This window comes from Podarcis filfolensis (genome assembly GCF_964270895.1).
Source record: "Podarcis filfolensis genome assembly, chromosome: 5".
In the NCBI taxonomy this organism is placed as follows: Eukaryota; Metazoa; Chordata; class Lepidosauria; order Squamata; family Lacertidae; genus Podarcis; species Podarcis filfolensis.
In genome coordinates, this window is record NC_139608.1 from 2,395,440 (window position 1) to 2,934,573 (window position 539,134).

At 47.3% G+C, this 539,134-nt stretch overlaps 2 protein-coding genes and 2 long non-coding RNA genes across 8 annotated transcripts; 1 reads left to right on the forward strand and 3 right to left on the reverse strand.

Annotated features, from left to right (window-relative positions):
• Window positions 1-5,057: 5,057 nt before the first annotated feature.
• On the reverse strand, window positions 5,058-121,491 carry LOC310762298. Its single transcript, XR_014547938.1, has 2 exons — window positions 120,751-121,491; window positions 5,058-5,935 (listed from the first exon to the last, which is right to left on the reverse strand). It is a non-coding gene; the product is annotated as an uncharacterized lncRNA (long non-coding RNA).
• On the reverse strand, window positions 7,013-65,745 carry TPRG1 (tumor protein p63 regulated 1). Of its 2 annotated transcripts, none has more exons than XM_083612979.1 (6): window positions 65,594-65,745; window positions 46,308-46,517; window positions 43,466-43,557; window positions 35,481-35,657; window positions 16,171-16,324; window positions 7,013-8,639 (listed from the first exon to the last, which is right to left on the reverse strand). In XM_083612979.1, the coding sequence occupies exons 2-6, from the start codon at window positions 46,506-46,508 to the stop codon at window positions 8,445-8,447; spliced, it is 819 nt and encodes a 272-aa protein (XP_083469105.1). In that variant the 5' UTR covers window positions 46,509-46,517; window positions 65,594-65,745; the 3' UTR covers window positions 7,013-8,444. The 2 variants fall into 2 exon arrangements, with proteins under 2 accessions (XP_083469105.1, XP_083469104.1); XM_083612978.1 differs by having other exon boundaries at window positions 46,308-46,574; window positions 65,594-65,733.
• Window positions 121,492-149,043: 27,552 nt separating the features above from the next.
• LPP (LIM domain containing preferred translocation partner in lipoma) lies at window positions 149,044-449,544 on the reverse strand. 4 transcript variants are annotated; one of them, XM_083612854.1, is made up of 12 exons: window positions 449,376-449,544; window positions 436,712-436,887; window positions 376,212-376,310; window positions 319,609-319,810; window positions 279,439-279,563; window positions 272,290-272,412; window positions 246,425-247,081; window positions 212,972-213,095; window positions 199,185-199,354; window positions 157,258-157,436; window positions 155,989-156,109; window positions 149,044-155,044 (listed from the first exon to the last, which is right to left on the reverse strand). In XM_083612854.1, the coding sequence occupies exons 4-12, from the start codon at window positions 319,799-319,801 to the stop codon at window positions 154,916-154,918; spliced, it is 1,821 nt and encodes a 606-aa protein (XP_083468980.1). In that variant the 5' UTR covers window positions 319,802-319,810; window positions 376,212-376,310; window positions 436,712-436,887; window positions 449,376-449,544; the 3' UTR covers window positions 149,044-154,915. The 4 variants fall into 4 exon arrangements, with proteins under 4 accessions (XP_083468980.1, XP_083468977.1, XP_083468978.1 ...); XM_083612851.1 differs by lacking the exon at window positions 449,376-449,544 and adding an exon at window positions 447,050-447,158; XM_083612852.1 differs by lacking the exons at window positions 436,712-436,887; window positions 449,376-449,544 and adding an exon at window positions 447,050-447,148.
• LOC310762302 lies at window positions 241,652-243,634 on the forward strand. The gene is made up of 2 exons (XR_014547942.1): window positions 241,652-242,425; window positions 243,464-243,634. It is a non-coding gene; the product is annotated as an uncharacterized lncRNA (long non-coding RNA).
• Window positions 449,545-539,134: the final 89,590 nt, after the last annotated feature.

Consider the following 539,134-nt stretch of genomic DNA (forward strand, 5'->3'; position numbering starts at 1 on the left):
GGATGACAAGAAACTCACATCTGCAGGAGGCACCTAGGTGGCTTAAAAGAAGATGAGGAAAATTCATGGAGGAGGAGATGGAAACTGATGGCTCCTAGCCAGGATGGCTCTGCTCGGCCTCCGCAGTCAAAGGCAGAAATGCTTCTGAATATCAGTTACTGGAAACCACAGGAGGGGAGAGTCGCTCTTGTGTTTGAATCCTGCTTGTGGGTTCCTGTGAGAACAGGATGAGGGACTAGATGAGCCATTGGCCCTGATCCAAAAGCTCTTCCTTATGTTTGTTTTTTTATGCACTGTTTTCCCAACATGGACTTTTTATTTGGTTGTTGAATTGCTTCGGAAAATTCAGAAGATTGCAAATTCCAAAGGATAGGAATTCATAGTTTCTCGCAGACGTCTGGTTTGGCCACTGGGACAACAGGATGTTGGACCAGATCGTACCTCCTAATATTTTTGTCCCCAAAACCTGGACATCAGGAAGGGTGCGTCTTCCGGTCTCCCAGGACTGGATTCTGTACTCCGGGATGTCCTGATTAAAACAGGATATTTGCAAGCTATGCTAGATTGATTGATCCAAACAGCTCTTCTTATGTTTTCATATTCTATTCCTTTGCACAGAAGATGGAATTTTGCAGGACCAACTTCCTCATTCCTGCAGGACTAGATGTGTTTGTAAAATAATAATAATAATAATAATAATAATAATAATAATAATAATAATAATAATTGTGCACTGAGCTCTCTGGTTACCAGAGCCACGATTTGTGACCCACAGTGCTGGATTTACGTATAAGCTAAACAAGCTATAGCTGAGGGCCCCACTCTCTTGGGGACCCCCAAAAAATATAAAGGAAAAAAACCTGGATGTACATTTCCAAAATATAAGATAAAAAAAGGAATAAAATAAAACCTTCATACAGCAACAGTGTTTTGTGTTGTGTAGGCTCCTATGATGTAAGTCATGGGCCCCGTCTGCTAGCCTGCTCCCTAAAATATCACTGGTTTGCTCCTTTCTATATATAGGGTGCCTACATTCTGCATTCTGCATGAGAGCTGGACCATAAAGAAGACTGGTCGCCAAAGAATCAATGCTTTTGAATTCTGGTGCTGGAGGAGACTCTGGAGAGTTCCATGGACTGCAAGAAGATCAAACCTATCCATTCTGAAGGAAATCAGCCCTGAATGCTCACTGGAAGGACGAATCCTGAAGCTGAGGCTCCAATACTTTGGCCACCTCATGAGAAGAGAAGACTCCCTGGAAAAGACCCTGATGTTGGGAAAGATGGAGGGCACAAGGAGAAGGGGACGACAGAGGATGAGATGGTTGGACAGTGTTCTCGAAGCTACCAGCATGAGTTTGACCAAACTGCGGGAGGCACTGGAAGACAGGAGGGCCTGGCGTGCTCTGGTCCAGGGGGTCACGAAGAGTCGGACACGACTAAACGACTAAACATTCTGCATGGACTGGTCTCATGGCCACATGTGCAAATGGCTTTAGATACCTATGAGGTCCATAAATTACCACATAGTGTATATTCAACACACACAAAAACAGTGACAATTTGCTGTTGACAAAGGACAGCTGGACATGTAAAGGGCCCCGTTACCTTCAAGAGCTTAGGGCCTCAGCAAACCTAAATCCAGCCCTGGTGACCCACGAGGCTCAAGGCAACTAAGTACCAGCTTGCTGGCAGCTGGGGAAATGCCTTAAATAGGTTGGGTCGAACGGGTACAGCGTGGGTGAGAAGGGAAAGCAAAACGCGGAGAGTTATTCGAATTCCTCTGCTCTCCAGCCTGTGGGCACCTGGCAAAAAGGCCCACAAAGGGACCCACATGCGGTTTCATGGAGAAATGCTTTGGGGAAGCGCGTCTCAGGCCCCTGACATATTGTTAGAGCCAGGCCGAACCCTGCAGCTGTAACAGCTGGCACCGCCCAGGCCCCATTGCCAAGGATACAGTGCCCACCTCGTGCCAACGGTGATTCAGGCGGAGGCAATTCCTGTAAGCTGAAGAGGGAAGGGAGTGGCCCTGTCTTTTTTCCTTGAGGGTAGGGCTGGCTGTCTTCGCCGTGGAGGCGGCACAGCAGGTGCGGAGAAGAGGGGTGGACCCCGATTGCGGCAATGTTGCGCCACCCTTGCCAGCTTGAATCCTGCGCCGGCCCCTGCGCTAGCGTCCCATTTCCTGGCGCTGTGGGGCTAAGGCGGCTGCCCCAGAATGGCTCCATCCTGCTGCACATTGTGGTCCTTAGCAGGAATGTGGCGTGGGCTTGCCCTCATCTCCCTGCAGGATTGCTGCCCATGGAGTGAGCTAAGTTGCAGGAAAGGGAGCGGGGCAGAGGGTGTGCCTTTTCGTGCATTCGCATAAAAATTGCGCGATTGCAACAGGCCTCTTAAAATATGCAGGTATCTGCACATGGTTGCATCAAGTCAGTCTTTCCTGCTTTCCCCCAACTTCTTCCTTGTAAGAAGCATATGCAATAGAAAGCTGTGCGTGTTTGGCACCTGGGTACGACCCCACTTTTTGCAAACGCAGCAGTTAAACTCTGGGACGCTGTTAAATCCTGGATAAAGTTGGTAGACAAATGTTTGTTGCGTGGCGAGACCTCTCCCCCCCCCCCCCAAGTGAAATGAAGACACTGGACACATTATTTAAGGTTAATGGGCATAAAAAGGCCACAACTTTATCGATTACAGGAATTGGCTCCTATCGACTACTTTGCATGGGGACCGGGAAGGGTTATCCACAAGCCGTGGGAGTCCTGTTGATGTACGCCAACTAGGATCCCACGGGTGTCACCACTCGGGGGCGTGCCGGAGACCCTTACCTCCCTAGGTTTCGGACAAGGCAACGCCCCCCGGAGTCCTCTACCGGACTACCCTTTTCATTGGGGGAATGTGATGGCGTTTCCTTCCCCCCCCTTCCTTTGCATAACAATTAACCCCTGCCAATGCCTAACCGCCAATACCGAAGAAGTTGTGACGTTTGCTACGAGGTAGGCGAAAAAGCCAAAAGGCTGGAAATGCGCCAAGTTGGAAAAATTCCTACCAGGCCCCTTGCGGCGACCAACCGGAGTCCATAGCAAGCTCAAAGCTAGCTAAGCCTAAAGGGTGGGTGGGATGGGAAAACCGGGCAGCTGGAACGGGGCAAAGAGGGCGGTCCCCGGGCGTGCCGGCCTTAAATGGGCTAGGCCACGCCTCCCCAGCCCGCCGATTGGCGGGCCGGGTCGCAGACACGCCAGGGATTCCCTCTTCTTGCGGGGGCTAAAACCAGCCCCCGCGTGTGTGGGAGAGGGTGGCCCACAACCCCCCCTCCTCTCGAGCTCGGAAGGGGCTTTTTCTATCCCTCCTAATACTAAAACCTCCAATGAAGGCTGAATGGTGGGAAAGTCAGAACAGAAACCAGGAAGAACTCCATCATGCGGCACATTGTTAAACTATGGAACTCCCTGCCACAGGAGGCAGTGATGACTACCAAAGGAGATAGCTTTAAATGTCGGCTTGACAAATTCATGGAGGAGAGTGCTATTCCATGGCTACTAGCCATAACAGCTGGGTTCGCGCTCTCTACACTCGGAAGACATTAAGAGAAGTATTTTCTGGCAAATTAGAGGCAGGGGGGGAGTTGACTCATTCAGGTCCTGTTTTCGAGGGGGATCTGGTGGCCACTGTGGGAACAAGATGCTGGACTAGAGGGACCATGGGCCTGATCCTGCTGAAGGAGCGTCTCCACCCCCATCGTTCAGCCCAGACACTGAGATCCAGTGCCGAGGGCCTTCTGGCGGTTCCCTCATTGCGAGATGCCAAGTTACAGGGAACCAGACAGAGGGCCTTCTCGGTGGTGGCGCCCGCCCTGTGGAACGCCCTCCCATCAGATGTCAAAGAGAACAACAACTATCAGACTTTTAGAAGACATCTGAAGGCAGCCCTGTTTAGGGAAGCTTTTAATGTTTGATGCCATTACTATATTTTAATATTTTGTTGGAAGCCACCCAAAGTTGCTGGGGAAGCCCAGACAGATGGGTGGGGTATAAATAATAAATTATTATTATTATTATTATTATTATTATTATTATTATTATTATTATTATTTTCTCAGAGGTTGAGCAGCCGGAGAGGCAGTAGCTCAAGTCTCCAAATAGCATTGGTCCTCCAAAAGCCAGAAACAGACACTTGCATTTCTCCTAGTCTGTCTCAGACCTCTGAGCTGCCAACCTTGCAGGGTTGGCATCAGTATCTGTGGGCACTGCCAGGGTTCCTGCCCCACACCCCCAGTGGGTGGCACCTGCCTCAGGCTTTCTTTTAAAAAGTTCTTACTTAGCTGCAATTCCTGCACTGAATGGGGTTGGACTAGATGAGTCTTGGGTCTCTTCCAATTCTACGATTCTATGGCTTTTTGCAGTTGCCATCTTTATTTTTGACAAAGCCCTGTATGGATACGAGGGATGGCTGACTTAATCACATTAGGTTTCTTTCAGTTTCTCGCTTTTCCAATCTGAGTTTATTTTTCAGCACTACCTCATCAATTTGCAATTATCATTATTATTATTAAAGAAGTTATTTGTGAAAATTCATCAGCATTGTAATGCAGATTTCTCCTAACAGATACATTTTGTATGCAATTTTGCCTAATATAAATACGCTCCATATTTTCCTTATGTATCTTCAAATTTATTTTTCACCAACATTTGCATTTTTATGCACAGTTTACCTTAATATGTGCATTTTTGTATGCATTACTTGGCTGGAAAACCACAGTCCAATATTTGGAGCAGTGCAGATTCCAAAGGATTGCTGTGTTTCAGTTCTCAAATAGTTTTCAAAAGTACCAGTTAGGAAGATTTAACTTTAAATGTGAACTGAATGTAGTTTCCACCCATCTGTGAATTGATTACTTAACTCCCCTCCCCCACTTCATCGATAGTTTTGTCAAGGTTTTCACATTCTATTTAAACACCTAATAATTCCTTTTACTGTTTCCTCGCTTTGCCCTTCCCTCAAACAAAGACATGGTTGCTTTCCCTGACCCAAAATTCTAAATAATTCAACCGACTCTTAATATGGTAACACAGAATATTTATGTCTTTATTGGGACCATTTTTGCGCTGCTCCTCAGCAAATAAAGGCTCCCAGAGCAGCTTACATACTATCAAAACAAGGCAGTCTCTTCCCACGGACGTACAATAGAAAAAAGAAAAACATGGTACACAAAGGAAAAGAGACAAAGAGGGACGAGGAAAATCAAACTCAAGCAGCAATCTCTAAACAACTGTTCTTCTAATGGCCAGCTAATAATCTAGATAACACAAACGTAACTTAAATAAAACAATAAGAAGAAAATAACTTCTGGTCCAGGGTTGGGGTACAGATTGAGGCACCAGGGTCACCTAGATTAGGCTATATGACCTGTCATTTGTTATGGGAATTGTGTGTGTGTGTGTGTCTCATTCGTAGGGTGGGCACCAGATGGTACCTTGTTGGGGACCCCATCCATCCTGCACCCAGCCCCAATTCCCCAGGCGCCTTTAGCTTTCTCTGACCCAACTGCAAAGCCAATTCCATCACCTGGACAGGTGGGTGTGACCTGTCTTCCAGATGACCTCTCTTATCCCCTAGTCCAGCATCCTGTTCTCACAGTGGCCGACCCAATGTGCCAGTTTGCATTTCCTAGTGCCAAAAGTATTGCCCTGATGTGTAGAGATCTTTCCTATTCTACTCAATTCAAGAGGGTTCTGGAAGCTCCTATGCGTGAAAGAAACAAGCAGAAGGTTCATGTTGTTTGGGTTATTCCTTCAGAGAAGATGAGTACACTTGGCTTAAATTGGTTCTCTTCTCTCTTTCTGTCAAGGTCATGCTGGCTATAATAGTGAGGCCAGAAGGAGCCTGGGTTTCTCTTTCTATTTCTTTTATTTCTGGTGTGGTGTTCTATACATAGTATGCTATAGTGTTAAGGTTTAGTCTTATTACAAGTTATTGTAAGTTTACGTTAAGCCTGCTGCAACTGGATTTCTTATGGACAGGGCCAATCCTGAATGTAATGGATTTGTGACCATCATGTTCATTTGTCTTCAGTAGCAGTAAAGCCAACAAAGGTGTCAACAAAGGTCCGTATAGTAAAAGCTATGGTTTTCCCAGTAGTGATGTACGGAAGTGAGAGCTGGACCATAAAGAAGGCTGATTGCCTAAGAATTGATGCTTTTGAATTCTGGTGCTGGAGGAGACTCTTGAGAATCCCATGGACTGCAAGAAGATCCAACCTCTCCATTCTGAAGGAAATCAGCCCTGGGTGCTCACTGGAAGGACAGATCCTGAAGCTGAGGCTCCAATACTTTGGCCACCTCATGAGAAGTCTCCCTGGAAAAGACCCTGATGTAGGGAAAGATGGAGGGCACCAGGAGAAGGGGACGACAGAGGACGAGATGGTTGCACAGTGTTCTCAAAGCTACCAGCATGAGTTTGACCAAACTGTGGGAGGCAGTGGAAGACAGGAGGGCCTGGCGTGCTCTGGTCCAGGGGGTCACGAAGAGGCGGACATGACTAAACGACTAAACAACAAAGCAGTAAAGCTCAGCTGGATGAAATACAATGGCCTGTGGTCTATTTGTTGGGAATCCTGCAACATGTTCAAGTTGTTACGCTGCCAACTATACATTGGGATCTACTCTGGTTCAATACTGAGTAGAACTTCACTGACAAGATGCCCATTATGGGAAACCCACAAACAAGGACTTGAGCAACTCTTTCCTTCTATGGTTTACAACAACAGTTGTTCAGCCACTCTCACTGAAATAATAGCACTTATATTGCAGCCTAGGGCACAGTCCTATGCAATTCACATTGTGCCCCATGGAATTCAGTGGCTTAGGACTGCAGCCACAGAGTATTCTAAGGACTCCACGTTGCCTTGTACAACAACTTTGCTGGGTAGGCTTGCCTAATCCCTAGGTTGTAGAGGTGGAAACCTGAGACTAGGCGAGGGTGGTGTTGCTTTGGCAACAGGGCCAGATTCACTGAAATGTGCCATGGATTTTCTTTTTTCTTGTCACTGCATTTTAGATACAATGAGCTTAATACGATACGATAATCTTTATTGTCATTGTCCCATACAGAACAACGAAATTGAAAATCTACACCAGACATTCAGAAACCAACAAGGCTGCTATCCCAGCTATCCCAGCCTGGTTAGCCCCCTAAAAACTCTGATACCCCATAATTAAATACAATATACTCCCATAGAGACTCCTTACACTGCGTTTAAAACCAAAATCGCATTTGAATAGAAACTGTTTCTCAGGTGGCTGGTCCTAGTCTTTATAACCCTGGACCTTCTTCTGGAAGGCAGAAGCTGAAAGAGATCGATCCTGCGCTATCTCTGCAGCTTTCTTATGGCACCTGGAAGCATAAATTTGATCCAAGGTGGGAAAAGTGCAGACAATTATTCTTGCTGCAGTCTTTACAACCCTGGACAACATTGTTTTTTCCCTGACCGTGCAGCTCCCAAACCACATACAAAGACTATAAGTTAATACGCTCTCCACAGTACAATGGTAAAATGCCATCAACAGGTCCTTTGAGAGATTATTTTTCCTGAGGATTCTCTTAATGCTCATAGAATCAAAGACTGGAAAGGACCCCGAGTGCCATCTATGCAGGAATCTCAGGTAAGCATCCAACTCAGGTGTTGAAACACCTGAGTTATCAGGAGAGAAGCTTGCAATGGAAAAAAACCAAGGAGCATCGTGTTCAGATGTTCCTCAGATACCACATTCCTGCACTGAAGGTGGCTGACCTAGAAGAACCTCAAGTTCCCTTCCAATTCTGCAATTCTATGAACACTAGTGGAGCTGTTAACCACTATGACTATACTCTGCCTCAATAGCTGGAGGCAGCGATGCTTCTGAACGTCCATTGCTGGAAACCACAGGAGGGGAGAGTGTTGCTCTTGTGCTCAGCTCCTGCTTGTGGGTTTTCCCCAGGCATTTGACTGGCCCCTATGAGAACAGGATGCTGGGCTAGATGGGCCATTGGCTTGCAGGCAGCTGTCAGGCTTCTAGAGAACTGCGTCTCCTTTCAACAGGGGAGATCTTTCCAGACCCTGTGGTTAAATCCTGTGTAGCCCTGAACCCTGCAAAAGGAGGTTTTGCCATTCCAGGACGGTAGCTCAGAGCAGCTGCTTTGCATCCAGAAGGTCCCTGGTCCAACCCCCAGGGTAATCCTGGGAAAAGTCTGCAACTTTGGAGAGCTGCTTCCAGCCTGAGATGATGCCCACGATGAGCTACATGGTTGGACTCAGCACACAGTTTCCTACATTATAAGGCCGGGTGGGGGTTTTGCATCTCACAGCCCTTTCATTAGCTACCCCCACCCTCTTTAGCAACATTTCAAGGTGCAGGAGGAATAAACACAACACATTCACCACAAAAGGAAAACCCCCAATTCGCCGGACGTTCAGAAGCCAAAACTCCCCCGAGCGAGGGAATAACCCAGCTTGTTTCGGTTTCCAAGGAAAGACATCAGCCCCGTGTAGGTCTCTATGAGGAGGGGCTCATGGGCCACCTCCACCCCGGCAGTTCGGCCAGCTGTGGGATCCGTTCTTTCGGCATTCTGGACTGCTTGAACCAGCATGGCAGTGAAGGCAGAGATCTGCAGAAAGGCAGGAGAAGAATCCGGTCAGGCTGGCCACATTTTTTTTGGAGCTGCTGAACAGGACAATAGATTTGTAGCCTGGTCTGGTAATAATTTATGTTGGGCCATCATAACCTTGCAGATAGAAAGAGGAGGCTTTCTCTGCACAGTGCAAACTGTGGAACTGCCTCCCACAGGAATCAAGAAGCCACAAATACATACAAATGCAAATCTCCCGCACTCCTTCTATGCAAGGATGCAGAACTGCCCTGGAATTTTTTGAGAACTAATCCAGGACAGGAGAAGTAGGCACAGGGAAAGATAGCTGCATCAGTTTTGCCCGAGATTCCAGTTTTTCCACTCTTCAGTTCTCCAAATTTCTACATCATTTTGCAAATCTTTTTTTTAAAAAAAATCCACATGAAAATTCAGCAATATTTTAGTGCAATTTTCTCCTAATGTACACATGTACGTGCTGTTTTGTCCAATACAGACACATGTATTTATTTATTTTGCAAATCTCAAATATAACACATTTTTGGATGTTACCCTCTCTAATATATACCTTTCTATGCACGCTTCACCCTACCACATGCATTCTTGTACGCCATACTTGGCTGGCAAACTGCATTGCAAAATTCAGAGAAGTGTGACTCTTGAAGGATCTCTGTGCTTTGGTTCACACACCCTGCAAAATTAGGTCTACTTGCCTACAAGTGCCAAACCAAAACAAATTTTTACCCCATCCCCATTTCTCAAGTGTGGCTGGGTGCTAAGGATGCCCACATATTAAAAATACCCTGACAGGAATGGCCAAAGCCAGCCAGCCACTGTGCACATTCTGTGGGTCGCTCCCATTGCAACTGAAGGAAAACAACAGCCTGCCTAGGAAACCAAGCGATGCTTGGCCGTCCGCAGCAAATAACATTTGAAACTGAATCCCGGCCATCTCGCTGCTGAGAATATTGAGGAACCAGGAATCTCCACTTGTCCTTCGACCACCCCTCTGCCACCTCCCCAGAGAATATTTTGTCCCACACTGGAAATACGCTGCAGGCTCATGGGGTGCATGAAAAATCCTCCCCCCCCCCCAATTCCTGCTCTGAAAGTCTCAGGAGCTTTCGGAATCTTGTGCACACGAAAGATGCTGGCTCTTTCTGCCCCCATTCAGAGATCGAGGATTAAAAGCGGTCCATGGCAGTGAATTCTAACATGACATCCTCAGAACCCAGGGAGCACAAAGGAGGTTGGGTTACACGCCAGGCAGACAGACAGACCCCATGGAGAGGTGCCAAAATCTCGAGAGTAAACAGAGAGAGCAGGGCCGTCTTAAGCATATCCGGCGCCGTGGTGCAAAGCTCCCTCCAGCGCCCCCCCCCCATTTCCCAGAGTTTTTAAGGGAGGGCGGCTCCTCCAGCGGGGAAGAGGCGGAGGATGGAAGCGGCGCTTCCTGGCTCAGCTGGCCTCTCTGTGCCATGTTGGCCATGGCAGATGGAGGCTCCGGGCACGGCACTGCTTCAGCGTGGCATGGCGGAGGCGGGCAAGGGTGGCAAGCTGGTGCCAGGAGGCACCGCGTCCAGGCTCCGCCTCTTCCCTGGTGCCCTCCAGAACTTTGCGCCCTGGCGCCCCATGCCACTAGCCTCTAGGGTAAGACGGCCCTGAGCGAGAGACACAACTCAGGAAGAAATAGCTGGTGGGTGTTTGGGGGAAACAAAGCCGTGTTGCTCATGATTAACCCCCTGTTGCCTCTTCACGCAGGTTCACACACATCGCTTCAGAGTTCGACATGGAGATTGCAAGCTCCTCAGTGCAAAGAACTGTATTTCTGGAACTAAGCAATTAATGGGTAGTGAGAATTGCCAGCTCGGTTCCAGGCCAGATGTGATGCTCAGCTGGGGTGGGCTGAGAAATTCGATTCAGGTTCCCACTTAAAGGAGGACCTACTCAGTTTGCACTTTCTGAAACAGTGCAGGAACCCAAACACAGCCCTCCGTGGAATCTGCACTTCTCTGAAACCCTCAATGCAGTTCTCCAATAAAGTAATTTGTGCAAAATGTACATGCCAGAGTGAAGCATGCACCAAAATTGCTTTGCAAAAAATGTATATATTAGGCAAAATTGTATTCACAAATCTGTACATTAGGAGAAATCTGGAAAAAAGGTGCTAATAAATGTTCATGAGGACAAGGAAGGAAGGAAGGAAGGAAGGAAGGAAGGAAGGAAGGAAGGAAGGAAATAAGCTGCTGTGGAAATAAGGAGAACTGAAATTAAGGCTGAAAATAATGAGGAACCAAATTTAGCAGATTCACCCATCCCTCTGCTTCTAGGGCTCTGAATGTCAAGAAGCAGGTGGAAATCTGTCCCCTTCATCTCAACCTTTATCACTCCCTCCAGGCCTTAATCAGGCCCCAAATACGTTTTCATTTCAGCTACGTTTTCTTCCGCCACAGAAGCTGGAGTGTGAATGTTTGGAGAGGTCTCTTCCCTGAGCAGCAGGAATGTCGTGGTCATTCAATGCCACCACCACCCCTCGGCTGAGCCAGTTGCAGCCACAGGATTCCCTGCCATGACAATATACCACTGCAATAAAGTTGCTTATCCCAACAAGATTAGCAGGAAGAACCGATTGCAGGCATTAGGAGTGTGTGATGTAGTTGGCCAATATCCCTCGAGTGCAAAAGCAGCTCACCCTTCTCAGATACGCTGACATCACAGAAAAGTCACTGATTCGTCATCTGCAAATGCAAATCTTTGGAGACAGGTGTCTCCAGGCACCATCCTGAATGGAAATCGGCTTGGGGTTTTCCTTAGCCGTGCCGCCCACCAGGAAGTGATGCAGGCGCCTTCTTGGGAAAGGAGAGGGCACTTTGGAATCCGGGTCATGCTACCTTGCCACACCCTAAAGCCCTAAACCAAATCCTTTCCTCGGTGGATGGCTGTCTCAGTGCCTGCTCATCTTGAAACAGGGCCTTTCCGGGGCTGCTCCTAGATTGAGGGGTTCTCTCCCAAGAGAGTGGACTGGCTCCCTCCTTGGTTATCCATCCACCATCAGGCTGAGACCTTCCTGCCCAGACAGGCCTTTGGAGACTAAAGTGCAGAAGACGTTGATTGCTGGGCTGACAAATTGGAATTTAATTGCTGGTTCCAAATGTGTTCTATTGTATTTTAACTTGTTTCTTCTTATTACTCCTTGTACAGTGGTACCTCGGGTTACATACGCTTCAGGTTACAGACTCCGCTAACCCAGAAATAGTGCTTCAGGTTAAGAACTTTGCTTCAGGATGAGAACAGAAGTCGTGCTCTGGCAGTGCGGCAGCAGCAGGAGGCCCCATTAGCTAAAGTGGTGCTTCAGGTTAAGAACAGTTTCAGGTTAAGTACGGACCTCGGGAACGAAATAAGAACCGTATTTTTCGCTCTATAAGACGCACCAGACCACAAGACGCACCTAGTTTTTGGAGGAGGAAAACAAGAAAAAAAAATATTCTGAATCTCAGAAGCCAGAACAGCAAGAGGGATCGCTGCGCAGTGAAAGCAGCAATCCCTCTTGCTGTTCTGGCTTCTGGGATAGCTGCGCAGCCTGCATTCGCTCCATAAGACGCACACACATTTCCCCTTACTATTTAGGAAGGGGAAAGTGAGTCTTATAGAGCGAAAAATATGGTACTTAACCCGAGGTACCACTGTATAATGTTTCAAAAAATTTCTGTGTTGCCTTGAATCCCAACTTGGGAGAAAGCCATGTCCCGTTCCTGGGGAGATGTCGTTGTGGGCCGGGAGCAAGCCCTCCGCGGCGCCATTGAATGGTCCTCAGCCATGTCACCCTTAGGCCGTCCAATTCGGATGGTCTGGGGGCATGGCGCAGGCTATTTAAACTGCCCACAGCCGAGGACTCGCCCCTGTCTTTCTCTCTGCTCGGCCAGTTCTCCCTCCCTCCCTCCCTTAGGTTAGGCTCTTTATCTCCTGACCTTGCTATGGACCTCAGTTGGTCGCCTTGGTTGTCCAAGGGGCCTGGTAGGAATTTTTCCACTTGGCAAATTGGCACCGGCCATTTGGTTTTTCCGCCTACCTCGTAGCAAATCATCACAACTTTGTAAGGTTTGGCGGTTAGGCATTGGAGTATTCGGTTGAAGGGGAGGGGAGGGGAGAGGAGGTAGTGGCCATCACCCACCCCTCCAAATTCCAAGGGTATTCTGTTAAAGGAATCTGGGGGGGGGTCTCCATCTGAAGCCCCAGACGGGGGGCTAGGGCCATGGCACGACCCCTAGCGGTGACCCTGGGGGAGTCCCTAGTTGATGTGCATCAGCAGAGCTCCCCCTACTGGTGGTTAACCCTTCCAAGATGGGCAGAAGTAAGACATAGTTGTGTGGTTTCCAATGCCTAAGCCAATACCACTCACATTCTATAACAAATAAAGTTGTGGTCTTTTTGTAACCAAATATATTGTTTCATGTGTATTTATTTCATTTCCCGGGAAGGTTTGGGACCTTGCCACGCAAACATGAGATAAAAATGCATTAAACAGAAATACTAAAAATTTATTCTCCCCACCTTCACCACCCGCTTTCCTGCAGTGATGCTCTAAGTGGCTGCAGCAAATCCCAGCTGGGAACCTGGACTAAACCCGATTTTTTAAAAGGGGCAATAAAATCTAGCCAGAATGGACTATTAAAGGACAGGCCTAGCTAGTAGCAGCTTAGGAAGCCCAAATGTCTAGGCTGGGCTTAAACTTCAAGTTCCTGCATGTGTTTGCTTCTGCTCTGTCTCCAAGATCTCTGCTGCCCTGGTAGACTATGTTATTTGCTTGCATGCTTTCTGGCGGGCTGCCCTATTGTGACCACATTTTGCTGCTGTAAAATCTAAAAGGCGGTGTTTTGTGTGTTCGTGCCTCACGTGCTGGTCCCTTTCCACCGGAGGTACATCTCTGCCTGTGTTTCCTGCTGCAAGTATTTGGGATTGCTGAAAAGCGATTGCACCTGGAGTCCTTCAAATGAAAGCTTCGGGGTTGGAGGGGCGACCTGAGAAGTCCGACCCGCGTGCGGTTTCACCCCTTGCTCTCCCAAGATGATCTCAGAGCCCGCAAGCTCCCTCCCTCCTTGCCCTCGGAGTTTGTGAGATTCCTAGCAGCTCCTTCATCTCTTGAAGTGTGAACGGTTCCATTCTTGCCAAATCGGATGTTTTCCTGAAACCACTTGGGCGAGAAATCCACCCCGTCTCGTTGAAGGAAAATAAAACCTCTTTTCTCTCCTTTTCCTTGTGCCCACGAGGGAGGGGGGGTTGAAAAGGGGACAACTTCCCAACGCTCCCCAAAGCTGGATTAAAGCACTCAGAGGCGACGGAGCGTCCCTTTGAACAAGCCACTCTGCACTCCTTCTCTCGCTCTGTTTTCCACAGGGAGATCCGATTACTGACATCCTTACGAGTGTGCAGATGGGGAGATAATTTGGGGAGGAGGAAATATTGTTTTTGACCTGAGCATGTGTGGTTTCAAATCGATGGTTGTGGAGCTTATATTTCACACTGCGGGGAGAAGGGGGGCATATGCCACTCACTTCCTGTTTACATTAAGGCACCAGGAATCCATTATTGCATGATCTCAGTTTCATGCCATGACGTTTATCTGATGCCCACTGTGGCTACTGCAACCGCCCACACATCCCTCCTGCATTTCTACATTTAGAAATTTATGTGGAGGGCTCAGTCGCCCATGCAAGTCTTCTTTAACCCGGGATTAGCCGCTGGTGAAAAGAAGGCCTATTGGTGGCTACCGGTCACAATTGCCACTATCCACAATGACCACGGCTGGACGCAGCAATGCTTCTGGAGACCAGTTGCTAGAAGCCACAGGAGGAAAAGGACTCCTTTGCTCAAATGCTCCTTTGCTTGCTGGTCATTGGTCTGATCCTGCACCAGCTTCTTCTTAAATTCTTATGCGGGGAGAAATTTGGATTGGTGAACATTTTTATGCAGATTTCTCAAACTGGGTATTGTGACTGGAGCATCCTTCAAAGTCCACACTTTCCTGCAGTTTGTTGTGTAGCTCTCCAATAATTAACAAAGGAGTGCAAGAACGTGTCTATTAGGAAAAGCGTGTGCATATACCTCAGCGAAAACATAACAATATACTATACATGGGAAACTTGCTTGCAAAAATGTGTCCGTCAGTCAGAATTGCAAACAAAATGAGTATTTTGTATTTGTTTTCGTTTGGGAGTTGCCTTGTTACTTTTACAATGAAAGGTGGTCTATAAATTACCTTCAAATTTTTTAAAATCATGTAAATACTTTAGCAGACGGATGCACTAATATGGGAGGGCCTCTTTTAAAAAAAGCCAAATCAATCACAAACTGATGTGAAAATGTGTGAACCAAGCTTAAGATTGGGAAAATGAGAAATCTAAATTGACGGGTCCATCGGTCTCTGATTATAGGTCGGTACCAATCCTCAGGGACACTGGTGGAGCTGTGGGTTAAACCACAGAGCCTAGGACTTGCTGATCAGAAGGTCGGCGGTTCGAATCCCCGCAATGACGGGGTGAGCTCCCGTTGCTCGGTCCCTGCTCCTGCCAACCTAGCAGTTCGAAAGCACGTCAAAGTGCAAGTAAATCAATAGGTACCACTCCGGCAGGAAGGTAAATGGTGTTTCTGTGTGCTGCTCTGGTTCGCCAGAAGCGGCTTAGTCCTGCTGGCCACATGACCCGGAAGCTGTATGCTGGCTCCCTCGGCCAATAAAGCGAGATGAGTGCCGCAACCCCAGAGTCGGTCACGACTGGACCTAATGGTTAGGGGTCCCTTTACCTTTACCAATCCTCAGAGCTTAATTTTTAAGAAAAGCAGTCCGCGGAAGCTGCAAATAGGAGTGGGGAATGGGTGCGTGGGGAGAGGGGCTTAACCCTGTCCCTGCCGGCCGTTTCCCCACTCTGAATTGCCTTACTCCAAGCTGCTCTCAAGAGAGAGGTTGGTCTCAAGATGAGCTGCAAGGGAACTCTCTGTTATTTTTTTAATTGTTACTGTTAACATTGGGATGTCCACTTTGGAAGCTACTGGATTATACCCTCGGTATGTCGGGGAATACAGTAGTACCTCAGGTTAAGTACTTAATTTGTTCTGGAGGTCCGTTCTTAACCTGAAACTGTTCTTAACCTGAAGCATCACTTTAGCTAATGGGGCCTCCCACTGCCGCCGTTGCACCATTTCTGTTCTCATCCTGAAGCAAAGTTCTTAACCCGAGGTACTATTTCTGGGTTAGCGGAGTCTGTAACCTGAAGCGTCTGTAACCTGAAGCGTATGTAACCCGAGGTACCGCTGTACTCTGAAGACGAAGGCTGGGGTATGCAGCAGCAGGCAGATCAGATCAGTTCAGAAGAGGAAGAAGAGGGTTGTCTGTGTTGGCAACACAATGCTGTAATGAAAAGGACTATAAAACTATCAACGGCTCGTTGATTCTGATCAGTGAGATACCAAAGGGAGAGGGGGGAAACTCCCCTGCCTGACACAGTATTACTGTTAGCCCAATCCATTTTATGTGCCCTCTTGACCCATTGTGGCCCACCTGGCAGATGGTGATAAACCTCTGGTTGATGTTCTTCACCGGGTGCTCAGTGAAGGTCGTGTAAGGCATGTCGGTGGAGAAGGGGTTCCAGCGCGCCAGGAGAGATGGCTCTCGCTGTTTGTCCCAGAAGATCCTCAGGCCTTCTCCCTCCCTCCTAGAAAGCGAAACATTTGGACAGGTGAGGAGGCACTGTCTTTTTCGGCAGACAGATCAAGAAGGGCAATTGGTTTGTTTCTTTCATTTATATACCATCTTTACTTCCCAAGGATCTCAAACTGGTGTACACGGTTGTTCTCTACCCACAATTCACCCTCAAAACAACCCTGTGGGTTAAGCATAGAGGTGGTAACTTGCCCAAGGTCACCCAGTGAGCTTTGTGGCTTGTTTGGGGATTCGAACCCTGATCTCCCAGGTCCTAGTCCAACACTCTAACCATTGTGCCACAATGGCTTCCTTGTTCCATAGAATGAGGCCTGGAGAATGCTAGAGGAGGCACAAGAATCATAGAGTTGTATAGTTGGGACCCTGAGGGTCCTCTAGTCCAACCCCGTGCAATGCAGAAATCACAGCTGAAGCATCTGCCAGAGCCAGGGCCTTTTCAACACTGGCCCCGGCTGGTGGAACGCTCTGCCTCATGAGACCAGGGCCCTGCAGGATCTGATTTCTTTCGGCAGGGCCTGTAAGACAGAGTTGTTCCGCCTGGCCTTTGGCTTGGAATCAACTTGATCCCCTCCCCCTCTTTCCCTTTTCCTTTCTCTTTCTGTGATGGGACTCCTACTTGGGGACTTCCCTGGCTTTTTTCTGGCCCACGTAGGACCAGTCTGGATAGTTGGCCTTGGTGAAGACTTGACGTTTTCACCCCCAAAAAAGTTTTTGATTTGAGTTTCCGCTGAAATGAGGCTGCATTTTGATGTTTTAATGTTGTATTTTAATCTTGTTTTTAAAGTTGTATTTCAATCAATTGTTTTTATATCTGGTGTTAGCCGCCCTGAGCCTGGTCTTGGCTGGGGATGGAGGGGTATAAATAAATTTTATTATTATTGTTATGAATATTATTTTTATTATTATCCATGACAGATGGCCACCCAAACTCTGCTGAAAAGCCTTTGGTGAAGGAGAATCCATCACTTCTCATGGGAGACTGTTCCACAGCTCTTACTATCAGAAAGTTCTTCCTGGTGTTTAGTCGGAATCTCCTGTCTTGCAACTCGAAGCCATTGGTTTGGGACCTACCCTCTGGAGTTGCAGAAAACAGAGGTCGAATGGCCACCTGTCCGTGATTTGTTAGCTGAGATGCCTGCATTGCAGTGGGTTGGACTAGATGACCCTTGTGGGTCCCTTCCAGTTCTACAATTCTATGAGGCTGAGAAGGGTGGAAAACAGAAGCATTCTGAGTTGTGAGTGTTTGGGGGTGGCTGCAGGAACACACCGATTTAAAGGAACTAGACTCAACTGTTTATGGTTCTCTCTGTGTGTGCATTGTGGGGGGTTGCTTCTTTTTTTAAAAAGTATTTGTAGGTACACTGAAACTAATGCTACTTTTTTATTTTTCTTAAGTAAAAGAGACAGATTAGATGTTTAGAAAAAAAATATGGGGGGGGGGGAACGACAGGTTTCCCATTTCAGATGTAATTACTGTAAAACCTCCCAAACACCTCTGCTGCGGGTGCCAAAACTCTGGCTTGGGTTTGTATTGTCTGAGAAATGAGCTAAATAAACCTTTATTTTGCTCCCTCCCTGAGCCGATCCCACAAGCAGGGGCTCTTTGATGGCTTCCAAGTTCTGGAACACGAAAAGCAAAAAGCGTCTCAGGGACAAAACGTTTCCCAAGACCTGGTTTGTTTTTTGTTTTTTTCCCATTCAGAAAGCACCTGGCTCAGAACATAAGTGAAAAAACAAAAACACAGCACAGATCTCGTCTCCTGCCTCTTTGCCAATTTCCGATATTTAGTATTTTGATATTCAAGCTCCACCTCTTATTTTCTATCTAGCTAAAGAACATAAAAAGAGCCTTCTGGTCAATGGCCCATCTAGTCCAACATCCTGTTTCTCACAGTTGCCCTTTCTGGGAAACCCACAAACACAATCCGGACTCAAGAGGAATTCTTCCCTCCTGTGGTTTCCGGAAACTGCTAGCCAGAGGAATCATTGCCACTGACCAATTCTAGGTGGCCTCAAGAGAAGTCTACCATCAAGATCAAGGGAAATAATAGTACCGCTCTATTATGGACTTCTGTGTCCAGTTCTGGGTACCACAATTTAAGAAGGATGGTGACAAGTTGGAAGGTGTGCAGAGGAGGGCGACCAAGATGATCAAGGGTCTGAAAACCAAGCCGTATGAGGAACAATTGAGGGAATTTTTAGCCTGGAAAAGAGACTGAGAGGAGATATGGTAGCCATCTTCAAATATCTCAAGGGCTGTCTCATGGAAGAGGGAGCAAGCATCTGCTGCTGCTCCAGAGGGTAGGAGCCAAACCGAAGGATTCAAATGAGAAGAAATGAGATTCAGATGAACCCTTAGGAAGAACGACTGATGGCAAGAGATGTTCAACAGCAGAACAACCTCCAAGGTTCTCCTTCCTTGGAGGTTTCCACGCAGAGGTCAGATGGTCATCTGTCATAGATGCTGGGGAACAGGACACTGAGAGGAGATATGATAACCATCTTCAAAGATCAAAAGGGTTGTCTCATGGAAGATGGAGCAAGCTTGCTTTCTGCTGCTCCAGAGGATAGGGCCCAGTGCAATGGATCCCAGTTGCAAGGGAGGAGATTCTGACTAAATTTCAAGAGCTGTTCCAGAGTGGAACGGTCTCGCTCAGAAGGTTGTGGACTCTCCTTCTTTGGATGTTTATAAGCAGAGGTTGGAAGGCCATCTGTCATGGGTGCTTTAGCTGAGATTCCTGCTTAGCCAACTCTACAATTCTAGGTGAAATATACTCGGAGTCGAGTGTGGATTTCATGCTCTTTATTCAGCTCATAGGGGTGAGGAGGAATGGAAGTTCCCCCAGAATGTCTGCCTTATATACATTATTTACACAATGGGCCCCATGTGATTGGCTAATTCCGGGATTCTCCTGTAGGCCAATCAGGTTGCGGATTCACTTCCACCTGGAGCTGGATTGGGTGGCTCCTGTGGACCAATCAGACTGCTGCATTCTGGATCCTATTGTTCTAGGACCAATCAGACTGCTGCATTTTGCATCCTATTCAACTCAGTACATAACACTAGGATTCTAGGATTCAGTTATTCTATTTTTCTATGAAATGGTCAGGGAGGGAAGTGGGGGGGGGGAATCAAGTCTATGGTTTAGTGGTTAAATCGAAAATCAAAACGTCATCACCAGAGCAATAAGTTCACCATGAGCCCATTCCCTTCTCTCTTCAGATATTGCCCTTTCCAGTCTTTCCCCCAAGTTCCCCTTACTATTCTTCTACTCTAGTATTAAGCACAGGAGCCCCTCAGGGATGTGTGCTAAGTCCCTTTCTCTATTCCCTGTACACATTTGATTGCACCCCACTGTATAAGTCCAACACAATCATCAAATTTGCGGATGATACAACAGTGGTGGGGCTCATTAGTGAGAACAATGAGACTGCTTATAGGAAAGAAGTACAGGGGTTAATTCAATGGTGTAAAGAAAACAATCTTATGCTTAACACCAAAAAAACCAAAGAACTCATAATTGACTTTAGGAGAAAGAAAAGTGTATTCTTACCATTGTACATAAATGGCGAGGAGGTGGAGAGGGTTGGTAGTTTTAAATACCTGGGCATCTATATCTCTGAGGACCTCTCATGGACTGCAAATATTAATATGGTTGTGAGGAAGGTGCAGGGGAGGTTGTATTTCCTGAGAATGCTCAGGGGACTGAATCTATCTCAGCACCTACTTCTGTCCTATTATCACAGTACCATCGAGAGTGTCTTAACCTATAGTGTATTATCGTGGTATGGGAGCAGCTCCGAAACGGATAAAAAAGCTTTACAGAGAATAATTAAAATTGCCCAGAATGTTATTGGGCTCCAACTACCAACCCTGGATGAGATCTTCACGTCTCGCACTTTGAAGAAGTCACACAATATCCTGAGAGATCCCACCCATCCTGCTCACAACTTCTTTGAACTGTTGCCTTCGGGCAGAAGATATAGGACAATGAAAACACGAACCACACGCCTTCTGAATAGTTTCTATCCAAGAGCTCTGATTGCACTAAATAATGATCTCAGGGCCAGTTGCAAGAAATAGCAAGCAGGGAGTAGGAAGGAATGAGATAGGTTTTAGGTTATGTTATGCCTTTAAATAGGTTATGTTATATTCTGGATTATGTTATGTTTTATAGATTATGTCTGAATAGGATGAGAGTGTTGGAATACGTGTAAATGTGTATGTGAACCCGGTCTTTGGGGGGGTGTTTGATTTTCGTTGTTGTGTATACTGTGTATATACGGACAATGACAATAAATTTATCTTTTCCCCCTATTGTCCTTTTTTTCAAGCACATTTCTTCCCTCACCCAGAGCTACAGAGGAGCACCCATTCCGATGACTAAAGCAGCACAACGGTGGCTCCCATCCTCTTTGTCCGCCTGAGCCTCTCCTCCCTGCAAACCTCAGAGAGGGAATTAAAAGGGTAGCCCCAGGCGGCACGCCAAGATTTACGAGGAAATGCAGACACGGATTCTTGCTCCGCAGGCTGGGCGTGGAAGCGCAGCAAGGGGGAAAGTGGGGGGGGGGGGGAGATTACAAACATGCAGGAAGAACCGGTGGCCCAAACCCTTTCCTCCGTCAAAACCCGCAAAGGCTTCTCTCCCCAGCAACGTAGGACGCTGCAGCCTCCATGTTTGTTTATGTTAGCGACCCAAAGGAAGTGAAAAGTTGGCACCTCAGAGGGCAAGTGGGCGCTGGTGGGTTTTGCTGACTGCATGACATCAGGAGAAGTTTCTTTCTTCCCCCCATAATGACAAGTCGGTCCCCCGAGAGTTTGGCACGGAGTCAGACAAAACCAAATTTTTGTGTGTGTTTTTTCAGAGAGTGCTTACAATTCTATCCACGGGCCTGAGCTGCTCCAAAACCCCAAAAGCAGCTGCTGCCTTTATGTTCTCCAGAGTCGCATGGCGCATGACCAAGAAACCTTCCAAAAGGCTTTGGGCTCAACCAAGTTAACTATCTGCTGTCCAGCCTGTGTTGGAGGCCTTGTAGGGGGGGGGGGAGAGACAGAGGCTCCAGGGGACACACAACTGAACTCTTTGAACCGACGATCTGGAAGGAACACCAGAGGCAATAGCAGTGGTTTTCAAAGGAGAGGAGGGCAAGGGAGGCAGGAAGACTCAAAGGCAAAGAAACATTTACCATATTTTTCGCCCTATAGGACGCACTTTTTCCCCTCCAAAAATGAAGGGGAAATGTGTATGCGTCCTATGGGGCGAATGCAGGCTTTCGCTGAAGCCTGGAGAGCGAGGGGGGTCGGTGCGCACCGACCCCTCTCGCTCTCCAGGCTTCAGGAAGCTATCCGCTAGCCGTGGGAGACGCGCGCTGAGCTCAGCACACCCCAAGCTTCGGGTTTCGCACAGTCCTCCGCTAGCCAGCCCCGCACCTGGGGGGGGGGAATAATTATTTTTTCTTTATTTCCCCCCAAAAAAACTAGGTGCGTCCTATGGGCCGGTGCGTCCTATGGGGCGAAAAATACGGTAAACATTTCAGCATAGCATAGCATAATATATATATATATATACAACTGAAAACAGTATCCATGCCATGCCCCTCTTCAAGAGCTTTGGCTATTCTTCTACAGTTCTCCATGACATATTGTTGTGAGCAGAGATTTCCAACGTGGACAAATAGGGAAGATCAGAAAAGAGAAAGGCTTCTTTGTGCTAATGAGGAGAGGAGAATTTGTTTGACTCGAATTAGACATAATATAAATGAGATTGCCTGGAAAAAGCAAGCTCACACCTCTCATCGAGCTTGTATAACAACTTAAGGAATGTATATAAAGGGCTCGTTTATCATTATATCGGGGAAATTATTCGTCTTCTTGTGTAGCTGCATTGTTTTATACTTTATGGACCCCCCATGATCATATTATAAAGTAGTTGTGTTCTAGGTTATAAATCATGCACTGCTAAGAATTCTCCACTCCACCCCCCCCCCCCCCAGCAAAATGTATTTCTTATTAATTAAAAAAGCATGAACATTTTTTTCTTCTGAAAGTGTGGCTGGGGGGAAAAAGTTTGAGAACCACTGGTCTATACGAATGAAACTATGGAACTCGCTGCCACAGGAAGCGGTGCTAACCACCAATTTGGATGGCTTTAAAAAGAGGGTTGGGAAAATCCATGGAGGAGAGGGCTGCTGAAGGCTACTGGTCAGAGAGGGCTCTTGTGTTCAGATCCTGCTTCCTACAGGTATCTGGTTGGCCACTGTGAGAGCAGGATGCTGGACTAGATGGGCCTTCTTATGTAACCCTCTGTTGTCTTTGTCCATGGAGTTTTCTTGGCAGGGATACTGGAGTGGCTTGCCGGTTCCTCCTCCAGGCGGATCACGTTTGGTCAAAACTCTCCACTATGACCTGTCCATCTTGGGTGGCCCTGCATGGCATAGCTCATAGCTTCTCTGAGTTATTCAAGCCCCTTCGCCATGGCAAGGCAGTGATCCATGAAAGGGCAATGAGACATCACCTTGCCAACAAAGGTTCATATAGTTAAAGCAATGCTTTTCCCAGTAGTGATGTATGGAAGTGAGAGCTGGACCATAAAGAAGGCTGATCGCCGAAGAATGGATGCTTTTGAATTATGGTGCTGGAGGAGACTCTTGAGAGTCCCATGGACTGCAAGAAGATCAAATCCATTCTGAAGGAAATCAGCCCTGAGTGCTCACTGGAAGGACAGATCCTGAAGCTGAGACTCCAGTACTTTGGCCACCTCATGAGAAGAGAAGACTCCCTGGAAAAGACCCTGATGTTGGGAAAGATGGAGGGTACAAGGAGAAGGGGCCGACAGAGGACGAGATGGTTGGACAGTGTTCTCGAAGCTACCAGCATGAGTTTGACCAAACTGCAGGAGGCAGTGGAAGACAGAAGTGCCTGGCGTGCTCTGGTCCAGGGGGTCACGAAGAGTCAGACACGACTAAATGACTAAACAACAACAACATGTAACCCTCTGTAGTGCATAATCCCAGAAGCACAGATTTACAGAGTTGGAAGGGTCCACTGGGGGTCATCTAGTACACCCCCTGCAATGCAGGAATCTTTAAGCCGATGCCAGACTCGAACCCATGACCCCAAGTTCAAGAGTCTCATGCTCTAGCAACTGAGCTACCCCTCACAGCCGAAGAACCCCTGACGCCGGGCGGCCATTCTCTCCAGGCTCCCTCTCCTGCCTCTCGCTTCCCTTTTCTCATGCACTGGTTCTGCCTTCCAGGGCGGTGCAACTCTGAGCAGAGACTACGCCCTTGAAGCGACGCAGCCAAAGACCGGGATAATTACAGTGTTCAGCAGCCCAGTTTACAAGGCAGCCTAAGTGCCGTCCCAAAATCAAAGTGGGAAATGGAGAGAGGGCTTTACTAGCGACTTAGTGAGATATTATTCATGCTTTTGAAGAGCGTTTTCTTTCCTGAGAGAGGGAGGCAAAGCTAGAATTAATGGACCCTTAGGCCCAAAGTATCCTGGCTATGTCTCATTTCCCCTTCCCAATGTTCCTCCCATCCCTCCTGGAAGTTTATTTCTTCATGCAGCACACCGTTGAGCTGTGGAACTCTCTCCCACAAGATGCACTGATGGCCATCAAAGTAGATCACTTGAAAAGAGGACTGGATAAATTCATGGAGGAGAGCTATCAGCCACGACAACCATGCCATATTTGGCCAGATAAGGGCGACCATCCACGATTTCCCCTGTTGTCCTGAAAGAGGCCTGTGTCCAATTCCTGCCCTGGGCTTGTTTGTTGTTGTTGCTGCTGCTGCTCTCGTCAACCCTAAGGGCCGGCGTTGCAGACAATGCCTTTTGGCGATAATCCCACCGGGATTTTCGAATCTCCTCTTTGTGTTCCTCTAATTACCCGCATGGTTTCAGGAGATAAATCACTTAGGGGAAGCATTTCAGGCTGCGGGTTTGGGTGCTTCCTGCAATGAATCCCCTTTGCCGCAAAATGCATTTCGGAGGACATTCTAATGCGGCACTTTAAGCAAACAAACGGGTTTGGGAATTAAGCCAGTGAGCAGCGACTACTGCTTAAAGTGAATCGGCGAGATTGGGGAGGGAAGTCAAAAGTTGTGGGTCCAATAAGCATGTGTGCGTGTTTGTGTGTGTGTGTGTGTGTGTGTGTGTCTTAGTTGTCTATCTGGCCCAAGACACTTTGCAGCCCCAATCAAAGGATAAGGTGGCAGCCTCTCCACATTCCATGCACAAAATCTGACTGTGTTAGCATCTGAATCTTAATTCAAATCTGTAAAGGCAGCCTCTCCACCTCCTCCTCCTCACCAGAGGAAGGCAGGGCTCTTTAGGACAGGCCACATGACAGAACCCCTGGCTCTGCCCTCCCAGTGCCTTCCCCAATTCCCTAATTCCCTACTTCTCCCAGCTCCAGAGCACCCTTGCGTGAGGCAGTGGCAGCATCCGTCAGCCAAATGGCAGGGCACTCCTGCCCTCCGAACCTTACAGACCTACATTGGCTCCCAGTACATTTCCGAGCACAATTCAAAGTGTTGGTGCTGACCTTGAAAGCCCTAAACGGCCTCGGCCCAGTATACCTGAAGGAGCGTCTCCACCTCCATTGTTCTGCCCGGAAACTGAGGTCCAGCTCCGAGGGCCTTCAGGAGGTTCCCTCCCTGCGAGAAGCCAAGTTACAGGGAACCAGGCAGAGGGCCTTCTCGGTGGTGGCCCCCGCCCTGTGGAACGCCCTCCCTTCAGATGTCAAGGAAACAAACAACTATCTGACTTTTAGAAGACATCTGAAGGCAGCCCTGTTTAGGGAAGCTTTTAATGTTTGATGCATTACTGTATTTTAATATTTTGTTGGAAGCCGCCCAGAGTGGCTGGGGAATCCCAGCCAGATGGGTGGGATATAAATATTATATTATATTATATTTATATTATACAAAACTAGGATAGTTCATGACACTCATAGATAGGGGTACAAGAAGGCATCAATGTCTCTTCTGATCTGGGTTGGCCACACGCAGCTCTCTTTCAACTCTGCTGCAGTTTGACTTCTGACATAAAAAAAAGCTACTTTATCTGCCTAGCTGTCTCTCCTGTGGTGGAATTTTACACACTTAACTAATGAGCATCCTGCTGTTCCATTCATTCCTATGCAAAGGAAACACAATGCAAAACTGGAGGCCATAATAAATGACATAGAATCACAGAATTGTAGAACAGGAAGGGACCATGAGGGTCATCTAGTACAACCCCCTGCAATGCAAGAATCTTTTTGCACACAACCCTGAGATTAAGAGTCTCATGCTCTCCTGACTGAGCTCTTGTTTGTGGGCTCAAAGCAATAACAGTGGATACGGATCAATGTTCATTCTGCATGTGGAACTAATGAGCAAACGCTGGACATTTTTGCTCCTATTTCAGTTGGGATTCTCAGGCTCATAATCCACCTTAGATTTTGTGATTGAGGTGAGCAGATTCTCCCCTTTCTGTTGTGCTGCTGTTCCCTGGCTTAGCTCTGCACCTTTCAAGGGATGCTGGTGGCACTGTGGTCTAAACCACTGAGCCTCTTGGGCTTGCCGATCAGAAGGTCGGCGGTTCGAATCCCCGCGATGGAGTGAGCTCCCGCTGCTCTGCTCCAACTCCTGCCAACCTAGCAGTTCGAAAGCACACCAGTGCAAGCAGATAAATAGGTACCACTGTGGCAGGAAGGTAAACAGTGTTTCTGTGCGCTCTGGCTTCTGTCACAGTGTCCCGTTGTGTCAGAAGCGGTGTAGTCATGCCAGCCACATGACTCGGAAAGCTGTCTGTGGGCAAACCCCAGCTCCCTCGGCCTGAAAGCAAGATGAGTGCCACAACCCCATAGTCACCTTTGACTGGACTTTACTGTCCAGGGGTCCTTTACCTTTACCTTTTACCTGCATCTTTGAACCTGCTCTTTGATTTAACCAGGGGATATTCTTTAAGTGCACATGTGCAGTTTGCTTTAGCTCTACACCTTCTTTCTCTCCCATGCAGGTCAACGACACAGGTAAGCACCTGGTGAAACTGCCCCAAAGAGGAGCCTGGTGTGATACAAGAAGGAGAGAGGACTTGATCTTACTGGAGATGTTCTGTCCCAGCTGCAAGTACCAGAAACCCAGTATGGCCAACATTTTATAGAAGGTTTGTCGGTGATCATAAGAAGATCAGAAGAGCCAGACTGGGTCAAGGACAGAGGTGGCCAGAGGATCAAAAAGCCCTGCTCCAAAGAAGGGGCAACGGCCTTTTAAAATTGCCTTCTGAGAGCTACAGAGAAAGTGAGATGGAGTCAGACATCGCCAAGGGACTGATTTGGCATTATCTGGCTGGGCTGGGCTGGCAGGAACACACCAAACCCCTGAAGGGGCAGAAAACACACCCTAAATAATCAGCATGACTCAGGTGCGAGGAGGGCATTTAACTAGATCGTCCTTTCAGATCTTGGTTGGATGTTTGTTTCTTATTTTAATTCTCAATCTGGAGGGGGGGGCAATGGGGAGGCTGCAGCACCAAACCCACAAACTTGGCTCCCAGTGGCATTTTCTCTTCCAACGTGATGGCAGCCATCTGCTTTCCTCCGCTGGGAGACTCGTGCCAGATTGACGAGCAAGACCGGGCACGCTCCAAATGGCATCGCCAATCCAGAACGTCCCGGCTTCTCTCGTTCCTGTATCCCGTCCAACAGAACGGATTCTTGAATCATCACAAAGTGGGGAGGAACTAAAAAAAAGCCAACCAGCTCAGCCCCTTCCTCCAAACACCAAACCGGGCTGTAATCGAAATTGAAACACACAGAACTGCTAGATTAGGCTGCAGGGCCTATCTTTCCCAACATCCTGTCCTCACAGTGGCCAACCAGATGCCTCAATGGGAAATCTCCAGGATTCGAACACAGCTCCCCACTCCTGTGGTTTTCGCCAACTGGTGTTTGGAAGCCTTTCTGCGTCTGACCACAGCGACACAGCATAGCCATCACAGCCGACAGCCATCAATGGTATAAATCCATTACAAATGGTCTGTGGTTATTTCACTGACATGTTGCACAAGACCCCCACAAAAACAATAAACCAGTCTGGAGGGCTCTAACACTTCCTTTTCCTAGCTTGAAAACTACTAACCAAGTTGGGGGCTGCACTCATGTCCAGCTTGTTGTGGCCTTCACAATGGGGCATCTGCTGAGCCACTGGGAGAACAGGATGGTGTATAGAATAGAATTAGAATTAGAATTTTATTATTACGGTCATTTTTGCAGGAGGCAGTGGAAGACAGGAGTGCCTGACGTGCTCTGGTGCATGGGGTCACGAAGAGTCGGACATGACTAAACGACTAAACAACAACAACATTACGGTCATAGACCAGTTCCGGCTCACTTAAAATATCAGGAAAATCATAAAACACAACAGGAATACATAACAGTATATATACTGTATATATGCTGGTATAACAGAGACCACTATGTAAGGATACCAGCTGAATAAATGACAGCCAGTTGCCACAAAAAATTGGCAAATTCCAAAAGTTCTTCGGAAGACAACTGACAAAGACTAGACTTCAGCAAAGCCAACTTTAGCCTTCTAACATGGAATATCGCAATCTGGTCTAAAAAGGCACCTGACCCGTCCTTTGGTAAATTCATCCAAGGTTATGACCGTATTTTTACAAGAGACATGGAGTACAAGCAAAATAGATGTCAATGGTTTTTCCTCGTTCTGCCTCTCAGGATCACCAAGAGTATAATAGAATCTTAGAACCAGAGAGTTGGAAGGGACCCTGAGGAACATCTAGTCCAACCCCCTGCAATGCAAGAATATGCAGCTGTCCCATATGGGAATCGAACCCGCAACCTTGGCATTATCAGTGCCATGCTCTAACAAATGAACTATGTATGTCTTGGCCTTTGGCCTGATAGGAACTTAAGAGGACCCTGCTGGATCAGGCCATAGGGAGCCCATCTCACCAAGCATCCTGTGGCCGGTCAGATACCCTTCTGGGAAACCCCCAAGCAGAATTGGAGCCAAGAGCCCTCTCCCCTCCTATGGCACAGGAAACAGTGATGGCCGTTGACTGGGATGGCTTGCAAAGAAGATCCATCAAATTCATGGCGGAGAAGAAGAGGGCTATCGATGGCTCTAGCAAGAATGGCTCTGCTCTGCCTCCACAGATGGAGGCAGCTTCTGGATCCTGGTTTCTGGGGACCACAGGAGGCAAGAGCTGCTCTTGTGCTGGGATCCTGCTTGCTGGTTTCTCATTGGGGTATCTGGTCCTACTCTGTGAGAACAGTAGACCGGACTAGATGGGCCTGATCCAACAGACTCTTCCTGTGTTCTTATGCTTGCATTGACCCCTGGCTGCAGCCCTCCTGGAGATGCGGCCAAAGGTTGACCCTGGAGCTTTTTGCATCCAAATAGGTCCTCTGTTGGTGACAGCAGCCACGAAATTAAAAGACGCCTGCTTCTTGGGAGAAAAGCAATGACAAACCTAGACAGCATCTTAAAAAGTAGAGATATCACCTTGCCAACAAAGGTCCGTATAGTTAAAGCTATGGTTTTCCCAGTAGTGATGTATGGAAGTGAGAGCTGGACCATCAAGAAGGCTGATCGCTGAAGAATTGAGGCTTTTGAATTATGGCGCTGGAGGAGACTCTTGAGAGTCCCATGGACTGCAAGAAGATCAAACCTCTCCATTCTGAAGGAAATCAGCCCTGAGTGCTCACTGGAAGGACAGATCCGGAAGCTGAGACTCCAATACTTTGGCCATCTCATGATAAGAGAAGACTCCCTGGAAAAGACCCTGATGTTGGGAAAGAGGAGAAGGGGATGACAGAGGACGAGATGGTTGGACAGTGTTCTTGAAGCTACCAGCATGAGTTTGACCAAACTGCGGGAGGCAGTGGAAGACAGGAGTTCCTGGCGTGCTCTGGTTCATGGGGTCACGAAGAGTCGGACACGACTAAATGACTAAACAACAAACAACAAGGTCCTCTGTTCCCTAAGCCACAACCTCTTCTCAGTGCTCAGGGCCATCTGAGCATCTCAGGCATGCCCATTAAGTCTTATACAATCTGAGAGCTGTCTCCACGCCAGCCCCAAATCTCTTGCAATGCTCTACAGTGGGGTGGAAGACTCTTAGATTGCGCACATGCCATCCTTGGGCCAGCGAGGGTGGGCTAGAGGAAGGACAGGAATCCTGTATCCCTTCCAGCAAACGCAAGGACCTCGGCCAGCAAATTCTTCCCGGCCTTAGAATTTGTACTCTCTCCAGGGTGAATATTTAGAGCCCTCAAGGGCAGAGAAAGGAGAAAATGGTTTGACATGTTGCCTGGAAATAACCCTTGGGAGCGCCTCCCTTCTCCTTGCACGCCCCCCTCCCTTGGGGACATCCATCCCTCCTGTAGCCAGAGGGAAGACTGCCACCTGCTGAAGAACAGAGTGAAACTCAGCTGCACTCTTGCCTAATCCCCTGTCCAAAAACCAACAGGCACCCAGCCTTCTCAAGCACATGAGATCACTTGCCAAGGGCATTTTGGCTCTCCGTGAACAGCATTGCCTCATCCGTGGAATAATGGGTGGTACAGACTTCCCCACACTGTTTGGCTTACAAACCTCTCCATTCCCCCCCCCCAAACACATACACACACACACACACACAAGGATAGGTTATTCTCTCTGACATAAGCTCATGTGTGAGTTGCCTGCAGCAAACACTCCTTTGCAGAGGTGGGACACCATCTCTTCTCAAACATGGAAAGTCCATATCACAGGTACTGTGCTTGTTCAGAGGGCCTCCTAACTGCCCCAAACTAGGCCTTAATCTACCATGGGGCATGTTGTACATTGTGACTGCAAGCTGGGTCTTGGGAGGTAGAGAAAGAACCCCAAAAATGATTCTAACCAGCTCCAAAGGACTTGTGTGATGACCAAATCTAAGTTTTGGGTTTCTCTCTTTTTCATATTTTCTCAGTCGTAAGTTCACTACTCTACACCAGTTGGCATTTTTTTTTTTTTAAAAAAAAAGCAAATTCAAAAGCACATTAGTAATAGTGTGTACAAAAGTTTTGCATAACTGCTATATGCACTTTTTGCAATGCAATTTCCCCTTATCTAATGCACTTTAAATGCTGCTTTCACTAATAGGTGCATTCATGTACACATTACTTGGCTGGAGAAGTGAACTGCAAAATTCAGAGAAGTGTGGATTTTGAAGGGTGGTTGTGCCTTGTTTCAGAAAGCGTGTAGTCTTGAACCCATCAGTGTTTTATACACTAACACCCCACAGTCGACGCCAAAAGAGGCAGACTCTTGTCCCAAGGAATATTCAGAGTGTCCATGGCCTATCTCAGTCTTAAACCCCCGGGGCAGGATAGAACCATCAGGTTACACCACTGCTGAAAGAGTTGCATTGCCTGCCAGCGAGTTCTGGGGCTAAAGACAAGGTGCTGGTAAAGGTAAAGGTAAAGGGACCCCTGACCGTTAGGTCCAGTCACGAATGACTCTGGGGTTGCGGCGCTCATCTGACTTTACTGGCCGAGGGAGCCGGCGTACAGCTTCCAGGTCATGTGGCCAGCATGACTAAGCCGCTTCTGGCAAACCAGAGCAGCACACGGAAACGCCATTTACCTTCCCACCGGAGCGGTACCTATTTATCTATTTGCACCTTGACGTGCTTTTGAACTGCTAGGTTACCAGTATCCAAAGCCCTATAGATACCTTGGGAACCAGAATACCTAAACTAAGAAGAGCCTTCTGGATTAGAAGAAAGAGGGACCATCTCGTCTGGCATCCTGTTCTCACATTGGCCAACCTGATGCCTCAATGGGAAATCCACAAGCAGGATTCGAACACAGCTCTCCCATTCTCTGATTTCCAGCAACGGATATTCAGAAGCATTGCTGCCTCCGATTGTGCAAGCAGAGCAGAGCCACCCTGGCTAGTACATTGATAGCTTAATCCTTCATGAATTTGTCTAATGCATGTAGAGCAGGGGTGGTCAAATTCCAACAGACTGCGATCTACTCACAGACTTAAAAACTGGCAGTGATCTACCCATTTTGGGGGGGTTCAGGAGCTTTTTTTAGGAAGGAAAGCCTGCTATGGGGGAAGAAGAGGAAGAAGAAGTGTTTGGATTTGATATCCCGCCTTTCACTCCCTTTAAGGAGTCTCAAAGCGGCTCACAATCTCCTTTCCCTTCCTCCCCACAACAAACACTCTGTGAGGTGAGTGGGGCTGAGAGACCTCAGAGAAGTGTGACTAGCCCAAGGTCACCCAGCAGCTGCAGGTGGAGGAGCGGAGACGCGAACCCGGTTCACCAGATTATGAGTCCACCGCTCTTAACCACTACACCACACTGGGGGTTCACGTAAAAGTTGTTGAGCTTCTTTAGGGAAGAGGAAAGCGACGTTGAGCTTTTTTTTTAGGAAGGAAAGCCCTGTTTTTGGTGGTTCAGGTCATTTTAGTTGAGCTTTTTTTAGGGGAGCCAAAGTTTTTTTACAGTAGCTTCTTTGGGGGGAGCCACTGATCTACCGGTGATCTACCACAGACATCCATTGTTCTACTGATAGATCACAATCTACCTGTTGGACGAACATGGGTTTGAGACCCACTGTGAGCAAAAAGATTCCTGCATTGCAGGGGCTTGGGCTAGGAGACCCTCATGGCCCCTTCCATCAGTTCTATGATTCTATGATTTTCCTTCTTTTCCAGAAGCCCTGCCTCTAAACAATCTCCAGGTGCTGGGCAGATCTGCAAACCACTCTCCCTTTGGAACCCATTTCCAGGTATGGGAGAGTCACTGCAAGGTCACTTGTGAGATGTGGCCAAATGTTTGAATAAGTTAATCTCTGCAGCATTCAGCGCTCTGCAGGTGTGCCAAGCTGACTGCTTCTGTTTCCATTATGTGAACAGGATGCCTTCTTCCCCTCTTACCTTAGCACAACACAGCCACAACAACCCCACCAGCTTGGCCTCGCCACTTGGAAACCAAGTTTGGGCACGTCCCGAGGAGAGTCAGTAAGAGGAGCCCGACTTTGGCATGCGGTGGGCAGAGCAATTTGGGAACAGTGACCTCAAGCCAAATCTCTCTCTCCCTCCCCTCCTTTCCACCAGCCCAAGGAAGCGAGAGATGGCTGGCATCGGGAGGGCGATTTTGCACAGCACTTGGGAAACGTAGCTTAACTGGAACCCGCAGCCCAAATGGCCAGGAGTTTCAGGCTCCCCTTTGCTGTGTTAAACTGGAAGATCCTTGGGGCAGGGAATCAATCTTCTGGGAGCATGTTAATCTGTAAAGTGCAGCACCTGGTAACTACTTTCCGGAAAGAGCATTATTTATATGCTTGCATTTTTGTTTGGTAAGCTGTTTCAAGCAACTTGTTTCTAGAAGGGGAAAGTTTATTCGTAAACAGATATGAATATATTAATGTCCACCAACAATTCTGGAATACTAAAACCAGAACTTTCTCCTAGCACATGAACCTGATTCTGCCTATTTCTTGGGGAGAGGCTACATTCCACATTGCACTATTATCAAACTATTATTATTATTATTTCAGTTGTACCTTGGAAGTCGAACAGAATCCATTCTGGAAGTCCGTCTGACTTCCAAACATTTGAAAACCAAATCACAGCTTCTGACTGGCCGCAGAAAGCTCCTGCAGCCAATCAGAAGCTGCGGAAACCTCGTCGGACGTTCAGCTTCCAAAACTAGTTTGCAAACTGGAGCAGTCACTTCCGACGTTCGGGAGCCAAAACTAAGGTATGAGACTGTATTATTATTACAACTTGTCATGTGCTTTGGATAGCTCAGTTGGTTAGATAACACCAAGGTTGCAGGTTTGATCCCCGTATGGGAAAGCTGCATATTACCTAATGACGACTAAGTGACTTACATTTAAAATGTAAGACCCTAATAAGAGCCTGCTAGGTCAGGCCAGGGGCCCCTCTAGTCCAGCACCCTGTTCTCTCAGCACCCAACCAGATGCCTGCAGGAAACCCCCTAGCAGGATTTGAACACAAGAGCCCTCTCCCATCCTGGGGCTTCCAGGAAATGGTAGTCCTCTCCTCCATCAATTTGTCCAATCCTCTCTTAAAGCCCTCCAAGTAGCACTCCCCAGGCAGGAGGGTAAAAGCAGAGTCTTGTTTGTGCACTTGAAGATGTGTTGTGTCCCCCTGAAGAGTGCAGAGACTTGCTCAAAACTGGGCATCTTCTGCGAGAGAGGATTGCCCCGAGATGCACACAGCAAAACGAAGCTTGGCATTTTTAAAACAAACAGGAAAGGAAGGGCCTTTTCAAACTGGGAAATGAAAAGAGCAGCCTGCAAAAATCACAAGGCGTTGGGTGTTGGAAGCGAAGGTAAGGAGCCTCTTCCACGACTGGAATGTGTGCTGTGTTCAAACTTGTCTGTGCCATTCATACGCAGCCATTCATAAGAACCTCGGCAATTATTTTCTTAAGGACCGTGTGTTATGATGAAGATTATCTTTTTAATATATATTTTAAAAGCAAACCTCGTGATGCCTGGAACGGTGTATAATTACCGCATAACCCTAAACCCAGAAAACGTTGGGAGTGGAGCCTAGGAGAGTCTGCGCCACCAAAGTCTCCCTCCTCTTTTGCCAGGTCCATTTGCTTCGCCCACCGCTGAGTCTCCTTCACTGGGACAGGGGAGTTTTGCCAGCTGCGTAGTCTCTCCAGAGGGATCCTTTAACAATGGAGCCAGAGGAGGCTCAGGGAAGGGCCACCAAAATGACTGAAGGGATGGAGAAACTCCCCACCAAGAGCTACACCAAGGCTACAACATTTGGGGCTTTTCTGTTTAGAGAAAAGGCCGGGCAGAGGAGACATGCCATGGGCATCCAATGAAGAAGGATGCTGGAAGATTTAGGAAAGATAAAAGGAAGTACTTCATAGAATCATAGCGGTTGGAGGATGGATGGCGGCTAACAGATTGAGGTTGAATCCTGACAAGACAGAAGTACTGTTTTGGGGGGACAGGAAGCGCACAGATGTGGGGGACTCCCTGGTCCTGAATGGAGTAACTGTGCCCCTGAAGGACCAGGTGCGCAGCCTGGGAGTCATTCTGGACTCACAGCTGTCCATGAAGGCGGAAGTCAATTCTGTGTCCAGGGCAGCTGTCTCCCAGCTCCATCTGGTATGCAGGCTGAGACTCTCCCTGCCCACAGACTGTCTTGCCAGAGTGGCGCATGCTCTGGTTATCTCACTTGGACTACTGCAATGCGCTCTACGTGGGGCTACCTTTGAAGGTGACCCGGAAACTACAACTAATCCAGAACGCGGCAGCTAGACTGGTGACTGGGAGCGGCTGCTGAGACCACATAACAGTGGTCCTGAAAGACCTACATTGGCTCCCAGTACATTTCTGAGCACAATTCAAAGTGTTGGTGCTGACCTTGAAAGCCCTAAATGACCTTGGCCCAGTAGACCTGAAGGAGCATCTCCACCCCCATCATTCAGCCCGGACACTGAGGTCCAGCTCCGAGGGCCTTCTGGCGGTTCCCTCCCTGCGAGAAGCCAAGTTACAGGGAACCAGGCAGAGGGCCTTCTCGGTGGTGGCACCTTCCCTGTGGAACGACCTCCCACCAGATGTCAAAGAAAACAACAACTACCAGACTTTTAGAAGACATCGGAAGGCAGCCCTGTTTAGGGAAGCTTTTAATGTTTAATAGGTTATTGTATTTTAGTGTTTTGTTGGAAGCCGCCCAGAAGTAGCTGGGGAAACCCAGCCAGATGGGTGGGATATAAATAATAAATTGTTGTTGTTGTTGTTGTTGTTGTTGTTGTTGTTGTTGTTGTTGTTGTTATTTTAGAATCATAGAGTTGGAAGGGACCCCCAAGGGTCATCCATTCCAACCCCCTAAAAAGCAGGAATTTCAGCTAAAGCATCCATGGCAGGATGCTTAACCTCTGCTTAAGCCTCCAAGGAAGGAGAGTCCACAAAGTGATGCTTTAGTTGAGATCCCTGCACTGCAGCGGGTTGGACTGGATGACCTCGGGGGTCCCTTCCAACTTTACAATTCTGTGATTCCATGAACATGCAGGCTCCATTTCAGCAGGACATATCAAAAGCAGGTTGCAGCCATCACAACCTTCTCTCCCCTCCCCCAAATTATCACATGTGCCTCACCTGTCCAAGGACTTCTCAGGAAAGGTGAAAGGGCCCAGGCAGATCCGGTTGATGTAGCTCAGGGGGACTCTCTGCAGCTCCAAGCACTTGAGCATGATGAAGTCGTATTTGCAGACCAGGAGGGCGGAGTCTGTGATGACCACGACACGCTCCTTCTCGTTGTTCCAGTGGTCTATCCTGGAGCAGAGCAAGGAAAGGAGACCCAGCATAGTTCATTTATTTAATAAAGTTTATATACCTCTAGAACAGAGGAGAAAACCTCAAAGCAGTTTGCAAAACAAGATAATGCAATATTTTTTTTAAAATGCCACCATGTTTGAAAATGTACAGAAAATTAGAACCGCAATAGAACAGGTGAAAACAAATTAAAACTCCCGCAAACTTTCTCAATCTGGGTAGGCTTGCCCAAATAAGAATGTCTTCAGCGGGTCCAAAAAGCATGCAATGAAGGTGCAAAGAAGGTGTCAATAAGCAGGGAGTTCCAAAGTGTTGCAAAAGTGCCAATTCTATCACTCCAGGTGCTCAGGTGGGAGCATATGGGGTAAGGCGATCTCACAGGTAAACTGGTCCCAAGTTGTTAAGGGTTTCATATACTAATAGTAACACCTTGGTTTTTTGTTTTTGTTTTAAAAGCTTTATTGATTTTTTAAAAAAACAGACAAAAGTTTGTCCGGAGAAATAAAATAGGTAATAAGTGTTACATCCAATCACAATAAATTCTTCTTTTTTCTATAATGACTTCCCGTCACCACATCATGCATATACTATTTATCTCGTCCATTTTGTTGTTGTTGTTGTTTAGTTGTTTAGTCGTGTCCGCCTCTTTGTGACCCCCTGGACCAGAGCACGCCAGGCACTCCTGTCTTCCACTGCCTCCCGCAGTTTGGTCAGACTCATGCTGGTCGCTTCGAGAACACTGTTCCACCATCTCGTCCTCTGTCGTCCCCTTCTCCTTGTGCCCTCCATCTTCCCAACATCAGGGTCTTTTCCAGGGAGTCTTCTCTTCTCATGAGGTGGCCAAAGTCTTGGAGCCTCAGCTTCAGGATCTGTCCTTCCAGTGAGCACTCAGGGCTGATTTCCTTCAGAAGTGAGAGGTTTGATCTTCTTGCAGTCCATGGGACTCTCAAGAGTCTCCTCCAGCACCAGAATTCAAAAGCATCCATTCTTCGGCGATCAGCCTTCTTTATGGTCCATCTTTCACTTCCATACATCACTACTGGGAAAACCATAGCTTTAACTATACGGACCTTTGTTGGCAAGGTGATGTCTCTGCTTTTTAAGATGCTGTCTAGGTTTGTCATTGCTTTCCTCCCAAGAAGCAGGCGTCTTTTAATTTTGTGGCTGCTGTCACCATCTGCAGTGATCATGGAGCCCAAGAAAGTAAAATCTCTCACTGCCTCCATTTCTTCCCCTTCTATTTGCCAGGAGGTGATGGGATCAGTGGCCACGATCTTAGTTTTTTTGATGCTGAGCTTCAGACCATATTTTGCGCTCTCCTCTTTCACCCTCATTCAAAGGTTCTTTAATTCCTCCTCACTTTCTGCCATCAAGGTTGTGTCATCTGCATATCTGAGGTTGTTGATATTTCTCCCGGCAATCTTAATTCCGCCTTGGGATTCATCCAGTCCAGCCTTTTGCATGATGAATTCTGCATATAAGCAGGGAGACAATATACAGCCTTGTCGTACTCCTTTCCCAATTTTGAACCAATCAGTTGTTCCATATACCTTTGTTAATTTTCATTACTAAATTATTACCGTATTTTTCGCTCTATAACACGCACCAGACCATAACTCACCTAGTTTTTGGAGGAGGAAAACAAGAAAAAAAAATTCTGAATCCCAGAAGCCAGAACAGCAAGAGGGATCACTGTGCAGCGAAAGCAGCAACCCCTCTTGCTGTTCTGGCTTCTGGGATAGCTGCGCAGCCTGCATTCGCTCCATAAGACTCACACACATTTCCCCTTACTTTTTAGGAGGGAAAAAGTGAGTCTTATAGAGCAAAAAATACAGTATTTTATAAATGTCCACAAAATCACAGAAGCCTGCCATTGACGTCATATTACTACAGTATTCCTTAAGGTATTTTTTTGTACATGTCCCATTTTTTAATAAATGTTTGATCACTATGACCTCTCAGTTTCCCTTCACTTTTGCCAATTCGACATATTCTAGCAGTTTCTAATCATAACACCTTGATCTCGGGCCAGCAGCAGATCTCTGAGCCCAAGTGTTGCACGCTGGCAAGGCCTCCTTCCTGTCAGCAATTGCGCTGCAGCATTCTGCACTGACTACAGCTTCTGGATCAATCCCAAGGGAAGCCACAAATGGAGAGCATTGCAGCAATCCGGTAACCAATGCGGAAACTACGGTAGCCAGGCTCTCTCGGTCCAGGAATGGCCCTAGCTGTCAACACAGTCCCGGTTAAACTTTGGCAGACCGAAGGAAGGAATGAGCTGTTAACACAGAATTGGCAAAATTGGCAAAAAATGTATAAAAACGAAAAGCGTGTTCGAGATGTGAAACAGAAGGTACGTTCTATCATATGTGGTGAGATTGTAAGAAGGTAAAATCTTACTGGGAAATGATATACAATGAATTGAAGAAAATGATTAAAATAACTTTTGTAAAAAAAACCAGAATCCTTTTTATTAGGTATTTTAGGTCGAGACATACCAAAATAAATGAGGACTTTATTTATGTATGCCACTACAGCAACAAGAATGTTGATGGCACAAAACTGGAAGACTGGAGAAATACCAACTAAAGAACAGTGGCAAGAGAAGTTGATGAACTATGCAGAACTGGCAAAAATGACAGACAAAGAGAAAAAGACAACAGTGACTTTGAAAAAGAATGGGAACCATTCATATAATATTTGCAGAAACAAAGAAAGGCAATAGACTTGATGGCAGGATTTAAATAAACATCCACATTCTTAGCATCAGAAAATGTTTGGAAGATAGCGAAATAAGATGATGTATTTAATTTTATTTTTATGTTTTTAAGGTTTGATGTTCTGTTATTAATAACTTTTTCTGTTGAGAGATAGCAAAATGGGTGAAAATATAAAAAAACCAGAAACGCAAGTTGGGGGAAGTGTTGGAGGGGAGGGAGGGAGGAATCTATAGGAAACGTTAAGAATTTGAGATGTATGTAATGAACGAAAATGAAAAATGAATATATATATTTTAAAGAGCTGTTAATACAGAATCACTGAATTGTTGAGTGGGGAGGGACCCTTCGAGGGTCATCTAGTCCAACCCACTGCAACACATGCGAAACGGGGGTCTCAGAACAGCAGCATTCAGGTTTGTGTGTTGTTTGGGGGAGTCTGAGTTGGGAAAGCTTATGCAAAAAGAGGAGGCAAACTGAATTTCCTTCCCCCTCCTTGGTTGCGCCAGGCTGGCAAATGGTGCCTTCCGGGCTCTGCGAAAACCATCTCCTCTTGCAAAATCTTTTTAATTTGTTTTTTTTTTTAATAAGATTTTTATTAAGATTTTTACATTACAAAAAATAAAAACAAACAGAAAAAGAGAAAAATAATAATCTTTCCATCACATTATTTTTCATTTACTTGTTTCTTGGACCTCCTCATACCTCTCTTTTTTGTATTCCAGTTCAATTTATTAGCTCAGCAATTTGTTTCCCTCTTTATTCTACCCAAATCTTCCAATCTTCTTCCACTGACTCTTCCCCCTGATCTCGGATCCTGCCGGTCATTTCCGCCAATTCCATATAGTCCATCATCTTCATCTGCCATTCTCCCAAAGTGGGTAGATCTTGTGTCTTCCAATATTTTGCAATAAGTATTCTTGCTGCTGTTGTGGCATACATAAAGAAAGTTCTATCCTTCTTTAACACCGATTGGTCAGCTATGCCCAGGAGAAAGGCCTCTGGTTTCTTCAAGAAGGTATATTTAAATACCTTTTTCAATTCATTATATATCGTCTCCCAGAAAGCCTTAATCCTTGGGCACGTCCACCAAAGGTGAAAGGATGTGCCTTCATTTTCTTTACATTTCCAACATTTATTATCGGGCAAATGATAAATTTTCGCAAGCTTGACCAGGCAAAATCTTTTTAATTTGATATAGAGGAAGAGATCCTTCATTCTGCATAATTAGCATTATCAGAAACAAATTTGGCAATTTGTGTCAGGAGTTCTGAGTTCCAACGCGATTTGCCATTGGGGATTTCTAAGCAGAGGTTGGGTGATTATTCAATAAGAAATGCAAAATAAGCAATTATTCATTCTTTTACTAATACTTGGTTTGCGCATCTATTTGTGATTAAATTTGACAAGACCTCCGATCTTCCCCTTGTGTTCCCGAATTAAGTTCCTTAAATACACGCTTAAACTTTACTTGCTCTATGTTATTTGACTTACTATAAATTTAATTTTACAAAATTATCCTACTTACACACCGAAGCTCAATCAAGACCTGCCAACGGATGGATCTTTTGACCGTGTTCTTTTGCATATACTCTGTATATATCCCACTCTCTGATAAATTTTTCATTCCAAACTGAAACACAATCTCCGTGCTGGATAACCAATTATCCCCCCTGGATGTTTTTTTAAACCACAACATTCCTGTTTGGACAAACTACAAAGATGCTCAGAAAATTGGTGTGAATTTTAATCTATTTTAGCATTTTCCATTTTTTGTATATTTTAAAGTATTGTTGCCAATTTTTCTTGATTTCCTTGTTTTGTCTTTGAAGTTGGTGTCTTTCCTCTTTACAATCAAGAAGTGTGTCAATTTTGTGAAATAAATAAAATAAACGATATACTGTATGCGAGAATTCAGGCTTCACCCACCAGGGGGCAGAATTGAAACTGCAAAAAAGCAAATCCTGGTCAAATGATTCACCAGGTATCTATACCATATACGGTTCTTTTTATAGCTCTTTATAGGCAACTGTTTGCGATTTGCATGGCTTATAATTACATGGTCTCCAGAGAAAACAACATCTGCCAAGGTGTTCCTTCCAATCGCCATGCGTTGCCTTGAGGGACGGGTTGCTGCTCAGCGGCAACGGAGAAATTGTAATTAAAGCAGCAACTTTGAGGACTTTTGCAGAAAGCGTCAGGAGATTTTTAAAGTCAGGAGGGATTGCTATTATTTATATATACAGCCCTGTCAGTTTGCATAGCTCTCTCCATAGCAACAGAAAAAATATCCACTATAATCTAAAAGAAAAATAGGTAATGGTGTGCAGGGGAAGATGTCCGGGGGGGGGGGAAGGGGGGTGTTCGAAATGGTTGCAAAGCATGAGGAAATCAATGCAGTGACCCCACAGGTCTTATAGCTTACAGACAGGTCTCTGCCCCAACCAGCTTACAAACGGTGTTTGTAGATTGGGAAGGGCTCAGTGGGAGTGCAATTTTGGGGGCGAGTGGAAAATTCTCTACCCGCCTGATTTTCAGGAGGCAAAATTGGGGGTGCCATTTTGCGGACTATTTCTGCAGCGGCGGCGGCAGGAGGAGAAGATTCTGGAAGTGTTAGAAAATGGAAGAAGGGAATTCTACACAGAATTCTCTTCTGAAAACCTTTGGCTGAAAGAAATAAGATTGTTAGTCTCCTAGAAGCATAAGAAGACACCTAGGTTGGTAGTCCTAGGGGATTTAACCTAGTGATATTATTATTATTATTATTATTATTATTATTATTATTATTATTATTATATTCATGCCAACATGACCTTGCAAGGGGCCGCTCGGGACTTCGTAGAAAGCATGGCCTCCATGGGGGTTTCCCTGAATAGGTTTGGCCCAACTCATAGTCATGGACACGCCTTAGACCTGGTGTTCACCTCTAGTGACGTGGGTGATGTGACACTAAGTAAAAGCAAAACAAAAGAAGTGCCGTGGTCAGATCACTTCCTGGTGCAACTGGACTTCTCCGCGACCCTTCCCCTCTGCAGGGAGGTGGGTCCGACTCAGATGGCCAGCTCCTGCCACTTAATGTATCCAAATGGTTTCCAGAGATTAGAAGGGTTGCTTTATCCCATGTTGATGGCCTTTCAGCTGTTTCCCTGGTGGCCCGCTGGAATGCGAAGTTAACCAGGGCTACCGACTGTCTGGGTCCGAAGCGCCCTCTCTGATTGCATGGAGCCCAGACAGCTCCATGGTTTCCTGGGAGCTGAGAGCGATTGCTGAGATGGCTAGAGCGCCGGTGGTGGAAAACTCATTTTGAATTGGACCGGATACGGATTAGAGCTCAACGTTGAGCCTACCAAGTGGCGGTAGCGACGGCGAAGAAGACCTTCACCGCCTCTATTGCATCTGCAGAAAACAGTACAGTGGTACCTCGGGTTAAGTACTTAATTCGTTCTGGAGGTCCATTCTTAACCTGAAACTGTTCTTAACCTGAAGCACCACTTTAGCTAATGGGGCCTCCTGCTGCTGCCGCACCACCAGAGCATGATTTCTGTTCTCATCCTGAAGCAAAGTTCTTAACCCGAGGTACTATTTGTGGGTTCGCAGAGTCTGTAACCTGAAGCATACGTAACCTGAAGCGTATGTAACCCGAGGTACCACTGTACCAAGAGACTCTTTCGGGGGGTAGTATCTAACATAATAACCTTTGCCATTGGAGTCTCGTGATCACCTCAAGATCTCCTGTAACGATTTTGCAAAGTTTTTTGCAAATAAAATTGCTCAAATTCAGAAGGAGGTAGACTTCGCCCCGTTAGCAGGACCGGGATGGGGGAATGTCAGAGCGCTGTCTAATCAGGCTGTCTAATCAATTTCAACCTGTTACCTTCCTTTTCCCTCCCCATCCCTTTCCCTTTGTGTGTTGTGTCCCTTTGGATCAGGGGCCGGCAAACCTTTTGAGCAGGGGGCCGGTCCACTGTCCCTCAGACCTTGTGGGGGGCCAGAGTACCAGCATCTGCTGGTAATCACATTCCTTCATGAGGTGGGCTCCAGCGCAATTGGTGTCAAAGAAGGACAGAACTTTCTTTATGTATGCAACAACAGCAGCAAGAATTCTCATCGCAAAGTATTGGAAGACACAAGATTTACCCACCTTGGAAGAATGGCAGATGAAAGTGATAGACTAAATGGAATTGGCGGAAATGACTGGCAGAATCCGAGACCAGGGAGAAGAGTTGGTGGAAGAAGATTGGAAGAAGTTTAAAGACTATTTGCAGAAACATTGTAAAATTAATGAATGCTAAAATGATGTTGGATTGAAATGAAGTGGCTTTAGCAATAAGGTTAAAAAGAATATGTAAAAATGGACTGATAATTAGATGAAAATATAAAGTTATAATATGTTAAGATATAGAATTAAGATAAATACAAAGAGGGAAAGGATTTGCTGAATTAACTATGTGAATTGGAATACAAAAAAGGGAGGTGTGAGGAGGTCAGGAAACAAGTAATTGAAATATAAGATACGAAAAGATTGATTTGTTTTTTTAATTGTTTTTTATTTCTTCATGTATTTTGTATTTTTCTTTGCATTTTTGTGTCTTTTTTCTTTTTCTTTTTCTTTTTCTTTTCTTATTCTGTAATTCTCTTTTGTCTGTAAAATTTCAATTTTTTTTTTTTTTTAAAGGAAGCCACCCAGAGTGGCTGGGGAAACCCAGCCAGATGAGTGGTGGTACAAATAATAAATTATTATTATTATTATTATTATTATTATTATTATTAAGGGATGAGGCAATGCTGCAGTGCCTGAGAGGGAGGGGGGGAAATGGCAGCGTTGGAAAAAAATGGCGGCTGGAAAAAAAAAGAGAAAAAAAAGAACAGAACCCTATTCCTCACACTGATCCACGGGCCAGATCCTGAAGGCAATTGGGCCGGATTCGGCCCACGGACCTTAGTTTGCCGACCCTTGTTTTAGATTGCAAGCTTGCAGGCAGAGACTGTCGTGTTTTGATTGCACATAAGCCGCTCTGGAAGCTTTTTCGGCTGAAGAACGGGGCACAGACACTTCAAATAAATAAAAATAAGTAAGGAAGAGTGGCTTACTCAGCCAGAAGCCAGAAGCTGTGGGCCGTTTCACCCATGTTCGCTGTCACATGGGCCCTGAGGTCGTCCATGGCTTGGTCAAAGGCTCCAGGCTGAAGAACAAAACGAGAGAGGAGATCACAGGAGAGAAGGAACAGAGGGAAATCATGCGCAGGGAAATAGCAGGCATTGCCAGGTCTTTGTGCACCGTCATAACCATTGCAGAAGAAGCACTGAACATTAAGAAGCGTTGAGCATTGTCGAAGAAGCAATGAAACTCCAACTGAGGGCATGTCCCAGGGTGGGTTACAACCATTGCAAGTTAAAAAACAAAACAGATCAGTATAGTCCATGCTGACTCACTATAAGGCAGCTTCCTATCTTCCTGGCTGAAAAAATATTCCTCATCCCTGTCTTAAGGTAAAGGTAAAGGGACCCCTGACCATAAGGTCCAGTTGTGGCCGATTCTGGGGTTGCGGCGCTCATCTCGCTTTATTGGCCGAGGGAGCCGGCGTACAGCTTTCGGGTCATGTGGCCAGCATGACTAAGCCGCTTCTGGCGAACCAGAGCAGCGCACAGAAACGCCATTTACCTTCCCACTGGAGTGGTACCTATTTATCTACTTGCACTTTGACATGCTTTCGAACTGCTAGGTTGGCAGGAGCAGGGACCGAGCAACGGGAGCTCACCCCGTCGCGGGGATTCGAACTGCCAAGCTTCTGATTGGCAAGTCCTAGGCTCTGTGGGAGAAATGTAAAGGTAAAGGGACCCCTGACCATTAGGTCCAGTCGTGGCCGACTCTGGGGTTGCGGCGCTCATCTCGCTTTATTGGCCAAGGGAGCCGGCGTACAGCTTCCGGGTCATGTGGCCAGCATGACTGAGCCACTTCTGGCGGACCAGAGCAGCGCATGGAAACGCCGTTTAACTTCCCGCTGGAGCGGTACCTATTTATCTACTTGCACTTTGACATGCTTTCGAACTGCTAGGTTGGCAGGAGCAGGGACCGAGCAACGGGAGCTCACCCCGTCGCGGGGATTCGAACCGCTGACCTTCTGATTGGCAAGTCCTAGGCTCTGTGGTTTAACTCACAGTGCCACCCGCGTCCCCCCAACCCTGCATTAACTGCATAGCAAAGATCTCAGGCCTCTGCCCTGGCTTCAAAATTCTACACACAGTGGATCATGGGTAGATTGTTAAAGCCACTTCCGAGCTGGAGAGGAGGTGGGGTTGCGGGCTTCACGCCCCTCCCCACGCATGCGGGGGCTGGCTCACAGCCCCCGCGATACTTGGGGAATCCTCGGACGTGTCATCCCCCGGCCAGCCAATCGGCTGGTCCAGGAGGCGTGGCCCGTCCTATTTAGGGCTGGCACGGCCAAGGATCTCCCTCTTTCCACGCTCCAGCTGATCGGGTTTTCCCACCCTCCCACCCTATAAGGTTTCCGTTCCTTGACCTTGCTATGGACTTTGGTTGGTCGCCATTAAGGGGCCTGGTAGGAATTTTTCCACTTGGCAAATTGGCACCAGCCACTTGGTTTTTCGCCTACCTCGTAGCATATCGTCACAACTTTCTTGGCATTGGCGGTTAGGGATTGGTAGGGGTATTGTTATGCAGATGAAAAAGGGGGGGATGAAGCGCCATCACCTTCCCCCAAAATCTTTTTTTTTATAATAATATTTTATTAGATTTTAACAAGAAAAAAGGTTACAAAACCATAAACAACAACAAAATAAACACTGGAGAAAAAAGAGAGGAAAAAAATACAAACATCAAAAATTCAACACAAAAAGGAAAAAAAAAGAAAGAAGAGAAGAAAAAAGAAAAAAGATGAGGAAAATAAAAATCCCTCTTTTCAATTTCTCACCATTTTTTTACTTATTTTCCTGACTTCCTCCCACCTCCCTCTTTGTATTCCATTTAAAGATTTGTTCAGCAAATTCATACCTCTTACCTTACCCTTAATTATATATCCCCATATAATATCCTCATATTTTCATTTATAATCAAACCATTCTTACAAATTCTTATTTCACCTTATTACTCAAACCACTTCATTTTTACAATAATTTCATTAATTTTTTAATTTTATCTTATCCTCAAATCATTAAACTTTCAAAATTTAAACCAAATTTCGCTAAAGCCAATTACATCCTTTCCAACATCTTTTAATGTTTCATTAGTATTGAACTAATTCCATAAATATAAGTTTATTACAAAAAAAATTTCTCATTCTAAGTTAATCCAGCATCCCTTTTCCTGGTTCACGGCAATGTCAGTCCATATATCATTATATCCTTGTCGATCAGGTGTCCTAATGTCTGAGGCCACCTTCCCCCCAAATCGAAGGGTCGTCCGGTAAAGGATTCCGGGGGGCGTGGCCTTGTCCTAAGCCTATGGAGGTGTGGGCCTACGGCACGCCCCCGAGCGGTGACCCTGGGGGAGCTCCTAGTTGATGTGCATCAGCAGGTCTCCCCTACTGGTGGTTAACCCTTGCCAGTCTTCAAGCAAGCAGGCTGAAGCCGGTTAGTTGATAGGACCAATGCCTAAGCCAATACCGCTCAATTTCTGTAATCAATAAAGTTGTGGCCTAATTTGACCCATTAACCTAAAATTCTGGTGTCTCGTGTCTTTATTTCCGAGGGGGGAGGCGGGAACTCGCCACGCAACCCACCTGCCCCACCCGCCCCCCTGCAGAAAAAAGGAGACCATGCAAGAGGGAAGGAGGCCCACCTCTGAAATGGAGGGCTCTTTCCTGCATTGCAGAGGGTTGGAATAGATGACCTTTGGGATCCCTTCCCACTCCGCGATTCCATTCCGTGCCTTTTCTTGCAGGACCCCTCCCGGAAAGGAAAAGGATCAACTCACCCTTGTGGCAAAGTATTTCCTTGAATCGTAGGGGTCGGCGTGAGGGCGCGGGTACAGCATGGTCTTGGGAGCAGACGGCGGAAAGGATCCTGAATCCGGTTCCTGCGCGGTTCCAGCACCAGGATTTCCCTTGCTCTTCTCTTCCAGATCCTGTTGCATCTCCACTGATTTGAATTCTTGGTAGTTTCCAGCGCCTGACATTCCAGCCACCTTTGAAGCAAGCAGAGGCACCCAAAGGGTGAACATAGCAGCTTGCCCTTTGCCCACCTGCGCCTCTAACGGATGCAGCTCAGGTCCAGCAGGAGGACCAGGTTCCCTCATACATACCTGCCCAGGGCTGTGAAATCCTTGGGGGATGCCTTTCTCTCAACCCGCCCCCCTCACAGGCATGCTGGGTGCCGACGTGGGTGGAACTTTGGAACTCCCTTTCTAGAGATATGAGATTGGCTGCCTCCTTCTTGCGCAGTCTGATTGGCCCTAGAACAATAGGATCCAGAATGCAGCAGTCTGATTGGTCCCAGAACAATAGGGTCCAGAATGCAGCAGTCTGATTGGTCCCAGAACAATAGTGTCCAGAATGCAGCAGTCTGATTGGTCCTAGAACAATAGGATTCAGAATGCAGCAGTCTGATTGGCCCTAGAACAATAGGATCCAGAATGCGGCAGTCTGATTGGCCCTAGAACAATAGGATCCAGAATGCAGCAGTCTGATTGGCCCTAGAACAATAGGGTCCAGAATGCAGCAGTCTGATTGGTCCCAGAACAATAGGGTCCAGAATGCAGCAGTCTGATTGGTCCTAGAACAATAGGCTCCAGAATGCAGCAGTCTGATTGGTCCTAGAACAATAGGATTCAGAATGCAGCAGTCTGCACGTATCGGGTGCCCTTTTCCCCTCCATAATCTCATTGCAGACTTCCTTCAGAGGTTGTATCTGTTACGAAAAAGGAGCAATGCTGCTGAGTGCTCCAGATGGCTGGAAAGCCAAACAGGATGTTTATGTTATGGGACTGTACCGTGGGAACCAGGGACAGTCTATTATGTGCTCTGAGCACCGGATGTTAGCTCAGAGTGTCACATGACCCTGTACTGGAAGTACATGGGTGGAGTTATTCTCTCTCCGCGGCTGGGTATCAGAGGGTACAGACATGTTTTCTCTGTACTGCTGGAACGACAGAAATAAAGACATGTAAATACATTTCTGTCTGTCTCTCTCCCCTCCCTGGGAGTGAGGGAGGAGGGATGGTTGTGTTCTTCTTTCACGTTGGGAAGAATCGCCGATTGGAGACCTCCCTTGATCCTGCCGGGAGTCGCAGACAGGAGGTCACAAGGATTCAAGCCGGGCACCTGGAGGGTGGCCAAATTCCTCTGAAGACAGGGCGTGAATCAACATATGGTAGCAGAGGATGGTTATCTGATCCATGGGAATCAGCATGAGAGGTGAGAGGTTGATGGATCGTGTGCCATCCTCTGCACCAAGGAAAGAAGATAACGTCTGCAATTGCAGCCAGAAGCTGAACAGACGGCTGGCCCCAAGAGGGGGTGTTTTCCAAGCAACGGAGCCCCAAAAAGGTATGCTGAATATCGGGCTAAAAGTGTGAATGCAGATTGATTTATTCTCTGGTTCACGAGAGCTGCGTTTGGCAAAACAAGCTCTGAAAGAAAGGCTTGCATACCAGGAATTCCTGTGGTAGATAAGGATTCCCGTCCCGAGAAAGGTTGCTAAGCAACGACAGTCAGGGCAGTGGAAAACTACTGACACCTGGGGCTGGCTCAGTCAGAGCCGGGAAAGCGAAAGTTGTTTTGACTTTGAGATAGCATGGAGATTGCCTGCCTGAGAGAGGCAGAAAAACAGCTCAAAAAGGAGCTTTTGGGATTTTACTAGCTCGAGAGTGGAGAGCTGAGACTTGAGTTCAGCATGGATGCCAAGAAGGGGGGAGTGCCCCTGAGTGCCGTGGTTCAGGATGAACACAGCCGGCATGCTGCACTGGAAGTAAAGGACAGGGGGAGGGAGGAACGGAGTTCTAATTCCCCCACCGATGAGGCTACTGGAAAGGATGCTGTAGCTTTGAACGTTGTACAGTGCTACAATTGTGGACAGGCTGGGCATCTTCAGCGGAACTGCAAGAAGCCACGCCAGCCGAAAGGAGCGAAGGGCCGCTCAGCAAAGCCTGAGGCGTCAGGCAAAGGTCATACCAAGCCTATGGTGGAACCTGCAAGGGCTTTGATGGCGAAAGGAACCACGCCAGATGTTGGGAACGCGTTTATTATCGACACTGCAGCGACGGTTCATATGTCCCCACACAGAGGACTCTTTTCGACGTTTAAGAAGCAAAGCTTCGCTGTGGAACAAGCCAACGGTCAGAAGCTGGAGGCGACTGGGGTTGGATCTGTGTATCTTAAGAGTCTGAACTTGACAATACACAATGTTTACTTGGTTCCTGAATTGAAGTTCAATCTGCTGAGTGTTTCGCAGATTGCAAAGAAAGGACTGAGACTGTCCTATGATGATAAGAGCTGCGAGATCTTCAAAGATGGAGAGTTATATCTTTCTGCCAGACAGAAAGGTGGACTATATTTGTTGGACTTTGACCAAAGTGATTACATGGAATGTAATTCTGAGTCTAACATGATTTCTCTTGCAGGTGTGACCAAAACAAGCGCCAAGAAGGTGGCCAGGGTCGACAGAGCGTTTCAGCGGGTGTATGCTGATGTGATTGGTCCTCTAGAACCATCTAGAGGCAATGCAAGATTTTATCTTGTGTGTGTGGATCATTTCTCTAACTTTGTCTGGGTTTATGTGTTAAAGAAACCACAGGAAGCCTTGGAAAGGTTTCAAGAGTTTTGTGACAAGGTTAAAGACATGCATGATGCTAACATTGATTGTCTTTTGACAGATGAGAAGCAGATTTTTCTTTTACAGGATTTCCAGAGGTTCCTGCAGAAGAAGGGGATTAGACACAAGGTTGCTGTTTCAGCGGAAGCGTGGAACAGGGGTGTTTGTGTAAAAGTGAACAAAGAATTGCAAAAGGGGATGAATGCGCAATTGCTTAGTTCACATCTGCCACATGAGTTCTGGGCGGAGTCACTCATGTCGTTTTGTCATGCATGGGTGAGAAAGGTTTCGAAAGAGTTGGGAAGTTCTCCTTTTGAGAAACTGTTCCGGAGGAAACCTTCTGTTGCCCATTTCAAGGTTTTTGGGTCTCATGTGAGGACAGAAGCTCCAGGTGGAGTAAAGAATGCCAGAGGCATTTTTGTGGGATATGAAAAGGGTCTCTACAGAGTAATTTTGTCTGAATCTGGTCAGGTGATTCTTACAAAATTTCTAGAGAGTGCTCCTGAAAAGGAGACAGTCATAGTGCACACATTTCCCACAGAGGACGATTCAGATGATGATGATGATTTCACAGAGTACAGTGGTACTGAGAGTGACAGTGATAGCTCAGAGAGCTCAGTTGTCACAGTCATTGAGAGGAAATCTCACACATTGGATAGACCTTCACAGGTGAAGGATGAACCACTGTTTGCTATTGGAACTGGTTCTCCTAAGAGTCCTGAGACTGAACCAGTGAGCAGAGAGGATCAGCACCTCTTGCGCAGGTCTGAGAGAGTTTCAAAGGGTGAACCACCCAAAAGGTACTCAGAAGAGTATGCTAATTTAGCTGTTGCATGTGTTGCTGTTGTAAACAACCGAGGACAGGTTGGAGCTGTGTCTAAGTCAGAGACAAAGACACAACAGAGAGTTGCTAGCCAAGGTAATGCAGATGCACTCATTCCTTGGAAGCCAGACAACCAGAGAGGTACACTGGGAAAACCAGTGGCGGGGAGTTCCAAGGGTGGAACTGAAACAACAGGGGAGTGTTATGTGTATAACAACTGTTTGTTTTCTTCTCTGGATCACGCTTTGCATGCCGCAACACGCATTGATTCTTTTGGGGGAGGATGTTACGAAAAAGGAGCAATGCTGCTGAGTGCTCCAGATGGCTGGAAAGCCAAACAGGATGTTTATGTTATGGGACTGTACCGTGGGAACCAGGGACAGTCTATTATGTGCTCTGAGCACCGGATGTTAGCTCAGAGTGTCACATGACCCTGTACTGGAAGTACATGGGTGGAGTTATTCTCTCTCCGCGGCTGGGTATCAGAGGGTACAGACATGTTTTCTCTGTACTGCTGGAACGACAGAAATAAAGACATGTAAATACATTTCTGTCTGTCTCTCTCCCCTCCCTGGGAGTGAGGGAGGAGGGATGGTTGTGTTCTTCTTTCACGTTGGGAAGAATCGCCGATTGGAGACCTCCCTTGATCCTGCCGGGAGTCGCAGACAGGAGGTCACAAGGATTCAAGCCGGGCACCTGGAGGGTGGCCAAATTCCTCTGAAGACAGGGCTTGAATCAACAGTATCAACCCTTCCTTCAAAACTTTGTAATATTTGGAAGTCACAAAGTCTGTAATGAGATTATGGAGGGGAAAAGGGCACCCGATACGTGGAGAGAGGCCTACATTACACTTATACCAAAGACAGAGACTGAAAAGACCCAACTTAAAAACTACCGACCCATCTCGTTATTGAATGTGGATTACAAAATCTTTGCTAATATTTTAGCAAAGAGACTGAAAAGAGTTTTGATGGAGGAGATTCACGGGGACCAAGCGGGCTTTCTCCCAAAAAGGCATTTGTCGAACAATGTAAGGAATATAATTGACATTTTGGAAAAGCTGGAAGTGAACATAAACACTAAAGCTGTTTTGATATTTGTGGATGCCGAGAAAGCCTTTGACAACATTTCTTGGAGTTTTATGTTGAAGAACCTCCGGGGGATGGGGGTAGGCCAAGGGTTTGAGAATGGTATAGGTGCAATATACTCTGAACAGAAAGCCAAACTAATTGTAAATAATGTGGTTACAGAAGAGTTCAAGATTGAAAAAGGGACACGTCAGGGGTGCCCTATCTCCCCACTACTTTTTATATCGGTCCTGGAGGTTTTGCTTAATATGATTAGGAGGGACCAGTTGGTTAAAGGGATTCAGGTCGGAGCTAAACAATATAAACTGAGAGCATTTGCAGATGACTTAGTACTTACATTACAAGAGCCAGAAGCTAGCACGAAAAGAGTTTTGGAAATAATTCAAGAGTTTGGTCAAATGGCAGGATTTAAATTGAATAAGTCTAAGACAAAGGTTTTGGAGAAAAATTTGACACAGATAGAAAAGGAAAGGTTTCAGAATGAGACAGGGCTAACTGTGGTTAAAAAAGTGAAATATTTGGGTATAAATATGACAGCTAAAAATGTGAATTTGTTTAAAGATAATTATGAAAAAACTTGGAGAGAAGTGAAAAAAGATTTGGAGATTTGGTCCAACTTAAAGCTTTCCTTGTTAGGCCGTATTGCAGCTATAAAGATGAATGTATTGCCAAGAATGTTGTTTTTGTTCCAAGCATTGCAAATAATTGATAAAATGGATTGTTTCAAGAGGTGGCAAAAAGACATATCTAAATTTGTCTGGCAGGGCAAAAAGCCCAGAATTAAATTTAAGATATTAACGGATTCAAAGGAAAGAGGGGGGTTTGCCCTGCCAGACTTTAAACTTTACTATGAAGCGGCAGCTTTCTGCTGGCTGAAAGAATGGCTACTTCTTGAAAACACAGACATTTTGGATTAGGAAGGTTTTAATAACATTTTTGGGTGGCATGCATATTTGTGGTATGACAAGGTTAAAGCACATAAAAGTTTCAAAAATCATATTGTCAGAAAAGCACTATTAAATGTCTGGGTCAGATATAAAGACTTGCTGGAAAATAAAACTCCAAGGTGGCTGTCGCCAATGGAAGCTAAGGCAGTTAAAAAGTTAAATATGGAGTCCAAGTGGCCAAGATACTGGGAAATTTTGGAAAAGGAAGGGGACAAATTGAGATTGCAGAGTTTTGAGAAATTAAAAGGGAAGGTGAGAGACTGGTTGCACTATCATCAAATAAATGAAGCGTTTAAACTGGACAGTAAAATTGGCTTCCAGGTGGAAAAATCAAAATTGGAGACAGAACTGTTAGAACTCAGTACTAAGAATTTGTCCAAAATGTACAATTTACTGCTGAAATGGAATACACAAGATGAAACGGTTAAATCGGTCATGATTAAATGGGCTCAGGACATTGGTCATAATATTTTGTTTGCTGATTGGGAAAAGTTGTGGACCACCGGGATGAAATTTACGGCATGTAATGCCTTAAGAGAAAACATTATGAAAATGATATATAGGTGGTACATAACCCCAGTCAAGCTTGCAAAGATTTACCATGTGCCTGACAATAAATGTTGGAAATGTAAAGAAACTGAAGGTACATTTTTTCATCTTTGGTGGACTTGCCCGAAGATTAAGGCATTCTGGGAAATGATCTATAATGAACTTAAAAAGGTATTTAAATATACTTTCCCCAAGAAACCAGAGGCCTTTCTCTTGGGTATTGTCGGCCAAGGGGTGTTAAAGACGGATATAACTTTCTTTATGTATGCTACAACAGCAGCTAGAATACTCATTGCGAAGTACTGGAAGACGCAAGAACTACCCACACTGGAAGAATGGCAGATGAAGGTGATAGACTATATGGGCTTGGCAGAAATGACGAGCAGAATCCGAAACCAGGGAAGAGAAGCAGCGCAAGAAGAATGGAAAAAATTCAAGGACTATTTAAAGAAATATTACAAAGTTAATGAAAGTTAGAATGATGTTGGACTGGAAAGTAAATGGTTACTATTAGCAATGGTTAAGACAAGGAGAATAAGGAAGAATAGTCTAAATTTAAATTAAAATAAGGGAAGATTTGCTGAACAATCGATAAGAATTTGGAATACAGAAAGGGGAGGCATGAGGAAGTCGGGGAAGAAAGGTATATGAAATTAGGATATGAAATGATACATGTTTTTTGTTCTGTTTTTGTCTTTGTATGTTTATGTTTGTTGTGTTGTGTTTATATGGAAAAAATAAAAATATTATAAAAAAAAACAGAATGCAGCAGTCTGATTGGTCCTAGAACAATAGGATCCAGAATGCAACAGTCTGATTGGCCCTAGAACAATAGGATCCAGAATGCAGCAGTCTGACTGGTCCACAGGAGCCACCCAATCCAGCTCCAGGTGGAAGTGAATCAGAAACCTGATTGGCTTACAGGTGAATCCCGGAATTAGCCAATCACATGGGGCCCATTGTGTAAATAATGTATATAAAGCAGACATTCTGGGGGAACTTCCACTCCTCCTCACCACTATGAGCTGAACAAAGAGCATGAAATCCACTCTCGACTCCGAGTATATTTCAGGGCTAGTGCCCTTTCAATGTTTATTGGGGTTTTTAAAAATGATTTTTAATGTTTTTGGAGGATTGAAGCTCTTGGAAATCTTTACACCATGGGTAGGCAAACTAAGGCCCTGGATCCGACCCAATCGTCTTCTCAATCCGGCCCGCAGACAGTCCGGGAATCAGCATGTTTTTACATGAGTAGAATGTGCACTTTTATTTAAAATGCATCTCTGGGTTATTTGTGGGGCTTAGGAATTCGTTCATTTGCTAAGGTTTTGGAGAAGATAAACGATTCATTGGAGGAACTAAAAAAGCAAGGTGTAGAAACTAAAGTACAAATTGCTGAAACAAATAAGAAAATTGAAGAAATCTCTGGGAAAATTGATTTAAATACAAAAAGCATAACCGACCTTGGGAACAAAGTGAACTCAAATGCAGAAGCAATTGGGAAATTACTGGAAGATTCATCTACAACACGAAAGATAGCTGAGGAAGCTAAAGAAATTGCAACTGCTGCTGAGGAAAAGTTTCCACCAGTGTACAAGAAACTAGATGAGTATGAGCTGGCACTCTCTATGCAGGATATGCAACGTAAGGAGAGGAACCTAAGGATCAGACTTGTGCCGGAAAAGGAAGGAGATAACCTGGTGGACTATTTGACAAAAGAATGTTCTGACTTTTGGAAGCAGGAGTTGGACAAAGAAGAATTTAAGATAGAAAGCGCATTTAGATTGGGAGCAAAGCAGAGGAAGAACAGACCCAGAGACTGCTTAATAACTCTAAGATCAAAGGAGGAGCGAGATAAAATATTGAACCTGCATTTCCAAACAACCCTTCGAATCGAAGATTTTCATATTGAGATTTTTAAAGACATTCCCAAAAGTATTTTGGACGCAAGAGGATTCTACAAAGACTTGGTGACACTGCTGAAGAGGAACTACATACCATTCAGGTGGGAATTTCCCCAAGGCTTGTCTTTTAAATACAAGGGGAAGAAAAGAAGAATAAAGACAGTGAGTGATAAAGACAAGTTCTTGGGAGAACACGAAGAAGACCTACAGAAAGAGACATTTCCAGGACAAGGGCATCCGTCATTGGACACGGACACGGTACCACCGACAGACGAGGAACAAAAACAGGGAGCTGTAGGAGGAAGGGGTAAATAATCCCATCATGGCTTTGCAACTTCTAACCTGGAATTGTAACGGTTTGAACATTCCTAGAAAGAGAAAAAATATATTCCACGCTTTAAAGAAAGACCAATTGGACTTGATTTGTTTACAAGAGACTCATGTGACAAGAGCACATAGAAAATTATTAATAAATAAAAGATTGGGACAAGAATTTATATCTTCAGACAGAGTAAAAAAGAGAGGAGTGGTGATCTATGCTAAAGAAAAGTTGCAACCGAAACAAATCTTTAAAGATGACCAAGGAAGATATCTGGCAATTGAAATTCAATCCCAAGGAGAAAAGTACCTGATAGTGGGAATCTATGCACCAAATGAAGGGAAAGCTGAATTTTTTAAGAAGTTGCATGAAACTCTGATGGACCATATGGATTACAACTTAATTTTGATGGGAGATATGAATGGAGTAGTTTCAACAAATATGGACAAAGCACAAAGACAGATAATAACAAAAGATGGAAGACTACCAAAGACTTTTTTCGAAATGACTGACAATATGGACTTGACTGACATTTGGAGAACAAAACACCCATTAGAAAGAGAGGGAACCTTCTTTTCTGAAGCCAAAATGACATGGACAAGGATTGACCAAATTTGGGTGACTAGCAGTATGGCGCCGAATATAAAGAAAGTGGAAATCTGCCCAAAAACCTTCTCCGACCATAATGCAGTAAAGATGGTGATGAAGCAAACAACAACTGGCTCTTTTAGATGGAGAATGAATGACAACTTGTTCAGAGATGAGGAGATTTGCAAGAAGGCCCAAAAAACTTTGAAAGACTATTTTGAAATTAACTTGAGGACTAAAGTAGAAAAAAAAATAGTATGGGACGCAAGTAAAGCCGTGATGAGAGGGTTTTTGATACAACAAAATACATTAAAGAAGAGAAAGCAAAATGAGAGGAAGGAAAAAATCTTGGAAAAGATAAAAGAAGGGGAAAAGAAATTAAGATCGAAGCCGAAATCACAAGAGATTTTAAGAGAGATTAAATTCCATCAAACACAATATATGGAGCTGATGAATCAAGAATTAGAGTGGAAAATCAAGCAAATGAGACAAAAGACCTTTGAATCTGCTGATAAATGTGGCAAGCTATTGGCCTGGCAAATAAAGAAGAGACAAAAACTCAACACGGTAACAAATATAGAAGTGGAAGGAAAGAACATAAGTAACCCAGCGGAAATTAGGAATTGCTTTCAGAACTACTTTAGACAACTTTACACACAAGGGCCGCAGAAAGAAATGGACATTCAACAATTCCTCGAGAAAAATGGGCTGAAAAAGGTTTCACAGGAAAGTAAGTTAATTTTGAATCAGGAGATATCAGCACAAGAAATAGAAGATGCCATTCAAGGCATGGCGTTGGGCAAATCCCCCGGGCCGGACGGACTGACTTCCAAATACTACAAAGTTTTGAAGGAAGGATTGATACAACCTTTGAAGGAAGTCTGTAATGAGATTATGGAGGGGAAAAGGGCACCCGAGACGTGGAGAGAGGCCTACATTACACTTATACCAAAGACAGAGACTGAAAAGACCCAACTTAAAAACTACCGACCCATCTCGTTACTAAATGTGGATTACAAAATTTTTGCTGATATTTTAGCAAAAAGATTGAAAAGAGTTTTGATGGAGGAGATTCATGGGGACCAAGCGGGCTTTCTCCCGAAAAGGCATTTGTCGGACAATGTAAGGAATATAATTGACATTTTGGAAAAGTTGGAAGTGAATATAAACACTAAGGCTGTTTTGATATTTGTGGATGCCGAGAAAGCCTTTGACAACATTTCTTGGAATTTTATGCTGAAGAACCTCCGGGGGATGGGGGTAGGCCAAGGGTTTGAGAATGCTATAGGTTCAATATATTCTGAACAGAAAGCAAAATTAATTGTAAATAACGTGGTTACAGAAGAGTTCAAGATTGAAAAAGGGACACGTCAGGGGTGCCCTATCTCCCCACTACTTTTTATATCGGTCCTGGAGGTTTTGCTTAATATGATTAGGAGGGACCAGTTGGTTAAAGGGATTCAGGTCGGAGCTAAACAATACAAATTGAGAGCATTTGCAGATGACTTAGTACTAACACTGCAAGAGCCAGAAGCTAGTACGAAAAGAGTTTTGGAAATAATTCAAGAGTTTGGTCAATTGGCAGGATTTAAATTGAATAAGTTAAAGACAAAGGTATTAGAGAAAAATTTAACACAGACTGAAAAAGAAAGGTTTCAGAATGAGACAGGGTTGATCGTGGTTAAAAAAGTGAAATATTTGGGTATAAACATGACAGCTAAGAATGTGAACCTATTTAAAGATAACTATGAAAAAACTTGGACAGAAGTGAAAAAAGATTTGGAGATTTGGTCAAACTTAAAGCTTTCCTTGTTAGGTCGAATCGCAGTTATAAAAATGAATGTATTGCCAAGAATGTTGTTTTTGTTCCAAGCATTGCAAATAATGGAAAAAATGGACTGTTTCAAGAAGTGGCAAAAAGATATATCTAAATTTGTCTGGCAGGGCAAGAGGCCCAGAATTAAATTTAAGATATTAACGGACTCAAAGGAAAGAGGGGGGTTTGCCCTGCCAGACTTTAAACTTTACTATGAAGCGGCAGCTTTCTGCTGGCTGAAAGAATGGCTGCTTCTTGAAAACACAGACATTTTGGACTTGGAAGGTTTTAATAACATTTTTGGGTGGCATGCATATTTGTGGTATGACAAGGTTAAAGCACATAAAAGTTTCAAAAACCATATTGTCAGAAAAGCACTATTAAATGTTTGGATCAGATATAAAGATTTGCTGGAAAATAAAACTCCAAGGTGGCTGTCGCCAATGGAAGCTAAGGCAGTTAAAAAGTTAAATATGGAGTCCAAGTGGCCAAGATACTGGGAAATTTTGGAAAAGGAAGGGGACAAATTGAGATTGCAGAGTTTTGAGAAATTAAAAGGGAAGGTGAGAGATTGGCTGCACTATCATCAAATAAATGAAGCGTTTAAATTGGACAGTAAAATTGGCTTCCAGGTGGAAAAATCAAAATTGGAGACAGAATTGTTAGAACCCAGTACTAAGAATTTGTCAAAAATGTACAACTTGCTGCTGAAATGGAATACACAAGATGAAACGGTTAAATCAGCTATGATTAAATGGGCTCAGGACATTGGTCATAATATTTTGTTTGCTGATTGGGAAAAGTTGTGGACCACCGGGATGAAATTTACGGCATGTAATGCTCTAAGAGAAAACATTATGAAAATGATGTATAGGTGGTACATAACCCCAGTCAAGCTTGCAAAGATTTACCATTTGCCTGATAATAAATGTTGGAAATGTAAAGAAAAGGAAGGTACATTCTTTCACCTTTGGTGGACGTGCCCGAAGATTAAGGCATTCTGGGAAATGATCTATAATGAACTTAAAAAGGTATTTAAATATACTTTCCCTAAGAAACCAGAGGCCTTTCTCTTGGGTATTGTCGGACAGGGGGTGTTAAAGATGGATATAACTTTCTTTTTGTACGCTACAACAGCAGCTAGAATACTTATTGCGAAGTACTGGAAGACACAAGAACTACCCACACTGGAAGAATGGCAGATGAAGGTGATAGACTACATGGGTCTGGCAGAAATGACGAGCAGAATCCGAAACCAGGGAAGAGAAGCAGCGCAAGAAGAATGGAAAAAGTTCAAGGACTATTTAAAGAAATATTACAAAATTAATGAAAGTTAGAATGATGTTGGACTGGAAAGTAAATGGTTACTATTAGCAAGGGTTAAGACAAGGAGAATAAGGAAGATTAGATTAAATTTAAATTAAAATAAGGGAAGATTTGCTGAGTAATTGATAAGAATTTGGAATACAGAAAAGGGAGGCATGAGGAAGTCGGGGAAGAAAGGTATAAGAAATTAAGATATGAAATGGTACATGTTTTTTGTTTTGTTTTTGTTTTTGTCTGTTTATGTATTTGTTATATGTTTGTTGTTGTTATAAAAACCTTTAATAAAAAATTATTTTTTAAAAAAAAAAAGGAATTCGTTCATTTCCCCCCCCCCTTCAAAATACAGTCCAGTCCCCCTCAAGGTCTGAGGGACAGTGGACTGGCCCCCTGCTGAAAAAGTTTGCTGACTTTACACATGCATGTCTCTAGACGAGATATAAAAAAACAGCGCAGAAAATAGCAGCAAATGTATTAAATGCAACAGAACCCAATGCATAGGCTAAAGTCATTGCTTCCCTCTGCCACCAGGTGAGCTGTTTACCTGCTGAGTCTTCTGTGCAGGTGCTCAGGGCCCCTCCCCTGCTCTGCCTTCCGACAGCTCCTTATCGTTAATCTGAATTTGGAAAAGACAAACCTTCTAACAGAGGACTCTTTCAAGCAGAGTCGTTGCAGCTGGCAGAAAGCCACAGCTAGTTCATCTCAGCCACTTTCTTTATGTGACCAAGCACTTAATTGTCTACTGTGGCTGTTGGCCTCCATCTGTCTCGAGATAAAAATGGAGTGCACCTCCAAGGGTGAAGTCAAACCGCTGTGTTAGTAGCACCCAAGTGACCTCCCCAGGGTGAAATCCTGGGCAGTGTGTGTGGAGGTCCTGGGCTACCCAGATGACCTACCCTCTCTGCCTGGCTGATGTGATCCAAAGGAAAGCAGAGCAAGGGATTTGTGTAGGATCTACTCCTTAGTCCTTTCTTCTCCTGAAGATGTTCCGCAAGGAAGCAGGAATGTGTTATGTACCCAGTGGTCTGCGTTTGCCTGAGCTTGAGTCTGGACTAAGCAATCTGAGCTCCTGTGTTCTGATTCGATACATGATGTCCAATCACAGAACATTTCGGGATTTGGGCCTCTGCCATTGGCCCTTCAGCTCTGAGTCGTGATTCGCAGCTTGGAAGTTTAGACAGCCAATCACGTTGGGAGTGGGAGTGGCCCAGGCTTCCAGGAATAATAATAATAATAATAATAATAATAATAATAATAATAATAATAATTTATTTATATCCCACCCTCCCCAGCCGAAGCCGGGCTCAGAGCGGCTAACAACATTAAAATGATACAACATTATAAAATCATTTCATTATAAAACCAATTCAAATCAGATTAATGGCAACCATTGGGCTAGAGTTCTGTGAGGATTGCCAAAGGAGGGGGTCAGGCTGTGCCTTGGCCAAAGGCCTGGTGGAACAGCTCCATCTTGCAGGCCCTGCGGAAAGATGTCAAGTCCCGCAGGGCCCTAGTCTCTTGGGACAGAGCGTTCCACCAGATCGGGGCCACGGCTGAAAAAGCCCTGGCTCTGGTTGAGGCCAGCCTAACCTCCCTGTGGCCCAGGACCTCCAAGATGTTTTTGTTTGAAGACCGTAAGGTACTCCATGGGACATATCAGGAGAGGTGGTCCCATAGGTACGAGTTGCTTTGCCCCACTTCCCAGTTATGCAGTTCAATGAAGGTTCTTGTTGTTATCTCTGCGTCTTGTCTCGTGGGAACTGACCTACACTTCAGCATGGATTGTTCCTTGGGGTTTAATCCTGAAGTCTACACTCACGAATGGGTGTAGCAGCAAGGCAGCAGAGGTTTTCTGCTCCTAGATGGGTTCCTTCCCAGGTGGACGAGCCCCATCTACCCCTCATTTTCCACCACAGAACATGCAGAAACCAACTGCTTGACCATTGGATCTGCTCTTGGTCTCATCTGCTCAATACTCCATAGTCTGTCTTTGAATGCAGGGGAAGTCCCTAATTCTCCGATGGTTTGAGACCCATTGACTCCCCTCACCTGGTTTAGCCAGTCGGTCCAGGCCGTTTCCCAGAGATCCATCTACTTTTCATCCAGAAGGTTCAAATCCCCAGCATCTCCACTTAAAAGTCTCGCAGGCACTACAGGTTGCAAATGACCTTTCTCTGCTGGGGACCCCTGAGCTTCTGCCAGCCAGAGCAGGCAGTATTGGGTTAGATGGGTCAATGGACTGGCTAAGAGAAAGGTGACTTCATGCGATCACGAGATCGCCCATCCTGCCACTGACCATACCTGAGAACAGAGCTAGGCACCCATAGATGGGTGGGGCTGACCATTCTCTGCTAACAAACAGTGGCCTGAAATAGCTATCAGGGGTGTGGACCTCAGAATTGACTCAGCGATCGCCTTCCTGGGTAAACAAGGCCTTGCTGTTTGGGGAGAGCCAAGGCAAACTTAGCATTTCAGGCGTCCACAGACATGACAAGCTCTTCGCAGGCAAGTTCGGTTCCAAGGTATTTGTACTAGGATATAAGGCCCTGTATGGCTGAGGACCAGGTAACATGAGAAACCACCTAAATACCCAGTAGGTCATTGCATTCTGCAAGAGAGGTTCTCTTCCAAGTCCCGGAAAAATCAGAAACTTGCTCTACAGGAAGTCGGAGCAAGGCTCTCAGTGTGGCCTCCCACGTTGAGATACAACAGGCACCATAAAGACATAAGGAGAGTTTGCTGGATCAGGCCAGTAGCCCATCTAGTCTAGCATCCTGTTCTCACAGGGGTTGATGGCTCTGTTAGGAAACGCACAAATAGGATCTGAGCACAAGAGCAACACTCTCGCCTTCTGTGTCTTCCAGCTGCTGGCATCCAGGAGAACTGCCACCTCCAACGATCCTGGCTAGTAGCCTTCAAAGGTCTTGATACAATACAATAATCTTTATTGTCATTGTCCCGTACAGAACAACGAAATAGAAAAAATCTACATCAGACATTCAAAAACCCACAAGCCTGCTATCCCAGCTATCCCAGCCTGGTTAGCCTCCTAAAAACTCTGATACCCCATAAGTAAATACAATATACTTCCATAGAGACTAACTTTGTTGTTGTTGTTCAGTCGTTTAGTCGTGTCCGACTCCTCGTGACCCCCTGGACCAGAGCACGCCAGGCCCTCCTGTCTTCCACTGCCTCCCGCAGTTTGGTCAAACTCATGCTGGTAGCTTCGAGAACACTGTCCCACCATCTCGTCCTCCGTCATCCCCTTCTCCTTGTGCCCTCCATCTTTCCCAACATCAGGGTCTTTTCCAGGGAGTCTTCTCTTCTCATGAGGTGGCCAAAGTCTTGGAGCCTCAGCTTCAGGATCTGTCCTTCCAGTGAGCACTCAGGGCTGATTTCCTTCAGAATGGAGTGGTTTGATCTTCTTGCGGTCCATGGGACTCTCAAGAGTCTCCTCCAGCACCAGAATTCAAAAGCATCCATTCTTCAGCGTCCCGCCTTCTTTATGGTCCAGCTCTCACTTCCATACATCACTACTGGGAAAACCATGGCTTTAACTATACGGACCTTTGTTGGCAAGGTGATGTCTCTGCTTTGACAAAGACAAGAGACTACCTTACACTGCGTTTAAAACCAAAATCGCATTTGGATAGAAACTGTTTCTCAGGTGGCTAGTCTTACTCTTTATAACCCTGGACATTCTTCCAGAAGGCAGAAGCAGAAAGAGATCACTTCCGGAGTGCGCACTATCCTGCACTATGTCTGCAGCTTTCTTATGGCACCTGGAAGCGTAGATTTGATCCAAGGTGGGAAGAGTGCACCCAATTATTCTATCCGCAGTCTTGACAACCCTGAACAGCATTGTTTTTCCCCTGACCATACAGCTCCCAAACCACACACAGAGACTATAAGTTAATACACTCTCCATAGTCCTCCTCCTCCATGAATTTGTCTAAGCCTCTTTTAAAATAATCTAGGTTCATGGCCACCCTGCCTCCTGCACTGCATGAAAAAGGACTTTCTTTTCTATCTGCACTTTCTAGAAAGAATTTGAAGACATTCCCCCCCCCCCAAAAAAAACTTTTCCAACTGGTCACCTATCTCTAGTGGTTGTTGTTTGTACTGCTTTCAAAACTGTTTTAGCTCTTTTTATGGTATGTTTTCAAATCACTTGGAGACACATGTCCAGGGCAATTCATGCATCTATTTATTTAACAGCCCCAGCAAATATTTTCCATTTTCTAGATGACCCACCCCTGAGCAGGATCACAGAATGAGCTTCCATCTTGGACCTCTTCTGTTCAACTGAGCCCTCTCTGCTCACCTGGCAAGGTACACCGCGCATGCTCAGAGGCACTGTCACCTTTCCTATTGTTTTCCTCCCCCTAGCAGAATCCTGGTATCAAAAGTGTGTTCTGGTGCCCAGCCTCAGCTCTGGCGCCTTCCGGCTGCATTATACCCATTTCGCAGATTCACATCCTGAGCCTGAGGCCACTCCTTAGAGCAAGCTAAACCAGGCCTTGAGCAAAATCTCTTTGAGGCACATGATGAAGCCTGGCTGGCTGCATGCCGTTTATTTGGACCCCTCCATAGACGGTGCCCCTCCATCGCTGCCCATCAGACCCCCAGCCAACCCCGCCTGCCATTCTCCGCATCCTCACGGAGTTCACCTTCAGCCAACAACCCCCCTTCCCTTGCAAGCATCTCAGCATCTCCCTGGCATCCTTTTGTGGGCTCTTGCTGCAAAGTCAGAGTGACCTCTGCCTGCAGGCTCTCCTGGCACCGGCTGGGACCCCAGAGGGGAAACACTTAACAATATTGCCTCAGGAGGGAGAGTCGCCTCACTTCCATTAGCTAATATTCAATGTCCCAGAGTTTGGCAAGGCTGAGCTCTGCAGGAGGCCAGCGGCCGGCCAGCCGGTGGAAGGGAGCAGAGCTCAGAAGAGAAGAGGAGGCAATTTGGATAGCATGGCTTGCGTCCCCGCCTCACCAGTTCCAGAATTGTAGCTTGGGATATACACTGGGATTTTTCTCCCGCCACCATTTTGCATCCGAAAAATGTAAGGGCAGAATGAGAATTTGCTGGATCATGGGCCCATCTAGTCCAGCATCCTGTTCTCACAATGGCCAGCTAGATGCCTCAGTGGGAAACCTGCAAGCAGGATTCGAACACAAGAGCAACTCTCCCTTCCCGCAGTTTCCGGCAATTATTCAAAAGCATCGCTGCAACCGTAGCCATCGGCAGCCCTCTCCTCCTCCCTGAATTGGTCAAACCCTCCCTTAAAGCTATCCAGGGTGGTGGCCATTGCTGCCTCCTGTGGCAGAGAGTTCCACAGGTTAACTATGCACTTATTCCTGCATTGAAAGGGGTTGGGCTAGATGACCTTTGGGATCCCTTCCAACTCTACTATTCTACAACTTCATGAAGAAGTATTTCATTCTCAGATATCTTCGAGTTCTTGCCTTGTGCAACAAGTCCCCCACACCCCATATCTGTTCTTGGTCTCCCTCCAAGCCCTCCACATGCAGGAGAAGCAGGAAATTTCCATCGCCCAGGTGAAAATCCTTGTGTTGACAGCACAATTTGCTTTTTCTCCCAACAGCCCTTGGCCCAGCCTGGAATTAATATTTTTTTGCACGATCTAAGTCTCTCTGGACCCAGTTTAGGTTGACTGCAAGCGTTGGATCTTTCTACCATCCTCAGGTTTTTTTGCCCTCCCTCCCACATACCATCTCAAAAAGCCATATTGTTTCCTTTAATATCCAACCTCAAGGAACCCCAATGCTTGCCTGATATTTTTTGCTGATCCCAAGAAAGCTGTGACTCCACTGTGACTTTTGAATTCTTCCTAACGGAGCAACACAGCTCACTAGACAAATTTTACGTAACTTCATCACTTAATCTGCTTCCTCTCAGATTAAACTACCTGACAGTTTGGTTGTGAAGCTCAAATGAGATAATTTCAGTTATAAATAATTGAGGAGGGGAGAGAGAGAAGGCATTGCACGATATTTGGGTATGGATTCTCCCCCGACCAAAAAAGTATCGCTGCTATAGTCTCACAACCACCCTGTGAAGCAGGCCAAGCCAAGAGTATCAAGTGTGCTGGCCTGCTCAGCAAGCAGCTGTTTCGCACTCGAAGCAAAATCTGCAGTGCCCTGAAGACACACACACACACCGTCTCTCAGTGTGGAGACAGTGTGGTGCAATGGCTACACATCACTTGGGAAGACAGGCAAACTAATGCCAGTGTCCTGGAAGAAGCAAATATTGCCAGTGTTGAAGCGATGATTCTTCAACATCAACTTCGTTGGACTGGTCATGTTGTGCGAATGCCCAATGATAGTCTTCCAAAACAACTACTTTATTCCGAACTTAAAAATGGAAAGCGTAATGCTGGTGGTCAACAAAAGAGGTTTAAAGACTGTCTCAAGGCAAATCTTTAAAAATGTAGTATAAACACCGACAACTGGGAAACACTGGCCTGCGAGCGCTCCAGTTGGAGAACAGCCTTGACCAAAGGTGTCCTGGGCTTTGAAGACACTCTAACTCAGGACGCAAGGGAGAAACGTGCTAAGAGGAAGGCAGGCTTGGCAAATCCACACCGTGATCAACTCCCACCTGGGAACCAATGTCCCCACTGTGGAAGGACATGTGGATCCAGAACTGGCCTCCACAGTCACTTACGAATTCGTTGTTAAAACCGTGTTTATGGAAGACAATCTTACTCGGCTATGAGTGATCGCTGAAGAAGAAGAAGGAGAGTATCAGACGAAGATGTGGGAGACCAGGGTTCGAATTCCCGCTCAGCCACGAAGCTCATTGGGTGTAACCTTGGGACAGCTCCTCATTCTCAGCCTAACCTACCTCACAGGGTTGTCGTGGGAGGAAGAGAACAATGCATGCCGACTGCGGCTCCTTGGAGGAAAAAAAGTGGGATAGAATTGCAATCTTTCTCTCTCAATCTCTCTCTCTCTCCCACACACAAATTCACACACCTCTTCTGTTGACAGCACCACAGCAGCTTCACCTTTCCAAAGGAGAAGCTTTTATACAGTAACTGCAAGGAGAAGAGACCCCCCGGCTGCCCTTACCTGCGTCAGGTGCGCAGCAACTTCTCTGCACGGATCTGCAGCGGGACAAAGGCTCAGGTTACCTGCCCAAACTGCCCTGCCGGGTCAGAGAAGACTGATAAGGAAGTGGAAAGAGTGGCTTGCTGGGAGCCAGGGAGGCTGGCCAAGGTGTTCCCACGTAGGCAGGTGTCAGGGGAGGAGGGCTGGATCTGCTCCCTTTGTTATCAAGGCCACACAGGTGCGGAAGAAGCCCTCATTGGCACCTGGGTTGGGAGAGGGTGGAACCCCGAGTCAGTTTGCACCTGTTTGGTTTGCAAGGTGCAGCTCTGGGTGGAAGAAAGGCAACATCCTGAGCCGAAGAAGATAAAAACGGGGGTGTTTGCATGGGGTTTCTGCAAATCTTCTAAGCAAGCATATGCTTTTGCAATTATTAATTAATTACAGTAATGAGATTTGCGGGTGTGGGGCAGAATATAAATTGAATTAATTCATTTTAGGGTGGTTCACGACATACGAAGCAATATAAAAACATAAAATGCACAATGAAAAGAAAAACAGCCCAAATATCCCTCCCGCCCTGCCAAAGCCCTATTTCTCTGCTTGCCAGAAATTCAACTTGGGAAGTGTGAAGTAGCGCCTCTGAGCATGCACAAAGCGTTTTTCTGTTGCCACATCGGCCCATGGCTTGCAAAAAGAGCCTGGCACTTCCCCCCGTGCGCCCGGCCCACAACTTTGTAAATGTGTGTGAAGGTGTCATGCCTGGAATAAACCTCTCCCGGCCGCCCGGCGAGGAAACTGGAGCATTTGCTGTTCTTACCAAGGTTTAAGGGAGAATTGCATGCAAATGATGGGAGTGTTTGCAACAGTCAGTCGTAGCAGAGTTCACAGGCCACAGGCACATTCCGAGTGAGAAGGAACAGGATTGCCAACTTTAGTTTTCATGACCAGTAGCTGAGTCCTTTGATGGTATGCTTGTTTGTTTGTTTGTTTTTATTACGGCTAAACAGCCAGCATGCATCCTTTGAAGGTAAAGGTCGCAGCAAACTTCACCTGCCCATTGCTGAGCAATAGGCTTTGGTTCAAGGCACAAGAGCACTCCAGGTCTTCCCTATGGCGAAGTTGGCAACCTGCCCAGGCAAGCAGCAGTAGAATGACAGAGGGTCATTTAGTCCAACCCCCTGCGATACAGGAATCTTTGGGCCAACGTGGGGCTTGATCCCACGTCTCTGGAATTAAGAGCCTCGTGCTCTACCGACAGAGCTATCGCTGTAAACATGCATTTTACTCCATCTCCATTTCAAACACATCCAAAATCAGTTGATGGTGGTGGTTTTTTTTTTAAAAAAACTTTCCTTATATTTTGTTCATTTCATAAAATTTATATACCACTTGCAATTTTTAAAAAAGCTTCAAAGAATAGAGGAATAAAAATGTTAACATTAAAAAAGAAAAATTAACCAGAAATGAACTAAAAACACATCAGTGTTCCAAGATATCTGGGAATTCTGGTCTAAGCCAAAATGTTTTTAGCAGACAGGGGAAAGAGTGCAGTGAAGGCAACTGCCTGATATCAAGAGGCAGGGAGTTCCACAGTTTCGGTGTCGCCACACTAAAGCATAGATACTACTGTTTAGGTAATGTATTTATTTGTTGTTGTTTTTACACCACTTGAGTATTTTCACGATTAGTGTCCTAAAAGAATTGTGAAATAAACAGATAACTTTGGCCTGCCCCAAACACAGGGTTCACCTGCCTCTAGTGGGGCCAGGGGCTGATCTGCATAGATTGTCCTCTAGGGAAACCCTCTAAGGGGATGGAGGTGCGGTTGCAGAATTTGGGACTTTCCGGATTAGAGGAAAGGTTGTAAAAGGGGGAGCAAGATCTACTGGCATGTTCGTTCTGTGAGGCTGCCCCCCCCATATTATGCTCAAGTTCTCCATATGTGCAAATAAAACCAGATATCCTAAAGACTCCACAGTTTCCACCAGGTTTCATTCCAAGGAAACTGGAATCTCAGTAATTGCCCGGAGACCCCGGGGTCTCTCACCGCTTAGAGACTGGGGGCTGCAGGTAGCAATAGGAAGCATTTGCACACATTATATGCATTTATAGACACTAATTTTACATGCATCTGCACTCCCGGGTTCCTAAAGCAACCAACGCATAAACAGATACATACAGCAATATATATAAACGTATAAAAATACCTAGCTATTAATAATTATAATTTATGCTGCAGAAATACAGAAGAGAATGAGGCTTGAGTCGTTTATTTGCATTGCATGCATAATTTTGCATATAACTAGAAGGGCTTTTTAAAAATGTTTTTATTAAGGTTTTCCAACAAAGTTTAACATATTCAATACTATTTTTTTTAAAAAAAAACAAAAACAAATTACATTTTATATTTTCTATAAACTTCCCCCAACTTCCCTTTCTGGTTTATCACATGTTCATTTCTTCTGCCTATAATTTGATATACCTTATATATTGAAATTAAGATCATACCTTATTAACATTTTCTTAACATTCCCCCCACATATTTATATTTTCTGTTTATATTAATTGATTGTGTCTTAATCAAATCCTGCAAGGGAATTCTTTTCAGTGCATTGTTTCTCTATATGCATGGTGAAAGGTTCCCAGCATTTAACTAGCAGGGCTTTTTAAGAACAACAGCAGCAACAACAGCCAAGCTCCCTTAGAATCAGAGAGTCCTAGGGCTGCCAAGGGCTCCTGGGGTCATCTATCCCAACCCGCTGCGATGCAGGACTCGCACTCGAACTATTCGGCCAGGGCTTGCAGAATGTAAGCTCTGTGCTTGCTAGCTGCACAGCTGAAAGCACTGCAGTGCTGAGCCGCTTTGCTGTGAATGAAAAGGACTCATCTGCCTTGAGCTCTCTGGTTTTTTGTGAATTGGCTGAATGTCTTTGTATTGACCTTTCCTTTAAGTCACAATACCTTGATGTGTCCAGAAGATGGCAGCAGACGGCTGCCCAGTGGCTGGTTTGGATATGGAGAGGAACCTGGTGATATATTTCATTCCTTGTCCTCTTATTTCTTTTCTTAAAAAATAAAAAATGAGTAGGGCTGTTAGAGGCGTTCTGGACCCCTTCCCCATTTAGATCCACTGGGCCTCCAGGGCGACCCTTCCCCAGTTCAGCAGTGGTTTCTGTCCTCTTCCTTGCCCGTCCCAAACACTTGTTCCTTCCTAAGCATCTAGATTTTTCCAAACTGAAAACCTGTAGCCAAAGAACAGATGGCACCCGGACAGAAACTTTATGACTATCGATCGCTGCTGGCAAAAGGGAGAGGTCTGGGACTCTGGCAAGGAGTTTTTGAGAGATGGGCTGACTTATCAATGAAAGGATAAATGATGTGAGTTGCTCAGTTTCAGCTGCTGCTGGGCAGCCTGCAGAGGAAGAGGCCAGGTTTTGCACCTTGCGAACAGGCCTGCAGGTCTGTGTGAGTAGAGAAAAGCTCTGTTTGTGTGTGTGTGTGTGTGTTGGAAATTGTTGTTTAGTCGTTTAGTCGTGTCCGCCTCTTCGTGACCCCCTGGACCAGAGCACGCCAGGCCCTCCTGTCTTCCACTGCCTCCCGCAGTTTGGTCAAACTCATGCTGGTAGCTTCGAAAACACTGTCCAACCATCTCATCCTCTGTCATCCCCTTCTCCTTGTGCCCTCCATCTTTCCCAACATCAGGGTCTTTTCCAGGGAGTCTTCTCTTCTCATGAGGTGGCCAAAGTCTTGGAGCCTCAGCTTCAGGATCTGTCCTTCCAGTGAGCACTCAGGGCTGATTTCCTTCAGAATGGAGAGGTTTGATCTTCTTGCAGTCCATGGGACTCTCAAGAGTCTCCTCCAGCACCAGAATTCAAAAGCATCCATTCTTTGGCGATCAGCCTTCTTTATGGTCCAGCTCTCACTTCCATACATCACTACTGGGAAAACCATAGCTTTGACTATATGGACCTTTGTTGCCAAGGTGATGTCTCTGCTTTTTGGAAATAAAAGGCACCATTTATCCACCACCCAAGATCACAGGGAGGGGCCATGGTGCAGTCAATGGTCCCTTTTGTAGAAACATCAAATTGCAGACCAGGAAGGGGGTCGTCTATTCCAACCCCGTGCAACGCAGGAATCACAGCTAAGGTATCCCACCCAACCTCTGCTTAAAAACCTCCAAGGAAGGAGAGTCCGCCACCTTCTGAAGGAGGCCGTTCCACTGTGGAACTGCTCTTACATTCAGAAAGCTCCTTCTGATCTTTAGTCAGAAACTTCTTTCTTGGAACTTGAAGCCACGGGTTCGAGTCCTACCCTCTAGAGCAGGAGAAAACAAGCTTGTTCCCTTTCCCATGGGACAGCCCTTCAGATATTTGAAGATGGCTCTCATATCTCGCCTTTTTCCCAGTCTAAACATAGCCAGCTCCTTCAAGCGCTCCTCATGTGGCTTGATTTCCAGACCCTTGATCATCTTGGTTGCCCTCCTCTGCACACCTTCCAGCTTGTCCATATCCTTAAATTGTGGTGGCCAGAACTGGACACAGGACTCCAGGTGTGGTCTGACCAGGGCAGAATAGAGTGGGACTCTGACTTCCCTTGATCTGGACACTAGACTTCTATTGATGCAACCTAGAATAGCATTAGTTTTTTTTGCTGCTGCATCACACCATTGACTCATGTTCAGTTTCTTTTCACATGTTCTACTAGTTGAGCTGTGGGACATGGGTGGCGCAGTGGGTTAAACCACAGAGCCTAGGGCTTGCCGATCAAAAGGTCGGCGGTTTGAATCCCCGCAACGGGGTGAGCTCCCGTTGCTCGGTCCCTGCTCCTGCCAACCTAGCAGTTCAAAAGCACGTCAAGTGCAAGTAGATAAATAGGTACCACTCTGGCAGGAAGCTAAACGGAGTTTCCGTGCGCTGCTCTGGTTCGCTAGAAGCGGCTTAGTCATGCTGGCCCCATGACCCGGAAGCTGTACGCCGGCTCCCTCAGCCAATAAAGCGAGATGAGCGCCGCAACCCCAGAGTCGGCCATGACTGGGCCTAATGGTCAGGGGTCCCTTTACCTTTACTAGTTGAGCTTGGAGAGGCACTGGGGAGACCGCACTGGTTGGAGGTGTTTGGGGTTGTTAATGCCTGCGCTGACAGAGGGCTGATGTGAGTTATAGTCTGAAATGTCCGGAGGGTGTCAGGTTGGTGAAATCTGGAGCGGACAATGCCTGGCTAGACGGGACTCCTGCTCTTTGACTCAGCATGACTCAGTGTCGCGAGTTCGTCTCTGTCAGGCTTTCGTGAATGAATTGCTTCTGACGACGGGGAAATCTTCCCGAGTTCTTGTGCAACCTGCTCTCTGCTGCTATTGATTCCTCTCGGATATATGGCCTCCTCTCTGAGAGCCGATGCCTGGCACGTTGATTGGGGGCAAACCACTCTGGGATCAGCTCTCCTCAAAATCAAGATCCCTGAAGCTACATCCTAGGCAGACTTCGCTTCCAGGAGTCAGTCTCACGTAACTCAGAGGGACCAGCTTCTGAGCAGCGTCAGCCTCCCCCAGCCTTGAACCCTCCAGAAGTGAAGGCAAAAGACCTGTAGGTGTCCAGGAGGAATTTCTGTATCATCATCATCATCATTTCTTATTTATACCCCACTCATCTGGCTGGGTTTCCCCAGCCACTCTGGGTGGCTTCCAACAGAATATTAAAATACAATAGTCTATTAAAGCTTCCCTAAACAGGGCTGCCTTCAGATGTCTTCTAAAGTTGTATTCATTCAACTTGTTTTTATTACTGCTTGTTAGCCCCTCTGAGCCCGGCCTTGGCTGGGGAAGGCAGGGTATAAATAAAATTTATTATTTAATTATTATTATTATTATTATTATTATTATTATTATTATTATTAAAGTCTGGTAGTTGTTTTTCTCTTTGACATCTGGTGGGAGGGCATTCCACAGGGCGGGTGCCACCACTGAGAAGGCCCTCTGCCTGGTTCCCTGTAACTTGGCTTCTCGCAGTGAGGGAACCGCCAGAAGGCCCTCGGCGCTGGACCTCAGTGTCCGGGCAGAACGATGGGGGAGGAGATGCTCCTTCAGATATACTGGACTGAGGCCGTTTAGGGCTTTAAAGGTTAGCACCAACACTTTGAATTGTGCCAGGAAACGTACTGGGAGCCAATGCAGGTCTTTCAGGACCGGTGTTATGTGGTCTTGGCGGCCGCTCCCAGTCACCAGTCTAGCTGCCACATTCTGGATTAATTGCATTTTCTGGGTCACCTTCAAAGGTTGCCCCATGTAGAGCGCATTGCAGTAGTCCAATTTCTGTATTTATTTATTGTGCTTCTGTCCCGCCTTTTTCTCCAAGGAGCTCAAGGTGGCATACAGGGTCCCCCCCCACACACACACTTCCTCCTTCGATCTCGACAACAACCCTGCAAGGTAAACTTAGAAAGTTGGTGTGAATTTTAACCTGTTTCCATTTTTTCCTTTGTGTATGTTTGAAACTGCTGCACATCTCTCTCAGAATCATAAAATCACAGAATCAGTAGAGTTGGGAGTGACCACGCGGGTCCTCTAGTCCATCCATTCTCTTGCAGTGCAGGAATCTTTTGCCCAACGTGGGTCTTGAACCCAGACCCTGGGGTTAAGAAACTCATGCTCTTATCAACTGAGCTACGGAGATGCTATCTTATTGATTTGTCGGTTTGAAAACCACTTTGCGGTTTTGTTTTTTACAGTCAAGCGGGATATGAATTTTAAGAAATGAATAAATAGCTTAGAACTGAAAAGGGCCGTGACTGGTGCAAAACTCACTCAGTGAGAGTTTCATACCCAAGCGGGGATTCAAACCCAGGTCTCTCCCAGATCCTAATCTGAGATGGAATCTAGATACGTATAAAAAACACTGTAAGAATGCTTTTCCCCCAAAAAAATTGTGTGTGTGTGTGTGTGTGTGTGTGTGTGTACAATTGAATATATATTGAATTTGCCTTAAGCTCATCATCGCCATCTAGTGCCCCATTTGTATAATGCACTTAAAACGCACTTAAAACATTTCATTTGCAGCTGTATAGCTGAGTCCTGACACTCTAACCACTAGGCCGCACTGACTGACTTCAACTGCATTGGCTCCTTCTTTCTGGCAGTGAGAAGGAGACAAGGAGGGCAGGATGCATGCCAGTTCATTATTATCAAGTAAGAAAAGATGTAAGCTGATCTCACCTCCCTCCCTCTCTCTCGCTCTCACACACAAACCTTCCTTCTTCTGCTCAGTTTGCCAGAAGATTTTGTTCCCATTGCAAAGGCAGAGAGCCAACATTATTTGTATAAAGGCTCGAGAGATAAGTGCAGGTTAAACAGGGTGAAATATGTCCACGTCAGAGAGGAGGTTTATATCCACTTCCATTTATTAAGTGTGCAAACCTCTGACATGCCACTCAAAAGCTGAGTCGGGATATGCCCCCTGCTTTTTTCCATTAGTGGGCTCCTCCAGAATCCTGTTTTGCTTGCACAAAGCTTACATGATGCTCAAACCATGTCGGCTCTTTATTGTTTGTTAAACTATGGAACTCACTGCCACAGGAGGCCACCAACCTGGGTGGCTTTGAAAGAGGACTGGGCAGATTCATAACGGAGGAGAGGGCTATTGATACAGGCACCAATACTTCAGAAAACTGGAAACTACAGGAGGGGAGAGTGGCTGTTGTGCTACAATCCTGCTTCTGGGACTCTCCAATGTTCTTGTGGATGTTCTGATTTGTTTCCAGGGCAGTTACACAACAAGGAACGTATCATCCTGAATTGCTTTCAGGGCGTTGGCCTGTCTTCCTATTAATCATTGGTTCATCCCACACTTTTCAGTGTCTGTGTCTGTCACCCTCTTAACCAGAAACAGGAGCGTGCATGTTTCATGTGGATTTGTTGCACCGGGGCGAAAGAGCCCCTTAATCCACTTTAACTGTGCAGACCCAAAGATTATTTGTAAGTATTTATTGCATTTCTTTCCCAGTCTTTTCTCCAAGGAGCTGAAGGAGACGGAGAGGAGCCAGCTTCAAATATCTCCAGGGCTGTCCCATGGAAGATGGAGCAAGCCTTGGCCCAATAGACCTGAAGGAGCGTCTCCACCCCCATCGTTCAGCCCGGACACTGAGGTCCAGCGCCGAGGGTCTTCTGGCAATTCCCTCCCTGCGAGAAGCAAATCTACAGGGAACCAGGCAGAGGGCCTTCTTCGTGGTGGCACCCTCCCATCAGATGTCAAAGAAATAAACAACTATCTGATGTTTAGGAGACATCTGAAGGCAGCCCTGTTTAGGGAAGTTTTTAATGTCAGACATTTTAATGTATTTTTAATCTTAAACTATATGCTGATCTCCGCCAGCAATTTCTAGATCAACTCTGTATCCCCACATGGAAACCAGATCATACATTTTCTATTACTGGGGAATGATCAGGAGCTCACCAAGTTAGTGGCTAAATAGCTCTATTTGAGATGTGACAATAGACTGCTCTGCCTCCTTTCTTTTAGCAAATGTTTTGTGCCGCTGGGGAAGTGGGAATTCTATATTGATATGTTTTGGATGTGATGTCAATAAAAGGTTTGATGATGATAATAAAAGGAGAGACCGCTGGATGAGGCCAATGGCCCACCTAGTCCAGCATCCTGTTCTCACAGCAGCCAATCAGATGCCTCTATTGGGAATCCCGCAAACAGGACCCCTCCTGTGGCTCCCAGGAACAGGTATTCAGAAGCATCTCTGCCTCCAGCTGTGGAAGGTAGAACATAGTCATCCTGACTAGGAGCCTAATTGTTAGGCCTAATAATAATAATAATAATAATAATAATAATAATAATAATAATAATTTATTTATACCCTGCCCATCTGGCTGGGTTTCCCCAGCCACTCTGGGCGGCTTCCAACAAAAGATTAAAAACAATATAGCATCAGACGTTAAAAGCATCCTGAAATATACTCAGAGTTGAGAGTGGATTTCATGCTCTTTATTCAGCTCATAGTGGTGAGGAGGAATGGAAGTTCCCCCAGAGTGTCTGCTTTATATACATTATTTGCACAATGGGCTCCATGTGATTGGCTATGTCTGGGATTCTCCTATAGGCCAGTCAGGTTGCAGATTCACTTCCACCTGGAGCTGGATTGGGTGGCTCCTGTGGACCAATCAGACTGCTGCATTCTGGGTCCTATTGTTCTAGGTCCAATCAGACTGCTGCATTTTGGATCCTATTCAACTCAGTACATAACACTTCCCTAAACAGGGCTGCCTTCAGTTGTCTTTTAAAAGTAAAATAGTTGTTTATTGCTTTGACATCTGACGGGAGGGCGTTCCACAGGGCAAGTGCCACTACCGAGAAGGCCCTCTGCCTGGTTCCCTGTAGCTTTGCTTCTTGCAGCAAGGGAACCGCCAGAAGGCCTTTGGCGCTGGACCTCCGTGTCTGGGCAGAACGATGGGGGTGGAGACGCTCCTTCAAGTCTACTGGACCAAGTCCGTTTAGGGCTTTAAAGGTCAGCACCAACACTTTGAATTGTGCTCGGAAACGTACTGGACATCAGGAAGGACTTTCTGAGGCAAAGTGCTATTGGAGAGTGGAATGGACTCCTTCAGAAGTTGGTGGACTCTCCTTCCTTGGAGAACCTGAATCAGAAGCTGGAGGTCATCTGCCAGGGATTCATTAGCTGTGATTCCTGCATTGCAGGGGGTTGGACTAGATGACCCACTGCAGTCCCCTGCCCACTCCTCGATTCTATGACTCTGTAACCCAGTGGAGATTCACACGGAGCACCACTAGTTGCAGACCTCACTGGCTCTGGATTTCTGCCAGCCTGTTTGCTCCTGTGTTTGTTTTGGCAAGGATCCTGGGCATTTTAGCTGATTGCTTTGTGCAGAGCATCCGTCTTAGCTAATACTGTCGGTCCCCCAAACAGCCGAGCGACACTTTAGAAAATAAGCATGGAAGGCAAAAGCTGGTGTTTGAGTTTGCCGGTGTCTTGTTGTTCCTCAGGACTCTTCCTCCCAGGGCCCCTTCCTCCAACGATGACGTCTCAGGAGAGGCCAGGTGGAGTGATCTGTAAGTTCTCCTCTGCCATTGAGTAGGGGATAGAGCATTCCTTTTCTGCATCGAAAATCAGGGTTTTCGGAGCAGGTGTGAACCGGCCCAAGGTCAAACCTGTGCTCCGTCTGGTTCAAATGCTGTCTATGTTGAATCTCAGTGGAAACCCAGGAATCTCCAAGGCCAACCTTGAGGTGTTGGGGGTTGGACCTGGGACCGGTGGGATCGGTAGGGCGAAAGACAGGGAGGCCAACAGTAGGGGGCACCAGAGCTGGCAATTTGTTGTTGTTTAGTCGTTTAGTGGTGTCCGACTCTTTGTGACCCCCTGGACCAGAGCATGCCAGGCACTCCTGTCTTCCACTGCCTCCCGCAGTTTAGTCAGACTCATGTTTGTAGCTTCGAGAATACTGTCCAACCATCTCGTCCTCTGTCGTCCCCTTCTCCTTGTGCCCTCCATCTTTCCCAACATCAGGGTCTTTTCCAGGGAGTCTTCTCTTCTCAGGAGGTGGCCAAAGTATTGGAGTCTCAGCTTCAGGATCTGTCCTTCCAGTGAGCACTCAGGGCTGATTTCCTTAAGAATGGATAGGTTTGATCTTCTTGCAGTCCATGGGACTCTCAAGAGTCTCCTCCAGCACCAGAATTCAAAAGCATCAATTCTTTGGCGATCAGCCTTCTTTATGGTCCAGCTCTCACTTCCATGTATCACTACTGGGAAAACCATAGCTTTTACTATACGGACCTTTGTTGGCAAGGTGATGTCTCTACTTTTTAAGATGCTGTCTAGGTTGGTCATTGCTTTCCTCCCAAGAAGCAGGCGTCTCTTAATTTCGTGGCTGCTGTCACCATCTGCAGTGATCATGGAACCCAAGAAAGTAAAATCTCTCACTGCCTCCGTGTAGCACCTTAACAGCATCATCTTTTAAAATTTTAAATAGTTTAGCTGGAATACCATCACTTCCACTGGCCTTGTTATTTGCAGTGCTTTCTAAGGCCCATTTGACTTCACTCTCCAGGATGTCTGGCTCAAGGTCAGCAACCACACTACCTGGGGTGTGCGAGACATCCATATCTTTCTGGTATAATTCCTCTGTGTATTCTTGCCACAATAAATAAATAAATAAATAAATAAATAAATAAATAAATAAAAGAGCTGGCAATAGGCAGAGCCAAAAAATAATAATCTCATTCTGTCCCCATCCTCCTCCTGCATGCCAAGTTCTTCAAGGGCAAGGCTGAGCGGAGGAGGAGGAAGCCGAGAGCCTGCTCCACCCCTGGACCAGTTTCAGGAGAGAAAAAAGAAAGGACTTCTTCATGCGGTGCATCTGTTATGTACTGAGTTGAATAGGATCCAGAATGCAGCAGTCTGATTGGTCCTAGAACAATAGGATCCAGAATGCAGCAGTCTGATTGGTCCCAGAACAATAGGATTCAGAATGCAGCCGTCTGATTGGTCCTAGAAGAATAGGATTCAGAATGCAGCAGTCTGATTGGTCCACAGGAGCCACCCATCCAACTCCTGGTGGAAGTGAATCCACAACCTGATTGGCCTACAGGAGAATCCCAGAATTAGCCAATCACTTAGGGCTCATTGTGTAAATAATGTATATATAGCAGACATTTCGGGGGAACTTCCATTCCTCACTACTCTGAGCTGAATAAAGAGCATGAAATCCACTCTCAACTCTGAGTATATTTCAGCACCGTTAAACTGCGGCACTCCCACCAACAGGAGGCAGTGTGGGCCACCAACCTAGAGGGCTTTGACAGAGGATGAGGCAAATTCATGGAGGTGAAGACTTCTCAGGATGGCTCTGCTCTGCCTGAATCCCAGTTGCTGGAAACCACAGGAGGGGGAAGTGTTGCTCTTGTGCTCAGATCCTGCTTGTGTGTTTCCCAGGGATGTCTGGTTGGCCACTGTGAGAACAGGATGCTGGACTAGAGAGGCCACTGGCCGGATCCAGCATCTCTTTGGTAAGGAGATAGCCTCAGGGCTGGCTGGTGGCAGGCAGGTTGGCAGAGCATCTTCCTTCCTGGACCAACATCCTCTGCCTGGGACCTTCGCCCCACAGAGCAGGTGTGCTAGAGGCAATGATCCTTTCCCCCTGTTTTTTTTCATCCCTGCCTCTCCAGCAAAACAGCTGTCTGACAGATGAGTGCCACTTCTGGCAAAATAAAAGCCCTCTTCTCTTTCATTCCTACTCTGCAAAATTAGAACCATTTCAAAACATCCCCGCGGGGGAACACGCATACGGAATCTATGAAGCAGGTGTTACACAGAAGAGGTCCAGGTAGAAATTGTCGATAATAGAGAGGGAGTGGATGGGCTGAGCGCTGATCCGTGAGCTGAGAAGGCAATTTTCTACTCACCTGCGATTTGTCTGCCTTGGTCACTGTCATCTCCGGCACCAAGGAGGTGGCATTTCCTGGCTGGAAGTTGGAGTGGCATGAACAGGGATTTGTAACATTTGCAACAAAACAAAAACTCGAGGCCTGCAGAGCATTTGGCAGTTTCATTCAGGTTGGAGGCTTGCTGCGTTTGAGTTCAGGGTGCAACAGCTTTGGAACATAGGAAGTTGCCATATCTAGAGTCAAACCATGGGCCCATTTAAGCTTAGTGTCGCCTGCAAATATTAACTTATATGCAGAATTCATCATGCGAAAGGCTGGGCTGGATGAATCCCTAGCCGGAATTAAGATTGCCGGAAGAAATATCAACAACCTCAGATATGCAGATGCCTTGATGGCAGAAAGTGAGGAGGAATTAAAGAACCTTTTAATGAGGGTGAAAGAGGAGAGCGCAAAATATGGTCTGAAGCTCAACATCAAAAAAACGAAGATCATGGCCACTGGGCCCATCACCTCCTGGCAAATAGAAGGGGAAGAAATGGAGGCAGTGAGAAGTTTGACTTTCTTGGGCTCCATGATCACTGCAGATGGTGACAGCAGCCACGAAATTAAAAGACGCCTGCTTCTTGGGAGGAAAGCAATGACAAACCTAGACAGCATCTTAAAAAGCAGAGACATCACCTTGCCAATAAAGGTCCGTATAGTTCAAGCTATGGTTTTCCCTGTAGTGATGTATGGAAGTGAGAGCTGGACCATAAAGAAGGCTTATCACTGAAGAATTGATGCTTTTGAATTATAGTGCTGGAGGAGACTCTTGAGAGTCCCATGGACTGCAAGAAGATCAAACCAATCCATTCTGAAGGAAATCAGCCCTGAGTGCTCACTGGAAGGACAGATCCTGAAGCTGGGACTCCAAGACTTTGGCCATCTCATTGGAAGAGAAGACTCCCTGGAAAAGACCCTGATGTTGGGAAAGATGGAGGGCACAAGGAGAAGGGGACAACAGAGGACAAGATGGTGGAACAGTGTTCTCGAAGCTACCAGCATGAGTTTGACCAAACTGCGGGAGGCAGTGGAAGAAAGGAGTGCTCTGGTCCATGGGGGTCACAAAGAGTCGGACACGACTAAACAACTAAACAACAACAACAACATGCTCAGACTCTCATCATGTTCGGGTCCAGATACTCTTAATCAGTGGCGCCACCTGGGGTGCAGTACCAGCTCCGCCACCGGGCTAAGTGCCCCATCAGCTGATTTCAGGGGCCGATCCTAGCTCTCCTGGCCCTTTAAAAAACTTAAAAATTGAAAGCATAATGCTGGTGGTCAACAAAAGAGGTTTAAAGACTCTCTCAAGGCAAATCTAAAAAAATGTAGCATAAACACTGACAACTGGGAAACACTGGCCTGCAAGCGCTCCACTTGGAGAACAGCCTTTAGCAAAGGTGTCATGGGCTTTGAAGACACTCGAACTCAGGATGCAAGAGAGAAACGTACTAAGAGGAAGGCACGCTTGGGAAATCCACACCGTGATCAACTCCTGCCCAGAAACCAATGTCCCCACTGTGGAAGGACATGTGGAACCAGAATTGGCCTCCACAGTCACTTACGGACTCACTGTTAAAACTGTGTTTATGGAAGACAATCTTACTCGGATACGAGTGATTGCGAAAGAAGAAGAAGCTGGTGTATCAGAGTTCAAATTATTGCGTGAAAACCTTTCTCATATCACCTTGTCCACGGAGGTGCGCAAAGCTGATGTTCCTATCCCGCTCCGCTTTCCCAAAATTATTGGGGGACGTGTCAAATACCTTTGGCGGGTGCAAAAAAATAATGCAAAAGGCCAGATGGCAGCTGTGTGTGATTTTGTCCTTTTGCATTCAGTGCTGCTTTGAGGATGAGCTGTTTACTACAGCCGGCGTGTGGGCCGCTCTGCAAATATTCCAGCTAAGAGACTGTATATAAATATTGTAATAACATTTGATGAGTCAAATGCTAATAGGGAAGAACCATCACACTCATTGTGTAAATGCAGCCTGGTGGGGAATAAAGAACCATGCAGGGAAGTGATTTTGTGGAGTGGGGGACCACCAAGGACCAACCCACTGCCCCCTAGGCTCCCCTCCTTTTCTTTAAAGTCTGCAGGGTCAGGCCAAAGGCCCATCGAGTCCGACCTCCTGTCATAGCTGTCAACTGTCCCTTATTTGGCGGGAAAGTCCCTTATCCCAGCGCCATGTCCCACTGCTGCCCCTTATTGATGATGTCCCTTAAATTTCCCAGGTTTCAAAGGAAGCAGCTCCTCTCCCTCCCTGCCGGCCAGGGAGGAGGGAGGCTCCAACTGTGTTGCTTGGCTGCGTTGCTCACCCAATAAGGAGTCTAAGAACAACTGGGGGGTGGAGCTTGCATGCCTTGTGCCGATCAAATCAGCCGCGTTGCCTGGGGACTCACCTTTGCTCAGCGCTTCCCAGCGGAGAGGTGACGGTGGTTTTCCTTGCTGCATCCCCTTTGCAGGGTTGCTGCGCTGTGGGAACCACCGCTTGAGGGTTCGTTTGGCTGCTGGCTGGGCTTTCCGCCTTTGGCTCGGAGGGGCTCAGAAGCTGAACATACCTGTGCCCGCAAAATCCCTTATTTTGGCTGCTGATCCCTTATTTTCAAATCTGTAAGTTGACAGCTATGCCTCCTGTTCTCACACTGGCCAACCAGATGCCCTTTATGGGGAAACCTGCAAGCAGGATACGAGCTCAGAAACCCTTTCCCCTTTGTGCTGTTTCCAGCAACTGGGATTTGTGAACGTTGCTACTGCCAACTGTGGCGGCCAGAGCACGGCAAAGAAAAACCCAGGACATTTGTGAGTGGAGGAACCGAACCCGCGTGGTGGTAAATAAGGGACAAGGACACAAGAATTTTAAGTTAATGGGCTGAAAAAGGCCACAGCTTTTATTGGTTACACCATGAGAGCGGTATTGGCTTAGGCATTGGATAAAACAACCTGTACATGACCCCACCTCCCAGAGCCCCTCCCCCAGAGCAGCCCTATTGGCTGGCCAGCTAAGGGGGTGGCGCGGCAGCTGGGAGATGATGCGGGGGGGCTGAACACGCCCCCCCCCCCGCTGCCATGGGAACAGTTCCCACTCACAATACCTCCTGTCTGTGAGGAGGAGAGGCTTTGTAGTACAGTGGAACCTGGGGTTACAAACACTTTGGGTTGCAGACGCTTCAGGTTACATACGCTTCAGGTTACAGACTCCGTTAACCCAGAAATAGTACCTCGGGTTAAGAACTTTGCTTCAGGATGAGAACAGAAACCGTGCTCCGGCGGCAGCAGGAGGCCCCATTAGCTAAAGTGGTGCTTCAGGTTAAGAACAGTTTCACATTAAGAATGGACCTCCAGAATGAATTTTGTTCTTAACCCGAGGTATAAAGGTAAAGGTAAAGGGACCCAGTCATGACTGACTCTGGGGTTGCGGCGCTCATCTCGCTTTATTGGCCGAGGGAGCCAGCGTACAGCTTCCGGGTCATGTGGAAAGCAGGACTAAGCTGCTTTTGGCGAACCAGAGCAGTGCACGGAAACACCGTTTACCTTCCCGCCGGAGCAGCACCTATTTATCTACTTGCACTTTGATGTGCTTTCAAACTGCTGGGTTGGCAGGAGCAGGGACCGAGCAACGGGAGCTCACCTCGTCGCGGGGATTCGAACCGCCGACCTTCCGATCGGCAAGTCCTAGGCTCTGTGGTTTAACCCACAGCGCCACCCGCGTCCCTTAACCTGAAGTATACCACTGTATAAAAAAGATCTCAGGACTTCAGCGCCAATTGGAAATGAAGCAGAGTGTTGACCCCAAAATATTTGCACGTGGAGACTGTGCTGTAAGGAGGATCGAACAATATTGTAAGGATTGTAGAGGGAGGGGTTCTTGGTTTGTTTATCTCATTTTTATCTTGTATTATTTTATGTTTTAAAGCAGCTGAGAGCTACGAGGGAAGAGCAGTATACAAATTTAATTCACCATCATCACGTATATTCACCCCAATATACTACCATGAACCTGAATGCACAGTTAAAAGGATATCTGGAAAGATATCTCCCCACTCAGAAGTTCTTTTTTTCAAAATTAGTTTTTATTAAAGATTTTTTTTGTGATGCAAAACAAATGAATGAGCAAGGCAAAGTACATACAGCATCTTCACTCTCAATTAATAGAGGTTTTTTCATAGTTCATTTACATTCAGTATGAGACACTATTGCTTTAGACATGGGGTGGGGAGAAAGGGGGAGAAGGGTTGGCAGAAGATATCCCCAAATATAAGCTGGGCAGTTTTGATCATTCCTGCTGAGAAGTGGGCCTGATCCAAATATCCCCTAGTTTCAATTCACGGGGTCCTTGTAGCAGTTTCAGGGTGGAATTCTCCCCCAATGAACATTGAAGATGCATGCATCAGCCTTGCCCAACCCTTTACCCTCCAGCTGTGTCAGACTACATGAAATATACTCGGAGTAGAGAGTGGATTTCATGCTCTTTATTCAGCTCATAGTGATGAGGATGAATGCCTGCCTTATATACATTATTTACACAATGGGCTGCACGTGATTGGCTAATTCCAGGATTCTCCTGTAGGCCAATCAGGTTGCGGATTCACTTCCACCTGAAGCTGGATTGGGTGGCTCCTGTGGACCAATCAGACTGCTGCATTCTGAATCCTATTGTTCTAGGACCAATCAGACTGCTGCATTCTGAATCCTATTGTTCTAGGACCAATCAGACTGCTGCATTCTGAATCCTATTGTTCTAGGACCAATCAGACTGCTGCATTCTGAATCCTGTTGTTCTAGGACCAATCAGACTGCTGCATTCTGAATCCTATTGTTCTAGGACCAATCAGACTGCTGCATTCTGGATCCTATTCAACTCAGTACATAACACTACAATTCCCATCAGCCCCAGTCAGCAAAGCCAATGGTTTAGGATGCTGGGAGTCATCAAAGTCCACACCTGGGGGGCACTAGGTTGGGGAAGGCTGGCACATGCATTCCCTTCTATTGGCAGACACATCCCCAAAAGCAGGTGAGAACCAAGGCAGCTTATGCCAGCAGAAAATAATGCCTGAGATGGTGCAAAAACATCAGCAAAAACTTTGGAAAGGGAAGATGTTTCCAGAAGAGCAGTGAGGAACATCACTTTCTCCCACTTCTACTCTGAAAAATTAGAACAATTTCAAAACAAGCATACGGCATCCGTGAAGCAGTCACCACACACAGGAGAGATTCGGGTGGATATTATCTATAATGGAGGGAAAGCAAATGAGCGCTGGTCCGTGAGTCAGGAAGGCAATTTTCTACTCACATGTGATTTGTCTGCCTTAATCAGCGTCATCGCTGCCACCAAGGAGGTGACATTTCCTACCTGCTTGTTAAAGTTACATTAGCAGGTATTTTTAACATTTAGGAAGGAAATAGCTAGAGACCTGGAAAGGTCTGGCTGTTTAGTTCGAGTTGGCTGCTTGCTTGCTCTGAGTTCAGGAGGCGGCAAGCTCAGTCGTTTGTTTGGGGAACAACACCCGGGGGTCTCCAAACTGAAGCACCACCACACACACACACACACACACACACACACACACACACACTGCAACTTTTCCCTTGGGTACAACAGAGCACATCTAAGTCTATTTTCATTGGAGGGATGGATAGGAGTTGGCCAGCTCTGGATGGAGTTACACTCTGTGGGAGCAGGTGTGTGGCTTGTGGACACTCCTGGATCCATCACTGTCACTTGAGTGTCACATGGCTTCGGTGGCATGGAGTGCCTTCTGACAGCTTCAACTGCTGGCCCAGCTGCAATCCTATCTGGACACGGACAGCCGACTTCTGTTGTCCATCTCTGGGAACCTCTATGTTGTTGGTGTTTAGTCCTTTAGTCGTGTCCGACTCTTTGTGACCCCCTGGACCAGAGCATGCCAGGCACTCCTGTCTTCCACTGCCTCCCGCAGTTTGGTCAAACTCATGCTGGTAGCTTCGAGAACACTGTCCCACCATCTCATCCTCTGTCGTCCCCTTCTCCTTGTGCCCTCCATCTTTCCCAAAATCTGGGTCTTTTCCAGGGAGTCTTCTCTTCTCATGAGGTGGCCAAAGTATTGGAGCCTCAACTTCATGATCTGTCCTTCCAGTGAGCACTCAGGACTGATTTCCTTCAGAATGGAGCGGTTGGAGTTCTTCTCGCAGTCCATGGGACTCTCAAGAGTCTCCTCCAGCACCAGAATTCAAAAGCATCCATTCTTCGGCGATCAGCCTTCTTTATGGTCCAGCTCTCACTTCCAGACATCACTACTTGGAATACCATAGCTAAACAGGGCAGAGTTTGACGCCCATCTCATTGGCCAAAGCAAGATAGTTTAGAGATAGATCACCAATTCTGGCAGGACCACAGTGGCTTCCAATTTGTTTCTGGGCTCAATTCAAGGGGTCGTTTTGACCTATAAAGCCTTATCTGCCTCAAGACCCTAGTACCTCAAGGACAACCTCTCCTCACATGAACAAACCTTGCATTCGTCATCTGAGCCCTTCTCCATGTGCCCCGTCCAAGAGATACATGGAGGATGTCAACATGAGAATGGGTTTTCTCTGTGCTGCCTCCCCGCTTACAGAAGGCTCTCCCCAGGGAAGCACGCCTGGTGCAAACACTATGTATTTTGAGGCGAAAACATTTCTTTTCCACTAGGCCTTTGTTTGTTTGAGATTCATGGCTTCCTTCAGTGCCCTTTCAATAAATATAAAAACCACCCTGTGCACATGTATCCGGGAGTATAACTCCCCTTGAACTTGTCTTCCTTCGGAGTAGACACATAGAGCATTGCAGGCCATGTTTGCATAGGAGCAATGCCGCTGACAACCCATTTGCCTCTCTGGGCAAAGGGAAGGCACCCTGCTGTCAGAAAAGGCATCCGGCACAACGGCCGACAGAGCCAGGAAGCCACAGGAGAAGCAGGAATGGAGAGATCTCCTCATGTGGAGATCTGAAGACCTATGGATTACAAACTTGACTAAAGTGGAAGCTGGAGTTTTTGGGACATTTGGACTTAAAAGAAGTAAGAAACAAGATTTGGGCTACACTTTTAAATATGGAGGTCTGGCTGGAAGAAACATGGACCTTATTGGGACAGAGCTTCTCCGAGATTTGGTGTCCAATACAAAGGACTATCAAAAAAACCGGCAGAGAGGAGTTGAGAGAGAATTAAGAGCCTCGGACGTGAGGTCACCAGGCTGACAGCAGATAGACTGATGGACATTTGTTGGGGTTCGAAACCGGGAAAGGCAGGGAGTGGGGCTTTGGGAATCCAAAGGGTGTACAATTATATTTTGTTTCTTTGTATTCTGTTTTGCTATTTATATAAAAATGGGGAATTCGTGAAAGGGAATTGGGGTCGACCTTAGAAAAAGATATTAAGAATAAGTACTGACGTATAAAGACTGAGGTTTATGTTAAAATTGGTTAACTAAAATGAATTAAATATAATAAGGTAAAATTTGGGGATAAGAACTTGCTGAACTAAAAATTGAACTGGAATACAAGAAGGGGAGGTGTGGGGAAGTCAGGGAAATATGTTATTGAAAGTAAGGAATGTAAATTCTATGTGTGTGTGTTTTTTAATTTTTCTTTTGTTTTTTCTCTACTTTTTGAAAACTCCAATAAATATCTTTAAAAAAAAAAAAAGGAAGCCACAGGAGAAGCAGGTCTTTGCTCAATCTGCCCATCCCTCCCCAGGGATGCTTTTAAGGACAGTGGCATCCCATCTACTTTGATGGATGTGCCAACAACCAGTCCCCTTCTGAGTCCTCCTCTCCTTAATGGCTCTCTTACTCAGGAGGAGAGGGTGCTGTGCCAAGCTGGTATTGGGATGATGGCGTGAGGTGACCCCGCGGAACAAGACATACCGTTTCCAGAACAGACATAAAATGAAGACCCTGACCTGTTTCAGGCATTAAATATACGACACGTGTCTTGTTTGTCTCACCCCCATCCAAGACTAAGGTAGTTAGCCTCAAGGCTTTGGCGGGAGTCCAGCTTGCGTCATTGCATTCTTCCCAAGTTAAATTTGCTGGATGAGCTGAGTGCGATTATGTTCTGGCCCAACGAGAGACGCATCTCCAACCTGGCCTCTCCGGCGATGATTTCATCCATCACCACCGTCGTCAGCAGGAAGTGGAGAGGCAACCTTTTAAAGTGTTGCAGCACAAGGACCTCAGAAGATAAGGAGAGCTTATTGCAGGGGTCAGCAAGGCTTACCAGGCATGGGCCGGATCACTCCCGCAGAGATCCTCCGTGGGCTGGACCGGCGCAGCGCGATGCCGGAAATCGCATCTGTGCATGTCTGCGGCACTGGAAATCGCTTCTGCGCATGCCCAAACACTGAAAATCGTTCCTGTGCAGAAGAAGAAGAAGAGTTTGGATTTGATTTCCTGCTTTATCACTACCCAAAGGAGTCTCAAAGCGGCTAACATTCTCCTTTCCCTTCCTCCCCCACAACAAACACTCTGTGAGGTGAGTGGGGCTGAGAGACTTCAAAGAAGTGTGACTGGCCCAAGGTCACCCAGCAGCTGCATGTGGAGGAGCGGAGACGTGAACCTGGTTCACCAGATTACGAGTCTACCGCTCTTAACCACTACACCACACTGGCTCTCACCAGAAGCGATTTCTGGTGCTGCGGACATGCACAGAAGCAATATCCAGAGCCGTGGAAGAGAGTCCCTGTGCTGGTTTAGTGCAGAGCGCGGGGACTCCCCGAGCGAGCGGCTCGGTTTGGGGGCAGCTTGTGGGCCAGTTAAACAGCCTCCGTGGGCTGCGTCTGGCCCATGGGCCTAAGGTTGCTGACCCCTGGCTTATTGGAACAGGCCACCGGCCCATCTAGTCCAGCATCCTGTTCTCACAGTGGCAAAACTAGGTGCAAATGGGAAACCCACAAGCAAGATTCAAGCACAGGACATCTCTGCCCTCCGGCACTTTCAGAAGCACAGCTGCCTCCAACTGTGGAGGAAGGGCAGAGCCATTGTGGTGATTAGCAACCAATAGCCCTCTCCTCCATGAATTCTCATATATAATTTTTTTATTGGTTTTACATAATGTTATCCATTTTAACTTTAACCCCTTCAAAAAATTAAAATAAAAGGTTCTTTCAAATCTTCAGACCTCCTTCCCTTCCTCCATGGGTTCCATTTTTAAAATAAAATTTTCTGCATCTTTTACCATTATCCATCTGTTATATATCCATAGTTACCACAATTCATTTCACATTACAAGTGTCGTTATATCCTTGCCAATGATTTTAACTGTTTGCAGTGGTCTTTTAAGTACAGCATATTAATAATTTATTCCAGTTTTTTAAAAATACTTGATCTTCCTGGTTTCTGATCTGTCCCGTCAGTTTCACCATCTCTGCATATTCCATCAATTTAGTCAGCCATTCTTCTCTGGACGGCAATTCTCCCTCCTTCCATCTCGCTGCGGTCGTTGCGTACTTTAAAAAGTCTTTTACCTTCTTTTGGTATCTTCACCTATTATACCTATCAGAAAAGCTTCTGGTTTTTTTAGCAAAGGTTTTCTTAAACATTTTCTTTAACTCATTATATATCATTTCCCAGAAACCTTTTACCACTGGACATTTCCGCCACATATGGTAAAAAGTACCCTCTTTCCTTTTACATTTCCAACACAGATTTGAACTAGTTCTATACATTTCCCATGATTTTGTCCAATCCTCTTTTAAAAACATCCCTGCCTCCAGTGGGAGTGAGTTCCACCGTTTAACTCTGTGCTGCATGTAGAGCATTGAAGAGCTGATTGGAAATGAGAGCACCCCAGCTTCGCCGCCGTGTTTCTGTGCGGCAAAATTGGGGGGAGAGGGGATCGTTTTGAGCAATGTCTCAGGATGGGACTTCAATTCAGGGATGGAAGCAGAATTCAACCCCTGCCGCTGGAACTGCCCCTCCAAAATCCCCCCATGCCCTGAAATTTGCAAGCAGGCAATTCCTAACTTTCAAGCCATCACACTCACACTCCTACAACCTTTGAGCTGGGAGATGTACATAGAAGCATAAGGAGAAAGTTAAATGCAAAGGGGAAGATTCCTCGACCCAAACTCCAGTCGGAAAGTTGGTCTGAGCTGCCACAATCAATAAGACAGGGAGGTGAGATCCTGGCACGGAGCATCGGCGGGACTCCTGCCAAGTGATTCATGAGGACACATCACATTATCAAGACAAATGGGGGCCACTTTCCCCGTCTGCTCATGGTGGAGCGGCAAACCTTGACTACGTGTGGCTGGAGAAATGGGATGATGATCTTCCAAGGTACAGAGGGACAAGGCTGGAACACAAATGGATTCAAAGTCACTCTAAGGGCAGGAGGTTTGGAGAAGGGGCAGAGCCCTCGTTTAGAGCACTTGCTTTAATAATAATAATAATAATAATAATAATAATAATAATAATAATTTTATTATTTATACCCCACCCATCTGCCTGGGTTTCCCCAGCCACGCTGGGCGGCTCCCAACAGAAAACTAAAAACAGAATAAAACTTCAAACATTAAAAACTTCCCTAAACAGGGCTGCCTTCAGATGTCTTCTAAAAGTCAGATAGTTCTTTATTTCCTTGACATCTGGTGGGAGGGCGTTCCACAGGGCGGGCGCCACTACCGAGAAGGCCCTCTGCCTGGTTCCCTGTAGCTTTGCTTCTTGCAATGAGGGAACCACCAGAAGGCCCTCGGACCTGGACCTCAGTGTCCGGGCAGAACGATGGGGATGGAGACGCTCCTTTGGGTATACTCGGCAGAGACCGTTTAGGGCTTTAAAGGTCAGCACCAACGCTATGAATTGTGCTCGGAAATGTACTGGGAGCCAATGTAGATCTTTCAAGACCAGTGTTATGTGGTCTTGGCAGCCACTCCCAGTCACCAGTCTAGCTGCCGCATTCTGGATTAGATGTAGTTTCCGGGTCACCTTCAAAGGTAGCCCCACGTAGAGCGCATTGCAGTAGTCCAAGCGGGAGATAACCAGAGCATGCGCCACTCTGGTCAGACAGTCTGCGGGCAGAGAGGGTCTCAGCCTGCGTACCAGATGGAGCTGGTAGTCAGCCACCCTGGACACAGAATTGACCTGCGCCTCCATGGACAGCTGTGAGTCCAGAATGACTCCCAGGCTGCACACCTGGTCCTTCAGGGGCACAATTACCCCATTCAGGACCAGGGAGTCCACCACACCTGCCCGCCCCCTGTCCCCCAAAACAGTACTTCTGTTTTGTTAGGATTCAACCTCAATCTGTTAGCCGCCATCCATCCTCCAACCACCTCCAGACACTCACACAGGACCTTCACTGCCTTCACTTGCTTTGAGTGCTAAAGGTTCCACCTTCAATCCCCAAAGGGACCTCCAATTACGGCTAGGAGAGACTCTGCCTGAAACCCTGGACAGCCTCCACTAGTCAACGTTGACCAGGGGGAGACAAGGTGTTGCCCACCATGCTGGACTCTGTTTCCCATGAGCCCAAGCTAGCATGGCTGATTGTCAGAGACGATGGGAGTTGTAGTTCAGCAGCAGCTGGAGGACACCGTGTTAGATAACCCTGGTGCAGGCAGTGCTCTAACCAATGGTCTAACCCTGGTTCCGTAAGCTCATCTCCAGTGCTCCCTATTAAAAAAACATATGTTTTGCAGAATAGTGCCTTGTACTAAGGAAGAAAATAATGCAATATAATTCAAAACAGTAACAATTAATTGTACATTTATTGAAAATCCAGTCGCAACTGTTTAGCTTAATTAATTCAACAAAATGGATGAGCTTGTCATATCATTTAGCAGACGTCTACCTTATAAGTGGATTTTTGGGTCCTTGCTGCAGCTTCAAGAAACTGAGCTTATCTATTTTATTTGACCTTTGATGTAACGACGCCATGATTGTGAAGTTTAATGTGCTGTGAGCGACCTCAAGCCATGCGCAGGTGCGCTAGGGGTATTTTGGTTCAAGAAACAAACAAGAAGAAATGTTTTATTTCTTCCAGCCGATGATTTTGTTGAAGGGAAACCACCACTTCCCAGAAAATAAATCATAAATTAGTCACTGACCTTACAAGTATCATTTTATATACACACATATAATACCTAACCAGCAATATTCTTTTTCTAAAAAGAACAACTTAGGATTTAAAAAACATTAAAAGGAGGAAAACTTCCATTTCATAGTGCTTTAAATGACTAGCAGATGCAAAACATCCTAAATTACAAATATTTATTACTGAATTGAACAATGCTTTGATCCAGTACATTTCCAGTTGCATCATCCACAATACATAGTCATGCAGCATAAACACAGCAATAAAGTCCTGTCCTTATATACTTTCAACTTCTATATGGGGAAAGGAATTACAGAAATTCATATTTCATTTGCTGTTCCAATACTCTCTGAAAGCCTTTTGCTCCTCCACAAATTTATTTACTTGGCATCTTCCTTGCTTGATCCACAAAGTCCATGTAATCCTACTTAATACTCCTAGAACCCAAAGCTTAATGTACATTTCCAGAATGAAGGGATTTCCTTTTGTTTTCACATATTTGATGTATATAAGGCATGCCACTACTGTACAGCTCTGTTGAACTGTAATGTCTCTATTATTTGGCACCAGCCTTTTAAAATGTGTTAAATAACAGATGTTTGGGTTTAAGGGTATGTTAGCAGGCAGGGCATTATTGATTACTGAAGATATTCTTTTGCCAGTACCATTTAATTTCTCCGCAAGGTCACCAGCAATGGTAAATAAATAAAAAAACCTCCTCTTCTTGCATTACTGACAATTTTCTCTAGGATAAGCCAGTTAAGTCGAACAAGTAAATTTAACCCAAATGCAACAAATATTGTTTATTTATTTTTATTTTATTTTAAAGGCGTGCAAGATGCACTATTGTTGGCACCTTATCCTGCTGCTCATTGATTGCCACTTAGCTGCTGAGCTAAATCAAAGGTGCTGTTACGATTCCTTCCAGGCGTCCTGGAAAAAAATGGGGCAGCCCAATTTTTCATGTGAGATCTCAGTGGCCATCTATCAAAGCCACTTCTGACCTGCAGAGGAGGTGGGATTGCAGGCGTCACGGCCCCACCATGCGCGTGGAGGCTGAAGCCCAGCCCCCGCGCGATCGGGGGAATCCCCGGCCGTGTCACCCCCTCGCCAACCAATCAGCTGGCTCTGGGGGCGTGGCCTGCCCTATTTAATGCAGGCGCAGCCGGGGATCTCCCTCTTTCCCCGCATATCAGTTGTTCCTGCTTTTCCCGCCCTATAAGGTTTTCGTTCCTTGACCTTGCTATGGACCTTGGTTGGTTGCCGTTGAGGGGCCTGGTAGGAATTTTTCCACTTGGCAAATTGGCACCAGCCACTTGGTTTTCACCTACCTTGTAGCAAAGCGCCACAACTTTCTGGGTGTTAGCGGTTAGGCATTGGTATTGCTCTGTAGATGGAAGAGGGGAGGTAGTGCCATCACCTGCCCCGCATGTTGAAGGGCAGTCCGGTAAAGGATTCTGGGGGGCATGGCCCTGTCCGAAGCCTGGGGAGGTGAGGGCCTAAGGCACGCCCCCTAACGGTGACCCCGGGGGAGTTCCTACTTGATGTGCTTCAGCAGGACTCCCCCTACTGGTGGTTAACCCTTCCCGGACTTCAAGCAGACGGGCTGAAGTCGGATATAGTCGGTTAGGACCAATGCCTAAGCCAATGCAGCTCATCACCTGTAACCAATAAAGTTGTGGCCGTATTTAGCCTATTCACCTTAATAATTGTGTCATGTGTCTTTATTTCCAGTGGGGGGGAGAGGAACTCGCCACGCAATCCCCAGCTGCAGAACTGGCTAATGGGAATTGTATCTAAAATGTCTGGAGGGCGCCATGTTGAGGAAGGCTTTCACGAGAGTCTCAGAACCCACAGAGCAACTTCTCTGAAACGCTTTGCCGCCGTCTGTGCTTCCCAGCAATTTGAACTCTGGAACCTCATCTATATTGGATGAGAGGTTATTTTAGCTCCTGCTAAGAGATTTCAGCGGTTATTCCAAGAGACACTCAGCGAAATGCAGCTGTTCTGGAGAATCCACTCTGGCAGCCTCTTTGATGGGAAGATGGATAGGCCTGGGATGAAGACTGACAGCGGGAGGAAAAAACCTGCAAGATCCCCGCCGATCACAGGGGACTGCTTTTTCAACTCCCAGAAGCCTTTTGTTGTTGTTGCTGTTTAGTCGTTTAGTGGTGTCCGACTCTTCTTGACCCCATGGACCAGAGCACACCAGGCATTTCTGTCTTCTACTGCCGCCCGCAGTTTGGTCAAACTCATGCTGGTAGCTTCGAGAACACTGTCCCACCATCTCGTCCTCTGTCGTCCCCTTCTCCTTGTGCCCTCCATCTTTCTCAGCATCAGGGTCTTTTCCAGGGAGTCCTCTCTTCTCATCAGGTGGCCAAAGTCTTGGAGCCTCAGCTTCAGGATCTGTCCTTCCAGTGAGCACTCAGGGCTGATTTCCTTCCGAATGGATAGGTTAGATCTTCTTGCAGTCCATGGGACTCTCAAGAGTCTCCTCCAGCACCAGAATTCAAAAGCATCAATTCTTCAGCGATCAGCCTTCTTTATGGTCCAGCTCTCACTTCCATACATCACTACTGGGAAAACCATAGCTTTTACTATAAGGACCTATGTCGGCAAGGTGATGTCTCTGCTGTTTAAGATGGTGTCTAGGTTTGTCAATGCTTTTCTCCCAAGAAGCAGGTGTCTTTTAATTTCGTGGCTGCTGCCACCATCCTTTTGGTCATGCCAAACTGGGGGTTTGGGTTGTGCAAGGAAGGGGCTCAAATGAGGTTTTTTAAAAATAAAATAAAATTCACATGGCATGGAAAATAATATAGGATCCTTAATGGCAGGTGAAATTCAGGTGGGGAGAATATCATATGAATTTTCTGGTTGCAAGAAGAGATTGGGGAGCAATTCATTCACTTTGGGGGTGATTCTCTGCCAGACAGGAAGAGCTTCAGCAGTTGCCTTCATGCAGGTTTTGGATCTGGTGCAACTTTATGCTGCCGTTACGCCTGTTTATCAGGCACAGGATTGCTGCCTTGGTGTTTTAAGGTGAGCTCTATATGTATTTTGAAATTCGCACTTGGCTGAATTTTGCAAACAGTTCTCCAAACCCAAAACATATACCGGAAGTGTATCTATTAGGGGAAACTGTTGCCTACAAATGCATATATTAGTCAAAATCACATTTAAAATGCACAGGGGAAATGTTTGCAACCATGAATCAATTAGGATAAATGCAGAATAAAATCCTGATAACTTTCCATGAGGATTTCTTTCTTTCTTAAAAAATTGAAAATACAGTGCAGAAATATGATGTGGACTTTAAGATTGGGGTGGAGGTGGGGAGTCAGAATGGACAGATTCAAACCCTAACCCTCATCAGTGTGGTGTAGTGCTTAGAGTGCCGGACTATGATTTGAGAGACAAGGGTTCGAATCCTGACTCAAGGCATTAAGATGACTGGGTAACTTTGGGGAGTGGTCAGTCACTCTCGGCCTAACCTGCCTCACAGGGCTGTTGTGTGGATTAAATGAGAGAGAACAATTTAGGTCACTTTGAGCTCCTTGGAGAAAGAGTTGGAATATAAATGCAATAGACAAACAATAATAAATAGATAAGATAGATAGATAGATAGATATAGATAGATGATAGATGATAGATAGATGATAGATAGATAGATGATAGATGATAGATGATAGATGATAGATGATAGATGATAGATGATAGATGATAAATGATAGATGATAGATGATAGATGATAGATAGATAGATAGATAGATAGATAGATAGATGATAGATAGATAGGTAGATAGATAGGTAGATAGATAGATAGGAAGGAGAGGGAGGGAGGGAGGGAGGGAGGAAGTCAGGAAGGAAGGAAGGAAGGAAGGAAGGAAGGAAGGAAGGAAGGAAAAGAAAGAAAAAGAAAGAAAGAAAGAAAGAAAGAAAGAAAGAAAGAAAGAAAGAAAGAAAGAAAGAAAGAAAGAAAGAAAGAAAGATGATAGATAGATGATAGATAGAGATATAGATGATAGATAGATAGATAGATAGATAGATGATAGATAGATAGATGATAGATAGATAGATATAGATAGATAGATAGACAGACAGACAGACAGATAGATAGATAGATAGATAGATAGATGATAGATAGATAGATGATAGATTAGATAGATAGATAGATAGATAGATAGACAGATGATAGATAGATAGATGATAGATAGATAGATAGATATAGATAGATAGATGATAGATAGATGATAGATGATAGATAAATGATAGATAGAGGAAAGAGATAGATGATAAATAGATAGAAATAGATAGATAGATAAATAGATAGATAGATAGATAGATAGATAGATAGATAGATGATAGATAGATAGATAGATGATAGATAGATAGATAGATAGATAGATAGATAGATAGATAGATAGATGATAGATAGATGATAGATAGATAGATGATAGATAAAGGTAAAGGGACCCCTGACTGTTAGGTCCAGTTGCAGACGACTCTGAGGTTGTGGCACTCATCTCTCTTTATTGGCCGAGGGAGCTGGCGTACAGCTTCCAGGTCATGTGACCAGCATGACTAAGCCGCTTCTGGCGAACCAGAGCAGCGCACAGAAACGCTGTTTACCTTCCCGCCGGAGTGGTACCTATTTATCTACTTGCACCTTGACGTGCTTTCAAACTGCTAGGTTGGCAGGAGCAGGGACCGAGCAACGGGAGCTCACCCCGTCGCGGGTTTTGAACTGATGACCTTCTGATCAGCAAGTCCTAGGCTCTGTGGTTTAACCCACAGCACCACCTGCGTCCCATAGATAGATAGATCGATAGATAGATAGATAGATAGATAGATAGATAGATGATAGTTCAGAACAAATGAGTAGCATCCTTTTGCTACATTGCGAGAATCATCATTTATTATGCTGATTACAATGACAATTGACTTCCCTCCTTTGCAGGTTCTGTGGGCAAACCTTTTTCCATTTCCTCCCTGAGCAGCCACAGACTGGGAGCAGGGCAGGAAGAGGAGGGGCTGCCCCTCTGCGCCCCGAAGGTGTGTGCATTTGTGAGGCCACCCCTGCTTCCATGCCACCTGAGGCCCGGCACTTCCACAGGAAGGAGCGAGGGGGCGGAGAGAGGATGTCAGCCTCTTTCTCGAGAGACCTTATTACTCTGTGTGTGTTCCGGGCTGCCACCGCCTCGGGGACAATGTCATAAATTAGTCTCTTGGCGCAGCCACCTAATTTAGTGATCTCACCGGAAGGCAGGCACTTCATTCAGAGTTTGGGAACAGCAACGCGGTGCTCGGAAAATCTGAGTCCATTCATGCTTGCAGTCTGGCTGCCAGCTGGGGTTCTTGCAAGCCCTAGGTTAATGGCAGCGCTGAAGTGGGGTGGTTCTGCCATCGAAAAGCACAATTGGCCCTTATTTGTGGGGCTGTCTTCCTTTGGCAGGGAGAGCTCCCAGGGACAGAATGCCTTGTGATTAATAATAATAATAATAATAATAATAATAATAATAATAATAATTTATTATTTGTACCCCGCCCATCTGGCTGGGTTTCCCCAGCCACTCTGGGCGGCTTCCATAGAAAACCAAAAATACACTAAAATATCACAGATTAAAAGCTTCCCTGAACAGGGCTGCCTTAAGATGTCTTCTGAATGTCAGGTAGTTATTTATCGCTTTGACATCCGATGGGAGGGCGTTCCACAGGGCAGGCGCCACTACCGAGAAGGCCCTCTGCCTGGTTCCCTGTAGCTTTGCTTCTCGCAATGAGGGAACCGCCAGAAGGCCCTCGGCGCTGGACCTCAGCATCCGGGCAGAACGATGGGGGTGGAGACGCTCCTTCAGGTATACTGGGCCGAGGCCGTTTAGGGCTTTAAAGGTCAACACCAGCACTTTGAATTGTGCTCGGAAACGTACTGGGAGCCAATGTAGGTCTTTCAAGACCGGTGTTATGTGGTCTCGGCAGCCGCCCCCAGTCACCAGTCTAGCTGCCGCATTCTGGATTAGTTGTAGTTTCCGAGTCACCTTCAAAGGTAGCCCCACGTAGAGCTCATTGCAGTAGTCCAAGCGGGAGATAACCAGAGCATGCACCACTCTGGCGAGACAGTCCGCGGGCAGGTAGGGTCTCAGCCTGCGTACCAGGTGGAGTTGGTAGACAGCTGCCCTGGACACAGAATTGACCTGCGCCTCCATGGACAGCTGTGAGTCCAAAATGACTCCCAGGCTGCGCACCTGGTCCTTCAGGGGCACAGTTACCCTATTCAGGACCAGGGAGTCCTCCACACCAGCCCGCCCCCTGTCCCCCAAAAACAGTACTTCTGTCTTGTCAGGATTCAACCTCAATCCATTAGCCGCCATCCCTCCTCCAACTGCCTCCAGGCACTCACACAGGACCTTCACCGCCTTCACTGGTTCTGATTTGAAAGAGAGGTAGAGCTGGGTATCATCTGCATATTGATGGACACCCAGTCCAAACCCCCTGATGATCTCTCCCAGTGGCTTCATATAGATGTTAAAAAGCATGGGGGAGAGGATAAATAATAAATTTATTATTTATACCCCGCCCATCTGGCTGGGTTTCCCCAGCCACTCTGGGTGGCTTCCAACAGAATATTAAAATACAATAATCTTTTAAACATTAAAAGCTTCCCTGAACAGGGCTGCCTTCAGATGTCTTCTAAATGTCAGGTAGTTGTTTTTCTCTTTGACATCTGGTGGGAGGGCCTTCCACAGGGCGGACGCCACCACCGAGAAGGCCCTCTGCCTGGTTCCCTGTAACTTGGCTTCTCACAGTGAGGGAACTGCCAGAAGGCCCTCGGAGCTGGACCTCAGTGTCCGGGCAGAACGATGGGGGTGGAGACGCTCCCTGCCGCCTTCTCAACGCCAATCTCTTCGCCTTCTTTTTCCAGCTTTCCATCTTCTGCTCCCCTCAATCATTTCTTGCCACTGAGCCTCATAGACGTCCTGCGTTTCTGAATCAGCCGCTGTCCTGAAATGTCCACTGGTGGGACTCAGAGATGGAGAGAATTCATGCAATTCACCAAAGGTCATAATAATAAACATACAGGGAAGAAACACACAGGGAGTTCATTTGTGTGTTTCGGTCGTGAAAAAGGAACATTCCATGCAAGTGATCATTAGGAAAGGAATCGAAGCTGCCAATATTCTTGTGCAAATCTACGGTGCAGCCATGTTTAGAATATACTGTGTAGAGTTCTGGTGGCCTCACCTCAAAAAAAAAGAATAATAGTGGCTGGGTGACTACCACCTGCAGGACACGCAGGGTGACTTGATTCCTCAAGGCTTTCAGGTGCTAAGCAAGCTTCTCTGTGCCTTTTGACAATTTGTTTTTCAAAGCTCAGGCTTAATGGACGAGGGAAGCGTCCGGCGTCTGCAGTCCTATAGGTGAGCACCATGTACTGGCAACCACACGGTTTGCATTAATAAATCAAGCCCAAAATTGAAGGGAACAACCTGTTCTTCTGCAAGATGGAGGAGGAGGGGGAGAAGGAGGAGAAAATCCACCTGACATCATCATTTGATGTGGTGCCAGTGGCAGTTGTGCCCATATCCCTGCCTCCTTGCCCTGCTTCTCCAGGGGTGCTCTGGACCCTGCACTGCCACCTCCTCCCCATTCCTGAAGCTATTTTGAACATTGTTTAGCATCAGTGAAGCAACCAAAGTTTCTATGGTGGGAGGCCTTTCAAAACCACAGAGGAGAACTGGACAAACCATCTGATGCAAAACACAGCAACCTCAGAAGTCTCTGCTCCTGCAGTATTTTAAGAATTTCTAGGCTGGCTTCCTGCTTCTGCCACTCAAGGTGGCTCACAAGAATAGTTAACCTGTGGAACTCCCTGCCACAGGAGGCAACGATGGCCACCGACTCGGATGGTTTTAAAAGAGGACGAGGCCAACTCATTCACGAAGGAAGTGGCTATCTACAGCTACATGTAGAAGCGCTTTCTTTTATCTTCCCTGTCTTTTATCTCTCCAGAAATGCACCTAGGCTTCCTTCAAAGCCGCAGCTGCCTTTCCTGGAGGAGAACACAAACATACACCCCAATTCTTTGGGTTTTGCAATTTTCACGCCGATAACTCCTGACTCATTCTTGCAGCCTTTATTTCAGCCTCGGATCCGCGCCACCAGAGGGCGCCACAAACGCAGTGCTTGCGCAACCACTCAGAGGAGGGAAAAATATATCAGAGAAGGATGAGGAAGGCGAGGAGAGCAGTTGGAGGAACGTGGCTAGCACAGCCCCGACGAAAAAGTTTTGCTGGGCCAGTTGCAAACTGACCGCGGTGCCTTTGGCCAGAGAGCGCGGCTCCCTCTGACGCCTCCTCCCCCCGTTGCCTGTTTATACCACCGAGACGGCCATCTATCATCTCCAACCCTGGCACGCTTTCGCTCCACTTGCCGGGTCGGCATTAGTACACGGCAGCCTTAAGTGACACCGTGACCTACTTTCCCGTCTCCCCGAGCACTGCAGTGGTAGCATGCAGCACACAGACTCAGTCGGCGCAGTTCTCGGGCGGATCTGATCTTTTTTAAAAAGAGAGAGAGAGAGTTAAAGAGCTCTGGCGAGATGTAATAGGGCCCTTTTCAAAAATTCATAGCTCTTTGCAAGAGGTTGCTCGAGGTAAGGCCTGCTCAGAGGACCACCAGAAGATGCCAGCCAGGAGGGGAGAGAGATGGTGGAAAACCCAAGGCCTGGTGTTTTTCGGAAAGCAAAGGTCCTCACTTGCCAAGCGTCAGAAGAACGGGCCAAGCAGGCCAGAAGCCTGTCTCCAGCCTGGGTAGCCAGATCAACACCGTAAAACGGAGAAATACGAGGTGCCCACCGACCTTCCAAATGCCCCTGTTTACCAGGAAGTGTCTCTATTTTCAGCCATCGCTTTTCGGCAGCTTCGTGCAAGCATGCGGCCTCAGCACGCACACGCAGGGCGGGCTTCAGGTTTTGCCCCAGTCGCCAGGGCCTCCAGAAGTCAAATGTTGGGGGTACAGAGGGCCTCAAGAGGTGGTACCTGCTGGATGACAAGTCACCCAACCTGTCCCCATGAAACGGTGGGTGGGGTTGCAACTCCTAGGAACATAGGAAGCGGAGAAGATCAGAAGAGCCTGCTGGATTGACCAATGGCCCATCTAGACCAGCATCCTGTCCCTACAGTGGACAACCATTTCAAAAGGAGGTTCAGATGGTGGCATCGAGAATGGGCGTTTTCTGCAGCGGCTCCCCATTGGTGGAATGCTAGGGAGGTTCATCTGGGCTGGCTCAGTCAGTAGAGCACGAGACTCTTAATCTCAGGTTCATGGGTTTGAGCCCCACGTTGGGCAAAAGATTCCATCCAACTCTACAATTCTGTGATGACCTCTGGGATAAGTTCATACCCTTCAACATTCCTCAGATGAAGATAGGGACGTTCTATTCTATATCAGTATCGTTGCTAGTTGTATTTATTGCTTTTGAGGGTTGCCTCCCCACCCCAGGCTTCCCGAAATAAAATGCATAAATCCAGAGATTTCTGTGCTTAAAATACCCCAGTTTTATGCGTTTCCTCTAATAACCTGATCAGGAGGAAATGCACAAGCAGTTATACTGATGTAGAATAGAACGTCCCTATTTTCATCCGAGAAAAGTTGGAGGGAGTATAAGTTTAGGTGCCAGGCATAAATGTACCTCCATAACCAGTCCTTTGACTTTTAACCACCTGTGGCCTTTTAGAAGTGGATGGGATGTTTTTTTAAAAAAATGTATTTCTCTTCCCTCTTGGTTTCAACGTATCTAGGTGGGGTTTATTGTCTATTTGTTTGGATTTAAGTCACATTGGATTGCCCTGGCCAAGATAAAACGACTGACAACTTTAATAAATAATTGCAACAACCTAACCATATGGTATGCCGCTCCCAGTGACTGCCTGAGCTTTAGTGACGACGCAGAAAGTTTGGAAACATTTAAACTGGCTCGTGAGAAAGCTGTCATTCTGAAATGGGCAAGGAGCAAGGCAGAGGGCTCTTGTGTCCAAATCCAGCTTGTAGGTTTCCCACGGGCAACTGCGAGAACAGGATGCTGGACCAGATGGGCCTGATCCAGCATTGTCCTTATGTTAGGGTGTTATTCTGCAAAATCCAGCCAGACCTTTCTAGCCCCCGTGGGGCTCCAAGTAAGTGGATTCACGCGCTTTGGGCCATGCATTTCGAAAGCAGGGCTTGCGGGCTGCAAGCACAGGATTTTAGGCTCCAGGCTGACCCTCGGCGATGGTCTAATTAAAGAAATGAAATGAACTGGCCTCGGACAAGACGTCCCTCCTTCTCCGCCAAGAGGCTCCAGCCTGCCCCAGGCTCACCCTCTGGTCCAGGGCTGCTTCTCTCCAATCGCTGCAGCAGCAGCCTCGAGCAGAATTGTGCTCCTCTGGGTCGAAAGAGAAGCTTTCAGGCTTGTCTCTATGGAGGCCTTGTTTGCTTTCTTTCGGAGCGGTTTGGCCGCGCAGGGCAAGTTTGTTTCCACAGCTCGTTTGAGCAGGAAGACACGGTGGATTTTTGCCTGGAGTCTGGGTCACGCTGACCTTGTTTTTCGGGAGGGAGGGGGGTGCTCCGTTCTGTGTACAGTGTTATTTTCAAAAAAATAAATGTTTGCAGCCTCCAAGATGGCTTGAGCGCAGGCCAGGAGCTCCGCGGTGCTACCGATTCCCCCAAGTGCCACGCAGAGCGAAAGGCACGTTCCAGGCCGCCCCGCTAAACAAATCCAAACTCCTAAGGTTTTATAGCTTGCTAAAGCAGCAGAACAGCAAAGCTTTCTCCGCTCATGTGTATATAAGGAGGGCAGCCTTCTCCCTGCATACCTTGGCAAATCTGAGAGACGGAGGGCTACTCCCTCCTTGGCTCCACAGGGACTAGGCACTTGACAAGAGTGTCGCATGGTGTCAGAAGGCACTGCTGTCACATGGGGCACAAACTGAACTGTTTTGATTTCCCTTTTTCTTCTCCCTGGCCTGCTAATTGGAACTGGACTTCGGCATGCATAACTGCGCCGGGCTGCAGCCATGCAGACATTTAGGACTGGGGCTGGAATGGCTTGAACACAGCTGTGCAATGTACTGGAAACCACCACAGGGGACAGCTGCTTTCGTTTTGGCATCCCGCTTGCCAATTTCCCACAGGCAACTGCCCCACTCTGAGCTGCTGGATTAGGCCCACTATACCTGAAGGAGTGTCTCCATCATTCTGCCCGGACACAGATCCAGCTCCGAGGGCCTTCTGGTGGTTCCCTCGCTGCGAGAAGCCAAGTTACAGGGAACCAGGCAGAGGGCCTTCTCAGTGGTGGCACCCGCCCTGTGGAACACCCTCCCATCAGATGTCAAGAAAATAAACAACAACAGTGGTACCTCGGCTTAAGAACTTAATTCGTTTCGGAGGTCCATTTTTAACCTGAAAATGTTCATAACTTGAAGCACCACTTTAGCTAATGGGGCCTCCCACTGCTGCCGCACCGCCGGAGCACGATTTCTGTTCTCATCCTGAAGCAAAGTTCTTAACCTGAAGCACTATTTCTGGGTTAGCGGAGTCTGTAACCTGAAGAGTCTGTAGCCTGAGGTACCACTGTATCTGACTTTTAGAAGACATCTGAAGGCAGCCCTGTTTAGGGAAGTTTTTAATGTTTAATGCTGTATTGTGTTTTTAATATTCAGTTGGGAGCTGCCAGGAGTGGCTGGGGAAACCCAGCCAGATGGGCGGGGTATAGATAATAAATAATAAATAAATAGGTGGGCCATTGGCCTGATCCAGCTGCCTATTCTTATGTTCCTAACTTCAAGGTTGGGCTACCGCAATGCACTCTGTGTGGGGCTGCTCTCGGGGTCGGTCTGGAGGGATGCAGCTTATGCATAACGCAGCGGCAGGTTGTGGGGGGAGCTAGCCCCAGCATATGACACCTTGCTAGCAGGATTTGGCCGGGCTGGCAATGTGACCCCGGACCAAGTTCAAGGCATTGGTACTAAGGCTGCCCCTATTCTGTGGAATAGCATTACATTCCTTGCAATTACAGATAGGTAGCCGTGTTGGTCTGCCATAGTCAAAACAAAAGCTGGACCATAAAGAAGGCTGATCGCCGAAGAATTGATGCTTTTGAATTATGGTGCTGGAGGAGACTCTTGAGAGTCCCATGGACTGCAAGAAGATCAAACCTCTCCATTCTGAAGGAAATCAGCCCTGAGTGCTCACTGGAAGGACAGATCGTGAAGCTGAGGCTCCAGTACTTTGGCCACCTCATGAGAAGAGAAGACTCCCTGGAAAAGACCCTGATGTTGGGAAAGATGGAGGGCACAAGGAGAAGGGGACGACAGAGGACGAGATGGTTGGATAGTGTCTTCGAAGCTACAAACATGAGTCTGAACAAACTGCGGGAGGCAGTGGAAGACAGAAGTGCCTGGCGTGCTCTGGTCCATGGGGTCACGAAGAGTCGGACACGACTAAACGACTAAACAACAAAAGTTAGTTCTTGGTATGAGCTTTCGTGTGCATGCACACTTCTTCAGATACCCTGAAACAGAAGTTGCCAGATCCTTATATATAGTGAGAAGGTGGGGAGGGGTATTACTCAGAAGGGTGGTGGGAATGGGTGGTTGGCAGATAGCTGTGATGGGCCTGTTGACGACTCTTAACGACTGCAATAGGTCTTACAGGAAAAAGCAAGGGGTGAGATTTATTCCTTGCAATGCTAGAGAAGACATGCGAGGGAATGTTTAATAATAATAATAATAATAATAATAATAATAATAATAATAATAATAATTTATTTATACCCCGCCCATATGGCTGGGCTTCCCCAGCCACTCTGGGCAACTTCCAACACAATATTAAAATAACTTTCCTTCTGCCTGGAGCATCCTTCCTTTTGCATGTGATAGAAGATGGGCGTGACCTTACCTGTCCAGGTAACAAAAGGATGAGTCACGCAGCAACCCCCCCTTTTTTTACTTCCTTCTTTGTTTGACCAGCTTTTAGCTCTCAGCCAGCAGAAGCACTGGGATTATTCCCCCATGTGGGGTAGATCCACATATATATATTTGTAACTAAGTCTGCCTTCAAGAATCCAGCTGTGAACTGATGTGAGTGTGCTTTTATTGACTTTGAATAAGATTCTGGCGTCTTTATTCTTTTAAGGGGGATTCAAGGGAACTTACCAGGAACGTACAATTCAATCTGAGACAGACTGAATTGTATAGTAGTGAGAGGCTCACACGAGCCTGCAACCAGCTATCTGCTGTGCATGTAAAAAGGGGAATGTAAACTCTGCTAAGTTAAGGAACTTGCTAGCGCAAGTTAGGAAGGATATTAGTAAACAAAATAACCTCTCCTGCCACCCTGAACATTCCCAGGGTCCTTCAACAATTTTCCCCCTTTACTTCCTCAGCCCTCAAAGAATGAGCAGAGAGCTTTTTCCAGTCTACTTGTGCAGGTGTTTTGCTCACGACATGAGCATGTGTTTTTCTGTCTTATCATTCCATTGCACGCCGCCTGGAGGAAGACCTTCAAAACAGAGATTTGCATCCAGTGATCTTGCCGTCGGAGTCCTGCTTGGGATTTTCACACAGATGGGGCACTGTTGCTGTGGTTTGAGTGATTGAGACAGTGCCAGATTTACGTATAAACTAAACCACCTATAGCTGAGGGCCCCACTCTCTTGAGGGCCCACAAAAAAATTAAAGGGAAAAAATATGGATGCACATTTCCAAAATATAAGATAAAAATAAAATAAAACCTAATACAGCAACAGTATTTTGTGTTGTGTAGGCTCCTAGGATGTAAATAATGGGCCCCACCTGCTAGCCTGCTCCCTCAAATATCACTGGTTTGCTCATTTCTATATATAGGGTGCCTACATTTTGCATGTGCAAATGGCTTGGGATACCTATTAGGTCCATAAATTACCATATAGCGTATATTCAACACAAAAACATTGACAATTTGTTGTTGACAAAGGACAGCTGGACATATAAAGGGCCCCATTACCTTCTGTAGCTTAGGGACTCATCAAACCTAAATCCGGCCCTGGATTGAGAGAAATGCTATAACACTGCCAGGGTTGTGAATAATCTGTGGATTATCCTTTAGCAATAAGTCTACTTGTACAGATTCTTTTCTCTTTTGGACAGAACTTTGGTTCTGAGACATCCCATATTGCACTTGAACATGGTTTTGGCCTTGCATACATTATGTAAAGGCTATATCTAAAGAAACGAACCCTTAGTGGAATAGAAATGTCTTGTTTTTACATTCTGCCTTTCAGAAGTTCTATATAATTGCATAAAGAGTTATGTAAGCTGTGTTTCTTTATTTCTCTGCATTCCTTTGTGTTGCGCTTTCTTGGGCATCCGTGGGATAATATGAACATTAGAATTTATGGCCCTCCCTGTGAAACGCCCTCCCGTCAGATGTCAAGGAAATAAATAACTATATAACATTTAGAAGACATCTGAAGGCAGCCCTGTATTGGGAAGTTTTTAATATTTGATGTTTTTATGTTTTTATATGTGTTCATGGTTATATGGTTCAGCTGGACCATAAAGAAGGCTGATCGCTGAGGAATTGATGCTTTTGAATTCTGGTGCTGGAGGAGACTCTTGAGAGTCCCATGGACTGCAAGAAGATCAAACCGATCCATTCTTAAGGAAATCAGCCCTGAGTGCTCACTGGAAGGACAGATCCTGAAGCTGAGGCTCCAAGACTTTGGCCACCTCATGAGAAGAGAAGACTCCCTGGAAAAGACCCTGATGTTGGGAAAGATGGAGGGCACAAGGAGAAGGGGACGACAGAGGACAAGATGGTGGGACACTGTTCTCAAAGCGACTAGCATGAGTTTGACCAAAGTGCGGGAGGCAGTGGAAGACAGGAGTGCCTAGCGTGCTCTGGTCCAGGGGGTCACAAAGAGTCAGGCACGACTAAACAACAACAATGTGTTCATGGTGGAACCCAGCCAGATGCAACAACAACAATTCGTCCTGCATCCTCTTCTCTCTTTTTGCCAATTAATTTTCATTAAGTTTCAGAATTTTTCACAAATTACATTCCAATTCGCATCCAACGTTGATGCATCCTTTTCTTAAGGTGGCCAACGAAATGCCCCTTATGGGTAACCCACAAGCAGGACCCAAGCACAAGAGCAACTCTCCCCGCCTGCTGTTTCCGGCAACTGGGATTCAGAAGCATGGCTGCCTCTGACTGTGGAGACAGCGCAGAGCCGTCCTGGCTGGGAGCCATGAAGGTGCCTCTTATTCTGAGCCAGTTTCGTTTTGTCAACAGAGTGGCTCTCCATGGTTTCACAAGCAGGGGACATTCCCAGCCCCACTTGCAGGTGCCATTGGGGACTTTCTGCAGGCAAAGCAAATGCTCTTCCACACAGCTGTGGCCCTTGCCAAATTAATGCTTTTAGCTGTTCTTCTTTTTAGCTGTAATCTGTCTGAAGTCCCATCAGGGAGAAAGGCAGGGTACGAATAAATATAATACAGTCATACCTCATGTTACGTTTGCTTCATGTTACGTTTTTTCAGGTTGCATCCTGCGGTGACCCAGAAGTACCAGAAAGGGTTACTTCCAGGTTTCGCTGCTTGCGCATGCGCACAAGCACCAAATCACGCCGTGCACCTGCGCAGATACGGTGCTTCAGCAGGTTGTGGACTTTTCATGTTGTGAACAGGCCTCCAGAACGGATCCCGTTCTCAACCAGAGGTACCACTGTAGATAGATAGATGATAGATAGATGATAGATAGATAGATAGATAGATAGATAGATAGATATAGATAGATAGATAGATAGATAGATAGATAGATATAGATAGATAGATAGATATAGATAGATGATAGATAGATATAGATAGATAGATAGATAGATAGATAGATAGATAGATAGATAGATGATAGATAGATATAGATAGATAGATGATAGAAGATAGATAGATAGATAGATAGATAGATGATAGATAGATAGATAGATGATAGATAGATATAGATAGATGATAGATGATAGATAGATAGATAGATAGATAGATAGATAGATGATAGATAGATGAGATAGATGAAATAGATGATATAGATGATAGATGATAGATGATAGATGATAGATGATAGATGATAGATGATAGATGATAGATGATAGATAGATAGATAGATAGATAGATGATAGATTAGATAGATAAACCCTAGCCAAGTCAGTGTAGAAATTCAGTTCAGCTGAGTTTTAATGCAAATCTACTGCATGTCTCAAATCAATGCACCAACCAGCTAACCTCTGAAATTTGCACATCTCTGAAACTTGCGGCGCAGTTCTCCAGCCAAGTAATATGTGCACATTGAATGGGAATCTGTGCATGACAATGTCTCTGTGTGTGAAAATAACATTTAAAATGCATCATAATAGAGAATATTGCTTGGCAAAAAACCCACTCCTATTCAGAGAATTTTGCACTGGAATGCTTGCGAATTTTCAAAATGATGCTGAAAAATTGAAAACTGAACTTAAGATTTAAGGGGAAAATAGAAACTGAGAGCAGCAAAAATTGACAGTATGATCCTATGTATTTACTCAGAAGCAAATCTGGGTTCAATGGTGCTTACTCCCAAGGAGGTTTCCATGGGTTTGCAGCCTGCACATCTGCAGCAAAGATCATTAACTCGTTAGTTAATGCATTGGTGCCCAAACCTTTTTCAGCCACTGCCCCCTTGGCTCCATAGACTCACCCGATAAAAATAATCATTCAGCATTCACGACCTGCTAAGAAAGATAATAACACCATAAAGTTCAAAACAGTAAGAAGCAACTGCCCATTTATTCAAAATCCAATTAGAACTCTTTAATGAATTCCACGAAATTGATGAACTTCACCCTGTGGTTCCAGGTTTTCTATGCCTGAAAGTCATTTACACCTCCGGTGCCCCCCTGCCACCCCCTTTCCTCTCCGTGCCCCCTTGGTAATCCCACCCACCCCCCCAGGGGGCGCTAGCGCCCACTTTGGGAACCACTGAGTTAATGTGTAGCAGGAAACTCCACCAATGCACCCTGCTCTGTAATCCCCCCCCCCCAGCCAGTTGCAATGTGCTACAGCAGCGAGTGTTAATTGTATTATGTAGAAGCTCTCCTTTGCTCTGAGCCAAATGGCTGGTGAGGCAGGCATTTTGCGGAGTCATTTTTTCTCCTCCTGTGCAGAAAACAGCTCACTCCACCGAGCAGCTCACTCTCCCTTTGTTTTTTTCCCAAAGCCACTCAGGATCTCCGGAACAAATGAATCGTCTTCCAGTGAAGTGCGCTTGTCTCTGCCGATGCTCATATTCCCACCGCTCAGAGTTACCAGGCAACTGTTTGCCTCTGGAAAGGACATGTGTCGTCCTTTGTTTGGATCACTCTTCCCAGGAGCTGAGGTGGGCTGCCAGATTTATCGGGGGTCCGGGGTGCGGAAACACAAATATGAAATTATGCCGGGTCAGGGGTTCCCAGATATTTTCCAGCCGCTGACCTTTTGGTTCCGTCAACTCACTGGCCCCTACCCTACCTTACAGAAGACCTTGTTCAGGAAAGCTTTTTGCAAGACCCCTACTAAGGAAAATAACACCATAAGATTCAGAACAGAAACATTTAATCGTGCATGGCTTCAAAATGGAGCAGATCACCCCTGGGATCCTTTCTGTCCCATGTTCTGCCAAACTGAAGTTTCTGAACTGTCTTCAGAGGCAGCCCCACATATAGCGTGTTGCAGTAATCTAACATTGAGGTTAAAAAGTAAAGGGACCCCTGGAACTGGCGGAAATGACTGGCAGAATCTGAGACCAGGGAGAAGAGTCAGTGGAAGAAGATTGGAAAAAATTTAAAGTTTATTTACAGAAATACTGTAAAATTAAGGAATGTTAGAAGGATGCTGGAATGAAGTTACATGGCTTTAGCAGAAAGATTATAAAGAATTAAGTAAAAATAGATTGTTAATGGGTCAAAGTGGAAAATTTAAGGTTAGATTGGGTTAAGATAAATTATGGAACAAAAATTGAGTAAGATGGAAAGGATTTGCTGAAACAGCTAATTGAACTAGAATACAAAAAAAGGGAGGTGTGAGGAGGTCGATGAAACAAGTAAATGAAAGATAAAGATAGGGAAACATTGGATGTGTTTTTAAATGCTCGTTTTTCTTTTTTCTGTTTTACTGTATTTTTTTTTCTTTTTTCTTTTTTATGTATTTAATTTTTCACTTTTTCATCCTTCTTTTTTTCTGTAATCTTTAAACCCTTAATAAATATTTTTTTTAAAAAAAAAGTAAAGGGACCCCTGACCATTAGGTCCAGTCCTGGCCAACTCTGGGGTTGCGGCGCTCATCTCGCTCTATTGGCCGAGTGAGCCAGTGTACAACTTCTGGGTCATGTGACCAGCAGGACTAAGCCGCTTCTGGCAAACCAGAGCAGCGCACGGAAACACCATTTACCTTCCTGCTGGAGTGGTACCTATTTATCTACTTGCACTTTGACATGCTTTCAAACTGCTCGGTTGGCAGGAGCTGGGACCGAGCAATGGGAGCTCACCCCGTCATGGGGACTCGAACCGCCAACCTTCTGATCGGCAAGCCCAAGGCTCTGTGGTTTAACCCACAGTGCCACCCGCGTCCCAACCTTGAGGTTACCAGAGCACAAACAGAAGTTAGGCTATCCCTGTCCAGATGGGGGCACAGCTGGACCACCAGCTGAAGCTGATAGAAAGCCCTCTGTGCCACCGAGGCCACGTGAGCCTCAGGCAACAGCAGAGGATCCAGGAGGACCCCCAGGCTATGAACCCGCTCCTTCAGAGGAAGTGTAACCCCATCAAGAGCAGACCTACTGAAATCCTGATTTCATGAAAACTGCTCTGTCCTCTGTCAGGTGGGCACCAAAGGCTGCCTTTTGCAGGCTCTGCCTGCTTTTATTCTGGCTTACCCATCTCAGTCTGGAAGAGCCAAAACTCCAGCCTTGGCACTCCAAGGTTTACCAAACACGTGTCCCTTGGTCTCCTCCATAATTCGTCTCCAGGCATTGGACAGGGTCAGGCGAAGCTGAGCTTTAAAACCATCAGCGCCCATCTACACTGGCCTCAGACGTCAGGGGGATAATGGCTTCCATCTGTCTGTCAAAGCACACCGTTTCGCCCGTATTGACACTAGGCTCTCATTTGCTGGGTTAGGCAGCCAACCCTGGAAAGTATCAAAGATTTACATTTCTTAGCAGGGATTATTGCCCGGTTTTCATATTAAAGCTTTTGTCATCCAGGGAGCTACTTGCTGGAGGCGGGGAAGGAGAGAGGGGCCGGTTGGTTAGCGTAACTTTGGCGGGCAGATTCGTTTTGCCGGCCAGAATTGAAACATCTGGATCCTGCAGGACGAAAACATTATACAACAGCAAAGCAGGGTGTGTTGTTCCTGGTCAACGCACTTGGAAAAGTAGCCTTTGCTTGAAGCACCAAAATGGGACGCTGGCCAAGGCTGGCAGTCCTGGCTCGGAGAGGAATTTAAGGAGGTTATTATATTGTGCACTTGCACTGACATTTGGCATTTCTCTAATCGTTGCTTTTAAAAAACAACAACATAAATGTTGCATAAAATTAACTGTCCAACAAGAATGAGGGTGGCCATTAGCTAGGTGACTTTTAAAAGAACTAAAGCAGAGAGCTCTAAGCATGTTATTAGTATTAGCTAAGAAAGCTTTAGAGAAGCTGCATGTTCAGAGACAGTATATCCCCAAATTCCAAAAGACGCAGGTGACACTGTGGGTTAAACCACAGAGCCTAGGACTTGCTGATCAGAAGGACGGCGGTTCGAATCCCCGTGACGGGGTGAGCTCCCATTGCTCAGTCCCTGCTCCTGCCAACCTAGCAGTTCGAAAGCACGTCAAAGTGCAAGTAGATAAATAGGTTTCACTCCGGCAGGAAGGTAAACAGCGTTTCCGTGCGCTGCTCTGGTTCGCCAGAAGAGGCTCAGTCATGCTGGCCACATGACCCGGAAGCTGTACACCAGCTCCCTTGGCCAATAAAGCGAGATGAGCGCCGCAACCCCAGAGTCGGCCACGACTGGGCCTAATGGTCAGGGGTCCCTTTACCTTTACCTTTAAGAAAGCTTTAGAGAACCTGCATGTTCAGAGACAGTATATCCCCAAATTCCAAAAGATTGAGAACAAACAAGGGAAAGGCCCTTACTTCGTTTTTTTAAAAATGTTCAGTTTTGTTCTTTAAAAAGAAAACGTGTGTTCCCATACATATGCCACCATCTGTAAAATGCATTCTTAGTAAGTGATCTACAATTTAGCATAAAACTTTGGTTTCCTGGTATTCAGAACAGACATGGACTTTGGTCTTTCAAATTTCAGCAACGCTCTTTCTGTTTCTGTCTTTCTACTCTAAGAACACCACAGCACCCGCCCTTTCCTTAAGAAGCTGTTTCCAGAAGCCTATTGGAACAAGAAAGTCTTTACCTGCCGGAAGAAGGACATCAAGGAGGGAGCCAGTCTAACTAGCAAAGGAGTTCCAAAGTTGTCTGGGAGAAGCCACCACTGAGAAGGCCCTCTCCCACGTCTTTATCAAGCGGGCCTGGGAGGGTGGCAGGACCAAGAGAAGGGCCTCCCTCTGAACTCGGAGCCTGGGGAGGATAATATGAGAAGCTGCCAATAGCCCTGGACCCAAGACTTATAGCTCTAGCCACAGTCCCCACCCAACAAGTACAAAAGGAACTGAACAGAATGACCCAATAGGTTTAGGACCAAACCTGTTGCCTACATGGATCTAATCAATGCTTCTCATTTCTTTCTTAGTTCTCAGCAGTATTTGCCATTGACATCTCACTTGCCGGATCATTACCTTATTGTGGTGCGTGGGCTTGCATGTTCCTATGACCCTTGTGAGTGAAGCCGTCGGGAATCTCGTACTCCCAGCAGGGTCACCCGAGGCGGTAAGGTCAAAGGGAAGGAGCTGGACAAAGAATGATCCAAGAAGTCCTCAATGGCAGAACAGGCGGATGATAACAAGCGGTATGTTACGACGGCTGTGAAGGCGGATGAAGGCTGCAAAGGATAAGAATCTACCGGTCGTCGTGAGTACTCACACCATCGGATCAGAGCCTTACTGCGAAGACTGATCTACACACATAAAATAAATTCATAGCACAGGGTCTTCCAAAAACCCATCCCAAACCCAAATCCCAAAAGTCCCATGGCAATCAGCAAATGATAACGGAGGCAGGATCGTGAAATTTGCAAGCCCTAGTCGTGAACCGGCACATGGGCGGTGAATACAGATTCAGTCATTCTGACTCAAGGAATGAAGCAGTTGAGCAGCTCGGCAGCTGTATCCATGACTGAGCAGCCCTTCTGGGGATCCACTCTGCTCACCCCAAAAAGGGGGAGGGGCTCGAAAATGTGCCCTAAACATAGCCTGCCTCCCTTTTCCCCTGACTGGATCACTGCGCCCAGTGGGGTCACCACCCAGCGGTCGCAAAAGACCAATGTCCCCACTGTGGAAGGACATGTGGATCCAGATCTGGCCTCCACAGTCACCGGTGGACTCATTGTTAAAACCATGTGAAATAGAGTCGAGAGTGGATTTCATGCTCTTTATTCAGCTCATAGTGGTGAGGAGGAATGAAAGTTCCCCCAAAATATCTGCTTTATATACATTATTTACACAATGGGCCCAACGTGATTGGCTAATTCTGGGATTCTCCTGTAGGCCAATAAGGTTGTGGATTCACTTCCATCTGGAGCTGGATTAGGTGGCTCCTGCGGACCAATCATACTGCTGCATTGTTCTAGGACCAATCAGACTGCTGCATTCTGAATCCTATTGTTCTAGGACCAATCAGACTGCCGCATTTTGGATCTTATTCGACTCAGTACATAACACCATGTTTGTGGAAGACAATCTGACTCGGCTATGAGGGATCGCCAAAGAAGAAGAAGAAGAAGAAGAAGAAGAAGAAGAAGAAGAAGAAGAAGAAGAAGAAGAAGAAGAAGGAGCCATTGACATCTCAGTTTGGGACTCTTCCATATGGAGCAAAGGGAGGGGAGGGACTTCTGGTGAGTTCAGCCGCCATCTGAGGCCCAGCCGAGCCTCGAACGGAGCCACGAAATCTCTGGCTGAAGAGTGCTTTGCTCCCGCCTGTGCCAAGACGGCTGTGGGATGAGTCGGCTTCAGCAGGCGGCCACTGGAGGAACGGCGGGGCGTGTTTTGGTCTCCTGCAAAGGCCTCACTAAATATTCCACACCTCTATCCAAGCACAACCTCTGGGACCCTGGGTGAGAAATGACAGGTGGGAGCCAGGCAAGAGGATCTGGCAGGGCAATCGCAGAATCATAGATCTGAGGAGTTGGGATCCCCAAGGGCCATCTAGACCAACCCCCTGCAATGCAATAATTGAAGCTAAAGCATCCCTGGCAGATGGGCATCCGACCTCTGCTGAGAAACCTCCAGCGAAGGAAAGTCCACCACTGTTTCTATATTATTATTATTATTATTATTATTATTATTATTATAGAAGACAGAAGTGCCTGGCGTGCTCTGGTCCATGGGGTCACAAAGAGTCAGACACGACTAAACAACTAAATAACAACATTCTTATTATTATTATTATTTATTTATTATTATTATTACAATTCTTTATTACAAAACAATTTACATATAACATAAACAGGACAACAACAACACATGAATAAACATAAACATAAACACTAACAACATATAATAATACTAAATAATAAATTTTTCTTTATACCCCACCCTTCCCGGTTCAGAAAACCGGGCTCAGGGTGGCTAACAACAAATTTAAAACACTTAATTGATGCAATATAATACAGTATAAAACGTGAATAACAATAAATTCAGAATATCATTAATTTCTGATTCACTTCATTGCATATTTTATACCTTCTTAATCTACACGCACTGATTTATTATTATTATTTTCTGTTACTTATCAAAAGAAATTTTACTTTTATAGTTTCCTGATACTTCAAGATTCAGTCTAAATCTCTCAGGAGATTTACATTACCATAATACTTTCTAAGGTATTCTTTCAATATTATCCAGTCTTTGTTGACTTTCTGGTTTAAGTTTCCTCTTATTCTCCCAGTCATTTTTGTGAGTTCTAGATATTCTATCATCTTCGCTTGCCAGACAATTTTTGTTGGGATTAAGTCACCTTTCCAACTTTTTGCTATCAAAATCCTAGCCGCCATGGTTGGGTACATAACAAGGGTTCTATGGTTTTTTTTGTTTTTTTGTTTTGTATTTTAATCACATAATACCTTTCCTGTTCTGCCCCCGAGTTTTCCCACAGGGCTGTCAAGGATTTGCCCACCATATTTGCCAGGTTCATGAATCTTAATATAAACATTAAAAGTGCCTCCTAGTCTAGCCTCCTGTTCGCGAGTAAATTGGCAAAAATGTATAAATCTAAATCAAACAAGTGTTGGAAATGTAAAGAGAAATAAGGTTCTTTTCATCGTATGTGTTGGTCTTTTAGTAAGGTTATAGCTTACTGGGAAATGATATATAATGAAATGAAAAGGATGTTTAAAATAACGTTCATAGGTGGGGGGAAAGCTCTGCTTTTGGGAATTATAGGGTCAGAACTACCTAAATTGTTTAGAAATTTATTTATGTATGCAACTACAGCGGCAAGGCTGTTACTTGCCCCCAAATGGAAAGAAGCAGAAATCCCAGCAAAAGAAGAATGGATACAAAAGCTTATGGCATATGCAGAAATGGCGAAACTTACCGGAAAAACAAGAAATCAAGATAACCAACTTTTTATAAATGAGTGAAAATGGTTTATTGAATATTTACAGATGAATTGTAAACAGATAAGAACATTGGCAGGATTATTGTAACAACCTGCAGTTTCATAAGAGTATATATTTAAAGAAGATGAATGAATGAGAAAATTAAGTTAATTTGGATATGCAGAAGATATTAAAAATAAATTTAAGGAACCGCAGAAAGAGAGGGAAGGAAGTCAAGCTTCGAAATGTCAAAACGATTGTAAAATTAGTGAAATGTATAAACTTGAAAAGTATAATTAAAACATTTAATTAAAAAAAGGAAGCAAGGTGGACATCATGTTGTATCCTGACTGCCACCCCAGAACATGGCGCGATTCAAGTTTTTCCGTCGTCAAGGTTTTCAGAAATAAAAGAAAGCAAACTGGAGTTTCCATTGTCTTTGAGTCTCATGATTATACAAAAGGAAGAAAAACGATCTTGTGCTAGGGGTGCGTGGAAGTCCAAAGATTTGCCCAGCATCTGTGTGGTTTTTCTAAAGAAATTCCAGCGTGTTCCTGTGCCCTTCCCCACCCTAAATATGAAAGCCCTGTACATATGAAAGCACTTTGTTCCCCATTTACTATGTTGGGAAATCTAAAAATGGCTGTGACATTTCCTCTTTTTCAGTCAGAGTGAGTGAAAGGAGCCACTCCTGGGTGAATTAAGCCTGCTAAATTGCGGACAAAAAGGTCCCAGGGATTTTTGTAAGGGAAGTCAAAGGGATTCACCGTTCTCCATAGCTTGCTGAGTGGGATGCATTCTTGCTTGCATATTTAACTTTGCAGTTTCTGGCAGTTGTTTGTATCCCCTGAAAACCCTTAAAGTAAAGGTAAAGGGACCCCTGACCATTAGGTCCAGTCGTGGCCGACTCTGGGGTTGCGGTGCTCATCTCACTTTATTGGCCGAGGGAGCCGGAGTACAGCTTCCGGGTCATGTGGCCAGCATGACTAAGCCGCTTCTGGCGAACCAGAGCAGCGCACGGAAACGCCGTTTACCTTCCCACCGGAGCGGTACCTATTTATCTACTTGCACTTTGACATGCTTTCAAACTGCTAGGTTGGCAGGAGCAGGGACAGAGCAACAGGAGCTCACCCCGTCGTAGGGATTCGAACCGCCGACCTTCTGATCGGCAAGTCCTAGGCTCTTTGGTTTAACCCACAGCACCACCCGCGTCCCTTAGAGGGCACAAGGCTGGAAAAGGCTGGAAGAGAGATTACATGCTGTTCACATTTGGGGAAGACTCTGTTTTTATGACGTTTTGTGGCTCTCTGGAGCAAGGGCGGAGACGTGGTGAAATCTTTAATTAAAACACGAAAGAGAGGAAAACCAGGGCCTCCTGATGATGCCATCTTAAAAGAGGAACACATTTGTTGTGGCATGAGGTTTGTAACACAAAGAGGCTTGGGGCACCGTCAACTCATGGGCACCCAAGGAGGCTAAAGCTGGCCAACTCGGATGGCCTTAAAGGAGGATTGGACAAATTCATGGAGGATGAGGCTCTGAGAGGCAGTGTGCCTCTGAATCCCAGTTGCTGGAAACTGCAGGAGGGGAGAGGGCTGTTGAACAAAAGTCCCGCCTGTGGGATATTCTCTCTCTCTCTCTCTCTCTCTCTCTCTCTCTCTCTCTCTCTCTCTCATTTTTATTAGGAATTTCAACATAACAGTTTATCAAGAATACATCAACCCCCCTCCCCCCTTTCTTTCCCTCCCTCCTCCCAAAAGAAAGGAAAAACCACCCTCCCACCTCCTCCAGACTTCCCTCAGCTCCTCTCTCTGGTTTCTCAGCGCATGTTATTCTCTGCATATTATAAAATTGTAAAGATCCTTGATTTATCTCTCTGTATATTACCAATAAAGAGTTTGTGAACGTTCATTCAAAACCTGCCAAGACGTCCAGTTCATTTTGTTGTTTCTTTAAATACTTTGTAAAAGGTTCCCATTCTTCTTTAAAATCACAGTTGTCCTTGCCACGTAGTCTGTGTGTCAGTTTCACCAATTCCGCGTAGTCCATCAGTTTCTCTTGCCACACGCCTGTGGGATTTTCATTGGGGCATCTGGTAGACTCCTGAGAGAATGGGACTGAATCACAGAATCGTGGAACTGTAGAGTTGGAAGGGACCCTGAGGCGCATCTAGTCCAGCCCCCAGCGATGAAAGAATCACAGTTCAAGAATCCTTGACAGGTGGCCATCCAAACTTTGTGTAGAAACCTCCAATATGTCCAGGATGCTGGGTTAATTGGGTCCCCTCTCTGAAGGCTCTCCTGATCTTCTTAAGTTCTACAAGACAGAATGTATTTAAGTTGGGAACAGTGGGTGGCAGAACTTTCACTTTCAAGCATTGCTTCATTTCAGACGCCTGCTTGACTCTTCCATTTCCGTGGCCTTTTTCTGACGTATCACTCAACCATCGGTTCCTGTGTATCGTTGTCCTTAAGTTAACTAAGCCTTTTTGTGCTGTTTCATGGGTGCATTGTATTCACAGCCCATAAGTAAAGGTAAATAGACCCCTGACCATTAGGTCCAGTCGTGACCGACTCTGGGGTTGCGGCGCTCATCTCACTTTACTGGCCGAGGGAGCCGGCGTACAGCTTCCAGGTCATGTGGCCAGCAGGACTAAGCCGCTTCTGACGAACCAGAGCAGCGCACAGAAACACCGTTTACCTTCCCGCTGGAGCGGTACCTATTTATCTACTTGCACTTTGAGGTGCTTTCAAACTGCTAGGTTAGCAGGAGCAGGGACCGAGCAATGGGAGCTCACCCTGTTGCGGGGATTCAAACCGCGACCTTCTGATCGGCAAGTCCTAGGCTCTGTGGTTTAACCCACAGCGCCACCCGCATCCCACATTCACAGCCCATACTGTCTGTTTATTTTGAGACAGACAAGTCAAAGAAGCATGGGGCAAAAGAGAACTTGCAGGGTTAGAGGCAAAAACATTTGGGGAGATGGGTTTTTGCAAGATCTAGAACCCAAGGAGGCAGCGTCGTCCCAAAGCAGCGCCTCAACGAGTGACAGGCAGAAATCTAGGGCAAGGAGATAAATGGACTTTAAGTGTCTGGCAAAAGACACGCCACAGCTGAACATTTTCCACATATGGGAATAATGAAGTCCATCGGACACTCAGGCTCAGTCCCAGCCACACGCGAAGATTGCAACATGTGACACAGAAACGTCAAAGGGGGTGAGAATGGGGCTTTCTGGCCTGCCTCCCTCCGTGCCCCATAACAAACCCTCCTGCCTTTTCCTAGGAATATAATCCAGCAATCCTTTCTTATTTATAAATCTATGCCTGTAAGAAAAACAATCTTCTGTCTTCCAGGGAACTCTGCCGTTCCTCGGAATCTGGTGGAGGGATTCCACAGCGAGGAGCTCAGCAGTTCTGGAGAAGCTCCTTGGCCCCTGCGGCTGATTTTTCTCTGCATTGCGCACAGCTGCTGGGAAGTGTGGGGTGTGTTTTGGGATGCGATATCGGACCTTAAGGCCCAATGGGACTGTTCACCCAGAGGGCTGCCCTGCCAGAGTCTTCTGCGGGATGCGGGCATAAATGGAAAGAGGATTTGCTGTAATAATAATAATTTATTATTTATACCCCTCGCATCTGGCTGAGTTTCCCCAGCCACTCTGAGCGGCTCCCAATCGAGTGTTAAAAACAATACAGTATTAAATATTAAAAACTTCCCTAAACAGAACTGCCTTCAGATGTCTTTTAAAAATAAGATAGCTGCTTATTTCCTTCACATCTGAAGGGAGGGCGTTCCACAGGGCAGGTGCCACTACCGAGAAGGCCCTCTGCCTGGTTCCCTGTAACCTCACTTCTCACAGGGAGGGAATCGCCAGAAGGCCCTCGGAGCTGGACCTCAATGTCTGGGCAGAACGATGGGGGTGGAGACGCTCCTTCAGGTCTACTGGGCCAAGGCCGTTTAGGGCTTTAAAGGTCAGCACCCAACACTTTGAATTGTGCCAGGAAACGTACTGGGAGCCAATGTAGGTCTTTCAGGACCGGTGTTATGTGGTCTCGGCGGCCGCTCACAGTCACCAGTCTAGCTGCCACATTCTGGATTAGTTGTAGTTTCCGTGTCACCTTCAAAGGTAGCCCTACATAGAGCACCTTGCAGTAGTCCAAGCGGAAGATAACCAGAGCATGCACCACTCTGGCACGACAGGAAGAGTCTTAGCCTGCGTAGCAGATGGAGCTGGGAGACAGCTGCCCTGGACACAGAATTGAACTGCGCCTCCATGGACAGCTGTGAGTCCAGAATGACTCCCAGACTGCGCACCTGGTCCTTCAGGGGCACAGTTGCCCCATTCAGGACCAAGGAGTCCTCCACACCTGCCTGCCCCCTGTCCCCCCAAAACAGTACTTCTGTCTTGTCAGGATTCAGCCTCAATCTATTAGCCACCATCCATCCTCCAACTGCCTCCAGACACTCACACAGGACCTTCACCGCCTTCACTGGTTCTGATTTGAAAGAGAAGAAGAGCTGCAGGAAGGATTCCCCAAAGAGAAAGAACTTCAGATACCAGTTGTTTCCAAGAATGTACAGGAAGCTGCCTTAAAGCAACCCTGTTATTATGGAACAGAACGTCCCTGTTTTAATCAGAGAAGTGCTGGAGGGTATGCACCTGAGAGGGGCCGGAACTGAGTTCCAGAGAGTTCCGACTGGGAAAAAACTCCTGCCCTGCACATAGAAAGGCAGCACATCAGGAGGAAATGTCTCGATGACATGCTAGCTTTCAGTGTGCAGGGTATATTTCCCCCCTGCCCTTCTCCCATGTATGAAGAACCTCCATTGGATAGCTCTCCCCCACCATTTGCCAGCCGAAATATTGCAGCCTGGGCATGAGTTCATTGCCTCAATGAGGACAGGATCCTTGCAGAGACTTGGAAGAAGAAGTGCCTTGCCTCAGCCACAAACCCCCAGCGTGTCCTTAAGGGAATGCAATTTTACCACCTGGAAATGGAGAAAAGCCTCGCTAATAGGATTTCCTGCAAGGAGGTGCCTGCGGGACTTGCCTGCCCACCACAGAGAGCCCAAAAAGCTGGTGAACAGGGAGGGGTGCTCCCTCTGTCCCCACTGTGCTCGCCCGCAGGAAAAACAAGCTGGATCTTTCCTGCTTTTTTAATCGTTCCCTTGGCAAACAGCTCCCAACATTGGAGGAGATGTTTTGGAAAATCACAGCGATGTAAAAAAAGGAAAGGAGGGAGGGGGGGGAGAAACACCCAAGCAAAACACTCGTAAAAAAAAACCCCATCTTTGATTTCCATGCTGTTTATGCTCTTCATAAAAATATATAAAAAAAGGTTTAATGGCCCTCAGAGGAGAAATGTGTGTGTGGGGGGGGACTTATTTCTCACAACTCTCTCTCTCTCTCTTTCCCTCCCCCTCCTCAAATAAATTGGACAGATAATTAGTATTTTCGTGAATTCGGTGGAAAATTGGAAAGCCCTTTCCCGAAACTTCCACAAACATGCAAACAGGGTTTGGGGTGAGCAGAGCTGGGGCTCAGGGCTGTTTGTTCCGATTTAGGGTCTTTTTCACTCTCCAAATCTTAACCTTGAACCTATTTCCAGAGGAACCTTGGAAGTGTGTCCTAAGTTGGCACTGTGGGTGCTCTCAAAAGCGGGGTGCACAATTTGGGCCTGTGCCGATTGCACCCTCGAGAGGAGGGGCGGGGAGGGAATGAAATAAAAGGGGGGCTGAAGAAAGTGAGAGGTTTGGGGCGCCTGTGGGGAGCTGGCCTGGCCAGGCCTCCACGACTGTCTTTTGGCCACATTGACCCGATCCTCTCCTTTTCTTCTCCCCAAAGAGAAAAGGCTCGGCCAAGCGATTCGCTCATCGTCCATTTCCAAGAAACATTTTATTCTCCTCCTTGCCTTCTCTGTTCGGTTGTTTATGCTCTCCTTGCTCAGAAAAGGAGGGGAAAATAAAAGGGGACGCCCCCCCCCCCCCGTGTGGCTGTGCCCAATTTTCCTCTGGGAACCTCTTTAAAGTTTTGAAAGGAGGAAAAGGCAAAACGTTTTAAACACATAGAAAGAAAGAAAGAAAGAAAGAAAGAAAGAAAGAAAGAAAGAAAGAAAGAAAGAAAGAAAGAAAGAAAAGAATTAGCTCTGGAAGGTTTTCAGAAGATTCCTTTAAGGCTCTTCCAAGCTTTCGAGAAGAGGAAATATGTCTCCTTAATCTCTCACGCTGCGAATGGGACCACATTTCAGACTTTTTATTAGTTATTTTTCCTAATTTTCATTCCCTCCCCTCCCCTTTGAAACAAGATCTTAATTTTTCGCCCAGCATTGGCAATCCCTGCCTACCTCGTCAAATTGCATATTTTCGAGCGTGATTGATGACAGAGGAGCCAGCCGTGGCCTATCGTCCTAAATGGCTTTAAAAGAGGGGACTGTCCACAGTCGGAGGCAGCGACGCTTCTGAATCTCACTTGCTGGAACCACAAGAGGGGACAGTTGCCCCTGTGTTCGAATCCTGCTTGCTGGTTTCCAACAGGATTCTGGCTTGCCACTTTGAGAACAGGACGCTGGACTAAATGGGCCATTGGCTCTTCTTAGGTTCCTAATAATAATAATAATAATAATAATAATAATAATAATAATAATAAATTTATTTATACCCCGCCCATCTGGTCTTACAACACCAAAATCCACATAGAACTTTTAGCTTATCTCATTGAGATCCACAGGGCTCAGGATACCTACCTGCATCACTACTGAAAAATCATTGATGGCCTTTTCACTGTCAGAAGCATATGTCAACCGTTCTTCATATGGCTTGCTTTCCAGACTCTTGATCATCTTGGCTGCCCTCCTCTGCCCACCTTCCAGCTTGTCAACATCCTTCTTAAACTGTGGCGCCCAGAACTGGACATTGTTGTTTTTGTTGAGTCATTTAGTCGTGTCCGCCTCTTCGTGACCCCCTGGACCAGAGCACGCCAGGCCCTCCTGTCTTCCACTGCCTCCCGCAGTTTGGTCAAACTCATGCTGGTAGTTTCGAGAACACTGTCCCACCATCTCATCCTTTGTCATCCCCTTCTCCTTGTGCCCTCCATCTTCCCAACATCAGGGTCTTTTCCAGGGAGTCTTCTCTTCTCATGAGGTGGCCAAAGTCTTGGAGCCTCAGCTTCAGGATCTGTCCTTCCAGTGAGCACTCAGGGCTGATTTTCTTAAGAATGGATAGGTTTGATCTTCTTGCAGTCCATGGGACTCTCAAGAGTCTCCTCCAGCACCAGAATTCAAAAGCATCCATTCTTCGGCAATCAGCCTTCTTTATGGTCCAGCTCTCACTTCCATACATCACTACTGGAAAAACCAGAGCTTGAACTATACGGACCTTTGTTGGCAAGGTGATGTCTCTCCAGAACTGGACACAGGACCCCAAATGTGGTCTGACTGAGGCAGAATATAGCGGTACTATGACTTCCCTTGATCTGGACACTAGACTTCTGTTGATGCAGCCTAGAATAGCATTAGCCTTTTTTCCTGCTGCATCACACTGCTCGCTTATGAGAAGATTGCGGTCCACTAAGACCACTAGATCCATTTCATTCTGCCTCATTGCACCACTCTATCCTTATGTCACACAACTGTGACGGGGTGGGGGAAGCTACTTCTGATAAAATTATCTGTCCTGCTGCAACGCATAGAGGCACAGGAGCCCCTGCAGAATCTCGATGTGGCAACCTTACCTAGGGCGTCTTTCCTCCAGGCGTTTTTTGCTCCAAAGACATTTCTTTTCTCCCAATTAAGGGCCTCGTTTGGCTCTAATAAGGTGCTTATTGACTCTCGGGCCTCCATTGATCCAAACAAGGCTGCCACGAACGTTTAATGAATCGCCTCCGAGATACATCAGAGCGCAGGTAATAAACTGTGGCTGGCACGGGCAAGCATCCCTTAATTATGTTCCTCTTAATACAGCAAGTCCATAATGAATTTTTGAGGCATTTAATTACCCGTTTGGCAAGGTAATCAAGGGGTAGTTAATGATAAAGTTGGCGTCAGGGTGGGGCTTGAAAACAGAGAAAGTGCCCAATGTGGAGTGCAAAAAAAAAGAAAAAGAAAAAGTCTCTTAACTAAGGAGAAATGAAGTTCCTCCAGCTGTCTGGTTAAGGAGTTATTAGCAGATCGTTTTCGCAAATGCGCAAAGACCACACTTGAGAAATCCGCCGTCTTCCAGGATGTAATTTGAAGCAGAGCTTTGCGCGGCCCTTCCAGCAAATCCATTTTCAGGGCAGGTCTGAAGTCCTGGGATATTGGAGGCAGCAAGGCACAGGGTGCTCCTGAACATGTGCAAATTTCTTTCTTCTTCTTCTTCTTCTTCTTTTTCTTTTTTTTTCAAAATTATAACAAGACATATTATCCAAAAACGTATCATCCTTGTTCCCCCCCCCCCATTTTCCTCCCTCCCCACCTCCCACACAAAACCCACCCCCACCCCACCCCCTGACTTCCCTCAGTTCCAGTCTTTGGTTTCTCTAAGAATGCTGTTTTCTGCATGTTACAAAGTTGTATAGATCCTCAAACTGTTTACCTGATTATTATCAATAAAAAATTGTGAATGTTCAAAACCTGCCAAGAAGTCCAGTTCGCTTTGTTGCGTCTTAAAATACTTTGTAAAGGGTTCCCATTCATCCTTAAAGTCACAGTTATTCTTGTCCCGTACCTTATAGGTCAGTTTGGCCAGTTCTGCCTTGTCCATCAATTTTTCTTACCATGATTCTTTAGTTGGAGTTTCTTCAGTCTTCCATCCTTGTGCTACCAGAACTCTCGCGGCCGTTGTCGCATACATGAAGATGTTTTTCAACTTTTTTGGCAGATCTCTCCCTACAATCCACAACAAAAATGCCTCGGGTTTTTTAACAAATGTTAAATGGAACATTTTCTTCAATTCGTTGTATATCATTTCCCAAATTTTTAAAATTACTTTACAATCCCAATGTGCAAATTTCCACAGGACCCCCACAGATACCGTACAGATGGGAAAGGTGTAGAAAAGAGAAGGCAAAATGATCAAGGAAAGCTGCAGCTTTTCTGTTTAGAGGGAAGGCGAGAACGAGGCGACAGGGAAATTTACGAAACCATTCATGGGATGGAGGAATTGGGAAGAGAAATGTTGTTCTCCTTCTCTCACATAACACTGGAACTCCTGGAAGCTGAATGTTGGAAGTTAATCTGTGGAACTCCCTGCCACAGGAAACAGTGAGGGCTACCAACCTCAAACTTTGAAGACACTCAAACTCAGGACGTAAGGGAGAAACGTGCTAAGAGGAAGGCATGCTTGGCAAATCCACACCGTGATCAACTCCCGCCCAGGAACCAATGTCCCCACTGTGGAAGGACGTGTGGAACCACAGTCACTTATGGACTCATTGTTAAAACCGTGTTTATGGAAGACATTCTTACTCGGCTACAAGGGATCGCCAAAGAAGAAAACCATCCTAGATGGCTTTCAAACAGGATTGGGCAAATTCTTGGAGGAGACGGCTATTGATGGCTACTCACCATAAGACCTATACTCTGCAGCCTATTCTGAATCTTTTCCAAATCTACAATTTCCTTTTTGAGGCGCCAAGCAATGCTTTCCATATTTTTCTTCTCTGGGTTTTTGGACCCTAATTTTCAGGATATTGTGCCCTCTTTCCTTGGGGCAAGACCTGCAGTTCCCTGTTCGTTTATTCATGCTTTTTAGTCTTTTATCTTAATCCTTGCCTCTTTAATTGGGTTTCATGTCATTTGGCTTTGAGTCACCCTGTAAGAAAATCAAGCAGCAAGCACAGCAATACTATGAAGGCAAAATCACCAAGGCAGTGTGGTGTAGTGGTTAGAGCATTGGGCTCAGACCTGGGAGGGGCCAGGGTTCGAATCCCCCACTCAGCCATGAAGCCCACTGGGTGAGTTTGTGTGCCAGTCTCTGCCTCTCCGCCTAACCTACCTCACAGGGTTGTTGTGGCAGGGTTTAAACAAGGGAGGGGAGAGCAACGCACAGACCGCCTTGAGCTCTCTGAAGAAAATGCAATAAATGCGACAAATAAATAAATAACATTGCATTTAAAAAAATCTGTATACCGGGAGAAAATTCACATCAACAATTTTCCATGAGGAAATAAATAAATTGCAATAAATAAATAAATTGCAAACTTTTGTGGCAAATTGAACTTAAGGGATGCAAAAATGAGGAAAAACTGAAATGGACAGATTCTGCTACTGGCAGCTATTGAGCTGGGGGAGGTGAAGGCGCACCATTTTTCTGCAGGCAGCAGAGGGCAGGCTAGTAAGAAGATATGGGGAGAGGAAAGAAGGGAGCATAGAATTTGCTCCCTTGCAGCAGAGACATCACCTTGCCAACAAAGGTCCGAATAGTTAAAGCCATGGTTTTCCCAGTAGTGATGTATGGAAGTGAGAGCTGGACCATAAAGAAGGCTGATCGCCAAAGAATGGATGCTTTTGAATTATGGTGCTGGAGGAGACTCTTGAGAGTCCCATGGACTGCAAGAAGATCAAACCTATCCATTCTTAAGAAAATCAGCCCTGAGTGCTCACTGGAAGGACAGATCCTGAAGCTGAGGCTCCAATACTTGAGAAGAGAAGATTCCCTGGAAAAGACCCTGATGTTGGGAAAGATGGAGGGCACAAGGAGAAGGGGGCGACAGAGGACGAGATGGTGGGACAGTGTTCTCGAAGCTACCAGCATGAGTCTGACCAAACTGCGGGAGGCAGTGGAAGACAGGAGTGCCTGGCGTGCTCTGGTCCAGGGGGTCACAAAGAGTCGGACACCACTAAACGACAACAACAACAAAAGCAGCTTCTGGGAGATCTGAGCGAATCTGGACCTTCTTGCAAAGAGAGGCTCCCCAAATCTTACACATGGCCGCTAGGAGAAATGAGAACCAGCCCACAAAAATGCATGACTGTGCAATGCACGAGGAATTCATCTCTCTGACTTTGAGAACACCAGAAAGGCCCGTCGAGGTCAGGCCAAGAGGGACCCAAGCTCAGCCTCACGTTTTGCAAAGGCTGATATTTTCTGGGATATTTTCTCTCATTTGCCTTGTCAGCATCAAACACCGGCGCTCAGAGATCTGTGCTGTTTGCCCAACTTGCTGCCAGGCTCAAGGTCTCACTGCATCGCAGGGGGTTGGACTAGATGACCCTTGGGGTCCCTTCCAACTCCACAATTCTAGGAGTCTATGAATATATAAAGGACTTAATAACGTGGAACCACTTTACCTGAGAGATCACCTTACCCCACATCTGCCCAATTGATCACTTTGATCGGCGGAATTGGCATTACCACACGCGCCACATAATTCCCCTTCTGCATATGTAAGAACTCAATCTGTAGCCGCACCTGCACTTTGGAACTACCTGCCTCATGATACCAAGGAGGCGCCTTCACTGGACCTGCTTAAAACATCCTTGTTTAGACAAGCCTGGCCGGGTGCCTATAATATTGATGCAAGTTTTAAACTCTTTACAGTCTATTGTTTCAACTTCTTGAAAGTCTCGAGCTATTGTGAATTTTTCTTAGTGACAATTTTATTGTTTTATCTTTTTTGTAAAATTTGAGAGTTTTTGTTTGTTTGTTTGTTTGTTTTACAATCAAGCGGTGTATGAATTTTAGGAAATAAATAATAATAACAACAGCACAGAGGCTAGCTATGAAATGTGGGTGTGATGTCAGCACCTTGGCTCGCTCCAGGATCCTAAAGTAGGTGGGATCGCCCAGGCCTCCTATCCAGAAAAAGATCACTCCTGTTTGGCTGTGTGAAAACATTGCACCCAGAAAGCAGCAGCCAGATGAAGTAACACCACCAAACAGGATTGTTTCTCTCCCTAACATTTGGTATATAGCGATACGCTGCTTTTGAGCAAGGAAGCCTCATTTAGTAATCATGATTAATAGCCATCGATAGCCATCTCCTCCTCCTCCATCATGGATTTATCTAATCCTCTTTTAACGCTGCCTAATGCAGGGGCCATCGGCATGTCTTGTGGCAGTGAGTTCCACAGGTTAAATATGTGCTGTGTGAAGATACACTGTTTGCATTTACCCAGGAGCTAATACCCAGTATGTTTCTGAGCACAATTCAAGTGTTGGTGCTGACCTTTAAAACCCTAAACGCCTTGGCCCAGTACACCTGAAGGAGCATCTCCACCCCCATCCTTCTGTCCAGACACTGAGGTCCAGCTCCGAGGGCCTTCTGGCGGTTCCCTCCCTGCGAGAAGCCAAGTTACAGGGAACCAGGCACAGGGCCTTCTCAGTGGTGGCACCCACCCTGTGGAATGCACTCCCATCAGATGTTAAGGAGATGAGTAATTATATGACATTTAGGAAACATCTGAAGGCAGTTTTGCATCAGGAAGTTTTTAATGTTTGGGGTTTTATTGTGCTTTTAATATTTTGTTGGGACCTGCCCACAGTGACTGGGGCATCATAGTTATATGGGTGAGGTATAAGAATTTCATGATAATGATGATGATGATGATTCACTATATTTCTCCTGAATCTACTAGCATTAGGGGAACCCAGAATATTTTGAGGGAGAGGGGGATAAAAGTGGTCCACAGTAAATCAGCAGCTGGGAGAAAACATCGCTTCTCCAGACCACACACACATGTAATAAATTTTATATATTGCTTGATTGTAGGGGGGGAAACCCCTCAAAGCAGTTCTACAAAAAAGAATGAAACAATAAAATTATCACCAAAGTATTTACAACCATAATTTGAAACATCTCGGAAGTTAAAACGGCAACAGAATAGACTAAAACAAATCAAAACTCCTGCAAACTTTCTAAACATCTGGGTAGGCTTGTCTAAATAATAATGTCTTCAGCAAAATGCCCACAGAAGGAAGAATCACCCTCTCCAAAAATGGCCTGGAGGGGGGAAATAATTAGTTTCCTTTTTATATATATAAATATTTATTAGAGTTTTCAATTTTATACAAACAAAAAAGGAAAAGAAAAAAAATATTAAAAACAAATCAATTTCAATACCAATTTTCAATAACATATTTCCTTGACTTCCTCATACCTCCCCTTCTTGTTTTCTAGTTCAAATTATTTATCCAGCAAATCCTAATCTCTTAACATTCCATTTAGCTAACACCTTATTTTCCAATCAACTTCTTAAATTTTGTAACTTAAACAATATTTATACCAATTCTTTTTACCATAACAGCTAGAGACCACATAAATTCAATCCAGCATCTTTCAAAGTTCATTAATTTTGCAATGTTTCTGTAAATAGTCCTTAAATTTCTTCCAATCTTCTTCTGCCGACTCTTCTTCCTGGTCGCGGATTCTGCCAGTCATTTCTGCCAGTCCCATACAGTCAATCAGAAATAATTAGTTTCCTAGCCCCAGATCTTGCAAAGTTTACTAAGCGTGATTCTGCAGGGTTCGTCACCCAGAAAGACCAAAAGATGGGCAAATTGAGAAGAGGAGCGACTTTCCCTTTTCCGCCACATAAACTGACTTGATACCTGAGACCCCCCTGATGCCTGCAAAACTGTTGAGCATTCAGCAAGAGGATGGCAGGCTCTTATATTTTACTTGCAGTCACCGCATCAGATACATTCTGCGCCTGTAAAAAAATGATCAATTAGTTTGGCGGCCTTTGCACTTTGGAACTCCCTGCCTATTGCCTTTGCCTGCTAAAAACAGAATGCTGATGTAAAATCATAGAGTTGGAAGGGATCCAAGGGTCATCTAGTCCAACCCCTGCAATGCAGGGGAAAAATTATTTTTTTAATATTTTGTCTTTACCAATATTCTATTTGTTTTATTCCTTTTGTAAACTGCTTCGAGGTGTGGTCTCTCTCCCCCCACCCAAGCAAGTGGCAGATAAATTTTATTTTTTTAATTTTTTTTAAGAAATATTTATTAAGATTTTACAAAGACAAATATACAAAAACACATAACAATAAAAGAGAAAAAATAAAAAATAAAAAGATAAATAAAACATACAGAAACAACAAGAAAAATTAAAAACAATTATTTTTCATAACATAAAACTCGTTTGCTTGTTTCTTTGACTTCCTCACACCTCCCCTTCTTGTATTCCCATTTAAATAATCAAATCAGCAAATCCTTACCCTCTTTCATTTATCTTATCTCTATAACTTAACATTTTATAACTCAGTATTTTCATACATTATCAATTCATTTTTGCATATTCTTATTAACTTTGTTGCCAATACCACTTATTTCCAATCCAACACCATTTTAGTTATTTTTTTTTACCTATTTATACCCTTCTTCCATATTCTTAAAGCATTACAGCTGGAAACCACTTAATTTCTATCCAACATCATTCTAACATTCATTAATTTTGCAATATTTCTGTAAATAGTCTTCAAATTTCTTCCAATCTTCTTCCACCGCCTCTTCTCCCTGGTCCCGGATTCTGCCAGTCATTTCTGCCAGTCCCATATAGTCCATCATCTTCATCTGCCATTCTTCCAAAGTGGGTAAATTTTGTGTCTTCCAATACTTTGCAATAAGTATTCTTGCTGCTGTTGTAGCGTACATAAAAAAAGTTCTGTCCTTCTTTGACACCAATTGGCCGACCATGCCCAGAAGAAAGGCCTCTGGTTTCTTCAAGAAGGTATATTTAAATACCTTTTTCATTTCATTATAGATCATTTCCCAGAAAGCCTTAATCTTTGGGCACGTCCACCAAAGGTGAAAGAATGTACCTTCAGTTTCTTTACATTTCCAACATTTATTATCGGGCAGGTGATATATTTTTGCAAGCTTGACCGGGGTCATGTACCACCTGTATATCATTTTCATAATATTCTCTCTTAAGGCATTACATGCCGTAAATTTCATACCGGTGGAGTGGCTGATAAATTTTAAGGGGCGGCAGTTATTAAATTTCCTCCCAGATTAGCTCAGGGCATCGGATATTCTTGCAGAACCAGCTCAGTGAGATTTGGGCAGGAGAATTTTCCTCCGACGGGCCGACTGCTGTGGATGGGGTCTTCTGAGCCCAAGATGCAGTTTGCATCCGGATTCCTTCTCCTGAGCCCAACTTTTTGGGGAAGGCGAAATCTCTGACCCTCTGGAAAAGACTGCAGTTCAGGGGTAGAGAACAGCCTTGCAAGGAGAATGTTCCAGCTTCAACTACCAGAAGTATTTCTAGGTAGAGTTGGCAGACAGGAAAAGAAAGGAGAATGTTAGCCACTTTGAGACTCCTTAGGGTAGTGATAAGAAAGGTAAAGGGACCCCTGACCATTAGGTCCAGTCGTGAACGACTCTGGGGTTGCGGCGCTCATCTTGCTTTATTGGCCGAGGGAGTCGGCGTACAACTTCCGGGTCATGTGGCCAGCATGGCTAAGCCGCTTCTGGCGAACCAGAGCAGCGCACGGAAACGCCGTTTACCTTCCCGCCGGAGCGGTACCTATTTATCTACTTGCACTTTGACGTGCTTTCGAACTGCTAGGTTGGCAGGAGCTGGGACTGAGCAACGGGAGCTCACCCCGTCGCGGGGATTCGAACCGCCAACCTTCTGATTGGCAAGTCCTAGGCTCTGTGGTTTAACCCACAGCGCCACCCGCGTCCCTTAGGGTAGTGATAAAGTGGGATATAAAATCCAAACTCTTCTTCTTCTTCTACCTAAAATCCTGGAGAGTTTCTGCCTGTCAGGGCAGACAACACTGATCTAGGAGGACCAATATATCTGACTCGATGTGAGACAGCTTCCCATGTTCCTAGTGGAAATTTGCCTGCATTTTAGTACAAATTTCCCCTAATATATACACTTTTTGCATGTAGTTACGCATCCTATACAATAATATACATTTTGCAAAGCAATTTTCCCCGATATTATGCGTGTTGTACATTATTTGCATGGTGATATGCATTTCGATGCACATTTTACCCCAGTTATAAGCATCGCCATGCAGAACGCTTGGCTGGAGATTTGCCCTGCAAAATTCAAAGAGGTGCAAATTTTGAAGGAGGGCTATGCTTCGGTTCTCCTATAAGAAGGGCCTGCTGGAACAGGCCAAAGGCCCATCTAGTCTACTACCCTGTTCTCACAGTTGCCTGTGGGAAAACAGCAAGCAGGATTCAAGCACAAGAGGCCTCTCTCTTCCTGTGGCTTCCAGCAACTGGGATTCAGAAGCATCGACGGTAGTCATCACTGCCTCCTTGTGGCAGTGAGTTCCATAGTTTAGCTATGTGATGCATAGTCAATAAGCAACGATCTCTATTTGTTTCTTCAAGCTTGCCCCATAGCCTCATGGGCTTCGAAGACGCTCAAACTCATTGATGATTCTTCAACATCAACTTTGTTGGACTGGTCATGTTGTGCGGATGCCTGATCATCATCTTCCAAAGCAACTACTCTATTCCGAACTTAAAAATGGAAAGCGTCACGCTGGTGGTCAACAAAAGAGGTTTAAAGACTGTCTCAAGGCAAATCTAAAAAAAATGTAGTATAAACACCGACAACTGGGAAAGCCTTGCCTGCAAACACTCCAATTGGAGAACAGCCTTGACCAAAGGTGTCCTGGGCTTTGAAGACACTCAAACTCAGGACGAAAGGGAGAAACATGCTAAGAGGAAGGCACACTTGGCAAACCCTCACCAGGATCAACTTCCACATGGAAACCTATGTCCCCAATGTGGAAGGATGTGTGTCTTCTTGTTTCTTCTTTGGCGATCCCTCGTAGCCGAGTAAACACGGTTTCCATAAACACGGTTTTAACCATAGGTAGGCCCGGGGGCTGGATCTGGCCCAATTGCCTTCTAACTCCGGCCCGTGGACAGACAGCATGTTTTTACATGAGTAGAATGTGTGCTTTTATTTAATCTCTGGGTTATTTGTGGGGCATAGGAATTCATTCACCCCCCCCCCCAAAAAAAATAATCTGGCCCCCCCACAAGGTCTGAGGGACAGTGAACCAGCCCCCTGCTGAAAAAGTTTGCTGACCCCTGGTTTTAACAATGAGTCTGTAAGTGACTGTGGGGGCCAATTCTGGATCCACACGTCCTTCCACAGTGGGGACATTGGTTTCCGGGTGGGAGTTGATCATGGTGTGGATTTGCCAAGCATGCCTTCCTCTTAGCACGTGTCTCCCTTGCGTCCTGAGTTCGAGTGTCTTCTAAGCCCATGACACCTTTGGTCAAGGCTGTTCTCCAACTGGAGCGCTCACAGGCCAGTGTTTCCCAATTGTTGGTGTTTATACTACATTTTTAAAGATTTGCCTTGAGACAGTCTTTAAACCTCTTTTGTTGACCACCAGCATTACGCTTTCCATTTTAAAGTGTGGAATAGAGGAGTTGCTTTGGAGGACGATCATCAGCCATCTGCACAACATGACCAGTCCAACGAAGTTGATGTTGAAGAATCATTGCTTCAACACTGGTGATCTTTGCTTCTTCCAGTACACTGGTATTAGTTCACCTGTCTTCCCAAGTCATGTGCAAAATTGGCCTCCACAGTCACTTACGGATTCATTGTTAAGACCGTGTTTAGGGAAGACAATCTTACTCGGTTACGAGAGATCGCCAAAGAAGAAGAAGAAAGTATAAGATCAAAAGCAGATTTAAAGTCTCCATAAAGTGCACCTCCAACCAGTTGTGTGTTTTCCAACCAAGCGCTGTAAGACAAGCCTGTGATCCGCTGTGGATCAATCCTTCCTGAAGCCTGTCTGCTCAGTCTTTAGAATTTTTTCTTGTTCAGTGCTGCATGAAGAAGGACTTTCTTTTAGCCGGCTTTGTTTCATAAAAAGGGTGAATTGGACAGATTCACCTTTGAATGCAAAGTGAAGCATATCTTTCTCACGTTTCACACACACCCACACACGGTCTGTGTCTCTTTCCTTGACCCCATTCAGCCCCAAAAATCTGCACAGGGACATCATTAGGAAGAACTTTCGGATGTCAAGATCTGCTTGACGGGGGAATGGACTCTCTCCTTCACTGGAGGTGTTTAAGCAGAGGTCGGGTGGCCATTTGTCACGGGTGCTCTAGCTGCGACCCCTGCACTGCAGCGGGCTGGACTAGATGGCCCCTGGGGGGCCCTTTCCAAGTCTACAATGCTGTGATTCTGGGATCCTTCGCTTCAGGCGCATCAGCGGACTCGGTGGCCCAGCGCGGCGACCCAGTTGTCCCGGCCCCTATCCGGGGCCAGCATCCGGGGCCTTCTCATGGGCAAGAGGAAGGCAGGCCGGGAACGATGGTCCTCACCCTTCTCTGAGAGGTTAATGACCCAGTTAGCGGTTCTTGGCTGCGGCTCCCGACATTTTGCAGACATTAAGAGCGGCTTCCTTGCCAAGTACATTCTGTTCCTTGGAGGTCAGCCAAGGCAGCTCGGATTACCGTGTAATGCGACAAAGAGGCAGGGAGAGGGAGAGGGTGGGGGGGGGTGAATCTAGCTTTGGAAAAGGGGAAGCACCGCTTGCTAAATTTAAACCTCCTAGCTGGAAATGCTTCTCCGAAGCGCGATTTCGCCGCAAAGGGGAGCGGATCCCCAGGCAAACGAGGCTGAGATAATTGAACAGTTCCTCCGCGGAGACCCAGGAGGCCTCCTGACTCTCCCTGGATCCAAACCCCGCAGGAGTGGGGCGTAGGAGAGGATCTGGTAGCTGAGAATCAACTTCCTGCTCTGGGGGGTGCCAGAGGCTGGGGCAGGGAGGAGAGAGGGAGAGGGGCCTGTGAGGACATTGGGTGTGTGTGTGAGAGAGGGGATGGGTGCCAGGATGTGGCAGCTGGCTTCTGGCGCTGGGAGTGCCAGCCTCCTCGACCCCCACCCACTGACGTGTGTCCCCCTCCCTCTCTCCTTTAAATCAGAGGGGCCAAATGCAGAAGTTTGCATTCTCTGGCCTGGTGTCCCCAGTAGCCCCAGGAGGTGGAAAGCGAAGGCCTTCTGGCTGTGAGGAAGAGGAAGAGCAGGAGGCTGAGGGCGGGGGCCAAAAGCACATCCGACGCCCCCCCCCCTTGCAGAGGGACACAATTCCTGCTGTGCATGTGGGGAGCAGTGATAGTGGTAGGGGAGAGAGAGAAGGAGCTGGAGGACGTTCTCAGCCAGTTTTAAAGGTCCACTCTACAGAACTGCTGTGAGAAGGCATGGAAGCAAAGAATCGTAGAGTCAGAGGGGGCCCCCAAAGGTCATCCAAACGAACCCTCTGCAATGCAGGAATCCAGCGAAAGAGGACTTCCGGGTTGGCGCCATCGCCGAATGGCGGACTCCCTCCGAGCTCCGGAGGGAGCCGGCTCGGCAGGGGCTGGGTTTTACCGCACCGGCGATGCGGGGACCCTTAGAAACCACGGCCACGGGGGCCGTGGACTTGGAGACTCGGCTAGCACCGCTAGCGCCCTCCCGACTCGTGAAGGAGCCTTTTTAAAGGCTACGGATCGGGTGCCGGGGAGAAGCGTGGTGCTTTGAGTCCTCTGCCATCCCTGCCGAGCGAAGCCGCATGCCATCCGGCGGAGAGCGCTGACTTCTTCCATTGAGAATTTGGACTTTTAACAACAACCCGTGAGTAAATTGGAAATCGGGTTTAAAAGAAGAAAAAATTTTTGGATTTGAGACGAGCGGGGGGGGATCTAAAAAGGAAGTCAGTCCCCCTCCCTATTGTAGACATTTTAAAACAAGGATTGGGAAGCCAAGGCCCAAAAAGAACGGTATCTTTGCTAAAATCAAGAATTCCATGATGGGAAAGTACAAGAATTGTGCTGGAGGAAGAATTGAAGGAGAAGGAAAATGCACCCCCCTCCCTGGGAACCGGGGCGATTGAGGAGTGAGCCTGGTGAAAAGAGCCGGTGATTTTGACAGCTGTCAAAGTAGCTGTCAAAGTCGGAATTTTAAAGAGGATTTTATTATAAGGACCTTGCTGGTCAAATTTGTTACAACTTGATATAATTTGTTAAGACTTGAATACAAAATGGCGAAAATACGGAGAACAATCGGATTTTTGGAAACAAAGTTACAACAACCCCCCTAGAGGAGCTTCGGGACATTACAAAGATGGGCGTAAGCCGGGAAAAATACAACACTTCGGAATTTCACAGAACTGGTTATCTCCTGGGAAAGCTGCAAAACTGAAACTGAATCTCGTCTACAGGGTGTTTAGACTAAAAGGAGACAACAGAATACTTTACTGAAGAAGGAAGGGACTGAACGCAAGTTTTTGTTCCTGAATAACAACAACCCATGTAGAGTTACTAAACTTCTGAATAAGAAAGTTTTAGCAGCGGAACAAGAGGAAGCTGGACTATAACCTTGAAAGAACAATGGGGGGAATTTTATAATTTGACATTTTTAAAGATTTAGGAATTAATTTTTAAAAAGTAATCCTAAAAATGGGAAATAATTCTGCAAGGAGTTGGGGGAAAAATGGGATTGATGGACTTAAGACTTCCAGGCTGGAAACATAGATTGGAGGATAAGGGAAATTAAACCGGGGAAGGGGAGGGAGAATTAGAATCCAAAGGCTTGCAACTATTTTCTGAATTGGTTTTCTTTTTTCTAATATATTTCTTATTTTTTTTATACTTTTATTCTGTGTGCTTTTACTTTAATGGGAAAAAAGGGGGACATTGTGGAAAGAAAAGGGGGTGGGCTATGGGGAGAGATTTTTTGCTTTTTTTATCAAGGGTGTTGCATAAGGTTTGTATAAATTTAAATTTGAACAATGGGGTATATAAATTGTGCTTTAAATCAGAAATAGAACTTGTGGAAACAACAATATGAAAGGGGAATACGGTAGGGGTGGGGGAAGGGGGGAGTCCCAGAAAGTGGATGTTTGAAAATAAGGTTCTGAATGTATCTTTATAATTTCTTTTCTTCCCTTTCTGTATTTTGGAAACTTCAATAAATATTATTTAAAAAAAAAAAGGAATCCAGCGAAAGAATCCCAGCCTAAGAACATAAGAATCACCTGATGGATCAGCCGGTGGCCCTTGCATCCTGCTCTCACAGTGGGAAACCAGCAAGCAGAATTGACCCCCTCCTGCGGGTTTCCAGTGGTCATTTCTAGCCCTGCCTAGAAATGTCACTGGGCACTGATCCTGGGACCTTCTGGATTGTGAGGGGGCACCCAACGGTCATCTAGTCCAACCCCCTGTGGCACAAGAACCGCAGCTCAAGATTCCCTGGTCGGTGGGCCATTCGAGCTATGCTCAAATAAAGCAAATAATTGTTTCGTTGGAAGCTGGGTCATTGAGTGGAACCCACAAATTTAGTCCCATGCTGGAATCAAAGCTGTGTGTTATCCACAATGGTTGGTGCTTCAGAATATCAGTCAGTTATATCCTACAGTCTTGCGGGGAGGGGGTGACCTGCTCCCACCCCATGTGCATAGCTGTCAACTTACAGATTTGAAAATAAGGGACCAGCAGCCTCGAAAATAAGGAATCAGCAGCCAAAATAAGGGATCAACAATTACTTTGATAACATACATATTCTGTTGCATGCAAATGGCTTTAGATACCTATTAGGTCCATAAATTACCATATAGCACATATCCAACACAAACAAACAGCCAACAATTTGTTGTTGACAAAGGACAGCTGGACATATAAAGGGCCCCATCACCTTCAGTAGCTTATTTAAGGGACATCATCAATAAGGGACAGCAGCGGGACGTGGCGCTGGGATAAGGGACTGTCCCGCCAAATAAGGGACGCTTGACAGCTATGCCCATGTGCCCCCACCCGAGTCCAAGAGGCAGGAGGGGGCAGCCTCAGGCCATCACGGTTGCAAGGCCCCCAGTACCAGGCCCTCTTAGGAGTGCTGAAGGCATAGAAGACCAGGAGAGATGGGATCTGGCCCTCACCCTGTACAGTTCCTCCCATTTGGGGGGGGGGGTGTCTTATTTTTCAGGTGGCTGCATTCCCAGGACCAACCACTAGAGGGGCACAGAGCCCCATGTTCAGCACTATTCCCCACATTAAGGGGTCAGTCCAGGTTAAGACCACCAGAGGCAGCTCCACTTTTCGCAAAAGAACCTTGCCTGGAAGTTTTATCCGGCAGAATGCTGTTTCCAAACCTGATACCCCTGGAGCTTTCTCTGCGTCGATGCACTCTGTGCATGCTCAGAGACACTCTCGACGTGAATGTGGTTGGAGTAGTTATGAAACTGAGACTCTGGGGGAATCTTTAAAGAACTATGGAATAAAAGGAAACATCTTGGCAGAATCAGACTGATGCCTGTATTGTATAAATATAAGTTCATAGGGAGGTAAAAAGAAACTATATAAGAAATTAGTAACTGTGCGGTATAAAGTAATGGATAGATAAAGTACAGTGAAATTAATTGGAAGTCCGTTTTAAATTTCTTCTCTCTAAGTTTTATAATTGTGTTGAGTATCAGGAGTATATATGATGATAATTATGGTAATCTTCTTGTATCTTATAGTGTGGCGGTTTCTTTGATTTTTCTGTTATTTGTTTCTTTGATTGTATGTTTGTTTACTTATATGTATGTCTGTTTTCTCATTAATGTATTTATTTTAAATTAATAAAGATATATTAAAAAAAGAAAAAAAGAAACTGAGACTGGGTATTTGCAAGTGTGAGGTTTAAAGGGGGTGGTAAGAACCCACCCTGAGATTTATGGGCGTAGGGCGGGATACAAATTTAAATAATATTAATAATATTATTAATAATAATAATCCATCAGAAGGTAGCCCACAAGTGGGGCTAGAATTCAGTAGCCCACAGGGCAGAGGAAACTGTCTTCTAGTGTCTACAATGCAGGAATCACAACTTAAGAATCCCAAGGAAGGAGAGTTCACACGTTTTTGACCTCATACAACCATGGGCTTCTAGATACGGAAAGGGCCCCCCGGGGGCCATCTAGCCCAACCCCTTGCGAGGCAGGAATCAACACTAAAGAACCCCTGACAAGCGGCCGCCCAACCTCTCTCTAAAAATCTCCTGCAGATTCTTCCCAGCGGAAGGTTCTTCCACCAAGGAGGAAGTAGGTAGACAGAAAGTTGCGCAAACAGTGCGGCAGTTGGGGAGCCACTGCCAGCCCCGGTTTAGCACACAGTCTGTGTTTTCCCTTTGCTAATTGGCAGCAAGAAGCTCGTCAACATTTAAGTACGAGGCTCGGTCATGCCAGCAGGAGGGGGGGGTGTGCGCCAAGGCTGCCTTCCGCTCCTTCCCTGCCAAGGATTTTCGAAGAGCGGATTTCTCTAGGAAATTCCTGCAACCAGGGGGTGGGTTGGGGGGAGCAGGAGCATTGGCAAACATCCACCCCCCTCCCCACCTCCTCACCGTGTTCTACATTAAAAAATAAATGTGGGGGAAGACATAGCTTTCCATCAACAAACTCTCTTTCAAATCAGAACCAGTGAAGGGGGTGAAGGTCCTGTGTGAGTGTCTGGAGGCGGTTGGAGGATGGATGGCGGCTAATGGTAGAATCCTGACAAGACAAAAGGACTGTTTTGGGGGACAGGAGGCGGGCGAATGTGGAGGACTCCCTGGTCCTGAATGGGGCAACTGTGCCCCTGAAGGACCAGGTGCGCAGCCTGGGAGTCATTCTGGACACAGCTGTCCATGGAGGGGCAGGTCAATTCCGTGTGCAGGGCAGCTGTCTCCCAGCTCCATCTGGTACGCAGGATGAGACTCTATCTGCCTGCGGAGTGTCTCACCAGAGTGGTACAAGCTCTGGTTATCTCCTGCTTGGACTACTGCAATGCGTTCTATGTGGGGCTACCTTTGAAGGTGACCCGGAAACTGCATTTAATCCAGAATGTGCCAGCTAGACTGGTGACTGGGAGCGGCCGCCGAGACCACATAACACCAGTCTTGAAAGACCTACATTGACTCCCAGGACGTTTCTGAGCACAAGTCAAAGTGTAGGTGCTGACCTTTAAAGCCCTAAATGGCCTCGGTCCAGTAGGCCTGAAGGAGCGTCTCCACTCCCATTGCTCAGTCTGGACACTGAGGTCCAGACCTTTATTTGGACACTGAGGTCCAGCTCCGAGGGCCTTCTGGCGGTTCCCTTTCTTTTGAGAAGCCAAGTTGCAGGGAACCAGGCAGAGGGCCTTCTTGGTGGTGGCGCCCGCCCTTTGGAACGCCCTCCCACCAGATGTCAAAGAAAAAAACAACTACCAGACTTTTAGAAGACCTGAAGGCAGCCCTGTTTAGGGAAGCTTTTAATGTTTGATGCCTTACTGTATTTTAATATTGTGTTGGGAGCTACCCAGAGTGGCTGGGGAGTCACTGAGAGAATTGTAGAATTGTAGAGTTGGAAGGGACCCTCAGGGGTCATCTAGCTGAACCCCCTGCAATGCAGGAATCACAGCTAAAGCATCCCTGCTAGGTGGCCATCCAACTTTTGCTTGAAAACATCCCAAGAAGGAGAATCTAACTGCTTCCAATGGAGTCTGTTCCACTTTCAGAAAGTTCTTCCTAATGTTTAGTTGGAGGATGGAGCTGAAAACATCTTGGAAGTCTTAATGCGAAACCTTTGCTCCCAAAAGAGGAAGTTGGGTCCAGGAGATGTGGGATTGACTCCTCTGTGTCTGAGACAGGCATGGAAGAATCACCTGAAAGGCCAATAAAAATGGTTCAGGGGGGAGTTTGTTTAGCTTGGAGAAAATCAGAGCATGAGATAGTTAGCAAACATCTGAAAGGCTGCTGTCACATGGAGGGACTGCCTGCTGAGGGCCTGACGGACGCTGCCCTTGCCTCTCTCCACCTGGCTTGGGGTGGGGCTAGACAGGCTCTGCAAGGCTTGCAGCTGCTTTTAAACTGGTTTTTTTTATCTCTGTTGTTTTAAATGAGACCATCTTGGCTGTGAGCCCTGGAAGACCTGCACCCTGCTTTGCTGTCCCTTTCCCAACTGGCCTGGGAGAGTGGAGTGCGGACTGACTCCAGCTACAAAAACTGAGCTGTTGGACAGATTATTGGGCTGAAGTATTGTTTACGGGGGTGTTGAGAGAGCTGTTGCTGTTTTTGATATTATTGTTGTAGCCTTAGCTTTAGATCTTATGATTTACGTGGAAATTGTTTCCATTAGGTTTTGATGTGCATTTCTTTATTGTTTATGACTTCTGTTATGTTTGTAATTATGAAAATCTTGTCAAGTTGTATGCCGCCTTGAGCATAATTTCAAACTATGGAAAGGCGGCATGTAAATGATGATGATGATGATGATGATGATGATGATGATGATGGAAGTGTCAGGAGTTCAGCCTACATTCGAGAAGGACCCTGGCAGGGACACATGCCCAACTGGCATGTTCCCTTCTTCCTGGTTGATTGTTTGGGAGCTTCAAAAGCTTTCTTCTGCCAAAACATCACAGCGACTGATGCCAACCAACACTGGCACACTTAGGGATCCACAGAGTTTGCGCACCTTGCGTGACAGACCTCAGCAACTCAGCATTTTGGCTAATCAACTTTATTTACATATAAACACACACAGAGTACTGCAACATGGCTCCCTCTCTCTCTAGCATCAGGCAGCAAAGAGAAAAAGAACAAAGGGCAATAGTCCCACAGGAACACAAACATCCTGTTTCCGTCACTTCCCACTCTGTGGAGTCAAAACATACACCGTCATGTGATAGACAACAATCCCATGACTGCAATCACGGAGAAGGAATTCTAACAGGACGATGGAGCCACCAGAGGGTAGGTCCCAAAGGAGTGGCGTCAGGTTACAAGAAAGGAGATTCCAATTGAACATCAGAAAGAACTGTCTGAGGTTAAGAGCTGTAGAGACAGTGGAGTGGATTCCCTTGGAAAGTGGTGAGCTCTCAGAGATTTTAAAGCCAAGGGTGGATGACCATCTGTGAGGGATTCTTGAGCTGTTTCCTGCATTGCAGAGGGTTGGACTAGATGACCCTTGGGGTCTCTTTCAGTTCTACGATTCCATTATTCTAAATCTCTGTTCCCTGTGGAATTCCAGAGTCGTTTAATCTCTGGTGGAACCTCCTCTTCCCTCCCAAATCCCAAGGGGAACTCCTTGCCCTCTTCATCAACCCACACCCCCTAATTTAGGTTCAAATGTTGCTGTTGACGGCGGCACACTTCCTCGCCCAATAAAATCTGCCAGGGAAGTAGGGTGCTGCTGACTGCCCTTGCAGGGCTGGCCACAGCTGCAGAGGTACAAGTGGCCAGCATTTCCCCTTCCTGCAACATCTTTTATGAAGAAGACATCTTTGTTCTGCAGCTTTCTCCATTCCAAGCTCATTTGTTGATGCGAAGAGAAAGGGATACCCCAGTCCATGTAGAAAAGCCTAGGAAGACTCTGTGTTGAGGTTCAGGCAAAATGCCTGCATGTAAGACTTCCTTGCTTACTGTAGGTCATTGTCCTGCAGGAACAGCCGTAGCAGGTTCAGATCTGGCGGGCGGACGCTGCCTTTTCCAGAAATTAAAGCCCTCCAAGTCAGTATTTAATCACCCATTAAAACCCTTTATTGCCTCATATGCTGGCGGCAAATGCTACCCATTAATTAAGCATGGAGATAACATTAGCAAGATCCTTCTTTCTATCCGTAATGGAATGGAGCAGACAGGGCAATTCTGTGCATGCTTAGAGACCAAATACATGGAAGGTGGAGCCAGCTGGTTTTCTGCTGCCCCAGAGGGGACAACCCGAACCGATGGATTCAAATGGCAAGGAAGGAGATTCTGACTAAGCATCCAGGGCAGCTGTCTACTAGCTCCATCTGGTATGCAGGATGAGATCCTTGCTGCCCGCAGACTGTCTGGCCAGAGCGGTGCATGCTCTGGTTATCTCCTGCTTGGACTACTGCAATGAGCTCCATGTGGGGCTACCTTTGAAGGTGACCCGGAAACTACAACTAATCCAGAATGCGGCAGCTAGACTGGTGACTGGGGGTGGCCGCCGAGACCACATAGCACCGGTCTTGAAAGACCTACATTGGCTCCCAGTACGTTTCCAAGCACAATTCAAAGTGTTGGTGCTGACCTTTAAAGCCCCAAACGGCCTCGGTCCAGTAGACCTGAAGGAGCGTCTCCACCCCCATCATCCAGCCCAGACACTGAGGTCCAGCTCCGAGGGCCTTCTGGCAGTTCCCTCCCTGTGAGAAGTGAGGTTACAGGGAACCAGGCAGAGGACCTTCTCGGTGGTGACACCCGCCCTGTGGAATTCCCTCCCATCAGATGTCAAGGAAATAAACAACTATCTGACTTCTAGAATCAACCAAAGGCCTGTTTAAAAAGGAACGTTTTTGCCTGGCACCTAAAGGTGTATAATGAAGGCGCCAGGTGAACTTCCCTGGGGAGAGCATTCCACAGACAGGGAGCCACTGCAGAGAAGGCCCCGTTCTCGTGTTGCCACCCTCCGGACCTTTTGAGGAGGGGCCATATGAAGAAGGGCATCAATGATGATCTTAGGGTCCGGGGAGGTTCATATGGAAAGAGGCGGTCCTTGAGGTCTTGCGGTCCTGAGCCGTTTAAGGCTTTATAGGTCAAAACCAGCACTTTGAATTGGGCCCAGAAACTAATTGGTAGCCAGTGGAGTCAGACCAGGATAGTGCAATATGCTCAAACCGTCTTGCTCCCGTGAGCAACCTGGCTGTTGAATTCTGCACCAGCTGAAGTTTCCGAACCGTCTTCAGAGGCAGCCCTACGTAGAACGCATTACAGTAATCAAACCTTGAAGTTATCAGAGCATAGGAAACAGTAGTTAGGCTATCCCTGTCCAGATAGGGCTGTAGTTGGGCCACTAGCCAAAGCTGATGAAAGGCACTCCAGGCCACTGAGGCCACCTGAGCCTCGAGCGACAGCAAAGGATCCAGGAGGACCCCCAAGCTATGAACAGGCTCCTTCAGGGGCAGTGTAACCCCATAAAGAGCAGGCGATCTCCCACCCATCCGATCGAGGGAACGATCCAGCATCTAGACTTTCCTCCTGTTTATAATTGTATGAGGTCTACCTTTCTTCGAGTCTGCTTCTATTTCTGCCTTTGAGAAAAGGATACCACTTCATATAAACCATTTAGAGATTTTTAAAGAAATGTTTTGCCACATAGTAATATCTTTTTTTTAATGTAAGCTAATAATGTAGTTCTGATATGATTTCCAGACCTCTTGCTAGAATGCACTTTCAAATTTAAACGGTCTAGAACAGGGTGCTGGGGTTAGACGGCAAACTCTGACACACTTGGGGCTGCCACGTGAGCAAGATGAATAAACACCCAGCAATAAAAGCTAATGGGAGAGGATTTACCCCAGCAAATTATTTGTCAAAATTACAAATACCCAAATACAGATGGTCATTTACCCTCGCTAGATTCAACGTGCTGCCATCTGCCTTATTGCAGGGCAGATTCAAGGGTAAACCGTACACGGAACGAGTCTGCCCCTGCGGCTGGATGGAGGTAGAAACTGTCTCTCATGCCTTGTTACGCTGCCGTTTCTACGGGGATATACGCTCGGTATTTATTACCCCTGCTATGCGAAAATCTCCAAATGAATCCAAACTTCAATGTCTAAAATCCCTGATAGAGGACAAGGATCCCGAGATCACATTAAGGGTAGCCAAATTCTGTGCGATTGCCATAAAACTTAGGGAACAAGCTGCGCTATCATAATGATTAAGGCCTTAAATGACCATTTTAGGTTATATGTTAGTGACTGAGTTTTAATTTATATATATGTTTAACTGTTGCTATATCTGTAGTGTCCCTGTTATACCTAATTGCGTGGCAAGTCCCCTCCTCCCATGTGAAATGAAAACACCGGACACATTATTTAAGGTTAATGGGTGTAAAAGGCCACAACTTTATTGATTACAGGAATTAGAAGGTATTGGCCTTAGTCATTGGCTCCTATTGACTACTCGGCATGGGGACCGGGAAGGGTTATCCACAAGCCGTGGGAGTCCTGTTGATGTACGCCAACTAGGATCCCACGGGTGTCACCGCTCGGGGGCGTGCCGGAGGCCCTCACCTCCCTAGGTTTCGGACAAGGCAACGCCCCCCGGAGTCCTTTATCGGACTACCCTTTTCCATTGGGGGAAGGTGATGGCGTTTCCTCCCCCTTCATTTGCATAACAATTACCCCTGCCAATGCCTAACCGCCAATACCGAAGAAGTTGTGACGTTTGCTACGAGGTAGGCGAAAAAACCAAATGGCTGGAAGTGCGCCAAGTGGAAAAATTCCTACCAAGCCCCTTGCGGCGACCAACTGGAGTCCATAGCAAGCTCAAAGCTAGCTAAGCCTAAAGGGTGGGTGGGATGGGAAAACCGGGCAGCTGGAACGGGGCAAAGAGGGCGGTCCCCGGGCGCACCTGGCCTTAAATGAGCTACGCCATGCCTCCCCAGCCCGCCGATTGGTGGGCAGGGTCGCAGGTACACCTGGGGATTCCCTCGTTCTCGCGGGGGCTAAAGGCCAGCCCCCGCGGGTGTGGGAGGGGGTGGGCCCACAACCCGACCTCCTCCCAAGCTCGGAAGTGGCTTTGCAAATTCAGATGTATCCCTATTGTGTTTTATGACTTCCTTGATATTGTATGTGGGCTGGAACTGGTCTGTGACCGAAATAATAAATTCAATCTACACACTTGGAGCTTTGCAACAAGTCCTAATTTTTGTAAGCATCCTCTGAAATCACCCCAGGCTCACCCCTCCCAACCAGCCAAGTAACGAACCATGTTTTGCTCCTGGTAAAGAAAGCAGCTGCAAATGGAAAAGGGAAGAAGAGGTTCACACACAGGCCCAAGCAAAGTGTATTGAGAGTTTATTGGGTCGCTAAAACGTTCTTCAAACCATCTGCAATTTTTGTGTCCTCCCCCCTTAAAAAAAGAAGTAATAGCAAGGCTTCAGAAAATGCTGTGTATTTTTATTCTTACAAAAAGAGAGGATTTTTTTCTTTCTTTCAGAAAGTATAACTTGATTTTTTTTTTTAAAGGATGCAACAAAAGGATAACCCAAAGAGCAGAGCGAAAAGGCAGAAAGGCACATAGTTGTATAATTGCATACAAGAACAACGTACAGAAAATATATGCTTGAGATACTTTGATTTCTCCTAAAAAATAGCAATAAGGCACTTTGTGTCTGTTGAGTACAAAAGTATGTGCTGGTGAATCAGGAATCTGTGGTTCAGGGAAGGTTAACGATAGAGAACAGGCATACAAAAAAGTAATTCATCTCATTTTTATATCTTTTATAAATATGCTAGGAGAGCTCTCAGTTTAAGAGGGGGGATGATCCTCCCCTCCAGTCTGTGTGCACACCTTACAAGTAAGTAATCCTCGTGCCGCAATAACTGTGTGGAAGAGCGCTGGTGTTTGTGTGACAGAAAGCAGCAGCCCAGATCATTCTGGTGTCCTAAATCTCACTTTTCTCAAGAGTTTTCTGGGAGACAGGTGTGTGTGTGTGTGTGTGTGTGTGTGCAGGACAAGGTTGATGATGCTGAGAGAGTAGTGACTGCCTTTTTCCTCTTTGGCGATCCCTCGTAGCCGAGTAAGATTGTCATCCATGAACACAGTTTTAGCAGTGAGCCCGTAAGTGACTGTGGAGGCCAATTCTGGACCCACACATCCTTCCACAGTGGGGACAGAGGTTTCTGGGTGGGAGTTGATCCCGGTGAGGGTTTGCCAAGCGTGCCTTCCTCTTAGCACGTTTCTCCCTTGCGTCCTGAGTTCGAGTGTCTTCAAAGCCCATGACACCTTTGGGAAAGGCTGTGCTCACAGGTCAGTGTTTCCCAGTTGTCGGTGCTTATACTACATTTTTTGGACTCATGGCACAGGTGAGATTTGAACCAAGGGCTGCCTGTCCATCTTAGACTAAAATACTTATATTGCAACTGTGGAGTTTTCTATTCATCTTATAACCATGGAATAATAATAATAATGATAATAATAATAATAATAGATTTTAAAATATGCGCACACATAAACTTGCTGTAACCGCTGCAGATTTGGTGTTTCAAAGCACGTACAGTCGTACCTCGGAAGTCGAATGGAATCTGTTCCGGAAATCCGTTCGACTTCCAAAATGTTCGGAAACCAAAGCGCGGCTTCCGATTGGCTGCAGGAAGCTCCTGCAGCCAATCGGAAGCTTCGCCGGATGATCGGGTTCCAAAGAACATTTGCAAACCAGAACGCTCATTTCCGGGTTTGCAATATTCAGGAGCCAAAACGTTTGACTGGCAAGGCGTTCGAGATCCAAGGTACTCCTGTATATTGCAAAGCAACGAACCAACCACCCGGGAGATGGAATTGAGCTACAAAAAGGAACTAGGAATTAGAAAGAAGTGTCTCGCCTAACCAGAGTTAATCATTGCACACAGCCCCATCAATAGCAGCTGGGGGGGGGGGAGAGAACAACATCCTTCTCACTTTCCCCCCAGCAAGAGAATCATGCTTTATAAAGACACAACTGCAAATAGAGACGCTTTGACTCTATTTATGGCAAGAGGGATATATATATATATATATATATATATATATATATATATATATGCACGCAATTCTGCCAAGAGAAAAGGAAACGCGGAAAACGATCCACTGGGTATTCCCCCCACTTTTAATGTCTAATGCAAACTTCCTAACTTCCCCCTCCTCACAGAAACAACATCAGGGCTGCTGCCTCCAGCTGAAGCCACAAGCTCAAGCCAATATTTGCACAGGAGTTATGGGACTTTCAGTTCACGGAATGTTCCACATTAAAGCATTTTTCTCATGCCTAAGTTTTATGAGAAGATGCTGGAGATAAAAGGGAGAGAGAGAGAGAGAGAGAGAGAGAGAGAGAGAGAAATCCTAAACATGAAAAATGACTGGCCTGTGCTTTTTAATAAAAATAAAAATCTGCAGTTGGAACTCGTTTCTCGCAGCAAGCAAGCAAGCAAGCAAACAAACAAACCAACCCTTTGCCCATCTCATGCAAACTGAACAACTATCTTAGTTTACAGCTTCTGAACCCCAGTTGCTGAAAACTAGGGGTGGGGAGAGGGGTCTTGTGTTTGAATCCTGCTTGGCGGATTTACCACAGGTATCTCCTTGGCCCCTGTGAGAACAGGATGAGGGGCTTAACAACTTGGGACCAGTTTCCGGAAGAGATCGCCAAATTGGCTCTGTTCCGTGTTCCGCATTTGAAAGAACTCGATCTTTTACCCTTTGGAACTCCCTGCCTATTGATACTAGCAGGCGCCTTCTCTGCGTTCTTTCTGGTGCCTGCAAATAAAAAATAAAAAAAATGTTTCCAGTTGCTTTGAAAGTTGTTGCGAACTTTAACTTGTTTTGGCATTTTAACCTTTTGTTCCGTTTTAACGATGGTGGGAATTTCTCCCTGGCGATTTTATTGTTTCATCTTTTTGCAAACTGCTTTGAGGCTCTTCCCACAAGCAAGCAGTGTATGAATTTTCGGAAATAAATGAATGAATAGATGGGCCCTGTGGTAGGAATTTTATGGTAATGTTCATAAGTGTACCAACCAAGCACATACATAGATCAGCACAGGAAGGCCAACCTGGAACCATTTTGATTCCTAAACTGTGCAAATGTTTTCTCTGCAAGGTCAAAGTGCCAAAGCCTCCCCATTGTCTTTTCCTTCACAAATCCTGTCTTAAGGGTATGTCTGTGTTTGAATAGGGTGAGCCTGTGACCTGGCTCAGGAACTAAGTATTTATCATTACAAAAGACTGGCCAGGCTCCCCAGGAAATCCAATCAAGTAACCTGCCAGACAGGAGATAAACAACAACAGGAGAAAAACAGTATTAAAATTTCTGTTTTAGACCGCCTTTTCTGTGATGTAGGTGTGGTCTTAGGTTACACCCGTCTGTGATGTATGTATGATGTTTCTGGGGGTTGTCTTGATCTACAGGAGGGGAATTTCAAAAGTCTTTATAAGGCCTTGCACACCATTTTTCTAGGTCCCTCCTCTCTCCTGCGGGTGAGGGATGCACCCTGTTGCAACAGATCAATAAAGGCCAAGCCTACAGGCTGCTGTTTTGCTCCAAGTAATCCTGGCTGGTGTCTTTGTTTTTGTCCAAGGGAGCCCTCGGATTTTTCCGTTAACAGCCCTCGCTGGTGGGATCCCACAGGACCTGATGTCCTTATGCTACATAGAGATGCCTGAAATGTCTTCGGGTGGGATGCAGCAGGAGGACGATGAATCATTGTCCTGCTGCATCCCACCCGAAGACATTTCAGGCATCTCTACGTAGCATAAGAGCATCTGGGAGAGCTCTTGAGCAACTAACATTTCACGGGTGATGGTGCAAGGAACCTTCTTCTGGATTGCACAGAAGAATGTAAACGCAGCCTGCTGGATCCGGCCCAGGGCCCATCTAGTCCTGCTTCCTGTTCTCAACACTGAAACAATTATATTAACTTCTCCTCTAATGCTCCTCAACCTGTGCGCATTCTTGGATTACACAGATCAATTTTAGTAATTAGGATTGTAGCATATGCAGAGGACCCAAGGATATTCTCCACAAGTAAGAATTCCAATCGCCTTTAGTGCAAGCATGCTTTTAATTCAACCCCTGCCTCTCTGAAGATGTTTGCAAGGGGTCCCACAAACGCAAAATCCAAAAACACCCCAGAAATAGTAGAGCCTAAAGTTTTCATGCACGCAACTCTCTGGCTATACTTGCGTTAAGTTCACAAATCCCTGGGCCAATTACGAAAAAGAGAGAAGGGTTTAGCTGTGCTTTTATCATGAAAGTTTTGGAATGTGTTTCTAATGTTGCACACATCTTTTGATAAAGCGCGGTATATAAACGGACTGAATCAATAAATTAAATAAATTCAGTCCTCTCTGCACTTGATGTTTGGAACAAGGACTCATCCATTTCCTTCCGCAGCGCATTACCTTGCAAGGCTGAGGCTCTAGGAACAGGCCGGCTAAATTTGTGACGCACCATGTGTCTCAATGTGGGCTCCGGGAAACTCAGGGCGGTCTCTCGGACTTGTTTTTAGGCCTGGGGAAATGGGAACGCCAAACACTGCAAGGTGGAGAGATCTAAGCATTTTCCCCCAAGAAAAAACACATTCTGAGAAATCCTGGCTTAGGTCTCGAAACCACCTTACCTACGTTTGTGTTAGACAAGAGCCCACAGCTCAGTAAAAATAAAAAAAAAGAACAGAAAAAAGGATGAGGATCTACTGTGAGTTTTCTTCTTCCTCAAAGGCATGAAGAATACAAGAGTTTCTTCTAGTCTAGTGTGACATTTAGGCACAGAAAATCCTCTTCAGGGAGCCCCATCTGTACAGTGTTTCCATTTATTTGCTGGCCCAAGAGGGTGGAAACTTTTTAGGAAGATCTTGCGGGAATTCAAACTGAATTATCCTGACCCGCTGCTTTGATTTCTTCACTTTTTCATTTTAACCTGCTGCAGAACGTGGCCAGGTGCAGAATTGTTTAACTCTCATTCTAAGTCTAAGCTTGGGTTTCTTTGGGGGGTGTGTGTGTGGAGATGTTAAGTCCGCCCCCCCCCCAGCTTTTTAAACATTTTGAAATAGCATGGACATTTAAAAGTTCCATGCATTGCAGGGGTTGCGATAGATGACCTTTGGGGACTCTTCCAACTCCACAATTATGTGATCCTATGTTAACAGTAAAAGCTATGGTTTTCCCAGTAGTGATGTATGGAAGTTAAAGCTGGACGATCAAGAAGGCTGATCGCCAAAGAATGGATTCTTTTGAATTCTGGTGCTGGAGGAGACTCTTGAGAGTCCCATGGACTGCAAGAAGATCAAACCTATCCATTCTTAAGGAAATCAGCCCTGAGTGCTCACTGGAAGGACAGATCCTGAAGCTGAGGCTGCAAGACTTTGGCCACCTCATGAGAAGACTCCCTGGAAAAGACCCTGATGTTGGGAAAGATGGAGGGCACAAGGAGAAGGGGATGACAGAGGATGAAGTGGTTGGACAGTGTTCTCGAAGCTACCAGCATGAGTTTGACCAAACTGTGGGAGGCAGTGGAAGACAGGAGGGCCTGGCGTGCTCTGGTCCAGGGGGTCACGAAGAGGCGGACACGACTAAACGACTAAACAACAACAACAAATGTTAACAGCTCCCCCACTAAAAAACCAAACACCCAACAGGCTGTCAAAGATAAAATACTTAGGACTTTTGTAGGCCGAAATCAGCTTTGCCCCACATTCTGACAACCTGCTTTCTGCCTGCGGATCGTAGGGGGGAGAAATTCACATCAGCTCAGCTCTCGCAATGCACTCAGTCTCAAAAAGAGAAAAATAATTCAGCATGCCAGAGATTTGCAGCATGCACCCGATGCAGATATTTGATTTATTTTGTTAAAAATAAAGCTTGCTCATCAATAAGGGGTTGTGAGCTGTCAGGGAAAGGACCTACAGAGGAGAGAGAGAGAGAGAGAGAGAGGAGCTGGCCTACTGTTATGCAACCAAAAGGCTAAATATAATTCCTGGCTAGAGACACGTCCCCCCCTCCTTCTGCATTGGTGGTGGGTTGGCCAGCAGGAGTTACTGTAACCCCACTGCCTGCAGGAAGGTGCCTGTCAGCTGTGCATCAGATCTGGCAAATTACAATAAGCGGTTTATTTTTTTCTAAAAAAGCTGACTTGTGCGGTTTCCCAGGCAGCCACCATCAAACCCTCTCGCAGGATTCCCCCCCCCAAAAACCCCTCTCCACTGGCCCCTTCTAAGCCTGGCCGGTCAAAGCTGAAAATGCAATGTACAGCAGTGCCCCTGAGATTTCACAGGAAGGACCAAAGGACGCTGCTTGTTTGAGGACTTTAGCATCTCAGGGCGTCCGCATTTGACCTTCATATGAAATGAAGGGACTATTGGATTTAGCAAATATGTACTGGGCAGGAGGAGGAAAAGGAGGACGCTAAGAATTGTTTGGCAGTGGAACGGATTCCCTTGGAAAATGGGCTTTCCTTGCAGGTTTTAGAGCAGAGGCTGGAGGGCTCTCTGTCATGGATGCTTGGGCTGAGATTCCTTCATTGCTTTTACTTGGTGTTATAAGTCAGGACATTAATAGACAGAACATTAAATGGTTTTTACTCAACAACAGCGGCAAGAGTTTTGTTGGCCCAGAAATGGAAGCAAGAAGAAGTATCAATGAAAGAAGAATGGCAGACGAAATTAATGGACTACGCAGAATTGGATAAAATGACAGGAAGGATTCGAAACCTGCGTGACCAAAGATTTACAGAAAGTTGGAAGAAATATACGAATTATTTGAAGAGCAACTGTAATCAACAAATTACGTTAGTAGGACTACAAGAAGTTTTGTAAGGAGGAAAATAGGAAATATTGCAAAGAAGAGAAAGAAGAGAGATATTAGTTATGATATTTAAATGTAATAGTGAAAGTAAGAAATGTAAATTAGGTGAAAAGTTGGAAAAATGTCAGATGTGATTGATGGAAGTCAAAAAAATTGTATAAGGTATAAAAGTATGTTTAATAATAGTTGAAAATGTTATGTTAAAAAGCTAATAAAAATATTTTTTAAAAAGAGATTCTTTCATTGCAGGGGCTTGGACTAGATGACCACTGGGGTCCCTCCCTTCCAGCTCTATGATTCAATGCATTCAAAGATGTGCCCTTTCTTGCAGAACCATAGAAATGTAGAGTTGGAAGGGATCTCCAAGGCCCATCTAGTCTGACCCCTTGCAGTGTTGGGCGACACAAAACTCAGAAAGCGCCCAGTCCCTTCCCTGTTCATAAGAAAGAAAGAAAGAAAGAAAGAGCAAAAGAAGATGTAGAGATCTGTGATCGTCACGTTGTTCACAAAAGCATTTCCTTTTCCTGCCAGTAACACAGCATTAGAAACCTTGATCTCGCCAATCTGAATTGGTTTTGCATCAAGGCTGTAATCCTAACCTTACTTTGCTCAGAGTAAGCCCCACTGAAGGCAGCAGGACTTACTTCTGAGCAGACAAGGCAAAATGGGGAAAGAATTGAGTGCAAATAATACATCAGAGGCACTAGAAAGAAAAACGCTCCCCGTTCTGGAGTTCAGAGGTACACTGCGCTTGCACATGGAGGCTCCACTGAGCAGCCACAGGGCCATCTCTCCATGAATCCAGCCTTTGCCTTAAGCTGGCCTCCCTCCAGCTGTTTTGGATTACTGGCTTCGGCCAGTGGGACATGTGGCCCAAAACATCTGGACGGGGGCCAGATATGGCCCAATCGGATTTCCTTTATAGTGGATTCGGTCCTACTTTAAGCATAGCTGATGGGTGAAACCTGGACATCGCCTTGAGCTTCACAAAGCTCTCTCCTAAATCTCATTTCGGCACCCCTTCCCAGTAACTGGAATTAGGGTTACGGCGCAATCAATATTTCCTTCCAACGAGTGTGCACGATGAAGCAAAATAAAATAAAATAAAGGCAGCCCAACAGCAGAGAAGGTTCTGATCCAGACACTTTTTGCTTCAAAGGGTCTAGCGAAGGAGTGGTAATTGCAATACCATATATTGAGGTTTGGGACCTCGGGCTGTCCTAAACTTGGACTGTATGGGTTTTTTGTAGGGTTTCCTATTAATTATCAGTGGGAATAAGGGTTAAGTCTACTGATTGCTAAGTATTTTGTCTTAAAACTAAGAGTGCAATTGCCCAGGCACCAACTCATCCGCAAGAACATCTAACATCCAAATGACGTTCCCACTGCCCTCAGCTCATCACGACCTAACTTACATACATAAAGTTTAATCAAAACGGTAGACATATATATTTCTTATTAAGTATACATACATTTATAATTTTTATATATATAAAAATTCCTATATATTTGGGGGAAAGGCGCAGGGAAATCTCAGGTTAGAAACTTTTCAGGAATAAAAAATATTGCGTACTTTAGGGGAAAACAACAGCAACCACCCCCGGGCCCAATCCACTAGGAACATCCCCTGAACGTACACCATTGAAATGCATTGCTGGTCTCCTTCCTTCCTGCAGGGCTCATGCAAAAGGCATTCCTAGTGGATCGTGGCCAAGGTCTCTTTGGCAAAAGAAGAGGGGTGCGTGTGTGTTTCCTTTGCAATAGGTTAAATAAAGCTTTGTAATAAATATACTCTGCTATGGTGACTAAGCTCTATGAGCGTAACACCCAATTGCACTCTGCTTCATTTACTACATTTCTCGGTAAGGACTCAGCTCCTTAGCAGGATGAAACACTGCCCCGCTCTTCTCCAGAGAGAGAAACATCTAAGCTCTGAAATGTGAGGGTTGGAGAACCATGCGGTGCAGCACTGGCTGGGCTAACAGCGTTTCAGACTGCAGGTTCATGCATGCATCCCCGCAAGAAGAAAATTAGTGTTTCGGGGTCCTTCTCCCTGATTAGCTAGCTCTAGAGGTGCAAGGATCCTGGCTTCCCAGTTCAGCTAGAGGATAACCTTCCTGCCATCTGGAGTGACACAGTTCCTCTGCGTTAATGGAGAGAGGCAAACCACAGTTGAATGATAAAACATTGGGTGGAATAGCCTGTAGCTCTTAATCTCCACTTAAATCTACATTCTGTCTTTAGCCAAAGGAAACCTATTGCCATTTTTTTGAAATGTGAAGACTGGTGATCTACCCTCCCCCTGATGTCCCTGTTTCCAGAGGGATCACGTCTGAGGCATAAGCTCTCCAGGAGGGGGCGGATTACCTTGCTATGGAATTTATGGCAAAGGGAGCGACCCCGCTGCTGAGGTTATAGCATTCTGCTGCAGGGCAGAGATTTCAAACCTTTGCCCACATTGACTTATTTGCAGAAGACCCCGTCCGCCAGTTGCAGCGGGCTCTAGAGTACACCTCAGGGGACACCTCTGCATGCAACACCGACTAGGCTGCTCTGAGTGTGTAGAGATGGCACGCAGGTCTTCCCTCTCGGAAGCTCGGCTGCCGCTACTGACCTTCCCATCCAAAGATCCCTCAAAAACTCCTGGGTCTCTGGGAGAGAGGTCGAAAGCGACTGCTGCAGTGCAGGTAAAAAGGTAAAGGACCCCGGACGGTTAAGTCCAGTCAAAGGCGACTATGGGATTGTGGTGCTCATCTCGCTTTTCAGGCCGAGGGAGCTGGCGTTTGTCCGCAGACAGCTTTCCGAGTCATGTGGCAAGCAGGACTAAACCGCTTCTGGCGCAATGGGACACTGTGGCGGAAACCAGAGCTCACGGAAACGCCATTTAACTTCCCGCCGCAGCGGTACCTATTTATCTACTTGCACTGGTGTGCTTTTGAACTGCTAGGTTGTAGTGCAGAGCTAGCTGATGTAGAACTGTACAGTTGGAGGGGGCCCACAACAGTCATCTAGTCCAACCCCAGTCGCAAACTTCTGGACAGGAGAATATCGCCCTCAGGGCCCTACTTTCATTTCCCACCTCTTATAGCGGGGGGTGTTCGTCTTTCAAACCAAGGAAGAGACGTCCCTGCAAGCTACACATGCCTGAGAACACAGTCTTTACTGACCCCTTGGTTGGCGCTGTGGGTTAAACCACAGAACCTAGGACCTGCCAATCAGAAGGTCGGCGGTTCGAATCCCCGTGACGGGGTGAGCTCCCGTTGCTCGGTCCCTGCTCCTGCCAACCTAGCAGTTCAAAAGCATGAAGTGCAAGTAGATAAATAGGTACCACTCCAGTGGGAAGGTAAACGGCGTTTCCGTGCGCTGCTCTGGTTCGCCAGAAGCGGCTTAATCATGCTGGCCACATGACCCGGAAGCTGTACGCCGGCTCCCTCGGCCAGTAAAGCGAGATGAGAGCCGCAACCCCAGAGTCGTTCACGACTGGACCTAACGGTCAGGGGTCCCTTTACTGGTCCTCTGCAACACAGACACAGGTGGGGAAGGGAAGCGCCGCTGCAGCACTGGCCCTGCATGAAGCACTCAGGGTCTGTGGGGACAGCACCTCAACCAAAACAGTGCCCCTTCTTCGCTGGGATCCCAGTTCCGGTACTGGGCTCCCACACCCAACGGGGAGAAGGATATTTGAAACTGGAACATCGCCCTCTTTACCTTCTAACTGCAGAATGTGTTTAATTCAACTTGGACCTCAAGGATGGAACATTTCTTTTGTTAGTGTTTGGATATTTAGAGGGTTATTTGGGGGGGGAGCAGGGGGCATAAGTCACTGCACTTGGCAAGTGCAATACTTAATACTGCTGCCGTACAAGGCTTATGGCGAGTTAAGTGTCTCTCAGGGACCTATCCGCAAATCGGACCTTTGGAATTTGCGAAATTTCAGCCCTTAAGAACTGCTGAGGATCAAATCTGTGCGAGATTTTTTATTCCAGCTGTAGTGTGAGCGTGTGTTTCTGGACTTAACCGTCCAGAGGTCCTTTTACCTTCCCCTCAGAAAATTCTTTTCCTTTTCCTTTTTCAGGCGGAGATTACAGTAAATGGTGTGCTTGTGGTTTCAGCTCTGAAAGCTGTGTTTTGGTCGTAAAAACCCAGCAAGCTGGGTCCATGGAGGTGCGACAGAGGTGAGCCTTGAGCGCCGTTTGGTCGTCTCTGCCAAGCACGTTCCCTCGCAAGCACCCGCAGATTCCCTAATCGCCTTTCCCATCCCTGAATCGCTGCTCTAACTCCTTACTCTGCATAGTTGTCTTTAAGGCACTAGTGAAATATTGCAATACGTTATCATATGAGGCTATAGAAATAGATATAAAGTGTCCCCGTTCGTCCCCTCCCCCATATATTAATGTGCAAAGAAGCTCAGGATCTGATGGCTCGTGTGAAGAGGAAAAGGAAAAGGCGTAAGCATCTGTAGCTGGAGTGTCGGAATGGATAAAATGCATAGGACAAGCTAATGGGTTTCGGATTTAGAGGAGATGAAACCAGAAGGGGATGGAGACAGCCGAGGACTTGGGGGGGAGTTCCATCTGCACTACAAACATCTACCAGTTTCATACCAGTTTAAGCATCATGGCATTCCTCAAAGCATCCTGGAAATTGTAGATTCGTGGGGGTGTCCTGAAACCTTTCTCGGAAAGAACCCCAGAGAACTACATTTCCCAGGGTGCCTTGCAGAGAGGGATTGCAGGCTCAAAGAGTTAAATCTGTAGTGTAGACTTGGGGGGGGGGAGAGACGCCATGATGTGGAGCCCCCAGCAAGCCGCTCTGCTTGTCCCAAAACCTTCCAACTGTGCGAGAGGGTGAGGATGGCGCGAGGCTCCCGGGGGCGTTCAGAGGTCGGTGCTCGACTTTGCCGTCAGGGCCTGGATCCGGGCAGAGTTGCACATCTTGCAGAGGATGTGGCCGTCCAAGGGGTAGCAGCCCTGGTTGTCGCCTTCGGACAGGCGGCCTCCGCAGTCCTGTACAAGAGGGTGAGAAAGATGCATTAAACGATTTCAGGCTTGCAGGCACCTTTTCACAATGACTCTGCAGTGGTATCTTGGTTCTCAAACTTACTGTATTTTTTGGTCTATAAGACACACTTTTCCCCCTTCAAAAATTAAGGGGAAATGTGTGTGCGTCTTATGGAGTGAATGCAGGCTCCTTGGCTTCAGCGATAGCAACGCGAAGCCTCTGAAGCGCAGAGGGAGAGCTCCCCCCGTGCTCCGGAGGCTTCGCGTTGCTTTCGCTGAAGCCGCCTGAAGCCCCCGGAGCGCAGGGAACTCCCGCTGTGCTCCGAAGGCTTGCGGATAGCCGTCTGAAGCCTGGAGAGCGAGAGGTATGGGTCACACCGATCCCTCTTGCTCTCCAGGCTTCGCTTCGCTGGAGAGGCGCTGCACAGTTTTCCCTCTCTGCGCAGCGCCCCTTCAGCGAAGCGGGAGGAGAAATGGAAGGGGCTCCGTTTCTCCTGCCACTTCACTGAAGGGGCGCTGAGCAGAGAGGGGGAGATTTTTTTCCCCCTGTTCTCCCCCTCCTATGGTCCGGTGCATCCTATGGTCCGGTGTGTCCTATAGAGCGAAAAATACGGTAATCTGTTCCGGAAGTCCGTTCCAAAACCAAAGCATTCCAAAACCAAGGTGCACTGCTTTCCCATAGCAAGTAATGCAAAACAGATTAATTCGTTCCAGACTTTTAAAAACAACCCCTAAAACAGCAACTTAAGGTTTCAGGCTTGCGCCAGAAGCAGTTTTAATCCTGCTGGCCACATGACCTGGAAAGCTGTTTGTGGACAAACTCCCTTTGCCTGAAAAGCGAGATGAGCGCTGCAACTCCATAGTCGCCTATGACTGGACTTAACCATCCAGGGGTCCTTTACCACTGATCTATGCACAGGACATCCTTTGCATGCGCAGAAGATACTGACCTCGCAGCGGTAGCACTCCACATGGAAGTCACGGTCCAAGGCCACAATGCGCACAGTCTCCTCCTGGCCTTGGGCGGGCATGATGGGCTCTTTGCAGACAGAGCAGCGGGGAGCGAATTTCCTAGGGAACGGAGAAAGTTTGACGTGAAAGCTCTGCTCATCGAGCCAAGCGGAATCTGAGCATTCTGCACTGAAGATCCAGGGCTCGAGCAAAGAATATCACCGCCCGAGGTTTTGATGTTCAGCAAGCGATGGGCGGCTGGTGCACTGAAAAGAATGCTGTAGTGTTTGCCCATTCTTTGGGGATACGTTTGCATTGGGGGAGAGAAAGGGTTAATAGGTTGACCAATAAGAAAGCCCGGAGGCGGAGCCTACCTGATTTTGAGGCTCAGCCCAGAGGTTTTGAAATTAGTTCAGTTGGTTCTTTTTTTTTGGGGGGGGGGAGATAGAGTCGGAGTGAGTTAGAGACAGGGAGAAGACTGAGAGAGAATAGAGTGACAGGGTTTCGAATATATTTTAGAACTTGTTTGTGTTTGAAATAAACTTTAATCTTCATTGTTAACTCTACCCTAAGGTCCACAAATGACAACACTTTGGAGGTCCCAGGTCGCAAAGTGGTTAGACTGGTCTCAACTAGGGCCAGGGCCTTTTCAGTACTGGCCCCGACTTGGTGGAACGCTCTGTCACAAAAGACTAGAGCCCTGCAGGACTTGACATCTTTCCGCAGGGCCTGCAGACAGAGCTGATCCGCCTGGCCTTTGGTTTGGACTCAGTCTGACCCTGATGTTTCCCTCTCCTTACGGTTTTGACCTCTCAGCTACTTTTAAAATGAGGCTGCATTTTAAATTGCATTTTAACCTGTATTTTAAATTGCCCCCCCATTATGTTTTTACTGTAATTTACTGTGTTAGCCTCCCTAAGCCCGGCTCTGGCCGGGGAGGGTGGGGTCTAAATAAAATTTATTATTTATTATTACCTGACTGTGACTCAATACGTCACCGGGGAACCCTGCCCCCCCAAAAAAAAAATTGGTGGCAGCGGAAGGATAAAGTAGTGATGTACAGGTCAATTGTCTGTGAAACAACCGAGGGCTTTGCACGAACGCCACAGATGCTTTTGGCCGAGCCGAAATGAACTTTCAGCACAATAATAAGATAATAGCAGTCCCTCCCACATCGTGTAGCTCATAAAAGGCCTAAACACCAACGCAAATGCAAACCTCTCCCCCTCCCCGAGCCCCCCCCAAAAGGCGAAGAGAAGCGCAGCCACCTGTGGAAATCCTCAATGCAGTGGATGTTTCCGCCAGCGTCCACGGTGAAGGGGATCCCGTCCAGGCTGCGCTGGCAGATCACGCAGGTGAAGCAGTGAGGGTGGTAAGCCTTGCCGGTGGCTCTCAAGATGCGCTCCATGATGGGCTTGGCGCAGACGCTGCACTGCTCCAGGGTGCTCTGCAGAGAGAAAAGGCAGCCGGAGACCGTCAGTCGCGCCAAGCCTGCAAATCTCCCCAGGCCCCTCTCTCCTAGACGTGGCATGCTCTCAGGCCTTGGATGCACGAACAATGCTCATTTTATTTACTCGTTGCATTTACTTCCCACTTCTCCCCAAAAGAGCTCAAGGGGGCGTGCAGAGTTCTCCCTCTTTGATCCTCACAACGACCCTGTGAGGTAGGCTAGGCTGAGAGGCAGGGGCTGGTTATGCCCAGGGAGATTCATGTTTCAGGGAAGTGGGAGGAAGGAGAAAAGAATAATATGATAGATTGAGGAAATATACATGTAAATGTATGGGGGGATGGGGAAGAAATGGTGTTGGTTTTGGTACCGTATTTTTCGCTCTGTAGGACGCACTTTTTCTCCTCCAAAAATTAAGGGGAAATGTGTGTGCATCCTATGGAGCAAATGGAGGCTCCTTGGCTTCAGTGATAGCAACGCAAAGCCTCCGAAGCGCAGAGGGAGCGCTCCTTCCACGCTCCGGAGGCTTCGAGTTCCTTTTCCTGAAACCAGGAGAGTCTTGCTCTCCAGGCTTCAGCGAAAGGAACCTGACGCTACCTGGAGAGCGAGAGGGGTCGGTGCACATCGACCCCTCTTGCTCTCCAGATAGACGCCTGAAGCCTCCGGAGCACAGTGGGAGTTCCCGCTGCGCTCCGGAGGCTTCGGGTTCCTTTCGCTGGAGGGTAGGTGCCCCTTCAGCTAAGGCGCAGCGCCCCTTCAGCTAAGCAGGAGGAGAAATGGAAGGGGCTCCGTTTCTCCTGCCGCTTTGCTGAAGGGGCATTGCGCAGAGAGGGGGGTATTTTTTCCCCCTGTTCTACCCCTCTAAAATAAGGTGCGTCCTATGGTCGGGTGCGTCCTATAGAGCGAAGAATACGGTACATCTGTATTGTGATGTAATATGTGAAAACCAATTAAAAAAGAAAGAAAGAAATGTGGACCCTGGTTTCCCAGGTCCCAGCCTGGCACTCTAACCACTACACCACGCTGCCTTCTCCTGGCAACCTTGAAATCGTTGCCTACAAAGACAACGTGGCTGGTTTTACATGTTTAAAAGGTGTCTTGGTTTTTAATTTCAACGTTTTTCTTTTCCACGGACACACGTCACGTGTGTTGCACTCACCCACGATGGTAACAGCCGCTTTTCATTGCAGTGCCGGCCTCTTGCAATGGGGCCATTCAATATTATTCAGAAACAGGATGCTGAGCTCCTCTTTCCACTGGACAGGGGAGGGTGTCGAGATGCACATGGCCAGTCACCCTTGGCCATCCGACATGGCGTGTCTCTGCAACTGGTGACTGGCCAAGCTGAACCAATCCGTTCATTGCGGCCTGTCGAGGGCTAGAAAACTGAGTGCTCCCACATCATTTCTCTAATTCCAGGCAGGGAGTTTGTCTGGTTCCAGACGGCAGCTGGCAAAGCTGCACTGGGCTTGAGGAATCACCCAACATGTATTGGTATTGAACTTTATTACGGCCACTGGCCCATCACACAACAGTTTCCCATACCAACATAATGTACTTAAAACTCCAATTTTAAAACCGCCAAAACTTACAAAAAACAGACAAGAACCAAAGCAAAACAAAAACAAAAGACCAACATCATACATTACACTAAATTTGTAACATAAACATCGCCCTCTACTCATAAATTAGTAGAAGACATCAATGGTGATATCACCTAATTACATCCTAAAACATAGATCATAGTTTAGAGGGATTATCCGAGCCGCACAGGAGTCCGTTTCTCTTCTTTAGGGATAGAACGCTGATCAAGAATCTGGCAACCATGAGTGATCTTAAGGGGTCATCATCATTTAATAGATATCTCAGTTTGGCTTCATTTGTATCATCGGCAATTCCCTTTAGATATTGAGCAAGAAACTTGCTCCTGGCCGATGAATGAAATGCACAATCAAAAATTATGTGATGCAACGATTCCGGTGCCCCACAATTACAATCACATAAGAGCGATATCTGTCCATTGGAGAATCTATTTCTCAGCACGTTCGATGGGAAGGTGTTGAATCTTGCCTTTACAAAAGCATATCTATGAGCCGAAGAAGTTAAGGAATTCAAATAGTTTGGGAGCCTTAAGAGGGGTAATAAACCAAGGTTTAGAGGTGAGCAGGTACCATTGCCCAAGACCATTTTCTGCTGCAAGTCCATCTCCTCTAGTTTACAGGCTACTGTTCTTTTAGCTGGAACTATATCCTGCTCTAGTAATTTGGATGGGGAGATTCCCATTGCCGTAATTTTCAGTTGTAAATTTTTTACCCATGGGCTCTGGAAATCATCTCTCCACATGCATTGTATCAAGTACAAGTTTGGGAGATTGTGCCATAGAGATAACCAGTGACAAAGTATGTGCTTCCACAGAGCGTTTTCCAGGGATACAATATTAAGTTCCATGCGTAGCGCTGTATTACTTACACAGTTGGGCAGTTTCAATATCCCTCTTAAAAACTGATTTTGAATAACCTCTAGGTGGGATAAGTTGACAAAAGTCCCCCAAATTGAGATGGCATAAGCAATTGTTGGGATCACCTTGGCCTTGAAGACTTTCAACGCCGATGGGATATGAAGGGCCCCATCGGTGAAGAAAAATCGCAAGATCGCCAAGGAGATAGCTTTGGCTCTATTTGTAACATAGGCTACATGGGCCTTCCATCTAAGGTTATGTTGTAACCAAACTCCCAAGTATTGGAATCTATAGACTTGTTCGATGACTCTCCCATCAATTCTCCAATTATGGAGTTTCCGGCTCTTTGAGAAAATTAGAATTTTAGATTTCTCATAATTGATTGTAAGGGAATTTGCATTACAATATGATCCAAAAATTTTTAAGGCCCTCATAAGACCTACTCTAGAAAAAGAAAGGATGACAGCGTCATCCGCATATAGTAACAAAGGGCAGCGATAAAGTGCTAGGCGGGGTGCATGAATCCTTTCTTGAGCCTCTATTAGGGGAGTCCTCATGTCGCTTATGAACAAATTAAACAGGAATGGAGCCAATATACAACCCTGTCGGACACCTCTGTTAATGGGAATTGAATTGGTGAGATCGCCCTCCGGGGTGAGTCTCACTCTAGCCGCTGAGTTCTCATGGAGTTTGATTATTAGCCAGAGAAGCCTTCTGTCGATGCCCCAGCGGGTGAGTTTTTCCCAGAGGATGCTCCTGGAGATACTATCGAATGCTGTCACCCAACATGTGCAGTCCTGATTTAAGCTTAACAGCACAAGAAGATCCTGTTGGATCAGACGGGGGGCGGGGGGCTGTGGGGGACTCCCTGGTCCTGAATGGGGTAACTGTGCCCCTGAAGGACCAGGTGCGCAGCCTGGGAGTCATTCTGGACTCACAGCTGTCCATGGAGGTGCAGGTCAATTCTGTGTCCAGGGCAGCTGTCTACCAGCTCCATTTGGTACGCAGGATGAGACCCTACCTGCCCGCAGACTGTTTCACCAGAGTGCGGCATGCTCTAGTTATCTCTCGCTTGGACTACTGCCATGCGCTCTACGTGGGGCTACCTTTGAAGGTGACCCAGAAACCGCAACTAATCCAGAATGGGGCAGCTAGACTGGTGACTGGGAGCAGCTGCCGAGACCACACAACACCGGTCCTGAGAGATCTTCATTGGCTCCCAGTATGTTTCCAAGCACAATTCAAAGTGTTGGTGCTGACCTTTAAAGCCCTAAATGGCCTCGGTCCAGTAGACCTGAAGGAGCGTCTCCACCCCCATCATTCTACTCGGACACTGAGGTCCAGCTCTGAGGGCCTTCTGGTGGTTCCCTCCCTGCGAGAAGCGAGGTTACAGGGAACCAGGCAGAGGGACTTATCGGTGGTGGCGCCCGCCCTGTGGAACGCCCTCCCGTCGGATGTCAAGGAAATAAACAACTATATGACATTTAGATGCCATCTGAAGGCAGCCCTGTTTAGGGAAGCTTTTAATATTTGATGAATTATTGTATTTTAATATTTTGCTGGAAGCCGCCCAGAGTGGCTGAGGAAACGCAGCCAGGTAGGTGGGGTATAAGCAATAATAATAATAATAATAATAGTAATACAGTGGTGCCTCGCAAGACGAAATTAATTCGTTCCGCAAGTTTTTTCTTCTTGCGAGTTTTTCGTCTTGCGAAGCACGGTTTCCCATAGGAATGCATTGAAAATCAATTAATGCGTTCCTATGGAGACCGCCTTCAGACCAGGTCCGGGGACAGTCTGTCCCCGGACCTCTTCTGAAGGCTGGCGGGGGGAGAAGGACTTTTCTCCCCACCACCAGCCTTCAGAACAGCCTTCTGAATGTTGGCGGTGGGGAGGAAAACCTTCCTCCCACCGCAAGTCTTCAGGACAGGTCCGGGAACAGAGGAGAAGGCGCGCTGCGCTTACCCGCTGTCCCCGGAGATTTCCCTATGGGCTTTCGTCTTGCGAAGCAAGCCCATAGGGAAATTCGTCTTGCGAAGCTGCTAAAAAATCGGAAAACCCTTTCGTCTTGCGGGTTTTTTGTTTAGTGAGACATTCGTCTTGCGGGGCACCACTGTATTGTTATTGTTACTGAGTCCAGCATCCTGTTCTCAAAGTGGCTGGCCAGATTCCCACAAGCAGAACCCGAGCAGAAGAGCAACTCTTCCTTCCCTGCGGTCACCAGCAACTGGGATTTGGAAACATTTCTGTCTCCAACTGTGGAAGATGCAGGACCCAAAGCAATGGATTCGAGTCACAGGAAAGGAGATTCCAGCCAAACATTATGAAGAATTTCCTGATGGTAAGAGCCGTTCAGCAGTGGCACGGACTCTCCTTCCTCGGAGGTTTTTAAGCAGAGGTTGGGTGGTCATCTGACAGGGATGCTTTAGCTGAGATTCCTGCATTGCAGGGGGTTGGACTAGATGACCCCTGGGGGCCCACCCAATTCTACAATTCTAGGATTCTATGAAATATTTTGTCCATTCACCCTTGTGTTTCCTTTAGTACGAATGCATCAAAATGTTCTTCGTGCAATGTTGTCTCCTATGATCTTCTTTTTTTAAAAAAAAAAGCCACTAGAATTTTTATTTGATTTTTAAAAATATAAACTTATAACAAAATCAATTAAAAAGCCATCTAACGAGATTACTCTGAATCTTGCGACTTCCTCCCATCCCTTCCATAGGTCCTAATGTCAATATTTACATCTGCATATCAGTAGATTATCAACAGTTTTATCCATCTAAATTGTCCGTAGTCTTTGCTACCTTACAAGTGAGATCAAAGTCCTGCAAACTCCCATCTCTTGCGGGGGCGCAATTAGTGCCAGCACCGTCCGTTAAGAGTTTGGGTGTAATCTTCGACACCTCCCTTTCCATGGAGGCGCAGATTGCAGCTATAACAAAGGCGACATTTTTCCATCTCCGCCAAGCTAAGCAGTTGGTCCCTTACCTCTCTCACCCTGACCTAGCCACTGTGATCCACGCGACGGTCACCTCCAGACTGGATTATTGTAACTCTCTCTAAGTGGTGCTGCCCTTGAGACTGACCCAGAAACTCCAGCGGGTGCAGAATGCTGCAGCGAGACTCCTTACGGGGTCTTCGCTGCGAGATCACATTTACCCGGTGCTATACCAGCTGCACTGGCTCCCGGTGGAGTACAGGATCAGGTTTAAGGTGCTGGTTTTAACCTTTAAAGCCCTATACGGCCTAGGACCCTCGTACCTACGGGACCGCCTCTCCTGGTATGTCCCACAGAGAAACTTACGGTCTTCAAATAAAAACATCTTGAAGGTCCCAGGCCACAGAGAGGTTAGGCTGGCCTCAACTAGAGCCAGGGCTTTTTCGGCTGTGGCCCCGATCTGGTGGAACGCTCTGTCCCAAAGAGACTAGGGCCCTGCGGGACTTGACATCTTTCCGCAGGGCCTGCAAGACAGAGCTGTTCCACCCTCCCTCAGCAATTTTCGCAGAGCTCTGGCCCAATGGTTGATTTGAATTAATTTTATAATGAATGATTTTAGAGTGTTGTTTGTGTTGTACTTTTGTACTGTTTTATTGTTGTTAGCTGCCCTGAGCCCGGCTTCGGCTGGGGAGGGCGGGACATAAATAAAATTTATTATTATTATTATTATTCATTTGCTTACAATTGTCTCCTAAATAAATAATAATTCCCCGCCCCCCATTCTTTTTAAAAGTTCTTGTCCTCTTAGTTCCCGAGCTTTCCAGTTAATTTTGCCATTTCAGCAAAGTCCATATCAACTTGGTTTGCCATTCTTCCCTGGTCAGGATTAGGTCCCTTCCAACTCTACAAGTCTAGGATTGTATGAAATATTTCATCCATTCACCCTTGTGTTTTATTCAAAATATTCTTAACGCCACGTTGTCTGTTATAATCTTCTTTAGAGGGCTGTGCAAAGAGCTATTCTGAATAATGCTTTTTTTCCAGGGCAGCATAAAGGGCATTTGGGATGACTTATTGGAACCAGGGTGGTCAGCCACCCAGAAACATTTGGGAACCACTGCTTTAGATTTAAAGGTAAAGGGACCCCTGACCGTTAGGTCCAGTCGTGGCCGATTCTGGGGTTGTGGCGCTCATCTCGCTTTATTGACCGAGCGAGCCGGCGTACAGCTTCTGGGTCATATGGCCAGCATGACTAAGCCGCTTCTGGCAAACCAGAGTAGTGCACAGAAATGCCGTTTACCTTCCCGCCAGAGCGGTACCTATTTATCTACTTGCACTTTGACATGCTTTTGAACTGCTAGGTTGGCAGGAGCAGGGACCGAGCAACGGGAGCTCACCCCGTCGCGGGGATTCGAACCTCCGACCTTCTGATCGGCAAGCCCTAGGCTCTGTGGTTTAACCCACAGCGCCACCCGCGTCCCAAAAATAGATTTAAATAAATGCAATTTGCCCTTGTGACTTTATTGCTCGGTCCTCTTCCCTCCTTGCACCCAGCTCGGTATCTACAGCAGTCTCTGTTTTTTATTCTGTTGTTCCCCTCCTCTTTCTCGGGAGGCGAATCGCCCTTGCTGTGGAATTTGCTTTGCTCCCACCAGGATGACAGGATAGACAAATTAATCCCTCCATGATGTAAATGTGTTCTGATGGCAAGCCTTCCTGAGCGTCAAGCTGCGATCTAACATCTTAACAGCTGTACACACAGCTCAGGGCAAGCGGCTGCTAGCTTCCTGCTCGGCCTCCGTGGCACATAGCTGCCGCACCTCTGTGTCAAAAGCTCTTTGCTTTCCTGGGGGCGAGACCAGAAGATTAAGACGCCCCAACCTCAAGTCCAAGGCTGAGAGGGAGCTGGCTGGGGTCCCTTTGGAGAGAGGAAAAGGCAACTCTGCACATGCTCGAAGGGATAAGAAGGATACTGGCAAGCTGGAAGGTGGGCAGAGGAGGGCAACCGGGATGATCAAGGGTTAAAAGCTTACTGGGAAATGATATACAATGAATTGAAAAAGATGTTCAAAATAACGTTTGTGGGGAAAACCAGAAGCTTTTCTTTGGGGAATTATAGGAACAGAACTACCTAAATTGTTTAGAAAATTATTCATGTATGCTACTACAGCAGCAAGACTGTTACTTGCCCCAAAGTGGAATGAAGAAGAAGTCCCAGCAATGGAAGAATGGGTACAAAAACTTATGGAATATTCAAAAATGGCGAAACTTACCGGAAGAATAAGAAATCAAGATAACCAACTTTTTATAAAAGAACGGAAATGGTTTATTGAATATTTACAGATAAATTGCAAGCAGATAAAAACATTGGCAGGATTATTGTAATAACCTGCAGTTTTATAAGAGTATATATTCAAAGTAGATTAAGTGAGCAAATTAAATGAATTTGGATATGCAGAAGATAGTTAAAAATAAATTTAAGGAACCGCAGAAACAGGGGGAAGGAAGTCACATTTTCAAATGTAAAATTGATTGTAAAACTAATGAAATGTATAAATAAAAACTTTTTTTTTAAAGAAATGATCGAGGGTCTGGAAACCAAGCCTGATGAGGAACGGTTGAAGGAGCTGGGTATGTTTAACCTGGAAAAGGGGAGACTGAGAGGAGATATGAAAGCCATCTTCAAATATCTGAAGAGTTGTCCCATGGAAGAAGGAGCATGCTTGTTTTCTCCTGCTCTGGAGGGTGGGACTCGAACCCGTGGCTTCAAGTTATAAGAAAGGAGATTCTGACTCAACCTCAGGAAGAACTTTCTGGCAGTAAAAGCCATTCGACAGTGGAACAGTCTCCCACAAGAGGTGGTGGGCTCTCATTTGCCAGAGGTGTTTAAGCAATGTCTGGATGGCCATCAGCCAGGAAATCTATACCTGCGATTCCTGCATTGCAGAGGGTTGGACTGATGACCCTTGGTGCCCCAACTCCACTTTCCTATGCTTCTTTGCAAACAGGTGCACGACACGGCAGCCCTGGGCCTGTTCCATGGGGTGGGGCACGTCAAGAATCGAAGAGACGACTCCTGGGTCTCCTGTCCGCTCCTGCAGGGACCAGACACACGTTCCAGACCTCAAACAAAGATATTTCTGTTGTTAGGCTTTGTTTTGAAAAGTACACCGAGGCCCCGAAGCCAGAAACAGTCTATAAAACTCTGCTCCGGCTAATCACCAGGCTTCTGGAAACATGTGCGGTCGTCCTAAGATTTAAACTCCAGTTACCCCTCACCGCAAACCGGTTCCCAAAGTGCCTCTGGGCAGTTGGGGAAGTTTGGCTATTTCTGCACCTCTTCATGGGTGGAAAAAATGAGGCTGCCAAGCCAGATTTTGGCAATGTGCAAGGGGGGGGGGGCGACGGCGCAGGCAGCCGGGGAGGTGGCTAGCGAGAGTCAACCTGCAGGCTTGCACAGCCTTCTGGCACTGGGCTTTTCGATCTCTGGAGGGCAGGCAAGATCACCGGGGAATGGAGAAGCTCTCCAGAAAAGCCACCCAGGTCTGAGCACATCACTCGAAGGAAAATGACTCCAGGGGGAAATCGACAAGGAGCAGGAACGCCTGCAGGCAACAATCGAAGCCTCATAGAATCATAGAACTGTCGAGTTGGAAGGGCACCTCAAAGGTCATTCAGTCCAACCCCCTGCAAATCAAGAATCTTTTGCTCAAATTCGAACTCATGGCCTTGAGAGTCTCACGCTCTACCAACTGAGATATCTCCGGACAACAATCGTTGTTTCAGCCTCTTAACTTTCTGTACGTTTCAAAACTATATTGTAAACGTTTCCTGGGTTTTTGTTTCATTTTATCCTTTTCTCGTTCTGTTTGTTTTTAAACTATCAGGCGGGGCGTAAATCTTACAATGCAGGTAAAATAAATAAATAAAAAGCACTCGCTGGGAAGTGGGTGGTGATTAGCCAGCCGGCAAGAGTGGCTCTGTAAGGTAGGGCTGAGCTCAGAAACCGTTTCCACTCCAACCGTAAAAGAAATAAAATAACAGGACTAAGGAGAATGGAAACTCTCTCTGTGTTTCTGTCTCTCTCCTGCCTCTGCCTGGTATATTAAATGCTATACGCTCTACATGCAATTATGGGGGGAAATGGCAGGAAATTGACCCATTTGGGCAAAAGCATCCCTGTCACGCTTCACGCTTTCTCGTTCCACGGCCCATTTGGGGGGTGAGCAATTTCTTTCCGGGGCAAAAGAAGATCTATCAGCAGCCGGTGTGTCTTCGCACAAAAGCGGCACTCAGAAACCCTCTCAGGTTCTCGCTTCATTTTCCTCTTTGTGTTGCTCAATAAAATTATAGCCAATGGCCATAAATATGTGGTTGCGACGCTGCCTCCTCGCAGCCCGCTTCCCTCCCTACAAAACATTACAATAATGATGGCTGCATCCGCAGCAGCAGTGTGTCTGGATTGAGGGAACTAATAGTCCCGCTCTGTTCTGCTTTGCTCAGACCTCACATGGACTCCTGCATTCTGTTCTGGGCAGCCCAATTTAAGAAGGGCATGGACAAGCTGGAAGGGCAACCAAGATGATTAAGGGGAATGAGACTTTGCGCCGGCCATCAGGCAATGCCTTTTTGCACCTGCCTTGCCTTCAGAACAGAGTTGAGTCTGCGTCAAGTCCTGGGGATTTGGAGTGTGTGTGTGTGAATTCAACACTGCTTAGTTTGTCTTTTGGTGGCTGGTTTGTTAACAAACAGCTCCGAGGGCCTTCTGGTGGTTCCCTCCCTGAGAGAAGTGAGGTTGCAGGGAACCAGACAGAGGGCCTTCTCGGTAGTGGCCCCCGCCCTGTGGAACACCCTCCCTTCAGATGTCAAAGAGAAAAATAATTACCAAACTTTTACAAGACATCTGAAGGCAGCCCTGTTCAGGGAAGCTTTTAATGTTTGATAGGTTATTGTATTTTAGTGTTTTGTTGGAAGCCGCCCAGAGTGGCTGAGGAAACCCAGCCAGATGGGCGGGGTATAAATTATTATTATTATTATTATTATTATTATTATTATTATTATTATTATTTGTGGAGCATGCGTTCTGCAATGCTTTCTGAATCTTATAATATGACTTTTGTAGCAGTTGTGCAGTTTAGCTTATTTCATTGGTTTGCTTGTTTGCTAATTGTGTTTTATTAGTTGAGGTTGTTTTCCTTATGTGATTCTTTTACAGATGATTAGTTAAGTATTGCATATGATTTATCCTATACAGTGGTACCTCTGGCTGCGAACGGGATCCGTTCCAGAGGTGCGTTCGCAACCTGAAAAAAAACGCAACCCGCCTCTGCGCACGCGCGGGTCGCGATTCGCAGCTTCTGCGCATGTGCATGACATCATTTTGCGCGAACAGAGAAACCCAGAAGTAACCTGTTCCGTTACTTCTGGGTCACCGTGGGACGCAACCTGAAAACGTGCAACCTGAAGCAAACGTAACATGAGGTATGACTGTATTTGTGATCTCCTATTATTTTATTATTTATTGATTGTAAGCCGCTTTGTGACTCGTGCTGAGTGACAAGGGGCATAGAAATATAAGAAACGGAAAAGGAATGGAAACCAAGGCTTATGAGGAGCGCTTGAAGGAGCTGGGGGTGTTTAGCCTGGAAAAGAGGAGACTGAGAGGAGATAGGAGAGCCATATTCATATAGCTCAAGGGCTGGCCCATGGAAAAGGGAACAAACTTGTTTTCTCCTGCCCTGGTAGGTAGGACTCGAACCCATGGCTTCAAGTTATAAGAAAGGAGATTCTGACTAAACATCAGGAAGGACTTTCTGGCGGCAAGAGCTGTTTGACAGAGGAATGGACTCCCTCAGAAGGTGGTAGACTCTCCTTCCTTGGAGGTTTTTAAGCAGAGGTTGGATGGCCACCTGTCTCGGATACTTTAGCTGAGATTCCTGCATTGTCAGGTCTCCCTTCCATCCCTAGAATTCCATGGTTCTATGAATTGTTCCCAGCTGCAAAATCTCCCCTTGATAAAAGGCCACTCCACACAGAATCCTATGAGAAACCTACATGTAACTAGAAGCCTGCAGGTCCTTGTGGTAGCTGCTGGTTTTGACAGCTGCTACAGGCACCAATGAGGGACGTGGGTGGGACTGTGGGTTAAACCGCAGAGCCTAGGACTTGCCGATCAGAAGGTCGGCGGTTCAAATCCCCGCGACGGGGTGAGCTCCCGTTGCTCGGTCCCTGCTCCTGCCACCCTAGCAGTTTGAAAGCACGTCGAAGTGCAAGTAGATAAATACGTACCGCTCCAGCGGGAAGGTAAACGGCGTTTCTGTGTGCTGCTTTGGTTCGCCAGAAGTGGCTTAGTCAAGCTGGCTACATGACCTGCACACCGGCTCACTCGGCCAGTAAAGTGAGATGAGTGCCGCAACCCCAGAGTCGGCCACGACAGGACCTAATGGTCAGGGGTCCCTTTACCTTTACCTTTACAGGCACCAATGGCACACTTTCCCCAGAAACCCACTCAGAACCATTACTGAATTACCTAATAGCAGCAAGTGGCTTTCTATTTCAGCAAGAGAGAGGTACAGATTAGTTATAGAAGTTCCTCTTTCTATTGCAGTTTCTTTGATCCTCTGTCTCCTTGCTGCAAGAAGTCATATGCTGCTGGAGGATAAGATAAGTGAGAAGGTTGGAAAGATGCTCTCCATGGGTGACTGTAGCAGCTGCTACAGTCAATATCTGTTACAGTCACCCAGAGGCTTTGGGGGACAATTTGAAGCATCATTGATGGGCTCACGTGCGGGCTGACCCCAAGGTCCACCAACCAGTTATGCGCAGAGATTTGAAGTATTCTGCAGATAAATCTCTCTTGATTGCTACATGAATCCTTTTCAGTTGTGAACACTGTAAGGTCAAGAGAGTTGGCTGCCACCAAAATGAAGAAATGACAGCATTGATGCTAAAAACAAGGGGGTTAAGAATGTAAGAAGGGCCTGCAGGATCAGGCCAATGACAATCTAGTCTGATATCCTGTTCTGGAAATCAGCTTGTGGGAAAGCAGCAAGGAAGATTGGAGCACAAGATCCCTTCCTGTGGTTTTTAGCAACTGGGATGAAGAAGAAGAAGAAGGAGTGGAAGAAGAGTTTGGATTTGATATCCTGCTTTATCACTACCCTAAGGAGTCTACTGGACGCAGGTGGCACTGTAGGTTAAACCACAGAGCCTAGGACTTGACGATCAGAAGGTCGGCGGTTCGAATCCCCGCGATGGGGCGAGCTCCCGTTGCTCTGTCCCTGCTCCTGCCAACCTAACAGTTCGAAAGCACATCAAAGTGCAAGTAGATAAATAGGTACCGCTCCAGCGGGAAGGTAAATGGCGTTTCCGTGCACTGCTCCGGTTCGCCAAAAGCAGCTTAGTCATGCTGGCCACATGACCCGGAAGCTGTACGCCGGCTCCCTTGGCCAGTAAAGCGAGATGAGCGCCACAACCCCAGAGTCGGCCACAACTGAACCTAATGTTCAGGGGTTCCCTTTCACTTTACCCTTAAGGAGTCTCCAAGCGGCTCACAATCTCCTTTCCCTTCCTCCCCCACAACAGACACTCTGTGAGGTGAGTGGGGCTGAGAGACTTCAGAGAAGCATGACTAGCCTAAGGTCACCCAGCAGCTGCATGTGAAGGAGTGGGGAGGCAAACCCGGTTCACCAGATTACGAGTCCACCTCTCTTAACCACTACACCACACTGGCTCCAGCTATGGAGCTCAAAAACAGCCATCCTGGGTAGTAGCCATCAACAACTCCAAGAATTTGTCTAATTCTTTTAAAGCCATCCAGGTTATTGGCAGCCCCTGCCTCTTGTGGGAGTGAGTTCCACAGTTTAACTTCATCAGCGGGACCGAGAGGGGGGTCCTGTCGCCTGGGCAGCCCAGGGCCTCCAGACACACTGCCCAGGCTTGCACCCCAAGCAGCGGGTGTTTGACTTCACCCCCAGAGGTGCACTCCGTTGCGTCTCGAGACAGATGGATGCCAACAAACAGCCTGAAGGACTATTCTTTTATCTGTTCTGATTCTTCAATGGATGCCCACTAGATCTAGCTTACGAGAGAATTTTCTCCTACCCATGTTCTCCCTGCTGCACATCGTTTTATGAACTTCTATCCTGATGCCTCTAACTCACCTTTCCCCTAGTCTAAAAAGTCCCAAATGCTGTAACCATCCTTCATAAGGGGGTCTCTCCATCCCATGGACCATTTTGTTTGCCTTTTCCTGAACCCTTTCCAACTCTTCTTTCTCCTTTTTAAGTCGAGGCGACCAGAACTGTACCCAGTATTCCAAACACGGCTGCACCAAAGGTTTGCATGATCTGACCACTCCCAGATCATTCATGCAGGCTTACAGGAACACAGAGGAGGTGCGGGATTATCCTGGAAGATTTCCCTGACCTCGTAACGGTTGTCCTTTTACCTCTGGACTCCCTTTTGCTCAAGACCCAGGAGCACCCAGTTCGTTACTGGGGGAAGGCCACAGAAGACCAGGGTTTCCGAGGCTTTTAATCCTGAATCTCTGCATGCCTGAGATGGAGTTTTGTGTCTGGGAACAGCAGAGGGCCTTCGCTCCCTGAGAAAAACGCAGCTCCAACAATGACAGCCAGATTAATTAAGCTCGTTAAAAGATCATAAAAACCCTCAGAGGTGGAAGCAAGCACAGTCTACGCTTGACTCTTTTATTATTATTAGCTGGGTGATAAAATCGCCAATTGCTGGTTATAAATTATAATGGCCAAAGCAGAAGCCGCTGGATGAAGGCGGGGAAAAGAAGATCTCTTGCAGAGACCCACCAGCGGCTCTCTCTCTCTCTCAGGGTCTTTGCTTCTGCATGAAAAGAGAAGGTTCTGGTGCCCGAATACTGAACCTCCCTGCTTTCGGAGGGAATTGGGAGAAACTCGATCCACTTCACACTTGCAAACATAAGAGCCCGTTTTGATCAGGCCAGCGGTCTACCTAGTCCAGCATTCTGTTCTCACTGTGGCCAACAAAACACCCTCATGGGAAGCCCACAATTTGAGCAGTAGGGCACAGGCACATAGAGCTGGAAGGGACCCTGAGGGTCATCTAGCCCAACCCTCTGCAATGCAGGAATCTCAGCTAAAGCATTCCTTGACAGCCGGCCATCCAACCTCTGCTTGAAAACCTTCAAGGGAGGAGAGTCCACCACCTCTCGAGGGAGACTGTTCCTCTGCAGCACAGCTGGACACGTGCTTACTTGAAAGTAAGTGCCCGTGTTTCCAGGCTTAGGGTTAGAAGCACAAATCTTGCATTCTGCGCATTCTGGGTTCGCTGTGGCTGGAGGTAGCCTGGTCACAGAAACGCAAGGACTTCAGCAGAGCCTGTTGGATCAGGCCAGTGGTTCATCTGGTCCAGCACCCTGTTCTCACAGGGGCTGAGCGGATGCCCCAAGGGGAAGCCAGAAATCAGGATTTGAACACAGGACCACTCAGGAGCAAATCAGGATTTGAACACAAGACCACTATCCCCTCCCGTGCTCTCCGGCAACTGAGATCCAGAAGCATCACATAACACAGGGCTTGAAAGACCTACATTGGCTCCCAGTCCGTTTCTGAGCACAATTCAAAGTGTTGGTGCTGACCTTTAAAGCCCTAAACGGCCTCGGTCCAGTATACCTGAAGGAGCATCTCCACCCCCAGTCACCAGTCTAGCTGCTGCATTCTGGATTAATTGCAGTTTCCGGGTCACCTTCAAAGGTAGCCCCACACAGAGCGCATTGGAGTAGTCGAAGCGAGAGATAACTAGAGCATGCACCACTCTGGCGAGACAGACAGCGGGCAGGCAGGGTCTCATCCTGCATACCAGATGGAGCTGGGAGACAGCTGCCCTGGACACAGAACTGACCTGTGCCTCCATGGACAGCTGTGAGTCCAAAATGACTCCCAGGCTGCACATCTGGTCCTTCAGGGGCACAGCTACCCCATTCAGGACCAGGGAGTCCTCCACATCCGCCTGCCCCCTGTCCCCCCAAAACAGTACTTCTGCCTTGTCAGGATTCAGCCTCAATCCATCAGCTGCCATCCATCCTCCAACCACCTCCAGACACTCACATAGGACCTTCACTGGGTCAAGAAAGGAGATTCTGACTAAAACTTTCTGATGGTAAGAGCTGTTTGAGAGTGGAACAGTCTCCCTCAAAAGACGGTGGTCTCTCCTTCCTTGAAGGTTTTCCGGCAGAGGTTGGACAGCCATCTGAAAGCGACCTGTGATTCCTGCATTGCATTGGGTAGGGCTAGATGACCTTTGGGCCCCTTCGATCTCTACTATTCTACGATTCTAGGAAATGCAAAAAGCGGCCTCAGAAGCAGCAAACGAGGCTGAGGAGAGTGGGATGAGAGCCGTCTGCTTACTTTCCCTCGCTTTGAGGTATTTTCCTCCCCTGCTGAAAAATCATCTCCCCCGAATACATTTCGCCATAGGGAGTGGGAGATATGAAGAGTCATCTTTTCCCTGGTGGAGTGAAAAATAGGTGGAGGAGAGATTTGGAGCAGGAAAAAGCACACGGAGGGAAGGCTTAAGCAGGCCAGACCACCACCACTGGACCACCACTGAGGATTTATTTGCTGGGGGGAAGTTGGAAAGATACACACAGGCAAGTTTGAATGCAAAGAGATAAGGGATACCACTGCAAGGCAGGCTCAGCCTTTGGAGCAAAAGAACCGGAGGAAATTAAGTCCATGAATTTCCCTCTCTTTCCCCTGACACCTGCAAGGTATTTCGAGGTGGGTGAGGAGGGAGGGGGCCAGCGGAAGATTCTGGCGGGCTCCAGGGGCCAGTGCCAGGTTGCAGAAAATTACTGAACATTAGGAAGAAAGGCGGACCAATGAGCTCCATTGGGATCTCGGAATTTACCCAAGAAAACGGAGCGCTTATTACTCCTGGGTTTGTGGCGCCTCGTGAATTATTTAATCATTGTTCCTTTGCAGGAGGAATATATTTATCTGCCCATTGGAGAGAGGGAGAGAGAGCGAGAGAGAGAGAGAGCACATACTGTTGCAATCTGTTTATATTAATCTTGAAAACACGATTACTATTATTTTACGAGATGAAGGAAGTGGGAAGAAGCAAGGGTGGGAATAGTAAACACAGCCTATAAGAGGCATAGGAAGCTCTCTTATACTGAATGTTGAGTCAGAATCTCCTTTCTTGTAACTTGAAGCCATGGGTTCGAGTCCTACCCTCCATAGCAGGAGAAAAGAAGCATGCTCCCTCTTCCACGTGACAGCCCTTGAGATAATTGAAGATGGCGATCTCCTCTCAATCTCCTCTAAACTACAGAGCCTAGGGCTTGCCGATCAGAAGGTCGGCGGTTCAAATCCCTGTGAAGGGATGGGCTCCCATTGCTCGGTCCCTGCTCCTGCCAACCTAGCAGTTCGAAAGCATATCAAAGTGCAAGTAGATAAATAGGTACCACTCTGGCGGGAAGGTAAACGGTGTTTCCGTGCGCTGCTCTGGTTTCGCCAGAAGCGGCTTAGTCATGCTGGCCACATGACCCGGAAGCTGTACACTGGCTCCCTTGGCCAGTAAAGCGAGATGAGCTCCACAACCCCAGAGTTGCCTGCAACCGGACCTAACGGTCAGGGGTACCTTTACTTTTATCTCCTCTCAACCTCCTCTTTTCCATGCTAAACATACCCCGCTCCTTCAACCACTCCTCATAAGGCTTGGTTTCCAGACCCTTGACCATCTCAGTTGCCCTCCTCTGCCCACCTTCCAGCTTGTCAACATCCTTCTTAAACTGTGGCGCCCAGAATTGGACACAGGACCCCAGACGTGGTCTGACCAAGGCAGAATAGAGCGGTACCGTGACTTCCCTTGATCTGGACACTAGTCTTCTGTTGATGCAGCCTAGAATAGCTTTAGCTGTTTTTTGCTGCCACATCACACTGTTGACTCATGTTCAGCTTGTGGTCCACCAAGATCCCTGGATCCGTTTTACATGTACTGCAAGTAAGCCAATAGGAATGCTCCCATGGACTCTTCAGAATCTGTCCAGTGACACATTACTGAATAGTGTCTATGGTTTTCCCAGTAGTGATGTATGGATGTGAGATCTGGACCATAAAGAAGGCTGATCGCCGAAGAAATGATGCTTTTGAATTATGGTGCTGGAGGAGACTCTTGAGAGTCCCATGGACTGCAAGAAGATCCAACCTCTCCATTCTGAAGGAAATCAGCCCTGAATGCTCACTGGAAGGACAGATCGTGAAGCTGAGGCTCCAATACTTTGTCCACCTCATGAGAAGAGAAGACTCCCTGGAAAAGACCCTGGTGTTGGGAAAGATTGAGGGCACAAGAAGAAGGGGACGACAGAGGACAAGATGGTTGGACAGTGTTCTCGAAGATACAAACATGAGTCTGACCAAACTGTGGGAGGCAGTGGAAGACAGGAGGGCCTGGCGTGCTCTGGTCCAGGGGGTCACGAAGAGGCGGACACGACTAAACGACTCAACAACAACAACAACCAAGCTGTGAATGGGATGTGAGCCTCTGTACTTGAACTTCAGTTCTTGTGTGCACCAACAGGGTGAATGTTGTCTTTGTGCGTATTGGTGGAGGTCTGGGAGTAGAATTTATTGAGTGAGACTGAATGGAGTCGTAGGGTTTCCTTTAATGATGGTGTCAATATAAAGAAGGATTTTGGTGTGATGTTCAGAATTTCGCAAGTTAAGGCTGTGCCTCAGCAAGAGGAGGATCTCTGAATCCAAAGATGTCTCAAAATATGCTGCTAAGTTTTTGAGATGCCATAAATTTAGTGTAGCTTTGTTCAGTGGTGCACTGCATAATGTTGTAGTTCCTCGTTTTTTTTCTGTTTGTTACATATTGCATTTATTATTTTGTAAGCTGCTTAGAGACTCTCATAAGCATTAAGCGGTATATAAATATATTAACTCGACTGATTAATCAAACCCCAAGGAGAAACTCACCCCACATTGGTTTTTACACCCTCCTGTCGGATCCATCTCCCAGCTCCTGACTTACTAAGCCCTGGAAACCTACGAGTTGAACAACAATTATTTGTGGAGTGCCAATAAATCCTTTTGCGGAAACATCGCGGGGCCGGCCTTGCTGCAACTGACGATTCCGTACGATCGACGCCGTATGAAGTCGTTGGAAACGTACGAAGGAGACGAGCGAGGAGGAGAACGCCCAAAGCCAACAGGATGTACGGCGCTGAAGCACGGAGTAAATGAGGAGCTTAAACTGCTTTTGTGTTGCCATAATTTAACATATCATTAGCAGCCGCGGGGTAGGATTTGTGGCTCCGGCGGGGAGCCTGTTCCTCACAATGCCTCCGCCACCCAGATTTGATGGCAGCCTCACTTGCGAGGAAAGGGACGCTCTGCAAAGAGCAGAACATCGTCTCCCACACCCCCATTCGCTCCCCGCTCCATCCCTCTCTCTCTCTGCCGAGGGCGCGAAATCGAAACGCGGCGGGGCAGTTTGTGCGGAGTTATGGAGCCATTCATTCCAGCAGACAGGCTGCTTTAAACACATCTACGTAATGGATAGGAAAAAGTGTTTAAGCAACAATAAAAAGAGGAGATTTAGTGGGATTAATAAAGGTGTCTCTTAAAGCAGCGTGTCACCATTAAGATAATTAACGGGGCATACAGGAGGGCTGGTTGGAACGGGGGTTTAGTATCCCTCGACCCAGATGATGCGCCAGGGCACTTTCCAGGTGCCAAAAACTTCTCCGGGAGGAAAGTGGGGAGGGAAAAAGCTAAGTCCGTAAAAGAGGGGTTTAAAATTTTAAGTGATACAGTGTGGATCTGGAACGCAAAGGTTAAGGGAATATTAGAAGGGCAATAATTCCATCTGATTAAACTTTTATCTGGAGTGGCTGTAAAATGTTCAGAATGAATTAAGGGTTTTTATTAACAGATGTAAGGGCTCCATAAAAAGGGTTTAAAAAGAATAAAGAATTTTAAAAAATGAAGTGATGGAGAGGGAAGGTCTGAAAGAAGAGGCAGGAGCATGAAGTGATAACCTGACTGCCAGTTTAGAAAAAGATGTGCATGTATATAGCATAAGAGCTTCAGCAAATGAGGATGCTTGTAATTCAAAGTAGAGAGCGATGCTTTACGGCAAAAGACACCCACAGTCACACGAAGAGCACATTTATTACCCTGCGCATCCACAGCCCTTTTCAGTATTCAGTACGGCTAACAACTCCTTTATTGTTATTGATATTTTGCCCCTTGCAACGGAGCACAGAAATGGAATAACAGATCTCACTTACAGCCCATGCATTTCCCCCATCCACAAACACTTAACGGAATTAAAAATTAATAAAGTACAAAAAAAAAAGATGACAAGGCAAAAGCTTCATTTTCCAAATTACAAAGGGGAAACTGTGGCCTGGCTGGCACCGGAGACCCTGCCTCTGTCGAAGCAGCTCTGTGAATTTCCACCAGCAAATGAAAGCAGATATACTAGAAGCTACAACCGTAGGCAGGTGAGCAGCTCCTGGGGTTTTTACACTGCAAAGCAGCCCGGGGTGATTTTAAGTGGGAGAGGGGCAGTGGGCTGCTTAACCCTCTCGCCTGCGGCTGTTTTCCCACTCCAAAGGGTCCTCTCCCAGTTGATTTCCCAGGCACAAGGGCAAAAGGGACGAGGGATCTATGAATCTCTCTTCCCTTGCAGAGAGAAAATCAGTTTGTGGAGGGTGATTGTGAGCAGATAAACGGCAGGAGGGACAAAGGTTAAGCACGGTCTTCCATCTGTGTTACCGTATTTGGGCACTTTCGGCTAATGTCACCTACAAAGTCACTTCTGGACCTCAAGGCCCCCCTTTTCTGCTGGGGGGATGGCTTCATTCTGCTCCATGAAGTTTAGGCAATGAGTGCAATGGTTCCGTTCTTCCCCACCATAAATCGTAGAGTTTATCTACTCCACAGGAATCACAGCTCATGAATGGCTGACTTCTAAATGGAGAGGGCACAAGAAACAGGCTGAGATGCTGCGTCTTGTGTCTCAGGGATTATAGGACAGAGAAGACATGGGGTCCTTCCTGCATCAGGGGTCATTGGGGGAGGGGCTGTTTCCAAACGTGCCTCCCTTGCCTTGTGTCGCCCAAGCTGGGCATGGAGGGCAAGGGTGTGAATGTGCCAGCATTTCTGAATCCTGGAGAGAGACCTTTGAAGATGAAATATTTTAAATAAATACATTAGAAACTACAACAGGAGCTCTCCCCTATGTTCAGCTGGTCCTGAGCTATTGACAGATTGGAAGAGTTGAGGAAACATGATGTCCTGTGCCCAGTTCTGGGCACCACAGTTTAAGAAAGTTATTGACAAGCAGGAAGGTGTGCAGAGGAGGGAGACCAAGATGATCAAGGGTCTTATGAAGCCATATGAAGAATGGTTGAAGGAGCTGGGGATGTTTAGCCTGGAAAAGAGGAGGCGGAGAGGAGATAGGAGAGCCATCTTCAAATATGGGCTGCCCCATGGAAGAGGGAGCAAGCCTGTTTTCTCCTCTGGAGGGTACGACTTGAATCAAGGGCTCCAAGTTACAAGAAGGGAGGTTCCGACTAAACATCAGGAAGAACTTTCTGAGAGTAAGAGCTGCTCCACAGTGGAAAGGACGCCCTCAGAAGATGGTCACTCTCCTTCGTTGCAGGTTTTTAAATATATATAAATAAAGGTAAAGGGACCCCTGACCATTAGGTCCAGTCGCGGACAACTCTGGGGTTGCGGCGCTCATCTCGCTTTATTGGCTGAGGGAGCCGGCGTACAGCTTCCGGGTCATGTGGCCAGCATGACTAAGCCACTTCTGGCGAACCAGAGCAGCGCACAGAAACGCCGTTTACCTTCCTGCCAAAGTGGTACCTATTTATCTACTTGCACTTTGACGTGCTTTCGAACTGCTAGGTGGACAGGAGCAGGGACCAAGCAACGGGAGCTCACCCTGTAGCGGGGATTTGAACTGCTGACCTTCTGATCAGCAAGTTCTAGGCTCTGTGGTTTAACCCACAGCGCCTCCCGCGTACACACACACAATTTTTTTTATTAATTTTTAACATATCATTTCCAACAGTCATTTAACATAACTTCTTATCTTATACAATATTTTAGACTTCCGTCAACAACCTCTGAAGATTTTTTGTTCTTTATCACTTATTCTGCATTTCTTAATTTCTCTATTACTTTTAATTATCATTAACTAATAATTCTCTTCATAGTCTTCCTTGCAATATTTCATATAATCCTCCTTACAGAACTTCTTGTAGTCCTACTAGCGTAATCTGCTTATTGCAATTGCTTTTCAAATAGTTTGAATATTTACTCCAGTCTTCTAAGAATCTCTGGTCCCGCAGGTTTCAAATCCTTCCTGTTAATTTATCTGATTCTGCATAGTCCATTAATTTCATTTGCCATTCTTCTTTCATCGGTAATTCTCCTTGCTTCCGTTTCTGTGCCAATAGTATTCTTGCTGCCGTTACTGCACATAAAAACAACTTACAGTCCTGTCTGTTAACATCCTCCGCTACAATGCCAAGTAAAAATGCTTCTGGTTTTTTCATAAATGTATATTTCAACATCTTTCTCATTCGTTGCAGGTTTTTAAACGGCAGTTGGATGGCCATATGTCACGGGTGCCTTAGTCGTGTTTCCTGCGTTGCAGCGAGTTGGACTAGATGACCCTTGGGGTTCCATCCAACTCGAAGATTCTGTGAAAGTTCTCAGCAACAGAACTTCTCCCTGTGGCCAGACACTCCCAGGAAGTGTCCCCAGGCAAGACATGAAAGCAACAGAACTCTCCATCAGAGCTCCATGTCCACCTGCCCTACACCTGGCAGGTAAAATGAGGGTTTGGGGGTGCCAACGATCAGCTGATTGGGAGCCCCTGCAAAGTCCCAGCTGTGTTTTTCTTTTGCAAGCACTGATGTTTAGTGCTTCCGGGGAGCTGCGTTCAGCACTCAAAGCCCTGGCGACCAGCTGAGTGCTGGATCTCCAAAGCGTAGCACTGTGGTGAGCTTGCACCTGCACAGTATTAATTTCTCACTGCGTAGGTGAAAAATGGATGTCACCGTGACATCAGGAGATCAGAGGGTGGCCAGCCTTCTTCAACTGTCTAACTTGGTGCATGGAGGGTGGGGAAGAGAACAACCCAGACCTTTGTCCAGGTCCAATTCCAGTCCACAATGACTGGTGGCCATTCTGCAGGGTTGCAGGACAGGGCAGGGATTGGAGCTGGGACTTTCAGCCGCTGTGCTAGAACATCGCGTGAAAAGAGGGACGCAGCATCTTTTGCGTCTCTGCTTTGGCAGGCGCCACAAGCAGCTCACCCAAACCGCATGGAGCTCTGTTTGCAAACGGCTGCATCTCATTACCCTCCATCCATTATTCTTTGGGGGTGGGGGTGGTTTGACTTTTCTAGCCTTGAGATTCCGCAGTCAAGGTGATCCCGCTGCCTGGGATAGAAAGTTCCTCCTGAGCACCTGCAAAAAGCTTTTCTCGTCCTCCATCCATGCTGGAATGTCCACTGTGTGGTTTCCCTTCTTTGCCTTTCTTATGGTGTCCATCCAGACCGACAATTCCCTCTCAGCCCACACCACAGGTGCGCCTGCTGTTCTCCTTAATTCGACCAACTTTGCACTTTGCAAAAGGCAAACATCCTCCTTGCTTTTTTTAAATTCCTAAATCCCCCCATCCCCCCCAACTTCCTTCAACCTCCTTCTCTGGTTTATTTCAAAATGATATCATTTCCTGTGGAAGGTTGGCAGTTTGAATCCCCATGATGGGGTGAGTTCCCGTTGCTTTGTCCCAGCTCCTGCCAACCTAGCAGTTTGAAAGCATGCCAGTGCAAGGAGATACAGTGGTATCTCTGGATATGAACGGGATCCGTTCCGGAGCCCCGTTCGCATCCTGAAGTAAACGTAAGGCACGACTGCGCGCCTGCGCATTCCTCCGCTTCCGCGCATGACGTCATTTTGAGCGTCTGCGCATGCGAAAGTGGCGAAACCTGGAAGTAACGCGCTCTGTTACTTCCGGGTCACCGTGGAGCGCAACCCGAAAATACTTAACTTGCAGCTACTTCAACCCAAGGTATGACTGTAAATAGGTACCACTGTAGAGGGAAGGTAAACAGTGTTTCCGTGCGCTCTGGTTTCGGTCACAGTGTCCCGTTGTGCCAGTAGCGGTTTAGTCCTACTGGCAACATGACTGTGGCCTTGTCTGTGGACAAACGCCGGCTCCCTCGGCCTGAAAGCGAGATGAGCGCTGCAACCCCATAGTTGCCTTTGACTGGACTTAACCGTCCAGGGGTCCTTTACCTTTTTACCTCTTTTTACTTTCTGACACTGGCAAAACAAAAGCCCCCAGCTCCCCCAAATTCAACCCTAAGCAATGTATTTGATCTACACCTGCAGAGGGAGCCAAGTGCCCGCAGAGGGTTATATCCTGAACGGGCTCAGGTGTTCTTCAGTTCAAAGAGTGTGAGAGGCATTTTAATGAATTTCATCTTTCTTCTCCCCACCCTTTTGTTTTTCAAGTAGTCACTCAGAATTCTTTATACTCTTTGGGAAACAAACATAATAGTCTTAATGATCCCACTGAGCAGTTAAAATTCAAATTACTGAGCGTTGGGAGCAGCACACACAGACAAGCACTTTCCGTAAATTACTCTCCAATTTGGGTTGTGATAAAAACAAAAATACAGGATTTTTTAAAATGTGCCTGCATATATATATATATATATATATATATATATATATATATATATATATTTCTCTAAATGTTCTTCTTGCATCTGATTTACATTCTTACTTGGCTGCTATTCTTCTTCATAATCTCTTTTATGGAAAAAACAGCAAATGAATTATATTATTTTAAAAATAGCTGTTCTTTACAGTATGGATCTGGCATCTGCTTTCTTTTCATACGCGAAGGCACAAACTGCAAGAAAGGTTTTCCTGTCCAAGCCCCATTTGACACCAAGAGAGTAGGAACATTGGATCTGGGCCCCAGAGAGGCTTGCCTTCAAACGACAGTTACTACTATTATTATCAATTCCTGTTGTTATTGTGAGGGTATCTGTATTTCGCTGTAAATTATTCCATTTGGGATCAAACCCTCTAAAACCAGGTGTTTTTTTAATAATAATAATAATAAGAAGAAGAAGAACAGGAAACTGGGAATAAAGCAGTGCGAAGCAACACAATTTAATATGTCAGCAAGACTTGGCAGGGGAACTCTTTTAGACCTGATCCTGCAAACAGACGACCTCCAAACAGATTCAGACCCAGCAAGAGACCACAGAGCCAGGGTGTGCCCTTAGTGGTTAGAGATTCGGACCTGGGAGAGACCTGTGTTCGAATCCTCACTCAGCTATGAGGCTTGCTGGGTGTGACATTGGGGGCCAGTCACTGACTCCCAGCCTAACCTCTACCTCACAGTGCTGTTGTGAGGAGTAAAAGACGAGGGAGAGAGAGCCACACACACCACCTTGAGATCCATTGTTCAGCCCGGACACTGAGGTCCAGCTCTGAGGGCCTTCTGGCAATTCCCTCCCTGCGAGAAGCGAGGTTACGGGGAACCAGGCAGAGGGCCTTCTCGGTGGTGGCGCCCTCCCTGTGGAACACCCTCCCACCAGTGGAACACCCTCCCACCAGATGTCAAGGAAATAAACAATTATCTGACTTTTAAAAGGGAAGTTTTTAATGTATGATGTTTTTAATGTATGAAGCGTACGCCTCCCGTTTCACCTTCCTCCTAGAAGCCAAAGGGGTCACCGATGAAGAAGACGCCAAGAAGAGGGCAATATTCTTCAGCATCTGCGGAGAGGAGACGTTTGAAATCGCCCGGGCTCTCCTTGCACCCGAAGACGTCGCTACTGTTCCATACAAAACAATAATGGAACAGCTGAAGGGGCACTTTTCGCCACAGCCCTCTGTGGTGGCTCGTCGGAATGCCTTCTATGCAAAGCGGCAAGCCCCTGGGGAAACCATAACTGGGTTTGTGACCTCTCTCCGCCAAGCTGCCCGGTTCTGCAACTTCTCAGAGCTGGAGAACATGCTTCGTGACCGCCTTGTCGGTGGCCTGAAGGATGAGAAGCTGCAACGACGCCTCTACGCTAAGAAGGACCTAACGTTCCAGGTCGCTCTGGAGGAGGCCCTGGCAACGGAAGCTGCCGAGAGGTCGACGCAAGAGGCACGGCCGAGCCAGCCGTCCCAACCGAGGGTCCACCACGAAGACCTCACCGACGACTCAGGATCCAACAGGGAGGAGGTGCACCGAGTACAGCAGCGCACTCAAGCAGCCCACATACCACAGCTGCCTCGACGAGAAGCAGGGAACTGCGCAAGCTGTGGAGACAGTCACGAGAGGAGGACCTGCCGTTTCCGCAACGCAGAGTGCAGGCAGTGCAGAAAATTGGGACACATCGCCCGGGTGTGTCGAGCTCGGCCCACCCAACGCCAGGCATCAGATGACCAATCCAAGAGCCCCAGGTCCCGGGGCTCAACACACCAAGGCAACTCGACGGAGCTCACGGACTTCCAGGTATACCAGTTGCCCCACCCCAACGTAGAGAAAATTTATGTAGAGGTACAGATAGAGGGGGCCCCATGCCGCATGGAGCTTGACACGGGTTCAACTCTATCCATAATCTCGGCAAGGACCTTAAGGAAACTGTGTCCTACTGGGGGTCCCAAACTCAGGCCGGCCCCATTCACCCTCCGGGACTTCCAGAAACGTAAGGTCCCCACAATGGGGGTGGGGACCTTCAGGGTGCAATACCGAGGGCGGACGCGGCAACTGGACTTGCTTGTGGTCAAGGGCCCCTACATTAGCTTACTGGGATTGGCATGGTTTGGACCACTGGGGCTAGCCGTCACCGGGGTGAACCACACTACCTTACAAGTGGACGTGGACGCCATATGCAAGGAATTTCCGGGGGTTTTTGATGGGAAATTGGGACAGTATACGGGCCCCCCCATTGCTCTACAGCTTGACCCCGCAGTACGACCAGTCAGGCTCAAGGCCCGCCGGGTCCCGTTCGCCCTGAAACCCCGTATAGACGAGGAATTGGACCGACTCGTGGAGCAAGGAGTGCTGGAGCCGGTGCCTAATGCCCCCTGGGAAACCCCAATCGTCACACCCGTCAAGCCGAATGGTTCGGTCCGCATCTGCGCAGACTACAAATGTACCATAAACAAGGCCCTCACGGCCCATGCATACCCAGTGCCAGTGGTCAGCCATGTCCTTGCCACCCTGGCTGGGTCGAAAATTTTTGGCAAGCTGGACTTGGCCCAAGCATATCAACAACTGCCAGTAGATGAGGCCACAGCAGAGGCACAGACGATTGTGACACACAGAGGAGCGTTCAGGGTAAAGCGGCTGCAATTCGGTGTCAGCGTGGCACCAGGCATATTCCAGAACCTAATGGACTCTCTCCTTAAAGGGATTCCTGGCGTCACCCCCTTCTTCGATGATGTGTTGATTGCCGGGCCCACACCAGAGGAGTTTGAGGACCGCCTCCGCACCGTTCTGCACCGTTTCCAGACGGCGGGTCTCAAGGTGAAGCGGGAAAAATGTCTACTAGGAGTGCCTCAGGTGGACTTTCTGGGATTTATGGTGGACGCAGAAGGGGTCCACCCGACTGGGGACAAGGTACGGGCCATTTGTGATGCCCCAGCGCCCAAGAACAAGACTGAACTTCAGGCCTTCTTGGGACTATTGAACTTTTACCATTCCTTCCTTCCCCACAAGGCGGCGGTAGCGGAGCCCCTACACAGACTCCTGGACAAGCGGGCCCCTTGGGTGTGGGGCCAGCGCCAGGAGGCCGCATTCCAGGCAGTCAAGGACTTGCTTGTCTCAAACTCGGTCTTGGCACACTTCGACGAGAGGCTGCCGGTGGTGCTAGCATGCGACGCCTCACCCTATGGCATTGGCGCTGTCCTGGGACACCAACTCCCGGATGGAAGAGAGGTACCGGTGGCATACTTTTCCCAGACACTCAACGCAACCGAGCGGAACTACTCGCAAATCGACAAGGAGGGTCTGGCAATCGTGAAGGGAGTAAAAAAATTCCATGATTTCTTGTACGGGCGGCCCTTCACCGTGGTGACTGACCACAAGCCCTTGCTTGGCTTGTTTGCCCCCGAAAAGCAGACCCCCCAAGTGCTGTCTCCTCGTGTCCTCAGGTGGTCAATTTTCCTTGCCAGCTACCAGTATGCACTGATTCACCGCCCTGGGAAGGCGATGGGCCATGCGGACGCCCTCAGCAGGCTACCACTACCGGAAACAGGCCCCGACCCAGCACCTGCACAAGAGGTTATGAGCCTGGAGCTGCTTCCCGACCGCCCCATTCAGGCACAAGAAGTTGCACACCATTCCAAGAAAGATAGGGTCATCTCCCGGGTCCTGGACTGGGTGTGGAGGGGATGGCCCAGCAGCAGCCCCGGGCCAGAATTCGCCGGCTACACAACCCGCAAACATGAACTGTCGGCCCACAAGGGGTGCCTGTTATGGGGAAGCAGGGTCGTTGTTCCCCAGCCCCTCCGCAAAAGGGTCCTCACAGCCCTACACGAGACACACCCAGGGGTAGTAAGAATGAAGGCCCTTGCCAGGAGTTATGTGTGGTGGCCGGGGATCGACGGAGAGATAGAGGCCTGGGTCAAACATTGCCAGGCCTGCCAAGAATCCCGCCCAGATCCCCCAAGGGCCCCAGTCCAGTCCTGGGAGTCCGCCCGAGCACCATGGTCACGCCTGCATGTGGACTTCGCTGGCCCCTTTCAGGGGAAAATATTCTTCATAGTGGTGGACTCCTACACCAAATGGCTGGAAGTCGCACTGGTACCGTCCACTTCTACGTCCGCAGCCATCCGGGTACTACGCAGGCTGTTTGCAACCCACGGGCTCCCTGACACTCTCGTCTCAGACAACGGGACTGCATTTACGTCAGGAGAATTCCAAACCTTCACAGCGCAGAACGCCATCCGCCACATCCGTTCGGCGCCATTCCACCCTGCCACCAATGGCCAAGCAGAACGCATGGTGCGGACCACCAAGGACACCCTTAGCCGCATGACGCAAGGGGATTGGGAGTACCGCCTTGCCACATTCCTCCTAGCACAACACAGCACCCCCAGCTCAACGACTGGCCGGAGCCCCGCTGAACTACTAATGGGTCGGCGCCTTGCAATCAGATTGGACCGCCTTCACCCCGATAGAGCTCAGGATGAGGTAGTGGTGGGGGAAGGCAGGAACCCCTGGACCTTCAAGGCCCAGGACCCAGTGTACGCAAAGAATTTTGGGGCAGGCCCAGCATGGGTACCCGCCACAGTCACCAGGGTCACTGGTCCCGTGTCGTACGAGGTGCTAACGGATGGAGGGCAATGCTGGCGCCGCCACTGCGACCAGATACGGCGACGATTCCCGGGAGAAAACCAGGAGGAGGAAAGGTCAGAGGAGTCCCAAGGGAACAGAGGGGCAGTGAGGCCCATAGAGCAGCAGGGGCAAGCAGGAGAGGCAGAATCAGTAAATACAGAGAGGACCCGCGAGGCCGAAAGGACACCGGAACCAGAACCACGACTGAGCGAGCCGGTTGCACCAGACCAAACAGGCCCATCACAGCCAGCATCCTTGGAACATGAGCCAGAACCTGAACCCCGGACCAGGGAACACCCCAGGCCGCAACGCACACGTAGGCCACCGGCGTACCTCGAGGACTATGAATGCGACCTCCCGGGCAGGACTGGAACTTAGAGGGGAGGGGTGTTATGTACTGAGTTGAATAGGATCCAAACTGCAGCAGTCTGATTGGTCCTAGAACAATAGGATTCAGAATGCAGCAGTCTGATTGGTCCTAGAACAATGCAGCAATATGATTGGTTGGCAGGAACCACCCAATCATGCTCCAGATAGAAGTGAATCCACAACCTGATTGGCTTACAGTAGAATTCCGGAATTAGCCAATCATGTGCAGCCCATTGTGTAAATAATGTATATAAAGCAGATACCTTGAGGGGACTTTCATTCATTCCTCCTCACCACTATGAGCTGAATAAAGAGCATGAAATCACTTTGCGACTCTGAGTATATTTCAATATGTTTTATTGTGGTTTTGATATTCTGTTGGAAGCCACCCAGAGTGGCTGGGGAGGCCCAGCCAGATGCGTGGAGTATAAATAATAAAGTTGTTTATTATTATTATTATTATCATCATCATCATCATCATCATCATCATCATCATCATCATCATCTACGGGACCACCTCTCCTGATACGCCCCGCGGACAACCTTAAGGTCCACTAATGACAACATTTTGGAGGTCCCGAGTCGCAAGGTGGTTAGATTGGTCTCAACTAGGGCCAGGGCCTTTTCAGCACTGGCCCCGACTTGGTGGAAACCTCTGTCACAAAACACCAGGGTCCTGCAGGACTTGACATCTTTCTGCAGGGCCTGCAAGACAGAGCTGTTCCGCCTAGCCTTTGGTTTGGACTCAGTCTGACCCTTAGGTTTCCCTCCCCTTATGGTTTTGATGAGGCTGCATTTTAAATTGCATTTTAACCTGTATTTTAAATTGGTTTTTTCCCCCCCATTATGTTTTTTACTGCAATTTTACTGTTGTTAGCTGCCCTGAGCCCAGCTCTGGCCGGGGAGGGCAGGGTATAAATAAATTTATTATTATTATTATTATTATTATTATTATTATTATTATTATTAGAATAGCCAGAGTTGTGTGGGAGCTGAGTTGGAGGTAAGCTGGAAGCAGGAGATGCAGAAATCTGCTTGCTCTGGGCTGGATCCTAATCTTGCTGGAGACGCAAGATCTGCTGAGTGTCAATGCTGCGAGGTATCACCACCTTGTACTCAGGTTGGATATACAGTGGTGCCCCGCAAGACGAATGCCTCGCAAGACAGAAAACCCGCTAGACGAAAGGGTTTTCCTCTTTGGAGGTGCTTCGCAAAATGAATTTCCTATGGGCTTGCTTCACAAGACGAAAATGTCTTGCGAGTTCCTGCAGGTTCCCCCCCCCCTTTTTCCCAAGCCGCTAAGCCGCTTATCAGCTGATCCGCTAAGCCGCTTAACAGCTGATCCGCTAAGCCGCTTAACAGCTGATCCGCTAAGCCGCTTAACAGTTGATCCGCTAAGCCGCTCATCAGCTGATCCGCTAAGCCGCTTAACAGCTGATCCGCTAAGCCGCTAAGCCGCTTATCAGCTGATCCGCTAAGCCGCTTATCAGCTGATCCGCTAAGCCGCTTATCAGCTGATCCGCTAAGCCGCTAATGGGCTTGCTTCGCAAGACGAAAAAACCGCAAGACGAAGAGACTCGCGGAACAGATTCTTTTCGTCTTGCGAGGCACCACTGTACATGTAAATAAAACCACATATATATTAAAGACACCACAGTCTCTGCTGACCTTCATTGCAATGAAACGAAGTCCTGGGCAAGTGCCTGGGGCTCCTGGAGTCTCTCCCCACGCAGAGATTGTGCAGGTGTGTAACAATGACGACAAATACACTAAAGGGGCTGTATCATCATCATCATCATTATTATTATTCCCGAGAGTGAAAAGGCGGGATACAGTGGTACCTCGGGATGCAAACGGGATCTGTTCCAGAGCATCCCGAAGCAAACGTAACCCGTGTCCACGCGTCTGCGCGTGCCACGTTTCGGCGCTTCTGCGCATGCGCGTGACGTCATTTTGACGGTCTGCGCAGGCGCGAGCGGCGAAACCCAGAAGTCACGCACTCTGTTACTTCCGGGTTGCCACGGAGTGCAATCCGAAAATGCCTAACCCGATGCGTATTCATCCCGAGGTATGACTGTACAAATGTAATCAAAATATACTGCACTTTTCCATGTATTTGATGAGGGTTTTTTTAAATTAAAAAAAGCTTAAAAAGTTGGGGTTAAGAGCCAGTGTGGTGTAGTGGTTAAGAGCTGTGGACTCATAATCTGGGAAACTGGGTTCGCGTCTCCGCTCCTCCACATGCAGCTGCTGGGTGACCTTGGGCTAGTCACACTTCTCCGAAGTCTCTCAGCCCCACTCACCTCACAGGGTGTTTGTTGTGGGGGAGGAAGGGAAAGGAGAATGTTAGCCGCTTTGTGACTCCTTAGGGTAGTGATAAAGCGGGATATCAAATCCAAAACTCTTCTTCTCTTCTATACAAGGATAGCGCATAGCGTTGATGTGTGATTGGCTGCCACTGCGACCCAGAGATTATTATTGGTGGCTGCAGCAAGGGGTAGTGTTTATTGGCTGTTGCTTCGTTAATTGTGCAGGCGATTGGCGGCTTGTGCCGGTGATGGGACAGATGATAAGTGGCTATCGTGACGCGTGCAAGCTCAGCAACTTTGGGCAATCCGCTCCCCCCCATTTTATTAATTTTGAGTCCCCCAAAATAGGGGGCATCTTAGACATGAGGGCGTGTTGTACATGGAAAAATACGGTATATATATATATATATCAGGGGAGGCCAGGTGAGCAGCAGAAAGGAAGACTGGACTTGCCTCATTATCCTTGCAAAAATGAGGGGGCGCAACAGGTCACCGGGAACAGAGATGACGTCGCAGGAGGAAGACAGTCCTGGTTGGGAGAATGTCATCAGGACATCGGCAAACGGCGGATTTGCCTAGCGAAGCCGTGTCCCCAGCCTGAGAAAGCCGCTCGTCCTTGGGCGACGTCCTTCTGATAAGTACTGAGGCTGGAAAGCTGACAGCTGGCACAAGGCGAGCATCGCGCTCGTCAATCTTTTATAACAGCGCATGCAAGGATATTGCAACTAACCTTCCCTTTCCGTCCCAAGACTGCTGCCGTGGCTCTGCTGCATCTTTTCGGACCTTTGGGGGGAGCGGAGGCAACGGGAGGAGCAGCTGGGGGGGGACATCAAGTGGGGGAATTGAGAGGCAGTGTGGCGCAATGGTTAGAGTGTCGGAATAGGACCCAGGACGGCAGGGTTTGAATCCTCACTCAGCCATGAAGCTCACTGGGAGACCTGGGGCCAGGTATCAGCTCTTAGCCCAAGCTCCCTGGTCTCTGTCCCTGGTCCTGAATGGGGTAACTGTGCCCCTGAAGGACCAGGTGCGCAGCCTGGGAGTCATTCTGGACTCACAGCTGTCCATGGAGGCACAGGTCTATTCTGTGTCCAGGGCAGCTGTTTACCAGCTCCATCTGCTATGCAGGATGAGACCCTCCCTGCCCGCGGACTGTCTCGCCAGAGTGGTGCATGCTCTAGTTATCTCTCGTTTGGACTACTGCAATGTGCTCTACGTGGGGCTACCTTTGAAGGTCACCCGGAAACTACAACTAATCCAGAATGCGGCAGCCAGACTGGTGACTGGGGGCAGCCGCCGAGACCACATAACACCGGTCCTGAAAGACCTACATTGTCTCCCAGTACGTTTCCAAGCACAATTCAAAGTGTTGATGCTGACCTTTAAAGCCCTAAACGGCCTCGGCCCGGTAGACCTGAAGGAGCGTCTTCACTCCCATCGTTCTACCCGGACACTGAGATCCAGCTCCGAGGGCCTTCTGGCGGTTCCCTCCCTGAGAGAAGTGAGGTTGCAGGGAACCAGACAGAGGGCCTTCTTGGTAGTGGTACCCGCCCTGTGGAACACCCTCCCACCAGATGTCAAAGAGAAAAATAACTACCAAACTTTTAGAAGACATCTGAAGGCAGCCCTGTTCAGGGAAGCTTTTAATGTTTAATAGGTTATTGTATTTTAGTGTTTTTTTGGAAGCCGCCCAGAGTGGCTGAGGAAACCCAGCCAGATGGGTGGGGTATAAATAATAGATTTTTTATTATTATTATTATTATTATTATTATTATTATTATTATTATTATTAACAGACCCAATCTGTGCATGGTAAGCTACACACCAAAGAGACTAATGATGACATTATTGGTTATTATGCACCCTTTGTTTTCTGCTTGCCACAGATTTGCCCACTCTCACCCCCAGCAAACCTGTGGCTGCCAGGTCTACTCGCAGAAATTAATATGCCACCTGCTCCCCCCCCCCTGCTTTTCTATTACTAGCAGGCAAACATTCTCCAAGCAGAGGTTTGCTTAGAGGGGCAGAGGAGTTCGCATCTCATTCCAAACAAACGGACTTTGAAAGCCTCCTGATTCAGGTTTCCTTCTTTTCCATGCAGTGGGGCAGTGCGGCAGAACTCAATTTAGGCTATTTGGCAGATAAGGTGCTGTAAGAATGGCGATTATGATCGCCTTCGTATCTCTGGGAAGGAAACGAGACGTTGGGCAATCTTTAAGGCTCACCGAACCCAAGCTCAGACATCCAGCTCAGGCATCCCAGCCGCTGATAAAAATATTGCTGAGTATTTAAGCAGAGGGTCGCTCTAGACGGCAGTTTTCTGCAACAAGTGCACTGGTGATGGAATCATATTTCACCTTAATTCTGCTTTATTAGCCGTTCCAATTCCCCAGCAATACCATTTTATTGCTGTCCGGAGGGGCACTCTTGTGCTATAGCGCAACCAAGGCAGGATGACTTCAGCTACCCAAAAGCAGAACATTTCTGGCATGAAGAGTTATGGGATTTCAGCAGAAAGTTACGCAGGCATGAACTGATTGGAAATGAAGCGGTATGTCTCCCCTTAAACTTTTGCAGATGCATTGAAACCGGAATCAACATATCCACAGTGGAAAGTAGATCTGAAATTTACAGATTGTTCTCTTTTGAAAGGAAACTATATGAAAATGATGTAGAGATAGTATATCACACCAGTACAAATAGCAAAAATGTACAAAACCAGGTCAAACATATGCTGGAAATGTAAAGAAGAAGAAGGTACTTTTTATCATATGTGGTGGGAATGCAGAGAAGTTAAAAAAAAATGTTATACAATGAATTGAAAAAAAATGTTTAAAATGACATTTATAAAGAAACCTGAAGCATTTTTGTTAGGGATTGTAGGACAAGACCTACCAAAAAAACCCAAAGAATCTATCTATGTATGCTACAACAGCAGCAAGATTCTTGCTAGCACAAGGATGGAAGAATGAGGAAATCCCAACGAAAGAACAGTGGCAAGAAAAACTGATGAACTATGCAGAATTGGCTAAGTTGACATACAAACTGCGTAATAAGGACAACCGTGACTTCAAGGAAGAATGGGACCTTTTTACAAATTATCTAAAAAGACAACAAAACGACTTGGACTCCTTGGCAGGTTTTGAATAAGCATCCACAAAGTTACCAGTTGAATATATGATAAATAAGGCAATGATATGTACAATTTTATAATATGCAGTGGATAATATGTGCGAAGAATCCAGGGAGGGGAGTTGAGGGAAGTCCTGGGGGGGGGGAGGACGGGAGGAAGGAGAGGAAGGGGAAAAAAGGGGGGAATGTAAATGGTTATATTGATTGATAATTTGTTTGCTAAAATTGTCCAATAAAATATATATTCAAAAAAAGAAGAAGAAACCGGAATCAACGTATGACGTCCCGATAGCATCACAGACACAAATCGTCATGAAAGCTCCATAGAAAATGATGTCTAGAGGGACTCGGGGCTTTGCAATGTTCAAAGCCCTTGGCTTGCATGACTAGAGTTGTCTTTACAACAATCTTGCAAGGGAGGTCATGTTGACATTTCCATTCCACCTTAAGGAACAGACATGGGATTGTTACATGTCACATGCCTGTTTACATTCCCGCACAGTATGCTGGGAACTTCCGTTATGTATAGCTTTTGCTTTTAGCTGTTCTCTCTGAGACGACATGAGAGAGAGACGACATGTTTCTTTGTCCTGATTTATGATGAATAAATCTGTAGTTGTAGTATGCTTCCACAAGCCTCACACCTATTCTGTGTGCACAGTTCAATCTGCTGATAGTGTGCCCTGGCTTTGAAGCCCGGGTCGCTGATTTACGTCGGCGCAGAAGTGATGGTCCATGCAGCAGGATGGCTGGAAGGGAACAGCCCGGCCGGGGCTAGCCAGCTGGCCTCCTGGACCTCTGCATGCCGACAGGTCAGTGCTGGACTCTCCTTCATTGGAGACTTTTCAACAGAGGTTGGACGGCCATCTGTCGATTCCTGCATTTTTGTGAATCTACGACTGCCCATATTGCACATGGGCTGGGAGGGGAAAGGGACTTGAGACGATACACAGTACAGAAATGGTGGGAGATGAAAGGTCCCTTTCAATCGGGAAAATCTGCTTCTGGTAGGGTTGAGCCGAGCAGCTGGAACGGTAGGAAACTATGGGAAACCCCACAGGGAAGAAGGAAGCAACTGGGGCAGAAAACTGATGGATGGGGAAAGGAAGAGGTACCTCCCTGCTTCTCCCCTTGGTTATCAGGCAGAGGTCCTTCTTGGTGGTGGCGCCCGCCCTGTGGAACGCCCTCCCATCAGATGTCAAAGAAATAAACAACTATTGGATTTTTAGAAGACATCTGAAGGCAGCCCTGTTTAGGGAAGCTTTTAATATCTGATGAAGCATTGTATTTTAACATTCTGCTGGAAGCCACCCAGAGCGGCTGGGGAAACCCAGCCAGATGGGTGGGGAATAATAATAATAATAATAATAATAATAATAATAATAATAATAATAATAATATCTCTGCTCTGGAGTGCCTTCACAGGCAGCGGGTTTTTCCAATTGAAAAAAAATGGTGCTTGGGCTATCCTTACAGAGAATCAAAGAAACTATGCGAGCTTTCCTGAAAGTCCTTCCCCACCCTACTTTGGCTAAAGGGCAGGGCATAAATTCTGCAACAACGGGCACAGGTGGCAGGCACAGGTTTGCTGCTGCTGCTGCTGCTGCTGGAAATCTAGATGGAAGGGATCCTGAGAGCCATAAGGTCCAGCCCCCTGGAATGCAGGAATCTCAACTTTGGGCCTCTTGGTGTGCTTAAATTCTAGGCGAGATCTGGACTGTCTGGTTCCGAGCTCACTCTCTTAGGCTGGAATCCTGACCCCACTTACCTGGCCCACAATAGGACTTACTGATGAGTAGACACAAGCAGGATTGCCCTGACAGTCATTGCACTGCATTCTCTCAATCCCTCCTCTCCTCTCCTCCCTCCCTCTCTCTGGGTGTCCTGTCACCGATTTTGCTACCTTCTGAAACACAGACTTCTTTTTGCAGCGCAGCTCTCCAGCCGTGGAATAGGTTCAAGAAATGCACCTATTATGGCAAAGTGTGTAACCTTGCTTTGCGAAAACATGTATCTTAGACACAATTGCATGCAAATGCCTGTCCGTTAGGAGACATCAGCACTAAAAGGCTGGTTTCTAAAGGGTTTTTTGGTTGTTGAAAGAAATACAATAAAAATTGCTAGTTGGTGCGAAGAAGCTGAACTTTGAAAAAATGAGAAACAGAGAGAAGCAGAGTTGCACAGATCCACACATTCCTCGTCCCACATGGCGACACGGACATGTTTCTGCTACCACCACCCCAGGTTATTTGTGAGACCGTTTTAGCATCCTGGGGGAGGCAGAGAGGGGCGGGAAGAGACCAGCAAGGCTTCTCAGACGATATGAATAATGGCAAACGGAGAGAGACTGAGCGAAGGTGCAGGCCAGATAATTGGAAACGCATTAGAAGATTTAGCATTTGCAATGCAAACCACGCAGGGCTGGCCGACGGCCGTTGTCCTGCTTTTCATCTTAAGCAACCAATTCCCCGTCTAGTTCAAGGCGAGAGTTGCGTTTGGGGGAAGGAGTGTTGGATTTACACCGATTTCTTTTCCTTCCCTACTCTGGAGTAAGAGGGTGGGTCTCAGGAGGGGGCTCTTGGCTGTTGAACCCACAGGAACATCAGGTACCACCTTCTGAACATTCCTCAGAACATTCCTTCTGAGGGATGATCAAGGGAGTTGGGCATGTTTAGCCTGCAGGAGTTGAATTCTGGTGCTGGAGGAGACTCTTGAGAGTCCCATGGACTGCAAGAAGATCAAACCTATCCATTCTGAAGGAAATCAGCCCTGAGTGCTCACTGGAAGGACAGGTCCTGAAACTGAGGCTCCAAGACTTTGGCCACCTCATGAGAAGAGAAGACTCCCTGGAAAAGACCCTGATGTTGGGAAAGATGGAGGGCACAAGGAGAAGGGGACGACAGAGGACGAGATGGTTGGACAGTGTTCTCGAAGGTACCAGCATGAGTTTGACCAAACTGCGGGAGGCAGTGAAAGACAGGAGTGCCTGGCGTGCTCTGGTCCATGGGGTCATGAAGAGTCGGACGCGACTAAACGACTAAACAACAACAAAGCCTGCAGGAGAGGAGACTGAAAGTTCGTATGACACCGATCTTCAAATACCCCAAAGGCCATCTAGTTCAATCTCCTGCAATGCAGAAATCTCAGCTAGCCATCCAACCTCTGCTTAAAAACCTCCAAGAAGGAGAGTCTGCCTCCTTTTGACCGAGTCCGTTCTGCTGTGCTTACCATCAGGAAGTGATGTTTAACTGCTGAATAGTTAATCCCTCAAATGCTCCGGAGGTTCAACTCACCACTGATGGATTCAAGTTACGAGAAAGAAGATTCCAACTAAACCATAGGAAGACCTTTGCGGTGGTGAGAGCCATTCGACGGTGGAATGGACTCCTTAAGAAGTTCTTCCATGGCGGCTTTCAAGCAAAGGTTGGGTGGCCCTCTGTCACCGATGCTTTAGCTGAGATCTCTGCATTGCAGAGGGTTGATGACCCTTGTGGACCTCTTTCAACTCCACATTTCTATTATTCCATTTTGTATTTGCATTTCTTTTGAATGTCCGGTTGTTCTTAAATGTCGCTAGCTTTCTGGAGCCCCTGGGGACCCTCGGTGGTTGCTTGCAAGATGTCCTTGCGGTGCTCTGGGACAATTGTCCTCGATGAGGGTTGTCATCCTGCCCCTCCAGCGCTCAAAGCCGCGCTGAGGATCAGGCTCACGCCGCCGGCCAATTACCATTCTTTTATGCTTTAACAAAGATTAGATGATAAATCTGAAAGCGGGCGAGAGGACGAGGATCCTCTTGCGTTTTCTTGCTCATCCTTTTATCTCCGAACGGAGGAAGCTTACTGAACCTTCGCCAGCAATTCACTCAGGCTAATGAAGTGCGTAAGTAATTAGATTAAATAATCTCAAAACCATTATTGGGCTGCCTGAGGCAGATGCACCTCAAAACTATGGCAGATTCGGGGCGAGACGGGAGGGAGGGCCTCCCTTTCCCTTTGAAAGATTTCCCCGCTCTCGTGAGCGCAGGATCGTGACCCTACACCAGGCCTCCTCCAAGACAGAGTCCTCTGGAAACTGTAGCTCTGAGGAGAAGGATGCCCTGGTCCATCTCATGTGGGTCACCAGAACTGCCTCCCCTTCCTTGTGCCTGAAGGAGACTCTTGTGATGGCTGGTCCACAGTCACCTTGGGGAGAGATGCCTCACAGTTGGAAACTCCATTAGCCCCAAAGGAGCCAACAGCTGCAGAAGAAGACTTTTCAACTGGCTAGGAAGTAGCACTCCAGGGATGGAGACCACCCAGCCCTAGAGATGCAGTGGAGCTTTTTTTGAGAGGTATGAGCTGCTGGTAGGGAGTGGTAATAGGGCCCATCCTCGGCCTTGCAGCAGCATAAAACAACAAAAGGAAGTTAAACTATGGAACTCACTGCCACAGGAGGCAGCGATGGCTTCAAAAGAGGATTAGACAATTCACGGAGGAGAGGGCTATTGATGGCTACTAACCATGAAGGCTATGATCTACCTCCACAGTCAGAGGCAGAAATGCTTCTGAAATCCAGTTGCTGGAAACCACAGAAAGGGAGAGTGTTGCTCTTGTGCTCAAAGCCTGCTTTCTGGTTTCCCATAGCGGCATCTGTCTGGCCACTGTCGGAACAGGAGGCTGGACTAGATGGGCCATTGGCCTGATCCAGCAGGCTATTCTTATGCTGTTGTGGGAGAGGAGGAGGAGGAGAACTAGAAGCAGAGGAGGAGGAGAACCAGAAGAAGACTCAGAACCTTGCTGAGACAACATAGATGTTTGGTCTCAGCTGCAGGTGAACTGTCCATGGTGCTGAATCTGATCTCCCTCCAAGTTGCTCATCTGGGGAAGCAGGATATATACCGACCTCCCCTCCCCAGTGACCTAATTCCTAACATAGGGGTGATGCGGGCACAAAACTTCATTGCTAACCCCCCCCCCCAATTGCAGTGGTTCGTGCGTAGCTACAATGTCCTCCTGGCTGATCCCAGGCTCTTCCAAAAGGTCCTAGGATCTGGGGTGCGAAGGTCCTTCCCCTGGGATAGGACTCTAAAGATGCTAGATCCTGTCTGTCTCAGCCAGAGGGAGGGGCTATCCTGTGAGTGACAGGCCTGGCCTCCAAACAACACAGGGGAACAGCTTTGTTAAGATGCTTGGAACCAAGTCAGGAGGTTGGTCCTTGTAACCCCAACTTGTCCAATCTGATAGGTGGCTTCAGATGTCTTTCTGAGACGTCTGCCAACCCAAGATCCTTTGAACTGGGATTGAACTTGGGGACTGACCGGGATTTGAGATAAATTTTGGGCTTTTCCCAAATTTTATGAACGTCCGCTGGCCAAGTGGGGCAGGGGCTCAATGACCCACAGGACTCCTTGCCTAGTTTGCTCTCCTTTCTGACCTCTCTGGGACTTTTCCACCTCTACTACCAGAGATGGGAAGAGCTGAATGTGAGGCCTTCTGCATGCCAAGCTCTGCCACATTCCTACATAGTCTTTCTCTTTGGGATTGAAGTTGCACAACGTCCTTTCTTCCCACCTTGGCCAATGAAATGAAAGTGAAATAAACACAGCTTCCCCAGGAACCTTCCTCCCAAATGAATTGTCCTTCCTTTCCAGTAAGACACATAAATGCAATGAGGCTGATCATAAACGTTTAGTTTTACGTTGCTGTAAATTTTTATCTAATGCTGAAGGGTAAGAGAAGCAGAGGCTACGGGACTTGACTTTGACACTGCTGCGTGGTCTCCCCTTCCTGACCACCGTATAAAGTGGGTTTCTTGACTCTTCTGTTGTGCAAAGGGCGGGGTTGGCTTACCTACCCAAAACACATGCTAAAGAGGTGATGGATTATATGGAATTGGCGGAAATGACTGGCAGAATCCGTGACCTGGGAGAAGAGTTGGTGGAAGAAGACTGGAAGAAATTTAAAGACTATCTTCAGAAACACTGTAAAATTAATGAATGTTAAAATGATGTTGGACTGAAAATAAGTGGCATTAGCAACAAAGTTAATAAGAATATGCAAAAATGAATTGATAAATGGATGAAAATATAGAGTTATAATATGTTAAGATATAGAGTTAAGATAAACGAAAGAGGGTAAGGATTTGCTGATTTGATTATTTAAATGGGAATACAAAAAGGGGAGGTGTGAGGAGGCCAAGGAAATAAGATAACGAGTTAGGGTTACAAAAATGGATTTGTTTTTATTTTCCTTTTCTTATTTTATGTATTTTTGTATGTTTCTTTTATTGTATTTCTTTCTTTTTATATGATCTTTTAAATTCATGTCTTTGTAAAACTCCAATAAATATCTTTAAAAAAAAACAACATGCTAAAGAGGAATCCATCAAAGGGTCCCCTTTTGCTCCAGAAAGGTGTAAGTCCATGACTTCATAGAATTGTAGAAATGGAAGAGACCTCTGGCCAGTCACTCACTCTCAGGCTAACTGACCTCGCAGGGTTGCCGCGAGGATAAAATGTGGGGTTTAGGAGCACTAGGTGCACTGCCTTGAGCTCTTTATCGAGAAAAAGGTTGGCTAGAAATGCAATAAATAGGCGTTCGTCATCCGGGTCAAAGGAGATACTTTATCCAAGTAGCTTAGCTGGACGCAAAGCAGCGTATGCTTTGGGGATTCCCAGAAATGAATTCCTCAGAAGATTCCTCACACCTGAGTCCTCCAGACAGCCAATGAGCATCAACATCGACAGGTATGACCTCCAGTGTCCTGTGCCACCCCCTTGCATCTTGGTGCACCCCAAAGATAATCCCATTGCACCCCAGGGGCAGGTACATCTCACATGGAGACCCCTGGTGTAAGTGGGGACTCGAGAATCAGAGAGACACAGAACATACAAACGGTCTTCTTGAATCTGAAGAGACACCTGTCAGTGGAGTGGTTAGAGCGCTGGACTAAGACCTGGGAGAGGCTGGAGTTCGAAACCCCACTTGGCCATGAAGCTCAATGGGGTGTGGCTTTGGCTACCACTCACTGCCTCTCAGCCAAGCCTACCTCTCAGGGTTGCTGTGAGGACTGAATGAGGAGGGGGACAGCCACGAGGTCCTTCAAGGAAAAGGCAGGATAGAAACACAATGAATGAACACCCAGCTCCGCCAGAAGCAGAGAGCGGTCGGAGGCACTTACGATGTAGCAGGGCTCGCAGTAGGCTTTCTTCTCCACAGCGTAGAAGGGCTGGCCCCGCAGTTTGTTGCCGCAGGTCACGCAGGTGAAGCACTCCACGTGGAAGACCTGGTCCATCGCGGTGCAGCCGGTTCCTTCTCCCACGACGTTCTCCCCGCAGCGGGCACAGCGACCTGGAGGGCAGAGAGGGGCCTGGCGTTAGGGGCCACTCATGGTGCTTGGCTGCGAAGGAGACCCCCATGGGAACGTAAGGGGGCATCAACTGGATCTGCATGGACAGGCGGAGTCCCCCAAACCCTGGGCGGCCCCCATGTGGAATAACGACTCAAGACAACGTGCTATGGGATTAAAATTGGCCACAACTTTATTATGTTTCAGATGTGGGTAGACCTTGGCTCAGGCATTGGGCGTTTATCCCTCCCATTCCCCCGCCGGGGATCTGGGGAACATCAGGGTTATCCAGTGTGGGGGGGGGGGAATGGGCTGGCTCTGGAGAACATATGTTCAAGCAGAGAGAGTCTGTATTGGCAAAACCTATTTGGTGTTTCACAACTTTCCAACTAGTTGCAGGACCTTAGCCAGACCTAGCAGAGTAAACGCAGAATCCACGGAAGCAACTGGCGACTTGGCTGCAGACAGGATAGATGAAGCAGGAACTAAGAACTTGTAGTTAGGTTTTTATATTATACACAGTGGACTATCTACAGGAACAGAACACGGATCTTTTGCTAGCTCTCTCTCACACAACTCACAACTCCTGCACTGACACACAGAACACTGAATACTGAACTAACACAATCCAGTTAGTAGGCCATTAATTATCACTCCCTTGAGAGAGCTTGACCAATCAGGGAGCTGTCTCCATGCCTCTGTTATCACCAGGCAGACTTACTCCTTCAGATTGCCTTCTGACTGTCTTCCAAACCTTAACTGACTCTGTGTGAGTAGCTGCACATACACAGTTTCCCAACAGTCTGCCCCCGTTATGCCGTTGTCGCAGGGGAGAGCAATGACAACCTCTAGGTGTACGGCCAAAGCCTCCCCTCAAACAACCCCTTTAACGGGGAACCCTGGTATTGCTGCCACAAAGAGGAGGGGGGCGTGTGCCACCACTGCACACCCCTCCAATTCAGGGAAGATAGACTAAAGGATTCCACCCAAGGCCTGATACCGTGAAAGTTGTGACGTTTTGCTACGGGAAAGCCAAACCTGCCAGTGCAGGGGAATTCCTTTCCAGCCCTTGAACAGTGACCTTGACGTAGCAGCGCCCGCGTACCTGTGGAGAAAAGGTTAACCTGCAAAAGAAGTCTTAACTGAGGGAGGGGAGGGGGGGAGAAGCCCTGGAGCCAACTGGCGATTCCCAGGTAAGATCCTCCCTCTACTGTGTGGGCAGGTGGTCCCTCCCCCTACCTGGCCTGATCACCTTGGCAACGCTTCCCCAGGCGGGATTGGGCAACTGACTGAGGTGGGTGGAGACCTCCAGGTATCCCACCTGGGGGGAGGCGAAGCCAAGCCTGTGCTAATGGTGCCGCATAGGTTCAGGGGCTGCGTGCGACCACGCAAAGGGCGCCTCCCATTTAATGTGGGGAGCGGTCATTAGCTGGAGGAAGAGGAGGCAGGGCGGAAGTTTACAAAATTAGACCCGGCACAGAGGAAGCAGATTGGGAAAGGTTTTCCTCTCTCTAGGCTAATACTAGAACTTGTGGACAAGTAATGAAGCTGAATATGGGAAGATTCAGGACAGAGAAATGGGAGGACTTCTTCGTGCATTGTGACTTGCAGTTATTTTTGCTGATTACAGTTTAGTAAAAACTGAGAAGTGTAAACTGTTTAATTATTATTTGCTAATATTTAGTTTTACTGTTTGCCTTTTTGTATCGGAGCAGATTGTTTATTATGTGTATGAACTTTGCTGTCTGCTTTGCTGTTTCTTCAGCTTGTAGATGCATAGTAATATAGAAAGGCGGTATGCATATTAAAAGTGAAATGAAATGCAGTGCATACTTAAACTTGGAACTTGCTCCCACGGGAAGCCCGACTGAAAAAATGACCCACAATTTAAGAGGAACAAAGCAGAGAGACACCTTTGTGCAAAGAGGGCGGAGCTTCATTCATTCACAAATTCTATAACAAACTAAAGACCAGCTCCCAAAGGTTTATACTAACCTGTGGACATATTTTACAGATGTCCAGTGTTATAGGTTGCGATGTATGCACAGGTTTTCACAATGCATTTTGGAGGAATGCTTGAGGAAATTTAGAGAATAACAATTAAAAAAAAGTTTTTTAAAAATAAAATAAATGTCAGAAGTACCCTGCTGGGTCAACCAAAGGGGTTGCTTGGTAAAGCCTCCTGCTTTCAAACAGAGACCAAGCAGGAGATTCTGAGCGTCTTAAAGAACAGGAACTTCTGCATGAAAAGGATGCTATCTCAGTTAGTTTGTTACATTGCTAATGGTGGTTTATATGTGGATTATTTTTACTGTGCATTTGCATTTCTTTTCTATTTTAAACTTTAATGCATCCTAGAACTCCGCACCCCCGTTCATTAGTCTGATTTAAATGTGGATTTTCTATTGAGTTTTGCATATCATTTTCATTGGTATTGCTTTATTTCTAGATTTTTGTAAACTTCTATTTCATGTTTGGGACACGGGTGGCGCTGTGGGTTAAACCACAGAGCCCAGGACTTGCCGATCAGAAGGTTGGCGGTTCGAATCCCTGTGACAGGGTGAGCTCCCGTTGCTCGGTCCCTGCTCCTGCCAACCTAGCAGTTCGAAAGCACGTCAAAGTGCAAGTAGATAAATAGGTACCGCTCTGGCGGGAAGGTAAACGCCGTTTCCGTGCGCTGCTCTGGTTCGCCAGAAGCGGATTCATCATGCTGGCCACATGACCCGGAAGCTGTACGCTGTCTCCCTCGGCCAGTAAAGCGAGATGAGCGCCGCAACCCCAGAGTCGTCTGTGACTGGACCTAATGCTCAGGGGTCCCTTTACCTATTTCATGTTTATAGAGGGTGGCATTCAAGTAAGTATAACACAGAGAGGACCCGCTGATATGAATGAACATGACGAAGTCCAGTCCAGTAATTTCTCCCATAACATTAAATCTCGTGGACACCCAAGGAAGCTGAATGCTGGAAGGTTCGGGGCAGATAAAAGTCCTTCTTCACACAGCACAGAGTGCCTTCTGGCGGTTCCCCTATTGCGAGAAGCAAATCTACAGGGAACCAGGCAGAGGGCCTTCTCGGTGGTGGCACCCGCCCTGTGGATTGCCCTCCCATCAGATGTCAAAGAAATAAACAACTATCTGACTTTTAGAAGACATCTGAAGGCAGCTCTGTTTAGGGCAGTCTTTAATATTTGATATTGTATTTTAATCTTTTGTTGGAAGCTGCCCAGAGTGGCTGGGGAAAGCCAGACAGATGAGTGGGGTATAAATAATTGAATGAATGAATAAATAAATAAATAACTGTGGAATGCCCTCCTGCAGGAGCCAGCGATGGCCATCACCTTGGATGGCTTTAAAAGAGGATTAGACAAATTCATGTAGGAGAGAGGGCTGTCGGTGGCTAATAGCCACAATGGCTCTGCTCTTCTTCTGCAGCCAGAGACAGCAATGCTTCTGAACAAGCCTCTTTGTATGGCGAGTTCCCACCCCCATCAGTGGAAATGACACATGACACAATTATTAAGGTTAATGGGCTAAATAAGGCCACAACTTTTATTGGTTACAGGTGATGAGCAATATTGGCTTAGGCATTGGTCCTAACCGACTATCTCCAGCTTCAGCAAGTCCGCTTGAAGTCCGGGAAGGGTTAACCACCAGTAGGGGGAGTCCGGCTGATGCACGTCAACTAGGAACTCCCCCGGGGTTAGCAATAAGGGGCGTGCCTTAGGCCCTCATCTCCATAGGCTTTGGACAGGGCCATGCCCCCCAGAATCCTTTATCGGACTACCCTTCAATATGGGGGGCAGGTGATGGCGCTACCTCCTCTCTTCCATCTACAGAACAATACCGATGCCTAACCGCCGATACCCAGAAAGTTGTGATGATTTGCTACGAGGTAGGCGAAAACCACGTGGCTGGTGCCAATTTGCCAAGTGGAAAAATTCCTACCAGGCCCCTCAACGGTGACCAACCAAGGTCCATAGCAAGGTCAAGGAACGGAAACCTTATAGGGCGGGAGGGTGGGAAAAGCAGGAACAGCTCATGAGCAGCAAAGAGGGAGATCCTGTCACATCCTGTCTTAAATAGGGCAGGCCACGCCCCCAGAGCCAGCCGATTGGCTGGCCAGGAGATGAAGCGGCTTGGAATCCCTCCAATTGCGCAGGGGGGCCGTGAAGCCCACAAGTCCACCTCCTTTGATGGGCCGAAGTAGATTTGCAGGAAACCAGAGAAAGGTGAGAGTTTCTTTTGAGCTCTGGTCCTGCTTCCCACTGTAAGAAGAGGATGCTGGGCAAGAAGGCCCTGTGGCCTGATCCAGCATGCTATCCTTACGTTGTTACATTCTAAACTGCCCTGTGATTTTCTGAAGGATGGGGGCACATCAATTTAATCAATGATAGCACTGTTCTGGTCCAGTGAGAGCTGGACCATAAAGAAGTCTGATTGCCGAAGAATGGATGCTTTTGAATTATGGTGTTGGAGGAGACTCTTGAGAGTCCCATGGACTGCAAGAAGATCAAACCTCTCCATTCTGAAGGAAATCAGCCCTGAGTGCTCACTGGAAGGACAGATCCTGAAGCTGAGGCTCCAAGACTTTGGCCACCTCATGAGAAGAGAAGACTCCCTGGAAAAGACCCTGATGTTGGGAAAGATGGAGGGCACAAGGAGAAGGGGATGACAGAGGATGAGATGGTGGGACAGTGTTCTCAAAGCTACCAGCATGAGTTTGACCAAACTGCGGGAGGCAGTGGAAGACAGGAGGGCCTGGCGTGCTCTGGTCCAGGGGGTCACGAGGAGTCGGACACGACTAAACGACTAAACAACAACAAGCAGTGTTCTTAAGAGGTCAGGCGAGGCATTGGAAGGAACGGACGAAAACTCTGAGATGATGCAGCAGCCAAAGCCATCCCTCCCTGCTCCTTTGGCTTGCAAGGAGATGCCTTCATCACGGTTACATGCGCCTGCTTCCGCCGCTCCCCAGAGCCCCCGCCACTGCTGCAGAGCGATACATGACGGAGAGCTGGAGAAACAGAACACGGCGTCTTTGAGCCAGGACGTCTTTCTTATGTAAATACATCAGACTGAAATATCCACCTAAGGGCTCCCACAGGTGCCATCAATAATCGCTGTTCCTGCGGCATCGCAGTGCGTGCAACCTGCCCCCCTCCCTCGCCGCCTTCTGAATTCTCGCCGCTTTCGGAGTCCCTCCGATAAGTGCGCTTTAGAGATTCATGGCACATCCCGGCTTTTGGACGGCCGGGAACCCACTGGCAGCGGACGTGGAAAAATCATTATTCCTAATGAAGAAATATCGATGACAGAACAGCGTTTCTAGTCAGCAGCCTAACAAGATTTCCGTTCCTGGTCCTTGTTGAACCCTCGCCCGCCCCGAATCCCGGCTACGGTGCGTGTCACGCAAACACACACAGAGCTTTGCTCTTATGGATTTCCCTTCCAGTCAAAGGCCACCGGTGACCACACTTTAATCTTTTAAGACCTTCTGCTCACGACAGCCATTTGACGGCGAGGGATAAGAATAGTTGGGACACGGTGTTCTGCGAAGAGGGGGAAAGAGAGCAGCGTTGGGTCTTCCTTTCTTCTCGTTGTTGAATGTTTTAACTATGCAATGCGGTCACAGAAGTCAAGCTGAGCTTGGGATAGCTCGGTCAGTAGAGCACCAGGGCCTTAAGCTCAGTGTCGTGGGTTTGAGCCCCACACTGGACCCAAAAAATTCCTTCATTGGGGTTGGACTAGATGACCCTCATGGTCTCTTCCAACTCTGTTCTGTGATTCTATGAAGGCTTTCAGTAGAGCTGGGAGGCCTGTAGACTTATGAATGTAAGAAGAGCCTGCTGGATCGGGTCCATGGCAAAGGGAAGCATACAAGCAGGATTCGAACACAAGGGCAACGCTTTCCTCTTGCGGTTTCCAGCCACTGATATTGAGAAGCATCGCTGCCTCAAACTGTGGAGACACAGCACAGCCATTCTGCTTTGTAGCCCTCCTCCTTCAATCCTCTTTTAAAGACATCCGCTGCCTCCAGTGGGAGAGAGTTCCACAGTTTAACTTTGTGGAGAAGCACTTTCATTTGTCTGTCCCGAATCTTCCAGCATTTAGCTTCTTTTGCTGTTGCTTTCTGGGAGGAGGGGGGGTGAGGCATTAGGGAGGGGGTGCTGCGTGAGTACCCCTGCAGAGCCAAAGTAGTGGTCTCACCAGTGTTCCTGAACAGTACCGACCTCCTTGCCCCTCTGGGTAAAAAGCAGTGATGCCTCTGCCGGGATGTTGGCGGGGTGACAATGCCCCTCCCTGCCAGCTCCTGGCCTGAATTGCTTTGCAGGCGGCTGGGCAAAATATTCCTTCATTGCAGGGGGCAATGGATCCCTTTTCACTATACAGTTCTAGGATTTTGTGATTCAACAGGGCAAGGCCACAGACTGCCTGCTTCCCGCCTGGTCAGGTTCAAGAAGATCTCGTGACTCCCAGGTAATTTCCCAGGGTTGATGTTTCAGATGAGTTTTCTTTGCAGAGCAGAAATGTTTGCTGCTCGGTTCATCCCAAAATACTCCAACTACGGCATATTTTGTATTTTAGGAGGAGAGAGATACGAAAGACATCGCTTGATGAAAGCACTCATTCAGCGCGCAAAATTGCATCTGATTGCTAATGCCTCTCCCTTTGCCGTGGCCTTCCGAGATCTCATCCTCCATTCCCGCACCGTTCCAAAATTATCCCAGAACGAGCGCAGCTAAAAGGCGCCCCCCTCTCCTTTCAAAAGGGAAAAGGTGTGGGTGGAAGTGTGGGGAAGAGAGAGACTAAGTGTAGGGAACAATCTACACCCAACGGAAACATGCCCACCCCCAAAATGACAGAGCTGATTGTCACACTGAAAGAAACAACCCATTGCTGAGGCTGGATTATCAGTTTTCATAACAATGGAGCATTATCCGGAGTTCTGAGTGCGACAGCAAATTCCAGCAGCACTGACATTCAATTAAAACCTCTGGTGGCTGTCAAGCGCTTCTTTCCCCCCCTGCCCCTTATCTGGTCCTGGGATTAACCCTTCCAGATCGTTTCTACACAAAGGAAAGTGATCCTTCAGCAACCGCAGGTGCATGTGAATCACAGGACCACCTTTGGGCAGGGGGCATACACTCTTTCCCCTTGCCAATGCAGGAAAGTGGGGTCAGGGCTGGTGGTCTTCAAACAAAGCGATGACCAGCCTGGGAGGTGCTGAATAGCCAGCAGCAGGGCTGGCTTACCCATAGGCGCTAGGGGTGCAGGGCACCTGGGTGCGGGGCTCTCGGGGGCGACAGGTCGAGAGCCCGGGGCTGAGATTTGGAGTCCGGGGATTGAAGAGCCAGGCCAGCCGACAGCTGCTGCCGAGCGGAGCAGAGTGTGTCGGAGCGCCACAGGTTTCTTTTTGCTGTGGGTGTGTGATGGCCTGGGACTCAGACTCGGAGGCTGAACCTGAGGAATCCCAGCCTGCATAGGAGTCCCCGTCTCCAGAACCAGCTGAGCCGGGGCTGGGGCATGAGCCTGAAGGGTCCTCACCTGTGCTGGGTCCTCAGGTGCAGGCACCAGCTGAGTCTGCTCTGGCTCCTGAGGTGATGGAGGACCCATTGCCTGCAGGTGCTCCACTCCCAGCCCTGTCAGGGGAAGGTGAGGCTGCCTCTGGGCCCGGTAACCCTCCAGCCTCTCCTGAGCTGCAGAGGCTAAGTTCCCGCAGGAGGAGTGCTCACCTCCAGGCCAGGAGAGGCGAGTCACCAGAGGATCGGGGCCACCCTATGCCTCGGGGCAGATAAAAGCCAGCCAGCCCCAGTCCCAGGTTGCGGGAGCAACGTTGTTGGTAACCTGTTCCTGCCTGCACCCTGTCCTGCTCATCTGCCAGAGTTCCTGACCCCACCTGACTCCCCGCCTTGGACCCCGCTTCAGCTTTGACGGACGGCCTCCATACTGCACCCTCGACCTCAGACTGGACTCGGACCTTGGTTCTCAGTTAGCTTCTGAGGGTGCTGAGGCAGCTGGCCAGTTCTGCCCTCCTGCGCACCTGGGATTGAAGGGCCGTCGAGAGAGAGTTGTGTGCGGCATGGGAGAGAGTTGTGTGCCCCCCTAAAAAGCTCAACAACTTTGGCCTGCCCCCCCAATTGGGGACACAGGGCAGTTTTTTGCACCCCAGTGTTGCATATGCTAAATCAGCCCTAGCCATCAGCTTTACAGGGTGAATTGTCTGACCCCTTGAAGAGCAGGGGGCTGCAGCACCACCCCTGGGCCATCTGCAGAGGGGGCTCTGCAAGACAGTAGAGGCTCCTCTCCTCCAGAAAGCTGCCCCAGGGGCACAAAGCCCAATCTTCGCAGGTAGCAGCAGGTGTGAGATCACAGTTAGGAATGCCCCATCTTAAGAAGTCCCAGCATATAGGAAAACAAGAAAGATACAGAACACAAAGGGCTGGAAAACCATTCATGCCTCCCTGGTGTGTAAGCTGTATGTTTATAGGGATTTTATAACAGGGGGCAGGGAACTTTCAAAAGTGCCAGTCCCCCCAGTATTCTGAATTACTGCAGTCAAATCTCTGGCCTGACCCCTCCCTGCTACGGCCATTCTTATGGTCTTAAGAACATCAGAAGGGCCTGCAGGATCAATCAAGTGGCCCATCTAGTCCAGCATCCTGTTCTCACAGTGGCCAGCCAGACAAATTCAGGGAGGAGAGGGCTTTCGATGGCTACTAGCTCTGCTCTGTGACCACTGTTGGAGTCAGCGATGCTTCTGAATGCCAGTTACTGGACCCCAGTTTCTCTTGCCCTCGGGTCCTCCTTGAGGGCTTCCCAGAAGAGGCATCTGTTTGGAAACTTTGAGAATAGGGTGCTGGACTAGATGGGCCATGGGCCAGACCCTGCATGGTCTTCTTATGCTCTGATGTGTTGCTTTTAATAATAATAATAAATTTTATTTATACCCCGCCCTCCCCAGACAAGACCAGGCTCACGGCGGCTAACACCCGATATAAAACAATTGATCGAAATACAACTTAAAAACAAGATTAAAATACATTAAAATGCAGCCTCATTTCAATAGAAACTAAAATAAAAAAACTTTGGGGGGATGAAAACGTCAAATCTTCACCAAGGCCAGCTATTCAGACTGGTCCTACGTGGGCCAGAAAAAAACCAGGGAAGTCCCCAAATAGGAGTTCCATCACAGAAGGAGAAAGGAAAGAGGGGGAGGGGATCAAAATGACTCCAAGCCAAAGGCCAGGCGGAACAACTCTGTCTTACAGGCCCTGTGGAAAGAAATCAGATCCTGCAGGGCCCTGGTCTCATGAGGCAGAGCGTTCCACCAGGTTGGAGCCAGTGTTGAAAAGGCCCTGACTCTGGTTGTGGTGGTCCTTTTCACCGCTTTAAGACCCCCAGGAAGGGTGTTATAAAAGGCACAGAATTAATAAGCCAACGCTCTTTCGTTTCTCTTTCACCTGGTCATGGCTGCCCCCCCAAGAACCCCAGCAAGACTCATTCTTTCAGGGAACCCCCCCCCCCCAGCATCTCAGCAGACGTCAAAGAAGTTTGCTCCACTTGTGGCTCCCAATCTGCAGTTGCTGGAAACCACAGGAAGGAAGAGGGTTGTGCTCAGATCCTGCTTGCAGGTTTCCCGCAGGTTGGCCACCGTGGGACCAGAATCCTGCACCAGATGGGTCACTGGCCTGATCCAGCAGGCTCTTCTTATGTCCTTGTGTTCTTCACACCAGCCTTGAAGTAAGATCCGACTGCAACCCTGCTGGGGTTCTGATTGTGACTTGTCAGGGCTGCATGACAACCGTCTGTTCTTCCCGTCAGGCAGCAAAATATCTGCAGCTGGCCCTGGAAGGTCTTAAGCAGCCTTTTGAAACCCTGACCGCTTGGTTGATGCTCCAGCCTTGCAACCACCCACCTCCTTGCCCGGTAGCTCGCTGTCAGCTCCCAAAGCAAAGCGGAATACCCCCTCCCCAATGCTGACAAGTCGGTGGGCTAATGCAATTTCCTCCTCTAATTTGTATTGGCTCGGACTCCATCCCGAATGTCCATGAGAGTCGCCTCTCATTTCCATCAAATGGAAGAACAGGCAGGACTCAGGAGCCATGCGACACGGGGCTGCCCTGCTTCTGAGCTCAGCCTCCAACCCTCCAAGATGAAATGGGGAGGGTGGACTGGGTGGGCAGCTTGTGTGGGTGCTGCAGAGACCTGAGGTGTTTGGGTGGAGGGTGTGTGTTCACTGGCAGACCTCGGGGTCTCAAATTTCAGCGGCGCCCTGGGCAACACCAACATTTGCTTCCCCACCCCCCTTGCACTCCGTTCTAAAGTATAGTTGCGGTTCCCTGTGGCGCTGCCAAGACTTTGCACCCAGTGCAAGAGAAGCAGTCACAGTCCTTTGGTGTGCTGAAGGACAAAATGCAAGAGAAAGCCACTTCCGCCCTACAGAGGAGGTGGAGTTGCGGGCTTCACGGCCCCACCATGCGCGGCAGCTAGAGCCCAGCCCTGCACAATTGAGGGGATTCCCAGCCGCATCACACCCTGGCCAGCCAATCGGCTGGCTCTGGGGGTGTGGCCTGCCCAATTTAAACCAGGACGTGGCCTCCCCGCCTGCCAGCTGTTCCTGTTTTCCCACCCTCCCGCCCTATAAGGTTTCCATTCCTTGACCTTGCTATGGACCTTGATTGGTCACCATTGAGTGGCCTGGTAGGAATTGTTCCACTTGGCAAATTTGCACCAGCCACTTGGTTTTTGCCTACCTCGTAGCATATCGTCACAACTTTCTGGGTATTGGCGGTTAGGCATTAGTATTGCTCTGTAGTTGGAAGAGGGAAGGTAGCGCCATCACCTGCCCCACATATTGAAGGGTAGTCCGATAAAGGATTCTGGGGGGTGTGGCCCTGTCCAAAGCCTATGGAGATGAGGGCCTAAGGCACGCCCCCTAGCGGTGACCCCAGGGGAGTTCCTAGTTGATGTGCATCAGCAGGACTCCCCCTACTGGTGGTTAACCCTTCCCGGACTTCAAGCGGACTGACTGAAGTTGGATATAGTCGGTTAGGACCAATGCCTAAGCCAATACCGCTCAACACCTGTAACCAATAAAGCTGTGGACTTATTTATCCCATTAACCTTAATAATTGTGTCTTTATTTCCACTGGGGGGGGGGGGAGCATCTAAAGCAGGAATGAGGGATGTTTTCCCCCTCCCAGTTAAGAACTGCATTTCTTCCTAGGTAGTAAGAATGTAAAAAGAGCCTGCTAGACCAGGCCAGTTCTGATCTCATGGGCCGACCAGATGCCCCAAAGGGAAACCTGCGAGCAGGATCCGAGTGCGAGAGCCCTCTCCCCTCCTGCAGTTTCCAGCAACAGAAGCACAGCTGCCTCCGACCATGGAGGCGAAGCAGAGGCATTGTGGCTGCCAGCCAGTGATAGCCCTCGCGTCCTCCATGAATTTGTCTTCATCCTGCTTTCAAAGCCATCCAAGTTGGTGAGCATCCTTGCCTCCTGCGACAGGCGGTTCCACAGTTCAACTATGTGCTGTGCCAACATTAGCTTTGGTGAACTAAGCCACGGCTTAGCACGATGTGTGAACCAGAAGTCTGAGAATCAAAGAACTTAAGGAGAGCCTGCTGGATCAGGCCCGTGGCTCACCTGGCCCAGCATCCTGTTCTCACAGTGGCCAAAAGGGATACCCAAAAGGGAAACCTGCAAGCAGGACCCGAGTGCGAGAGCCCTCTCCCCTCCGGTGGTTTCCAGCAACCAGGATTCAGAAGCATTGCTGCCTCTTGACTGTCGAAGGAGAGCTTAAAAATGGGGGGGGGGGGCTTGCATGCTGCTGGTGGTGTGCAGGGCTAGGACGCCCCCTTTCTCTTTCTGCCACCCATTTTCTCCTTCTCTCCTTCTGCCACCCCCTTTCTCTCTCTCGTTCTCCTTCACCCCCATTCCTTCCCTGTGTGATGGCCTGGGACTTGGGCTCAGACTCGGAACCAGAGGAGACTCAGTCTACACCGGATCCTTTGCCTCAGGCATCACCTGAACCAAGTCTGGGTCCTGATCCTGAAGAGTCCCAGTCTGCACAGGTTCCCCTTCATCAAACACCAGCTGGGCTGAGTCAGGGGCCTGATCCTGCCCTGGCTCCAGATGCTGGGATGACCTCATTGCCTTCAGCTGGGCCATCACTTACAGCTGCTCCACTACCGGTTGGGTCAGGGGAGGCTGAGGCGGCCCCTGGGTCTAGTAACCCACCGACGTCTCACAAGCTGCAGAGACTGAGGTCTGAGAGAAGGAGAGACCTGAGTACTTGCAGGAGGAGTGCTCACCTTTGGGCAAAACAGGGAGGCGAGTCGCCCGGGGATCAGGACCGGCCGTTACCCCGACAAAGATAAAAGGCTGTCGGACCCCGCCCCAGGTTGCGGGAGCAACATTGCTGTATGCCAGAACCTGCCTGAGATCCTGTACCTGACTTTGCCTGGTTTCCTGCCTCGTGTCCTGCCTTGGCCCTGTCGGACTGATTCCTCGCGGAACCCTTGGATTCAGTATTGGACCTGGACCGCGTTTCTCGGGTTACCGCCGGGCCCAGCACATCCTGCCCAGGGGAGGGAAAAATCTGTCCTTGCCAGAGGTCTGTACTGACTGTGTGGGGAGTGCTTTGCCCCTCTTTCCAACCCCTTTTGGCTTATTTCCCTCCACACACACCCCAAAACCCCCACATTGACCTCATTCTCTCTCTCTCTGCGCAGGACAGGGGTCATGTGAAACTGCTCAAGCCCCAACACTCATCCTGAAAGTTAGCTGGCCTTTCTGAGTGCTCAAACCGTCGCTGAAACACCTGAGCATCTTTCCCGAAACCAACTTTAGCAAGCATCCTCACCTGAGCCACGAACTTCAGCCCCAACCCACGACCTTAAACCTCCACAGTTCCCAGAGAGACAGGATGCCTGCATCCCTAAATAAATGGTCCTTTTAAAGGGATGAGCTTCCACCCATCTCTCAAGCACAACAGTCCCCTTTGGGGGGCATCCGAAACACAACACCGGGGGTGGGGGGGGAATCCCCCGTGATGTGAGAGGAAGGAAAGTCTCTGATGGGAGCCAGCGCCCCACCATTTGAGCAGAGGCTGACCCGCCGAATGATCCTTGCTGGCTTTTCGAATGTAATTATTTGGAACAAATTATTTCCATGACTTAATACAATGCCTTGGAGCTCTCCAGTAAGGTTAATTAGATCGCTGCATTCAAAACCTATCTGCTCTCAACCGACTTTTAATATGCTCTGATGCAGCTTTCTAAATTTGACCTAATGATACGATTAGTGGGCGGCTATCTGGCCTGCTACGATTACCGCAGCACTGAATCCCCGAGGGGTTGGGGGAAACATGTTGGATGCAAATTAGAGTCAATGTCGCTGGGCCGTCCCCTCTCTGCTTTCATTTTTTGGCTGACCCCCACCCCTCCTGCACCCTGGGACAATGGGCCTCTACTGTACAAAACTGTATCGTGGGTATGGCCAAGTTCATTAGCTCTGGTAGCTAACTAATTTTTATTTTTTATTTTATTTTTGCACCATGCACCAATGGCTTGTGGAACTCTCTGCCACCAGAACATGGGAGAGGTTGGAGCGCTTACCGAAGTATTCCTGGGAAGGCGGGTTTTCCATGTCGTACAGCATCTTCTTGGTCAGGTGTTCCAGCTCATCCTCCGGTCTGAACAAAGGAGCATTTGAGGCAGGGTTGGGACCGCCATGTCCACTCTGGAAGAGGAAAAAGAAGCAAGTTTTGACGTTTCCTTTTGGACCAGGGGCATGCTGTTGAGCAAAACTGTACAGGGACTGATAAGTAGGCCCATGGAGGAAAGGTTATTTATTACACATATGGCAAAGCAGCCAAATGCACGACAATTTCTTCTAAATATGGTGTCAACTGGTGGCATCTGTAAATAGGCAAGACCTCTGTCCCTCCCCCATCTCTTTCGTTGCAATCAGCTGAAACTGCAACACCATTAAAAAATCAAATAACCCAGTTTGGGATTATGCAGGGATCACACAGCAGCCTGACGGTGCTGCAGAGTAAATCGCAATCAACGTCGTCACAAAGCCAGTGGAGAGCGAAGGCATTGGTGTACGAACTAGCCCTGCCCTCACTCTGAATGGGCATCTTCACCTGAAAAAAAATTACCAGGGGGTGGGATGCAGGTATTCACGAGTGGCTGCATGGTCCACTTTTCAGAGGCTCATGGACCACCACAATCTATTCTGAATTATGGTAATGGAATTTTTCTGAATTTGGCCTCCTTTGCCCCCCAAATCTTCTCTGATTAGACACAAAAAGAGAGAGACAAAATGTCTGCCTACACCATGGCTTCCTCGTCAGACCTACTCTAATCATTAACGGACCCCATCTCTTAAGGGCAATACTTTCAATTATACTAAAACCAGCTGATTTGCATGTTCTCTGCACTCAGACTCCCCCCTCCCCCTGGCCAAAGAGCTCTGCAGTGCTCAGAATGTGCGCAGTTGGAACCAAATCTACATCAATCTAGTCCCAATTTGCATAATGTGACTTTTTCGCATAGTTTGGTACAAAATTGGGTGAGGGAATTGAAAGATTTTTTTAAAATAAGAAAAAAACACGGTTTTGCTGCACACAGGCAACATTTTGGGAAATCTCCCCTTCGGCATTGATGTTCTTGGATTTTATCGTGATTTAACAACGGCGAAAACATTTCTTTGTGTGCACTTATTATGTTCACCATTTAGGAGCTGAAAGCTTTTCCCCACGCCCAAACTGCGCTTGCTTGTAAGTGCAGGTCTCTTCATACTAGCAGCAAACAGATTTTAGACGATGTGTGAGGTTTTCCGTAACCCCCCCCCCCAACAACTCTGTGATATCCCATCATCATCATCATCTTCATCGTCACTGTCATTTCTAAACTGCCCTTCATCCCATGGGATCACAGGGCAGCATATAATAAATAATAATACAAAAATTTTATTTATATCCCACCCTCCCCAGCCGAAGCCGGGCTCAGAGCAGCTAACAACAATAAAAGTAACACAGTTTATATAAAATCACAATCAATTAATTGGCACGCATTCTAGAATCAATTCATTCTAAAATCAATTCAAAATCAAATTAATGGCAACCACTGGGCATTAACCAACATTTGTCCACAATTCCTCTTCACTGAATAAAATGGACCTTATCATGGTCCTCTTTGTCCAGCATTGAAGAGCAGGTCCTCTCCACCTGGGTCTCCATTACCCCGAGGCTCTGAGGGTGAAGGGACTCTCAAGAGGGGCCCCTTTGCCAATCTCAGCAGCTGAGAGGGTCTCTAGGGAATCACTGAATCTTAAGAGTTGGAGGGGACCCCAAGGCAAAATGCAGGAATCTCAGCTAAAGCCATCCAACCTCTGCACTAGGGAGCGGGTGGCACTGCAGTCTAAATCACTGTGCCCCTTGGGCTTGCGATCAGAAGGTTGGCGGTTCGAATCCCCGCAACGGGGTGAGCTCCGTTGCTCTGTCCCAGCTCCTGCAAATCTAGCAGTTCAAAAGCACACCAGTACAAGTAGATAAATAGGTACTGATCTGGCAGGAAGGTAAACAGTGTTTCTGTATGCCCTGGTTTCCGTCATGGTGTCCTGTTGCACCAGAAGCGGTTTAGTCCTGCTGGCCACATGACCCAGAAAGCTGTCGGCTCCCTCGGCCTGAAAGCAAGATGAGCGCCACAACCCCAGAGTCGCCTTTGACTGGACTTAAACGTCCAGGCGTCCTTTGCCTTTACCCTCTGCTTAAAAACCCACAAGTAAGGAGAGTCCACCATCTCCAGAGGGAGACCGTTCCTCTGTCGAACAGCTTTTACTGTCAGAAAGTCCTTCCCGATGTTTAGTCGTAATCTCCTTTCTTGTAACTTGAAGCTGTTGGTTCGAATCCTACCCTCCAGAACAGGAGAAAACAAGCTTCCTCCATCATCCATGGGGCAGCCCTTCAGATATTTGAAGATGGCTCTCTTATCTCCTCTCAGTCTCCTCTTTTCCAGGCTAAACACCCCCAGCTCCTTCAACCGTTCCTCATAAGGCTTGGTTTCCCTGACCTTTGATCATCTTGGCTGCACACCTTCCAGCTTAAAAGATAAAAGGAAAGACTTCTCCACACAGAGCAGAGTTAAACTGTGGAACTCACTCCCACAGGAGGCTGCGATGAGGAGGAAGCCTTTTCGGTATTTGGGGCCTGAGCCGTTTGGGGCTTTAAAAGCCAAAATGAGCACCAGAGATCGCAATAATCCACTCTGGAAGTTCATAAACTCTTACAACTTTGATTTCTTCCATCTCAGCACTTTTGTTAACATTGGCTTTTGAGATGCCGGTTTTAAGGAGGAACCCAAGGCCAAGGAGCCAATGGCTGCCACCTCCCCCAAAAGCGCTGGTCAATTTAGCGGAAATGACTGGCAGAATCCGTGACCTGGGAGAAGAGTTGGTGGAAGAAGACTGGAAGAAATTTAAAGACTATCTTCAGAAACACTGTAAAATTAATGAATGTTAAAATGATGTTGGACTGAAAATAAGTGGCATTAGCAACAAAGTTACTAAGAATATGCAAAAATGAATTGATAAATGGATGAAAATATTGAGTTGTGATATGTTAAGATATAGAGTTAAGATAAACGAAAGAGGGTAGGGATTTGCTGACTTGATTATTTGGATGGGAATGCAAGAAGGGGAGGTGTGAGGAGGCCAAGGAAATAAAATAACGAGTTAGGGTTACAAAAATGGATTTGTTTTTATTTTCCTTTTCTTACTTTATGTATTTTTCTATGTTTCTTTTATTGCATTTCTTTTTTTATATGATCTTTTAAATTCATATCTTTGTAAAACTCCAATAAATATATTTTAAAAAAAAAAAGCGCTGGTCAATTTAAGAGATCCTTGAGTTTTCTTCTTCCAATTTCTGCTCTGAACCTTCCTCATAACAACCCGGCTTCCGCTTTCCCACGGCTCACTGGGTTTAGCGCCATTCGCTTTCGGCTCATCCCACCCTTGCTCTCCCTTCGAAAAGAGGGGGGCCGGAGGAAGGAGAGGGGGAGGAAGACACCTGAGCAAGTGATAAACACCTTGGGGGAAGTGGCAGCGGCATTCAGAAACTGTGCCGCAATGAACGCCCCGCGGCTCCGGCAGCGCCAGATACATTCATTTTTTCCTGTCCATTTGCAAACGATGTTCCAGAGGCTCCTTTCTTGGAAGGAAAATAACTTCAATTATGTGTTCTCAACCAAAGAAACATGGAAATTATCTTCCTTTCAGAAGGTAGAATTAGCTCAATTTAGAACTGAAAAGCTGCCAAAAAACATCCCTTGCTGATATTTACTTTCCCCCCTTTTTTCGTGTGTCCCCCCCCCCTTTGCCTCCCGCTTGTTCAGATGCACATCATATCTGCAAGGTTGTTTTTGAGGAAGATGGCTTTCGGTATTAGTGTGGCTTGGAACAGAACTCAGGATAGTCCAGCCAGTGCTCTTAATCTCAGGGTCACGGGTTGGAGCCCCACGCTGGGCAAAAGATTCCTGCCTTGCAGGGGGTTGGACTAGATGACCCTCGGGGTCCCTTCCAACTCTGCAAGCCTAAGATTCCATGAAATGGTGTCCCAGGCCCTGCCCTGTATGCTCCCCGCTTTCTACCTGATATACCCAGGTTGCCCTCTTCTCACAGCACCTAGCATGACTCCATACCGGTCCCAGCTAGCTTGGGAGTTTGGAGATGGGCAAGGATAATAATAATAATAATAATAATAATAATAATAATAATAATAATAATAATTTATATCCCGCCCTCTCCAGCTGAAGCCGGGCTCAGAGCGGCTAACAACAGTAAAATAATAGAGCATTCTAAAATCAATTCATTCTAAAATCAGTTCAAATCAAATTGATGGCAACCATTCGGCTAGAGTTCTGTGAGGATTACAAATGGAGGGGGTCAGGCTGTGCCTTGGCCAAAGGCCTGGTGGAACAGGCCCTTGCAGGCCCTGCGGAAAGATGTCAAGTCCTGCAGGGCCCTAGTCTCTTGTGATAGAGCGTTCCACCAGATCGGGGCCACGGCCAAAAAGGCCCTGGCTCTGGTTGAGGCCAGCCTAACCTCCCTGTGGCCCGGGACCTCCAAGATGTTTTTGTCTGAGGACCATAAGGTCCTCCATGGGACATATCAGGAGAGGTGGTCCTGTAGGTACGAGGGTCCTAGGCCATGTAGGGCTTTAAAGGTTAAAACCTTGAACCTGATCCTGTACTCCACCGGGAGCCAGTGCAGCTGGTATAGCACCGGGTGAATGTGATCCTGCGGCAAGGATTCCGTAAGGAGCCTCACCACGGCATTCTGCACCCACTGGAGTTTCTGGGTCAGTCTCAAGGGCAGCCCCACGTAGAGCGAGTTACAATAATCCAGAGTGCAACTCGGATGGTTTCTGGGACTTGGAAAAGCGGGTGAGAGGAGTCAGGATATAAGGTCAGGCTGTGTTTTGCTAGCCCCAAAATGGAAAACGAGTGAGGTCCCAACCAAAGAAGAATGATGGGATATTCACAGCTTGCGGACCTAACATATAGAATAAGAGAACAAGAAGCACATACCTTTAAAGAAGATTGGAAAAGGTTTATTGAATATATGGGAGGAAACTGTGCATATTTGAAAACGTGGGCAGCATAAAGGTAAACTCAACAGTGTAAATAAGCTTGGATGGATGTAATCATGGGATACTGAATGGTTTAGTTTATGTAAAATATGCAGGGATTTATGTTATGAAAACTGAACCATGGAAAGAAAAGAAGGGAAGTCATTGATATTTTAATTTAAATGAATATTCAAAAATGTAAAGCAGAAAATTTAATAAAAATTAGGGGGGGAAGGATATAAGGGCAGGGGGTCTCTAACGTTGGACACCCCCAGACTGCTTTTGTGTGGTGGTGGGCGTCTCTTGATAGTTTACATCTACATCTATAAGCACTCAGTCTTTTGGTGTAGCAGCACTTACAGCTTTGGAACTCCCTGCCTCTTGATACCAGGCAGGCTTCTTCACTACTGCTCTCCTTTCGGTGCCTGACAGAAACATCCTTGTCTAGAGGAGCCTTCCCAGAAAGCTGACGCAAGCTTTAATCTGCTTTTAAAGGTAAAGGGTAAAGGGACCCCTGACCATTCGGTCCAGTCGTGACCGACTCTGGGGTTGCAGCGCTCAACTCGCTTTACTGGCCGAGGAAGCCAGCGTTTGTCCGCAGACAGCTTCCGGGTCATGTGGCCAGCATGACTAAGCCGCTTCTGGCGAACCAGAGCAGCGCACGGAAACGCCGTTTACCTTCCCGCCGGAGCGGTACCTATTTATCTACTTGCACTTTGACGTGCTTTTGAACTGCTAGGTTGGCAGGAGCAGGGACCAAGCAACGGGAGCTCACTCCATTGCCGGGATTCAAACCGCCGACCTTCTGATCGGCAAGTCCTAGGCTCTGTGGTTTATTCCACAGTATCACCCGCGTCCCACAATCTGCTTTTAGTCTACTGTTATTTTAACTTTTCAGAAGCCTTGAATTATAGCCGCTAATTTTTCTCATTTTGAATTCTGGTGCTGGAGGAGACTCTTGAGAGTCCCATGGACTGCAAGAAGATCCAACCTCTCCATTCTTAAGGAAATTAGCCCTGAGTGCTCACTGGTGGGACAGTGTTCTCGAAGCTACCAGCATGAGTTTGACCAAACTGCGGGAGGCAGTGGAAGACAGGAGGGCCTGGCATGCTCTGGTCCATGGGGTCACGAGGAGTCGGACATGACTAAATGACTAAACAACAACAACAATTTTTCTCATTGATAATTCTCTCTCTCTCTCTCTCTCTCTCTCTCTCTCTCTCTCTCTCTCTCTCTCTCTCTGTAATCTGCTTTGAGTTCTGTTTCATTTCTGCAACCAAGCAGTGTGTGAAATGAATGAACAAGAGAGAGAGAAAACTGCCAGAAGCGGGTTGGGCTGGATGACCCTCAGGGTCCCTTGCAACTCTACAGTTCGACGATACAGTGAGACCGTCCCCTGTCCCCTGGCAGCCTCTGAAGGAGCCTCAGCACTCTCTGAGCAGCTGCCAGGCACTCAGCTGGATGGAGGGCGGGTGCAGGATTAGCCCATTCTTCCTCTGCACAGGCAAACACTCGCTGGGGCTTACTCTGCCTTATGGATAACCCAGCCCTGCAAATGTGACTTAAGCCTCTAATGACAGAAAGGGCTTCATCCCCACCGGCAGCCATGCCTTGGAGACGCTCACACGTCTCCCTGCCAGGGAACAATCCACAATAACGTCTTCTTTTTTTTGAAGGCAGCGGCTGAGCCAAGTTCCACACTCTGCACAAGGGGGAGAAGGCCAAGCCAAGAGCCTGTCAGGCATATTATCATTTATCTCATCCAATGTACTTATAAAAATGATTTCCCGTTTGGCCGGCGCCCTCGGAAGTTTCTTGGCAAAGTCCCAACGCTTCGGGCGACCGAACCGAGGCTGTGTCTTTGAGTGCAAGGGCAGCCCTGCGGACGAAGCGTTGGGATCCGGAGGCCCTGAATTCGAATCCCACCTCCGCCTGGTATTTATTAGGCACCTTGGTGCTCTCCCTCTCTTCCTCCGTGCAAAGTCGATTCCCTATTTTCCGTACAAGTGAAGGGGAGGAAAATAAGGACACGGGCTCCTTCATTCTTTGCCTTGCTGGCCGGCAGATCACAGCAAACATTGTCTTCAGAAACATCTGTCGGTGTAAGAAAATAACCCAAACCAAACGCATTTGTTTCTAGGAATGACCACACAATGGAGAGAAGCTGCTGCTTTTTCTAGACATTGTTTGAACAGGAAGATGTGAAATGCAAACTGGAGGAAGGATGGCCAATGTTCAGTGCTTACCAGTACCACCTATGCTGCCTGCAAAGTCTCAGGAAATCTCTCCCCCCCCCCCAAAAAAAAAAATAATAATCCACAAAACGTTGTTTCCTCTACCTGCTCAGCCTTCTGCACTGGCTTGCCCTCTCCTATGTTGAACATGCCCCCTTAAACATGCACACAACACAAACAGATGCCAGGATTGGACATGGCCCTCTGCACATGGCTAAGAGCTGCTTCACCTTCTCCCTGTCAATGCCCCTATTGCCTCCCTTTCCATTTCTATCGCCTCATTTCGCAACCCTTCTCCATCCATCCTGTCTCAGCACCTTGGTCATGTCTACAGATGGCAGGACCCCCAAGGAGGGGCTCTGTGGAGAACTGGCTGCAGGCGCCAGGCCTGTTGGCACACCAACTCTGTGCTACAAAGACATCTGCAAACGCGACACGAAGGCTGGCAAATTAAGATGACTCCCTGGTCCTGAATGGGGTAAATGTGCCCCTGAAGGACCAGGTGTTCAGCCTGGGAGTCATTCAGTGTATCTGAATAAGTGTGAATGCACATGAAAGCTCATACCAAGAACAAACTTAGTTGGTCTCTAAGGTGCTACTGGACAATTTTATATATATATATACACACACACACACACACATTTCTACTGCGTCAGACTAAGGGATGTGGGTGGCGCTGTGGGTTAAACCACAGAGCCTAGGACTTGCCGATCAGAAGGTCGGCGGTTCGAATCCCCGCGACGGGGTGAGCTCCCGTTGCTCGGTCTCTGCTCCTGCCAACCTAGCAGTTCGAAAGCATGTCAAAGTGCAAGCAGATAAATAGGTACCGCTCCGGCGGGAAGGTAAACGGCATTTCCGTGTGCTGCTCTGGCTTGCCAGAAGCGGCTTAGTCATGCTGGCCACATGACCTGGAAGCTGTATGCCGGCTCCCTCGGCCAGTAAAGCGAGATGAGCGCCGCAACCCCAGAGTTGTCTGTGACTGGACCTAATGGTCAGGGGTCCCTTTACTTTTACCTTTACTGTGTCAGACCAACACAGCTACCTAGCTGAATCTCCCTTATCGGTCTCTACAGCCACAGCAGGCGCTGCAACTCTTCAACATTTAACTTCACCCCAAAGGTGCAATGCTCCATTGTCTCCAGAGACAGATGGATGTCAGCCAACCAACCAACCAACCGTCTTTGGAGTGTTTGTTTTGAAACTGCATGTACCTGTTTATCTCATATTATATTTGAATGTAATGGATTTTATTTTACATCATCGCGAGCTGATGAAGAGTTACTATCGAAACAGTTCATCATCCGGAAAAAAACTGTTCCATTACTGCACGGTTACAGGATGGCGGCTGTTGAAAGGCATGTTTGCCTCTTTGATACTGACGGACGACATTTTCTAATTTTGTTCATGCCGCCTTGATTGACTTCTATTATTTGTGACTCCGTTACCCGGTTTCGGTTGGCGAACTGTGAAATAACACATGTTACAAATGTTTTGTTAGAACATTATTAGGCGCGTGTTGCCTGCGATGGTTCAGAGTTGTCTGTTTTGCAACACAAGGGATTTCCTTTGCTGGGAGCCTTTTTCGGCCGAATGGCAGCGTATAGACGAGCCGGAACGTACCGTAACCTCGGCTTCTTCGGCCGAAGCTGCACTGGGCGCCACCTCTGCCACCCTGCGCACGCCTAGTCCCTGCCAGCAATTTCTTGACCAATTATTGAGATCAGTTCATTTGCAGCTGCCTCCTCCACCACCACCCCCTTGCGCTGCAGGCAGAGTGGCAGCAGTGAGCACAGATAAGCCGTTGAGCGCCAGGGAATGTTTTGACAGCTAAACATGGATCTTGTTGAGTTGTCTCTTTTCCTCACTTCTCCCAAAGGCCATGCATTTATTGACTCATCAGCCCAGTCCCCCTGATGTCCTCTTAGTCAAATCTGGAACTGTATTTATCTTTCTTTCTTTCTTTCTTTCTTTCTTTCTTTCTTTCTTTCTTTCTTTCTCTCTCTCTCTCTCTCTCTTTCTCTCTCTCCTTCCTTCCTTTTTAAAAATCTTCATTTCATGCAAAAAAAGGGCCCCTTCCCTCGTCTTTATTAAAAGCGGCCAGACAGTGGCCAAAGTGGAGATAATTTTCTGTTTCCTCCCTTTACACGATATATTTGTTCCTATCGACAGCAACACCCATTTGTGAAATACTAACTTGTCTACAAATGTGTATAGATAAATAAATTCCCTCAATCAATTAAAATCTGGATTCTTACCCAGAGGTGTGGGCCACATTTATATAAGTTGGAAGCCATTCAGAGTGACTGGGGCAATTATTATTATTATTATTATTATTATTATTATTATTATTATTATTATTATTATTTTCAAGGGGTCACATGATATTGGTCAACTAGCCCAGAAGCAAAAGTGGATAAGGCAACGAGTGGGCATCTTACATTTGTACAGCAAGCTGCAGTTTCTATTCCCATTTAAACACCCTCTCTATCGCCTTCTCCAGGCAACAAAGAGTCGCTGTGTTACTATTACTCTTATTAACTTTAGTTAAAAGGAAGAGGAAGAGGAAACGCAGTAGAAGTTTATTAAATGATGCCTGACATGGGGGAAGTGGACAGAAAAAAGTTTTTCCTCCCTCTCTCATAACACTACAACTCGTGGACAACCAAGGAAGATGAATGTTGGAAGATTCAGAACAGATGATACCATCTCCATTGAAGTACTTGGAACAGATGATATGATCTCCATCATTATCAGCTCCATCTGGTATGCAGGATGAGACCCTCCCTGGCCGCAGACTGTCTCGCCAGAGTGGTGCATGCTCTGGTTATCTCACTTGGACTACTGCAATGCGCTCAAGTGGGGCTACCTTTGAAGGTGACCCAGAAACTGCAATTAATCCAGAATGCGGCAGCTAGACTGGTGCCTGGGAGCGGCCGCCGAGACCACATAACATCGGTCTTAAAAGACCTACATTGGATCCCAGTACGTTTCCGAGCACAATTCAAAGTGTTGGTGCTGACCTTGAAAGCCCTTATGTGCTCGGAAACGTACTGGAATCCAATGTAGGTCTTTTATCGGCCCAGTACCTGAAGGAGCGTCTCCACCCCCATCATTCTACCTGGACACTGAGGTCCAGCTCTGAGGGCCTTCTGGCAGTTCCCTCATTGCGAGAAGTGAGGCTACAGGGAACCAGGCAGAAGGCCTTCACGGTAGTGTCATGCCCTCCCATCAGATGTTAAAGAAAGAAACAACTATATGACATTTAGAAGACATCTGAAGGCAGCCCTCTTTAAGGAAGCTTTTAATGCTTGATTCATTACTGTATTTTAATATTTTGTTGGAAGCCGCCCAGAGTGGCTGGGGAAACCCAGCCAGATGGGCGGGGTATAAATAATAAATTATTATTATTATTATTATTATTATTATTATTATTATTATTATTGAGAAAATGAAGCCCTTCTTCATGCAGTGCATAGTTAAACTGTGGAACTCCCTGCCACAGGAGACAGTGATGGGTTTAACTTGGGTTAAAAGAGGATTCAAGAAATCCATGGAGGAGGAGAGGGCTTTCAGTGGCTACTAGTCAGGATGAATCTGCTCTGACTCCACAGTTAGAGGCAGCAATGCTGGAGACCACAGGAGGGGAGAGTTGCTCTTGGGTTCGAATCCTGCTCGTGGGTTTCCTATTGAGGCATCTGGTTGGCCCCTGTGAGACCAGGATGCTGGACTAGATGGGCCATTGGCCTGATCCAGTAGGCTCTTTTTATGTGCAAATGGCCACTTTCTCTGGCAGTCAAACTATAAGAGAGCAAAATACCAAACAACCTCCTGCCTTTCAACAGAAGTGACCCCATCCTTCCTAAGGGGGAAGCCTGCCAACCCTTTGGGGACTGTGGCGATCCGTGGCGACATGTGTGTCGACGGCTCCAGCCACACTGCAGCCCCGTGCGCCGTTCCGTGCATGCGCCCGGAGGAAAGAACATGCGATCCGCACAGCTGTGCCGATAATGAGATCGGATGCTGAGCCGCTCTCCCCGGTGCTGCTGGTTGCTCTGGAAACACTACGAGCTGCACTTCTCTCCTTTTCGCCGGCTCCCCTGACTATTTGTACCTCTCTCTCATTAAGCACGTAAGCAGGAACCTGGCTCACGCAACCTGTTCCAGATGACGGGGTGGGATTTGCCTGACGGCGGACGCATGCAGACCTCTTCTTTGGCATCCTGGTCTACACAGGACGGCATGCAGGGCACAGGTGGTGGCCAACGGAGGGCAAAACAGGAGTGCAGCCTGAGGAATGTAGCAGCGTAGAGTTGAAAGGGACCCTAAGGGTCATCTAGTCCAACCCGCTGCAATGCAAGGATCATTAGGCCAAAACAAACAAGATGAATTTTAACAGGGAGAAATGTAAAGTATTGCACTTGGGCAAAAAAAAATGAGAGGCACAAATACAAGATGGGTGACACCTGGCTTGAGAGCAGTACATGTGAAAAGGATCTAGGAGTCTTGGTTGACCACAAACTTGACATGAGCCAACAGTGTGACGCGGCAGCTAAAAAAGCCAATGCAATTCTGGGCTGCATCAATAGGAGTATAGCATCTGGATCAAGGGAAGTAATAGTGCCACGGTATTCTGCTCTGGTCAGACCTCACCTGGAGTACTGTGTCCAGTTCTGGGCACCACAGTTCAAGAAGGACACTGACAAACTGGAACGTGTCCAGAGGAGGGCAACCAAAATGGTCAAAGGCCTGGAAACGATGCCTTATGAGGAACGGCTAAGGGAGCTGGGCATGTTTAGCCTGGAGAAGAGGAGGTTAAGGGGTGATATGATAGCCATGTTCAAATATATAAAAGGATGTCACATAGAGGAGGGAGAAAGGTTGTTTTCTGCTGCTCCAGAGAAGCGGACACGGAGCAATGGTTCCAAACTACAAGAAAGAAGATTCCACCTAAACATTAGGAAGAACCTCCTGACAGTAAGAGCTGTTCGACAGTGGAATTTGCTGCCAAGGAGTGTGGTGGAGTCTCCTTCTTTGGAGGTCTTTAAGCAGAGGCTTGACAACCATATGTCAGGAGTGCTCTGATGGTGTTTCCTGTCTGGCTGCCTGGAAGAAATTCCTAGTCCACCCCAGTGAACAGGTTAAATGCCTCCTAACAAACCAAGGCTTGCTTCCCATGTGTTCTTACCCCAAAGTTGTCTGGTGTCACACGCTGAAGATCAGGCCCTAAAGCAGGGTGCATTCCTTCCTCCCCACCTCCTAGTTTTGTAGTCCTGCGAAACAGACCAGGGTTGGGGTCCTCATTTCACCTGCAAGCAAGTATTGAGGTGGTTGGAGAATTCCAAGCCTATCGCACCCTGACTGAGAATTCAACAGGGCCATTAAAAGGTGTGATGCATCCTGAGAGGTATTTAGCCTGTCCAGCAACATCTGCAGGGCCAAAGGTTAGCTGCCTTTGATGTGCAGGGGGCTTTGCAAGAGAAATACCTGCCATACAGTAGAGTCAGAAGAGGCAACGGGTGGAGGGAAAGGGGATCAGCCAGGCTGCCATGGGTTGAAGATCCTTATGCATCTCTGACCAGAGGCCATCCAACCTCTGCTTGTTGTTATCATGGTATCTCCCCTGCCAGGTAAGAATACTTATAGCAAAGCACTGGAAGACTCAAGATTTACCCACTCTGGAAGAATGGCAGATGAAGTTGATTGACTGTATGGGACTGGCAGAAATGACCGGCAGAATTTACAGAAACAGACCAGGGAGAAGAGTCGGCAGAAGAAGATTGGAAGAAATCTAAGGACTATTTACAGAAACACTACAAAATTAATGAACTCTGAAAAGATGCTGGATTGAATTTTTGTGGTCTCTAGCTGTTATGATAAAGATAATAGGGATTAAAATTGTTTAAGTTTAAGTCATAAAATTGTTTAAGTCATAAAATTTAAAAAGTTGAGTGGAAAATAAGGTGTTATTTTAAAAAGGAATGTTAAGAGATTAGGATTTGCTGGATTAACAAGTTGAACTAGAAAACAAGAAGGGGAGGTATGAGGAAGTCAAAGAAACATGTTATTGAAAAATTGTTACTGAAATTGACTTGTTTTTAATATTTTTCTTTTTCTTTTTCTTTTTGTGTTTGTATAAAAGTGGAAAATCTAATAAATATTTATATAAAAAAAACAACAACCTCTGCTTGTTGTTGTTGTTGTTGTTTAGTCATTTAGCCGTGTCCGACTCTTCGTGAACCCATGGACCAGAGCATGCCAGGCACTCCTGTCTTCCACTGCCTCCCACAGTTTGGTCAAACTCATGCTGGTAGCTTCGAGAACACTGTCCAACCATCTCGTCCTCTGTCATCCCCTTCTCCTTGTGCCCTCCATCTTTCCCAACATCAGGGTCTTTTCCAGGGAGTCTTCTCTTCTCATGAGGTGGCCAAAGTCTTGGAGCCTCAGCTTCAGGATCTGTCCTTCCAGTGAGCACTCAGGGCTGATTTCCTTCAGAATGGATCGGTTTGATCTTCTTGCAGTCCATGGGACTCTCAAGAGTCTCCTCCAGCACCAGAATTCAAAAGCATCAATTCTTCAGCGATCAGCCTTCTTTATAGTCCAGCTCTCACTTCCATACATCACTACTGGGAAAACCATAGCTTTAACTATACGGACCTTTGTCGGCAAGGTGATGTCTCTGCTTTTTAAGATGCTGTCTAGGTTTGTCATTGCTTTTCTCCCAAGAAGCAGGCGTATTTTAATTTTGTGACTGGTCTTTTAAATGGATTTTAAGTGTGGTGTCTTTTATTTTTTCCATGTTTTTCTATATTCATATTATTGTTGCTAAGACGTAGTTTATTGCATTGTCCCTTTAAATTGTTGAAAGCTGCCCTAAGTGGGACATGGTCATGAGAAGGGAGGGATAGAAACATGCATTAAGAAATAATCTGGAAAAAATATTTGGCTGAGTTGGGAAGAAGCAGAGAGACACATACCAATTTTGGGATGGGGAGGGACAAACAAACATCAGATTCAGTCCCCCAAAGCAATGGGACATGTCCCGTCCCACCCCAGCTGACTCCATGCAAGCCAGTCCAAAACCTCTCAAAAATTATTTGTTCAGTTAATAATTTTACTTTCTTTGTGTGTTTCATCATCATCATCATCATTATTATTATTATTAAAATTTCTGTACTGCCCTTCATCCGAAGATCACAGGGTGGTTTACAACATAAAACTACAAAAATACATACCATAATAACAAACAAACAATACCAAACTGTGTGTTTCTTATTTAGTGTTGCCAGGAGAGCTTTGAGCACCTACAAACTGGCACACAATTTGTTTTACAAGTGCACTACTTTATTCCGGTCTGTGTGTTTGTGTGTCTTTACCTTCAAATTCTTCCAAATATAACTCATGGATGTTTTGCTTTGGAATGCATGATTTCTACAGTATTTTACTGCGTGCTTGCATGTTTGCAATGAGACGTGTTCTCTGAGGCCAGGCTGCTGCGCCCCTCTCTGAGCCTGCGCTGGAAAATCAATCAATAACATTTCCGCAGTCCCGAATGCAGTTGCCCTCACAACAACCTTGCGCAGCAGATCATGCGCATCACTGCAGATTTGCAAATGAGAGAGAGAGAGACCTCATTCAAAACATCAACATTTGTCCGTGGCGGAGGCGGGAATTTGAACCCGGGACTCACCGAGGCAAGCGTGCTCACCTTAAGAACCTAAGAAGCCCATGCATCAGGTCAATGGCCCATCTAGTCAGGGAATCATAGAATCAGAGAGTTGGAAGGGACCCCCAAGTATCATCTAGTCCAACCCTCTGCAATGCAGGAAGCTGGGAGAGATCATCAGGGGGTTTGGACTGTGTGTCCATTAATATGCAGATGATACCCAGCTCTACCTCTCTTTCAAATCAGAACCAGTGAAGGCGATGAAGGTCCTGTGTGAGTGTCTGGAGGCAGTTGGAGGATGGATGGCGGCTAATGGATTGAGGTTGAATCCTGACAAGACAGAAGTACTGTTTTGGGGGGACAGGGGGCGGGTGGGTGTGGGGGACTCCCTGGTCCTGAATGGGGTAACTGTGCCCCTGAAGGACCAGGTGCACAGCCTGGGAGTCATTTTGGACTCACAGCTGTCCATGGAGGCGCAGGTCAATTCTGTATCCAGGGCAGCTGTTTATCAGCTCCATCTGGTACGCAGGCTGAGACCCTCCCTGCCCGCAGACTGTCTGACCAGAGTGGTGCATGCTCTAGTTATCTCCCGCTTGGACTACTGCAATGCGCTCTAAGTGGGGCTACCTTGGAAGGTGGCCCAGAAACTACAACTAATCCAGAATGCGGCAGCTAGACTTGGGACAGGGAGTGGCCACCGAGACCATATAACACCAGTCTTGAAAGACCTACATTGGCTCCCAACACAATTCAACATGTTGGGGTTGACCTTTAAAGACCTAAACAGCCTCAGTCCAGTATGCCTGAAGGAGCGTCTCCACCCCCATCGTTCTGCCCGGAGACTGAGGTCCAGCGCCAAGGGCTTTCTGGCAGTTCCCTCATTGCGAGAAGCAAAGCTACAGGGAACCAGGCAGAGGGCCTTCTCGGTAGTGGCACCCGCCCTGAGGAACGCCCTCCCACCAGATGTCAAAGAGAACAACAACTAGCAGACTTTTAGAAGACATCTTAAGGCAGCCCTGTTCAGGGAAGTTTTTAATGTATGACATATTAGTGTATTTTTGGTCTTTGTGGAAGCAGCCCAGAGTGGCTGGGGAAACCCAGCCAGATGGGTGGGGTACAAATTATTATTATTATTATTATTATTATTATTATTATTATTATTATTATTATTATATCTCAGCTAAAGCATTCATGGCAGATGACCATCCAACCTCTGCTTACAAACCTCCAAGGAAGGAGAGTCCAGAACTTCCTGAGGGAGACCGTTCCTCTGTCAAACAGCGCTTACTGCCAGAAAGTCCTTCCTGATGTTTAGTCCAACAACATCTGGGGACCCACAGGTTGAGAACCACTGCCCTAGACAGTGCACTGCCCCAAACATTTGTAGGGCACCACGTTGGCCAATGCTGGCCTACACTATGCTTTGCAAATCCTCTTCAAAAAATGTTTCCGGCTCCTGATTTGTTGGCGGATCGCAAGGCAGACCGGACCAGCTCCAAGATCAACATAGACGTCTCTAACTATGATTTGGCACAATATCTCAGCTGAACTCAACTCCTGGCTCATTTTGCACCACTTTGTTGAGCTGCGTAGGGCTCGGCGCCACACACTGGAGCCCAGGTGTCAGGAATTCAATCATCACGGGGGAGAGCATAGAACCGTAGAGTTGAAAATGACCCCGAAGGCCATCTAGACCAGCCCCCTGCAATGCAGGAATCTCAGTTAAAGCATCGGAGACAGATGGCTATCCAACCTCTGCTGAAAAGCCTTCAAGGAGGGAGAGTCCACCACCTCCAGAGGGAGACTGTTCCTCTGTTGAACAGCTCTTACTGTCAGAAAGTCCTTCCTGATGTTTAGTTTGAATCTCCTTTCTTGTAAACTTGAAGCCATGGGTTCGAGTCCTACCCTCCAGAGCAGGAGTGGACACACCCTGGAGACAGGCTCCCTCGCTGGCTTCTCCCAAAACCTGGAACGCGAAGGATCCATGCACAAAAGGAGCACGGCTAAAGAATCCCGCAAGTTCTACCACACACGGTGGACACGCAAGATAACAAAAGGATTCTGGGAGATGATTTATAATGAGTTGAAAAAAATGTTTAAAATAACGTTTGTGAAACAACCAGAGGTTTTTTTATTAGGGATTTTAGGTGCAGAAATACCAAGGGAGCAGAAACGACTATTTATGTATGCAACGACAGCAGCACAGATGCTACTGGCCCACAGATGGAAAGAAGATAAAAGTCCCAGCCAGAGACGAATGGATGATGAAGATGATGGACTAGGCCGAAATGGCGAAACTGACTGGGAAAATCAGAAACCAGGAAGAGAAGAACTTTAAGAAGGAATGGGGGAAATTTGCAATGTATTTAAGAGAACACTGTAAACAACTAAAAACTTTTGCAGGATTTGAGTAACGCTTGTAATGAAGGATAACTATAAGAAAACGCATTATTGACAAAATTAACAAAAGATAAATGAAAATTAACAGTGTACTAGATAGATTAAGTGGTAGATACACAATGGAGTGGCGAGAAGTCGTTGGAAACTTAAGAAGAATGCACTGTGATGTGATGTAACAAATATTATCACTCTTATTGCTATTTTGGTTAATCCATTTGTTTACTTCTTTTTAATCTAAATAAAGCATTTGGGGGGGAAATATGGTAGAAATGGATTATTTGAGAAAATAAGAGAAGCAGTTAGAAAAAGATTGATCATGGTAACCATGGAGGGGAGTCAAAGGATTCAGGGAATTCTAAATGATGACGTTGATGTTTAATGTTTGCATTTAAATTCGCAAACCTAATAAAAAAGATTTGACTCGAGAATTCCACAAGTTGTGGCCCTCGCCCCCCCCCCCCCCGTCGCCTGCCCTTTCCCCCTCTCTGCACAGCTGGCCAGGGCAGCTCCAGAGCTCTTGACAGCAGAGCAGGAAGGCGCAGGATCCTGCCCCCCCCTCCAACCCCTGCCTTTGTAATTAGACTCACAATAAATGCAGGAAGCCATGCGCAAGGAACACAATGTTCACAGCTGCCATTCACAGCTAAATAATTAGTCAATATTGGGCTCCCAACGCAGCCCCCGGCGCTCATGCCAATCTGGAGGGGGGGAGACACTTGTCCTCGCGTCACACCAGGCCGTCCTTCGCTGCTGTTCCCGTAAGCCGGCATCCTGGCCTCGCAGGAGACAGGGCCGACCCGCTGCTAATCCAGCGAGATTCCTAAATGCAAAACTCGGCGGGGGTTGAGTCGGGGAGGGTGGAGAGGCAGAACCCTCGAAAGCCGCACGCACACGCAGAAAAAGACCTTTGCATCTCTGTGCCGGCCGACTCTTGGAAAGCTCGTCTTCTTTTTCCTAAAAAAAAAAACAACTCGCCGCAGAACGCTGCAGCACGATTGCTGACCGAGCCGTGACCTTGGCAGCAAGCAGGTGCTCAGAGATCCGTACCGGTTGCCTGTTTGCTGCAGGGCCAATTCTGTGGTGTTGCTCTTAGTATATACAGTGGTACCTCTGGTTACGTACTTAAATCGTTCTGGAGGTCTGTTCTTAACCTGAAACTGTTCTTAACCTGAAGCACCACTTTAGCTAATGGGGCTTCCCGCTGCTGCCGTGCCGCTCCCTCTTCCATGGGATATTTGAAGATGGCTCTCCTATCTTCCCTCTGTCTCCTCTTTCCCAGGCATACTCAGCTCCTTCAACCATCTCCAAACCCTTGATCATCTTGGTCACTAGAGACCGTGCTGCTTTTATGACATTTATTTGCACATACATACAACCTGAGCATAGGATGGAGAGGCTCACAGCATCGACACTGCAACAGATCTTGCAAATCCATTAGTCACAGCTTAGGATCCAGCACAGAGCAAGCAGATCTCTGTGTCTCCGGCCTCCTGCTTGCTTCCTGACTGGCTACTCTCCTACCTAGTAGACAGGTGCATCCTTCCTCCATCCCCTCACCTATCAGTCGTAGCTCTTGCAACCCAGCTTATTCCTTTGGGATGCTGATGAGGACACTCAAGTGACCAGCTAAGGTCCTTGACTTACAAAGACTCTTATTTGACCAGTTCAGCAACAGAATCATCTCTTAGATTCTGACCTTTGCTAATACAGGACCGCAAGAATGGGAAGGAGCTCAGGCCATCATGCAGACTGACCTCCCGAACCTGCAAGACAAAACTTCTTTTTGCTGATGTTTATCCCTGTTTCAAGGAGGAAACTGAAAACTCAGGGCTGCCGCCTTCTCCTTAAAAAAAGAAGAAGAAATGATTTACCTAGCAGCTTGAACTCAAAAGTCTGCAGGCTTTTTATTTCCTTAAGAAAATAATTTGTTTCCCCTACGTGCTCACACCCATGCAACGCGGACTGCAATTACAGGAAATGCAACAAGGAATTCAGTTTAGTCACTGGAAAATGGTTCATCATCGGCCACCAATACTGGGGTATTTTTTCCCCTTATAATTGGAGGGGTGGGTGTGTCTGTGTGTCAACAGCTCTGCCTAGTCACTTACCTAGTATTGCCTCCCAGACTTTGGGCTGGCATACGAGCCCCCAGATGAACTTGTCTCGCGTCAGGGCTGCTGACACCTTATCGATGTGTTGCGTCTCCCAAGCCCATCCCAGAGTTCATTAAATGTAGATAGCGCCCTTCTTTTAACTGCCAGGCTAATGTTTATTAATGAGGCGCGCAGCATCCGAGAAGATGGAGAGCTTCCCTGAAAGGCTACGACAGGCCCGGGAGAGCCCTCCGTCCTCGTGGCTGAAGCACACCTCAGGAGCTTTCAAAATTAACACACTTATTTATTTTAATTCCTCACTGTCTGGCCCTGTTAAGGGAACAGGCTCGGGCATTTAACAGCATCAGACAAAATTCCGTTCCTGCGTCACTTCTGGTCTGTCTAGTTTAGCTGTTGCCTAAATGGTTTTAGACCACATATTTAAGAGTGCAGGCTGGTTCCGACCGCACAGGGCTTAGAGGCAGCAAGGAATACAGTAAGGGCTACCCCAGGAGACCCCACATGAATCATAACCCCCCGATTCCCATCCTCCATTCTTTTTTAAAATAGCAAGTTTACGGCACTTGTAAAACCTGAGATATGAGATAAGATCTACAGGCACAGTTCTTCTCATGTCAACATCCTTCTTAATTTGTGGAGCCCAGAATTCAACAAAGTATTCCAAGTGTGGTCTGATCACGGCAGAATAGAGGGGGGACTATTACTTCCCTTAGGATGTGGGTGGCGCTGTGGGTTAAACCACAGAGCCTAGGACTTGCCGATCAGAAGGTCGCTGGTTCGAATCCCCGCGACGGGGTGAGCTCCCGTTGCTCGGTCCCAGCTCCTGCCAACCTAGCAGTTTGAAAGCACGTCAAAGTGCAAGTAGATAAATAGGTACCACTCCGGCGGGAAGGTAAACGGCATTTCCGTGCGCTGCTCTGGTTTGCCAGAAGCGGCTTAGTCATGCTGGCCACATGACCAGGAAGCTGTACGCCAGCTCCCTCAGCCAATAAAGCGAAATGAGCGCCGCAACCCCAGAGTCGGTCACGACTGGACCTAATGGTCAGGGGTCCCTATACCTTTACCTATTACTTCCCTTGTCCTGGACACTCGACTTCTGTTGATGCAGCCTAGAATAGCATTCACTTTTTTTGCTGCTGCATCACACTGTTGGCCCCTGTCAAGCTTCTGGTCCACCAAGACCCCTAGATCCTTTTCACATGTACTGCTAGTAAGCCAGGTGTCCTCCATCCTATATTTGTGCATCTGGTTCTTCCCGCCTAAATGCAGAACCTTAACTTGGTCCCTATTAGTTACAGCTAGGTAGCTGTGTTGGTCTGCCGTAGTTGAAACAAAATAAAAAAATTCCTTCCAGTAGCACCTTAGAGACCAACTAAGTTTGTCATTGGTATGAGCTTTCGTTTGCATGCACACTTCTTCAGAAATTCATTTCGTTAGCTTGCGCCCAGTTCTCCAATCTGTTAAGGTCACCTCGAATCGCAATTCTGTCTTTGACAGCATTAGCTACCCTTCCCAGTTTGGCGTCGCCTCATTTCTCCTCCCAGTCTCCTCTTCTCCAAGCTAAACAGGCCCAACTCCCTCAACCGTTTCTCATAAGGCTTGGCTGCCAGACCTTTAACTATCTTGCAGCTTGCCACTATATAGTCCGATATTTGATTTGTTTTCCAGAACTGGCTTTTACATGACGCAAAAGAACAAACATAATTTGGAAACTAAGTGTTAGGGAAACAGGACACTGGAGCTGCCATGTGAATAACAACAACAACAGAATAGTAAAAACACAATAAAACATCAAACATTAAAGGTCCAGCGCTGAGGGCCTTCTGGCGGTTCCCTCACTGCGAGAAGCCAAGTTACAGGGAACCAGGCAGAGGGCCTTCTCGGTGGTGGCGCCCGCCCTGTGTCACGCCTTCCCACCAGATGTCAAAGAGATAAACAACCACCAGACTTTTAGAAGTCATTTAAAGGCAGCCCTGTTTAGGGAAGCTTTTCATGTTTAATAGGTTATTATATTTTAGTGTTTTGTTGGAAGCTGCCCAGAGTGGCTGGGGGGAACCAGCCAGATGGGTGGGGTATAAATAAATTATTATTATTATTATTATTATTATTATTATTACTACTATTATTATTTTATTAAATACTTCCCTAAACAGGGCAGCCTAGATGTGCCTTTGGCTTGATTCAAGCACAGGTCTATTATCCTGTTCTGTCTCAGTTCAAGGCATTTTCCTATGTTCCAGTTGCAGACAAGAAATCCTTAGGACGGCCATTCCATTATTCTCCATCTTCTCTCACTTGGCAACCTTTCGTCCTACCTTTGCTGGTTCATCTGATGGAGACTTCGGATACTCTAAGCCAGGCTTCCTCAACCCTCCCGATGTTTTTGGCCTACAACTCCCATGATCCCAATCTAGCAGGACCAGTGGTCAGGGATGATAGGAATTGTAGTCTCAAAACATCTGGAGGGCCGAGATTGAGGAAGCCTGCTCTTTTTGTTGTTGTTGTTTAGTCATTTAGTCGTGTCCGACTCTTCGTGACCCCCTGGACCAGAGTATGCCAGGCACTCCTGTCTTCCACTGCCTCCCGCAGTTTGGTCAAACTCATGCTGGTAGCTTCGAGAATGCCGTCCCACCATCTCGTCCTCTGTCGTCCCCTTCTCCTTGTGCCCTCCATCTTTCCCAACATCAGGGTCTTTTCCAGGGAGTCTCCTCTTCTCAGGAGGTGGCCAAAGTCTTGGAGCCTCAGCTTCAGGATCTGTCCTTCCAGTGAGCACTCAGGGCTGATTTCCTTCAGAATGGAGAGGTTTGATCTTCTTGCAGTCCATGGGACTCTCCAGAGTCTCCTCCAGCACCATAATTCAAAAGCGTCAATTCTTCAGCAATCAGCCTTCTTCATGGTCCAGCTCTCACTTCCATATATCACTACTGGGAAAACCATGGCTTTAACTATACAGTCCTTTGTTGGCAAGGTGATGTCTCTGCTTTTTAAGATGCTGTCTAGGTTTGTCATTGCTTTTCTCCCCCTTTTAATGCCACACGATGGCCTGTGGTGCCATTTTACTGAATTACCCGCAATCTCTGATTAGCAAGCCTTAAAAGGAGAGAGGCGCCCAGGCTGAGACGGGAACGGATAAAAACGTACAATAAACAAAGCTCAAAGGTTGGTTTCGTAAAAGTCAACAATTTGCTCTTGCTGTGGGTTCCTCTTCCCGGAAGCCGCTAAGGCGTGCAGCGGCTAAAACCCACCGCCAAGAATAGCTGGGGAGGTTTTCTAAAATCAACACCTTCCGTTTACTGGTGGCCCCAAGAAATGAGGGTAAAACAGGTTAGGAAAGGAGGACTTCGCATGGATGTCCCTGATGGCTGAAAACGGTTCCTTCTTCTTTCAGGCATCCACAAATATTGCACGGACGAGAATAAGACTGAATAGCCCTTACCTTAATGATTTCTCAGAATGACCAAAGAAGCCATTAGTTTAGAGGGCAAACAATTTTGAGGAGACATGATAGAAGTTCATAAAAATTATACATGGCCCCAGAAAAGGGGACATCCAATAATGCTTGGATGAACATCTAATGTTTACTGGATGGATTTCCCCCCAAATTGATTTCTGAATTCTGAATTTATTGTTATTCAAGTTTTATACTGTATTTTATGCTGTTTTTCGTTGCATCAATTAAGTGTTTTAAATTTGTTGTTAGCCGCCCTGAGCCAGGTTTTCTGAACCAGAAAGGGTGGGGTATAAATAAATAAAATGTTATTTTATTATCATAAAGGTTGGAAGATTTAGGACGGATAAAAGGAAAGTCCTTCTTCACACAGCGCAGAGTTAAACCGTGGAACTCCTTGCCACAAGAGGCCACGATGACCACCAACCTAGATGGCTATAAAAGAGGATTAGACAAAATCATGGAGGAGGAGAGAGCTATCGATGGCTACTAGTCAGGATGGCTCCAGAGTCGGAGGCAGAAATGCTTCTGGATCGTAGTTTCTGGAAACCCCAGGAGGGGAGAATTTATCTCTTGCTTGTGGGTCTTCCTGTGAGAAGAGGATGCTGGTCTAAATGGACCACAGGCCTGATCCTGCTGGATGTTCTGATGCCTACCTCCCCCCGCTGCCTTACCTGTTCCTGTCCTTCGCACCATACACACAAAGAGAGGAAGCCCCAAGCAAGATTCACGAGTCCTTTAGGGAAATACAGAGGCATTTTCTCAACCAAGAGAGAGCAAGAAGTGAAGACATTTGTTGGGTTTTAAACTCTGCTCGTTGGATTTGCACTGCGACGGGGCCACGTTCAGCCTGGACACTGCGATCCAGCACCGAGGGCCTTCTGGCGGTTCCCTCATTGCGAGAAGTGAGGTTACAGGGAACCAGACAGAGGGCCTTCTCGGTGGTGGCGCCCGCCCTGTGGAACGCCCTCCCTTCAGATGTGAAGGAAATAAGCAGCTATCTTCTTTTAAAAAGGCATGGGAAGGCAGCCCTGTTTAGGGAAGTTTTTAATATTTAATGCTGTATTGTTTTTAACACTTGATTGGAAGCCGCCCAGAGTGGCTGGGGAAACTCAGCCAGATGGGCGAGGTATAAATAAATTATTATTATTATTATTATTATTATTATTATTATTATTATTATTAAATATTTATTAGAGTTTTCCATTTTATACAAACAAAGAGAAAAAAGAAAAAAGAAAAAATAGTAAAAACACATAAAGTTCACAACTTATTTTTCAGTAACATATTTCCCTGACCGCCTCATACCTCCCCTTCTTGTATTCCAGTTCAAATTATTTGTCCAGCAAATCCTTATCTCATAGCATTACAGTTAAAAAACACCTTATTTTCTATCCAACATCTTAAATTATTGTGGCTTAAACTTTTACTTATATATATAAAAAAAGAACCATTTTTTCATATTCTTTTATACCATTACAGCTAGACACCACTTAATTTCAATCCAATCCAATATTATTATTATTATTAGTTTGGTGCTAGTGGAAGACACCCCCGTGCAGCTCAATAATGGGTTACTTGAGAGACAGATGTGGGAACTGTAGTTTTCCAAAGATGCTGAGAGGTGTTAAGGAGACCCCCTATCCCCTCCCCCAGAGACCTACAATTCCCAAAGTTCCCCAGGAAGAAGGCTTGATTGTTAAATCTCCTGGGAATGGCAGGGGTGTCTCCAAACAACTCTCTGCGCCCTAAACAAACTACATTTTCCAGGAGTCTTTGGGAGCAGCCATGAGAGTGAAGAGGCATCATAGTGCTTGACATGTGCAATGTCTGCCCAATGGAGGGTCACCTCTTTGCGACATTGATCTGCAAGAGGCAGCATTGGGTTTCTGCCGCAAGCTCCAAGCACCGGGAAGAACACTGCAGCAGCTGTGTTGCCATACGAGAAGAAAGACCATCTTCCGAAAAGCTTCCCCTCTGGACAAATTTTCTGGATCTGCTTCTTAAGAGGCCAGTCTCTCTCTCTCTCCCCCCCCCCCCGACTTGCTATTTGCGTGCGTGCGTGCGTGCGTGTGTGACACAGACAGGGTGGAAGGAAAACTTGTTGACAGCTAAAAGGTAAAAGCAAATATTGTATTTTTAGAGCACCGGGCTGACTCTGACAGGCGCCTTGGCTTGTAAGTGCCCAGGCCTCTAACGCTGAGCTGAGCCGCCGCTTGAAAAATAAAGGGAGAAACAGAGAGAGAGAGAAAAAAAAAAATACAGCCATTACATTTCCAGGGCACAATGAGTCTAAAATAGAAGATAAATAATTTTGCAGAAGCTGCCATCGCTCCTGGAGACTGGGGTGGGGGAAAAGAGGGGGGAACCACCCCAGAAATTCAAACACCTCCAAACCTTCAACGCTTTGATCAATTTCCTTCTCTGTTTAACTGAGGCTTTTAACTTTTTATCATACCCAAAACGAATAATAATAATAATAATAATAATAATAATAATAATAATAATGGGATAGGTTGGATAATGGGATGCAGGTGGTGCTGTGGGTTAAACCACAGAGCCTAGGGTTTGCCGATCAGAAGTTCGGCGGTTCAAATCCCTGCGATGGGGTGAGCTCCCGTTGCTCGGTCCCTGCTCCTGCAAACCTAGCAGTTCGAAAGCACGTCAAAGTGCAAGTAGATATATAGGTACTGCTTCAGCGGGAAGGTAAACGGCATTTCCGTGCATTGCTCTGGTTTGCCAGAAGCGGCTTAGTCCTGCTGGCCACATGACCTGGAAGCTGTACACCGGCTCCCTCGGCCAATAAAGTGAGATGAGCACCGGAACCCCAGAGTCGGCCACGACTGGACCTAATGGTCAGGGGTCCCTTTACCTTCACCTTATGTTGCATAATGAGAAGAGTCTGGCTTTCCCCGGGGGGGGGGGGCAGGCTGCAGTTTTGCCAGTTCTGCCACTGAAAGGATGGAAACCCACAGCGGATGTCCCTGGTTCAGATCTCTCCCCAAGCAACTCACCAGCTGCCCAGAGGCAGCCTGCTCCTCCCCCCACCAATGCAACTTGGCAATAATAGTCCCTACCTTGCAGGGTTGTTGCATGGATAACTGGGGAAAAAAATATACCGAGCAGAATATTCCTTGTTTTCAATATGAACCTCAAATATTGCCCTTTTGGACTTACTCAAACGCAGGTCTACTACCCAGCCAACAGATCCAAAAGTATGCAAGACACTGATGTTTACGGTGGGCACTGTCTAGAGAACAATTCAAATTCTTCCTTAAGCTAATTTAATTTTTTATATACTCCTTTTCATAGGGCACCCAGCCCTCTCAAGGCAGCTCATGCAACAAGGTAGATTAAAAGGGCAAAACACACACACACACACAACGACAACAACAGTTCAATTGAAAACCCAGCAGTAAAACAGAAAAAAATAAGATAAAGGGGGAAATAGCGGGGGGGGGGGGACAGCACTGGTGCTTTATTTGCACCTAGAAACTCTGGACCAGCTTCAGATTAATCAGTTAAAAGTGGATAGAAACAAGAGAGGTATTTGGAGGCAATTTGAAAGCAGTCAATAAGGCTGCCAAGAGAACTTCCCAAAGAAGGAGGCTCCATAATGATGGGTTCAAAACAGAGAAGTCCCTCTCTGCGGTACTTGCCAGCCTGATGGACTGTATTAGCAAGAAGAAAGTGCAGAGAGAGAAGTTTTTCCTCTGTTTCTCGTTAACACTAGAATTTGTGGACGTCCAGTGATGCCGAATGCTGGAATATTCAAGACAGACAACAGACAGGAATTATTCGTGTAGCGCATAGCTACTGTATTTTTGCTCTATAAGACACACCTGACCATAAGACGCACCTAGTTTTTACAGGAGGAAAGAGGAAATGCCCCGGTTTTTTGAGGATCAGCTCAAAGTTGTGCAGCTTCTTTTGCAAAGGGGAAAAGCCCCCCTTTTTAAGGATCAGATCAAAGTTGTGGAGCTTACTTTGCAAAGGGAAAAAATCCTGTTTTTATGGGGTTCAACTCACAGTTCTGCAGCTTCTTTAGAAAAGGAAAGGGAGCCGTTTCTACAGTTTCCAGACAGATAATCTAATTAGCCAGTCACATGCAGAACATTCAACAATGGAGGCATGGGAAAGGGGGTGGAAAGGGAGCCAGCGATCGACCACACATTCACTCCATAAGACGCACAGACATGTTAGGAGGAAAAAAGTGTGTCTTATGGAGCGAAAAATACGGTAAACTGTGGAACTCACACAGGAGGCAGTGGTGCCAGCATCAACCTGGAAGGCTTGAGAAAAGGTTGAGACAAATTCATGGAGAAAGAAAAAACTTATCAGCTGCTATGAGCCAAGATGGCTCTGCTCTGAATCGGCCTTGGTCCAGTATATCTGAAGGAGCGTCTCCACCCCCATCGTTCTACCTGGACACTGAGGTCCAGCGCCGAGGGCCTTCTGGCGGTTCCCTCACTATGAGAAGCCAAGTTACAGGGAACCAGGCAGAGGGCCTTCTCGGTAGTGGCACCCGCCCTGTGGAACGCCCTCCCACCAGATGTCAAAGAGAAAAACAACTACCAGACTTTTAGAAGACATCTGAAGGCAGCCCTGTTTAGGGAAGCTTTTAATGTTTGATGTATCACAGTATTTTAATGTTTTTTTGGAAGCCGCCCAGAGTGGCTGGGGAAGCCCAGCCAGATGGGTGGGGTATAAATAATAAATTATTATTATTATTATTATTATTATTATTATTATTATTATTAATCCCAGTTGCTTCTGAATCCCACTTGTTGGACACCATAGGAGGGGAGAATTGATTGTGCGTGTGAATGCTGCTTGGGGGTTTCCCAATGGGGGGATCTGCGTTGGCCCCTGTGAGAACAAGATGGTGGACTAGATGGGCCACTGTCCTGACCCAGCAGGCCTTTCTTATGTTCCTACAATGTCAGGTGAAGTCTCAGGCGCCAGGTAGCAGCTCGCTTGCAGGTTGCCGTGAAACCTCAGGCAATGTCTCACTCTGGTGCTGCAAAGCATCGAAGCCACTAGGTCTTTTTCTGTGTTTGTTCAACTTTGTGTCCCGCTTCCTCAAACAATGCGCAGGTTAGACTACAACCTAAAAACCAGACAAATTTACTTTGATGGTGACCAGACCAGCTTCGCAGCTCCCACCATGAACATCGCAGTTTAGCAGACGGAGAGGCATCGCCAGTGCTTTTTTCCTTAAAAAACGTTCAGGCGTACTCTCATTTTGACTCAAGAAAATCACCATGTTCTAGTTCAACTCGGGGAAAATAAATACAGTAAATGGATAAGGTAAAGGTAAAGGAACCCCTGACCATTAGGTCCAGTCGTGGCGACTCTGGGGTTGCGGCGCTCATCTGGCTTCATTGGCCGAGGGAGCCGGCGTACAGCTTCCGGGTCATGTGGCCAGCAGGACTAAGCCACTTCTGGCGAACCAGAGCAGCGCACGGAAAAGCCGTTTACCTTCCCACCAGAGCAGTACCTATTTATCTACTTGCACTTTTTTTGTGTGCTTTCGAACTGCTAGGTTGGCAGGAGCAGGGACCGAGCAACAGGAGCTCACCCCGTTGCGGGGATTCGAACCACCGACCTTCTGATTGGCAAGTCCTAGGCTCTGTGGTTTAACCCACAGTGCCACCTGCGTCCCTTCTGGATAAAGTACTGTACAATTCACAAAATGCTTAGGGGTATTCGTACCCCCAGAAAAAACCCACCTTACTGCAAACCCAGCTTAGGCTGAAATTGAATTGCATGAGAGATTTAAAACAATATATACATTTCTATATATATTAGGCTGTACGGAGGCACACATGCCCCTGAGTTTGCATAGGCATCAAAGGCAAGGTGCAAGCAGGAGCGTGGCAAGAGGCTCTCTTCTGCGTGACCTGCTTTTGAATAAACAATGTTATATTCCACAGTCAATTATCTCCAAAGTACAAAGTGTTCTGTTACCAAAAAAAGACAGTGAGCAGCGGCTGGTCTGAGAGGGCGCATCCGCGCACCGGAGCGAGCGCTTAATCTTTTGTGTTCCCGTATAATTTTATACAAATGGGGTTGGTTTGGAGGCCGCAGACAAGATCCTGCCATTCCCCTTTTAGCCCTATTATTCTGCAAAGCGTCTAATTGCAGGCTTTGGCGAGAGGTGCTGGCATTGCTAGGGAAATGAGAGAAGGTACGCTTTGCACGGCTCGGTAACAAGGCTTCCGAAAGGAAAGTGGAAAAACAAATCATGGCTTGTGCGCATCGAACGGAAGGGGCCTAATAAGGCCCACAGGACAAACACTCCCCGTTATTACAGCTTCGTTATGCAAGGAAATGCCTTCTGAAAATGTCTGGTTTTCGGGAACGCTGGCTCTCAAAAGCAATCAGAATCTGCAAGGCCAGATGCCCTCTTTCCTCTCCCCCTGTGCGGGCATCAGAAATGCAAGAGCATCTTGGAAGAAATGCTGGTCAACAGGTTTGTCTGCTCACTTGCACAGGAGCCCTCCTGCCATTTTCAGCAACCAGGACTCAGAAGCATTGCTTCTTCCAACTGTGGAGGCAGACCATAGCCATCGTGGCTGTTGTTTGGTCGTTTAGTCGTGTCCGACTCTTCGTGACCCCCTGGACCAGAGCACGCCAGGCACTCCTGTCTTCCACTGCCTCCCGCAGCTTGGTCAGACTCATGCTGGTAGCTTCGAGAAAACTGTCCCACCATCTCGTCCTCTGTCCTTCTCCTTGTGCCCTCCATCTTTCCCAACATCAGGGTCTTTTCCAGGGAGTCTTCTCTTCTCATGAGGTGGCCAAAGTCTTGGAGCCTCAGCTTCAGGATCTGTCCTTCCAGTGAGCACCCAGGGCTGATTTCCTTCAGAATGGAGAGGTTGGCTCTTCTTGCAGTCCATGGGATTCTCAAGAGTCTCTTCCAGCACCATAATTCAAAAGCATCAATTCTTAGGCAATCAGCCTTCTTTATGGTCCAGCTCTCACTTCCGTACATCACTACTGGGAAAACCATAGCTTTTACTTTACGGACCTTTGTTGGCAAGGTGATGTCTCTGCTTTTTAAGATGCTGTCTAGGTTTGTCATTGCTTTTCTTCCAAGAAGCAGGTGTCTTTTAATTTCGTGGCTGCTGTCACCCTCTGCATTGATCATGGAGCCCAAGAAAGTAAAATCTCTCACTGCCTCCAATTCTTCCCCTTCTATTCGCCAGGAGGTGATGGGAGCAGTGGCCATGATCTTCGTTTTTTTGATGTTGAGCTTCAGACCATATTTTGCGCTCTCCTCTTTCACCCTCATTAAAAGGTTCTTTAATTCCTCCTCACTTTCTACCATCAAGGTTGTGTCATCTGCATATCTGAGGTTGTTGATATTTCTTCCAGCAATCTTAATTCCGGCTAGGGATTCATCCAGTCCAGCCTTTCGCATGATGAATTCTGCATAGAAGTTAAATAAGCAGGGAGACAATATACAGCCTTGCCGTACTCCTTTCCCAATTTTGAACCAATCAGTTGTTCCATATCCAGTTCTAACTGTAGCTTCTTGTCCCACATAGAGATTTCTCAGGAGACAGGTGAGGTGATCAGGCACTCCCATTTCTTTAAGAACTTGCCATAGTTTGCTACTAGCCACCAATGGCCCTCTCCTTTCTGAATCTGTCCAAGGCGGCAGCAAAGGAAGTTGGCAGCTGAACTGCTGAACAAAGACGATTTGGCGTAGAGGAAAGAGATTTATTAGAAATTTGCAGCAGAAACAGTTTTGATGCAGGGTATTATCTGTTAGCTGCTTGGAGCCTCGAGAAGAAGGGCAGGAAATATTAGATTTTATATCTGCATCCATATGAAAAATGTAAGAATCAAAGAAAACTAACAATGAATCTTCAGAGAGTTCTTCTAGGGCTTGCGGCTCCAACTGGACCACTCCTGATTCCTCAGCTAACTGGAAAGATGAATCTGAAGAAAACTTGTCCCAAAGTTAAGTTAAGAGGGAATAAGAAAGGAGCATCCAGGGACTGGGCCTCTTGCACATTCATGTGCAGCACATTGCTAGCCCCCAAACAACCCACAATAAAGCTAACACTATTCTAGGCTGCATCAACAGAAGTCTAGTGTCCAGATCAAGGAAAATAATTTTCCCACTCTATTCTGCCTTGGTCAGACCACATCTGGAATACTGTGTCCAATTCTGGGCACCACAATTTAAGAAGGATGTTGACAAGCTGGAAGGTGTGTAGAGGAGGGCAACTGAGATGATCAAGGGTCTGGAAGGTTGCACTTCAAAGCTGCAGGTTTCAGTTGCTGTCTTGCTGTTCTCGGAGACGTTCTGCCCTCGCCTGCTCCAGGAACACACTGAGTTAATTAGCTGAATTATCTGCTTGAAGCGCAGGCAACCCCACGTTAAGCATCATCAGAGCTGCTTAAGCGCTCCTCAAGAGGAGAAGAAATCCAAAATCAACTCTGAGCGGGTGCTGCCCCATTGGGAAAGCCACAGGCAAAACTCTGGATGCGACCCTTTGACTTGGAACCAGAAGTTTGCTTAGCACCTTCCATGGACTGACTAAGGCCTTTTGTTCATGCAGGCTGGATTGTTTGCGGAGCTCCAGCAACCCTGTGCACAGAGTCATGGGATTGTAGAGTCGGAAGGGGCTCCCAAGGGCCATCTAGTCTAACCCCCACAATGCAGGAATCGCCACTAAAGAATCCCTAATGGGGTCATCTAACCTCTGCTTAAAAACCTCCAGTGAAGGACAGCAAGCACAGCAGAGGCACAGGGGAGCAGGGTGACACTCTGGGGCACACGGCAAGGTGATGATTCGGCACATGCAAGGTGTGTGCACCTGGTCTGCAAAAAAACCCCTTCCCCTCCCTATGTTGATGTTATTCATATCACCTGCACATACAAAACACATTTTCACGGTGGCATCAAAGGAGCAACAACTTTTCAGCCTGCGAAGGTGGAAATGGAAATTCCGATTTGCACACCGAAACGCTGCTGGTTAGATGGGGATGACTGCAAGTGCTTAAGATGGACATGGAAATCCCGGATTTGCCAAAGGGCAGGCAAAGCGGCTCTTCCGAAAACAATGTTTGCAAGGGTAAAAGCAACACACAGCCACACCTGGTCCTAAATCATATAGCAAGGGTGAACTTGCTGGCGCCTTTGTTTGCGCAGAAGAGGATGGGCTCTCCAAAGTTTATCCCACTTGAAAATCTTCTAGAATCATAGAATTGTAGAGGTGGAAGGGGTTGGCTTTATATATGGACCATGGGTTAGGAACATAAGAAGAGCATCTGGTGGATCAGGCCAGAGGCCCACCTAGTCCAGCATCCTGCTCTCAAAAAGGCCAAAAAATTGACTGCGTGAAATCCACAAGCAGGGTTCACACACAAGAGCAGACTCCTGCCCTATGGTTTCCTGGTCCTGAAAAGCACTGCTGCCTCCAACTGTGGATATGTGGAGCTCTTTCAGATTACTTTTCTTTGGATGAAGACTTTTAATATTTTGTATTTGCATGTTTGGATTTGTGCGTGGGGCTTCCTTCGCGCTTGAACCAGAAGCTGCAGTTAGGGCAGGATGCTGGAGCACATTTGCTAACAGGAGGAAGGGCTGACAGGCATATAACGCTCCTGCTCAGAGATCTTCATGGGTTGGTGATTTGCTACCAGATCAAGATCAAGATGTTGTTATTAGTATATAAAGCCCTTAACAACTCAGGACCAGTTTGCCTACAATATCATCTCACCCAACATTTGCCCCCTTGACCGCTTCAGTCGGTGGAATTTGTACCTCTACAGGGGCCGCATAAGACCTGTTCCACATTTGTAAGAACTTAGCCATTTTGTGTGGCAGCTCCTAGACTTTGGAACTCCCTGCCAATTGACAACAGGCAAGTGCCTTCACTGCACTCTTTTCAGAAACCTGCTGAAACCATTCCTGTTTAGACAAGCCTACCTAGATGCTTAGACAGTTGGTGCGAGTCCTAAATCTGTTTTTAGTCTATAGTTATTTTAACTTTTTGCATTGTTGTTGCTAATTCTCCCTGTTGATTATTGGATTGTGTTGTCTTTTCTTGTGAACTGCTTCGAGGGTTCTGAGATCAAGCAGCCTATAAATTTGATGAAATAAGTCAACAAATAAATAAATAACTGCTGTATTACTAATTATCCGAATGTGTTTCACACGTCAGGCTGTCTTCTTGCGAATCGCTTTGGGGCACCTCTGAATGCGTGAAGCGAAATACAGTGGTACCTCTGGTTGCGAACGGGATCCGTTCCGGAGGCCCATTCACAAGATGAAAAGAGCGCAACCCGCAGGCTGCGATTCGCTGCTTCTGCGCATGCGCGTGACGTCATTTTGCGCGTCTGCACATGCGCGAGCAGCGAAACCCGGAAGTAACCCTTTCTGGTACTTCCGGGTCGCCGTGGGACATAACCTGAAAGAACATAACATGAAGCGGACGTAACATGAGACATGACTGTACAGAAATCCAATAACCAACTCAACCGGCCTGTGGGACTCAAGACCCATGCCCTTCCCCGTTCCCCACACCCATCGCCGGGGTCGGACACTGCCTCTTACCTTTGGCTGCAGCAGAGGGGGCTGAGGCCCGGCGGCCGGTTCCGTGATGTAGGTTTTCTTGGCTCCGGATGCCGGGTACTGCCCTGTGGGATTCAGGGCCGCAGACCCGGGAGAAGGGTATGTCGCCTCTGGCTTCCAGGCATTTTGCGGCACGTAGGATGGATCCGAGCCAGTCCTCCCTCCGTAGCCTCCGGGGTGGGCCGGATCTTGGTAGCGGCCCTGGGGGCCCCCGTATCCATAGCTTGGCTCTGGGTGAGGGGCGGTTTGGGGCGTGTAGCCGTAATCCGTGGCCCGGGGCTGAGACGGCACATAGGGCGCTGGACCCAGAGAAGACGCTGGTTGAGCCGCTTGGTTGGGGGCCAGACTGCTATACTGGGGGGCTGGTGGCTGGAAGTGGGGGGCCGGCTGGGCCGACTTCACTTGCACGTTGAAGGTCGGGCGGTTCGGGGTGGAAGCCGTGCTGTAGGACGCCGGAACAGGCTGAGGTTTCAAGGTGCCGACCGGGGTCACAGGGATGGGCTGAGAGCCAGGCTTGGATGCTGATTTCTTGGTGGCCGTCAGGGGAGGCTGGTTTGGGATGACCATGCGCTTGTGGCCAGTGACCGGGGTGGCCATCGGCGGCGTAGCGATGGGAGATCCGCCCGGAATCCCAGAGCCCTGCATGTGGGAAGAGAGACACCAGCAACAGACCATTAATTTAGGTCAGGAATAACCTGCGCCTGAAGATTTGTCCCATTATGTACTGGTTTGTCCAAGCTAGGGACACGGGTGGCGCTGTGGGTTAAACCACAGAGCCTAGGGCTTGCCGATCAGAAGGTCGGCGGTTCGAATCCCGGCGACGGGGTGAGCTCCCGTTGCTTGGTCCCTGCTCCTGCCAACCTAGCAATTCGAAAGAACGTCAAAGTGCAAGTAGATAAATAGGTACCGATCCGGCGGGAAGGTAAAACAGCATTTCCGTGCGCTGCTCTGGTTCGCCAGAAGCGGCTTAGTCATGCTGGCCACATGACCCGGAAGCTGGGGTTGGGATAGATGACCCATAGGGTCCCATCCAACTCTAAAATTCTAAAATTCTGTGATTCCCTGAAACACCATTCTTTTTTAAAAAAAATATTGGAAATTTTACAACATAACACAAACCCCCCACAAGCCCAATACAGAAATCCACCCTCTCAGCCACCCTCTCCGCTCTCTCAGCCAATAAAGCAAGATGAATGCCGCAACCCTAGAGTCGGCCACAACTAGACCTAATGGCCAGGGGTCCCTTTACCTTTACCTTTTGCCCAAGCTAAAAGAGCTTAAGAGCAGCCTTGTTCATGAGGTCCCAACCAAAGATCTTATTCTGGGGCAATCAGAATAAGATCCACTCTTTGACTGCTGATTCTGGACCCTAAACCGTTTTTTCTATCACTGACTTTTTGTGCTGTGTATATTGCAATGTTCTTTTGCTGCTATGGCTGATGGCTGACGCAAAAAAAGTTTCGTTCATCATTCATGAGTTCCTGCAACTGGACTTTGGCTATCTAAAGATCAGTGAACTGTCCAAAAGTAGAAATGGGTCCTATTTTATACATTTCTCCTGGGTGACAGAACCAGTTAACAAAGGGAAGAAAAATAAAATATATACAGTGGTACCTTGGGTTAAGTAGTTAATTCGTTCCGGAGGTCCGTTCTTAACCTGAAACTGTTCTTAACCTGAAGCACCACTTTAGCTAATAGGGTCTCCCGCTGCTGCTGCACCACCAGAGCACGATTTCTGTTCTCACCCTGAAGCAAAGTTGTTAACCTGAAGCACTATTTCTGGGTTAGCAGAGTCTGTAACCTGAAGCGTATGTAACCTGAAGCGTATGTAACCCGAGGTACCACTGTATACAGTCGTACCTTGGCTCCCGAACGCCTTGGGAGTCGAACGTTCCAACTCCCAAGCAATCAAAAACCGGAAGTGAGTGTTCTGGTTTTCGAACTATTTTCGGAAGCTGAACGTCCAATGGGGCTTCCATGGCTTCCGGTTGGCTGCAGGAGCTTCCTGCAGCCAATCAGAAGCTGCGCTTTGGTTTCCGAACATTTCGGAAGTTGAACCGGACTTCCGGAATGGATTCCATTTGACTTCCAAGCTACGATGGTATAATTAGTTGTAAATAGGGAAAAGTGGACATTTCCTCCCATCTAGAGTCACCACTCACCCCAGACATTAAAACCCCAGGATTAAATTATATTTAAGATGCTTCTTGCATTGCAAGGGGTTGGGATAGATGACCCATAGGGTCCCATCCAACTCTAAAATTCTAAAATTCTGTGATTCCCTGAAACACCATTCTTTTTTAAAAAAAATATTGGAAATTTTACAACATAACACAAACCCCCCACAAGCCCAATACAGAAATCCACCCTCATTAAACGTGAACATAACATACAATAAGCATAACATACAACAATACAAACAACCAAATAAAAGACTTCTTTTATCCTGTATCTCGCCTCCTTATTTACTTCTTATAAGCTGTTTCCTTTATGAATAATTATTAAGATTTTTCTAATTATAACTTAAATATCCACAAAGTCTCCTGCAGACATTAATCGAAACAAGTCCAGGTATCTATTTTAGGGAACAGTTTTGTGAAGTATTCTCTGCATTTTCCCCATGCTTTTCGAAACTCTTGTCTAGTGTGATCTCTAATTGCCTCTGTTAATCTAGCCAGTTCAATATACTCTAACAGTTTGTCTTGCCATTCCTTTTTTGTTGGCACAATTTCTTTTTTTCCCAATTTTTAGCAATTTTCATTGCTAAAAATTCCTGAAACACCATTCAGGGCTGATGCGCGGTCTTCATTTTGGACTCTTGGGAGAAAGGTAAAAAAAATAAAAATCCAGGTTAAGCCAGGTTAATTTCCCTCATTTCTTTCATTTACAAGTTGCATCTGCAAAAAAGAAAAAGTGATTTGCCAGGAAGGAGAGATCAAGCTACAGAGAGATCAAGCTCTGCCTCCGCTGCCTGGGAGCAGTTTTCAGAGCGGGGGTTTAGGAAAGGGGTGTTAGATGCAGGGGAAAGTTTGGCTCACCTTTGCTTTAAACCCGGCGATAAAGCCACATTAAAGAAAAATGAAGGTCTTTTTGTATGTGTTTTTTAAGAGCTAAAAGGCATTGCCGGCTACTGATGTTTAAAAAGAAAAAAATCGATATCTCACTAAGGCAGAACAAAGCAGCCTCTGTCAAAGAGCCAAACTTGAAGGCAGAGGGATTTGGGATGGGGGGGGCTCAGAAAAGGGAAAGGGATTAATGCCAGGAGGAGGAGAAGGCATCTCAAGAAAGGTGCGGTTGGAGGAAGCAACAAGGAAATACCAAGGCACAGGTTTGCACCCTGAAATATTCCTTTTATTTGTTCTCACGGATGTGCGTGTTTCGTGTCAGCCTGTGCTGAACAGCTCGTGCAAACACATTCCCTCCTTGCAGAAAACCAGATTCTAGCAAGGGGGGTTATGAGCTGCCCTTCTCCTTGACATGCTGGCTTTCTAGGTGCAAGGACATATTTGCAAGGAGCAGAATTTGGGCCTGTGTGCATCACCGCCCCAGTCCTCCTGGCATCAGCCTGCACTCTGAAATAGCAGAGGGACAGATTGGGTCTGTTCATTTTTTATTGGTGTCTTGTATTCTTCCAATCAGGACACGGGTGGCGCTGTGGGTTAAACCACAGAGCCTTGGACTTGCCGATCAGAAGGTCGGTGGTTCGAATACCCGCGACAGGGTGAGCTCCCGTTGTTCGGTCCCTGCTCCTGCCAACCTAGCAGTTCGAAAGCACATCATAGTGCAAGTAGATAAATAGGTACCGCTCCAGCGGGAAGGTAAATGGCGTTTCCGTGCGCTGCTCTGGTTCGCCAGAAGTGGCTTAGTCATGCTGGCCACATGACCCGGAAGCTGTACGCCGGCTCCCTCGGCCAGTAAAGCGAGATGAGCGCTGCAACCCCAGAGTCGGCCACGACTGGACCTAATAGTCAGGGGTCCCTTTACCTTTTTATTCTTCCAATCAGTTGACCACATTTCCATATTTTTCAAAAGAAAGAAGTCCTCATGGAAATGTTAGCATTTTAAAGCGCCCTGGTCCTAATCAGCAGGTTTCTGTACGCTGTTTTGCCCGTTCTAATGCATTTTTGTACATTATCTTGACATATATTTTTAATGCACACTTTCCCTGGAGACATAAATTACACAGTTTTTTTTGGCAACAGGAACGAGGCAAACATCGCGAGATAGCTGTGTCCCTATGTGGACAGTGGCCAACACACTGAATCCCAGGACGCAGGAACATAAAAAAACTCCACAGCCTGCTGGGTGAAGCTAGTGGCCCATCTAGTCAAGCATCCTGTTCTCACAGTGGCTGAAGAGCTGCCCCAATGAGAAAGCCTCAAGCAGGATTCGAACACAAGACCAGCCCTCTCCCCTCTGGGGTTTCCAGCAACTGGCATTCAGGAACAATGTTGCTTCTGGCTAAGAGCCATCCATAGCCCTCTCCTCTTCCATGAATTTGTCTCATCCTCTTTTAAAGCCATCCAAATTGGTGACCATCCCTTCCTCCTGTTGCAGGGAGTTCCGTAGTTTAACTGTGTGCTGTGTGAAGGAGTCCTTTCTTTCATCTCTCCTGAATCTCCCAGCATTCAGATTCATTAGGGTTGCCATATTTCAAAAGAGTTAAAATCCGGACACAAAAGTTGTTGAACATTTTTTGGCAAAATTATTGAGCTCCCTCCCCCCTTTATTTGGCCAAAAATATGAAGTTTTTGGGCTTTTTAAAAAGGGAAATCACAAAAAATGACACTTCCAACATGGGTTGCCCTACGTCCAGATTTTCCCAGACGTTTTTGCTGATTTCCGCCTGGACGCTGCTTCCGGCTGCAGTATTCCAGATATGTCTGATAAATCCCAGGTCCATGGCAACCCTAGTGTCATTGGATGTCCACAAATCCTAATGTCAGCTTCCTCCCTTGTAGGGTGACCAGTGCCGGATTTACATATAAGCTAAACAAGCTATAGCTTAGGGCCCCACTCTCTTGGGGGCCCCCAAAAAAATTAAAGGGAAAAAACCTGGATGTACATTTCCAAAATATAAGATAAAAACAAATAAAATAAAACCTACATCCAGCGTTTGTGTTGTGTAGCCTCCTATGTTGTAAGTTTTGGGCCCATCTGCTAGCCTGCTCCCTAAAATATCACTGCTTTGCTCCTTTCTATATATAGGGTGCCTAAATTCTTCTTTTTTAAATGCTTTTTATTGATTTTCCAAAACAAAAATAAATAAAACATATACTCTTACATTCAACATTTATCGCGCCCGGACTTCCCTCCTTCCCTACATCGGCTTTCACAATTAACATCCACTCTTACAGATTCTTATTTACAGTCTGTTCACATCACAAGATTTATATTAACCCTGCTACAGTCTTTAAGCTTCTACAATAAATCTGTGTATACTCAACAAATTTACTCCATTCCTCTTTGAACTTTGTTACTTTTTGGTTCCGAATCTTATAGATCATTTTCGCCAATTCTACGTATTTCGTCTGCCACTCCATTAAAGTTGGGATTTCCCGGGTTTTCCATTTTTGAGCCACTAGAATCCTAGCGGCAGTCGTGGCATACATAAATAATTTGTGGTCCTCTTTTCTTAATTCATCCCCTGTTATCCCTAGCAAAAAAAGCCTCTGATTTCTTTGGGAAGGTGTATTTAAAAACTTTTTTCATTTCGTTATAAATCATGTCCCAGAAATTAGGGTGCCTAAACCTAGACAGCATCTTTAAAAAGTATAGACATCACCTTGCCAACAAAGGTCTGTATAGTAAAAGCTATGGTTTTCCCAGTAGTGATTTATGGAAGTGAAAGCTGGACCATAAAGAAGGCTGATCGCCGAAGAATGGATGCTTTTGAATTCTGGTGCTGGAGGAGACTCTGGAGAGTCCCATGGACTGCAAGAAGATCAAACCTCTCCATTCTGAAGGAGATCAGCCCTGAGTGCTCACTGGAAGGACAGATCCTGAAGCTGAGGCTCCAAGACTTTGGCCACCTCATGAGAAGAGAAGACTCCCTGGAAAAAAACCCTGATGTTGGGAAAGATGGAGGGCACAAGGAGAAGGGGACGACAGAGGACTAGATGGTGGGACGGTGTTCTCGAAGCTACCAGCATGAGTTTGACCAAACTGCGGGAGGCAGTGGAAGACAGGAGGGCCTGGCATGCTCTGGTCCAGGGGGTCACGAAGAGGCGGACACGACTAAACGACTAAACAACAACAACAACCACAAATTCTGCATGGACTGGTTGCAGGGCAACATGTGCAAATGGCTTGAGATCTGTCCAGGACAGCTGGGCATATAAAGGGCCCCATTACCTTCAGTGGCTTAGGGCCGCGTCAAACCTAAATCCGGCCCTCAGGATGACCCTGGGGCTACATGTTTACTGGTTTGCTGCTGTTTGCTTTCCCGGCTAGGTGGGAAGAAGCAATTCAGAAGCACAGATGTCCTCAGAAGCTGGAAATGCACAAATAATAGAACTCAGTTGGGTTCAAATTTATTGCTTTTAACCACAGGTCATTCGCAATATAAACAGGGGAAAGAGACGTAGTAACAAATGTTATGAGGAATAAATCAGAATGAAGCATAAATCAATAAGGAGGGGGGAGAAACTTAATTAAGGCCTGGCACTCGACCCTACAAACTGCATAATCACCGAGGCTGGCTCAGCCAGATATTTACTTTGGTTTTAATTTCCATCTTGCCATTTCCTATTTTTAGTTCTGAATGCAACTGTTAACCACAGCAAAACATTTCGAAAATGAAGATAACTGACATGATGAAGCTTCTCTGCTCTACTGTCTATGTTTGACTTGGAGAGCGCCATTACAGCGGTTGCGGCTGATTAGATTCTGGTTAAATAAATAGGAAGTCTGCCTTTCAAACACAGCAAAACCAGTGGCAAACAAGGTCTTTCCCTCCAAGATCTTGTCTTAGCGAACAGCAAGGAGGCCATGCGATCACAGGGAAGGATGGCTCAGAAATTTGGCGGCATTAAACCGCACATACTGAAAATCCCTTTATTAATCCCTACAGATGTTTTCTGCCGTCTGCCTGATCTGTACCTTCTGAAATAATACATGAAGTGAACTCAGAAAAATGACTTCGAAACTCAGAAAAATGCTTAAGCGAAAGTGTGTACCTTAGGTGAAAATATGTGCATCATTTGCACTTTGGAACTGCCTGCCACTTGACAAAGGCAGGTGCCTTTGCTGTACCCTATTTGGCTCTTTCTTTAAAAAAACAAACCATTTTTAAAAAAAATATAACTCTACCTTGTATTAGTGTTGATCTGTTCTTAGGCTTTAGCCAACTTTTAAAAGTTAATTCATTTAAAAATCACTTCAGTGCTGCAAATGGTTGCTTTTAACTGCATTTACCCATAATTTTATCACCTCTTTCTCTCTCATTGTAAAGTGCTTTGAGAGGTTGGCTTGGTTTAGTTTAGTTTTTTTTTTTATTAAAAAAAAAAAAACTAAAACCCTGCAGTGTGTATGAATCCTGTGAAATGAATGGATAAATAAAATGCTGGTGGATTTTGGAGGAACTTAAAAAAGAGAGAGAAAGAACTGATATTGAGATGTGGAAGAAACCAAAATCGGGAGATTCATCCATCCATGTACTTAGTGTCCCACTTTTGAATAAAAAATTCCCGTTTTCTCTTTCAACAACAGTTTCTTTTCACAATGCATGAGAAACAGAGGGGGTGGCAGAAAGAATTCTCTGGAAAGCATACATGTTTCTGCAAATGCAAGGCGTTTCCACCCCTGCTTTTGTGTCGGTGACTCAGCACTGGCGGAAACCGAAAACGAGCTTGTAGGCACATCTGGTCCTTCCTGCACAGAAGACAGAAGGTATGGCACAGGTGTGACCTCCAGAAACCCAGAGGGGCCCTAATTCAGCACAGTACATAGCAACTCCCTGGTCCTGAATGGGGCAACTGTGCCCCTGAAGGGCCAGGTGCACAGCCTGGGGCTCATTTTGGACTCACAGCTGTCCATGGAGGCGCAGGTCAATTCTGTGTCCAGGGCAGCTGTCTACCAGCTCCATCTGGTACGCAGGATGAGACCCTCCCTGCCCGCAGACTGTCTTGCCAGAGTGGTGCATGCTCTAGTTATCTCTCGCTTGGACTACTGCAATGCGCTCTATGTGGGGCTACCTTTGAAGGTGACCCGGAAACTACAACTAATCCAGAATGCGGCAGCTAGACTGGCGACTGGGGGCGGCCTCCGAGACTACATAACACCGGTCCTGAATGACCTACATTGGCTCCCAGTACGTTTCCGAGCACAGTTCAAAGTGTTGGTGCTGACCTTTAAAGCCCTAAATGGCCTCGGCCCAGTATACCTGAAGGAGCGTCTTCACTCCCATCGTTCAGCCCGGACTCTGAGGTCCAGCTCTGACGGCCTTCTGGCAGTTCCCTCCCTGTGAGAAGTGAGGTTACAGGGAACCAGGCAGAGGGCCTTCTCGGTGGTGGTGCCCGCACTGTGGAATGCTCTCCCATCAGACGTCAAGGAAATAAGCAACTATCTCACTTTTAAAAGACATCTGAAGGCAGCCCTGTTTAGGGAAGCTTTTAATGTTTAATGCTGTACTGTGTTTTTAATATTTGGTTGGAAGCCGCCCAGAGTGGCTGGGGAAACCCAGCCAGATGGGCAGGGTATAAATAATAAATTATTATTATTATTATTATTATTATTATTATTATTATTATTATTATTAATAATTTATTTATACCCCGCCCATCTGGCTGGGCTTCCCCAGCCACTCTGGGAGGCTTCCAAAAGAATATTAAAATACATCAAACATTAAAAGCTTCCCTAAACAGGGCTGCCTTCAGATGTCTTCTAAAAGCCTGGTAGTTGTTGTTCTCTTTGACATCTGGTGGGAGGGCATTCCACAGGGCGAGTGCCACTACCGAGAAGGCCCTCTGCCTGGTTCCCTGTAACCTCACTTCTCGCAGTGAGGGAACCGCCAGAAGGCCCTCGGTGCTGGACCTCAGTGTCCGGGTAGAACGGTGGGGGTGGAGACGCTCCTTCAGATTAACCATAGCATGCCACTTCAAACAGCTGTGGCCTCCTCCCAAAGCACCCTGGGAACTGTAGTTTGTTCAGGATGCTGAGAGCTGCTAGGAGACCCTGCTCCATCCCCCTCAGAGAACTACAATTCCCATAGCTCCCAGAGGAGAGGGGTTGACCGTTAAACCACTCTGGGAATTGTAGCGAGGGGGGAGGAAACAAGGGTCTCCCTAACAAGTCTCAGCACCCACTTAACAAACTACAGCTCCCAGGAAGTCATGACTACTTAAAGTGGTCTGATCTTGCTTTAGAGGGCTGGATTTGTTCTTTGCATAGAGGATATATTTATACCCGCACCCGAGCAGGGAGGGTGGAGGGAGAGAGCCCCTCTCCTCCCTCTAAACATAAATGAGATGCAAGTTATATAATAAAAGCCATATAATAATCCATTCAAATAACAAGCGTCCTGAAGGCCATTCTGCTGATTTCAAGCCTTTTGTGCCAGAAAAGGGAAATTCACGAGGGGATGAACTTCAATTAAAGCTTTGGCTGCCTTTTTATCTAACGCATTAACACGGGTAGGCCATTAATTTCGCCGCCATCAAGGATTAGCTTTGGTCTCTGAAGCCACCTACAAAGTCTTGGGCCCCAGATCCCCGCGCTGTGCAGATGGGCAACAGAAAAAGAGTCTTGGACCTCAAACGTGCGCTTATGCCTTTACCGGATGCGTGCCTCATGTTCCCAGGGCAGCTTGCAGCAGAAGTTAAGAGGCAGACAAGCAAAATTAAGAAGCTGGAAGTGGGAAGATTCGGGGCAGGCTGAAGCAAGTCCTCCTTCACACAGAACAGGGTGAAACTACGGAACTCCCTGCTGCAGGAGAAAGTGGCGATGAAAGAGGATCAGACAAATCCACGGAGGGAGAAAGCTATCAATTACTACAATGCTTCTGAATATCAGTTGCCATTGCTGGAAACCACAGGAGGAAAGAGCTGTTCCTGTGCTCAGATCAGGGCCGGATTGAGGTTTGATGAGGCCCTCAGCTCCTGAAGGTAATGGGGCCCTTTATATGTCCAGCTGTCCTTTGTCAACAACAAATTGTAGCTGCCTTTTGTGTTGAATACATGCTATATGGTAATTTATGGACCTCATAGGTATCTCAAGCCATTTGCACATAACAAATAGGAACCTACACAACACAAAACACTGTTGCTGTAGGTAGGTTTTATTTTATTTCCTTTTTATCTTATATTTTGGAAATGTACATCCGGGGTTTTTCCCCTTTATTTTTTTTGAGGGGGGCCCCAAGAGAGTGGGACCCTAAGCTAGAGCTTGTTTAGCTTATACACGGGTGGCGCTGTGGGTTAAACCACAGAGCCTAGGATTTGCCAATCAGAAGATCAGTGGTTCGAATCCCCGCGATGGGGTGAGCTCCCGTTGCTCGGTCCCTGCTCCTGCCAACCGAGCAGTTCGAAAGCACGCCAGTGCAAGTAGATAAATAGGTACTGCTCTGGTGGGAAGGTAAATGGCGTTTCCGTGCGCTGCTCTGGTTCGCCAGAAGCGGCTTAGTCATGCTGGCCACATGACCCGGAAGCTGTACGCCGGCTCCCTCGGCCAGTAAAACAAGATGAGCGCCACAATCCCAGAGTCGGTCACGACTGGACCTACTGGTCAGGGGTCCCTTTACCTTTACCTTTAAATCTGGCACTGGCTCAGATTAGAGGCAGATTGGTCCAACTGGTTTGGTTGCTCTGGGCACAGAGCCTCAGGGTGCCACCAGAGACGACACAACTATTATTTGGAATGGACTGTGAGATTGGGGGTTGGGGATGCACAAGGCACCGCTGAAATTTGAGGCCCCAAGACCTGCCACTGCTCAGATCCTGCTTGTGGGTGTCTGGCTGGCACCTGGTCCGCCCCTGCGAGAAAAGGACACTGAACTATTTGGGCCACTGGCCTGATCCTGCAGGCTCCCCTTTCGTTCTTACATTATCCCAGAATAGCATCTGAAAAGCACATGGAAGAGTGGGAGGCAGGTCTGTGTTTCTGTGTTTATGTGATGGGGAGGAATGGTACCCTCTCTCCCCCTTGGCAACATTTGCATCGGAAAGAAATCACGAAAACCGGGTGCAGCGCTAAAGCTCCCAAGAAAGGGACAAACCCTGCAGCCCAGCTTTGCTCTCTGTCTCTCTTTCTCCTCTTCAGTTGTCTTGAAGCGAGGCCGCCAGGCCCAGGCTCCCTTCCCTTCCTCCTGCGCTGCGACGGCAGATGGCGAAAAGCAAAAGCCTCGAGTTCTAATTCATATGGAGGGGCCCGGGGGAGGCCTGATACGGCCTGCTCAAGCTGCAGGCAGCATTTGCGTCAACCCCCCCCCCCGCTCCAGGTCTGTGGCACCTTTTGTTCCGAACACCACGAGCCAAGCGTGCGAGGCCTGATCCTTGCACGCTCCTCGCCGAGGTCCTGCCACAAAGATGAGCACAACTGTTAAGGGCGCAGGTCCCTGCTGGGGTCGCCGCGTCAGAATCGCCTCCCCGGGAACAGACGTCAGAGCCGTGCTAATTTCATTAGACCTCAGCCGGAATAGATGGCGGGGATTAGCCTGCCAGCCAGCGCTGGTTACTGGGGTAACCTGGGATCTCTCCCCGCCATGGATGCGACCGAATTAACGAGAGCAAGGTGGTGGTGGTGTGTGTGTGTGTGAGTGTGTTTTCATAAAAATCCTACGCATGAAGGGAAGCAGAAGGATGTTGCCGGGGAGCACTGCTGCGTCAGTGATGCTCGCCGGCGAGATGGAACGGGAGCCGCCGCGATCTGTACGTACAACATTCCCCCGAGGCGCAGGAAAGTAGACAGAGCCTGCGGAAATAATTAATGCTGGCAGCCGCTGAATGCCGTCACCGCTACTTAGTCGCACTACAAGCGGGGGGGGGGGGGGGGAGAGGAGAAGCCGTGACATTGGCAGGAAGGATCCTCGGCAAGGGAGAATCCTGCACCGATGGCTTTCCTCTCTCCCTGCAGCCATTGAGCACCCGTCCCCACTTGCAAGGAAGAAGCAGACCGTTCAGGGCCGAGAAGCAGGCTGCAATGCTTCTGGACTGAAGGGATAGATCAGTTTGGTAGAACATGAGGCTCTGAATCTCAGCGCTGGGGGTTTGGGCCCCACTTTGGAACTGGCATTCAGGTGGAGGAGCTGGTGGAAATACAAAAACTGGAAATTTGTGAACATGATTGTGATGATGAATTTGTAAAGGAAAAATTTAATAAAAAATATTATATAAAAAAAGGAACTGGCATTCAGGAGCAGTGCTGCCTCTGAGCATTGAGGCAGCAGCTAGGAGCCATCCATAGCCCTCTCCTCTTCCATGAATTTGACTCATCCTCTTTTAAAGTCATCCAAATTGGTGGCGACCCCTTCCTGCTGTGGTGGGGAGTTCCATAGTTTAACTCTGTGCTGTGTGAAGGAGTCTTTTCTTTCATCACTTCCTCCTGTGGCCCTCCTGTGGTTTGGGCCCCGCACAGTCCCTTCCAACTACAGTCATACCTCATGTTACATTTGCTTCATGATACATTTTTCAGGTTGCATCCAGCGGCGATCCGGAAGTACCGGAAAGGGTTACTTCCGGGTTTCACCACTCATGCATGCGCAGACGTGCAAAATGACGTCACGCGCATGCGCAGAAGCAGCAAATTGTGACCCGCGCATGCACAGACACACAGACGTGGGTTGCGTTCTGCTCATGTTGCGAACGGGCCTCTGGAACGGATCCCGTTCACAACCAGAAGTACCACTGTATAATTCTATGAAAAGGATCCCAGAGTTGGAGCAGCAGCAGGGGAGGGAGAGGGATCTGGTGCTCGGATCTTGCCTGCAGGTTTCCCACAGGGACAACTGGTTGGCTATTGTGAGAACAGCAGACGTTTTTAGGGTGCTCTCCACGCCAGGAGGAAGGCAGCACTGCTTGGAACGGTTTTGTTCCTTAAGCTCTCTGCTCCCGACCTCTCTGCTGCTGGCCGTGAAGAAAATGCACATTTGCACAACCACAGAGGATGCCAAGGTGCTCTGCTTGTGTCCTGAGCTGTGCAAATGTCTGGTGATCCTAGAGGCTGCTTGGATTTCTAGTGAGCGAGAATGGCCTCTGTGATGGGGCACACAAACATCTTTGTGGCTCTATAAATGTAAAGGTAAAGGGACCACCAACCATTAGGTCCAGTCGTGACCGACTCTGGGGTTGCGGCACTCATCTCACTTTATTGGCCGAGGGAGCCAGCGTACAGCTTCCGGGTCATGTGGCCAGCATGACTAAGCTGCTTCTGGCGAAACTAGACCAGCGCACGGAAACACAGTTTACCTTCCTGCCGGAGTGGTACCTATTTATCTACTTGCACTTTGACATGCTTTCGAACTGCTAGGTTGGCAGGAGCAGGGACAGAGCAATGGGAGCTCACCATGTCGTGGGGATTCGAACTGCCGACCTTCTGATCGGCAAGCCCTAGGCTCTGTGGTTTAACACACAGTGCCACCACCGTCCCTCTATAGTCTGTTTTTATTCTGAGACGGATATCATAATAACAATCATCGTCATCTCAACATCCCACTCGCTTGTGCAGTTTACTACAGACTAGGAAATTTCCCCTTCTTAGTGATGGGTGGAGAGGTGGGGGCTTTCATACAAGGAGGAGCTTTGTGGGTTCAGCAGGTGGGCAGCCAGAACGTGCCTCCATTGCAATGCTTTGCTTTTTTTATCTGCAGAAATCTCTGCTACCTTTACACGTATGCCTGCAAGTTGAGGGATCTGGGTTGGGGAGATGGAACATATTCATGCAGAAATCATCTTCTGGCACTGAAATTATTAGAGGCAGAGACAAGCTGATGGATACATAGCAATTACACGCCCGACCCGATGCTACATTTAATTATCTGCTCCCTGGTAAGACGCTTCACCACCATCTCCAGCGATTGTGAGCCAGATTTCCAGAGGGCCTCGGCGTGGTTGCCTTGTGCTTCACCAAATGGCTAAACACAGGGATTTGGCCCAGTTCTCCCCCTCTGACGACACACCGCTGCAATTTCGTTCCCCTGAACGAGATCCTTGCACCAAAGGAGAACGGCTGGGTAATCAGCACAAGAACAGAATGAGAGGCTCGGTTTCTCATAGAATTGTAGGATTGTCGAGTTGCGGGGGACCTCCAAAGGTCATCTAGTCCAACCCCCTGCAACGCGGGAATGTCAACTAAAGCATTCACGGCAGAGGGCCAGAGGTTGGCGGTTGGAGAGGTTGGAGCTGGCTGAATTATATGCTGGGCTCCACCTGACACAGTGCCATTTTGATCTGAGCTGCTCGCTTGCTACTGAGCTGGCCACATTTTGATTCTCTGGCCCCATATCTGCACAAACCTATTATCCCAAAATACAGATGTGCTTTTGCACTTGCAAGACTGGATGTTTTGCCATCTGTGGTACCTGAGGGTCGATTCCAAAAAATCCCGCCTGAGAAACGTCTTTGCCCCTGTGGAGATGGCAGCACTGAAACAGCGGCACATGTCCTCCTGTCTTGTACTCTCTACAAAGACCCGAGGAACCAGATCATCACCCCACTCATACTAACCATCCCAGGGTGCTCAACCACTGCCACAATGTGGTTTCCCAAAACCCATTCCTTCACTTTCTTCTATCAGATCAAAATGAGCAGATAACAGCAAAGGCTGCGAGGTTCATAGCAGGGGCAATGAGAATAAGGGCCACTAACTGATGGCTGGTTCAGGACTTTAAATTGTGCTGCTAAATTTCCTTTTCTACATATACTGTAATGTTTTATTGTTGCTATGGCCATTGGCTTATGTGAATAAAGTTTTATCTTCTTATGGGAGAAGAGTAGATTCTATATTCATTTCCAATTTTGTTTGGAAAAAGAAGTCAGAATAAGGAAGGGAAATATCAAAATACAGTGTGGTCGCACCTTATGTGCATTTAGCTGTCTCAGCCAAACATTTCCATTGCCTTTTCTGTGTTGGCTCCCCATTTGTGGAAGTCTCTCCTCGGGGAAATTAACCTGGCACCTTCGCTACATATCTTTAGGCGCCAGCAGACAAAGTGTCTCTCTTCAACAAGGCGTTTGGCTGATGGACATTCTATGGCTTTTTAAATGTACTTGTGGGGGTTATTGGTTTGTTTTTCTTTTATTGTATTCTTATTTTGTATTTTTCTGTTCTGAACGGCAGGACAATAGATGGGATGTTGGCCCCACTGATCTGTTTACCTCTCTCACACCCCAGGTTAGGATTGCGGCCTTAGCAGGTGGCTTTCCACTAATATATAAACGTTGTCTGCTCATTCCTCTAAGATACAGCCCCCCCAAATCATATGTAACCGCTATATAGAAAAGATTTTGTTGTTGTTGTTTAGTCATGTCCGCCTCTTCGTGACCCCCTGGACCAGAACACGCCAGGCCCTCCTGTCTTCCACTGCCTCCCGCAGTTTGATCAAACTCATGCTGGTAGCTTCGAGAACACTGTCCCACCATCTCATCCTCTGTCGGCCCCTTCTCCTTGTGCCCTCCATCTTTCCCAACATCAGGGTCTTTTCCAGGGAGTCTTCTCTTCTCATGAGGTGGCCAAAGTATTGGAGTCTCAGCTTCAGGATCTGTCCTTCCAGTGAGCACTCAGGGCTGATTTCCTTCAGAATGGAGAGGTTGGATCTTCTTGCCATCCATGGGACTCTCAAGAGTCTCCTCCAGCACCAAAAGACTTTACAACCCAACAAAAGAGACACATTTTTGGAACAACTCGGATGGGCACAGAGTTAAGCAATGGACCCTGTTCCTTTCCAAGCCAATCTAAATTTGACACCCTCTGTTTGACTCACTTCTGAATCCCAATTCCTGGAAACCACAGGAGAAGAGAGGGCTTTTGTGCTTGTATCCTGGTTTTCCTGTTCGGTGTCTGTGGAACAGGATGTTGAATGAGATGGGCCTGCTTTCGCCTGATCCAGAAGGCACTGCTTAAATTCTTTTGTTAGATGCTTGCCCATCAAATGGCAGCTTCGTGTGGCTTGGGGAAAGTTCTCCTAGACACTGGGAGCTCTTGAGATAAACAGGCCGTGCCTCTCCCTGCTTTAAAAGGCTCACCCCCTGCCAAGGTCCCCATAACCACGAGGGTCTTTTGCAAGACGTGGGCCTTCCCAGCCACCACCCATGATTTTGGTGGGTGCAGCTGTCCAAGCTGGTCAGAGAGCATGGGAAGGTGCCCTGACGCTAAGAACTTTGCATCTCCGACCCAGAAGATGGTGTGGAGTTTGTACTGTCCACCAATTTCTTGAGACAATCATTGCAAGGCATCCCTCCCTTTGCGACAATCCAACCTGTTCCCTCGGAATCAGATCTGGCCAGGACAGCAACTGGTGCAAGCAAAAAGGGCCCGATTCTCTTGGGTGGTTTTCTTCCTGGACTTCCAACCCTGATCCCCGTCAGAATTGGTGCTTGAAGAAAACCAGTGAAAATCAGGCTTCCCTCAAGTGGGTGAGATAAAGGAGTTATTTTTACTTTAAAAAACCAGCCCCTTTCCCTTCCCTTCCCCCCCCTCTCTCTACCCCCTTAGCTGCTTTCTTTACCATTCTGAAGGTGCAAATCAATGCTCTCTAGGATTTGGGATGACTCCGCTGCCCCTCACTGTCATTGAGCACGCTTGAAAGTGCATTGGGGGGGGGCAGCTGAGTTCAAATCAATCAGCTTCGCCTTTCTTCTGCCCCCTCCCCCCCTCCGGCAACCCGGGGAAACATAACTCAAGAAGCAGCAAATTCATAAGCTCACACACGGAACGTGCTGCCCGCCTAGGAGATGATCCATCTGGCAAGCTGACACAGTAATAAGTCTGCCTAATTGTCAGGTCAGGCATAATACTGTGCATTGCTGTCAGTCGCTTCGCTGCAGCTTTGTACTGGAGATGTAAAACTCCTTGTACTGTGTGTATGTTGCGTGGGCAGGCGGGGAGATAAATCAGACAGACAGAAGGTGGAGGGGCGGGCAGGGCAAGCACAGGGGGGAGGGGTAGCCAGCAGAGGAACGAGCCAGGAGGCAGGCAGGAGCTGGAGACAAGGGTCCACAGAATCACAGAGCTGAATCACACCCGAGGGTCATCTAGTCCAACCCCCTGCTATACAGGACTTGCTGTCAGGGACTGGTCCAAAGAGGAGGAACAGTGGAGTCCGCTGCTCCCCTCCTCCAGCACTTCCCGGAGAAGAGGGAGACAGTATAGATTTAGAACAGTGGTTTGCAGAAGGACATAGCTCAGAGGCTGCAGAGGGGAGAAGGTGGGAAATATTGCGGTTAAGAACCTAATTCGTTCTGGAGGTCCGTTCTTAACCTGAAACTGTTCTTAACCTGAAGCACCACTTTAGCTAATGGGGGCCTCCTGCTGCTGCCGTGCCATTGCTGCGCGATTTCTGTTCTCATCCTGAAGCAAAGTTCTTAACCTGAAGCACTATTTCTGGGTTAGCAGAGTGTGTAACCTGAAGCGTCTGTAACCTGAAGCGTCTGTAACACAAGGTACCACTGTATTTGGAAAAATGCAGAATGGACCAACCCAGCTCAGCATGTAAGGCTGATACTCTTATACAGTGGTACCTCGGGTTACAAACGCTTCAGGTTACATACGCTTCAGGTTACACACTCCGCTAACCCAGAAATAGTGCTTCCGGTTAAGAACTTTGCTTCAGGATAAGAACAGAAATCGGGCTGCGACGACAGCAGGAGGCCCCATTAGCTAAAGTGGTGCTTCAGGTTAAGAACGGTTTCAGGTTAAGAACTGACCTCCAGAACAAATTAAGTACTTAACCCAAGGTACCACTGTACAGACCTATGGGCCACCTAGCTCAGAAGACTCATACACTGACTTGAACTGGCTCTCTGGAATTTCAGGCAGTCCTGGGTGGAAATGTCATTGGGGACAGAGCCTAGGACCTTCTGTATGTAAAGAAGATGCTTTGCCACTGACTTATGGCCCTTCCTGTGGTTACTGGTCAATAAAGTGCCTGCTAGAATTCTGGTGCTGGAGGAGACTCTTGAGAGTCCCATGGACTGCAAGAAGATCAAACCTATCCATTCTGAAGGAAATCAGCCCTGAGTGCTCACTGGAAGGACAGATCCTGAAGCTGAGACTCCAATACTTTGGCCACCTCAGGAGAAGAGAAGACTCCCTGGAAAAAGACCCTGATGCTGGGAAAGATGGAGACCACAAGCAGAAGGGGATGACAGAGGATGAAGTGGTTGACAGTGTTCTTGAAGCTACCAGCATGAGTTTGACCAAACTGCGGGAGGCAGTGGAAGACAGAAGTGCCTGGCGTGCTCTGGTCCAGGGGGTCACGAAGAGGCGGACACGACTAAACAAAAACAAAGGCAGCCTTATCCCCTTTTTGTCCAGTTAGTTTAGCCCTGTCTACTCAGATTGGCAGCTGCTCTCCAAGGTCCTGCACGCTGTGCTCCCTTAAGTGGCTGGTGACTGATCCTTGGATGTTCTAAATGCAAAGCAGCTGCTCTGCGACTGAGTCATGGTCCCCCAGAACTCAGGTGTGGGATTGGTCTGCTTTGGAAATTAATAAAAGCAGGTTTTTTAAAAAATGAGGGAGGGGGAACCAGAAGAAAGGAACAGAGATGCTTGCTGCTTCTGTTGCAAGACAGAAGATGGAGCAAGTTTGTTTTCTGCTGCTCCACAAAGGAGGACCAATGGCTTCAAGCTGCAAGAAAGGACTAACTAGACAACAGGAAGAACTTTCTGTTGGTAAAAGCAGTTCTATGGAAGGTGGTTGACTCTCGTCTGTTAGGGATTCCGAGATGCCTGCATAGAGGGGGGTTGGGATAGATGACCTTTGGTGTCCCCTCGAAGTCAACAGTTCTAGGGTTCTATAAAAACACAAGTTGCAGCGTCCTGAAACCAGCCCGATCCCTTCCTCCCTTCTGGATGGGACCAGTTCCTACTTCTCTCATCCAGAGAGAGAGAGAGAGAGATAAAATGAGTTTTGGTTTCTCCTCTTGAAGTCAATGAAACTTTAATATATACAGAAAGCAAAGGCACGTCCAGACATCCGCAAACAGATCTCAATATGTTCCAGGCAGCCAGCGCTGCAAAAGGCAATCAATATATTTTGTGTTGTTTCTTTTTTAAAAAAGCAAGCCCAGGGAAGAGAGAGGGAGGGAAGAGGCACAGACGGCTCTCTGACAAAGTGTCTGAGAGACGCATCCTCCACCCACAGCTAAACTGTTCTGTACTGAGAACATCTTGCAATTGTTCCAAAGCAGTCTGGAGCTTTAAAAGCGCATCATGTATTTATTCCTGCCAGGAGGGAGAAGGGTCTGGCAAATAAACAGTGCCGCAGATGAAACGCTTTGCCTTTCCTCCCCTCCGTGAAACACTCACATGCCACACAGGACAGAGACGCCGTCTCACTGGGGGACTCACCAGAGCTCAGGCCCCGAACCCATTTAAAGCTCCAGGTCACAAAGGAATAATGCAGCGCTACTGAGCATATGCAGAGTGCCTTTTCATCACAAAGCTAGCCAAACGCATGTCCGAAATTGAGAGGAGAACGTCCAGATAAAAGGTAAAGGTAAAGGTAAAGGAACCCCTGACCATTAGGTCCAGTCGTGGCCGACTCTGGGGTTGCGGCGCTCATCTCACTTTACTGGCCGAGGGAGCCAGCATACAGCTTCTGGGTCATGTGGCCAGCAGGAGTAAGCCGCTTCTGGCGAACCAGAGCAGCGCACGGAAACGCCGTTTACCTTCCTGCTGGAGCGGTACCTATTTATCTACTTGCACTTCATGCTTTTGAACTGCTAGGTTGGCAGGAGCAGGGACTGAGCAATGGGAGCTCACCCCGTCACGGGGATTCGAACCGCTGACCTTCCGATCAGCCAGCCCTAGGCTCTGTGGTTTAACCCACAGCGCCACCTGCATCCCATAAGGTCCAGATAGGGGAGGGCATATAACCAGGAGTTGTGTGGCAGTTTGAGTGTCGGACTAGGACCTACGAGACTGGGGTTCGAATCTTCACTCAGCCATTACCTCGACGGCCAGTCACTCACTCTCAGCCTGGCCTACCTCTCAGGGTTGTTGTGGGGGTTAAATGTGGGAGAAGGAGAACGATGTACGTCACCTTGTAGGGAGGAAAGGTGGGGTGTAAATGCTCCTTCTCAGGTGTGCAAACCAGGGAGAGGGGAATGTTATTGTACCCCCACTCCTCCCATCCTTGAAAACAGGCCAGTCTGTTGGGGCAAATGACTACGGGGGGGGGGGGGAGACTGCTGGATCCATCAAGGGGCACTGGCTCTCCCAGCTGCCTAGCCCCCCTCCCTCGGCAAGGGACCCTTAAAAGGCGAAGCTGCTGCCTAAGTTGTTTTTTATCACCATCATCATCATCATCAAAATTTGTATACTGCCCAACATCCAAAAAAATCACAGGATGGTTCACAACATAAAAATGCAAAATGAGAACACAAAATGCACAACCAAAACAGGAGCAAGCCAAGCCAATAAACACCCCCTCTCGCAAAAGGCCATAGATCGTTTAATCAACCAAAGGCTTGGGAGAAGAGGAATGCTTTTGCCTGGCACCTAAAGAGATGTAATGAAGGCACCAGGAGAGTCTCCCCGGGCAGAGCATTCCGTAAATGGGGAGCCACCACAGAAAAGGCCCCGTTCTCGTGTTGCCACCCTCTGGGCCTCTCGTGGAGGAGTCACATGAAGAAGGATCTAGAATAGATGATTATCACTAGGGCCATATGGGGAGAGGCAGACCTTGAGACATTACAGTCCTGAACTGTTGAATTGTCCAGGAAACTGATTGGCAACCAGTGTAGTTATTTGCTCAAACTGTCTTGCCCCAGTGGCTGCCAAATTCTGCACTAGCTGAAGTTTCCGAACTGTCTTCAGAGCAAGCCACACAGGTTTTCTTCTTCTTTGGTGATCCCTTGAAGCCGAGTAAGATTGTCTTCCATAAACACGGTTTTAACAATGAGTCCATAAGTGACTGTGGAGGCCAATTCTGGATCCACACGTCCTTCCACAGTGGGGACATTGGTTTCTGGGCGGGAGTTGATCATGGTGTGGATTTGCCAAGCGTGCCTTCCTCTTAGCACGTTTCTCCCTTGCGTCCTGAGTTTGTGCATCTTCAAAGCCCATGACACCTTTGGTCAAGGCTGTTCTCCAACTGGAGCGCTCGCAGGCCAGTGTTTCCCAGTTGTCAGTGTTTATACTACATTTTTTTAGCTTTGCCTTGAGACAGTCTTTAAACCTCTTTTGTTGACCACCAGCATTACGCTTTCCATTTTTAAGTTCGGAATAGAGTAGTTGCTTTGGAAGGCGATGATCAGGCATCCGCACAACATGACCAGTCCAACGAAGCTGATGTTGAAAAATCATTGCTTTGACACGGGTGATCTTTGCTTCTTCCAGTACATTGATATTAGTTCGCCTGTCTTCCCACGTGATGTGTAAAATTCTTCAGAGACACTGTTGATGGAATCTTTCGAGGAGTTGGAGATGGCCTTTATAAGTGGTCCATGTTTCACAAGCATACAACACATTGCAGTAATCTAACCAAGAGCTTACAATTGACAACAGAAGTTAGGCTTTCCCTGTCCAGCACAGCTGGGCCACCAGCCGAAGCTGATGGAAAGACCTCAGTGCCACTGAGACCACCTGGGCCTTGAGTGACAGCAAAGGAAGTACCCCCATTTTTGAAATGTTGTTTGTCAATTTACATAATTTGCATTGTTTGGATTCACATTCGTTTGCTTGTTGTGAGCTGACTAGGGGGACTTTGGGGGCCGAAAGGCAGAATATAAAGAGAAAGGCAACATAACATAATATAGGAAATGAATTCGGAGACTTCCAAGTGATAGCTGCAGAAACTAACCCTCACTGTTTTATGCCAGGGGTGATTGTTGTTGTTGTTGTTTAGTCGTTTAGTCGTGTCCGCCTCTTTGTGACCCCCTGGACCAGAGCACGCCTGGTTTTCCCAATAGTGATGTATGGAAGTGAGAGGTGGACCATAAAGAAGGCTGATCGCCGAAGAATGGATGCTTTTGAATTCTGGTCCTGGAGGAGACTCTTGAGAGTCCCATAGACTGCAAGAAGATCAAACCTCTCCATTCTGAAGGAAACCAGCCCTGAGTGCTCACTGGAAGGACAGATCCTGGAGCTGAGGCTCCAAGACTTTGGCCACCTCATGAGAAGAGAAGACTCCCTGGAAAAGACCCTGATGTTGGGAAAGATGGAGGGCACAAGGAGAAGGGGGCGACAGAGGACGAGGTGGTGGGACAGTGTTCTCGAAGCTGGCAGCATGAGTTTGACCAAACTGTGGGAGGCAGTGGAAGACAGGAGGGCCTGGTGTGCTCTGGTCCAGGGGGTCAGGAAGAGTCGGACATGATTAAACGACTCAACAACAACAACAATAAACGATAGCAAGTGAAACTGCTTTCTCTGCTGTTTGCCTGAGGCTGATGGGAGAGACAGTCCAAAACAGCTGGATTACTGTGGTTTCCCACAACCAGTATTCAGAAGCTGCTTCCAGATGTGGATACACACAAGTGGGGAAAACAGGGGTTCAGGCCAAGGTAAGGGACAACATAAAGTATAATACATAAAGCAAATCAGGTTCAACAAATGTACCCACAATTACAAAACATACAGTGCAAACTCCAGAGTTATCAGCGTAAGTCCAAAACTAAAATGACATTTTTTTTCAAATCTCTGGCACAAGAAAGTTCCTGGAAGTGGCGGAGGAGCTGTGGCAAAAGGACTGGAGGCCAGTAATCCCAGTTTCAGAGGAAAACTCCTTCTTCAGCTGAGAACGATACACAACAGCAACCCAAGCCAAACCGTAAGAAACAAACTTTCCGAGGCTGTGAGCCTGCTGACTCACCCTGTCAGGTTAGTAAGGTCCCGCAAAGGGTACAAGGGAGGTGTCTGCTGCAAACTGGCCGGCACAGCATAGAGGGAGCCATCTAGTGAGCATTTATAGGGAACATAGAAGAAATAAGAGAGGCTTCTGAAAGAGGCATTCCAAGAAGCAACCCAGATCAAAAGAAGCATTCAGCCCATGCGGCGCAATCGTGTCGAAGAGATGAATGAACTTAATTTCTTGTCTTAAGAGTATTGATTCTGTTGTATGGGTCAGATTTCAATCACCAAACGGCGAAAAATTATATATGCTTTTTCAGAAGGTGATGTTCCACCGGAAAGGAATTTATCAAGGCACTCCTAAAGTGGGTGGACGCGGGTGGCGCTGTGGTCTAAACCACTGAGCCTCTGGAGCTTGCCGATCAGAAGGTTGGTGGTTTGAATCCCCATGACGGGGTGAGCTCCCGTTGCTCGGTCCCTGCTCCTGCCAACCTAGCAGTTCGAAAGCACGTCAAAGTGCAAGTAGATAAATAGGTACCACTCTGGCGGGAAGGTAAACGGCATTTCCATGCACTGCGCTAGTTCACCAGAAGTGGCTTAGTCATGCTGGCCACATAACCCAGAAGTTGCACGCTGGCTCCCTCGGCCAATAAAGTGAGATGAGCGCCACAACCCCAGAGTCGGCCTTGACTGGACCTAATGGTCAGTGGTCCCTTTACCTAAAGCGGGATGTACAGTACTTTTCTGTGTATAAGACTAGGTTTTTCTCTTTAAAAATTATGCTAAAAAGTAGGGGTCGTCTTATACATGGATAGTGCATAGGGTGGACGTTTGATTGGTTGCTGCTGCGGTTGCCAGTGGCTATTGGGCGTGTTATTGGTTGCTGCGTCAAGGGCTAGTGTTGATTGGCTGACGCTGCGGCAATTGGGCGGGCGATTGGCAGCTTCTGCTGGCGAAGGGACAGACGAGAGGCGGCAACGCGTGTTGGTGAGCGATTTTTGGCAATCCTCCCCCCCCCCAAAAAAAACATGCTCAATAACTCGGGGCGCCTTATACATGGAAAAATACGGTATGTTTTGAAATTGCGGGTACCTTTGTTGAACCTTACTTGCTTTATATATTATACTTTATATTGCACCTTACCTGGGCCTGAACCCCTGTCCCCCCCACTTGTGTATATTTTCATACAGTGGGGTCCCCCCTTTTGTGCCTCCAGCTGTGGAGGCAAAGCATAGCAATCCTGGCTAGTTGCCATCGATAGTTCTCTCCTCCTCCGTGAATTTGCCCAATCCTCTTTTAAAGCCATCTCAGTTGTTGCTCATCACTGCCTCTTGTGGGAGTGAGTTCCACAGGTTAACGGAGGACATTATTCTATCTATCCTGCATCTTCCAAGTTTCAGCTTCATTGGGTACCCACAAATCCTAGAGTTAGGGGAGAAGGCTTCCCTCTTCTTCCTTTCCTCTTCCTCTTCTTCTTCTTCTTCTTCTTCTTCTTCTTTTTCTTCTTCCTCCTCCTCCTCCAGAAAAATATCCCCAGAGTCCCATCCCTCCAGGGCAGCCCCTTCCACTCTCCTTATGGGCGCACAAACAGAAAACTGCTCTTCCGAAGCCCTGGCTTCCTGTGTGACTCATCCCTGCCACCCACCTCACCCCGGTTTCACCCCACGGTGCTGACACAGGCACCCTGCTGATAGCAGAGCTGTTTCCAGAGTGTTTTCAGCCTGGGGGATTAGACAACAAAGAGGGGCTGGTGGGGGGGGAGAGAGAGGCAACACAATTTGAAGCTCAGATCGCAGGAGCGACAGCGGCAGTCAGAAGGGAAAGATTCTCTGGCACAGCGACCAAGAGAGGCTGTTGCTGCTTCTTTTTAAGCAAATTGCCTGGTTTCTCTTCACAGGTATCTGTGCAGAAGCTCTGTGCATAGCACTTAAACATGGAGGGGAAAGCAAGGCTGCGCCTGCTACCATCACCCTGGCCTGCAAGCGTTCACAGAATCATAGAATCTGAGAGCGGGAAGGGACCCCGAAGGACATCTAGTCCAACCCCTTGCAATGCAGGAATCTCAGCTAAAGCCCTTTGTGGCTTATGGCCCTCGTACTTACGGGACCGCCTCTCCTGGTCTGCCCCACAGAGGACCTTAAGGTCCATGAATAATCATAGTTTAGAGGTCCCGGGCCCTAAGGAAGTTAGACTATCCTCCACCAGGACCAGGGCCTTCTCAGTGATGGCTCCGACCTGGTGGAATGCTCTGTCCCATGAGACCAGAGCCCTTCAGGATTTAACCTCCTTCCATCAGGCCTATAAGACAGAGCTATTCCACCTGGCTTTCAATTTGAACTCAGCCTAATCTTTTATTTCCCTTCCTTCCCTCCCCGTCCCCTTTTTATGAAGATTACACACTCTGGGATCCCACAGCTAATTCTCCCCTGGTCTCCTCGCTGGCCCAAATAGGACTAATTTAGCCAGCTAGCCCAAGTGATCATCTAATGTTTATTGGATGGATTTGCCCCCTAAATTGATTTTTGAATTCTGAATTTATTGTTATTCACGTTTTATACTGTATTTTTATGCTGTTTTTGTTGCATCAATTAAGTGTTTTAAATTTGTTGTTAGCTGCCCTGAGTCCAGTTTTTGAACCGGAAATGGCCGGGTATAAATAAATTATTATTATTATTATTATTGTAAACAGAATAGAGGCATGGAACACCGATGTGGTCGGAACCAGCGTGCTGCTCTACGTGGTATTTATGAAAAATAAAAATAAAAATACCTTGCCACTTTTTCAGTCTGTTTTGAATGCAACAGGCAGCATGCAACTCCCTACGCCCCCAGATCAAGCCCCCGTCCGAGAGAAGAGGCTGATTGTGGACGCTGGGCCCTGTCTGCCATCTCTCCCCAACTCTGACCTGTTGCGTCCGCGGCTTGTAAGGCGAGCTGTTCTCCAAGTCGGCCAGGATGCTGGTCAAGGAGTCGATTTCCGCGTCCAGACTGGAACGCCTCTCCTCCAGGGTCTTGCCGCCGGCGCTGACCTAGACGAAGGGGAAAGGAACACACAAAGAAATGAAGGAATGCCGTGGAGAAACCATTTGGCATTAAGGGTATAAAAAATGAGGAACTGACAGGTGGAGTAAGAGGTGAATTTATGGCCTGTGGGGTCTTCTGCACAGCCCATTTTTTTTTGGGGGGGGGAGTTCTCTTCATTCACTGGACCATAAAGAAGGCTGATCGCTGAAGAATTGATGCTTTTGAATTATGGTGCTGGAGGAGACCTATAAAGCCCTAAAGAACCTCGGTCCAGTATATCTGAAGGAGTGTCTCCACCCCCATCATTCTGCCCAGACACTGAGGTCCAGCTCCGAGGGCCTTTTGCCAGTTCCCTCCCTGTGAGAAGTGAGGTTACAGGGAACCAGGCAGAGGGCCTCCTCGGTGGTGGTGCCCGCCCTGTGGAACACGCTCCCACTAGATGTCAAGGAAATAAACAACTATCTGAGTTTTAGACACCTGAAGGCAGCCCTGCTTAGGGAAGTTTTTAATGCCTGACGTTTTATTGTGCTTTTAATTCTGTTGGTAGCCACCCAGGGTGGCTGGGGAAACCCAGCCAGATGGGCAGGGTATAAATAATAGATGATGATGATGACGACGACGACGATGAAGATAACGACGACAGTTCCTCTGTGATAAAAACAACTTGGAATCCAAAGAATTTGGAAACAATCTAGGAAAAGGTGATAATAATGGCGACGTCTCACCAATAACCTGAGAACAACCAGGAAAAAAATGCTGCAGTATTGTCCACACTGGGCTGGCAGAGTCTCAGGCAAGAGATGATCCCAACTCTACCTGGAAAGGTCAGGATTGGAACCCAGGACCTTCTGAATGTCAAGGAGAGAACTCTGCCACAGAGCTCCCCCTCTCCCCAGCTTAAGAATGCAGACGCGTCTCTCTAGGGGTGGGGTTACAGTGTGTTCTGGGCCGGCATCGCAGGGTGTGATTCTGCAACGCCTTCAGCAATTTGAAGGGTGGTGCTTTAAGCTGCCTCATACCAGACCAGGCCGTCGATTGAGTTCAGTGTTGTCTACACTGACTGGCAGCAGCCCACACCCCAGGCAGGGGGCATTACCTGGGTCATTCTGCATTCAACGCAGATGCTCTGCTATTGCGCTACAGCCCGCCTCATTCATGCACGGTGGAGAACAGGGGTGTCAAAAGCATGTCCCCATTTTGCTCTGAAAGGAGCTGGGAACTTTGTTCTGCACCAGAGGGTTCTCCTGAGCGCCTCTGGCTTGTTGGGTGGTAATAGAAGGCGCTTTTGGGCAGCAGGGGGGAGAAGTTCTTGTGGGGGGGGGACGCTCCCCTTGCCCAGCCGTTCCACCAAGGCGCTTTGGATCTCAGGCAATGAAGCATCAATTTACAACCGCTGTCAAGACACTGATGGGTTATTTAATTCCCCAATAATAATAAATTATTGGAAAAAACGAGGAGAGCAGAGTAAGGAAGGAAGCAGTCTGGATGCAAAGCTCCTCTTAGGCTTCTCATCCAATGGCATTTCAGGCCCAGCTCAATCGAGAGGAATCGCTGCTCTGCTGGTTAGCAGGGCGACTTGGGTACATTCTCACAGTTGACTCAAGAGGGATCATGTCCCCATTTTTAAAGGGCAGCGGCCGCCATGCCTTGCTCCACTGCCCCCCCCCCCGCCTCCTTCTCAGCACACAAATATGCAGCACATCTTATCTTCATCACATGCACGAAAGTGGGTCCAAAAATGTTGGTTTGCTAACAGTGTTTCATAGATTGACATTACTTCGCCCAGAGACACTGGGCAATAGATATAAGGACACAATATAGATCTTAACCTCTGGGAGAAACTTTGGGAAAGCGCCCCGAAATTTACTGCATGTTATACACCAAAAGAGAATTATTTGAAAATGATTCATAGATGGTACCGAACGCCACGTAGGTTGGCTAAGATTTATGAAACAGAATCAGATATGTGTTGGAAGTGCAAAGAAGCAGAGAGAGACTTTTTTCACATGTGGTGGACATGAAAAAAGGTAAAAGTATATTGGGAAATGATTTGTAATGAATTGAAAAACATGTTTGAAACTACTTTCCCCCCAAAACCAGAGTCCTTCCTGTTGGGAATACCCCTGACAGAAATTCCTAGGTGTCGGAAAATGCAACAACTGTGGCCTCTGTTTCGTTAGCCCCAACTAAAGAGGATTGGCAACTTAAATTGACAAAATATGAAGAACTTGCAGATTCAACACGTAGAATAAGAGAGTAAGAAGAACATATATTTAAAGAAGAGTAGAATACATTTATTAAATATCTGGAAAATAACTGTACACACCTGAAAACGCTGGCAGCAATAAGGTCAAATTCAACAGAGTAAATGATTTTTGATGGATGTAGAAGTGGAAAACTGATTTGAATGGTTACAGTAAAATATTCAGGAATGTACGATACTTAAAATGAACCATGGAAGGAGAAGAAGGGAAGTCACTGGATATTTTGAAGTTCGCAAAATGTTTATTTTGAAATGTAAAATTGAAAACTCCATAAAATTATATATAAAGAAGAATTCTAAAATGAAACCTACCCTCGGGGGACTTTAACCCTGCTTTCTGGGGAATTATATTAATGAATCAACACTGGATGCATTTGGCCAATAGCAAATGCAGGAAAAACAAGAGACCCATGGATGTTATCTCGGTCGCAGGGAGGCGGAATAACACAGAGAAACTACTTTGCACATCAAATCGGTTTATGTTGTTGTAAAGACAACTCATTATTGCTTGGCTAGAATTAAAGCTGCATCTGGCTTGGGAATTATCCTGTTTTGGGGGGAAACCTCTGTGTCTTGGGGTGTGTTTTTGGCGTTAGAGGGAATAGGAGGTGGTGTGGCATCTTCTGCCCCCCCCAAAAAAACCCAGTTCCTTTGCCCCCCACTTGCGTCCCATCTAGGGATGAAGATCAAGACCCAGGCCCATCCAAAAAGGTCATTAAACCTTTTCCCGGCAGCAGCACTCTTTCTGACGGAGAACAGCTCCAGAGGATATTGCCTCTTCTCTCCCCTTTTAATTAATAAAATTACAGCCCAGAGCTCATTATCGATAATTATGGCCACTGCGAGAGCTTCCCGTTTCTTTGCTGGCTCCCACCCCCGCCGACCTTAATCCTGTTCCAAATGCAGCATGAATTAGCGTTTAATTAGCCATTAAATAGAATTAACGGTCTCTGGCGGCAAGGTGGCACGCCGAACAATCGGAGGAGGAGGAGAAGGAGAAGGGAGGCTTCCTGGCGCAGGACAAGTCCGGCAGCCGCGACTGGGGGGAGATTCTCAACAAACCAGAAGCTCTCATTCTCAGCCAGTCGACAGAATGACACCAAGGGGTCAGGCAGAGACACCATCCGCATGCGCCCATCGCCGCAGAAAATATTTCTGACGGGAATTCCATCTTCGCCCTCCATGACTGAGCCGTGGGAGAACTTGCCCTGCCAAGTCTCATCTTCTCAGAGAATTGAGACCCCCAGGGGTCATCTAGTCCAACCCCTGCAATGCAGGAACGACGCCTAGAGAATCCCTGAGAGATGGGCACCCAATGTCTGCTTAAAAACCTCCATGGAAGGAGAGTCCATCACCCAGCGAGGAAGTTCATTGTAACATCAAATGGCTCTTACCGTCAGAATAATATGAGAATAATGATTTATTACTTATACCTTGCCTATCTGGCTGGCAAAGATTATCTGAAGAAACCCCATGGGGCGGTTGGGAGATTATTATTATTATTATTATTATTATTATTATTATTATTATTATTATTAATAGAATTTATATTTTGCCCTATACCGGGGGGGGGGGCCTCAGGGCGGTTCACAGAATAAAATCAAGATATAAAACCACAAAATACATAATAAAAATAAAAATAAACCAACCCAATATGCCTCCAACAAAAAGCACATTTTAATAGGGCATAGGATGACCATCAGATCAACCAAAGGCCTGCTTAAAAGGGAACATTTTTACCTGGTGCCTAAAGGTGTATAATTAAGGCACCAGGTGAACTTCCCTGGGGAGCCACTGCAGAGAAGGCCCTGTTCTCGTGTTGCCACCCTCTGGACCTCTAGAGGAGGAGGAACACGAAGGAGGGCCTCAGAAGATGATCTCAGGGTCCAGGGAGGTTCATACGGAAAGGGGTCTCCTTGAGGTATTGCAGTCCTCAGATAGACTTCATAAGGCCCTCCAATGTTGCTATTCTTAAAAAAGGGGGCGGTATGAAAAGGGGGCGCAATACCGATTGAGGCGGGTGGGAAATGCAATCCTTTATGTAAGATTTGCAGACTGAAAGCAACAAAAGTCATGAAATCCAAATACAGACATCACATTGGTTTACATGATTTACAATTTATTTACGGCTATTAGCCCATAAAATATGTACAAACATAAAAACACAGGGACATAAAAACAGATATATCCGACAACAGAAGGTGAACACCACGATGCAAGGGTGGGTCATTGAGCAGAGCCAAGTGACAGCTTGGGGCCAGGAGAGCTCCAAGGTACGGATCACAGAAAAGGAAAACTGAAGACGAACTCCGACATGCACTCTCATCATAACAGTCCGATTAGTTTTGATGTTGTTGTTGTTTTTTGGTGGTTTTTGAGTGTGAGATAACCGCATTCAGAAATCTCACCACCTGCAGAGTTACAGAAGGATCTGTATCCTGCAAAAGCAGTGCGGCGTGTGACTCAACAGGCCTGCCAACCAAGCGCAGTAAAGCAGGACCCAGGAATTTAGCCCTGGCTATGCTATGTAGGGGACAGTTGAACATTATATGTGAAAGAGAATCAACAGTTTCCCCGTCACACACGCATAGCGGAGACACCAAACCCTTGGAAAATCTGTGGCATCACATTGGTTTCCGTTCCAGACCTGGGGTGAATAAGGGAACACTGGCAATTTTCATTTCCATTTCCATTCCTGTTTCTGTTTTTGCTTTATCCAGTCCTCTTTCAAAGCCATCCAAATTCTCCAACATCCCTAGATGATGTCCCTGAGCACCATTTGCTGGGAGTGTGAATGGGAAAGAAGACTCCCTTGCACCTATTCTGCTTGTGTGCATCCCAGATACATCTGTCTGGTCACCACGATACAGAGAGAGGCTCTGCTGGAGGAGGTGGCCTTTGGGTCTGATCCTTCAGGCTCTCCTGACGTTCTCGGAGGAAGCGAACCCTTCTCATGCTCCGAGCAAAAATTCGCCTTTCTATCAGAGTTCACGTAAGGGAGTTTTGCTTTGCGTTCAGGAGAGGCAAGAGGCAACAGTTGGGTGAGGGAGCCCCCAGTGTGATTCAATATAAGGCAGCCTCTTCTGCCCCAGATGTGACCAGTTCAACCAGGCCTTGGGCTGATTCATATCTTACAGCCTTTTAAACAGATCTGTGGGGAGGAGGGCTATTGTATTGTTCTTTGAGTTCCATTATTTGCTGTGTTTTATCTTAAAGAACAGCATCTTAAAAAGCAGAGACATCACCTTGCCAACAAAGGCCCATATAGTTAAAGCTATGGTTTTCCCAGTAGTGATGTATGGAAGTGAGAGCTGGACCATAAAGAAGGCTGATCACCAAAGAATTGATGCGTTTGAATTCTGGTGCTGGAGGAGACTCTTGAGAGTCCCATGGACTGCAAGAAGATCAAATGTCTCCATTCTGAAGAAAATCAGCCCTGAGTGCTCACTGGAAGGACAGATCCTGAAGCTGAGGCTGCAATACTTTGGCCACCTCATGAGAAGAGAAGATTCTCTGGAAAAGACCCTGATGTTGGGAAAGATGGAGGGCACAAGGAGAAGGGGACGACAGAGGACGAGATGGTGGGACAGTGTTCTCGAAGCTACCAGCATGAGTTTGACCAAACTGTGGGAGGCAGTGGAAGACAGGAATGCCTGGCGTGCTCTGGTCCAGGGGGTCACGAAGAGGCGGACACGACTAAACAGGAAAGCTTCCCTGAGCCACTCTAAGCACCATCACTGTATCTCCGCTGCAACCTGGTCAAATCTTCTCTTTTAAATTGTTCTATCACTTTCCCTTCCACCACGGGAAATCCATGCAGCTGACAGCATAGAAATGCCAACCATCCAAATAATGTCAAATAAAACCAGCAGCCAGTAACAAAACGAAGCTGCTTCTGAAGTGGGAGGAAGCTCCCTGGATCGAAACACAGACCATCCACAAACCTATAATGTGTGACAGTAAGCATAGTGACCACTTCAGCCTCAGATCTGAAATTGCAAGGTACTGGTCTGCACTGCAAGGCTGTTGTTGCAACGCTTCATTGGGTCATGCACATGCAAGGCTTTTGGAAAAGCACTGGCTAAATGCTGCAGATGGGTATCATCTTCCTTGAGTTTGCAATGGAATAAAATGCCTTCTACTTCTTGGCCGCACCTTTGCAAATCCCTCACCCTGCCGACCCCAACTTAGTGATGTTCATGAGACACCTGGATGGAAACTGACCATTAAGGATATAAGAAAGGCTAAGCTATTTAAACCTGGCAAGAAATGAAACAGAAATTAAAATATTTGAAACAGAGTTTGCAAATTAAGTAGGTAGATTGCTAGTATGGGGGGGGGAATTAAAAAGGAAAGGAAGACTAACATTATAAATAAAGTAAATACAAGTGATGGTTTAACATAAAATGAGAAAGCCTTAAGACTGGAGTTGTTTAGATACTGTTCTAAGAAAATAAGAAGAGGCCTGTTGGTCAGTCCAATGGCCCATTTAGCATCTTGTTCTCGCTGTGGCCGACCAGATACACCAAAGGGAAACCCACAGGCAGAACTCAAGCACAATTCCTCCACAAATTTGGCCATCACTGCCTCCTGTGGCAGGGAGTTCCACAGTTTAACTACAAGCCGTGTGAAGCAGCTCTTTCTTTTGGTGGTCACCACTGCCACTGTACAGCACCTAGCACCATGGGCACTTGATTCGCCTTGACCACAGCTGGGCACCACAAGAACCCCATCCGTGCCCTTGGCAGCACTATGGGTGCCTTCTTACCTGAACATTGAACATGGCTTCATCAGGAGGAGGAGGAGGAGGAAGAAAGGCACTGGGCGGCGGCGGAGGAGGATTCCCAAGATCGTCAGAAGGAGGTGGAGGTGGTGGTGGTGGTGGGAAGTCACCTATGGATGACAGGAATAATAATTTTATTATTTGTACCCCACCCATCAACCATCAAGCTGAACACAAGATAAATACAATATCCCTCTAGGCCACAGGCTCTCCCAGGGTTTGGCAGGAAAGGAAGGCAAGTGTGGAGGGAACATTCGAGGGCAATCAAAGAAACCTTGAAACATTTCAGTTTAATCCCAGGGATTAAAATTGTTTAAGTCATAAAATTTAAAAAGTTGATTGGAAAATAAGGTGTTAGTTAAAAGGAATGTTAAGAGATTAGGATTTGCTGGATTAACAATTTGAACTAGAAAACAAGAAGGGGAGGTATGAGGAAGTCAAAGAAACATGTTATTGAAAAACTGTTATTGAAATTGATTTGTTTTTAATATTTTTCTTTTTCTTTTTCTTTTTGTGTTTGTATAAAATTGGAAAATTCAATAAATATTTATAAAAAAAAAAGAAACATTTCAGTTTAGTATAGGACAGGATAATATCAAAGTAATTTGGGGGGATATACAACCAGAAACAGTATCTATATCTTTCTTCAAGAGCACTGGCTGTTCTTCTACAGTTCTCCACGACATATTGCTGTGAGCAGAGATTTCCAGCTCTGACAAATATGAAAGATCGGAAAATACAAAGGCTTCTTTGTGTTGATGAGGAGAAGAGAGTTGGTTTGTCTCAAATGAGACCTTCTATAAATGGGATTACCCGGCAAAAGCAAGATCACACCTCTCATTGGGTTTGCATAAAATACTCAAGCTACGTCTGCAAAAGGCTCATTGGAAATTATATTGTGGGAATGATTCATCTTCTTATGTAGCTGCGCTGTTTTATACTTTCTGGGTGTCCTGTGGCCGTTGTGTTCTGTGTTGTAAACCGAGCACTGCTGGGAGCTGTTCCTTTTTGTTTTCCGATGTATATCTTATCAATACAAAATTCAGTGTGGCATGAGCAAATTTTTATTCTGAAAGTGTGCTTCAGAGAAAAAAGTCTGAGAAGCAATGCTCTAGCACAGGCACGTCCAACTCCCAAGAGCCTGTGATCTACTCATTGATGGCAGTGATCTACCCATTGCCAAGAGTTGTTGATCTTTTTTTGGGGGGGGGGTTGATCAGAGTTGTTGATCCTTTTTTGGCAAGGGGTGCCCCAGCGTTGTTGAGCTTTTCTGGGGGATCGATCGGGAGCACCCTGGAGATCCCACGATCTACCTGGAACCCCCCCCCCCATGATCTACGTGTTGGACATGCCTGCTCTAGCAAAAGCTGGGAGCCTCAGACCCTGCAATTGCCATCTGAGATCTTTCACGGTGTGCCTGTTACAGTGGACCTTTCCGGATCCCTGCTAAGCAAGCTGGAGTTCTTAAAAAGCTCTTTCTGTGGCATGGAAAGAGTTTATAAGCCCTCCACTTTGCCTATGGGGCTCTGGGAAAGTTGCGGGATCCCACAAGATACCGTGGGGCCATCTGAGATCTTGGGAAGCCCGTGAGAGATCTCCCACGGCCTCCCAGAAGCCTCACACAACTGCCACAGAGCCCAGTAAGGAAAGGAGAGCTGTCAGGGGGACAGTGGCATAGCGTCAGTTGCCTGTGCCCGGGGCAAGGTGCGAAAGAGATGGGGCACTTCAACTCGCTTGTAGTGTGCTCACAGGAAGATCCACCTGTCAGGCCCAGAAGCCGCTGTGCTGCTGGCCTGTTCCCGTACTGATGAGCCTTGCCTGGTTGTTCTCTGGCAGCCCCGGGGCAGGAAGGATGTGGGGGGCACCCAGGACAGCAGCAACCTGTTGCACATGGCAGCGGCGTTAGCCATGGCATGAGAAGCATGTGGCGCGCTATCACGAGATGCTGAAAGGGGTGGGCAATGAGAGGAGGCTCCATCCTGGAAAGGGAGGGCCTGGCTGTTGGCATGCACCCAAGGAAACAGGGGCAATTGGCAGGCCCCCAGCCGGCGCCAGCCCACTGGTCGGGGGGCCAGGCATACTCCGGTCCTTGGTGCAGCCTAAATCTGCGACCCAGGCTTTAGAAGACTGAGCACGCTATTCAGCAGAGAAAACGCTGCGCAGACAGAAGCGGCTCAAGAGGCTGTGTGAGCATATTTATAAGCAGGTTTTATTAAGCATAAGGTAAAGGTAAAGGGACCCCTGACCATGAGGTCCAGTCATGGCCGACTCTGGGGTTGTGGCGCTCATCTCACCTTATTGGCCGAGGGAGCCGGCGTACAGCTTCTGGGTCATGTGGCCAGCATGACTAAGCCGCTTCTGGTGAACCAGAGCAGCGCACGGAAACGCCGTTTACCTTCCCACCGGAGCGGTACCTATTTATCTACTTGCACTTTGACGTGCTTTCGAACTGCTAGGTTGGCAGGAGCAGGGACCGAGCAACGGGAGCTCACCCCATTGTGGGGATTCGAACCACCGACCTACTGATCGGCCAGACCTAGGCTCTGTGGTTTAACCCACAGCACCACCCGCGTCCCTTTTTATTAAGCGTAGATCAGGACAAAAAGAAACATGTCCTTTGTGTCCAAAGCAAAATAGAAAGCTATACACAAACGGAAGTTCCCAGCATAGTGTGCTGGAATGTAAACAGACATGTGACATGCAACAATTCCACACGTCTGTTCCTTAAGGTGGAACAGAATTCTCACTGCCTGCCTGGTGGCCTGCTATCCACTCACAGCCCATCCGGCCGCCCCCGGAGACGTCCGCTCCATGTGTCCTGCTGCTGCTGGGCCAGAAAAGGGAGCCACCTCCCTCCCAGTTTTGTAGCATCTTTGGCCCACTTTCTGAATTTCCACTGAGGGAAATTGCCCCCCAATGCTAAATCTCCAGAGGGGGAGATCCCAGGGCGTCTTCCTGAACTTGTGTGACGTTACCTTTGTGTGCAAATCCCCAGAACGTAAACCCCTCGCATAAATTGCAGGCCTACTCCGTACCTGTGCGGCATTCAGAACACACACTGCACGTTACCGGTGCCCGACTGAGACCCTGGGGATGGCCAGGGGGCCACTAAATAAAGATGGTTTTATTACAACCTTGACAGCTTGGCGGACGTTTTCTCCCCTTCCCCATAAAGTTCTGCGCCTCTGGTGTTTGCCTCTCTTGTGCCGAGATATATTCCGGTAGGCTCCCGAACACACGCTGCGGCTGTTTATAGAGATTTGATTATATACATAAATAATATTGATGTCTGGAACAAGCAGCCCAAGCCGTGATTTAGGAAGCCTTGTCGCTACCAGATGGTTGAAGACGCGGCTCGAGTCTAAACAGGCTCTCCGGGGGGCAGCTTCTCACATATCCTCGCCGTGAGCTTGTCGGCTCTGGTTTTTGTCTTTCAGGTGAGGTACCCTCCTGGAAATCCAAGCTGTTGGAGAGGAGCTGCTCGCAGGATGGGGAGGGCAGCGACAGGTTTTCTTAACAGCAAGGCTAACATAAGCATGGAGAGAGATCCATCCCTGCTTTGTGTTGGTTTCTAGGTAAAGGTAAAGGGACCCCTGACAGTTATGTCCAGTCGTGAACGACTCTGGGGTTGTGGCACTCATCTCACTCTACAGGCCGAGGGAGCCGGCGTTTGACCACAGACAGTTTTTCCAGGTCACGTGGCCAGCATGACTAAGCTGCTTCTGGCGAACCAGAGCAGCGCACAGAAACGCCGTTTACCTTCCCACCAGAGCGGTACCTATTAATCTACTTGCACTTGGACGTGCTTTTGAACTGCTAGGTGGGCAGGAGCAGGAACCGAGCAATGGGAGCTCACCCCGTCATGGGGATTTGAACCGCCGACCTTCCGATCGGCAAGTCCAAGTGACACAGTGGTTTAAATCACAGCGCCACCCGCGTCCCTGCGTTGGTTTCAGTCGACACCTAATTCAAAAATGCCCAAGTGGCACAAAGGAGGCCAAATACAGGAATTTGCAAGGGGGTCAAATACCAACCAATCTGAAATCATCATCACCATCATCATCATCGTTTATTATTTATACCCCGCCAATCTGGCTGAGTTTCCCCAGCCACTGGGGGCAGAGCTGGTGCCCAGTGTATATGGTTTTTGTGCGCATATGTGAAATCCAATCTCCTCTGTCTCCAAAGGTCTCTTCATAAAGTGCATGCAGAGCGAGGGTCCATACTCTGAGTTGGCTTTTTTTTGGGGGGGGGATTGCAGAGAGGACTCATTTATTTTTATTGCTGCCTGTCACTATTAGGTATGCAACATCGCTCTACCCTTTTCAGCGCTTGATAAAAACATTTTTGTTTAGGCAAACTTAAGTTTAGACAAGCTGCTGTTTAGAAAGTGATTGGGAGTTTGAGCCACATCAGCAAGGCCGAGAGAGGGCTTTTGTCACCTGGGCAGTCCAGGACCTCCAGAAACACTGTCCAGGCTTGTGACCTGGAGAGGTCCCTTTGGTGCTGCTAATGCAGCAAAAACAACACAGGAGGAAGCAGTTAAGAGTTCCTGGTCTCTGCAGCCACAGCTGGTGCTGTGATTCTCTAGCAATTTGACTTCATCCCTGGCGGAGTCTCGAGAAGCATCTTCACAGCCCCAAATGGAGACAGGTCAGCCAGCAATAGAAATATTATCCTAGCCCTTTGTTCGAAGCTATCAAGACTAAAGCAGCTTTAACCTTCTCCAGCATCTCTTAGCAGGGAGGAGAGAAAATTCGGAAGCAAACAAGACATTTTGGGGGATCTCATTAGAAGGGCTGGTTCGTCTGCTTCTTATCTGGGGCAAATTACTCCAGGACTCGTCATCTGATGCGGCAGGAATGGCAATTAGCCTTCCTGTTGTTTTCAAGCCCGTCAAGAGGCGAAATCAGTTAGGCCGCGAGTGTGCCGGCAAGATGAGATGCTGAATTAGGCGCTCTCAGCCGGGAGGCAGGCACATTAGCACCCCACTGATCCCGACAGCGAACCAGGAATCTGGCTTTTAAAAGACTTTTCTTCAAACAGCACAGTATTTATCCGCAATTAAGGCACCCAAACGGAAGGCGTTCTGGCCACGCGGATTCTGCAGAGGCTGTTCCAGGCGGTATAAGCTATTTTGGCAACACAGAGTATAACCATTCTCTCATCAGTACCGTGACTGGCCCTGATCCACCATACGGACTTGCAGATTTCAAAGCCAGCCGGTCCCTTGCTCACCTGCGAACCACATCGGTCGCAGTGGGTGGCGAGATTTCCTCCGAAGGAACCAGACTTCCCCAAAATAGCAAAGAGTGATGTACAAATTTGTCATTTCCGGTGTCTCCCAAATTACATTTCTCCAAGTTTAAGTTCAGCTCTCCATGTTTCAGTATCCCTTTGCAATATTGGTGGTGGACTCTCCTTCCTTTGGGGATGCGGGTGGCGCTGTGGTCTAAACCACTGAGCCTTGGCCTTGCCGATTGGAAGGTCGGCGGTTCGAATCCCCGCAACGGTGTGAGCTCCTGTTGCTCGGTTCCTGCTCCTGCCAACCTAGCAGTTCGAAAGCACGTCAAGGCACAAGTAGATAAATAGGTACTGCTCTGGCGGGAAGGTAAACGGTGTTTTCGTGCACTGCTCTGGTTTCGCCAGAAGCGTCTTAGTCATGCTGGCCACATGACCTGGAAAAACTGTCTGCAGACAAATGTCAGCTCCCTCAGCCCATAAAGCGAGATGAGCGCCACAACCCCAGAGTCGGCCACGACTGGACCTAATGGTCAAGGGACCCTTTACCTTTACCTCCTTCCTTGGAGGTCTTTAAGCAGAGCTTGGATGGCCATCTGTCAGGGATGCTGTAGCTGAGATTCCTGCATTGCAGGGGGTTGGACTAGATGTCCCTCAGGGTCCCTTCCCACTCTACCACGTTATGATTCTGTAATCCTTGGGGGTCTCTTCCAACTCTACAATTCTCTGGTGCTATCATCAATCTTTCTTTCTTTCTTTGGTGATCACTCGTAGCCGAGTAAGATTGTCTTCCATAAATACAGTGGGTTTTTGGAAGACCCCTGTGTGTGAATTTGTTTTATGTGTGTAGATCAGTGCACGCTGACCAACACACAGTCTTCGCAGTAGGGCTCTGTTCCGATGGCATAAAGTAGTCACAACAAACTGGTAGATTCCTATCTGCTGCAGCCTTCATCCACCTTCACAGCTGTTGTAACATACCGCTTGTTATCATCCGCCTGTTCTGCCATTGAGGACTTCTTGGCTCATTCTTTGTCTAGCTCCTTTCCTTTGAAGAGTTTTGGATTTGATATCCCACTTTATCACTACCTGAAGGAGTCTCAAAGCGGCTCACATTCTCCTTTCCCTTCCTCCCCCACAACAAACACTATGTGAGGTGAGTGGGGCTGAGAGACTTCAAAGAAGTGTGACTGGCCCAAGGTCACCCAGCAGCTGCATGTGGAGGAGCGGAGATGCGAACCCGGTTCCCCAGATTACGAGTCCACCGCTCTTAACCACTACACCACACTGGCTCAACATTTGGCACACTTTGTCCTTACCACCTTGGGTGACCCTGCTGGGAGTACGAGATTCCCGACGGCTTCACTCACAAGGGTCATAGGAACATGCAAGCCCACTCACCGCGACGAGGTGATGATCCAGCGAGTGGGTATCAATGCTACCAGCCAACGAACCCATCCAGCTAGCTAACTAACTACAAAAGCATCCCGTTGAGGGTGCTCCTTGATCAATCATACCTGGTTTGATTCCCAATCCCACACCCTGCTCGGCCACAGAGACACACACCTTCCACCAACCCCTGGCCAGGCTCAGCTTTGCTGCCACCCAGGGGAGAGTTTTTAAAGGCCAATCGTCGCTTCGGCTTCCGTGCAAGGTCGGGACACGCGGCAAAGTGGGCTGATTTTAAATCAAGGCCATTGAAGCCACTGCCAAGGGAAAAGATGACCGAGCCGTCGCAGATCGAACACAGCAGACAAAAGCTTTCATATCACTTCAAACGCAAGGCTGTTCACACATTCGGCGGTGGAGCACTTAAAATGCACCCACCTTCTGAGGTTGCCCACCGTCGCTTTCAATTGCACAAGAGTGCTTTCTGCACAAGCTCTGTGTCGATTTATGTACTTATTACTAGAAGTCATAGGTAGCCTTCATTCTCTCCCAGTTCCTGAAGAGAGAGGGACAAACAGATGCCCTTTCTTTTGGCTTTGATTGTGTTCCCAAAGCGCTTTTCACTTCTGATCCTATTACAATGCCCGTCCTGTTTTATTAATCCTATTATAGTCTCCGTCACGTTCCCAGAAAGTGCCAATTCTACAGCGTGGCCCAGTCAGGAGATATGTGAGTGTGGGGTTCCCACCTTCCCATTTTAGCCTCACAACCTCACAACCCTGTGAGGTAGCTTAGGCTGGAAGACTGGTGAGCTTTATGGCCACCTGGGAACTAGAACTCTGGTCTGCTAGGTCCTGGGCCAGCACTCTAACCACTACACCACACTTCTCTTGCCAGTTGGGGCTGCTGGAGTTGAGGTTCAAAACATCTGGAGGGCACCAGCTTGGTGAAGGGTGAGCAATGGCTCTTAACTCTGCACCGAGTTTACCAATTCTGTGCTATAGTTCCCAGAGAGACAGGGTACCCCCCCATGGGTGGAAGCTCTGAGGATGCCCAGAGCCAGTCTGCCTTCTTCTTCTCCCCTCCATCACTGACAGCACATTAAAGAGATGCAGCCCAATTGGCAGAAACCTCCCAAAGATATGATAATAATTACATGAAATAAGGTTTAAATATTGCCTACGTGGAAAACATCCAGGCTAAAACTCAGGATAAATAACCGTGATACCCTAGGAGGTAGGTCACATATCAAAAGCAAGGAGCTTACAGGAAGCGAAAGTGATAATGAAGTAACTTTTCTTACGGGAGATAAAAGGAGAAGTGCGGTTCCACACACACACACACACTCCTTAATTCTTCCATGCAACGTTGTAATAATAAAGCAATTTGTTTAAGTAACTCCCTCGCGACACCATCATTCTAAGAAGCCAAATGTTGAACAAACAGAAATCCGCTCTGCTGTTTCCAGCTTCAGAAGTCGATAATTTGCCCTCCGCCGAAGGCGTATGTGGATGTTTTCCTCCCGTTCCTGAAGCCGTCAAATTCCGGGTGGATTAGGGCAGTGAGACGTGCCGGGAATATTCCAAGTGGATGGTTACCCAATCGAAAAACACTCGGCTTCGCCCGGGCACACATGGCAGGCCTCCACTCAGGCGTGTGCAAGGGACTGACGCATCACTTAGGCCAGATATGAGCAGCAGCCAAGGCGGTTTTTGAACATGTGCGTGGCTGATATTTAAGCCATACGCTCTGGGCTTGCAAGTTAGAAGGAGATCTCTGGGTGAGCTGAGAGCAGAACCAGAAGTTTTATGGGCACACTTGCTGGTGAAGAAGAAGATGAAGATGAAGAAGATGAAGAAGATGAAGAAGATGAAGAAGAAGAAGAAGAAGAAGAAGAAGAAGAAGAAGAAGAAGAAGAAGAAGAAGGACCTTCTGACAAGAGATGTTTGACAGTTGAATGGCCAACCTAGGACAACTGGAATTTTTTAAGCCAAGGTTGGATGGCCACCTGTCATGGATGCTTTAGTCGAGATTCCTGCATTGCAGGAGGTTGGACTAGATGATCCTCGGAGTCCCACCCAACTCTACAATTCTATGATAGAAGATGAGGAGGAGGAAAAAGAGAAAGAGAAAGAGTAGACAAGGGTCACACAAACCCCCACTCCTAGCATGAGTCCATCCATGACTGTCCAGATCAGTGAGAGCTTGATGTGATGGCCTGGGACTCAGGCTCGGACACGGAACCAGAGGAGTCTTGGTCTGCACCGGATCCTTTGCCTCAGGCATCACCTGAACCAAGTCTGGGGCCTGATCCTGAAGAGTCCCAGTCTGCACAGGTTCCCCTGCAACAAACACCAGCTGGGCCGAGTCAGGGGCCTGAGCCTGCCCTGGCTCCAGATGTGGGGATGACCTCGTTGCCTCCAGCTGGGCCATCGCTTACAGCTGCTCCACTACCAGTTGGGTCAGGGGAGGCTGAGGCGGATTCTGGGTCTAGTAACCCACCAAAGTCTCCTGAGCTGCAGAGATTCAGGTCTGAGAGACAGAGAGACCTGAGTACTCGCAGGAGGAGTGCTCACCTTCAGGCGAAACAGGGAGGTGAGTCGCTGGGGGATCAGGACCGGCCACTACCCCGACAAAGATAAAAGGCTGTTGGACCCCGCCCCAGGTTGCGGGAGCAACATTGCTGTATGCTAGATCCTGCCTGAGATCCTGTCCCTGTCCTTGCCTGGTGTCCTGCCTTGGCCCTGTCGGACTGACCCCTCACAGAACCTCCAGATTCTGGAAGGTCCTGGACTGCATTTCATGGGTTACCCCCGGGCCCAACACACTTGAGTTTTGGAGAGGAAGCAGGTAGTGTCCGGTGAAGAAGAGAACAGACAGAACCATGGACAGCTCCAATTGCCCCTGCTAAAGCAGCTCTGGGAGATGTTGCCTTTGCTGAAAGCCAAGTCTGAATGAAGCCCTTATTTAGGCTGACCAGGCCTGGAGGGTGGCAGGTAGGCCAGGGAGAAGCTGGCTAGCTGGCTGGGTGCTTAAAGGGGCCGTGTCTGGTTCTACAGCCACTGTCTTACAGAAGATCAGATAGCAAAGACAGACTTGTCCTCTGAATCTAGTTCAGCAGTAGAGCTGGGCCTTTGGCCCCAACTGGGAGGTACCGGTGCTTCTCTCCCAGAGGAAACAGCCTGAAAATAATCCAAATTATCCTTTGTGGGTCACCATGGTATAAGACACCCCCTTTGGTCTTCTGGGCTTGGCTATGGAAAGGATGGGCGTTTGCCAGAGAAACAGCTTCTGCAAAGCTTCAATTCAGATGCCACAGCCCTTCTCTTTCTGACCGCCCGCCTTCTACGTCAATTGCCTTTTCTGTTGCCTGCATGCATCCCCTGCCAAAATACTCACACAAACACCCTGCAAATTCCACAGCCCTATTCTTGACCCTAAGAACGGAACATAAGAACTTGACAACAGCCCTGCTGGATGAAGCCAACGGCCACACTAGTCCAAAATCCTGTTCTCATCTTGGCCGACCAGATACCTATGGGAAACCAGCAAGCAGGATTCGAGCGTAAAAGCAGCATCTGGTCAGCCACTGTGAGAACAGGATGCTGAACTAGATGGGCCACTGGCCTCATCCAGCAACCTCAAGGCCCCATCCCCACTTCGCTTTCAGTAGTTGCAGGAACTTCTCTAGATTACCATATTTTTCGCTCCATAGGGCGCACCAGACCATAGGGTACACCTAGTTTTTTTGGGAGGGAAATAAAGAAACCCCCCCCCCAGCCCCAAAGAGCAAAGAAGCCAAGATAGCGAGCGGGATCCATCCCGCTCGCTGTCTTGGCTTCCTCTTTAGCCACGTGCAACCTCTCCAGCCGGGAGAGGCTGCGCCCGGCTTTAGCAGAAGTCAAGACAGCGAGCAGGATGGATCCCGCTCGCTGTCTTGGCTTCATTTTTAGCCGCAGGGCTGAGGCGGGGGAAGCCCGAGCTTCCCCTGACCCCAGCCCCCAGAACAGGCTGCTATCCACAAGCCTTAGGAGCCCGGCGGGAACTCCCGCCGCGCTCAGAAGGCTTGCGGATAGCTGCCTGAAGCCTGGAGAGCGAGAGGGGTCAGTGCACACCAACCCCCCTCGCTCTCCAGGCTTCAGCGAAAGCCTGCATTCACTCCATAGGACACACACACATTTCCCCTTCATTTTTGGAGGGGAAAAAGTGCATCCTATAGAGCAAAAAATACGGTACTTCCTCCTTCCCTTCCTTCACATTTGAGCAGCGCAAATGGAGAAAAAGAAAACCCACCTGCCCCAGCTGTCTGGTGCTCATCAGCGATCGATCCCCACTTTGGACCTGACACTTGACACCCCGCCAGCCCCCTCGACTGCAGGCTGAAAGGCTCTCTCCCTCTCAAGAGTTCCAGCCAGGGTGCTCTTTCCCAGAAGCCAAATGGTCCGCAGGCATCTTCACAGAAGCTTTTAGGCAATCGGGGGTTTGGTTGCTTCACTTCAAGAGGCCTGAAGGAGAGAACACTCCTATCTACTCAAGATCTTTCAGGGTTTTTTCCTCCTCCCCAATGGCCCTCAAATCCAACGGAAATACAGTCATACTTTGTGTTGCGTTAGGTTCATGTTGCGTCTTTTCAGCTTGTGAATGCAGTGTATACTTCCGGGTTTTGCCACGCATGCATGTGCAGAAGCATTTTGTGTGCTTTGCGCATGCGCAGAAGTGTTCTGTGTGCTCTGCGCATGCGCAGAAGCGTTCTGCGCGCTTTGCACATGTGCAGAAGCCCTCTATCGCACTCCGCACTTCCGCAGAAGCACTGCTCTAGTTGCGGACTTTTCGGGGTGCCAGCACCCTGGAACGGATCATGTCCGCAACTAGAGGTACCACTGTATGGTTCTGCAATGCCGTATAGATGGGGCTGTTTTTGAAGAAAGTTTGGAAGTTTCCATCCTGTATAAAATGCAGCTGCCCAGATGTTTCTCCATTGGAGCAGGGGCACGTGGAACAGATTGTTCCGAGACCACAGCTGCCGCCCTGGACCCCTGTTCGCTTTGGGGACCAATTTCAAACTGCTCCTTACGGCCTTTAAAGCCCTTCACAGTTTGGGGCTGGTTTACTCCATCACCTGCACCCCTAATTGAATCTGCCCATCGCTGAGATCAGCTCAGAGGCCTCGCTTCTAAATCTGCCACTTGTGGGGTGTCAAGTACAAAATCGATAGCCAACGAGCTCCAGAAATCATGGCCACGTGGATTTTCTTTTTCTCCACTCAATTGTGCAGCTGAAACTTTTAGAAGACGTCTGAAGACATCCTTGTATAGGGAAGTTTTTAGTGTTTGATATTTTATCGTGTTCTTATATTTTTTGGAGCACCCCCCCCATAGTGATTGCGGCTACCCATTCAGCCGGTGGGGTACAAAATAGCAATAGCAATAGTCAGTGTTTTTTTTTTTCTGGGGGTACGCAGGGGTATGCATACCCCTAAACATTTTGTGAATTTTTGTACTTTTGTCCATTTACTGTATTTATTTTTCCTGATTTGAACTATAAAATGGTGGTTTTCTTGGGTCAAAATGAGAGTACCCTTAAACATTATTTTATTTTTAGAAAAAAGCACTGGTAATAGTAATGTACAATTACCCCAGCTGGAACACACGGCAGGACTTTTTTTGGTGGTGGCCCCCTTGTTTATTGGGCTGTTTCCTGGGTTTGTCTGTGGCCTAAATCTTGATTCAAACTGAGTCTCAGATGTGTTGGATGAACACAGACATGGAGCAGGTAGACGAGTCAGGCAGGGTGGGGAAACCACGGGAAACAGGGCTAGGAACTACCCGATTGGTGGCTGATCCTTCCCAGGACCATAGGAAGCTGCCTAATGCAGAGTCAGACCACTGGCCCATCTCACTCAGTATTCCCTACACTGACTGGCAGCCATGGATTGCAGGCAGAGATGTTCTCCCAGCCCTACCTGGATATGCCACTGGGGACTGAACCCAGCAGCCTCCACTTGCAAGGCAGACGCTCGACCCACTGAGCAGGCTCTTCTCCTGTCCTTACTCAGGTCCCTTAATTTCAATGGGTCTACTCGTGAGTAGAGCACAACTGGAAGCAACCAGGGGAGAGTGAAGTAGGCTAGGCTGTACTGATCAGCGACACCACACTCTTCTCGGCGGGAACATTTAATATTTCATGCGATTTGGAAGTAGCTTAAATTCCCCAATGAATTTTTCATGCCCCTCCATATACGGTTTCACCTTTGCAAAACTTCCTGTTCTACACCCTCCCCTCTCCAGTTTGCCTTTGCACAGCTTCAAAAGGATTCCTGTCTGTGCACCATCCCTCGGACTGCTAAGACGGTCACTTGTTCTCCTGCGGTTAATTGGTTCTAGAGCGCTTTTGCTAAAGTGTATATATATATAAAAATAAAAAAGAAGTCGCCCTTTCCATTGCAGTGTTGTTGAGTCATTTAGTCATGTCCGACTCTTCGTGACCCCCTGGACCAGAGCACGACAGGCACTCCTGTCTTCCACTGCCTCCCGCAGTTTGGTCAGACTCATGTTTGTAGCTTTGAGAACACTGTCCCACCATCTCGTCCTCTGTCGTCCCCTTCTCCTTGCACCCTCCATCTTTCCCAGCATCAGGGTCTTTTCCAGGGAGTCTTCTCTTCTCATGAGGAGGCCAAAGTATTGGAGCCTCAGTTTCAGGATCTGTCCTTCCAGTGAACACTCAGGGCTGATTTCCTTCAGAATGGATCAGTTGGATCTTCTTGCAGTCCATGGGGCTCTCAAGAGTCTCCTCCAGCACCATAATTCAAAAGCATCCATTCTTTGGCGATCAGCCTTCTTTATGGTTCAGCTCTCACTTCCATACATCACTACTGGGAAAACCAGAGCTTTAACTATACAGACCTTTGTTGGCAAGGTGATGTCTCTGGGAGGGAGCTATGTAATGTATTAATTTTGCTTTGAGGCAGGATAGACTAGATGACTTTTGTGGTCCCTTCCAGCTCTCCAATTCTATGTCCCTTCTATGTTTATGTCCACGAAAGAAGCAAAATCAAGTAATTAGGTCATATTGGATTAACCTTATTCATTTGTATACAACGGATTGGAGTGGAGTTGTTTGCTGTCCATGTCTTTTATCATGGGACAGATTTATAACGAATTGAAAAAAGATATTTAAATACACTTTTCCGAAAAAGCCGGAAGCTTTATATATATATCATGTCAAAACTAATAGTCATACCAAACAAAAGATAATTTGTCTTTCTTACTTTGGGCCCCAAGTTTTAAGACGGCTTTAAAAGAGGAGGAGGCAAATTCCTGGAGGAGGAGAGGGCTGTTGATGGCTCTGCTCTGAGTCTACAATTGGAGGCAGAAATGCTTCTGAAGACCAGTGGCTGGGAACCCCAGGAAGGGAGAGTGGCTCTTGTGTTCGAATCCTGCTTGTGGGTTTCCCCATAAAGGGCATTGTTCAGCCACTGTGAGAACAGGATGTTGGACTAAATGGGCCATTGGCCTGACCCAGCATATGCTCTCCTGATGTTCTGATGATGTTCTCCCATGGTTGGCAAAGCGCTGGGCAGCCCAATCTTTCTGTAGGATGTAGTCACCCACGTGGCATCTCCCCTTACAGTGATCATTCAGGCAGGAGCAAAGACCTGATTCCTTCCTTCCGTAAGCACTAACCCCAAGAATTAAAGCTTCCATAATAATTGTGATATGAAACGATTGCTGCTTTCGGCTCTCCTCCCCTCGGAAACGCCACACATGGACAGATGGGATGCCTATCATTAGAAATGGCATGGACGGAGGACGCTGAGAATCCTTCCCCGGCCCCCAGTAAGGTCATCTCATGCCATCCTCGTCGAAAACGTCCTCAAAAGCAGCGCCAGAGTATTTGCACAACAGAAAAAAAGAAGAAAAAAGCTCCTTCTGTTCTCAGTTCATCGGCTGGGCAGCCTCTGGGGCAGGCCCCCCTTCTGCTGCTTCCATCCCTCCGCAGCCTCATAAAATAAGAGAATTTTAAGCTGAAAGGGACCCCAGGGGTCATCTAGTCCAACCCCTGCAATGCAGGAAGTCTCAAAGTTGTAAAAAGAGCCAAGGCATTTCAGAGGGAAGCGAAAGGAGCTTCGGTGAGACATTTGGTGACATTTCAGGGATGGAGGGGGTGGTTTTCTGAACCGAACAATGAACTAACCACACTGTTTGTTCTTTAGTCGTTTAGTCGTGTCCGACTCTTCGTGACCCCATGGACCAGAACAGGCCAGGCCCTCCTGTCTTCCACTGCCTCCCGCAGTTTAGTCAAACTCATGCTGGTAGCTTCGAGAACACTGTCCCACCAACTCGTCCTCTGTCGTCCCCTTCTCCTTGTGCCCTCCATCTTTCCCAGCATCAGGGTCTTTTCCAGGGAGTCTTCTCTTCTCATGAGGTGGCCAAAGTCTTGGAGCATCAGCTTCACGATCAGTGAACACTCAGGGTTGATTTCCTTCAGAATGGAGAGGTTGGATCTTCTTGCAGTCCATGGGACTCTCCAGAGTCTCCTCCAGCACCAGAATTCAAAAGCATCCATTCTTTGGCGATCAGCCTTCTTTATGGTTCAGCTCTCACTTCCATACATCACTACTGGGAAAACCAGAGCTTTAACTATACAGACCTTTGTTGGCAAGGTGATGTCTCTGGGAGGGAGCTATGTAATGTATTAATTTTGCTTTGAGGCAGGATAGACTAGATGACTTTTGTGGTCCCTTCCAGCTCTCCAATTCTATGTCCCTTCTATGTTTATGTCCACGAAAGAAGCAAAATCAAGTAATTAGGTCATATTGGATTAACCTTATTCATTTGTATACAACGGATTGGAGTGGAGTTGTTTGCTGTCCATGTCTTTTATCATGGGACAGATTTATAACGAATTGAAAAAAGATATTTAAATACACTTTTCCGAAAAAGCCGGAAGCTTTATATATATATCATGTCAAAACTAATAGTCATACCAAACAAAAGATAATTTGTCTTTCTTACTTTGGGCCCCAAGTTTTAAGACGGCTTTAAAAGAGGAGGAGGCAAATTCCTGGAGGAGGAGAGGGCTGTTGATGGCTCTGCTCTGAGTCTACAATTGGAGGCAGAAATGCTTCTGAAGACCAGTGGCTGGGAACCCCAGGAAGGGAGAGTGGCTCTTGTGTTCGAATCCTGCTTGTGGGTTTCCCCATAAAGGGCATTGTTCAGCCACTGTGAGAACAGGATGTTGGACTAAATGGGCCATTGGCCTGACCCAGCAGATGCTCTCCTGATGTTCTGATGATGTTCTCCCATGGTTGGCAAAGCGCTGGGCAGCCCAATCTTTCTGTAGGATGTAGTCACCCACGTGGCATCTCCCCTCACAGTGATCATTCAGGCAGGAGCAAAGACCTGATTCCTTCCTTCCGTAAGCACTAACCCCAAGAATTAAAGCTTCCATAATAATTGTGATATGAAACGATTGCTGCTTTCGGCTCTCCTCCCCTCGGAAATGCCACACATGGACAGATGGGATGCCTATCATTAGAAATGGCATGGACGGAGGACGCTGAGAATCCCTCCCCGGCCCCCAGAAAGGTCATCTCGTGCCATCCTCGTCGAAAACGTCCTCAAAAGCAGCGCCAGAGTATTTGCACAACAGAAAAAAAGGAAGAAAAAAGCTCCTTCTGTTCTCAGTTCATCGGCTGGGCAGCCTCTGGGGCAGGCCCCCCTTCTGCTGCTTCCGTCCCTCCGCAGCCTCGTAAAATAAGAGAATTTTAAGCTGGAAGGGACCCCCAGGGGTCATCTAGTCCAACCCCTGCAATGCAGGAAGTCTCAAAGTTGTAAAAAGAGCCAAGGCATTTCAGAGGGAAGCGAAAGGAGCTTCGGTGAGACATTTGGTGACATTTCAGGGATGGAGGGGGTGGTTTTCTGAACCGAACAATGAACTAACCACACTGTTTGTTCTTTAGTCGTTTAGTCGTGTCCGACTCTTCGTGACCCCATGGACCAGAACAGGCCAGGCCCTCCTGTCTTCCACTGCCTCCCGCAGTTTAGTCAAACTCATGCTGGTAGCTTCGAGAACACTGTCCCACCAACTCGTCCTCTGTCGTCCCCTTCTCCTTGTGCCCTCCATCTTTCCCAGCATCAGGGTCTTTTCCAGGGAGTCTTCTCTTCTCATGAGGTGGCCAAAGTCTTGGAGCATCAGCTTCACGATCAGTGAACACTCAGGGTTGATTTCCTTCAGAATGGAGAGGTTGGATCTTCTTGCAGTCCATGGGACTCTCCAGAGTCTCCTCCAGCACCAGAATTCAAAAGCATCCATTCTTTGGCGATCAGCCTTCTTTATGGTCCAGCTCTCACTTCCATACATCACTACCTGGAAAACCATGGCTTTTACTATACGGACCTTTGTCGGCAAGGTGATGTCTCTGCTTTTTAAGATGCTGTCTAGGTTTGTCATTGCTTTTCTCCTAAAAAAAGACCCCACAAAAGTGTTGAGGGGTCTCTCACCAACTCTCTGGGCTTGTTAAAACAGGTCTTCCGGCTTAGAGCCACAGAATTTTGCCACCAGCCAAGGTTTCCAAGAAGGCCACCATCCAATGGATTTTGGGTTGGGTGGGTGGATTAAGCAATTGAAACTGATCAGGGGGCAATCAGCAGGACCCTGTGGCTATTATTGCTATTATTACTGCATTTATTTATATACTGCTATTTCCACAGATGGATGGCGGAGCAAGTTGGAGCAGCCAAACTTGGGCTTCAGAGCTGCAGAAAGCAAAGGGACCTTTTTCATCACGAATTAGTAATATTAGGCAACAGACAACCCAGGCAGGAACAGGCTGAAATGTGGTTGCCATGGGGATATACATATAAGGGTCACGATTAAAACAGCGCTAACATTTATTCGCCATCTCAAATTGGCTTTCTCCTTGACCAACCCAAAGCAACGTTGAGTGGGAAATGTGTGAGGAACAGGAGGGGGATGTGAATAAATTTCACTGTCGAGATGCCCTCTGCCCACTCAGCCACCTTGCCAATTCCCCAGTTATTGCTGTAAAATAAGGCGAGAGTTTTCGCCGATTAAGAATGCCTCGACTTCTGTGTGAAGTGGCTTTACTGACACTCTGTGATGTCAGCACATGGGCCACACATTATTATTATTATTATTATTATTATTATTATTAATATTATTATTATTATTACTATTCCACCCTTCACCCAAATGTCACAGGGCTGTTCACAGTGCTGTGGTGTCACCATTGTGGAACAAATTCACTTCTACATCACTTTGTTTGTTACCCGAAGTGTGCATGCACACTTGTGTATCTGAAGAAGTGTGCATGCACACGAAAGCTCATACCAAGAACTAACTTAGTTGGTCTTTAAGGTGCTACTGGAAGGGGAAAAAAATTTTTTTGTTTTGTTTTGACTATGGCAGACCAACACGGCTACCTATCTGTAACTGGAACTATGGAAGGCACCACATTGAGCTGCATGAAATGGAAGTCCATCAACCTCACCAAGAAACTTGCACAGGTACAGAATGATATCTTCTTTCTTACTAAATGCAAGAACCTGGACATTATACCCAAGGGTCTTAGAATTAAGAACCCTCTACAATTGACGTATCCCACTGAATATGCAAGAAAACTATGCAACACTTTCTCTAAGAAGCTGCTCAAACATCTGATCTGTGTATCTGAAGAAGTGTGCATGCACACGAAAGCTCATACCAAGAACTAACTTAGTTGGTCTTTAAGGTGCTACTGGAAGGAAAAAAAAATTTTTTGTTTTGTTTTGTTACCCGAGTGAGGGGTAACAACCTTTTACACGGAACCAAGGAAATTAAGTCAAGTCCATGATCCAGGAGGGACCCGGTGTTTATTGTAGCTATTGCAATGGGGCAGAGCCCAGCTTAACATGGTGGTTCAGGATGAGCTGCCAATTAAGGTCTGCCTCATGAGCCCCTCATTGTCTCCCTGCTTATTTAACTTATATGCAGAATTCATCATGTGAAAGGCTGGGCTGGATGAAACCCAAGCCAGAATTAAGATTGCCAGAAGAAATATCAACAACCTCCAATATGCACAACCTTGATGGCAGAAAGTGAGGAGGAATTAAAGAACCTTTGAATGAGGGTGAAAGAGGAGAGCACAAAATATGGTCTGAAGTTTGACATCAAAAAAATAAAGATCATGGTCACTGGTCCCATCACCTCCTGGCAAACAGAAGGGGAAGAAATGGAGGCAGTAAGAGATTTTACTTTCTTGGGCTCCATGATCACTGCAGATGGTGACAGCAGCCACAAAATTAAAAGACGCCTGCTTCTTGGGAGAAAAGTGATGACAAACCTAGACAGCATCCTAAAAAGCAGAGACATCACCTTGCCAACAAAGGTCCATATAGTTCAAGCTATGGTTTTCCCAGTAGTGATGTATGGAAGTGAGAGCTGGACCATAAAGAAGGCTGATCACCGAAGAATTGATGCTTTTGAATTCTAGTGCTGGAGGAGACTCTTGAGAGTCCCATGGACTGCGAGAAGATCAAACCTCTCCATTCTTAAGGAAATCAGCCCTGAGTGCTCACTGGAAGGACAGATCCTGAAGCTGAGGCTCCAATACTTTGGCCACCTCATGAGAAGAGAAGACTCCCTGGAAAAGCCCCTGATGTTGGGAAAGATGGAGGGCACAAGGAGAAGGGGACGACAGAGGACGAGATGGTTGGACATTTTTCTCGAAGCTGCGAACATGAGTTTGGCCAAACTGTGGGAGGCAGTGGAAGACAGGAGTCCCTGGCATGCTCTGGTCCAGGGGGTCACAAAGAGGCGGACATTGTAAATAAGTTTCTAAGTTTAACTGACAAACCTTCAAGCCAGTCCTATTACTGTTGTTAAATGTTTACAATGTTCTGTCAAATAAATAAAAAAATCACTCCAGTCTTTTTCAAACTTTTTCAAATCCGCTGGTCTCGGATTTTCCCGGACAGTCTTGCCAGCTCTGTATGTTCAATCATCTTGTTCTGCCATTCTTCTGCTGTTGGAGTTTCTTCCTGTTTCCACTTCCACTAAAAGAATCTTTGCCACTGTTGTTGCATATAAGAATATAGTATGATCTTTCTTAGGGATCTCTTCTCCTAAAATACCTACCAAGAAAGCTTCTGATTTCTTATGGAACGTGTTCTTAAACACTTTCTGAAGTTCATTATAGATCATGTCCCAGTATGATTTCATGGGGTTAGATACGGTTTCTTGCTTATGGACCAGAAAGCACAAGGTTGTAAAATGCAGGCCCACAGGAGTCTCACAGAAATCAAACTTCTCCTTTCATGTATTCTATCTAAACGATTAAATGCAATTAAGAGTGAAACATTAAAACATTATTAAAATCAAAAAAATATATACAACTTGGGTCTCCAATTCTTCTATCACCATGATACCATGAGAGCACCCCTTCCACAGACACATGTTTAAGAAGCCGTAGAATGATTGCCAAATATATTATTATGATTTGGCATTACACCTCCAGGAGGTAAAATTAAAATTCTTCCATTTCCCGAGAGCAGCTGATGTGCTTTTCAATCAAATGTCGACTTACAAAGCTAAGTGTTGTTAAATGCTGTCACATTGCAAAAATAATAGCAGATTTGAATTCCTCGTGCCCCAAAAAGGCATTATTAAGACCTCTCACTGAATAAATTTGCAAAAATTAAGTTTCATCCCATAAAATGGCACATCCTAGAATGGTACCCATGCACAACTTTAAGGCGTCGGCATCTCTGCACCCAGAGCCTTCTGGGACATACTTGACACTAGACATGACTGTGTGTGTGTGAATTGTGGCTGCAGAACTGTGACTGAATTATAGGCCTTGAGTCTCTGTCAGGGAAAGCGATGGGGTATGAAACAACAACAACGTATGGGGAGATCTGTGGCAGGAATGGGCAATCTTTCTTTCCCATGACCAGGTAAGCAGGAAGATTTCATTTGCTCTGTGTTTTAAAGGAAATGGACCCAAATCGCACCCCCTGGTGCAGTGGTGTAGCGTGGGTTGTCAGCACCCGGGGCAAGGCAAGTAATTTGCGCCCCCTAACCCGTGGATTTGCGCCCCCTAACCCTAACCCCCAGATGTTGCACCCGGTGCGACCGGGCCCCCCTGCACCCCCCACGCTACGCCACTGTCCTGGTGGAATACAAGGATCAGGATGCAATTAAGCTTCAGATTTTGCACTCCTCTGCATTTTGCAACTCAGCTCTCAGCGTTAAAAAAGAAGGCAACACACATAACACGCACACACACACACACACACACACATGGCCCGACATGCATTAAAAGCCCCTCTTTTACGATAAGAGATATTTCTCACACCATAGGATATGTCGGGAAATCGAGATAAAATGCACATTTAAAATACACGGAATCGTATTTAATTACATAATCAAACAAGTATTTAAGCATGAATTATTTGCATCCATATAATTATGATTATTATTCACCCACCCTTTACCAAAAGAATCACATGGATGAAAAATACAACATTAACACTTTAAAACGAATTGCAATTGCAACTAGAGTTGGGTATCTTTCTGCATGGACAGGTTTGAACTTGCATGCTTTATTTTTTTTAAAAAAAAAACCACAACCCAAAAAATGCAAATTAATTCAGAAATAGGATGGAAGAGGCTTATATGTAACTGCCGCTGATCCCCCCCAGCATGACCAGACGTCTCTCCCGAAGAGCTATTGAGGAACCACAAATCTCCCACAAACGCCACATGACGACGGGATTGTCCCTATAAGGCATCTTGAATCCTCAAAAGAGCTACTGCTTCTGTTTATTAACAATCGTGGGGAAATCCTAAGCAAATTCCTAACACTTCTGAGCACTGTCGCTTTTTAATAGCTTTGTGCAAAGTTTCGCATCGGGGTTTTCCCCGTCTCAGTTCACACAAATCACAGAGCAGATTTTGGATCTTCCCACTGTCTGTGTGGGGTAGCTGGGGTATAAATTTGCATTGGGGGGGTGTGGACTGCAAATCATTTACTTTCAGCAATGCAAATAAACAATTTGAGGAGTCTTTAACTTCTCCCCCAAGCCAAAGAACTTGCCTCTAAGCATGTTTCCACCCAGATTCTCCCATCATCGTCTGTGAAGAAGAAGAAGAAGAAGAGTTTGGATTTGATATCCCGCCTTTCACTCCCTTTAAGGAGTCTCAAAGCGGCTCACATTCTCCTTTCCCTTCCTCCCCCACAACAAATACTCTGTGAGGTGAGTGGGGCTGAGAGACTTCAGAGAAGTGTGACTGGCCCAAGGTCACCCAGCAGCTGCAGGTGGAGGAGCGGAGACGTGAACCCGGTTCACCAGATTACGAGACTACCGCTCTTAACCACTACACCACACTGGAGGGGAAGGGGCTTCTGCATTTATTTATTACTTTGCATTTATGTCCCATCCTTTTTGTCCAAGGAGCTCAAGGTAGCAGACATGATTCTCCCTCTTCTCATTTAATCCCCAGAACAGCCCGTATAGTTAAAGCTATGGTTTTCCCAGTAGTGATGTATGGAAGTGAGAGCTGGACCATCAAGAAGGCTGATTGCCGAAGAATTGATGCTTTTGAATTATGGTGCTGGAGGAGACTCTTGAGAGTCCCATGGACTGCAAGAAGATCCAACCTCTCCATTCTGAAGGAAATCAGTCCTGAGTGCTCACTGGAAGGACAGATCCTGAAGCTGAGGCTCCAAGACTTTGGCCACCTCATGAGAAGAGAAGACTCCCTGGAAAAGACCCTGATGTTGGGAAAGATGGAGGGCACAAGGAGAAGGGGACGGCAGAGGACGAGATGGTGGGACAGTGTTGTCAAAGCTACTAGCATGAGTTTGACCAAACTGCGGGATGCAGTGGAAGACAGGAGTGCCTGGCGTGCTCTGGTCCAGGGGGTCACGAAGAGTCGGACATGACTAAATGACTAAACAACAGCCCTGTGAGGCAGGGCAGGCTGAGAGGTGGAGACTGGCACACAAAGAGATGCCCAGTGGGGATTTGAACCCTGGTCTCTCCCAGGTTTTAGGGACCAGACATGTTTTCCCTCCACACTTTCTAAGCACAGGTCCACACTTTCCGTGTCCAAGCAATTTTAGGGGGGTGTCCTGTGTTTTCACTGTTCTTTAACGCTCTCAGCGATCCACAGAAAACCTGAACAGCATTAATGAACGGGTTTTTCTGGGTAACGTGGTGGGACAAAAATAAAGACATGGCCTGGGATACCGCAGGCCTTTGCCCAGGAAGCAGGGGCAAAAGGTAAGCGTGGATGGGTCCTTTGGCTTTCACTCTAACCACTACGCAACACTACCTTCTCAAACTTCGCTTTGGTGCAAAGCCAGGGACACACTGCAATTTATAAATGGGCTTTCAACATAGTGGTACCTTGGTTCTCAAACGCCTTGGTTCCCAAACACCAAAAACCCAAAAGTAAGTGTTCTGGTTTTCAAACATTTTTTGGGAAGCCGAACATCCGATGAGGCTGTCGGCTCTTGTTTCTGGGGCGCCTGCACCAATCAGAAGCTGCGCCTTGGTTTTCGAACATTTTGGAAGTCAAACAGACTTCCGGAATGGATTAAGTTTGGCGCTTTTGTTTTTGCTATTAATTTTGCATTTTTGTTTTTGAGGCTTTTTTGGTTCATTTGTTTTTGTGACTGTGTGGATGATAATTTTTATCATCTACAATACTGTCTTATTTATTTTATAGTACAGTACATTGTTTATTAGGGACACGGGTGGAGCTGTGGGTTAAACCACAGAGTCCAGGACTTGCCGATCAGAAGGTTGGCGGTTCGAATCCCTGCGACGGGATGAGCTCCCATTGCTCGGTCCCTGCTCTTGCCAACCTAGCAGTTCGAAAGCACGTTAAAGTGCAAATAGATAAATAGGTACCGATCCAGCGGGAAGGTAAACGGCGTTTCTGTGTGCTGCTCTGGTTCGCCAGAAGCGGCTTAGTCATGCTGGCCACATGACCCGGAAGCTGTACGCCGGCTCCCTCGGCCAATAAAGCGAGATGAGCGCTGCAACCCCAGAGTCGGCCACAACCGGACCTAACGGTCAGGGGTCCCTTTACCTTTTTACATTGTTTATTGCTTTCATTTTATGGATCAATGGTCTCGTTAGATAGTAAAATTCATGTTTAATTGCTGTTTCAGGGGTTGTTTTTGAAAGCCTGGAATGGATTAATCTGTTTTGCATTGCTTTCTATGGGAAAGTGCGCCTTGGTTTTGGAACGCTTTGGTTTTGGAATGGACTTCCGGAATGGATTAAGTTTGAGAACCAAGATACCACTGTATTTGAATAAGAATGATATGCAGAGGCACATCAGAGATTGACAGTCCGAAATCCGACTTCAAATCAGAACATAGAATCATGGAAGTGGGAAGGGACCCCCAGAGTCATCTAGTCCAACCCTGGCAATGCAGGAATCTTTCACCCGGCGTTGGACTCGAACCCACAACCCAGTGATTGAGAGTCTCCACTGAAATTTAGCCTTCACCCATTTGGCATTCCTTCCCACTCCCAAAACAATTTATTAATAAATTGCGATAAATTTCCTCCTCCTCCTCTAGGCCCTGATCCCGTCCCACTCAACCCTCAGACTCGTCCATTGTCCCCAGACGAGTATCGTATTTTTCGCTCCATAAGACACGCTTTTTCCCTCCTAAAAAGTAAGGGGAAATGTGTGTGCGTCTTATGGAGCGAATGCAGGGGGGAGGCAGGCAGGAAAAGCCCCCAAGGGCCACACACACGCTCCACCCCCACCTCGCAGAAAAGCCCGCAGGAGCCGCGCACCCTTTAAAGAGCATGCCGCTCTTCGGGGCTTTTCCCCGAGGAGGGCGATGGGACTGACGCGGCCAGTCAGTCCCTTCTCCCTCCTCGGGGAAAAGCCCCCAAGGAGTGCGGCTCTCAGTCCCTTCCCGCACCTCCCGGAAAAGCCCACAAGAGCTGCACTCCCTTTCATGAGCCGCGTGGAGCATGTGTGCGGCTCTTGGGGGCTTTTCCCCCTGAGGAGGGAGAAGGGCAGCCCGTCAGTGATGGGCTGCCCTTCTCCCTCCTGGGGAAAAGGGAAAAGCCTGCAAGCGCCGCACACATGCTCCACACGGCTCATGAAAGGGAGCGCTGAGCAGAGCCCGGGATGCATACAGGCTCTGCTCAGCGCTCCCTTTAAAAATATTTTTTTATTGCATTCCCCTTCTAAAAACTAGGTGCGTCTTATGGAGTGAAAAATACGGTAACTTTCCCTTCAACCCAACAAACCTCCTGCCTGACCCACAGCAGTTGCGCTGACCGCCAAGACCCCAGCACCACCCCACACTCTTCCAAAGCCGAAATGCTTATGAAGCGTCCATGACAGCAAGACTGTGCCAATGCAGATGGGAAACCACAAGCCTGCCCTCCACCCACTTCACAAACATACACACACATGGAATTTCTAACATACCTAAACCAACCTGCAAATATATTAGTTGGTTCCACCCTGCCCTCCCCCTTGCAGAAATAGGTAGTCGTTTTTTAAGTGTGTTGCAGGGGGTTGGACTAGATGACCCCGGGGGTGCCTTCCAACTCTACAATTCTGTGATTCTACGACTGAGCACACTAATTGGTACCCTTGCGGGTGCCGCAACTGTGCTTTTCACCTCTCCTGCTCTCTTCCAGCCGCTTAGTTGAGCACTGCAGGTTTCATGGTGTGGATGGGTCAATCATTGGCAGACCACGTCCACCCACCTGTCCAGGTGCCCTCTCTGGCAGAGACAAGAAAATGAGAGAAGATGCACCGGTCTCCATAGGAACGAGGGTGCAATCGGAGAGAGTGACGAATACCACGCCAGGCAGACAAAAGAACCTATGGATTTAATTGTGGGCTTATTTTTTTTTAAAAAAAAAATAATAATAAAAGCAGCAGAGAGAAAGAGAGAGACAGAGACAGAGAAAGCTGTGAGGTCTGATTTAGAGTTTGCAAAAAGTTGGCGACTCTCGTCTGAGAAGCAGGACTTGTGCAAAGGAGAAAGGACAGAGCCAAAGATGGAGTAGGTACCCAAGGACAGGATAGGGCCCGAGCTCAAATGCATAGGAAAAGAATTGTGGGCAGGACCCCAAAAAGGTCTATATGGGGCTTCCCTTGCACATGATCTGAAAGCTGCAGTATGTGGGAATGTTCAGGGTGGCAGGAGAGTATATATTGTTAATTAATATCCTTCCTAACTTGCGCTAGCAAGTTTCTTTATGTAGCAGAGTTACATTCCCCTTTTCATCGACAGCAGATAGCTGGTTGCAGGCTCGTGTGAGCCTCTCACTATTATACAATTCAGTCTGTCTCAGACTGAATTGTATAGTTCCTGGCAAGTTCCCTTTAAATCCCTCTTAAAATAATAAAGACGCCACTATCTTATTCAAAGTCAATAAAAGAAGTTTACTTACATCAGTTCACAGTTGGATTCCTGAAGGCACTTAGTTACAAATATGTACATGTGGATCTGCCCCATATGGGTGAATAATCCCTGTGCTTCTGCTAGTTGAGAGCTAGCAGAGCAGTCCTAGCTAAAAGCTGGTCAAACGAAGAAGGAAATCAAAAAGAGAGAGGTGTGATGTGACTCGTACTTTTGTTACCTGGACAGGTTAGGTCACACCCACCTTCTATCACATGCAAAAGGAAGGATGCTCCAGCCAGGAGGAACAGGAAGTTTTCGACTAGCTGGACCAAACATTCCCTCGCATGTCTTCTCTAGCATTGCAAGGAAGCAATGATTCTTCAACATCAACTTTGTTGGACTGGTCATGTTGTGCGGATGCCTGATTATTGGCTTCCAAAGCAACTGCTCTATTCCAAACTTAAAAATGGAAAGCGTAATGCTGGTGGTCAACAAAAGAGGTTGAAAGACTGTCCCAAGGCAAATCTAAAGAAATGTAGCATAAACACCAACAACTGGGAAACACTGGCCTGTGAGCGCTCCAGTTGGAGAACAGCATTTACCCAAGGTGTTATGGGCTTTGAAGACACTCGAACTCAGCACGCAAGGGAGAAACATGCTAAGAGGAAGGCACGCTTGGCAAATCCACAGCGGGATCAACCCCCACCCGGGAACTAATGTCCCCACTGTGGAAGGACGTGTGGATCCAGATTTGGCCTCCATAGTGACTTACAGACTCATTGTTAAAACCGTGTTTATGGAAGAAAATCACCAAAGGGATCACCAAAGAAGAAGAAGACTTGACTGCCTCTCATGGATCACAACCCACACAGTTAGTGCGGGATTCTGCAGCACAATTGCTGATTGGGGTAAGGCCTTGCCAGCATCTATTTTTCGCTCTATAAGATGCACCAGACCACAAAACGCACCTAGTTTTTAGAGGAGGAGAACAAGAAAAAAAATATTCTGAATCTCAGAAGCCAGAACAGCAAGAGGGATCGCTGCGCAGTGAAAGCAGCAATCCCTCTTGCTGTTCTGGCTTCTGTGATAGCTGCGCAGCCTGCATTTGCTCCATAAGACGCACACACATTTCCCCTTACCTTTTAGGAGGGAAAAAGTGAGTCTTATAGAGCAAAAAATACGGTAATTCCCACGCTCAGAAATCCACACAGGTTTCCCGTTTGCTATTTGGCCAAGCTGAAGGTGTCAGTGTTATATTAAGTATATTATATAAGTATATTAAGCCCTTGACAACTTGGGACCAGTCTTAACCCGTACGGGGCCAGTCGACCACTTCCATCTGTGGAACTGGTCCTGCGACAGGTGCCGCAGAATTTGCATTTAGCTCTTTCGGTGTGGCAGCACATGCACCACGAAACTCCACGGAAGAAGAGGTCGCAACCCAAGCATCCATGCCAAATGCTTAAAAACCTCGGAGGAAGGAGAGTCGCCCCACTTTCCCAGGGAGTCCGTTCCACTGCCCATCAGCTTTTGCTGTCAGAAAGTTCCTTCCTAATGTCCAGTCGGAATCTCCTTCCTTGCCATTTGTATCTGTTGGTTAGGATCCTGCTCTCTGGAGCAACAGGAAGTATGCTTGTTCCTAGTGCCACATTTATGTATAAGCTAAACAAGTTATAGCTTAGGGCCCTGCTCTCTTGGGACCCCCCCCCCCAAAAAAAAAAAAATAAAGGGAAAATTGCAACTGGATGTATATTTCCAGAATATAAGATAAAAGGCAAATAAAATAAAACCTACATACAGCAACAGTGTTTTGCGTTGTGTCGGCTCCTATGATATAAGTAATGGGCCTCCTCTGCTATCCTGCTCCCTCAAATATCACTGGTTTGCTCCTTTCTATATATAGGGTGCCTACATTCTGCGTGGACTGGTATATACTTCTTAATTGTATTTCACTATTAATATACTTCTTCTTAATTGTATTTCAGTTGAACAATTGATAAAATACATATTTTGTTATGTGCAAATAGCTTGAGATACCTATTAGGTCTATAAATTACCATATAGCATATATTCAACACAGAAAACAGTGACAATTTGTTGTTGGCAAAGGACAGCTGGGCATGTAAAGGGCCCCATGACCTTCAGGAGCTGAGGGCCTCATCAAACCTCAATCCAGCCCTGATAGAGAGAGAGAGGGAGAAATTAAGCCCAGGTCACAAATAGCAAAAATAAGAAACTCATTCAGCACGGAGGGTGGGGAATGTGGCCGAGCCGATTCAGCTTTGCAGAAGTTCTGCATTTGGCCGTGGTCACACTGCCTGGTAGCTCTGAGGAAGCTTCTCCCTTCTTGGCCTGAGTCACCGCCGCCAGCCTCCCGGGGCTCTCTCTCTCTGCAGAGCAGCGAGGGGAAAACATCCGGAAGTCTCTCTTACCGGTAGTCCTAAAAATAGCAAAGGAAAGTCTTCTCTTGCTGAAGACCGGGGAAGAAAACTTTTTCTTTCTTCGCTCTGCCAATGAGGCAAGAAAGGGAAGCTTTTCGGCATTGGTAGCCGAGCTACTGCTCAGTAGCCAGTGTGCTCTCCTGGACATTATTATTATTATTGTTATTAAGGTAAAGGTAAAGGGACCTCTGACCATTAGGTCCAGTCGTGGCCGACTCTGGGGCTGCGCACCTGGTCCTTCAGGGGCACAGTTACCCCATTCAGGACCAGGGAGTCCCCCACACCCGCCCGCCACACCATCGCTCCTCAGAGGCGGAAAGCCAAAATAACAGCTTCAAAGGAGTCCTTTGGGATGTTCAGCAGTGAGTGGAGGAAAGTCTGAGAAAGATGGGGAAAAAACTCCTGTATTCCCAAACAAACATCACCTTGTGAACTTTTCCAGCTTTTCCTACATTATTTATGTTCTTCTTCTTGTTGTTGTTGTTAAATGTCTTCACTGGATTCCCCCTTCCCAAATTATACTAACCAACCATTCATCAATGTAAACACCCATTTCAAACAGAACTAACCATTTTCATTTACAGTGGCACCTTGGTTTACAGATGCTTCAGGTTACAGACTCCGCTAACCCAGAAATAGTACCTCGGGTTAAGAACTTTGCTTCAGGATAAGAACAGAAATCATGCGGTGGCAGCACAGTGGCAGCGGGAGACCCCATTAGGTAAAGTGGTATCTCAGGTTAAGAATAGTTTCAGGTTAAGAACGGACCTCCAGAAGGAATTAAGTTCTTAAACCGAGGTACCACTGCACACATTTTCTTTTCCAGGGTGCCAAAGATCAAATTCATTGGAAGTCTAACCTGATGTACCATGCGATCGCATCTTAACACACATTTAGACCTGCACAATTTCAGCCGAAGGAGGGCTGGTTGGAATGGCATATTCTAAATAATAATAATAATTTCTTATTTATACCCCGCCCATCTGGCTGGGTTTCCCCAGCCACTCTGGGCGGCTTCCAACAAGAGATTAAAAACACAGTAAAAGATCAAACATCAAAAACTTCCCTAAACAGGGCTGCCTTCAGATGTCTTCTAAAAGTCAGGTAGTTGTTTATTTCCTTGAGATCTGACAGGAGGGTGTTCCACAGGGCGGGTGCCACCACCGAGAAGACCCTCTGCCTGGTTCCCTGTAACCTCACTTCTCGCAGTGAATCCAAGCAAGGCGCATAGCTTAAAAGACCTGGGGTCACCGGATGTGTTTCTGTCAAATTGTCCGCCTTGCTTGGGGGTCAAGGCACCAATTCTGGGATGTTCCCGTGAGATCAGGCAGGGGCATTTGAGTAAGATCTTGCACCAGCATCCTTAGTCTCCCAAAGCCCATTTGCTGAACAGGCTTTGCTCTCCACGGCAGAGACCTTAAAAGCTCTTTTTGTGCTGGGTCTGCTTGCGTTACCAGGCACAAAAACAGCTTTTAAGCTCTCTGGGGCCAGCTCTAAGGTTTGGGTATATGCATTTTTCATGGAAAACCCTGGGAGCCAAACTCCTGCATAAGATGCAGCCGTGCTGCATCACAAATTGCAATACTGTATAGAGTGTGAATGCACCATAGAATCACAGAATGGTAGAGTTGGAAGGGATCCCAGAGGGACATCTAGTCTAACCCCCCTCCCCCTGCAAGGCAGGAATTGCAACAAAGGGTCCCCCGTCCAGTGTGAAACCATACCAGGCCCTGCTTAGCTTTTGCAAATGTACTGGCAGTTTTATTGCTGCACCACTAGGAGGTACTTCTGACTTGCACTTAAAGCCCGCTCTTCACGATGAATGAATGAGCTCTGCCTATATTTTACTCACAACCCTTTAGAGTCAGCACAAGCTAGAAATGAGAACCATTTCCCCGACAAATCGTCCTTGAAATTAGGGAGTGGAGCAGCTCTGATTTGCATAGTTATTTTATCCATTATCTCACACTACTGTCAAACCACTCCTTAATAGGAGGGACTTGGGGGGATTGCCATTGTGAAATTTGCCTGTTGTTAGCAAGAGACCTATTTGTTCCTACTGCTAGTAACACTCTCTAAGGATGGCAAATAGTCTCAAGCTACCACATACCCTGTAATGGGTATTTGTACAGCTACGCGTCCTTCCAAGCACTGCATTATCTTTGGGCATGACCACCAAATAGGTAGATATGTCCCTGTGTTCCCTCTTCCAAAAGTCCAAGAAACCACGGGTTAGACTCTGGAACTCTTTTCCACTAGATTTATTGGCAGCCACCAACTTGGACAGCTTGAAAAGATGAGACAGTTCCATGCAGGATGGCGCTACCAATGGCTATGAGCCACAATTTTTTCATCTCCGCCAAGCTAAGCAGTTGGCTCCTTACCTCTCTTGCCCTGACCTAGCCACTGTGATCCACACGACGGTCACCTCCAGACTGGATTATTGTAACTTGCTCTACATGGGGCTGCCCTTGAGACTGACCCAGAAACTCCAGCGGGTGCAGAATGCTGTGGCAAGACTCCTTACGGGGTCCTCACTGCGAGATCACATTCACCCGGTGCTATACCAGCTGCACTGGCTCCCAGTGGAGTACAGGATCAGGTTTAAGGTGCTGGTTTTAACCTTTAAAGCCCTATACGGCCTAGGACCCTCGTACCTACGGGACCGTCTCTCCTGGTATGCCCCACAGAGAAACTTACGGTCTTCAACAAAAACATCTTGGGGATCCGGGGCCACAGGGAGGTTAGGCTGGCCTCAACCAGAGCCAGGGCATTTTCGGTTGTGGCCCCGATCTGTTGGAACGCTCTGTCACAAGAGACTAGGGCCCTGCGGGACTTGACATCTTTCCGCAGGGCTTGCAAGACGGAGCTGTTCCACCAGGCCTTTGGCCAAGGAACAGTCTGACCCCCTCCTTTGGTGATCCTCATAGAACTCTAGCCCAATGGTTGCCATTAATCTGATTTGAACCGATTTTATCATGAACTGATTTTAGAATGTTGTATCATTTTACTGTTGTTGGCTGCTCCGAGCCCGGCTTCAGCTGGGGAGGGCGGGATATAAATAAAGTTTTATTTATTTTTATTTTATAATGGCTCCTGTGGGTGATTATCACAAGTGGCGTGAGTTGCTCTTCTGCTTGAGTCCCGCTTTTGGGGTTCCCATTGGCGCATCTGATTGGCCACTGTGAGGTCAGGATGCTGGTCTAGAAGGTCCTCTGGCCTGATCCTGCAGCATGCTCTTCTGATGTTCATTGATGGGGCAGCACATCGGTCTAATATCTCTTTAAGAATCGGGAGATTGTGAAGGAGAAATAAAATAAAATAAAACCGACTATTTTGGGTCTCCTGAAAGGCTTAGAAGGAGCTGCTGCTTTCTGACATTAAAAGCATTTTCTCTTTGCTAGAATGTTGTACCTTCATTAAGCACAAACACCACGGGTAAATATAGACAGAGTAACCTTTATCTTTTTTCAAAACAGGTTTAATATAGCCGAGGAGAGATGTACTGGCAGTAGCTGTTCTCAAAAACACAATTTTCATGCCATCACTAAGTATGTCAGGATTTTTAATTTCGCTTCCCGCCCCCTTTCCAAGATCTTCCCCCCCCAAAAAAACACACACACACACCCTTTTGCTCAAATTAATATCCTGTGGTTCACAAACAGGACACTGTCTGGATGAATCACTAGGCATGAGGTTGCAATGATGGCGAGGCGAAAACTTTAAATATAGCATCTGGTTGGGGTGCTGGCCACTAATTTGACATGGTTTTCAAAAGAGATGGAGCTCCAGACTTTTAAGGGCCGTGCCCCCCCCCCAGCCCCTACTCCCCCCAAAAGATTTTGGGGCTGCAAGAAAGCAGGGGAGGATCAAATCCCCATTTATGCAGGATTAAGCATATCAAGGGGACGCGGGTGGCGCTGTGGGTTAAACCACAGAGACTTGGACTTGCCGATCAGAAGGTCGGCGGTTCGAATCTCCGTGACGGGGTGAGCTCCCGTTGCTCAGTCCCTGCTCCTGCCCACCTAGCAGTTCGAAAGCACGTCACAGTGCAAGTAGATAAATAGGTACCGCTCCAGCGGGAAGGTAAACGGCGTTTCCGTGCGCTACTCTGGTTCGCCAGAAGCGGCTCAGTCATGCTGGCCACATGACCCGGAAGCTGTACGCCGGCTCCCTCGGCCAGTAAAGCGAGATGAGCGCCACAACCCCAGAGTTGGCCACGACTGGACCTAATGGTCAGGGGTCCCTTTACGTTTACCTTTAAGCATATCAAGAGCTCCTTGGGGTGCCTGTTAAAAGAATGAATGGAGCCACTGGTCCATAGAGCTTAGTACTGTCCAGGCAGCCCCCCCCCCAAAGTTTCAGGCAGGGAGTCCTTCACAGATTTATCTGGAGATGCCCTCGGGGATTAAATCTGGGGCTTTAGGCCAGGAAAGCAGTTGCTCTGCCACTTGGCTATGGTTCCCCCTCCCTCAATGAACAGAGCCAGACCTTTGTCCAATCTAGCCCAGTATAGTCGTACCTTGGTTCTCTAATGTATAATGATGATGATGATGATGATGATGATGAGGATGATGATGATGATAATAATAATAATAATAATAATAATAATAATAATAATAATTTATTTATACCCCACCCATCTGGCTGGGTTTCCCCAGCCACTCTGGGCGGCGCCCAACAAAATATTAAAATACAATAGTCCGTCAAACATTAAAAGCTTCCCTAAAGAGGGCTGCCTTCAGATGTCTTCTAAAAGTCTGGTAGTTGTTTATCTCTTTGACATCTGGTGGGAGGGAGTTCCACAGGGCGGGCACCACCACCGAGAAGGCCCTCTGCCTGGTTCCCTGTAACTTGGCTTCTCGCAGTGAGGAAACTGTCAGAAGGCCCTCGGAGCTGGACCTCAGTGTCCGGGCAGAACGATGGAGGTGGAGACGCTTCTTCATATAATCCATTCCGGAAGTCCGTTTGAAATCCAAAACGTTTGGAAACTGAAGCGTGGCTTCTGATTGGCTGCAGGAGTTTCCTACAGCCAACTGGAAGTCGCGCCGGACATTTGGCTTCTAAAAAATCGTTCAGAAACCGAAACACTCACTTCTGGGTTTGCAGTGTTCGGGGGTCGATTTGTTTGGGAGCCAAGGCATTCGGGATTCATTGCCTTTTCTGAGAGCAAGTTCACATTTAAAGCACACCCAACAAACACACATCTGAAGCGCATATGTCTGTCCACCCCCCCAAAAAAAATCTGGGAACTGTAGTTTCCCCTTTCCAGAGATACAATTCTAGCACCCTGAACAGACTTCACTTGCCAAGATTCTTTGGGGGAAGTCATGTGCACTGGATTCGCAGCTCCGAGGGCCTTCTGGCGTTTCCCTCCCTGCGAGAAGCGAAGTTACAGGGAACCAGGCAGAGGGCCTTCTCGGTGGTGGCGCCCGCCCTGTGGAACACCCTCCCATCAGATGTCAAGGAAATAAACAACTATCTGACTTTTAGAAGACATTTGAAGGCAGCCCTGTTCAGGGAAGTTTTTAAATGTTTGATGTTTTATTGTATTTTTAATATTCTGTTGGGAGCCGCCCAGAGTGGCTGGGAAAACCCAGCTAGATGGGCGAGGTATAAATAATAAATAATAATAACAATTATTATTATTATTATTATTATTATTATTATTATTATTATCATTATCATCATCATCATCATCATCATCTAGACCAGCGGTTCTCAACCTGTGGGTCCCCAGATGTTGTTGGACTAGTAAAAGGTAAAGGGACCCCTGACCATTAGGTCCAGTCGTGGCCGACTCTGGGGTTGCGGCGCTCATCTTGCTTTATTGGCTGAGGGAGCCGGCGTCCAGCTTCCGGGTCATGTGGCCAGCAGGACTAAGCCGCTTCTGGCGAACCAGAGCAGTGCACGGAAACTCCTTTCCCGCCGGAGCGGTACCTATTTATCTACTTGCACTTTGACGTGCTTTCGAACTGCTAAGTTGGCAGGAGCAGGGACCAAGCAGCGGGAGCTCACCCTGTCGCTGGGATTCGAACCACCGACCTTCTGATCGGCAAGCCCTAGGCTCTGTGGTTTAACCCACAGCGCCACCTGCATCCTGTTGTTGGACTACAACTCCCATAATCCCTGAGCTCTGACCTTGCTAGCTAGGGGTGATGGGAGTTGTAGTTCAACAACATCTGGGGACCCACAGGTGGAGAAAGGCTGATCTAGATAGACCGTGTTCTCGAAGCTACAGACATGATTTTGACCAAACTGCGGGAGGCAGTGGAAGACAGGAGGGCCTGGCGTGCTCTGGTCCAGGGGTCACGAAGAGGCGGACACGACTAAACGACTAAACAACAACAACAAGATAGACCAATTGATCTCACTCTGTATTAGGCAGCTTCCATTGTTCCTATGGTGCAGCCACACTTGAGCCAGTCCCGATTGCCACGCCTGAAAAGGGATATTGCACTTCTTCAACAACGAGATTCTGGCATTGCAGAGGGTTGGACTAGATGACCCTTGGTGTCCCATTCAACTCTACAGTTCTATGATCCTAGGATAGTCCTAATAATAATATTACTAATACGTAATAGTGGTAAGCAGCCCTGTGATCTTCGGATGGTGGGATAGAAAACAACAACAACAACAGGGAATCTTTTTCTAGGTGGGGAGTTACAACCTGGGCTTGCAGGAGGGCCTTGTCTTGGCTTAGTCTTCAGGCCCCTGCAAATCACCAGCCAGCTCCATTATCCGTTGCGCCAGCAGGGAGCAGATGCCATTAGGCAAAAATCAATGACTTCTGGAGGGCTCTTCAGAATCAGCCTTAGCCGTTCTAAGGAGAAATCTCCTGCCCCTCCTGAAGTCTCCCCCTTCGACTTGCAACTTATTCCATATATATCTGCGTCATTCAGCCGTGTGGGTTTTTTGCTGCTGCAGCGGAGCACAGACCATGAGTAAGCTCCTTTCTTTCCCCCTTTTTCCTTTCCTCTCTAATGTAATTTAAACTTTTGAAATGGTACACAAAGGAAATTCAATACCGCTCTCACAAAGCCCCTCGTTTTTGGTTGCAATACATCTGTGGGATATTGAACCTGGGCAATATTAAACAAAACCTTCAAATAGAGGATCAAAATAAAACAAGATTCAAAAATCATAGTTATAATTTACTTATAACTAGTTGCAGCCATAACCAAAACCAAAGTCAACCAGCTACAGGAGTGACATTTGCACTTCAAGGATGTTATTATTATTCTCTGGTTCTTATAGTTTGCACAGGTCCTCCAAGACAGGTAAGTAACAGTGTCAGGTTCTAGAGGTGATGAGTTAACTGGGTAATGTACTTTCTTTCTTGTGTGTTGCAGATAAGATGAGGGTTTGGCATGAAAAGATTGCAGAGATTATTTAAACTAAACTAACCATGCTATATGCTGGCAAAGGGAATTATTGGTGTTCCAGTGAGCAAGTTCTCTTTGACTGACCCATGTCGCTCGCTTTAAGAATGCCGTAAAGCAGAGTGGAAAGGACTTTTTAAAAACCCGTGTCGGTTTCCAAATGCTTGGGGGGGGGGGAACCAGGGAAACCTCTTTCCCAATCTTTATATCAGAATGAGCAAGAGCAGCAGAGGATAGCTGCCATTATTATTATTAGTAGTAGTAGTGAGATAAATTCTATATATTTGCCCAGATTTTCAGCAGAGTACAGCCTTGTGCAAACTAATTGAAACAAAGCATGTTTTCTATCTTACTGGTACAGTGGTACCTCGAGTTACATATGCTTCAGGTTACATACGCTTCAGGTTACAGACTCCGCTAACCCAGAAATATTACCTTGGGTTAAGAACTTTGCTTCAGGATGAGAACAGAAATTGTGTTCCGGCGGCGTGGCAGCAGCAGGAGGCCCCATTAGCTAAAGTGGTGCTTCAGGTTAAGAACAGTTTCAGGTTAAGAACGGACCTCCAGAATGAATTAAGTACGTAATCCGAGGTACCACTGTAATCCTGTACTCAAAACAAACACGAAAAGTCAGTTGATCATTATGGTGTCGGAAGCCTGCAGCCAATAGAAGGAATGATGCGCTCGCCACAATATATTGAGGTTCTACGAAAGAGAGTTATTCCAGAGCTGGAAAAGAGGTATCCTGGTGGTACTGGGATGTTGCAGCAGGACCTAGCCCATCGGAAGTGGTGAAGAAATTCATGACAGAGCAGCAAATACAGGTACTTGATTGGCCAGGGAATTCCCCGGACGTAAATCCCATTGAGAATTTGTGGGCTATATGCAAAAGTCGCCTCCGTGCTGTAGACTGTACGACTCTGGAGAAGCTCATTCAGGTGCTGATTCAAGTGTGGTACAGGGATCCGAAAATCAACAGAGACTGTTCGAAACTAGTAGACTCCATGCCAAACCATGTTCAAATGCTACTTAAAAATAGCGGAGGTCATATCCGTTACTAATATATGTATATGTGAGTTTTGTATATGTATATGTGAGTTTTGTACAATAAACAACATTGTTTGTTTCAATTAATTTGCACAAGGGTGTACAATGTCAATCAGAAACACGCCCATTTTTATGTTCCAAAAGGAAAACATGATTCTAAAATCTTGCAAGTTCATTAAAAGAAAAATAATCATGTTTGCAGCATTTCAGTTTTTTGTCTCAGAACTACGTAGAGTCCCAGATGTAAGTTCAGCATTCACCTTCGAGTGGTGATCCGAGGAAACTTAATTCGCCCAAATTGCAGACAATATGTACAAGTGAGCATCAACATATAAATCCCTATCAGACCAAGTGTTTGGAAACTTTTGACTGCCAGTCCTCCATCTTTTTAAGTTTCTAGCTCTTATGCATTCACACATGCACAATTTTATTTGTGCAACGACTTCCCGCAGTTCGAGCCCTGCTCACGGCGGCTTACAACATGAAAAAATGCATAACTGCAACATAACGAAAGTACTCATTAACAATATTTCAAAACCCACAAACGAACTGTACCATTTCTGCATAAATCACAATGTCTAAAATAGAGACACAATAAACCAACAGCAACGGCAGAAATAACTCCCTGCCAGAAAAACGACAACCCACAACTAATCCCCCGGCCTGGTGTCCCTGAAAGATAAGGTGTGTGAGAAGTATTTGGAAGATGCAGCAAGTTTTCTCCTGCTCTGGAAGGTAGGACTCGAACCCATGGCTTCAAGTTACAAGAAAGGAGATTTGACTAAGCATCAGGAGGAACTTTCTGAGGGTAAGAATCGTTTGACAGTGGAACAGACTTTCTTGAGCAGTTGTGGACTCTCCATCCTTGAAGCAGAGGTTGGATGGCTATCTGTCATGAATTCTTTAGCTGTGATTCCTCCATTGTAGTGGGTTGGACTAGATGACCGCTGAGGTCCCTTCCAGCCCTGCAATTCTATGACAGCAGTTTCCAAAGGGCAGTTGAAAGCCGACAGAAGCATCACAGCTGGCCAGCACAGCATAAGCAGGGTTTTACCCTAGCGGGGTAAGGCAGAGAAGCTCAAAGGAGCAAGAAGAATGAGGAATGAACGGAATTTGTGTCTGTCTCCTCCCCCCCCCAAAAAAAATTATTTGGGTGCAGCCGAGCAGAAAAGAAAGAAAAGGCACCGAACGCTCACAGAGACTGATATCGTATGCAGATGGCGGGGGGGGGGGGGGAGAAATCCTCCGTTTCTTTGGATACAAGTTTGTAAGAAGAATCCAGATGGCTTCTATCGGCGTAACTAACCGACAGAGTAAGAAATAGCAGTTCTATTCTTGAGCTAATTATGTTTCTGGAAGGAGAAGGGAAATCCCATCCAACATCGCAGAGATAGTAAGCGGCTTACAAGAAAGGGGCAGAATCTCAGGCCCACAGGTGCGCCTGGGACCTCGTCCCACAAGCCAAGACGCCTTCTTTGCATCTGGTCACTCTCAATTCCATCCCAGAGTGGTGGGGACCCCCTGTCCCTCCAGCCACCTCCATTTGGCCCCCAAGAGGTCGTTTGCCCACCAAACACACCCACCTGCCCCACAACTGATCTCCTACGTGGTGTCGGGCGTGGGGCAGGGAGAAACACAGCTGGTGTGGGGCTGGATGAGACGCAGGAAGCAGGTGGAGCCCCCCAAATCCTACTTGGTCACTGTCGGCACCCACGCCAACCTCTGCAAGCCAATTTCGACAGGTGGGCTGGTGGGTCGGATGCCAGATGGTTGGTTGACCCCACCAGCCAAAAATATCCCCCCCCCACCTCAAGGCTCTCTTAATACCCTTCAAGTATAGAATTGGCGCTTTCTCACTTTTCCATTGTGGGGGGTTGAGTTAGATGGCCCTTGGGGTCCCATTAAAGTCTGCAGTTCCATGATTATATTATTACATTTCCTCTTTCAGTTTTCTAGCCCTTATGGATAAGGAAAGATTTGGAAAAGGTGTGGGCAGGCCCTTGTGGAATCTCAGAAGGCCACAAAGGAGGTGAGAGATGGGCGTAAGAGTGCTCTGCACAACAGTCACGAAATTAAAAGACGCCTGCTTCTTGGGAGAAAAGCAATGACAAACCTAGACAGCATCTTAAAAAGCAGAGACATCACCTTGCCAACAAAGGTCCGTATAGTAAAAGCTATGGTTTTCCCAGTAGTGATGTATGGAAGTGAGAGCTGGACCATAAAGAAGGCTGATCGCCGAAGAATTGATGCTTTTGAATTCTGGTGCTGGAGGAGACTCTGGAGAGTCCCATGGACTGCAAGAAGATCCAACCGATCCATTCTTAGGGAAATCAGCCCTGAGTGCTCACTGGAAGGACAGATCCTGAAGCTGAGGCTCCAAGACTTTGGCCACCTCATGAGAAGAGAAGACTCCCTGGAAAAGAGCCTGATGTTGGGAAAGATGGAGGGAACAAGGAGAAGGGGATGACGGAGGACGAGATGGTGGGACAGTGTTCTCGAAGCTACCAGCATGAGTTTGACCAAACAGCGGGAGGCAGTGGAAGACAGGAGTGCCTGGCATGCTGTGGTCCAGGGGGTCACGAAGAGTCGGACACGACTAAATGACTAAACAACAACAAGCACAACTCTGTGTCACTTCCACAAGAAACAGAATAGAACATGCAAATCTGGAGCGGTCAGACCATAATTTTTACCTGGACACAAGATTTGAATCACTTTGGTGAGAAGCTGCAGTTTGTTTTATTTATGGGTACATTTGATTTGGTTTTTACCTCCCCACCAACAGGTTCTTAGAGTGCCTTGCAGGGAAGTTTAAAAAATTGAGATAACGAAAGGATAAAAATGCCACAATAAAAAGGAACCGTATACCTCAATTGCCACTTTCCTTCCTTCCTTCTATCGACACTGACTCCCCTTCTCTCTCCATCACAGTGGTATCTTGGTTCCCGAACGGCTTGCATCCCGAACAAATCGGCTTCTGAATATTGCAAATCCGGGAGTGTTCCGGTTTGCAAACGTTTTTTTTAGAAGTCAAATGTCTGCTTTGGCTGTTGCCATTGTTTCCAGGGCCAATCAGCCAATCAGAAGCCGCGCCTTGGTTTGCAAACATTTTGGAAGTCAAATGGACTTCCAGAACGGATTGAGTTCGGGAACCAAGATACCGCTGTATTTATTACTGTTTCACAGACTTATCGTACGTTATTGCTGTTTAATATATGGAGGCATCCTACGAACTATGGCAACCAACAATTCTTACCTTCCCCTTCAGCCGCTCGGTAGGGATTGTACTTCGGTTTGGGGGCCACGACTGGTGCAAACTTCTTTGGGGTCTGCTGAGTGGATATGGAGATGCTGGGGGTCCCGAAAGAATGGGTGGTCTCCATCCTCGCGGTCACATGGCCCACGGGCTCGCTGGGGTTCTTGGGGGGCAGCCATGATGGGTGAGACATCACTCAGTACTGGGGAAAGAGAAAAGCAAGAAGACCGTTGGCTTGTGGATTCCATGTGATGTAAGAATTTGAGACCCAGAGTATGAATTTTGTTGATTTCAAAAATGTTCCAGTGTTAAGTGTATTGGACCTCTGGCTAGAATGTCTTACGCTTGTTTTTGTGTGCCTGCATTTTAGGACTCGTACGCTGCATTCCTTCCCTATCTGACCCCGAAAGCGGCAGAAATCATCACTTGGGATGTTTTGCTAGGTCTGTTTTGAGTTAGCACCAGGGTGAAATCCGGCATCTCCTTGAGAGTTTCCAAGGAAAAGATAGGAACTGGAATGACAACAACTCTGTTGACGGCCTGGTCGCTAAGGAAACAGTGATAATACAGCACATTTGAGACCCAACTGGTCTGGCACCCCAAGGTAATTATGGGGGTGAAGTTAGCAGTATGTTACTTGTTTTGCTGCTCATGACCTGTAACCTTTCTTGATGCATGTAGAAGGATGCTTGCAGATGTTTCGATGTTTTGTGACTCTCTGTGTGCTGCATCTGAGCTCCTCTCTAAGCTTTGTTCTGATTTCCAGCCACTGATATTCGAAAGCATTGTTACTTCTGACTGTGGATTCTCCTCTTCCACAAACTTATCTAATTCTCTTTCATCCAAGCTGGGGACAACCATTGCCTCCTGCAAAAGCCAGTTCCCTAGTTTAACTACATGCTGCGTGAATCCTTCCTGTTATTAGCATTAGTATTATTTCCCAAAAAAAGCAGAGACATCACCTTGCCAACAAAGGTCCGTATAGTTAAAGCCATGGTTTTCCCAGTAGTGATGTATTGAAGTGAGAGCTGGACCATAAAGAAGGCTGATCGCTGAAGAATTGATGCTTTTGAATTATGGTGCTGGAGGAGACTCTTGAGAGTCCCATAGACTGCAAGAAGATCCAACCTCTCCATTCTGAAGGAAATCAGCCCTGAGTGCTCACTGGAAGGACAGATCCTGAAGCTGAGGCTCCAATACTTTGGCCACCTCATGAGAACAGAAGACTCCCTGGAAAAGACCCTGATGTTGGGAAAGATTGAGGGCACAAGGAGAAGGGGACGACAGAGGACAAGATGGTTGGACAGTGTTCTTGAAGCCACAAACATGAGTCTGACCAAACTGCGGGAGGCAGTGGAAGACAGGAGTGCCTGGCGTGCTCTGGTCCAGGGGGTCATGAAGAGTCGAACACGACTAGACGACTAAACATTATTTCCATTTCTATACAGTCATGGGACGCGGGTGGCGCTGTGCATTAAACCACAGAGCCTAGAACTTGCCGATCAGAAGGTTGGCAGTTCGAATCCCCGCGACAGGGTGAGCGCCTGTTGCTCGGTCCCTGCTCCTGCCAACCTAGCTGTTCGAAAGCACGTCAAAGTGCAAGTAGATAAATAGGTACCACTGGGGTGGGAAGGTAAACGGCGTTTCCGTGCGCTGCTCTGGTTCGCCAGAAGCGGCTTAGTCATGCTGGCCACATGACCTGGAAGCTGTACGCCGGCTCCCTCGGCCAGTAAAGCAAGATGAGCGCCGCAACCCCAGAATCGGTCACGACTGGACCTAATGGTCAGGGGTCCCTTTACCTTTACCTATACAGTCATACCTCATGTTACATCTACTTCATGTTACGCTCTTTCAGGTTACATCCGGCAGCAACTGGAAGTACTGGAAAGGGTTACTTCTGGGTTCGCCACTCGCGCATGCGCAGAAGCACAAAATGACATCACACACATGCGCAGAAGCGGCGAATAGCAACCTGCGCGTGTGCAGATGCGCCGCTGCGGTTTGCGCTCTTTTCATGTTGGAACGGACCCCTTTCGCAACCAAAGGTACCACTGTCCCACCCTTTATCAAAAGATTTCAGGGTGGTGTACAACATTAGAAAGCGAATGTTCCAACATTTAGCTACTTTGGATGCCCATGAGTTTTAGTGCAATGAGGGAGAGAAAAGTTTCCCCTCTCCACTTTTTTAAAATTTGTGAATATATACATTTTTGGAACTGAAATTGCAAGTTCTGTGCTCCCAAGGAAGGAGCAATGTTGCAAAATAACAGCAGAACATTTTCGATCGTGATGGGGGATAATTTTGCTCTTTGGGGCATCTGGTTGGCCCCTGTGAGAACAGGATGCTGGACTAGATGGGCCAATGGCCTGATCCAGCAACCTCTTCTTACGGTCTCATGGGGAAGCGCTCCCCCATTTGCTTTTGTCTGCTGCCCCACATCAGCAAACTTCTCTGCTACAACCCCGAACTGCTGATATAAGGCTGCGATTTGAGAGCAGCGATGGCGTCTTGTCACCTAGATCTCGCCCTCTCTCTGCTTCTGCATGACTCAAAAAGGAGAAGAAGAAGAAGAAGAAGAAGAAGAAGAAGAAGAAGAAGAAGAAGAAGAGGAGGAGGAGGAGGAGGAGGAGGAGGAGGAGGAGGAGGAGGAGGAGGAGGAACGAAAGCAAGCTGGCCCAGATCACACATAGAGACGCACCAACACGCACACACACAATTCTTGGCAGCCGATCTCCCTCAATATTTCTCAGGTTTCATCCGCATGTGGCTCTCATTAGAACCTTCAGTTGTCTTTTGATGGTTCCTCCCAGCAGATGTGAACTTATTTAGCTACAGATCTGTCTCGTTATTCCATCTCCTGCTCAAACAGATGGCTTGCTCTTTTCTTCTGCGAGCGAGCAAATCTTCGAGTAACGGCAAAAAAAAACAACAACCCTTCAGGAAGCCTCCCTTAAAAGGCGCCACATGAAAAAGAGAAGCATTTGCCAGCAACGGCCAGGCCGCCTCCCCAACAAGAGAGACTCAAGAGGGACCCTTTGTTCCCGGTGGTTTCACTCTAAATACAACCACTTCTGCTTATTCAACAATTACAGTCTCGTAAGTGGACACATGTTCGTTCCTCAACGGCGAACGCAGCCAAGACTCGCTTTGCAAGGAATGAGACACAAACTTTGCAAGGAATGAGGTGCCTTGTGGCTCCTTGGGGATGGATATAGGCAAGACAAGCTTTTCAAGAGATGCCCCCTTAGCTCCCCATGCTATTTAGGGTGAGCAAACTTAATGAATTTACAACTAAGCCATCACCCAATGACTCCTCAGCATCACATTGTTGTAGCTCACTCAACAATCTAGGCCTTCCGTAGAGAGCTCTTTGTTTTTCTATTTCAGGTATTCATATCCTTCCTTTCCTCCAAGTTGTGATTCAAGGTGGCACACCCGAAACGGCCTCGGTCCAGTATGCCTGAAGGAGCGTCTCCACTCCCCCCCACCATCGTTCTGCCCGGACGCTGAGGTCCAGCACCGATGGCCTTCTGGCGGTTCCCTCCCTGCGAGAAGCCAAGTTACAGGGATCCAGGCAGAGGACCTTCTCGGTGGTGGCACCTGCCCTGTGGAACACCCTCCCACCAGATGTCAAACAGAAAAACAACTACCAGATTTTTAGAAGACATCTGAAGGCAGCCCTCTTTAGGGAAGCTTTTAATGTTTGATGCATTACTGTATTTTAATATTTTGTTGGAAGCCGCCCAGAGAGGCTGGGGAAGCCCAGCCAGATGGGCAGGGTATAAATAAATTATTATTATTATTATTAGTGTACAGTCGTACCTTGGTTGTCAAATGCTTTGGTACTCGGACATTTTGGCTCCCGAATGCCGCAAACCCAGAAGTGAGTGTTCTGGTTTGCGAACGTTTTTTGGAAGCCAAATGTCCAACACAGCTTCCACAGCTTCCGTTTGAGTGCAGGAAGCTCCTGTAGCCAATCGGAAGCCATGCCTTGGTTTTTGAACCGTTCTGGGAGTCAAACCCACTCCCGGAACGGATTAAGTTCGACAACCAAGGTACCACTGTATTTGTTTTCATGTTGTAATCCACCTTGAACACAGTTTTAACTATGCAAAGGTGGCATAACATCTCGGTTGGGAGTCCTGGAAGACCTGCTGCCCGCCTTCTCCACTATTTTCCATCTTCATTTTAGATACTGTGATAAATGTGAAAACTGTTTGGTTTCGGTGCACATTTTCTAAACGTTTCATTTATTGTGTTTGGCTACTTTTGTTACGTTGCACTTAGGGATTTTTCATAAGCAACCTTGAGCATGGCTTGAATTACTGCATGGTGGCGTACATATAAAACAATGCCTGCATGTAAAAACATCAATGCAAAATATAGAATGATGAAAGCAACAATTGAAAATGCATTGCAAGGTTTTTACAACCAGCAAGTAAAATATAGTGTGCTTTGGCAGCAGCCCGGCGGTCAGCACTGTCAGCACCTTAGTTTCCAGAGGAAGATCTCAGCCTGTCAGAAAAAGAATAACAAGGAGGGAGCCAATCTAACCTCTCTTGGAAGGGAATCCCACAACCTGGGAGCCACCAAAGAAAAGGCCGTGTCTCTTCCTTCGCCACCATCCGTGCCTCCGATGTTGGAGAGACTGTGAGAAGCTGCTCACTCAATGATCTTAGCACCCAGGCAGGTTCATAGAGGGAGATGTATGCATGCACATCCCTTAAAAAAAAAGGGATGCCAAAGCACTGTTCAGAGCGTAGGCAACTTTCAGATTGATGCCAAACAGCTGGAGGATGGGTGACCCTCCTCTAGGGATGAGGCTACCGGGTGCATTTTGAACAGTCCTTCCTCATGGCTGGCACTACTCATGCCGAGCATGTGACTGAACCAGGCTCTGGGGATCAGACGCATGTGAAGATGAGTTGTCTCAGACCACGCACCACATATAGAAACCTTTCGCCCCGCTCAGCGTCGGCTCAAGTGCAATACTGATAACGCAGCACAGTCAGCTCACACTTCCAGCCCGCCAGCCGTCAAAGGCTGAGTAATCGTTGGAGGAGAGATCGCTTGTTAAAATGGGCACAGGAGAAACAGCTGAAGGCAAAAGCTGGTCTGCATCCAGCAAGGAGGACATCTCTCTTAGGCTGTATACCTTGGTTGTACCTTGGTTCTCAGACTTAATCCCTTCCGGAAGTCCGTTCCAAAACCAAAGCGTTCCAAAACCAAGGCATGCTTTCTCATAGAATGCAATGCAAAATGAATTAATCCGTTCCAGACTTTTTAAAACAACCCACAAAACAGCAATTTAACATGAATTTTACTAGCACTCAGACAAACACAAAAAAAAAAAAAACACACACACACAAGCCTGCTGAAGCTCAGCTGCTTGTGCTGGAAGGGGTTTGAGTCTCCTCACTGCCCACAAGCAATGGCAGCCAGTTTGGTGGGGTCATAGATTCCTGGGCTGCTTCCTCCCCACCACACCCCTCTCTCTTTACTTTCGGGAATGAGTTTCTAGAAGTGCCGAAGGACACAGAAATGAAACTCGTGTTTTAGGAAGCAGAGAGAATGGACTGGAAAGCAAAACCCCGTCTGGGGAGGAGGGAAAATCTCGCTGCGGTTTGGAGGGGCTCCCAACTGGGGGAAGTGGCCCGTTGCAGCAAGGCTGAACTCTGGCTTAATATGGAAATGCAAGCAATCGAGACTTGGATCTGAAACCCAGTTTGGGGAAGAAGGGCTGACGGGAACGGTTTCATCTGACAAAATCTGTACTGGAAGCCTCGAAGCATCTCGGAGGTGGGGCGGATAGGAATTGGGTGGAAGGGAATACACGCCGCCCCCCAACTCAGAATGTCAATCTGCAGATCTGCAACCTTTAGCACCAAGAGTCAAGGATTAAAAATGCAAGAAGAGCCTTGCAGGATCAGGCCCCCTGGTCCATTCGAGTCCAGCATCCATATCTCACAACGACCAGCCAACCAGATGTCCCAGAGAAAACCCGCAAGCAGGAACCTGAACACAAAAGCACTGCATTTATCTGCCTTGTGAGTTTTAAAACAAAACACCCTTTAATTGAAATGCAAAACAGCGATAGGGATCAGGGGCAGCTAGTCTGCACTGTTGCAGCTGATGCATTCTGCTTGGATCCTGACCCCCTGAACTATGTACCCACACGCCCTGAATTGACTCAAACCTGGCCTTACTGCTTTAAAAAGTTATATCTGCTTTGGCCCTGGCATAGCCTTTTATCACCTCGGCAGTTCTGCAGCTAGTTAACGTTCTTCCCAAACTCTCCATGCTGCAAGCTGGTTGCAGCACCCCAGGGAAGGTGCAGACCCGATTTTTCCCATATCTCCATTGCATGCCTCTGTTGCAACAACATTGTCCTGCGGCCCCTCTGAACTGCAATGAGAAAAGGCATGGATACAGGGTGAGTGGGGTTTTGGGGGGGCCAGGGGGGGCAGGGAGAGAAGGCATTTCTCTTCATTGCTTGCAGCCTTTGCCAGCTCAAAGGAACACAAAAGGGTTGCAAAAGATGTTGAAACAGAGATTGAAAACCGGAGGAAGGAGGACGCCGGGCAGCCTTGCCAAGCTCAGAGCTCAAATTGTCCCAGTTTAGGGAAGCAAAACAAGCCCTCGCAGCAGGGAGCCTCGATTGCTACTAAACCGCCATAAATTGTTTGGGAAGAAAATGAACCAGAGCAGCAAAATCGCCTCTCCTAATATGGGTAAAAAAATAGAGAAAGCAGCCACTCTCCGCCAGAGCTGCCTTCGCATCTGCAAATGGCAACACAGGGCAGTGTGTTTCTGCATCTCCCTTCTGCCATCTGCCTTTAGCAGTGGCAAAATGAATTTGAAAATAGTTTTCCTCCCTACGGTTCTGGAGGGTTTGGCACAGCTGGGCAAAACTCGTGGCACGCTAAGGCGCAAGTCGGGACAAGAGGGGCTTGGAGCTTTGGGACGGCCGATCTGGAGACAGGATCAGTTGAATAGCTGTCACCTTTCCCCTTTTCTTGCAAGGAATCCTATTCGGAATAGGGGGGAATTTCCTTTAAAAAAAGGAAAATGTTGACAGCTATGATCAGTTGTGAGCTGGGCTGTCCCTCTGCATCAGAGTAGGGTGTGTGTGTTAAGAGTAGGGTGTGTGTGTTAAGAGTAGGGTGTGTGTGTTAAGAGTAGGGTGTGTGTGTTAAGAGTGTTTGACTAGGACCTGGGAGACCCGGGTTCAAATCCCACCACTGGGCCATGAAGCTCTCTCCCTGGGTGTGAACTTGGGGGCCAGTCATTGCCTCTCAGCCTAACCTACCTCACAGGGTTGCTGCCGGGACTGAATGAGGAAGGGTGGGAAAGCAATGCAATAAATAAATATTAGTGGCCCTCCGGTCTACGTCCACAGCCCTGCCTCAAAAAGAGCATTGCAAAGGATTCGAAAAGGCAGCCCAAGCCATCAAGGGATGGAGCAACTATCCTAGGAGGAAAAGTTACAACATCTGGGGCTTTTAAGAAAACGCAAATAGGAGACTATCTTGGGCTCCATGATCACTGCAGATGGTGACAGCAGCCACGAAATTAAAAGACGCCTGCTTCTTGGGAGAAAAGCAATGACAAACCTAGACAGCATCTTAAAAAGCAGAGACATCACCTTGCCAACAAAGGTCCGTATAGTTAAAGCTCTGGTTTTCCCAGTAGTGATGTATGGAAGTGAGAGCTGCACCATCAAGAAGGCTGATCGCCAAAGAATTGATGCTTTTGAATTCTGGGGCTGGAGGAGACTCTTGAGAGTCCCATGGACTGCAAGAAGATCAATCCTCTCCATTCTGAAGGAAATCAGCCCTCAGTGCTCCCTGGAAGGACAGATCCTGAAGCTGAGACTCCAATACTTTGGCCACCTCCTGAGAAGAGAAGACTCCCTGGAAAAGACCCTGATGTTGGGAAAGATGGAGTGCACAAGGAGAAGGGGACGACAGAGGACGAGATGGTGGGACAGTGTTCTCGAAGCTACCAGCATGAGTTTGACCAAACTGCGGGAGGCAGTGGAAGACAGGAGTGCCTGGCGTGCTCTGGTCCAGGGAGTCACGAAGAGTCGGACACGACTAAATGACTAAACAACAACAACAACAACATGTATGGTTTAAGGACAGAGAAGGGGTGGGAGGTTTTTCCTCCCCATGGAGCTGAGTGTTTGAAGATTCAGGAAAGACAGAAGAAAACACTTCTTTCACACAAACTGTGGAACTCCCTGCCACAAGACATAGCAGCGGCCAGCAACTTGGAAGCCTTGAAAAGACAAAATTCATGGGGGGTGAGGCTTTTGACAGCCACTAGACACGAAGGCTATGTTATCTTTCCACTATCAGAGGCAGCGCACCTCTGTATACCAGTTGCACATGGGTCATGCTTGTGGGTTTTACCAGAGGCATTTGGTTTGGCCACTGGGAGAACGAGATGCTAGATCCAGCAGGGCTATTCTGGTGTTCATCACAAACGCACAAACTAAGTAGCTGTAGAGCAACAAGTCCTGGGTTCAATTTCTGGAATTTCCAGGTAGGTCAGGGAGATTCCCTTGTCTGAACTCTTGCAGAGCAGCTGCCAGTCCGTGTAGACAATATTGAGCAAGACAGACCAATGGTCTGACTCAGTGCAAGGGAGTCTCCTGTGATCCAGCATCCTAGAAACTGCTTTCCCCAGCCAGAAATCTCTTAGCAACTCTCTTGCCGCCCAGAAAACTCCGGTCTCAGAGGCTGCAACCTCAACAAAGAACATTAACTTTAAACTCCTTGAATCTGAAATTGATTGTGGTCAGGTTCGGGGTTTTTTTTATTTTCCTTCTGCCTCACATGCAAACTGCAAAAAAAGAGAGTTGTTTTGCTGTTTTGCAGCTTCCAAGAAAGCAGAGTGGTTATGATGACAGAAGTCCATCCCGGTGGCCTGGTGCATACCCACTGGCCACCCAAGGCCGTTCATCATGATGTGAAACTGCTTTGCAAAAAAAAAAAACAAAAAAACTGAAAGGGGAGAAAATGCTCCAGGATGAAGGAACATATTAACAAAAATATGCTCTGGGGATCCATGTTTACCAGCCCCTAAGTGTCATCCAGAAGAGAGCAAGACACACTCGAGCCTGTCAGAATCAAACGGCTTGAGCACGCCTGGTTCTGCATTGGATCGGGGCCAAAGCTGAACCTATCGGCTCCACACTTCCTGAAACGATATGAGAAACGAAACAAAATCCTTTGAAATTTGCCATTCTCTGAATTTCACAATGCAGCTCTCCAGCAAAAAAATGCATGCATAGGGCTGGGTAAAGTGTGTAGATAAATCCATTGATTAGTGAAAATAACAGGCAAAAAAAAAAATGCATTGCGGTCTATCAAACAGCCTGCAAAAGTACATAATTGCATAGGAAATTGTGCCTATCGGAAGAAAGTAGGAGGAAAACACTGATGGGTTTCCGTGAGTTTGTCTTGCTTAAAATCACAAACGCATGTGGAAATGTGAAGAGTTGTGTACCTGCAGGTAAACCAAAAGGTCATCCTTAAACAGTAAAAAGGTAAAGGGACCTCTGACCATTAGGTCCAGTTGTGGCCGACTCTGGGGTTGTGGCGCTCATCTCGCTTTATTGGATGAGGGAGCCGGTGTACAGCTTCCGGGTCATGTGGCCAGCATGACTAAGCCGCTTCTGGGGAACCAGAGCAGCGCACGGAAACGCCGTTTACCTTTCTGCCGGAGTGGTACCTATTTATCTACTTGCACTTTGACGTGCTTTTGAACTGCTAGGTTGGCAGGAGCTGGGACCAAGCAACGGGAGCTCACCCCGTCGTGGGGATGTGAACCGCCGACCTTCTGATCGGCAAGTCCTAGGCTCTGTGGTTTAACCCACAGCGCCATAATTCAAGTGATGTTAACCACCACAGAGTAGCCATGGACATAATTAAGTAAACCAGGAGAAAGCTGATTTTGCTGCCTTCAAGTACTTGGTATCAAGGTGAGGTATTCGTTGCAGAAGGCTGAAGAAAGAAGCTGTCTGGGGTGGAGGAGAGACAATTTGCAGACTGCCCTGGAAAGGACAACACAATATATGCTGTGTGACATGCAAAAGTCCCAAGTTAAGGCCTTAAAATGCACAAACAGCCTTTCAAATTTATGGGGGAAACGAGTCTGTTTGCTAATTACTATAATATAAAACTCGGAGACATTGTCCAACTTTGTGCATAATTTTAACTCATACAATTGGACGCCTTGCTTAAAAACGTAATTGTAACCAAGTTTGCCTAAGCTATTAATTCCATGCAACCCTCTTCCGACCATAATTGACTTCTTGCACAGGAACAGAACACTTCATAATACAAAATTATGTTTGCATATATAGATGAAATACTGCATTTCGTTTGTAATTATCTCCCCCTTTTTGCAATAACATCTTTTCTGATTTTTTTTAAAAAAATTGTGTCAACTGCCTTTCAATTGCAAATTCTCAGGAAGAAGGTGTGAAAGAGCTTTGGCATTCAAGTCCCCATCCTTTGGACTTCTGATTTTGGGCAAATTCCTTGTGGCCCCACCTGACTTGGAAGCAAAGACTCGTTCGAGGTGCAGGATCACTGCGTCTTCCCCCTCCTTGTTAGCTGTCCTGGATGTATTTCACAAGGACTGAGAATTGTTTTATTTTATTTTAATACTGCTTTTTATTCAAATAAAAAGCAGTATTCAAATACCCCTTCATGGATCACTGCCTTGCCGTGGCGAAGGGGCTTGAAGAACTCAAAGAAGCTATGAACTATGCCGAGCAGGGCACCCAAGATGAACAGGTCATAGTGGAGAGTTTTGACCAAACGTGATCCACCTGGAGGAGGAACCGGCAAGCCACTCCAGTATCCCTGCCAAGAAAACTCCATGGACAAAGACAACAGGCATATAAAAGTTATGACGCTGGAAGATGAGCCCCTCAGGTCGGAAGGCGTCCAACATGCTACTGGGGAAGAGCGGAGGACAAGTACAAGTAGATCCAGAGCTGATGAAGCGGCTGGGCTAAAGCCGAAAGGACGTTCAGTTGCGGATATGCCTGGAAGCGAAAGGAAAGTCCAATGCTGTAAAGAAAAATATTGCATAGGAACCTGGAATGTAAGAACCATGAACCTGGGTAAGTTGGATGTGGTCAAAAATGAGATGGCAAGAATAAATATTGACATCCTGGGCATCAGTGAACTAAAATGGACGGGAATGGGTGAATTCAGTTCGGATGACCATCATATCTACTACTGTGGGCAAGAAACCCGCAAAAGAAATGGAGTGGCCCTCATAGTCAACAAAAGAGTGGCGAAAACAGTACTGGGATGCAATCTCAAAAATGATAGAATGATCTCGATACGAATCCAAGGCAGACCTTTTAACATAACAGTAATCCAAGTTTATGCACCAACTACTGGTGCTGAAGAAACTGAAATTGACCAATTCTATGAGGACTTACAACACCTTATAGAAGTGACACCAAAGAAGGATGTTCTTCTCATTATAGGGGATTGGAATGCTAAAGTAGGGAATCAAGAGATAAAAGGAACAACTGGCAAGTTTGGCCTTGGAGAGCAAAATGAAGCAGGGCAAAGGCTAATAGAGTTCTGTCAAGAGAACAAGCTGGTCATCACAAACACGCTTTTCCAACAACACAAGAGACGACTCTACACGTGGACATCCCCAGATGGGCAGCATCAAAATCAGATAGATTATATTCTCTGCAGCCAAAGATGGAGAAGCTCAATACAGTCAGCAAAAACAAGACCTGGAGCTGACTGTGGCTCAGATCATCAGCTTCTTATAGCAAAATTCAAGCTTAAACTGAAGAAAGTAGGAAAAACCACTGGGCCGGTAAGATACAATCTAAATCAAATCCCTTATGAATACACAGTGGAAGTGAGTAACAGGTTTAAGGATTTAGATTTGCTGGACAGAGTGCCTGAAGAACTATGGATGGAGGCTCGCAACATTATACAGGAGGCAGCAACGAAAACCATCCCAATGAAAAGGAAATGCAAGAAAGCAAAGTGGCTGTCCAATGAGGCCTTACAAATAGCGGGGGAGAGAAGGCAAGCAAAATGCGAGGGAGATAGAGAAAGATACAGGAAATTGAATGCAGATTTCCAAAAAATAGCAAGGAGAGACAAGAAGGCCTACTTAAACGAGCAATGCAAAGAAATAGAGGAAAACAACAGAATGGGAAGAACCAGAGATCTGTTCAAGAAAATTGGAGATATGAAAGGAACATTTCGTTCAAAGATTGCCATGATAAAGGACAAAAATGGTAAGGACCTAACAGAAGCAGAAGACATCAAGAAGAGGTGGCAAGAATACACAGAGGAATTATACCAGAAAGATATGGATGTATCGTACACCCCAGGTAGTGGGGTTGCTGAGCTTGAGCCAGACATCCTGGAGAGTGAAGTCAAATGGGCCTTAGAAAGCACTGCAAATAACAAGGCCAGTGGAAGTGATGGTATTCCAGCTGAACTATTTAAAATTTTAAAAGATGATGCTGTTAAGGTGCTACACTCAATATGCCAGCAAGTTTGGAAAACTCAGCAGTGGCCAGAGGATTGGAGAAGATCAGTCTACATCCCAATCCCAAAGAAGGGCAGTGCCAAAGAATGCTCCAACTACCGCACAATTGCACTCATTTCACACGCTAGCAAGGTTATGCTTAAAATTCTACAAGGAAGGCTCAAGCAGTATGTGGACCGAGAACTCCCAGAAGTGCAAGCTGGATTTAGAAGAGGCAGAGGAACCAGAGACCAAATTGCAAACATGCGCTGGATTATGGAGAAAGCTAGAGAGTTCCAGAAAGACATCTACTTCTGCTTCATTGACTATGCAAAAGCCTTTGACTGTGTCGACCACAGCAAACTATGGCAAGTTCTTAAAGAAATGGGAGTGCCTGATCACCTCATCTGTCTCCTGAGAAATCTCTATGTGGGACAAGAAGCTACAGTTAGAACTGGATATGGAACAACTGATTGGTTCAAAATTGGGAAAGGAGTACGGCAAGGCTGTATATTGTCTCCCTGGTTATTTAACTTATATGCAGAATTCATCATGCGAAAGGCTGGGCTGGATGAATCCCTAGCCGGAATTAAGATTGCTGGAAGAAATATCAACAACCTCAGATATGCAGATGACACAACCTTGATGGCAGAAAGTGAGGAGGAATTAAAGAACCTTTTATTGAGGGTGAAAGAGGAGAGCGCAAAATATGGTCTGAAGCTCAACATCAAAAAAACGAAGATCATGGCCACTGGTCCCATCACCTCCTGGCAAATAGAAGGGGAAGAAATGGAGGCAGTGAGAGATTTTACTTTCTTGGGCTCCATGATCACTGCAGATGGTGACAGCAGCCATGAAATTAAGAGACGCCTGCTTCTTGGGAGGAAAGCAATGACCAACCTAGACAGCATCTTAAAAAGTAGAGACATCACCTTGCCAACAAAGGTCCGTATAGTTAAAGCTATGGTTTTCCCAGTAGTGATTTATGGAAGTGAGAGCTGGACCATAAAGAAGGCTGATCGCCGAAGAATTGATGCTTTTGAATTATGGTGCTGGAGGAGACTCTTGAGAGTCCCATGGACTGCAAGAAGATCAAACCTCTCCATTCTGAAGGAAATCAGCCCTGAGTGCTCACTGGAAGGACAGATCGTGAAGCTGAGGCTCCAATACTTTGGCCACCTCATGAGAAGAGAAGACTCCCTGGAAAAGACCCTGATGTTGGGAAAGATGGAGGGCACAAGGAGAAGGGGACGACAGAGGACGAGATGGTTGGATAGTGTCTTCGAAGCTACAAACATGAGTCTGAACAAACTGCGGGAGGCAGTGGAAGACAGAAGTGCCTGGCGTGCTCTGGTCCATGGGGTCACGAAGAGTCGGACACGACTAAACGACTAAACAACAACAAATTCAAATAAATCCCAAAGCGGCTTACAAACAAAAGATAAAAATAACATAATAGAACATCACGAATATGTCTTCTTGGGGAAAACTCCTTAGGATTATTTACACAGATGGTATATAGGTCTTTGCAAATGTCAAAAATGTTTTCTTCGGCACCACAAAATTGTTTGGAGGATTTGCAATAAACTTGGTACATAATACCATTTGCGGTGGGGATGTCAGTTTGTGCAAGATTTTGGGAGTTTGATTTTGACAGAAATGATAACCGTTCACTATTAATGACACTCTGATCTCAAGAGGGAGGGAAATCTGCAACAAGTGAATTCTGGAAGCAATCTTCATCCTGGATTGCTTTCAGGCTGCAGGAGAACTGCAACCTGCTGACCTCAGGAGGCAGTGATGGTCACCAATTTGGATGGCTCTGAAAGCAGATTAGACAAATTCATGGAGGAAGAGAACATGGAAGACCTACATTGGCTCCCAGTACGTTTCCGAGCACAATTCAGAGTGTTGGTGCTGACCTTGAAAGCCCTAAACGGCCTCGGCCCAATAGACCTAAAGGAGCGTCTCCACTCCCATCATTCAGCCCAGACACTGAGGTCCACATCCAAGGGCCTCCTGTTGGTTCCCTCCCTGTGAAAAGCCGAGGTTACAGGGAACCAGGCAGAGGGCCTTCTCAGTGGTGGCACCCGCCCTGTGGAACACGCTCTCACGAGATGTCAAGGAAATAAACAACTATCGGGAAATGTAAAGAAAATGAAGGCACATTCTTTCACCTTTGGTGGACGTGCCCAAGGATTAAGGCTTTCTGGGAGACGATATATAATGAACTGAAAAAGGTATTTAAATATACCTTCTTGAAGAAACCAGAGGCCTTTCTTCTGGGCATAGTTGACCAATCGGTGTTAAAGAAGGATAGAACTTTCTTTATGTATGCCACAACAGCAGCAAGAATACTTATTGCAAAATATTGGAAGACACAAGATCTACCCACTTTGGAAGAATGGCAGATGAAGGTGATGGACTATATGGAATTGGCGGAAATGACCGGCAGGATCCGAGATCAGGGGGAAGAGTCAGTGGAAGAAGATTGGAAGAAATTTAAAGATTATTTACAGAGATATTGTAAAATTAATGAACTTTAGAATAATGTTGGATTAAAATTAAGAGGTTTCTAGCTGTAATGGGTTAAAAGAATATGAAAAAAATGGGTTTATAAAAGTAAAATTTCAAGATCACAACAATTTAAGAATAAAGATTTGGGTAGAATAAAGAGGGAAACAAATTGCTGAGCTAATAAATTGAATTGGAATACAAAAAAGAGAGGTATGAGGAGGTCCAAGAAGCAAGTAAATGAAAAATAATGTGATGGAAAGATTTTTTTCTTTTTCTGTTTGTTTTTATTTTTTGTAATGTAAAAATCTTAATAAAAATCTTATTAAAAAAGGAAATAAACAACTATCTGACTTTTAAAAGACATCTGAAGGCAGCCCTGCTTAGGGAAGTTTTTAATGTCTGGTGTTTTATTGTGCTTTTAATTCTGTTGGGAGCCACCCAGAGTGGCTGGGGAAACCCAACCAGATGGGTGGGGTATAAATAACAAATTACTACTACTACTACTACTACTACTACTACTACTACTACTACTACCAGTGGCTACTAGCCAGGATGGCTGTGCTCAGTCTTCACAGCTGGAGGCAGCCATGCCTCTCAGTACCAGTTGCCAGAAACCACAGGAAGGGAGAAAAGGCTCTCTTGTACTCAAATCCTGCTTGCAGATTTCTTACAATGCACATGTGGTTCGCCGCTTTTCTTGCAATTGGAATCCACCAGCCGCCCCCTGGAGCAGCAGGAGACAAGCTTGTTCCACCTTCCATGTGGCAGCCCTGAAGCTATCTGAAGACGGCTCTCTTGTCACCTCTCAGCCTTCTCTTCTCCAGGCTGCTAAATCTACCCACTTCCCTCAACTGTTCCTCATCAGGCCTCATCTTTGCAAACCAGACGGCTCTGCATGGGACGTGGCACACCCAGAAGGGCCTCTGAAGATAAGGTCAGACTGGATTTATGCTCTGCCTTTCAGGATCCTGCTGTATTGTTTTAGGGGCTTTCTATGGTCCTGAATATGGGATGCGACTGGCGCTATGGGTTAAACCACAGAGCCTAGGAGTTGCCGATCAGAAGGTCAGCAGTTCGAATCCCCGTGACGGGGTGAGCTCCAGTTGCTCAGTCCCTGCTCCTACCAACCTAGCAATTTGAAAGCACATCAAAGTGCAAGTAGATAAATAGGTAGCGTTTCCGTGCGCTGCTCTGGTTCGCCAAAAGTGGCTTAGTCATGCTGGCCACATGACCCGGAAGCTGTACGCCGGCTCCCTTGGCCAATAAAGCGAGATGAGTGCTGCAACCCCAGCGTCGGTCACGACTGGACCTAATGGTCAGGGGTCCCTTTACAATGAGTTCTTTGAGGCAGAGAACTCATCCTCCCTGCCCATCGATTCCCTCCCAGGCCTCAAAACATTGCCAGAATTGTCAAACGAAGGGTTCATCGCTGTCCAAAATGCGGATTTACTGAGGCACAGGCGGAATTCAAAACCCAGGTCCTGTTGGGGTTGAGGTTGCGGGAGAAAGAGGCATTTATATTAGTTAAATAGCACCTGGGCCAGGACTGCTGGAGAGAGGCAGTGAAGAGGCTCTCTTGCATGCGCCCTAATTATCCAATATAAGGAGCTTGGCAGCCAGCGATTCTCCCTGCTTGCGCCGGGGGGACTTTGAATTTCATGCCTTGCTAATTGCACACCTGCCCACATCCGCCCCCCAGTCTGCACAATCTCTGCAATGAGTCGGTGGGAAAGCGAGGTGGGCAGGAAAACAGGGCCAGAGGTCCAAGAGAGAGCCAAATGAAGCCAAGTAAATTTGAGAACGAGGCTCTTCTGTCGCACAGCTATCGCTGCAGCAGTCTTCCGCCCCAGCCTGGCGCCTTCCAGATTCTGATGGACTACAAATCCCATCAGCCCCCTGGGCATGGCCCACCACGGCTTAACAGCAGAGAGGAGGAGGGAGGGAAGGGGAAGTGTTGGTGGCGAGAAGGAAAGAAGGAAGGAAGACCTGGGCAGTCAACGCCTCGAAACACGTTTAATCGTCGTATGATTAACAAACTGTCAAATCAAACTTTTTTGAGCGAAGCAGGAGCGCTCTGACACTCTGTATTTTTATAGCTGACATTTCGATTCATTACTGTAAATAGCAACTCGTGTTCAATATTGTGACAAAGAACAGAGCCGAGTCTCCCCCGCCCCCCAAATGACTGTAATGTTGAGGATCTGCTAGTTTTGCTCCGTCTATAAGTAGGGAAGATTCGTAAAGCGGAGCGTGGTGGGGAGGAGATCCTACGAGGCAAAACGCCTCTTTAAGGGAACAGCGTGCGGGCGCATGACCCTCCAGCAAATCCCCCAGCTGCCCTGGGAATTAGCAACCAAGCAAGGACTTTAAATGTGCGGCCATATTTATAGTCAGAGCAGGTGGAAGGTTGCATATGCACTGTTTGCCCCTGGAAGAATCCTGGGGACTGTTGTTTGGGAAGAGTACTGGGGATTTTAATGCTGCGATTGCCATGCACTGAACCCCTAAAAAATGGGGGTAGATCGCTGCCAGTTTTTAATTCTGAAAGTAGATCGCAGTCATACTTGCTTATTTTATTTCACAGATTTTGCTTACAATCACAGAATTGCAGAGTTGGAAGGGACAATTAGGGTCACCTAGCCCAACTCCCTGAAGTGCAAGAATCTTTGGCCTTGAACGCACAGTCCTGATATTAAGAGTCTCACGCTATCCCAGGCTCATCAAAACCCAGTTGGAGAATTTGGGCATTTTGATCTACACATTTTTATGACATTTTGCCTAATAAGACATCGTTGCCAGCAATTTTCCCTAATACAATGGGTTTTTTTGTTTGTTTGTTTGTTTGGTAAGCTATTCCCCCTATTATATGCAATTTAATGCACTGGCCTATGCATTTTCGAACACACGACTTGGCTGCGGAACCGCATTACAACATTCAAAGAAGTGTGAATTTCAAACACTGAGCTTGTATAGTTTCAGAAACTGCAGATTAGGTATGTCCACACATTTACACACAAAGTTAAGTGAGCTCCCCACACACACTCCCCCATATTTCTAAGACTAAGCTGACTTCCTGCTGGGGGCCCGATCCACCGTGGCAGTTGATTAGTGTGCAGACCCAGAGAGGGAAATCAGGCTTTGAACTGTTCTTTTAAAACGTAGGTGAAGATCCCTGCATGCCTCTGTTTCTGCGTCAGCGCATGGAGCTCTCCCCATCCCTCCTGCTTGCCTGGCTTCCACCTTGGGAAGTCTTGCGGGAGATCTAAGCGGAGTCGCCGTGGTTGGTGGTCTCGCCAGACACCCAAAGCAGATTGGCAACTGCTCTAATTTGTCCATTCACCAATATGTTTTCCTGAAAAGGCCCATATGCTTCCCCGGAGCTCCCCATATGCTTTCGGGAAAAGGAAACAAAAATATTTTGTTAGTCGTGAGCCGCCGAGCAGGATGTATTTTTGGTGATGGCGGCCGGGGGGGGGGAGGGAGGGCGGGAATCAAATGCGGAGGAACAGAGCGGTTCATGCGAGTTGCTCCTGCGAGTTGCTCCCCAATGCAAGGAGCCTAAACCCCGGAAGGGGGAAAGGGGCAGAGAGGACCGCAAGCGACAAAAGATCAGAGAACTATAGAGTTCGAAGGGACCCCAGGGGTCATCTAGACCAACCCCCTGAAATGCAGAAATCACACAGCTAAAGAAGGCCTTTACAGGGTCATAACTGACTCCTGGTCACCACAGTACCGGCACAGGGAGTCCTTTTTATCAGCTGTGCCTGATATTATATAATAAATTATTATTTATTTATTACCTGCCCCTCACGCTAAGGACCTTGGGCAGGTTGCACAAATGAAAAAAACCTTTTAAAAAAACTGTTTAAACAACTTAAAACCATATTGGCTTCCTCCCACATATTCACATATTACACTGATCACAGGTACATGCTGTCTTGGACAAGTCTTTGCAGGAAAATCATGCACGCTTGTTGATGCATATGACTCCACTACTGTGTGCAGTGGTACCTCTAGTTGCGAACGGGATCCGTTCCGGAGGCCCGTTCACAACATGAAAAGAGTGCAACCCGCAGCGGCGTGTCTGCGCATGCGTGGGTTGCAATTCACCGCTTCTGCGCATGCATGTGATGTTATTTTGCGCTTCTGCGCATGTGCGAGTGGCAAAACCGCGAAGTAACCCTTTCCGGTACTTCCAGGTCACCGTGGGACGTAACCTGAAAGAACGTAACATGAAGCGGACGTAACATGATGTATGACTGTACATGGGTAGACGTATTGAACACTCATTGAACGTCACCTGTGAACACCCCTAGTCTACTGAGCTTAGGCAAATAGAAGCTCGAAAACAGGCCTTTCTCGTGGTGGCACCATATCTGTTGAATGTTCCCTGCCATTCCCAGAGTCCATGCACCCAGCACTGATCCTCTTGAGTTCCTAGGGCCAGACAAAGCCAGTTTCATTTGCACAACTGTTTTTTAATCCAGTGAATTCTTACTTGAATCACTGTTCCAGATTCTACGCAGGCCGTTTCATTGCTGCCACACTGCCTTTGCTGTTTTTAATCTTTGTTTATGATGCCCTGAATTATGTCAAGCTGTGTGCTCTGTTTTGATTTGCAAGTGTGCCCAGAACATTTTTGAAGAGGCGGGCTTTAAATAAAACAAGAGAGCATCGGGTCAGCCATCTGCAATGTGGTGCTCTCCAGACATTATTTCTGGATGGCCAGAGCCAGCCAGGCAGAATGATTTATTTCTGCCCTGGATGGGGGTCAGACTAGATGGCTATTGGGATCCCTTCCAACACTACGGTGCTACAAAAACCTCTGGAGGATGCAGGGTTAGGAAAAGCTAACGTCACCTGTATACTGATTGTTACAAAACCAAAGCAAAACAAGCATCTGGCATGGCGAGTGTCCATTGCTGTCATTGTAGTCTTCATTCCTCCCAGCTCTGGAGCGGACTTTTGAAAGAGCAAAATTAGCTGGAGCGACAGAGCCATTAAACTCCTGTATCCCGGCAACTAGCAGAAGCAGGCCTTGAACCGCATTCTGACGCACTCTTATTAATCCCCTGCCTGCCTCTCCATCTCGCCCCTTTATTAATGCCTGCAGTTGCTGGTAGTAAACAAGATGGCCAAGCCCCACCTGGCGCACTTTGCAATTTGCAGGCCGGAGATAAATGAGGAGTTGATGGGGAGGAAGATCAGGTGCACTGGAAGAAGAAAGGCTTGTTGAAACAGCTGCACCCCAACCATTAAACGTAAAGGTAAAGGGACCCCTGACCATTAGGTCCAGTCGTGGCCGACTCTGGGTTTGCAGCGTTCATCTCGCTTTATTGGCCAAGGGAGCCAGCGTACAGCTTCCGGGTCATGTGGCCAGCTTGACTAAGCCGCTTCCGGCAAACCAGAGCAGCGCACGGAAACACCGTTTACCTTCCCACCAGAGCGGTACCTATTTATCTACTTGCACTTTGACGTGCTTTCGAACTGCTGGGTTGGCAGGAGCAGGGACTGAGCAATGGGAGCTCACCTCGTCGCGGGGATTTGAACCGCCAACCTTCTGATCGGCAAGTCCTAGGCTCTGTGGTTTAACCCACAGCGCCACCCACCCCAACCATTGCGGTGGCCCAAACTGTGCGTATTAACAGGGAGACTAGTGCAACATGGGACTCTTTGGGTTGTAGAATCATAAAAAGGTAAAGGTAAAGGACCCCTGACCATTAGGTCCAGTCACGGATGGCTCTGGGGTTGCGGCGCTCATCTCGCTTTACTGGCCGAGGGAGCTGGCGTTTGTCCGCAGACAGTTTTTCCAGGTCATGTGGCCAGCATGACTAAGCAGCTTCTGGTGAAACCAGAGCAGCGCACGGAAACGCCGTTGACCTTCCCACCGGAGTGGTACCTATTTTATCTACTTGCACTTTGACGTGCTGTTGAACTGCTAGGTTGGCAGGAGTAGGGACCGAGCAATGGGAGCACACCCTGTTGCGGGGATTCAAACCGCCGACCTTCCGATTGGCAAGCCCAAGAATCTCAGTGGTTTAGACCACAATGCCACCCGTGTCCCTCCTGTAGAATCATAGAACTGTGTATTTCAAAGAGACCTTTAGTTGAGATTCCTGCTCGACTAGGGGGGTCGACTAGAACTCCACAATTCTACAATTCTAAACCTGCAAACGTAAGCCAGCAAACAGTGGGACCTACTTTCAAGTAAGCATGTGTTTGATGGAGCTGCACATCTGCCAGGCGTCCTTTTGCTCCATCTGCGAGGATCCTCGTCACACCAAGACAAGGAGCTGCTGGGTTTCCGACGCAGGCACAAATTATTTATCAGCTGAATTCCTACTGCGCTGTGCTGTATCTCACGTACCTTGCCCTGAAAGCAAGCTAGCTCACATCGGCTGCGGAAACTCCCTCTCTGCCCCCACTTCTCGTCCCCCAAGAAACCAAGCAATGCTCTGTTTCTCGAAGCCGAATCGAACACTTGTGAGTCTGATGGAATCGGCACAACTTATCAACATCCTACTGCTGGCCGTTCCCTCGGTGCAGCCAAAATGAATGTGAACTTGCTGCGACATCGCTGCAGGCTACGTGCTGCATTCCCTCTTGGAGCGAGAGGGACTGAGGGCCACTTAACTTCAGGGAGAACCTGCCGGGGACCGCGTGCCTGTGGCGGATGGAGCCAGGGGCAAAAGGAGGTGGATCCCTGGATGTTTCATAAGCAGGATCAGTTCCAGCCTCATCCACAAATACACTCTTCCGACCAGGCAAGAAAGAGTCAGGGTGCGATGGACAGGTTGGATACAGAAGAACGGTGGAAAGAACCAGCTGGGGAATCACCAAGGGAAGAAGGTTCAGAGTCCGGGGACTGTCAGAGGGATATTCCCAGGTGTCAAAAAAGACTATTTATGTACTCCACTACCATGGCCCGTGTCTTGTTAGCCCCAAAATGGAAAATGAGCCAGTTCCCAACCAAAGAATGGCTACTTAAGCTGATGGAATACGTGCAGCTTGCAGACTTATCATATCGAATAAGAGAACAAGAAGAACATATGTTTAAAGAAGATTGGAAAATGTTTATTGAATATATGGGGGGAACTTGTGTATACAGTGGTACCTCTACCTTCGTTCACCTCCGGTTATGTATCCTTCGGGATACATACGTAGCAAACCTGGAAGTATTTTTCCGGGTTTCACCGCGCGTGCATGCGCAGAAGCACTCTACCACGCCATGCACATGCGCAGAACAGGCACCTCCGCTTGCAGAAACCTCAGGATCCAACCAGAGCTCCAGAACGGATCCCGTCCGCAACCGGAGGTACCACTGTATTTGAAAACGTTGGTAGCATTAAGATAAATTCAACAGTGTAAATAAGTTTGGGTGGATGTAACAATGGATTATTGAATGGTTTAGTTCATGTAAAGTATGCAGGGATATGCAAAATGAACCACCGAAAGAGAAGAAGGGATGTCATTGATTTAAGGTTGTTTAAATGAATATTTGGAATCAGAGGGAGAAGAGGGAGAAAACTGGGAGGAGGAGGTATTGGAAGCTGAAGAGGAGACAGGGCTTAGTGAGCTGGGAGACTCTGTGGCAGAATGCAGTGCAGAATCAGAGGCAGAAGCTGAAGCAGGAGAGTGGAAGGAGGGAGGCCGAAAGGCCGAGATGAGTCTGGCTGGTAAAGTATCTTGGGTGTCTCCTCCTCCTACTGCAATAAACTCCCATCCCCCTGGTCTCCCAGAACCAGAAGAGGCATGAAAAGAGCAGAGAAGTTAGCTTCATGAAGGCACAGTCTAAGATGGCTTGGGGAACTTAGGCAGCTTTCAGTCTTGGCAACTGATTTTCATGGAGTAAGACCGCCAGGAATAAATTGCTGTGCAGATCCTGTTTTTCCAAATAAAGAGTTAACTTCACTTACTCTGTGTGATTTACTGCATGTTTGCTCCCCACAGAGTATCACAGTTCACAGAAGCATAGAATTGCAGAGATGGAAAGGGCCCAAAGGCCATCCCGTCCAATGAAGCATTTGCAGTTTGAAGATATATTCTACCCAGGGAAAAGCACTCGAGGAAAACTTGACCAAGGGCTGTTGAGAGGTGTGGTGTGGGAAGGAAGCACCCCAAGTTGCAGAGAGAGGGGTCTGGAGGGTGACATTCAGCTTCGGGGCCTGAGCTCCCTGACACACACACAAACCTCTATGCTATCCGAGAAAATGTGGAAGCAAAAAACTGAGCTGTAATGACAAAACGTTGCAGAACATTTGAGCGGCGATTCAGGATGTCTCATGAACTCACTAAGCGGCTTGAGGCTTGCTATCTGCCTGACCACATCCCCAGATGCAAATGATGGGGAGAGAAGAAGATGGTGGTGAGGATGCTGATGACTGGTACCCAGCCCCTCTGGGCAGCTTCCAACAAAATACAGAAACATAGAAAAACATCAACCATTAAAAACTTCCCTGTACTTATCTCCTAGGCATCTGAAGGGAGAGCAGCATTCCACAAGGCAGGTGCCACTATCGAGAAAGCCCTGTGCCTGGTTCCCTGTAACTTTACTTTGTGCATCGAGGGAACCGCCAGAAGGCCCTCGGAGCTGGACCTCAGAGTCTGGGCTGGACGATGGGGTGGAAACGCTCCTTCAGGTATACAGGGCTGAAGCTGTTTAGGGCTTTAAAGGTCAGCACCAACACTTTGAATTGTGCTCGGAAATGTACTGGGAGTCAGTTTAGATCCTTTAGGACCGGTGTTTTATGATCCCAGCAGCCGCTCCCAGTCACCAGTCTTTCAGCCACATTCCGGATTAGCTGTAGTTTCTGAGTCACCCTCAAAGGTAGCCCCATGCAGAGTGCATTGCAGTAACATACTTGGAGGACTTCAGGTGCTCAAAAACGCCCTAAGAAGACTACGTTTTTCCAGTTCTTCTGCTGTCAAAGAAACTGATGTCAGCAGAGAGTGGGGCAAACCCCAAGCCTCCATTTTTCCATCATTGCTTCGACAACCGAAAGATTCTGAACCAATAGGAGGCAGCAGAATGGAGAGAAAAAAATAGGTTCACCAAGTTTCCAGTAAAAGGCCCCCATGTTTGTTACGACGCCAGCACAGAATCGCTTTTCTTGACAGCGGCGTCTCCCAACCTGTAGCCTTCCAGATGTCATCGGAACATCTGGAAGGCAACTGGTTGGAAAGCTTGTTTTGTGCAGTGACATGTTTCACGAGTCGCCTCCAGCATGCCAGCAGGGAAGATAGCACCTAAATCTACCAAATGAAGAAACACCTTGTAGCAGAATAACAATAACCGGGAAGCAATATTCAAGCGAGTCCACATTTTTAAAGAAAAGAGACCCCAAAACATATTGGCCACCTCTCCTAGGCCCTCCAGATATGGCTGAACTACAATTCTCATCAGTTCAAACAAGCATGGCCAATGGTCAGAGGTGCTGGGAGTTGTAGTTGGGCGTGGGAAATTCCAGGTTGTGTTATGGCAAGGCCGACCTTGCAAATGACTCAAAAACTTCAGCTGATCCAAAATGCCCAGAGTCCTGGCTTGGGCTCATAACTCCTGTTTTAAAATGGGTGCACCAGTTTCCAGATTGTTTCCGGGCGCAATGTTCAGGTTGGTGATTAAAGTCCTGAACGACTCAAGCCCCAAATACTGTACCTGGGAGGCCGCCTCCTTCCCCGCAGATGTTCTCGGGTGCTGAGCTTGCACCCTCTTGGCAGTGCTTGTGCCCTCAGAGGCTCAGGGTAGTGCCAGCCCAGGAAGAGAGGGCCTTCTCTGTGGTGGCCCCTAAGCTGTGGGACTCCCTCCGAACAGAGGTGTGCCTGGCACCTTCATTGATGCTGAAGATGCACCTTTTTACTGTGGCTTTTGGCACTTGTGGTGGATTTTGCCAGGGCCCGCCTTATTTTTTAGGACTGCAAGTTGTATTGAACTGTTTTCAATGTTGTTTGAAAGCTCCAACCCACCTTGAGACCCCGGGGGTGAAGAACGAGGGATAAATCAACATTAACAATGGAATGGATTAAAAATGGAAAACCTTACAAGACTCGCGTCTTTTGCTTTGGGATAAAAATATGGGAAGCTTAGCATGAGCAGAAACAGTAACTCGTAAACTGTGTGTTGTCAAAGGCACAAAGGGCCCTGAAAAATCCTGTGCTGTTCGGTGAGATTTTCTCTTTTGTGCAAAATATACAGACGCATGGGACTCCCACTTCGCAATGCAATGTGAAAGTTGTTTTTCATAAGGCTCTTAAGTGCTTTACCAGTCTGATATCAAAATAAAATAAAATAAATTCCTTCCAGTAGCATCTTAGAGACCAACTAAGTTTGTTATTGGTATGAGCTTTTGTGTGCATGCACACTTCTTCAGATACACTGAAACAGAAGTTGGTTTATGAACAGTTTAGTTCACGAACAACTTGGAACCCAAATGCTGAAAACCCGGAAGTGACTGTTCCAGTTTGTGAACGTTTTTTCAGAAGCCAAACATGCTCCATTTTTAGTCCTCCGCTTCCGATTAGAGTGTTCCTCTTCCTGGTTGAGTCTTCCATTTCTGATTTGAGTCCCCCACTTCCGATTAGATATTTTGAGCTTTTTGGGGTGCTTTTGTTTTCGCTTAAAAGAATTGTGTTTTTGTTTGTGTGGCTTTTTCAGTTCATTTGTTTTTGTGACTGTGTAGAACCCACTTTAGCTACTGATTGATTGTGTGACTGCAGAAATGGATAAAAGTTGCAAAGCCAAGAGAACCATTAACAGAACAACAATAGAGACCGTAAAATTAAATTTCTGTTTTAGGGGTTGTTTTTAAAAGTCTGGAACGGATTAAATACTGTAATTTATTTCATGGTTATGATTATCATGAACTATAGCGACTGCTTTACACAAGAGGCATTGAACTCTTCTTCCTTGCAGGATTTTTTAAAGCAGAGGTGGGACGGTCATGCATGATCTAGCTGAGATTCCTGCATCGCAGGACTGAAGTCTTTACTTCTTCCTTCAAAGCAATATCTGAAAGGGACCCCTGGTGTCCCTTCCAAGGCTAAGAGACCTATTCTTCTTCGCTCCCTCAGTGGAGAGGGGTCTGAAGGCTGGGATCAGAGAACACCTGGCATCTTCCTAACACCACATCTCCGTCTCTCTCCCTCTCGACGCAGCAAAGTCAGTTTCCAAGGCACGAAATCCTGCCTGAGCAAAAATGTGCGACTTACCCCCTTGTTACCATTCTAAATATACCCCGGTTGCCAAGGCAACAAAGGGGAGACTGACGGGTCTCGCACACGTCCTGCATCTATCTAATTGTCAGCATTTCAAGACTGACTCAGAAGAAAACATCGCCCGAGATGTCTTATCGCCATGGTTACCACCGGCTTAAGCTACAGGTGTTTTCAAGCCGCCAAGCCTGAGCCCATCAACCGATTGAGGGTCGCAGGTGCTGCCGGCTGCTAAGTTGTGGGATGGAGGGAGAGGGTGGAAAGGCTCTTGCAAGCCCCCAGAAGAAAGGGGGAAAGGTAAAGGTAAAGGGCCCCTGACAGTTCAGTCCAGTCGCGGACGACTCTGGGGTTGCGGCGCTCATCTCGTTTTACTGGCCGAGGGAGCCAGCATTTGTCTGCAGACAGTTTTTCCAGGTCATGTGGCCAGCATGACTAAGCCGCTTCTGGTGAACCAGAGCAGCGCACGGAAACGCCGTTTACCTTCCCGCCAGAGCGGTACCTATTTATCTACTTTGACGTGCTTTTGAACTGCTAGGTTGGCAGGAGCAGGGACTGAGCAACAGGAGCTCACCCCGTCACGGGGATTCGAACCACCGACCTTCCGATCGGCAAGCCCTAGGCTCAGTGGTTTATACCACAGCGCCACCCGCGTCCCCTTTTATTTATTTTTTATTTATACCCCGCCTTCCCTGGCCAGAGGCAGCTAACACCAGTAAAATTACAATAAAATCACAATAGGGAAAAAAAATCCAATTTAAAATACAGGTTAAAATGCAATTTAAAATGCAGCCTCATTTTAAAAGTAGCCCATAGATCAAAACCATAAGGGGAGGGAAACATCAGGGTCAGACTGAGTCCAAACCAAAGGCCAGGCGGAACAGCTGTCTTGCAGGTCCTGTGGAAAGATGTCAAGTCCCGCAGGGCCCTAGTCTCTTGTGACAGAGCGTTCCACCAAGTCGGGGCCAGTACTGAAAAGGCCCTGGCCCTAGTTGAGACCAATCTAACCACCTCGCGACCTGGGACCTCCAAAATGTTGTCATTTGTGGACCTTAAGGTCCTCTGCGGGGCATATCAGGAGAGGCGGTCCCGTAGATACGTGGGTCCTAGGCTGCATAGGCCACATGACCTGGAAAGCTGTCTGTAGACAAACGCCAGCTCCCTCAGCCTGAAAGCTGTCCTTTGTCAACAACAAATTGCCGTTGTTTTTTTGTGTGTTGAATATATGCTATATGGTAATTTATGGACCTCATAGGTATCTCAAGCCATTTGCACATAACAAAATATGTATTTTATCAAAGTAATTGTTGAACTGAAATACAATTAAGAAGAAGTATATTAAAAGTGATTTTTTTGGGGGGGGGCAAGAGAGTGGCCCCCTAAGCTATAGCTTGTTTAGCTTATACGTAAATCCAGCACTGATTGTTGCTATAAGGAGTATCATGCCATATTCAAATCTCTGAAAGGCTGTCGCATGGAACATGGAGCAAGCTTCTTTTCTTTCCAAATTTCAAGAAAGGAAATTCTGGCTAAACAGTAGGAATCACTTTAACAGCTCTTTGACAATGGAATCAACTCCTTGGAAGATGGTGGTCCCTCTGTCATTGGAGGTTCTTAAGCAGAGGTCGGATGGCCCTCTGTCATGGATGCTTCAGCTGAGATTCCTGCCTTGCAGGGGGTTGGACTAGATGACCCCCCAGGGTCCCTTCCCACTCTACAATTCCACGATCCCCATACCTGACATGGTAGGTGATGGAGAAATACCCTCCTTTGAAATCTTGGAATGCTGGTGGCCAGAGCAGAAGTCTTTATTTTTTTCCTTCAAAGCAATATCTGAAAGATTTGGCCATGTTTTCTGCTAGGTTAAAAAGGTAAAGGGACCCCTGACCTTTCCAAATTTCAAGAAAGGTCCCTTCCCTTGTGGCAAGGGAACCTGTGCAGACTAGGGCTCTTCAGGATCAGGCCCCAGACTTGGTTCAGATGATGCCTGAGGCAAAGGATCCAGTGCAGACTGAGACTCCTCTAGTTCCGAGTCCGAGCCTGAGTCCCAGGCCATCACACGTTCAATCCCCACATTGGGCAAAGATTCCTGCACTGCAGAGGGTTGGACTAGATGACACTTGTGGTCCCTTCAAACTCTACAATTTGATTTTCATTATATAGCTTCCACCCTTTCCCAAAGAGGGACCTCTGTCCTGGTGTTGACACTTATCAAGTTTCTCTTTCGTGGGACCCATCTCTTTTGCAAAACCGATACGGTTCTGCCCCATTTCAAACGATTCCCCTTCTTTTATCGCTGCAAAGCTTTCGTTTTTCCATTTATAATTGCATATTCTATTGCTATAACCCACCCTGGGAGCTTGAGGTGGAAGGCTGGTAGAAAATCTTATAGTCAATAAATTGCCAATGGTTAAACAACAGAGACATACAACAGAGCCCACACAGAGCCCCAAATTTGGGGCTGCAAAGGCTGGCATCCCTCTCCTACAGTCTCCAAAACGTTAGCCTTCTCTGGGCCAAACCTCTGCATCATTATGATCTGTCCTTTGAAGATGACTCAGAAAAGAGAGAAATAAAGATGCAATTTTCACTCCTTCCTCGCAGGCTGACTTGAAACACAGCTTTGCGTATTTATATATAGTCTTCCTACCTCCTGTCTGTTTAATAACTTTTTTTTTCTGAATCACAACCATCAAAGCTGAGCAAAGATGCTCATTCGCCGCAAACCTGCTCCAGTCACGGGCTGGCTGTGTTAATTACAGCTCTCCAGAAGTTTCTCTTTCTTTCCTTCTTCGTGGGGTTACTTTATTTATTCTGACAGTTTGCACACCGTTTGCTTACAAGAAGTCTAAGTGGCGCAGGAGAAGAGTCACAGGATTGTGGCGCTGGAAGGGACCCCGAGGGTCGACTCACAGACCCCCCAAATAACTCACATACCCTCCAACATTCCTCTGATGAAAATAGGGGCATTTCTCATGCCCTCACCACCTGACCTTCCACAACCCCCCCTTTTTGCCCCCCACCTCCCAGACTATTTCCTATCAGAAGGGAGACTGCCAGCCCCACGAAACCAATGGCACACAGCACACGGCCTCCACCGTCCTGAGAAAACCCCATTAACCCAATTTTATTTTATTATTTCGTGGATTTACAGAAAGAAAAGCACACACCAACAAATAAATTTTTGAAAGCAGACAAGGTTAGACGTGGATGCACAAGGCGTTTTCTATTATTATTATTTTTAAAAATCAAGATTTCTTGTGTTCTGCTCTGCCTTTCCTTCCCACCCAGGGAAGCCCTCCTTCCCAAGCAGCAAGGCTGGCAGGGAAAATAGGGACATTCTGGGATCACATCAGAAGCCTTCCATAGTTATGGGACTGTCCTAGGAAAATAAGGACACTTGGAGCTTCTGAACCCATTGCAATAAACTCCATTATTCCGTTTCTTTGGCTGATCGCCGAAGAATTGATGCTTTTGAATTATGGTGTTGGAGGAGACTCTTGAGAGTCCCATGGACTGCAAGAAGATCAAACCTCTCCATTCTGAAGGAAATCAGCCCTGAGTGCTCACTGGAAGGACAGATCCTGAAGCTGAGGCTCCAAGACTTTGGCCACCTCATGAGAAGAGAAGACTCCCTGGAAAAGACCCTGATGTTGGGAAAGATGGAGGGCCCAAGGAGAAGGGGATGACAGAGGACGAGATGGTTGGACAGTGTTCTCAAAGCTACAAACATGAGTCTGACCAAACTGCGGGAGGCAGCGGAAGACAGGAGTGCCTGGCGTGCTCTGGTCCAGGGGGTCACGAAGAGGCGGACATGACTAAACAACTAAACAACAACAACAATTTCATTTCCCACTTTGCAACTGCGCCTTGGGACAGGCCTACGCTGCTGAAGAAGACCCAGTGATTGACTGGATCCCCTGGCAGATCCCTGGGGAGATCAAAATCCTTGGGGCGTGCCTCAGTTTTCTTTGGGGGGGGAATAATGAAGCAAACTGGGGAGATTTGGGGGCTCTCTCCGCTCCCCCACAGTGCAATTGCAATCGCCACCCACTACCCTTGTAAGTCAAATCCAGGTTCTCCAGTGTGGTTCAGCAGTTAAGAGTGTTAGACTGCTAGGACCAGGGAGAGACCTGGGTTCAAATCGCCACTCAGCCATGCAAAGGTAGAAGCCAAAACAGGGGCCTCAGCTGTAACATGCCAGACACCCCCCAAAAAGAGCCCGGTGCCTCTGCCCTGTTCCTAGGCAGCAGCATGTTCTGTTGCCGAAATCTCCTGCCAGCTAGAAAGATGTCACTGGCCTTCCATCTGCTTCTCTGCAGCTCAAATCCAGGAAACGCCACTCAAGTCCCCTGCCAACTGCCAGCGGAGAATGCAATAGCCCAGCGGGCCCCTGGCATTTCGGAGAGGACAGGTTCTGGACCAGCAAATGCAATGTTCTGCGTTTTTGGTGCGGCCGTTTCGGGAGCAGAAAGAAAAATGCTTTTTGAAAGAAGCAGCGGCTCCCTTTGCTCCGAATCCCCGTTGTCCTGCTCTCCCCCTTCTGGAAGCAGCCTTTTCAGGGCCACCTCCACAAGAGGCATTTATGCCGAAACTTCCCTCGCATGACAGCTCAAGGGGGCGGGGAAAATCGCTTGCATCGTCTTCTTTCTTTCCAGCGTCTTAATCAAATAAGAGAAGGCAAGCTGGGATTAACAGAGCATGACTGGCAGAACTTATGACTCTCCGCAGAGCCATTGGAGAAGATGCTGCCTGTTTTATTATAGCAAGGGGAAATCCACAGCTTGAGAGAGAGAGTGTGTCCCTTGCTCTTAGCCCCCCCCCCCCCAACAAGCCTGTTTTCCCTCTTCTTCCGAGTGACCTTTCCTGCAAATCCCTCGATCTCCCAGAGTGGCTTCAGACACGCAGAACAGCTCCAAACTGCTCCAAAACTCTTTTTTCTAAAAGGTTGCACGCCCCGTATTTTCTCTCTCCTGGGGGGAGAGAGTTGCTCTCTCAGGATGGAAGAAAACAATAAGAACTGTGTGTGATGCTTTTGCCTGGGGAACCCCCCCCCCCCACCTCCAAAGGGCTTGTCTTATGAGGTTTGGAGAAAGAGGAGGAGAGACAGAGAGAAATTACTCTTCCAGTGTGTACTATAATATGGAATCAGAGAGTTGGAAGGGACCCTCCAGGGCCATCCAGTCTAGCCTCCTGCAGTGCAGGAACCACAGTGAAATAATCCCTGGCAGATAGCCATCCAACCTCTGCTTAAAAGACAGAGAGTCCAGCATCTCCTGCTGATTTAACCCCCACAACAACCCTGAGAGGTTGGCTAGGCTGAAAGGCAGGGAGCGGGGTTTTCGAAACTCGTGTCTTCCTGGTCCTCCTATATTGACACTCTAACCCATGGGTAGGCAACCCAAGGCCCGGAGATCAGCGTGTTTTTACATGAGTAGAATGTGTCCTTTTATTTAACATGCATCTCTGGTTTATTTGTGGGGCCTGCCTGGTGTTTTTACATGGGTAGAATGTGTGCTTTTATTTAAAATGCATCTCTGGCAATTCAACACAGGGCTGAACAGAAAACTATGTCTTCTTGCATCCCAACTCAGGTGGGCTGCCATGTTACATTCAATGGGTGTACAGTGGTACCTCGGGTTACAGACGCTTCGGGTTACAGACGCTTCAGGTTACAGACTCCGCTAACCCAGAAATAGTGCTTCAGGTTAAGAACTTTGCTTCAGGATGAGAACAGAAATCATGCTCCGACGGCGTGGTGGCAGTAGGAGGCCCCATTAGCTAAGGTGGTGCTTCAGCTTAAGAACAGTTTCAGGTTAAGAACGGACCTCCAAAACGAATTAAGTTCTTAACCCAAGGTACCACTGTATCTGTGTACACAAATAATTGAGCTGTACACGGTGTGTATCTGTGTACACAAATAATTGAGCTGAGCCGGGATGGTTAAGTCCAGTTAAAGGCGACTATAGGGTTGTGACGCTCATCTTGCTTTCAGGCAGAGGGAGCCAGCATTTGTCCGCAGACAGCTTTTCAGGTCATGCTTGCCAGCAGGACTAAACTGCTTCTGGTGCAAAGGGACGCCGTGACGGAAGCCTGAGAGCATGGAAACACATTTACCTTCCCACCATAGTGGTACCTATTTATCTACTCGCACTGGTGTGCTTTCGAACTGCTAGGTTGGCAGGAGCTGGGGCAGAGCAACAGGAGCTCACTCCGTGGCAGGGATTTGAACCACCAACCTTCCAATTGGCAAGCCCAAGAGGCTCAGTGGTTTAGACCACAGTGCCACCCACGTACAGTGTACAACAAGTGTACAGTCTAGGTACACCACAGTTGAGCTGTGCACATCAACAAGTCTACACCTTCCGGCAGCCGCCTTAGGCAGCTCAGCAAGTCTGAACATCCAGGAATATTTGGAGATCATTCTATCAAGAAAGGACCAAGCCCACCCAAACGAGTGGCGGGGGGAAATAAGAGCACCCTTTTACTTTCTGTGGTTTCTGAGACGTCCTGCAGGTATTTCCAACTTCAGGGGAGTTTTTTTGTCTTTCGTGATATGAAAGTGGGTTTCTGCAACACCCAGAGACTTCTAAGAGTCGAGTTTCTGTCATTGAAAACCCGAGACTTACTGTAAAGGCTCTCGCTTTCTCAATTCCCTCCCCCATCACTCTCGAAATGAAATCAGCTTGGTTTTTCTTTTCTTTTCTTTTCCTGTTTTGCCTTTTTTTAAATCATGGGGAGAGAGCTGAGCAATGTTGCAAAACTTTAGAGGAAAGATTGAGGCGGATGCAGTCACTCCGAACCCATGACGCGTGCGGCATGTAGTTTATTCTCCCCTGTTGAGCAATGGTGGCCTCCGAGGAGCAAAAACCCCGGACACGTTTCGAGGATTCAGATCAGGCCGAAAGGATCTGCAAGGATGTGGAGCGGGGATGGAAAAGAAGGATGCGAACACACTCCAAAAACCCTCCAGGGGAAGTTCTGCGCCTCCTTCAACCATGTCTCCATTTGCGGCAAAAGTCCGCGGCAAGTTTCAATGCCAATCTGCCACGTCGGCTGTAGACCAGAGCAGGCTGATGCCACATTAAATAACCGAGTGGGAAGGAAGGTCAGGGAACTGGCATGGGCGAAACTCCTCTCAGCAATTTCTACAGATTAGCATATTATTTTTAAGCAAGCGGGTGCAAGGGATGTGCTAAACCAGGTTCGGGAGCTGACCCACGTCAGACCAGAACAAAACTTACAGACCCCAAAGCCTCACCCAGCTTGGAGAAGTTTGAGAAGTGTGAGACTTTCCTAATGCCCTTTGCTTTTACTCTCTCTTCTTGAGCCTTTTATACTCCTGCAAACTTCTCTCTTTCTATTTTTTTTAATTTTTTTATAATCCTTTATTATACAGAAAACTTAAAATACAGTGGTACCTCTGGTTGCGAACGGGATCCATTACGGAGGCCCATTCGCAACATGAAAAGAGCGCAACCCGCAGCGGCACGTCTGCGCACGCGTGGGTTGCGATTTGCCGCTTCTGCCCATGACGTCATTTTGCGCGTCTGTGCATGCGCGAGCGACAAAACCCGGGAGTAACCCTTTCCGGTACTTCCGGGTCGCCACAGGACGTAACCTGAAAGAACGAAACATGAAGAAAACGTAACATGAGGTATGACTGTACATACAAGAGGTATTCTTTAATTACTATCCATTCTTTATTAACATCTTGTATCGAGTTTCCTCTCACTATCCCGGTCATCCTTCTGGTCTCTTGGTGAACTTAGCAAACTTTTCTCTTTCCACGCCACCTATTATTTTATGAACTTCTATCATGTCACTCCTTCCGGATAAGGTCCGTATAGTAAAAGCTATGGTTTTCCCAGTAGTGATGTATGGAAGTGAAAGCTGGACCATAAAGAAGGCTGATCACCAAAGAATGGATGCTTTTGAATTCTGGGGCTGGAGGAGACTCTTGAGAGTCCCATGGACTGCAAGAAGATCAAACCTATCCATTCTGAAGGAAATCAGCCCTGAGTGCTCACTGGAAGGACAGATCCTGAAGCTGAGGCTCCAAGACTTTGGCCACCTCATGAGAAGAGAAGACTCCCTGGAAAAGACCCTGATGTTGGGAAAGATGGAGGGCACAAGGAGAAGGGGACGACAGAGGACGAGATGGTGGGACAGTGTTCTCGAAGCTACCAGCATGAGTTTGACCAAACTGTAGGAGGCAGTGGAAGACAGGAGTGCCTGGAGCGCTCTGGTCTATGGGATCACAAAGAGGCAGACACAACTAAACGACTAAACAACAACAACATCAGCATATCGCTCCTTACTCGTCTTTTCTCAAAACTAAAATGTCCCCTAATGTTGCATCCTTGCATCACTGGGGAAATGGTCCATCCCCTTCATCATTTGGGGTGCCCTTTGCTGAACCGTCTCCAACTCTTTTTGAGGTGGGGCAGACAGAACAGCACACAGTATTCCAAACGTAGCCAAACCATAGGTTTGTATAACTGCATTTCGTTGGCATCCATCTGTCTTGAGAGACAATGGAGTGTGCCAACAGGGGTGAAGTCAAACCACTGCATTAGCAGCACCCAAGTGACCTCCAGAATTTATGGGGTATTAGGGGAGGGCTGGTACCTCTGGTGGGGGGCACACTGTGCCCCTTCTGGAGGAGTTTGTCCATCTTTGGTCCCCAGCCTGCACTCAGCTATCACCTGCGGCTCACCACCTAAGCAGGGTGGGGGTGGAACGTCAATCCTGGCTTTCAGAGCGTAGTGATCAGACCATGGCACCTTCATTGAAGGAAACATGATCACATCTATACCGACGCCAAAGATCAAATCCAGCGTGTGGCCTGCTTGATGTGTGGGGCCCGAAACAAACTGGGAGAGCCCTAGTGTCACCATGGAAGACACCAGGTCCAGAGCCTGTGAGGAGGGAGTGGCATCAGCATGGATGTTGAAGTCCCCCAATACCAATAGGTTAGGGAACTCCAAGGCCCAGCCGGCCACCGCCTCCAGCAGACCTGACAGGGTGGCTGCTGGTGCGCTAAAAAACTATCAGCAGCGGACCGTGGCCACACCCTGGGGAACGATTTCGACTAGCCGACTAAACCAGGTGAAGGGAGCCAATGGGTCTGAAACCCACAGGTTCTGGCGGATGGAGCAGACTGGACCAATCGTGGGTCCAGTGGTCCAGAAGGCGGTTTCTGCATGTGCTGCAGAGGAAAGTGAAAGGCAGATGGGCTTGTCAATGGATAATAATAGTAATAATAATAATAATAATAATAATAATAATAATAATAATAACAACAACAACAATTTATTATTTATACCCCACATATCTGGCTGGGTTTCCCCAGTCACCGTCAGCTGTTTTATTTTCAGTTCCTTTCCTAATGATCTCCAGCATGCAATTTGCCCTTTTCACAGCCTTTTAGCCCGGGAGACTTAGCATGAAAAGCATGTCCTCTGACGGTTCAAGAGAGGATACCGTCCGAGAGGATACCGTCCTAGAGTCACTCAGCCGTTCAGCAGAAGCCAGGGTTTCCTATTTTGCTTTCTCAGTTTCCATCCCAGGAATCTCCCTCCTGCCTCAATTGCCCACAAACTACCTTCACTGAGGCTTGAGGTCACGATCTCCGTCCCGAGTTCTCTTGCAACAGCTCACAGAACCCACAAAGCTGCCTGAAATTGCCATTGATCTGAAATCTTGCAGGCGTCCTCGTGCGGCCCCAAAGCGAGGCGACAAAACTTCCTCTGTTTCCCAAGAACATTGCTTAAAGGTAAAGGTAAAGGTTAGTGATGTATGGAAGTGAGAGCTGGACCATCAAGAAGGCTGATCGCCGAAGAATTGATGCTTTTGAATTCTGGTGCTGGAGGAGACTCTGGAGAGTCCCATGGACTGCAAGAAGATCAAACCTCTCCATTCTGAAGGAAATCAGCCCTGAGTGCTCACTGGAAGGACAAATCCTGAAGCTGAGGCTCCAATACTTGGGCCACCTCATGAGAAGAGAAGACTCCCTGGAAAAGACCCTGATGCTGGGAAAGATGGAGGGCACAAGGAGAAGGGGACGACAGAGGACGAGATGTTGGGACAGTGTTCTCAAAGCTCCCAGCATGAGTTTGACCAAACTGCGGGAGGCAGTGGAAGACACGAGTGCCTGGCGTGCTCTGGTCCAGGGGGTCACGAAGAGGCAGACACGACTAAACTACTAAACAACAATTCCTTACCTTGATCAGAACATTATTAATGCAGCCAAAAATTAGCTCCCCCCCCTCTTTTTTATTTATTTATTTTTTGCTGCTGCTGCAACCTTGTGGCTAGTAACCATTGACATCCTCCTCCTCCATGAATTTGTCTGCATTCCGCAATGCCACCCAGGGGGTAAACGGTGATCAAAATAAGAATAATAAAAACGCTGCAACATGCAGGTCAATTGGGGAGAGGTGCGCAAATCTAGAGAATAGGTTTTGTGTGCGCAAAGGCTTCTGCCTTTAGCTTTGTCATGTAAAATTGGAACGTGTGGGTTCAGGCAGGGAGGGGCCAGAATTGGTTAAACATTACCCTCTGGCAAGAATTCCCAAGCAAGTAAGATGTTAGGACTTCCGACCTTGACGAACGTGACTTGTGGAGGAAATTCTAATTGTCCTGTCCAGCGGTAATCCAACAGGCGAGAGAAATCACTTTGGAATGACAAGGTTCTCCACGAAGCAAATTAATTATTGCATCTGCCCGCCAGTGTGCGGGTCATATATTGTGAACAGGATCGCTGCCACCCTCTCCTGACAAGCCAGCTCTGCTGCTGTTCATGTTGCACTTAATCCCAGGCTAATGCCGTATCAGTCGTTAACAGGGACCTGCCACAAATCAAAACCCACACCTGATCTTTAGCCTTTTCCTCTCCTAACCCGCCTCAGTTTTTCATTTCGCTGCTTTTTTTTAATTTTGCAAAAAGGAAACTATCAAAGGAAGTCCGTTTTAAGGTCGTGGTCCAGCAGGGTTGTGAGCCAAAGGAAAGGAGGAAAAATTTAAGAGCAGGAATGATTTTCTGGTTCTCTCTCTCTCTCTCTCTCTCTCCATCTGGCCTGGTTTGAAAAGGATACTGGGCACGCATTTTCCTTTTAAAGAAGCGCACATTGGTTATTATTATCCTTATTACTAATTTCATTTAGTCCCTTTCGCCTGCTGTTTGGTTGTCTTAACTGTATCTTGTTTTGAATCTGTTTTGTTGGACCGCAATAAAGATATGTAATAATAATAATTTCATTTATGAGCCGCTTCCCACGAGGCGTCCCAAAACAATTTGCAAAGTAGTAACATCTACAGCAATAAACAGAGTTAAAACATTAGGCATGTATAAACGCAGTTAAAAATATTATAAAGCATTTTAAACAGCAGCAGTAGCATACCAGCTCCTTCTAGAAAAAAGGTCAGCAAGTTCCGGCACTTCCTTTTCTAGGAAAAAAAAAACCCCGGCTTTAATGTATCCTGGTCCAGAGAGTGATAGGCTGCACACTAGGACCACTGCCTTAAACATTTGTATGAGTCCACGCATGCATGCATCTGTGAGTTCTGAAAGGATCGTCATTGCATTTTAAATTGATTTACCAAAGATCTTTCACTGAACCCACAACCTTCAATGGTACACCTAATGGGGAACAGCTTTGTTGCCTTCGAACAACACACTCTCAGCTATACGCCCACCCCCCAAAAATAATGTGTGAAACCCTCTTTAATGCCACTGCTGATCCAAAACTCTTGGGTCAACAGGGCTAGAAAATTTAGAAATCAATTTAATTGCAAATATATGCAAATTGAACCAAGTGCAAGCCGTGCAAAAATAGACAGGTTAAATTTGGGCTCTGTTGAATTATGGTCCACTCCCCCCCCCCCCCAGCTATTATTAATCATTATTATTGTAGACAGTGTTTGGAGGAGTTGTTTGATTTTCGGTGTTCAGTTCTGTGTTATTGTGTTGCCATCTCTTGCTATTTTATGTCCGTAAGCCACTTTGGATGGGCTTTAAGAAAGCAGTATACAAATATTTTCAAATAAATAATGTGTGGCACAGCGGGGTTTGCTGTGCCAGAAAGCTGAGCTGCAGTAGCCGAAACCCCCTATAAGTTAAGAAATTTGCAAGCGGACTTTGGGATGCCGATCAACTTCCCCACAAGCAGCCTCCCACAAAATACACACTTTCCATTTCTAACTCTCCATTTTCACTTTAGAACCGAGATGACATTTAGTGAGCAGGAAAGCTGTTAACCAAGGTCTCCCCAAACAACACTCAATCTTCTATAAAAAGATGGGAGTGGGGAGGATATTTGGGGGGGAATCAGAAGCCGAACCCAAAAATAATGAAGCAAAAATAAAAATTTGCAAGGGATAGCATACAGAAGTAACACACACACACACACACACACACACACACACACACACACACACAAGTTAACAGGAGAGAATGCTTGCTCACTTTGTCAACAAACGGCCATCTACGCAGCAGAAAATCTTGTTCATCATCCCTGCCACACCTGGGTCTGAGCACAGTTTGGGGGCTCAGAACTCCACCTGAGAGGCAGGAAGGTAGACAGTGGCTCCCTAGTCCCAAAGGAGCATCACCGAAGGAGAACCCAGGTGGGGGAATCAGCCATTGCTACAAGACTGGAGTTGCCCAAGCCACCCCTAATAAATTCACACTTCACACCGTAATTTTGTTGAAGGTTTTTGGCATAATTCTGGCCACAACTTTATTAAAATACAAAAAATGTGAGTTTTCTAAAACCAATGCCTAACCGCAACCTTGGGACGCGGGTGGCACTGTGGGTTAAACCACAGAGTTTAACCCACTCTGGGGTTGCGGTGCTCATCTCACTTTATTGGCCAAGGGAGCCGGCGTACAGCTTCCGGGTCATGTGGCCAGCATGACTAAGCCGCTTCTGGCGAACCAGAGCAGCGCACGGAAACGCCGTTTACCTTCCCACCGGGGCGGTACCTATTTATCTACTTGCACTTTGACGTGCTTTCAAACTGCTAGGTTGGCATGAGCAGGGACCGAGCAACGGGAGCTCACCCCGTTGCAGGGATTCGAACCGCCGACCTTCTGAAGGAGCATCTCCACCCCCATCATTCTTCCTGGACGCTGAGGTCCAGCGCCGAGGGCCTTCTGGGGGTTCCCTCATTGCGAGAAGCAAAGCTACAGGGAACCAGGCAGAGGGCCTTCTCGGTAGTGGCGCCCGCCCTGTGGAACACCCTCCCATCAGATGTCAAAGAGATAAACAACTATCTGACATTCAGAAGACATCTTAAGGCAGCCCTGCTCAGGGAAGTTTTTAATGTGTGACCTCTTAGTTCATTTTTGGTCTTTGTGGAAGCCACCCAGAGTGGCTGGCGAAACCCAGCCAGATGGGTGGGGTACAAATAATAAATTATTATTATTATTATTATTATTATTATTATTATTATTATTATTCTGATCGGCAAGTCCTAGGCTCTGTGGTTTAACCCACAGCGCCACCCGTGTCCCAAAATTGCTGCTTTAGGGGTTGTTTTTTTAAAATCTGGAGCAAATTTTCTCTCTCTCTCCCCCCCCCCCTCATACTTTCTATGGGAAAGTGCGCCTTGGTCTTGGAAATGCTTTGGTTTAGGAACGTACTTCCGGAACGGATTAAGTTTGAGAACCAAGGAACCACTGCAATTTGCTCTCGCTGTGCAACTCCTGCCCTATGGCCCTCCGCCGCCACCTGAGCTTTTGTGCTGGCTAATCCGCCATGCGCATCTACCCTGACCTCCCACCTGAAGGAAACAGGGGCCCTGGATTCAAAGCAGCGTCTCACAACCGAGAGCCATAGCGAGATCAAGCGGCTTTGAAGCGAGACTCGGTGTAACCTGCGACAATGCGAGGCCGCGCGGAAGGGTCACTGGCCCCCAGCAGCCTGGTAATGAGGGAAGAAAAAGCTTTGGAAAGAAAAGTGTTCCTTGCTTTGCGCAGCTGAGGACGGCATTATTGCACAGCAATGATCTAACGTTAAGAGAAAGGAACAGGCGCGTGTTAGAAATGGGACAGAAATAGGCCAGGATCATAAATTGCCAGCTGAGTCATCCCAGCATCTGGTCTCTGACTACCTTACTTCCTTCTCCTTCCTCGCTTCTTAGGACTAGATAATGGCTTTGCAAAAAATAAAATAAAAAAGAGTGGTTTATCCAGAGCAGGCCTGCAGCTAAACTCGAGATGTAGGAAGGAGCTGGGAGGGGTCCGTTAATTCCCTTGTAATTAATCTCCCTTTACAAGGGGTTCCCATCAGCAGCACCACCTGAAACGGGTGCAATGTACATATTGCTGACTCTCATATACAAAATAAGTTCAGTTCTAACTCCTGGCCATGTGCTGTGTGCCACAAGACATTGGCAAGACTGCTGTGACCTCACAGAATGTTTGTGAACATCCTGGTGGAAGGGAAGGCGCTGTCGACCGCTGTCCACTCTGTTATGTACTGAAGTTCTCACCCTCGGCCAGCAGGGGGATACTGTAGATAGCTTTCACTCAGGTCCACATATGTAAATAAGGGATTGAAAGTGACGTTCAGTGATTGGATAGTTACAGAAAATGGTTACTGTTGCGTTGTAGTGGAGCTCTATATAAGCAGGCTGGCTGAACCCTTCAGTTCAGTTCTGTTCTGGCCTGTGAATAAACAAGAGCTGTTTGAAGAATCGCTGTGTCGTCTGATATGTTCACCCACAACTTAACACACTCCTCAATGGAACCAAGAGACTGCCCCGCTATTACACAGAAACATCAGAGGCCAACTTGTACCGAGTCAGACAACTGGTCCATCTAGCTCGTCTTAGCTGCGATTCCTATATTGAAGGAGGTTGGAGTAGATGGTCCCTGAGGTCCCTTTTGATTCTACGATTCTAGTGTGTTCTTAACCACACTCGGTGAATCGCATGACACTCTGCAACACCACAGGCTTACAGGGACCACAATGAGACCGAAACAAAACCTCATTCGTGCATAAAACACGCCGTGAAAGATCCCCTATGCTGGAAAGGCCAGCACGGGACATCCCCATCTACTCTTAGTGGATATGAAAGTCTAACTAAACATACCAGAGTGGTGTGTGAGTGTGCAACTATTGTTTCTAAGCAAGCCATGCTACAAATCTCTAGCAAAGCCTGAAAGCCAGGGCTCTTCATCGTACAGGAGGTTTTGGTACCTGAAAGGGGAACCGAGAGAGCTGGCAGGCCCTGGACGCTGTAAAAACTTAATGTGCTAACTCAAGGAGTTAGCATTCGCAGACCATCCTAAAGATTTGTGCAATATAGGCTTAGGATCGTCTGCCCTGAATTCGATGGGCTCTCCGACCCATTCACAACAGAGCCCTTGGGTATCATATATTGTTGTGAACATTGAACTCTGGCCTAACCCATAGGTTAGATAATGGATCCATTATTGGCCAACAGATGTCACAAACTTCTCAAACTAGGCTATCTTGTCTTCCCCCCTTCCTAAAACTGGGTGTATCCTATGCTTAAAAAGAGCCTTCGCCAACCCAGTGCCCTCCAGATTTTTGAGACTACTATTCCCATCAGCCCCAGCACTGCAGGAGTTGTGGTCCAAGAAATACAGAACGGGGGCATTACGTTGGTCTGAAGGATCCTGGAAATTGTCTCTCCAACCTTGCTGAAAGGAAGACCTTGTAGGAACTGAGATGGCTTCTCCCACTTCTGTATGTATCAATATAGCAATTGTGGTCTCAAAACGTTGCTTGACTCCAACTCCCAGCACCCCAGATCACTGGCTGTGCTGGTCTGGTCTAATGGGAGTTGGAGTCAAGCTACCTCTAGAAGGTCACATGTTCTCCACCCGCAACATGGAGGTTCAACAGCGCCATCATGCCAAAGCCTGGTTTACACTAGCCCCCGTTTAGTACCCAAACCATGTTTTCGCATTGTGGAGACAACCCATGGTTTAGATGCGTTTCTGTTTCCCTCCTGGCCAGCAATTCGTGTCTCAATATTCAGACATCACATTGAACCATGATTTGCAAGCCCACCTCCAAATCTGATTTGCTATCCAATACAATAATCTTTATTGTCATTGTCCCATACAGAACAACAAAATTGAGAGAATCTACATCAGACATTCAAAAACCAACAAGCCTGCTATCCCAGCCTGGTTAGCCCCCTAAAAACTCTGATACCCCATAATTAAATACAATATACTCCCATACAGACTCCTTACCCTGCCTTTAAAATCAAAATCGCATTTGGATAGAAACTGTTTCTCAGGCAGCTAGTCCTAGTCTTTATAACCCTGGACCTTCTTCCAGAAGGCAGAAGCTGAAAGAGATCGTTTCCGGGGTGTGCACTATCCTGTGCTACCTCTGCAGCTTTCTTATGACACCTCAAAGCATAGATTTGATCCAAGGTGGGAAAAGTGCACCCAGTTATTCTCTCCGCAGTCTTTACAACCCTGGACAGCATTGATTTTTTCCCTGACCGTGCAGCTCCCAAACTACACACACATACCATAAGTTAATACACTCTCAACAGTACAATGGTAAAATGCCATCAACAGGTCCTTTGAATGATTATTTTTCTGGAGGATTCTCAGAAAATATAACCTCTGCTGTGCTCTCTTCCTCAGGTCTTTGCGGTTTTCTCCCCAGGTTAGGTCATCTCTCAACTCCATTCCCATAAATTGAAACACCGAGACTTGTTCCACGCACTTCCCCTCAATAATAAGTGGCTGAATATTCAGTATACATTTCTTAAAGTCCAGTGCCTAGTCAAATCCAGTGCCTAGTCAATTCAGTCATCGCCCAATAAACCGAAGTTATGCTTCTTTAACTGTGGTTTGGCCTGATGCATTCACAAAGACTTCCGCTGCTTACAGAGGAAAGCTGTTGGAATGTTGGTAGCCCAGCTTCTGAGAGGGAAGTGAAACTTGTCAGTTTGGCAGGGATTAAAATCCCACGCAGTCACCGGGCAAAGATTGACCGAGACCTGAAAAGTCGCCCAGGAAGTAGGAACGCTCAGGGGTTAGAAGGCCCGGAGGGAAGGTGGCTGAAGTAGAGCTGTCGATGGAATGAAGAAAGCAAGAGTATACAGGAAATGAAGAGCTGAGACCATTCCTTGACTGCAAGCTTCTAATTGTGCTTAGATTACGATCTGAAGTCAATGGCAAGAATTTCCTAACCATAGCAAGGGGGAAATTTGGCCACATAGTCTTAACTTTCGGTTTCTGGGTTAGTAATTGGCTGCTTTTTCCGGTGACGAGTTTTGCAGTGTTGTGATTGAACCCGTGACCCATGGGTAGGCAAACTAAGGCCCGGGGGCTGGATCTGGCCCAATCACCTTCTAAATCCAGCCCGCGGACGGTCCGGGAATCAGTGTGTTTTTCATGAGTAGAATGTGTCCTTTTATTTAAAATGCATCTCCGGGTTATTTGTGGGGCCTGCCTGGTGTTTTTACATGAGTAGAATGTGTCATTTTATTTAAACTGCATCTCTGGGTTATTTGTGGGGCATAGGAATTCATTCTTTCCCCCAAAAACAATATTGTCCAGCCCCCCCACAAGGTCTGAGGGACAGTGGACTGGCCCCCTGCTGAAAAGGTTTGCTGACCCCTGCCGTAACCCAATAATGCTCAAACACAAATATGTCTCCCTCATAAAAACATAAGAAGAGTCTGGTAGATCAGGCCATCTAATTCAGCTGCTCACAGTGGTCAAACAGATGCCCCCATGGGAAACCTGCAAGCAGGATTCGAACGCAAGAGCAACTCTCCCCTCCTGTGGCTTCCAGCAGCTGGTATTCAGAAAGATTGCTATCTCTGACTATGGAGGGCAAAGCATAGCCATTAACGGCCAGCAGCCATCGATAGCCCTCTCGTCCTCCATGAATTTGTCCAATCTTCTTTTCAAGCCATCTAGGTGGGTGATCCTCACTCCCTCCTGTGGCAATGAGTTCCATACAGTGGTACCTCGGGTTACATACGCTTCAGGTTACACACGCTTCAGGTTACAGACTCCGCTAACCCAGAAATAGTGCTTCAGGTTAAGAACTTTGCTTCAGGATAAGAACACAAAACGGGCTCCGGCGGCGCAGCAGCAACAGGAGGCCCCATTAGCTAAAGTGGTGCTTCAGGTTAAGAACAGTTTCAGGTTAAGAACAGACCTCCAGAACAAATTGAGTACTTAACCCAAGGTATCACTGTAGTGTAACTATACACTGCCTGAAGAAGGACTTCCTTTTTTCTGTCCTGAATCTTCCAAAGTTCAGCGTCATTGGATCTTCACAGGGTCCAGTGTTATGAGAGAGAGAAGAAAAAGCTCTCCCTGCCTACTTTCTGCAAGCCATGCAGAATTTTATAAACTTCTATTGTGTTGTCTCTTCCTCACATTTTCTCTGAGCTGAAACGTCCCAAACGCTGCAACCCTCAAGCCTCTTGATCATTTTGGCTGCCCTCTTCTGAACATTTTCCAACTCTGCAATACATCTTTGTAATGTTGCATTATTACAGTGACAATTTTAATTTCAACCCCCTTCCTAAGTCAGCCTTGGTGAAGACGATGTTTTCATCCCCAAAAAAGTTTTTGATTTGAGTTTCCATTGAAATAAGGCTGTATTTTAATCTTTTAATGTTGTATTTTAATCTTGTTTTTAAGTTGTATTTCAATCAATTTGCTTTTATATCGGGTGTTAGCCACCCTGAGCCCGGTCTTGGCTGGGGTGGGAAGGGTATAAATAAAATTATTATTATTATTATTATTATTATTATTATTATTATTATTATTATTATTTCCTCCCTGCAGAATATCAGAATGTTCACCTTATTGGCAGGGGAGAGGGGACATGAGTTGGGCTCTGCCCTCTGAGGTGCCAGTATGTGTTCGGCTACACCACAAACCCCAATACAGAGTTGCAGCAAAATGCCCTGAGGATTCTCCTGGTTGCAAATCCAGGACTCTGGCGGTTGATCTTTTTTTTCCAAGAGAGAGAAACTCCCCAATCTGCCAAATATGCAGGAGGCTGGATCTTCTCTCAGGGCAGGAAGTCCTTGCCATAGCTGTCAACCGTCCCTTATTTGGCGGGAAAGTCCCTTATCCCAACGCTGTATCCCACTGCTGTCCCGGATTGATGATGTCCCTTAAATTTCTCGGGTTTCAAAGGAAGCAGCTCCTCTCCCTCCCTCCCTGCCGGCCAGGGAGGAGGGAGGCTCCAACTGTGTTGCTTGGCTGCAATGCTCAGCCAATAAGGAGTCTAAGAACAACTGGGGGGTGGAGCTTGCATGCCTTGTGCCAATCAAATCAGCCGCATTGCCTGGGGACTCGCCTTTGCTCAGCGCTTCCCAGCGGAGAGGTGACGGTGGTTTTCCTTGCTGCATCCCCTTTGCCAGGTTGCTGCGCTGTGGGAACCACCGCTTGAGGCTTCGTTTGGCTACTGGCTGGGCTTTCCGCCTTTGGTTCGGAGGGGCTCAGAAGTTGAACATACCTGTGCCCAGAAAATCCCTTATTTTGGCTGCTGATCCCTTATTTTCGAGGCTGCTGGTCCCTTATATTCAAATCTGTAAGTTGACAGCTATGGTCCTTGCTGAATTGCAACACACCAAATACACACACTCTCTTTTCAGGTGTTCAAAGTGCATCCAATTTTATATCAGAAAATCTGCCCACCAGAACGACCAGACACATTGGAAAGACTTCGACTGTAGTTCTAGTTGGCTGAACTTTTTTAACCGGGGCTGTCCAGCCTACAGATTTTTCCCAAGCTTCCCTCACAGGGGATAAGACCTAAAACGAAACTAGCAGTCATTTCATTCAGAGCAAACTCGAAACCCGCAAGCCAGCTTTGGGGCTTCCTTCCTGCCTTTAAAAAAAAAAATGTTTGCCCTTCTTTTCTTTCTTTTTTTCATCTTAGCAAAGTGAAGCAAGCCCATTTTCAAAGCTGTACCCTTTTCGTCTCTTTTTAACAACCTGACTGTTTTATTTGCAGGGCAGAACAAAAGTAGAAAGTCCTTAAAGTATTTCCAAGTTGATTTTTCTTTTTTCTTTTGGCACCTATCGGCAAGCACCCAACGCGCGCAGAGACGCCCTCCCCGCCTAGAACAAATTAATAATTTATCCTCCCAATTTTAGTAAGATAATAAATAAGACTCGTGGGACATTAAGTTAAAAAGCCTCAAGTGACAAATTGCCAGGGAGGGAAAGGCGTCTGTTTGATGAGTGAATATATATATATATATATATATATATATATATATATATATATATATATATTGTTTCTGAAGCAGCTCAATTATGTTAATAACCCAGAGAGGATGTAAATGTGAAGTATAACACATAGCAGATGGTGCGCTCGGTGATAAGCTAATCTTACCTGAAAATTGGAATCAGAAAACCTTATTCGTATTTATGGATATGGCATTTGAAGGATGCCACTTAACGGGGAATATATAGAAAATCAATATGTCCTTAATTTCAATTTTATTATAAGTAAAAAAAAAAATCATCGCACTTAACTCTAGGTAAATATTAACTTTCTTTGACATACTTTATGATGGATTCTCCTCTCTACCCATTCAGCTGCTTTGCAGCCGCTGCTGCCACCCGTGTCCCATCCCCCCCCCCCCGATTAGTAGTAGTTTGGTCTGCAGGACCTCAGAGGTTCCTTCCAGCACTAAAATGCTAAGAGCCCCCCAAAAAAACACTCATGAGTCCCCTCCAGCCCCCTATAAATCTGCTTAATGTCAGCCAAATCGCAGGACAAAGAATGGGGGGGTAACATGAAGCTGAAGCAGGGAGGTGGTGTCTAAACCAAAGTCCCAGCTGCGCTGCACATTTAAAGCAGCACCAGGCTGCTATAGACAGCCATGGCTCTCCCTCCCCCACACACACACCTCAAAGCATCCTGGGAATTGTAGTTTGTTAAGGGTTCTCACAGCTGCAAGGAGAGCAAGCTCCTCTGGTGCATTTTTTAAAGCTACCCAGAGCAGCCACCACCCCCAAGGCTGGCTTTTCCAGCAGCGGCTGAAGGAGGCAGCACAGGTCCTTTACACAGAAGCAGGCGCAGGTCTCAGATTGAGGAGGGGGACCAAGATATATCTGCCTCTGGGGGCATCCGCCCCTTCCGCCGTTCCCCAAAGCCTTGCGCTTGGAGACGCCGGGAAAAACCAGGCGGCCTACACAATTATGCCCATTTTTAAAGGTTTCTTTCCCCCCAGGTTTTAAAGCAAAGGTTGGGTGGCCATCTGCCAGGGATTCTTTAGCTGTGATTCCCACACCAAAGGGGGTTGGACTAGATGACCGTTGGGGGTCCCTTCTGACTCAACGGTTCTGAGATTCTATGGTATTCAGAAGCAGTGCTGCCTCTGGCCGTGGAGGTAAGCAATGTTATAACAGTGGCTACCAATGTTATAACAGAGATTTAACTGGCTCTGGCATTGTTGCCTGAGCCTACGAGGCTTGTCTCCTACAAGAACTTTTTGGCCCAGGCCGAAACAAAACACCTTTTCTTGCTATTAAGGTTCCCCAAGCTCACCATATTCAATTAAAGGGATGATTCATAAGAAAACAAGATTTCGAGTGGCAGGTTGAATTAAATTTTTAATTGCCGCAGATATATGGGATTGTGTTTTTTTTAGTCCTCCCTGCAAGGTTAAATCAGAATCAACACCGCTGAATTTTGCAGCAATCCTTTCCTTCAAATTTACCCCAGAAGGACAAAAAAACAAAAAAGAAAGCCACCTCCATTTACGTCACACAGCTAATCTCGTATTGAACCCAGGGGATAGTCAGACCTGCTAATTACCTTCCACGGTTCCGGGAAAACACAGAGGCTATAAGGGTTTGGTCTCCGTGATTAATTTCCTCTCACAATTTCACCACCTATTGTTGCTGCAGGAGGGATGAGAGACGGTAATGAGACACTTTGCTCCTTCCTCAATTGATTTTGGAACGGGCAGGGGCTGGCCACCACCCCTCCCTCCCTCTCTCTCATCTGCTCACCGAAGGATGATGCTGTGCCGGTCCTCTTAAGGCCTTGACCAAGTTCTCAAGCAGAGGGGAGCAGCACCTGAACCCGCTTCCCCCGGAGATGGAAGCCGGAGTTAGTGTGCCGAGATCTGCCAGCGATGCTTTTGTTGTGACACCTCCATGGCACGGGGTTGGCATAGATTACCCTGGGTCCTGTATACCTGAAGGAGCGTCTCCACCCCCATCATTCAGCCCGGACACTGAGGTCCAGCTCCAAGGGCCTTCTGGTGGTTCCCTTCCTGTGAGAAGTGAGGTTCCAGGGAACCAGGCAGAGGGCCTTCTTGGTAGTGGCGCCTGTCCTGTGGAACACCATCCCAGCAGATGTCAAGGCAATAAACAACTATTTTACTTTTAAAAGACAACTGAAAGCGGCCCTGTTTAGGGAAGTTTTTAATGTGTGACGCTGTATTGTTTTTAATATTCGGTGGGAGCCGCCCAGAGTGGCTGGGGAAACCCAGCCAGATGGGTGGGGTATAAATAATAAATTATTATTATTATAAATTATGATTCCAACTCTGCCATTGTATGATTCTATATGCCCCTTCCTAGCTAGGTCCTGCAGAGACATCATCTTGCCAACAAAGGTCCGTATAGTAAAAGCTATGGTTTTCCCAGTAGTGATGTATGGAAGTGAGAGCTGGACCATCAAGAAGGCTGATCACCAAAGAATTGATGCTTTTGAATTATGGTGCTGGAGGAGACTCTTGAGAGTCCCATGGACTGCAAGAAGATCCAACCTCTCCATTCTGAAGGAAATCAGCCCTGAGTGCTCACTGGAAGGACAGATCATGAAGCTGAGGCTCGAAGACTTTGGTCACCTCATGAGAAGAGAAGACTCCCTGGAAAAGACCCTGATGTTGGGAAAGATGGAGGGCACAAGGAGAAGGGGACGACAGAGGACGAGATGGTTGGACAGTGTTCTCGAAGCTACCAGCATGAGTTTGACCAAACTGCGGGAGGCAGTGGAAGACAGGAATGCCTGGCGTGCTCTGGTCCAGGGGGTCACAAAGAGTCAGACACGACTAAACGACTAAACAACAACAACAGCTAGGTCCTGTCCAGTATGGATACTCTTCCTGTCTGCCCCCGTCCTCCTTGCAGTGGAGCCACCATGACCACACTCTGCACCCATAGTCAGAGGCAGCGACGCTTCTGAATCCCCATTGCTAGAAAACCAAGGGGAGCGGAGAGTCCCTGTCACACTCGGGTCCTGCTTGCAGGTTTCTCAAAAGAGGCATCTGGTTGCCCACGGCGAGAACAAGATGCTGGAATGGATGGACCACTGTCCTGATTTGGCAGGGCTCCGTTTGGATGGCCAGCTTGGGGCTTTCTGAGCAGATATCTCCTGCTGACTGGCTCCCTTTACCCTCTGCTGGCAGCTGCCCATGAGAGGACGCCGAGGGAGCGAGGAGAGAGGACTAGGGATGGTGCAGAGCCAGACAGCGAAAGAGAGCGAAATTCATCCTGTTGTAGGAACCCCCCAGTTTGTACAAACACAACACACACACACACACACACACACACACACGACATACGTGACGTTTCTGTTATAAATTCATAGTAAAACAACCTTACATCGGATTTACACCGGTCCACTTTTATTTTACTTCATGAAGGAAGGACTATCAAAGGGGGATGGTTTGATACAGGACGGCCATAATCCCTTAACCGTACCAGCACATACACAGGAGCCCTACCCAGTTGGCATGACAACCTTGATGGTCCCAGACAGAAGACCATCAAGGTCACAAAGGACTTGCATATGGGAGTGGATTCAACACAGACTGGAACAAAGGGCAATGATCAGATCTTCCTTCTGGGGGCAGGAAACTGCCAGCTCCCCTTTGTCCTCTGGAAATGACTCATGGGGAGGGGGAAAGGAGGAACCAGCCAGGTGACAAGATACTCAGGTTACCTCCACAACTCCTCCCTCAACCCCTCCTTTTTGTGATGTGTCAATGATGTAGTCGTGATGTAGTTCTAGGGGTGTAGTTTGGGGGATTAGTAACTGATAAAAGTTGGGATCTTCTTTTGTTCTGGGCTTCCATTTTGTTTCACCTGGTGGCAGGTGGGAGTCCTGTCAAGACAGTCTTCAAGAAAGACCAAGCCTACTGGCTGCTGTTTTGCTCTGGTATTCCTGGCTGGTGTCCTTGTTTTTTTGTCCAAGGGAGCCCTCAGATTTCTCCGTTAACAATCCTTTCCAAAAAGCCTACCTGCCTACGGTGTGCCAAGAAGCCCCTGGGCATTTGGGGACAATCTGGCCTTCAAATATGCAGGAGACTGTTGTTGTTTTTTAAAGCACACACATGCTCAGGAGTTAAGTGTTCCCTGGAGGTGACACTCGGAACATTGGATTCTCTCTGTCTGCGACACCCTGCTCATGTTCTGAATTAATGGGGAAGCAGAGGGGGAAGCGCAGCCGGGAAGAATTTAATGTATGTCTGGTATTCAGCACTGCGCTCTCGTTCCCAGAGCCTCCGCATCGTCTCGCTCCTCCGGGCCGTATATGGAGCCGAGCGTGGCAAGGCCCCGGGTCACGGAGCAGCCACATGCGGCAACAAGGAGCGATCAGGTTTCCACCTCTGTTTGTCTTTGCTGGAAAGCCAGCGTCTCCCTCTAGGAATAGGAGGCGCGTGAGCAAAGGGGGTCAGCTTCCCCAACCTGGTGCCCTACAAACATCAGTTTGCTTCGTAGAAGGTTAATACACCCCTTGAGTGCAAAGCGGTTCACCAAACAGAGGAAATGATAAAACTACAATCAAGGAAGAATTGACGGCAATGATTCCAAACATCTGAAAGGTTAAAATGACTAAAAGCAGGTTAAAGAGGGCATCAGCTTTCCGAACATCTGGTAGACTTGCCTACAGAAAAATGCTTTTGTTGTTGTTGTTTAGTCGTTTAGTCGTGTCTGACTCTTCGTGACCCCCTGGACCAGAGCACGCCAGGCCCTCCTGTCTTCCACTGCCTCCCACAGTTTGGTCAAACTCATGTTCGTAGCTTCGAGAACACTGTCCCACCATCTCGTCCTCCGTCGTCCCCTTCTCCTTGCGCCCTCCATCTTTCCCAACATCAGGGGCTTTTCCAGGGAGTCTTCTCTTCTCAAGAGGTGGCCAAAGTCTTGGAGCCTCAGCTTCAGGATCTGTCCTTCCAGTGAGCACTCAGGGCTGATTTCCTTAAGAATGAATACATTTGATCTTCTTGCAGTCCATGGGACTCTCAAGAGTCTCCTCCAGCACCAGAATTCAAAAGCATCCATTCTTCGGCGATCAACCTTCTTTATGGTCCAGCTCTCACAAAAATGCTTTAGCAGGCGCCAAAAAGAGAGCAGGGAAAGGGCCTCCCTGATATCAATAGGCAGGGAGTTCCAAAGTTAAGGTGCTACAAGACTGAGTTCTTACAAAAGCGGAGCAAGGATTATCCGGCCAGTTGTTCCAACTGAAGTGATTGAGTGGGGAAAATATGGGGAAAGGAGATCTTGCTGGTTAACTGGCCCCAAGTTGTTAGGGGCTTTATAGACTAAGAATAAGCACTTGAACTTGGCCCAGTCACAAATCTGAGCCCAAGTGTCACATGTGGACAAGACCTCGCTCCTGTCAGCAATCACGCTGCAGCATTCTGCACTGACTGCAGCTTCTGGACTGAGCCCAAGGGAAGCCAAGCCATTGCAGTGATCCAGTTGTGGGATACAACAACCTTTAGCCCCAGCCAGGAAAGCAGGGAAGTGGTGGACTCTCCTCCACTGAAGGTTCTTAAGCAGAGATCCGCTGGCCATCTGTCAGGGATGCTTTAGCTGGAAATCCTGCATTGCAGGGGGTTGGACTGGATGACCTCGGGGTTCCCTTCCAACTCTACAGTTCTACGATTCAGTGGTCTCTGGGTTGGATTCCCTGTCGGAAAACCTGGCCAGTCACTGTCAGTCAGGCTAGATACTGTCCAGGGTTGTAAAGACAGCAGAGAGAGTAATTGGGTGCACTCTTCCCACCTTGGATCAAATCTATGCTTCCAGGTGCCATAAGAAAGCTGCAGAGATAGGACAGGATAGTGCGCACCCCAGAAATGATCTCTTTCAGCTTCTGCCTTCTGGAAGAAAGTACAGGGTTATAAAGACTAGGACTAGCCACCTGAGAAACAGTTTCCAATCAAATGCAATTTTGGTTTTAAGGAGTCTCTATGGGAGTATATTGTATTTAAAAATGGGGTGTCAGAGTTTTTAGGGGTTTTGGAATGTCTTATGCAGATTTTTCAATTTCATTGTTTAGTATGGGACAATGACAATAAAGATATTGTATTGTATCGTATCATATCATAATATTGAGCTAGATCAGGCAACCCCGAACTTGGCCCTCCAGATGTTTTGGGACTACAATTCCCATCATCCCTGACCACTGGTCCTGTTAGCTAGGGATGATGGGAGTTGTAGTCCCAAAACAGCTGGAGGGCCAAGTTTGGGGATGCCTGAACTAGATGGAGCAATGGTCACACACACTATAAGACACCTTCCTAGTTTCGCAAAGACAGTTTAAGTAAGAATAAAGAAAATGCCTGCAGGAAATTTTCCTGCATCTCCTCGTGTTTGTCCCTGACGTTTGGTAACTTAAGCTCAACTGCCTCTGGCTATGGAGGTTCTATCAAACCTCTGTGAAGTTGCCTAATCCTTTCTTCATTCTGATATTTTCTTCTCTCCCCCAAAGCGCTTTTGCCGGCAGCTACCACAACACGCCTGCGGCAATCCGTTCCTCGGGTTTATGTCTTGAGTGTGGACCTGCTTACCCGAGACTTGCCACCAGTCAGCGGGTGATTGATGCAAGGGGGTGCTGTGAGAGTCAGCAGAACTGGCCCCAGAATTCATCCTTTCCACATCGTTCTCGATTTTATAAATAACCATCATCTCCCCTCCGTTTCCAAAGCCCCTTTCTCGAAGCTTGAGACTCTCCGCTCTTAAACCTCCCTTTACAGAACAGGCAACAGATTGCTTTTGTCTGACCGGGGAGCAGCTCAAACAGCTGAAAACATTCAGACTGCTGCAGGCAGACTCTTCAAGGACTTGTTTTTGAGGCTAAGTGGGCTTAGATAACAGCTGCGTCTGCCTCTGACAAACAATTCTCCCCGTCATCTTAGCTTCCCGAGTCTGGGGAGCTATAGACGGAACAGGAAGAGCCGCCCATCACGAGCTCAGATCAGCACAGAACGGCATTCAGACAACCGGCCCTTTTATAAAAGTCAAGATTCTGGTCCTCATGATCTTGGGAGAGAAGGCTGATAGGCAGGCCAGTTGCTGCTGGCGGAACTGTGGGTCCAGTAATGATGGCTAAGAGATTGAAACTGGTGAACTAGAAGAATAGAGGAGGAGGCAGAGGGCCTTCTCGGTGGTGGCCCCCACCCTGTGGAACGCCCTCCCACCAGATGTCAAGGAAATAAACAACTATCTGACTTTTAGAAGAGATCTGAAGGCAGCCCTGTTTAGGGAAGTTTATAATGTTTGATGTTTTATCACGTTTTTAATATTCTGTTGGGAGCCGCCCAGAGTGGCTGGGGAAATCCAGCCAGATGGGTGGGGTATAAATAAATAAATAAATTATTATTATTATTATTATTATTATTATTATTATTATTATTCCCCTTCATCAATGGCATGACAATATTAGCAACGTATGAACAGACTGCGTACAGATGCAACCTTTCTTTGGATAAATATAACAATATTTGGAATGACTTTACACAGAATATATTAAAGGTAAAGGGTAAAGGGACCCCTGACCATTAGGTCCGGTCGTGACCGACTCTGGTGTTGGGGCGCTCATCTCGCTCTATAGGCCATGGGAGCCGGAGTTTGTCCGCAGACAGCTTCCAGGCCATGTGGCCAACATGACTAAGCCGCTTCTGGAGAACCAGAGCAGTGCACGGAAACGCCGTTTACCTTCCTCCCAGAGCAGTATCTATTTATCTACTTGCACTTTGACGTGCTTTTGAACTGCTAGGTTGGCAGGAGCTGGGACTGAGCAACGGGAGCTCATCCCGTCGCGGGGATTTGAACCGCCGACCTTCTGATCAGCAAGTCCTAGGCTCTGTGGTTTAACCCACAGCGCCACCCGCGTCCCGTACAGAATATATTAGGTTACTGATAAATATATTTCTACCAGGGTAATGGGACTAAACACATATGTATTGAGAATTTCCCCTTCATTTCTACTTTCATCCGCATTTTTCTTTCTTCCTTATCCTTTTAATCACACTTTCTTTTTATACAGGAAATTCTTCTAATAAAATATTAATATCAGAAAAAGAGAGCAGCGGGTTTAAACGACAATACAGGAGAATTTCGACGATAAAGAAGAGAGAGCGAGGCAATGCATTCCCCTCCCCCAATACACAGACACCTTCAGAACTCAAGTCTTTCAGTGTTGCAGCACCTTTGGAACTCCCTACCTATTGAGACCAGGAAGGTCCCTTCGCTGCATTCTTTTCGGCACTCTCTAAAAACATTAGTGTTTAAACAATAATGTCTAAATGCTTAGAAAGCTGCTGAGAGTTTTAACCTGCTTTGAGTATTTTAACTTCTTATATATTTTAAACCACTGTTGCCATTTTTCCTTTATTTTCTTGTTTAATCTTTTTGTGATCCATTTGGAGGTTGTTTCAGATATTTTCTTTTTACAATCGAGTATAAATTTTATGGGGACGCAGGTGGCGCTGTGGGTTAAACCACAGAGCCTGGGACTTGCCGATCAGAAGGTCGGCGGTTCGAATCCCCGCGACGGGGTGAGCTCCTGTTGCTCGGTCCCTGCTCCTGCCAACCTAGCAGTTCAAAAGCACGTCAAAGTGCAAGTAGATAAATAGGTACCACTCCGGCAGAAAGGTAAACGGCGTTTCCGTGCGCTGCTCTGGTTCGCCAGAAGCGGCTTAGTCCTGCTGGCCACATGACCCGGAAGCTGTACGCTGGCTCCCTCGGCCAATAAAGCGAGATGAGCGCCGCAACCCCAGAGTCGGTCATGACTGGTCCTAATGGTCAGGGGTCCCTTTACCTTTACCTTTTATATAAATTTTATGAAAGGGGGGGGAGCTGGGGTGCTGGTATTTTGCCAGCCCAGGCAGGCAGCCTTCCACAATGCGCCATCCCTACTGCAAAACAAGTTTGGTACAGGGATAGTGAGGTTTGGGACATATCAGACAAGCAAACTCAGGAGGGTTCTGGAAATCCACCCAGGGAAGGAAAGTCTCATCCTGAAAGGCACCGCAAATACGCTGGCATGCTCAGTGATGTAAGGTACCAAAGTTTGCAATGAAGTACAGGAAGTGGCATGCACAATACCAGGACCCGGCTGCAGATTATTCTCTGCTCACCAGGAGCAAAAAAAGGTTGGGGGCGCCCCTGGCTTTGCACCCTAACGTTTCCAAGGTATGAATTTGGGCAGCGCGAGGGAATGGGGCCAGTGGCACAGGCGGCACTTGTTGTTTTGTTGACGAGGAATCTTCGCCCCTCTGCCTCAGATGCGCGGAGAAGCAGCTAAACCAAGTCCCAAAATAAACCCCAGAGCTTTTCTCGACACCAGAGTTCCTTTCCTCCTCTAAAGAAGTGCTTCGCGTAACCGAATGGATTGATCTGCAGTAATGTGTTGGGTCAGCCCTTCTAAAATTTCAGCCCTCGTTTGCATCCTGCATGCATTATTTACTTTACTAAAGAGCGAAAGAAGAGAGAGAGACGGGCAGCAAAGGAAGGGCAACAAGAGCCGTGGAAAAAGGCAAGCCTTTGAACAAATCAATGCTCCATCACTTCGGAGAGGGTTTTTGTGTACACACACATTGTAAAGCCACTCTGCTGACCCCGAATCACCTTTGCCAGGGCCACAAAGCTACCAGAACAGCAGAAACGAAAACATTCAACCTTGGACTGAAATGCAAACGAGAGAGTAGTGTGTGATGCAAGGACACGGAAAAGTCGGGTGTCAGGGATATGCGTTCTCTTGCTCTCAGCCTTCTCAGTGATGTGCAGTTTTTTTAAAGGAAGGAATTTTGTTTGGCATGGAGGTCCACACTCAATAATGCCATGCAATGGTCTTTGGCAGTTCTATCCTGACTTTCCTCCAGGAATCTGAGGGGTCGCCTGTTTTAGCCTCACAACAGCCCTTCGAGGTAGGAGAGGCTGCAAGATCAAAATCAGGACTGGCCCAAGATCAGATGGTGATTTTTTGAGGGTGTGTGAGGATTTGAACCCAGTATCTCATGCCTTTAAACCAATACATCGTATTAGCTGTTCCTTATGCAGATCATAAGATGCAATAGTTAATCAGCACTGCAGATTTCAGTTCTGGCAAGGATTTACCTGGAGTCTGCTGCTCAGTTCTGGGCCCCACAGTCGAAAAAGGAATGCTGTCTGTTGGGAAGCGATTTCAGGAGGAGAGCTCTGGAGAACCGACTGGGCCTAGCAAGCAAACAGAAGTGGTTTAGTCTCAGAGGTTTAGTCTCAAAACAGTCCTGCGTTCGAACACTGACGGGCTGTTTGGCCTACCTGGCAGGGACAGGGTGTTGCGGAAATGAAACAAAGACATTATTGTTAACCAGGTTAAGCACTTGTCAATGTTAAGGTGGGACGTGGGTGGCGCTGTGGGTTAAACCACAGAGCCTAGGACTTGCTGATCAGAAGGTCGGCGGTTCGAATCCCCGCGATGGGGTGAGCTCCCATTGCTCGGTCCCTGCTCCTGCCAACCTAGCAGTTCAAAAGCACATCAAAGGGCAAAAAAAAGCACATCAAAGGGTAAGTAGATAAATAGGTACCGCTCCGGCGGGAAGGTAAACGGCATTGAACCGGCCCACAAGCCACCCCTGAACCAAGCCACCCGCTCGTCAAGTCCCCGCATGCTGTGCTAAACTGGTGCAGCGCGGTGCAAAGACTCGCTTCCACAGTGCTGGAAATTGTGTTTGCGCATGCTCAGACGCCAGAAATTGTGTCTGCGCAGATGCCAGAAATAGCGGGCGCACGCACGATCCGGTCCATGAAGGGATCTCGGCTGGAGTGAACCGATCCAGATGTTGTAAACCTCGCCGACCCCGGGCTACAGCTTGAGCCAGGGCTCAGTTCCACATTCTCTTTTCCATGCCAGCACTAAACCCTGCTGCCCTGAACCCATAAGTAACAGCAGCTGAAACACCTCAGGTAAACATGCCTAACTTCCAGAAGATAAGGGCATTAGCCGTAGGATGCCTCATTTTAGATATGATGTCTTAAAACATTGCACAAAATTTCCCCAAAGGCAAGACATCCATCTGCAGCCGCAGGAGAGTCTTGGGGGTGTTCTAGCTCAGGATTTGGGGTGGGGGGGGGGGAAAGGTGAGCCCCTTTCCCCCAGCGCACCACTGGAACTGTGCGCACTGAGCATGGCCCTCAATGTGCCCACAGGCATGTTGGGGGCCGCTCAGCAGAAACATGTGCAAATTGCTTCCCTGAATTTTGAAGCCAGCCAGCAATTCATAGCAAGCTCAAGGAAGACAGTGACTTTGCAGAATTCCAGCAACGCCGAATCGAGCCGCTGCAAAGGAGGTCAAACATACTTTGGTGCTTTTCCAAACCGCCAAGTATGAACATTCGACGCTGCCTTTTACAGTCAGGGCTCCTCCACCTCCGCATGGTTTAATGTGGCTTTCTGGGGGTCTTGGGCAGGTAAGGACCCTCCCCAAGCCTTGTAACTGGAGATACTGAGGACCTGGAGCCCTTCTGGAAGCTGCGCATATGCTCTACCGCTGCATAATCGCCCCCTCTTCCTCCCCCCCCCCCCCCGGAACGTACAAAGTTGGCCTTGTATTGAGTCACAGCCGCTTCCAGAAAGGCGAGCAATGTGTTTACTAGAGACAGGCATGGCGAAACACGATCCTGTTTTCCACGAACTGAACAGCCAGTCTCAAAGCATCCCAGCGTTGCTGGCCTCATGGCGAGCGAGCCGAGAAATGCCTTTGCAGTCAGGGAAATGTTTGCATTTCCAAGGCATCCGCGCAGCAGACAAAAAAACAAAACAAGCAAGCGATACGACAGGCTAGCAATCTCGTCTGCTTTCACCACTCGCTTTTTTTAACCCCCCGAAACATGGCAGCCCAGTCGTCCCGAGGCTCCGTGTCAAAATAGTCTTAAGATGAGGCATCCCCCAAACAGTGGTTCTACTTCAAACATGTACTTATGGGGAAGTTTAGAGGAACTAGGGATTCAGTGTCTTGCTCCCTAACACCTCCCTGTTTGTGCCATAAGTTGTCCTAAACTTTATTCTTCTTTAGAAGCAACATGGGCCCAAAAGCAAGACTCGCACAAGTCCCAGCAGTTTCCAAGGGCTTGTGCAAAAGACGAATCGTGTCCACTCAATTATTTCTAGGATGCTATGTGCAATCCAAGTTAGGTGCTTGGGAAGAAATGCAGCTGTATTGAAAGGAACAAAATGAAATACACTATAAAACTTTCCCACACAGGGCTTCCGCATGTCTCTCCCCTCCCTCTGAATTCAGCTCTTTTGATTTCTTATTTTCTTCTCTCTTCTCCTTTCAGCCTCAAGAATTTGGGGAGGAGAGGAAAAACACTAACCAAATTGGTTTTCCCACTGGCTCCCGGCCAGTTTTACTTTCAGGCTATTCACGCTGATTTATTTATTTTTTTGGATCTGGGTCTGAGAAATACGTTTCTATTGCCCTTGGGTTTCTCAGCTCCAGCTCGTTCTTGCAAAAATGTAAATTGGGAGTCTAAATTTAAGATAACTGATGTCTCTTTCAAGGCTCCTTTACAAATTGCCAGGATGGCGAATATGCCCCATCACCCACCCACAATGTTATAATCCCATTTTTAATTCCAGCCTTGCCTTTGAGGAAGGAGGCAGGGACGTTGCTCCCTCTGTCCCCGAAAAGTGTGTCCCACCAGATCTACTCTGATACACCAGCCAGCCATGTGCCAGCTGCTTGCCTCCTTACGTACTTAACTCTAGGTAAAGGTAAAGGGTAAAGGGACCCCTGACCATTAGGTCCAGTCGTGACTGACTCTGGGGTTGCGGCGCTCATCTCACTTTATTGGCCGAGGAAGCCGGCGTACAGCTTCCGGGTCACGTGGCCAGCATGACTAAGCTGCTTCTGGCGAACCAGAGCAGCGCACGGAAACGCCGTTTACCTTCCCGCCGGAGCGGTACCTATTTATCTACTTGCACTTGGACGTGCTTTCAAACTGCTAGGTGGGCAGGAGCTGGGACCGAGCAACTGGAGCTCACCCCGTCGTGGGGATTCAAACCGCCAACCTTCTGATCGGCAAGTCCTAGGCTCTGTGGTTTAACCCACAGCGCCACCCACGTCCACTTAACTCTAGAAGTTGAGCCAATTGTTTAACGCACAGTGTCAGAAACATGTGTCTCTTTAACCCTCAATATTCCCAACATTTTGGATCCAGAGGGATCCTGCTGCAGAAGAGATTGAATGCTATTTCTGTGCACACAGGAAGGTGGCTGGTCTCCCTCCCTTGTAAGCTCTCAACTCAACCCCCCCACCACCAGCAGCTACATTCGGCCATCCTGTCGCCCTGCAGAGCACGGGGTGTGCAGACGGGGCGAGGAATCAGAAACTCCACTCAGCCCAACTGGAAGTAGCTGAGGTCCCAAAGACTGTGTCATGTTACTGATACGAAAACCGAGCCTTATGAGGAATGGTTGAGGGAGTTGGGTATGTTTAGCCCGGAGAAGAGGAGACCAAGAGGTGAGAGTCATCTTCCAGGATCTCTGGAGCGCTGTCAAATGGGGTTGTGGAGAAGCTGGTTTTCCGCTGCTCCAAAGGGCAGGACCTGAACAAGCGGATTCAAATGATAGGAAAGGAGATTCCAGCTAGGAAGAACTTTCTGAGAGCTGTTTTGATAGGAGAACCACAGATCCACAGAAGGGTTGGAAGGGACCCTGAGGATCATTCAGTCCAACCCCCTGCAAGGCAGGAATATGGAAGTGTCCCAAACGGGGATCAAACCTGCAACCTTGGCATCATCAGCAGCACCATACTCTAACCAACTGAGCTGTCCAGCTGATCAGGGAACAGACTCCCTCGGAAGGCGGACTCTCCTTCCTTGAGCATTTTAAGCAGAGGTTGGGTGGCCTTCTGTCTGGGATTCTTCAGCTGAGATTCCTGCATTTCAGGGGGTTGGACTAGATGACCGCTGAGGTTCCTTCCATGAGTCTATGGTCGGTAGTGGGCATGGAATATGGTACTACAGAGAACCAATACAGAGAGGACTTTAATAAAGCACAGTCTCCCCTTACTGAGATTGAGGCATCTGAAAGGTATTGCATGTATTATGGAATTAGAATTTGTTTAGAGACACTTGTGGAGGAAACAAACAGTATTTCTCCATAGGGACATTGTTTGGTTGGGGCTGGAGGTCTGGCGGGCCAAGAAGTGACAGCAGCCATGCAAGGGTAGCAAATTCGGACGGGCGCATTTGAGCTCATGTCCAGCTTGCCATCACGGAAATGGATGGAGTAATCTGACGCTGTTCTCATTTAAAGGGAAAGCAATCCACTTTGTAGAAGGGACGCGGGTGGTGCTGTGGCCTAAACCACAGAGCCTAGGGCTTGCCAATCAGAAGGTCGGCGGTTCGAATCCCCATGACGGGGTGAGCTCCCATTGCTCGGTCCCTGCTCCTGCCAACTAGCAGTTCGAAAGCACGCCAGCACAAGTAGATAAATAGGTACCGCACCAGCGGGAAGGTAAACAGCATTTCTGTGCACTGCTCTGGTTTTGCCAGAAGTGGCTTAGTCATGCTGGCCACATGTCCTGGAAAAACTGTCTGCGGACAAACACCGGCTCCCTCGGCCAGTAAAGCGAGATGAGCGCAGCAACCCCAGAGTCATTTGCGACTGGACTTAACTGTCAGGGGTCCTTTACCTTTTTAATCCACTTTGTGCCTTCCCAAACAGTACATGAAACAAAATATAGGGATCCGAAGAAACTCGCATTTCTCCAAATCTGGCTGTGCATTTCTCAAGCCAGTTAATGTGTACAAAAATGAATAGACATGGGGAAAGTGTGCGCAAGAATGCATGCATTGGTGGAAATAACATACAAATGTGCATTATGGCAGGGGAAAACATTTTGCACCAAAAAAAAGTGTATATCGTTCAAAATCGCATAGAAAAAGTGTACACCACGGTACATATCACAGTGAAATGCTGGTGAATTCTCGTGAGGATTTTGAACCAGAAGTATCACAAACAAATACGGAAACCTAAAGATTGGGGGTAGGGGATGAGAAACAGAAAGGAATCTAAATTGACAGATCCACCCACCTCTAAACCACAGTAAATTGGATGCTGGACTAGGTGGGCAGCAGATGGGTGGGGTACAAATGATAAAATTATTATTATAAGTTTATTAGTCTTAGATAGATTTTAGAAGAGGGAGTCTCACCACAGTACTCAAACATTAACAGGCCAACCAGGAAAGAGAAGCAGCTTAATTTTTATGTTAAACAGAGCAGATCCAGCCCCTCCCGTTGCAAATAAGTTCTGGGGCTAAGCCCCCGGGCGAAGGAGCCTTTCCGCTGGTGTGAACAAGGTCAGAAGCATCTCTGGAGATGAGCTCAGGCGAGGCACATGACGAGAGGGATTATTTTGGAGTGTCAGCTCTGCCTGGGAAGAAGGGTCTAAGGTTACACCGACAAGGCAGAGCGGAAACCCCACAGCCTGTCCTGTTTACAGGCAAAGCCTCCGGCCTGGCGAAACAAGCCCACGACGTCTCGCTCTGGGGAGGGGAAACCGAGCGAGAGGAGCAGGTGCCACCATAATTAAGTGCCAGCCACGTTAGACGCCCAGCGGGGGAACATAAAACTGCCACGGCCGCTCTCGTCTCCTCCGGCTCATCCCGTGCCTTCCTGCAGCGGAGGCTGAGGACAGGAGGCTTACATCGCGGTCTCGGAGAAGCCAGGGGAATGTACAAGATGTGCTCTGGGTCTCGCAGCTGCCAACAACTTCCAGAGATGGCGCATGGCGGGGGTGGGTGCCCAGCCGTGTCGCACGGGGCCTCCGACTTAGGTGTTCTCGTCCGACTCTGCCCTGGGCTCGTTTTTCACGCCCTGGCTAGCTCGTGCCCCTGGCTGTGCCAGGAGTCGTTTTTTTCACCCACCTCAAATTTTTCACGGATGCCCAGATCCCTGGTAGCGTTTGTGACATGCTTGCAATGGAGTGAGCTGGATTGGGGAGCCAGAAGAAGATTTGAACCTTCAACCTTCGGGGCTGCCCTCAAGAGCCCTCAAGGAAAATGTTTATTGAATATGGGGGGGGGGATTGTGTACGCTTGACAACGTTGGTAGCATTAAGGGGTACATAAGTTTTGATGGATGTAATAATGGAATACTGGATGGTTTAGTTTATGTAAAATATGCAGGGATTTGTGGTATGCAAAATGAAGCATGGAAAGCGAAGAAGGGAAGTCATTGATATTTTACGGTTGTTTAAATGCATATTTAAAATTGTAAAGCAGGAAATCTAATAAAAATTATATGTTTTAAAAAAGGAGTCCTCAAGGATTTGAGTAAGGCAAGAGTGTGCCTAATCGGACCACAACTTTGAGCTGAATCAAGAGAGTCTCGCCAGTTCCATTTATTCCCTACAAACCACCTTCGTCGCGACTCTCAGCATCTCTCTGCTAGACCACGGATGGGGTCGCTTCCGTTTTACGTGGTCCCTTTCCTTTTCCTTACTAGAGACCCAGTCATCCACTGCATTCATTCATTCATTGCATTTAAATCCCTCCTTTTCTTCCAAGGAGCTCAAGGTCAGGCAAACATGGTTCTCCCCCTCCTCATTTAATCACAACATCAACCCTGAGGGGAAGGTTGGGCTGAGAGGCAGGGAGGGGCCCAAGGTCACCCCAGTGAATTTCATGGCCGAGTGGGGGATTCGAACCCAAGTCTCTCCCAGGTCCTCGTCCGATACTCTGACCGCTGCACTGCACTGGCTCTCTTGCAAAAACGTATCTATGCTTAAAAAGAGCTCTCAGCAGTGCAGAGACACAGTCGCAGGCAACTCTCTGGGCTAAGGCCATGAGACTCCAAGCCCAAGGCCCAGAGTTCATGGCAGGTGAAGCCCCGGGTTCAAGACGCAGGACCGTTTATTTCCCTCGCAGCTTACGGGGAGCCCTGGAAATGAGTTTGGCTCGGTTTCAAGATCCTAACATGAGCCAAATCTGAAGAAACATACAGAATTGTAGAACTGGAAGGTACGCCAATGGTTTTATCCCTCTCTGTGCCCTCACAATTGGATCTGGCCGTAACACTAACAAATTCTCAGGGTTTTTTTTTGCATAACTTCTAACCAGTACTTTCACACCCTCCATCACCCAGACAGGAGGTTGCCCTGGGGGTGGAGGGAAAGACTGGGGGGGTGTCCCCAAACTGGTTTTGATCTTGCAGGTATATTCCTCCACCTGTCATGGATGCAATTAGTAGTGCATATGTGGCAGATTTACAACGGACTGTCCACACATCATTCTGCACTATTTATTTCTTCTGCAATGCTTCCCCAATGTTAACACATTATTGTTCCTGCAGGGGGCGCTGCTTTACGCTATAGCAGGCATGTCCAACAGGTAGATCATGATCTACCGGTAGATCACTTGACGTCTGCGGTAGATCACTGGTAGATCATTGGTTCCCACCAAAGAAGATGAACAACTGTGGCTCCCCTAAAAAAAGCTTAACATTTGACCCGACCCCCCCCCCAAAAAATGGGCCTTACTCCTTCCTAAAAAAAAAGCTCAACTTTGACCCAAACCCCAAAAATGGGTAGATCACTGCCAGTTTTTATGAGTAGATCGCAGTCTCTTGGGAGTTGGCCACCCCTATGCTATAGCACCACAAAAGTGGGACCGAAAACCCCTCATTTGTGCTATGGAACGTTATGGGGTTTCAGCTACGCTACGGGGGCACGCACTGGATGGAAACGAAGCCCCAAAACTTTTTGGCTGCGAACGGAACTGTAAGTGGGATCGTGTATGACCCCCCCCCCAAAACTATCATAAGCAAACAGCATTATGGATTCAAACTAAAAGGGGTGCCTGAGCGGAAAGAACATGTGATGAACATTCTGTGTAGTTTGAGCCTCTCTCTGCGCACTCTCCAGGGTTGCGCCCAGTGCTCCCAGTGCATCCAAACTGCCAACTGCCTTCTGCCTAGATTTATCTGAGCTTAAAGGTAAAGGTAAAGGGACCCCTGACCATTAGGTCCAGTCGTGGCCGACTCTGGGGTTGCGGTGCTCATCTCACTTTATTGGCCAAGGGAGCCGGTGTACAGCTTCCGGGTCATGTGGCCAGCATGACTAAGCCGCTTCTGGCGAACCAGAGCAGCGCACGGAAATGCCGTTAACCTTCCTGCCGGAGTGGTACCTATTTATCTACTTGCACTTTGACATGCTTTCGAGCTGCTAGGTGGGCAGGAGCAGGGACCGAGCCACAGGAGCTCACCCCATCATGGGGATTCGAACCGCCGACCTTCTGATCAGCAAGTCCTAGGCTCTGTTTCCTCAAACGCCAATGCCCTAGAATGTGCCGCTTTGAAGCATGCAAACAATCCATCTTTGGCAGAACGACCCACTTCCCAGCTCCCTGGAAAGAAAACCGATCCGTCCTTCTAGGTGGAGAGGTTCTCCAGACTGGATGTGCCCTCTCAAACCATGCGCCACCCTGGCTGTTGGCTAAATGCGAGAGCAGCCCAGACCTCTCCTCCGCTCCTCTGGCTCGGGGCTTCCTTGGCTCCAGAGAGACTGCCTAGAACGCTGCCCACCGAGATCAGAACCAGTGAAGTGGGAATTAGGAGGGAGGGGGAGAGAGACAGCTGCACCCCCCAACTGGAAGCACAAAACGTTTCTGGCAGGAGAAAAACAAGGAGCTTTGCCAGGGGAAGAAAAGTAGCAAACAATCCAAGAGACAAATGTAGAGAGTAATAGCAACAAGCGCTCTCTCTCGCTCTCTCTCCTCCCTTTCATGAGCCTCTTTCTGCGGTCTCTGCCATGCACGGTCCTCTCGACAGCTTCTGTCACCGTGCGCTCTCAGCGAGATATTTTTAAATCTCTCGCCGCGGATCATAGCTGCGAGTGTATCAGCCAAAATACCTCCCACCGTGGAGAGTTATATATAGATCTGCGCACAGCCAGGGAGCGCAGATAAGATGTACAACATTTGCAGGCAACGCAGGTCAGGTTGTAAGAATCTGCAGCGCAGGGGCTTCCGAGGGGGTCCCGCTGAGTTCAAACCCTGCGGCACCACTGAAAGCATCCTCCTTGGCAAAGCCCCTCAAGGGGTCAGGGAGATGCATATATCTTGTTGACAGGAGGAAGAGAGATGTCCTGTCTCTTAGAAAGGGGAGGGGACTCAGCTGCCCACGGACGGCCCCAGGGGTCAGCAAGGGTCAAGCCCCCCCCTCCAGCAAGCGACCGTGGAGCGCCTTCTTGGGCAAGACACCTCCAATGGCAGGAGTCAAGATGGACCTGGGATTTTCTGCGTTTCCCCCCTAAATGGCTGTACTCTTTTATCTCTGGTCGGGGACAGAGGGTGGCACTAGGGAGGGAGATGTTGCTGCGCCACTCCTTGGTGTGTGGAGTGCCGCAGGGCGCAATCCTCTCCCCGATGCTTTTAAACATCTTTATGCGCCCCCTTGCCCAGATTGTCCGGAGCTTTGGGCTGGGTTGTCACCAATATGCTGATGACACTCAGCTCTATCTGCTGATGGATGGCCACACCGACTCGGCCCTGGACACACTGACCAAATGCTTGGAAGCTGTGGCTGGGTGGTTTCGTGGGAGCCGATTGAAACTAAATCCTTCGAAGACAGAGGTCCTATGGCTGGGTCGGGATGGCATGGGGATGAGGGAGCAACTCCCTTCTCTTGCGGGGGCCCAATTAGTACCATTGCCTTCCATTAAGAGTTTGGGTGTAATCCTTGACGCCTCCCTTTCCATGGAGGCGCAGGTTACAGCAACAGCCAAGGCGACATTTTTCCACCTTTGCCGCATCAAGCAGTTGGTTCCTTACCTTCCCTGCCCCGACCTGGCCACAGTGATCCATGTGATGGTCATCTCCAGGCTTGACTACTATAATTCGTTCTACACGGGGCTGCCCTTGAAGCTGTCCCAGAAACTCCAGCGGGTGCAGAATGCTGCAGCGAGGCTCCTCACAGGGTCCCTGCCATGGGAGCATATTCACCCAGTGCTTTTCTAGCTGCACTGGCTCCTGGTGGAGTATTGGGTCAGGTTTAAGGTGCTGGTTTTGACCTTTAAAGCCCTTCACGGCCTAGGACCCTCGTACCTATGGGACCGCCTCTCCCGGTATGCCCCATGGAGGAACTTAAGGTCCATAAGTAGCAACACCCTAGAGGTCCCGGGCCCTAAGGAAGTCAGATTAGCCTCAACCAGAGCCAGGGCCTTTTCAACACTGGCCCCAGCCTGGTGGAACGCTCTGTCTCATGAGACCAGGGCCCTGCAGGATCTGATTTCTTTCCGCAGGGCCTGTAAGACAGAGTTGTTCCGCCTGGCCTTTGGCTTGGAGTCAATTTGATTCCCTCCCCTTCTTTCTTTTTTCCCTTTCTCCTCCTGTGATGAGGCTGCATTTTAATGTTTCAATGTTTTAATGTTGGTTTTTAATTTAAGCCCTAAACGGCCTCGGTCCTATATACCTGAAGGAGCGTCTCCACCCTCATCGTTCAGCCCGGACACTCAGGTCCAGCGCCGAGGGCCTTCTGGCGGTTCCCTTATTGCGAGAAGTGAGGTTATAGGGAACCAGGCAGAGGGCCTTCTCAGTGGTGGCGCCCGCCCTGTGGAACGCCCTCCCTTCAGATGTGAATGAAATAAGCAGTTATCCTATCTTTAAAAGACATCTAAAGGCAGCTCTGTTTAGGGAAGTTTTTAATATTTAATGCTGTATTGTTTTTAACACTCGATTGGGAGCTGCCCAGAGTGGCTGGGGAAACTCAGCCAGATGGGCGGGGTATAAATAATAAGTTGTTGTTGTTGTTGTTGTTGTTGTTGTTGTTGTTGTTGTTGTTTTGTTGTTGTTATTCTAGCAGAAGGCAGACCAGCCTACGCCCAAGCTACAATCCAAAAAGCTTTGCTCATCCCAAGAAGGATTCTCTCCCTGAGGATGGAAGGACCTGCCAGGTTGGGTTTTGCACAGCTCCTCCTTTCACCAGGCGCCAGTTCACTTCCCATCACATTTCCACACCAGCTTGCGATTTTCTCTCTCTCTCAAAAGCAGAAACCCTCACAAAAATCCGCAACGTTTCAGTGTGCCTTTCTTTCAACGTGCCTGTTCCGTATGCCATTTTGCCTGCCAGGCCCAGTTTTGCAAGCTATCGCAAAGACGCAACGCCCTTTTGTATCTCATGTTCCGAACTATATGGACATTTCTGTACAGACGTTTTGTCAGGAAAAGCAAGTTGCGAAATTCAAAAGAGGTACAAATTTCAAAGGACGGCTGTGTTTTAGTTCGGTTTTCTGTTTCGAAAAGTGCTGATAAGCGCAAACGGAATCTAACCCTATCCCTAATCCTAGCACCAACATTTGTGACTCGCCCCCTCACCCCCCCTTGCAGATCACCCTAAATTGCTAACTTTCCCCATGACCTTTGGACACCACCTTAAAACTAAATCTGGCTCAAGAAGCCTTTGCTGCCCCTTATCCCTCAAACGCAGCCTTCCTATACTTTATCCCTCCATAACCATGAAGACTAGAATCCTAACCATGGTTTTCATTTTCATTTTTCATTTTTTAAAATATTTTTTATTAAATTTTCCAACATACATTTATAATATCCAATCTAAATTTATCACATGTTTTCCCTTTTTGACTTCCTTCAACCTCTCTGACAATCATCCATTATTCAAATTTTTTAAAAACGCATTTCCGAATTTTATATCGCATTTTATAAACCTTCACCTCTTAGTTTTCATCAATACAGTAGTCCTCTAACATTCACAGAGCTTCTTGAAATCCCACTAGTGTTATTTGCTCATCACATACACATTTCAGATAATCTGTAAATTTTCCCCAGTCTTCGATGAACTTTTGATCTCGTATATATCTAATCTTTCCTGTTAGTTTATCCAGTTCTGTATAATCCATCAATTTCATTCTCCATTCTTCGAGCGTCAGCAATTGTTCCTGTTTCCATTTTTGGGCCAGTAGTATTCTCGCTGCTGTTACTGCATATTGAAAAAGTTTACAATCCTTTCTAGTTATTTCATTTCCATGGTTTTCATTTTTAAACCAAGTCACCATATTCCACAAACCGCTACTGTGTTGCCTGACTTTGGTTCCCATTTGCATCGTGCTTCCCTGCACCCCCACGTGATAAATTTTAAGCCAAGCGTCATATGGAGTACTGTGTCCAATTCTGGGCACCACAGTTCAAGAAGGACACTGACAAACTGGAACGTGTCCAGAGGAGGGCAACCAGAATGGTCAAAGGCCTGGAAACGATGCCTTATGAGGAACGGCTAAGGGAGCTGGGCATGTTTAGCCTGGAGAAGAGGAGGTTAAGGGGTGATATGATAGCCATGTTCAAATATATAAAAGGATGTCACATAGAGGAGGGAGAAAGGTTGTTTTCTGCTGCTCCAGAGAAGCGGACACGGAGCAATGGATCCAAACTACAAGAAAGAAGATTCCACCTAAACATTAAGAAGAACTTCCTGACAGTAAGAGCTGTTCGAGAGTGGAATTTGCTGCCAAGGAGTGTGGTGGAGTCTCCTTCTTTGGAGGTCTTTAAGCAGAGGCTTGACAACCATATGTCAGGAGTGCTCTGATGGTGTTTCCTGCTTGGCAGGGGGTTGGACTCGATGGCCCTTGTGGTCTCTTCCAACTCTATGATTCTATGATTCTATGATATCAACCAAGTTACTTTATTTTATTTTTAAAGCTGTTGTGGCAGCCCAGACTGCCAAAAAGGCAAAGAAACCTGACAGCCTAACTCTTTTTTGGACGCTGCTTGGGGCTGTTGGTGAAGCCTCTCAGGTAGTCGTGCGGAGAGCGCAATCCCTTTGAGCTGGATTTATTTTGAGGGAGATAGAAAGAGAGGGGGGGTGGGGAGAGAAAGACAAACTAGCCTATGTGCTCACATCCCTTTGCTGCAAAAGAACCAAAGGCCTTGTTATCTCCATTGCAGACAGGAAAGAACTGCAGCCTATGGAGATGAGCTGAAGTGCAGGATCCCCAGATTATTATTGCTTTTTTATTTTTGATGCATTTCCCTCCGCGCTCTCCCTCCCCACCTAGGCCACATGGCCTCACTCATGCAATGGATTAACTGCTTCGTTGTGTCAGGCGAGGAGACGTTCTCTCCAGGAAACCCAAAAGAGCTTTTTGCAGGGAAGCCGAACAGTCCGGGCGGTTTTTTGAGGAAATGAGAAAAATCCCGCAGAAGGAAAGGCAGCGGAGCGTGTGGGCTTCTGGGTTTTAAAGAATGATGGCTTTGTGGGTCGTTGCAAGGGCTTCCCTGCCTACCAGCTAGCTGTCAAGGAAGTTCAAGCAGCCAGGGCAAACGTCTCAGGGACACCCCTGACACACACACACACCCTTCTCCCCTCATTGCCACATCGGTGGTTCTTGCAGGGGAACCCTGTCATTGAAATAAGGGCCACGGGGTGTGGGGAGGAGCCCGCTAGAAGCAGCGTGGTATAGTGGTCACGGTTTCAGACTGTGACCAGCGAGAGCAGGGTTCAGGTCTCTACTTGGTCACACTGTGACCCTGGGGCAGTCACATCCCAGCCAGGTCCACCTCGCAGGGGTGCTGGGAAGATAAATGGGAACAATGTGCATCACCACTAGCTCCCTCAGAGGATGAGTCGGATATAAATGAAATTAAGAACATAAGAAGGAACCCACTCTAAAAGTCACTGCTTACCGCAGCTACTACTATGCTATAAGATCCACTGTCCTGTGATATCATATATGGTATGTACGGTTGTTGACGGTTTTTATATTATTTTTGCTGTAAAAATGTGTGAGATTACGATATTGTATTTATTTGCATTACCTAGATTTTGTACCACTGATGAAGCCCAGGACAGCGAAACAAGGCTAATATTCCGGAAATCCTTGTCTTAGGCTCTGTGAAAGGATTCTGTGGAACTGCAACAACCTTTCGTGTGGATTGTTGGACTCTATGAACAGACAGGTGGAATAGACACTTTCACATATATGGACCTTATGCATAAACTGATTAGAGAATGAACTGATCCACTGGGTCTTCTACTTTTTTCGTTGAACTTTATGAGCTACTTCTGTTGAAATCTACAATTCAATACAATGAATAGTACCGTATTATTTGCTCTATAAGACTCACTTTTTCCCTTCTAAAGTAAGGGTAAATGTGTGTGCGTCTTATGGAGCGAATGCAGGCTGCTCAGCTATCCCAGAAGCCAGAACAGCAAGAGGGATTGCTGCTTTCACTGCGCAGCGATCCCTCTTGCTGTTCTGGCTTCTGAGATTCAGAATATTTTTTTTCTTGTTTTCCTCCTTCAAAAACTAGGTGCGTCTTTTGATCTGGTGCATTTTATAGAGCGAAAAATACGGTATATATTATTTTTTCAAACATACAGCCAGTTACGTCTTGTGTGTTTATTGAATAGGTTTCACGTAACCAGAGGTTTGTTGTTGTTTTGAAGACCAGCATGTCAGGAAGGAGAGCTATGCTGATGAACTGAACATAGACATCTTTGCTTTCTGCATGGAGTGGCACATGTGTTTTTGGTGCCGCAAAGCTTCTAAATACCAGTTGCTGGAGGCCAGAGGAGGGGAGAGAGGTATTGTGTTCGAATCCTGCTAGCAGGTTTCCCATTAGGGCACCCTGTTGGCCACTGTGAGATCAGGGTGCTGGAATAGATGGGCCACTGGCCTGATCCGGGAGGCTCTCCTGGTACACTTACACCTCTGTTTCTGCCCTCCCATAAATAATATGTGAGCCACATTAACGACCTACCTTGCAGGGCTGTTGTATTCCTACAATTAGGGCTTTATCCCTGAAATTCTCCTGCACTGCAGTTTAAACCCACGGCTCTCTTGACCCACCCTTAGCGACAACGCTGCCGCTCAGCCGTCTCTGAGATCATGAGGACCAGAACCATGTCTTTTTGTGTGCAATAACATTCTGCGGTGTCATCTGCATATCTGAGGTTGTCAAATAGAAAGGGAAGAAATGGAGGCAGTGAGAGATTTTACTTTCTTGGTCTCCATGATCACCGCAGATGGTGACAGCAGCCACGAAATTAAAAGACGCCTGCTTCATGGGAGAAAAGCAATGACAAACCTAGACAGCATCTTAAAAAGCAGAGACATCACCTTGCCAACAAAGGTCCGTATACTAAAAGCCATGCTTTTCCAGGTAGTGATGTATGGAAGTGAGTGCTGGACCGTAAAGAAGGCTGATCGCCGAAGAATGGATGCTTTTGAATTCTGGTGCTGGAGGAGACTCTTGAGAGTCCCATGGACTGCAAGAAGATCAAACCTCTCCATTCTGAAGGAAATCAGCCCTGAGTGCTCACTGGAAGGACAGATCCTGAAGCTGAGGCTCCAAGGCTTTGGCCACCTCATGAGAAGAGAAGACTCCCTGGAAAAGACCCTGATGTTGGGAAAGATGGAGGGCACAAGGAGAAGGGGACGACGGAGGACGAGATGGTGGGACAGTGTCCTCAAAGAGACCAGCATGAGTCTGACCAAACTGCGGGAGGCAGTGGAAGACAGGAGTGCCTGGCGTGCTCTGGTCCAGGGGGTCACGAAGAGGCAGACACCACTAAACGACTAAACAACAACAAGAACATTTGGCGGCGTGAGCCCTCTCTTGCCCTCTGCAGCTATGCAGCCCAAACAGGGTCCGGCCGATCCCTAGAGGAGGAGGCCTGCATTTCTACGAACCGCTCTTATCGCACGGCAGCTCCTCTGGGGCTGTAAATTTCCCAAGCCTGGAATTCTTGGCCCTCCTCTGTTTGCTAAGTGCCATATACATTTATGGCTGTCGTTTGAAGCACAGCAATAAATAAGGAAGATCGGCATTCCAGGAGCACCCTGAGCCACACCTGAATCGAAGCCCCCCTTGCTTTGCACTCGCGGTGTCTCTTTTGTTTTTGTTTTACTTTTTTTTATTAGAAATTTTATTTACAACATAACATAAACCCCCCACCCCCCAATACAGAAATCCACCCTCATTAAACGTGAACATAACATACAATGAGCATACCATAAAACAATACAAACAACCACATAAAAGACTTCCATTATCCTGTATCTGGCCTCCTTATTTACCGTATTTTTTGCTCTATAAGTCTCACTTTTTCCCTCCTAAAAAGTAAGGGGAAATGTGTGTGTGTCTTATGGAGCGAATGCAGGCTGTGCAGCTATCCCAGAAGCCAGAACAGGAAGAGGGATTGCTGCTTTCACTGCACAGCGATCCCTCTTGCTGTTCTGGCTTCTGAGATTCAGAATATATTTTTTCTTGTTTTCCTCCTCCAAAAACTAAGTGCGTCTTGTGGTCTGGTGCATCTTATAGAGCGAAAAATACGGTACTTCTTATAAGCTGTTTCCTTTATCAATAATTATTAAGATTTTTCTAATTATAACTTAAATATCCACAAAGTCTCCTGCAGACATTAATCGAAACAAGTCCAGCTATGTATTTTAGGGCACTGTTTTCTGAAGTATTCTCTGCATTTTCCCCATGCTTTTTGAAACTCTTGTCTAGAGTGATCTCACAGTGTCTCTTTTGCTGGAAGGCTGAATCAAGAGAGGGGGGATTTGCATGGCTACCCCCAACCTCTCCTAATCTCACCTCTCCATGCAAGATTGCGATCGCCTGAGGTTTAACACAGGGGGCCTTCGGATATCACAGCCAGGAGGTTGGGGCTTACCTAACCCTTGATCCTTAACCTTCCTTGCTAAGCCACAAACCTTAGACCTCTCTAATGTGCAACAGTTTGTGGGCTTCCAAAGTGTGTGTGTGTTCAGACATAGATCCCCACTTTCAGTAGAAGTGGGTGAGTTTCACTCGGAGATCTGTTTTATTCAGTTACTTCTAGGAACACAGGGATGCGGGTGGCACTGTGGGTTAAACCACAGAGCCTAGGACTTGCCGATCAGAAGGTCGGCGGTTCGAATCCCCATGACGGGGTGAGCTCCCATTGCTTGGTCCCTGCTCCTGTCAACCTAGCAGTTCGAAAGCACGTCAAAGTGCAAGTAGATAAATAGGTACCGCTCTGGCGGGAAGGTAAACGGCGTTTCCGTGCGCTGCTCTGGTTTGCTAGAAGCGGCTTAGTCATGCTGGCCACATGACCTGGAAGCTGTACACCGGCTCCCTCGGCCAGTAAAGCCACAACCCCAGAGTCAGCCATGACTGGACCTAATGGTCAGGGGTCCCTTTACCTTTACCTCTAGGAACACAGGGAACCAAGAACCATGGGTTCCTTTAGCTCCTGGCAGCGTTTCTCTGGGATTTTAGGCAGAGAATCTTTTCCAGTCGTACCTGGAGATGTCTGGGATTGAACCAGTGTCTGAAGAGTGGGAGACCAGGGTTCGAATCCCCACTAAGCTATAAAGCTCGCTGGGCGTGAGTTTGGGTGCCAGTCACTGCGTCTCAGGCTAACCAACCTCACAGGGTCGTTGTGGGGGGGGGGGGTCAGTGAGGAAGGAGAAAACCATGGATGTCACCTTCAGCTCGTTGGGAGGAAAAGGTGGGCTGTGAATGCAGTAAATGAAGAAATAAAAAAAAAAAACCTGGTGCCTTCTGTATTCAAAAGAGCTGCTCCAAAGCTGAGCTGTGGTCCATGGCTATATATAACCTGCATTTAACAGGCTTATGAAAGTGCATTCCAGAAAAAGAGGCAGAAATATTCTTGCAAATAAGACACAGCAAATGCCACAGCGGTAAAAACAGATGATTAGCTAAAAAAGGAATAAATCCGCCGTAAAAAGTGCCTTCCCAAATACAAAGGGTTTCGGCGCCCATATGAAAGGGAGCTGTCAGATCTTCCCTGGGGAGATAATTCCTGAGTTGTGGGGCAACCACTAAGAAGGCTCTGCCATGGGAACTTCATGCAGCTCTCCTACTCTGAGTCAGACCTTGAGTCCATCTAGCCCAGTGCTCTCTAAACTGGTGTCAGGGGCTCCTGGAGAATTTCCCCCCTCACCTGCATCCCTTGCAGGAGGAGCGGAAGATATGTTTTGCAATCCAACCCCCAAAACCTCCATTTAAAAGGATTCGGCAGCAGGCAGTGTGCAAGTCATGTTTCTGCCTGAGCCCCTGGAAAGAGATCTGCTCCCAGTCAAAAGCGTTGCTGGAGAAACTGTCTGACCGTCTGTGGCTTCCGACAATCCACGTCCACCTGGAAGGCTCAGGAGGAAACCCCACACAGATTCGGCGCAGAGCTCCTAAAACGGTTGGGTGGCGTCATGCATGCCTCCTTCCTGCAGCCAAGCTGGTGCGAAACACATTGCTCTGCTTTCCTCTGGACCACATCAGCCAAGCTGAGAGGGGGTCTTTGTGGTCCAGCCCAGGACCTCCAGACACACTGACCAGGCTTGTGCCCCAGGGAGGTCATTTCAAGGCTGCAAACGGAGGGGTTTGACTTCACCCCCGAAGGCACGCTCCATTGTCTCTCGAGACAGACAGATGCCAATACAAACCTGGAAATGTGGCAGCTAGACTGGTGACTGGGAGTGGCCACTGAGACCATATAACTCTGGCCCTGAAAGACCTGCATTGGCTCCCAGTATGTTTCCGAGCACAATTCAAAGTGTTGGTGCTGACCTTTAAAGCCCCAAACGGCCTCGGTCCAGTAGACCTGAAGGAGCGTCTCCACTCCCATTGCTCAGTCTGGACACTGAGGTCCAGCTCCGAGGGCCTTCTGGCGGTTCCTTCCCTGCAAGAAGGGAGGTCACAGGGAACCAGGCAGAGGGCCTTCTCGGTGGTGGTGCCCACCCTGTGGAACGCCCTCCCATCACATGTCAAGGAAATAAACAACTATCTGACTTTTAGAAGACATCTGAAGGCAGTCCTGTTTAGGGAGGTTTTTAATGTTTGATGTTTTATTCTGTATAATATTCTGTTGGGAGCTGCCCAGAGTGGCTGGGGAAACCCAGCCAGATGGGCGGGGTATAAATAAATTATTATTATTATTATTATTATTATTATTATTATTATTATTATTGAAATAAGAATGACTGGATCGGGCGCTTCTGAATGCCAAGCATATTTCTCAAGATCTCCTAATCTTCCTCACTCCTTCCATGTCCCAAGAGAATTCCAAGCAAATTCATGGGGGAGGGGGAATCTCACTATGCCACCTGCCCTCCAAAATGTTTAAAGGAAACATGCACCCCCAAAGTGTGCAACAGAAGCATCGCTGAAGCGTTCTGCTTTCAAAGTACCAGCTGCGAATTCAATGTTGCCAACGACATTTCCTGGTTTCTGCAATTGGGGGCAGCAAGATGCAATTGCCTCTCTACCTAATTCACAACTCTTGAACCAACACGCAAAACGAAACACAGCTACCTGTCAGGGAACTGTCATCTGAGACGAAGGAGGTGAAAGGGCTCATGGAGGGTGAGAGAGACCACTCAGCGGAGGAGGGGACCAGCAGGGGGAGAAGTGGAGTTCCAAGGGAAAGTGAGTCGGAGGGAGGGCTCAGAGACACTTCAAGCGAGAACAGTGGGGAGGTTTCAGGACCTCCCGTAGGGACACCCATTCCTCGGCGGAAACTGTCACGCCGAGAGTCCAGAAGACGCGTTTCCGTTAAGGAGCTTTTATGCTGGAAGAAGTTCCGTAAACGCCCACTCTCCGATTCAACGAGCGATTGATGGAGCCATGCTTAAGGAGCTCCATCACAGACAGAGGTTTGGGAACTTAGCCAAACTCTGAGGGATCAGGATTTTACGCACAAGCAGCTCACCATCCCATCACAGCAATCGGACAGTCCCTGAAAGCAGCTTGTGCAGAGAGGCATCATGAGCAACCCAGCCGGAGCCGGAGGAGCAGCAGGAGCTGGAGAAAGTCCAAGTCTGGAAGAAAGGTACAGAGTGTTGGAACTCCAGCTAGCAATGCAAACGGCGAGGCTAGAAGAAAGGAGGGCGCAGGATGCAGAAAAGGCAAAAGGCGCTACACTAGCCAGAAAGATGCCAGGAATGGTGCAGAAGTTTGGGGGGGACCCCAGGAACTACCAAGCCTTTAGGACAGAGATGCAGTATGCTCTCGAACTGCAGTTTAACGACTTTCCCGATGAGGCATCGCGAGTGGCGTTTGTGATTGGCCATCTCGAAGGAGGGGCGAGAGACTGGGTCAGGCCCCTGATGGCAGGGAATAGTGACATGCTGAAGGACGCGAGGAAGTTTTTTCGCGCCATGGATTTGATGTTTTCCAGCGAGATTGAACAGGGACTGGTGCGCAGACAATTGATGGCTTGCAAACAGGGGAGCCGATCGGTTCATGAGTACTGGACTGAGTTTACAATGTTGATACATAAATTGGGGTGGGACCTATCGGCGGAACCCATTCAAATGCTCTTTGAAGAGGGGCTTTCTTCGGCGGTGAAAGACGAACTTTCCCGGGCGCCCAGGGCGGAGTCTATGGACCAGCTGACCAAATCAGCGTTGACCATTGGAGCGCGCCAGGAGGCAAGAGCCTTGGAGAAGCGGGAGGGGAAAGGAGAGCGTTGGAGGGATTTCCGCATTCCAGAGATTCCAGAACCAAGTTTCCCGCCCGGAGAGCCGATGGAAGTTGGAACAGCGCGCGCGCGCGCAGTTTCAAATCCCAGTGAAGGGAGGAAGAAGGAGGGAAAGAGCGCCAAGAAATGTTATCTCTGCCAGCAGCCAGGTCACTTTGCCAGAGTCTGCCCGCAAAGAAAGGAATGGCAAGGGATGGCGGGAGCTGTTGGGGGGAAGGAGGAGGAAGTCCAGGAGCCAGTAAAAGCCAACGCCTGTCTGCCGCTGTCAGGGCACTGCAGACAGGCCAAGGAGCAGTAAAAGTGCCCACTCCGGAACCTCCAAGACCAGCCCTAGTAATAGAGGTGTTGCTAGAGCTGGCAAACGGATACCCACTGAAGACCAAGGCGCTGTTGGACTCAGGCAGCTCCTGTAATTTTATGAGCAAGGAGTTTGCAGCTGAACACCAGATACAGACACTCCCTTTAAGCAACCCCCTGCAGGTCACCACGATCGATGGGAGGGAGCTGTTGGGGGGAGAAGTTAGCCTACAGACCGTCCCAATGGTTATGAAGGTGGCAAGGCACACCGAAAGGATAGCGTTCAATGTAGCCACCCTGGGAGGGGCGCCAGTCATTTTGGGAATGAGCTGGCTAGCGTTGCATGACCCGCTAGTGGGCTGGCATCAGAGAGTGGTCTCCTTTGGGTCAGCACATTGCCTGGAACACTGCAAAGAGGGGAAGGTGCCAGAAGGGGCAAAAGCCTCCCTAGCAGGGACGGAAGTGGCGGACAAAGGGAAGGTGCCCAAACAATACGCTGACCTGAGCAAGGTCTTCAGCGAAAGGGAAGCAGATAAACTACCACCGCATAGAGACTTTGACTGCCAAATTAACCTGGTCCCTGGGGCCCAGCTCCCCGTGGGCAAGCTGTACGCCATGTCAGACAGGGAAATGCAGGAGTTGAGGGAGTTTATTGACAAAAACCTGAAGAGAGGTTTCATCAGAGAGTCCAGAGCGGTGGGGGGCAGCCCAGTGTTTTTTGTGGACAAAAAAAACACGGATAAACCGAGATTGGTCGTGGACTACCGGCGGTTAAATGCCGTGTCAGAACCAGTGACTTTCCCCATGCCCAGGATTGATGACATTTTGACCAGGGAGAGGAAGGGAAAGATATTCACGAAACTGGACCTGAGAGGAGCTTACAACCTGATACGAATAAAGAAGGGGGATGAATGGAAGACAAAGATGTTCACCCCCCTAGGGGCTTTCGAATATCTCGTTATGCCCTTTGGATTACAAGCAGGCTCCGCCTGTTTTCAATCGCTCATGAACCATGTACTGGGACCTTTGCTCTACAAGAATTGCGTGGCCTTCCTCGATGACGTGCTGATATATTCAGAGAATGAGGAGCAGCATGTAAAGGATGTCAGGGAAGTGCTGAGCCACCTGCAAGCAAACCAGTTGTGGGTGAAATTGGAGAAGTGTCAGTTCCACACCAAGGAGGTGGAATTCCTGGGGTACCGCTTATCAGACAAGGGATTAGCCATGGATCCAGGCAAGGTCCAGGCGGTGCTGGAATGGAAGACACCGAAAACGAAAAAAGATGTGCAAAGGTTCTTAGGGTTTGGGAACTTTTACCGTAAATTCATCAAGAACTTTGCCCACTTAACGGCTCCCATCACGGACTGTCTAAGCAGCAAGAAGAAATTCGTTTGGACGGCGGAGGCGGAGCACGCTTTTGAGGAATTGAAAAAGGCATTCGCTTCGGAAGAACAGCTCCTGCATGTGGATTTACAAAAACCCATGAGAGTGGAAACTGATGCCTCAGACCGGGCGGTGGGGGCGGTGCTGCTTCAGCCAGGGAGCAATAAGTCGGAATGGAGACCGTGTGCCTTCTTTTCGCGTAAGCTGAACAAATCCGAGAGGAACTACACGGTACATGACCGAGAACTACTCGCCATTCACGAAGCGTTCCGGAGATGGAGACACTTACTAATTGGCGCACAGCATAAGGTGCAAGTGTGTACGGACCACAAGAATTTGGAGTATTGGAGAACGGCACGAGTGCTCAACCAACGACAAGTGAGATGGGCCCAGGAGTTCTCCAAATTCCATTTTGAAATCTGCTATGTGCCAGGTCCAGAAAACATCAGAGCGGACGCTCTCTCTCGCAAACCTGAATATTTGGAGGGGGAGGGAGCGCCAGAAGAGAGACATATTATCCCAGAGGACCACTGGGTGTGTGGTGCGGCCTGGGTGGGGCAAAGAGAACTGGTAGAGGGAACGGTAAATGATGAGTACGCCCAGGAGAAGCTCAGAGGTTTAAGGAGAGAGGGAGAAGACCCCGGAGGTTTTGAAGAAAGAAACGGGGCATTGTATTACAAAGGGGCGCTATATATACCCGAAGGGGAATTGAGGGGGAGAGTACTCAAACAGCTGCACGACAATCCCACAGCGGGGCATTTTGGGCAACACAAGACCATGTGGTTGGTGACCAGGGAGTTTTGGTGGCCCAAGGTGAGGGAGGATGTACGGGAGTATGTGAGAAGGTGTGACCAATGCCAGAGAGCCAAAGGAGAAAGGCGGGCACCAGCGGGGCTATTAGAACCGTTACCCACACCAGAACGACCGTGGGAGGCGGTGTCGATAGATTTTATGACTGATCTGCCCAAATCCCAGGGGAAAACCGCCATACTAGTCGTAGTAGACCTGTTAACTAAGATGGGTCACTTTGTAGCTTGCTCACATGCAGTCACGGCGGAAGAGACAGCGAAATTGTTTGTAGAACATATTTTTAGGCTGCATGGCGCCCCCTTGAGGGTGGTTTCCGACAGAGGGAAACAGTTCACGTCCAGATTCTGGAGGAAGCTTATGAGCTTGTTGCACGTAGAGGTCAACTTTTCGACTGCCAGGCACCCTGAGACCAATGGGCAGGCGGAGAGGGCAAACGGTATCCTTCAACAATACCTGAGGTGTTATGTCAATGACAGAGAAAACGATTGGGTCGAAAAGTTGGCACTAGCGGAATTTGCTTACAATAATGCAGAGAATGTGTCCACCGGGATGAGCCCCTTTTTGGCTAATTATGGGTGCCACCCCAGGGCGTTTCCAGGGGAAGGAGGAGAGAGATGGAGTGTTCCGGCCGCTGAACTTTTTGTAGAAGAAATGGAAGCGATCCATCGTCAACTCCAACACAACTTAGAAAGGGCCAAAGAAGAATATAAGAGGCAGGCAGACAAGAGCAGAAGGGAAGGTGAAACAATTAGGGTGGGGAGTCGGGTCTGGCTATCAACCCAAGGATTGCCGTTCAAGGGGGGTTGCAAGAAATTGAGACCCAAAAGATTGGGACCATTTGAGGTCATCCAACAGGTCAACCCAGTGGCTTTCAGACTCCGGTTACCGAACCACATGAAACTGCACCCAGTATTCCACAGGTCATTACTGTCACCATACAGGGGGGAAGGTGAAGGGGTGTCCACACGGGGGCCAGCCATAGAAGAAAGGGAAAGCCGCAACTATGTGGCGGAAATCATCGACTCCAGGTGGAAGGGTAATCAGGTGGAGTATTTGGTCGCGTGGGAAGGGGAACCGGAGTCGGAAAACACCTGGGTGAAGGCAGAGGAGGTCCATGACGAGATCTTGATCGAAACGTTCCACCAAAGGTTCCCCAGGAAACCTCAGCCAGTAGCGAGGTTCCGGAGGGAGTACTTTGGCACCACCGACGATGAGGAGGAACTGGAGGGATTCAGGGAATCGGAGTTGGAAGGAGGTACAGACTCCGAGGAGGAGGAGTACTTGGAAACCGGAAACAGCAAAAGGTGGAGGGAAGTGTTCGAAACTTCGGAAGATGAGGGAGGTTCCTTCAGGGGTTTTGCTCCCTCGCCTCCCGCAGAGGAGGGGAGGGAAGGGGGTGAAGGGGGCCCTGGAGGGGAGGTGGATGTCAGGGAACTGTCATCTGAGACGAAGGAGGTGAAAGGGCTCATGGAGGGTGAGAGAGACCACTCAGCGGAGGAGGGGACCAGCAGGGGGAGAAGTGGAGTTCCAAGGGAAAGTGAGTCGGAGGGAGGGCTCAGAGACACTTCAAGCGAGAACAGTGGGGAGGTTTCAGGACCTCCCGTAGGGACACCCACTCCTCGGCGGAAACTGTCACGCCGAGAGTCCAGAAGACGCGTTTCCGTTAAGGAGCTTTTATGCTGGAAGAAGTTCCGTAAACGCCCACTGTCCGATTCAACGAGCGATTGATGGAGCCATGCTTAAGGAGCTCCATCACAGACAGAGGTTTGGGAACTTAGCCAAACTCTGAGGGATCAGGATTTTACGCACAAGCAGCTCACCATCCCATCACACTACCCTTTGAAATCACCGCAATTCTCCGAATTTTGCAACACAACCCAATAACAAAAATTGACATGTATTGGGAGTGAGTAAGTGTGCATTTAAAAAAAATACACATATTCAAAGTGGTGGGAACATACATAGGTGCATTCTATTGGGGGGAAATGTTTTGCAAAAAATGTATATATTGGGCCAAATTGCATGTGAAATGTGTTTGCTAGGAGAAAATTGCAGAAGAGATTCCATGAGGATTATTTTTAAAAAAAACCGGTGGGGGAGGGATACAGATTGCTGTGGAAATGTGGAGAGCTGAATTTAAGACTGGGCGAAAACACAAACAGAGGCAAACTGAAATGGAGTGATTTATGCCTCCCTTTTCCCTCTACCTGAAACATTTGTGAGTGCATCTTGCAGGAGAGAAGCAATGATAAAAGTGGCCATTGTCTAGCTAATGCGACAATACAGGGAGCCTGGGAGCAGTTTTCGCCCGATAATATGAAGGAGATTAAAGACCACAGAACTCCAGGAGCATAAAAGCCATTCTTGCCGTCCTCACATCCACAATTAGGAGGAGGAGGTAATTGCGGCCACCACTGATTATCGCGGCACTAGAACTCGGCGCCGGGCACTTATAGGAAAGATCCGTCAACCAGGAAAAGCGTCACACTGATTGTACACACATACACTTCTTGGGGGCCGACACCACTTGAGCTTCATCATGCTGGCATTAATCCCCATGCCCTCTTTTTTTACAATGTTCCGGCTGCAAGTGCCCTTCGTATTGTAGGCAAAATGGTTATCAACCTATGGACAAGTCAACAGGCTTGCGGACAGGGGAGCCACCCCAAAAATGCCTATTTGTACAAGATTTTTTTAGGCAGATTGGGAAAACATGGCCTAGCAGAAAGCAGATTGGCTGGATGCAATTCTAGGGTGAATATTTTGAATAGTTTCTTTTATGTAACTGAGAGACAGAAAATCAAAAGTCCTCTTATTTTTATTTTTTCCTCTGTTCTTTTTTTCTTCTTTTCATTTTTGTTTTCCTTTGGTGTTTTCTCTTATTCTCTCTGTTTTTGTTTTGGTTTAGATTTGCTTATTATATCTTACTGTATTCTGAAAAAAACTTTAATAGAATCTTATTTTTTTTTAAAAAAACCACATTTTTAAAGGAAAAAATATTAAGGGATTTTTTTTAAAAAAATACACCCCCCCCCTAAAAAAAATGCGGGGACCAGGATAGGGAGGGATTGCTGGCCACAGCAAGTGAATTTGTGGACCCCATTAGAAGCGAGCGGGAAACAAATTGTGCAAAATAATGACTGACATAAAAATCAGACAAATAAAACTGCTCAGTTTGAAAGGCACATGCAATCTGAAAAATTCAGCTTTCATTTGTATTGCCTGGGAGGAGATTTGTTTTTTCGATGCACAAGACCCACAAGTCTTTTTTTTTTTTTTTTTTAAATAATATTTATTAAAATTTTTCAAAAATACAAAAAATATCACTTTACGGGACTCCCCCCTTCCCCCACCCCTACCATATTCCCCTTTCATATTGTTGGCCAAACAAGTTCCCCATTCAAATTGAAACTTAATTTGTTTTACAGTAAAAAAAAGAAAAAAAAAAAACCCAGTGTTCTTTCCCCAAGACCCACCCCATGTCATTCCACAATTTCCATTTTTTAATAAAAGAAGCACCCCAGATAATAGAAACAGAAAAGGTAGAGAATAAAAAAAATATAATGAATAATAGACCAATTCAGCAAAAAATAACCAAGTTGGCAAGCCTTTGGAGTTTTAGTTCTCCCCCCCCTGTCCCCGGTTTAATTTCCCCCTGACCATCAACCCCTGGTGTCTGCCTGGAATTCTTAAGACCATAAATCACAACTTTTCCCCAACTCCTTGCTGGCTTTTTCTTTTTTAAAATTAAAAATAAATTTTTTGAAAATCAAAATTATTATTATTATCATTATTTTTCAAAACTTTAACTTCAGTCTTTAATAAAACTGTAATAGAACTCCCTCCATTGTTCTTTCCAGGTTGTAGTCTGATTTCCCTTTGTTCCGCTGCTAAAACGTTGTAGTTCGAAAGTTTGGTAAGTCTGCAGGGATGATTGTTATTCAGGGGCAAAACCTTACGTTCAGTCCCTTCCTTTCTTCAATAGAAAAATCTATTGTCTCCTTTAAAAAAACAAAAAAGAAAACACCCTGAAGACGAGATGTTATTTCCGTTTTGCAGCTTTCCCAGAAGATAACCAGTCCTGTAAAGTTCCATTGGTGTTTTTCCACTTTCCCAATCCTTGTAATGTCCCGAAACTCCTCAAGGGGGATTGTTGTATCTTTGTTTCCTCTAATCCAAAAGTCAATTTGTTATCCATATTCGCCATTTTGTATCCAAATTTTAACAAGTTGTAGCAAATTGTATCAAATTTAACCAGCCAAGTTCTCATAATAAAATCCACTCCGCTTTTCGACTTTGACAGCTATTTTGACAGCTGTCAAGATCTCCGACTCCTTTCACCAGGCTCTCTCTTCAGTCACCCCGGTTCCCAGGGGGGGGGGTTGCGTTTCCCTTCTCCAGTTCCTCCTCCAGCACAGTTCTTGTAGTTCCCCATCGTGAAATTTTGGATTTTTATCAGCAATGCAAGCCTTTTTGGGTCTTGGTTTCCCCGTCCTTGTTTTGGAGAGTTTACAATAGGGAGGGGACTGACTTCCTTTTTGGATCCCCCCCGCTCGTATCCAATTCGAAAAAAAAATTTTTTTTCCTCCTTTTGAACCCGATTTCCAAATTTACTCACGGGTTGTTGTTGAAAAGTCCGAATTTTCAATGGAAGAAGTCAGCGCTCTCCGCCGAATGGCATGCGGCTTCGCTCAGCAGGGGAAGCAGAGAACTCAAGGCACCACGCTTCTCCCCGGCACCCGATCCGTAGCCTTTAAAAAGGCTCCTTCACGAGTCGGGAGGGCGCTAACGGTGCAAGCCGAGTCTCCATGTCCACGGCCTCCGTGGCCGTGGTTTCTAAGGGTCCCCGCATCGCCGGTGCGGTAGAACCCAGCCCCTGCCGAGCAGACTCCCTCCGGAGCTCGGAGGGAGTCCGCCATTCGGCGATGGCGCCAACCCGGAAGTCTCAAGACCCACAAGTCTTGATGCTAACGCTGACAACAGATAATAGAATCATAGCACAGTCGGGTTGGAAGGGACCCTGAGGGTCATCTAGTCCAACCCACTGCAATGCAGGAGTCTTTTTGCCCAATATGGGGCTCAGACCCTGAGGTTCAGAGTCTATCCATGCTCTACCCACTGAGCTATCCTGCAGGCTCGAGTGCTATGCTTTTCACCCCATAAGCAGACTCCAGAGAGGCAACAGATAAAAGATGGAATTGGCTTTGTTATTCTCCTGGCACACATGAAGCCCTCTCAAAAATAAAAAGGTTTGGAAGCAAGCGTCAAGGCCTCCATCCGTACAGAAACTCAACACACCAGGGCTTAGAGGCACCCGATCTTCAGATTTGAAATGCACTCCTTGGAAAAGGCCGCTCTGATTCAACAGCTGGACCGAACTGCAGTAACTGTGCATTAAAAGGTTTCGCTAGAGGACCTCTTCCAGTTCCTTACCAGCACTTGTGGTCTGATGCTCTCACAGGGCTGGATTTAGGTTTGATGAGGCCCTAAGCTACTGAAGGTCATGGGGCCCTTTATATGTCCAGCTGTCCAAATTGTCGCTGTTTTTTGTGTTGAACATATGCTATATGGTAATTTATGGACCTCATAGCCATTTGCACATGTTGCCATGCAGCCAGTCCATGCAAAATGTAGGCACCCTATACAGTGGTACCTCAGGTTACATACGCTTCAGGTTACATACGCTTCAGGTTACAGACTCCGCTAACCCAGAAATAGTGCTTCAGGTTGAGAACAGAAATCGTGCTCCAGCGGCGCGGCAGCGGCGGGAGGCCCCATTAGCTAAAGTGGTGCTTCAAGTTAAGAACAGTTTCAGGTTAAGTACAGACCTGCGGAACGAATTAAGTACTTAACCTGAGGTACCACTGTATATAGAAAGGAGCAAACCAGGGATATTTGAGGGAGCAGGCTAGCAGGCGGGGCCCATGACTTATATCACAGGAGCCTACACAACACAAAACACGGTTGCTGTATGTAGGTTTTATTTTATTTGTTTTTTATATTATATTTTGGCAATGTACATCCAGTTTGCTTTCCCTTTAAAAAATTTTGGGGCCCCCAAGAGAGTGGGGCGCTAAGCTAGAGTTTGTTTAGCTTATACGTAAATCCGGCATGAAGGTGTGTGCATGCAGTCTTTGCAAGGATTTGCACCGTGAGTGTGTGTTCTGTTTTGGAAAAATACGAGAGAAAGAGAAAGAGAGAAAGGGCAAGAGAGAGACTTGTCCCATCACCGATGGGACGAACACTCAATGTCAGACAATCCAAGTGCCCTTATTTTCCAGGGACAGTTGCAGATTTACAGAAGTCATCTTGGTTTCTGATCTGATCCCATAATGTCCCGCTTTTCCTTAGGACATCCCTATTTTCATCAGAGAAATGTTAGAGGGCATGGAATTATGTGACCCCTCACCCCCCCCCAAGTCAAGAAAATAAGGAACTATACAACCTTTCAAAGACATCTGAAGGCAGCCCTGTATAGGGGAGCTTTTTAATCTTTAATGATTTATTATGTTTTTATGCATGCTGGAAGCCGCCCAGACTGGCTGAGGCAACCCAGTCAGGTGGGAGGGGTATAAATATTATCAATTATTTCTCTTAATTCTTTGGGATGGCGGCACAAAGCGAGAGGCTGGACCCTTCCCTGCCCGTTGGGCTGGGGGCAGAACACAACCAAAAGAAATGGTTCCGAATCCCAGTCTTGCCCTCTGCTGCCCAGTTTACGGGCAAATCAGGCGTCTGCTTCTTGAAGCAAAGCTGGGGGGGCAACCCAGGTTTAGAAAAGTTTATCTTCCTCAAAGCAAGAAGAAATTCCGACGAAAGAAGAATGGCAGACGAAATTAATGGACTATGCAGAATTGGACAAAATGACAGGAAGGATTCGAAACCTGCGGGACCAGAGATTTACAGAAGATTGGAAGAAGTATATAAACTATTTGAAGAGCAACTGTAATCAACAAATTACGCTAGTAGGACTACAAGAAGTTTTGTAAGGAGAAATATACGAAGTGTTACGAAGTCGATAAAGATAGAGATGTTGGTTATGAGTTTTAAATGTAATAGGGAAAGTAGGAAAGGCATACTAAGAGATTAGATTGGGAAATTTTCAGACAGGGCTGATGGAAGTCAAAAAATTGAATAAGATGTAAAAGTATGTTTAATTACTGTTGAAAATGGTATGTTAAAAAACTAATAAAAATTTATATTAAAAAAGAGAGAAAAGTTTATCTTCCTTTGCCCGCAGAATAGTTGCTCGTGGCAGGGATGAGGCAGCTAAAGGAAGATAAATGGGACCACCATCAAGGCAAAAATCAAGAGATCACTCTGTTACGCGGATTACGGTAATTGCAATTTTGCTTTCGTTTCTAAAGGGCAGCAGCGGTAAAGGGACTCCTACTCAAAGAAGGAGAGGCGGGGATTTACCAATCTGCCTTACTATGAATCACCACGCAATGCAAAGTACGGCCATCGCATGCTAGATCTGAAAAAAAAGGAAATCTCAAGATCTTCGCATTTCCACCATGCACGTTTACCTTACTAGTCCTCAGGGTGGCAGAAAATCATCTGAAAACACACTAGGGCAGCAAAGCATCTTGCATTATCTACATAAGAACATTAGAACGTAAAAAGTGTCTTCTGGATCAGGCCAATGGCCCATCTAGTCCATCATCCTGTTCCCACAGTTGCCTGTGGGATTCCACCACAAAAGGCCCTCTCCCTTTCCGTGGTTTCCAGCAATTCAGAAGCACGGCTGTGGCAGCAGAGCAAAGCCATTTTGGCCAGTAGCCATCGGTAGCCCTCTCCTCCTCCAGGAATTTGTCTAATCCACTCTCAGAGCCGTTCGGGTTGGGGGCCACCATCTCCTCCTGTGGCAAGGAGTTCCACAGTCGAACTATGCGATGCAAACAGACTTACGAAGATTCACTCACTGTAGCACAAATCCGCCTCTTAAAGAAAATGGGGGGGGGGGGAATACGCAGCTGTCCCAAATCATTGCCAAGCACCAGATCCCTCCTAATCCACAGAATTCCAATAGATTACTTTCAACAGCACTCGGCCATCCATGGCTCCATTAACAAACCACTGACCATCCACATGCGGGGCTGCCCTTGAAGTTGACCCAGAAACTCCAGCGGGTGAAGAATTCTGCAGCGAGGCTCCTTACGGGGTCCTTGCCATGGGAGCATATTCACCCAGTACTTTACCAACTGCACTGGCTTCCGGTGGAGTACAGGGTCAGGTTCAAGGTGCTGGTTTTAACCTTTAAAGCCCTATGTGGCCTAGGACCCTAGTACCTACGGGACCGCCTCTCCTGGTATGCCCCGCGGAGGACCTTAAGGTGCTTAACACTTTGGAGGTCCCAGATCGCAAGGTGGTTAGATTGGTCTCAAATAGGGCCATGGCCTTTTCAGCACTGGCCCCAACTTGGTGGAACGCTCTGTCACAAGAGACCAGGGCCCTGCGGGACTTGACATCTTTCCGCAGGGCCTGCAAGACAGAGCTGTTCCACCTGGCCTTTGGTTTGGACTCAGTCTGACCCTTATGTTTTCCCTCCCCTTACGGTTTTGATCTATGGGCTACTTTTAAAATGAGTCTGCATTTTAAATTGCATTTTAACCTGTATTTTAAATTGGTCCGTCCCCCCCATTATGTTTTTACTGTAATTTTACTGGTGTTAGCCTCCCTGAGCCCAGCTCTGGTTGGGGAGGGCGGAGTATAAATAAAATTTATTATTATTGTTGTTATGCACCGTAAACCTCATTAGACAGCATCCGACACGCAGCATAATTCACTTTTACGACGCAGTCCTAGCATTCTTCTCCTCCTCGAACATTATTTTTTTAAAAGCTGTACAGTCTGCGTGTGGAAGGTGTCTGTCCAGTGCATCAAAATCAGAGACTCACCCTTAGAAATGGGCCTGCCTCAGACCCCAAACAAATGCCGCCCTTTTGATTTCTAACTTTCATCAAAACCCCTGGGAGGCTTCCCCAAAAAAGAGGCTCCTCCACACTCACCCCATCATTTAGCTGCAGGGAATTTTAAAAACAACAACAGCCATTCCAATTCCAGTCTTGTCAACTTTGCCCACTTCATAGAGAGAATTGCTTCACCTGAAAAAGGACACCCAGTAGCCAATGAACCCTTCAGCACACTTGAATTCACCTCTTCCACCTGTGCTTTTCCATACAGAAATGTGTGGAACTTCCTAGGCTGGGAGACCCTTTTGAATGTATTTTATTTCATCGGACAGTTTATATCCTGCGCATATTAGAACAAAACTCTCCGCAGTTTGCATAAAGCGTGTTCTCCTTCATGGAGAGCACGTGTTGCGGTGGGGGCCGACAAGACACTCCAAAGTTGTGGGGCGGGCTAATTGATCATTGGCCACGGTTGTGATTGGGCTTCCCTTGTTGTTGGGATGAAGTTAATGTTGCCATTTGTTGATTGACAGCCAGAATTGTTAAAACTCCCTGCACGAAGCGTAGAGCTTCCTCTTTTCGCTCCGTGCATCGGATTGCCCGTCCCCCCTCCCTATATTTAGGGTTGTTCGCTTGACCTTGCTATGCCTGCCATGGGGTCGTCTGCTCTTGGGGCAGGGGGGCCTGGTAGGAATTTTGTCCATCTGGCTGATTGGCTGGAGCCATTTGGTTTTTGCCTACTGCGTAGCAAATCGTCACAACTTGTAAGGTTCGCGGTTAGGCATTGGTTTAGGGTTTGGTTGGTTGAGGGGCATGGATTGGCTGTGCCTGCCCCTCTAATGCTGCTGCTGCAAGGGATTCCTTTAAATGAATCGGGGGCTAACTATTGCTTGTCCACTCTGTCAAGGGGGCTCGGGCCACGCAAGAGCCCCTGATTGCTTTTGGGGAGGGCTGAGGGCAGGTTCCCTGCTCCGTCGCTATCCCCAATATGTATTCCCCTTTTCTGACTTTCGCAGGCTTGCAAAATGTCAGTCTGTCCCCACTGTGGGCATATAGTCGCAACCAATGCTTAAGCAACCCCTCACATTTTGTAATTTAATAAAGTTGTGGCCAAAATTATGCCAAAAACCTTAAACAAAAATGCCATGTGATGTGTGAGTTATTTGGGATGGCTTGGGGACCTCGACACACAATAGGTTAAAATATATTAAATGGCAAATGCAGAGGCAAGGGAGTGTTGCCTAAGTGGCTGTTTTGTAACTTTATATATAAAAAAATTAGCGCACACATATGAGAAGGTGCCCTTCTGTAGTGAGGGACTTTGCACGTGATCAGTCACTTGGCCATTATCATGGTTTATTTAAAACAACAACAACCAGGGAATGGGTACGTTTTGTAAAACACAATGAACAACTAAACAGAGCGTCCTCTTTCAAGCACCAAAATAAACATTGCACCTTAAAAGATCAGCTGCAAAAATACAATGAAAATTCCTAATAGGCACAGAAAACAACCATGGAAAATATTACAAAGGAAGGTCAGCTATGAAGTACAAAATTCAACCTTTTTTTTAAAAAAAAAAATAACATGGGAGAAAATTAGGCAGAAGAAAATCAACTCATTTCCGGGCCACCATATATCAATAATACCATTAAACTAACCAAACCAATTAAATTCCCACCCCGCTATATAGCACTTAATCACAACTTAATCTAACTACAGTGGGATTAGGCCCTGAGGTTAGATCATTCGCCATAGGATATCTGGCTGCAGGCCTGATTTGGGAGCTTTTGCAAGTTCACTATTCAAATGCAACGTTTTGAAGATAAAACTCAAAATTTGGAGATTAAAGTCAAATGCAAAGTGTCGCATTTTGATTGAATTGCAAAATCCATCCTCTTTCTTCTCTTTTTGCAATCTCTTGAATTCCCTCCCTCATTTCTACAGGTGTTAAAGGTAAAAAAGGGACACCTTTGAAATGGCTTTTTGCCCTTGAAGATGCATATTTATCAGCCAGTGAATATTTATCGCCTGCTCCCCACTGAATATTTCCATCCCAGAGCAGACAATGAAATAAAGTAACGGTATAATATACACGTAACAGACAAGATAGCAAGACGTAAAAATTACAGACGCCATAAAAACAAATCCAAGAAATAACTAACAAATTAACAACTCCAGCATAAAACAAAACAACGACGAGAGCGACACCCAGAATTTCCAATTTAATCGAAGACCCGGATTTAAAAAACAGGCCATTCAGCTGACTGAAACTAGAAAACACCCCGATCGACAGCTCTCGCCCCCTCAATCACCTGGGCCGTCCCACGCAGCCTTCCGCTGTCTCTCACGCAATGTGCACCTCGCTTTGTGGCTTGTGAGCCTTTTCACAACTTCCAACCCCGGTCCTCACCCACCCAGGCTCCGGCGTGAGTCATTGCCCACAACACCCACGGCAGAAACCTCCCACCCCCTTGTTCCACAATAACACCAGAGAGCGAAAATGTGTGTCTGCACACAAACACGCAAAAGAAGGGAGGGTAGCACCTTCACCCTTTGGAGACCCAGAGGGGCCAACCCCCAAGGGGAGATGTCCTTTGGGATCTCTCCCTTTGGGGTCACCCAATGTATTATGGCACTGTTGATCCAAGAGGAATCTCTGGGATGAAATATACTCAGAGTCGAGAGTGGATTTCATGCTCTTTGTTCAGCTCATAGTGGTGAGGAGGAATGGAAGTTCCCCCAGAATGTCTGCTTTATATACTTTATTTACACAATGGGCCCCACATGATTGGCTAATTCCGGGATTCTCCTGTAGGCCAATCAGGTCGCGGATTCACTTCCACTTGGAGCTGGACTGGGTGGCTCCTGTGGACCAATCAGGCTGCTGCATTCTGAATCCTATTGTTCTAGGACCAATCAGACTGCTGCATTTTGGATCCTATTCAACTCAGTACATAACACCTCTCCACCTCCCAGAACTGGCATAAGGACATAAAGACCATCTGCTGAACAAGGCCAATGAGCCATCAAGTCCATCGTCCTGTTCTTGTTGGAATCAACTAGATGCCACAGTGGGAAACCAGCAAGAAGGATCCCAGCAAAAGAGCCCCTTCCTGTGGCTTCCACAAACTGGGATTTGGATCAGGGACCTTATAAGAGTTTATGTCAAAGTGGCAGAAACGTGTTTTTGTTGTTGTTTTTTCCATTTTCAGAACGTTTTGCATCTCGCCCTCCCAAGTCCAGCAAACGTGACCCAGAAAGGGGTTTACCAAAGCAAAGAATGAAATGACGGAAAAAGCTGAAATCTGGGATAGCGTGAGACTCTTCATCTCACGGTCGTGGGTTCGAGGGAGGCCCACGTTGGGCAAAAGATTCCTGCATTGCAAGGGGTTGGCATGATGACTTGTGGTATAAGGTAAAGGCAAAGGGACCCCAACCATTAGGTCCAGTTGTGGCCGACTCTGGGGTTGCGGCGCTCATCTCACTTTATTGGCCGAGGGAGCCGGCGTACAGCTTCCGGGTCATGTGCCCAGCATGACTAAGCCGCTTCTGGCAAACCAGAGCAGCGCACGGAAACGCCGTTTACCTTCCCGCCAGAGCGGTACCTATTTATCTACTTGCACTTTGACATGCTTTCGAACTGCTAGGTTGGCAGGAGCAGGGACCGAGCAACGGTAGCTCACCCCGTCGCGGGGATTTGAACCGCCGACCTTCCGATCAGCAAGCCCTAGGCTCTGTGGTTTAACCCACAGCGCCACCCGCGTCCCAGACTCTCGTGGTCCCTTCCACCAATTCTGTGAGTCTATGAAAATAAGCACACCAAGGGGACAGAACTAAAAGGAAGAGCAAAGTTTTATCCTCCTGCCTGGAGATGCCAGGAACTAAACCCGGGACTTTGGCTGGGCAGTGGGGTGGGGATTAATCACTCCAACTGGGGCAAAAGGCAGGGGGCAAGTGAAAGTCTACTCTGGGCTATGTTCTGAGGCAGTATGGTGTAATGGTTAAAGTGCCAGACTAGGACCTGGGAGAGACCAGGGTTCAAATCCCCACTCACTGAGCTGACCTTGGGGGCCAGTCACACTGCCTATCTGCTTAGCCTACCTCACAGGGTTGTTGTGTGGATCAGCTGAGGAACAAGGAGACCACATACGCCACCTTGAGCTCTTTGGGAGGAGAATGCGAGGTATAAATGCTATCAGTCATAACAATAATAAAAACAAGGTGCCAATTTGGAGCTGGCCTAGTCATCGGGCCCAAATTGGGCCTGCTGAAGTGACAGAATTGGGGGCGACTCATGACCCAGTGGATCCTGAGCAGTTCAGCTCCTCCCCTGTAATGCCCCATTTCATAGAAATTCAACCCGGACAAAGCAGGGAGCTGGGCACTGGCAGAGAAATGCCACCCCTCCATGGACAGATAGATGCCAGTGTAGCTGTTCAGGGCTGGGGGGAATCAGACCTCCCCCCCCTTCCAACACACACACACACACACACACACACACACACCCCAGATCAGAGGTTTGGCATGCACACTAAAATCTTAAGGACACTGTTTCAGATCAAGCGGGACCTCCTGGAACAGCCCTGGTGTCCTCAGGGTATTCCACAACCCCCCCCCAAAAAAAAACATTCCCCTTCTGCAACAGAAGAGCCTCTCTCTTGCACAATTCCGCCTTCTAAGCTACCGAATCCTGCAACCGTCACATTCATGTGACAGTGAGTTCCACAGGGGAACGATGCTCTATGGGAACTTTCTTCCGCATGCCCTGAATCTGTGGCCAGCATCACAGCTGCCCTGCATAATAAGATAAAGGAGGGAAAGCTGGGGCTTGCCTCCATTTCCCCCTGGGAGCCAGGAAGCATTAGGGGGTCCAGGGTCTTCCTGCTGGCTCCCAGACTGTCCACAAAACAATTTCCTTTCAGGGAAAAGGGAAGGACGTGCCGTAGCTCAGGTCAAAGCATCTGCCTTGAATGCAGAAGGTACCACAGGTTCAATCTGCAACAGCATCCGAGACCCTCCTGCCCAAAACCCATCACTGCCAGTCAGTGTAGGAAATACTAAGTTAGATGGTCTCCCTCATTGCAAGGTAGCTTCCTACGTACTCCCTATCTAGTCAGATTTCTAATTTTTTGCACGCAAAATGTGGGCTGGCACATTGGAGGAAAACAAGAGGCGATTACGGCACCAACAGAAAACAAGTTGCGAGCTGAAGAAACTGTTCCTGTTGAGATCTCCATTCCTTCGATGGATCAGAGATAAATATTAACTCGGGCAATGAATAAGTCCTCCGGCTCAACAGACCATACATGGGCAGGCAGCTCTTTCTGGAGACAAAGCATGTCAGGAACCATAAAGGCTGTTTTGACGCCTTCCTGGGACTCAAGGCAAATGGCAACAACAGACTGCAAACCATGGCTGGCACTGCCAATTTATGCCAAGGCCAGCCTTGAGCCTCACTGGCAAGGACCTTGACAGTCTGCCGGAAAGGACTCTGAAGCACAGCTGCCTGTCTCCTCCTCCCCTTGCCCTCCCTTGCTGTCTGGCACTGGGCATTTTGCCTCTTTGCTAACCGGACCCACATGGCACGATGCAAGCTCCGTCGTGACCCCTCACCCTGCCACCCTGGTTGTTCGCCATTCCGCTCACGAGGCCAATAAGGAGGTACTTACTGGAGGCTGGGCTGTTCTCCCTCCCCGAGGGGACGCCTTGTCCCAGAGCGGAACAAATTTGGAACCGGCTCCAGGAGTGAGCGAAACTGCCGGAGTGACCACAAGCACACGGAATAGGGAGAGAGGCAGGCAGAAAGAAAGAAGGAAGGAAGGGAAAAAAACTTCTCCTGCCTGCAGGAATTCAGATCTCGCTTCCACCAGGCCCTGAGTCACCTCCCCTCCCCTTCCAATAGATCAGAGCATGGGTAAACATTTCCAAATATGGAGATCACGACTACCAAAGGATGTCAGGAAAATCGCCCTTCTTCGGGCAACTTGGGGATGGCCGCTCCAGAGGCGGAATTCCCCCGCTGTGGGTCAATGATTAACGTTGAGCCGGGTGCTGCGCCTCGCTGAACTGGCAGGCCAGCGCCTTGCCAACGTTGCAGGGAACGACGAACTACGAAAGGCGTTGCAAAGGCCACCAGCTCCTGCAGGTTTCTCTTCCTCAATGGGTTCAGCAAGCCCTGAGAGTCGTATCAGCAGCTCTTAGCAAAATGCAAAATGGAAATCTCACGCTCAAAGGCAGAACACCTCTCGACGACGGTCACCATTCCTAACAGCATCTGCTTAGCCACTGTGGGGAACGGGATGCCGGACTGCTTGATCTCCAGAGGGCATTCAAATGGCAAGAAAGGAGATCCCATCTCAACATTAGGAAGCACTTTCGGAGAGCTGCTCAACAGCAGAACGGTGGTGGACTCTCCTTCCTTGGAGGTTTCTAAGCAGAGGTTAGATGGCCATCTGTCTCGGATGCTTTAGCTGAGATTCCTGCATTGCAGGGGGCTGGACTAGATGGCCCTCAGTGGTCCCTTTTGACTCTATGACTCCACAATTCTATCTGATGCAACAGGGCAACTGGCATGCTCTTTATTTGCAAACTATCGAATCCAGAGCTGGAAAGGACTTTCCTCAGACTATGTGCATCCATTCACTCCTGTAGCAGCAACACAGGTGGGCAATTGGATCCGGGCAGCTGGCTGAATCCTTATCTCTCCCACAATGGAGTGGTGGTGCGGGGGCCGCCTGTCTGCCCATCACCTGGCAGAAACCAAGCGCCAACCCCAGCTGATCAGCAACTCTCACAAGCACAGGGCTTCACAGGCAGCCATTGGCCTTGTCATGTGCTGACAGCCACAGTAGCTCTGGCATAGACAGCAGGGCTTTCAGCAAAGCAGAGATTTTACCAGATCCACACCGGGGGTTGGGCACATGGGCACTGCATTGCCTATACAGCTCAGGTGTTGCTGGAACCCTCAAACGTCCATCATCCCTGTACAGCAGCCATGCTGACTGGGGCTGGTTGGAATGTTGACTTGTGGTCCACCAAGATCCCAAGATCCTTTTCACAGGTCCTGCTAGTAAGCCAGGTGTCCCCCATCCTATATGTGTGCATCTGGTTCTTCCTGCCTAAGTGCAGAACCTGACAGTTGTCCCTGCTGAAATTCATCTTGTTAGCTTGCGCCCAGTTCTCCAATCTTTTAAGGTCATTTTAAATTCTGATTCTGTCTTCTGCGGCATTAGCTACCCCTCCCAGTTTGGTGTCATCTGCAAATTTGATAAGCATCCCCTCAATTCCTTCATCCAAGTCATTTATAAAGGCGTTGGACAACAACAGGCCCAGGACAGAACCCTGGGGCACCCCACTCGCCACTTTTCCCCAGGATGACAGGAAACCATTAATGAGTCCTCTTTGGGTTTGGTCAGTCAACCAGCTACAAATCCACCTAACAGTTACCTCGCTCAACTCACATTTTACCAGCTACGCTGCGAGAATATCATGGGGGACTTTGTCAAAAGCCTGACTGAAATGAAGATACACTATGTTAACAGCATTCCCCTGATCTACCAAGTTTGCAACTCCATCAAAAAAAGAAACAATAAAGTACAAGATCAGCCCCCACTGATGGGGTGTGTGTGTGTTACTGGGTTGTTGTTTTTATGTTAATTATATGTTTTGTGGTTTTATATTTTGCTTTTGTTCTGTGAACCGCCCTGAGACCTCCGGGTATAGGGCAATATACAAATTTAATAATAATAATAATAATAATCCATGCATGCGCCCCCTCTCCAGCTCAAACGGAAAAGAGGACACACACATAGAGCCCAGAAGTGGCTTACGGTGCTTTGCCTTGTAAATGTAATTCTCCCCCCTCCCTGGATTGGAAAGCCTTCGGATTTTCCCCTCCTTGGGCCCTGGGGTGAGAGAGTTCAATGGGACTGCAGCCTTTATATGCCCTCTATTTTATTTATCTATTTTCCCTGGGGGCCAGTTGCAGAAGACAAGACAGCCCTCCCAGTGCAAACAGTCCTCTCTCCGCGATATGAGGACCGAAAATCTAAAGAATGCGCAATCCAGAAGAAAAAGGCTGTGACGCAGCTGGAGATTGCGGGGGCAGGCTGTGGCTGCTCTCTTAAAACAAGACACTTATCAGTTCTGCAGGGAAAGGAGCAGGAGTCCTGGGCTTTGGCCATATATGGCAAGGATCTGCTCAGAAACTGGCTTCGCGATGTACTACTGCAGGGCTCAGGGGGGGCTTAGGCCAGCAGCAGAGAGGATCTGGCGGCAGCACGGCAGGCAGCATCAGCAGGGAGGACACAACATGAAAGCGCAGGACATCGCTCAGATTTCACAGGGAGAGATAGGAAAGTCGGGCTGTGCGTGTGTGCCAGGGGCGTTGTCAGTCTGCACAACTGATCCCTAGGGGGCACAGACCCAGAGGTGGGGAGGACGCAAGCACACGCCAGGATGACACAGGTCGGTGCAGAACAGGATCGTATCAAGTCCTACACTTTTTATGTATTTTTAACATTTTGTTGGAAGCTGCCCAGAGTGGCTGGAGAAACCCAGCCAGGGCAGGGTATAAAGAATAAAGGTAAAGGTAAAGGGACCCCTGACCATTAGGTCCAGTCGTGGCCGACTCTGAGGTTGCGGCGCTCATCTCACTTTACTGGCTGAGGGAGCCGGCGTACAGCTTCCGGGTCATGTGGCCAGCAAGACTAAGCCGCTTTTGGCAAACCAAAGCAGCGCACAGAAATGCCATTTACCTTCCCGCTGGAGCGGTACCTATATTTCTACTTGCACTTTCACGTGCTTTCGAACTGCTAGGTGGGCAGGAGCAGGGACTGAGCAACGGGAGCTCACCCGTTCACATTCGAACCGCCAACCTTCTGATCGGCAAGTCCTAGGCTCTGTGGTTTAACCCACAGCGCCACCCCGTCCCTAATAAATAATAAATAATAAATAATAAATAATAAATAATAAATAATAAATAATAAATAATAAATAATAAATAATAAATAATAAATAATAATTATTATTATTTTACAATGGACTCTTGGGTTGCGAACGTGATCCATGCGGGATGCACATTCACAACCCGCATCATTCGCAACCCACTGCTGCGCGTCTGCGCACGCGCGGGCTGCAATTTAGCATTTCTGCGCATGCGCAAATCGTGATTTAGTGCTTCTGCGCATGCACAGCCGCCAAAACCCAGAGGTAACCCATTCCGGTACTTCCGGGTTTCGGCAGTCTGTAACCCAAAAAAACGCAACCTGAAGCATCTGTTACTCGAGGTATGACTGTATTACACAGAAGCAGACATGCAACTCCTGAAAAAGTATTCTGCCAGAAGCTCTTCAGATCTCTCCTTCCTTGGAGGTTTTTCAGCAGAGGTTGGACGGCCATCTTTCCTGGATGCTTTAGCTGAGATTCCTTCATTGCAGGGGGTTGGACTAGATGACCCTCAGGGTCCCTTCCAACCCTACAATTTTATGATTCTATGATTGTGTCCCAAGTCGGCCGTGCCACGGTTGCAACAGGCTGCCACATCAGCGTTGCGGAGGGTTGGACTATATGGCCCTCAGGGTCCCTTCTAGCTCCCGTGATTCCAGGTCACCTTAAGAGGGCTCTCCTGCTTTGGAGAGTAGGACTCGAACCCACAGCTTCAAGTTACAAGAAAGGAGATGCAGACTAAACATCAGGAAGAACTTTCTGACAGGGAGAGCTTTCAATAGTAGAACAGACTCCCTTGGGAGATTGTAGACTCTCCTTCCTTGGAGGTTTCTAAGCAGAGGTTAGATGGCCATCTGTCTCGGATGCTTTAGCTGAGATTCCTGCACTGCAGGGGGTGGACTAGATGAATCTTGGGGGTCCCTTCCAATTCTACGATTCTATGATTCTACCAGGATCAGCCATGGCTAGCTTGCTTTTCTGCTTTTTAAAGACAGTTTCTGGTGGGTGGGAACTGGCTCAGGGGTACAATAGGTGACAATGACTCTTGCTGGATTGAACAGAAACTGCTCAGATGGCACAGGTGGAGATAATAGAATCACAGAACTGTAGAGCTGGAAGGGACTCCAGGGGTCATCTAGTCCAACCCCGTGCAATGCAGGAATGTCGGAAGGAGCGTCTCCACCCCCATCATTCTGCCTGGACACTGAGGTCCAGCGCCGAGGGCCTTCTGGCAGTTCCCTCCCTGCGAGAAGCCAAGTTACAGGGAACCAGGCAGAGGGCCTTCTCGGTGGTGGCACCCGCCCTGTGGAACACCCTCCCACCAGATGTCAAACAGAACAATAAGTACCAGACTTTGAGAAGACATCTGAAGGCAGCCCTGTTTAGAGAAGCTTTTAATGTTTAATAGACTATTGTATATTAATATTCTGTTGAAAGCCACCTAGAGTGGCTGGGGAAACCCAGCCAGATGGGTGGGGTATAAATAAATTATTATTATTATTATTATTATTATTATTATTATTATTATCATCATCATTATTATTATTATTATTATTATCATCTCAGCTAAAGCATGCAGGACAGAAGGCCATCTATCTGCTTAAATGTGAAATTTAAGATGTAAAAACCTTGTCCTTTTTGCACTGCAGGTTGTACAGAGAGTCAGTGCCATCTCTCCACCCACTGCTGCCAACCCCGTAAGCTCCCTCAAAGCTGCAATCCCCTTGCCACTCAGCGATGCCTCTCCCTTCATCGAAACAGAATCTGCATCTCAAAGGTCAGAGGAGTAGAGAGAAATAGCGTAACATCAAACCCCTGGACCTCCATTCTCAAGCACACAAGTCCTTTTGCCCCATCCATCAACAAGAAGACACGGGTGCAAGGGAAACACGAAAGGCAGCGGTGTTTACTTCTGCCATGTTAGAAATGACTGAGAGCTCTCCGCAATTGGGATCTCGCCGGCAGGCGCAGGAGAGATGAAGAGAGCAAGGCACCACCTGAGTAGCCTTGTCGTCTCTGGAGAGAAGTAGGAAAGATATTCTGACCAATTCTCCAGCTTGGACCAGAGTTAAGAGAGGAGGGACGTCAGAGTTAGGAACAGGGAAGAGATTCGATTTAAACAGATTTATACATGGCACCCTAAAGAAGGCTGATCGCCAAAGAATTGATGCTTTTGAATTCTGGTGGTGGAGGAGACTCTTGAGAGTCCCATGGACTGCAAGAAGATCAAACCTCTCCATTCTGAAGGAAATCAGCCCTGAGTGCTCACTGGAAGGACAGATCCTGAAGCTGAGGCTCCAAGACTTTGGCCACCTCACGAGAAGAGAAGACTCCCTGGAAAAGACCCTGATGTTGGGAAAGATGGAGGGCACAAGGAGAAGGGGACGACAGAGGGCGAGATGGTTGGACAGTGTTCTTGAAGCTACCAGCATGAGTTTGACCAAACTGTGGGAGGCAGTGGAAGACAAGAGTGCCTAGCGTGGTCTGGTCCAGGGGGTCACGAAGAGTCGGACGCCACTAAACAACTAAACAACAACATACATGGCACGCAGTGGTCCAATGCAGATCACAGGAATAAAAACTATGAAAGGTATTTGAAAAATACTAAAAGTATATATAAAAAAATTACTAAGCACTTTAGTAGGAACTTCTGACTAACACACAAATTTTGCAGTCAGTTATCCTTATGCGTGCTCCGTTCTGTGCGCTATTTTTCCAAATATGCACATTTTCCCATGCACGGCTGCTGGATAAAGGCATTGCAAAATGCAGAGCGGTGCAAATGTCAAAGGATGGCTGTGTTTCAGTTTTCAGGAAATGGGGATTAGCTATGTTCCCGTTAAAATGTGCATCTAATGAATTGATCCCCGATGGCTATGTGGAATATGAATAGCCTCTGCAAATTAAACTTATTAATGGCTTTGGGGACCCAAATTTATTTATTTATTTAGCAACAAATCATTAAAAAGTCAAAGTGGTTTACAGCATTAAAAAGATTTTTTAAAACCATACAATAAAAGCACGAAAATGTCTTAAAAAATTAAAAGCCACAAATTTTAAAGGAGCAAGCCTCGATAAACCATTGTGAAAGGATGTTGCCTGCACAGGCCTGGAGGAATAGAAAAGTTCCCAGCAGGCGCTTAGAACTTGGCACAGAAGGCGCCCGCTGCATCTCCAGTGGCGGAGAGTTCCACAGGACTGGGCCCATGACATTAAAAGCTCAGTTTCTCTTTATTTGGTGCCCGGCCCAGCTCTCCCGTTGCCCAGGGCACCAGATGTGCCACGGTCAGATGTACTGGGACTCAATGCCTCCGCCAGTCCGTGGCGACAAGACATCCCACAGAAAGAGGCAGTGGGAGAGATCAGCTGAATTGGTGGTGCCACTGAGTGAAATCGAGTCAAGTGGTGAAGTGTGAAAGAGGCACTGAGTGTGTCCGCCTCAGGGAGTCTCTCCCAGAAATGCCTTGCTGGCAAGAGCAGAATGACTAAGCGCCAACCTTTCCCCTTAACCCCACAGTTAGCACCTTCCACGCCCAGCCAAGGTAAGCAAGATGTTGAGCAAGGGCTGCTGCTGCACCCTGAGCAGAGAGAGGCTCTCCTTATCTCTCTCCCCTGTGAAGCAGGTGACAAAGACACAGCTATAACACCTCCAAAACCAGTAAAAGGGTTGGTGGCTCTGGCAGAGGCCCAGCTTGGGTAATACCAGCCCACAATCCCAACCAACCATGCATTCCCACAGCAGTTTCATTCCGTTTTCACAAGGTTCCCCTTCTAATTCCTGCATTATATTTGAGCTTTAAATGGAATTTTATTATTATGGTCACAGACTAGTTCCAGCTCATTTACAATATCAGGAAAATCGCAAACACAACAGGAATACAGTGGTACCTCAGGTTAAGTACTTAATTCGTTCCGGAGGTCCGTTCTTAACCTGAAACTGTTCTTAACCTGAAGCACCACTTTAGCTCATGGGGCCTCCTGCTGCTGCCGCGCCACCGGAGCACGATTTCTGTTCTCATCCTGAAGCAAAGTTCGGCAGCAGCGGGAGGCCCCATTAGCTAAAGTGGCAGTTTCAGGTTAAGAACATACCTCTGGAATGAATTAAGTATTTAACCCGAGATACCACTGTATTTGAAAGACAACTGTAAGCAGTTAACATCACTAGTGGGGTTATACGTAAGATGAAATGGTGACCTATTCAGGTTGAGTAATAAAATATTTTAGGTAATGATATAACAGGATAGGAAACGAAGCGAAATGTAAAGATGCAAAGTTTACATTTTGTAAACCATCAGACGGGAGGGAGGGAGGGAAGTCATTAGCTTCAGTCAAGCCAAAGAGATAAAATAAGAGGCTACGATGTTACGTAATGTGACTATATGTAAAACCAATAAAAATCATTTATTTAAAAAAAATGCATACAAATTCAACACTATGTTTTGTTGCTATTTTGTTAATGTTGTTTAAATTGTTTTATAGATATGAATGCTGTTGTACTTTGTGAATCCTATAATATGATTTTTGGTGTAACTGTTTATATTATTTTTTTAGTTGTTTTGTCAATAGTGTTACATAGATGGCAATTGCTTCCTTGGGGATTTGGGATAGTTTTAGTGATGATTGGTTAAGTATTCTATACGATTTATGCTGTATTCGTGATGTTCCATTATGTTATTTTTATCTTTTGTTTGTAAGCCGTTTTGGGATTTATTTGAATAAAAAGCAGTATAGAAATAGAAGCAATCAATAGTTCCGTCTTATTTGCAAAAAGGGTCCCCGTCTCCCCATCCCTGGAAGCGAATTACATGGAAACAAGCACTAAACTTGCACTATATTCCGCTATATATCTGGAAGTGGCTTTTACGTATTTTGAACATTTTTTGGGGGGGGTAGTTGTGGGGTGTTGAGCGGCACCTTTAGTTTCAGAATGGTTCAAAAAATCTGGAATAATGAACAAAGTGCCACACTACCCAAATGTTTAAAAAGTTGATGAAACTTTGAATCGGTTTTCAGCTTATGGTTATTTTAAATTTACAAAACTTTACATTGTTACTGTTAATTTCCCTTTGTGATAATTGCATTGTTAACTGCTTTGAAGGTATGTGTTTTTTACAATCATGTGCTACATAAATTTGTGAAACAAATTATTATAAAATAGTATAGAAGAACAAGCACTGAACAGATTTGTTGTACGGTGGACTCTATTGTATTTTGAAATGATAAATTATAGGGTGGAATTCACAGAAGGGTAATTAAAGGCATTTCAAGGATAGACGCTTTTGGTGAGACCTGGCTGCCTTCCTTTTCCTTTATAAAAGAGGCAGAAAATATTTTTGTTCCACCCTCAACACAAGATTCTCTGCGGAGAGGCTACTTGGATTAATACATAAATAAACATATTGCATGTGTATTATGTCTTGCATATGAAACTTAACAGGAAGGTACCATTGAACCACTGAACAATTTACTGCGGTTATACATCTGCACATCTGCACACGCACGGGTTGCGATTCAGCACTTCTGTGCATGTGCAAAGCGCGATTTAGCGCTTCTGCGCATGCGCAACCGCCAAAACCCAGAAGTAACCCATTCTGGTACTTCTGGGTTTCGGCGGTCCATAACCAGAGGTATGACTGTATGTCATCATCAATCTTTATTACGGTCCAGAGACCCAACAAATCATTACAAAGCAATACACAATTCATACAGCCTACCTCCAGGTTAAACAAGCATTTTGTTCAGAATATAGGGATCGTTTGTTCACAATGCAACAAAATATGTTTTATGGAATCGATGTCTTGAGCACATGAGCAAAGTTTGTCCTGGTAGGGAACTCCTCTCAACCTGCCATCCAACACTGCAGAAGGAAAGACGTTTAGTCTGGCTTTGGTGAAAAGCCTTCGATAGTTTGGTACTGTCAGGTTTTTAATGTAAGATGTTACATATTGTACTCCTACTGCCAGCAGACTACAGACTGCATGTGATCGAGATTGCAAGTCACTGTGTGCATTACCCCATATCTTTGCTTTAACATCTTTTGAGCGCCTTCATAACCCAGGTAATACAGTTGGGGGGTTGACAGACCAATAGAGGTGGCTTTTTTAGCCATGGTTTTCTGCCATTTGCTGACAAATTCCTCCTTGGTCAGGTGTTGGTACAAACCCTTCCCTAGATCAAAAACTGAAATCCTGAGCCAATGTTTTAGGGCAGCCCACCACACTTTAGTTGAGATTGGGCAATGACTGTATGTTGTTCTTAAACAAAAAACAATAAAAATCATTGGGGGGTGGGTGGGAATTATAGGGCAATATTTATCCGTGTAATCTTTCTGCTTCGTTACAGCACTGTTCTTTATATTGCATCTGATCTATTTGTATATGGGTGTGTCCTTTTAAAAATTATAATGCTCTTTAAAAAGAAGAAGAAGAAGAACTGGACCAGCTTTCTCTTAGGAAAAGTTCCATGGAAGGGAACGACGTCCAGCTTGCCTGCTTGGTGAGCTGATCTTGAAGGCTGGAACACTTATCCTAAGGGGGTCCCCATTCCAATTGTCTGCAATTTAAACTGGTCTTGAAAGATACCTCTGCATACTTCTGGTAACATTTGCAGGCAAGCAACCCCACAGGACAGGCGAAATTGCACTGATCTCCCCGCATAACGGCAACATCGATTTCAAATCCCCTGCCTCTTGTCTGACCCTTGCTTGATGGGCGAAAACAACTATTCCCTAGCTCCTTCCCGACATACTTTTAAACACTTGGAGGCTGTCAGCATAGCCTCTTTAATCTCCTTCTCTCCAGCCTAAAACATACCCATCTCCCCCAGGCAACTGTCCTCAGAGGAACTGCCTTCACTCGTCATCCGTCCGGCTCAGTATTGCTAAGACTTGCTTTGCCAAGGATTCAGGCAAAAGTCGTCTCTCCGTCCCTGCCTGGAAATGATGTTGGGGAACCTAACTTGGGACATAGCCTCTCCTCCTCCCAGAGGAGGCCTCCTGCTCCTGATTGGTTCTGCTGCCACGGCCAAGCCTCCCAGCCGACCAATAGGGCCGGCTGGTGGACGGGGCTAAATGCGTTTAAACAGCCGCGGCAGCGCTCAGCTCCCAGTCTGTTTATGACGATGGCGTCCATCTTTCTGACCAAGGAAATGATGTGTGGTTGGCAGACATCATCAGAAGTATTAGGAATTGGTTGCAGCTGTGACAGTATTGGCGGCAAGTCTTTTGGCTCGGGTGGCGGTTAGGCATTGGAATACGTGTGCTGTGTTGGAGGATTGGGTATGCGCCATCATCTACCCCTCCTCTTTTGGGTATTCCGTTAAAGGAATCTGGCGGTCGTGGATCCTGTCCGATGCCCTGCTGGTGGCTGGGGCCATGGCGCGACCCCCGGTGACATCATGGGGGAGCTTCCAGTTGAATTTGCATCAACAAGCTCCTCCCACTGGTTGTTAACCCCTGAAATGACTCCCCACTGAGTGGGGTGGAGTCATGTATTGCTGTTTCATCCAATGCCTAAGCCAATACTGCTCACATGCTGTAACCATTAAAAGTTGTGGCCTAATTTTGCCCATTAACCTAAAATAACGTGTCTGTGTGTCTTATTATAATCCTATGCAGGTGGTGGGTCCTCGACTCACAATCGGCGTGCAGAGAAGATGCTTTGCCACTGAGCCACGATCCTTGCAGAGAAGCACAACCCTTTTGCAGTTTAACTAAGGCCCCTTCACACATACAGCAGGCAGCAAACTTAGAATCACAGAGTCATAAATGTTGGAAGAGACTCCAAGTCCCACCATCCGCAATGCAGGAATCTCAACTAAAACATGAGTCCACAGTGTGGTGCAGCAGCAAAAAAAAATAAAAAATGCAAATGCTATTCTAGGCTGAATCAACAGAAGTCTAGTGTCAGGGGCCAGCAACCTTTTTCAGCTGTGGGCTGGCCCACTGTCCCTCAGACCATGTGGTGGGCCCAATTATATATATATATATATATATATATATATATATATATATATATATATATATATATATATATATATATTGGGGGGGAATGAATGAATTCCTATGCCCCACAAATAACCCAGAGATGCATTTTAAATAAAAGCACACCTTCTACTCATGTAAAAACACGCTGATTCCCGGACCGTCCGCGGGGCGGATTTAGAAGGTGATTGGGCCACATCCGGCCCCCAGGCCTTAGGTTGCCTACCCCTGGTCTAGATCAAGGAAAGTAAATAGTACCACTCGGTTCTGCCTTGGCCAGACCACACCTGGAATACTCTGTCCAGCACCACAATCGAAGATGATGATGATGAAGATGAAGAAGAAGAATTCATTATTTATACCTCGCCCATCTGCCTGGGTTTCCCAGCCACTCTGGGCGGCTTCCAACAAAATATTAAAAAACAATAGTCTTGTTGTTGTTGTTGTTTAGTCGTTTAGTCGTTTCCGACTCTTCGTGACCCCATGAACCAAAGCACGCCAGGCCCTCCTGTCTTCCACTGCCTCCCGCAGTTTGGTCAAAATACAATAGTCTATTAAACAATAGCTTCCCTGCTTCAATAAACAGGGAAAGATGTCGACAAGCTGGAAGGTGTGCAGAGGAGGGTGACCAAGGTGATCAAGGGTCTCGGAAGCAACGGTTGAAGGAGCTGGCAATCTTTAGTCTGGGAAAGAGGAGACTGAGAGGAGATATGAGAACCATCTGCAAATATCTGAAGGGCTGTCACATGGAAGATAGAGCAAGCTTGTTTTCTTCTGCTCTGGAAGGTAGGACTCAAGGCAATGGTTTTAAGTTGTGAAGAAAGTAGACTCCGACTAAACGTTAGGAAGAACTTTCTGTCAGTAAGAGCTGTTTGACAGATGAACGGGCTCCCTCGGGAGGTTGTGAACTCTCCTTCCTTGGAGGTTTTCCAGCAGAGGTTGGGTGGCCAACGGTCAGGGATGCTTTAGCTGAGATTCCTGCATTACAGGGGGTTGGACTAGATGAACCTCAGGGTCCCTTCCAACTCTACCATTCTAGGATTCTATGATGTGAAATGAAACACAGCTACCCCTGCACTTCTCCGAATTCTGAAATGCAGTTCTCAAATGCCAACATGTCTACTAAAAGGTGTGTGTTATGGTGGGAACCTACAGAAAATGTGTATTGGAGAAAAAGCAACAAGGAAAAATGCTTTGGGTTGCATCCAGCGTTGGTCATACTCAGATGGGACCCATTAAAATCAAAGGACGTAACTAACCTGGCCCAAACATTTCAATGGGTCTACTCTGAGTAGGATTGAGTTGCTAGAAACAGGGGGGGTTGGTTTGCAAAAATACACGGATCAGGCAAATCTACGTAGAATGATGTGTGTTTTGGGGAATGGTGGATTTGAACAATGATGTCGAGAACAGGACTTGAGAGAAACCGAAACAGCCACCATGAGATCATACATAGGCCACTGGCCTGATCCAGGAGGCCCCACCTTGTGCTCTTATGATTTGTCTTTAGAAACATTTTGGGGGCTCCTGGTTAGAGGAGGCTGCTTTTGCAAGGCTGTAGCATCAGGCTTGGACGCGGGTGGCACTGTGGGTTAAACCACAGAGCCTAGGACTTGCAGATCAGAAGGTCAGCAGTTCGAATCCCCGTGACGGGGTGAGCTCCTGTTGTTCGGTCCCAGCTCCTGCCAACCTAGCAGTTCAAAAGCACGTCAAAGTGCAAGTAGATAAATAGGTACCGCTCCGGTGGGAAGGTAAACAGCATTTCCGTGCGCTGCTCTGGTTCGCCAGAAGCGGCTTAGTCCTGCTGGCCACATGACCCGGAAGCTGCACGCCGGCTCCCTCGGCCAGTAAAGCGAGATGAGCGCTGCAACCCCAGAGTCATCCGCGACTGGACCTAATGGTCAGGGGTGCCCTTTACCTTTACCTAGCATCAAGATTAAAATCAGGGGAAGAGAGCAGTCTAGCTTTCCCCCAACTCTCCAGTCTGCCTGCCGAAGTGGCTGGCAGCCAGCCAACCAACCGGTGCCCCCCACCCAAGCCTAGACCAATCCCTAGCCTTCGCTGGAGCACCGCACAAAATTACTCCTGCCAGGCTTGGAGTCGTGGAGAGGGGGGCTTTTACAGACCCTTTTAAATTGACACGATTCATAATGAAAACTGCTGGCAACCGCATTAGTCTCTCGGGCTCTGCAGATCAAGGCCCAGTAGGAGTGAGGAAGCAAATTGGTAATAGGTGCAATTTTCTTCTTTTTATCCCGGATAATTACTGTGGAAAGGCAGCCTCTCCTGGTGCCTCGCAATTAGCTGAAATAACCAAATCAAACGCGACTCTCTTATTAGCAGGGGCTGCGCAGGGAAAACAAAACCCGTGCCCGCCCCCTGGTCCAGCTACGAAGGCTGGACGTCAGAAACACTGTTGATTAAAGAAAAAGGGAATCAGAAAGGCTGTGGGGTGCTCCCGGGGGACATTTGTCCCTGGAGGAGTTGGTCTGCCACACGTCTCACTTCCTGAAAAGTCCCAACTCCAGAGCTAAGCCAGATCTTTCATCCGGGCCCCTTCCACATGCAGGAACGGGACCTTCCAATTCTTGCACAGATATCACATCATCACAAAATCACATTCTTCATACGGGTGTTGCTCTTTCCCAAGGAGCTGGGTATGTTTCACATGGGAAATAGGGGACTGAGAGGAGATACGCTAGCCATCTTCAAATATTTTAAGGGCTGTCATATGGAAGAGGGAGTAAGCTTGTTTTCTCCTGCCCCAGAGGGAAGGACCCAAACCAATGGCTCCAAACGGCAAGGAAGGAGACTCCGACTAAACGTTAGGAAGAACTTTCTGACGGGAAGAGCTGTTTGGCAGTGGAACAGACTCCTTCGGGAGGTTGTGGACTTTCCTTCCTTGGAGGTTTTTAAGCAGAGGTTGAACAGCCATCTGTCGGGGATTTTTTAGCTGTGATTCCTGCATTCATGGAATAGAATTGTAGAGTGGGAAGGGACCCTAAGAGTCATAATAATAATAATAATAATAATAATAATAATAATAATAATAATAATTTTATTTATCCCCAGCCACTCTGGGCTACTCCCAACAGAATATTAAACAGAATGAAACATCAAGCATTAAAAACTTCCCTAAACAGGGATGCCTTCAGATGTCTTCTAAAAGTCAGATAGTTGCTTATTTCCTTGACCTCTGACGGGAGGGTGTTCCACAGGGCAGGCGCCACTACTGAGAAGGCCCTCTGCCTGGTTCCCTGTAATTGGCTTCTCTCAGTGAGGGAACCGCCAGAAGGCCCTCGGTGCTGGACCTCAGTGTCCGGGCAGAACAATGGGGGTAGAGACGCTCCTTCAGGTATACTGGACCGAGGCCGTTTAGGGCTTTCAAGGTCAGCACCAACACTTTAAATTGTGGCTCAGAAACATACTGGGAGCCAATGTAGGTCTTTCAAGACCAGTGTTCTGTGGTCTCCCAGTCACTAGTCTAGCTGCCGCATTCTGGATTAGTTGCAGTTTCTGGGTAACCTTCAAAGGTAGCCCCACATAGAGCACTTTGCAGTAGTCCAAGCGAGAGATAACTAGAGCATGCACCACTCTGGCAAGACAGTCTGTGGACAGGTAGGGTCTCATCCTGTGTACCAGATGGGGCTGGGAGACAGCTGCCCTGGACACAGACTTGACCTGCGCCTCCATGGACAGCCAGTCATCTAGTCCAACAACCTGCAATGCCCTCCGGAGCAGGAGAAAACATACTTGCTCCCTCTTCCATGTGACAGCCCTTGAGATATTTGAAGATGGCGATCATATTGCTTCTCAGTCTTCTCTTTTCCATGGTAAACATACCAAACTTCCTCGATTTCAGGAGGCTGGACCAGATGTACAATTCTATTACAGTAGTACCTCGGGTTAAGAACTTAATTCGTTCTGGAGGTCCGTTCTTAACCTGAAACTGTTCTTAACCTGAGGTACCACTTTAGCTAATGCCGTCTCCCGCTGCCGCCGCGGCGCAATTTCTGTTCTCATCCTGAAGCAAAGTTCTTCACCCAAGGTGCTATTTCTGGGTTAGCGGAGTCTGTAATCTGAAGTGTCTGTAACCCGAGGTACCATTGTATTCTAAGATTGTAACTTGGGGCCAGTCTACATGCTAGATCGCCTTGTCCCATATGCACCCACTTGGTTGTTTTGATCAACAAAACTGACATGTGTCACATGATACCTATATTCCCATCTCCAGGCTTCACCACAAATGTCATTATTGAGTATGTGGACAGACAACAGCTGAACCCCTTCTGCTGAGCTCCCGGCCTACCACACAGGGGCGCTATTTAACACCATCACCGACAGCACCTGCCTGCCCGGTGTGCAGGGAGACAGCCAGGTCCCCTGCCCCAAGGAGGCTGCAAAGTTGCAAGCAGACCTATCAGAGACTGCCAGTGGATATTCAGATTTAATGGGGACTGCCAAGGATCCGGATGAAGGAAACCCTCGAGCGTACATTTGATCCGGGAACCGGGTTCCACCCCCTTTGCTGCTGCTCTTACAACCATGTAATTATGACACCTGCTTGCAAGAGAAGAAATTAGAAGCAGGCGGATCTCAGCCAGCAGAGACCTGCAAGCACCGGGGAGGCATGTGCAAAGAACGCAGGAAGACCCGGGGTATTTTCCTCCGTTGCGAGACCCCCGCCTCTGTTTTAAACCATTGGGTATGTTCTATTCCCCCTGGCCTGCTCAGAGCGCACAGCTAAGAGAGGACGTGGGTTCGAATTGGAGAAGCTTCGATGAACCAAGTCTGGTGCGGAAGGCTGGAAGAGCGTCTTCTGTTTCTCAGGAGGAGACCTGAGAGCTGCCATCTTGAAATCTCATAAGGCTTGCAGTGTGCAAGAAGGAGCAGGGTGACTCTCTATCGCTCCGGAAGACAGGGGAGAAACCAGGAGGTGGAAACATCGGGGGAAAGAGATTGCGGCGAAATTTTGAGGACGGAAGAAGATAAGACGAGCCTGCCGGACCAGGCCAGAATGGCAGACTGTTCTCCCAAGACCCTGTGGGAAACCTGTATGCAGGATTTGAGCGCAGCAGACTTCTCCCCGGAAAGATACATGATTGACATCCTCAGGTGGCTTGCTCTCCTTGGATACAAGTATTTAAACAGACATTGGTCAGCCATCTATCTGGGAGGAGGCTGCAGTTGCAAGACCCCTGCACTGACTGGGCAGTTTGACCACCTGAGCTCCGAGGACCCTCCGGGCTTTAAAACCCCATTTTTTTAACTCCTGCAATGCTGTCGCTAAGGGAGAGTTAACGTGCAAGGTCGTTCGAAGCCTCGCACGCTTCTCGCATCTTCCCAAAGTCAGCGTGACCCCATCTGGTCAGCGTTTGCAAGTAAGTTGCTTTCATCATTGCTCTTCAACCTTCCAAGGTAGCTGCTGGTTTATTGCACTGTGCTCTTTTCCTTTGCAAAAGTATAAGCCACAGGCAGAGGCAGCCATACTTCTGGACACCACAGGGGAGAAGAGTGCTCTTGTGTTTGGATCCTGTCTGCAGGTTTCCCAGAGTCAACTGTTCAGCTGTGAGAGCAGGATGCTGGACTAGGTGGGCCACTGGCCTGATCCAGGACTCTTCTCATGTTAAAATCTCATTTAGCATTAAATGCTTATATGCAGAAGAGTTGCTGCTGCTTCCGTGCTCTCTCTCACTCTCTCTCTCTCTCTCACACACACACATTTTCCCAAAGCTCCTTGGAGTATTTATCTGCAACAAGCAAATGCACCTTGTTTGCTTCACAATCACCAGAGATGCAGATATTTGAAGTTTCCCTATTTAAACGTTACAGCCACCATGTGGAAACCAAGTGAAAGCACTCAGCCAGCGGGGGGGGGGGGGGGGGGCGTGTTGCTGTGGTGGTTTACGAAGTTCACAAATACAGTTGTTGCTTCAAAAGATCCCGGAAGCCAAAATGGAGACTCAGAGGTCTTTAGAAAAAACATAGGAATCACCTGCTGGATAAGGGGCTGTGCAAACCACTGTTTTGAATACTGCTTTTTCTAGGACAGGAGAAACTGGGGGTGAGTTTATGGAACCAAGCAGGCAGCAGCCCAGAAATGTTTGGGAACAACGGATGCAGAGTTTATGTCCCCCACCCCTTATCTAACTGCCTGAGGTCCTTTTAAGAGGAGGTGCTCACATGCAGAACATTTGCTCTCCCAATGAGTCTCAGCCTCCTTCTAAAACTGCAAGTCAGATCTTAGGGGGATCTGGCCCACCAGCACTGCCTCCTTTGGTCTTTGGCATCTAGGAAATACATCTGGAGTCCTGTGTCCAGTTCTGGGCACCACAATTTAAGAAGGATGTTGACGGAAGGAAGGTGTACAGAGGAGGGAGACCGAGACGATCAAGGGTCTGGAAACAAAGCCATATGAGGAACGGTTGAAGGAGCTGGGTATGTTTAGCCTGGGAAAGAGGGGACTGAGAGGAGATATGAGAACCATTTTCAAATATCTGAAGGGCTGTCACATGGAAGAGGGAACGAACTGCTCTGGAGGGTAGGACAAAGAAGGAGATTCCAACTAAAAGTCAGGGAAAACTTTCTGACAGTAAGAACTGTTCAGAACGGATTCCATCGGGAGGTTGTGGACTCTCCTTCCTTGGAGGTTTTCCAGCAGAGGTTGGGTGGCCATCTGTCATGGATGCTATAACTGAGATTCCTGCATTACAGGGGGCTGGACTAGATGACCCCAGGGGGTCCCTTCCAACTCTGCGTTTCTGTGATTCTATGCTTCCACAGACCTTTCAGCTGGCAATGCCAAAAGTGGAGGATGAGCCCTTCTGCCTGCAAAACTTGCGCTTTACCACTGAGCTTAATCTCCTCGGGATTAAGGCAGAATTGCAACTCAAGTGCCTCCGACATTCATCTTCAATGCTCTTTAATCTCGACAATCAGGCAACCTTCTTGGTATCAGGATTAGTAACATAACCGCATGCTGTATTCCTCCAGGCCTCCCGAGCAAAAACAACCAAATTATCACACCCGCCTAACCCAGTTTCTCGGGCATGCACTCACAGCACCAAAAACATGTTGTCTCAAGGGGGTTTTTTGGGTCTGTGGTTTTCAGTTTGACTTTATCTTCTGTTTGGGGCTAGTTTTGCTTCTATTTTGCAAAAGTCAGAAGCTCTCCAGGAGGGGGAGAGGGAGGGGCACATGGACACACACTCAAAACCTCTTTTTCTTCTTTTTTTCAGATTTCGCCCACAATTCCTTTAATATGAAACGCTTGCAACATTCTTCTTTCTCATGCCCATGTTTGGAAAACTCTTTATCGCCTGCTGTTCTCCGTCAAGTTGTCTGTCCTCTAGCCAGGCGCTGAGTGTGAACAAAGAGTTCTAAGCAGTTGGGTCATCACTGAAACAGGGTGTGAATTAGTTCAAACCAATACTCCATCCCACAAATAAAAATTTCCTTGCATGCAGAAAGTCAGCAACTCAGGGGGGAAGCTGTCCCTGACATCTTGGTTTTCTACATGCACATTTTTTCCCCTCCTTGGGTGGGACTTCTCAAATGGCCTAAAGCACTATAACCCAGGCATGGGTAAATCATTTTCGTGAGATCTGAGAGCTGCTTCCCAATGACCTATTTGTCAAGCCTTCGTCCTAAATTGCTTGCTGAGGGATTGGATGATCTTGGTTATTTAATGAGCTTTCACTCTGTGCTGTTGGCCAGGAAGCTATACAGTGTCATGTCCAAGGAACCACACCTCTGTGAAAAGCTTTTTAAACCATCTAGGTTGGTGGCCAACATTGCCTCCTGCTGCGTGAAGAAGACCTTTCATTCTGTCTGTCCTGAATCTTCCAAAATTCAGCTTCAGTGGGAGCCCACGGTTCTAGTTACTGTACTTGCTTGTAGATCGCGAGCCACAGCTGAAGAGTTGGGGCACCAAGTTGGGTCAACAGTCACATTCAGAAGGAAAGATGAGGTGTTCAGAACAGAAAGCTTCTCTAGGAAGGTCAGGGTACAGCAAGGATGCTTCCCCCGCCATGAGGGGGAGCAACGCCCTTCCGATTTCTGCTCTCCGACAAACGGAATCCATAAATCAACAGAGAATCCAGCAGGGACAAGCACCAAAAGGCAGAGCACAGAACATCCCGCCAGAGGATTTGCATTAAAGAAATTCACACGGCTGTCAGGAAAGCAAACGGGGAAGGAGGGGGAAAACTGTCTGCAGCAATCGGAAGGGTGTGGACCATTTGGAGAGGAGCGTGTTGGCACTGCGGGGATCGTGTGGTGCTTTTTCCCATGCCCTGCCTAGGTAGTTCTGGGAGCATTCAGGAGCCGAGGACAAGCCGGGCCAGCTCAAGGTAGCCGTCCACTGGAACCTGTGAGTCAAGAGTCATATTAAGGCCCCAGAAAAATGCAGAGGGCCATTCAGTACAAGGGAGGAAAAGGCTAGTCCATCACAGTTCCCTCAGTCTGCCATCTTTCCAACCTTAAATTCAGTTCTTCACCCCGCTGCAACAATCTGCAATTTCTTTAGCGAGAGAAAACCCTCGTGGAAATTTCAGCAGCGTTTCAGGGCAAATTTCTCCTAATGAGCACATTCTTGCATGCAGTTTTGACCAATGTGCATATTTTTGCAAGGAATTTCCCCAAATGTAATGTGTTTCAACTACTTTGAGGGTTTTGTTGCCTTTCTACATTCAAGCGGCATATAAATTTCATGACATAAACACAAACGTTTCCGGGTGTTATTTACACTAAAATAGCTCTTGCTAAGCTCGGTTTTCCCCTAATATATGCATTTTGCATTGAAGAATTCAAATATGTGCAAATTTCGAAAGGCGGCCAAGTTTTGGATCACCTGTTGCTTTGGAAAGCCCCAAATTGGAAGATTCACCATAAAATGCCAACTGAACCAAACTGCTCCCATCCCTATCCAGCACCCAATGCTACGAAAGGATACATACAGATGTGGTGGCACAATCTGAACGACAAGTGAGTGATGGGCTAATCTGTCCATTTAAGTTTCTCACTTTATCAGTCTTATTTATAGAAAAATATTCATATACTGCTAATTCATCAAAAAAGAAAAAAATCAAAGTGGCTCAGAATAGCCATACCTAAAAATATGAACCATATAAAAAGTGGAAATCAGAAATCAGCTAACCATGGTGGAAAGATGTGCTCTTCATTGCCTGCCGAACCTGATTAATCCAAATATCACCATTTGATAGCCAAGTCCAAACCCAAAAGTCCTGTTGGGATGCATTCTGGCTTGCCTGCTGATGAAACTGAGTTTGTGATGATTGATAATACTGTCACTCATCCGGTTTAGTAGCAGTTGCCAGGACATTTGCCTGTTCACCTCTGCATAGTTCCTTCCTTATTTCGGATATCGTGGTATATCAATATACAGTAGTACCTCCAGTTGCGGATGGGATCCGTTCTGGGGGTTTGGTCGGATCCTGAGGTTTCTACAGCCTGAGGACCACTTCTACGCATGTGCGCAGGGAGAAACTCGGTCAAATACTTCCAGGTTTGCCACTTTTGCATCCTGAAGTTTACGTAACCAGAGGGTTACGTAACTGCAAGGACTACTGTATTGCAATGTTTGGCTGCTGATATAACGCCATATTGAAGACCGGCCATATTGCTCAGTATGCGGTCGCCCTAGTATGCAGTCTAAAATTCATTCCCAGCTTTGTTACTATAAATGCTGTCTAGTTTCACTTTTGCTTCTGTTCTCAACCTTCCAGATGACCTGTGCCTTCTGCCTAAGATCCAAGGGACAGCTGGGTGTTATAGTTTCAAAAGTGATCGACCCCTGTCATTTTCTTTGTCCCAGCAAGCCTGGGTTGCAGCCCAGAGGCTCCCTGGCACCCACATGGTGCAACCTAATCTCATCATCTGCTACCACCTCCCACATACCCTGAGACAGAATGAAAACTCTGCGGCTACAATATCCAACCACTTTTGTTTCCTCCTACTGTCTTCCCACTTGTTTCAACGTCGAAAACATAAGAAGAGCCCTCTGGATCAGGTCCATGGCCCATCTAGTCATAGAATCAGAGTTGAAAGGGACCCCCAAAGGTCATCCAGTCCAACCCCCCCAAAATGCAGGAATCTAGTCCAGCATCCTATTCCCACAGTGCCTGCAACTGTAGTCAAAGCCGTTTTCCCCATTGGTGTTAGTGGTTCGTTGTGCAAGGGCGCCGGCCTCTCAGGGGCGCCCCAGCGAGCGAGGGAGCTGCGCGGCTCTGCCGGAGGCCTCCCCTTTCCCTGAACGCCCGCCAGCTGTGCCCCGCCAACTATATGGCGGGCGGGTGGGCTTGCAGCTTCCCTCCCAAGCCTCTACAGGAGGAGAGAAATCCATGCAGAGGTCGTTGTCCTCCTTCTGCTTCCTCCCTCCTTCTGGCTTCTCAGGCGCCCTGATGCCATAGAACATGTCCGCCAGCACGTTCTCCTGCTGGATCGCCACGCCATGGATCAGGGTGTTGGGAAAGGCAGAGGACATTTTCTACTGCCCCTCCCTTGTTTTGGAGCTTCCGGGGGGGCGCTGGAAGGATCTTTCACCACGGCACTGAATATGCTTAAGATGGCCCTGACTGTAGTAACCATTGATAGCCCTCTCCTGCCCCATGGATTTGCCCAATCCTCTTATTCCTGCATTGCAGGGGGGTTGGGCTAGATGACCCTCAGGATCCCTTCCAACTGTACAATTCTACGATTCCATGGGTGTGTGGCCGTCTCAGACTCCTGTGGGAGGGAGTTCCGCAGTTTGATTAGGCGCTGCGTGAACGGCGTCCCTCCTTTCATCTGTCCCGAGCAGTGCCAGATTTACGTATAAGCTAAACAAGCTCTAGCTTAGGACCCCACTCTCTTGGGGGCCCCCAAAAAATTAAAGGGGGGGGGAGAAACTGAATGTACATTTCCAAAATATAAAAAACAAATAAAATAAAACCTACATGCAGAAACAGTGTTTTGTGTTGTGTTGGCTCCTATGATGTGAGTCATGGGCCCCGCCTGCTAGCCTGCTCCCTCAAATATCACTGGTTTGCTCCTTTCTATATATAGGGTGCTCACTGGAAGGACAGATCCTGAAGCTGAGGCTCCAAGACTTTGGCCACCTCATGAGAAGAGAAGACTCCCAGGAGAAGACGCTGATGTTGGGAAAGATGGAGGGCACAAGGAGCAGGGGATGACAGAGGACGAGATGGTGGGACAGTGTTCTCGAAGCTACCAACATGAGTTTGACCAAACTGCGGGAGGCAGTGGAAGGCAGGAGTGCCTGGTGTGCTCTGGTCCAGGGGGTCACGAAGAGGCGGACACAACTAAACGACTAAACAACAATATATAGGGTGCCTACATTCTGCATGGACTGGTTGCAGGGCAACATGTGCAAATGGCTTGAGATACCTATGAGGTCCATAAATTACCATATAGCATATATTCAACACAAGAAACAGGGACAATTTGTTGTTGGCAAAGGACAGCTGGACATATAAAGGGCCCCATGACCTTCATGAGCTTAGGATCTCATCAAACCTAAATCTGGCCCTGGTCCCGAACCTTCCAACATTCAGCTTTTCTGGAAGTCCACGGGTTCTAGCCTTAAGAGCTCGGAAAAGTGTTAAAAACAGTGTTGAAATGCTATTGTGTGACATTTGGCAGGTCTAATTAAAGCCTCGCCTGATGATGGATCTGGCGTTTTTCTTGAGCCAACACAGCTACCTGTCCTGTCCTTTGCCTAGCACAACCCAGTATTTGTAAATCACAAAGTCTTCAGAAATGAAGCCACTCACCTGGCGGCCTTGGGAGAGCCAGCACCAATTGACGAGCTGAGGGTGCTTTCATAAACCGTAAGAAAGTTGGCAAGATTCCTCGTTCTCCTCCTTGAGACCTTCAGTGCCCTGCTGGCAATTCAGATAGGTCCATGTGCATTAAGACTTTGCCAGGGTCTTCTGCCAGTGCATTCTGTCTAAAAGCAACCGCAAGCAACAGAGCGAGAATCAGATCTTTGGTCCTCTATCCTGCACCTTAGGAAAGGGACCGGCCACCTGCCCAGACACAAGATGCCTCGGGGGAACCACTGGGCCTTCATTTTTTGCATCTCCTGTATCGTTTGTACCTTTAATTCAGACTGCAATCCTTAGCACCAAGAAGCTGGTGTCTCAGAGCTTGGAAGGGTTTGCTCATGCGTAAGTACGTTCATTGCATTGGTCCTGCAAAAATCTACTCGAAAGTGAGTACCACTGAGAATGTGGATTTCTGCTGATACATATATTTTGTGGTATGCCCAGTTATGCCTAATATACAGGCAACCCCTGATTTGCTTGCGGGTTGCATTCCGGGTCATTGCGAGCCTGTGTGAAATCGCATGCAACTGAAACAGTCTGAAAGCAGCCCGTGCCACCCCACCCCTCCCCCGCTTTGCCCTTTTAGAAACACCTTTTATGACATTTCCAGGTTACTTCCGGGATCAGTGCTGTGAGCTATTGTGCACATATCAGTAGCCCCTAAAACAGGGGGTTGCCTGTTGGCTATTTGCAGTTTAGTTGCGTTGCAGAAAGCTTGCCGGGGAGACCACGCATTACAAGGAACTCGAAAAAATAACTTTATCAAGGTTTTAATAACAAAAACAAAAACTCCTTTTACACTAAATATCTCAACAAGCAAGACCCAACCCATCCACCAGGGTACTGAGAGAGCTAGGTGCTGCTCTTTATATACTATACCCAATTGCTGACACAACTTAATTAACACAACTTAGCAGCACCTGCTATACTGTTTCACAGCTGTAAAACTGGGTCTCGCTATTTGCTCTAGCCCTTAAAGAAATACACATCTTGTGGAACAATAATGAACCTTCACATTTAAAGAGACCATTCAACACATATTTCTGCAAGATGTAGGTAGGTAGCCATGTTGGTCTGCCATAGTCGAAACAAAATAAAAAAATTCATTCCAGTAGCACCTTAGAGACCAACTAAGTTTGTTATTGGCATGAGCTTTCGTGTGCATACACTTCCAAACATTCTCATTGTATGTTATCTGTTAAATACACTTTTATCGCACAAAAAAAAATTTTTCTTTCCAGTAGCACCTTAAAGACCAACTAAGTTAGTTCTTGGTATGAGCTTTCGTGTGCATGCACACTTCGTCAGATACACACAGTTATCGCACAGTTACTTATTTCTTCTATTTTTTTATCGTATTTCTATGTAAATTGTCAATTACACAATATACTACAAGGCTCTCTCTAAGTCTACCAGGAGATTACCTTTATACCATGGTTCTTCAAATATTCTTTAAATATTCTCCATTCCTTGTGGACTTTTTGTTTTGTTTTGTTTTTGTTTTGTTTGGCCTCTAACTCTTCCCGTCACCAGAGCAACGGGAGCTCACCCTGTCGTGGGGATTCGAACCGCTGACCTTCTGATCAGCAAGTCCTAGGCTCTGTGGTTTAACCCACAGCACCACCCGCGTCCCTACTGCAAGATAGGTAAAGGTAAAGGGACCCTTGACCATTAGGTCCAGTCGTGACCGACTCTGGGGTTGCGGCGCTCATCTTGCTTTACTGACCGAGGGAGCCAGCGTACAGCTTCCAGGTCATGTGGCCAGCATGACTAAGCCGTTTCTGGCGAACCAGAGCAGCACACGGAAACGCTGTTTACCTTCCTGCTGGAGTGGTACCTATTTATCTACTTGTACTTGGACGTGCTTTCAAACTGCTAGGTTGGCAGGAGCTGGGACCGAGCAGCGGGAGCTCACCCTGTCGTGGGGATTCGAACCGCCAACTGCTGCTCTGGTTCGCCAGAAGAGGCTTAGTCCTGCTGGCCACATGACCCGGAAGCTGTACGCTGGCTCCCTCGGCCAATAAAGCGAGATGAGCGGCACAACCCCAGAGTCGGCCACGACTGGACCTAATGGTCAGGGGTCCCTTTACCTTTTATCAGGGGGATACTAATCCCAAAATCCCAGCAAACTATATTTGGGAGGAGCTTCTGCAAAGATTCATCCGACTCGTTTTGCACAGCCAGAGACAATCTCATGTTGGAAATGTAGTAATGGTCGGCTGAGTTTGCCATGCATCAGCACCTTCCACTCACCGGGAAAAGCCCCCGAGAGAGAGCAGAGATGCCAACTGAGCCACAAAGGAGCAGGGGAACAAGGTTTGGCAGCTCAAACAGAGCGCAAATCAAAAATAAAATTAGGAGAAGACTCATCTAGCTGGGAAAATCTGCCACTCCCTTCTGGAGAAGCAGAGCAGGCGATGGGAAACCACCTGAAAGGGCTGTTCCTCCTTTTGGTGTTTTGCGCTGTATCATGCAAAACATGCACCGCCTCTCCCCGAGGGAAATAGGAATAAGCCCTGGGGCCACCGAGGGAGATCAAGGAGGCTTTCCCCACCAAACACAATTCAGTCCATTCCTCTGGTATGGATGGCAAGTCCTGGAAGATCTGCTCCCTGCCTTGCAGGCTATTTTCCACCTGGCCTGGAAGGGTGAAGCCCAGACTGACTCCAGCTACAAAAGCTGCCACTGTTGAAAAAGCCAGAGAACATCTTGGCTTCCTCTTAGTGCAGACCCAGGTCATCGAGCCTGACTTTCCACCGCCACCATGAACCACCGCCGGATAGGCAGCCTCAACAGCAGATACGTTCTATGCTTATGATAATAAAATATTCTCTTGCTAATTATGCTGTATGTGCATTTTAACTTTGACTTTCTTCAGTGATGTTTTATCTGGGGTTGTTTTATTTGATACTTTAATGTAGGTTGTAAACAGCTTTGAGGTTTTTTAAAAATATATATATAAAGAGGTGTAGAAATAAAAAAGTAATAATAATAATGTGTTCTGTGCAATAACCCAAGGCTAAGCCAAACCATGACTAACCATGAATGTGTGAGCATGCAGATGTAGTTACCTGTGCTTTCTTGAACTGCAAAGGGGTTGGACAAGGTAACACTTTAGCTCCCTTCCAACTCTACAATTCTATGACTCTAAAACTATTTTTAAAATGTTAAATAAAAAAAAATGGGGAGAAAACCTGTAGACTGTGAAACATAAAAGCCTGTGTGAACACGAGGTGTCTTCACCCATGTGCTGAAATGGCTGCAAAGATCGCCATAAATGATTTGATTATAGGTATTCACAGGAAAAATCACAGCCACTTAACCCCTCACCTGGTTGCGCAACTGTCAGACCAACCAGAGCTAAGCCATGGTTTAGCGCAGCATTGCGCCTGAACCCGGGGTTATGGTTTGTCTGACTCCAGAGGAGCCATGAGTTTGTATCCAAGGTTTGTCCTCGGTTTACCGCTTATGGTTCACCTCCTGGTGAAAGGAGAGCAATAAATTTGACAACGGCAATGAAACACTCACTGGGTGTGCACTATCATACTTGGGTCCTGCCTGCAGAAGAATCTTAGGAGTTGGAAGGGACCCCAAAGGCCATCCAGTCCAACCCCCTACAATGCAGGATTCTAGCTAAAAAAAAACAATGACAGATGGCCATCCAAACTCTGCTTAAAAACCTCCAAGGAAGGAGAGTCCACCACCTTTCAAGGGAGAAGATTCCACGGTCAATCAGCTCTTACTGTCAGAAAGTTTTTTTTACGGATGTTGAATTGGAATCTCCTTTCTTGTAACTTGAAGCCATGGGTTCGAGTCCTACAGTCCAGAGCAGGAGGAAACACAAGGCAATGGGTTGGCCACTGTGAGATCAGGGTGCTGTGCTCAAGTTGACCGCAGGATTGTCCACACTGAGTGGCAGCAGCGCCCCAGGATTTCAAGCAGAAGTCTCTCCCAGCCGTATCTGTAGATGCCATTGGGGCTTGAACTTGTGACCTTCTACCTGCCAGGCAGATGTTCCTCCAGCACTGAGCTACAGCCATTCCCTGCTCATATCTGCTGCACATATTGGCATGGCATGACCTAGCCATGCGCAGCCTCTGCCTGTCTAAGCACACCTGCCCCTGTACCATTTGCCCAGCAGAAATGCTTCCCCAGCCCCAACACAGACACCCCATATAGTTAACAGGCACACAAAACAAGCACATTTTTTATTGACACTGAGAGATGTTGTGCCATAACATTATTTTGCAAGCCAAATGAACTAGGGCATCGGCCCGCCACAACAATCAGGAGACCAGCATTTCAAAACAGAGATTTCTCTCCCCCACCCCACCCCCACACACTTTCACATCGATGTGTCATAGACCTGCGCATTTTTGTCACGTTTGCACATCTCTGGCATCAATTTGCACATAGATAGCCTCTTGCTGACTCAGCCACTTCGACAGACACAATTTCCAGCTGGCAAAGTTACCAGTCCCAGTTTCCAAGTGGGGCAAGCTGAACCGTTCAACAGGTTGAACAGAGGCTCATCCGGGTGTTTCGGATGTGTCAAATCAATACACGCACCAGCGGCTGCAAGGGCTGCAGAGAGATTTTGGGGGAATAAGTGGCTTGACTTGAAGCATTGCTAGATGCGGTTCACATACTCATCCCTCCCTCATCTTCACTAAACAGACTTTGGAGGTTTTTTGCAAAGTTAGAAGCCACCAAACTGGTTGGCTGGGAAAGACGGTGGCACAGTCGAAATGAGAGAGATCGCCACAGGCAACGGAAAAAACCAAACCGTTGTCCTTCTCCAGCCACAAATAGATGGAGAGCCCACAACCTTTCCTTTGCACACACACCACCACCCTACAAAAAGCATCGCCCACCTGCGCTCGGCACACCTGGCGTCATCCATAAGCCAGGCCTGCACAGGCCTGACGAGGATTTCTGCACCTTTCAAACTCTACATCTGTGGTCACCACAACTGATGCCCCAACCAAGCTCCTTGCAAACTCCTCCCTTTGTGGCTATGCAGTCTTGGGTAGCGCACCACAAACCCCAAAAAGCAGGTCTCTTGAGCCCTTGAGGTCATAAGTCTATGCAGAAAAAAAAATCCCCCCTTAAACTCAGATAGGGGCAATATCACACACACACACACAATCACACCCTTTACCCAGATATGAGCTTAAGTTGTGGCTGCCTCGCAAGCGGGTTGGGCTAGATGACACCTGGTGATCCCTTCCCAACGCTAAAATTATAAGTTTCTGCACTTGTGGCAAAGAGTGAAAGGTTCCCAGCTGAAAGATTGCTACACACATGTGCAGATTTTTCAGTGCCAGACAAAATAATTTATCTATTTATGTATTTATGTATTTAATTTAGGCAAGCTAACCCAGACACATAACTTTAACATGCCATTCTGTTACAGTACATGCATTTTTTTTTTCCTAAGCTGCTGACCAGGTTTATATTTCAATATTTATTTATTTTTACACCTCCTCTTTTTTGACAACGTTTGGGGTTGGAGTGTTTAACAAATATTTTGTATCCTCCTGTGTAAACCGGATGGCAGTGTGCTGCAGTTGTCAGGCTGAGACCTGGGTTCAAATCCCCACTCAGCCAAGAAGTACACTAGGTGTGAGACCGGTCACGGCCTTCTCTCAGCCATCCTATCTCACAGGGTTGTTGTTTGTGAGGAAAATACGTATGTTTGCCTTGAGCTCCTTGGACAAGAAGGTGGCATAGAGACGCAATAAATCAGAATAAACAAAGGAACTGCTTGGAGGCTTTTGTCAATTCAGTGGCACATACGATTTCGTAAATGAAGAAAGGGAAATGCTCAGCCACATGTTCATAGAAATCGCAGAAATGAAGAGTTGGAAGGGACCACAGGGGTCATCTAGTCCAACCCTGTGCAGAGCAGAAATCTTTTACCCAACGTGGGGCTCAAACACACGCCCCTGAAGTTAAGAATCTTGTGCTCTACCAACTGAGCTATCACAGGCCCATTTCTCCAACACGACCCACTGAGGCCTGGGAAGAGGAGAAGGCAAAGGAAGGCCTTTTTATGAACACAAGCCTTTTTGCAATTCGCTCCCAGCGACCAGGAGGAAGGCAGTTTCTGCTCCTGACTCTGCGCAGGTGAGGATAGCCTACGAAACTGCCTCAAACCATCAGTTCACCCAGCTCAGCATTGTCTACACCCACGGGCAGCAGCTGTCCTAAACGGCCTCGGTCCAGTAGACCCGAAGGAGCATCTCCACCCCTATCGTTCTGCCTGGACACTGAGGTCCAGCTCCGAGGGCCTTCCGGCTGCTCCCTCCCTGCGAGAAGTGAGGTTACAGGGAACCAGGCAGAGGGCCTTCTTGGTGGTGGCACCCGCCCTGTGGAACGCCCTCCCACCAGATGTCAAAGAGAAAAACAACTACCAGACTTTTAGAAGACATCTGAAGCTTTTAATGTTTAATAGACTGTTGTACTTTAATATTCTGTTGGAAGCCGCCCAAAGTGGGTGGGGAAACCCAGCCGGATGGGCAGGGTATAAACAAATTTATTATTATTATTATTATTATTATTATTATTATTATTACTATTATTATTATTACTATACCTCGGGTTAAGTACTTAATTCATTCCGGAGGTCTGTTCTTAACCTGAAACTGTTCTTAACCTGAAGCACCACTTTAGCTAATGGGGCTTCCTGCTGCCGCCGCGCCGCCGGAGCACGATTTCTGTTCTCATCCTGAAGCAAAGTTCTTAACCTGAAGCACTATTTCTGGGTTAGCGGAGTCTGTAACCTGAAGCGTATGTAACCTGAAGTGTATGTAACCTGAGGTACTACATTATTATTATTATTATTATTATTATTATTATTATTTCAGGCAGGGCCTTTCTCTTAGCCCAACCTGCCGCTGAGCTACGGCCCTTGGCTGAGCCATACCTCCCCAGGCCTAGCAAGTTCAGCATCATCTATTCTGAATGCATGACCCAATAATCACAATAACCTTCACAGCCATGATAATAATGTTTTCCGTCTATTTGGTTAGTTTCCAGTGCTGGCGTATAAAGCCTTACATGACTCAGGAACACAATATCTGAAGGACCACCTCTCCCCATATGAACCAATGCAAATTCTGGGCTGCATCAATAGGAGTATAGCATCTAGATCAAGGGGAGTAATAGTGCCACTGTATTCTGCTCTGGTCAGACCTCACCTGGAGTACTGTGTCCAGTTCTGGGCACCACAGTTCAAGAAGGACACTGACAAACTGGAACGTGTCCAGAGGAGGGCAACCAAAATGGTCAAAGGCCTGGAAACGATGCCTTATGAGGAACGGCTAAGGGAGCTGGGCATGTTTAGCCTGGAGAAGAGGAGGTTAAGGGGTGATATGATAGCCATGTTCAAATATATAAAAGGATGTCACATAGAGGAGGGAGAAAGGTTGTTTTCTGCTGCTCCAGAGAAGCGGACACGGAGCAATGGTTCCAAACTACAAGAAAGAAGATTCCACCTAAACATTAGAAAGAACTTCCTGACAGTAAGAGCTGTTTGACAGTGGAATTTGCTGCCAAGGAGTGCGGTGGAGTCTCCTTCTTTGGAGGTCTTTAAGCAGAGGCTTGACAACCATATGTCAGGAGTGCTCTGATGGTGTTTCCTGCTTGGCAGGGGGTTGGACTCGATGGCCCTTGTGGTCTCTTCCAACTCTATGATTCTATGATTCTATGAACCAATCCGGACCCTGCGCTTGTCATCAGTGGCCCTTCTCTATGCCCCCCCCCCATCTCAAGAGGTTCGTATGGTGGCCAGATAAGAAAGGGCCTTCTCTGTGGTGGCTCCCTGACTATGGAATGCTCTCCTCCAGAGGATCGCCTGGTTGTCATCATTACATGTCTTTAGGCACCAGGTGAAAAAAAATTCCTTTTTCCCGAGGCCTTTGGCCTATAAATGATCTACCGTATTTTTCGCTCTATAAGACGCACCAGACCACAAGACGCACCTAGTTTTTAGAGGAGGAAAACAAGAAAAAAAAAATATTCTGAATCTCAGAAGCCAGAACAGCAAGAGGGATCGCTGCGCAGCGAAAGCAGCAATCCCCTTGCTGTTCTGGCTTCTGGGATAGCTGCGCAGCCTGCATTTGCTCCATAAGATGCACACACATTTCCCCTTACTTTTTAGAAGGGAAAAAGTGAGTCTTATAGAGCAAAAAATATGGTAAGTCCTTTTAAAGTTATGGCTGAGGGGACTGTTATTATGGTTATTTTTTTATTATGCTATCTATTATTATTATTGTCTGACTAGGGCCCTGCAGGACTTGACATCTTTCTGCAGGGCCTGCAAGACAGAGCTGTTCCACCAGGCCTTTGGCCAAGGCACAGCCTGACCCTCTCCTTCTGAAATCCTCATAGAACTCTAGCCCAATGGTTGCCATTAATTTGATTCTGAATTGATTTTAGAATGTGTTTCAATTAATTGACTGTGATTTTATGTAAACTGTGCTATTTTTACTGTTATCAGCTGCTCTGAGCCGGCTTTGGCTGGGGAGGGCGGGACATAAATAAAATATTATTATTATGTGCAAGGAAGTTAGCTCTGTTGTGGGGCTGATCATGTCAAGATTGTGGGTTCAATCCCCACAGAGGAATATTCCTGCACTGCAGGGAGTTCTACAATTCTACGGTTTTTATGATGATGATCCATGAATTTATGTTCTTCATGTTGTACATCTTTGGATAAAAGGGCGGTATACAAATCAAATATCTCAAGGGCTGTCACAGGGAAGAGGGAGCATGCTTGTATTTTCCTGCTCTGGAAGGGCAGGACTCGAACCCATGGCTTCAAGTTACAATAACGGAGATTCCGACTAAACTTTCAGAAGAACTTTCTGACAGTAAGAACTGTTGGGCAGTGGAACAGTCTCCCTTGGGACATGGTGGACTCTCCTGCCTTGGACATTTTTATGCAGAGGTTGGGTGGCCATCTGTCATGGATGCTTGAGCTGAGATTCCTGCAGTGCAGGGGGGTCAGAATGGATGACCCCCTGGGGTCCCTTCCAACTTATAGAATCATAGAGTTCTATGATTCAAGGAATAAATAAGGGTTGCAATCTAGGGGTCTTTCCCAGTCCAACCTGGGCCTTCTTCACTCAAGGCGTATCATGTTTAGGGGAATAAACTTAACTTTTGCCAATTTCTTTAAAATAGATTTTTGGGTGGGATGAACTCAAATCTGCTGCTATTTTTTGCAACCGGGCAACATTTAGCTTGGCAATATTATGTCTGATGAAGAAGCACATCAGCTGCTTTTGGGGGGGAAACCAGAGAATTTTAATTTTGCCTTCTGAAAATGCCGGGTAATGCTAAATAATAACAATAACAAACAAACAAAATAAAACAACTGACGTAACAACTTTTATAACTCAAGTTGCAACAATATATGCCGCGATACAACTTTTCAGCATCCTTCATTTGGGAAAGTTGAAAAAGCCAAGCGCTCAGCCACAAAGCTAGGTCACTTCCTTGAGCCAGGAGCCCACATTCTCTTGCAAAGGGGGCCAGCAGCCGCCGCAGCCCCCCATAACTCTTTGGGCGCCCCCTCCCCGGACCCCAAAAGGGCAGACAACCCCTCAGCACCTTAAATCTCAGTGCCCATATTTCCTCCCTTAACCCACCTTCCTTCGTCCTCCTTTGAGGAGGGGATCCCCTAAATCTCTCCCCATTTCCTTAATTCCCCCTCCCACGTCCTCCTTATGGGGGGGCTGTCCCAGGTCGCCTCCTGCATTCCCTTAACACCACACCCCCTCCCAACTCGTCCTGGCTGCCCCATATCTTCCCCCATAACAACTCCTTTCCGTCCCCAGATTCTTCTTGGAGGTGTCCAAAGTCCCTCCCCAAAACAACTCCGCTAACTCCTCCTAGATCTTCCTTCTAGGGGGCTGTCTGCCCCAAATCCTCCCTCCACTTTCTTAACGCCCCCCTCCTAGATCCTCCTTGGGGGCGGTGCCCCATGTTTCCTCCCTCCCTCCCTCCCTCCCCCCCCAACTCCCTATACTCCCCCTCCCGGATCCTCCTTCCGGGGGGTGGAGCGCCCAAGCTTTCCCCCTCCCCAAAATCCCCACGCAGACGGAGAGAGGGGAAAGTGGGAGGGGGCGCACAGCTGGGGCCTTTGGGAACCCCCACCCCACCCCTTCCCTCCCCCCCACCCGCGTCCGCCGCCCCGCAGAGGGAGCAGCCCAAGCGGGCGCTGCTGCGCCCTCGACGGCGATGGCGGCGCCCGCGAGGCGCGGCAGCTTGGCGTACCTGCGCCGGGCGGAGCGGAGCGTTGCGCGGGCGGGCGGGCGGGCAGCGGACGGCGCCGGGCCCGGGGAGGGAGCCTCGGGCGGCGGCGGCGGAGGAGGCGGCGGCGGAGCAGCGGAGGAGGAGGAGGAGGAGCCGGCGGACGAGCCAGCCCAGCGCAGCCCGGACGGCACAGCAGCCTCCGCCCCGCGGACGCTTCGCTCCGCCCGCCGCCGAGCGCAGGAGGAGGCTGGAAGGATGGAGCGATGCAGCCTCCGCGGTCCCTATTCCCGCCTCCCCGCCGCCGGGGGAAGCTCGACCGGTGGGATTCCTGCCTGTTGCAACGGAGGAAGCTGCATCCAGCTCAATGTTTCCCGCACGACATCTCCGGGGTTTCAGCCAGGTCGCTGGAGATGCCAGCGTGGTTGAAGCCGCTGAACAGAGCCTCTGGAAAGGGCCTGGGGGGGGGGGGTTTCTGGTGCCTCCCCTTGCGAACCCCAGCCCCATTTCTCCCTGCAAGCTGGGGCCGAGGGGGAAGGGGGCGCCCGACCCCAGCCCCCAACCCAGCTCCTCGCCCCACTTCTGCCACTTTTACTTCCCCTGGGGAGAAAACGGCTGGCTCGCATCAAGCAGAGGCTTCGCCCTTCGCATTCCTGCCTGTTACAAAGAATAGAGCCTCTTTTGTGTGTGGGGGGGGGGAGTGTTACTGCTCCATCGCCTTCTGCACTCAGTCCAGCCGCAATGAGCCCTGCCAGGTAGGACCAAAGAAAGGGTCACCCGACCCAAGCCTGGCACTTCCCAAGGTGTTTGGGAGGCAGGTGCCTCTAGGCTAGGGAAGACCACACCATTCCCAGCCTTCTGGGACTGTGGCAGGTAGACTGTCCCTATGCATGGAGGTTCTACTTAGCTATCCCATGCCTGAGTTATGGCGGTGTGCTGCCCTGTCCTCTCTCTCTCCTTCTGCTCCCTGCTTTCTTCTCTTCCCCGCTTTCAAAATCCAGCCTGCTTTTTGCCCTGCTCTGCTTTCGTCCCAGTTTCCTTTTGCTCATTTCCTCTTCCTTGGTCTCCCTTCTCATAAGAAGAGCCTGGCTGGATCAGGCCAGCAGCCCTACTAGTCCAGCACCCTGTTCTCACGGTCGCCAACCTCCATCCTGGTTTGCTTGTGCGATGCTTACAACGAAGACCAGATGACATTCTGCCTTTACTGAGTTCATAGAATCCTAGAATTGTCGAGTTGGAAGGGACCCTGAGGATCATCTAGTCCAACCCCCTGCCATACTGGAATCTGCAGCTGCCCCATACGGGGATCAAACCTGTAACCTTGGCGTTATCCGCCCCACACTCTAACCTGCTGAGCTATCGAGACCGAGTCGCTTGCGTAGTATTGTTTATATAGCGTTTATGTCTTCATCTTCCTGTCCAAGGAGCTTAAGGTAGTGTTTGTGGGTCTCTCCCTCCTCAGTTACTCCCCACAACAACCTTGTGAGGTAGGGTCAGCTGAGAGGCAGCGACTGGCACAAAAATGCAGTGAAGCCTGGCTCATGAAGCCTTCACATCATCACCCCAGTCCTTATCCCCGTCTAATGATACAGAACGCAACAAAACTCATTCGCCCCTCTGAACATTTGCTTCCCTCGTCTCCACTGGGCTGCCTACTGTCTCACTTTAGATTGTAAGTTTCCTGGGGACAGAGACCTCTGCAGCTTTGCCACTAAAGCAATACAACAGGATCAAATGCTGCGTCTCAGCAGCTGCTCAAAGCATTGCCTACATACATAGCAGCTTTCCTCCAGGGTCTCCCTGTGAGGTAGTCTGTGCTTAGAGAGGCAGTGGCTGGTACCCCAAGGGTGGGGGGATTCAAACCCTGGTCCCCCAGATCCTACCCTCTAACCACTACACCACCCTGCCTCTCATTCTCATTCATTCATTCACCTGCCATGGACCACTCCATCTTCTCCTCTCCTCTCCTCTCCTCCTTCCAGTGTGGTGTGGTGGTTAAGAGCGGTAGACTCGTAATCTGGTGAACCGGGTTCGATTCCCCGCTCCTCCACATGCAGCTGCTGGGTGACCTTGGGCCAGTCACACTTCTTTGAAGTCTCTCAGCCCCACTAACCTCACAGAGTGTTTGTTGTGGGGCAGGAAGCGAAAGGGGCAAAGCCGCTTTGAGACTCCTTCGGGTAGTGATAATTGGGATATCAAATCCAAGCTCTTCTTCTTCCTCGTTCCTGCCTGCCTCCTTCATCCTTTTCCTCTCCTCCTTTTCCACTCTGAATCACTACATCCCACCATTCTTAGCCCCCCCCCATTAAAATCTCCTACCTGACCAGCATCTTCTGGCACCACACCTTACCTGGCCTGCTTCCTTTCCTCCAGGTGAATCCCTAGAATGAAGGGGAGGGAGGGAGGGGCGTCCAGGTCTGCCCCCCAAGCGAATGTGAAATGTGCCTGGAGCTCCTGCTCTTGGGCTAATGCCTCCCCCCTTTCCTCTCCCCACCCCCTTCTAGCCTCCTCCTGCACTTTACCCAAATCTCTGGCTGCGGGGCTGACGTCAGGACCCAAAATTCCTATGTTTCCCCGAAGGCCGTTTTGACCATGTAAGGCATGAGCGTGGCAAATCAACCTCGCTGGAGGAAAACAGGCAGAGGGAATGCCAGAAACCCTCTGGCAAGGGGATCTGCCCAGAGAGGCAGGCAGAATTCTTGGACTGCTCTGTCCAGAGCGCAACGGAATTCAGCAGATAGAGAGATGTTCTGGTTGAAAATGACCCATTCATAACTGCCTTGTGGAGCTCCTGTGTGAGTGTCTGGAGGCGGTTGGAGGATGGATGGCGGCTAATGGATTGAGGTTGAATCCTGACAAGAGAGATGTACTGTTTTGGGGGGACAGGAGACAGGCAGGTGTGGAGGACTCCCTGGCCCTGAATGGGGCAACTGTGCCCCTGAAGGACCAGGTGCGCAGCCTGGGAGTCATTTTGGACTCACATCTATTCATGGAGTCGCAGGTCAATTCTGTGTCCAGGGCAGCTGTTTATCAGCTCCATCTGGTACGCAGGCTGAGACCCTCCCTGCCCACAGACTGTCTCACCAGAGTGGTGCATGCTCTAGTTATCTCTCGCTTGGACTACTGCAATGCGCTCTACGTGGGGCTACCTTTGAAGGTGACCCGGAAACTACAACTAATCCAGAATGCTGCAGCTAGACTGGTGACTGGGAGCGGCTGCCGAGATCATATAACACCGGTCCTGAAAGACCTACACTGGCTCCCAGTACGTTTCCGAGCACAATTCAAAGTCTTGGTGCTCACCTTTAAAGCCCTAAATGGCCTCAGCCCAGTATACCTGAAGGAGTGTCTCCACCCCCATTGTTCAGCCCAGACACTGAGGTCCAGCTCCAAAGGCCTTCTGGTGGTTCCCTCATTGCGAGAAGTGAGGTTACAGGAAACCAGGCAGAGGGCCTTCTTGGTGGTGGCGCCCTCCCTGTGGAACACCCTCCCATCAGATGTCAAAGAAAACAACAACTACCAGACTTTTAGAAGACATCTGAAGGCAGCCCTGTTAAGGGAAGCTTTTAATAGGTTGTTGTATTTTAGTGTTCTGTTGGAAGCCGCCCAGAGTGGCTGGGGAAACCCAGCCAGATGGGTGGGGTATAAATAATAAATTATTATTATTATTATTATTATTATTATTATTATTATTATTATTATTACTCGTTGCCCTGAGAAGCCACAGTGGCCACCAGTGGCTTTTCAAACAGATTGGACCAGCTGACAAAGCAAATGTGACGGTTCAATGGAACCTTCCCATTTAGTGGCAGTATATCTCTCGGGTGTCAGATGCTTGGACCAAACAGCTGGGGATGGAGGACTCCCTTTGTGGGGAACTTCAGGCCTCCGTGCCTTGCAGATAGGCCTTGGGAGTGACTGCAGGGCACACACCACCCCCTCCTTGAGGGCTTTGGCCTGGCTGGGATGCATCCTTTTTACAAAAAAATTAAACATGGTTTATTTATTTGCAATATATAACAATTACAACAAAAGGAAAAAGGGGCAAAAATGAAATCCCTCCAGGACACCTCAATCTAGTTAAGTTTGCCCCCCCAAAAAAGTCCAATCTGTGATTTTGATGGTGGCCATTCTTCAGGGTTATATCAGTAAAGTGTTTTATAACGGGATGCCAGCTCTCAAGAAAATGTGTCCCTAAACTGCTTGCTTGGGTGGAGAGGGCTGAGCCGGTTTGGTGCTGAAACCCAGCTTTAGCGTGGCTAAAATGTCGCTTCCTGCAAAGAGATGAGAGTCGCACCTCTCTCTTTTCTTTTCGAAGATAATCTTTATTGGTTTTATTATAACATACTACACATATACACATTACATTTACTCCTAAGAGTTGACTTCCCTCCTTCCTTTTTCTGGCTTTTTTATGTTGTCTCTAAGTTTTTCGCATTGTCTTTATCAATTTTGTATATCGTTGTCCTTCTTTCAACTTTATCTGTACAGTGTCTGTATACAATTAAATCTTTCTGCGTATACACATCTTGTTGTTTTTCTATATTCATTTACAGATACAATTAGTTACCTTGATTGCATTTTACATTTTAATTCATGTTGTCATTAACATCCAATAAAGTTTCTTTTAATTTCCCATTATGAGGTTTATTTCCATTCTACTGATTTCACCATTTCACCTTATCCTACATATAGCATACGGTAAATTTTTCCCATTCTTTTTGAAATGTTTCATCGCCCTGTTGTCAAAAAGAGTCATACCTCTCTCAGGAAGGTTGCCCACAAGGGAATAAGGCCCTTGGGCTTAAATAAGGAAATAAATAGCACGTCCTCCAGTCTTTTGCTCGCGCTGCAAGTGTTCATCTGTTTGATTGGCCCTTCCCAATGTGGTGCTCTCCAGATGTTTGGCCAAAGAATCTCACCCTCCCTGACTATGGACCCTGCTAGCTGGAGCTGATGGGAATCAGGAACCCAACAAGAACCTGGAAAGCACCAAGTTCAGGGACGTTAGATTAAACTATGGAACTCACTGCCACAGGAGGAAGTGTTGTTATTTAGTTGTGTCCACCTCTTTGTGACCCCATGGACCAGAGCACGCCAGGTACCCCTGTCTTCCACTGCCTCCCGCAGTTTGGTCAAACTCATGCTGGTAGCTTTGAGAACACTGTCCAACCATCTCGTCCTCTGTCATCCCCTTCTCCTTGTGCCCTCCATCTTTCCCAACATCAGGGTCTTTTCCAGGGAGTCTTCTCTTCTCATGAGGTGGCCAAAGTATTGGAGCCTCAGCTTCAGGATCTGTCCTTCCAGTGAGTACTCAGAGCTGATTTCCTTCAGAATGGAGAGGTTTGATCTTCTTGCAGTCCATGGGACTCTCAAGAGTCTCCTCCAGCACCAGAATTCAAAAGCATCAATTCTTCGGCGATCAGCCTTCTTGATGGTCCAGCTCTCACTTCCATACATCACTACTGGGAAAACCAGAGCTTTAACTATATGGAGGAAGTGATGGCCACCAATTTGGATGGTTGCAAAAAGGGGATTGGAGACATCCATGGAGGAGAAGGCTCTCGGTGGATAGTAGCCAGGATGCCTGAATTCTGCCATCAGCGGTCGGATGCAGTGATACTTCTGGATAGCAGTTGCTGGAAACCAAAGAAGGGGACAGTGATCTTGTATTCAAATCCTGCTTGCAGGTTTCCCTTGTGGCATCTGAGTGACCAGTGGGGGAACAAGATGCTGGACTGGATCAGCCCCCTTTGGCCTGATCCAGAAAGTTCTCCTTAGGTTGTTAGTCATTCATTTTAAACGTCTGTCTTTTTTAAAAAACTGATTTAAAACACTCTTTGCTTGTCCCAGAAGGCACCCCCGGTTCACTCATTGCTTTGAATGCAATTGCTTTTCAATATAAGCCTTTAGGAAAACTGCAAGTGGCTGGAACCAGTCTGGAAGAGGTTGTTCCCTTTCTCTGGCATCACCCCTTAAGAAAAAACAAAAACAGGGTGCACCAGAGCTCATGGGAATTGTAGTCCAACAATAGCTGGCAGGTCAAAGGCTACACACTCCTATTTTAAAGCAGGAAAGGGCCTTGGCAAAACTAGGAGGTGGCTCTTGAGAAGGGATGAGCCACGTTCTTTGACGATGGGGAGCTGGGATGGGGTTCAAGAATAGCGTGGCTCAAGGCAGAGGAAAAAAGCAAGGACAATGAATGGCCATCTTTTGCCAAAAGAACTTATGTTGGTGTGTTTCTAGGCTACACAGAAATTGTTATGTGCTGAGTTGAATAGGATCCAAAATGCAGCAGTCTGATTGGTGCTAGAACAATAGGATTCAGAATGCAGCAGTCCGATTGGTCCTAGAACACTAGGGTCCAGAATGCAGCAGTCTGATTGGTCCTAGAACAATAGGATTCAAAATGCAGCAGTCTGATTGGCCCTAGAACAATAGGATTCAGAATGCAGCAGTCTGATTGGTCCTAGAACAATAGGATCCAGAGTGCAGCAGTCTGATTGGTCATAAAACAATAGGGTCCAGAATGCAGCAGTCTGATTGGTCCACAGGAGCCACCCAATCCAGCTCCAGGTGGAAGGGAATCCGCAACCTGATTGGCCCACAGGTGAATCTCGGAATTAGCCAATCACGTAGGGCCCATTGTGTAAATAATGTATATAAGGCAGACATTCTGGGGGAACTTCCATTCCTCCTCACCACTATGAGCTGAATAAAGAGCATGAAATCCACTCTCGACTCCGAGTATATTTCAGAAATCTTCCCTGGGCCCAGCTATTGAGGCCTGCCTGGTGAGCTCTGTGTCATGTTAATGCTTTTTACACAAACAGAAGATGCCCTGATATAAAGATATCACTTTACCTCGTTCCTGTATTTCCTTTCTCCTGTGTCGCTCACGCTGTGCTCGCCAACAAAGCCACCGCCGTTGGGATCAGGTGGGATCTTCCAAGGTCACAGACGTGGAGCAAAAAGAAACCCGTCAAGACAATTAGATTGCCAGAGGGATTTTGTTGCAATGGGCGTGGAGTTGGTGCGTTGCCTTGGTTTGAGATTGAGAAATCACACAGGGGAAGGGGCAGAGATATTGAAATATACTCAGAGTCGCAAAGTGATTTCATGCTCTTTATTCAGCTCATAGTGGTGAGGAGGAATGAATGAAAGTCCCCTCAAGGTATCTGCTTTATATACATTATTTACACAATGGGCTGCACATGATTGGCTAATTCCGGAATTCTACTGTAAGCCAATCAGGTTGTGGATTCACTTCTATCTGGAGCATGATTGGGTGGTTCCTGCCAACCAATCATATTGCTGCATTGTTCTAGGACCAATCAGACTGCTGCATTCTGAATCCTATTGTTCTAGGACCAATCAGACTGCTGCCTTTTGGATCCTATTGTTCTAGGACCAATCAGACTGCTGCAGTTTGGATCCTATTCAACTCAGTACATAACACCCCTCCCCTCTAAGTTCCAGTCCTGCCCGGGAGGTCGCATTCATAGTCCTTGAGGTACGCCGGTGGCCTACGTGTGCGTTGCGGCCTGGGGTGTTCCCTGGTCCGGGGTTCAGGTTCTGGCTCATGTTCCAAGGATGCTGGCTGTGATGGGCCTGTTTGGTCTGGTGCAACCGGCTCGCTCAGTCGTGGTTCTGGTTCCGGTGTCCTTTCGGCCTCGCGGGTCCTCTCTGTATTTACTGATTCTGCCTCTCCTGCTGGCCCCTCCTGCTCTATGGGCCTCACTGCCCCTCTGTTCCCTTGGGACTCCTCTGACCTTTCCTGGTTTTCTCCCGGGAATCGTCGCCGTATCTGGTCGCAGTGGCGGCGCCAGCATTGCCCCCCATCCGTTAGCACCTCGTACGACACGGGACCAGTGACCCTGGTGACTGTGGCGGGTACCCATGCTGGGCCTGCCCCAAAATTCTTTGCGTACACTGGGTCCTGGGCCTCGAAGGTCCGGGGGTTCCTGCCTTCCCCCACCACTACCTCATCCTGAGCTCTATCGGGGTGAAGGCGGTCCAATCTGATTGCAAGGCGCCGACCCATTAGTAGTTCAGCGGGGCTCCGGCCAGTCGTTGAGCTGGGGGTGCTGTGTTGTGCTAGGAGGAATGTGGCAAGGCGGTACTCCCAATCCCCTTGCGTCATGCGGCGAAGGGTGTCCTTGGTGGTCCGCACCATGCGTTCTGCTTGGCCATTGGTGGCAGGGTGGAATGGCGCCGAACGGATGTGGCGGATGGCGTTCTGCGCTGTGAAGGTTTGGAATTCTCCTGACGTAAATGCAGTCCCGTTGTCTGAGACGAGAGTGTCAGGGAGCCCGTGGGTTGCAAACAGCCTGCGTAGTACCCGGATGGCTGCGGACGTAGAAGTGGACGGTACCAGTGCGACTTCCAGCCATTTGGTGTAGGAGTCCACCACTATGAAGAATGTTTTCCCCTGAAAGGGGCCAGCGAAGTCCACATGCAGGCGTGACCATGGTGCTCGGGCGGACTCCCAGGACTGGACTGGGGCCCTTGGGGGATCTGGGCGGGATTCTTGGCAGGCCTGGCAGTGTTTGACCCAGGCCTCTATCTCTCCGTCGATCCCCGGCCACCACACATAACTCCTGGCAAGGGCCTTCATTCTTACTACCCCTGGGTGTGTCTCGTGTAGGGCTGTGAGGACCCTTTTGCGGAGGGGCTGGGGAACAACGACCCTGCTTCCCCATAACAGGCACCCCTTGTGGGCCGACAGTTCATGTTTGCGGGTTGTGTAGCCGGCAAATTCTGGCCCGGGGCTGCTGCTGGGCCATCCCCTCCACACCCAGTCCAGGACCCGGGAGATGACCCTATCTTTCTTGGAATGGTGTGCAACTTCTTGTGCCTGAATGGGGCGGTCGGGAAGCAGCTCCAGGCTCATAACCTCTTGTGCAGGTGCTGGGTCAGGGCCTGTTTCCGGTAGTGGTAGCCTGCTGAGGGCGTCCGCATGGCCCATCGCCTTCCCAGGGCGGTGAATCAGTGCATACTGGTAGCTGGCAAGGAAAATTGACCACCTGAGGACACGAGGAGACAGCACTTGGGGGGTCTGCTTTTCGGAGGCAAACAAGCCAAGCAAGGGCTTGTGGTCAGTCACCACGGTGAAGGGCCGCCCGTACAAGAAATCATGGAATTTTTTTACTCCCTTCACGATTGCCAGACCCTCCTTGTCGATTTGTGAGTAGTTCCGCTCGGTTGCGTTGAGTGTCTGGGAAAAGTATGCCACCGGTACCTCTCTTCCATCCGGGAGTTGGTGTCCCAGGACAGCGCCAATGCCATAGGGTGAGGCGTCGCATGCTAGCACCACCGGCAGCCTCTCGTCGAAGTGTGCCAAGACCGAGTTTGAGACAAGCAAGTCCTTGACTGCCTGGAATGCGGCCTCCTGGCGCTGGCCCCACACCCAAGGGGCCCGCTTGTCCAGGAGTCTGTGTAGGGGCTCCGCTACCGCCGCCTTGTGGGGAAGGAAGGAATGGTAAAAGTTCAATAGTCCCAAGAAGGCCTGAAGTTCAGTCTTGTTCTTGGGCGCTGGGGCATCACAAATGGCCCGTACCTTGTCCCCAGTCGGGTGGACCCCTTCTGCGTCCACCATAAATCCCAGAAAGTCCACCTGAGGCACTCCTAGTAGACATTTTTCCCGCTTCACCTTGAGACCCGCCGTCTGGAAACGGTGCAGAACGGTGCGGAGGCGGTCCTCAAACTCCTCTGGTGTGGGCCCGGCAATCAACACATCATCGAAGAAGGGGGTGACGCCAGGAATCCCTTTAAGGAGAGAGTCCATTAGATTCTGGAATATGCCTGGTGCCACGCTGACACCGAATTGCAGCCGCTTTACCCTGAACGCTCCTCTGTGCGTCACAATCGTCTGTGCCTCTGCTGTGGCCTCATCTACTGGCAGTTGTTGATATGCTTGGGCCAAGTCCAGCTTGCCAAAAATTTTCGACCCAGCCAGGGTGGCAAGGACATGGCTGACCACTGGCACTGGGTATGCATGGGCCGTGAGGGCCTTGTTTATGGTACATTTGTAGTCTGCGCAGATGCGGACCGAACCATTCGGCTTGACGGGTGTGACGATTGGGGTTTCCCAGGGGGCATTAGGCACCGGCTCCAGCACTCCTTGCTCCACGAGTCGGTCCAATTCCTCGTCTATACGGGGTTTCAGGGCGAACGGGACCCGGCGGGCCTTGAGCCTGACTGGTCGTACTGCGGGGTCAAGCTGTAGAGCAATGGGGGGGCCCGTATACTGTCCCAATTTCCCATCAAAAACCCCCGGAAATTCCTTGCATATGGCGTCCACGTCCACTTGTAAGGTAGTGTGGTTCACCCCGGTGACGGCTAGCCCCAGTGGTCCAAACCATGCCAATCCCAGTAAGCTAATGTAGGGGCCCTTGACCACAAGCAAGTCCAGTTGCCGCGTCCGCCCTCGGTATTGCACCCTGAAGGTCCCCACCCCCATTGTGGGGACCTTACGTTTCTGGAAGTCCCGGAGGGTGAATGGGGCCGGCCTGAGTTTGGGACCCCCAGTAGGACACAGTTTCCTTAAGGTCCTTGCCGAGATTATGGATAGAGTTGAACCCGTGTCAAGCTCCATGCGGCATGGGGCCCCCTCTATCTGTACCTCTACATAAATTTTCTCTACATTGGGGTGGGGCAACTGGTATACCTGGAAGTCCGTGAGCTCCGTCGAGTTGCCTTGGTGTGTTGGGCCCCGGGACCTGGGGCTCTTGGATTGGTCATCTGATGCCTGGCGTTGGGTGGGCCGAGCTCGACACACCCGGGCGATGTGTCCCAATTTTCTGCACTGCCTGCACTCTGCGTTGCGGAAACGGCAGGTCCTCCTCTCGTGACTGTCTCCACAGCTTGCGCAGTTCCCTGCTTCTCGTCGAGGCAGCTGTGGTATGTGGGCTGCTTGAGTGCGCTGCTGTACTCGGTGCACCTCCTCCCTGTTGGATCCTGAGTCGTCGGTGAGGTCTTCGTGGTGGACCCTCGGTTGGGACAGCTGGCTCGGCCATGCCTCTTGCGTCGACCTCTCGGCAGCTTCCGTTGCCAGGGCCTCCTCCAGAGCGACCTGGAACGTTAGGTCCTTCTTAGCGTAGAGGCGTCGTTGCAGCTTCTCATCCTTCAGGCCACCGACGAGGCGGTCACGAAGCATGTTCTCCAGCTCTGAGAAGTTGCAGAACCGGGCAGCTTGGCGGAGAGAGGTCACAAACCCAGTTATGGTTTCCCCAGGGGCTTGCCGCTTTGCATAGAAGGCATTCCGACGAGCCACCACAGAGGGCTGTGGCGAAAAGTGCCCCTTCAGCTGTTCCATTATTGTTTTGTATGGAACAGTAGCGACGTCTTCGGGTGCAAGGAGAGCCCGGGCGATTTCAAACGTCTCCTCTCCGCAGATGCTGAAGAATATTGCCCTCTTCTTGGCGTCTTCTTCATCGGTGACCCCTTTGGCTTCTAGGAGGAAGGTGAAACGGGAGGCGTACGCTTCCCAGTCTCCAGATGCTGGGTTGAACGGCGAGAAGCTGCTGTCGGTTGCCATTCTGAGTTCCTTGTGTCCCGGAGCTGAAGCCTGGCTACACGGTGCGAGGCAGCGGTGCGGCAGGTGGCGGTGCTGCGGTGCTGTGTGTGGCAGTCAGCTCAGCGGGATCCCACCTTCGTCGCCAGTGAAATATACTCAGAGTCGCAAAGTGATTTCATGCTCTTTATTCAGCTCATAGTGGTGAGGAGGAATGAATGAAAGTCCCCTCAAGGTATCTGCTTTATATACATTATTTACACAATGGGCTGCACATGATTGGCTAATTCCGGAATTCTACTGTAAGCCAATCAGGTTGTGGATTCACTTCTATCTGGAGCATGATTGGGTGGTTCCTGCCAACCAATCATATTGCTGCATTGTTCTAGGACCAATCAGACTGCTGCATTCTGAATCCTATTGTTCTAGGACCAATCAGACTGCTGCCTTTTGGATCCTATTGTTCTAGGACCAATCAGACTGCTGCAGTTTGGATCCTATTCAACTCAGTACATAACAGATATATATTAAGGGCATAAAGGAAAGGCCGCTGGATGAGGCCAAGGGCCCATCTAGTCCAGCATCCTGTTCTCACAGGGGCCAAGCAGATGCCTACAGGAAACCCATAAACGGGACCCAATTCCCCAAAGCGCTCTCCCCTCCTGAAATTTCCAGCAACTGGTAACTGGAAGTATTGCTGCTCTCAACTGGGGAGGCAGAGCCTAGCTAAAAGGTAAAGGGACCCCTGACCATTAGGTCCAGTCGCGGACGACTCTGGGGTTGCGACGCTCATCTCGCTTTACTGGCTGAGGGAGCTGGCATACAGCTTCCGGGTCATGTGGCCAGCATGACTAAGCCACTTCTGGCAAACCAGAGCAGCGTGCGGAAACGCCATTTACCTTCCCACCAGATCGGTACCTATTTATCTACTTGCACTTTGACATGCTTTCAGACTGCTAGGTTGGCAGGAGCAGGGACCGAGCAACGGGAGCTCACCCCGTCGCAGGGATTCGAACCGCCAACCTTCTGATCGGCAAGTCCTAGGCTCTGTCGTTTAACACACAGCGCCACCAAAATCCCAACCCTCCTCCATTAATTTGTCCAATCCTCTCTTAAAGATGCACATGGTGGTGCCCATCATTGCCTCCTGTGGCAAGGAGTTCCATAGTTCAACTGTGGGCTGTGTGACAAAGTACCCTTATCTGCCTTGAGTCTTCCAACATTCAGCTTCATTGGATGCCTACAAATTCTACTGTTACGTTGGGGGAGGTTTTCTCTATATATACTTCTCCTTGTCATGCATAATTGTAGGACTTACTATAATATAATTTCCAACATGTATACAAAAATTATATACAAATTTTATATACCTAGAAAGAAAATGAAACAAAAAAAAGAACAAAGAGAAAAAAACAAAAACATTTCCCCCCCAAAAAATCATATACATACCAACACACAAGACTTCCTGTCTATCCTGTTGTATTTCCTTTTTTACAAATGAATGTACTCTTTTTATTGTATATTTCTTTACATTTTATCTAATACATTCCTATATCAATATGTGCTCTTAGTCTTATTTCTCAACAGTCTCACTCCAACGTCAATATATCTTTCTACGAAAGAGAGTTATTCCAGAGCTGGAAAAGAGGTATCCTGGTGTACTGGGATATTGCAGCAGGACCTAGCCCATCGGAAGTGGTGAAGAAATTCATGACAGAGCAGCAAATACAGGTACTTGATTGGCCAGGGAATTCCCCGGACGTAAATCCCATTGAGAATTTGTGGGCTATATGCAAAAGTCGCCTCCGTGCTGTAGACTGTACGACTATGGAGAAGCTCATTCAGGCGCTGATTCAAGTGTGGTACAGGCATCCGAAAATCAACAGTGACTGTTCGAAACTAGTAGACTCCATGCCAAACCATGTTCAAATGCTGCTTAAAAGTAGCAGAGGTCATATGCGTTACTAATGTATGTATATGTGAGTTTTGTACAATAAACGACATTGTTTGTTTCAACTAATTTGCACAAGGGTGTAGGGCACCCATCCCAATGTCTTTGCAGACACTCACAGTATTGAAAGTAATGAAAGAACAGTGGCAAGAAAAATTGATGAGTTACGCAGAACTGGCTAAACTGACATACAAACTGCGGGACAAGGACAACTGTGACTTTAAGGAAGAATGGGAACTTTTTACAAATTAGCTAAAATTAGCTAAAACAAAATGAACTGGACTCCTTGGCAGGTTTTGAATAAACATACACAAATTTATTGGTTGATAACATGGTAGATAGATAACCTAAGGATATGTATAATTTCATAATATGCAGAGAACAATATGTGCTGAGAAATCAGAGAGAGGAGATGAGGGATGTCTTGGGGGGTGGGAGGGTTTGAAGGTGGGTAGGAAAAAAGGGGGAAAATAATGAATATGATAGGTTTTGATAGTTTGTATGTTGAAATTGTTAATAAAAATATTTTTTAAAAATAGGGTCGCATATAAATCTCCCAATCGCGTCATGAGCATAAATCACCACTCGTGTACAACAAAAAGGGTGTCTGGAGACACCCATGGTCACTCCAAAACAGAACCAGTGCTGCTACTCTCTAATATCTCTTCATCCTGGAGAAGAGTGACTAGTGGGGTGCCACAGGGTTCTGTCTTGGGCCCGGTCTTATTCAACATCTTTATCAACGACTTGGATGATGGACTCAAGGGCATCCTGATCAAATTTGCAGATGACACCAAACTGGGAGGGGTGGCTAACACCCCAGAGGACAGGATCACACTTCAAAACGACCTTGACAGATTAGAGAACTGGGCCAAAACAAACAAGATGAATTTTAACAGGGAGAAATGTAAAATATTGCACTTGGGCAAAAAAAATGAGAGGCACAAATACAAGATGGGTGACACCTGGCTTGAGAGCAGTACATGTGAAAAGGATCTAGGAGTCTTGGTTGACCACAAACTTGACATGAGCCAACAGTGTGACGCGGCAGCTAAAAAAGCCAATGCAATTCTGGGCTGCATCAATAGGAGTATAGCATCTAGATCAATGGAAGTAATAGTGCCACTGTATTCTGCTCTGGTCAGACCTCACCTGGAGTACTGGGTCCAGTTCTGGGCACCACAGTTCAAGAAGGACACTGACAAACTGGAATGTGTCCAGAGGAGGGCAACCAAAATGGTCAAAGGCCTGGAAACGATGCCTTATGAGGAACGGCTAAGGGAGCTGGGCATGTTTAGCCTGGAGAAGAGGAGGTTAAGGGGTGATATGATAGCCATGTTCAAATATATAAAAGGATGTCACATAGAGGAGGGAGAAAGGTTGTTTTCTGCTGCTCCAGAGAAGCGGACACGGAGCAATGGATCCAAACTACAAGAAAGAAGATTCCACCTAAACATTAGGAAGAACTTCCTGACAGTAAGAGCTGTTCGACAGTGGAATTTGCTGCCAAGGAGTGTGGTGGAGTCTCCTTCTTTGGAGGTCTTTAAGCAGAGGCTTGACAACCATATGTCAGGAGTGCTCTGATGGTGTTTCCTGCTTGGCAGGAGGTTGGACTCGATGGCCCTTGTGGTCTCTTCCAACTCTATGATTCTATGATTCTAATAGTTTCTGCCAATCTATTTCCTGGGCTCCATTTGAGATGTTGATTTTCTCCCTTAAAACCCTAAACAAGCTTGAAAATAAAACAAAAATTTTTTTTCCTTCCAGTAGCACCTTAAAGACCAACTACCGTAAGTTAGTTCTTGGTATGAGCTTTCGTGTGCATGCACACTTCTTCAGATACACTCTTTAAGGTGCTACTGGAAGGAAAAAAAAATTTTGTTTCGTTTTGACTATGGCAGACCAACACGGCTACCTATCTGTAACTGAAGCTTGAAAATGACTTTCTCATATGAATCTACACACAATCGCCACTCATTTCCAGGGCTTTTCTTGTTGTGCCCCCTCCAGCCATGGTGCGACTTGTAGAGTTAAAAAAGCGTGTTTATGCAAAAGAGCCTTTTTAGGGTGAGGTGCCTAAATCGTGGGAAAGCCTCCTTGCCCCTTTCAAGTGAGCTCTTAAGGGTGTTTTATTGCAACGCCTCGAGAGAGACAGCGCTTTCACCTGTTCACTGAATCTGCACAATGGATTTTTATTACACTACCGTGCGAATTAATTGGCATATCAATCCCAAGATTATGTTGTCAAACACTGTTTTCTCTGTGTGAACAGCCGTGTAATTATCACTGCGGGAACTTGAATTCCATTTCCTTCCAACGTGGCTGTTTACACACATACGCATACACCCCACAACCAGAGAAACCAGGACAAAGTAAAGAAAGTCCTCCTTCATGCAGCGCAGAGGGGAACTATGGAACTCCCTGCCACAGGAGGCAGTGCTGGCTGCCAACATAAATGGCTTTAAAGGAGGATTAGACAAATGCAGGGAGGAGAGGGCTATCGATGGCTACTAGCCATGGCTCTGCTTCACTTCCACAGTCAGCGGCAGCGATGCTTCTGAATCCCACTTGAATCAGAGTAGGAGAGCAGTTTCTGGTGTTCAGATTCCTGCTTTTGGGTTACATTCCTATGTTTAGATGATTTCAATTGTTTTTAATGTGGGTGGCGCTGTGGTCTAAACCACTGAGCCTAGGGCTTGCCGATTGGAAGGTCGGCGGTTCGAATCCCCGCGACAGGGTGAGCTCCCATTGCTCGGTCCCTGCTCCTGCCAACCTAGCAGTTCAAAAGCACACCAGTGCAAGTAGATAAATAAGTACCGCTCTGGCAGGAAGGTAAACAGCGTTTCTGTGCGCTGCTCTGGTTTGCCAGCAGCAGCTTAGTCATGCTGGCCACATGACCCGGAAGCTGTACAACGGCTCCCTTGGCCAATAAAGTGAGATGAGCGCCGCAACCCCAGAGTCGTTAGCGACTGAACTCAGGGGTCCTTTACCTCTACCTTTTCAATATTTCAAAAATGGTATCATGTCATCGCCGCTTTCCTCGCCACTCTCCTTTGAGAGGAAGGGCAGGATATTAATTCAAGAAATCAAGGAATTACCGGTATATCAGGCAGGGGAAACTGGTCCGGAACTGGAAGGAAAATCTCGGAAGCCCCAGCCAGCCTTTTTGCAAGGCAGGGAGATGAACAACGGCAGCAGCTTGCTGGAACAGCAGTGGAGTCGGCAGAAAAGGAGCCCATCTTCCTCTCTCTCTTGGCACCGGAGAACGTTGGACAAGCTGTCAAGAGAAGAAAATTACCTCCGCAAGAAGCCAAGGAACAGACAGGCCCTGTTTAAACCCAGAGCTCTTAGCAAAATGTACTGACAAAATAATGTAGAGCAAGCAGGAAATGAGTTGGCCGTTTCAGCCTTGTTTATGAAAAATTATCACCCACCCGCCCCCTTGCCAGGGGCTTTCTTGTTGCTTAAGAGGCGATGAGAGTGAGTTACTTCGCCTTGCACAGGCTGCGCTCGAAGTGGTCACCTGTGGTGATCCTTCGTCGTAAACCAAGGGAGCCTGCAGGACAACTTTCCGGTGGCCATGTGCCAATGGTGAGTTAGGCTGGAGGAACAAAAGTACGCAGGCCCAGGGGGGAAAAGAGCCACCAGCGTCAGTAGGATACATTTCCAGCTGCGCAAAAGCATTGGCGGCTGGAGCCTTTTGGGGCTGATAGGGGAGAAGGCAGGGAGGCAAACAGCAGGGGGAGCCAGAGGCACTGCTAGGCGCTGCCAACGAGAGGAGGATCCTACTAATTCTCGTTTTTTGGCTCTGTTCCTCTCTCCTTTGTTGAGTTTTACAAGGGCAACTCTGAGGCTGCGGAGGAGGAGGAAAGTGACAGGCAGAGCCAACTCCTGGTATAGTCATCTCTTTCATGCCCTCCCATAAAAATAAAATAAAAAATTTCTCCCATAAAAATAGGGACATCAATAATAATAATAATAATAATAATAATAATAATAATAATTATACCCTGCCCATCTGACGGGCTTGCCCCAGCCACTCTGGGCAGCTTCCAACACATATAAAATAATAAAACATTGAATACTAAATAACTTCCAGATCTGCTTTCAGCTGTTTTCTAAAGGTTGTATAGTTGCTTATCTCCTTGGCTTGCGGGTCGCATAACTCCATACCTTCCAATATTTCTCTGATGAAAATAGGGACGTCCTAAGGAAAAGCAGACGCGGGGGGCGCTGTGGGTTAAGCCACAGAGCCTAGGACTTGCCGATCAGAAGGTTGGCGGTTCGAATCCCCGTGACGGGGTGAGCTCCCGTTGCTCAGCCCCTGCTCCTGCCAACCTAGCAGTTCGAAAGCATGTCAAAGTGCAAGTAGATAAATAGGTACCGCTCCGGCGGGAAGGTAAATGGCGTTTCTGTGCGCTGCTCTGGTTCACCAGAAGCGGCTTAGTCATGCTGGCCACATGACCCGGAAGCTGTACGCCGGCTCCCTCGGCCAGTAAAGCGAGATGAACGCCCCAGAGTCGGCCACGACTGGACCTAAAGGTCAGGGGTCCCTTTACCTTTACCTTTAAGGAAAAGCGTGAGATTCTGGAATCAAATCAGAAACCAGGGACACTCAGAGGGGCTGCTCTTGAAGACCTTTTTATGTCATAGGATCATAGAACTGCAGGGCTGGAAGGGAGCCTGGGGTCATCTAGTCTAACCCCCTGCAACACAGGAATCTTCAGTTCTTTAATTCCTGCTTGCCCTTAAATGCTTCAGGTGTACAAAAGGGAGTCTTTCGGCCGGAAACCCCAGTCAAGGTTTGCCACACAAATCCTCCAGCCAAATATTTCTGAGTGCAAGCTGGCTCCAAGTGTTTGTTTGTTTGTTTGCTCATCGTTGTGGTTATAAAACTGCAGGGAGAGGTGTTAAGTTTGGGTGGGAGAAAACACCTCTCTAGCTCAGCAAAGGGATTGGCTTTCCCTTATCCTGGCTTGTTTGCTTTAGAGATTATCCGCTGAAATTTCCTCATCTGTAATTCAGGCATTTTGTCCAGGAAACAAAAGGTTTCCTCACTCGGCTCAGCTCGTTACATAAAAATAGCAAAATCCCTTTGCAAATGGGGACATCTCAGTTTTCACTGCCTGTGTAAAGTTGCACTGAGCTTCTGCTGGGAACAGGAGCATCGGACCATTTTATAGGCCAAGCAGGGGATGGGCTCTCTGAGCTCCTTTTAGGGTCTGGAAAGGGATGGTCATTAGGCACATTCAGATATAGGGTCAGAATTCAGAGAGGAGGTTCAGAAAAGGACCACTGAAATGTTCAGCGGGATGAAGGGACTGCCCTCTGAAGAAAGGTTCCAGCATTCAGGACTTTTTAGTTTAGAGAAAAGGCAATAATAATAATAATAATATTTATACCCCGCCCATCTGGCTAGGTCTCCCCAGGGTTGCTTCCAACAGAGTATTAAAATACAATGGTCTGTTAAACATTAAAAGCTTCCCTAAAGAGGGCTGCCTTCAGACGTCTTCTAAAAGTCTGGTAGTTGTTCTTCTCTTTGACATCTGGTGGGAGGGCGTTCCACAGGGCGGGTGCCACTACCGAGAAGGCCCTCTGTCTGGTTCCCTGTAACTTGGTTTCTTGCAGTGAGGGTTTCTTGCATCAAATAGTAAAAGCTTCCCTAAACAGGGCTGCCTTCAGGTGTCTTCTAAAAGTCAGATAGTTGTTTATTTCCTTGACATCTGGTGGGAATGCATTCCACAGGGTGGGCGCCACCACCGAGAAGGCCCTCTGCCTGGTTCCCTATAACTTCGCTTCTTCCAGTGAGGGAACCACCAGAAGGCCCTTGGAGCTGGACCTCAGTGTCCGGGCAAAACAATGGGGTTCTCTCTGAACTCTCACCTTTTCTCCAAAAAATCCCAAACGCTGCAGCCTTTCTCATATGAGAGTCCCTCCAGGGTGTTTAGGGATGCTTTTAATGTTTGACGGGTTATTGTATTTTAATATTTTGTTGGAAGCTGCCCAGAGTGGCTGGGGAAACCCAGCTAGATGGGCGGGGTATAAATAATAAATTATCATTATCATTATCATTATTATCATTATTATGTCCTCAAGATGTCTTAGACTCCATTTCCCATCCGTGGAAGCCAATATGTGCTGGATCCTAGGACCAGAAAGAGACTGGACCTGATGCCTAAAAATCCAGAAACTGGTATGCAACAACAGCAGCCAGAATACTTATTGCAAAGTATTGGAAGACACAAGATTTACCCACCCTGGAAGAGTGGCAGATGAAGGTGATGGACTATATGGAATTGGCGGAAATGACTGGCAGAATCCGAGACCCGGGAGAAGAGTTGGTGGAAGAAGACTGGAAGAAATTTAAAGACTATCTTCAGAAACACTGTAAAATTAATGAATGTTAAAATGATGTGGGATTGAAAATAAGTGGCATTAGCAACAAAGTTAATAAGAATATGCAAAAATGAATTGATAAATGGATGAAAATATAGAGTTATAATATGTTAAGATATAGAGTTAAGATAAACGAAAGAGGGTAAGGATTTGCTGATTTGATTATTTAAATGGGAATACAAAAAGGGAAGGTGTGAGGAGGTCAAGGAAACAAGCTAATGAGTGTAAAGTTACTAAAAACGGGTTGGTTTTTAATTTTCTTTTTTTACTTATTTGTTTTTTGTATTTTGTATTTTTATTCTTCCTTTTTCTTTTTTATGTATTTTTCTATGACTTCCTTTTTGTATTTTTTCTTTTTATGTGACTTTTTTCTATTTTGTAAATCTATGTTTTTGTAAAATCTCAATAAATATCTTTAAAAAATAAAAAATAAAAATCCAGAAACTGTTGTTGAAAGGTGGAGATCTGAGCTTAAGATGGTAATAATAATAATAATAATAATAATAATAATAATAATAATAATAATGAAAAATTGAGAGGAGGAACCCAAAGTGAGCTATCCCTGTGTCTCTGTGTATCCCTGTGTGTCTTGATCTTCCTGAAAGCCGCTGTCCCTTGCCTGGCAAGCACATGCCGGCACTGTTTTACATTTGAAACTAGCAGAGTGCACACAGCGTGAAAATAAAAGCTATGGAAATGGCCCGGGCATTGTTGGTTTCGCAGGCCTGTTGAGTGACAGCATCTTAAAACGACAGCCCTTCTAGACACACCCTCACCATTTGCTCTTCGTTCCTGGATCGGCTCTTTTGTTTCGCAGCTTCACCTGGATCAACAACCGTTGCGACACCTTTCTCGAGAACTACCTGCGCCGCGCATCTCCGCAGATGACCTAATGTGCACTTCCTTGGCAGCTGAAGGCCTTGCCAACTGTTCCTGTTGCTTCTCCCTGCCCCCCTTCTGCCCTTGGGGAGGAAGCGACTGCAATGAGTGATAAACACTGGAGCAGCCTCAGCATGCGCCCAGGGACTCTCTGCTCTGTTGCTGCGGCGGCTGAAACACACTCTTGGGAGTTTGCTCTTTTAAGTAAGGCTGAAGACAGGCAGGTGTTCAAAGGCAAAGGGGCTGGAGGTGATCTCCACACAGGGTCTGAGCTTCTGCCCCACAGAACAGATGCCCCAGAATGCAGAGCAGGAGAGAGTTCAAACCACTTCCCCAAAACTAGAGAATTTATGTCAGTCTTCGCTCTTCAGTTTTGTAATTGTGCTGGGAGGAATAACAATAACAACAACAACAACAACAACAACAAAACAACAACAACAATAATAAAAATAAAATCATCATCATCATCATCATCTATTATTTATACCCTGCCCATCTGGCTGGGTTTTCCCAGCCACTCTGGGCGGCTTCCAACAGAATATTAAAATACAATAGTCTATTAATCATTAAAAGCTTCCCTAAACAGGGCTGCCTTCAGATGTCTTCTAAAAGTATCGTAGTTGTTCTTCTCTTTGACATCTGATGGGAGTGTGTTCCACAGGGCGGGTGCCACCACTGAGAAGGCCCTCTGCCTGGTTCCCTGTAACTTGGCTTCTCGCAGTGAGGGAACCGCCAGAAGGCCCTTGCACTGAACCTCAGTGTCTGGGCAGAATGATGGGGGTGGAGACGCTCCTTCAGGTATACTGGAACGAGGCCATTTAGGGCTTTAAAGGTCAGCACCAAGACTTTGAATTGTGCTCAGAAACATACTGGGAGCCAATGTAGGTCTTTCAAGACCGGTGTTATGTGGTCTCAGTGGCCACCCCCCAGTCACCAGTCTGGCTGCCGCATTCTGGATTAGTTGTAATTTCCAGGTCACCTTCAATAGTAGCCCCATGTACAGCACATTGCAGTAGTCCAAGCGAGAGATAACCAGAGCATGCACCACTCTGGGGAGGCAGTCTGCGGGCAGGGAGGGTCTCAGCCTGCATACCAGATGGAGCTGGTAAACAGCTGCCCTGGACACAGAATTGACCTGCGCCTCCATGGACAGCTGTGAGTCCAAAATGACTCCCAGGCTGCGAACCTGGTCCTTCAAGGGCACAGTTACCCCATTCAGGACCAGGGAATCCTCCACACCAGCCCGCCCCCTGCACCCCAAGAACAGTACTTCTGTCTTGCCAGGATTCAACCTCAATCCATTAGCTGCCATCCATCCTCCAGCCCCCTCCGGGCACTCGCACAGGACCTTCACCACCTTCACTGGTTCTGATTTGAAAGGGAGGTAGAGGTGGAGTTGACACTCAACAGAATACCCAAGTGCGGATTTGATCTCCAGGAAGAAAAGGTTTTGCTCTGAATACGGCATGTCCCAGGAGATCTTCGCCTGGTCCCGTCGGCACAAACAATCATTACGTTAAAAGGAATAATCATGCGCTGCCTCAACGTATGATTAGAGGCCATTCTATCCGTGCTTTCTCAGGTAAGCTGCGTACATTCCATCCCCTCCCAAACAAAGGTGAAAAGTATCTGGCAGGCTCAGGAACGCAGAGAAGGTGTTCCTGATGGAGGAAGATCAGTAGAGCAGATTAGCTAGAGGGTGGTGGAAAGGAATGCTACAACTAGGACACACAACGGACTTGCAAAACAGCAAAGCTGAGGCAGAGTCTGACCTTAGGGGAGGGTGATTGATGGCAGACCTTCTTGGCTGGGAGTCCTGGAAGACCTGATCCCTGCCTTGCAGGTCTTTCCCACCTGGCCTGGGAGGGCGGGGTCTGGACTGACTCCAGCTACAAAACCTGAGACTGATGCTTGAACAGATGCTTGGGCTAGGCTGTTGTTTTTGTGGTGGTTGTTGGAGGAGGGTGCAGTTTGTTGCGATAGGGTTGTTGCTGTTGGTTTAAAATAATAATAATCTTTATTTTAGATTCTGTTGTGATTCATGCAGAAATTAAAAAATTGTCCAGTAGCGCCTTAGAGACCAACTAAGTTTGTTCTGGGTATAAGGTTTTGTGTGCATGCACACTTCTTCAGATACTTCAGATTCAGATACTTTCAGATACAGTGGTACCTCCGGTTACATACTCTTCAGGTTACAGACTCCGCTAACCCAGAAATAGTACCTCGGGTTAAGAACTTTGCTTCAGGATGAGAACAGAAATCATGCTCCGGTGGCAGCAGGAGGCCCCATTAGCTAAAGTGGTGCTTCAGGTTAAGAACAGTTTCAGGTTAAGAACGGACCTCCAGAACGAATTAAGTTCTTAACCCGAGGTACCACTGTACAGGTATCTGCAGAAGTGTGCATGCACACGAAACCTTATACCCAGAACAAACATAGTTGGTCTCTAAGGTGCTACTGGACAATTTTTAATTTTTTTAAATTTATTTTGACTGTGTCAGACCAACACGGCTACCTACCTGAATCTAGAATCATGCAGAAATTGTTCAGATTGGTTTTGTATTTTTAAATGTTTTGTTTATTGTTTATGGCCCCTGTTGTTTTTTGCACTTGGGTTTTTTTCATAGTGTGGGCCACCTTGAGTATGGTTTAAACTGTGAAACTGTGGCCTGCAAATGAAATGATGTCTGTCTGTCTGGCTACTAGCAAGGATGGGAATGCTGGGCCCTCCACAGTTGGAGGAAGCAATGCATCTGGAAACCACAGGAGCAGAGAGTCGCTTCTGTGTTCGAATCCCGCTTGCAGGTTTCCCATAATGGGCATCTGGTTGGCCACTGGGAGAAAAGGATGCTGGCTGGACTCAATGGGCCATTGGCCAGATCCAGAAGACTCTTATTATGTTCTCATGACAGGTCTGTGAGTTTCGGTTTCTTCTTCATTTTTCCAGGTTCAGCCCTCCAATTTCTTTTTTTCCTTTTTTTTAATATAAATTTTATTAGTATTTTCCACACAACAACAACACGAAAGGTATCGAAAAATAACAACATACAACACACAAAAATCAACATTCAAAAACCAAAGAAAGCAACAACAACAAAACAAAAACAAAAAACCCAAATCCATATCTTACAAGTTAATATTATAAACACTAAAACGACAACAAGACATTGACTTCCACCAATCCCATAGCACCTCCTTTATCTCTCATTGTGTTTTCCTGTTTTCCTGTTTTCTTTGCCATCTCTATCCTAACATCTAGATATAAATCCCTCTTTCATATCCTTTCGCTTCACAAGGTTATTCCAGACTCAGCCAGATTTCTGTCCTCGAACCTTGACTTTTAAGGTATTCATTTAGGCACTCCCTTTTTTTTTTTTACTTCACTTTTTGGTTTTTGTCTTATTATGTCTGTCAATTTGCCTAATTCTAAGTATTCTGAGGGCTTACATAGCCACTCTCCCCTAGTGGGTAACTGATTCCCTTTCCAATACTTAGCCACCAGGAGTCTTGCTGCTGACATAGCGTAGTCCTCCCATTTCTGCATCAGTTCACGATCCCCCTATTTGGCAGAGAAGCAGCGCCACCGTTGACAACAATTTCAGGCAAGATCATGCCAGTCTCACCCCAAATCCCCTGAGATCTTGCACACTCCACAAGTTCTCAGGCGAGATCTTGCCCAAATTGATCTCACCTGAAATCGGCGGCGATGGCGGCAGTGTCAGGCCAGGTGAGGCACCTGTGAGGGTGCTATCCTGGGGGCTTACCCCACCTGAGACAGCAACCTCACCCTGCCTAATGCCTAGACCGGCTCTGGGAGGCCTGGGTTCAAATCCTTGCTCGGCCCCGAATCTCACTGGGTGAGGCCAGTCATCGCCTCTCAGCCTATCCTACCTCCTAGGGCTGTTGTGGGGATTAATTGAGGACTAGGACCTGAAAGTTGTTGTTGTTCAGTCATTTAGTCATGTCCGCCTCTTTGTGACCCCTGGACCAGAGCACGCCAGGCACTCCTGTCTTCCACTGCCTCCCTCAGTTGGTCAAACTCATGCTGGTAGCTTCGAGAACACTGTCCAACCATCTCGTCCTCTGTCATCCCCTTCTCCTTGTGCCCTCCATCTTTCCCAACATCAGGGTCTTTTCCAGGGAGTCTTCTCTTCTCATGAGGTGGCCAAAGTCTTGGAGCCTCAGCTTCAGGATCTGTCCTTCCAGTGAGCACTCAGGGCTGATTTTCTTCAGAATGGAGACATTTGATCTTCTTGCAGTCCATGGGACTCTCAAGAGTCTCCTCCAGCACCAGAATTCAAAAGCATCCATTCTTTGGTGATCAGCCTTCTTTATGGTCCAGCTCTCACTTCCATACATCTCTACTGGGAAAACCAAGGCTTTAACTATATGGACCTTTGTTGGCAAGCTGATGTCTCTGCTTTTTAAGATGCTGTCTAGGTTTGCCGTTGCTTTTCTCCCAAGAAGCAGGCGTCTTTTAATTTCGTGACTGCTGTCACCAACTGCAGTGATCATGGAGCCCAAGAAAGTAAAATCTCTCACTGCCTCCATTTCTTCCCCTTCTATTTGCCAGGAGGTGATGGGCCCAGTGGCCATGATCTTCGTTTTTTTGATGTTGAGCTTAGGAAGACCAGGAATCAAATCCCTCACTCAGCCCGGAAGCTGATTGAGTGACTCTCTTAGCCTAGCCTACTTTGCAGGGGTGCTGTGAAGATAAATTGGGGACGAGTTAAACCACGTACACCACCTTGCGCTTGAGGAAAGGTGGGGTATAAATAAAGCAAACGAATGAATATTTCACCATGCTAGGTCTGGCACCTTTCCCCTACTTGGTTTAAAAGGTGTGGCAGGCGTTGAAACCAGACACCCATCCCATGTTGGCGATTATCGTCTTGGCCCAGAGATGTCGTGTCACTCTCTCAATGCCTCATGGGGCAATCCACCTGTCTGCCGGATCTCATTCCTATCACCGCCTCCATTTATCGCCCGCCTTTCAAAAGAGCCTGAGTCACTGCCATCTTGTCATCGGCCTCCTTGAATGCCAAAGGATTTGTGGGCAGGGAGACTTTTAAGGACCGGCGCTTCGCCTTTCACCTCCTGGGCTTTGCGGGAAGTAAAAGATCGCTGCCTTGTTGAAACTGCTGGGTACAGAGGTGCTGGCGAGGAATATGCTGGGGGAGGGAGGGAACTGCTGGCTTTGACAGGCAAGCTCTGGGTTCGAATCCACCCACAGACGGTAAGCTCTCTGGTTAGCTTCTCCACAGCCTTGAAGGCTCGCCAGCTCCTGATGTGATGCTGTGAGTGTAGGGAGAAGGGGTCAGTCTAGATGATGCCCTGCATCCCTTCCAATTCATGGGGGTGGGGGTCCTGTACCCAGTGAAGGTCAGATTCTATTGCTGAACTGGTCAGGTAAGTTTCTTTATAAGACAAGGCCCTCAGCTGGCCACTTGGATGTCCTCATAAAGGTAAAGGGACCCCTGACCGTTAGGTCCGGTCGTGGCCGACTCTGGGGTTGCGGCACTCATCTCGCTTTACTGGCCAAGGGAGCCAGCGTACAGCTTCCAGCATGGCCAGCATGACCAAGCCGCTTCTGGCAAACCAGAGCAGCGCACGGAAACGCCGTTTACCTTCCCGCCGGAGTGGTACCTATTTATCTACTTGCACTTTGACGTGCTTTCGAACTGCTAGGTTGGCAGGAGCAGGGACAGAGCAACGGGAGCTCACCCCATCATTGGGATTCGAACCGCTGACCTTCCGATTGGCAAGCCCAAGGTGCTCAGTGATTTAACCCACAGCGCCACCCGCGTCCCTCCTGGATGTCCTCATAAGCTTCCCCAAAGAATGTGTCAGGTTGCAAGAGCGAGGTTGCAAGCGATGAGGCCCTCTGGGCAACTGGCAGGTTCTTCCTCCACCCCCTCACCTGTCTGCTAGGTAGGACAATAGCCCGAGTCAGGGTTGTGAGCTGAGCTGGAAGCTGGAGACACAGAGAGATGCATGCTCTGTGCTGGGTCCAAGCAACGAACGGAAAAGCCAGATCCATTGCAAAATATCTTTTTATGGAAAATCACAAAATAATAATAATAATAATCAGCCCTTTCCAAATGAGCTGCCATTTAACTGACTTCTGAAAATTTTGCCTGCCAGTGGCGGAGGAAGGTTTCCGGGCACCTGGTGCGGCGTGCCCAGGGGCAGGGTGATACTGTGCAGTTCTGCTGTCCGACTGCTGCCTCCCCACCCAGCTGCAAGACAGCTGAGGCCCCCATGCGTGGCGCCATGGTCCCTATGGGTGCTGCCGCGTGCTGTGAGGCCTCAGCCACCTTACAGCTGGGGGGGGGGGAGGAAGCAGGCGGACAGCAGAACTGGGTGGAATCCTTTCATCTTTCTTCCCTAGAAGGGGGGCGTGAAGCAGGGACCCACGCCCCCCCTGTGGTGGCAATCCCAGGGTTCCCCGTTAAAGGGGTTGTTCTGAGAGGAGTCATTGGCCATAAGCCGAGAGGCTGTCATTGGTCTCCCCCGTGTTGCGGTGAATTGGGGGGTGGGCTCTCTGCTTCAACAGGTGTTCTCCAGAGCTCATTCTGGATAACCGGCCGGGGATTGGGAGGGATAAACGCCCAAGGCCTAAGCCAAGGTCGCCCTACATCTGAATCTTAAATAAAGTTGTGGCCAATTTTAATCCCATAACGCAATCACTGCCTTGCCATGGCGAAGGGGCTTGAATAACTCAGAGAAGCTATGAGCTATGCTGTGCAGGGCCACCCAAGATGGACAGGTCATAGTGGAGAGTTTTGACCAAACGTGATCCACCTGGAGCAGGAACCGGCAAGCCACTCCAGTATCCCTGCCAAGAAAACTCCATGGACAAAGGCAATAGGATGTATGGAAGTGAGAGCTGGACCATAAAGAAGGCTGATTGCTGAAGAATGGATGCTTTTGAATTCTGGTGCTGGAGGAGACTCTTGAGAGTCCCATGGACTGCAAGAAGATCAAACAAATCGATTCTGAAGGAAGTCAGCCCTGAGTGCTCACTGGAAGGACAGATCCTGAAGCTGAGGCTCCAATACTTTGGCCACCTCATGAGAAGAGGAGACTCCCTGGAAAAGACCCTGATGTTGAGAAAGATGGAGGGCGCAAGGAGAAGGGGACGACAGAGGATGAGATGGTTGGACAGTGTTCTTGAAGCTAGCAGCATGAGTTTGACCAAACTGCGAGAGGCAGTGGAAGACAAGAGTGCCTGGCGTGGTCTGGTCCAGGGGGTCACAAAGAGGCGGACACAACTAAACGACTAAACAACAACAACAACAAACACAGTGTTATGTGTCTTTATTCCATGCGGGAGCCGGCCTGGAGTTGGGGGGTCTCTGCTTGTCCACACAAATGAAATGAACAATAATAAAATGGATGGATGGATGAGTCTTTAGCAGAAGTGTCAACTTGTTAGGGCTTTTGGTGTGTTAATTGCATTTCTTGTTTTCTGTTATCTTATGTATTATTATTATTATTATTATTATTATTATTATTATTATTATTATCCTGCCTTTTTCCTGGAGCAGGACTCAAGGTGGTCTTCACAAATCAAAAACAACCCAGATAAAATGCAAAAAGCTAAAAGCTTATATAAAAGACAGTTGTTAGAAAGCTATCAAATGTCACGAGATTATTTATTTGTTTAGTTTTGATTGTTTTAGTTTATGTATTCTGTATGCAGTCTATGTATCAGTGGAGGATGTGTAACAGAAAAGCAGATAAATATTTTTTAAAAAAACAACAACCAGAAAGCTTTTAAATGCTAATAAAATTAAAACAACATAAGGAAATGAATTTATTAAGAGACAGATAATAAAAACAGCACAGCACTGTTAAAAAAATGCCCCCTTAAAAAAAACCACAGTTGCTTTGAGATGGTGGTTTAGAAGATGAAAAATAAATTAATGAATAATAGTAACAAGCATCCTCTGCTCGAAATGGCAACCTTAGCTCCAATATTTCCAACGAGCCTATTCTGAATGCGACACTCTGATTATGGGTGCAACCCATTCTCCGTGTGGCTTCTCTGGCCGTGGTGTGTTTCACAAGGTGCAAAGCTGTGCATTCAAAGGCTATTGTGATTTGCCGGAAAAAGGAGGGAAGGGGGTCAGAAGAGAGCGGCAGAGAGGGGGCGAAGAAAAGAGGAGATTAAGCAAAGAAACAGCAGTGTCCAAGAGGCAAAGAGCTTGTTGGCGGGAGGAACGAGAGAACACGTTTGCTTCTATTTATTTTTTAAGTCAAGTGTCCCTGCTAAAAATGTCACTGCTGGGGGCGAATGTGCTTCTTGTCTCCGCTCATTAGGAAACTTTTCTCTTCTCGAGTCGCAGGCTTGGCAAAACAAGGCCAGCGGTCAGCCGCTACCTGGGGGGACGGGGTCCGGAGAAGGCAAGCGGGCAGCGGACCGCTTGGCACCTGACCTGCGACACCCAAGTTGGCAAGGAGTCTGTGTGCGTGCGCTGGTGCTCAGTCCTGTCACGCCACATTTGCAGCAGTGGGCTGCTGCCCCCGCCACCCGGCGCCACCCCTCCTTTCCCTCTCCTGGGGTCCTCGTGACCTTTAACCTCTGCGTCCTGCCCATCACACTAAGCTGAGCTGGCTTCCACTTGGAGGTGGGGACGGCAGGGTGTAAAGGGAGGGGGAAATGGAGGGGACAAAGTGGGAGGCTGGGAAGGGATCCTTGGCCACCACTGTAGACGGTTTGGTGGACTTCCGGAGGCCTCCTCCAGTCAGCTTTCAAGTAGGATTCTAGAGTGCAAAGGGACGTTTCTGGATTTACAGAAGCTGTCCCAGTTTCTGATTTGATCCCAGTATGTACCACTTTTCTTTGTTGTTGTTGTTGTGTCCGACTCTTCGTGACCCCCTGGACCAGAGCACGCCAGGCACTCCTGTCTTCCACTGCCTCCCACAGTTTGGTCAGACTCATGCTGGAAGCTTTGAGAACACTGTCCCACCATCTCGTCCTCTGTCGTCCCCTTCTCCTTGTCCCCTCCATCTTTCCCAACATCAGGGTCTTTTCCAGGGAGTCTTCTCTTCTCATGAGGTGGCCAAAGTCTTGGAGCCTCAGCTTCAGGATCTGTCCTTCCAGGGAGCGCTCAGGGCTGATTTCCTTCAGAATGGCTAGGTTGGATCTTCTTGCAGTTCATGGGATGTCCCTATTTTCATTGGAGAAATGTTGGAGGGTATGGAGTTATCCGACCCCCGAGCCATTTGAAGGCAGCCCTGTATTGGGAGGTTCTTTAATGCTTAATGTTTTATTATGCTTTTATTCAGCTCATAGTAGCGAGGAAGGAATGGAAGTTCCCCCACAATGTCTGCTTTATATACATTATTTACACAATGGGCCCCATGTGATTGGCATTTCTGGGATTCTCCTGTAGGCCAATCAGGTTGTGGATTCACTTCCACCTGGAACTGGATTGGGTGGCTCCTGTGGACCAATCAGAGTGCTGCATTCTGGATCCTATTGTTCTAGGACCAATCAGACTGCTGCATTCTGAATCCTATTGTTCTAGGGCCAATCAGACTGCTGCATTCTGAATCCTATTCAACTCAGTACATAACATTCCTCTTACTTTGGACATAGCTGAAGAAACCTTTTTTAACCTCTCTTGCAAGCCTGAGCTCATTCTGAGCTTTAGCCAGCCTGACTTTCCCCCTGCAACTGTTAGGTCCTCGTTTACACTCCTCCTTTGTGATTCCCCCTTTCTTCCATTTCTCATACGGTACATTCCCTTTTTAACTCTCAGCTCATCTGTAAGCTCATTTTGCACAATGCATCAAGAAGTGTGATCTAGCTAAGAACCAAACTGAACCAATTCCCTATCCCTTATTTTAAAGCGAGCAAATGTTTTGCAATGCACTCGCAAACTACGTTTCGCCAAACACCTGTCAGCTCCTGCCTGCAGAAAAGCTCTGCTAGGTGGCTGTGCGGGCTTGATGCCTTCTGTATAAATAGCCATCACCATAATAAAATAATAATCAACATCACTTCTCCCACCGCGAAAGCCAACTCTTATTTTCGTATTGCCAGGCGAGCACACTCCATCCCATAAAGAACACTGTTCTGGCACATTTTGTAGTCCTCGGCAGGCGCATGATTGGAAAAATAGCAAGTGTTTGTCAGACACTCCTCGCTTTATTCAAAGTACTTAACATAATTGCTTCTTGACACACGCACACAAAGGATCCTGTGGAGATCTAATTTTCCATCCATGCACAGAGAAAAGATGGAACAACCTGTGTCCAGAGAAGGAGCCCCCGCTTTCTCTCCCCTCCCTTCCCACACACCAGCTTAGTGTGACTCATTCAAAAAAACTGCTGAGCACCTGCGATGGTGGCACGGATTGGGGAAACTGGGAAGATTTAACCTCCCACAGAGAGGACCACTTATAAATGCCATCTCCAACTCCTCGAAATATTCCATCAACGGTGTCTGTCTCTGAAATTTTTTACACTTTACATCACTTAGGAAGACAGGTGAACTAATACCTGTGTCCTGGAAGGAGCAAAGATCACCAGTGTTGAAGCAATGATTCTCCAACATCAACTTTGTTGGACTGGTCATGTTGGTGGATGCCTGATGATCGTATTCCAAGGCAACCACTCTATTCTGAACTTAAAAATAGAAAGCGTAATGCTGGTGGTCAACAAAAGAGGTTTAAAGACTGTCTCAAGGCAAAGCTAAAAAAATGTACCGTAGTATAAACACCGACAACTGGGAAACACTGGCCTATGAGCGCTCCAGTTGGAGAACAGCCTTTACCAAAGGTGTCATGGGCTTTGAAGACACTCAAACTCAGAACGCAAGGGAGAAATGTGCTAAGAGGAAGGCACGCTTGGCAAATCAACACCGCGATCAACTCCTGCCCGGAAACCAATGTCCCCACTATGGAAGGAAGTGTGGATCCAGAATTGGCCTCCACAGTCACTTACGGACTCACTTTTAAAACCGTGTTTATGGAAGGCAATCTTACTCAACTACGAGGGATCGCCAAAGAAGATTTGCTTTCTGTCCCCTCCCTTCCCACACACCAGCTTAGTGTGACTCATTCGAAAAGTTGCTGAGCACCTGAGATGGTGGCACAGATTGGGGAAACTGGGAAGATTTAACCTCCCGCAGAGAGAAGGGCAAGGCAGGACCTGATTTTCACGGGTCCGTTGCACAGAAGCTCTTTCCTTACCAAGGCCTTTCATATCGGAGCGCTTGCCACAGACAGCCAATCTTCTCATCAAAGCGGCAGCGATGGCGTTGTCAACTACAGGTGCGCTGGCTCCTCCTCAGCCATCCCCTTCCATTACTCGGCGCTCTCAGAAGAAATTATAGCCCAGGGCCTGGTATGCTTTCTTCTTCATTTTTTTTTTGCATTTTGCTCTGAAAGGTATCAGCCTTGGCAGATGCCAGAATGGCAGTGTGTGATGGCAGCTCCCTGAGGAAAAAGTATCTTGCCCAGTTCTTGCCTTGGATGCTAAGAGCCTCTCCTACGGATGTCTGTCAAACTTATTTATAGTCCACCCTACTAGGGCTTAGGGAAGCAGGTGGCACTGTGGGTTAAACCACAGAACCTAGGGCTTGCTGATCAGAAGGTCGGTGGTTTGAATCCCCAAGACGGGGTGAGCTCCCATTTCCCGGTCCCGGCTGCTGCCAACCTAGCAGTTTGAAAGCACGTCAAAGTGCAAGTAGATAAATAGGTACCACTCCGGTGGGAAGGTAAACGGCGTTTCCGTGCGCTGCTCTGGTTCGCCAGAAGCGGCTTAGTCATGACCCGGCCACATGACCCGGAAGCTGTACTCTGCCAATAAAGCAAGATGAGCGCCGCAACCCCAGAGTCATCCGCAACTGGACCTAATGGTCAGGGTCCCTTTACCTTTACTAGGGCAACACGAGGGTATTTTGAATCTGATTCATCCACCTCTTAAAGGGATCAGGGCAAAAAGAAAATTGGAGTGAGGAACCTCAGCCTCAGGGGCCCTTGAAGGCTCTCAGGACTCCCTCCTAAGCCACCCACTTTCCTTGCCCTGTTTCACCTCCTCCCTGAGTGTTCAGCTGGTTGCCAGAACTCCTAAGCACCACCACGCCAATGTTGCTTAACGTCAAAGTGCATGGATAAAAACTGACCGATTGATATCACCATGACATCAGCCGATTGACAGCATGGTGGCCTCATGCGCTGGTCAAACTTGGCCCGTGGAGGGAGGGGAAGGAGCTGGTGATGATGATGGCTGGTGATATTCTTGGCAACCATCTGTCTCAAGAGACAATGGAGTTCACCTCCGATGGTGAAGCCAAACCACTGGGAAATCACAGCACCCACTTTGTCAGCTCCTTACAGGAGAACCATCATGTGCATCTTTAACGAAGCGTGTGACATCAGCGCCATAAATTCACCAATTCACGGCAGTAAACCAGCAGCTGAGCTATTCAGGGTGCAAACAGCGGTGCAGCGCAGAATTTTGCAGCTGGTTAAAAATAAACACCGAGCAAAGTCTCTTCTAGACTGCGGCTCATTTAGGATTTTTTCGCCAGAGACACCCTCGGCGAAGGGGGTCATCTTTTTGCGCACACAGACACCCCGTGACCATGACAGTTCCAGGTGGGTGCAGGAGGATTCTCATTCAGCACTAGCCAGGCTTGCAAAACAAGGTGAACCTGCACTGGCATGGGCTGATGGGAGTTGTAGTCCAATGCACCTGGAAGGCACCAGGTTGGGGGAACCTGGATTGATCTCTCCTAGGTTCCCATTGATCCTTGATGCCCCGAGGCTGAAGGCATATCCCTGGCGGCTCCCTTGTTCTTTTGCAGAGTCTTTCTTTGTCCTCCTTTATAGATTTCCTCTCTCTTTTGGGGCCGTGTCTAAGAGAAAGATGAAAACGGCCCAAATGGGATGCGATTATACGCCAGAAGGATAATAAAATCTGCCAGCGATGGAAGGAAACAAACACTTCTATCAGCTAAGTGTGTTTCAGGAACATGGCAATTGGTACTTAACCGGAGCCTCAAAGGCACTGAGAACATCTCAGGCTCCTCAAGAGATGCGTTAGGCAAACTTGCGCACAAAAGCACTTCAAGCAGAAGTTATTTCTGTGGGTGGGTGGCATCTCTCCTCCCCTCCCCCCCCATCCACACTGCATTTTTTCAAACCTACCAGGGACCCAGTTCATAATGGGATTCGCAGCACTGTAAACTCAGGAGGCAAGAAAGCAGGTGACACGAGTTCTGCTTTATTTCGAAGAGCTTCTATCTCTGTTTTAAACAACAAAAAAATTAAGGAGGCTACAAAAAGAGCGGTCCTCCAGCAGGTTGGGCTAGATGTCCTTTGAAGAAGCATTTGATTCTGCATCACAATAGCAAACTAAATTTGACTCCATGCTTTTTCTTCTATCGGCTTAAAGTGGACCCTGGTCTTGGGGGGGGGGGGGGGACAGCCTTGCTGATTCTGATATCCACAGCTTGTTCTGTCATCTCTTAGGCATCTGTTGTGCTGACAGCATCCTTCAGCCACTACCTGTTCAGCACAGAGCAGCTCACACAAATGTCTCCTCACTTCTTTGCCAAGGAGCACAGTGCCATTAAGAAGGTCAATGGATTACGCAAGGGCTGATCTGATCACCAGGAGAAGCTGTCATTACATTCACGGCAAGAGGAAGCAAACTGCTCTTCTGTCTCTGCGCATCGAAGGGATTGCCAAAACCCGACTGTTCTTGTTCTTCTTATTTTGGTCCTGCAAAAGCAAGAAGGGAGAACGTCACCAATATTTTTTCCTTGCATAGGAAGGCAGAGGAGATGAATCATAGCGTCCCACCCAAATCTCTGAGAGTTGCAAGATTCCAGGGTCCTGGTACGCTTACCAGGGCTTGTATTTCCTTTGAGCCTCTGAGGCACAGTGGAGTCTGTGGTGTCTTTAAGATAGATGGTTTATTTGCACATATTTACAACCTGCATTAACTGGAGAAAGTGCAGAACATTCGCATCTCAGGAACGTCATGTTCTTCCCATCGCTGCAGCGTCAGATTCTGAGAAATGTCAAACATCATGTCTGATCTTCTCTGCGGCATAAAACAGGCTGCCCCAGCCAGCCCAGATCCTGCTCCGCCCTCCATCCTGCTCTCCAAAGCACCTGCAAAATGAACCCTGTTTCCCTCTTCACTTACATTATTCACCCTGAAATCCTAGCCCCTGTGGTCTCTGCCCACCAGCGCACAGCTGGAGGAGGCAACGCTCCCCTCCTCGCCTGACAGTCTTCACTCTCTTATGATGGTTTCCTTGATGGGCCATCTTTGTTTCCTAATGCTTTAAATTCAGTTCACCCTGCCAGGTTGGCCCAGCTCCTCACAGAAACTGCATCCAGCGGCCTTTGGCACAGTTCAGTCAAACCTCAATGAATTCAAACTTTTTCTAAACCCAAGAATTACGAATGTCCTGCACCCACAAAACCCTGGCACCCCAAGAAATAACCATTTGTCCTCTCGTGATGCTAAGTTAAACTGGTTTCCTCCTTTCCCTGGAGGGTGTAAAGGAAGGGGGATATGGAGGTGATAAAGCAGGAGGCTGGGGGGGTGGATCCTGAACCATCACTGCAAATGGTTTGGTGAACTTCTGGAGGTCTCCTCCAGTCAGCATTCTCAAAGGACTGTAGAGTTGGAGGAGACCTCAAGGATCATCTAGTCTAACCCCCTGTAAGACAAGAATCTCAACTAAAGTATCCATGTCAGATCCAGCCTCTGCTTTAAAAACTTGAATGAAGCAGATCTGTTGACGCAGCCCAGAATTGCATTAGAAATCTTGTCTAGAGATGGGCAGAGGCTGCTGGATGAACTTTGCCAGCTGTCTTGGCCATGGAAACCATCGTGTTTGTGGTCCTGGCATAGCCAAGGACCAAGAAATATGGCCGTAACATGGAAGCAGATCAAAGGCAGAGTGGATGACTCACGAATCAATTTGTATCGGGGGTTAGCAACTGGCTGCCCATTGGAGACTCCAGATTCCCAGAGGTGCCAGCGAGGGATCTTGCCTAAAACAGCTGACGGGGCAGCTGGTGGGGTTGGTGAGGTGGCTCTCCTCTCTCTCCGTGGAATTTCTTTGGCTTCATCCTTCCTGTTTTCCACTGGGGTGTCTTAAATGAAAGGAACAGAGGCTTTTCTTCTGTGCCTGTCTCTCTGTATCAGGCTCCCTGGCATGGTTTGAATAGCGGTTCGGGTTCACTGAAATTCCTAATCGAGGCAGCTGGGGATTTGCGCTGGGCTGACATTCGCTATGCAAAACACAACCAAAGATGTCCCAGATTTGCATTTCCCCTTGCAAATGTCAAGGCCTCTCCTACTGCCATGCCAGGCTTGTTGGCCGCAAAGAGTGTGGACCTCAAATATTTACTATCTCGCAAATATCCTTCTCCGACCGCAGGTGACCTGAGCTGCTGTTACCTAACGATGGCTTCACGGGGAGGCCTCTAATCAGGTCCCATCATGGCTGAGGTATTGCTCCAATACGAACACCTGCAATGGCAATCTTGTCTGGTTTCCCACAAATTTGGAGCAGCCACTGAAATGATGTTGGCACCATTTTTCTCTCTGTTGCTTCGTGCTCACGGCAAAAACTCTGATTCCCATGATTCCCTGCTTCAGTTCACCTTCACTATTATTGTAATATTAATAGACTCACGGCAGCTTACACAAATTAAAACGGCACAGATGAAATAGAAGAAACTAAGAACAATCTCGGGGGGGGGGGGGTTGAGCCCCACAATGGATGGGCAAAGAGATTCCTGCATTGCAGAATCACTGGAATAGAATCAGGCATGTCCAACAGGTAGATTGTGATCTACCAGTAGATCACTAGACATCTGCGGTAGATCACTGGTAGATCATCCCCCCCCCAAGTAGCTGAACAACTGTGGCTCCCCTAAAAAAAGCTCAACATTTTACTTCCTCCCTGAAAAAAGTCAACAACTTTGACCCGAACCCCCCTTCGGCACAAGCCAGTTTTTAACTCTGTGAGTAGATTACAGTCTCTTGGGAGTTGGTCACCCCTGGACTAGATGATGCTCATGGCCCCTTCTAACTTAATAATAATAATAATAATAATAATAATAATAATAATAATAATAATAATAATAAATTATTTCTACCCTGCCTATCCGGCTGGGTTTCCCCAGCCACTCTGGGCAGCTTTCAACAGAACATTTAAAACAGAATAAAACTTCAAACATGAAAACAAAATCCCTGATTCTATGATATAAACACTAAACAGTAATTAAACTCTAATTGAATTAAAACAATATATAAAAAGAGAAATTTATTAAAATGCAAATGGCAAAAACAGCACAGCACTCTTAAAAGTCCTTTCCTTAAAAAAAAAAAAAATCAGTCGGTGCAGGACAGTACACATGACAGCACCCCTTTGCAAATGGGTAAACTGCATCACCGCCGTTATTTTTAATGAATTTGGGATTAAAATTCTTTCAGGTGTGGAGGCACAGAGGGAAGACGAACTGCCATCCTTTTATGCACGTTGCACCAAAAATAGGAGGAGGAGGTGGTTTTCCACAGGTATCTGGTTGGCCTCTGTGGATGCTGAAGTAGATGGGCAATTGGCGTGATCCTGGAGACTGTTCTTGCATACCTGCCAACATTTCTCCAATGAAAATAGAGACGTCCTATGTTGTTGTTGTTGTTGTTGTTGTTGTTGTTGTTGTTGTTGTTGTTGTTATATTTATCCCTCACCCATCTGACTGGGTTGCCCCAGCCACTCTGTGTGGCTTCTAACCTATATGAAAACATAATAAAACATTGAACATTAAACATTAAACAACCTCCCTAAACTGTGGCACCTCGGGTTACATACGCTTCATTTTACAGACTCTGCTAACCCAGAAATAGTGCTTCAGGTTAAGAACTTTGCTTCAGGATGAGAACAGAAATCGTGCTCCGGCGGCACGGCGGCAGCAGGAGGCCCCATTAGCTAAAGTGGTGCTTCAGGTTAAGAGCAGTTTCAGGTTAAGAACGGACCTCCGGAACGAATTAAGTATTTAACCTGAGGTACCACTGTACAGGTCTCCCTTCCGCTGTCTTCTAAGGTTGTATAGTTGCTTATCTCCTTGGCTCGGGGATCGCATAACTCCAGACCCTCCAACATTTCTCCGGTGAAAAGAGGGACGTTCTGAGGAAAAGCAGGACATTCGGGAATCAAATCATATACAGTGAATGCTCAGGTTGCGAATGTGATCCGTGCAGGAAGCACATTCACAACCCTCAGCGTTCGCAACCTGCAGCGCCGCGTCTGCGCACGCATGGGTTGTGATTCTGCACTTCTGCACATGCACAAAGTGTGCTTTAGCGGTTCTGCACATGTGCAAGCACCAAAACCTGGAAGTAACCCCTTCCGGTACTTCCAGGTTTCGGCGAGTCCGTAACCCAAAAATGTGCAACCTGAAACGTCTGTAACCTGAGGTATGACCGTACAAGGGACACTCAGAGGGGCTGCTCTTGAAGACCTTTTTATATAATAGAATAATATAATATAATATAATATAATATAATATAATATAATATAATAGGATAATAGAACTCCAGGGCTGGAAGGGACCCTGGAGTCATCTAGTCCAACTCCCTGCAATATTCAGTTCTACAATTCCTGCTTGCCCTTAAATGGACACGGATATACCAAAAAAGGGGAGGAAGGTATTTTTCTATGTCACCATGGCAGCAAGAATTCTAATAGCTAGAATCTGGAAAGGAGATGTAACACCAACTAAACTGGAGTGGCAATCTAAACTGTTAGAGTTTGCAGAATTAGCAAAAATGATGGGAAAATTAAGGGACCTGACTGAACAAACATTTATGAGGGAATAGGACATGTATAGAAAGTATCTCAGGGGGCACTGCAAAAACCTGAACTCGTTGTCAGGCTTGGAGTGACTTTTGTAGGAAAGTAGGAAACCGTAGAAACCTAAGAGAACTAAGATGTATTATTAAAAGATAAGTGCGACAAACCAAGAAGCACTAAGGAATAATGCTGGGGTGATGGGAAGTCGCCATAGAAGATATGTATTATGAAACTATAATATCTTTTTGTAATGTGTTAAAGTGTTTTTGTTGACTGTTTGTTTTCTTTTTGGAATCAATAAATAAGAAAAGGAAAAAAAAGAAAATAGGGACATTCCAGGATCAAACTGGAAACTAGGACGGCTTCCATAAATTTAGGACTGTCCATGGAAAATGAGGGTACTTGGTCTGTTCTTGTGTTCTTCTGTTCCTAACCAGTTTCACAACCAGAGACTATTAAAGCAGTTTGAGGAAAAATTAGAATTGGAAAAACTTCCAAAGATACAAGCTGTAACAAAAAAGGAAGAATAAATACAGATTCTAAAAACAAGATGAAACACAAAACATGCAAAAAGCCATTTCTGAGATTTGTTCAATTAATCTTCCATCACACACTTCAGGGTAAGCCTTCTTAAACGAAAGCGGGCATGTGATATGTAGGATAAAGCAAGGAAAGGCAATCTTTTGCAAAGTGGCACATCTTTTGCAAACTGCCGAAAGGGGAGCAATGGGAGGATTTAGAAATAGGGGGGCAGTTCCAGTTTGAAGGCATAAGGAAATCGATTTGCAGAGAGTAGAACACCAATACAGGCACAGAACAGGAGAAAATTATGTTTGCCTGTTTTTCAAGTTTTCAAATCAAACAAGAGTCTCTCTCTCTCTCTCTCTCTCTCTCTCTCTCTCTCTCTCTCTCTCTCTCTAAATCCACCTTCTTTTTGAATGGTCAAAGCACTTCACAAAGATAACTTAGTAATCCTTCCTAGGTATGCAGGAGAAAGTTGGTACAGTTTGCTTCTTAATGCAAACCTGGGCAATTTGTGCTTCCCAAAAGTAAGGTGCAAACTGAAACACAGCCATAAAGTGTGCATTAAAACACACATATTAGTGAAAATGAATTACAGAAATCCATTATGTTAGTGGGGTGGCAGGATGGGGAATAGCTTGCCTCAAAGAAAAGGTGTACGTCAGGCAAAATTGCACAGTTAAATGTGAATATTAGGAGAAATGTTCAGTGAAATGCTGCTGAATTTTCATGAGGATTTTGAAGAAAATTCACAAGCTGATGTATCAATATGGTGAATGGAATTTAAGATTGGGAAAACAGGAGAAAGTGAGGGAACATAAGAGTAGCTATCACTGCCTCCAGCGGAAGCGAAAAGATTCATCCATCCCCACTCTTTACAACAACCCAGTAAGCTTGGCCAGGGCTATTATTCCCATTTCTTCTTCTTCTTCCTCCTCCTCTTCCTCCTCCTCCTCCTCCTCCTCTTCTTCTTCTTCTTCTTCTTCTTCTTCTTCTTCTTCTTCTTCTTCTTCTTCTTTCTATCCCACCCTTCATCCGAGGACCAGAGGGCAGTTTCCAATATAAAACCGCAAAATTACATAACGTAGCACCAAACAAAAACTAAATCGTGCATGTGTGTGCAGGAAGGGAGAGAACATGAGCGCTTGGGATGCAGCTTAAATGGTTTGCATCACGGCTGTCCTTGATAGTAACAGGCTCGATCCAAAACAAACAAACAACCGGCTTTGGGGAGGAGGCTGCAGGGCGAATCTGCTGAGTTGCAGTTCATTTCTCAAATACAGCAGCGTCAGGCTGAGCTGGGCCTGGGCTGCTTTGCGACGGAAAGTCATTGTCCCCTGTGAGCTGTTTTCGTATTCTATATGCATCTTGTTTTGCCAGTTAGGTCACACTCCCTCAGATAAGATCATATATATATGTGGCATGACCTTGATTCCCTCGATGCTCTGCAATGTAATCCCTTGCATGCTCTGACCTTTCGGCTGCACTTTGTGAAAGAAGGCCCTCCCCTCTCCTCTTTGCGCTGTGCCCACGATCGATGGCGTCTGATAAGATAAACGCATTAGCCTTTAAGGGGCCACAGGACTCCGCCTTGCCTTTGCGGGCCATTCGGCCATCTCTTTGGAACTTAAAAGTGATGCTTGAGAAGGTGGTTGTTCTTCCTTCCCCCACTCCAAGCAGAGTACCAGAGTTTGGTACTCTGTGGATTGTGACCTGTTGCTGCAAGAGAGGGAGAGGGAGAGCTGTATCTTCAATTTATTTTGTGCTGAGCGGGGTTGCGTGGCCAGCCCCCCCCCCCCAGTGGAAATAAAGACACATGACACAATTATTAAGGTTAATGGGCTAAATAAGGCCACAACTTTATTGGTTACAGGTGACGAGCGGTATTGGCTTAGGCATTGGTCCTAACCGACGATATCCATCTTCAGCCCATCCACTTGAAGTCCGGGAAGGGTTAACCACCAGTAGGGGGAGAACTGCTGATGCACATCAACTAGGAACTCCCCTGGGGTCACCGATAGGGGGCGTGCCCTAGGCCCTCACCTCCCTAGACTTTGGACAGGCCACACCCCCTGGAATCCTTTATCGGATTACCCTTCAATATGTGGGGCAGGTGATGGCGCTACCTTCCCTCTTCCAACTACAGAGCAATACTAATGCCTAACCGCCAATACCCAGAAAGTTGTGGCGATTTGCTACGAGGTAGGCGAAAACCAAGTGGCTGGTACCAATTTGCCAAGTGGAAAAATTCCTACCAGGCCCCTCAACGGCGACCAACCAAGGTCCAGAGGAAGGTCAAGGAATGAAAACCTTATAGGGCGGGAGGGTGGGAAAAGCAGTAACAGCTGGCAGGTGGGAAAAGAGGGAGATCCCCGGCCGCGTCCTGCCTTAAGTAGGGCAGGCCACGCCCCCAGAGCCATCTGGTTGGCTGGCCAGGGGATGACGCGCCCGGGAATCCCCCCAGCCGCCGTGTGTGTGGTGGCGCCATGAAGACCTCAACTCCACCTCCTTTGAAGGGCGGAAGTGGCTTTATCTAAAAGTCCCCAGAGCAGGATAAGAAAAGGCATGGAGATGCTATCTTCTTCCTGCTCCTCTTCTTCCTATTGCCTTTGACCTTTGTGGCTATGACATTTCTCACCTTCCCAGGCTCTGCCTCCTGGCTGCCCCCCCCCCCGACATCATGCCCCACCTCCAACCTCACTTGTCACAGGATGGGCTTTACCTCTCGTTGCTACTTAACAAAATAGCATCAACCATAAGCACATGCACAGTAACAATTTCATGCATAGAAACAAACTCAAACCCAATACAGATGCAGACCGTGAAAATAAAAAACGTATCTCCACTTATTGAAATCGGTGCTTTGTTTGCCCAAGTTTTATGTCACATTAATATTGACCCTGCCACATTTGTATTCGACCAGTGGGCGTTGGATCAAAACACTCGAGGACCAATCACTGTTTTAGTTAGGCAGATCCTCACCCTGTTTAGCAGGAAATGTAGTATAAACTGGGGTTCCAGGAAAATCTGAAGTGTTGCATCAAGGTTCCCACCACTGATCTAAAAGGAACTTATAAAACTTCTTTCATAGATTTGCCCATCCCTATGTTGAACCCAGGGCTGCTGTTCTAGGAGACCAAATGGTTCCCAATATACAGTCGTACCTTGGAAGTCAAACGGAATCTGTTCCGGAACTCCGTTCAATTTCCAAAATGTTCAGAAGCTGTGGAAGCCTTGTTGGACGTTCGGCGTCCAAAAATAGTTCGCAAACCGGAACGGTCACTTCTGGGTTTGTGACATTCGAGAGCCAAACCGTCTGAGTTCCAGAGCGTTTGACAAAGTGTGTTCTCCATCATAGAGAGCACGTGTTGCGGTGGGGTCTGACAGGCCACCCCTCTGTTGCTGGGCAGGTTAGTTTGGATGACCATCCACAGTGATTGGGCGGTTGGGTTACTGGGCAAATTTTGGTGTTGCCATGTAGGAGGTTGGACCAAAGGTTATAAAATCAAGTCACGCAGCACTAACTGGGCTCTTTTGCTGCGTGCTTCGGATCACCCGCCCACCCTCCCTAATCTAGCGCTATTGCATTGACCTTGCTATGCCTGTCATGGGGTCGTCTGCTTTGGGGGCAGGGGCCTGGTAGGAATTTTGTCCATCTGGCTGATTGGCTGGTGCCATTTGGTTTTTGCCTCCTGCATAGCAAATCATCACAACTTGTAAGGTTGCGGTTAGGCATTGGTTAAAAAATTGGTTGGTGGAGGGGTAAGGGTTGGCTGTGCCTGCCCCTCCAATGCTGCTGCTGCAAGGGAATTCCATTAAAGGAATCCAGGGGCTTGCCATTCTTTCGTCCGTACCCCTGAATGGAGCTTAGGGCCGTGCAAGCCCCCGGGAGCATGCGGGGGGGGGGAGGGTCTCGTGCCTGGCTCCATGTTCTCCCCAATATTGTTTTCCCTTACTGGCTTTCGCTGGAATCCAGAAGTCAGATCTGTCCCGGGGCAGGGGACAGATAGTCTGAACCAATGCCGAAAAAACCACTCACATTTATGTATTTTAATAAAGTTGTGGCCAAAAATCTTAAACAAAAATTATGTGTGAATTGTGAATTATTTAGTGGTGGCTTGGGGGACCTCGACATGCAACAAAGGTATGACTGTATGCTGAATTCTGCCCTACACAAGAGGTTTGAGCCCCATATGGGACAGCTGCAAATTCCTGCATTGCCGGGGTTGGGCTAGATGACCCGCAGGGTCCCTCCCAAGTCCACAATTCTGTGATTCTGAGGCTCCTCTAGTCTCTCTAGTCCATGAGGCTGCAGCAGAGTTCTGCTCTGTGCCTCCCATTGCCCTTCCTCTTTCTGCTTAGCCAGCTAATGACAATGAGCTGACGATTACTGCCTCCAGTTAAACTGCTGCTTTGTGTTCCATGCTCACTTAATGAACCGAGACCTTAATTCCGTTCCTCCTGGTTCCTCGCTGAGAGCTATACAGCGGCCAGACCAGGGTTATTGCGTTTTAAACCTCGAGCCAAGAGTGCAATGAGAAAGGGCAAGGGAGGCTGGTCGCACTGGAACTTGGGGGCCTCCCCTGAAGGTGAAGGCTGGAAGATTCAGGACCCCAATAAAGGAAAGTCTATTTAACTGTGGAACCCATTCCCACAGAAGGCAGTGAAGCCCATCTCCCTTCCACAGCTTCTTATATTCATATTCTTCCATTCCTGCCCTCTCAGACACTTCCTGCCTTTTTGTGCTCCATGCCTGTCCCTCCTTCCACCATCGTGCTTAAGATATGTTTACCAGACGTCCCCGTTTCCTGGAGACAGTCGCCGGATTTACAAATCTGTCCCCGGAATGTCCTCGAATCTCATTTAATGTGCCCGGATTTATTAGCAGGGAATGAATGTTGCGTGATCGGTCCAACGGCACAAGACACATCACATGGGGACTTCTGGCGAGGCGTCATGGCAGTGAGTGGCTCCTGAAGCCAGCCAGAGCCAACTGCGCTACCAGGCTGGCTCCGGGCTGCTGAGACTGCCGCTGCCACTGCCAAGGGGGAACCGGGGATGCCCGGCGCGTCAACTGGGGGAACCGCTGACACACACTCCCCGTGAATCAAGTCGAGCTGGGAGCGAGAGCGCCCGGCCGACTGCCCAGCATCACTCTGGGGCCAGTAAAAACCCTGGAGCCAATGCAGGGAGAAGGAGGAGAGGAGAAGGAGAAGGGAGAGAGAGAAAGAGGAAGGAGAAAAAAGAGGGGAGCCCCGACCTTGCACCAGGAGAGCACCAGGAGGGCAAGGGAACGTGGCCGAGCCCAGGCCCGACCCGAGCTCACTCCTCAGGGGCTAATGCTCCAAGAGAGCAGGCCAGGGCCCAGAGGAAGGCCACACGACAGAGGACACCACAGAAGAGAAGATATTACTTCTTTTCTTAAAAAAAATAAAATTATTTTTTTAAAATAACTCCCCCCCTTTCAAAAAAAAGGGGGGGTCCCCGGATTCTTTGAAAAAAGCCTGATAACCTTAGCTTAAGAGCTGTGCTCCTGAAATCTCATTTTTGCCAACTGTTTCCTCCTCCTATTTCATGTCAATGGGAAATGCTGACCTGCTAGTTTATTACATGCAGGGAACTACTATAAGGTGAGTGGGGCATTCAAAACAACTACCCCACCCATCTTCACCAGGATCTTCAAGGAGTCCAGCCCAGGATTCCATTGCCTCATTCTATGAGACAGCGTGGTGTAGTGGTTAGAGTGTCAAACTAGGACCAGGGAGGCCAGGGTTTGAATCCCCACTTAGCCATGAAGCTCACTGGGTCACCTTGGGTGCAAGTTATTACCTGCTTCTCAGTCTAGCCTACCTGGCAGGCTTGTTGTTGGGACTAACTGAGGAGGGGTGGGGGCCATGGATGCCACCCAAAGGTGGGATATAAGCACACACACAAAATACTATGCAGAGAGGATCACAGCCTCCCAAAAGGAATCGGGGGCCAGCAGGTTGGTGAAACGGTTGAGAATTCAGTGAGGGGTCCCTCTCCTCCTTCACAGACACAACTGCTGTCCCGAGGACTTCCAGAGAAGCAGGAATAGCAATTAGAGGGGTTTTAGCTGCCCAGGGTGGCTGGGGCAACCCCGCCTGATGGGTGGGGTATAAATACAGTGGTTCATTGCTTCTCAAACACCTTGGTACTCAAACAACTTGGAATCCAAGCACTGCAAACCCAGAAATAAGTGTTCCGGTTTGCGAACTTTTTTCAGAATCCGAATGTGCTCCGTTTCGAGTGTTACGCTTCCATTTTGAGTGCCTATTTATTCTGCATTTTTGTTTTTGCGGCTCTTTTTTTGTGACTGTGTGGAACCCGTTTCAGCTACTGATTGATTGATTGAGTGACTGCAGTACATTGTTCATTGCTTTCATTTTATGGATCACTGGTCTCGTTAAATAGAAAAATTCATGTTCAATTGCTGTTTTAGGGGTTGTTTTTAAAATTTTGGAACGGATAGATCTGTTTTGCATTGCTTGCTATGGTAAAGCACGCCTTGGTTTTGGAACACTTTGGTTTTGGAACAGACTTCCGGAACAGATTAAGTTTGAGAACCAAGGTACCACTGTAATGAAATTATTAATATTATTAAGTTTGCTATTATTAAGTTTGCTATTATTAAGTTTGTACCTCCATGGAGAATTGAAGGGGTGTCGTCTTCATGCAAAGAGCTGTTTGACCCCTGTGCAGTTGTTTATCTCCCAAATGAACCCTCCCCACTTGTGAACCAGCTGACATCGCCTCCTGTTGCCCTCGATGCCCGGAAGTGCAACGACCGCTCAGTGTCCCTCACCTCATTACATGATTCGCATTATCAGCCCAGAAAGGCCTTTGGTTTCAGGTCAGGCTCAACGCCAGGATGCAAACGCATGTCACACACACACACAAAACCCCCACACGCACGTGCCAAAGCAATGGAGGGGAAAATCCAAATACCATCAAATTCTGGACTGCTAACATGAGGATGCAGCTCTTCCACCTACAAGCAAAGACTGGAAAATAACCTTCTCACCTTTTCCTGCCTTTGACCGCAGCATCAGTGTGACTGCGAGGCTGCATTTTAAAGCCAGGATTTTGTGATTCTACGTGGAATGGCAAAGTAGGGTTGGAAGTGAACCCAAGGGTCTATTATTATTATTATTATTATTATTATTATTATTATTATTACTACTACTACTATTCTTTTTTGGCTCATGTTCAGTTTGCAGTCTGCTGGCACCCCTAGATCCTTTTCACGTGTACTGCCTTAAGTCAGGTGTCCCCACCTTATAGTTGTGCACCTGGTTTTCCCTGTCTTGCATGATTTGCCCCTATGGATATATCTTTGTGTTAAAGCTACAGTTTTCCCAGTAGTGATGTATGGAAGTGAGAGCTGGACCCTAAAGAAGGCTGATCGCCGAAGAATGCATGCTTTTGAATTCTGGTGCTGGAGGAGACTCTGGAGAGTCCCATGGACTGGAAGAAGATCCAATCTATCCATTCTGAAGGAAATCAGCCCTGAGTGCTCCCTGGAAGGACAGATCCTGAAGCTGAGGCTCCAAGACTTTGGCCACCTCATGAGAAGAGAAGACTCCCTGGAAAAGACCCTGATGTTGGGAAGGATGGAGGGTACAAGGAGAAGGGGACGACAGAGGATGAGATGGTGGGACAGTGTTCTCGAAGCTACCAGCATGAGTTTGACCAAACTGCGGGAGGCAGTGGAAGACAGGAGTGCCTGGCGTGCTCTGGTCCAGGGGGTCACGAAGAGGCGGACATGACTAAACGACTCAACAACAACAACAACATATATCTTTGCATGCTCCCCACTTCCATGAGGAGTGAAGTATTGTAGAGAGCACACGTGCCAGCTTTTGACTGCCTTTGGAGAAGAGACCTCTGGAAACTTAGCAGGGCTTTTCTTTTTGTGACTGATTTATTCCCAAATATACTAGATCAGGGAGGTGGGGGACCTTTTAGGGCATTCCATTCTGGGCAAGATTACCATTGCTGCCTCTTGTGGAGGCAGGGCAGAACCATCTTGGCTAGTAGTCATTGACAGCCCAACCGGCGGAGGAAGACGGGCAATGGGTATCACTGAGTATCAGCTGTGAGGGTGGGTGACATTGCCACGCAACACACACACCCTGCTCGCTGCACGGGTGGTGGGCCGCTAGGGACAATGCTGCCACAAGCAGCTAGCAGTGGCCCCCATGACACTCGCCGTGTGGGTAGCAGGCGGCTAGGGATGTTCCCTGTGTAGGTGGCTAGCAGCGCCCCCCCCCCCCACGCTTGCCATGCGGGCAGTGGATGGCCAGCTCCGTCCCTGGACAGCCCTCATTTCCATGGATTCGTCCAATCCTCTTTTAAAGCCATCCAAGTTGAGGGCCAGCATTGTCTCCTGTGGGAGGGAGTTCCGTAGTTTAACAATTTCATTTATAAGTCATCCTTCTGAGACGTCCGGGGTGGAAAGGGAGCAGACAAGTTATTCATTCGTTTCATAAAATCTATTCACTGCTTGATTGTAAACAAACAAACCTCAAAACGGTTTGCAATGAGAACCAAATAAGAAAGTTATCAGTAAAAACATCTCTTTTAAAACATTCAAAAACCAAAACTGGCAATAAATTAAAAACAGATTTAAGGCATGCATCAACATTCCACCTGTCTGGGAAGGCTTGCCGGAAGAAAAAGTTTTTAGCAGGTGCTGAAAAGAGTAAAAGGAACGAATCTGCCTGGTGTCACTAGGCAGGGAGTTCCAAAGTGTCCTTGTCATTACAGTTGATTTCTTCTGGATGTGGAACAGGTATCACATGGCACATATTAACAGTGGCAGTTGAGTCAGGGTCCTTTCTAGTCTCCATCCAGAAAAGGAAGAGTCATCATAATAGCCCTATGTGGCCTAGGACCCACGTACCTATGGGACCGCCTCTCCTGGTACGGCCCGCGGAGGACCTTAAGGTCCACAAATGACAACATTTTGGAGGTCCCAGGTTGCAAGGTGGTTAGATTGGTCGCAACTAGGGTCAGGGCCTTTTCAGTATTGGCCCCGACTTGGTGGGACACTCTGTCACAAGAGCGGGACTTGACATCTTTCCATAGGGCCTGCAAGACAGAGCTGTTCCGCCTGGCCTTTGGTTTGGACTCGGTCTGACTCTTCTGTTTCCCTCCCCTTATGGTTTTGGTCTATGGGCTACTTTTAAAATGAGGCTGCATTTTAAATTGCATTTTAACCTGTATTTTCAATTGGTCCCCCCCATTATGTTTTTACTGTAATTTTTACTGGTGTTAGCCGCCCTGAGCCCAGGTCTGGCCGGGGAGGACAGGGTATAAATAAAATTTATTATTATTACAGTGGTACCTCAGGTTAAGTACTTAATTTGTTCCAGAGGTCTGTACTTAACCTGAAACTGTTCTTAACCTGAAGCACCACTTTAGCTAATGGGGCCTCCTGCTGCTGCCGCGCCGCCGGAGCACAATTTCTGTTCTCAACCTGAAGCAAAATTCTTAATCTGAAGCACTATTTCTGGGTTAGTGGAGTCTGTAACCTGAAGCGTATCTAACCTGAGGTACCACTGTATTATTATTATTACTATTATTACCCAGTGAGAGCACTGGGGAGAGTTGCCTCTGCATTCAGGTCCTGGATTCAGGTTTCCCATTTGGGAATCTGGTCGGCTGCTGTGACAACAGCATCTTGGATTGGATGAACCCCCTTTGATCTGACCCAGCAGCCCTGTTCTTCTTCTGTAAGCTGCCTTTGCTGGGTTTATTTTGGCACCAAGTCAAGGAGGCTTGGGGTACCTCGATCCCCTTTGAGCCAGCCTTTCTCGCCTCGGCAGAGAAAGGGGAATTTGCACAGCTGCAGCCCAAACAACGCACGGCTGCGCTGACTTGGAAGCCCGGGAGATAAACTGCGCAGAGATCTGATTGTGCAAAATGTATTTTATCGTTCCCAGCCATCGCTCCACGACTATTGATTCCTAGCCAACGATTAACTAGGAATGACCTTAGTGGCTCGAAAACACCGAGGCAAGACGCCGTACAAAGGCGGAAGCCAATGTCCGAGGAATGCCGGCCGTGCCACTCCCACCCTCGCCCCTGCCCAGCCACACACACCCTTTGCTCCCAGCAGTAAACTCGAACCAGGTATTTTTCCACTGCGAGACTTGAACTGGTGGTCCAGAAACAGCAAGGAAGTCATAGATGAAGCGAAGGGAGGTGTTGGGACACCTACAGAACACTGAGCCAATGACTTTCCAAGATGGAAATTGGGCTGGACTTGGGCCTGGTGCTGCAGACATTGTAAGTGGCTCACGTTCACAACCTCTCTCAGACATTTTGGCATGCTGTTCTCCCCCCCATATTCCCTTCATGAAGGAAAGCAGCTTAGATCTGGTGCCGTTGCAAGCTTCATCCAGGTGAACGGAATCAGGGGTTTGCAAACTGAGGTCCCATATCCTCCAGCATTTCTCTGTTGAAAATAGGAACGTCCTAAGGAAAAGGGGACGCGGGTGGCGCTGTGGGTTAAACCATGGAGTCTAGGGATTGCCGATCAGAAGGTCAGCGGTTCGAATCCCCGCGACGGGGTGAGCTCCCGTTGCTCGGTCCCTGCTCCTGCCATCCTAGCAGTTAGAAAGCATGTCCAAGTGCAAGTAGGTAAATAGACACCGCTCTGGCAGAAAGGTAAACAGCATTTCTGTTTCTAGTTTGCCAGAAGCTGCTTAGTCATGCTGGCCACATGACCTGGAAGCTGTATGCCGGCTCCCTCGGCCAATAAAGCGAGATGAGTGCTGCAACCCCAGAGTCGTCCACAACTGGACCTAACGGTCAGGGGTCCCTTTACCTTTACCTTTACCTAAGGGAAAGTGGGGCATTCCAGGATCAAATCAGAAACTGGAATGGCTTCTTTAAATCTGGGACAATCCCTGGAAAACAGGGAAACTTGGAGGGTCTGAGGTTCGCAAACCACTAGTGGTCCATGAGTTCAGGTGGCCCAAGGCATGTCTGTGGACAACACTTACAAACTGAATTCTATACCATTCCAGCGAGTTCCATAGTTTAACTGTGTGAAGAGGTTATCTGTCCTGAATCTTCCAACATTCAGCTTAGCGTTGTCCACAGGTTCTGGTGGGAGAAAAGCTTTCCCCTAGCCTCTTTCTCTAGGCCACGCTTCATCTTATAAACTTCCATCATATTGTCTGTCTAAGAAGTCCCAAATGCTGCAACCGTTCCTGCTAGGGGAGCAACTCCACCCCCTTGATCATTTTGGTGGTGCTTCTCCAAGCTTTTCCAACTCCATGACACCTTTTGGAAGGTGAGGCGACCAGAAAGATATAGAGTATTATCTGAGAGTTCAAGGGAAGGAATAGTTCCGCTCTGTCCTGCTTTGGTCAGGCCCCAGTTTGAGTCTTGTGTCCAGTTCTGGGCACCCCTGTTTAAGAAGGATATTGAAAAACTGGGACATGTGCAGAAGAGGTTGACCAGGATGATAACCTTATGAGAACCAGCTGAGGGTTTCAGCCATGCTTAGCCTGGAGAACAGGAGACTGAGAGGTAATAGGACAGCCATTTTTCAAAGATCTGATTTGTCACATGGAAGGTGGAGCAAGGTTGTTTTCTTGTGCTCCCAAGCAGGTCCCAAACCAATGGATTCAAATGACAACAAAGGTGATTCCAACCCAACATTAAGAAGAACCTTCTGGCACTCAGAGCTGTTCAACAGCGGAATGAGCTCCCTTGGAAGGTGGTGGACTCTCCTTCATTTGAGTTTTTTGTTTTGTTTTAAAAGAGATTGGGAGGCCATCTGTCTTGGATTGTTTAGCTGTGATTCCAGCATTGCAGGGGGTCGGACTAGATGTCCCTTGGGGTCCCTTCCACCTCTACAGTTCTATGCTTGTAACTGGCAAGGGAAGGGAACAAGTGGTTCTTCTCTGTGGTTCCTCTCCACCGGTGTCTTTAGAGGCCGCAGCATACAGAGCTGGGGAAACGTGACTCGTAGCCAGAGGCTACTGCCTCTTGGGCCTGACACATTGCAGTGGACTTCTAATGACTTCCAGTAGAGGGCAGAATTAGGACCTTTCTCCTGAAGTCAGGGCAGCTGACCTTTCAGTTGCTTATTGCATCTGCCATCAATGCAGTCATACTTCAGGTTATAGACGCTTCAGGTTGCGTTTTTTTGGGTTACGGACTGCCGAAACCCGGAAGTACTGGAACGGGTTACTTCCAGGTTTCGGTGGTCGTGCATGTGCAGAAGTGCTAAATTGCGCTTTGTGCATGCGCAGAAGTGCCAAATCGCAACCCACACATGCACAGACGTGCAGCTGCAGGTTGCGAACGCTGTGGGTTGCGAACTTGCATCCTGCACGGATCACGTTCGCAACCCAAGCATCCACTGCATAGTTGTTGTTGTTGTTGTTGTTGTTACAACAACTATGTTATATTTACAACATATATAATCAGAATAAAACAACAACCCAATCAGTGCTGGATTGATGTACAAGCTAAAGAAGCTATAGCTGAGGGCCCCACCCTCTTGCCCCCCCCCCAAATCACTATTAATATACTTCTTCTTAATTGTGTTTCAGTTCAACAATTACTTTGATAAAATACATATTTTGTTATGTGCAAATGGCTTGAGATACCTATTAGGTCCATAAATTACCATACAGCATATATTGAACACAAAAAAACAGTGACAGTTTGTTGTTGACAAAGGACAGCTGGACATATAAAGGGCTCCTTGACCTTCAGTAGCTGAGGGGCTCATCAAACCTAAATCTGGCCCTGAACCCAATAACGCCCCCCCCCAAAAAAGAGCCACATTTTAAAAGGGTATAGGATGTCAAACAGATCAACCAAAGGCCTGGTTAAAAAGGAATGTTTTTGCCTGGCGCCTAAAGGTGTATAATGAAGGCGCCAGACGAACTTCCCTGGGGAGAGCATTCCACAGATGGGGAGCCACTGCAGAGAAGGCCCTGTTCTTGTGTTGCCACCCTCTGGACCTCTTGAGGAGGAGGCACATGAAGGAGGGCATCAGAAGATGATCTCAGGGTCCAGGGAGGTTCATATGGAAAGAGGCAGTCCTTGAGGTGTTGCAGTCCATTCTCTGTGCATATAAAAATTGGGTGGGTGGGAGGTAATGGGGGGGGGAAGGGGAATGACTTTGGGTGTTGTTCTCCTACCTTGCAGCTAGTTGAGGGCTGGGGGGAGGGGAGTTGTTCTATGGCAAAGAGCAACTTATTTGGTTACGCCAATCATGGTGCTTAACTAATCACTCCAAACCACTGCCTGCAGACAAAGGGATTGGTTTGGCATGTTGCTCTATCCTCATAGACACAGGATCCCTAGAATTGAGTGGGCATCATCCAGACTGACTCCCCCAAACCCACAACAGTATATTTTGTGACAGGAGTGCCAACTTGGTCCTGAGACTGTGGGTGCCCAGGGCCGTGGGTGCCACGCAGCGTGCATGGCCCTGGCATAGAAATTTGTGGATGCCCGCGCCCTTCATGGGGAATTTTGTGGGTGAAAGCTTCCCTGAACATCTGCTGGTTGTCATATCCCCTCCATGATTGGGGGGGAATGGGTCTGGCTGGAGAAGCCAGCTGTTATGGTTGTTGCTTAGTCGTTTGGTCGTGTCCGACTCTTCGTGACCCCCTGGACCAGAGCACGCCAGGCACTCCTGTCTTCCACTGCCTCCCGCAGTTTGTTCAGACTCATGTTTGTAGCTTCGAAGACACTATCCAACCATCTCGTCCTCTGTCGTCCCCTTCTCCTGGTGCCCTCCATCTTTCCCAACATCAGGGTCTTTTCCAGGGAGTCTTCTCTGTCCTTCCAATGAGCACTCAGGGCTGATTTCTTTCAGAATAGAGAGGTTTGATCTTCTTGCAGTCCATGGGACTCTCAAGAGTCTCCTCCAGCACCAGAATCCAAAAGTATCCATTCTTTGGCGATCAGCCTTCTTTATGGTTCAGCTCTCACTTCCATACATCACTACTGGGAAAACCATACTTTAACTATACGGACCTTTTACAGATAGGTAGCCGTGTTGGTCTGCCATAGTCAAGACAAAAAAAATTTTTCCTTCCAGTAGCACCTTAAAGACCAACTAAGTTAGTTCTTGGTATGAGCTTTCGTGTGCATGCACACTTCTTCAGATACACTGAAACAGAAGTTGCCAGATCCTTCTATATAGTGAGAAGGTGGGGAGGGGTATTACTCAGAAGGGTGGTGGGAATGGGTGATTGGCAGATAGCTGTGATGAGCCTGTTGACGACTCTTAACGACTGCAATAGGTCTTACAGGAAAAAGCAAGGGGTGAGAAGGTGAAAAATGGCTTTGTCATGTATAATGAGATAAGAATCCAATGTCTTTGTTCAGACCAGGTCTCTCCATGGTTTTAAGTTTGGTAATGAGTTGCAATTCAGCAGCTTCTCTTTCCAGTCTATTTCTGAAATTCCTTTGTAGTAATACAGCTACTTTGAGATCTATACGGACCTTTGTCAGCAAGGTGATGTCTCTGCTTTTTAAGATGCTGTCTAAGTTTGTCATTGCTTTTCTCACCACAAAAAAGTGATCCACCTGGAGCAGGAACCGGCAAGCCACTCCAGTATCCCTGCCAAGAAAACTCCATGGACAAAGACAACAAGCCAGCTGTTATATAATACTGCAGATCTTGTACAGGGCTGTGGGATGACAGAAGCAGCAGTCTGTGGGGAAGAGGCGACGAGAAGCCCTGTTGCGCCACTAAGCCACAGCCCTGACGGCGCCGACTCCCAGCCTGTCTTGTGACTTTCCGGGCCTCGCTGGGCACATTCCATTTGGTGGCGCTCGGGAACTGACCACCGCTTGCTTAACTGTGGGTGACTAAGACAACCGCAGTTGCGTTTCCTACGCTCGCCTTTGTGATTTATGGTTGCCACATTAACCACATTGGAAAATCACTCTCTGGGGCGGATGGGCTGCAGGGGCGGAGCAGACCGTGATCTGCTCTCGGGTCCTTGGAAGACAGAGGGCCGGGGAGTGACGCAAGGGGCTTCCATGCAAAGCGTCCCCCTAGGTTCCCTGAATTTCTCAGAAGATGCAGTTCCTGGAAAGACCATCACAAATTATTCTACCGTTCTATGAGCTGCTCCTTGGCTTCTATGTATTATTATTTAAGAACCTAAGAAGAACATTGTTGGATCAGGCCAATGGCCCATCTAGGCCAGCATCCTATTTTCACAGTGGACAACCAGATGCAATGCGCTCTATGTGGGGCTACCTTTGAAGGTGACTCGGAAACTACAACTAATCCAGAATGCGGCAGCTAGACTGGTGACTGGGAGTGGCCGCTGAGACCACATAACACCAGTCCTGAAAGACCTACATTGGCTCCCAGTACGTTTCCGAGCACAATTCAAAGTGTTGGTGCTGACCTGAAAAGCACTAAACGGCCTCAGCCCAGTATACCTGAAGGAGTATCTCCACCCCCATCGTTCTGCCCGGACACTGAGGTCCAGCTCCGAGGGTCTTCCAGTGGTTCCCTCCCAGCGAGAAGCGAGGTTACAGGGAACCAGACAGAGGGTCTTTTCGGTGGTGGCGCCTTCCCTGTGGAACGCCCTCCCAGCAGATGTCAAGGCAATAAACAACAATCTGACTTTTAGAAGACAACTGAAGGCAGCCCTGTTTAGGGAAGTTTTTAATGTCTGACGCTGTATTGTTTTTGATACAGTGGTAGTTCAGGTTAAGTACTTAATTCGTTCTGGAGGTCTGTTCTTAACCTGAAACTGTTCTTAACATGAAGCACCACTTTAGCAAATGGGGCCTCCCGCTGCTGCTGTGCTGCCAGAGCACGATTTCTGTTCTCATCCTGAAGCAAAGTTCTTAACCCGAGGTACTATTTCTGGGTTAGCGGAGTCTGTAACTGAAGCGTATGTAACCTGAAGCATCTGTAACCCGAGGTACCACTGTACTCAATTTCTCCAGGGAGAGCAGAAATTCTCCAACAGTTTCTCTGAAGTTGGGTCTCACCATTACCAAAGTTTGTGTGTTCTCTCTCTCTCTCTCTCTCTCTCTCTCTCTCTCTCTCTCTGTGTGTGTGTGTGTCTCTGTGTTTGTGTGTGTGTTTCTCTTTGTCTGTCTGTAGGATTGCAGGATTGCAGGCCCTACAGGAGGGAACGTGGAGAAAATTTGGAGACTATCTTGCAAAGTGGGCTTCTTTTGCTGGAGGGCTAAGAAGAAGGAAGATCTCCAAAATTGTCTCAGGAAAGAAAAGTCCTCAATTTGGCTTTACCGAAAATGTCTCTGAGATGCAGGGCTAGACTTGGAAGGGGTCATAGTTCAGTGTCCAAACCATACAGGTGTTCTGCCTATAGAAGGTCTCCAGTTGAATTTTTGGCACCTCCAGGTAAAGGGGTCAGGTGAGGTCCCAAGGAGCAGCACCAAAGGTCTCATCTCAGAGCGAGGCTTCTTCATATTTTCAATCTTACTCAAGATGCCATTTATAAATCTTGCTCTTGCTATTCCTCCCTCAAACCATCTCCCTTCGCTACCATCTCGCTTTAATCATTTCAAGATAAGGAAGGTGAAAGGTTGCAAGCAATCCCGAATCCTACTCTTTGAAACTCCTCTCTCCCTTTATCAGACCTGTCTCTCTCCTCTCCCCAAAGCCTCAAATGTTTTGACAGAGCAGGAACTCCCAATTTTTGCTTTGCTTTGCTTTTTTTTTAACTTTTAAGCAACATATATTATAGTGTTGCAGCTCCAGGGTGCGGAAAAGAAAAAAAAGAAGAAAATACCCCCTTTGAGTTTCTGCTTTGGTATGAATCTAAGATGACAAAACTGTCAACAATGACTCGTGGAGAACAAAATCATTAAGGTGTGATGATGTTATCTGATGAGGAAATGGTTCGATGACGCTTTTCAAATGTGCAAGGCTGGCAAACCCACCACAGAGGAAACAAAAGTGCAAAGTCTTTCAACACAAACACAGTTCAGGAAATGGCAACAGGTGTCTCTGTGTTTCTGTGGGTGTCCCTGCCTCTGCACAGTGGATTTTTTGAACCTTGGAATTTGGCAAAATTGACCGGTAAGAAAGATTACATCCTTCCAGAGTGAATTTCTTGCCTTTTTCATTCGTTCGTTGTTGTTTTTTAATTTAAAGCCACTTTAGATCACAACCAAGTAAGTTCTACTCAGATAATCATAGAACTGTAGGATTGCAAAGAATCCAGTCCAACCCCCTGTGATGCAAGGACAGACCCCAGATCTGAATTGCAATTAGAAAATCTGACTCATCAGTATTCCCATTAACTTGCATTGCAAAACCAACATATTCATAACTTTTTTTCACATAAGTGCACAAGACTTAGAGACGTGGTAGCCCATCCAAAGGGGATTGTCCTTAGCAAATTGCAGCCCAACAGGTCCTGAAGGCTGTGGGTCTTCCACCCCCACTACTAGCCACATTTCAAGCCACTTATTTCAGGCCCTGTATTGGAAGCTAGAGCTGTCAATGAGCAATGCCAATGTCCGCTCCTCCCTAGCCTGGTGTTCTCCATATATGGTGCTGTACTTCGTAATTACAACACTTTGGATACAGCCTGTCTGGCTTTCTTACAGAGCGCATTCAACTATGAACTACTCTCACATACCCTCTAACGTTTCTCTGATGAAAATAGGGACGTCCTATTCCATAATAAAAATAACTTTATTATTTATACCCCATCCATCTGACTGAGTTGCCCTAGCCACTCTGGGCGACTTCTGACATATATAAAATTTTTATAAAACATTAAACATTAAAAAACTTCCCTACAGTGGGCTGCCTTCAGGTGTCTTCCAAAGGTTATATAGTTACTTATCTCCTTGACTTGGGGGGTTGCATAACTCCATGCCCTCCAACGTTTCTCTAATGAAAATAAGTAGTGCTTTTTTTCTAGAAAAATAGGTGCCGGAATTCACCATGAAGTTGTTACAGTAAGTGCTACACTTTTTAATCAAAGAGAGGGGTGTGCCGGTACTGCGTACCCTTGAAGAAGAAAAAAAGCACTGAAATTAGGGACGTCCCAATGAAAAACGGGACATTCTGGAACCAAAACAGAAACCGGGACGGCTTCTGTAAATCTGGGGTTGTCCCTGGAAATCAGGGACACTCTGGAGTGAACTAGAACTGCCATGACCCAAAAGAGAGCAGTTTCAGTATGACTGAATTCAGTTCAGTATTCAACTGGATTGTTTGTATCTAAATCAATAATCAGCAATGCTTCTGTTTGTGTTGCCTGGGTTTGGCATCTGTCAGTTTAACTATAGGTATGTTCATGTAAAGGTAAAGGTAAAGGGACCCCTGACCATTAGGTCCAGTCGTGACTGACTCTGGGGTTACGGTGCTCATCTCGCTTTATTGGCCGAGGGAGCCGGCGTACAGCTTCCGGGTCATGTGGCCAGCATGACTGAGCCTCTTCTGGCGAACCAGAGCAGCGCACGGAAACACTGTTTACCTTCCCGCCGGAGCAGTACCTATTTATCTACTTGCACTTTGACGTGCTTTCGAACTGCTAGGTTGGCAGGAGCAGGGACCGAGCAACGGGAGCTCACCCCGTCGCAGGGATTCAAACCGCCGACCTTCTGATCAGCAAGTCCTATGCTCTGTGGTTTAACCCACAGCGCCACCTGTGTCCCTATGTTCATGTAGGCTGTTTTTCCCCCCTTGCTGTTACAATGCATCATGTGGTTTCTAGCCTTACCACTGCCAAAAAAATATTTTTTTTTAAGTCTTTTGCTTGGAAAAAAGTGGTCTTGGAAAAAGAATTGTTCAGCTGGGCCATGTACCTTCTCTGATGTGCAGAAGCGTTCCAAGTCACGGGGACATGAGGATAATCATCGTGGTCTTCCTCAGAGAGTTGTTGCAAAGATTTCTGAAAGAAAACCTGTGAAATGCAGGGCACTTTCAATGATGTTTTACAAAACAAAACAAACAACTGCCGCCACCGCTAAAAAATTGCAGGAAAGGAACCCAGATTCCGAGCCAAGAAGAACTCAATCCTATGATCTGAATTAAGGACATAAATCAAATATCCTTGATTGCACAACGAACTTGGCTTCTTCTAGTCCTGGGATGGGTCACAGAACATTGGATAACAAAGGCTGGAAAATCCCATATGTTGTGGTTGCTATGGGTTGGCCTAATGTTTGTTTATTATTTCGTTGGAGTGCCAGGCACTCTGCAACGAAGAATATAACACGGGTTGTAGCTCTGTGAGAACAGGAGGGTTTTCTGGAAGATCATGGCACCCGTGATGGGCTGTGGTTCCTGGGATTCTTTCGTGGGGGGCCTTGGCTGTTTGAAGTAGCATGATACAGCTTTGAACATATAGGGCAGATGGGTCCTTAGACAGGAAGTGAAGTGGGAAAAGAGAATTGAGAGCAAAAACACTGAAGTGTAGGTGGGTTCCCATGAGGCAAGACAAAGTGATAACAGTAAGAACCTTTATTGAACTACATAACTGGGAAACAGGGGTGAAGCAACTGCTTATATACATTCCCGGAAGCCTGGGCCACTCCCAACGTGATTGGCTGTCTAAACTTCCAAGCTGCGAATCTCAGCTCAGAGTTCAAGGGCCAATGAAGAGGCCCAAATCCTGAAATGTTCTGTGATTGGACAACATGGATCGAATCAGGAGCTCAGATTCCTTAGTCCAGACTCAATCTCAGGCAAACACAGACTTGGCTTGCTACCAGCTCAAATTGAAATACTTTATTGTCACTTGTACAACTTGTATACGGTGAGATTACACAAATGACGAAGCATTTGACAGTGTGATGGGGGATCTTGCTGATGATGACAGGTGAGTTACTGCTACTGACTGAGGTGGCAGAAAACATTCTGCTTCAGGAACAACAGGACCATCTGTCCTGGATGCTTTAGCAGAGATTCCTGCATTGCAGGGGGTTGGACTAGATGACCCCCAGATTCCCTTCCTACTCTACAGTTCTAGGATTCGATAAGGCACAGATTGTAGGAAGTTCAGCAGAGACTGAAAACCTACAGTTATACCAGACCATGGGTATGTCCAGGTCCACCTTGCCGACAAAGGTTCGTATAGTTAAAGCCATGGTTTTCCCTGTAGTAATGTATGGAAGTGAGAGCTGGACCATAAAGAAGGCTGATCGCCAAAGAATGGATGCTTTTGAATTCTGGTGCTGGAGGAGACTCTTGAGAGTCCCATGGACTGCAAGAAGATCCAACCTCTCCATTCTGAAGGAAATCAGCCCTGAGTGCTCACTGGAAGGACAGATCCTGAAGCTGAGGCTCCAATACTTTGGCCACCTCATGAGAAGAGAAGACTCCCTGGAAAAGACCCTGATCTTGGGAAAGATGGAGGGCACAAGGAGAAGGGGACGACAGAGGATGAGATGGTTGGACAGTGTTTTCGAAGCTACCAGCATGAGTTTGACCAAACTGAGGGAGCAGAGGAAGACAGGAGTGCCTGGCGTGCTCTGGTCCAGGGGGCCACGAAGAGTCGCACATGACTAAACGACTCAACAACAACAACAGCATGTCCAGGTCTCCTATTTATTGATTATCCATTCTTGCTTGTTGGTGGGGAGCTAAGACAAAGTTGTGTCCAGCAAGGGTTGTTATCCCAAGTTTCCCAGTGCATCCACCATCATTCCCCTTATTGCAAACACTCCAATGGGAGGGGGGAGAGGCTCTGTTGCACAGGAACTCCAAACTGACTGAATACCACCCCCAAAAAGGCATCAACAGCCGGGAACTGCCACAAGGACAGGGTGGCACATAATTCTTCCACTTTTGCTCCCTGCATTTATAGTTTTCTGGAAGACCACTTCTGTCTGTACAGAACGTAAGAACATAAGAAGGGGCTGCTGGATCAGGCCAGTTTCCCATCTAGTTCAGCATCCTGTTCTCACAAGTGGAACTCCTGTGGGTTCCAGCAACTGGTATTCAGAAACAAGCACAGCCATTGTGCCTAAGAGCCATCAATATCCTTCTATTGAACTTCCAGCTGTCCATGGAGGCGCAGGTCAATTCTGTATCCAGGGCAGCTGTTTATCAGCTCCATCTGGTATGCAGGCTGAGACCCTCCCAGCCCACAGACTGCCTCGCCAGAGTGGTGCATGCTCTGGTTATCTCCCGCTTGGACTACTGCAATGCGCTCTACATGGGGCTACCTTTGAAGGTGACCCAGAAACTGCAACTAATGCAGAATGTGGCAGCTAGACTGGGGACTGGGAGCGGCCGCTGAAACCACATAACACCAGTTCTGAAAGAGATTCATTGGCTCCCAGTACATTTCTGAGCACAATTCAAAGTGTTGGTGCTGACCTTTAAAGCCCTAAATGGCCTCAGTCCAGTATATCTAAAGGAGCGTCTCCACTCCATTGTTCAGCCTTCTCGGTGGTGGCACCCGCCCTGTGGAACACCCTCCCATCAGATGTCAAAGAGAAAAACAACTACCAGACTTTTAGAAGACATCTGAAGGCAGCCCTGTTTAGGGAAGCTTTTATTGTTTGATGTTTTACTATGTTCTGATATATGCTGTGAGCCACCCAGAGTGGCTGGGGAAACCCAGTCAGATGGGTGGGGTATAAATAATAAATCATCATTATCATCATCATCGTTATGTACTGAAGTTCTCACCGTGGGCCAGCAGGGGGACACAGTAGATAGTTTTCACTCAGCTCCACATATGCAAATAAGGGATTGAAAGTGACGTTCAGTGATTGGATAGTTACAGAAAATTGTTACTGTTGCTTTGTAGTTGAGCTCTATATAAGCAGGCTGGCTGAACCCTTCAGCCCAGTTCTGTTCTGGGCCTATGAATAAACAAGAGCTGTTTGAAGAATCGCTGTGTCGTCCGATATGTTCACCCACAATCATCACCATCATCATCTCCCTGAATTTGTCTAATCCTCTTTCAAAGCCAGTCAAGATAGTGACCATCACTGTCTCTTGTGGCAGTGAGTTCCACAGTTTAACCGTCATGCACTGCGTGAAGAAGTCCTCCCTCTTATCCATTCTGAACCTTCCAACCATCTTCTTCACTGGATGTCCAGTGTTATGAGAGAAAGAGAGAAAAAAAATTCCCCATCCACTCTCCACATGCCAGGCATAATTGTACAAGCTTCTATCATGTCACCTCTTACTTGCCTTTTCTCTAAACTAATAAGTCAAAATGCTGCAACCTTTCGCTCCATCCCTGGATCGTTTGGGTGGCCTTTCCCCCCTTCCATTCTCTTCCGACCAAAGCGTGCCGCCCAGGACTCCCAAGAAATTTCTCTTTGTGTGTGTGTTGCATTGAGCCGAGCTCGGCCAACACAGAATCCCAGCTGCAACGCCGCATGTGCGTGTGAGCGCATTCCTTTCCCCTGCTCACAAATGAATTTCTCAGCAGAAACAGATGAGCAAGGTCAGTGGGCATATGGGAAGCAGCAGAAAGAGGTAGAAAGTCAGGGCCCGATTTTCAAAGCAGGAAGATGCTCTTCTCTCAGGGCTTCTCCACATTTAACTTCTGCCCTGCCCAGGTCTCTGCTCTAAAACTCCATGTCTGAGAGCTCTCTCTCTCTCTCTCCCCCGCCTCCCATAGCTTCACCCACAAAAACCCGCTCAGTCCATCGTTCTCAAACCTTTATTGGCATATAGACAAAATTCCGAAAGGTTTATAGCAGAATAAAAGCACTCGGCAAAAATCTGCACATCCAACAATTGCAATGCTGTTGTGTAACATTCACCAATCCTCACTGTGTGTTGCAAGAAACCTGGCTATGATCTCCCCCAAAATAATAGTAAAAATAAATAAAAATCCCCACTCTTTAAAGCTGAAGTGCAACAAATAGCAATTGCAGGTGTGTATAAGCCCTCAGTTGATGCAACACCAATCTCAGCAACACAGAGCCACACATTCCAGCCTGGAATTCCAGTCTGTGTCTTTGTTGTTGTTTAGTTGTTTAGTCGTGTCCCCATTGTTGTTTAGTCGTGACCCCATGGACCAGAGCAGACCAGGCACTCCTGTCTTCCACTGCCTCCCGCAGTTTGGTCAGACTCATGTTTGTAGCTTCGAGAACACTGTCCCACCATCTCGTCCTCTGTCGTCCCCTTCTCCTTGTGCCCTCCATCTTTCCCAGCATCAGGGTCTTTTCCAGGGAGTCTTCTCTTCTCATGAGGTGGCCAAAGTCTTGGAGCCTGAGCTTGAGGATCTGTCCTTCCTCAGGGCTGATTTCCTTCAGATTGGATCGGTTTGATCTTCTTGCAGTTCATGGGACTCTCAAGAGTCTCCTCCAACACCATAATTCAAAAGCATCCATTCTTCGGCGATCAGCCTTCTTGATGGTCCAGCTCTCACTTCCATACATCACTTCTGGGAAAACCATGGCTTTAACTATACGGACCTTTGTTGGCAAGGAAAAGATGGGGAATTGGGACCTACCCCTTTGCAGCAAAGGCTCAGCACTAGGGATTCTCCCGGGATCAGCCTTCGCTCGATTCCAACCTGCATTCTGAGCATCTGCTCTGTCAAGACACTTTGCAGAGCAGAACTCGGTCTCTCCTATTTCTAGGATTTTGCTAGCTGAGCTACAGGGAAGCGGGAAGCTCCTGTTACTCTTTCCCTGCACCAAAAAGCAAGATAAAATACAAACTCTCTCCCTCTCGGCTTAAATAAAATAAAAAGAAGAGAGGCAGCGATGCTTCTGAATCTCAGTTGCTAGAAAGCACAGGAGGGGAGAGAGTTGCTCTTGTGCTTGAACTCTGCTTATGGCTTTCCTGTTAAGGGGACCTGGTGGGCTGCTGCGAGAAGAGGGTGCAGGATGAGATGGACCAGTGGCCTGATTCAACAGGCTCTTTTTATGTATTGATGTTCTTATGAAGCAAACTGGAATCTACTCTTTGCCTTCCACTGACACGCCCCTCTTCCTGTCCCAGCAGGCATCTTTGTTCTGGGTGAGCAAAACATCTGGGATGTTCAGGGATTTCCCCCTTTCTGCGCTCATGCAAATGGATTGTTACAGCCTTGCATGACTCATGTTGCATGTCACCCCAATCTCTAAGTGGCGCGAGATTCCAGGGGTCCCAGGGTTCATGTTTCCTTCGGGAATGAGACATAGAGGAGATGGTGGCATCTTTATGATATATGGTTTATTTGCATGCATATACAACCTGACCTTGCAATAGAGGGGTTCAGTAATAGTTGCAAGGCAGATATAAGAATTAAGATATATTAAGAAAAAGATTAATAATGATAAAAGTGTGTACTGGCAATAAGTCATATAAAATCGAAATATGGAATAGACGGGAGGGTGGGTCTTTAGTGCTAAGACCAATTTATGTCTTATTGTTTGTTAAGAAAATTCAGTATCTATTGTTATTCTTGTGTGTAATTTGGTATTTGTGTTTTCTCTTTTTTCTTTTCCTGCTGTATCAATAAAAAATTAAACAAACAGAGAGAACAGGTGCTGAGGTATATGGTCCATTGGCCTGATTCAGCAGGTTCTTTTTACCTATTCATGTTCTTATGAAGCAAACTGGAATTCAACCTCTGCCTTCCACGGATACGCCCCTCTTCCTGTCCCAGCAGGCATCTCTGTTTGGGGTGAGCAAAACATCTGGGATATTCAGGGAGTTCCCCCGTTCTGCGCTCATGCAAACTGGCTGTTACAACCTCTTGTGAGTCACCTGCAGCCGCTTCAACCCACCAGCATGCAGGTGAATCTCAGCTAAGGCCCTGAAGCCTGGGCTTGCCTTGAGCTTTTGCTCGATGCGCCCTCTGAACTGCTCCTAAACTCTCCTTGGATCCGTGCCAAATGGCCCCGTTGACCCAGATTTCAGTTTCTTTCCTAGAGCAGGGTGGGTGCGTTGCGAAACCCTCACGTGAGCAAGAAGAGCAAAAGCTCCCTTTGGCGACAGAGACAAGTCAGTGATGACCCACAGAGCATTTGCCTGGGGGTGGGGGAGAGAGAGAGAGAGAGAGAGAGACTACCCTGCAAGAAAGGGTGTGTGACTAAGGGTGTGAGACATCGTGGGTGGCTCCTCTCTTGCACAACAGCCTGAAGATGCTGCGGTTCAGGGGTTGTCCCTCTGAGGCTATGCAGGGAGAAGAGCAGGGTGGGTGGGCTTGGAGAAGACTTGGCCCATGGCTTGGACAGTAAGTCCCAGCTCTTCAATCCCCCTGCGTATCTGGTTAAAAGGATCAGACGGAAAAGACCATTCTCTGCCGGAGACTCTGATGAACTGTTGCCAACGAGTGTGGACCCAGATGGACCATTGGTCTGTCTCCGTGTAAGGCACCTTCCTCTGCACCTGTGCCAAGAAAACTCCAATAATAATAATAATAATAATAATAATAATAATAATAATAATAATTTATTTATACCCCGCCCATCTGGCTGGGTTTCGCCAGCCATTCTGGGCGGCTCCCAACAGAACAAAACATTAAAAACTTCCCTAAACAGGGCTGCCTTCAGATGTCTTCTAAAAGTCAGATAGTTGTTTATTTCCTTGACATCTGATGGGAGGGCGTTCCACAGGATGGAAACGTTATCTCCTGCTTAGACAACTGCAATGCGCTCTACGTGGGGCTACCTTTGAAGGTGACCCGGAAACTAGAACTAATCCAGAATGTGGCAGCTAGACTGGTGACTGGGAGCAGCCGCCGAGACCACATAACACTGGTCTTGAAAGGCCTACATTGGCTCCCAGTCCATTTCTGAGCACAATTCAAAGTGTTGGTGCTGACCTTTAAAGCCCTAAATGGCCTCAGTCCAGTATATCTGAAGGAGCGTCTCCACACCCATCATTCTGCCCGGACGCTGAGGTCAAGCGTCGAGGGCCTTATGATGGTTCCCTCACTGCGAGAAGCGAAGTTACAGGGAACCACGCAGAGGGCCTTCTCGGTGGTGGCTCCCACCCTGTGGAACGCCCTACGTCAAAGAGAAAAACAACTATCAGACTTTTAGATGACATCTGAAGGCAGCCCTGTTTGGGGAAGCTTTTAATGTTTGACGCATTATTGTATTTTAATATTTTGTTTGAAGCTGCCCAGAGTGGCTGGGGAAACCCAGCCAGATGGGCGAGGTATAAATAATAAATTATTATATTATTACTACATATACTTGTCGAATCCTCTTTCAAAGCCATCCAAATGGATGGCCATCCCTGGCTCCTGGGGGAGGGAGTTCCACAGTCTAACTATGCGCTTTCTTTTATCTGTCTCAAATCTTCCAGCATTCAGCTACATTGGATGCCTGCGAGTTCTAGTGATATGAGAGAGGGTGAAATGCAGGAGGCATTGACAGCTGCCAACTTGGGGGGCTTTGAAAGAGAATTAGACAACTTCACTATTATCCATGTTGGCTATGGTCTGGCTCCACAGTGGAGGCAACAGTGCTCGAAACCAAAGGAGGGGGGAGTTGCTTTCGTGCTCAAATCCTGCTTTCCCATAATAGGCATCTGGTTGGCCTTTGTGAGAACACGATGCTGGAATACATCAGCCTTTGGCCTGATCCAGCAACCTCTTCTTATGTTCTTAAAGATCTGTAACAGCCACCTTGCTTCTTATCAGAGCAACTGACGAAGGAGGAAGCTGAAAGGTTTCGCTGCAAGAGATTAAAATTTCTGATATAGATATGGATATATATATATATATATATATATATATATGCGCATGCAAGATGGAAAATGTCCACCCACGCTTTTTAAATCTCTTGTAAACGTGCTCCTCCAAGTATTGTGCAAAAGGACTTGCTCCAAGACGTTACAGTGAGTGGGCGATGGCTGCACAAGGCAGCCTTCATTGAAGAGGAGCAACCCACCGATTCCTCGCTTTCGCTCTCCTCCCAGCCCCCCCTTCCTGCTCCCCAGCTGAGTCACTGGTGCTGAGTCACCCAACCTGTCTATTTTCTCCTCTCTTCCCCCGCTGCCTTCAGCTGGGCATGCAGATTTGTTTTGGCTGTTGCAATCTGGGAAGAGGAAAAGCCATCTGCTGCCACCACTCTGCTTGCCGTGGAAGATGAACGTCTCCCGCCGTGTGGTGGGGTCGAATCAGGTCGGAATTAGCCCGGGGCCATCCCGTCACGGCACTGCCTTCCTTCTCTTGGAAGCGACAGTCACGAGAGGCATGGAAAAACCCTTCCCAACATGAGCTTTGCAGCATGGGGAGATGGGGTATCAGATGGGGGTTCCTTCCCACTCCGCTTGGGTCATATGATGCAAGTAGCTGACAAATGGGGATCTCAAATCCATGGGCTTCTCTACAGAGCTTGCAAACTGGCCTATGTCTACAGAGGAGAGGAGATATGAGAGCCATCTTGAAAGAGCAACAAAACCCAGCTCCAAATTTGGAAAGGAAAAGACTGGATGGACTAGATCAAGGGTTACCAAAAAAATTGGTGTTTTGACTACTGTGAAAACAGGGGTATTGAATATTTCTGCTGCTATGAAGTCAGAAAAGATTTGATCATGGAAACTCAAAAGTCACAATATGGATTAAAGCGTAATTTGTAAATGTAAACATGTAAAATGTGTGTAGTGTTAAACTCTAAAAACCATGTATCTTTATCGCTTTGCTTTTTAAAACAATAAAAAAGTTAAAGACTAAAAAAAAATATCTGAAGGGTTGCCACACGGAAGATGGGGCAAGCTTGTTTTCTCTTGCTCTAGATGGGGGACTCAAACAAATGGATTGGAAGCTACAAGATATGAGATTCTGATTAAATATTAGGAAGGACCTTCTGGTGGTAAGAGCCGTTGGACAGTGAGATGGACTCCTTTGGAAGGTGGTGGACTCTCCTTCGTTGGAGATTTTAAGCTGCGGTTGGATGATCATCTGTCATGGATGCTTTAGCTGTATACCAACACTGAAATACCCCCTTACGAGTTATTTATATGCAGATGAAGCTCATTTATGAAAATGGGCTCTGCATTTGCACAGAACAATGTCTCCCATGCATACTATATGGGTGAGAAATTTGGTCCAGCAATTTACACGCCAGAAACCCACAGGCAGGCTACCCTTCAAAAGTCACATTTCTATGAATTTTGCAGTGCAAGTCTCCAACCCAATAGTGCGTTTGAAAATGCATATATTAGGGGAAAGTGCACTTTAAAAAATAGATATATTAGTGAGAATAACATGGAAATATGCATCGTATCAGGGAACGTTGCTTGAAGAATTGTGTGCATTTCATACAAAGATGGGTACGCTGAGAGAAATGCACTGCAAGGTGTGCCAATTAAATTTCAAGCAGGCTGTTTTATTTTTTAAAAAAATGCAAAATGATGCAAAACAAATGAGAAAGTAAGAGGATGCTTTAGTTGTGATTCCTGCTCTTCTATGATTCCATGAATTTCAAGTGCGACAGTGGATGTGCCTTGCTGAAAAATCAACAGTGACTTGAAGGTTTCCTAAGAACATAAGAAGTCCCTGCTGGATCAGGCCCAAGAGGCCCCCATCTGGCCCAGCAACTTGTTCTCACAGTGGCCAGCCTCAAAGGGAAGCCCACAAGCAGGATTTGAGCACAAAAGCTCCTTTGGTTTCCGGCAACTGGTATTCAGAAGCATTGCTGCCTCCATCTGGTGCCGCATGTTTTCGACCAGAAGGTCCTGTCAGCAGTCTGGTCTCAGCATTTTGCACCAGCTGCAGTTTCCAAACCAAACCCAAGGGCAACACCACATACAGCACACTACAGACATCAAGTATTGAGGGTATCAATGCACGCATCCCCTCCAACATTTCTCTGAAGGAAATTTTGTTGTTGTTGTTTAGTCGTTTAGTCATGTCCGCCTCTTCGTGACCCCCTGGACCAGAGCACGCCAGGCACTCCTGTCTTCCACTGCCTCCCACAGCTTAGTTAAACTCATGCTGGTAGCTTCGAGAACACTGTCCAACCATCTCATCCTCTGTCATCCCCTTCTCCTTGTGCCCTCCATAAGTCCATAAGTGACTGTGGAGGCCAATTCTGGATCCACACGTCCTTCCACAGTGGGGACATAGGCTTCTGGGCGGGATTTGATCACAGTGTGGATTTGCCAAGCGTGCCTTCCTCTTAGCACGTTTCTCCCTTGCGTCCTGAGTCCGTGTGTCTCCAAAGCCCATGACACCTTTGGTCAAGGCTGTTCTCCAACTGGAGTGTTTGCAGGCCAGTGTTTCCCAGTTGTCGGTGTTTATACTACATTTTAAAAGATTTGCCTTGAGAGAGTCTTTAAACCTTTTTTGTTGACCGCCAGCATTACGCTTTCCATTTTTAAGTCTGGAATAGAGTAGCTGAAAACGACAATCAGGCATCCGCACAACATGACCAGTCCAACGAAGTTGACAGATGATAGATAGATATAGATAGATAGATGATAGATAGATAGATGATAGATAGATAGATGATAGATGATAGATAGATAGATGATAGATGATAGATAGATAGATGATAGATAGATAGATGATAGATAGATAGATGATAGATGTACACAAACACACACTCAGATCAGTCTTGAAGAGATATATACAATCTTACAGATTACTATTCAGTGTCACCAGGTTCAAGAGTTCAGCTGTAATGTACTGAAGACCAGAGTGTAGATTCTTTGTGTTAAATCTTGTAGTTGAGAAACTGTGTACGAGGAGGACTCTGACAATGAGACATCCCAGTAAAATCTCTGCTTCGTCACCCTTCTTCAGGTCAGTCCAAGTACATTGATGGAGGCAAAGTTGTCTGTTTGTCATTGATGGAGGCAAAGTACATTGATGGAGGCAAAGTTGTCTGTTTGTCAATGTACTTGGACCAACCTGAAGAAGGGTGATGAAACAGAGATTTTACCTGGATGTCTCCTTGTCAGAGTCGGATGTGCCTAGTTGCCTTAGAGTCAGCTCCATTGAATACAGTGGGACTTCCTTCTGAGTAGACAGTGTCTGGCTCCATTTACAGTCAAGGAATCAACACTCCTTGGGTTTCCAAAAAAATGGCTGGCCGTGGAAGCGTTGCGGTGAAAGAATTTAAAGTGGATTGGTGACCTTTTCCTTCAACATTGTAGGAAGGGCTTCGTAGGCCAGCTTCACTGTTTCTTTCATTTGGTGCAGGGATTTTATTTTCAGGATAAACAGGACTCCATTTTTGCACACCACTTTTAATTGTTCTCTGAGACATGGAAGGAAAAGGAAAAACACGGACATTGCAACAGGATCCAATCAGAAACCGAGATGGCTTCTGTCATTCTGGGACCGTCCCTGGACAATCGAGACACTTGGAGGACATGGTGCATGGAGGTCAGGCTATCTCCAGCCAGGAACAGGCATAGTTGATGAACCAGACAGAGTTCACAAAAGGCCCTCCTAGACGCAGAAGGCATTTTTGGGCCTCTGGTGACAAAGGTGTATCTAAGACCACCTGCCAGCTATGCACTTGCTCCCCCAGAGGGTGCCCAACCCCATCCAGAGTAGGGAACTTGCCAATTTCCCAAACATACGCACCACCGCCTCCCCTAGATTCAAGCATTGCCCTGCATTGCCCTGCAACGCTTCCCCGATGTTACCGCATTATTCCTCTGCAGAGGAGCTGTGGTACGACGAAAGCAGAACCAAAACAAACCGGGACGTTTGTGGTGTAGAGAAAGTTACGGGATTTCAGCAGGAAGTTTGAGAATAGGCACTGTGATTGGAAATGAAGACGCATGGCCACGCCAAAAAAATTTGCAGGCTGAAAAAGCATTGAAAGCAGGAGCGCAAATCGTCATGGGTGCACAATAGAACAGGCATGTGGAGAGCGAATCATGGCATAAAGCAAAATTTTAAATACCCCTGCATTGATCCCTGTGCTCTGGTGGTCTGCGTCAAGAAACCAGAAGTATTGGGGTCAATGCAAATCACACTTGCTTCAATATAACAGGGACAGCCCCGGTGGATTGATTTGTTTTGCTAACTGTGCCCCACAAATTCCTGTTCCTATTTTGTCTCTATTCAGGGGATGAGGAACAGATGCCTGTCAAGCATCTGGTTGGCCACTGTGAGAACAGGATGCTGGACTGCATAGGCCATTGGCCTGATCCAGCGGCCAGACTCTTCTTCCTAGACTCTTATCTGTTTGTGCATAATACCACCTGCTGAAGCCCATTCAGTGACTCCCATTGTCTGGACTGAGGGCTGATCTGTCTGTGCATTTGCAAGCCAGCAACTTTGTCTTTTTTAAAAAGGCATCCCCTGAAATAGAGACAAAAGTAGGAACAGGAATTTACTAGGGAGAGTGGGCAAAACAAACAAGCAAACAGGGAGAGTCCCCTGCTAAACTGAAGCATGTGTGATTTGCATGGGCACCAATACTTCTGGCTTCTAGATGCAAAACCTCAGGCCGGATTGAGATCAAACTTGGGAAAGTCATTCTTAATTTTATTATTATTTATTTTCCTTTCCTTTCCTTATTTCATTTCATTCTAAACCTTGCCCAGGGCAACCCAAAGTGACTTACAATAAAACAAACAGACAATGCACTCTGCGCAGCTGAGTTAAAACCAAGAGGAAAGAGAAATACATTAAAAACATTCCACCCACTTCTAAAAGGCTACAGTTAGTTAAAGGCCAAAGGGCTGGTTACAGAGGTAGGTATTCGCCAGGCACCTAAAGATATACAATGATTGCGACAGGCGAGCCTCCCTGGGGAGAGAGTCCCACAAACGGGGAGCCACTGCAGAAAAGGCCCCGTTCTTGTGTTGCCACCCACTGGACCTCTTGTGGAAGGGGCACACAAAGACTTAATATTACGGAAAACTTTCTGCTTGACCATGGAACGGACTTCCTCTGAAGGTGGTGGCCTCTCCTTGGAGATTTCTAAACAGAGGTTGAGTGGCTATCTGTCGGGGATTTTTAAGCTGTGATTCCTGCATTGCAGGGGGTTGGACTAGATGACCCTTGGGGTATCCATTCCAATGCTACAATTTCTCCGATGAAAATAGGGACATCCCATTCCATAATGATAATTTTACTATTTATACCCCACACATCTCACTCGGGTTGCCCCAGCCACACTGGGCAGCTTCCAACATATATAAAAACATTCTTCTTCTTCTTCTTCTTCTTCTTCTTCTTCTTCTTCTTCTTCTTCTTCTTCTTCTTCTTTGGCAGTCCCTCATAGCTGAGTAAGATTGTCTTTCATAAACACGGTTTTAACAATGAGTCTGTAAGTGACTTTGGAGGCCAATTCTGGATCCACACGTCCTTCCACAGTGGGGACATTGGTTTCCAGGAGGGAGTTGATCATGGTGTGGATTTGCCAAGTGTGCCTTCCTCTTAGCACGTTTCTCCCTTGCTTCCTGAGTTTTAGTGTCTTCAAAGCCCACAACACCTTTGGTCAAGGCTGTTCTCCAACTGGAGCGCTCGCAGGCCAGTGTTTCCCAGTTGTCGGTGTTTATACTACATTTTTAAAGATTTGCCTTGAGACAGTCTTTAAACCTCTTTTGTTGACCACCAGCATTACACTTTCCATTTTTAAGTTTGGAATAGAGTAGTTGTTTTGGAAGATGATCATCAGGCATCCGCACAACATGACCAGTCCAACTAAGTTGATGTTGAAGAATCATTGCTTCGACACTGGTGATCTTTGCTTCTTCCAGTACATTGGCATTAGTTCGCCTGTCTTCCCAAGTGATGTGTAAATTTTTCTGGATGCATTGTTGATGGAATCTTTTGAGGAGTTGGAGATGGCATTTATAAATGGTCCATGTTTCACATGCATGCAGTAAGGTTGGTAGTACAATAGCTTTGTAAACAAGCATTTTGGTTTCCCGGTGAATGTCCCGTTCCTCCAACACTCTGCGGGAGAAAGCCGCACTCACATAATAAGACATTAAACATTAAAAAACTTCCCTTTACAGGATTGCCTTCAGATGGCTCGGGGGTTGGATAACTCCATCCCCTCCAACATTTTTCCAATGAAAATAGGGACACCCTAAGGAAAAGAGGGACATTCCGGGATCAAATCAGAAACTGGGACGGCTTCTCTAAATCAGCGACATCTTGGAGGGTCTGAAATATAGGATTCCACGAGGTCTTCTGGCAGTGAATCCGATACATTAATTTAAGGTTACCAGATTTTTTTCAATGAATCCGGGGACACTTTAAATACATACATACATACATACATACTAAACGTTTGGGACGTTGATGCTGCAGCCATGGCGGTGGCAGAGGGAAGGGAGGTATCACATTGCCTTTCAGAGCAGCCCCATCCCAACTCCTACTTGTGTGTAAGCAGGAGGGGGGACAGGGATCCCTCAGCTGGGAAGGGAGGCTTCCCGTTGCCTATCTGAGAGATCCCTGCCCCCTCCTGCTTGCACGGAAGCTCTGATACAGCGTGAAGTCTCCCTTCACAGCTGAGAGATCCTTGCCCTGCTTGCACACAAGTAGGAGTTGGGAGGCTGCTCCGATAGCCAGCATGAAGCCTCCCTTCACTGCTTAGTTGCTGGGGTCAGGGAAGGTGGAGGCAGCCCGGAAGCTGCATCTTTGAGCCCCTGCTCCACCATCATATGGGGACTTCCAAGCAGCTCCTGAAGCCAGCCAGAGCCAACTGCTCGGGGCTGCTGAGACTACGGCTGCTGCATTTCCCGGGGACATTAGATGAAATCCGGGGACATTCCGGGGATGGAATTTGTCCGGAGACTTATTCACAAATCCGGGGACTGTCCCCGGGAAACGGGGACGTCTGGTAACCATACATTAACTATGCCTTGTTTGCAGAAACGAGGCTGATCTGCACAAAGCAGTTTCATTCATATAAATATATTTCCATGTGATTAATTGCACCTGTTCTCTGCTTGGAGCTTGGACCAGATTGTGTGGATTTAATCATGCGCAGGGGCTGGCGATGCGTTTGATGGGTGAGCGATCCTTTTGCGCCACGGAGCTTTGAGCAGGGGGGGGTGGCTGAGAAAGTTCTCAGCCAAAGTAGAACCCAGCTGAAACGAAGGTGGCGATTTGTCCCCACGCACCCACCCTTTAGCCACCCTGGGGAGGGAAAGAGAGAGAAAAACGCTGTGAACTTCAATTGTGCCTGGAAAGCTATCAAAGAGACCCAGCATATCATCTCACCCGCCCACCCTTGCCTGAATGAGAGCCATCCGACTTCAAACCAGCTGTAGTTTTGCATGCTCTTCAAAGACATCTCCACCAAAGGCACATTACAGCAGTAAAAGTCAGGAGCTTACGCAGACATGCTGTAGATTAAACACCCTCTTCTGCCCCCTCTGCATTCCCTGAACCCGGGCCAAGATGCCTCCTGGTTCTCATCAAGACCTGGAGGTAGATCCCACAGCATGGCAGACTCTTGCATGGGTACCAGGGCCGGATTCAGGTTTGATGAGGCCCTCAGCTACCGAAGGTAATGGGGCCCTTTATATGTCCAGCTGACCTTTGCCAACAACAAATAGTTGCTGTTTTTTGTGTGTTCAATATATCCTGTATGGTAATTGATGGACCTCATAGGTATCTCAAGCCGTTTGCACATAACAAAATATGTATTTTATCAATGTAATTGATATAGAAAGGAGCAAACCAGGGATATTTGAGGGAGCAGGCTAGCAGGCGGGACCCATGAACATCATACATACATTATAGGAGCCTACACAACACAAAACACGGTTGCTGGATGGAGGTTTTATTTTATTGTTTTTATCTTCTATTTTGGAAATGTACATCCAGTTTTGTTTCCTTTAAATTTTAGCTTCGAGCCCCAAGAGAGTGGGGCCCTAAGCTATAGCTTGTTTAGCTTATACAATCTGACACTGATGGGTACGCTGTGATGACAAACAGCAGGTGTGCTCCACCTGTTAGAATTCCTGCTCCGTGATTGCAGTCATGCGATTGTTGTCTATCACATGACGGTGTATGTTTTGACTCCACAAAGTGGGAAGTGACAGAGACAGGTCACTGTGTTCTGTGAAGTGGGACTATTGTCCTTTGTTCTTTGTCTTTGCTGTCTGTTGCTAGAGAGAGAGGGAGCCACGTTGCAGTGCTCTGTGTGTGTTTATATGTAAATAAAGTAGATTAGCCAAAACGCTGAGTTGCTGAGGTCTGTTACGCAAGCTGTGAAGACTCTGCAGAAGAAGTCCCAGCAAAGCAAGATTGGATGCAAAAACTTATGGAATATGCAGAAATGGTGAAACTCACCAGAAGAATAAGAAAATCAAGATAAACTTCTTATAGAGGAATGGAAACAGTTTATTGACTCTATCCTGCATGGAGGGGTTACTTTCTTTTCTCTGTCCTGAATCTTCACGGAATGTCTGTGAGTTCCAGGAATATGAGATATCCCATGAATACTTTTGTAAACTTCTATCATGTCCCCTCTCCCTCGCCTTTTCTCTAAATAAAAGCCCCCAAAAGCTGCAAGCTTCCTCCATAGGGAAGTCGCTCCATCACCTGGGTGATTTTGGTTGCCCTTCTCTGAACCTTCTCAAAACATCCATTTTGAGGTGAGGTGACCAGATTTCGTTTTGGATAGGGAACTTGGTGCTGATGGTGTTTGGGTTAGAGTAAGAGAGCCCACGTGGATGAGAAGGGCCAAAGCAGTAATCCAGTCTTCAGAGATGATATTTGAAGGTACCTTATACAGAGTCAGACCATTGGTCCACTGCGCCCATGTTTGCCAATTTGATTGGCAGTGGATCTCAGCAAGGGGTCAGGTCTCGGGATGTGGGAAGGGGTCTTTCCTGTAACCAGGTCATCCCAGCCACAGAGGCCAGAAATTAAACCTGAGACCTTTTCAGGCACAAGGCACTTGTCCTACGAGCGAGTCGTTCAGTTTGGTGCCTCTGCGTTGAAAGCCTGGAAGGCGTTCTAGACTGCAGTCCTCAGATGACCCTGGTCTGATCCAGGCCAGGAAAGACATAGAATCACAATTTTCTGCCAGTGTAATTTTTGGTTTACTTTGCAGAAACGTTGTGAGGATCACAGCTAGATAAATGTGAAGCATTCTGCTTTTGCAAAATCTCCTTTTGCGTAATTCTTCAGGTTCCAGATGGGCTCTCCTCTTTTGCATCTCGTCATTCCACTTCCCCCTTGTCACCAGCAAAAGCAGGAAGCCCTCTGTTCTCTTCCAGTATTCTTCTTCCCCTCTAGAGAAAGGGGCATTTCACAAGATTTTCGGTCCATTTCCGAACTTTCTCGTAGCCAAGTTCCTTTTTGCTTTCTAGTCTTCTCCCCCCCCCCCCCTCAAACTTCCAAGTGCATAAACAACCGTTCAGGCTGCTTCACCGAGGACATCAAAGTCTGCCTGAATTTAAAGCCAGTTAAGACATGGCAGTCTACCTGTACAGGTGCAGTTTAGAAATATCAGTGCGCATGCAGAGTAGTGCTAAAAACAAACAAACACCTTGCTCCGTTAGTGCAAGGAATTGTTTATATAGATTATTTCTATGGCCCTCTGTTGTGTAAGCCACGGGGAGGTTTACAAAAAGACAAATAGATTTTAAAATGTAAAATGATAATGATAGTAATAGTAATAATAATAATAATAATAATAATAATAATAATAATAATAATTCCATAAAACATCAAATCACCAAATAACAACTACTAATAGAATCGGAAGGTTCCCCCTAGGGTTATCTAGTCCAACCCCACTGCAATGCAGGAATGCTAACTAAAGCATCCAAGATCATCTAACCTCTGCTTAAAAACCTCCAAGGAAGGAGAGTCCACCACTTCCTGAGGGAGACCGTTCCTCTGTCAAACAGCTCACTGTCAGAAAGTTCGTCCTGATGTTTAGTCAGAATTTCCTTTCTTGTAACTTGAATGCATTGCTTGGGGTCGTATTCTCTAGAGCAGCAGAAAAGAAGCTTGCTCCATCTTCCATGGGACAACGCTTGAGATATCTGAAGATGGCTGTCATATCTCCTCTCAGTCTCCGCTTCTCCAGGCTAAACATACCCAGCTCCTTCAACCATTCCTCATCAGGCTTGGTTTCCAGACCCTTGATCATCTCAGTCGCCTTCCTCTGCATATGTTCCAACTTGTCAACATCCTTAAATTGTGGTTCCCAGAACTGGAAATTGTATTCCAAGTGTGGTCTGACCAAGGCAGAATAGAGTGGGACTATGACTTCCCTTGATCGGCACACTAGACTTCTGTTGATGCAACCTAGAATAGCATTTGCTTTCTTTGCTGCTGCATCACACTGTTGACTCGTGTTAAGCTTGTGGTCCACCAAGACCCCGAGATCCTTTTCACATGTACTATTGGTGAGCCAGGTGTCCCCCATCTTATACTGATGCAACTGGTTATTCCTGCCTAAGTGCAGAACTTTACATTTGTCACTGCTGGCATTCATTGTGTTAGTTTGGGCCCAGTTCTCCAATCTGTTAAGGTCATTTTGAATTCTGGTTCTGCAACATTAGCTACCCCCCCCCCCCCGTTTGGTGTCATCTGCAAATTGGTTGAGTATCTTCTCAATTCTTTCATCTTAGTTGCTTGTACAGTCGTTGAACAATGACAGGCCCCTGGAGAAAACCCTGTGGTACCCCACTTGTCACTTTCCCCCAGGAAAACGTCCAGTCTGTCAGCCAGCTACAAATCTACAAATCCAGCTCACATTTTATCAGTTTCTCCATGAGAATGTCATGGGGGACTTGGTCGAAAGCATTACTGAAATCAAGATATACTATGTCCACTGCATTCCCCTGATCCACCAAGCTTGTAACTCTTAAAAAATAAAGCGATCGGCCATGACTTGATTATTGAGAAACCCATGCTGTATCTTAAACACGTTCTTAAATTTTCTGCATTGGCAAAAGAACTCCTCCCTTTCTTTCCCCGCATGTTCCAGAGTTACCCTGGTTTACTATCCCTAGTACTTCAAGACTCCCAAGAAAGTGCCTGGCTTAAAACTGTCTATCAAAAACTTCACTCTTGTGGCCTATCCCCACAATACCTACTCACTATGGGCCCCACTAAAGCAAACAGTCTAATTGGTCAACGTCTCAAAAGATATCGAGCATCAGAACAACCTGGCCGCTATATGGAAATTCTGCCCTTGGTATGTTCAGTTTCCACCTCTCCATTTTGATTCTCTGGCCCCATATCTGCACAAACTTATTATCCCAAAATACAGACTTGCTTTTACACTTGCAAGACTGGATGGTTTGCCATCTACGGTACTTGAGGGTTGATTCCAAAAGATCCCGCCTGAGAAACGTCTCTGCCCCTGTGGAGATGGTAGCACCGATACAGCGGCACACGTCCTCCTGTCCTGTGCTCTCTACAAAGACCTGAGGAACGAGATCATCACCCAACTCGTACTAACCATCCCAGGGCGCTCAGCCACTGCCACAATGTCCTTTCTTCTATCAGTTCAAAATGAGCAGATAACAGCAAAGGTTGCGAGGTTCATAGCAGGAGCAATCAGAATAAGGGCCACTAGCTGACGACTGATTGTGCTCTTATATCAAATTTCCTTTTCTGCGTATACTGTAATGTTTTACTGTTGATATGGCCATTGGCTAATGGGAATAAAGTTTTATTTATCTTATCTTCCAGAGTTCCCCGCCCCTCTCCCCAACCCTCTGGAGCATATTCTTGGGGGAGGGGGAGGTACAGGGTCTGTATGTGGGAAGGAGAGAAGGCAAAGTGCCATTGCAAAGGCAGAAATCCTTGCGCTGACCGAACGTGGGCTTTGGATACTGGCCATTTAGAATTTAGGCAGAAATACAATGCATCTCAACAACCCAGGGACAGCTTCACACCTCCTGTTCTCCCCCTTTTCATGGAACATTTTCTTTAAATCAGGCTTGGACCGTCCTTCAAATATAGGACACTTTATTTTAAAAAACAAACAAAAACACCATTATTTATTTGGTTTTTCAGATCAAAGTTTTACAATCACATATCCAACATAAAACATACAAACAAGATTCCAAAGGATCTCCTGGACTTCCCTCCTCCCGTTTGCGGGTCCTATCATTAGTCATTTCCTCCTGCATCTTTTATAATAATCCAAATCTTTTACATCTCCATTATGCCCCAAATTCACCATTAAACTACAAGTGTTATTCCAATGTCTGCAATGGTTTTTAAGATAAATTATATAAATTTTCCCCGTTCCTTATTAAAATTTTGGTCTCCCTGATTTCTGATTATTCCGGTCATTTTAGCCATTTCGGCATAATCCATCAACTTAATCTGCCATTCTTCTCTGGTCGGGACTTTATCTTCCTTCCTTTATACAGGACACTTTCAAACAGAGGACTGCCTGCCTGCTATACAGCCAACACACCACGACCACCCCGAGAGCCTAGAGGTTGCCCATCTATCCAGGCAGTGATTTGAGTGGACACACAGTTTTTCCCACTAGGCTGTGCAGAATTTCTATTTAACATAATAGGAAAATAGGTTTCGGAGAGGAGAGGTTCCCAGCCCGGCCTGGAGATGCCTCATACCTTCTGCATGCAAAGCACGTGCTCACGCCCTCTTTGTCACGATTTTCCAAATCAGCTGCTCTGCATATAAATTTCAAATGCAAAATGCATGCAAATAAGCGCCCTCTTTCTCTGGGGTTTCCCCTGCAATCTACTTAGTGGGCTGTAATTAATGGGATTTGTGTAAACAGCTCCCTCAGCCCCTTGTCAGCCTGTTGGCAATCAAGTTTGTAGCTCCTGCTCTATCTCCTCCCCTCAAATTTAATGGTATGAGAAAGGGAGGGGGAAATCTCCTTCTCATGAGGATAGCCTGCCGCAGGATCAGGCCGGTGGCCCATACAGGCCAGCATCCTGTTCTCAAGAGGGGAACCAGATGCCCCAGGGAAAACCGCAAGCAGGATTCAAGCACAAGAGTAACTCTCTCCCCTTCAGCCGTTTCCAGCAAATTGGTTCCTCGCTTAAAGAGGGGACGTATTGAGGTGAGACCTGGCAACCAAACCCTGTGTTGTGGGCGGGTACGACTGGTTAGCCACAACACCCAGTTGGTAGGTCCCTCGATGCTGGGTTTAATCAGGACAATGGGATGCAAGCTACACGGATCGAGGGACCTATTTATGCCCATGCACGTGACCCTGAGCTTCCTCTTTCGGCGCGTGCATTCGGAACACTCTCCCCACTTTTAGGGCTTTGCGCTTGACCTTGCTATGCCGTCGTGTGTCATCTGTCATTGGGACAGGGGCACGGCAGGAATTTTCCCCACTTGGCTGATTGGCTGTTGCCATTTGGGATTCGCCTGCCATGTAGCAAATCATCACAACTTGTAAGTTGCGGAAAGGCTCTGGTTCAGGTGATAGGGATGGGAGAACGCTCTTGCCATCCCTATGTGAAGGGTATTCCGTTAAAGGAATCCAGGGACTCGATGGTTTGGTCAACCCCTGTGAGGGGGTTTTGCCCGTGCCTGAGTCCAGGGGAACATCTGTGTTATGTACTGAAGTTCTCACCCTGGGCCAGCAGGGGGATACTGTAGATAGTTTTCACTCAGGTCCACATATGCAAATAAGGAATTGAAAGTGACATTCAGTGATTGGATAGTTACAGAAAATTGTTACTGTTGTGTTCTAGTGCAGCTCTATATAAGCAGGCTGGCTGAACCCTTCAGCCCAGTTCTGTTCTGGGCCGTGAATAAACAAAAGCTGTCTGAAGAATTGCTGTGTCGTCTGATATGTTCACCCACAACTTAACAATCTGGGTGGTGGACATAGCCTGTTCCCGGCTTTCCTCCTATCCAGGTGTTCACCCTAGGCTGACCTATGCTGGTGCCCTGGATCAGCGCTACCTGCAACGATGCAGGGGGCTAGTCGAACCAGAACCTATGCAACCCCTCACTTGCTGTAATCAATAAAGGTGTGGCCTAAATTCTGCCAAAAAGAAAACCAAAATTTTGAGTCTTGTCTGAATTTATTTAAGGGGAAGGTTCTGCCCGGATGCTGAGGTCCAGCGCCGAGGGCCTTCTGGTGGTTCCCTCATTGCAAGAAGCAAAGCTGCAGGGAACCAGGCAGAAGGCCTTCTCGGTAGTGGTGCCTGCCCTGTGGAACGCTCTCCCACCAGATGTCAAAGCGATAAACAACTACCTGACATTCAGAAGACATCTGAAGGCAGCCCTGTTCAGGGAAGTTTTTAAGGTGTGACATTTTAGTGTATTTTTGGTCTTTGTTGGAAGACTCCCAGAGTGGCTGGGGAAACCCAGCCAGATGGGCGGGGTACAAATAAATTATTATTATTATTATTATTATTATTATTATTATTATTATTATTATTATTGGTCTCCATCAATACCCCTGGTCTCCATGAATTGATCCAATCGCTGCTTTTACTTGAATGGGGACAGGGCAGGGATGCAGCAAGTTAGGGACCACTCAGATGCACCAGCAGGGCCAACACCACCACCACCAAGTCCTCATCTGCCAGAAAGCCAGTGCGGCATAGTGGTTAGAGGGTTGGGCTATGGCCTGGGAGACCAGGGTTCAAATCCACACTCAACCATGAAGATCACTGGGTGACCTTGGGTGTTGGTCAATTGCTCTCAGCCCAACTTCCCTCACAGGGTTGTTGTGCGGATAAAATGGGGGGAAAGATGTATGAAAGCTCCCTCGGACTCCTCAGAGGAAAGATGGGATGCAAACAGAAGAAATAATAATAATAATAATAATAATAATAATAATAATACTTAATAATAATCTATTTGTAAACTGTTTTGAAGTTCTTCAGCAATCAAGTAGTGTGTAATCTTTATGAAACAAATATTTCATGCCAAGGGTCAAAACACCGAGTGTCAAATCCGGGCTGTGTTACCGCAATTTGAAATCTGGACATATTGCAAGGTGGTTTTGAGAAACGGACTGAAAAGAGGAAGAAAACAGAACCTTGCTCTCAGCTCCTCTTGAGAAACAAGGACATAGGAACTGAAATCCCATTCTTGCACACCCTGGACTCTTCTAAGAACCGTTTTATGCAACAGTAGGGTTGGCTTAAAAATTGGGCAATTAAATGTTTGATTAAAGTATAAATTCAAGCATCGGCACACAGCTTTTGAGTTTGCTGATTCTTCTGTGAGCTTTGGAGAGCTTTCCGTCCATCCGCCTCCACCTCTCCTTCTCCTCCACCTTTCGCTGACATGTGCTAGCACTCTAGCGACAAAAATAGTAAAATTTTGTCAGGAATGCATCATTCCGAAACTGGGGTGGCTTCTCGGGGGCCCTGGCTTGCTCTGAAATTTTGCCCAGAGCAGATCATTAAAAGAGACCCCTTTCCTTGAGCCATGGCTGTCTAACCTCCTGCTTTCCAGAGTGGGCAACTGCTATTGGAAAGCAAGACATCTTCAGTAAAGACCACAAGCTTAGCATGAGTCTGTTGGATATTCACTCTGTGTGAGAGAGAAGCATTTGTTCCAGAAACAGAGAAGAACAGAGAAAGAGTTTCAAGAAGCAGCAGAAGGCTAAGATTGTTATGTCTATGCAAGGATGTTTTCTTTAGAAACTGTTCTTTTTTTGCGGTGAGGGAGAGTCTTAGACTCTTGTCAGACACTTAAGCATGTCTTGATGATGGCAGTGGTGAATGTCTGTATATATTTGCTACCAATATGCTTTTACGCTTGTCAAGTAAACCTCCACACTTGACTTTATGGGGTCCATGAGTGTTTATTGTCTACTGTGTGTACCTTAGAGCCAGTGTGGTGTAGTGGTTAAGAGCGGTAGTCTCATAATCTGGGGATCCAGGTTCGCGTCTCCGCTCCTCCACATGCAGCTGCTGGGTGACCTTGGGCCAGTCACACTTCTTTGAAGTCTCTCAGCCCCACTCACCTCACAGAGTGTTTGTTGTGGAGGAGGAAGGGAAAGGAGACTGTTAGCTGCTTTGAGAATCCTTAAAGGGAGTGAAAGGTGGGATATCAAATCTCTTCTTCTTCAACCCCCAAAACTCTTCTTCTTCAACCCCCAAGATGTTTCCAAACAAGGAGCTGCGGTGAGATGTAACTCTGCTGAGTATGGATACTGGCACACATGCACAGCAAAAGTGATGCTGGACCCAATCCTTCTGAATCGTCCATCAGAGGTTGGTGGATTGATCCAACAGAGCCAACAGTGTGATGCAGCAGCAGCAAAAGAAAACCACATGCTATTTCAGGCTGCATCAACAGTCTAATGCAGTCATGGCCAAACTTGGCCCTCCAGCTGTTTTGGGACTACAGCTCCTATCATGCCTGACCACTGGTCCTCTTAGCTAGGGATGATGGGAGTTGTAGTCCCCAAACAGCTGGAGAGCCAAGTTTGGCCATGCCTGGTCTAATGCCTAGTGTCCAGATCAAGGGAAGAAGAGTCCTACTCTATTCTGCCTTGGTCAAACAACGTCTGGAGTCCTGTGTCCAGGTCTGGGTGCCACATTTTGAGGAGGGCATTGGCAAGCTGGAACATGTGCAAAGGAGGGCAGCCAAGATGATCAAGGGTCTGGGAAGCAAGCCTTATGAGGAACAGTTGAGGGAATTGGGAATGTTTAGCCTGGAAAAGAGGAGATATGAGAGCCATCTTCAAATTGACCACAAACTTGACATGAGCCAACAGTGTGACGCGGCAGCTAAAAAGCCAATGCAATTCTGGGCTGCATCAATAGGAGTATAGCATCTAGATCAAGGGAAGTAATAGTGCCACTGTATTCTGCTCTGGTCAGACCTCACCTGGAGTACTGTGTCCAGTTCTGGGCACCACAGTTCAAGAAGGACACTGACAAACTGGAACATGTCCAGAGGAGGGCAACCAAAATGGTCAAAGGCCTGAAAACGATGCCTTATGAGGAACGGCTAAGGGAGCTGGGCATGTTTAGCCTGGAGAAGAGGAGGTTAAGGGGTGATATGATAGCCATGTTCAAATATATAAAAGGATGTCACATAGAGGAGGGAGAAAGGTTGTTTTCTGCTGCTCCAGAGAAGCGGACACGGAGCAATGGATCCAAACTACAAGAAAGAAGATTCCACCTAAACATTAGGAAGAACTTCCTGACAGTAAGAGCTGTTCGACAGTGGAATTTGCTGCCAAGGAGTGTGGTGGAGTCTCCTTCTTTGGAGGTCTTTAAGCAGAGGCTTGACAACCATATGTCAGGAGTGCTCTGATGGTGTTTCCTGCTTGGCAGGGGGTTGGACTCGATGGCCCTTGTGGTCTCTTCCAACTCTATGATTCTATGATTCTATGAAATATCTTGAACGCTAGTGCAATATTTGTAAGGCTAAAGACTGAAGGGGCTAACAGTACGTCTGGTGTCACCATATTCTAGTCTTAAGCCTTTCATTTTAAAATACATGTCAATACAGGTGGTACCTAACACCAAGAAAACTAGTGCTAATACTCCCAGGAACCTCACCAAAATGCTGGAGAGGGTGCACCTCCACAGGCACATACCTCCACATGTGGTGGGAGTGCCCCAAAATCCAACTATTCTGGACAACAACCATGCAAGAAATAAGTAAAATAACCAAGCAAGAATTAGAAATCACCCTAGAACTGACCTTACTAAACATCTTCCAAGACAATAATGTCCACTTACACCACAAAGAACTCATAACCCACCTACTTTCAGCAGACAGAAGCATCATAGCCAGATACTGGAGAGACCTGTCAGGAGTAAGCATGGACCAATGGTACCAAACAGTATGGGAAACAGCCCTACTAGAAAAATTAAGCAACAAACTGAAACTGACACGGGGACAAACAGAAGAAGACACCTTCACCCCGGTATGGCTCCCCTTTATCACACACACAGCCTGACAAGACAATGACAAAAATCCACCAACAGCATACAAATCAATATGGCTAACCTGATCCAAAACACCCACCTACCCCACTCACACATGAAAACAAAGACCACCACAGCCAACCACAAATGAACAACCACACCCTAGGCCAACCCCAACCTCTCTCACCACCAAAGAAACACAAGTGAACAACAAAGAACCTGCACAAGCAACACTGACACCAAACCCTACATATGGTAAGTAAAATAGAAACATCATCACCCGACTCCACCCCCACCCATCTTCCCCCCCTCACCTCTTTCCCCCTTTTCTTCTTAATGTCTCAACAAATGAAAGTGATTTGTAAAAATGTTACATGGGGGGAAAAATACGAGAGAGAGACACCGCAAACACTTTTGTAAATCAAGAAAATCTTTAATAATAATAAAAAAGGAACTAAAAAAATAAAATAACACAGGGCTACTTAGATAAGTTTCCCTAGAGTCTGGGGAATTTGTAGTGTGTTCCTACGGCGTTAGGAATATATTTTTCTGCCCAAAGATCGTGTTTCTCCCTTGAACTTACAATTTTAATGAGACATACTAAATTCTGAGAAATAAAGCATGATCCAGAAGAGCCTAATTTTTACATAATTATTCTGCCACGTGTGAAGCACATATTCTCAATACTCCAAAAGCCTAAGGTGGAAAAGCTCCAGCAGATAATGTGAACTTGTCATGTGGTTAACTTGTAAACTTAATCATTAACTCCCCCAGGAGGTAATGGACTCACCTTTCATTGGAGGTTTTTAAGCAGAGGTTGGAAGGCAATTTGTCAGGGGGTTGGGCTAGATGACCTTTGAGGTTCCCTTTCAACTCTACAAATCAACGATTCTATGAATTATCATTTCCCATGTTGCTCTGCTTTCCACAGGGGCCCAACACCATCATGGCGGCTTCTTAACAGATTTCTTTACAGTGCCATGAAAGTTGCTCTTTTATCACTCAAAAAATATCACACCTCTTCTGTAACCAAAGTTTTGGTATCTTGGCTCTATTTTTATAACAACGCTTTGGTTAGTAATACTGTTTTGACAATATATGACAGAATTTCGAAAATATTTTTTTCCCCTCCATTGACACCTCCTCCACTTCCAGATTCGGTCTTTCCCCTGTTCAGTTCAATTCCTTTTGCTATCTTATTCAAATAGGTAATGTGATTTATCAAAAGTGAAAAGAACGGTGGGCTAACTTGCCACTTTTCTATGATTGTTTGAGTATTTTTATTCGATGGCAGCCTTGGTGGCTGAGCACCCCATTTCTTCTTCTTCTTTTCCAAACATGGAAACTTCTAAACTTATCCTTTCCTCTTCGATCCGCGACACGATAAGTAAATTCTTCGGAATTGCTTTTCTACTTGCCGCAAACTGTTTTGGCACGGGGTTGTATGTCACAATACTTTATTCTTCTTTCTGTTTTGTTTTTGGAGATCTGCGTATGAAATGTTTGCTAACGCTGACAATTCTTCCATAGTCCTAAAGAGGCAAGTTTCACTTCTAGGTCTTTGACAGCACTCCCACCTCGTCAATTTCTGCAAGGGAATTGCCGTTACTGGTAGTTTTATTTTCGGTCTGTTTCCTACTAATTCCCAGCCTAGAATTCACCTTATTTGCAGCTGTCACTCTCTGAGTCATCATTTTGATTGAGCCGTCATCCACCGTGACCCCCAAGTTCTCTTTCCAGGTCCAAAACAAGCTGTTCAGTAAATCGGGTTTCAAGGATGATTCTTCATAAATTCCAAATAAATTGTCCTCTCAGGTACAAATAATGACTATGGGTCAGTACTCACAAGTTTACTTATCCTGGAAAAACTGTTCTGTTTGCTGTTTACTGCTGCACCCTACAGCACTTCGAATACAGTGGTACCTCGGGTTACATACGCTTCAGGTTACAGACTCCGCTAACCCAGAAATATTACCTCGGGTTAAGAACTTTGCTTCAGGATGAGAACAGAAATTATGTTCCGGTGGCACAGCGGCAGCAGGAGGCCCCATGAGCTAAAGTGGTGCTTCAGGTTAAGAACAGTTTCAAGTTAAGAACGGACCTCCGGAACGAATTAAGTACTTAACCTGAGGTACCACTGTACATTATTCCTATGTTTTGAGGACCTACCACTGCAATATTGCTGGATATTGACTATTGAAAGGCATCTTGCTCCCTGATAACGATTGATTACGCTTAGTATTTCTTTCCAATGAACTTTTGCATAACTATGCATGTCTCATCTGTGGATGTTTATGATTTGTACATTTTATAGCATGATCAAATGATTGGTAATACATTATTAGCCACGTGCTGCTTTCAGATTCTTCTGTATTGCAACACAGGGGTTTTCCTCAGCCACAAAAGAAAGGCAGTTTACTTGCGAGATTGCCTTATCCAATATACGACCACTAGACTACTTCATTCTGCATTTATACGAACTCAGCCTGTTAGTGTGACTAAATCTACACTTTGGAACTCCCTGCCTGATGATATCAGACATGCGACTTCCCTACATTCTTTTCGGCACTTGCTAAAATGAAATTTTATAATGAAATGATTTTAGAATGTTGTATTATTTTATTGTTGTTAGCCGCCCTGAGCCCGGCTTCGGCTGGGGAGGGCGGCATATAAATAAATTATTATTATTATTATTATTATTATTATTATTATTACTTGTTTGGACGAGCCTTCCTAGATGCTTAGGAAGTCTATTGTTGTTGTTATTTTTTCAAAGTCTCAAATTATTGCTGATAATTTTCCTTAGTGGTTCTTTTATTGTTCTATTATTATTATTCTTTTAAAAATAAAACAAAACAAAACATTACCGCCAACACAAATCAAGCCACTGGTGTCCCTTATTAGCTATACACACACACACAAACAAACATATTTTGGAAAATGAACTAAAAATATAATAATCAGCACCCGATCTTTTTTTTTTTAAAAAAAATAATTTTATTTTATTGCAGAGAAAGAGAGGCAGCTGCGCAGCGAGGGAAGCTTCAGAGCTAGAAAGTGAGAGGAAGTAGAAAGGAGCGAAGCGAGAGCTGGCGATGGGGTTCTGGTCACCGGAATAAAAATAAAAATAAATAGATTCAGAAATAGCATAACTGACATGCAAAGCGAGCCTCTATGAGGGGCTCAGAATAGCTCTCCCGAAAGGAAGAAGGAGGCGGCCGGGGAGAGGAGGGGGGAAATTCTGTTCTTCTTTCTCCTGGGCCATTTGGGTCCTTTTTCGACAAAAGAGCCTCCCATATCTTTATGGCTTATTAGTTCTTCCAAGAGTTGCTAGGTAGGGTTGCATTTGGCCGGATTCTACTTACCCATTAATTATTATTTTTTGTAAATAATTTTTATTAAATTTTATAATTTTACAATCATCACAACCAATATTATCTCAAAGGCAGAAAAGAACCTAAATCCCACCCCCACCCACCAAGACTTCCCTCAACTTCCTCTTCTGGTTCTTTGAATATTTACCCCCCCCCCCCGCTTGTTTTATTCTACCTTGATATTGCAATCTCTAAGTTAAATATGGTGATATTCTTGTCATTTTTATACCTTCATTGTTTTCAAATTGCATTTTACAAGTGCGTATTTAAATAATTTTATCAGGGAAAGCAATGGGAGGATCAGAGGTCAAGTTAAATTGAATTACAAAACGATGTACAAACCAAGTGTCAATTAAGGAATGAAAGATTGTATACTTTTATTTTTATTTTGTGTTTAACATCAGTTGATCATCTTATGTTATGCAATTTTCAACCAATAAAGCATTTGTGTGGCAAGTTCCTGCCCCCCCCAGTAGAAATAAAGACACATGACACAATTATTAAGGTTAATAGGCTAATGGGCTAAATAAGGCCACAACTTTATTGGTTACAGGTGATGAGTGGTATTGGCTTAGGCATTGGTCCTAACTGACTATATCCGACTTCAGCCCATCCGCTTGAAGTCCGGGAAGGGTTAACCACCAGTAGGGGGAGTCCTGCTGATGCACATCAACTAGGAACTCCCCCAGGGTCACCATTAGGGGGCGTGCCTTAGGCCCTCACCTCCCTAGGCTTTGGACAGGGCCACGCCCCCCGGAATCCTTTACCGGACGACCCTTCAATATGGGGGGCAGGTGATGGCGCTTCCTCCCCTCTTCCAACTACAGAGCAATACCAATACCAAGAAAGTTGTGACGATTTGCTACGAGGTAGGCGAAAACCAAGTGGCTGGTGCCAATTCGCCAAGTGGAAAAATTCCTACCAGGCCCCTTAACAGCGACCAACCAAGGTCCATAGCAAGGTCAAGGAACGGAAACCTTATAGGGCGGGAGGGTGGGAAAAGCAGGAACAGCTGGCAGGCGGAAAAGAGGGAGATCCCTGGCCGCGTCCTGTTTAAATAAGGCAGGCCACATAAGCTGACGTTGTCTATGATTGAATTGAGGGAAAAACAGACGAATTTAAGGATTAGAGCTGTACCTGAATTGGAGAAGGGCACCTTGACAGATTTCTTGACGCAAGAATTTGCAGAGTTTTGCAAGTCGGAATTGAAACAAGAAGACTTCAAGATCGTGAGGGCCTTCAGATTAGGAAAAGGAGGAAAAAAGATTAAAATAAGGGATTGTTTGATTACCCTCCGATCTAAAGAAGAAAGAGATAAAATTTTGGGTTTGCGTTTTCAGAACCCTTTGACAATTCTGCAATCAAGAGCGGAAATCTTCAAAGACATACCGAAACATCTTTTGGATCTTAGATACGATTTTGGAGACTTGACTGCCCTACTGAGAAAAAATAACATTATATTTAGGTGGGAATTCCCCCAAGGTCTATCTTTTAGCTACAAAGGAAGAAAGATAAAAATAAGATCAGTGGAGGAAAAAGACAAGTTCCTGAGAATTCACGAAGAAGATCTACAGAAAGGACTTGGAAGTGGCTCCAGCCACCGCATGCGTCGTGAGGCCGTAATGCCTGCAATCCCACCTCCTCTGCAGGGCGGAAGTGGCTTTATAAACAAAACAGAAAACGAAACAAAAATTTGAAGCCATTGGTTCGAGTCCTACCCTCCAGAGCAGGAGAGACAATCTTGCTCTGTCTTCTGTGCAACGGCCCATCTAAGTCTCCTAGCATGGATGCATTGCAGGGGACTGGACTAGATGCCCCCCAGGTTCCCTTCCAACTCTACAATTCTATGCTTCTATGAAAATTGGAGTGCCAACAAAAGGATCAACTCCTGCATGTTCTCCTTTAACAGGAGGCTGGGCTGCCCGAGTCAGCAGGAGATCATTGCTGTTGCCGATTCCACAAAAGCTTTGATTGATTAACCTGTTAGTTTGGCTGAAAAGCTTTTAATCAACTGGAAAAAAAGGTGCATTAGAAAACCATTCGGATGACAAGAGATGTTTGCCAGTAGAACGGACTCCCTCAGAAGGTGGTGGGCTCTCTTTCATTGGAGGTTTTTAAGCAGAGGTTGGCCGGCCACCTGTCAGGGGTTGAGGGAATTGCGTATGGTGCTGGAGGAGACTCTTGAGAGTACCATGGACTGCAATAAGATCAAACCCGTATAGTTAAAGCTATGGTTTTCCCAGTAGTGATGTATGGAAGTGAGAGCTGGACCATCAAGAATTATGGTGCTGGAGGAGACTCTTGAGAGGCCCGTGGACTGCAAAAAGATCCAACCTCTCCATTCTGAAGGAAATCAGCCCTGAGTGCTCACTGGAAGGACAGATCCTGAAGCTGAGACTCCAATACTTTGGCCACCTCATGAGAAGAGAAGACTCCCTGGAAAAGACCCTGATGTTGGGAAAGATGGAGGGCACAAGGAGAAGGGGACGACAGAGGAAGAGATGGTGGGACAGTGTTCTCGGAGCGACCAGCATGAGTTTGACCAAACTGCGGGAGGCAGTGGAAGACAGGAGTGCCTGGCGTGCTCTGGTCCAGGGGGTCACGAAGAGTCGGACACGACTAAACGGCTAAACAACAACAATTGTAAACAGCCCTGTGATCTTCGGATGAAGGGTGATATACAAAGTAAGTAAATCAATCAATATGGCATCAAACTGGCTAACCCTACGCTGGTCCAGCTAGCCAGTTTTGTCTACTCTGACTGTCAGTGGCCCTGCAAGGTCTCAGCCCGAGGGTCTCTTCTCCAGGGAAGCTACCTGAGATAGCTTCCCTGGAGAGTCGGACACAACTAAACAACAACAACAGCCTGAGTAAGAGGAGATTAAGAGGAGATAGGATTGCAATTTTCAAATATCTGAAGGTCCATCACATGCAAGCAGTGGAGAAGCTGCATGCTCCAGCACCGGGAGCAGAGAGCAGGCGAGGGCATGGCTGTTGCGTGTCCTGGAGGCATATATGCTGTATGCATATAACTGCGTTGTACTGATCTAAAACCTATATTCACATGTTCCTTCCGTTTTTTAAAAATCTATGTTTGATTGTTTTTAATTGTGTGATGCCCTTGAGGCTTTGGTGGAAAGTGATTAATAAATCAATATAATAACAATACAGTCACACAGATGACAAATTCCACCCAAATATTATTTCATCTAGTGGATTGTTTGTTTTTTGTTCTTTTACTATTATGATTGCTTCCTTCTCTTCGAATTGTTTGACATCAAGTAACAAAAACGGGAAAGAAATAATGACAATAATAAAGTGTTCATGAAATGTTATTATTATTATTATTATTACTATTACTATATTATTTTAAAAGCATACTCTGCTTCTTGGTCCCCCCAGAATGACACATGTAAGTCAAAAATACACAGTTCTTAAAGCCGTCGATTTAAATACCGATTGCTATTTTTGAAACGACAGTAAAACTACTTTGGTCATATAATGAAGCAGCTGTGTGTGATCTCAGGAGGAACCCAGTGAAGTCAAGGAGTGGTTTGACCCTTTCCTTTGCAGACTTTCGTCTGCCCAAGAAAAAAAATCACCTGTGTGGCCCTCAACTCACTGGATTTTCTTGCCCTGTTTAGTGAAGCTCAGGCAGGGTCGATTCCTAGTTGATTCCCAGCCATGATGCTCCATGGTCAGAGGAAATTTGCTCTGGTAGTCATGCTGGCCACAGGAACTGGAAGCTGTACGCCGGCTCCCTCGGCCAGTAAAGCAAGATGAGCGCCGCAACCCCAGAGTCACCCGCGACTGGACCTAACGGTCAGGGGTCCCCTTAACCTTTACTTTTACCTAATACTTGCGCTGCAACAGTTGCATACAGAAATAAGTTCATTTGATTCTTTGGTACGTCTGACCCAGTTATCCCTAAAAGAAAAGCTTTCAGGTCTCCTTGGGATTGTCGTCTTAAATATCCCCCTCCCCAACTCATTATGTATCATCTCCCAAAATTCCTTAGCTACTCTACAAGTCTACCACATATGGTAAAATGTACTTTCCATTTCTTTACATTCCCAGCATGGTGTCTGGGAGTGGCCGCTGAGACCACACAACACCGGTCTTGAAAGACCTACATTGGCTCCCAGTATGTTTTTGAGCACAATTCAAAGCGTTGGTGCTGACCTTTCAAGCCCTAAATGGCCCTGGCCCAGTATACCTGAAGGAGAATCTGGTACACAGGATGAGACCCTCCCTGCCCATGGACTGTCTTGCCAGAGTGGTGCATGCTCTGGTTATCTCTCGCTTGGACTACTGCAATGCGCTCTATGTGGGGCTACCTTTGAAGGTGACCCGGAAACTACAACTAATCCAGAATGCAGCAGCTAGACTGGTGACTGGGAGCGGCCGCCAAGACCATATAACACCGGTCCTGAAAGACCTACATTAACTCCCAATACGTTTCTGAGCACAATTCAAAGCGTTGGTGCTGACCTTTCAAGCCCTAAATGGCCCTGGCCCAGTATACCTGAAGGAGCGTCTCCACCTCCATCCTTCTGCCCGAACACTGAGGTCCAGCTCCGAGGGTCTTCTGGCGGTTCCCTCCCTGTGAGAAGTGAGGTTACAGGGAACCAGGCAGAGGGCCTTCTCGGTGGTGGCACCCGCCCTGTGGAATGCCCTCCCATCAGATGTCAAGGAAATAAACAACTATCTGACTTTTAGAAGACACCTGAAGGCAGCCCTGTTTAGGGAAGTTTTTAATGTGTGATGTTTTATCGTGTTTTTAATATTTTGTTGGAAGCTGCCCAGAGTGGCTGGGGAAACCCAGCCAGATGGGCAGGGTATAAATAATATTTTAGTAGTAGTACCTGAGCTCCACTGCCCTGGCAGGACCCCATTGTTGCTGACAGCCACAGCCTCTCCCATGCTGGGCGTCTAGATCTTTCAGCTACCCACTCCTT

Excerpts from the sequence above, each read along its gene's own strand:
- LPP (XM_083612854.1), bottom strand. The coding sequence starts at position 319,801 with ATGTCTCACCCATCATGGCTGCCCCCCAAGAACCCCAGCGAGCCCGTG. Across the intron at positions 247,082-272,289 it reads ACAAGCCGCGGACGCAACAG|GGCTCTGGGATTCCGGGCGG; the intron begins GTCAGAGTTGGG and ends TCCCACATGCAG. Across the intron at positions 199,355-212,971 it reads GCCTTCCCAGGAATACTTCG|GTCGCTGTGCCCGCTGCGGG; the intron begins GTAAGCGCTCCA and ends TCTGCCCTCCAG.
- TPRG1 (XM_083612978.1), bottom strand. The coding sequence starts at position 46,553 with ATGTTCACCCTTTGGGTGCCTCTGCTTGCTTCAAAGGTGGCTGGAATG. Across the intron at positions 35,658-43,465 it reads AGCTTCTGGCTTCTGGCTGA|GATAGACCACTGGAACAACG; the intron begins GTAAGCCACTCT and ends GCTCTGCTCCAG. Across the intron at positions 8,640-16,170 it reads GGTTTATCACCATCTGCCAG|ATCTCTGCCTTCACTGCCAT; the intron begins GTGGGCCACAAT and ends GCCTTTCTGCAG.